Here is a 576,716-nt window from a genome sequence, read left to right as displayed (position 1 = left end):
AAGCGTTCTCTGTTGATGTCACATTTTATCTTCCTTTTTAAACCTCTAAGAAGAGTTTGTGTTTTATATTCCACACCTTCTCTTTACTCCAATTAATTACTGTCTTAATTGTAATACAGCTGTAATGTAACAGTTTCTTAGGAAAATGTGCATTTAATGTAACTTCTTACCAATACTCATAATTAGCATCATTTAAGATTGCATCAAAACCTTGGAAAGGAGGGAAGGAAAGGGACGAAAATTCCCCTTGGAGTACTTATCCTTAGTCCCCTTCTCTTCCTCCAACTGGTTCCCTTCCTAGACCTACGTTAAGAAAAAAACAAACCATCATGGCCCATGGGAGAGTATAATAAATGTTCGGTCACTCACTGAACACCGCAGAGATTTCTATAAGGCTTGGCTTCTACATATCTGCTTCATTAATCCAAACATTCCTTTGAAAGTTAAGTTTCGTGTGTGTAGTGAAGATGGTGGTGGGGAAGGTCGGTGTTTAATGTGTGGTGTTCAGAGCCTTTCCTCTTCTCCTCCCTACTTAGCTCTTGCCCCACTGCCATTCTGAAAGGAAAGGGGACGCTTTGCAGTCAACTGGACAGAGAAGCCACCGGGAAAGTAGAAGTGCGTTCCCCAGGGGCTGGGGCAGGAGAGTGGATCTGGTCAAGGACTGTATTTGGGGGGCTGAGCTCTTCGGTAACAGAGGTGAAAGAAGAGCTAAGGAGGGAAATAGAATGCCCATGGATAAAAAAGGTTTGGGTGGCTAGAAACTGGGTGTATGGGGTATGTGTGGTGGGGGGAAGGTAGAGAATAGGGCAGGGATTTTAATGACAATTGCTCTATACCTTAAATGCTAGAAGGCTAGTGTTCCTGTGTAGGCTGAGTTTATTGAAGTGTTACATCCCTCCGGTCACCTGCAAACTTGTGTTATTATATATAAGCATGTACTATTATGATACCCCACCCCCAGCATGTACGTCCGAGGGCTGCCGTACCTAAAGTACCACACAAACTGTGTGGTGTGAAACAACAGAAATGTATTCTCTCACGGTTCGGGATGCTAGAAGTCCAAAAGCAAGGTGTCAGCAGGACCATGTCCTGTCTGAATCCTGTAAGGGAACCTCCCTCGCCTCTTCCTAGCTTCTGATGGTTTCTGGAAATCCTTGGTGTTCCTTGGCTTGCAGACACGTCGTTTCCATTCTTTGACCCAGTCATCATATGTGTTCTTCATTTGTGTGTCTGTGTGTTGTTGTGTGCCATCGCCTTTTATTATGAGGACACCAATCATGTTAGTGTAGGGAGTGCTAACCCAGTATGACCACATCTTAACTGATTACATCTGCAAAAGACCCTATTTCCAAATTAAGAGCATATTCTGAGGTTCTGGGTGAACCTGAATTTAGAGGGGACACTATTGAACCCAGTACAAAACAAAACATAGAGAACATAACATGCAATTAAAACTATTATCTAATTAAATTTAGCATTTATGCTCTAATTAGTTAGACCGGGAAACAAAGCAATGAAATTCTGCTTGGGGAAGGAATTGATCTGAAACTGTCAACTTCTCCAGTGCTTTCCTGCCAGCAGACCACATCTCAAGTAGTGTGACCTTTTCTGCTGACCTTATTCTACAAGCCACCATTTTTCTATGCCTCCCCCACACATGCACACACACACTACCACTAGCAGGAGAGGGGTGATCTCATTGGCTGTCTACACATGCCTCCCCCAGCAAAGCTCTTTGCTTCCTGTATTTTGGAGAAGCAGGGCAAGCCCCATCGGTATCCATCATCACACAGAGGAAGGGTCCTTCTGCAAAGCATGGATCTCAGGTTTGGCCAGAAGCAATGCTGGGAGGCCTGGAGGATCAGAGGCCACTGGGCTATCTTGTTGTGGGGCACAGAAATGTGGAATGGGTACAGTGACAATGAACTACTACTCTAGGAATTGATACCTCACCCCTTTAGCTTAGAAGGTCTTATAAGAACCTCATTCACTGAAAGCCAGATGTCTTGGGCTATATTTTGCCCAAGCAAGGGGTTTGTATGACCCAGGGCAGGTAGAGTCCAGTCTCAGGTTTACTTACACCAAGCTCAGATGTATAAAAAGAACATAGCATTTTACTTTCTATAACCAATCCGGTTTTCCGTAAGTGTCGCCTGACCGCCACAGCGCTAACTAATGAGGGGTACGTGTAGAACTGAATTTTCATCCAATCTGGTAGGATTGGGCTGTTCCCATAGGCAGTCTCTTTTGAATGAGTCAGGTTTTACAGTTTGTTTCACTCTCCCTCTTTCTCTCCAAGACGGCATTGGGACACGTGGAAAGCTTCGGGCCACTGGGGGCGCAGGAGGCCCCTGGGGCCGTGCTGCTCCACCGCTCTGAGCCAGCTGACGTCTGCGGGAGTGGCCGGCTTCCTACTAACCCGGACAGTCTGGAGGAAGTTCACTGCCAAAGTGTGCAGCTGGGGTGCTTGCAGCCTGTCCTCTCCTTGGTTGAATAGGGCTCAAGGACCTCCCTGCTGACTCAGCTCCACCGCAGCCCATGCTGGCACTCTGGCTGGGACTTCCTCTCAGGCCCTAGCTTGGAGAACGGGCCACCACATGTCCCATCATGTGGCCACTCTCCCCTCTAAGCCCAGGCCACAGGCACTGGGGGCCCTCAAGGGGACAGAGGCTTATGGCTCTAGTTGTCCCATTTTGAGCAACTCTATCTGTCTTTAACTATTCTCAGCCATGTTCTCTGCCCAGGACCAGGGCAGGAGCCGGAGAGTGAGGCAGAGATAATTCCTTGCCACGTTGTCCTGGGTAGCTCAACTCCCTGAACCATGAGGGAGGCCAGAGACTGGAGACGGTGTAAAAGCTTACAGAAAAAGGAGAACAGCAAGAATCCTGGGAAAAAGTCATTGGGTCTCCAACCCAATCTCAGTGTTGCCGTTTAAAAATGTAGTTTGTAATATTGGGGGTGGGGTGCGGGCAGAGAATGGCAGACAAATCAGAAATTAGTCATTCAGCTTTAGACCTGTGCTAGCCAACAGGACTGTGTGCAGTGATGGGCATTGTGGATCTGCACTGGCCACTGCAGTAGCCACTAGCCACATGTGGCTTCTGAGCACTTGGATGTGGCCAATGCTACTAAGAATCTAAATTTTTAATTTAATTTAATTTAAATTTTAATATTGCATTTAAATAGTCGCATGTGGCTAGTGGCTCATGTATTGGGCTGCCCGGGTCTATCCCGTAACATTTATGGGTCCCAAACCCCTTCGGTGCCCCGGGGAAGCCCATGGGCTTCTCCTCAGACTAAGGCTTAAAATCTATCGCATTACAACGGAAGCCAGTTAATTTCACCGGTATATTTTTCTTTAATATTTCATTAAAATTTAAAAATATTTAATTTTTAAAATTTTTGGTGATATGGTTCTCTATGCACTTCTTTATCAATGGATTAAACATCAATCTAGCAGTGAGTCTCGTCGTCATAATTTTGAAGAGTGACAAATATAAGCAATATTTTGAGGTATCTGATACAATGTAATATGATATGAAAATATCTTATGTTTTTCTATTGGTGATAAAGTTACCTGTAAAGCTAATACTGGTACAGTTGGGCTTCAGTTAGGAGTTTGTGAAAATAAACATGTACATTTTTCCCCATCCAAGTTCACAAACCTGTTGGGGGTTCAGGGACCCAGGCTAAAAATTCCTGCTCTAGACTTCTGTAAACAAGACAGGCTGGTGAGTAAGGTTAGTGCATGCAAGAAATATTTATGGAATGCCCACCACCTGCCAGGTACCATGCTAGACACTTGGGTTGCAGTTGTGAATAAGACAGACAAAGTTGAAACTTGCAACAAGTTTTTATTTCAGGGGAGGAGGAAAGCAAGGAGTCAATAATCAGATACTGTCAGGTGGTAGTGAATACTATGAAGAAAATGTTACGGAGTGAGAGAGAGTGACTCAGGGGAATAGTGGCTATTTTAGATGGGGTGGATCTGTGAGGTCACTTGAAAAAGTGACTTTGAGTTGAGGCTTGAACGAAAGGGTCCATCCACACAAAATCTGGAGCCCTAGAGTTAAAAGAAGTTTGTGGGATTGGGGCAGTATCATCGCCATGAGAGAGCAGCATAAACTCCCGGCCAGAGAGTTGGGAGGGCCCAAGTCAGTGCCGGAATTTGTCCGACGGCATCAGAGATGGTGGGGAACGTTGGCTTTACTCTGAGTCCCCTGAGAGTGGAGGGTGGATTGCATGACCCCATAGGTGAAGAATGGGTTGAAAAGGGGAGTGGGGGCAGGGAGCTGGCACAGGAGACTGTCTTAGTAATTCAAGTGCAAAGTGGTAGTGGCCGGTGACGGTGGACACTGTCCTAATGAAGATGAAGCACACCCAAAGGAGGGTTTGTTGTTGTTCGTTTTGGAGAGGGAAATTCCAGAAATGTAGCTTGTTTAATATGTAGGCCTCTTAGTTTTGTAAGAGGTGTAGAACTGCTGTTTTTCTTTTTCTTTTGACAACTCAGGAAGAAAATGACCCCCAGCAGAGTGTTAGGCTTTGGCGGCTCTCCTGTGTGTCCCGGCAGGGGAGCAAATTCTCCCAGAAGACGCAGAAGTGAAACTTGTGGGGAAGGGGAGAGGAAGACCCAGAGTCACAGTTGGCTCCCTACTCTTCCTGGGACAGAAGTATTCGCAGGGCTTCCTCCCCCACCCAAGGCTGTAGGCAGGGGCACTGGGGAGGAGGGCGTGGGGTTTGCGAGAAGGTAGGCCTTGCTCCCTTCTGCTGCCCTCCCACCTGGGCCCCTCTGTCAGCTTAGCATCTTCTGTGAAGGGTTAACCAGACTTGGGACGCCCTTGCCCACTTTCTGCCCCGGGCCCAGAGTAGTCTGAGGGGGCCCCCGTGAGAAGGTGACTTAGGCAGCAAGTCCCCAGAGAGGTCATCCCCCCTGGACATTGCCCAGGCAGGGGTCTCCCGGAACTTAGGCCACAAGTCCGGTTGGCCCCCAGACTGACTACAGACTCAACATTCCCCGTCTGCTCGGAGGCTCTGGGGAGGGGTGAGCCTCCCACAGGGGAGAAGTTCTGTGCGAACGTGTTCCTCTCTCATTCTTCGAGGGTCCCCGGTCTTGAGGGCAGGGAGAGCAGGGGAGGGAAGGAAACGGGCAGGCTGGTTCTCCCTGACATTGGGGTTTATGCTCAGTCCTACCTGAACATTGCACCAGAAGCCTGGCGGGCTTTCTCCTGAGAACCATGCTCCTCCCCTTCCCACCCGCTGCCCTTGATGGGGCTTCAGCAGTTTGCCCCTCCCCGCCACGGAGCCCATTTCACAACTGTGACCTTTGGTCCAAAGTTGGGGGGGAACAAGCCCTCACTCCTACCTCTTTTGTCTCTCACCCCAGCCTCCTTTCATCTTCTGTACAGCGGCTGCCACCTCTGTGCCACCTCTGTGCCACCTCCCACTGCCAGCAGGAAGGCTGTCCGGAGGAGCATTTCAGATGCCAAGGTGCCGAGGGTCTGTCCTGGCCTGGCAGTGCGAACAGGAAAGCTACTGTGTTTTCCCCCTTCTCACCCTCCTCTCCCTGGAGCTGGCTGTTTGCAGGACTTGGGTGCCTCAGAAGCAGTGGGGTGGGCTGTGGGGTCTCGATTGTGAAAGGTCCTTAGAGGGAGTGAGGAGTGAGGAGGTTTGCTCATGTGTGTATGTAAATGGGGGCATCAAGGAGGTGGGGTTGGGATCCCTCCCCTTCAAGAAGCAGGCAGCTCAGGGGGTTCAGGGGGAAGCTCACTAATGGAGAGCCTGGTCCCCCACCGCCTCCTCTACAGGCCTTGGGGAACTTTGCACAAGGCCCTCCCCGCGAAACCTGCTAGCACCTACCTCATGGGCACGGGGGCGGGTGGGGGAGCGGCAGGTCCGGCTCTGGCAATGTTGGGGGCGTGGGGCGTGCCAAAGAATCCACAGGCAGAAGCTGGAAGGAAGACAGTCTCTCCTTCCTCTACCCACATCAGGGCTGCAGTCCCCTCCTCCAGCTGTAACCATCTCTGCCTCATTTTGCTGTGTGTTGTACATGGACGTATTTATCTCCTGTCTGATGATGCTCTGCAGTTGCAGTCTGTCTACCTCAGAGAGACTGTATTTTTAAAGAAAGTATTACACAGCATTAAAGTGATGACATGTGAAAAAAAAAAAAGAGGAAAGAAAAGTGAATAAATCCAGTTCACATTTCCAGGAAGGGCTGAGAAACTACAATTAGGACACATGAAGGAAGAAAACAGTCCCAGAATGACTCAGGGTAATGTGATTTGAGGGGATGGAAGGGTGGCAGGGGAGACGGATTTGAGGCAGAATCAAGACATATTTTGGTTTTATTACTGCCCTCTAGGTATTAAGTAGAGAGGTTTGGATATTTGAATCTGAAGCTCGGTGGAGAAGTCAAGGCTAGTTCTATAAATGTTGGATTCGCCATCACAGATGTGGCATGAAGGCCATGGGGTGGTTGTGAGAGATCAGCCAGGAGCAGTGTTTGCACAGAAAAGAAAGGGCTGGGTCGGAACCATAAGGAAATTGAGTATTTAGGATTACTGTTTTTGTTATTTATTGTACACTTTTTGGGGGGGGGGTTTGGGGTTTTTTTGGTTTGTACTTTTGTGTTGGTATGGGCTTGCAGTAGAGTGCCTTTGCTGATCTAGGAGATTAAGGTTCAACTGTGTGTTAAGGTGATGACCTCACAAATGCTTCTGATAAAAAACAATCATGCTCTTTGCAAGGACCCACCACCATACTTTCCCATAGCTAACATCACAATGATGCTCCGGTGGGGCATTTCCCGTGTTTTTTTGGTGCATCCAGCATTGAAAGACTTGCCCCCTCTATGAGCTCCCCCTTCCTTCGTCCATTTCCCAGGGTGCAGGCAGGTGATCTGGTCTCAGCAATCAGATCTGCTCAACCCCAACTTTGAGCAAGAACCTGGAGTGGCGAAGTGGCAGATACCTAATCCAGCCCACTCTGGAGAAGGTAGCTGCAACCTCATTTGCTCCTGAGTCAGGAGCGGCAGGGGTCAGCAGCAGTCACATCCAATGTCCCGACAGTGTCAGTGATGCAAACCGAAGTGTCTTTGTACAAGGTGGAGTGGGAGCTTCTCCCCTGGATGGCCTAAGGAGTCATCTGGAACTTTCTTAGAACACATTCTCCACGTCTCTCTTGCTTGCCTTCTGGGAGCTACCTATTATCCTCTAATAATTCCTTTTCTGCTAAGTCAGTGTTGATGTTTAGGTTTCCCAGGAAACGGAGATTTATGTGCAGGAGGTTTGGGGGCGGAATGGCCTCAGAATCAACCTCTGTGGAGGCCAAGGGATGCAGGATAGGGCAGAGGGAGAGCTTGAACTGAGATACAATTACAGTATAACCTTCATCTGAGCCCGTGGGGAGCTCTGGAGTTGGAGGGCCCTTCAGAGTTGTCCTGAATTGAGCCAAGGGGGCTAGGTTTTTTCTAACCCTCTCCCCACCATTGCCCACTCACTGGGCACGGGCTATCCACGGGAGGGGCCATGTCCTTGGCCGAGATGATTCTGAGACTGAGAGCCTTTCCTGGCCAGGGATGCAGTGAACAGCTGTCAGTCACCAGCATTGCCAGTCTCCATGACAGCTTTACCGTGCCCAAATCCATCATTCCCTGCCATCTAATAATAACCTCCTTTTTAAAAATAATTGAACTGAGAAATCGAGGCTCAAAAATATTAAATGAAGGGCTAGAAAGGGGTGTGGTGAAACTCACACTCTAGTCTTAAGATTCCAAATGCTGCTTCTATGCCTGCCCTCTACAGAATGTTGTGGAGAATAAACAAACTCTCAGGAGGAGACAAACTGTCCAAAAGCTGGGGCAGCTTTAATATTGTGAGGCACACTACTTTTGGAACTCTTCTCCGGAACTCTTAAATTTAGCTAGGGTTTGGGACAATAGAGTCCAGACAGAACCACCCTTTGTGAAGGAGTCTCACCCCATGCAAAAAAGGCTGCAAAACAACAAACACAGTCCCAAGCTGGATATTATCTGTGGACACGAGGCCTATGTTCCTGCTTTCACTTAGGTTCCCTCCTAAGTGAAGGTGGGATTTAAGCTTTGCCAGTGAAATGCACTTGCATGGTGTTTGGAAGGTAGAAGAGAGGCAGAGGCTGTTTTCCTACAGCTGGGATGGTGAACAAGCAAACACTAACAGGTGTCAATAGCAGCAGCCAGACTCCACATCCGTGGCCTGGTCACCAGTGGCAGCAACAGAGGTGACAGTAGCAGCAACAGATTCCTGACCTTTGGCTTGTAAAGAGCTACAGTGGTTGGTCTTCCAATCAAAAGGCCAGGAGCTGTCCCCTAATTTCTACTCCTCCATCCCTTCCAAAAATTTTGTAAGCACTTAATTTCCCATAGTAAGCCAACCTGTTTCTGCTTGAAACACTCACAATGGTTTTCTTTTTTCTGGGCTGTGCCTGATAGAGCGCCCAAGCCTGAAGCCAGAGTCACTGACTCTGCTTTCCCCACCCACATGCGACACAATCATGACCAGAGGAAAAGACGCCTTTTACTGGGAGAGCAACATAAAGAGTACCGTAGAGTGAACCAAATCCCTCACTGCCAGAGGACTCCTCTGGGGAAACCGGGGGCCATGGCCCAGCTGGGTATTTCTCCTTGAAGCACATGGGCTGAGAGCCTTGTCTTGCTGTTGGGTGGCAATACTCAACCTTTCCAACCATGAGAGGCGGTCCCAGAATAGACCTGTCCTCCTCCATTTTATCCAACATCCTGGCATCACAGAGAAGTAAGGCAAGAAATTCCACCAGCTGGTCAGGACATTTCCTGACGAAGAGTATCGACAGGATGCTTCTCTAGGAAAGCAGATGAGTGCAGGGGGGGGGGGGGGGGGCGCCCGCAACCACTGGCAATTAGCTAAGTGTCAGCCAAAGACGGAGGCACCAAAACAGAGTGAACGGAAGAAGGGCCCTTCACGGACCCTGTGAATCCCACCGCCAAAGAATGGAGTGGAGCAGTGAACTTTGAGAAATTAAGAGTCACTGGGATTTGTAGCTATCAAAGGCAAAATGACTCTTTAAACGAAGGTGTCATTTTTAGAGGAGAACAGAGCCAAAGCTGTCAATCTTTAGCCATGAAAATTCAGACATAAAATGCAGAATGCAGATGATGCTGTGGGACTGTTGGTTGAATGATGCACATGCAAGAAGGGATTAAGGTAATGTGCGAGCACCTTCAGTTTTTTTTAACAGGAATCACTAAAATACCAATTCTACTTCATAAGTCTTTCCATGTTTTGGGCAACAGCTGGTCCCACTTTATTGCTATGGGTACAATGAGTTCTATTAAATCCTGTGTAATAGCCATATTCATATGCTCCATCCTTTTAACCATCTTCTTAATTAGGGTGCTATCCTTTTAAGCAAAGCATTTATATAGTTACTTTATTGCATTTGAATACAGTATTAGCTTCAATAGACTTAATATAATTTTATAGGTTTAAAAAAATGCTTTACAATGAAGGTAATTTATTTTATCATCAGAAGGGAGTTATTCCCATGGATATTTAAAAGCCATTGCTACAGAGGGTTATGAAGTTTGTTGAAAAGGAAAGCTTCTGAAGATGTAGTAGATGGTGGTAGTTTAGCAGCTTACTATCATAATTTCTTTGATTCCTAGTGTTCTTATCTACAAAATGGGGTCACTGTCTTCCTTGCCTACTTCCTGGAGTAATTGTGAACAACAAGTAAAACATTATGCGTGCAGGGGCTTGTATAAAGCATCAGGAGTGACGTGCGTTTCCAGGGCTATTAGCTTCCCCCTGGGACCTCCTAACCTCTCAGCTCTTGTGGAGATGGTGCTGGTACATGGGATTTAGAAGCATTTGCTGGACCTAGACTTTCAGGACGCACGGGTGACAGAGAGCAGGGAGAGCTTGTATTGTTTAAAAAGGATGGTGGAGGACAAGCAGAGCTGAGAACCTCAGACATTTGAGGACTGAGGGACAGAGGACAGATGTGGGGCTAATTAGGTGATAGTCACATAGAAACCCACTGATAGCAAAGTCCATGCCTCCTCTTCATTGTTCCAAGTGGTTTTCCAGGCTTCCATGCATCCAGCCTCACCCAAAGTTCCTTCTTACTCACATCAGAGTCCAAACAAACAATTCTTCAAGCAAAGGAATGTTCTAAAAAATCATCTCTGGACCCCAGAGCACTAGGATTCCTTTTATTGGGGTCGGATGTCCTCACCTCCCTTTAAATATAGATAAAATGAGCCTTGGCTGACACCAGGTTTTAGCTACACACGCACACACAGATCTATCCTCAGCAGTGTAATCCTCAAATGCGAATGACAAAGATTTATGAAGGAGGCCCTAATGTCTTTGGAATAATACTACATCCCCAGTACTCCAATGTAAATCGACATCATATTCTTTATCAGTTTTTATCATAGAGCCAAAAGAATATTAGTCACCTTTCAAATCATGAAGTGAAATCCATTGTATTTTCCATGATACGTTCAATAAAAAATTCAATTATTTCAAGCTTGGCTGTTTCATCTACTTCTTTTAAATACATCCAAGTTTCAGTGTAATCTGAAGTACATAGGCATGGAAGCAATAGCAGTAAAAAACAATCACTGTGCATGGTGTCAGAAAAGGGAAGTGTGACTAATTATAACCCTTAGTAGCTGGGAAAGTTTGAGCAAGTTATCCTGTTTCTCCGGACCTCACTTTGCCAAACTCTTAAAATGGGGAAGATAGCATCTACTTCACAGGGCAAAAATCAAATGAGGTAATGTGGATGAATGAGCTTTGAAAAAATTAATATTAAGACCTTTCTTTATAGATTATATGTTATAGACAAATGTCCTTATTAATATCTCATTGACATTGGAACATCTCAAATATATTCTTACCTCAAATACTGATTTGCAAATTTCTTAGCTCCAGATCAAGGTTGGGAGCTATCCTTTCTTTCTTGGCTTTCCTCCTCTCCTCTCTAGATTTAATATTTAATTTAACTGTGGCCATGCCCTTCTTGGATGACCTCTCAATTACAGATCAAAGCACTGAGTCTCATTGCCAATTTCAAGTCCATCTAACTGCTGTCCATATGTAGAAGCTTTTATATACTCAGTTATAGGAACAGTAAAGGGAAATATGGAACAGCCTTGAAGCTCTGAGTGAATGGAGAGGAACGTACCGGGGTTAGAGCAAAATATAAAGGCCAAATGATTTTTCTTATCAGTCTTAAAGATTCTGAGAATTGATTTGCCTATGTCAGTCTAAAACTGAATATCAAGCTATTTCTTTTAATCCAGTGGATGGTGAAGGCAATGTTAATCTATTGATAAACTGGAGAGTGAGTAGAAAACAATGTGAAAACATGTTTTCTATTAAATGGAACCTGCCACTAGCTAAGTATCTGATAAGGTTTGTGGGGAACCAATAAGTAGCACCACTTTTTCTTGCCCATATTTTGAAGCAATTGAGAAACAAAAACAAGAGGTTTGGGCAGGTAGAAAACCCAAACATCACCTTTAGTATTGATGGTGCTAATGTTAAGCTAATTACCACGATTAGGCGGGCTTCCTAATACGTTCTAAAATTTCTGAACATGCCTTACATCTACGAGCAAAAGGGCTTCCTCCCCTCCAGGCTTGTTCCACATCTGAGAGCAATGGCGATTTAGTCTCTCTGCAAGTGGGCTCCCTCCCAAGAGAAAGAAAAGAGGAAGAAGTTCAGGAATGCATTTCCAATCCCTCCTTTCAAACTCACCCTGAGGAGGAAAGAGGGATAGAGAGCAGAGAAAACCCAAAAATAATGTGTTTCATTCAGACATCACTTCCTATGGATGGAAACATCAGCTCTGGGAAAGGAGCCCTGCTTGCTAACAGACCAACCATTCTTTCTGCCTGAAAGTAAATTCCCAGCAGAGGAGTTAAGTCTGAAATCCACAATAAACACACAACTGTGCTTCTTAAAGATGATGACTCAGATGAAACATCCATATTTTTAATACTACTTATGTATTGTAAAATATTTGGCTGCCACACACTTCACATCACTTCTTACAGTGCTTTCTCCTCTAGGCTATCTACCATGCTAATTGTAAAATCATCCATCAACCTGAGTGTAGTAAGACAATAGTTGAAGAACAGTTGGAAATAGAGAGATTGGGTCATGGATGGTTTCCAGATCGCAGAGTCAACGCTATGAAACACTTTGCAAGATGGCATGTTTTTTTTTCCTCCCTCAGCCTGGATTACTTCTTAGTGTTCCTGATTCTACTGGCAGGAGTCCTCTTGAAGTCAGGAAAACCATATGAAACCCATCCTGGGTGTTGCCAAAATAAATTGTTAATCACATCGGATGTATCACCAAAGAGTGTTCCATCATAGTCAATTTTCTGGTTTGTAGCTGTTCCCCTTGGCTTCATTCAGGATCTTTCAAGAGGAAAGGAAGCCCATACTGTATACACTGCATCTCATTATCTGCCAGAGGGGACAGAACAGTGGGGGATGCTCAGGGGTCAGGGTCAGGGCACTCCCGATACTCGTGAGAGATGTCTCTTACAGTCCAATTTCAACTATCCCTATGAGGATGTAAAGAGTTTGGGGTCCTCTACTATATCCATTATAGCTTGGGAGTATGAAGACCCCGGAAAGGACAAATTTTTACAGAGTGGGGATGACCAGCAATATCTGTGCCTGCATGTTTCAAAAACGGTTCCTTTAGATACAAAAGGTGTATTAAATGATTGCAATTGCTTCCATTTCAATTAAATGGAACCAGGCTCATGTGGGCACTTAGTTATCTGATCTACTTCTCAGTTATAAGAGAAAGAAAGAAGCAAATGGTAATCAGAGGAGCAACATTTTTTTTTTTTTTTTTTAATAAAGCAAAAGCCAAATAGATCAGCAATGACCAAAATCTGCTCTAGGATAGATCACGTTGACACATCTAGACTAATTATAAGAGACCCTTGGAAAACAGATCGACTTCTTTTGAATTAAATCTGTGTCTCCTCCACATTAGTAGTATTCTACAGGTATTAAATGAATGTGCTAGAAGGCCATGTGTTCTTGAATGTTAATTATGGCATAAGACCTTGGTATCTACCAAGGAAAGAAAGTGGACTTAAATGATTTAAACAAGAAGGAAAGTTTGTCCAGGCCTCAGATGCTCAGATAAACAAATTCAGCACCCTTCTTTGAGCCTCCATTTAACCAAAGTCCAGCTGCTTTGCAAAATAAAACACAAAGATTGCTGTGCTGTCCTCCTAAAAGCATGCCAGTTCCCATCCTGCTGGCTCCCATGCCATTTACTAGGAGTTATACATTTTGATTTCAGTCTTAATAAAGCAAGTTCTATTCACCAAACCCCATTTACTGTGACTCATTTAAGCAGTGATTTATACATGCTGATTTGTTCCAATTTAGGCAGCTCACTGCTCCTCTGAATTTGGGGATATGCCTTACTTGAGCATAAATCATGAGCCCAGACCTAAAGCAGAATCATCACATTAGGAAACCTGAAGCTCCATGAAGTCAATCTCAGCTTATTGGAAGACCCCAAGGTTGGAGCCGTGACACCTGGAAATGATTAGCTGCTGCGTGCGGAGGATCTATTTATCAAAGCCCCAAAGAAGGGGCACCCTAGCAAAACAGAGTGGATCTCACTTTGCTGTACTTTCAACAGGGACCTTCCAAATTCGAAGTTTCAATCCAGCAGCTCAGGATCTTGTAACAATATTTGCGTGTGTGTGGGGCGGGGGCAGTGTAGGGGGAGAAGGTGGACAATTTCTGTGGAGAATTTAAAAACAATAATAATGTCAGCTAAGGGATGGGCTACTTTTTATTATCACCATTTGCCAGATAATTCTCAACAATATGAGAGATAAAATACCTTTCCTCAAAAAGTTACGTTATTGGTCTAAGTTCTACACAAGTGCTGCTGTTCCTGTTGGGTTTAATAATATATGGGTGAGCCTCAAATTAGCCCTTGTTGTTATCTGTCCTTTAAAAACATTGTGTTCTACGTGGAAGTTAATTTGTAGAATGCCCAGTGATGTGGTTGCCCTTGACACAGCTGTGAGAACTCTGTACACTGTTCATTTTGAAAGAACATTCTTAATGGTTCAGAATTGTTGCAGCTTGCTTCCGATGCATTTCTTTCTCCAGTCCCTGTGGTACAGAGTTCATTAAAAGAAAATTTTCACTGTTCATATGCTCTTCTGGCCATTATTATTCAATTCATATCATGATTATCCCTGAAAATAATTTTATCATATGGGGAATAGGAAGGTTAAAAGGTAACCCACTCTGGGTATTAAATATACTAGGTATACCACTGGGTTCTAGGTAAAAATACACAGGGTTTCTACCCTGAAAAAGGACAAAACATGATTGAAGGGAAATAATGATTTACTTGTGGATGAATACATGAATGAACAAAATATGCTGCACTATACAAAGATTTGAGGTTGCTTTTAAGAAAGACCTATAGAAAAAGAGCAAAATGCAAATAAAACATCAAGACTATAGAAAATAGAGTAAGGCAGATTAGAGTACAGGAGAGGATACACATGTACAGGTGGTAAAGTCTTTTACAATGGCTAAAGCTACTTCTTTACTTTGGTCCTGAGCTTCCTATTGTCAAAGAGAATATGCACACGTACCCACTGCATCAGACTATGACTCATGTAACATGAAGTGACAGAATCGGAAAGAGCACTGGCTGGAAGGAATCGGGAAGTATATTCCTCGAGGTTCTCAGTGCCATAATTTGTAATCACAGCTATGGATAATTACAGTTTAGTTAATGAATAATTACAATACAGTGGGGTAAAAGTCTCTAGTGCTGCATACAGAATAGTCTGCTAGCCATAGGAGTTTGGTAACCTGATCACAGAGTGAAAAGAAACAGAGATCATGCAAACCAGGGATATAGCCTATGCAAATGTGCCGAGACATAGAAGACCATGCAAGTTTAAAAAGCACAGGCACTTCATTGTAACTGGAACGGAGCTTATAGTTCAGGATGCAACAGGACTTAAGACAGGAGGCAGCAGCCAGCTTTTGAATGAAGACAGCATAGGAAAAACAATGGCCCTTGAGCCAAATCTGGATCCTGGACTGTTTTTATACATAAAGTTTTATTGGAACACAGACATGCCCATTCTTTTACATGTTGTTTGTGGCTGCCCTCTCATTCACTACAACAGCAAAGGTGAGTAGTGGGTAGAGACCACATGGCCAGCCTGAAATATTTACTGTTTGGCTCTTTGTAGAAAAAGTTTGCCAACTTCTGATGGAGAACATACTGAGGAGTTCGAATTTATTTTGTAGTTTGAAGGGAACCAGTGAAGGATTTTAAAAAGTTAAGAGAACTAGCAGGATGCCCTTGGACAGTTTACTTCTCAAATACTAACTTCTGTTTGTTAAAGATAAAAATGATTGGGCATGAGCCCATTCACCTCAGGGAAGACAATTTCAAGAGTCTCAAACAAGAGCTACCTGTGTACAGATCTGCTGAAGGCAATAACATACTGCAGTCTCCCTTATCCGTGGTCCAAACACTTAAGCGGGACATTTCAGATATAAACAGTTTTAAACTGCTCGCCGTAATGAGTGACATGATGAAATCTCACATCCATCCAATCCACCCCACCCGGGAGGGGAATCATCCCTTTGTCCAGCATCTCCACGCTGTATATGCTCCCTGCTGGTTAGTCACGAAGTAGCCTTCTCAGTCATCAGATCGACTGTTCTGTCTCGGCGACTGTGTTCCAGTCATCCTTATTTTACTTAATAAGGGTCGCAAAGTGCAGGTGTAGTGATGCTGGCAATTCAGATACACCGAAGAAGCTGTAAAAGGCTTCCTTCCGTGGAAAAAGTATGTACCTTTAGAAAAACACACAGTATCTTTGGATTTGCTATTATCCACAGTTTTAGGCATCCCCTGGGGGTGGGATGGGGAGATCTTGGCATACATCCCTTGTGGTTAAGGGAGGACTCCTGTATTTAACCATTGACTTTCCAAGTAGGATCGATTTTAGAGATTCAGACCTTCTGAGGTGCTAAGCAGGAGCCAGTTGCCCAGCAGTCAGTTGAGACAGGCTCCAGACACCTGTGTAGGATGGCTCAGAAATGAGAAGTGTAGCTGGGACATTTTATTTGTGTGGCATCCCCACAGCATGTGGTTAGAAGCCCCAGCTCTGGCTATAGCCATTTACCAGCCAAGTACCTGTGGAGGCAAGGCTCAGTTTCCATCTGTCAAATGGGGATAATAATAGGGCTAATCCTATAATAAGGTTGGGGTGAAGACTAATGAATTATACAGTTTCTGTCACACAGGAAGCAGTCAATGAATGTCGATCATTCCCCATTACCAGAAGCATTTAGATAGAGTTTAACCCTGACTTTAGATGTGACATTACATTATATCACATACTTTACATCATATCTCTCATCATGTTCCATGCACGTTTAAAAGTGAAATGAGAGACTCTCTTCTGTTCTAGCTACTTGGCAGCTACAGAAACAAGAAGTAGTAACAACTATCCTCCCCACCCCCCAAATGGGGAATAAAACTGGTATTTAAAAATAAATGATTAATTTTTTTTTTTAAATTTAAAACCCAGTTCCCAGTATTTGTTAGTTATGTATTATGTTAGTTTCTTAGGGCTGCCGTAAAAATTACCACAAACTGGGGGGCTTAAATCAATAGAACTGTATTCTCTTGCAGCTCAGGAACCTAGAAGTTTGAAATGAAAGTGCCGTTTGGGCCCCACTCCCTCTAGAGGATAACCCTTCCTTGCTTCCAGTTTCTGGTGGCCCCTGGCAGTCATTGGCATCCCTTGGCTTGTTCCTGCATCACCCCAATCTCTGTCTCTGTCATCATATGATCTCCATCTTTGTCTCTGTGTCTTCACATGGTCTTCTTATAACAATACCACTCATTAAATTTAGGGCCCAGCTTAATTTAGTATGACCTCATCTTAACTTAATGAATTACGTACACAAAGACCCTCCTTCCCGTAAGACCACATCTGAGGCTCTGGGGGGACGTGAATTCGGGGGGACACTATCTAACCCAGTACAGTTATTTTTAGTCACATTTTCCCAACTCTAACTTCAGGTCATTACTATCTTTTGTTTACTTGTCCTCTGAGGATGGGACCTGTATGTCCCTCTAGCTCTTAACTGCACCTTGACACGTGGCCACCAGTGCAAGGGAAAGCTCGAGAAGTCTAGTCCTTCACTGTTTTACCTCTTCCTTGGCAAAGAAAGCATGAATGCACAATTCTTTGCCACGGGGTTATGCTTTGCCATTTGGATCACTTGCTATTGGAAAATACAATATTTTCTCTTAGAAAATGCATTTCAAGTTGCAAACACTCCATTTACAAACTATTTTTGGAATGCCTGCGTTGTTGATAAGATGCCATGCGGGGTTTGGGACTGCCATCAGAGCCACAGTGGGACTCCAGCTTTAATGTAATCCCTCCAGATAATGCCGCCTGTCATTTTAAAAATGAGTATCATTATCAAATATTAAAATTGTATTTTGGGCAGACTCGTATAACATCAATTCCATTTTTTAGACGAGATTCTGACTTACATACAAAGTATTTAAATAGTATATTTCTTAGCCTAGTTTAATCTAAAATCAGAGCCAGGGACAAGGTCACGGTCCAGGTAGTTTATTTGGGAGGCGACCCTGGGTAGGATGAGTGAGAGAGCAAGGAGAGTGAGGCAACGGAAAGCCAAAATGAAGTGCTTTGTCAGGGTCACTGCTGTGTGCAGTGAAGGCTGGGTCCTCGAGGACTTTGGAGAATTGTAGATAACACCTCCCCCAAATTGTCCTCTTGCACTGGAGACTGGAGGCTGGAGTATCCCCTTAGCTCCTTCTCTCCATCAAACAAGGGCAGACTCTGGGGCACTGACGCCTTCACACTTCTGCACCTCCCTGGGAGAGGGGGCTGGGGAGGACCGTACTTCAAATGAGGTGCTGGCAGAACACATTAAGACTTAGCCCACCTGTCCTCCACAGCTGAGGCTTCAGTCAGAGGTGGGCCAGAGGCACCTGCTATGTTAGAATTCCTTCTTTTTATCGAGGATATGATCTTCATTGTGGCCATAACCTGAAAGGTAACTGTCCTGTGAATTAGGAGTGGCATGTTGTGTATTTCTAATTCTTAGTTTTTCTTTCTTTTCTTTTTTAATCCTCATCCTAGGACATTTTTTTTCCCATTGCTTTTAGAGAGAGAGGGAGGGAGAGAGGGATAGAGAGAAACATCAGTGTGAGAGAGACACATTGATTGGTTGCCTTCTCACATGTGCCCGAACCAAGGACTGAACCCAAAACCTGGGTATGTGCCCTGACTGGGAGTCAATCCTTTTGGTCTGTGGGACAACACTCCACCAAATAAGCCACATGAGTGAAAACTATATATTTCTTTTTCAAGTAAAAATTAAGATATTGCAACCTGAACATAATTTACATACCGTTGTATCAGCTAGGCTGCTTTAGGTTGTAAGCGCAAGAAGACCCAAGTCAACATGGGGTAAAGAGAAGAATAGTCTGGTACGGCATCCTGTGCGGTGAAGTACTGTTTTAGCCTCTGGTAGCCAGTTAAGATCCTTTTGCAGGGTGACTTCTGCTACAGGAGCCCTCAACAGAGGCTCCTCACAGGGTGGCTTGAGTGGGAATGGGTTCTACAGCTCCATCCTGACATGCTGAGTTTAGCCAAGAAATACTCTACCCCCAGACACGGACGTCTCGAGTGAAGCTGCTGGGGAGGTTCATGTTCTAGGTCTCCAGAGAGTGGAGTCTGGATTCTTCACTTTTGGGGGAGGGGAGTGGAGGGTAAGACAGGGGCTCCTAGCAGCGCAACTCCAGATGGTGGCCCAAACATTTGTCTTTATTTGGACCCAATTCTTCTGTCCATTCGTAGCTGGTAATATCCCTGGTGGCATCTGAGCTAGCAGGAGGATCTCTAAAAGTGCATCCTAAATTAGAACTTCGCATTGTTTTGAAATACTGGATATGAAAATAATTTCGCTAGATGAGAAATCCATTTGCATTAATTCGAGAAATTTCAGCACTAAATTGCCAAATGACAGAAAAACAAGCTCTTGGCTTGTCAAATATAATCTCAACTATTGTGTTTTCAGTAGTTTGTAAATGGTTTTAAATTTTTATCACCTACTTTTGCACAGCTTCTTGTTGACAGCCACATTCAAGTAGTATTTAAAAATATCATTATTATAAATTTTGATCAGTAATTTCATGTAGCCATTTCAAGCATGAATCTCTGACTAAAATAAATATTATGCTTACAAAAGCAAGCTTAAGTTCCTCCTTAAAATTTTGGAAATGTTATTATTTGAAAATTTTATATAAACTCTGTATTAACTACATTCCCTAGTAATTTGCATTTTATTTTCCATATCCACATAGTTTATATAATATAAGCTCTCGGAAAGCTCCTGTGCCAATGTACCATACAAGCATTATCCTTTCTTGTGTGTGCCATGTTGTATAAAACAAGCAAGGAATTTTGAAATAGGGCAATTTATTACCTCACGTAAGTTTGGAGGAAGTACAGTTCCTGATTTGATTAAATTAAATGCTTAATGACATCATCAGGTGCCTACAGTTCTTTTCATCTCTGGCTCTGCCCTCCTCTGTGGTTTGTTTCTTGTCCTCAGATTGTCCCTTCACGGTTGCATGATGGCTGCAGCGCCTCAAACATCATCTCCTCAGGCAACAATATCCAAAGAGTGGGAGACAGAATGTCCTCAACTTGGCCCCACCTTAGAGGCAAGGAAGGCTCCCACGGAAGTGTCCTTACAAACTTGCCATCTCATCACGGTGGCCAGAACATAACCACACCCCTTTCCAGGAAAGGAATTACCACATAAATCAGTTAGAATGCTCCAGCATAGACTGCTTTGACAGATATTGGTTGTAACTCACTAATCAATCTTAGCACCATTAAAAGAAGGACCAGTCAGTGTGCATCTCCTGGTGTGATGTGACATAAACACCTTGCACCTCTCAGGAAGTATTTTTGCAAAACCATGAAATTGAACCTGAAGTTGATCAAGCCACCAGATCCACCTACCAGTTTAAAGGAAATACTAGAGGTAGAGGAAGTAGCTAAACAGCATTACAATGAGAAAATGAGCTACATCCAGGATATAAGATATGCTATGGGGCAAATGGTCCAGTTTTTCCAATAAATCAATAGCATGAAAAAACAAAATGGAGGGAGGGAGATTATGACACACAAAGAGACTTGAGAGAGATGACAATCAAATGCAAAAATGTGAAACTTTGTATCCCGAGTCAAGGAAGCCAACCATCTAATGACGTATTTGAGACACCCAGGGAAATTCAAATGTGAACTGGATATTAGATGCCATTAAATCTTGTGGTCACTAATGGCATAAGGCATTTATGAGTGAAAGGACATGCTGCTTGATTTGCTTTAAAATAGGGAAAAAAGTGGTGGAGATTAACAAAACAAGATTAACAAAATTGTTGATAATTTTCAAAAATGGGGATAGATACATAGGAATTCATTTTAGAATACCCTCTGCTTTTACCTGGCTTTCAAATTTTCTATACTACATTATGTAAAGTTAAATATTAGGTCACTCACGGTATGTAGGGGAGAGCCCAAGAACTAGGCTTGAAGGTAAGCTCCCAATAACCAATCCTCCATACAATGCTCCAGAACTGGCATGATAGGAGACAACTCCAGTGAGCTACCCCACTGAGCACCAGAAGTATGTACCATCCCTACTTGTGCCTTCTCTGCACCAGGATCTTGACTTTGAAACCACAGAGAAGCTGGTGCTTCTGACCCTACGGCCCCTGAAAGCCGGGCACTGCAATGATCCCTCCAGGCCAGCGAAAGATGGAAAGCACAGAGCCTGTTTCCTAGCATGGCTCACTTTTGGGTTGAAGTCTAACACCGATGGGTAGAGTCTGTATTGTGCCCTAGCAGCAAGGGAGTCTGAATTTAAGTTCTGGCAGAATTAGCAAGGCAGAATATATAACACCAGCATGTAGCATGTCGCAATTTTCCCCAGATATGGAGGGGCTATTCAAAAGATGATGGGCAGCTAGGCCCAGAACAGATATCCCTTATTTACTACACCATAATCACCACAGATCGATTCAAATTCACTCTGTGGACTGGAGAGAGACTCAGCAATCCCTGGAGTATGTGGATACCCCAAACCTGACTAATATAGGGTCCTAATGGCAAGGAAGAGAGGGGTGAAAGCAGGGAGGGCTATGCAGGAGATGCCTATTAGAAACATAACTCATAGTGAGAGCCACAGATGTCAACGCATAACTATGATACACAGGAAAGGGACCCAGTCTAGTAATCATATTTGTACACTAACTGTATAGCCTTGGGTTAGTGGCTGAATCCCTCTGCCTTCAGTCAGAAAAAGAGAGATGGCTTAGATCAGTGGCCTTCTTCCCTCTCGTCCCCCTCCCTCCCTTCCTGTCTTCCTCTCCTCTTCTCTCCTCCACCTCTGAGTTTACTAGGAAGCTCCACAGAGTTTAAAAAATTGCTAGACTAGGTAATACTTTAGTTGTTTTATTTTTTCCCCAGTTTTATTCAGTGACTCTCACTTGGACCAATTTACCATTCATATTTCATTTTATATTAATAGAGCAAAGTTTTCTATGAGAAGAGTAAAATAGACTAGAGATCATAACAGCTCAATTTTACTCTGTCTAAACACCATTTCCTATGATGAATCATTCATCTGTATCTCGGTTTTCCAGGTAATCAGATGCTCAGGTCCCCCGTTTACTAGGGTGTAGATCATATATGTGCTCTCTTCAAGCTCTCAAATGATAAACTGCTTGGAGAAGAGGCTCTATCTTAGTCCTCTTCATTTTTCTTAGTCTCCCACAATGCCCTGCACAGAGGAGGTGCCTAAGCAATGTTGGGGGATTATTTGATGATATGCAAATGCAATCTGTGTGTTCTGGGTAGATTACGTCGTAATAAGTTGTCACTAGTATTATGCAATGGAGACCGACTAGGGAGTAGGTTCTCCGGGACTACGGGAGCAGAGAGCGGGCCCCGTTGGAGACCTGTGATGCACAGAAGTATTTTCAACACTCCAGAGGTGGCAAGTGAGGCCGCGTCTCTTACCATTTCCTCCACCTCCTACCCTATCCTTTGCAATAATTCCAGATGGATGGAATTATTAAATTCTTCCATCTACTTTCCCAGATCCTTTTCCTTTTACTCCACCCATCTTCCACAAGCAGCCCCAATCTCCCTCCCTCCATTTTGTCTTTTTCAGAATGTTTGTCTATAGTTAGAATCGGTGCAAAATTACAAGGATATAATTCAAGGAGAGGCTCTTCAGCCCCAGTGTTGATACGGCTAGCATTTTTCTTGCAAGCATCAGACCTGTCAGAAGGCATTATGATGCCGTGATATCTCTTTGATGGTCTTGCCCATCATGAAAAAGGGAGCAGAGGTTAAAAAGAATTACTTAACAGTCTGCGACGGGCAGGGCTTTCAAATACAATTAGTTTCACACAGCGTTCATCTGTTCCTGCGTTTGCTAGAAGGCCAAGTGGCCTATTAGTCCATCGTGTCTCTTCTGCCTTTAAAATTACATTGAGTGTTTTAGCAGAAAAGAGCTATACCTTACTCCGTCCTATAAACTGTATAATTGGAAAGCGATAAATTTAAAGATGTAAAAGGAACAGAACAAAGAAAGTGTCAAACAATGACTTACCCTAATTAATAACCACTTTTGTCTCCCATTTGGTAAAGTGCTTTGCAAATGTAATCACCTTTTAAAGCATATTTATTTTGTGAGTAGAATATAATTTCATTTGTGAGACTGAGAATTAAATAGGGCTTTCAATCAACTCAGAGCGACTTAATACTAGGAACTATTTAGTACTAGAAGAACTCTAAAAATTCTAGAAGTACTAGAAAGAGTTTATTTGCCGCAGTATTTTCAAAATCTAATCTCACTATAGAAGCTGACTTTTTATTTATCTCTAATTAGTGGGAAATAAAACTTGGAAGACAAAAGCGTGTGTGTGTGTGTGTGTGTGTGTGTGTGTACACACTTAGTCTGTTAGAGTGTTTAAAGTTTTCAAATGTTTGCATTATTTTTAAGAGTCATGTCTTGAGTTGTGGCTTGATTTTTCATAATTTATCATTTTAAGTAGCATGTTGCTCTAATTAGAACCAGCCATGCAATTATCGAGTTCCAACTATAGAAAAGTTCTAAACATATTGCTAACATTAGTAATTTCACAATAATGATACCAAATGTTTAGTATCTGTCCTAGTAGGGACAAGTGTCATTTTCTTTAATGGTTGTCCCCCTCCCCCCAATTTCCAAATCTTTGTTTGAAATTTGTTTTTAAGGGTGTGTGCTACATAGCAATTGGGAAGTCATGGCAGTCTGCATGTTGGAGCAATAATATATGGAAAAGTCTTTGCAAGCTCTGATTAGACTCTTACGACTAGAATGGTCCAACTGGTAGAAAGGACAATAGTAGACTTTTCCCCTCCAGTATTTTGTTATGAAAACTTTCAAACATACAAAGTTGAAAAGAGTCTTACAGTAAATATATACATACCCACCTCTAAAGTCTACGATTATTATTTTGCTATGTTTGTTTAATCACACAACTATTCATCCAGCAATCTAGTTTATTTTTTTAAATGAAAATCAAAGTAAATTACAAATGCTAGTACATCCTCTTCTGAAAGCTTCTCCACACATAAAATTAGCTAGAGTTCTGTATTTACTTATGGTTCCTTGTGGGTTTTGGGGACAAAATTTATGTACATGAAAATATGTAAATATTAAATATTTCACTTGATAAGTTTTGACAAGTGCCTGTACCTGTGTATCTGAATATTTATCAAAATATAGAACATTACCATTATTCTAGAAAGTACCCTCTTGTCCCTTTCCAGCCAATCCTGCCCCTACTTCCCCACCTGCAGGTTATCACTATTTAAATTTTTTATGACAGGATACTTCTGCCTGTTCTAGAACTTCATATTAATAAAATCATCGAGTACATTTTTCTGTGTAAGGCTTCTTTCACTCAGCATAATGTTTTTGAAACATTTGTTACTTTGTTTCCCTTTTATTATGTTGTAGTACTCTTTGTACAAATACACTAACTTTATATATCTGTTCTGGTGGTGGACATTTAGGGGGTTTCCAGTTTGGGACTATTATAAATAAAACTGCTTGTACAAGTTTTTTGTTGTTTTTGCTGTGCAACAGGCTTTCATTTCTCTTGGTCTTCCAGAGCCTCCAGAAAGAAATGTAGCCTTGATTTTCAACACCTTAATTTTAGCCCATGAGACCTACAGAACTGTCAGAGAAATCTGCATTGTTTTAACCACTAAGTTTGAGGTGGTCTGTTAGAGCAGCCAGAGAAAAACTGATACAGATTTTGGTACTGGGAAGCAGGGGTGCCAATGTAACAAATACCTGAGAGCATGGAAGTAGCTATGGAATTGGGCAATGGGCAGAGGCTGGAAGAATTTTTCAGGTGCATAATAGAAACATCTAGATTACTTGGAACAAATTGCTGGTAGAAATATGGATGTTAAAGACTTTGCCCGTGAAGGGTCAGAGGAAGCAAGAAGTATGGAAAGGGAAAATGTGAATTTTCTTGGGAGTACCTAAATCGTCATGAACAGATTGTTATTAGAGATACGGGTTTTACAGGCACTGCTGGTAAGGGCTCTGGAGGGCTATACTATTTGAAAGAGGAGGAAAGGGGATCTTTGTCATTTACGGCAGAAATTCTGCCATGTAGTAATATGGGAAACAGCTTATAAGGTACAACTTGGTTTCTTCTTGATGCTCTCATAAAATGTGAGGAAAAAAAACATAAATTGAGGAGAACATTGTTAATAAGGAAATTAAAAAGAAGCAAGGCTTGGTGATTTGGGAAATTCTAATCCTATCGAGATTGCAAAGGTTGCTAAATATAAAGAGATTCACATCAAGAAGGCATGCTCTGAGCCCCGACGGGCATGGCTCAGCTGGTCGGGCATCGTCCTGGAACCGAAAGGTTTCCCAGGCCTGGGTGGTGGCCCAGGTCTGCAGCTGGGGACGTTCAACAGGCGATTCATCGATGTTTCTCTCGCGCATGAATGTTTCTCTCCTTCTCTTTCTCCCTCCTTTCCCTCTCTCTAAAAATAAATAAAGTCTTTAGAAAAAATGAAAGCTTGCTCTAGAGGTAAAATGGAGCAGTGGTCCCCAACCTTTTTGGCACCAGGGACCAGTTCGCTCTCTGATCTGTGGCTCACTTCTTCCTGTGTGGCCTTGTTCCTACTAGAGGTTGGGAACTCCTGAAATGGAGGGTGTGACAACTTTTGCTAATACCTCAGAAAAAAACAAAAGATCAGAGTATTCAATCATACAAAAGGCTTTGGAAGAGATTAAGTGTGTGACTCACAGATCTCCTTAGCCATCTCAGCAGAAGCCAAAAATAAGAATGGGTTATCTAGGAAAGACCTGTGAAGGAGGTGCTCATCTAATGGAGTTAATCCTCGTGACATACACAAGAAACCCACCAAATTTTTGAGAAAGTTATATGTGCAGATACACTGCCAACTTGGACTGAACGGGGCAGCGGAAATATGAAAGAGGGCTGTTAGACCCTGCAAATCATGCATGCGGGTAACAAACATAGGCTGCCTTTCATACAAAGAGGAAGGACTCAATGTGAAGGCTGGAGCCCAGTGGCCACAGCCAAGTCACAGAGGATAATTCCAAGACCTTGACATGTAATTGCCCAACTGAATTTCTAGATTGCTTGGGACCAGTGACTTCTCTTTTTCTACCATTTTCTTCCCTTTTGAATAGAAGTACCTATAACTGCTTTCTTATGCCTGTAACACCATTGTATTTTAGGGACAGATAACTTGTTTTCTAGCTTCCCTGGTACACAGATGGAGAGGAATTTTGTCCTGGAATGAACTATACCCAGAGCTTCGCCCATGCCCACTCTAGATGGTTTAGATTAGATGATAAGTTTTGAGACTTCAAAGCTGGAGGAATTTAGAGATTTTGGACTTTGAGTTGATACTGAAATAGATTAAAACTTCTGAGGAACATGGAATGGTGCAAATGAATTTTGCATGTGGAATAGATATGAAATTTGGGGAGACTGAGGGTGAACTGTGGTAGACAGAATAATGCCCCCCAGAGATATCTATAGCCTAATTCATAGAACATGTGAATATGTTGTGTTAACTGTATGTGATTAAGTTAAGGACATTGAGATGGAGAAATTACCGGTATCACAGATAATTCAGGTAGGTCCAATGTAATCAAAAATACCTTAGAGATGGATGAAAGAGACAAGAGAATCAAAAGAGAAGATGTAATCATGGAAGTTGAGATCAGAGTTTTTCAATGTGAGAAGAAAACAAGTTTGAGAAAGAAAGAATAAGGCCACAAGACAAAGAATGCAGACAATTTTAGAAGTTAGAAAAGTCAAGGAAATGTATCCTCACTTAGAGCCTCCAGAAAGAAATGCAATCTTATCGGCACTGATAGTGAGAATTATATCAGACTTATGACTTCCAATACTGTAAAATAATGAATTTATGTTGTATTAAGTCACTAACTTTGAGGTAATTTGCTATGGTAGTCATAGAAAACTAATACACTGGGGTAAGTACCTATGAGTAGAATTGCTGGGTCCTAGAGTAGTAATGTGTCTACCTTTGTAATAAAACGTCAGATTTTCCCAAACTGATTGTAGAATTTTACACTCCTACCAATAATATACAACAATGTGTAAGTTACTCTACATCCCTGCCAATATCCTTTATATTAATCCTTTAATTGTAGCCATTCTGGTGGTTTGCAGTGGTATCTAATTGTGGTTTTAATTTAGATTTCCGTGATGACAAACTATATTAAGTATTTTTTCATGTATTTGTGACCACTTATCATAATTCCTTTCCTAAATGTTTTGCCAAAATTTTTGTCCCTTTTTAATGGGATTGCTTGTCTCATTTTCGAGTTGAAAGAGTTCTTTACGGATTTTGGATACAAGCCCTTTGTCAGATATATGTGTTGTGAATATTTTCTTGGAATCTGTGCAATTTCTATTTTTAAATAATATCTTTGTTGAGCAGAAGTTTAAAATTTTTACCACATGGATATTCAGTTTTTCTACCATAATTTATTGAAAATATTTTTCTTTCTTCACTGGGTTGTTTTGGCATTGTTTTTTAAACATCAAATAACCATATAAGTGTTGGTCCATTTCTGAGATCATTTTATTCTTTTCCATTCATTTATTTGTCCCAATTATCACAGTGTCTTAATTACTATCGCATTAAAATTATAGAAATTAAACTCACTTCGCTCTTCCTTTTCAAAATTGTTTTGAATATTCTAGGTCTTATGTTTTAGAAATAGCTTGTCAATTTTTGCAAAACTCCACGTAGGTTTATGATTGGGATTGAATTTTATCATAGATAAATTTTGGGAAAATTGGTGTCTCAAAAATATTAAATTTTCTAATCCATAAATGTGGCATATCTTCCTGTTTATTTAAATCTTCATTCTCAGCAGGGTTTTTTTGTTTTTTGTTTTTTAGTTTTTCAGCGCAAGTGTTGCATGTCTTTTCCTAAATTTATTCTTAAGAATACGTACTTTATGAAACTATTGGAGATGCATTTCTAAAGGTTTTATTTCCAACTGTGTGCTTTTAAATATATATAACCACATTGGTTTTTATATATTGGTAGAAATCCCTGTAACTTGGCTAAATTTGCCTGTTACTTCTAGTAATCGTTTTGTAGGTTCTTGAGGATTTGATTATGAACATTCAGAACACCAGGTTTACTACTTCCTTTCTGATTTTTTATGCATCTTATTTCTTTTTCTATTGCCTTATTCCACTGCTTCAACCTCCAGTACTATGCAGATTCAAAATTATAAGACCAAAAATTATTGCCTTGTTGCTAATTTTGGTGGGGGGAATGGAGTTTTAGTACTTCAACATCAGGTATGAACCTATATTTGAGTTCTTTTGTAGATGCCTTTATCTGATTAAAGAGGTTCCCGTCCATTCCTAATTTTCTAAGAGCTTTTATCAGTAATCATCAAATGGTTTTTCTGCATCTATTGATTATTTTCTACTTTATTCTGTGAATATGGTGAATTATACTGATTTTAAAAGGTTAAACCAATTTTGCACTCCTGGGATATCCACCTTGGTCTGTGATGGTTAACTTTATGTATCAGCCTGATTTGGCTAAGGGATACCCAGAGAGCAGATAAAATGCTATTTCTCTGTATGTCTATGAGAGTATTTCTGGAAAGGATTGGCACTTGAATTAAACTCAGTAAGCAGGTGGTCCTCCCCAGTGTGGGTGGGCATCATTGAATCCACCAGGCCCCTGAATAGAACCAAGAGGCAGACATCAGCATACTTGGTACTCAAGCTTTTGGACTCAGATCTGGACTTATATCATTGGCCTTCCTGATTCTCAGGCCTTTGGATTCAGATTGAATTTTCCACCAGCTTTCCTAGTTTACCAGCTTGTAGAGGGTGCACTGGGGGACTTCTCAGCCTCCATAAGTACATGAGCCAATTCCTTAGTAAATGTCCTCTTATCTCTACATATTTCTTATTCTGTTTCTCTGGAGAACTCTGACTTATACATGACTATAATGTATTATTCTTTTTTAAAAAATCACTTATTGATTTTAGCAAGAGAGAAGAAGGGAGAGAGGGGGGGGGGGAAAAACATCCATTTGTTGTTCACTTATTTATCTATTTGTTTGCTTCTTGTATATGCCCTGACCGGGGATTGAATCTGCAACCTCAGCATGTGAGGATGATGCTCTTAACCAACTGAACTACCTGGCCAAGGCCTGTATTATTCTTTTTTATATATTGCTGAAATAACTTTGTTACCCTTCTGTTAAGAATATTAGGGAAGGATATTGGTCAGTACTTTTATTGTTTTTCTAATGTTTTTATCAGGCTTTTCTATCATGGTATGATGGTCTCATAAAATCAGTTTTTGGAAAGAGATCATCTAAGATTGATATTTGTTTTTCTTTAAATATTTGATAGAATTTGCATGCAAAATTATCTGGCCCTGGATTTTTCTTTGTGTACCGATTTTAGGTAAAAATTGAGCTTCTCTAATTGACATAGGGCTGGTCATATATTCTATTTTATCTTGTGTAAGTTTGGGAAAGTTACATCTCTTAAGAATTTTTTTACTCTAAATTGTTAAATTTATTGCAAAATTTTTTCTAAAATAATCTTTTTTATTCTTTTCATGTCTGTAGCCTCTACTGGTATTCCCTCTTTAGTTCCCAATATTCATAACTTATATTCCTTTGTTTTTCTTGATCAATTTATCAATGGTTTTACTATTGATTGGAGGCTGAGAAAATAGAGACCGCGTAGTTCAGAGGGCTTTAGCTTGTCTGTGGGCTCAGCACTGACAGGGATGGCTGCCTAAAACATTCGACTAGGGGGTCAAAGAGTGAAACATGTATTGTATGTAAAATCATACAACTATTTTACAGCACTTTCCCATTTATTAATCAATAGGTAATAATGCATGAGCACCTAAGTTGTGTGCTTAAAAAAAAAATTGAGTTTGACCAAAATCTATCATTATAACATCAGGGTTAGGCAATAAAATTTAGTGGGTAAGACCTAAACCCCTGGAAATCAGCAGATTTGTGTTCATATTCTGGGCTCTTGTGCCTGCTAGCTGGGGACTTGAAATTATTTACCTTATTTTTCTGAACATCTAATGTTGTTAGGATTTAATAAGATAGTACATGTAAAGCAGTAAGTACAATGACTGACTTAGTGTGCTTAAAATTTTTGGCCATTCTTTTTTTCATTAACACCACTGTTACTAGCCTGGTCAGATTTAGCCTTAGGTAACAGAGTCTGGCTTATTTGTGTTTTTCCCCCCTTCTTTTGCATTGTCTTAAGAGTTTTTATTTCCTGTCTTAATTTTGTAAAGTACTATTCAGCATTTTATCAGTATTGTAGTTGTAAATTACCTCCAGAGGAAGTTCTGAGATCAAATGGAGCATTGTCTTTGATTGGTTAATTAAAGTGATTTCTATATAATTTCTATTTGCATAGTTCCTCAGGGATGAAGGAGTGCTGCCAAGACTTTTCCCATGTGTTCTTGAAAATTATTTAACCAAGACCAAAAAAGACATTAAAATACAACCCCAAGCAAACAGGAAACTGAATATTTTTTTTCGGGAACTTAGTCAAAAGCCAACTTTTTGTGGTTTATGTGAAGGTTCCTCCCACAAAGTTCAGAAATTCATCTCACATTTTCAGTCTCAAACTTTTCCTCTTTTTCCAGGTTGCCTGCAAAGATACCACCCTTTCTTTCACGTTAAAGAAAATGAGTGCAGAGATACCTGCACAGATTTTTTTTCTTTTTTCTTTTTACAGAACAAAGCTTTGGGTTTTTGTTTGTTTTTTCCTGAGATAAAGACAATCTCATAGAAATGTCAGGCAGGCAACTATAAATAATTTCTCCATCCACAACCAAACACAAGTAGCTAGCATGCTGTTCATATAGCCTATTAATCATTATTTAGTAAAGGGGACCATCAAGCAACGGACAGGCCCGGATAAAAAAATGCATCTTTTGTGGAGAGATTCTTGGGGGTTATTACAGAAGTTCTATTTTATAGCCATCCTATTTTAGCACAAGACTGTTGGGCTATCCTCTGGAACTCATGGCAAATTTTTGACTTTAGAACGTGGCACAACCGAGCAATTTTATTTGGAAGAAAGCGAGAACTTGAGGGGCATGAACACCTACTTGCCTTTCTCATTGCAAGTTCTTTTCCCATCTTTAGAAATATGTGTTTCATGTGATGGTAACCTGGGTGTATATACTGCTTTGTGTTTTGTTTTCACTTGCTATCACTTTCTGTACACATTTTCATGTAATGACACAGATTATATTTGTGCCATCTTTGACTAAGGAGCGTTCTATTATGTTAAGATAATTTAATGTGCTTAGCTATTATCCTGTTGTTGGGAATTTGGATTGTTTCTCATTTCCTACCTGCTCTAATAAATATTGGCCAAATAAAGATTCCATTATCTTAATTATCTTCCCTCCTTTTGGGGCTATTTCCTTTGTATGTATTACAAACATTTCTGTGTATGATATTAAAGCTTCCTTTCGGGGGATGAACAGAAGGGAAGATTTCTCCTCAGTTAATTCTTTATAATTAAATCTTACGTCAAATATTCAAGCAACAGTTACTTTTCATAACCACATTTCTTACTTTTTTTTTTTTTTAAATCTATGGGACATTTTAGAATCATGGAGTTAAGAGGAAAGTGTGGCGGGTAGAGGTGGAGGAAGAGGGCATGGGGGATAAATGGTGATGGAAAAAAATAAAGTAAAAAATAAAGTTAAAGTTAAAAATAATTAAAAAATAACAAAAAATCATGGAGTCAAAACAAAAACTTTGGAAATAGCTTATTCAACTAATGTTGATTGAACACTTCCGCACGCGGCGTGAGGCTAACCCACCGCCTGCCCCTCTTATAAGTGAGGAAAGTGATGCCGTCACCAACGCCCTGGGGGGTGAAGTCCCAGCACTTTGGTCTTGTATTTGAATATGACTTTTTGCCTTTCCAAAGTTTTGCCTTTAATTATTATCCATAATTATTCCATTATATTGTTTTGGTGAGATAAAGTGGGCACCTCGGCTGTTTTTTGTTTTATTTTGCCTTGTTTTACAGAGGAGGCACAAAAAACCCTCATGACTGATCCAACGTCACATAGTGAACTCTTGGTTAAGCCAGACCACAAACTCATTTTAGTGACTTCTTTTCCCATGATTCTGTCTTCTATGCAAGTCTTGCAAAATTAGAAAGATAAGCCATTTCATATATGTGGGGATGTAAAGCGTATGCTACTTTTTGTAAGTGACTTACAAACTCTTGGTCTTCCCAGCATCAGAGTCTATCATTTTCAAATACCTGGCCACTAAAATCATTATTTTCTGATAGATAAGTGGGGTAAGAATATAATTTTAAAATGCACTTCAAGAGTATTTTGGGGGTGCCCTGTATTTGTCAAGCACTCTTCTCAGCACTAGAGCTCCAGCAATTAGCCAGACAGGAACAGTCCCCACCCTTGTGGCCAATATATATTGAATTAAAGTGTTCAACTTTATTAATGATCAAATATGTGCACCAAGAAAAACAGCAATCCTGTACTTTTTATTATTATTGTATCAGATAGTTCTTTAAAGCAAAAAGAGCATTTCAAGGCCTATAAAGCATTTCAAGGCCTATAAAGTTGGTGTGAAACTGATACTTTCATACATTACAAGAGGAACTGTGATATAATCCTCCTCTGGGGAAGGACTTTTGCAATAGAGAGTGAGCCTTAGAAAAAGCTATACTTTCTGATTCAAAAGTCTCACTTCTGGTAATCTTCTCTAACAGAAAAAAAATGCTATATGCACAAAGATGTTCATTTGAGCATTCTTTATCATAGCTTTTTTTAAAAAAAGAGTGACAATGAGAACAATGAGGAAATCATGATGCAGCCATACAAGAGAATAAAAATATGCTTGCGAGTATAATAGTTATATACAGTTTGTGTAAAAAAGACTATAAAAATGATATATTCAGTATGATCTAGAAGGAACAATACCAAAATGATTTTAAAAATGAGGAATGATTTATTTTTCTCTTTCTGGTACATTTCTTGGTACTTCCTAGATTTCTACAACAAGATATCGTTACTTTTATAATCAGAAGAAGACTTTGGCCTCCCTGATCGTGGGCTGGCTGTAGATCTATCTGTCCTGTGGATGCACCACGCTGGCAATGCCCATGAGAAGAGAAGAGGAGCAGAGGCTATGTTTTATTCTTCTCAGGTGTCATAGTGTCTTACTCTGCAGAGTGCCTTTTCTCTCTTTTACTTCATTTGTGCCGGACTTGCATATTACAGAGTTCCCAAAAGATAATTTAAAAATTTATGTTGGATTAAAACTTCATCTCCTTGCCTTACATACTGGATGAGAGCCCACATTTGTTATATGTGCACGTGATGATTCAAATTCAAATACCTTCAGGCAACTGGAATTACTCTGTCCGTCAACAAGCTCACTGTGTGCATTATCCCACGTTATTATGCAACCATTCCTGTCCAGGGAGGGCAGGCATGAATTCTGGCTAAGTCAGGGGAATGTGCTAGAAGCCCAGGAAGCAGTTTTCCTAATTCAGCCTTGATTTCCACAGCTTTTCCATGAACTGCTTATGGGTTTATCTGGACAGAGCACCCTGTGCTGGTGATGGCAAGGTCAGCTCAAGACATAAGTTCGGCCAGGTCAGGACAGTGCTGGGGAGTAATTGGAGCAGCTGGGGACAGGGGTCAGGGCGGTAGGAAAGGGTATTGTGATGCCGACCAGCTGTTCTCAGGGCCTTGAGAGACCCTTCTCTCCTCCAGTCCCTCTGCTTCTCCTGATGCCAGATGCCATGTGGCTGTTCAGATCCCTGATTGAAACAATGAAACAGTGGAACAAATCTTGGCTACTGGTAGATCTACCACCAAAGTCTCAATTCCTTGCTGATCCCTGCTGAATCCTTAAAGGAAAATTCTTAGTAAGCCACTTGATGTTTAATGTTGCCATTTAGTGGAAAATATTGTTTTACTAAGAAAGCCTAGTCCTGGAGAATTTAGATTATATATGTTTCTTTTATTAGTATATGAGTGCATTACTTAGCAATTGCATTTAGAACATCTACTATACGATACCATTTTATGTTAAATAAAACCCCTTAAGGTAAATCTAATGCAGAATGCCCAAATATTTATCAAAAAAAAGTACTTCATTTTACTCAAGGCCCTGACATGTAAAAGCTCTGTGCCTTGTAGCAGGTTCTACTGAGATGTTTGTATTTACTTTTAAAATGTGCCAGAAAGGGGAGCAGAACACCACGGGGCCCCCGTACAGGAGCTCTGGCCACCCAACTGCCGCGTTTAAGCAAGATGGTTCCTCTCCACCTCAGAGCCTTCATTGTTATATCTGTAAAACAAGGGCCTTGAGTCAGGTGGCCACCAAGCGCCCATCTCGGGTACGGAGATGGTGGACTGGGCTCCCAGGAGTCCCCATCTCATCCATGGTGGTTTCTAAAGAAAGGCACTCTGGGGCACTGGCACTTGACCCCGCCTTCATCCCCGATCTTCAAATGAGTGCTCTGATTACCAAGTGAGTCTGCCCATGACTTCAGGCAAACACGGGTGTTCTAAGGGCTAAGAATCGTAAGGCACAAGGGACCGACAGGAACCAGAACTCCCGAAAGTGATTCTGGGGTTGTAAGCAGCGCCGAACACCTTGGATTAGACACCTGGCACTGAGAGAGCCCCCCTGACCACTGCCATCCCCTCCCCGAAGCCAGCCCAGGGCAGACCCCTTAGCAAGGACTGCGACAGTCTCCTTTCACTGAGAGGAACCGATCCTTGCGTCCTCCACAATCTGAGGCTGGGTCAGAATCAGAACTGCCCTCAGGGTTCGCAACTGGCCCTTGAAACTCCAACAGCAAAATACATACAGGCTTGTAACAGCGCATTGCTACAGAGTTAGTCCTTTGTTTACCCAGCCCTTGTTGGGTATCATCTTTCTGTTGCCAGGAAGGTGCTGGGGATGGAGGCACGAAGACACAGTCCCTGCCCCCAAGGTTAGCCACGCCCAGTAGCAAGAGGCTTCTGCCTAATCACTGGCTTCCCAGGACTTATGGGATCACACTGTCTAGAGGCATCTGGAGGCATGACCATACTGTACCTATTGATACAATATCTTATGTCTCTATTTTACCTCCTGGGCTAGTTATTAAGTAATTATCTTTCATTATGAACCCACCCTCTCTACTCTGTTCTGTGATGCTGCGGCTGGGTTCCTGCAAACCGTATTTCTGCTCAGCCAATGGGCCCCCTCTTAGGTTTAGCTGAAGGGGTGAGGTCAAGGGGGGAAGAGGACACTGGCTTCTCCCTGCCTGTTTCCAGGTCCTGGGAGTGCCACCCCAGCCACACTTCTTCACTCCAGCTGTGGCAATTTCTTCCCATAACCATGGCTAAGTCTAGTCTGCAGTTTTCCATACACTTAGGACCCACTTTATTGCACCAGCCCCCAAGACACCAGTTCCAGGCCCCTCAGAAGCGGGACCCTGGACTCCTGTGAACTCAGAGCACCAGCACCAGCAAGCAGCACCCCCTCTGCCCAGGACCAGGTGTCAGTTCCATGGGGCCTGTCCCCCCAATGTCTACGTTTTGGTCATTGCAACCTCTTCTCTTTGTTTGCACAGCCCTGGGTTAGCCCTGGGTTAGCTTCCTGCAGGTGCTGCCTCCATGACGCCTTAAGACTTCCCTCTTCCCTATTTCAGTTAGCTAGTGAACAAGCGTGGATTCAGGGGTCTGGTTTCTATCTCCCGGTAAGATCCTGTTGATGTCAGGACATCCAAACCTGTAGAGAATTTTTGTGAAAATTTATTTGAGCCAAACAGAGGATACAGCTGGAAGTAAGACCCGAACAGATTGAGAAAAGTGCTTCTCAGAATGCCAGGTTGCAGAGTCTTTTGTGCATCGGGAATTAAGGAGAGGATTTAAGGAAAATGACATGAGTGTGGGAGAAAGCAAGGCAGGGACCGTATTGCAGGATGGTTAACTAGATCCTGTGTTCTTTTGAGGGTGGTTTTGCTGAGGGATCTGAAAGACACATTTCAAAGGTTAATCTAGATGGTTTCTCATTGGAGGGGTCTGAAAAGAGACATTTCAAAGGTGTGTTAACCTAAATGCACAGAAACAATGGACAGAGCTCGTTTAAGACAAAGACAAACACAAACATTTTACATGCCTGGGGCGTGACTACCCACCGTGACCTGCCCAGTTAGGAATTTATGATCAGATCACCTTGTGAGATTACCTTCTGCAGAGCCCCTTGTTTTGGTCTGCATCCTGACTGAGAAGCCTTCCTGGCTAAATGGACAGGCAGTATAGTATAGTGAGAAGTGGCATGAGCTTGAAGTCACTGAAACCGCATTTGAATTCTGGCTCTTGGAATCTGCTAGCTCTTTCACCTGGAAATTAGAGCCACCTAATTTCCTCCAGCCTCAGTTTGCTGGTATTAAGATGGAGTTTCCAGCTGTTGCGAGTGCAGCCGAAGTGCTTGGCGCAAACGTCCTGTTTGGTGATTAGTAGCCATTATGATTAGCAGACTGCTAGCTTCTAGGGCCAAGGCCCAGGTCTCGTATAGCTTATTATTCCCAGCAGGGTGTATTATAAATCTATTTATATGATATATGCTTTGGAAGGATGTGTTGAGTGAAAAAAAAAGTGCTTAAGGTAATTGTGGCTCAGCAGTGTAATTAACTTCTACCGATTGAACATGAAACCCTCAGGTTTTGTCCTGAAGTTATGGCTGAAAACATCTTTTCAAGTTATTTTAAAACGAGGGGTAATGAGTTTACCTGGATGATAGAAAAGAAACCCCGTGTCACTCATTCTTCTACCAGTCTGGCTAAGCTTGGAGACTGGATGATAGGCTATGAGAGCACGCCGTATCTTCCAGAAAAAAGACAAAACAAATTTGTTAGGCTCAGTGAAACATTTGTGGCTCTCGCCCGCTATATAGCAGACTCTAGTTTTGTTACATGTCCCACCTCATAAGGAGAAAAGCTTTTGACTGTTCTTACACAGTTGGTGACACCTCTCCTGAGTGTTGAATTCATGACTCTAATGTAAACCCTGGAAGAGAACAAGGTCCCATGTGCCCTGGGCCTTCACAAGTCAATGCAGATAAAAGTCGTTCCAACACGGAGGGAGAACAAAACGTCTGTTCTTTTTAGCACAACAGATAGATAGCCACCCGATCCGGGTAACGGCTGTGTACACAGGGGGAGGAGGAAGTCAGCGTGCTTTCTTGTTTCTCATGTAGGGTTATGTGGGGCTGGGTCTGATAAAGGCATTTGTGTCAAAGTCTGGAAGGTGTACAGTCCCGGCCAGGACGTCCCCAGTCCCAAAGGCAAGAATGAGGATGTGGAAGAACTCCAGTCATTCCAGAACATGTCCTCCTCACAAAAGTCTAAAAATTCTACAAAGAGAAGATCAGCTGCACAAGAGCCTAACTCGTTCATTTCTCAAACAGACCATGAATCTTATAGCCAAGCAGAGGCAGGTTTAAGAGAACCAGCACTCACTTTCATCTGTAGAAGTTTCCCAGCCTCAAAGTACCTGTTTATTTCTTTGTGGAAGGGTAGTGACTCCTAGACTCAGACAAAAAGGCCAGCAGTTTGCAGAAGGGGCCAGAGAACTAATCATTCTGTTTTCAGAAGACTTTCTCATCTCCATACCTACAAGTTTGGGGGCCCCAGGGCTGTATTCTCCAGAGAGCCTTTCCCAAGCACACTCCCTTCATGGCCAGGGGAAGAGCTCCTATTGGGTGTCACAATGAATGGGCAATCCCACTCTGGACTGTGTGCAAGCACTCTGTCTGCTCTCCTACACACACACACACACACACACACACACACACACTGCATGAAGGAGAGAGAGAAAGAGAATGACTCTTAAGAAAAAAGGGGAGAGAGAGGGAGAGGGAGGGAGGGAGGCAGGAAGGAAAGATGGAAGGGAGGGAGGAAGGAAGGGGGAGAGAGAGAAAGAGAAAGAGAGAAGGGAAGAGAAGAGGAGGGAAGAGCAAGAGAAAGAGGGCCGAGAGAGAAAGAAAGGTATAGAGATCGTGATAGAGATAGAGATAAAGATGACGGAGAAAAAGATAGAGATAGAGATGGGAAAGAGAGAGAGAGAGAAATCATTCTGAAACCAAAGTCATATCAGGCTATGCGAGAGCCAACCTTCTGTAGCAATCAATGCTACTACACAGACTAGATCTTTTTTTTCTGGTTAATCATTCCCCAGGTTGGAAGTGGTGCGCTCGTCTGCAGAGAGCACCTGGAGAAATGAGTCTCAGTAACCTAAAGGGGAAAAGGCATTGAGTGTGTCTTGAACGTTCATTAGGCTGGGGTGTGTCAGTTACCTTTGCTGCGCTAATTTGGTGTAAGCTAGAGGTTTTCCCTTGGTGGGGACACAGGGCTGACGGTGGTTCACGAGGATCCCAGGCCAGGGCACCAGACAGCACTGAGGGGCGGCCCAGATACAAGCCTAGATCAAAGCCAAGTGAATCATCAACCTAGAGGGAACGTCTAGGTGATGAGTATGCCTCAGGCGAGTTCAAGGACAACAGTCTGAAGGCCAGGCCAGGCTCAGAGTTCTGTGTGCCCTTTAAGTTGCGCCTGTACGTCCTCTGCGCTGCCCCAACCCAGTCGGTTTTTGGCTGGACGTTAGTTATCTCAGGACCCTAAATCTGGGCTTCTAAGCCCAGCCATTTTGTTACCTTGTGGTTTCTTTTTCTCCTTGGGTTTCCTAGGTACACTTATTTTGAAAAATGTTAACTCTTTCTCAGCTGAATTAAGGTAGCCTGTGTCTTAGCTAGGCAAAAAAAAAAAAAGAAAGCAAGAAAGAGAAAAAAGCCTTTATAGCCCAGGTACAATGAATGTACAGTCCAATTTCTCCATTCTCTGTCAGGGGTCTTACAGGCTTTGGACTCAGCTACGCACTGCTCAGTCTCAACTTCTTTGTTAATAGCCATGTGACCTTTGACAAGTTAACCTCCCTGAGCCTCAATTTCCTCTTCTACAAAATGAGCCTCAATTTCCACATCTGTAAAATTAATTATACCCAACTCATAGTATTGCATAATAAAGATCAAATAAGTTATTAGCACTTGGAAGAGACTGCTACACATCTACTTAAATATCTATTCCCTCTTTCTTTCCAAGTAGTGGATTTGTACCTGGGAACATGGCAGCTGATTCTCCCTGGAGCTGGTTGTTCCATTTGACTAAATTCTGGCCAATGGCTTATGTGATGTGGTAGTCACCTTCAAGGGAAGGTCCTTACATTGAAAAAGAAATGCTTTCTTGCCCTCTTCTTTTTCTCCCTGGTTAGAATGTGGATATGATGGCCAGAGCTCAGGCAACCCTCTTGGTCCAGGAGGCAGCACACTAAGGATAGAGATAGAGCAAGAAGAACTTGAAGCCTAGCTTCCCGGGAAGCTGAAGGGAGACACCACACACCCTTTAAACTGCCCATGTCTGGAGTCATCATGTGGGAGGGATGAACCAACTTCTAAAAAAATTCATTTTGAGGGGGATTTTGGTTACTCATTGAACTTAAATCTAAATAGGTCTGTATAGCATGCCGTGTGTTTAGCATAGCGTAGGTAAAATCTTAGATATGTCATTTTTTTTTGTTTGTTTTTAGGAAATACATATCAAACATCTAAAAAAACAAGGCATAAAGTTAAGGGACCATGAGGGCCAAAAAGGGAATATAGTCTCTCCACACACAGCCCTTCCCCTTCCTGGCCTTGGTGCCACTCCCAGGGCTATGTGAGTGCCACAAGAAATATAGACTTTGCCAGCAGAGACTGCGGAGCGCCAGGAAGGAGGGAGCCCCAACCTCCTGGCCTCTCTTTCTTTCCCCTACTAAGCCTCCCCTGCAACCAGCAATATGATCTGGAGAAGCAGAAAAAGGACAAAAAGAGCACCATGAAACACACAGATCTGGAGGTCAGTAGACCTGGGTTTGCCTCCTCGCTTCTCCACCTACTGGCTGTGTGCCGTTGGGCAGTCACTATCCTCTCTGAGCCCCAGCCTCCTCGTGTTAAAAGGGAACACAGGGTATAATACCCTGCAGACCTGCTGTGGGACTTAAACAATAAAATGTCAGAGTCTGAACTTAGTAACTGACACATTATAATTATTTGGTCAATGTTTAGAAAGTAACCTGCACTTTATCTTTTACCACCTCCAACCCTAGCCCCAGGCTTCCTCCACACCCATGAGCTAACTAACTGTCCCCAGCATGGACAGCCTTTTCCCAATGTCATGCCTTTTTCTCCCTGGGTCTTTACCTAGAGCTCCATTGCTTCTCTCTGTCTCTCCTTACCTTTTACAAATTTCCAGGGCAGCTGAAGGCCCTTCTTGACTTCCAGCCCTGGGTGACCTTTCTCCCTCCGCCCTGAACAGTGCCAGATTTGGTGCCCAACCACTCATTCGCATTTACTGCCTCGTATTGGTATTTAATTTTGCAGTACATGTCTCATCTTGCCAGCCGTGCTGAATGCTCCACAGGGGCGTGGATCATGCCTTTCCCACCTTCCTATCCCTTCAGCCTTTAACTCAATGTTATGTTCAGGCCTCAGTGAAGACTTGCTGAACAAGGAAACCAAATCCAATTACCCAGAACACTGCAACTAATTTATTTTTTGAACCTATGTGCTTATTGCTTTTCTATGTTCCTCAGAGTTCAAAGCACTTTGAGGATAGCACCTTCTGTAATATCATCAGGGCTCAGTTAGCTTTGCACATCATCAAACTTAGGTCCAGCTGCACAGATTGCTTTGTTGACTTTGGTCAGTCACTGAGCATAAAGGGAAGAGGTGAGAGAGAATTTCGTTTAAGACAAATTCATTATTCTAACCAGAAAAGAAAAAAAAATGTCTTATGGGTAGTGAGTTGATACCACTATTTGGAATTTTGGGGTACATTCAACTGGTTTTTTGAAAGAATATTGTAATGTAACCCAACTCTATGATTTTGAGTATGAAAATGCATTTAATTTGTCTTTTCAAACATATATGTTGCCCTTATATATTTGCATGCAGCTCCCAATGCCTCAAGGAACTGAGCAGAACAGCAATTGCAGCTCCGAGAGCCTGTGGGGGGCTGCCCTCCCCCAGGGGCAAGCAGATACACTGCCTTCCGCCCAGCAGCTGGAAAGGCCACAGGACTGTGAGGTCGTTCTTGCAGCGCAGTGGGTCGGAAACACTACAAAAGGAAATTCTAGTACCATTGCTTTCGTTCTAGCTGCACAGTGGGTCAGAAATACTACAAAAGGAAATTCTAGTGCCATTGCTTTCACTTTTAGTCGGTAATTTATGACTCACTTGGGGATGCTTATTGAAAAATACAAATTCCCTGCTTTCTAACTGCACCTCCTATGCCCGGGAAGTCAGTAGGTCTACGGTAGGACCCAGGAATCTGCACTTTTACCAAAACTTCAAGTGATTTGATGCAGGAGATGGTACATGGATTACACTGAGAAACATGTCTTTAAGGGAAAGATATGTGTCATCTTACAGGAGCCACAACTCGCTTCCCTTTTACAATCTTCCTACTTTAGATGTGAGAATAATAAGGCAAGAGTGAGCTAGTAATGCAAGTTGAAATGCAACCAGAGAAGCAATTTGAGTACAGTTTTGGAGCAGAGGTCCTCTGATCCTGGAAAAGAAGGTAGCCGGCTCTGCTAACAGAGCTTGCACTGAAGGGTAGGTCAAAATTCTTTTTAGGGGGGTGGGGGAGGGTCAGATCCTGGAAATGCTCCTGGAACTGTGGAAGAGAGGCGTATGTTGACCACCAGCTGTTCTGGAAGAGTGACTCATCAGCCTCTGTGGCGGCCACCACGGCTGGGCTGGTGGGGTGACTCCCTTGGCTGCGGGGGGCGCCGGGGGGAGCTGATGGCTGTGGTTGGAGAGAGCAGCGCATTCCAGAGAGGAGCCAGACCTCCTGCACGGACGCCAATCTGTGCTGTCCGTCACCTTGGCAGAGGCGGCGCGGGAGAGGGAGGGGGCAAATGAACTGTCTCAGCAAGACCACAGAGGCACCGTTTAGTCATAGTTTGAAAGTATTAAAAGCCCTGTGTTCAGTATTCCTGGGCTCACCCTTGCCTCCTCCTCTTCCTCACCTCTAAATCCAATGACTAAATCTGGTCAGCTCTACACTTTAACATCCTCTAGGGATCCCCTTTACCGCGACTTCCGTTTTAACTGCTATCACAGGTCACGCATTTTTCTCTTTCTACGTATATTCCAACCACCAGGACCTCAACTCACCTTTCCATCATCTCTCACTGGGACTCGATAGGCTTCTAATGCGTTGTCCTGCCTCCTGTCTCCCTACTTCCAATCCATCCTGCACACGCCCCCCCCCCCCCATCCCCTGCCCCCGTGTGTTCACTCCAAAAACTATCATCTAAGCATATGTCATTTCCTCACTTAAAATCCCCAGCGTATGGCTGGCTGGTTCTTCAACATCAGGGAGCCTCACAACCCCCTGGAGGGCTTGTTAACGCACAATGCTGGGCCCCAGCTGGAATTTTTTTGCCTTTCCACATTTCCCTGCTTTACCTGCTGAATTCTTAGCCCTACAGGTCTCGGTGAAGCCTTCTCCATCGCCTCTCCCTCATCCTCACTCCACCTCCTCCACCACCATCTGACTATCATCACTAACACACCTTGAGGGCTTATCACGTTGCATCCCATTGAATCCTCATGGGAAACACAACGCTCATAGTGTCAGTTCCATTGTCCTTTCCATATAATAGAGATGTTGAAATGGGGGCTCAGAAACTTGCCGCAGCCATACAGCTAGTAAATGGTAGAGCCCGGATTCAGAACCGGCAGCCCATCCCTGGCAGGTTCTGTTTCATTCAGATGGAATTCCTTCCTCGATGCTCAGGAGCTCCCTTCCTGTCTCCTACATAGGCTGGTCCACGTGTAACAGAGTGTGGGGTCTCACTTACCTGATGAGTGACTCAGTTACAAACTGGGAGTTATTCGAGGATGGGTCTTCATCTTTGCTTCCTATGCCTGGCACATAGAGGGTGATTAAATAAATGACCTCCTGGAATGAGAGTGTTCACCCATGTGAAGTAATTTTTCTGATGGAGGTTTGGGCCATGAGAAAGGAGAAACACCCCAGAAGATTAAGCTCCTTGTAATACTCCGACTCACCCTACAGGCATCATGTAGTGTGGATACACAGATATCCCTAGGATGATAAGTACAAATGGCACACAGGTATCAGTTTGTATTAGAGGAAACCCTGAGAAACAGGGAGACCCAAATAATGTAATTGCCATCTACTCTTAGAGGGTTGCCATTGTCTAAGTTTCCATCTTGGTTACCCTCATTGTTAAAAAGACATACACACAGAGAAGGGAGTTACTCACAGAGAAGGGAGTTTTCACCCCCAGAAGAGCATGAAGGCAAAGATGGCTAGAGGGTACTTTTACAGGAAATTTTGGTTAATGTCTTTTCGACTGGTCTAGAAAAATACCCTAGGAGGTCAATATTTTACACTAAAAATAAAATAATAAGTAAATAAATAAATATAGGAGGAAGTGCCTTAGGGTGCAAATTCCATGTATATTTGGCACGTTTTCTGTAAATAGTCACCATGGAAAAGAGAAAATCATTTTCTGTATGCAAATCTGAAGTGCAAGCAAACGGCAACTTTGCTGCCTCTCCGTTTCACTGAGAAGGAAATTGTTGCCAGTCAGCCCTCAGTATATCTGCCCTGCTGCGGCTCGCCCCCTCCCCCTTCCCCCTGTTAAGAAAGGATAGGTTTGGTCCAGAAAGGAAAAATGAGAGAATGTTATGCTCCAGAGTAAGAGTGACCTGTCAGCACTCCAAGTTATTCCCAAACGTGTGCATGCCTCGGAAGCCTCTCCCCAGTCTTACTCTGGGGTTAGGGTCATGTAATACCAAAGGTATTTGTATCTTTTCCATCTGACTTCAAGGCCCTTGTCAAAACGCAGCATAAATTAACAGGTTCTGTCAAAGTGAGCGCCTTCAAAAGGCACCTGAGAGCTAAGTCAGCCACCTGCATTGTTCAGGAAGACAGGCACAGTGAAAAAAACAAGGGTCTCTCTCTTCCTGCAGTGTACATTTAATTCTCTTACTACCAACTGTGCACAGTCTTGCCCTCTCGGGCAGGTTTTGGGCAGAGGTAGCACCGTTCTTGAACCCAGGATGGCCCATTTTCTGAGTCTCTGTGTCTCCCCTCCGCCCCCCCCCCCCCCCCCCCGTGCACACAGAGGCAAAGCGTCAAGGGCCTCCCTGACCAGCAGGGTCAGAGCCTGGGGACCTTCCTCCCAGGCAATAAGGAGGTTTTGCCTCCTTTAACCCAGTGGGCATTGATGACCTCTTTTGACAACTCCCCGAGGCTGGTTTTTCCCACCCTACAAGTTAGTAAGCACAAATCTTTGCAGAGAATCCTGCAGTTCTAAGCACTCCGGCAGCAAATAAAAATACTTTTCCAACCCAGGCCTGTTAAGGACACATGGTCTCAGACATTTCCTGCCTAAACCTGAACAGCGTTCCCTCTCTTGCACACATGCTCCCCCAACTGGCTGGCCTCCTCTTGCACACATGCTCCCCCTACTGGCTAGGGAGCGCTGGGGAGCGCCGGGGAGCGAGAACGGCCCTGCCGGGCCCTGGGATAGCCATGTTGAACCACTACAGAGAAATTGCCAAAAAATGAAACAGGAAGAGGATCCTTAAGAATTCTTCCATTGCTCCGATGAAGGACCCAAGCTAAGTCTTTTTTTTTTTCACATTTCAGGGATAAAACTCTGTAATAAAGACTGAATAAATAAATCATCTCTGAATAGAGTTTTGCCAAATAAATTAAATTTCAACTTACCCCTAAGAGTTAAACAAAAAGAACTTTAGATTTGGGTTCAGAATCAGGGACTCAGACTCAGGTTTTGCTCCTTTATTTGATGAGTTACCTTAGACACTGACCCTTCTAAGCCTCAGTTTCTTAACCTGCAATTTGGGCATAATGATATTGCTTAACTCCTAAGGTTGTGGAACGTGCAATAAATGAAAGAATGTGAATATGCGAGAAAAGTGCTTTATGCCTTAAAATTTTAATGTGAGTTATTTAATTCAGTTTCAATCCAAGACACACACACACACACACACACACACACACACACACACACACCCCTTTTCCATTTATCTGAGTGGACATGGCAGTCAGAGGCAACCTAAACCCCCCAAAAGGAAGTAAAGCAAGGAAAGCTCAGTCACAAACAGGAAGTAACAGAAATGCCACCAGAAAAATTGGCTCAGGCAAAAGAGAAAAAAAAAGTCACAGGTTAACTTTTTTAAAGATCTAGTTAGATTTAGTTAATGATTTGAGGTGTTGCCAGCGTAGTTGGACCCCCTAAATTAGGGGTTCTTCAGGGATGATTAGGTAATTCTTTTGACCTAGATTTGACCCCCTCGCCAATGGGAATTCTCACTGGGCATTTTTAGGATCTCTGCAGTTGCTAGGCTCCTGCCTTTTTAAATGTAGGTCTCTCCTCCTCTTCCCCTGTGGCCACAGGAGGGGCAGAGGGAGGCCGGGAGGAGCCGCCCCGCCTTGCCTGCGCCTTGGGGAGCCGCCCCATGCTCCTCTCAGATTACCAGCTCCCTTCCTGGCTTCACAAAGTTGCCACATTGTAGGTTGGCTTCTTGGGGGAATATAAGAAAAGCATTCCAGTGACAGCCACACAAAGAAGTTTTGCAGTTCTGGGGATTATGTCGAACTTTCCTTGCAAATTTCTGTTCAGAAGAGATGATTCCATAGATATGTTTCTAGGGGGGAAACAAAATAAAGGGAAATAGATTAACATGTCAGGACACATTGTGCTGTTTGTTTTCTTGTTTTTCCTGTGTCCTTCTTGAAACCTCTTTCAAAAACTTTATCACGTTTCCTGCCACTTCCTAAATTTTGTGTGCTTTTAAGGTAAGGAAAGGAGAGAATTAGAAACATAGAAATTTGAAGTCATCACCAAGCATTTCTAAAACTTGTCATTTGTTTGCAGAGATCCTATTCTGGCCCAGTTGAAGAAATGAGTTTCTGCCTCTATTGCCTACACCTTTTTTTTTTTTTCTCATTGCACAGCCCCTCCAACCTTTAGCAAGATGCTTGCCGCAAGTGAGAATCAGAAAATAGGAAGACCCACATCCATACTTCGAGGGACTGCAGTCTATGGACAGTGCCATAGAATCAATTACAACTGCTGTGTTTATATTTGTATTATGTCTCATTTTAGGCTTTGTATGTTTTGTAATGGCTTCCAATTGTACATGTTCAATTGGAAACTGTACTGGCAGGATAATAATAGTGTTTTCAAAATGTGTCTTTACATTTGAGCCTTGTTACAACCCTAGGAACAGGGTGAGGAGATGAAATTAAGCTGCAGTAACAGATGAGGAGGCGAGGAACAGAAAGGTAAAGCAAGTAGTCCAAGGCCACTCAGCTGACTCCCTATAAAGAGGTCAAGGTCATCCAAATCTTACTCTAGCATTTAATGCCCATTCTGGGATTATTACCAACAGACTCTACGAGCTCTCATTTATGCCAAGCAACCTGTCACCATTTTTAAACAGATGGTAACATAAGCATTTAAAGTAAGTTAACTTTTTTCAAATTACATAGGATATATGAGTATTCATAAATAAAAATGGGGCTCTGAGGCCCTTTTGGATAGTACATTTTTTAAATTAAAAATTTAATTTTAATGGATAATTCATTTACATGATTCAAAATCACAATTCTAAAACACAGTACAGCTGAGAGGTCTTGCTGCCTCCTCTTTCTCCTTTGTCCCATTTCTTCACTTCCTTCTCTCTTTTTGGTAATTATATTTATTTTCTTCATACTACCTATGTTTCTGTTTGAAAATATAAATAAATACAAGTGTGTATTCTTATTATTTATTTATAGTCTTATAAAAAAAGAGAGCATATATGACATCTGTCTGGAAAAAGTCCAGCCACTGTTAATATAACAGAAACAGTTTGTACAACATTGATATAACCTGGCATGCAGACTGGAATGTGCATGAGTGAACAATGATGACTTTACTCTACTAGTCAGTAGGGGCAGTAGACAGTGTTGAGTTGAGCGTATGTACTGTGTGGCTGTTGCGTTCAAAATGACTGAGCAAATAGAGCAACAAATCTGCATTACATTTTGGATTAAGCTTGAACATTCCTCCATGGAAACTATTCAGATGATTCAGGAGGCTTTTGGGGATGATGCAGTGAGTGCAGGGCAAAGAAAAGTATGGCACAAATGCTTCAAAGGTGGCTGAGAATCTGTTGAAAGTGATCCACATTCCGGAAGGCCTGCAACAAGCAGAACACCGGAGAATACAGAACGTGTCTGGGCTGCAATCAACCAAGATTGGGGACTGGCAGTGTGAGAACTAGATGTTGGTCTGGGGATTCCAAAACCTACTATGTCTGAGATTTTGACACACGATCTTGGCATGAAATGCATTATGGCAAAATTTATTCCATGGCTTCTATTACCAGAGCAGTAGGAACATCGAGCTGTAGTCGCTAATGACTTAATTCAAACCCCTACCAATGAACCAGATTTGGTGCCCTATGACTTCTGGTTTTTCCCAAAACTAAAATCACCTTTGAAAGAGAAGAGATATTAAACCATTGGTGAGATTCAGGGAAATACAGGGCAGCTGATAGCAATCCCAACAAAGGATTTGCGGAGTGTTTTGAACAGTGGAAGAGATGCTGGCAGAATTGTATGAGGTCCCAAGGGGCCTACTTTGAAGGCAACTGAGATCATTGTCCTATGTACAATGTTTCCTGTATCTTCTTCAAAAAATGTCTTTTTCATAGTACATGTATGGATACTTTCTGGACAGCCCTCGTATAGTGCCTTTTGAATTGGTTTTCTGGAAGTGGCAGTAGACTTTGCTAAACCATTCTTGCCTGAGAACACCAGCGACCATAAGCATTGATCTACAAACAGTGCAAGTGTGATGAGAATCCCAAAGAGTTAAAGCCATAGAGGCTTCAAGTGGATAAATTTACCCGCTAACCCTGAGTCCCCCACCGAACCAGAGCAAACCATGGCCATTGCAAGTCTAGCCTGGGATTCTATGCCAATCACTGTTGTGGGCAGCTAGCCGTTTCACAGTGAGAAACCTGTCTAGATATCTGAGTAAAACCTACATGATATGTAGGGCAAATGTTTAAGAAGCAATTGTCTTAGTTTTGCTGAGACGGGGGTTAGTAATGGTTCCAGGAAGTGTCATAGTGTCTTACAGACGAAGGGGTCCTCTTCAATGCAATCGCCAAGTAGGATTCTTCCACCAAAGGAGCTTTTGTGTTCTCTTGTCACAGTGCACTGAAAAAACACAGAAGATCAAAGATGATCAAACCCAGGACACTCCAAGAAGGAGACCAGGGGCTGTCTGTGAGCAGAAACACCAGACTGAGTGATAAGAAATGGAAGGTCTAGATAAGAAATGTAGATGAGATCACCTGGGCCACAGCTGCTCTGGACTTGAGAAAGGACACAGGTCAGATCAACAGACACAGAGAGAGTTCCCCCGGCCCTGCTGGGTCTGGGTTTACAATGGTTCTTCACAAGGAGAGACTGCAGAGGAGCTGGGGCCCTTCAGATTCTCCATGGTGTTGATGAGGCAGGTCTTTAGGAGGTGTCTGAGAGATGCTTCACTGAGTTACCTGTTGTGCCTTGTATTCATTTATTTAGAGTTGCCTTAACAAAGTACCACAAACTGGCTGACTTAAACAATGGAATTTTATTGTCTCCCAGAAATTTGTTGCCTCACCGTAGTGGAGGCTATAAGTCTAGGATCAGGCTGTCAGAGGGCTGGTTCCTCCTGAGGGCTGTGAGAAAGCACCGGCTCCAAGCCTCTCTCCTTGGCTTGCGGGCAATCATCTTCGCCTTGCGTCTCTTCACATCGTCTTTCCTCTATGTCTATCTGTGTCCAAATGTCCCCTTTTGATGAGGGACCAGTCGTACTGGCATAAAGCCAAGCCTAACCACCTCATTGTAACCTGATTACCTTCGTACAGGCCCTATGTGCAAATAAGGTCACATTCAGAGGTACTGGGCTCAGGACCCCAACATATCTTTTTTAAGGGTGTTTAAAGAATTTATTTAAATTAAAACTTGCCACCTACTCTTGATGTGAATACTGTCATACTCTCGGTACTTTTTACCTTTTTAAATGAATATACTAACGTCAAGATTTTTTAGGTTTGTTGTTGTCATTATTACTTTACATAACTTACTCATTAATAAAGCTTTCTGAGTTGAATGTGAGCAATTTGAAAAGGCATACTCATGCATATTCTACACTTTTTATTTTCATGGCATTTACCTGGGACCATAAAATTTTAGAGGAGGATTTTCTTTTATTTTTCCAATATTTTTATTGTGGTAAAATACACATACCATAAAATTTTCCATCATAACCATTTTTAAGTGTTTGTTCAGTGGCATTACGTACATTTACACTTTTGTGCATACCTCACCACCTTCCATTTTCAGAACCCCATTTTGTAAAACTAAAACTCTATACCTATTAACCTTCCTTCCCATCTTTCCGCAGCCCCTGGCAAGCACCATTCTACTTTCTGTCTCTATGTTTATAATTTGCGTAAGTAGAACCGTATAATATTTATTTATTTTTTGTGGCTCCATTATTTCATATAGCTTAATGTCTTCATAATTAATCCATAGTGTAGCATATTGTAGAATTTCCTTCCTGTTTTCCTTCAGTGCAAAGTTGAATAATATTATATTTGTGTGTGTGTGTATATATTACACTTCACTTATTATTTCTCTGTTAATGGACACTTGGGTTGCTTCTGCAATTTAACTATTGTGGATAATGCTGCAATGAACATGGGTGTACAGTATATCCCTTTGAGACCTTGCTTTCATTTCATTTGGGTATATATGCAGGAGTGGAATTGCTGGATCATATGGTAATTCTATTTTTAATTTTTTTGAAGAATCACCATATTGTTTTCACAGTGGCTGTACCACTTCACATTTCCTACTAACAGACCACAAGGGTTCTGATTTCTCTACAGCCTCACCAACGTTTGTTATTCTATGTGTTTTGGCTAGTAGCCACCTTGCAATAGTATCTGATTGAGTTTTGGTTGTATTTCCCTGATGATCAGTGATGAACATCTTTTTTTCATGGGCTTGTTGTCCAATTGTGTCTTTTTTAGCAAATGTCTATTCAAATCTTTTGCCCATTTTTTAATTGGGTTGGTTTTTCATTGCTGTCACTATATAGTTTCACTCTCTGTGCTGGATAGAAAGCCCCTCTAGGCTTCCAACATACCTTTTTGAAGGGACACAATTCAACCCATAACAACTCTTTCCAGATCCACAAGTGTCCTTCCCATTTTCAGAAGTGCTGGTCTCACACCCCCATTCCACTATCAAGAACAAAGCTATACAGAGTCTGTGGAAGTGTCATATTACTGAGGCATAATATAAAAAGTGGGAGGCAATTTGAACCCCCTGCTTTATAATTTGTTGCATATATACTACATATATACTAAATCTAACATGGTTCTCATTATGGAGAGTTGGCCCTGTCATTTTCAACAAATCCTCTGTGTCTTTATAAAGTCCAAGGCAGAAAAAAAAAATTCCTCCAACTGTTGTGCTATAGACCAAGCTCCAACATCATCTTGTCCCACTTCATATGCACCTGAACATGGGGGTTGAGATCCCAGATTGCACAAAATCACATGCTCAGAAGTAAGATTTTTCCTTACCTACGTTTCAGAAGATATACTAAGATGAAAGGTCTATCACCATAGTTGGGCTTTTGGAATTGCAGTTGTCAATCGTTTTACCTTTGTTTCTGTTAAATCTGGCCTGATGTCTTTGCTAAAAAGATGTGCCAAACACTTTGGACCCATGACTTGGCGTGACTGGGTGTGGCTCAGCCTGCCCCTTGTTGGGCAGGTGAAAACAGCCAAGCTCAGTTCAAACACGCTCAAAAGATTCGGCACCTGGAAATCCCCACAACGCTAATTCCATTCAGTTCTTTCTCAACACCCAGAGGAGGGAGCACAAGGGCTGTTTGTTTTCGCAAGTTTTCCTGCCTGCAATTCTATAGTCTGGGAGGTTGGGGGAGCAGGGGGTCAGTAGATATATATATATATTTATTGGTGGGGGGGTCTCAAGTCAAGAAGCAGATCAGATGCCGTAGAGGAGCCCAGTGGCCAAACGGCATGCCCTGTAATTCTGAGGGATGACTTTTAAAACTGGGTGACTCTGGCCATTGAGTGCCAAGTCAAACCCCTATACCAGGCTCAGACCATAGACCTATTTTCCACAGGGCCCTCCCTTTGTGATTCTAGTTTCTTATTGCTCCCGTCATTCTTATTTTACAGATTTCTTGGGTTCCATCCTTGTTTTCCATGTTCTTGGGCTTAATCAAATGCTGAGTAATGGTTCGCAGCCAGAAGATTTGAGGCATTAAGCTGCCTCAGTAACAAGGGGAGTAACAGCTCCAGGCACCAAATGGTGCCCCTTACCTGACATGCTGGCTCATGGCCTCAAGATGCCCAGAGGAGCAGTCTGGTGTAGCCTGGGTGTGTGTGTTGGGGTGGGGGTGAGGAGGGTGACTTGTTTTCTTTGGAAGGTCTGGGGACAAGAGAGGATGTTTGCCCCTGAACCTCTATCCCTAGCCTTCCTGAGGGCTCTCTTACTTCACACATAAGATATGACACCCCACAGACTCTTGCTCTCCTTCCTTTCTCCTCCCCTCACCCATTCTACCTCAAGTTTCCTCTTAGGAAGTATTTTAGTCCAAAAATTGCCTTGGGGTACAGGAAAGATCTGAAACCAGGAAGTGTCACCCCGTGTTCTCCCTTGCGTGACCCTGGCCTGTGACACACCCACTGGACACGGTGCTGGCCCGAGCTCCTGGCGAGTGGGCCCCAGGGCTGGCATGGCAAGTCAGTGGGTCTGAGAAAAGGCCTGGAGTGAGGTGCCAGGCTCATGAGTGAGTTCTCAAAGTGCATTGTCCAACATTATGCCAATGTAACAATAGCCCACATATGCTGAGTGCCTTCTGTGTGCCAGGTGTTGTCCCATTTAATCCTCACAACAACCCTGTGAGGTAGGTACTGTTACTGTCCCCATTTTACCAGTCCAAGACCACACAGTTAAGACAAGGCAGAGCCAGGATTTTTACCCCGGCTGTCCAACCTGGAGTTGGCACATTTAATCACAGCTCTCTATTAACAAAAACATGGGTATGATACTTCTCATTTTACAAATGAGGAGACTGAGGTACAAGGCAGTTGAGTGTCTTGCCCATCCCACACTGCCAGGGAGACCCCAAGCTGAGACAGGCACCTGCCGCCCTGACCCCTCATCATGCCCGGCTGTGGTTGTCCGTGGTGGGACGGGGGGGCTGAGGGGCCACGGTGGAGTCCGGAGGTGGCTGTGTCCAACTCACCCTTCTGCACCCCAGGTTTCTGCTTTCCTCCTCAGGCTTCGCGTTCTTGTTTCAGGTGACAGGAAATGACTAGAAAAAGAGCCAGATAGTGAGTGAGCATGTGAGGAAATCAGAAACCTGCACCTGCCAATCTAGGAATCAGTCCAACACGCCTTATGGAACTGACACCTGGCCGCCCAGGTAAAGTGTCCAGATGCCCCGGGCAAAGGGAGGGGGACGTTAGAGGAAGTTAGAGTTTCCAGAAAGGTGAACGTGGAGTAGGAGAGAAAATAAAAACGGCTAAGATATGATAGAAACAGGTTGGAATCAGATACCCTCTCAGCTGGAAAGAGCCACAGAGATGAATTTGTCCAAACCTCTTATATTATTAATAAGGAGACCTAACATTGATTGGACACCTATTCTGTGCCAGGCACTTGTGCTAAGTGCTTTCCTTGTGTCTACCACAACCCAATGAGGCAGTGCTGTTTTTGTCTTCATGGGGAAACCGAGTAGATTAACTGGCCCCATAACAGGTAGATTCAGGCAGTCTCCCTCTCTCTAGAGCCCGTATTCTTTTGTGCTCTTTACTTTCTTTATACGATAGATCGTTCCCAACACACACAGAATTAGAGAGAATACTGTAATGAACCCCCGTACGTCTACTGACTAGTTGCAGTCATTCTCAACATAAGATAGATCTGGTGTCATCATCTGTCCCCCGCCAACTGTCCCACTGTCGGATTATTTTGAAGCAAATCATTTGTTACATATTATCTTATAATAATATGTCATTAATCATTTATTACATATTATCTTATAATAATATGTCATAAACGTATTTATCACATAATAATACAACACATATAATAGTTACGATTATTTCTGTATTATAGATCTTATTATTATCTGCATATACTTTAATACGTTTCTTGAAGAAAAAAAGGACTTTCTTAACATAACTGTAATATCAACATTACTGCTAAAGAAAATGGCAATTTCTTACTATGATCAAATGTCTAAACACTGTTCAAATACCTCAAGTTGTCCCATAGATGTATTTTTACAGTTGGTTTATTTGAATTGGAATCAAAATCAATCCGCATATTGCATTTGGTTGATAAGTCTCTTAAATCTCTAATATATAAGCTTCCTTCTCTCCCGCCAATCATTTGTTGAAGAAATGGAGTCACTCGTCCTGTAGTAGTTCTCACATTTTGGATGTTGCAGACTATATCCTTGTGGTGTCATTGAACATGTTCCTCCATCCCCTGTATTTCCCGTAAACTGGTAGTTGGAGCCAATGGTTTGATTAGATTCATATTTCATTATTCGTCAAAGATACTTCACAGGCAGTATGCGGTCAAGGTCCCTATGCTTAAGGGGACTTTTCCCCAGAGCTGAAGCTTCTAGCCCAAGCTCATAAAACAAATGAAGGCCAGAACCAGAACCGGAACTCAGTCTTGCAGCTCCAGTCTTTCACTTGATCACAGGACAGGAATTTAGGATTTTTCTCCTTGGAATGGAAGGACAGTTTGGCTGTTACTAAACCTTCTATCTCTTCTTCCTTCTTCTATGAGAGAAACCAACAGAGCAGCAGTGGGACAATCTGAACCTCTCTTTGGCATATGGCAGTGTTTTAATTTCAAGCAGATGGTGGGAGGGAGGGGTCCCCCCAAACTTGGGTGGGGCTCTGCACCTTCTGCTTTAGCCAGAGGGCTGCAAGCACTTAAGCCAGAACTCTGGCCCGGAGCATCATTCTTATTCCCCGTCTCTCCTTTCAAATACTGAGAACCAATTTACCTGAGTGAGCGCTGACAGGGACATGCCATCCCTGTGATGTACTCATTTGAATGGGAGGGAAGGAGGTGTGTGCTTCTAGCAGGCTGAATGCCTGAGGAGACGCGCAGAGCTCTGCCTGGGGAAACAGGGAAGATGCAGCTTGTGAAGGTGGTGGCGACCACTCCGGGTGCTTCAGAAGTGAGCGTTTGTTTTTGTTTTTGTTTTTGTTTTTATTTCCCATTCCTGCTACAGTGAGCATGCAAATGACAGAACCAAAACTGCACAACACAGATTAACAAAACTATTTCCATCGCAAGAGGAGAAAACCCCTGCATACCAAAAATTGGACCAGAGGGCATGGGGTTAAGGGGGAAAGACAGTTCACACGCACAATTGCAGTACAAGCCCACATTTACTGAACACAACACATACCAGGCACAGTATATGCAGTATCTCATTTAATCCTCACAACAGCCCTGCAAGGGAGAAAGTAGGTGCTTTTTTTTGTGAATCAGCAGCTGAAAAGAAATGTGATATCACTAGTGAAAGCTGAATTGAAAGGCATGTTATTTCTCATTTAGTGTATGTGGCTTAACCAGGAAGCTAGAAGGTCAGCTACATTAAGAGAGGTATTTGAGAGGAGGTAGCAATTTAGTAAGGAGTTTTAGTGGGGTTTAAGAGTGGCTCAGGTATGCACATTGGGGTCCCCAGCCTTTGGGGACCAGTCAGCTTCCGTTTTAGCACAGGTCTCCAAAATCCATTAAGCACATTTCACAGATGGAGGGATGGGAGGATTCCACAAAAAGTTCACTGTGGAGAGGCAACAGTTAAGCACTCTCCTGCTCCCTTTCTGTCAAGTTGAAGGCTCCTAAGTGGGAAGAATTATCAGGGTCACATCTGGTACCACAAAGCCTTAGTATGAATTTGAAAGTGACACCTCTTATGGGTGGATAAATTGCAAAAGCACGTCCCTCCTGCAGGCCCCTTCTGCAAGGGTGGTATCTGAAATAGGGCTTACTGCCTAGGCCTGTGGGGTCAGATTTCAGCCCCCTTCCTGCCAAGCAAGAAAGTTGCAGAAGGCCCTGTAAGAGGCAAGTTTGTTTCCCCACCCAGCATGCTTTGCACCTGTCAAGCCCGAGTCACTCTTGCAGAGCTGTTACCATCTTTTGGTGGTTGTTTCCCATGACTGTGGTCTTATGTCAGCTCAGAAGAGGGCACAACCCCATTACTAGATTACTCAAAGTGCTGGTTTTCTCCTTTCTTTTTTTTTTATTTTCGCCACATTCAAGGACTTGGCAGCCAAATCTTCGCAAACCTCACTGGTTTGACTCAAGAGTCCAGGCTGACATCAGTAGATTGATCTCAATCTACAAACAGAGATTGTAATCCTATTATTTTGTCTCTTTTCAGTAGAACTGATCAACTAAAATGGTTCATTTTTTGTCCTTGGATTCTGTAAAAGAACATGAAAAGTAATTGGAATTTTATAAACATTTTTTTTTAAGCCAGGCTAAAAACTCAAGGTAAATACGAACCATTTAGTATAAATCATTGGGAAATAAATTTGATCATAACTTAAATATAGTTATTCCAACTTTTGGAAATTTATGGTAAAGAAATGCACAAAAAACCCCCCAAAACTTCTATTCACAAAGATATTCACTGTTGTAATATTTATAACGGGGGAAAATGGAAATCACCTGTTCTTTATGGGCAAGCACTTAAGTTGGCAAATTAGGGTATATACCAGCAAATAGTTTTACACAGTACTTAGAACCTGTGTTTGTTAGATGATATGAAATTCTTACGATGTAATGTTATGGGGAAAACATCAGGAAACATGTGAATTAGAGTATAATCACAACTGTCAGACATGCTTAAGAAATTCAGAAGGATGATATACTGAAAGCCATCTTATTGTACCAAATGATAAAAACGAACATTTATTGAGTTTTCACTATGTGCTAGGTACTGTTCCAAGTCCTTTACACATATTAACTCAGTTTATCCTTGTAGCAAGACCTTGAGGTTAAGCACAATTATTATGACTCCCATTTCTCAGGTGAAGGAACTAAAGCACACCAAAGTTGCCCAAGTCATATAGCAAATAAGGTAAAAGCTGGAAGATGAATCCAGGAAGCCTTAACAATCATTCTTCCTCATTGTTGATCAGCTAATTGAAAAACAGAAAGAGGACACGATAGAGAGAGGTCATTAAAAATGTCACCTACAAGAGAGTGAGCCTGGGCCATCTTGTAATAATAGAAAGCAGGGAAACTATCAAATTTTAGAGGGATGGTGTCAAAAGGACTTAAGAGCTAAATGGAAGATGGTCCCCTGGGCTACATAAATAAATAAATAAAATACATCTGAGAATCAGTAACTGCAATGGATTGAAACACATCAAGACATTTAAACCTATAGGCTTAAAATTACCTGGGAGAAAAAGCAAACCTCATGGGTCACCTTTTGAGGAGCTAGGAAATTATGTTGAAAAGAGACAAAGAGATGGATAGAATCAAGCACTTACCCCACTTTTACTGGATGGAACTTAGGGTAACTCAAGTATTGATGAGAGCAAATTCTTTTTTGTGGAAGTTTTTCAGATAATAAATGAGGCCAAAATGATAGAATAGCACCAGTTTTAACTTCTGGTAATATAATGGATTAGGCACTTACATTACATTACAGAAAAGGACATAGTCAGACAGTATGTGCTTCCTGATGGAATCATTACATTGACAAAGATTTGAAGCCAAGAAACCCCCCAAAACAAAAAAAAATACTTGAATATAGATGTGATTTCCAATTTTTAAGACAATGCAAAAGACAGAGAAAGGTTTCAAATGACACCATGGGGAATGAAATTAGCAAAATCCAGACTGTGGGAGACTTTGCAGAACATAGGACCTGGTTTCTTCTACACGTAAATTGCAAGGAGAAAAGGGGAGAGGGGACTTATAGATTTAAAAAAAGTACTAATTGCAATGATCTTATTTGGATCTTATTTTGTGGGGAGAGATCTCAGACTATGTTTTGAGACAACCAAGGAAATTTAAATACTGCCTGGATATTTGATTAAATTAGGAGATTGTTCATTTTTTAGGTGTAATGATGGTATTATAGTTACACTTCTAAAAAGAAGTTCTTGTCTTCTACAGACACATTCTAAAATATTATTGTTGAGAATGCATGATTTCTAGGATTCACTTTACTATTCCAAGAGCAAATGGGAAGTGAATGGGGGAAGATGTGATAAAGATTGGTCATGATTCATCATTGTTGAAGCTGAGTGATGGGTACATGGCGGCTCATCATACTCTTCTTCCTGCTTTCGTTAAGGCTTTAATATTTCCATAATAAAACATTTTAATGGTACAAACTTTTGTTCTTAAAGTAAAGTAAAACTCAGTAATCAGTAAAATTGTTTCTTAAAACATTTAAAACTCTTGCTACAGAACTGAGGGCTAATGTGAAGTAATGACTGAAGCTATGGACTAGCGGCCAGACTGCCTGCCTTTGATCGTCAGCTCTACTGCTTACGGGGGCCGAGGGGGATAATTTAGAATAAGGAACTGCATGCCATTCTATCTCAGTTTCCTCATTTGTAAAATGTAGATAACAATACCCTGCTTACTACTTCATTGAGTTATGATGAATGACAATAAAATGAGTAAAATATCTCCAGTGTCTGGAACAGTACATAGAACATACCCTATATTAAATGGTATATGAATTGACTGGGTTTTTTTGTCCTCAGGCATAAGTCTCTTGATAAAAATGTTTCCATTCATTTTGCATTTATACCTACCACTCTGACTCTGATGCCACTTCTGATCACCAACTTCAGTTCTGACACCAACTAATGATTCTGGTACCAATACCAATGTGTGGATTTTCTCCTCACACAGCCAAGTAACTAATTCTCCAACACCAGCTGGGTGTCCTACCATTCAATACAATTTTGACACTATCTACCTGGAGAGAGTGTCAGATCTCCCAGATTAAGGGCTCAGTCCTACAAGACACCAGTCACAAACTCCAGTTGTCATCTGTCCTTTCGACCTACCAACTACAGGTTGGAGGTTCCAACAACCCCCCATCCTCAGTTTCAATTAATTTTCTAGAGCAGCTCATAGAACTCAGAAAAACATTTTACTTACTAGGTCACCAGTTTATTACAAAAGGATGTAACTCAGGAACAGCTGGATGGAAGAGGTGCCCAGGGCACTGCATGGGGAAAGTATCCAGGGCTTTTATGCCTTCTCCCAGCCATTGCATTCTCCAGATCTCCACTTGTTCACCGACTTAGAAGCTATTCAAAGCCCCTCCTTTTGAGTTTTTATGGGAGCTTCATTAAATAGACATGATGTATTAAATCATTAGCCACTGATGACTGAACCAATCTCCACCCCATTTACCCTTCCTGGAGGTATGGGGGTGGGGCTAGAAGTTCCAATCCTCTAATCACATGGTTGGTTCTGCCCCCATCCTTAGCCCCCATCCTTAGGTGACTTAGGGGCTTCCCCAAAGTCACCTTTTTAACTAAACAAAAGTCACCTTTATCACTTGGGAAATTCCAAGGGCTTTAGGAGCTCTGTGCCAGAAACTGGGATAAAGACCAAATATACATTTCTTATGGCATATCACAGTATCACAGCACCCAGCTACACAGTCTGTCACCCCTAACACATCTGCTACAATTTTCAGTTTCTTTAAAGTGGTACAAGGACTTAAAAACACTTTTGAAGAAACGTGAAGGCAAACCCTGCTAGATTTTAGTGATTTACTTTCAGTCTTTTATAGTTGCTTGTCTGTATCAGAGCTAACAGTTTTTTGTATGTGTGTGCATGTGCGTTTCGTTGTTGTGGTGCTGGTTTTTTGGTGTGGCTCATCTTGATCAAGTCTTTTCAAAACAACTTGATTTCTTTAAGGATGTTCTTTCTGAATTATATTTTCATCCATCTATGTAATTCCATTACAAATTTTCAATTGCAGCCTTTGAAAACATGGTTGGGAACAACGTGGCTCTAGGTGAGCAGACAACACAGCTGGTGGAAGAAGGGCCCAGATGCAGCCTGAGAATGCCAGTGGGACATGTGACGCTGGCACCAGACGTACGCTTCACAGAGAAAGTGGAGACTACATAGATTAATGTGGCGGGTTCCTCCAGGGGAGATCAGTCAGAGAACCTCTAGTATACAAGTCATTGGTGGTTGTGTTTGCGTAGCTTGGATTTCCTTTATCCCAATTTGTTTTAATAATCAACATATTATCACTCCTGTCCACCAAAGAAAAAGTCAACACTTCATGTGCTTAAAACAACTGTTTTTTTTTCAATGAACCATTCAAAGAGGATGAGAATCAAACATAAAGAGAAAGTACAATGAATATTGTATGCAATCAATGGGCTGCTGAATTCTATAGAGCACTAAGGTCTGAGGAGCATCAGTAGTCACTTCTTGCAAAGACAGTGCACTCTGAGTACTGCTATTACACGGCATGATTTCCTAAATGCCACAGCAATCAGCCTTCACACTAAGAAGGTTCACACACTCGAATATTCAGATTCTAGTTTCATTTTGACTATATAGTTACACAGAAACCAAATGATCAAATCTGCATTTCCTTCTAAATCTATATGTAAATAGGGAGGCAGGGACTCCCCCCTTGTCATTGGCATTCCCTAGTAGGAAGGATTCTGAGCCACCTCAAGGTCTGAAGATGTGAGCTGTCTTACCGCCAATCCAATCTTGCTGAATTGACCACTTCCTGTGTTCTGCCAAATTTCACAGATCTCACTGCAAGTTCTCTCCTCTGTGATACCATTGTGACTTTGCTTTCTGATCAACTGTGAATTCTCACAGTCCTTGAACTGGAGAGAGGAAGTGAGAGAGGTGTGTAGCTATTGCTGCATTCTTTTCATTACTTGAGGAACGGGGGAAGCCAAAGTTGCAATAAGATCTGTTTTTAACAGCCTGGGGCATTCCACGTTTCTCCTCTGACCGGGAGATTTGATCGGAGGGGCACTGCCTGGGGTGTGTTTGTAAGAGCACTTTTGAACTAAGGTCATCTCACTGCTGTGACAACTTCTGAAGAGTTCAGGGGAGCTTAAATATAGAGTGCAAAATGCAGCAAGGAAGCCCCTTCTGTCCGCTCCCTCAGCACTTTACCACAAGCTTCTAGAAATCTAGGCCTGGAGGCCTTTTGGAAGAGTCCCACCACAGACAAATTGTATGGACAAAACTGGAAAAATCTGGTCCCTAATTAAATATGTCACTCCAGATGATATAGTCACATTTAATTAGGAGAACGTGTTTCCCAGTTATATCAAAGTTCCACACCACAGCAGGTAAAACAAAATAAAATCCGCTGCAGCTCCCTCTGAAGAAACCTCCTCGATCTCACATTTCCCCTAGCCGGCTCAGCCTCTGTCTCATGTTCTGTTCATTGTCAGCAGGTCACTCTTCCATAAATGGGAAACCTGCCGGCATTATTCAGAGTAACTCCAAACCACAAATAGTTACCTAGCATTGGATTCATTTGCTCACTTAACAATTGTTTAGGCATCACCAATAATGTATGCAAAATGTATGAGAGCTAGGCTTGGACAAGAAAGATTGCTGTAGTGGTGATGATGGGATCAGATATTTATTTTTGAAAATAAATTATTATTATTCTTAACTATGCATGATGCCAGGTGGGTACTTGAAATACCCGGGGCAGGGAGGGGGTCACTTTGTAAAGTACATTATTCTCTAACCATTCTGTTGTACACCTAAAACTAAAAGAAAGTAATACTGAATGAAAACTGTAATTTAAACATAAAATTAGAAATATATATATGAATTAGGATATACTTTACCCATGCTTAATGGTTAAAAAAAGTGCACCCATACAATTATATTCTTTTTTAATTTTTAAAATATTTCATTGATTATGCTATTATAGATGTCTCCATTTTTCCCCCTTTATCCCCTTCCACCTACCCACCCCCCCCACGCCCTTAGGCAGTCCGCCCACCGCTGTTCATGTCCACAGGTCATGAGTATAGGTTCTTTGGCTACCCCATTTCCTATACCGTACTTGACATCCCCATGGCTATTCTGTAACTACCTATTTGTACTTCTTCATCTCCTCACATCTTCACCCTTTCCCCATTACCCCTTGTCATCTGACAGCATCACAATGCTCTGCTCTTCTTGTTCTGTTTCTGTTTTTCTTGTTTGCTTAGTCTGTTTTTTGGATTCAACTGTTGATAGATATGTATTTTTGCCATTTTATTGTTCATAGTTTTGATCTTCTTTTTCTTAGATAGTCTCATTAACATTTCATATAATAATGGTTTGGTGAAGAAGAATTTCTTTAGTTTTTTCTTGTCTGGGAAGCTCTTTAGCTGCCCTTCAATTCTAAATTATATCTTTGCTGGGTTGAGCAATCTTGGCTACAGGTCCCTACTTTTCATAACGTTGAATATTTCTTGCCAATCACTCCAAGCCTGCAAAGTTTCTTTTGAGAAAGCACCTGGCAGTCTTATGGGAACTCCCCTGCAGGTAATTAACTGCTTTCTCTTGCTGCTTTTAAGAGTCTCTCTTTATCTTTAACCCTTGGCATTTTAATTATGATGTGTCTTGAAGTGGGTCTCTTTGCATCCATTTTGTTTGGGACTCTCTGTGCTTCCTGGACTTGCATGTCTATTTCTTTCACCTAATTAAGGAAGTTTTCTTTCATTATTTTTTGAGCAAAAGAGTAACATTATGAGAACTGAGTATTAACAGGATCAGTCTTTTCCCCCTTTATCCCCTTCCACCATTTAATATGTTAAATATTAACGCAGGGACAAAAGACAAGGAGTCCCATAAAATAGGCCATGACAATAACAAAGTAGAGAGATTACATAGGTCTGGACCAGGAAGGTGGTGGAAGTTGTCAGATTGGCTGGTTATATATTTCAAAGGAAGAGCTAATGGGATTTGCTGATGGATTCAATATAGAGTATGGGAGGAGAAGAGCAGTCAGCTGGCCTGAGCAAAGAGAATAATGAAGTTACCTTTTACTAAGATGGGAAAAACAATAGGAGTAGATTGGGAATAATGTTGTAAATTAAGAGTTCTGTCTTGGACAAATTCAGTTAAGATGTCTATTAGACATGCAAGTGGAAATGTCAACTAGGCCATTGGATACATAAGTCTGGAATTTGGGGGAGTGAGTGTAGCTAAAGATGAGGTTCAAAGATTAAAACCTAATCACCCCAGTGCTAAGAGGTTGAGCAAAAGAGGAAGAAGAAACAAAGGTGACTCACTAACAGATGGTATAGCCAGGGAAATGGGAGAAAAAACAACCCAATGTAATATTCTGGCAGCAAAATAAAGGAAGGAATCAGTTTTGTCAGGTGCTCCACTGATAAGTCAGGTAAGATGAGGACTGAGAATTGACCACTCTTCTTACTCCTGAAATTGGAGCTTAAGTAAACAGTTTTTAAGTGGTATGGTGGTTTTTGCATTACCATGTTTAGGAGTAATTTTCATATTTAATTTAAATTCTACGTATGGTTAAAATAAATGTAACTATATACATACACCCATGTAATATTGTGAGGCATATAATTATTTATAAATAGTTTCTCAGGCTTATTATAAGCTAAAGTGGTCTTTCTTAACAGTAAACTCCAGTCCAACCCATTAGCATCCAACCCTAAGCAAACTGTGCAATTTATAGCATTCTTCAAAAGAATAAAACAATCAACTTGAGTGCACCATCAGGAAATAAATCAGTAGAGTACCACCTGTAGGAAGCCAAGCTAAGGATGTGGCCTAGAAAGTTAAAGGCATCTTTTTGCTGAAGTATTTGGGGTATTAAATCACCAACTTCATGTGTGCTCTGAAAGGCCATGCCCGATATAGTAGGCACAACAGCATGGCGAAGCTCGTGCATTGAGCCCATAATAATTAATGCCTGGGAGAAATGCCATAGGAGAAATATTAACCTGGCTTAGTGTAACCCTTCACTTAGAATGTGAGCCATATGACTCATTTGACTTACAACGTGTGACTACTAAATTCACAAGGTTAGATTTAAAAAAACAACACTCAAAATTGAGATAGTTGTAGGAATTTTGTCTTTCAAGAGAAAAATTATATACTGATTTCAATAATGCAAATATTTAACAACTGGCATAGCAAAGGTACCAACCAACCAAAGGAGACACTCAACCAATAAAAATGGCTGTCCAATCCATCAGCACAGCAGGACATTGTAAGCAGCCTGTATGTCCACTTTGGGGGCAGGCTAGCAGTGATATCCATCACTGGCACAGAGAATGTTTTTGAAACTTTCCATCTGGTGCCTTAGATACATTTATAACTCAAGCCAGAGTGTTAGTCATGACATATTTAGATGTAGCTTTTGATTCTGAGCAATAATTCTCCACTTGATCATAAACTCAGTTTACCAAAGCTAGTCCCAAGTAGCCTGGGCTGTAACTATGTATAGTGATGGATGTTAACTAGACTTAAAATGGTGATCATTAATAAACACAAATATCGAATCATCATGCTGATATGTTATGTGTCAGTTATACCTCAATAAAAATAGTTTATATTTACAATAAAAAGAAACCATTAAAAAATTTAAATGTCAAAACAAGAACTATGATATTTTAAAAAAATATATATGCAACAAATAAATAGATGACACCATATAATTGTTCATAAAGAATTTATTTTAAAAGTAATTCATAATGCATCAAAAGTAACATGGCCTGGTTACACAGTAACAGATACAGGTTTAATCTAAATCTGTCAGTGTTTTGCTTTGACAATATATGTTATAACAACCTCGTTTGAGGGTAAAGAAAAAAACACTAGAATAGAGGATGTCCACGTCAAATGCCCCAGCACTTGCCTTTCAAGGGGCTGATAGTGAGGAGTTCCCTGGGCTCAACTGACTCTTAGGGCACCAACTACAAGTGTGACCCTGGGCAATCTGTCTGTGCTCTGTTGTATGTGTTTCCCAATCTGTAACATGAAGGAAGGTAATTCCAGAGGCTCCTTCCAGCTATATGCATCCATTGTATTTTCATGTATTCTATTCTGTTTGCAATGCATTCCTGCAGTACCTTTCATCTCCACTTGAAGAGTAAGTTGCTAGAATGCCTTGGTGCTGGTCAACTATGTAAATCTTAACTCGTTCCTTTAATTATGCTTCAATTCAGTCTCTTTCTCGAGTTCTTTTCATTGCCAGTGGGCCAGCTCTTTAGCAAACATTTCACGAGCTGTCTCAATAATTAACAACTAATTAACAAGAAGGCCTTGATGCTGGGGTGGGGGGGTGCTTTCAAAAAGAAATGAGCAGGAATGTTGCTTAGCTTTCTGTGTTCACAATGTCCTGCCATTGTCATTATAATACGCTGGAGATGGCTGTTCCTTAGTAGTGTGAACAATCTCATTAAAGATCTCTACTGGAACAATCAATTCACTGTCAGGGGACCAAATCGATCTTCAAGAACAGTCATTGAGTTTCACGGTGCTTGTAAAAAATTGACAACCGGAAGTGTGCTTGAGTGTGGGCTATTTATTTCTCTGAGAAACACATTATAATCAGGTGGTATCTAAGTGCTCTGTTTGTCGCTCCTGCAGGCTGAAAATACTTACAACGAACTTCCTGACAAAAGTTTTAGCAGGATGCCCTCCCCAGATACATGGGGACAGTCATGCAAATTGCCTGCTGGTTACTTGGTCACTTCTGAATGTCTAACATGGTCCCCCTTTGACATTCCTTAATATGCAAATCTTACATCACATGGTCAGGTTTCCCTGGTAGGGCCATGGCGGGTAGGGCCATGGCGGGTAGGGCCAGAGCTGAGCACCTGTCTTTATGGAGGCTCATCTATCTATTGACCCCATGAGATGGCCTGGCAAAGGAGCTTTGCCCTGTGGAAGTGCTGAATATATGCTTAGCTGGAGAGTAGTTTGGGTGAGAAAGAGAGAACATTATATAGCTGCTAGTGGTAGAAACAATGGAAACCAAGAAGGGAGCATGGGGTCCCTGCAGTGGTGAATGGCTAGATTGGGAAGCAGCAAATGTGATTGGACAACTGGTCATTGTGCCTGAACAATAAGCCATAATTGAGGCCCCTGTTTAGTGAGTGGGCACAAGCATTTCAAGTCTTCATCACGATGGCATTAACCTAAGCCAGCTGCTGCAGTGTGCAGCCCCCAGTGAGAAACCAGGGCCAGGACTCAAGCCAGGCAAAATCCTCCCATCCTGCACCTATCAGGATGGACCACTGTGAGTTTCAACTTTATTCTCAGGAATAACAATACTAAAAATGTGCCTATATCTCTACACGTTGATCGCTACATTGGGCTCATCTTATTCCACTGATACTGTGGTATTCTTTTGATAGAGGGGAAAACAAGTTGAAGACTATGTCATTTCAGTGGAATGGGTTGAGTGGTAAAAATTAAAAAAAAAATGACCCAAATTAAAGCAGAAGCTTAGCATCTGGAAATAGGAACTCCTGACAGCATCCCTTTTTATATTCACAGGTAGTCAAAGGGCAGATATGGAACATCATCACTTTCCATATTAGACTGTTGTAAGGCAGACCTGCTTGCAATACATGAAATGCTATACAAGGAGATATAAATGAGATGTCATTTGTGGCACTATTATAATAGCAAAGAGGCATAAAACAATCTAAATGTACATCATGAAAATAGTTGAATAAATAGTGGTTCATTCATCCTATAAATTTCCACACATCAATTTTTTAAAATGTGGTTGACCTCTAGCTACTGATATGGAATGATTTACATGCTATATTGTTAAGTAAAAGAAGATTATACCATGAAGTCACTTTCAATAAAAGTAAAAGCAAAACTTATACATTCATGCCTTCACAGACCTATGAAAATAAACATAGAAAAATGGCCTGGAAAGATCTATCCTCAACTGTCAACAATGGACATATCTGCAGAGGAAAGTGGGATAGTGGTATGGGGTATTAGGTAAGAGGGAGTTCTTTTTATTATATATTTTGTATTGTTGAATATTTGTAATGAGAATGCAGTCTTATATTTTTTATTTAATAGAACACTTCTTTAATAATAGTGTTTAAAGAGATTTAATTAATGTATCAATCTCTCTCTCAGTTCTGCCATAAGCATCTACCATAAGCGTCTATTTGTTTCAAGAAGGTTTAAGATTATTGCAGCTGAATTCGAGAAAAAGCATGCAGCTTTTGACATTCGAAAGAAATGTCATGGCCAAGACAATAGTCTTCAAGCCAATCTAAATTTCTTTAACTTCCAATACATATCAGATTCATGATTAGAAGACTCTATCTATAGTTTCTTCCCCAATGCTGAAGAAGTAGTCCTTCCTGTAAGAATAAACATGAAGAGGGGAAAAAAGGGAGATGGGGAAGAGTAAATAGATAAGAGCCAACAGCTCAGGAAAGAAAACTAAAGATGAAGTTGAGATGCTTTGGAAGCATCCAGGGGTGCCCAACCTTTTGGTGTTTTGGGGCCACACTGGAAGAAGAAGAGTTGTCTTGGGCCACACATTAAATGCACAAACACTAGCAAACAGTGATGAGCAAAAAAAAAGGTTTTATGTAAATTGTATTGGGCTGCAGTCATAGCCATCCTGCACTGCATGTGGCCCATGGGTTGGACACCCCTCTAGACCATTTGGGGATATTGCAGGAGAAGGGAGATGACAACTTCTCCAGGCCTAATGCAAGGAACTGGTGGGCATTTAGGTTAACATGATCCAGGTACAGTGATGTGGAGGTGAGAGAAGGCAGTTCGTCACCATGAGTCCAAGACCAGGTTTCTGGTTTCTCACAACCAGAGGAGACCTTGTGGCCTAGAGAGGACCCAGAGTTTCTGAGTAGAAGAGGGAACTGGCAGAGACGGGGGGCTGTCAGGAGAAGCCACAGTGTGCAGAGACAAGTGATCAGGAGGTGGCTCCAGCCCAGAGCTCGGTCAGCACAGCAGGCTCAAGAATCCAGAGAGAATCCCACTCGGTAATCACCCTTCCACGGAGGTGTCCGTCTAGACATATCACAAGGACAGAGAGAGTCCCCATTGCCCCTGTGGTATGTGACACCGTCCAGGGGAAGAGAAAGGAAAGGGCATACCCAGAAAAGCTATTTATTTCAAGGGACAGATTTACCCTGAAGATAATTTTTATACCATTCCATATAATATCCAAATGAACTTAGAACAAACTATTTAACTGGAGAGGAGACTACACCAGAAGAAACTGGAATATTGTTTTTTGGCAAATATGAATTTTCTTAGATAGCCTGAGGGATAAGACAAACCTATAAAAAACAATGATCAGTTTTGAAGAAAAAAAAACACAACATTTTCTTTGCACCTCTCAGTTGTAGTGAGGGAATTTTGTGATATCTATCTATCTATACTAAAAACTTAGAAATACTCACTGAAGGCTATTTTAATAAGTAGACATTTATTTATTATTTTAAAATTTTATTTATTATTTGATGAATCTCTATCCCAGCATTTTAATGTGAGCCAAGCTGTTTATAACGCTTCTCTCTTTAATCATCTGTGTTTTTTTTTCTCTTCCATTTTTACTGTTCTTGGAAGAGGTCATTTATCTCTACTGGAAAACTGTTCAGCATCCAAGAAGTAGTATGAGCCCCAAATAGCACAGAAATTAAATTTCATCACAGCAAACTAAAAAAAAATTTCCCAAGTTTATCTGAGGTTTTAAATTGAATGTGTTTCTTTTTCCTTTAAACTGAGTTATTGGTTAGCTTCTGAAGGAAAATCACATCCACATGGGCAGACACACAGGTTTCTGATAACCTTGTTACCGTAGATTTTGATCTGCAATACATTTAACAAGTATTATAGTGTTGAAGTTTAAAGTACTTCGTTAGAACTAAATCTGCTATAAGGAAGTAGAAAGTTAAGAGCAGAATTAAATGTAAGCCAAATATTCAGAAATAAATAAGATAGAATTTAATGCTTGACGACATGAATTGGTAAAAAGACTCTCTGGATCTAGAGACATGAGATGTGTTCAAATCTTTTTCTATCTACTGATGCGAAGTGTACATTTGGGCTAGTCATTTGACTTCCCTATGTTTCCATTTCCTCACCTGGAAACAGAGATTGCAACCTGTAATCCACTGTCCCACAGAGTCGTTATGACTGGGAATGAACTGAGACAATGCACATGTAAGAACCTTGTAAAACGATGATACGATGCTCATGATGATGACTATCATCTGAGATGTTGACTTAAGGTAGTGCAAGGAGTAACTCAAAGGCGGGGGTGGGGGGTAAGGGGGTGGAACCAGGTCTTGATGACTTTGTAGCAATTTCCCCATTTTTTCCCTTCCAAATGTTGTGACTATTCTGTAACACTTAAGCTGTCTCTAAACAATTTTCAGAGCACTGTTAAGATGATGAGAATATAATAAGTGAATAAATTACTTGGTTAAGTGGAGCCATGTCACCGACTTCTACTCTTATTTTTCACCAGATTGACTTATCATCTTGTTTTTCCAGACCTACTAGGAAAAGTCAGGAGAAGGAAGTTAACTTTAATGGTGTGTTTGCAGGCATTTTTACATACAGGGCCCGACGGAAGTAACACCTGCTTGAGTGTGACTGGTAGAGTAACAATTTGGTGTAATAATTTAAAGTTTTAATTTGAATATTTCACCTAAAATGTCATAGGGTTTGCTTGAGTGTGATATTGTTGTGTTACAGAATTACATGCTAACGATTTTGTAGTAAAAGATTTTGTAATAAAAAAAGGGGGCATTATTTGTGAGGGACCCTGTATGTTATTTCATGTAATATTCACAGTGAGATGGCCTTTATTTCCATTTCACAGATAAGAAAACCAAGGCTTGGAGAGATTTGGTCAAGATCGCAGAGGTAGTGAGGAGAGATGCCACCATTGAGACCTGGAGCCGACCATACCACTGGGTTTTTCTCCACCATAACATTGTCTGCCCAGATGCCCAGTGGCTGAAACACAAGCGAATCTTAATTTTCTACCACAGAGGACTGAAACCACACGGATGGTTAAAATCTCAAATGTGTATTGGTCAGTAGATCCATATTCTTCCTTCAACCTTTAATAAGAAGTACTAAGTCGATTCTCTGTTTCTATCCTCTGCTGTTCAAAATCCCCCTTGAATTTTGGTGAAAGCAGCCAAGAAGACATAAAATGGACTGATAAAGAACACAGGAGGACGCCAAGGACTTTCCTCCAACTGGACTGCCGTCCCCAAGTAATCAAGGGCTGATTATGTAATTGGGGTAAAAGCCAATTAGAGCAGAATTTGTAAACACCCCATACCCTCCATGGGTAAAACTTAGGCCCCCAGTTTTTTCTTACCAGGGGTTCTAAGATACCTAGATTTTCACAAAGGAGTAAGGCAAGGGGCAGTCACAAGTTATTCTCAATATTTTAACAATTTTAACATAATTCACACATCTTAAGTAAAGGTGAACAGGCTAATATAAATGTCCAAATAGCTTGCTTTGGGCTAGAGTTCAAGACAAACTCATATGAAATAACTACCAGTACCTTCAACATAATAAAAACAACAACAAATGTTCACTTTCTCTATGCTAAGCACTTTGCTCTCATTGTCTCACCTAATTCCCAAAACAGCCCTATAAGGGAGACGACGTTATTCCCCTGTCATAGATGAGGAAACTGAGGCTCAGAGAGGTTAAATACCTTGCCTAGGTTGACATAGTAAGTGTAAGAGTTGAGGTTCACCAGTTACAATTAGTTCTCAGAAGCAATGCCTGGCAGATACGTATGTCTTTGAATAATAAAATGTGGGAAACATCTATATTAACTTAGTCAAGGTAGGGGAGAAACAAAAAGCAGTTCTTGACAGCAAAAAATTTGGGAAGAGCTGAGTTAAGCCATTCTGGAAATGACAGTCATTCTCTGGGTCCAGTAGAAATTGGAGTAGCTTGGGCACCTGGAAATTAGGTCCCATCCGTATTTGAAGAAATCACCAAAGAGATGCTAGACAACTGAACCTGGAAATGAGCATGATGTCCAGAAAGGACACACACACACCCCTAAAGTGGTTTTGCTGCAGAGATGGAAGCAGGGCTGGGTTGCCTCAGTTCTGAGGCTGTATTATTGCTGCTCTGGTTATTCAAACTTCCTGTACCTCTGTGAGAGAGCTTCACCAGGTATCACAACTTTTCAAGGCAACTTTCAGATCCCTTTTAAAGAGAAGAAGTACTCAATAGGAGTGTGGTCTCAGAAGCCAGACCACCTGGGTTTGAATCCAGGCTCCTTTGTAGCTGTGTGACCTTGGACAAGTTAACCTTCCGTGTCTCAGTTTCCTTATCTGTACAACTGAGATAACAACCACAATGCCTATTTGAGAAGGTGGTGTAGGTAAAAAAAAGTTGTGTTTTAAAGCATTTAAAATAAAATTTATTATTTTTTATTAAGATTTCATTTGTTGATTTTTAGAGAGAGGGAAAGGGAAGGAGAAAGATGGAGAGAAAATCAATGTGCTGTTGCCTCTCACACACCACCTACTGGGGACCTGGTCCACAACCCAGGCATGTGCCCTGACTGGGAATCGAACTGGAAGCCCTTTGATTCACAGGCTGGCGCTCGATCCACTGAGCCACACCAGCCAGGGCTGTAAAACACTTTAAACAATGGCTGGTACTGAGGAAGCACTGGATAGTTGCTAGCTATTATTATTGTTGAATGAAGGAGCCTGTGGAAACAGAAAAGAAATCTGTGTCTGGTTTTTGAACAAAGAGAAAACAATGAAAAAATCAGGTTGGAAAGGGTACCTGGGAAGTCTCTGGATCTGATAATACTTAGTTTCTTGATATAGGTAGTAATTACACAGATATTCATTTTACAAAACTGTATTAAGCTTTTCTTGGGGTTTGAGTACTTCTGTGTGTGTGTGTGTGTGTGTGTGTGTGTGTGTGTGTTCAATGTCACATCAGAAAATGACAAAGAGGAGGAAAAAGGGAGGAGAAGGAGGAGTGGGAGGGGGAGAGATGAAGAAGGTGAGGAAGAGGAAGGGCAAGATGGTGAGGAGAAAGGAGAAAGAGAAGCTCCAACCAGTGGCCAAGGCATTTTTTGCAGCAAATGGCCATTTCACAAAAAGTCTAAGCCAGGGTCTGTTTTTAATTCCTGTTTTTCAGGTGAGAAAACCTTGGCATGGAAAGCGGTTAAGTAGCACCTTGTTCAAAGTCAATGAATAGCTGAGCTGAAATGCAATTCCTGAGGAACTAAATCCTAATCATGGATTTGCTGACAGGCTTGCAAGGCGAGGCCTGGGCCGGGGACCAGGAGCTGGAGGCCGGGAGCCCCGCTTGAAAACTGGACAGCAGGTGTGTGTGGGTCATGAGCCAGCCACCCCTCCGGAAGAGCCCAGGTCTAGAAGAGATCTAGGTGCATAGCACCTGAGAGGAGGTTCTAGGGAGTCAGTCTGAGAGCATTAAAGAGGAGTCAAGAACCTGGATATACTGTGGCCAACTTGTAGGTGAGGAGAGCTCACATCTCAGCAGGCTAGGACAAGCATCTTGACAACCTGTCCATCAGCAGAATGGGCAGGGGTTAGTGGCGCTTCTGACATCATCATGGAGGGTGGGGGGCGAAATTCAGGCAGGAGGAGGTGATACCTTACGGCTACTTATCATCCACAGCTCCAGAAAAGAAACTCCTGGAGAAGTCCCACTGCTCACCAACATCCTGGCGAGAGGCTGGAGCGAGCTGGGTCCTGAGCAGAGACGGCTTTCAGAGCCAGAGGAATCATACAGGCTGGTCAGAGGCAAAGGCACTTTATCAAGATTATTTAAGTAATTAGAGGCAGAGGCAGAAGCAGAACACAAATTTCCTGCTCTGGGGAAATCTGAATAAGTCAGTGATTACCTATAATGAAAGAGACTGACTCAAAAGCTTGTGAGTGTTAAAAAAATACTGGTTAAGGTCTACATTAGGCTATCAATTTCAAAAATAAAGTTTATGTTCCCTAAAATAAAAATAAATGCACAGCACTGTAGGTCTAAGAAAGATTTCAGGATTCTCTCCCCCACCTCCCTCCCTATCCCTCCACCCCGATTTTAAGTAAAGCAGCTGCCTGGGTCAGGCACATAATTGATTTCTAGAGATTAGCAGTCAGCAAGACCGGAAACCCTGCCCTTGATGTGCTCACAGACGAGCAGGCTCAGGGAGGGAGGGAGAGAGGAGACAAGAGAGGAAGGGAGGGGATGGGAGAGGAGGGGAGGGGTGGTGAGGGAGAAAGAGACAGAGGAGGGGAGGGGTGGGGATGGACGAGATTGTTATTAAGTTAATACTCATATAAAAATGAGTGGCTTTGAGAGCTGGCTGGTGTGGCTCAGATGGTTGGGCATCGTCCCACAGGGTGAGGGGTTGCCAGTTCTATTCCCGGTCAGGGCACATAGCTGGGCAGCCCCATCGATGTTTCTCTTGCACATCAGTATTTTCCTGTTTCTCCCCCTCTCCTTCTCCCTCCCTTCACCTCTCTCTAAAAAATAAATACATATTTTTTTTTAAAAAAAATGAATTGTTTTGAAAGAGAAAGCAGACTGCTAGGAGAGTAAGCGCCAGGTGGATTACACTACAGGACGAGGGAGTTTGTTCTTGGCTTCCTTCCCATCCCCAGATGAACTCTCAAGTATAGAATGTTCTCTTACTACCAAGGTTTGCCTCAGCCTTGACTACGACATCCCAGAAGCTAGAGACTAGCTGAATCTTCAGTGTAAGCATTACAGCCTCCGAAACAGATTCCTGGAGCCCTTAGGAGGAACTTAGACAGTCTTTCAAAGACAGGAGCCGCATCTCCTGAACACCCCAAACCCACAGCACACCTTTCATAGGGAACGCAGTTTCTAGTATCTAGCAAGAGGTTGCCTGCTGGGAACATGTCACTCTGTTCTTTTAATGCAAGTGCAACGATCTTCATTGGAACGCAAGCTCATGGGCAGGGCGTTTCAGTCCTGTTCCATGCTCTTTCCCTGGCACCTGGAGGACATCTGGCACCCAGGAAGTGCCCCGGCACTGCTTTGCAGGATGAATCAGCACACTGTCATGAAGAATTTCCCTGTTCATACCCAAAGTCAGGTTTGAAAGCACTTGCTATGTGCCAGGGAACCAAAAGAAATGGAAATCAAATAGAAATTGGGCAACGGAGGCAAATTTATCACTTGGAAATTCCCCAGCTGCACTTTCATTATTTATTTACATGCAGGCCAGGTTGGGAGCTCTGGCAAGTCATGCTGGCTGCGAGGAGCCCTGTTGCCTGGAACTCCCCAGCCCTGAGGAAGCATCGTGGGACCTGGGAATTTGGAAGCTCCAGAATGAAGACACCGGCAAAGGATGATGGGGACAGGGAGGACATGCCTTTCCCGTGTGGAAGTTACAGTCTACGGGGCAGATGGACATTACACAAGGAACCTGATCATGACAATTGTGGTCATTGCCATGGGGGCAGGGCACAGGAAGCTTTGGGGGTGGGTGTCTCATGGGGATCCTAACCTCATGGGTTTGTGGGAAAGATTATGAGAGGCTTGCGTGTGCATTATGTTTAAGCTGAGAACTGAAGGTTAGTAGGCAGGCAAAGTGTTGGGGGCAGCTTGGCTTCAGCCATGAACCAAGGTGGACTTTGGCATGTTGGAGGAACAGTGAGAGGGGGTATGGCCAGAGCACAGTGAGTCGGAGAGAGAAAGGGTGTCAGAAACCAGGCTCCCAGGGACATTTCAGTCATGATAAAGAGCGAGGGGTAGCCCCTGAAGGGTTTAGGAGAGAGGATGGGATAAAGCTCACCCATCAGATTTTTTTCTTCAGAATGATCATTCTGCCTGTGCTTAGTTTGGGACTAAGGATGACGGATACAAAGATGTGCCCGATGCCGTATCAGCCATCAGGAATTCCCAGGCCTTCGGATTATACTTGCGAGGCAGCATGACACGTGCACGAATTCAGCCTCCTGCGTCAGCGTGCAGCGGAGTCCCCCGGAGAGCTTGGTGAGACTCAGCTCTCAGGGCACCACGACCAGAGTTCTGATTTCATGCTTTAGGGGAGGGGGTGAGGCCTGAGGATCGGCGTTTCTAACGTGTTTCTAGATGATGCTGAGGCTTCTGGTTTGGGGACCACACTTGGAGAGCCCTAGGCTGATTCGAATCCTATGCCTGGAATTATCTCTGACTGATGGGGAGAGAGGATTTTGGAGAATCACAGCTTGAGCAGAGTTTTACAGAATGAATTGATGTTCATTAGACAGACAAGGCAAAAGAAAGCCTATTCCAGGTATGGGGAAAATGATAAACAAAGAGGCCAAGTAGCTTGGTTGAGTCCCAGAAACCACAGGTGAGGAAGATGAAGTTGGCACATCCCTGAATAAGTGCAGCAAACAGGATGACGGAGAGGAACCGGCTGAACAGGCACCTATCCATGGGGAGAACGGAGCATGTTTTGGAACCCCAGTCACAAGCAGAGAGAGGGACTGGCTGTGGGAAAAGCTGAGTTTCCTTTCCATGTCTTTGTGAGTCCGAGTCACCTGCACGCTATTTTTCTTTTGCTCTCCGAACAAGTTACAGCCTTTTTTCTCCCTTCGGTGGCTCCTACCATAGGTTTCCGTATTCACTGGAGCTCCTGCTTCTGCCAGCCTGGGAGAAATTTGGTCACTTTAATCACCACCGATGTCAGTAAAGCAGCTTTCTTACTGGGAGGCACGATGTGGGGTGGGAGAGGGGTGGGGTAGGGAAGAGGGGTGCTGAGGCTACCACTGAGGAGACGGCACAGGCTGCTAAAGAAGGCACTAGAGAGAGGTGGGCCCATGCGCCGTGCCTGCCCAAGGCCCTGGGAGTTTTGTCTGCGGTGCTTGATGACCACACACGTGGAGTACATTGTATCTGTCGCCTGCTGCCCTTGGCCCTCCCTGGCAAGGGCCAGTGGAGTTCACTCTAACAACATTTGCTGGGAGATAAGTACGCGGGGTCAGAGAGCAAGGAGGAGATGGAGTTGGCCTGTCCCTGTCCTTGTACTGGGAGCTGTGGGGCCCTCTGCTAAACGTCTCAGGGCTCTCTGCTGTTTTGGCCTATGTCGCACTGCAGCTAAGCCACCCTCTTGGGACAGTTTGGTCAGGCCTCCGAGGTACCTGAGGTCTCAGCAAGAGGAGGAGGAAAGCATTTTGTGTTTCCAGCCATGGCACTGAGTCTGTGCAAAATCAGAATGGAGGCGGGGAGGCGATTTGTTGAGGAGGTGCTTGCTCCTGTGGTTTCAAGCAGTTGTTTTCAAACATCTGTGCCCGGACCAGCTGCCTCAAAATTGAGGCACCTGATAGACATTTAGATTCCTGACTCCACAGGCCTGGGGTGCAGTTCACTGTTATTGAAAGGCACCCAGGTGAGGCTGGTGAGTCACAAGGTTTTGAAAGGCTTGGCCTGAAGGTCTGAATGCAGAGGAGACCTTGAATGAGGCGGTTGTCTCTGAGGACTGGGCGTCCACAGCTTGAAGCTCAAATGCAATCACGCTCCTTGGTATTAACCCAAATAAACTGAAAACTCAAGTCCACAGAAAAACCTGCATGTGGATGCTTATAGCAGCTGTATTCATAATTGCCAAACTTGGAAGTAATGAAGATGTCCTTCAATAGGTAAATGGATAAATAAACGAGTGCATCCAGACAATGGACTATTGTTTAGCACTGAAAAAGAAGTGAGCCATCCAGCCATGGAAGGACATGGAGGAAACTTAAAATGCCTGTTGCTAAGTGAAAAAATCCAATGTGAAAAGGCTACATAGTGTATGATTCCAACAGTACGACATTCTGGAAACAGCCGAACTATGGAGACAAAAGAAAGATTAGTGGCTGCCTGGGTGGGTGGGTGGGGGATAGGCAGAGCACAGGGCAGTGAAGCTATTCTATATAATACTGCAGTGGTGAGTCCTGTCATTACACATTTGTCCCAGGCCATAGAATGTACACCAAGAGTGTGCCCAATGTAAACTGTGAAATTTAGGTGACAATGATGTATCAATATAAGTTCATTGATTCTAACAAATGTACCACTCTGCTGGGGTGTGTAGATAGTGGGGGGGCGGGGCTGTGTATGTTGGGAGGCAGGGAGTCTATGGGAAATCTCTGTGCCTTTTGCTCCATTTTGCTGTGAATGAGAACTGCTCTAAAAAAATAAAGCATATTAATTTAAAAACAGAACAAAACTAGGCAGCAGACTGGGTGGACCTTCTGGCCATAATTTGCCAATTCTTGCTTAATCGTATCCACTGACGCCCGCAATTGAGAACTGCAGTTTTGCTTTCGGACTTCATTTGTCACTCTGTGTGGCTACCATCCGTCTCACGCAAATGGCTACCAATGTTGGCCAACCTCAACTCCGAGAAGACCTATTACCAGATGGTTCCAGACACAGGGGTGTTGAATGGAACTCTACAGCAGGAATTCCTTGTCTTAAGGGCAAATGATAAGAGTGAGTCTCAGTCTGCAAAGAAAAGTCGGGGTCCTTAGCCCCCAGCAGGCAGCTCTGTGAGCATCTCAGCCCTCACACAGACCGCTGGGTTGCCATCACTGAATGAGTCAGTAATGGGTTAACACCCAAGCCCCAAACTAGTTTTAGTTCCAGTGCACCTTTAAAAAAACAACCTGGGTCTGGATTAACAGTCAAGAAAATAACCCCTCAGGAAAGTGTTCTATAATAAAAGGATCCTATTTCCACTCCACCCTTCACCTTTTTTTAAAATTCTGAAACAGGCTTAGAAGACGGTCAGGCTGAGTGAGTGATGAGTCAGACATTTAAGCAAACAGGTTTGCCTGCCTTGTGCTACTTGACACCTGCTTCAGCGCTCAGCGGTGAGGGTAGGGCGCATTCAGACACAGGCAGGCAGGGCTTGTCCAAATCCGGGAGGTAGCTTAGCCACCCACAGCGTTGGTATTGGCATGGCCACCGTGCTTTAAAGCTTTGACCTGAGCTGTGTAATTGCTGACCCTCCTAAGAGTAACTGCTTACACCTGTACAATGTTTGGTGCCACAAGCCAGATGTTGAGGCAAAGAGGTGCCCTGACCCCTCTGCCTTGAGAGGTCTGAGGAGAGTTTACTCTACATTCTGCACTGCTCCCCTCAGCTGGAAACAGCAGGACTCAAAGAGCAAAGCTGGAAGTAAAGAGAAGACATTTGCTACATTCAACCACATTACATTGAATCCTTACCTTGACTCTACAGGGCGGGTATTATTCTCCCCAATCTACAGAACGGAAAACTGAGGCCCAGAGAGATGATGATTGTCCAATGATCCAAAGCTAGTAAATAGCAGGAACAGGGCCAGAAACCAGTTTTCCTGTCTCCCAGGGTACTGCTTCCTCCACAGAACCCTCTAGGGAGGACCTCCCCTCTGACCTGGAGCAGCCCGTGAGCATCCGGAAGTTTCTAGGGAAGTTGGAGGGGGCATTGCTTTAGGGTTATACTCTGAAGTAGCTCCAGAGTAACTGTGGAGATCCAAAACAAGTCTGAATACTGATACCACCCTCTTGTAAATCTAGTATACTGGGTTGGATGCCAAGCAAGTGAGTTCCCAGACCCACAGTGGGTGAGTAGGTTGAATTTGTTGTGCTGTGGACAGCATGGGTTCATCTCATAGGCCCTGCAGTCAAATGTGGCTCCCAGTGCATATGATCTATAATTTTACTCATGATTACCCCTAGGGATTTATGGCCAGGTAGAAATGGAGGACAGCCAATTCACACTGAATGAACAGCAATCACATGGGAGAAAATAGGATAAAGGAATGAGAACTTCCAGTACATACTAGGAATTTTTAAAGGTCTATATCCTTTGACCCAAAATTGTAAATTGCTTGCAAACATGACCCCAATTCTCTGCCCCTTCCTGTATCCATGTCCTTGACAATGTGACTTTACAGCTGCTCCTCTTCAAGGGTGGAATCTATTTCCCCACTGCCCTTGTGACTTGCTTTGCCCAGCAGAATGTACCAGAGGTGATGGTGTGCCAATTTCAAGTCTTAGACACTCTGCTTGCTCCTTTGGAATCCTGTCCAGCCATCACATGACAAACTGGGGCTGGCCTGCCAGAGGATGAGACCATGTGAGGCACAGACAAGCTGTCCTAGATGATGGCATCATAGGCAAGATGTCCCCCACCCCATCGAGCAGATAACTACAGATGCATGACGCAGGGCAGTCTAGATAGTAAGAACCACCTAGATGGAGCTAACCCGAACTATTGACTCCAGAATCATGAGCTAAACAGATGCTGGTTATTTTAAGCCACAGGTTTTGGGCTAGTTTGTTTTGCAATAACTTTATGGTATTCTCAATAACTTTTTAAAAAAGATTTTATTTTATTTTTTTAGAGAGAGGAGAAGGGAAGGGGAAAGAGAGGGAGAGAAACATGGATGTGCAAGAGAAACATCGATTGGTTGCCTCTTGCACACCACTAAGTTGGGACCTGGCCCACAACCTGGGCATGTGCCTTGACTGGGAATTGAACCAGCAACCTTTGGGTTCACGGGTTGGCACTCAACCCACTGAGCTACACCAGCCAGGGCGTCAATAACTTTTTTGATAGGAACTCATCCTAGTAACACAATCAGAAATTTCCAACAAAATGTATATGTATAGAAAGGTTCATCTCAGTGTTAATTATAATAGCAAAACAATCTTTGTGAAAACTTAACCAATAATGAGGGATTGGTTAAATAAATCTTAATGTATCCATACAATGCAATTTTATAGGGCAACTATTTAATGCACCGACATCGAACAGCCTGTGGTACAGCCACCCTGCAGAAGACTCTGCAGATATAAAAAGAAATAAAGAATATCTCAACGTCCTGCAGTAGTCTCCAGGATATTGAGTTTTTAAAAAATGATTGAAAAAGTGCATATCTGGGTTGGGGGAGGAAGTATGAATAGGTAGAACATGGAGAAGTTTTAGAGTTTTGAAACTACTCTGTATGGCACTGTAATGGAGGATACACGTTATTATACATTTGCCAAAATCCATAGAAGCTGTAACACCAAACATGAACAACACTAATGCAAACTACAGACTTTGGGTGATACTGCTGTGTTAATATAGCTTCATCGGTAGTAATTCTCTGGTGCAGGACTGAGGTTGAGGAAGCTGTGCATGTGTGGGGGAGGGGAATAAGTGGGAATTGTGCCCTTCACTTGATTCTGCTCTGCAAAAAATCTTTTTAAAAATATGCATACCTTATCTAGAAAAGGGGAGAATAGCAAATATATGTATTTACTTATATCTGAAATGCAAGGAAAGAATAAAACGGCACTTAAATGGGTATGTGTAGGAAGGGTGAGGGAATAAGTTAGAATGTATAGAAACAGAAGCCAGACTTCTCTAAATGTCCCTTGGTTTATAGATTAGACCTTGAGACTATGTAAATATTTTCTGTAATTATGAAATAAAGATGTTTTAAATCCTCAGAGATAATAATCAAATGAAAATAACTGAACAGTGTATAGAATTAGTGGCATAACCGCACAGGAGCCATTTCAAATGACTTTAAAGCACAGTAGGTCGACAGGACCCCCAGAAGGATATAAACTAAGGCTAAAAAAGAAGCCTTGAAAAATCTTAAATTGATTTCAGTAATCATATTGTTGGTGGTAGTGCTGGCAAAGTTATTTTGAGACTGTTGTATATATACTATAGAGAAAGACTCTGGATAATTATGTTGGTGTTCAGAACCAGAAAGGAATGAGTCTCAGACATAAGCTTAATAAGATTAAGTTGAAAACCCATAGTCCTGGAATTAAATTGTAATATTAGTACTGACTTTTGATGTATTTTATCTTTAATTTAAAAAAATTCTTAGGCCCTGACCAGTGTGGCTCAGTTGGTTGGGTGTTGTCCTGCAAAGCAAAGAGTCACTGGTTCAATTCCCAGTCAGGGCACATGCTGGGTTGCGGGTTTGGCCCTCATTTGGAGGTAAGAGGTAACCAATCGATGTTTCTCTCCCTCTCGCTCTCCCTTCCGCTCTCCCTCCCTTCCTCTCTCTCTAAAAATAAATCAATAAAATTTTTAAAAAATTCTCGGCTCTGACTATTAAAAAGACCTAAAAACAGTGACTAACCCAACAGCATTGAGAGCCCTTAGTACTCAGATTGTGGTCCTTAAATACTGGTTTGTATCAAAAGGACTCCTTGAGGAGTTGGCTGAGTAGACGTCTGAGATAAAAAATACCTGACGCAAGTCTAAATTTCATATCATATCAGAAAAAGAAGGAAGCTTCAGATTACGAATGTCATCAATGGATGCAGGAGCCAATCGGAAGAGGATCCCACTTGTCAAAAACAGCAAAATGTATCGATAGGGCTTTAACTGCAATAAACTAAATTTATGAGTTCATAATGATAATAACTTTTGAAAATGCATTCCTCCTTTCTAACAGATACTAGGAAACCAAACTCATTTTAAAAATATTTGGTAAATCAAGATAAAGAATCAACCATTTATCTTGTCTTTCTTTACAAAATGTCATTCAGGATGTCAAATAGTTGAGAGGAAGTTTATAAAATGATTCCAGCTAATACATAAGCAACTAAGAGTTAAAATACCATTATTTTGCAATTCCTAAGAAATAAATGGACCGAGGCAAAAATTGTAAGTGGGGCTGACACCATAAAAGAGAGAGTCAACCAGACCTCACGTGCCTGCTTGTGGAAGTCCACAACACCGTCTATGAAGTGTTCTTACCAAAAGAATTGAATGTGAATCTGATGGAGCCTCCAGCTCTAACCACCAATTCGCAGAAAATACAGGGAAACAGGAACATGTCAGATTATCACACTACAGCGCACAGATGCGATCAGCAAAACCAGGCCAACTCTCAAAACAGATGACCCTGTTTCTTCATCAAAAATAGAGACCGAAGATGGAAGGGGAGGTTATAGATTAAAAGATTTAAATAAAAATCTTTTTTAAAAAGATATTTTAAAAATGTATAAACCAATTTCAATAATAATAATAATGATTATGAATGAATCAGAAAATTTAGACCCTGGATGATAAAAAATTGTCAAATTGCTATTAGCATTTGAAAAATTGAAATAACACAAATTATTTATTGTGAATCTATTATGTGTTCAGCATCACATGAGGCCCCAGGCATCAGTATGTCATTGAATTACCACAGCAACCCCGTGGATGGCTGTCTCATTTCTCAATGAGGTCCCAGAGGCAGGAAGAACTTTCCTCAAAGCCATTCAGCTACTGAGCCACCAAAACATGTGCTCACCTCTGATAGACACTCACTTAACTCCTTTGCTGTTGTAGCAAAGCACTGTCTCCAGCTGAAATGTGTAAGGACCTTGGAAACATTTGGTCGATTATGGCAGATTCTTTCAGAGGAAGTTTGTGAAATAACTTAAGATAATGATTATGAAGACTTAGTAGCAACTTAGAAGTGTGTTTATAATGAAACAATCACAGAAATTTACATGTATTCTAATTTTAACTACTATTTAACTAATTTTAACTAATATTTAACTAAATATTTAACTAATATTTAACATATAGGTAGGGCCAAATACTGAAGGGAACAGAATCAAATGACAGACATTGTTTTAGGGTGACAGGATTTAGATACATTTTATTTTGACTTTGTAGTTTGTTTTTTAATGTTAAGTTATTGTTACAATATGTAAACACCCAGCCCAGGTTCAGAAAATATTTTCTGATCTATGTTTTATTTCTTTAGGATTCCATTTTGGTTAAAGCAGTATAATTTCTATTGCCACTGTAATAAATTGCCACAAATGTGGTGGCTTAGAACAACACACACTTATTATCTTAATAGTTTTGGAGGTCATAAGTCCAAAAATAAGGTTCAGTGGGCCAAAATCAAGGAGGCTGCAGGCCTGCCTTCCTCCGGAAAGCTCCAGAGGAGAGTTTGTTCCCCAGCCTTCTCCAGCTCATGGGGCTGCCCACATGCCCAGACTCGTGGCAGCTGCCTCCACCTTCAAAGCCAGCAGTGAGATGTCTCATCTCCTCACTGCTTCTGCTTCCATGGTCACATCTTCTGTAACTCTGACCCTCCTGCCTCGCTCTTAACAAGGACCCCTGTGATTACACTGAGCCCACCTGGATAATCCAAATAATCTCCCATTTCAAGAGCCTTCTGGTGACTGCATCGGTAAAAGGAGTCCCTTTTACCCCGTAAGGGAACACAGTCACAAGTTGTGGAAATCAGGACATGGACATCTTTGGGGGGCCATTTTTTACCTGCCATAGGTAGATCTCTCCACCATGTGGCTCACAGGTTGCAGGGTACTGTGTGTTCCTGCATGCTGCTGACAAGATCATAACCAAATGGGAGAAATGAATCATGGGAAAGTAGGCACTGTAACAGGGCAGAGGACAGGTGAGTTGCCAGTGAGCATCCCTGGAACTGCCTGAAATCCTGGGGTCACATCTAGGGTTCGGTCAATACTTCCTGGGAAGTAGCAGAAATGGGGTTGCTGATAGGCGGGGTGTTCACGCAAGGCCAACTCCCATCAGGTTTGCCTGAGCAGTTAAAAAAAAAAAAACAGACAAAAAAAAAAAAAACCCAACAAAACCTGACACCTTCCTGTAACTGTAGCTATCACAACATAAAGTGCTTGTGGAGTCAGGAGTGTGAAGCAGGAACCAGGCATTTCTTGCAGTTCCCCAGTGGCTGACAGGAATCTGAAGAGAGCCCCTAAATGCTTCAAGTTTGGAAAAGAGGGCCTGGGAGCCCGGAGTTCCTCTGGGACAATCAAAGCACTGCGGTGGGACAACTGGGACAGGTATAGCAATAACCCAAATGTCAGGCAAAGTACTGGACTGTTTGGGGAGCCAATAAAATTGTTCAACTCCATCGTATGTGCAGTGGTAGCACTCATGCCTCCAAACCCTCTCTAGGTCGTTGGTGTTAGGGAAGGGGCCTTTGGGGCTCCTCACCTTCACCACCACTTCCTTCTCTGAGCTCATTTCCCACGATTACTCCCGCGTCTGAGCTGCCTTGCTGTTCCTCCATGGGCTGCCCCTGTTAGCACGTGACTTCCTCCAAAAACACCTCCCCTACAAGACTCACACTTGAGGGTCAGAAAAAAATTATGGTACTGAAACTCTATATATACATCTTCAAGTTGAACAGCAGACCTTTCTATTCTTAGAAGCCCTCCAGTTACACTCCCAGTGAATCTCCTGCCTTGTGTCAACATCCCCTCAATCTGGTTTTAGACTTTCGTAGTCTCCATTTCCTCACGCCTCCTCTGGTGTCTCTCACGGCCAAACTCAAACCCACTCACTTTCCGATGCAGGTGAATTCCTCTCTACCTCCCTGTATGGTTCTGGACCTATCACTGCGTAAATGAAGATTCATTACTTGCCCTGACAAGCCCTGGGCCATCCATTCCAGATGTTACCCTCTGAGCAGCAACAAAGAACTAGACATAGGCGTTGAAAGTGACCTTTCTTCTCTGCTTCCTCTAGCCTCTGAAAGAGAAAGGGAGCACTGAAGAGGTAGATCCCTGCCTGAATTTATACAGGCATACTGTATGCCTGTATAAATTCAGGCATACTGTACGTTGGGTTTTAAATACCAATTCTCCTCACATTATACAGCCAACAAGGTAAGGAAAGCCTCAACTTAGGGACCAAAATATCCAGTTTCCAGTTCCAATGTGGCCAAGTGACCTTGAGTAAGTCACCTCATTTCACTGAGACTTGGTTTCTCTGCTGGTCAAAAGTCACAATTATGTCTCACAGAGTTGTTGTGATACTTAAATAAGACTATCTAAGAGTGGTAAAGACTGTCAATGAATAGAGGACAGTTAATGAACTATTATTTATGCAGTTGATGATCAATCAACAAGGTAAGTTGTTGGATGGTTGGTTGGTTGCTTTTCCCACACTGCGCATCAGACAGCTGAGGGATAAGGGAAACCAGAGGAGTTGACCCAGTGGTCAGTTCAGTCCATGCTGGTGTGGGAGTCAGGCTGTCCTAACGCCAGGTGCACACAGGCCACCCACACGCAGGGGGTAATGGGGCAACTGTGGGTGGCCTTGAAAAGCAACTGTCACTTTCCACAATTTTAGAGAAAAAGAAGAGAGTGATGGCATCATCGGCTGGCCCCAAGAAGGGGCTGACATCATGGGAGTTGGCCAGGCCTTCTTCACATGAGGCCTCTCATCCCTCAGGGCAAAGCCAAACACAGACTAGGAAAGCACAATGCGATGCTCCCTTTTATTGTTGGGTCACTTTTCATTGACTGCTAAAAATTATATTGTTGCCTGTAACTTAGAAACCCTGATTTCCACAATTTCCTGATTTCTTTATTATCACTTCTGACTTGTTTTTCCCTTTAATCAACAGGTTTTAAGCTAAGCAAGTTCTTGGTGACATAAGACCTATGAGATACTTTATAAAGGACCATGGGCATGGCCAACTAAGTTTAGGACATAGACCATTTCCATTTAGGAACCACAATGTGCATCAGCATTTTAGAGCTCTTAAGAAGTCCTGGAGTAAAAACATCTGTTAACTTCATTTAATTCAGTGTTTTCCAGCTTATCCTCTCATAAAATGCTCTTTTTTTTTTTTTTTTAATTCCTAAAGGACACTTCTTAACATCCAATGGAAATAGTTTCCAAAAGAGAAGATTTGAGATATGCTGTTTCTCGGGACAATTCCATCTGTCCACAGATCTTTGTTCACCCTTGTTCTCACTGCCCTGTGCTCAGGAAGGTCAGCTTGTCTGAATGGACTCAGGAGTGCCTTGTCTTCTGACTTTTATTGGGTCCAACCAATGGGTGGAGATCAGAGGACAGGCAGAGAGTAAGGTCAAGGTATGTTCTTCTCCAGCTCATTCCTTTCAAGATTGCTGCCTATTGCTCCTTGAAGGCCACAGTGACCCTCTATACACAGTTATTCTCTCCAGGTAATCGGTCCTTCCTCCTGCCCCTTCGGGCCACAGTTGGCACCTGCTCCTCCAGGTCGCTAATCCCAGCTTCCCGCTCCATCCCTGGCCACTCTCCTTTAACCCTGCCCACACGTTGATAAATTTTCCCTCTCAAACACTCTTCTGCATTACCCCAATTTGCATATACTCCCTTTTTCCTGCTAAGGCCCTGACCAACACACTAACCCTAAGTCCATGAGGAGCTAATAAAAAAGTCTAACACGGTTACATAAGGGAAATATTTTAAAACCTAGTTACTAGCCAATTGCAGTTAGAATCCTGTAAGATGTGCAAAACAGAGCCCAGCCCGCCAGTGCAATATTTTGCTCCCCTAAGCGGCTCAGCCTGAGGTCACTGGGCCTTTAGTTCCTGTCCTGACTCATCACACATTACAACCTCGCAGACTTAAAAGGGCTTTTGACAAGGCCACATCCATGAGTGCCCAGCATACCCTGAGCTATTGACAAAAGATGTCCAATTTCTTTTAGGATATTAGATTTCTAAGTTGAAACACTGGTTAGGAAGCTTAATTAAAAAAAAAAAAAAAAGCAGCTTGAGACCAGAGGCCAGTAATAGAGGGCGCCTGCAGCGGGTTCTCCTACGTAAATGGGACAAGCCCTCACGCGCGTCCCTGCCAGGGCTTTTGAAGACTGATGAAAAAATCCAATAGATAGGACCTTTGTCCTCAGTTGATTGTCAGTCACCTACTAATGTCTACTGAGTACAAGCACTGAATGTTCTAGAACCAGGGGGCCTGGTCAAAGGAGAAATAGAAACAAATGAAAATACTGACCCCTTCCCTTGAGGAATTTACGAGTATCATCAAAGGAAAATTTATACTCTCAACACTTGAGCCCAATCATATAAAACTTAAAAATAGGTATTACAAAACAGTATAGATACCTAATTTATATATAAATAAAAATCTTTATGTTTTGTTCCATGTTGAGGCCAGGTTTTATGTATCTGTCCATCTGAATACAAAAAAAAAAGGGGGGCAATTTTAGAAGTAGCATGAGGAAAGGAATATACTGTGAGTTTTAGAGTTCATTATTTGGGTTAATTTGCATGAGCATAGGTGATTTCATCTTTCTAAGATCCCCTCATCGGAAAAATAAATAAAATAAATGAAATGCGGTAGACAGGCACAGCTGTCCTGAAGACCGGGTGGACTAAGGAACACAAAGGAGCCTGACCCAGCCGCGCTGCGGAGGCTCTCGTTAGATATCAGCTCCCCTCTCGTCCTTCAGACAAGAAATAGGCTCCAAAATCTATTTTTAGTTCATTTGTAAAAGCTTTATGGATAAAGTAATACTTTTAAAGGCTTTTGATCAATAAAAGGGAGTGGGCCAACAGAAATTATGACCCGTTAAGGTACTGCCAGAGGGCGGAACTCAGGGAATTGAAGTAAAACCGAAGTGTCTGCGTAAAGGTTATGCCATCCGTTCTGTCGCCTCCCGAGGAAATTAGACCAGTCCAGAGAAATTTGTAAGGGCATTTCTAGAAGAGTAGTCCCATAACCTACCTAGGCAATATCTTCTGGAGTCTCTCAAGCTTTATCTCCAGCTCTCTGGTTCAAGCACTTGTCCCGAGTTTTCGACACAGATTTCCCCCGCAGTCTCGGGCTCAGCGCGCTGTCCCCAACCCCACGGCCCGAGACAGTGTGCACCTACTGCGCGCCGCGGCATCCTCCACTTCCCTGTAAGCCGTTATCTGTACCACCCCCACCCTCGCCCGCTTTCTTCCTAGTCTTCAAGAAAGTGTTATGCAGGCACCAGATTCACCTGGGAAGGAGACGGGAAAAAAAATTCAGTTTGGGTCCTGAGGTAACTTAATCCCAGGAAAAACTTAAAAAGCAGCTGGACAAGAACTGGCCCTCTTGTGTAGAAGAGCTGGAGAGCCTCCAAGGCCAGTCCCCACATTGCTCATGACCGTGTGTGCGCGTGCACGTGTGTGTGTGTGCGCGCGCGCGCGTGACATTTGCAAACTGTTTGCTTCCTGGGGACTGTATCCTCCATAACATCCTGTGAGTTAGCCAGCTGACGAGGTGACCTCTGATGACTGCAAATACTGTCATACCCAGGGCGTCACACAGCATTGAAAAAGAGGCAACATGCATTCCCAAACCACAACATAGTTGATCTAGCAGGAAGGGACAGAGCCACTCTCTAAACTGGCGAGAGGCTGGGGAAGAGCCGGCCCAGAAGGGTTTTCTTGTTTGTTTCCTGGGGCTGTGCCCTATGGACTGTGATAATTAGGGGACAGGGTGGGGCCCTGTAGACTGAAAATGATAGGAAAGGTGCTACCCTAATTACTGGATTTTATTGGGATGATACTTGAGGTGTGGTTATTACCATCTGTTGAAGTTCATTTAACTAGACCTCATAAATGGCATGCGAGGGCTATAAATAGAAATGGGAATATTACAGGCTGCCCTGAAGCCTTTAAGCGAATGCCATTTAAAGACCAGGTCCAAATGGTCATCCTAAATTATAGAGATGTGCTTGGTGTTTTCGCAGTGGAATCATTTTTTGGAAAGAAGATACCCTTGAATGCATGGCCCTCTCTGATGTATCCAGTGAACCTTGAGCACCAGGGGCCAAGCATATCTGGGCCTGGCCCCCACGAGCTTGATCGTAATTGCCCACTAAAGTGCCTACCTGCCCAGCTTGGCTGTAAATATGTGACAGTTTCTATGACTCAGAAAGTGTAAGGTGCTCTGAAATCCCATGGCATGGACAACTGATGAAATAGGAAGGTCATGGAAAGCTTCCTTGAGGAGGTGACACCTCAGGCGAGACCCAGGTGGAGCGGTCCACCCATGCCAGAAGAGAAAGATGGCGGTCCCGCCTCCAGCACTGCCCACCAGGTTGGTGCCTCTCAGACTGGAATGGGTGTCCAGGTCACCTGAGTGTCTTCCTTAAGGGCAGGCTCTGATTCAGTAGGGTCTTGGGGGCACTGAGAGCCTGTATTTCTAAATAGCTCCCAGGTAATGCTACTGGTCCAAGGATTACTCTCTGAGTAAGCAAGGTACTAGATGACTATCTAAAGTATTGCAGTCAGATTTCTATACTTTAGTCTTCCAGCCTGTAAAATGGGCTCCCAAGGATTGGAGAAATATGAGTGTGGATCCATCTATAACATGTTTTGACCTTATCACACTATAGACCAAATACTTGCCGATTGATTAATATTGTGTGTGTGTGCGTGCGCGTGTGCATGTAGGAAGGAGGGTGCGAGAATCCCCAGGAGACTTGTCATTATTTTCTTGTATTTTCTTCACCCAGCTAAAGACTGTTTTAAAAATCCTTTTCCTACTTCGGGTTTTATACGCTTATTAACCAGGTAGTAGCTCCTAATGTAGGCTATATTATAGTGTACCACGGAACTGAAATATTTAAAATATCAACATTCTCCAGCTAAAAATTCAAGAGCAGTTGGTATCTCGTAATTTTGGCGGTGACTGACGTACTGAGACATGAGTGAAGGGAGGGCCTGTGCATGCTGGTTTCACAATCAAGTGACAAGCATTTGCTGTCCCACAACCTTCTTGCTATACTTAACTCTCAGGTTAAACAGCATATCATGCATTTCAAAATTGCAAACTGTTTACTTGCAATCAAACAGATGTTAAATTCAGGGGCTTCGTGACTAGCCATGAAAGTCACTGGTTGTTCCTTGATATCTTGGTTTTCTACAACATCTCACCAAGAACCTGCGTCCAGGTGTGAAGGGGAGTTTTGAGAAAGCATCCATGGCTCAGGCAAACTAAAATGCGGGCTGTGTTCATCTCAGATATGAAAGTGATAACAACACACAAACCAAATTCAGGCCAAGCAGACCTGCTCACTTTTTGAAGGGAAAATATGTATTCCATTGATCGGTTCACCGGAACTATTCTCTTGGAGAACACCTTATTAATATTGTTCTTTTAATTTCTTTAGGATATTTGGGATTATTTTGAAAACTCCCAGTTCCTAACCACTGCCTGATTGCTCCTTCCATTTAAGCCATAGACAGAATTATTTCCTAATAGTTGTGTGTGTCGTATGAGAGTGAGAACGTGTTTTATGCACTTCATTGAGAAGTTGTCCTCCCTTATTTACTGAGCTTCAACCATATGGGAGGTGCCCTGGTGAGCCCTGAGCAGCCAGCGGTGAGTAAAACAGATGTGTGTTCTACCTTCTTGGACTTTTTAGTTTAGTTCCAGGAGATGGTAAAGAATCAAGTACAGTAACTTGAACAGCTCTTGGAAGGAGATGAACAGGGTCCAGGGCTAGAGAAGGACAGAACGGGGAAGAGGGGTCTCGGTTATTAGGATGGGCAGGAAGGATCTTGCTCAGGAGGTAGCACTTAAGCCTGCCCTGAAGAATGGACAGAAGCCACTGTGCAAATGTCGGGAAAATGTTCCCAGCTGAAGGAACAGTACAGGAAAAGGCCTGGAGTGCTCAAGAAACTGAAACGAGTTATTAGTAAGTGCTTCTTGATATCCAAAACTAGCTCCCAGAGCAGCTTCACGTTCCTCTGCAGGAAACCAGTCAAAATGTAATGTGCAGAGACGCTGAGTCCTGTGCTGTGATGGTTAAGAGCATAAATTCTGAAGACATATTCATTCCTGGCTCTGCTGTTCACTAGCTGTGTGCATGTCCTTGTGCAAATCACTAAATTGCCCCATGCCTCAGTTTCCTCATCTGTGAAACAGAGACTATTAATTGTTCTCACCTTACAGGGTTGATGCGAGAACAAACTGATGAACTAGTTAATCCTTGTCTGACACTTTGTAAGCGCTCTGTGTTAGCTCTTATCACAGGCAGTTGATTGGGCTATAAGAGAAGTGGAATAGATACCATAACAGTGACCAGACAAAGTGCTACCAGGGCACAGCGGCAAGACAAAGAATTTCCATTGGAGGACATCAGTGGCAAAATCATGGTTGAGGGTAGCTTGGAACTGGGTTTTGAAGGGTGGAGAGAGTTTCACATTCAATTGATCATCAAGCCTATTCTCTGATCACCCGCCACTGCCTTTGTTGAAGCTTTTAGTGTGTCTTGTCCAAACCTCTGCAATGACAATTGTCTTACCACCTGTCTCCCCTCGTTCCTGTGCCCTTAGTACAACAGTATATGGAAATCATCCATGTGTGCTTGTCTTCCCCAGGGGACTGGGCCTGTTCCCTAGCTTTTCATAAATGCTTGTTCCACTGAACTGCTACCTGCTATTGTTCCCCTCTGTATCCATCAGAGTCCAATCAGGGAAACAGAAGCCATGGTAGGTCTTTCCAAAAGCGGGACTTGAACATAGGGAATTGATTTGCAAGGGATAGAATTGCTGAGAGGCCAACAGGAGGTCTTAGGCAACGTAAAGATTAGCATCTGCAGGAAGCTGTACCACTCCTAGAGCGCGGAGGAAGTGGGGCTGCCAGAGCCCAGAGGCTGGGCCCTGTGGCCAGGGCCCAAACACAGCAGGAGCTGCTGGGCAGGGATGGGGCTGGGGGAGGGAGGGGTGCTCCAACAGAGGAATGGGGAGAAACGCAGCCTCTAAAGGAGATGCGGCCAGAGGCAGAAAGATTTTAAAATGCCCTGGCTTCCCTCCCACTCCCTCCTTCCAAGGGCCCCACCTACCTGGAAGCCAAATGGGCAAGGGAGCCTGGGAAATGCAGTTCTCTGTGAAATGAAGCAGGGCCAGGAGAGTGGGGAGAAAATAGGCCACCGGCAGGGACCCCTCTTACCCTTCTCCACACTGCTGCCACCAGTGCTCATTCTTTCTTTTTTTGATTGTTGAATTGAATTTTGTGCAATAATTCAATTCAACAATATAGTCAGTCATTACGCATAGTGAGAAGCCTAAGTGTAGGTGGTTCCAGATCTGATTCATCCAGGGCACTGGGTCAACGACTCTATAAGTTTCTGGCTTTTTCCTTATGCTGTCAAGGTAGCTGCCACGGCTCCAAACTTCACCCCCTCACAGCACAGCATCCGCAGAAGGAAGCAGCAGCAACCAGGCAAACAAAGACATCTCCTCGACTGCTCTCCTGGTTGCAAAACCCGATCAGCTGTAAGGAAGCTGGGAGAGCCAGCAGCCCTCGTTTGTAGGTTTTGGGCTCCCAAGGTCGTTGACACAGATTCTGGTCGCTGGAGAGTTTTCCCCATCTGTCACTGTCCAGACACATAATTCTGGAGGTCAGGAGTCAGAACTGGGTCTCAGTGGGTTAAAATCTAGGTGTCTGCCGAATCGCACTCCTTCGGGACCAGTGTTCTTTCTCAAATACAGGCCTGACCTTGCGGTTCCCCAGCTGCCCTGAATGTAATCAGAAGAGCTTCTTGGTGTGTCCAGGATAAAGACCACACTCAGCAGGGATAATGAGTAACAGTAGAAATAGATCTGAGAGGCTGGTCAGAGGACCGCTCGGAGAACCTCTAAAGATCCTTGAAATCAGGATGGGGCCTCTTCAGGGGGTTTCCAGGGCACAAAATGTGTATCAGCATTCACACACTAGTGCAAATTTGTATGATAAATGTAAGGTGGATTATTTTTTTAATCGAACTTTTTAGTCCCTTAGCTTGGTCTCTAAAATTATCTGTGAGAAAAATAAATTACTAACAAATAAATGAAGTTTATTTGGTGGGAAAAAGGATAAGGCCCAACAGCTGAGAAGGGAGGAGGGAGGGGGAAAGAGAAGGGGAGGGCTGGGAACCATGATGTGTGTTGCTATGACCCCCGCCCCCTGCCCTCCCCCCCCACCAGGCAGGCGTTCCTAAAGCCTCTGATGTTTTGTTTCTTGGCTAGAATTTTTCTGTGAAGATGGGGCAAGATGAATTTATTTATTTATTTGAATATCTATGTGTTTATACTCAGTTTTCGGGTTTACTACAAATGGTAGTCTATTTCTTTCCTACTGCTGCTATAACACATTGCTACAAACCAAGTGGCTTAAAACAACACAAATTCATTATCTTATAGTCCTGTAGGTCAGAAGTTCAACACAGGTCTCCTTGGGCTGAGATCAAGGTGTCTCTTAGTGGGGCTGCATGCCCTTTTGAAGGCTCTGGTGGGGGGCCTGTTTTTTTGCCTCTTCCAACTTCTAGAGAACCCCTTCCTTCACCTTCAAAGCCAGCCGTGCTGTATCTCTGTGCATCCCCTGAGGGGGGAAGGTGAATTTAGAAGAAAACTTGTGAAAAGAGGATAAAATAAAGTTAAGAGAGCTTAAATGTAAATTGATACAGACTCTCAGCAGGGCAATTTAACAACACCTACAGCAATATCCCTAAAAATGTGCCTTTCCTTTGAACCAGCAATATATTCCCTGGGAATTTCTCTTAAAGAAATAAATCATGCTTATCCACAAATATGCATATTAGAATGCTTATTGAAGCACTACTTAGGAAAGTGACACATTAAAAGTAACCTACATGTCCAATAACAGAGAGTTTGCTAAAAATATTCTGTTGTACATGAGTACAATGGAATACCATGTGGCCACAGGAAGTGATGGTGAAGGAGGAAATGGTAATTTTGAGCTATAAAACTTTACATTAAAAAATGTACATTCATGACACTCTTAGCACTAACCACCTATGGGTACTCTAATTATAAGTGATTAGTTCTTTTTTCTTGCTTATCATGTATCTCCTAAACTTTCTACACTGAATTTGATTTGGTTGTCTTTTTTATTTAATTTTAAATTTAACATTTTTCAAATGTTATGGTCAAGCTGGATAATTCCATATAGATAGAAAAAATTACCTTTTAGTATATAATCCTATAAGTTTTGGATAAAATGGATATGACACAACCGACGTATGGATAGTCGGTTACCCTAAGAAAGTTCCCTCGAGTCTGCCAGTAATTAACCCCCTCCATACTCTCAACTGAGCCCCTGGCGATCAGTGATCTATTTTCTCTCATATACATGGAATTGCATAGTAGTATGTAGTCATTTGAGTCTAGCAGCCTCAACTTAGCAGCAAACTTTTTAAATTCATTTATACTCTGGCACGAATCAGTAGTTCATGGTATGGATATACCACAATTTGTACATCCATCCATGAGTTCATGGACATCTGGGTTGCTTTTAGTTTGGACTATAATGAATGAAGCTACTTGCTGCAGCTATTCTCATACAGGACTTGGTGTGAACATATGTTTTCATTTCAACTATATTTCATAAATATTTAGAAGTGGGATTACTAGGTCATATGGTATGTGTATGTTTACAAGAAATAGCCAAAGCACTTTTTAAAGTTGCTACACCATCCCAAAACTCATCAGCACTTAGAATGGCCAGGTTTTTTGTTTATTTGTTTCATTTTTTAAAAAGCCATTCTGATAGACATATAGTAATATCTTGCAGTTTTAATTTACATTTCTTTAACGGATAATGATATTGGGCATCTTTTCATGTGCTTATTTGCATCTGTATCCCTTCTTTGGTGAAAAGTCTATTCAAACCTTTTACCCTTTTTTGGAAGGATTGTATTCTTATTACTGAGTTACAAGAGTTCTTTATTTGTTCTAGATACAGACCACTTATGAATATGTGATTAGTAAACATTTTCTTACAGTCTGTGGCTCATTTCTTTTCAGTATTTTTCAAAGAAAAAAAGTTCTTAATTTTGATGAAGTCCAGCTTACTAGTTTTTTTTTACAGATTGTGCTTTTGTGTCATAGTTAAGAAATCTTTGCCTAACCCAAGGTCACAACAATGTTCTCCTGTTTTCTTCTAGAGTTTTACAGCTTTAGGTTTTACATTTAGGTCTTTAATCAGATGCATGTTTATAAATATTTTCTCCTAAAGTTAGCCCTGCTTTTCCATGATCATATCTTTTTTTCTTTTTAATCCTCACCCAAGCACTTTTTTTCATTGCTTTAAGAGAAAGAAAGGGAGAGAGGGAGGGAGTGGGAGAAACATCGATGCGAGAGGGAAGCATTGATTGGTTGCCTTGCATACACTCCTGGACCAAGGATCAAACCCTCAACCTTTAGGTTACAGGACAAAGGTACAAACAACTGGGCCACGCTGGCCAGGATTGATCATTATATCTTTTGAAGAGGTTTTTCATTTTGATGAAGTGAAGTTAATCAATTTTTATGGTTTGTGTAAATGTCCTTACTTTTATATTTATTTATAAAAAACAAAATATTTTTTCTTTTTTTCACTTTTTATTTCCTTCCTCCCTTCTTTCCTCCCTTCCTCCCTTCCCACCCTCCCCTCCCTCCCTCGCAAAGAAAGGCCTAAGAGGTATGTGGAGGGCAGTGTAAGACAAAGCTCTGTGAAAACCCAGCTCCTCTTGAGAGCGTTAAGATGCACAGTGTGGTTTTCGGGACATAAGGGAGGTAAATGAGATGAGTTAATGGTGGATAAAATCATAGAAAGATACAAATGTGCAGCCTTATGATTAAGGGAATTATTAAACCCATCCCCTTCATAGCCACTCTTCAAAAGTGAGATGAGCACACACTTTTCCTCTTGTGTTTCAACATTTAAATAAAATGGGAATTTCTCTGTGAAAATGAGTGGACTAGAAAGGGCATATTTCGTCACTTTCAATCCAAAATTTGACAGGCGAAGTTAGTAGAAACGCTGGTTGGTGTAGCCCCCTCCAGGGTAAGGGAGTATTTGGACAGGTCTCTTATTTCACGATCCAATAAGGCCAGAGCCACTTCACAAGTTTTATGATACTTGCAAGAATTCAAGGTCTTACACTGACCTCCATTTTACATAGTGTTTCATATGAGTTAAGGGCCAATAAAAAAACAAAACAAAACCCAACATGAAAAGTATAACGTGTCTGAACAAAAATACTTGAAATTAATAACGAACTGGCTGAGAGAAAATCAAAATGAAAAACAAAATCCTTATCCCTATAATATTATTCAAAGACAAAAACTTGAGGTCAAACATAAATTTTCACAGCGCTCAAGTTTCAGAAATCACAGTATCCCACTCCTTTCACCTTTGTCTCTGACTTGGGACTGGCAACAGCACAGAGCTTTGAAAGGAAATTAACTCCCAAAGTCTCTTTCCATTCCCTGTGTAAGAACAGAAAATACCTCAGGACCCCTGGGCAAACAAAGAAATAAAGACACTGAAGTAAAATAAGGCAAGTGGTTTCATGAGCATTGGTGTCAAAGCTTGAACAAACATCTTCTACTTTTATTGGGCTGGACCCTTTCCTGTTACCTAGAAATAAAGAGTGGAGAATAGAGGCAGAGAATGATAAGTGACATAAAATACGTTCACCAAATCAATAGAATATAACATGGTTTCTCGAGGAAACTTTTGGAATCTTAGGAAGTGATATAATGTATTACAATCCATAGAGAAACCTTTGGACAGGCAGGACAGGAGCCAAATACAGAGGTGTAGGTAGGGACCCAGAGATATATTATGACTCCTCTTTATGGACCCTTTAATGACAGGATTTTATTTTTGTACCAGGACAAAAGCACGGGTCAGGCCTTCCTCCAAGCTATTGTCCTCAAGGCTGCCGTTAGCGCTTGGCCTTTACTGCCTTGAGTTCTAGTCAGCTGTCCTTATGGAAACGCTCTCTCCCATCTGGCTAAATCTGAAGTTCCCCAAGGGCAGGAACCCCCACAGCGCAGCACAGTAATGTCTTGTGTACAATGAGAACATGATAAATATTTACTGATTGTCCTTTATTGACACGAACACCAAGGACATCTATACTGCTTTCTGAAGATTTAAAAAATGCCTGAAATATTCTTAGGCAACTCCTAGAATAACAATACAAAATATGTGGACTTCTTTCATGATGAATTTTTTTAACATAAAATTTTAAAATAGTAAGGCCTTTTGTAGTGTTATCACACACAAAGTTTTTAGTTTACTATGCTGCTCTGTAAGTCTAAGTAAAAGCCCATTTGAACTTTTACATTCAATCCATCCTCAAAGCCATCAGAAAAGGTGTTATTAAACATATGTGTTCATGTATACAGTGATTAGAATGGTGCCTGGGTCCATTATCACTGAAGGTACTTGAGACAGATCGGGTTGCCATTCACAGCTCACTCCCTGAGGTGGAGTTGTGTGTTCACACTCTGCCGTGTGGCTTTGCTCTGCCTCCCAGAGTGGACATAGGCGCAGTGTAAAAGTGTGTGTGTTACCATGTCTCGTACATGAGTGCTCATTAAGAATTTGTTGGATGAATAAATGCCTAGACTTGAGGAAAAAAGGGACCCTCTCTCTATGTCTTATATGTATATATGTCAGTATCGTGACCAGGTCCTTTCCTTCGAAGGATATGCATTATTGAATAGTTAGCTGTTGCTGCAATAATAGTGTATAACAAACACTGTATATAACAAACAGAATACATATATTCTCCCTGCCTAACTTTGGGCTTTATGACTTGCTTGGCCACTGAAAGGTTAGTAGATATGATGAAACCAGAGGATTTAAACGTACTTTTATGACTTGGTTTGGTCTCTTCACTTTCCGAATCCACCATGAGCAGTATATGCCTGTGATAGCTCTTAATCTCACAATAAGAGACTCAAAGAATATTCTTTTCTTTTTTTAATCCTCACCCAGGACTGAGTTTATTGGTTTTTAGAGGAAAAGGAAGGGGAAGAGAGAAAGAGAGAGACACATTGATGTGAGAGAGAAACATCGATCAGCAGGGATGGAACCCATAATCTATGTATGTGCCCTGACTGGGAATTAAACTTCCAATGTTTTGGTGCCACCCAGCCAGGGCTCAGAGAGTATTCTTGAACGCAGCTAAAATAAAGCCAGCCAGTCAACCCACAGACCCATGACCCAAAGGCCTTGATGTTGTAAGCCACTAAGCTTTTAGAGTTGTTTGTTATACACAAGCATCACAGCAATAGCTGACTAACACACATCCTTTTAAGAAAGGAATGTGGTCACAGATTTGATATATATGATATAGAGGGAGGGGTTTTGTTTTTCAGTTAAGCCATTTATTCACCAAATAAATTCTTAGTGAGCAATTCTTATGTTCCAGACATGGTAATAGAGATTTAAAATTAACAATATTAAGAGAAAAGGGCCCAAATGAGTACAGGAGATTGTTGTAGTTTGTTCTTCTTCTTCTAGTGACTGGGTGTCCAAACCTTCCTCCCCCACCTCACTCTCCAAAAACCTAATCCTCTGGATTCACCACATACACAACCTTCTCAGATGTCTATGGGATGCCTGAATTGTCCTAGGCTGGAAGATTTCCAGCTGAAGGTGTCTCTTGTATCTTCCCAAGTGTCTGCAGTTCACTGTGATATAAGCCTAGTTTGGAGAATTGCAGGACACTTGGCTGCTGCTTGTCCAAGTGCTACTTATGTCCTGACTGCCAGGCATGTCTCAGCACTGATGTTGCCATCTCACACCAGGTGTCCTAGGGCTGTAGCCCCACCATTACTGAAATACATCTCACCAGGTTAGCTCTTAAGAGCCAAAGGATCTCTCAACATTCAGCCTGCTTTTTTTCCATCTTATCTCCTTCAGAGAGCTTAGGGTGCCCAGACAATACTTGAGAAAACCACATCATGGAAACAGGAACAGAGAGAAAGATTTTGAAGGGTGGCTCTTTGTTCCCCTTATGCCTGGGTCTCAATGCCTTCCAGTTACAAAAATAAACAAAACAAAAACTGTGGAAAGCCCAGAGTTCAGAGCAAGGAATATTAGTAGGGATAATAAGGGGCATTACAGAATCAAAAAGGGGATCAATTTACCAGGGAGACATAACAATCCTAAATATCTATGCATCTAACAATAGGGGATCTAAGTATGTAGAATAAATATTAATAGAACAGAAAGAAAAAAAATTCTCCCCTTATACTTGCAGATTTCAATACTCCTTTCCTAGTAATCAAAAGAATAGGAAGACAGAAAATCAGTAAGGTTAGAAAAGATCTGAGTAACACTATCAACCAAGTTGGCTTAATCAACATTTGCAGAAGACTCCAAAAATGTCAGATTATACATTCTTTTCAAGTACACATGGAACAGTCACCCATGTAAACAATGTACTATGCTATTAAACACACTTAAATAAATTTTTAAAAACTGAAATCCTGCAAAGGATTTCTAAGACTACAATAGAATGAAATTAGAAATCACCATCAGAAATATATCAGGAAAATCCCCAAATATTTGGAAATTAAACAACATACTTTCACTCATGGATCAGAGAGATTTCACAAGGGGCATTAGGAAACATTTTGAGTTGAGTAAAAGTAAAAATAAAGTATATAAAAATGTGTAAGATGCAACTGAAGCAGAGAATAAAGGAAAATTTATAAGATTAAATGCTTATATTAGAAATGAAAAAGGATAAAAATCAATTACCTAAGTTTTCACCTTATGAAGCTATAAAAAGAAGAGAAAATTAAACCCAAGCAAGCAGGAGGAAGGAAATGATAAAGATAAAATCACAAATCAATGAAATTGAAAGCATAAAAACCAGAGAAACATCAATGAAACCAAAACCTGGTTTTTCATAAAGATAATGAAATTACCAATAGCAAGAACAAGGGAGGTGATCTTTCTATAGATCCTACAGACATTAAAATGAAAATAAGAGAATATTATGAAAAACTCTATGCCAATAAATTTGATAGCCTACATAAAATGGACCAATTCCCTAAAAAATATAAACTACCAAAACTCACTAAATATAACACAAACAGCCCTATATCTATCAATGAAACCGAAGTTTTAGTTTAAAAAATCTTTCCACAAAAGAAACTCTAAGTCCATATGGCTTCACTGGAATTCTATCAAATATTTAAGGAAGAAAAATGCCAATTCTATGGGCTCCTGCTGAAACTTGAAGAGGAGGAAGTATTTCCACACTTGTTCTATACGGCCAGCATTACGTAGATACCAAACCCAGACAAATATATTTTAAGGAAAAAAAAATGACAGATCATTATGCCTCATGAAGATATATACAAAAATTCTAAAAAATACTTTTAGTAAATGAAATTCAACAATATGAAAACATCATAATTTAGTGGACTTTAGCGCAGGAAGACAAGACTGGTTAAACATTTGAAATTCACGATATTAAAAAAGGAAGAACCAGATGAGCATCTCCGTAGACTCAGGAAAAGAAATTTATTAACTCCAACAAAACCCCTCAGAGACCAGAAACCTCAACTTGGTGAAGAGAAGCTAGGAAAAACCTACAGCTAACATCTTATGTAATGATTAATTATCAAATGTCTTGTCCCTAAGATTAAGAGCAAGGTAAGAATGTCCCATCTCATTTCTGTTCTGTTGAAGGTCTTTGCCAGTGAAATTCAGCAAGAAATAGAAATAAAAGGCACCCGGTTTGGACAGAAAAAAAGTAAAGTTGTTTTTATTCATAAATGACATGATCATTTATGTAGAAAATCTGAGGGAATCTACTGTATTAAAAACTTTTAGAAATAACACATGAGTTTAGCAAAGTTGCAGTATATAAGATCAATATACAGAAATCAATTGTATTTTTTTGTTTTTTTTTGTTTTTAGATTTTATTTTTATCTTTTTAGAGAGGGGGGAAGGGAGGGAAAGGAGAGGGAGAGAAACATTGTCGTGTGAGCGATACACTGAATGGTTGCCTTTCACATGCCCCCAGCTGGGGACCCGGCCTGCAATCCAGGCCTGTCCTTAGCTGGGAATTGAATTGGCAACCTTTTGGTTCGCAGGCCAGCTCTCAATCCACTAAGTCACACCAGCCAAGGATCAACTGTACTTTTGTATACTACAATAAACAATGCAAAGTTGAAATATAAAACATTTACCATAGCAGCAAAATATGAAATACTTGACCTATACACTGAAAATTGCAAACGATGCTGAAAAAACAAATAGAGCACACCTGAATAATTAGAGAACAGTGCTGTGTTCATGGGCCAAAAGACAATTCTGTTAAGATGTCAATTCTGTCCACATGGATCAATTTTTTCAACATAATACCAATCAAAATGCTGGCAGCACTTTTTTGTAGAAATTGGCAAGCTGATTCTAAAATTCACATTGAAGTGCAAAGAACATGGAATAGCCAAAGCGACTTTTAAAAAGAAGAGCAAAGTTGGACGCTAACATTACTTGATTTCATGACATTAAAAAGCTACAGTAATTGAGACAATGTGGTCTTGGCATCAAAGTGGATGAATAGATCAGTAACAGACACATTTATAGAGTGTCCAGAAATAGACACACATGTATAGGGATGACTGACTTCAACAAATGTACAAAAGTAATTCAGCTGAGAAAGAATAGTGCTTTCGACAAATGCAAATTTTCTTTACTTAAAAAAAAACCTTCAATCCATACCTCCCACAATACAAAAATTAACTCAAAATTAATCAGAGACCTAAATATAAAACCTAAAGCCATGAAAACATAGGAGAAAAATCTTTGTGACCTTAGAAATGTTATGCAAAGACTTCTGAACTACAACACCAAAACCCATAAAAAAAAATGATAAGGTGGACTTCATCAAAATTTAAAATGTCTGCTCTTAAAAAACACTACTAATAGAGTGAAAAAACAAAGCACCGAATAGGACAAAGATATTTGCAAAGGGTATATCTGAAAAAGGACTTATATCCAAAATATATAGATAATTCTCAAAATTCAGTAAGAAAACAAAAGCCCAATTTTAAAAAGTAGACAAGCAATTTGAACTGACACTTTACCAAAAGGACATACGAATGTCAAGTAAGCACATGAAATGATCCTCAACATCATTAGAAATAAGGGAAATGAAAATTAAAACCATAATGAGATACTACTTCATACCTCTTAGAAGGGAAAAAATAAAATAACTGCCAAGATCAAGCGATGGTGAGGAGGGAGAGCAAGTAAAACTCTTCTCTGTTACTGGCAGGAATGCAAAATGGTACAGCATTTTGGAAAACAGCTTGGCAGGTCCCCATACAGTTACTTCCATACACTTACCATATGACCCAGGAACTTCACTCTTAGGTATTTATCCCAGGGAAGAAAGCATATTTATGTCAGTATTCATAGCAACTTTATTTTTAATCATCCAAAACTTGAAACAGACCAAATATCCATTACCAAGTGTATGGTTGAATGAATTGCAATACATCTGTACAATGGAAAGTTTTCTCACCAACAAAAAGAGACCAAGTGATACAAGCAACAAATGCTAAGTGACTAAAACCACATTCAAAGGCTACACACTGTACTTTCTACTGATATGATCATTGCTATAAACTGAATGTTTGTGTTCCCAAATTCATATGTTATATCCAAACCCACAATGTGATAGTATTTGGAGGTGGGGCCTTTGGGAAGTAACTTTAGTCATGAGGGTAGAGTCCTCTCGAATGGGAGTAGTGCTTCTTTTTTGTTTTTAAAGTAAAAGAGACCCCAGAGAACTCCCTGGCCAGCTGAGGACACAGTATGACAACAGCCGCCTGTGAACCAGGGGGCACACCCTCACCAGACACTGAATCTGCAGCTTCTTGATCTCAGACTTCCCAGTCCCTTGAACTGTGAGAAGAGCTTTCTGTTCTTTTTAAACTACAGTACATTTGTCATATACAATACACAGCCCCGAATGAACTAAGACATACGATGATCTGAAAAAGGAAAAGCAAGAGAGGGATAAAAACAAGACCCATGGTCACTTGGGTAGGGTGGGGTGAAGAGAAAGACTGACTACAAACAGGCATGAAGGAATTTCTCGTGGAGTGATGAAAAGGTCCTATACCTCGATTATGGTGCTTACCTGATTGTATGCTATTTTTAATACTGACAGAACTGTTAAAAAATAAATAAAGGCAGGACTAGAAATGGAGTTCCATTTCCCACATTTGAAATACCTGAGTGGGTTCCTTGAGAGCTGCCCACGGGAAGCCTGTCAATTGGGTTGTGTTCCCTCTGTGCCCGTCACTGCGGTACAGTGACAGGGCATGTACTGGTACCCCATCAGCTCCGTTACTAAACAGCTGTGTGTTCCCTGGCACATCACCTCCCCTTTCAGTTGTTTTCTCATGTGTAAAGTGCCTCATTTGGACTGTAAATGTCAAACTTTGTCCAGTACTAAATTTCCAAGATGGTCCCCAAGACTCTTCCCTCGGGGTAGAGAGAGTAGCGTCAGTGGTCAACTCCAATCTGTCTGTCTCTAGAGTTTTAAGTGCTTTTACAGATCTCAGCTCAAAGGCCCTCACAAAATCTTGTGAGGTAGCTGCAATACTTACCCCTATTTTATTGTTTTAAGAAACTGAAACCAAAAAGGAGGCATTCATTTACCCAGTCACGAAGTTTTCACAAAAGGCAGAATCTGTACACACCAGCCCTCTTTTTTTTTTTAGTTGCTTCATCCCAAGTGTAAGTTAGAGCAACTGCCAGGCTCCAAATCTCTCTAGGTGTTTTTTATGCCCTCCATTAGGTTAGGGATCTGATGAAAATTATTTATGTAGTCCAGCAGTTTTTGAGTCAGATAAGCAAAATATGAACCAAACAGAAAATGGCATTTTTATACATGGTAAAGACTGGTCCAAGACTTTAAAGCAGAGCCCACCCCTACTGGCTTGGTGTCTTGTTAAAGGGAACTCCTGCAGGAATGTGAGTGGCCAGCAATACTGAGGTCTTATTGGGTGCTAAGCACTGCTGTAAGTGTTCTCCTGTGCGATTCCATTTAATCTTCTCAACAACCACTTTATACATAGGGACCTTTGAGAATCCAACCACTCCTTGCTCCTTTGTTGCTGACTGTGAATGTGAATGACCCAGCGCCACCATCATTTCTCTGCCAAAGCCTCCCATCAGCTTCCAGACTGTCTCCCTACCCCAACTCCACCACCGCGCCCCAGCCTCACTCTCAGTTCTGTTTCCCACACAGCAGCCATGTTATCCTTGAAGACACAAGTCAACCATGGCCCCGGGGGCTGCTCTCCTCTCTCCCCTTCACTCTGCCCTTCCCATACCTCCATTTAAGGCAGTGTCCGGGTTCACTTTCACCAGGAGTGGCATGACTGCTCTTTCTTCAAGGATGAGAAGATCCGTGGGACTTGACTGTCATCTTCTAGCTCTTTCTGAAGCCCTGGATTGGGCTCACTGGGCCCAACATGGTGACTGACAGGGGTCCTCAGAGCGTTAGAATGTCTGCATCGTGGTGACCAAGTATAGACAGGTCCAGGAAGGCTGGTGGATCTCCAAGTTTCAGAAGACAAACATCTCCTGGGCCCTCCCATTGAAAATCCTAGGGAATGCGAGGGCTTCCTAAGGTGAGACATGTTGGCCTTTTATCTTTCTTGCAAGTCTTAAATTAGAGACTCCAACATAGACTCATCATGTGAAAGGAACAGGAATTCCAACGGAGGAGGGAGTGGCAGCCATTTTTGGTAGGAATTAACAAGCAAATCTAAAATTTATATGGAAATACAAATGATCTAGAATAGCTAAGATAATTTGTTTAAAAGGAGAACAAAGTTGGAGACTGAAACTGCAAGATTTTAAGACTTACTATAAAGCTACAGTAATCAAGACAGCCTGGTATTGGCATAAGATGTGGCCAGATTTTCAATAATTGATTTCCTGTGGTAGAAAGAATAACGTTTTAAATACATAATGCTGGAACAGCTGAATAGTCATATGGGGAAAAAATGAACCCTGACCGGTAGTTACACCACACCCCCAAACACTAGAAATGCTAATAGATGCTAAAAGTATAAAACTTCTAGAAGAAAACATGGAAGAAAGTCTTTGCAATCTTAGTGTAGGTAGAGATTTCTTAAATGGGACACAAAAGCATGAATCATAGAAGAAAAAATTGAAAAATTGTACTTCATCAAAATTCAAGATTTTATTTTTGCCCCTGATCTTTGTCAGAATAAAAATGAGACTTGCGAAGCTCTGTGTCCAACGATGGGTTGTGAGAGGCCTTCTAAAACTACAGGGGCCTGGGAGAGGCCCTCCTCACCCCCAAGCTCAGCACTGAGGACAACACTTTGGCTCCTCAGAATACTCCATTAATTTAAAAAAGTAATCCAGAAATAGAAAGAAAATATTTGCAATACAAAGAACTTGAGTCTGGAATATATAAAGAACTCTAAGACTACATAATAATAAGATAAACAACCCAATAAAATATGGGCAACAGATTGTCATTTTACCAAAGAAGATTTTTTTTAAAAAAAGCTATGCTTTTTCAATCCTGCCAATGAATGCATTTCCCTCCAATATGCACCCCCCCCCCAAACACACTGCTTTCCTCAACTAAAAGTTCACTTGCTTTTCAAGGTTCAGTTCAAATGTTCCTCTCCTTAAGTAATAGTTTTCTTTCTATTTTTTTTAATTCGTTTTTCAATTACAGTTGTTAAGTCTTATGGAGTGTGTGTGTTACACACTACTTTCTAAGAGCTCTTACCATAGAACTTGCTTCACTTTGTGATGATTGTCTGTTTCTGGGTCTGTGTCATTCACTTGAGTGTGAAGCCCTTCAAGGAGAAAAATCACATCTTCATCTTATCTCTACCACCCAACGCAAGGCTTGGCACAGAGTAGGTGCTCAATAAATGGTTACAAGTGAAGGGAGAAAGCATTTCTTCTTTATTTCCTGGAATGCAAATGATATGCAGGCTGTATTATTTCTCTTAAATTAGGCTCTCTGGGGGAATAGGGAATCCTAAATACCTGAAATCATAGCATTTTAAAGCTCAGGGGATGGCAGGTGATCTCAAGTTGTATCTTACAGACCTGAGGGGTATCCTCAAAAGCCACATGCAAGGGCGGAGGGATATTTGTCTGTAACCTCATTTTAAGGGACACAAAGTAATATTCCATTGTTGAGGTTTATTAAAAATTACTTTTTAGAAAACCCTTACTAGAAATTAGTATGCTTTTCAAGTTTTTGCTTTCACATCTGATACTTCAGTGGGCCTTTGGTATGACTGACTAATGATTTCTGTAATTTTTTTTAGTCCTAACAGTCTACTATTTGATACACCACAACTCCATCCCCCTCCTGCCATTGGCTTTGGTATCATTGTATTCAAAGCCAGTAGTAAGTAGTACATAAGTCAAATGATATTTCAGTAATCCATGATCTCCTACTGGTTTTCAGACATGCTTGTCAGAGTCACCATAAATTATGTGATAACCTTCATGCTCCCAGAGAGCTTCCTCAATCTTATGTCCAACCCCCTCTAAGCACCTCTGCACCTCTGCCTTTACCCCACATCGCTGGTTAGGTGTAACCCCAGACAGCTGACAGGCTGCATGAGAAACAAGAAAGTCCTCTCTGCGGGTTTAAAAAAATTAAGTTAAATAAATACCCCACCCTAAAGGGAAAATACCACGTGTAAGTTTCTCACAAATTCTGGACATATTGAGAGATTTAGATAGAAAAAAGACAGAGTTTATTATTCTAATGAAATGAATTTGGTAATTAAAAATGTTATGAAAGAGGACGTTGAAAATTTGTTGGGATACATTATAAAATGGATTTTCATCACTGCAGATATAGAAAGGGCAGAAGGAGAGATTTTTAAAAGTATACATATTTTAATGCATTCTTAGGAGGAAAAAGCACTTTTCACTAGGTCCAAAAAATAATTGCCTTCATACTGAAAGGTAATGTATGTCTATTGTGGAAATTGAGGTAATTTGAATAAGAAAAAATAAAAACATAACTATTTTTAATACCATCTTTTAAAGAGTTAATGACTTTTAATCATTTCACAGAGATCTTGCCAGTCTTCTTCCTGTAGTGTGTGTGTGTGTGTGTGTGTGTGTGTGTGTGTGTGTGTGTGTAACCAAAATGAGATCCAAGAGTTGTAGACTCTGTTCTTTCCTGTCTAAACTACATTGAACATACCCCAATGTCATTAAAAGTCTTCTATAACATCCATTCACATTTAGCAAAATTTCTTTCAACAACCCCATGCCATCAAACATATAAGTTGTTTCAAATTTAGAGCTGTTATAACAATTTCCACAGTGAACATCCTTGTACCTATAGCTCTAAGAATCATCCTGCTTATTTCTCTGGGATAAATACCTTTAAGTAGAATTCTGGGTCAAAGGGCATGTAAAAAATGCAAAACAACTTTTTTCTTCTTACTCCATGAGAGACAATCTTTCAATTTCATTTTCTGAGAGGCCTCCATTAGCACATATGACTCTTGTTGGACTTAGTGCTGTGCGAGTTCTCGGTTAATTAAATGATTTTGGTCATTGAACTCATGGTTGCCAAACTACAAATAGACATATGCTGCCAATGAATCACCCAACAAAAAATGTTCCTTCTATCCAAAGCCCCCATTTCCTGCAGCCTGTTTCACTCTAACTTAGTTGTGGTTGCTCACACCTTGCCCTGCCAGTTTTCTGCCTCCTAGTGGATGTGTGTGCTGTGACTCATGGTGTCCCCAGATCTCTAAATCTCATTGGGCAAGATCCTGTCTCCTAAGTCCATGGGCAAAATCCACTGGTAAGTTCCTCATTAGTTTCTCTCTGCCAGAGTTTGTAACACCTTGTAATTTGGTGTCGCCTTGGCCAATTCATCAAGGTGTTTATATCTTATAGATCATTAATAAAGATTAAATGAGCAAGACGTAAGCTGACCTCCCTGGCTCCACCCAGTCTCCACCTTGTGTCAGTTTCATCCCAGTACTTTATGGCACTTCCCTGCTTTCTAATTTTCACCCCACATGACCACGTGTTGACTGGAGAAGCTGGACTCTTTGGTCAAAACACACATTGCCTTAAGCAGTGACCACACCTAGGAACCTGCGGACTCCACCTCAGATTTTATTTTCCCCAGGCTCTTAAATGACCCCCTGCACTGAAAATCTTCCATGTACCTTTCCATCTCCGCGCTCCACCCTTTCCAGCTTGCTCTGTACCCCAGGAGGCTGAGCTGTAGGTGGCCTCCATAGACTCCACAGCCCTCTGGTATCCAGTCGGTTCAGCCAATAGGGACCACAGCAGGAGAAAGAGGGAGGGAGCAGCGTGAGGTCAGGTTGTCCACTCGCTCAGCTCCCTCCTTTCCTGCAAAGGCCATTGACTTATGGGGGGGCGGCCTCTTCATATAGCTCTCTCTCCAGAGTCCCCCATCCACACTCTCTCTCTGCCGTTTCAGCCTTAGGGGCAGTACAGGCTTCCAACCCATCCCTATGGCTTCCCTACACCTAGTTCATCCCTTAGAAATAGCTTCTTTATCAAACTCCCTTCAATTACCCAATATGAGGGTGCCATTTGTCCTTTACTGGAACCCTACCCTGACTGACATACCCTATAACATGGCCAACTCTGGGATAATCCTACTATGGACCCTGGACAATGGCACCGAAGTCCCCTCCAGACTTGAGCCTCTCCTCCTCCTCTCAGACCCATAAGTGTTTTAGCTCTTTTGAAGTTCTCACATATTTAATACAAAAAACCTTCGACATTCTCTTAACAAGAGCTATTCCGGATGTTGCAGCATTTTCCGTTTATTCACTTGGCAAATATTTATTGAACACCTGCCATGAGCCAGACACTGAGCTAGACACCAAGCACTTGTCTGTGAACAAAGCAGACATGCTCAGGGCTGTGAGAAGAAACCGGAGCCATGAAACCAGAGACCCTGAAGCTTTCGCAGAGGTGGTTGCGGCAGAAAAGAGGTGCCTTTCGTTCTGTGTTTTCCAGTGCTTGCGGAACAGTGCCTTTTGCTCCCGAGAGTTCCAATTCAACATTTCATGATATCCTAAAAGAACTTCTAGTCCTGGAAGAACAAGAAGGCAGGAAGCTAATGTGACTTAACCAGAGGAACATTTGGGAAGGGGCAAGGGCCTCAGTCCCCCATAGTTGAAGATCCATCTTGAGCCCCCGCGAGGCTGATGGGTTTTGGCATGGCCCCTCAGTGTTGGCTCCCTGCCTCTGCCCTGCCTCTGCTCTTCCCAGGCCTGTCTCGCTCCCTCGCCTGACCCACCCCAGCCTGTTGGGCAAGGTGTGCCTGTCGCAAGGCGCTGGCAGCCATGACCCCAGACCCTCTTCTTCCTTTCTGACCTGATCTCACTCCTGGCCATTTCCTCTAGAGACTCAACTTGGGGGTCTCTAAAGGGGCCAGCTGCCTTCACCACCAACCCTGGGCCTGGGAAACAGGTGTTTCTCCTCAGCCTTCCCGGGCTTTGACCCTTGTTTATTTCTGGTGAGTCTGATTTAGCTCATCCCTCTGGCTTTCCATATCCCATGCTGTCTTAAGGAGCAACCCTTTCTCAGTCCTGGTCCCCCTGAAGCTCGACCCCCTACCTGAGCCCTGGACTCCCTCCTCCTCCTCCCCGTATACTCCCAAACCCCAGGGCCCCTTTTCCAGCCAATCCTGTATCAACATCCCTTCTTCAGATACCTCAACACCCCGAGGCCTCCTTTTCTTTCTTCCCTCTTCTCCCTTTGTGCCTTCCCTCCTTTCCCTTCTCTACACTTTTGCTGCTCACCCTTTCTAAGAGCTATAGGAGTTCCTTGCTTTGAAAAATAGGTATTTCCCTGAGGATTTGAAGGTAATTAAAATCTGTAACATTTGCAATCAAGTCAACATGTTTAAAATAATGATGGTGAGGATGGTAATAATAATAGTAATAATAATAATAGCTTCCAATCACTATGTTTTCTACATACTAGGCACTGTAATGAGAACTGAGAACTTTATACACACCAGCTAATTTAATACTTACAGGAGCCCTTGAAGTAAGTACTATCATTCTGCCCAGTTTTGCAGTTGACAAAACGGAGGCTGAGAGAAGTACAGTGACTTGCCCAAGGTCACACAACAACTGGTAGAGCTGAGGCTCGAACATGATCCTGCTCAGTTCCAAATTCCCAGTTCCAGCCTTCTTGCCATCACCACAGCACTGGTTAAAGGAATCCTAATTTCTCTTGAAGGGAGCAAGCCTCTGCAATAGAAAGGACCCCTCCCCAGCTGCCCACTCTGTAAGGTTAAACTTTTCTGTGATGAGCTTCCCCCAACAAGGCACACCCATCCTTCTCACTGGGTGCGGAAATGCTCACCAGGTGAAACCTGCTATTTACTCTCCATCCACGGCTGGTCCCTCGCCAGGTGTGGCAGTGGGTGGGGAGCCGCCCAAACCACCTTTTTACAGCTGCTCACCCACAAACTTTTCCAAGGGTGACTCTGGGTACAGATTCTGCCCTCCTGAAAGCCACGCCACAAAGGACAGCAGCAAACACTTGACTTAGACTAGGATGAGAGCTTCCAGTGACATATAATCTCTATGTGCCCTGCGTTTCTAAAAGGAATGACCAGACGCACATAGAGAAAGGCCCTGTACTTAGTTCAATTCAATCATTCATTCCCTAAACATGCACAGAGCATCAATAATGTACCAGACAAAGAGAAAGGTATAGGGCTCTCTCTTCCAGGAGGTCATACTTCCATTGGTAGAAGGAATAAAATATTCTACATGTCCCTGTGGTAGACTGTATTATAATTTAGCCATTTTCACTCTATCCTCTCATATTCCCATTCTCCACCCCATTAATTTAGGACTCAGGTATGTCAAACATGTCGGCCAGTGGAATGTGGGCAAAAGTGATAGCATGTCATTTTCAATGGAGCCATTGAGAGGCATTGTGAACACCTGCTTGCTGTTTTGAACTCTTGTTCTCCAACATGGGGACATTGCTGGCCAATGAGGGGCTGTTCCTTCAACCTGGGTTCCAGAAGAGCAGACTGATATGGGGATGGCCCTAAACCACAGCGCCGACTCATAGCCACTGAAAAGCTACATGAACAAACTATATATATTTGTTATTGAAGATCATTCAGACTTTGAAGTTGTTTGTTACACACCACCATCACAATAAAACTGACCGACCCTGCCAGTTGCATACAGAGCTATATTCCAAACCTACCCTCTGCTGTTTTTCTTGCTCTTTGCATTGAAATCTACCTTACCCTGCAGGTGATGAGTTTCACATATCCATCCAAGGTATTTGCACAACTACTAGTCAGGTGGAGGAAGCTGTCTAATCAAAACTTACTGACCTACATGTCATATAGAGTACCTGTAGGAACTCCAGACACCTGACCCCAGCCCTTCTACAGTAAATGTCATTAATCACTGCTACAGACAGACACCTATTTTCTATTGTTTTTTATCAATTTCTAAAGCTAACCCGAGCCATATCAGTATTATTTCAACAATGGCACTTGTATAGATACTCTGAAGGCTAGTCTAATGAGTTTGATGTTTATAAGCCAAGACCACCGCAAGTCAGGAAGTCTTGAAAACTGGGACAGTGGCTTTCAAGACCTCTCCAGTCACCATCTGGTGCACTGTAGGTGTTTACTCATGTCCTTTTCAGTTTCTGTAGTTTAACAAATACTTCAATATTTGTTGAATATATTCTATACATAAGGCATGGGGAGACAAAGGGGAGAAGGCAGGGTTCCTACTGTCAACCCACTGGCTTGCCATCTCATGGAAAGGGTAAGGTGAGTACTTACATAACCATGATTCGAGACAACCCATGTGAGATATTTTGAGGGAAATGTCAAAAATTTGCTAGGGGTGGATTCAAAAGAGAGAAGGATTGTATCCAATCAGAGGGGGTCAAGAAAAAAGAGCATTTCCAACTGAATGGAATAGAACATGAAATATGGAGAGATATAATGGGAAGGTTAGTAGAGGCCACACCAGGGACAGCTTCCGAGTCCAAGTTGGTGCATTTATTGTCTAAATCAAGAATGACCAAGCACCTCATGAAATCCATCACATCCATTTTGACCACAGTGTTCACTGGGCCCAGATTTGAATTGTTTTGAGAACTTCAAGTCACTAACGGCTTGACCCTCCCCCCAAAAAACTACAAGTAAAAGATACCAGTGTCCAGTGACTCTGCCAGCAAGATGGTGTCCGTGACTATAGCCAAGAAGGCGCACTACCAGCAGACAGTGTATGGGGGAAAGAGGAGAAAGGACTACTCAGCAACAGGTACAATTGGAGGCATTTTCATGATCTAGCCTGCTGTCGGAGCTGGCTGGGAGAAGAGGCGGGGGCAGTGCAATGGACTGTCTTGAAAGTCACTGCTGATGTGGACGGTGATGATGATGATGGGGTCTTGCCTCTCTCTCCAGGAAGTAGCATCCTTGAAGGGTGGCTGCTTACAGTGGGCAGGGCCCTGTGCACCACGCCCTCCCCCACACCCACACCTCTTCCCCTGGGCTGCACCTGGCTTCTGGCCTCACCTGCCCCACCTAGTTACACCCATGACTCCAACAGGCCAGAAAACGAGTCACTATTAGCAATTACAAAGCAAAACGAAGTTCAGGTACTACCAGGTTTCAGGTGAACTCAGGAGAGCTCCTCCAGGGCCATCTGCGCGCCTGCAGCTCTCTGCTTCCGCACCCTATTGAAACGACCAGTTCGCGGGTCCAGTTCCCCAGTGGGTCATAAACTGCACACAGATGGGGCCATGTCTTTTCACCTTTGTGTCCACTGCCTCGTCCCTAGATGGCACATATCAAATAACAGCAACAGGATCTCCATGTATTAAATGGTCTCTCGTCACCTGCGCTTGATAGATTCTCCCACTGAATCCTTACAACAACCCAGCCTTAGGGGCAGGCATTATTATCCCCCTTTTACAGACAAGGAACTTGAAAATCTGAAAGGTTAAGTAATTCCTCCAAGATCACACAGCTAGGAAGTGGAGGAGTTACTATCTACCTGCGTATATTAAATCCCCCTTATAGAAACAGGTTTGTATGCAGTGAACGGAACTGATAGCTGGGTTTCCAGGATAATCAGACTTAGAATGTCCTCACCAGATCCCCTGATTGGGAGAGAGGTTCCTTCAAGGGCTGATACTTGGGAAATTCACCCCAGGCTGGTGTTTGGCTAAGACACACAGGGCCCTTGTTTATTGTCTTATAACTCTGTTTGAAACTGAACTGGACTGTCTAGAGCTGGGTTGTAGGGAATTTACAGGAGATACTCTGTCCTTTTTTCACCAGGGTTACACATGCCAGACCAGGAGAGAGTTTCCTCAAGAAAGCCAAGATCAGGTGCCGTACTGGCGACAGGAACTTGCAGGCCGGCAGACAGGCCTCAACCACCTGCTGGACACCGCCACGTGCGCAGGCTCAGTGGGCAGCCTTCTGGGAGAAGGGCAGGAGCTGGCTCTGAATGGCACCTCCAAACGCTGGCTGCCGGTGGGGGAGAGGGGGTGGGGAACGGGGATTCAAGTTAAGAATATCGCCTGCTAAAGCTCACGCTGGTATTCAAAAGGTCTTTTGTCTCAGGGAAGTCTTCTTTTTAATCCACTGGGGAATGAATCCACCACCCTTTCAGGTTTTTCCAAGAAAGAAAACTGGGCCTCTGTCGTTGCCGAATGATGAGCAACATGTGTTTTTTTCCGGAACCACGCTCCACAGTCCAGGGTCCAGACATACCACGAGGCCTGTCTGAAACAGGCTGGTTTAAAGGCACTCTGACCCCGGGTCAGGAGACAGAGATAAAGAGCGTGACTCCGGGCTCTTACCGTGGGCTTGGGCAAGAGCGAGCGGGGACCGCCCTGCTGACACTCGTCTCCACCAGCTGGTTTATCGGGATGAAATTATTTTTGTTTGCAGCCGCACCCACTGCTCCACCTCAAGAAACAACAGGTAACTGCGCTTGAACCCTGCCAAAAGCGCACACTCAAAGAGTGCAGGTCTGAAGCCAGACCTGGAAAGCACAGCTTCTACAGAAACCCAGGGGGTCACAGGGAAGCCTGGACAGAGGGAGGGGCCCCTGGGTCTGAAAGCACTTCCTTGTCTCCCTGCATGAAGGCCAGTCAGGGAGCCAGTGAATGATTTACAGCGAGACTCTTTATGAAAAAGAGCACATTCACATTCTGGATCACTCATCCACAATAAATTAAGAGAACACAGTCGAAATGCAAAATTCCAGAAGGCTTAAAAGATGTATCAGGTAGTGGGTTAATAATTTTGACTTTTTAAAAAACTTGGCCTAAACGCAGATTTTAACGGCAGAGATTAGCCCTGCTTGGTTAAGGGCTGGCATTTCCTCAGAGGAGCCCGAGGCTCCTCACCAGCAAAGGAGAGGCTCAGAGTGAGCGCTCGGGTTACCAGGACGGGAAGAACCGGCTGTCTTACCAGATCGTTGTTCCAGATCCACCTCTCTCCTTTGCCGCCCTCTCCCCATAAAGCAGTGGAGAGTTGCAAGTCAGGCCACTCCTTTGCAAATGATGTTGTTTTAATAAGGCAGGGTCAACAATAAAATGACCAATTAATGTAGCAAACACATCGGAAAGAACTTCATGTTTATTGAGTTTTTTCCTGAGTTAAACTGTTTTCAATTAACATCATTTTCCAACTACACTGATTTGGAGACAGGTTTGGAATATTGATCATTCTTTTACCAGCAGGAACTGCTTCTTGTCCTTACTTCATTAACAATTATGAGCCCAAAGTCAATTAACTCATATAAATAGCAGCAGAAAAACTGGGACCAGTAGGGTAACCCTGCTCTGCAGAATGTGTTCCTGATCTTAAAATAACCAATTGCAAAAGACATAATTTGGGGGCTATCTTAGGCCCTACCTGTAGGGTATTCAAGGCACATCCTAAATGAGTACAGGCACCTAAGACTAGATCTGATTTCAGCTTGTGTACTCTGATACAGCCAGGCTACTACCTGCAGTTGCACACAACTGTACAGTGCAGGCTGGGTACGGCCTCCTCAGATACTTTTATCTAGTATCTTTCTGATTGGCTGGTGCCTTTGCGATTGTTAAACATTGTGACTGTCACTCTGTCAAGGCCCGAGACCCTGCTAGTTACAGAGGCTCGCTCACTGAGGTCTAATTTCTGCTCAATTTCTCTTTGTCACTTGGGCCTTGCTTCAAGTATTCCCTGACAAATTTTGGGGGCGGTTCTGTACCATCAGTGTTCAATCTGCATACAGTGACTTAATCCCCTATTTCAGCCATGGTGCCCATCTATCTGGTATATTCTAACCAGAGATCTTCCTTTTTTCCAGAGAGTAAACCTCCAAATACCTCCCAGGTATACGAGAAATAGACCCCCAGAGGCATGGATTGGAGACAGTGACCTAGAGATCCAATAATTTCTCAAATAGGTTTCACCTTCTTCCTATATTAGCTCCCCCTTCAAGCACAATTCCAGGAGTATCCATACCTTTGTGCAAGTTAGTTAGCATCTTCCCTACTGCCACTTTGAGCTGTGGCTTTTTCCAATCTGCTAAGTCAGTTTTCATGTGTTCATCTATTGTCCAGTTTCCAAGATTATGTTTCTGTGCCCTCTTTCTTGTTCTCCCTGTCCTTGTAAGTTTATGCTTTTAAAAAAATATTAGCTATAATTTTCATTGGGTTTGAGGAGAAAGCTGTCTTGGGCAAGTATGTTGAATCTACCTTCCAAACATGAAGCCAGAATAAACTCATCCAAGATTTCTTAATAAAATATTTAGTAATTGGTTTTCTGAAATAATATTCAAGGGTTTTAAAAATTATTTTTGCTGTTGTTGTTGTTTTGAAGAACACAAAAATCTGAAAGAATTGAAACACAAATCAGAGTTCCTAAACAACTGGCAAAAGCTGTGTTTGGAACTTCATAAGAACATCGGACCTTCTTTGTGTCCAGAACAGACTGTTAGACTCTTGACTGGAGAGTGTGGGTCATCTTCCGACTGTAGCCAGCAGCAAGGCGTGTTTGTATGTCTGACCAAACTCATGTGGTCCAGTTATTCATCCTGACACAGCTGAGAAATGGAAAAGGTCATTAGGGTGCTCCACACACTGACGTGCCAGTGGCATGAATTGTTGGCCTATTGCAAGAAAATACTAACTTGATTAATCATTGAGGTGATCCCATTCTTTTAAGAAAACATCGCAGGAAAAGCCAAACCACTCAATACAGGAAAGAGATAGAAGGACTTAATTCACAGGTGGGTCTGTCCTAACCTTAGCCTTTTTCTTTCTGCAGCCATGGGATGTGGCTCTGCGGCAAGGCAGATACCTGAGATGTCTTCTAAGATTTATGTCCTTTTTATGTCCTTTTCCTGTGTATTCATGTAGGCATGCTATCTTTTTTTTCTCTCAGAATTTTTTAATCATCCTTTTGTTTACATCATAAATACTTTAGAGTACATATCTTCAGGTACATACTCGCCTTGTGCAAAGCCATGGAGGCCCTGCAGAGATATGAAACCACTTACACCTCAGAGATGTGTGTAAATAACGGCACTAGGAACACCTTGTTTAAAAGAGTCTCCAAACAAAGTGAAGTAGGGCTTTTATTTTTATTTTATTTTTTTAGAGCTGTTAGCAGCCATTCTTCAAATAGTTCTTTAATTTTTTTTTTTTTAAGATTTTACTTATTTATTTTTAGAGAGAAGGGAAGGAAAGGAAAAAGTGAGGGAGAGAAACATGGTCAGTTGGCCCTCGTGTGCCCCCAACCAGGGACCTGGTTGGAAACCCAGGCATGTGCCCTGACCAGCAATCAAACCAGTGACTTTTCACTTTGCAGGGCGATGCCCAACCCATTGAGCATACCAGTCAGGGCTTCAATAGGGTTTTAGAGGAGAAAAGATTCCTGGCTGGGATGGTAAGGGCAGGCTTCTCAGAGCGGGTGCCATGGGAGCTGGGCTTTGAGAGCTGAGGAGATTTTTCTTCGGACAGGATGGAGGGAGAGGAGGGCCTTCTAGGTGAGGGAACCTTTTATATTTCAACATTAGGAGACTTTATCCTAACCTTCCCCAGCCTCTTAAATTTCCTGCTTGTTTGCCCTGGCTGGCGTGGCTCAGTAGATTGAATGTCGGCCTGTGAAGCAAAGCATCTCTGGTTCAATTCCCAGTCTAGGGCACATGCCTGGGGTGCAGGCCAGGTCCCCACTTGGGGGCACACAAGAGGCAATTGCACATTGATGTTTCTCTCCTATTCTTTCTCCCTCCCTTCCTCTCTCTAAAAATAAATAAAATCTTTAAAAAAATTTTGTGCTTGTTCGACTGTTGGGTGAGAGAGAATAGGAGATACGTTGTTTAGGGTACAAATTGGAAACAGATAAATAAGTCCTGGAGACCTGATGCACTGTATAGTAAATATAGACAACAATATTGTATTATAATCATCACACTGACAAAGAGACTAGTTAATTATTTCCACCACACACAAAAAAAGAAATGGTAATTATGTGACACGATAGCAGTGCTAACTATCCCTACGATGGCAATCCTATGACAATATATCAAGGTATCACGTCAATGTGTTGTACCCGTTAAATGTATACAATGTTATAGGTCAAATATGTCTCAATACAGATAAATAAATAAATAAATAAATTCATGCTGTCTTTCAATAAACATAAAAAAGCCACATCCTCATTTAATGTAATTTGAAATCTCAAAATAAATTAAATAGCAACACTTAAAATAAATTAAACACTTGAAGCAATTAAATAAAACAAAGTCATTAAACTAAATCCTACACCGCCCTCTCCCCCCACCCCATAGTCCCACTCAATTCTTAGTAAAAGAACAAATAATATAAAGGCAATCCTCTCCAAAGCCAGGGGACTTGACCGGAATACCCCTCCCTTCCTCCCCACATGCCCACGGCATCACATGCAGTTTTAAACACACACACACACACACACACACACACACACACACACACTTCCAGCAATGCCGTGAAAGCAACTGGGAGAGGGGGATGGGCTCAGCATTGTTTCTGGCAGGAAGAAGAGTTTCAGAAAAATTGATAATCAGAGTTTTCACTTTCTCCCTCAAATTTGAGCTGATTTATCCCCAAATTAATAACTTGGCAAGAGCAACCCTACAGATAGCCTCTTTCCCTTGTTAAATATGAGAAGTTTGAGGAGTAAAAATTATACAACATTGGCTGTAGGAAAAGCAGACATTTTTAAAGAAAGATGCCTGCTGCCTTCCACAAGAGTGGAAAGGGCCTGTGCTCCCCCGAGGCTAGCGATGCTCCGGCAGGCCACACGATCAAAGGGACTTTTACAGGACACACTGAAAGGCCCCGCTGGGACACACGTCTTGGTCACAGAGCAAAGAGAGCCCAGTAGAACTTCTTCCTCAACTCAGAGGACGGGAGGCAGGCTCCCAGCCCCGCTCCCCGAGAAAAGGCCGGCTAATCACAGAGCTGTCTCCCCACACAGTGAGATGACAGGCATCAGTACTCCACCACCCGAATAAAAACAGGGCTCATTTACGTGTCTGATGGTGAACACGAGGTGCACATGCCACGGGTCCCCTGGGTTAATTCAGAAAGAAAATGGGCAGCCATGCCATTAATCATTGACTGGAAATCATAAGTCCCACGATAGGCTTGATTCTTTGACTTTCTTCAGAAGAATAATAAAGAAAACGGGTGCCAGACTGCGCTCCCAGCAGCTTTTTAATCAGAAGAGATTGCCAGAGCCATTGCTGTAATGTTAGTAATTAAGATTCATGGGCTAAAAAAAATGCACTGGCCTGGCGTATTTCCCTAAAACCCTAGATTCAATAATGCCGTAAGTTGGAATTGCATTGCACAAAGGCAGCCGAGTCCAACTGTTGTGAGGAAAGTTCGCAAAAGTTCACATTGAACTTGGCAGGCCAGGACAGGGCACTTTGGCAGCTCCACAGATTCTGATTGCAATTCCCCAAACCTGCCCTCAGGATTCCATTCTCCAAAGGATGGGTTGGCAGCTGGAAGGCCCCCGTGACTCCTTTATTAGCTCCTCTGCCTTATGTACAAGTTTATAGGGTATTGTACCAGGGAAGAAAAGACAGTTCTGTGGAAATAACTCAGGTCTCCTGTGGTTTGACATTTTCTGCTAACCTTATAAGCCCCTCCCCCTCACCCTATGATTTTCTGGAGCCTGTACGAGGAAACTCAGGAAGCGCTGGTTTGGAAGATGTAACTGGGTGAGACTTCATTTTGGGTTTGTTTGTTTTTTTTTCAAAAGTTCGAATCACCTTTGTCCTCCAGGCCTCAAAACACATCAGAAGGGAAGCTTTTAAAAAGCTGGGCGGGGGCCGGGGGCAGTTGGCGTGGGAGGCTGGGGCAGGGTGAGGATGGGGGCAGAGAAAGGATGGGGTTGGGGCAGAAATTCAGGGAGTGGTGCAATCTGTTGCACTGAATAGACACTGACTAAATATTTGAGTCTACAAGCACAGGGTCTGGTCATTTCTTCCAGGACCTGAGGGCATTTTCTAATCATCAGATCAAAAAACAGTGTTGCCTCCTCATTTCCAGCAGAGTAAAAATCTAAGATTTTTCCACCCTTTGATTCTTATTTAGCTTTCTAGTCTTATCTCTCACTACATCTCCCTCCCCCAATTTCTTCAACACTAACCGGCAGTCGCCCCACAGCGCCCCACTGCTCTGCTCCCTGCCTTCCGGCCCACCAGCCGTCCTCTCCTAACACACGCCCATGGGTGCGTGTGCACCCACAGACTTCATTTTGCCATTTGCAGAGAACCTCCAATGTGCCAGATACCGAGCTAAAATCCTTCCAATAAACTTAGGAGATAGGTACTTCCCCCCACCCGTTTTACCGAGATATAATTGACATAGTGCAATAGTTTTAAGATGTACAACCTAACGATTGGATGTATCTATCTATTGTGAAGTGATTACCACAATTAGTTTAGTTAGCATGCAATGCCTCATCTACAGTTTTTTTTCTTGGGATGAAGACATTTAAAATCTACTCTCTTAGATACTTTCAAATATACAATACAGTATTGTTAGCTATAGTCACCATGGTCTACATTAATATCCCCAGAATTTATTTATCTTATAGCTGGAAGGTTGTACTTTTGGGGTAGGTACTTTAATATCCCCACATTGCAGATGAAAAACAGAGTCTCAGAGAGATTGACTTGCCTAAGGTCACACAGCTGGTAAGGCCAATAGAGATGGGGTTAGAATCCAAGTTCCCAACTCCTGAGTGCGACCCCTGGCCTCTACTCCCTCTCCACATCTCCCACAAATCTGCCTGTTCAAATATAATTTTTTGATCCATTATGCTAAGATGGTTTTCCCATGCCTCCCACTGAAAATTTACCTCTCCCTCTCATACAATTCTGTTGTATTTTTAACTAACCTATAGCAGAACACTTAAAAAAAAAGCAAACAATATCATGGCAAAGTTAACCTGTGCCTGCCTCCCAAAGGATATGAGCACAGATGAAGGCCAATGCATCTGTGAGTCCCCAGCACTGTGTGCCATCATGCCTTACTCACAGTGCATGCTTAAAAATATTTGTTGACTTTACCAGAAGAACAGAATTCCTGAACCTCTTCAACACAGTGACCATGCCAACAGAGAATGGGAAAATCTCAGTTGACATTGTGTTTTGTTTTAGATTTTTCTCTGTACCCTTGAGTGAAAGCCTCCCCAGGTAATGATCGGCACCTGACTAACCCTGCCTAACCTGGGAGAAACCAGCAGAGTCTGGAAGAACTCCCAGGAGCCCAGCAAGCCTTGTTTGGAGACGAGGGCAAATTCCAGAAAGCCTCTGTGCCTTCACTTTGTCCCTCTTCCGCACCTTCTCCTTTTGGTTTGGTTTGTTTTTGTAATCCAGGACATCAGCAAATGCATTCCATAACATCACTAATTCCATCAATAATGAAGACCTGGCTGAGGGACAATTTCTTATCCAATGCACTTGATTCAACCAAACTCACTGTGGTGGCAGAAGAATGACCTTAAAAATGACACACTGGGGGAAAAGCAAACAAATTCAGTAACTATACATACCAGGAAACATGCCTTACAAAGGATAGAAAGCAAAGCAGAGGACGAGAGGCGGGGAACTTACATCAAAGGCTTGTGTGGTGTAAGGGTAGTGCTGTACAGATTTTTAGAGCTAAAATGAGTTTGAATTCATGTTCTACCACTTTTTCACCATGTAACCTTGGATGATGTATTTAATTTCTTATGCCTCAGTATCCTCGCCTAAAACACAGGGAAAATACCAGCTCCAACCTCATACACTGCTGTGAGCATGACATGTGCTATTGCATGCTCAGGGCTTGGGGCAGTGTGGGCCATGCAGTTAGCTTTCAATAATGCTGCTATGATTACAATCAAAATCCTACAAGAGTAGGGTCTATGGAATCTCAGAAAAGCATAGGTCTTTTAGTTAGAACACCCGATTTAAACTCCAGCTTTGCCACTGAACAAGCTGTGTGAAGTTGAGTCAGTCCTAGTACCTCTGTGAGCTTTAACCTCCTCATGAACACTTGGACTTGGATCTCTCAAGTCCTACCCTGCTTCTGGGAAAGAGAAAGGCACTTCCTTGTTGGTCTCCCTCCTCTCCTTTGTTCTCTATCTGGGCGCCAGGTCATTCTGTAGTGACATCAGTTGCCCTCCCTGGATATGGTACAGGTCCCAGGTATTATTATATAGAGCATCATAACTCTTTGGTCAGTTCTCAATGGATGAGTCCATTCACCTGATGCAGATTCACCAGCCATTGTCAGAACTGAGTCTACCCTGTCATAGCTCCTTCACCTCATTATTCAGTATCCCGGTGCTGGGGGCCTTGGTGTATGTACCTAATGGCCCTAGGACCTCTGAGACATGATCTAAGCCTGAAAAAGTGTCTACACCCAGCTGCCTCTCTTAGAGCTTCAAGCTGGATTCTTAGCCCTCATCACCTCAAACCTTGGGTGTTTCCAGGGTACCCATGAAGCTCATGTTTCTGGTTGGAGGAGCTCCTTCCAGAGCTTGGCAAATCATGAGCAGTTTGAATCAAATCTCAAACTAATTGTTCTTGAAATTGTTTAAAATAGTCTCTGTATATGAAAGAAGAGATATGGCAGGGAAAACAAGAAATAAGAAAATAAGAAATAGTAAAGGGGCACTTGCCTTATCTGATAATATAACACAATATAGATTCATTATATACAAATCAATCAAATAATGGCATAACATAGACAAATAGGTCAGAGCAACAAATTCAGAAATAGATCCAGCATATATGAGAATTTAGTATGCCAAACTCATAGTTGTATTATGTATAAGCATAAACATGATACTGACAAAACTAAATATCCAACTGAAAAAAAATGTTATTATACCATCTTAAATCATATGTACAAGAAAATTAACAAGTTGAGTAGTCTCTAATATAAAAACAAAATAATAAACATTTTACAAGTTCACTTAGGAGAATACACATAATCCTAATGTTGATACATACCTTTCAAACTGAGATTGGAAACCAGAAGACACTTGAAAATAAAAAAATAAGCTAATTTAACTTTCTAAACATTTTTACACATTTGTGGGCAAGGAAATAGGTGTTATAAATAAAATTAGTAGAAAAACAATAAATTCTGGATAAAATTTATAACATACTGACAGACCAAAAGTAACATCTATAATATAAAAAGAGCATTTACAAGTTGAACAAAAATGGACAAATCAGAAAAACATGTATAGATAGTAAACAGACAATTCAGAGATGAGCTACTCCAAATAACAACATTATTTAAATTAATTATGGTCAAGAAAATGCAAATTATGCAACAATGAGGTATCAGTTTACTCGAATCATATGCCAAAAGGTTTTTAAATTAAAAATATTAAGTGACTATGAGATGGAGTCAAAACTATGAGGTGCAGGGAAGAAGTTTCTATCATACACTGCCAGTAGAAATGTGAATTGTCACAGCCTTTTTGAAAAGCAATCTGACGATGTCTATTAAAATTTAATAACTATCACGTACCCTTCTATCCTTCAATTTCACTCCAGGGACTCTACCCCATAAATACAAAACCACCAGCACAAAGAACATCTTTACAAGGATATTTACTGTGGCCTTGTTTGTAGTGGTAAACCTGGAAATAATGCCCATCGGTAAAGGAATGGTCCAATAAATTATGTATATCCACACAAAAGGAGGTTTTACAACCATTTAAAGTAGTGAATTAGAGCTTTATCAGTTGGCTTAGACAGATTTCCATGAAGCATTATTGAATGAAGTATACCCGTGTATATAACATGAGCCCGTTCTTATAGAATTAGTAATAGTAAATCTTCATTTGTATGATTACATGTGCATGCAGGAAAATGTAGAAGCAGGCATCGCAGGCTGTAACCTGTGTCACTTGGTGGAGGCTGGGTGATAAACAAGGAGAGAGAAGGAGGAGCTCAGGAAAAGAGAATCAAGCACAAAATAGGCAGGGGAAACAAAGACGCTAGGATCTATTCACATTTATGGGAAAACTTCATGTGCATGTGTGCATAAGGAAACTAATTTTTAAAATAATTTACAGGTTCAATGAGGGGAGGGGGGGCGAGTGGAAGGATGGCCTCTGACCAGTTTTGTCTCATCATCAGGAAGAAGTCTACCCTGGTCTGGGATGGGTCCCCTGGGTGTATAGGAAGTAACACCCAGAACTTCTCTGAGTCCAGAGACTCGTAGAGATGGAGGATTTTGTTTTACACTCACCTCTGCTCTTATCCCTTCCTTCTCCCCAAACTGCACTCCCTTGCCCTTCCAGAGTAAAGAAACAGACATGATGATGTGATCATGATAATCTCTATGAGGCAGGTAATGAAGGACCACCATCAGTGGTGGTACATCCTGAAGTATATGAAGCCACATTAGAGGATACACAAGACTCAAAGATTAGACCCTGGAATCTGAAGGCAGAAATCTGGGAGCAAAAGACATGGGAGAGATGGGGAGAGAAGGAGGGAAAGAATAAACTGGAATGACTTCTGTTCTTGCAGGATCCTGGATCAGAGCTATCCTCCCAGGGAAAACAGCTAACTTACTTAATAAAACATTTAACAATGTATCTTTGTAAATGCATCATTGCTCTGGTGAGGAGGGGACTCCTCAGAGGCCAGATACAAAGTAAAATTGAGAATTTACTATTACTACTATTATTATATTATTTTGTGTTGATTTATTATTTTATTCTTCAATTACGGTTTATATTCAATATTACTCTGCATTAGTTTCCGGTGTCCACCAAAGGGGTTAGAAAATTGTTTACTTTACAGAGTGGTTCCCCCAGTGCTTCAAATACACCTGGCCCCATACATAGTCGTCACTGTATTAGTAACTATATTCTGCATCCTGAAATCTACATCTCTGTGACTACTCCATAGCTCCCAATTTGTACTGCTTAATTCTAAAAGGGAAAATTTAGAAAGGCCATTTTCTTTGCCCTTGTGGGCTTAACCCACACGTTGGTGTAGCTGAACTTTTGTTTTGACAATGGAAACTCACAAGACAGGACTCGTTCAAGAAAAGATGTATGGGGAGCCCGCCGGGCAGAGCTGGGCTCTCAAAGGCCAACACAGCCAAGGTGGTCATGTTCAGGAAAGCTGGAAACAAACCTGCCTCGCAGAAGGGGGGGTAATATTAAGAGCAGAAATCAATACATTTACATATAAATATATAACAGGTGGGATCAATAAATCCAAAATGTGTTCTTTGAAAAGTCTTAATAAATTGGACAAGCCTCTAGTAATACTGATTAAAAAGAGAAGGAGCATCATTTTTAAAAAATCAGTTATGAATGACCAAGTAAACATAATTACTGTTGCTATATATATTAAAAAATTAGGCTATTATAAATAGATTTATGCCTAAAAATTATAAACAAGTAAAAGGGGGCAAGTCTTAGAAAATATAAAGTACTGTACTAAAATGTTATCAATAAGAGAAAAAGAACTAACAAGTTTATTAAAAATTTTAAAATTAAATCCATAATTTAAAATCTTCCCATAAAGTATGCAACATTTCAGTCCTAGATAAATTCTTCCGCAGAATAGAAAAATAAATAGCTCTTCATTTGATGAGGCTAGTATAACCATAGCAACAACCATGGACAATCTGGAAATGGAAAACTACAAGACAACTTTACTCATGAACATGGATACAAAATCCTAAACAAAACATTAGCAAGTTGACTCTACCCATACATAATAAAAAAAGAAATATAGTAGAATGAATAGACCACATGGACAGATCAAAACAAAAACATATCATGATCATCGATTGTCATAGATGCAGAAAATCAGTCAATAAAATTCAATGTCCATCTTGATAAGAAAAATTGATTAGGAAAAGGAAAAAAGCACTGTTATAGAAACCCACCAAAAACATAACAGTAAGTGAGGAGTGCGCAAAACTCTATGGCCAGGAGCATTTCCTTCAAAATTAGGGACGTGACAACCATCTTCATTATCATTCCGGAGATCCCGGCTGGCGCAAAAAGGCAGGGAAGGACCCACAAAAGAGAAAGAATCTCCCAGGGACCCACCAAACACTGACTGTGTGTAGAAGTAGGTGACTGGCAGGGGAAACATTTTAAAATACCTTCCACATGCTATGCCAATTGGAGTCCTGCTAATTATAAGACACTTGCACACAGTGTGGCATTTTTGGGGGGACCAAAGGAGGCCCACATGCCCTGCCACTATTATAGGTAAACTAAGAAATGATACTGGGGGAAGCAAAAACCTATTAGAAATCATTAAAATGTCAGGACTGTATCTAGCCTTAGTGAATCACAGCACACAGCAGGACCGAGGCAGCTCAGTGAGCGCAGTGACAATCTAATTCGTTCTTTACTGTTCTCCTGGCAACCACAGCCGGGCTTGTGTGCAGGTTGGAGCTCAGAAAAGACCTGTTGGGCTGAACATTCGAGGTGGAAGAGTCCTCTCCTGGCCACGTACACATATTACCGCTGCAGCGAATTTCTGCAAACAGCTACTAGAAATGAACTTCCAGCAACGTATCTGTTCTCGTGGACACCTGGTCTGACATTTCCAGCATCCCCTCTGTCCAAGATCACAGGACTCCCCTGGAGGAGCAGAAGGTTGGAAGAAGAGACCCCACTGGCCATAAAACCCTTATAAGCTTTTTGTGATGCACAAGATAACTGCAAATAAAATTGCTTTTTAAGTTTTGGAACAGTATGCTTGTATTGCTGTAATTTTTAAAAAGTCCTTACACGAGGATATGTTTATTGGCTTTAGAGAGAGAGAGAAAGGAAGGCAAGAGGGGAGAGAGAGAGAGAAACATCAATTGATTGCCTCCTGTAAGCGCCCCAACCAGGGACTGACCTACAGCTGAGGTGTATGCCCTGACCGTAATTGAACCCGCAGCCTTGTGGTGTACAGGACGATGCCTCAGCCAACCGAACTACCCAATCAGGGCCGTGACCATCTTATTTTTATAACAGTATTTATTCCATTTCAGTGTCCACTTCAAAAATAGGACTTCCCCTTACTCCTTCCAAGTCAGTTTTTATCTTTCATCTAAAAAATATTCGCAATTTCTAAAGTTTCTCAATTTTGACAGTCCCCAGACTCTGGACTAAGCAAGACTTTGTATAATAAACAGGTTTTCATTTCAGGGGGATTTTGGCACTTCTGACAGCTTAAATTCTGGGGCAGCTTGAATTTCCTTCCTCTTTCTCTTCCACATTCTGCTTCCTTGACCTTTGTGTTTGGGGAAATTTTTTCCTTTCCTTGAGTTTTAAGTCACAGGCTCTCACTGTTAAACAAACAAACAAACAAATCTTACCTTTCCCACTGCCACCTTCACATTCCCTTTCAGGTCCCTACTTCCCAGAGTCTTTGCAACTTTCCAAGGATGATAATGGAAACATGCTAGCCTGGAGTCAGGAGACCATGGTTTGCCCTCAGCCTCTCTTCTGGGTGTGGAGAAAAGAGGCTGGGTTGGATATGAAAGGGTCTGGGTTAAAGTCTTAGCTCTGGAATTTACCAATTTCTTTTCTCTTGGGAGAGACATACCCCTCCTGTAGGTCCCAGTGTCGTCACAGAAGTGCTGGTTTACAGCAGGGGTTCTAGAGCGAGGCCGCAAATGTAAATGAAGGACGCTGACTGAATGTAAGAAAAGTCCTAGCGTGCAGATGGCAAGAGGGAGCAGGGAGGACTACAGAGGTCCCGCAAGCTAACATGCCCCCGTAAGTGAGGAGCGCTGGCAACTCAACTACCATAGGAATGTGAGCTTTGTGTTGCTAGTCTTCTGATTTTTTAAGAGAGCCCTGAAATACGGATTTTTATGTGAACTCTGTTGATTATTGTTTGCTCAAAATTCTGTAAGCCATCGTGAGTCTTTTTTGAGTAACCCCCTACAGTTCTCTTTTATGTTTAATCTTAAGAATATTCCTGGTGGTTTTGTCCTTCCACAGCCTTCTCTCCAGTTTTCCTGAATGTTCGTGGAGCTTTGTATTGGGGTACCTCCATTTCTGAGGCTTTGTGGCAGACCTGGGAAGTAACTACCCCATCCTGAGGAGAAAAACATTTTGGAGTTGGGATTTTCTCACAGAGAAAGGGTTCTTCAAATCCTGATTTCTTGGCTTAGAGTAAGTAAAAGGGTAAGCTGGCTATGGAAGGTTCTGTCTCTAGACCAGCCTTCATGTCTTGGAATGGGACAAAGGGACCATTGGACAGATGTTTCGGTGAGTCTCCTCCAGCCAACAATGCCCTTGTTAGACTTGGAGTGTGCCTCTTGCTCCCCTCTCTGAGGACTTCTGGAGTGTGAGCTTCCATTCACCTTCTTAGTGTTGGGATTCTTGGTCTTATTCCATTTTCTCATTTGTCTCAAATGCTGCCCAGACTATTTTAAACCACTCAGCTCACCACCAGGAAACCAGCACCTGGTAGGTCTGACCAGCCCCAATTCCTCGATTCCTCTCACACTTGGTTCCTGAGGCCCACAAAAGCCCCACCTCTGGCCAACTTACCTACTTCTGCTGTTTATCCTTACAGTAGCTCATCCACGAACACCGACTAACTTTCTACATCTCAGATCTCACCAGAGCTACCACGTGTAAGAAGATAATAGAACAAAGTGGTGAAGAACCCACACTAAAATACAGAAATACCTGGGTTTGAAAAAATAAGAGCAAAAAATCTTATAGTTGACACTTACTGATTCTGTGATCTCAGTCCAGTTCCTAAAGTTTCTAAAGCTCAACTGTGTGTATAAAATAACACATACCTGTGATGATTCATTTTATGTGTTAACTTGGCTGGGCCATGGTACCCAGATAATGGGGTCAAACATCATTCTGGATGTTTCTGAGAGGGATTTTTAGAAATATGAGACTGATATTTAAACTGGTAGACTTGGAGTAAAGCAGGTTGCTCTCTCTAAAGTGGGTGGGCCTCATCCAGTCAGATAAAAGGCTGAACAGAACAAAAAGGCTGCCTCCCCCAGCAAGAACTGCCAGTAGATGGCCTTCAGACTTCACCTGCGACATCAACTCTTCCTGAGCCTCCAGCCAACAGGCCCACCCAACAGAATTTGGATGTGCCGGCCTCCATAATCACACGAGCCAATTCCTTAAAATCTCAGTATGTCTCTCTCTCCATATATAGTATAGATATGCTATATGTGCTATGTATATGTAGATATCTGTTCAGTTCTATAAATAGTGGCTATAGATATGCTCTATGTGTTAAGTATATAGAGAGATATCTATATCTATATATTAGATATATATTTATATCTATATAGATATACACATACACACACATGTCCTGTTGGTTCTATTTCTCTGGAGAACCTCATTGGGTCCTTGTAAGGATTACATGAGATAAGGTCTCTAAAAGACCAATCACATAGTCCCTGATATGAACAAACCTCTCAACAAATGATAAAAAGGAGCAATGATTCAGCTGGCTCCATTCCTCCCCTCTTGCTCTCCACCCCAGAGAGCCCAGCGCCCCAGCCCCTGGGATAGCTCAGTCTCACCCCTGTGTTGCTGTCCCCGAGGCTGCGGGTGGTCGTAGGACTCAGGTTTAGGTGGGAGGAGGATGGGGTGACGTGCCACCCTTCCCACGGTATCATGGGGCAAAGTCAGCTATTTCCGAGCCATGGGTTCAGGTGTCACTGTGGGGTGCCCTCAGGTTTGGGGACTATGATGGTCACCCTTAGTCCCTTCTGTACCTGGGAAAGCCGCAGGTCAGCCCACTCAAAGGCCGCAGGAGTCGGACCAACCAAGAGAGATGGAACACTAAACAAGAGCTCTGGTTCCTAAGTCCTCTCCTGATAGACTCCCTGACCAGGCAACATCAGGTCAAAAGGAAGAAAGCACGGTGTGTTAAATCAACTGACCACAAGAGGAAACAAGGAAGATAGAAATACATGTTCTGCAAAGTGAGCCCTTATACATACTAACTGCCCTCTATTTACTTAGAGTCTGGAAACCTGGCCCTGCTGGGGGTCCAGCCAGACCTAGCACAGCCTCCTGCACCCGGCAGCCTCCCTCTCTCGGCCATAGGCCCTGTGTGAGTGGAAGCATCTCTGGAAACTCCCTGCCCCTCTCCTGGCAGGCTGCGGACGGGCAGGGGCAGCTATAGGTTTCTGCCCGATTGTCTTTTGCTTGGATGGCCTATGCCTGTACAACCAGACCAGGGTGCGCGGAAGCCCTGTCTGTCCCTCATCTCCATTCCAGGCTGCTGCATTGTTTTCTTTTCTGTGCTCCTGAACTTCCTTGTCATAATATTATCTTAGGTTCCCACGCCGCTGGTCGGCAGGCAGGGGGGATGTAGCAGCATCTTTTGGCACCAGGAGAATGGTTTTGTCCAACTCCTCATCACAGTCCCTCTAAGCTGCCTGCAGTAGCTATTTAGCAAGTCAGGAGTGACTATCACAGGAATGCAAGACCTGACTTTAGACGTGGCAGGCATTTTCCAGAGAGGCGGCCCCATGTTGGAACTGATTTGTGAGGAATCCCGTGTGCCCAGCAAGGAATCGGGAAGTGGGAGGTATGTGGAATCCCGAACCTCCCTTTCACCTGGGTCTCCCAGGTCAAGTCAGGTGCATTATCAGACCCCAAGAGCACAGGGTCACAGCCCGGCCCCACCTGGGCCTTCCACCTCCCGAGAGCAAGCTGCCCACACTGCTTGTCCCACGCAGGACCTGGGCCCCTCCCCAGCTGTCGTCACAGGCTTGCACCCTGTCTGCGGCATTCGCTGACGCCACAAACAGAGGTGAACCCAGTAGTCCTGATCTCAGACCTCCCTGCTTCTAAGATTTAAGAAACATTAAAACGGGAAAAATGGATAATGGTGATTCTAAAATACCATTCATTGAAAGACACAGGCTTATTTCAGAAATGTTAAAAGATGAGGGGTGTGTGTCTAAAATGGATAAAGTACATTATTATGGACCTGGTAGTATTTCAGCAGCTATATTATTTGTTTGGGATATATCTATGCTTATCGTCTTATATACTAATAATATAAAGATCACAAAACTGAATTACACTTTCATTACGGGTACACTTTATAACACATGTGAAAAGACTTCATACTCAGATTTCATCCTTCCTCCACCCAGGGCAAGTCCTGAAGTACCAGCCAGATGCCCCTCCTCTACCCAGGGAGAAACCCTCCCTACTGAGAGGGAGCGAAGTTAGCCCACGGAATGAGAGAGGGAGGCCGTGAAGAAAAGGAGCAACACAGAAGTGTGGGGAGTGGCAGAGAAGGGTTTGGTGGCGGCAGGGGAACTTGAGGAACAAGGGCTTCTATGCACGTGTGAGGGAAGGGGCTTTTCTCTAAACGGTGCGCTTAGGTCTGCTTTTCTGTCATTTGGGACCGAAACCGTGGGTCAGATGAGGAGACGTAGGTTCTGACCACCATGTTTTGCTGATCTCATGGCATCATTCTGGATAAAATCCCTACCTTAGGAAGCTTCTGTAAATGATTATCCACTGTTGTAAGAAATAAATTAATTGGCTCTACAATCTGTTCTTCCAGAAGAGTTCAGTTCTTGCCCTAGTAAATGCTTGGTGTTTGGATATGGCTTAAAATATATTGCTTTGAACACACTTAATTTGTTTTTACTTCCGTCATGTATAAAGTCTTGTATCCTGCACAGAGAGTGGACTGGTGGTTGCCAGAGGGCATGGGGGTTGGGGGACTGAGTGAAGGAGGTAAAAGGGTTCAGAAGTACAAACCGGCAATTACACAATAGTCATGGGATGTAAAGCATAGGGAATATGGTCAATGACATTGCGGTAACACTGTATGGTGCTGGCTGGGTCCTGGAAAGATCAGCGAGAACCCTGCGTGAAGTACATGATTGTCAAACCACTATTCTGTATACCTGAAACCGATACAAAATAATCTTGAAAGTAAACTGTAATTGTAAAAATAAAATTGTGTGTCTTGTTTTACCCAGAAGATAAAGGGACTCAGAAAAGACAACAGGCAACACCAACACCACGAAAAAGATTCACAAAGGAACGTGTTCCCCGTGATTTCTGGACCTTCCTCCACTCTGCCTTTCTGCCTGTCTCTTCTACCAAACCTCCCAGCAACTAAAGGGAGGGAGGCGATTTACTCAGTCCATCTGCCTGCCTGACTGGGTACCTCTGCGGAGGCTCAGCCCCCACTTTCTGCACCATTAAAAAGCCCTCGGGAGCTAGAGCAGAACGGACGTGGCTGACTGTGTGTGGGCATTGCCCAGAAGAAGCTAAACCCACCCAAGCCTTCTGCATCACTGAAGCCGGGGTTTAGATCCGGAAAGGGTGCGATACGGGGACGGGGCTCACTGTCATGGTCACAGCCAGGCAGCGGCCGCCGCGTCCCACCCTGAAGGGGAGCCCCAGTGTGCGAGGCTCTCCTATGAGCCAGGTGCTGTGCCAGCGTTCACCCACGGCCTCTCACGTGATCGGCCCTCATCCCTTCCTCTAAGACTCACATCACTAGGCTCCCCCTCTGCAGAAAAAGAAACTGAGGCGCTCCCATGGGCACACAACTAATTAGCAGGACCCCCGAAGCCGCCGCCTTTTCCACTGTGCCACAGGTACCCCCGACTCCAACCAGCAGATGGTAGCTTTATAAGAACAGGGGCTCAAGTTCACATTATTATTCCGTTTCAGCAGGATGAGCTTGCTGACTGCCTGGAGGAAGCCAGGCTGGGGTGGAAAATGTTCCCTCTGTCAAAGAGCAAGGCCGCGGGCTGCCGGCGCAGGGCCGGGGGCCAGGGGGCGATGCTGACAGATGTTCCCGTGGCAGCTGGCACACCAGGTCTCTCCCGACCGGGGCTTGCATATTTTAAAAAATATGTTCCATTAATATTCCCTTGTCTTAGGGCCCATTTTAAAGAGTATCGAATTTGGAATTATAAAAACCGGGATTTAAACCTGGGAGCTCTGCTCATGTCAAATGATCCTGGGGAATCTATCGCAGTCCTGAGCCTCATCTAAGAAAATGAAGGCACTTGGTCGTCCCTACCACGCTGAGTTGTTTAAAAACTTAAATAAAATCATTCTCTAGAGAAGGGCTCTCTGGCAGGTGCTATACATGTTATTATTTTTAAAATTGTGACCCTCTCAGTTTTTGTACTAGCTGCTCGCCCTTTGTTTACGCCACCCACTAGTTTCACAAAGCAGCCTCCTGTGTCTTCATCCAAGCCATTCAGACAGAGACGGGGGTGGGCGGAAGGAGGGGGCAGCACAGTTGGTGGGGGGGGGAGGTGGCAAGGGAACTCCCTGACAGGATCTGGCTGAGGACAGAGTTCTACTGTTCAACACCAGCAGCCTCCCTCTAGCCGTCGTTAATCAGCACATCTGACTAATGACAGCATAATTTTTTAACCAGCCAAAACCTAATTTTTTGGTCCTAAATCAGCCTGTGTTTCCCAGTCTTCTAGAAGAGATCGTGAATGAATTGGTCAAAGCCCTTGAAATCCAGGACACTATCCTCATAACCCTCCCTTGATCAGCCACCCCAGTTTTCTAACAAAGGAAATTAGGTGGGTGCTAGACTACATTAACATGCTCCCCCTCGTGGGATCGCCTTTAGAAATACCTGCAATCCACTTGTTCTAAATTTGTTCTAGAATGCTCCGGGGGAGCTCTCCCTGCTCAGGGTGATAAGACTTGGGAGAACCCGGCCACCACATCCGGCTGGTAAGGAGGGCAGGGGCCAGGCACCAGGCTTTGTCTGGGAGCTGCGTGGATGAGTGGCAGGAGCCCACAGGCACATTGGTGCAAACAGTCCTCAAGCCACCCCTGTGAGGGCCCGAACCACAGGTCTGGGGTACAGGCAAGCTAAGACTTAACACAGTCAGGCATTAAAGAGCAGCACACACCCCAGGAGCATAAAACCAAAGCTGGGACCAAAAGGGGTGACTGAGTATTACTGATCCGAGCTGAGGGGTTGGCATAAGGAAATTCAGATGAATTCCATGGGTCTCCTACCAGCATCTAGTTTGATTTAATTGCCCAGCCATGGGAATGGTGGCTTTTCCCAAAGCATCCATCCTGAAAGAAACTCAAGCTTATATACAGTTTCAGGAAGCCGCTTTCTCCCACTTCTAGAAAATTCACCCGTTTGTGTGTGCGTGTCTAGTTTTCCATTTCACCTACAATTTTTCAAAAATGACTGGCAGCTCCTCTTGTAGCACAGCTGCTGTTGGTTCTTTCAGTAGAGTTGAGTCAGGGCAGAGAATGTGGGCTTCTGTGCCAGACAGACCTGGGCGTGTGGCCCTGCCAGGGCACTCACTTCAGTGACAATTTGAGTAGCTAACCCTTATGAGCCTAAACTTTCTCATTGAAAAGTAGCGGTAAGAGTGATCCTACCAAAAAGGATCTCAGTGAGGCTTCTCTGCAGTCACGCACATAGTGCAAATGGCCCCACGCCTGCACAGCACCATGTGCCCATGTGTCCCCGTTGGTCAGTTGCATCAGGATTCCCCATTGTTTATGCCTCCTGGATCGGTTCCCTTTGCCACGTGACTCTGCAGTCCTCCCCACTCGAGACAGCATGTGCCTCCCATTTCATTGGTGTTGAGCTTGGCCAGCATGTGACTTGCTTCAGCCACTGGAATGTGGGCAGAAGGAACAATGTGTCCCTTCTCAGCCTAGGCCTTGTGTATTATGTATTTCCACTCATCCCATTTGTGCTTCAGCCATTGCCAAGGGAAGGACATGCCTTGGGAGGCTTGCCGGTACCAGCATAATGAAAAACTCTTAGAGCAGACCTGGACTCAACCCACGGCTTGGAGCTATGCCCAGCAGAACTCAGCCTAGATCAGCCAAACGCCAGCCAGCCCTCAAACACGTGGACGAGAGATAAGTACTCGTTGTTGTCCACCACAGAGGTTTGGAATGGTTTTGTTAAACGGCATCACTGTGACAATACTTTATGCTCATCTTGCCCAGGGCATGGAGATTGAAATTTACTGAAAGTAGTTAAATGGGCTCATTTCTCTTTTACACCAGTTCCCACCACGCCTCGATGCAATAGAAAGCATGTGGGTTTTGAAACCAGAGAGCTGTCATTCATATCTGGCTTCCCCATCTTACTGGCTGAGGAGCTTAGGGCAAGTCATTTCACTTCTCTGAACCTTGATTCACCTGTAAAATGTGAGGGAGAATACCAACCGCTATTAGCACAAGGGTTAAAGGGCACGAGAGATGCAACATGGGTTCTCAAGAGACACGGGTCGCTCCCCGCTTTCCTCTGTAAGCTCCTTATCCTTCACATGACCTCGCCTCCAGATCCGGACCAAATAGAGAGACATGAATGGAGTTTAGATGCCTCCCAAGAGCATAGGCACTGAGGCGTGTGGCTTTGTCTCAGTCTTCAGTTTATTCATTCACATTTATGTGGCACCTGTCATAGACCAGGCGCTGTTCTAGGCCCTGAAAATCTGGTGGCCAATATGGCAAACAAAGTCATTACCCCCATGGAGCTGACAGTCTGGAAGAGGTTGAAGGAGATAACAAACAGAACAATAAGTAAACTAGGTAATTCCAAGCAGCGGTAAATGCTAGGAAATAAATACAAAGGGGAGATGTGATAGAAAGTGACAGCGAGGACCAGCAGTGGACCAAGGGCAGGCCTAGTGGGGGCTGTGGCACCCTCTGTTTTCCAAAGAGCAGAAATGTTTCTCTCTAGTCTTTCTTGATCCACACTTCCCCACAAAAGCCCTTCTCCTCTTCAGCACTTTAACAAGTTACAGTTTTTTTCTTTTAACCACCTGCTACTTCTGGTAGCGGTCCAAGCCACTCTGGTAGATTCTTGTGTTCTTCCTTCCTCCTTCTGTGCATGTCTGGATTCTGAGAGGTACCTTGGATGGTCACACCCACTTTTTCAGACACCACCTCCTTTGCTTCCTTGCTGGCCCCATTTTTAGTTTTATACAGAGTAGAGTTTCCATTTTGGAAGGTTCTCACCGCGTTATGCCATTCACCCTTTAAGAACCTTGCGTCAGTCTCATCTTTGAACATTTTAAAATCTGTTCCTCTGTAGCCTACAATATACGACTATGTCCCAAGTCTCCATCTTGGGCCCATAAGGACTTCAGGTTAAATGAGAAGATCCCATTAACGTTGTCCCTGCCCGTGCAAACTCCAGCCATCGCTGTGGCCAGAGGACAGCTCACACAAAGGGGGTCCCTCAGTCCTGAGAGCAAAGCCTTTGGGAACACATGCCAACAGTTTACTAGCTGCTCGGTCTGCCTTTAGCAATTAAAATCCTGAGGAGGGGATATTCAGCAATTATCTAGAGTAGACTGGTGAATCTCAAAATTCAAAAAAAGAAAAAAGTTTCAAAACTCTTCCATAAATGACCTGAGCGGCTTGTCAAAAATAGTGATTCTGCCCTGGCTGGTGTGGCTCAGTGGGGTGAGCGCCGGCCTGCGACCCAAAAGGTCACTGGTTCGGTTCCTTGTCAGGGTACATGCCTGGGTTGCAGGCCAGGTCCCAAGTCAGGGGAGTGTGGGCGGCAACTGATGGATGTTTCTCTTGTATATCGATGTTTCTCTCCCTCTCATCCTTTCCACTTTCTCTAAAAACAAATAAATAATTTTTTAAAAAATACTGATTCTGATTCAGTAGGTCCGGTGCCAGGTCCCGGTCTCCGCATTTGAAACAAGCTCCCAGGTGCTGCCTGTGCTGCTGATCAGCGGGGCACTTTCGCAGTAGGTGGTTCCACCCCTGCAGCGGCCAGTGCACACCCTGAGGTGGATTTGTAATTAGCATGAAGAAATCCTCTCTCTACCTCTAGTCCGGGGCTCGTACCATGGCAGTACTTCTCTTCTTTAAGATTCTGCCTCAACTTTAGGGCCTCATGGCCAACTTTCCCCGCTTCTGCATGCTGTTATCTGTTATCAGGCCAATTTTCCCTGTTGTATCCGGACACTTGATTCCAGTATATTAATCCATGGGACGTAACACCAGATCTTGTTTTGAACTCAGAGAGGACAGCTGACAAGGAAAGTGGTGCATCTGATGAGGGCAGAAAAGAACAGCACAGGAGATTCTGCCGTCAGGATTCAGAGACCCTAAAATGACCCCTGCTCCTTACAGGAGGGAAATGCACAGATAAAACCTGAAATCCACATTCGAGGGAAAACTATCTATTTATATAAGCAGATGAATAACAGTGAGAAAGGACCCAGTGAGTTTCACACATTTTTAAAAGAAGGGGAAAAGGTTATGGAAAATACTCATTCAATTATTCATCCATTCGATTCAACTAATAACTCTCTGGGCATCTATCTGCTCTGTGCTGGGCTCTTCCAGGCTCTGGGTATGGTGTTGAGAACAGAATCTGTCTCTTCCCTTGTGGAGCTCACAGCCTGGAGTGCGAGACAGATGTGCCAAACAGGGCAGCAGACAAAAGACACGTACCTGCAAAAGTGATTGGCTAGGAAGGAAACAGGGTGTAGTGACAAAGAAAAAAGGGGCAAGGACCCACTGTACACAAAGTGGTGAGAGGCCCCTCCGAGGAGAGGAGGTTCGGGCAGAGGGTCCAAAGATATGGAGCAGCCAGACCTGGGAAGGGTCGGAATGGAGGTGGAGGGAAGAAAAGTCACTTCAAGGAGAAGGCACAGTATCTGTAGAGGCCCTGAGGTGGGAACGAATGCACTGGGTTTGAGGCACTGAACTGCCACTGTCCCACTGGAGCCGAGCACGGTGGGTGGGGAGAGGAAGTTGGAAAGGTGGCTTATTGTCTGGGAGGTTTGTACATCATTGGACTAACCATGACTATGAACTTGAAATCCCAACAAAAAAGAGTAAATCTATAATTTGGTGAGTTGTTTAAACAAATACACCCAGAGCGCCTACTTGTCCCAGGGTTGGCGTATAAAAATCAACCATAGAGGAGACAAAAGAAAAGGCTGGCAGAATGGGGCAGAATACCGTTGCTGTGCAGAACGCTGTTTATTCGTTTGGATAGATATGAACCCAAGAAAGGAATGTGGTGGCGAGGGTTTGGGTGGGGAGTGGCAGACATCCATGCAGACCTGCAGCGGCCTGGCCTGGGATCATGGAAACAAGAAGAAAATAAACATGTTGTATATGTGTGTGTATGGGGGTGGGGGAACAGGGTAGGGAAAAGAGCAAGAACAGTGCAAAATAAAGTAAAAACCCCAAAGAAAAAGCAGGTGCGCTGGAGAAAGCAAAAGAAAAACATTCTCACACCTACTCACAGCCAATCATGTGACCCTTGGTAATTCAGGTAAATGAGGGCACAGGTGCAAGGACAGGTGTCACAGGCAAGTATCAAAATGTCTGCTGGAGAGGAGCCTGCGTAGCTCACTGAGCAGAAGTCATCCCTAGGAACTCGCACACCCGAATGCAACAGCGGCTAAATCAGGCATCAGAGGCAAGGTCAAGTCCCGTGTAGCCGTACAAGACTCTGCACTGTAAAAGTCTCCTTGAAGCCCAAAGCCCACTGCGCAGAGCTCCCTGAGCTTCCCGGGCCGAGGGTCCAGCTAAGGCCGCTCCTGGCACTGCCTGCCCTGGGGCGGGCTCTCTCCTCTTTGTAACTTTCCAGGAGGGGAGAGAGAAGATACGCTTAGCCCTCCCTTTGCAGGGCTCCTGCAGACTCTGGACAGACTGGAGGAGGCCGGAGAGTTGCTCACATGCAGGCCTAGTGGGTCCACACAAGTCTCCTGGCTCAGCATGGGGCACGCGAGTGGACTAACCATTTACTGACTCAATTTCAACAAACTTTAAGCTAAAAAGAAACATTCTCCATGCCTTTTAAGAAGCAGTCTCAGTGTATTTGACACAGTTTCATTAAAAATACATACAAACAATATTAAAGAATTTCAAAAAAGCAAGCCCTCCCTGATCTCACCAAGCCCACCTAACATTTCATTTTTGCCACATCTTCCTAGGACTTGTTCACACGCACAGGGGGCCTCACTTGGTGCAGCCATCACACAGGTACCATTATGTCCCTTCTGAACTGTCACAGTAGCACACGTTGCTCTCCCTGCGCTCCATGTTTCTGTGGTCTCCACAACTACCATTGGGAAGGGTACCCCACATTGTTCAAGAAAGTAATTCTCCTTTAATGGTTATAAGACAAAGTTTTGGAGTCAGGCCTGGAATGAAACCCTCATTTTGACATTTCCAATCTGGGCAACTTTGCTGGAATTGACCCCAAAGTGTCATTCTCCTTGTCTGTTACAATAAGGATGGTGACCCTTACCTCCCAGAGCAGCTATGAGAACGGAGGTATTGAGTGTAAACTAAACACGGAGACTGGCATGTGGTCAGGGTTTGATAAGTGGAAGCTATTTTCTATGGGTGTGATCATGGTTTTAATTTGCATCTCCCAGTTTGCTAGTGAGTGTGAGCAGCTTTTCATATGTTGGAAGCTATTTTATTAATAGCATCATTTTTATTGTCCTCTTCTGGAAATTTCAAACAGGATCTAGCACAGCACAGAGGCAGTGTGAGGCATGTACGTTTCTTCTAAGTTTCTCAGTAACAGACAAGACTGATCTTCCCCTTCAGGGCTCGGAGGGTAAGCTTCACCCCAAATCAGGCCAAAACAGTGCTCAGTCACACTGCGCAATTCTGCCCCCACCCCATCTCTTGCACCTGGTTTCCCTCCCAAACAGGGATTTACCTGCCCGAATTCCACTGCTTCTGCTGGGACCATATATCACCACCTTTGCAAAGCCACATGAACACTTCAGGGGCGCCAGAGCATCAATCAGTCCCCTGGAGAAAAGACATTTACCAGAACTTACCTGGCCAGATTAAAAGAATTGATGCAATTTAAAAACACAGATTGCAGGTCGTTTACAGACAGAAAGCACACTGCTCCACCCCCACAGTCCCTGCCTATTGCTAATCTCTCCCTAAAGGCACCTGATGCACATCAACCCTTAAGGCAAGTTGAAGAACAACTGCACTTCATGGAGAACCCAAAGGTATGATACCTAATGTAAAAAGAGTGAGTTGTATAAAATAGTCAATCTGACAGTTATTTCTGGTGGGGAGAAGAAAACGAGTCAGTGTAATTCTCTTCAGCAAATTAATTATTAAGTATTCATGCATTAGACCAGCTCTTAATTAAATATCTATTATGCATTAGATGCCAAGGACGATACAAATATTAATCCAGCACAGAAGCCACTTCTGGATGCTTACAGTCTAGAAGGGGAGCCAACATGGGTACAATTGGTGTGTCTATCTACACACATAGAATATCCAATAATGCCAGAAGAAAGGCTCAGATAAACCACTACAGGAGTTCGTTCAGAGGAGGGACGCATTCACTCCAGCCGAGGCCTGCCCTCGTCCCTCTGTTTGCTATCACAGCTTGCCCCGGTGCCACACTCCCAATCTCTCTGTTCCTGCTTTCCCATGCATGTATTACCTTGTAGGATATCATATACTTTATTAATAGTTTATACTGTTTTTTACCCGTCACTCCCACTAGAATGGACTGTCTCTCCATAAGGCCAGAGATTTTTGTCCGCTTTGCTGTATCCCAAGTACCTGGAATAGAGCCTGACATATAGTAGGCGCTTAATAAATTTCCCTAAATGCCAGGCAGGAGGGACGGGTGTGGTGAGAGGCAGCCATCCATCCAGCCACTCTCTGATGAGCATCTATTGAGTATCTTCTCTATGCAAACATTATCCTAGGCCCCAAAGATGTAAAGATAAGAAAGCTCTCCCTCCCCGCCAGGGGCTGGCAGCCTGGACAGAGGCACGGGGCCACGTTGGAGGGCAGGTGCAAGTGGGGTGGGATGGGGACTTCCTGGGAATAAGGCTGAAGAGGCATCTGGACCCCCAGCCTGGAGAGCACAGAACCCCTGACAGAGCAGTCCCGCTCATGGCTGAATCCTTACAATCCTCACAGATACAAGCATCGTTTTCAAATAACCCCCATAGATCTAGACATAAGACTCCATTGCAGTCAATAAATCAGACCTAATGGGAGAGGTGGGAATCAGACAGGAGGAATGCATAGACCTCTCTTCCCCACAGCTCATGTAGTTTTTATTCTTCACATCTGGCCTGTTTTCCAGTCACCGAGGAGTGGGCTCACACACGCAGACACACACACAGAACACTCAGGCTGTTTCCGGCTTCGCACAGATTTTCCGAGCCAAGGCTGTAGAAGGTCAGGTGGGATGAATACACCTGCCTTGCTCTTTGGCTTCCAGGACACCTGGAGAGGAAGAAGGATTGCTGGTTCAAACAGCACTTCAAGCAGGTGTGGGCGGCAGCTCCCAGACACCCCAAGCGAGGGCCTGAGTGTGACCAGCAGCCAGACCGCTCTTTGAGGCCCCTGAGCGCGGAGCTCAGCGCAAGGCCCGGGGCGACGTCACGAATGTACTGAAGGAGAGAGCCTGGAAGAGCTTGTGTCTGACCCCAGGAGGGAGAGAGGAGCTGCTATAAAAATAAATGCTTATAGGCGTAATTAGATTGGATGGCTCTTCTGAGCTCTGGAAAAAATAGCATGTAAAAATAATTCTGTTATAAACTGACTCCCTCCTATATATAGCAAATACAAATAATCATCCACTTCCCCAGCTCATCTGTTTTGTTCCTGTTTTTAAATATTGGGATTTCTTAAATGCTCGTCTCACAAGCAGAAGTTCTGGTGACAGACACCGAGGAATATCCAGCCAACAAGGTGACCTGGAGGTCTCCTGCTGCGGCAGGTGAGGTGGGGGAAGGGGCTGGCTAGTGCAAGAACTGGGTGATTCATCCACAGGGGAAATCAGACCCCTTGGGCAAAATCAGAAGCATGCATTTCAGGTTGCTGCCACTGCTACAGGGCTCCTAGCCCTGCGGCCGGGCAGGCTGCAGGAACCTGCTGGAGGACCCCAAAGCACGTGCCAGACCTTCCCGCTCCCCAGCCTTTGCCCCTGCTCCTTAACAGCCTCCCTATAAAATGCCCAGGATTCCAGTGGGGAGAAACCACCTCCATTAAGTGGGTGCAAAGGCATATACAAATCTCCAGGTAGAGATATGGTCTCCAGTCTGATATGCTGTGGGAAGGCAAGGGGGTGGAAAAACACCAGTCTCTTTTCCTCTAAGCGGCTTAGCCAAGGAATTGAGCCCCCTCAATTCCTTCAGGACTTTCAGCCCTGGTTTGTTAGACCCCAGGAGATGCAGGGGGCGGGGTCAGGCTGCTGGGCGGGGTTGTTCTTCCAACTTGCCTGAGAGACTTCCAAGCTGAGTCTTGTCAGGAAATGTTACCTGGTGTTAAGCCTGGTAATTCTCCCCAAGAGGCCTCACTTCCCATTTCTTTTTCATTGTTTCCTCCCTCTCTCCAGTGGAGCAATGTAAGGCACTCGGATTCCCCACTAACAGCCTCTGGATAATGATAGACCAAAAAAGAGGAGACAGTCCAGAAGCAGAAAACCACTGTGACAAATAACTGCTGAGAGGCTCGCTAAGCCTGGGGAAGCAGTGCCACTCCCTGGTAATTTAATTGTTCTGGACATAAGGGGATCTGAAGTAGTGGTGGAATGTATTTTCGGTGGACCCAGACCGGGGGTGTGGGTCCCGTCACTCACGCAGCGAGCAGGCACTGAGCGCCTGGCCCATGTCAGGCGTCACAAGAGCCGGTGGCCTATACTTAGACACCGGGCTAAGTGATTTCTTAGTATCTAATTTAATCATCCGAAACATCTTGCCACTCTGACTTCCCACTTATGAGTAACAAAATAAAGGCACTGAGAAGTTAAGTAGCTTTCCCAGGATCGCAGAGCTGAATCCCGGAAAAGCCAGGCTAGAACCCAGGTCAGGCTCCTGCTTTCCCTGCTGCCCTTCCCGGCCCCCAAGAGAGATGTCCACGGAAGATTATGCAACCTGCCCCCAAAATATGTTCCAGATTTTGCCCTCAGAAAGTCCCTTGTAAGGAATTTGAATTTCTTCTACTTCCGTTACAGTCCGTTTCCCCTTGCTCAGCTCCCAGGAGAGCTGGAGAATTAGGCGTGGCCGCTTCTGAGAAGGGGAAGGGGTGGGGACTCTCCAGGAGCAGGGGTCAAAGGGGGAGATGAGTTCCTTGTGCCTGGAACTGAAACACTTCCTGTGGAGGTCACCTGCAGCCACTGGGAGCCTAGTTCTGTCCTGGCAGCAGCCCCATGCCCCCTCCCACCCCCACCCTTGGAGAGCAAAGGTTCTCGCCTGCGGAGAAGTCAGAATTCTGCCTGTGATGCAACATCTGGCATGTTGTCAAGTAGCCCGTGCTTGTGGAAAAGGGCAGATAGTGCTTTTGTATCCATTCCGAGAAGAGGCCCTTAGGTAAACAGTGTTGGCCTTGCCCTGGAGCCTCCCCGCAAACCTGGGGGCCCATTTCCACCCACGGCCAGGGTAACACCGCCCGACAGGAAGCAGCCCTCTAGCGCAAGCGAGCATGCCCAGAACGGGAGTGCACCCAAAGGACTTGCTCAGACACAGATCGCTGTGTCCTATCCTGGGGCCTAAGCATTTGCATTTCTAACAAGTTCCCAGGAGAGGCTGATGCTGCTGGTCTGAGGACCCTACTTTCTGCCTTCAGAGATTCTTTTGTAGGATTCTTGGTGCTGTGATAGCACCGGCAACACCATTACTAGAAATCACAGCTCACAAGACAATTCCTGCACAACGTGATATTTACCATCCCTGAAGCACAAATATTTGTGCGTGAGCTCAGAGAGAGTGAAGAAATTATGACAGGAGAACCCAGGCAAAGGGGCAATTTAAGAATAAACCCCCAAAAGATGGGAGGGGGGAACCAGATGAAGAGGAAGCTGAAGGGCTGGCAGAGAAAGCCTTGTGCAGAGTCAGTATACTCAGCGCATTCCGAAGAGTGCCGGTGTCGGTGAGGGTGAAGCGAGCCCGCCCAGCCGGCCCAGACCTGCCCGCGGGGCTCCCTCCTTCTCTGAGGAGCACACAGTCACCCCCTCCCCAACCCCCGCCATCCACAGTGTGGCCAGGGCATTACGGCCTCTCCCCTGGGAACAAGGACCTCAGCCTGCCTTACCCTGCCAGCTTATTAACATAGGCTTCATCCACGTCTTGGACCAATCCTAGAACTTTGATATAAAAGCTAAAATGAAGGATCCTGACCCTTGTCTGCAATCCCTTCCACTTCTAGAAATCCTAGAGGTCAGGAGCTAGAAAATAGAGTAAGCTCCAACCTCCTCTGGTCTTATCCAAGGCACCTTCTCCCATGTCCTCCCCTCTGCACGGAAGTCCCTTTCTCCTTGGCCTCTGGGCGAGTTCCTGGTCTCCCTTCAAAAGCATTGCAGGTATGTAGTCTTCGGGGGCGCTCCCTCAGCACCCCAGGCAGAGCTGTCATTACTTCCTCTGTGCCTTCGCCACCGACATGCCTGTTTCCATATTCTGTGAGATGAGAGACAGGAGGGGAATGATGAACCCCGACCTATTCCCCCCATCTCCTTGCTCCTGACCAGCTAGAAAGCCTCTTCCCACTTGGTTCTCACCACGCTGTTATCTCTGAGGGTAGAGGACTCCCTGCCAGAATTCTCCTTTTCACTTCTGTGATACAGAACCAAAGGCTGGGGGCAGAAGACTGAAGAAACAGAAGGAAAGAGGATGTTTAGAAGAGGTGAGAGGCATGTGGACCAGGGGCAGAAAAATATTTTCTGTAGGATAGAAAAGGGAAAATCGCAGAGATCATGGCAGCTTTCTAAGGGGTTCGAAGAACAGAGAACCAGGGAAGCTCCAGCTATGAGGAAGTAGCTGGAAAAGGGAAGAGGTTATATGAAGGGAAGGTAGGTCTGGGCTGTGCATGCGGATGCTATTCATTCTTTTACTCTATTATTAATTCAAGTGAAGGACTTAAATTATTCTGAAAAACCTTTGGGTCCCTGGGAGCCTCTTTCTTTGCTGCTGCTCTGGGCCTGGACTCCATGGGCTTGTCCCTCACTGGGCTACATCCTGAGCGTGTCTGATCCCTCACGGCCCCGCTCCCAGTGGCTGGCCCACAGCCCGCTGCATGAGAGATGCTCAGAGCTGGTCATGAGCCTTTTTCTTCCCTCTGTTCCTTCCGTCAACCCTGAGCTGCCCATCGGGCTGAACTGATGGCAGAAGGGGGCAGGGCTGACAGGACAGCTCGGGGGAAAGAGGCAAATAAAACATCCCCCCAAGTCTCTCTGGACTGAATACCAGCCGTGCAGTGCTGATCTTGGCTGGGAGCCCACCATTTCCCAGCCCCCTCCGGGCCTCCGGGCTGTGGCTAATTAAAGACATGGTTACTCATTTCATTCCCTAGTCGCTATTTAAGGAAGCAGAATCATGCCATTGCTATAAGGCCTCTGACCCTACACTGGAGGCAAACAATGCCAGGGCTTGTCCAAATGGCTGTAAGTACAGAGCTGTTCAAAGAGGCTGGGAGGGGCAGAGGAGGGCGGAGACCGCAGGCCCCACAGCTGGGCCAGCTGCTGGATTGTCCCTCCTTCAATGCCCTCCTCTCTCCCTGTCCCCAAGGGTCCAGGATCTAGTGACAACCCCTCCCCGAACCCCCTGCCAGGCAGTTCCTGTATTTTCTGGACACATTCAGAGTTACACAGCTGATTCAGAAAAAAAACAAAAAACAAACAAACAAAAAAAAAACATGAACAATCTCCTTTTAGATTTCAAGTAGCAGCAACTTGGAGCAGTTGGGATTTTTCAGTTACTTTTTAAGAAGTGAAAAAAACCATTGCTTTCAATCAACATACTCTTACTGAGATCTGTTCTCTGTCAGACGCCCAGCTAAGCACTGCGAAGTGAATAAAAATAATTCCTGCCCTCAAAGAGTAGCCAGTCTCAGAGATCAAAGAGATGCATAAACAGATAAATTACATTAACATGCAATAAGTGTACAGGTAGAGTTATATACAATGCACAGGACAAAGAAGGTGATGATAACATCTAACTGGTAGGGAAACAAAGGCATGCTAGAGCATGGGCGATTTGAAGTGGGTTTTGAGGTCCCAATAGGAGTGCATCAGGTACCCTAATAAGCAAAGAACATCTGTCGGGGGAAAGCATATTCAAAGTCATTTAAATCATGGAGAAACCAGTTGAACCCATTAGTTTTGATAGGTCTCAAACTTTTCTAACAAAATAACTCATAGCAGCAGATTAGAGTGAATGGAAGGCTAGTCTGAAGTATTCCAGTATAAGCATGAAGTTATTTTTTAATGGGGGTGTAACTGACATATAACATACTAGCTTAGGTAGCATGAAATTTCTTAGATATTTATTTTCATTTTTTAAAGTACAAGTTATGCATTGTGGTTTATAACAGTCTCCTATAGGTGGATATTAAAGCCATGTTTTTAATTTCTAATCAGTAAGACTACTTGACTTTCCAAACATACATTGTCCTATAAAATTGATCCTCCGTGGCGGAAGATGCTCTGCGGTGACCCGTTGGGTGAGAGAGAGGCAGTTTGGACAGGGCTTGGGAAGCCTTGAAAGAGGGTTGGAGACCAGAGCGTTGTGTCTGAACGTACGAATGATTTTTCAGATTCACATCCAGGCGAGTTGACAGGGTCTGTCCTTGGCTGTGGTATTTTTCAAACACTCTGCTGGGAATAAGTTCGTCCTGGTTCCCCTCAGTCCTTGCCGTCAGCCCTGTCAGAGGAAGACCCCCCTGGGGGGCCCCTGGACACCAAGCGAAGCAATGGGAGGGTGGACAAAGTGAATTCTCCCACAAAACCAACATTTAGAGGAATTATAAGTTGAGTGGGCCGTTGAGAGCCAATCCGATGCAGGGCACCATTTGAGGTTTTAAAAGGCCACTTTAGGTGAAAGGTAATGCCCCCCTAATCCCCACACCAGGTTACACTCCAGACCAATTAGGAGACACTGGGTGTGGCGTCCAGCGTTAGCTGGAATTTATGAAACCTCTCAGGTGATTCCAGAGCGTGGCCGGTTTGTGAATCAGTGGGCTGGTCACCTGGTCTCAACCCTGGCTGCACATTGGGCTCACCTGGGGCAGCTTCTTTCTGGCAGGTGGGGAGTCGGGCCACCACCCCGTGTGTCAGAATCTCCGCAGCTGGGGTGGGGGTATCCCCACGGCCCTTAGACCTGGGAAGGAGGCGGGGACTCCTCCGCTCTGCACTTTGAGGCGTCTTCCTTTAAATTTCCCAAGTCCTGCGTGGGTGCCTGACCTGAAGGAGCTGCCAGAGCCATCCCCCCAGGTGCCCGGAGCAGGAACAGGAGGCCAGTGCCCTCAGCCTTCAGGATTCACACCTTGGAAGTCACCGGGACCCCTGTGGCCCATCAGTTCCAGGAGGGTGGCCCGGGTCACTCCTACTGCCTGGCCCACGATTTCTTGCAGGAGGAATCAGGCTGCTGGTGGTGCTGACACCTGATCTGGGGTAACCCCTGACTTGGGGTGACCACTCACATCAAACCAAGGTATGTTGGAGGCTCTGGTCTACCCATGGTTCTTGCCCCGAGGCTTTCAGACCATCTAGGTCCCTAGACCCGAGGGGACCGTGGCCCTGGCAGATACTCAGGATGGTCATCCACCCCCCGCCCAGCAAGCTCTGGAGTCTCCCTAGGTGACTTTCCAGACTGTTCCGTGTCAATGCCACAGGATTTATCTGGCCAGCATCCTCTCTTGTCTCCCACTGGTAGTGACCTCATGTTTTCCCTGTCCACTTCGGCTGTGCCTGATGAGGGTGGACGCTTTTTCGGGAATGGGACTGCTCTTCCCACTCTTGCCACAGGCCACTGCCCTCTGGGGCGGTGGCTGCGGGAGGCAGGGGTGCGGCCCCCACTGGAAGAGATCCCAGTCTGGGAAGGTGATGATTACCGCCTGAAGGGTTTAGAACACAGTGGAAGTTAAGTCCACATTTGTGGTGGAGAGTTTCAAACAGCACATTTAAGATCACCAAAAAAGAATCATTCTTCACAGTTGCTTGCATACCAGGGAACACTGGCATCTCGTGCTCAGCATCAAGGGGGAAACACAGCCCAACCTTTGGGAGGGTGGAGGGTGCCAACCTTCACCATGACCAGCTCACCAGTAACAATGCAACAAACCTTAAATTTAGGGGGTTAGGGGAAAAACCGACAGGAGAACGTTTACAGTCGCCCTTTTGTCTGCAGTTTAGCTTCCTGCAGCTTCAGTTACCCACGAAAATATTAAAAGGAAAATTCCAGAAATAAACAATGTATAAGTTTTAAATTGTCCACTGTGCCTCTCCCGTCCTGCTGGGGACAGGGGCCAACCCTTTGTCTGGCATCCCCATGCCGTGTATGTGACTGAAGGTAGTGATGCTGGCGATTTGGATACGTCAAAGGGAAGCCGTAAAGTGCTCCCGTTAGGTGAAAAGGTAAAAATTCTTAAGAAAAAAATTGTATGCTGAGGTTGCTAAGATCTGTGGTAAGAACAAATTTTCTATCTGTGATGTTGCTACCAAACGAATGATTTTCCTCATTCACGAAATTGATTGGCAGTCGCGGCTTTGTTCCGTCTGGTTTCCTGGTGTGGTGTGTCCGGCCTTCCCTTTCACAGGCCTGGGCCTGAAACACAGCAGCAGTCACGATGTGGTCTTCAGCTTGACCAGGCCCCTGTTCCTGTGGCCAACAGACCTGAGGCTTTGCTCCTAAGACAGTTTGATGTTGACTGGAATCTGCTCTCCTAAGGGCTTAACGATTAACGAAGGGAATGGACAGACAGAAAAGAGAAAAGGTCATGTTAAAGAAATGGAGTTTCTACATGGTTGCAACATTGTGAAGAAGGAAAAAGAGATGCATGTTAGCTAGCCGAGAGAGAAAGAGCAAGCACATTCGCATAACTTTTGTTAGTGTGCTGTTCTAATTGTCCTATTTTATTATTAGTTATGTTGCTAATCTCTTATTATGTCTAACTTATAAATTAAACTTCATCATAGATATATATGATATACTTATCATATATGTATAGGAAAAAGCATAATATATATAGGGCTTGGTACTATCTGAGGTTTCCGGCCTCCACTGGGTGTCTTGGCACATATCACTGCCTAGAGGGGAACGGCTGTATTTTGTTTCAATAAAAACTGGCATTGTAATAAGAGCAATGTTGCTCCCTTCCTGCAGTAGGAGATATGAAATTAACCAGGAATGGTGCCTTGGACAATGAAGAACAGGAAGAGAGGGTGCCTGCACCTTGCAAAGAACCTCTGTGTGTACTGACTGGACTATAACACATGAAGTAGCTATTCTCTACCCATTACTCTAATCCTTCTTCAATAAATCACTATACCCCATGGGGGCCCATAAATTTTTATAATACATTTTGTAATAAACTTGGTTTTTACTGAATAATAAAGAAATATATAAGTAGCTCTTCCCTGCCTGCTTTCTAATTTTTCTTAACCAAATCACTGTAATGTATTAGGGGGCCCGTGAATGTTTTCATCCATTTTGTAACTGACCTCCTTCACGAATAGGAGCTCCAGCAGACATCCTTTGCCCCAGCACTGCACCTGCCCGGGGCAATCCTGGTGGGCATCTGGTTTTGTTGTTTTTTCCCCAAAAGCTCGCCAAGTGATCTCCGTTCTGTGCCCAGGTCCAAGAGTCCCTGCACCGCAAGCAAGCAGGAGGGTGTCCCTGCCTCTGGTTTCAGCCCACAGTGCAGAAGTGCCTCAGGGGGAGTTAGAGGTTTAATTGGGTCTCTCCCTCTGCCCGCCCCCGCAAGTATTTGTTTGTTGAAGTCCTAACCCCATTACTTGAGAATGTGGCCTCGCTCAGAAATAGGGTCATTGCAGATGTGATTGGTTAAAATAAGGTCACATTGGAGTAGGGTGAGCCCCTATGCAGCATGACGGGTGTCCTTAGAGAACGGGGGATGCACACACAGTCCCACACACAGAGAGAGCGCCAGGTGAGCATAAAGGCAAAGATCGGGGTGCTGCACCTACAGGCCAGGAATGCCCAAGATTGCCAGCAAGCCCCAGAAGCCAGGGGAGCACCTGGAACAGACCCGTCCTCACTCATAGAAGGAACCCACCCGGCTGCCACTTTGATCTCGAACTTCTAGCCTCCAGAACTGTGAGACAACACATTTATTTCTGGTGTTTATGCACCAGTGTGTGGTACCTCGTTACGGCCGGAGGACACTCATATGGGGAGATTCCTCAAAGGAACCAAATGCAAGTTCAATATGATTCAAAGCAGATGAAAAACAAAAAGCGAAAACAGAACCTCTCCAGAGAGTGAAAGGGTTGGACACTCAGAAAAGTAGTTTTTTAACGCCCTTCGCACTGCACAGGAGGCGCCATACGTGTCCTGAACGCCCGGCCCGGTGGGCAGGCAGCTGGCGGGAGCATACCTGGCCGGGCTGCCTGAGCTCTGCTCACGCCCCAGCTCTGCTCAACCTCTCAGACCAAAGGGAGAGCGTTGCATTACATCACCTGGAAACGTAAATGCTCTCCCTTTGAGCATCAGAAGAGGCTTTTCTTTAAAAAACAAAAATGTACTTTGTGCATCCCCGTTGGTCCGCCTCCACCCCTCACAGCCAGCATGCTGTTGTTCATGTCCGTGGGTCCTCAGGGGGGCCTTTTCCTCTGACCAATTAAAACCCCGGGGTCTCCCTGGCAAGTAGGAAATCCTTAGACTTAGGAGTTGGCCAGGAACTGGGTTCAACAGGAGGGCTTCCAGTGTAAAAGGGAGCTTCTGATGGGCCCTACTCGAGCCCCTAACAGAGGCACCCAGGGGTGCCCACGGGGTCCCGGACAACGGAGGCCTATACCTCCCTGAGCAGAGAGTAAATTCCTGGAGAGAGGGAACTCTGTCTCTTCCGCCTCACCGCAGGGCCTATGCTCATGCCTGTCCCATTGACTCCCCCGACCTGACCCCTTCTCGGGCGCCCGGCTCCTGCTTGGGAACAAGGGCACGCAGAGGGTGCACGTGCCCCTGGGATGCAGTGGGAAGGAGGGCGGGAAATGAGCGTCTTAACAAGGCATCGCTGGCAATGCTCAGGGCCACCCAGCCAGGTCAAAAGATAATGAATGGACATTTAATCAGGGCCGGGGAAAGGAGAATGGGCGTTGAACTGAATTTTTCTCCGTGAAGATGTAAACGGAGCCTTGGCTCTTTTGACCACTGGAAATGGTTTTCTAGTGGAAGCGCCTGGGACTCACTCCTCTTCCTATATGAGACGTAAGCAGATCTAGGGAGGTTTAGGCAAGGCCTTTTAAAATAAATGCAAAAGAAGGAAATTAGTATCTTTCCTCCTGACAGCTCTTCTCAGGTCTCCTCCAGCTCTAGGACTTTCCAGTGGGTAGATTTGGAGGGGAAAAAAATTATTCACACACGAAATTAATTGTCCAGTCATGTCAGTTTCATTTTCTCATCCCTGGCGGGTTGCCTGCCACATTGACCAGTCCCCTAGAAGGGCCCTTGTTCCCGAAGTCACCACACCTCATACGTGCAGGCAGAGCCCCTGGTCCTTACTGTCCTCATGGATCCCCGCTGCTGAGACAGAGGTTGGCCTCTGGCCAGGAGCTTCCATTCTACAGTCCCATGTCTGAATACGAGGCCCTTCTCTCAGGCAGGTTATTGACGTTGTAAGACTTGGTTTCCTCCTCCAGGAATGGCGCTGGTATGAGTGATGGGCTTCACAATCTCCTCATGAGGGCCCAATGGAAGAATAAGAAATAAAGCTCCTAATATGCCGTATCAGAAAAATAATAAATACATATATAAATATACTAAAAGAAATGTTATTATATAAAAATAAATATATATAAATATACGATATTGGGAGAGAAAGAAATAAACGGGACTCCTACGTGCACTTACTAAATAATAAATAAAGCCCCTGAGGCACAGCCATGGGCCTGTGAAGGGCTCCCCCTCCGACCCACCTAACCTGCCGCTCAGCAGAGGCACCGACCCTTCCATCCCATCCGTAGGAAAGAGGAGGGGGTATGGGACCAGTGCTCCCTGCTCCCGGACGCAGACCCCTTCGGAGGCAGCTGTGTGTCTAGGCTCCTGGGCTGCGCCCTCTGAGGGGAGAACTCGCACTGACGGAGACCGAAAGGGTGGAAGACAGGCCCTTTCCTTCTCCAGGAATCACATAAAGGAGAATCCGTGTGCTGGGCTTTAACTCCAGTCGGTCAGCCGTGTTGAGCACAGAACATATGTCAACCGTGTGCCTGGGAGAGGGTGAAGGAATGAGGAAGGCTTGGTCCCTGGCTCGAGGCCCCTCTCGATCTCCCTGTGCAGCCTGTTGGGAATGCAAAACATCTTTCAAGCTATCTGTTTCCCTTAGAAATGGTAGTAATTTCATATTTTATTGCACCACTTTGGCTTATTTTTATTTTCATGAAAAGATTTATGTGCAGAAGAAAAACATTGTCTTTTCTATCTTAATCCATAAACTTCATTGACATTTAAGATTGAATCAATGTCCATTCATATAAACAGGAAGTGACTTTTTTAAGTTACTAAATAAATATAACCAATCACATTTTCATTGAAATAAGTTGACAAAACAGTTTTTAAGCCCTGGAGAAGAACTCATTCTCTGGGTAACTAATTAAAACCCACATGTTCTGATAAAGTAGACTCTCCATGAAATTCCTATAATAGAGAAAATGTTATTAATCTGAGTTGAGCTACAGTATGAATTTAAAAAGTAAACTGAACTGGGAGAAGGGACGAATGTGTTATATGTGGGAACCTTCACTGACCCACACTGGCTCCCCCGTTGACTGACTCTGCGCCATTAGCTGTCTTCTCCAGTTAGGCACTAAAAACCAAATCCCTCCCACCGACAGCACCTAATGTCTTTCCTTCGGGAAGATAGCATTTTGTTCTTTTGTTACTTCTTGCAGCCAGGTCAAACTGATCTTGTTTTCACACGTTCTTTCTTGCACAACAGCTTCCCCTTGACGCGTGAGACAATTCTGGTCAACTAGCTTTTCCCATGCCAGCAAAGGCAGCGTGGTGCAGAGGGAGAATAACATCGTCTGATTGTCTTCCCAGGTGAGGGGGTATAGAGCAAAACCCTCTCTCCAGGGACTCCTTGAAGTGCGGCTGACACAGAGGAGATCGTAGTGAGGGTTATGGAGCCTTGGAGTTAGAGCGCGCTCCTTACAAAATCACATGTATGTGTTATATATGCATCTGCAGAGATACAGCCATGAATATATCTATATTTTCAAGAAAGAAGTCTCAATTGAAATGAAAGATTGCCCTGAACCCTAGAGGTCTCTAAGGAATTTGCTTTAATTAGTAGTCTAAATAGTTTGTATTTAATATATCAAATAGATGATAGATAGAAGATAGATGATAGATAGATTGATTTAGAAGCCTAAGTTTATACCAATTCAATTACTGGCTGAAAAGGCTTTTACAAGGTATTAATTTTCCTTAACCCTAAACTTACTTGTCTGTAAAATGGATTGGATTACCTCTCCAGGTGGTTTCAAGGCATAAACGAAACAGTGAATGTAAAGTGACTGGCATAAAGTAAGCCTCAATAAATAGGAACCACTACCAATGTCACTCTTATTGAAGAACAGACAACTTGGAGCATCTTTGTGAGTTCAGGATTTCAGGACTGAAGGAGACAGGGTGGATGAATGGGAAGCTTCTGATACATATCCAGGTAAGGGGATACTTTCCACAACAGTGCACAGTTTAAATAGGGTCAGTCACCTGGTGGTCAAGTGTTCCCCAAGTCATGGAGGGTGAGACAGTTCTGCTGGAGAACCCAGCTTAATTTCCTGGTTCAAAAATCACACCTGTGAAACCTGATCCAGGTGGGAAATTCATTTGGTTGGCTCCACGGAAGCCATGGTTCATTATCAAGTTATTTCTCCCGGTCACTCTGAGGTCGTCTCCTTAATTAATGTAACAGCCAAGGAAGGCTACAAAACAGCCTGAAAGTCCCTCAGAACATCTTTCCTTTGTTGAACACTTCCTTGGTGCCAACACCACACATAGAGCCTTAGTTACATCAGCTTATCTAATCCTCTAACAACCGTCCAGGAGGGCAGCTACAATAATCCTCATCTAAAGAAGAATCTCGGGCTTGCAAAGTCCAGTCATTTGTCCAAAACCACAGCCAGTAAGTGGCGGAGCCAACACTGCTGGTAAGTGCCCAAGCTTCTTCCCAGCAGGCTATGCTTCCACAGAAACCCATTAATCTCTCTTTTCTCTCCCCTGTCATGTGTGTTTATATTGCCTCTGAGAACAAAAGGAGGTTTAAAATTCTCATTTTTTTCACCTGCTGAAGAGCAGCACAGCCTGTTGTTACTAAGCAGGTCCTACCTCGCTCCAGGCTCTCCAGACCATTCCTCCCATCCTCTTCTCGTCCCATCTCTGATTACCCCCGTGCCTGCTCAGGGTTCTTTCTGGTCTTTCAAAATAAACAGCTGGCAACAATTTAGCAACTAGTTTAAATCTCTTTAGTTTGGCTAAGATGCTCCTTTTCAGGGGTACCTGGTTGGAGCAAGAGTGCCACCTGGTGGAACATTTGGGTCACTGCCAACACATAAGCCTCGGGCAAAGGTGGGCAGGCTGGGCGGCTGAAGCTGAACAGAAAGGGAGAAGGAGCAGTGTTCATTTGCACCGCCTGGGACCTTTCCTAGACAGCCACAAGGCATAACTGTGTCCAGGCACTAATTTTCCGGAATTCTAAGTCTTGCTCAAATGCAAGCCTAGGACTTTAAAGGCAGACACTTCTTGGCTCCAAAGCCAAGTGCTGGGATTGAGGTGAGGCAAGCAGGGCATATGCAGGATTACGCGCCATCTTAATTTAAAATGTTGAAATTTTATTCATCAGGGATTTTTTGCATTTATTTTGACTTTTTTAAATTGCATAAAGATATTATTTATCTTGATTGCTGAGGTTTTTGGAACCCCTTATGTTTTACAGCTACGGCAAATGCCTCACTTGCCCCTCCCTAGCTCTGGCCCAGCAGAAGCCCCCTGGAGACGGACTCGGTTCGCTTTTGCAGCTCTGCCTCTGGACACGCTGCACACAGTGCCTACCACTTCCCTCTTTCCCCTCGGAGAGCGGCCTTGGCATCACTATGCTCTCTCCTGCCTGATTCATCGACCTAAGTCAAAAGGAAGTTCAGGAACACATTTCAGCTTAACTAGTGAATAACCTGCCAAAAAAACATTCACCAGGCACTGATTTCACCTCAGGTTACTGCCCTTCAGCAGGCAGCTGACTTGCCAAGCCGAGGAGCTGCCCTGCCTTGGCTTGGCCCGAGACTGCTGGGCCACACGGAGTCTGGGCAAGGGCACGTGCCCGCACTGCCTGGCCTCACGCAGCCTCGGCCCGGGCACGCTGCTGGCCTGCCTGCCTTGCGATGTTTCTTTCTCAAGAGTCTCTGAGCCGAATGCCCACAACAGGCCAGGGTTACCATGAACCTCTGTCTATACTGGGTCGTTCCTGTCCCCTGACCAACTTCCTGACTAGGTGGGGAGTATTTCACCTGGACTATATGAGTGGGCGTGGGGGGGGGGGTTCTGGAAACCCCTGAAATTTTATGCAAAACTATGTGTATCTTCAGGGGAGATTTTTTAAGACCTTCCTTCCATTTTTCAAGGAGCCCTGGCCCCATAAAGGGTAAGGATCAAGATAGTCTTCACAGTCTTCGGGCTTTTTCAAGGGTCTGTGGAAGAAATTGCAACAAGCAATAGCTTCCTGTGCCTGGCCCAGTAAAACAAGTCCCACTGGTCCAATCTGTGGTATATAAATGGTGTTGAGCCATCCTGATACAAAGACCCCAGCGTTTCTCAAGGTTCAGGGGAAGGAAAAAAAAATCCTCTTGTGAGAAACTGGAATCTCAGCCAGGTGTCGAGAACTGGATAGTTCCCACTGCCTTCTTTGCCCTTCACTCCCTCCTTAAAATCTTCCCCATCCTTGCCATTGTCCTCAGGCAATGCTCTTTTGCAAGCTGTAGACTTCCCTCTGGAACACCCCTACATCCCCTTGGCATGCTTTACTCATCCTTCCAGATCAGCTCTCTCAACATTTCCAGGCCAGGCTGGGCACCTGACATACTCCCGTTATCACGAAGATGATGTTTCTAGATCTATTTGCATATTAGCCTATCTTGCCTGCAAGACTGTGAGCCCAGGAAAGCAGGGACCCAATGTTATTGTTTCCATATCCCCAGCACCCAGTATAGAGCCAGTGTAGGGAAAAAAAGTTTCGATGGATGAATGGACAAATAAACCCACCCGTGGATGAATAAATCCACCCCCCTCCCCTCCCCCAACACCACGCCTTCATTCCCTGGGCTCTGTCGATGCTAGCACAGCAGTGGGACAGAACCGAGCAGGCCACGCCCCAGGAGCCACACCCAGGCCAGCCTGGGGAACTCTGCAGCTGTGTGGAGCAGGCGGTGCCCCCACCCCCGGGGCCACTTTGCAGTGACTGCTGAAGCATGCCACCTCGCCTTGCTTCCCCTTCTTTTTGCTGCTCTCTGGTTCAGGGTCCCCTTCCCTGTGCTCGGAGCACACAGGTGGGAGACACTGACCAGGGGGATTGAGAGGCAAGAGAAGGGTTGCTGACAAAGGCCAGCTGTTCCCGGGGCAGAGTCTGGGAAACCTGAATCTTCTTCACGGTTCTGTGTTATTAACCATAGTGAGGGCGAAAATGAGAAACCATCTGACTCTTTCGAACTCACTTGGACAGCAGGATAAGCAGAGCTGAATTTCATGCCCAGAAATGTCTTATCCATGAACCCAAACAGCTAGTTTCACTCCGCTTCCTTGCACCGGAATTAGATTCGTAAGAATCTGATAAGATCTTGGGGCAGCCGCTCAAAGCTCTGCGGGTCCCAAACACGTCTCGGAAATTGGCAAGAGAGCTGGGGAGAGAGCAGCCTGACCAGGTGGTTTTGTTCCTCCTCTAAGGAGGGGTGAAGCTTCGGGGAAAAACCGGAGGCCTGAACACAGCTGTGGTCGTTACCGAGTGATTAGACTTGCCACAAAAGAGATAAAAATTTCAAACAAAGAGGACTGGGCCGTGGTCTACTGAGTGGGATTTCCCGGGCTGTTTTGGTTCCTTCTGGTGGCAAGGCTGCGCCTGCAGCGTTTCCTCACGTTCAGTTTGCCTTTGTCCCAAGTCCCAGGGGCCCCCTCCCAGCCAGCCAGCCAGCCAGCCAGCTCCCCATCTCTCACTTGGCAATTCCAGAGCTCTCCTCCCTGGGGCACGGGTTTGTGGGTTTGTTCACAGGTCAACCCGGAAAAGACTCGGGGTCTCGAGTCATTGTTGTGTGAGCAGCAACTAGACTTTCCCTTGCCCGCTCCTCCGAATTACAGGCCCCTTCTCTGAGGAACATGAAAGCCCACCCAGGAAAAGAGAGGAATATCCCAAGCTTATTTCTGGGAAAGGGGAGTCACTTTTCTGGTTGTCCTCAAATGTTTACTCAGTTTAAATTCCCCCACATTTTCCAGTGGGGCCACTTGTTCCTCATCTGAGTGATCGGTTCTATGTATGTCTCATCTGTCACCCTAGATTTCTTTCTCTTCCCTTTTGTATCCACTAAGTGTGCCAATTTACAGGCAAGGGCATTTTTATAAAAATATAAACCATTTAGGAAGTGTCACTGCAGGCCAGACCCTTGGGGTCACATTTAGTCCTCACTGCAATCTTGGAAGGTCTGTGTTTTTATTCTGTTTTACAGAAATGTAAATGAGGAGACCAAGGCTCGGAAGGAGGCTGGCAGTGCTGAGAGCTTCTCAGTGTTGAAGCCGGGGTTCCGAGACAGGCTGATTTGTGGAGCTGTGCCCTTCATCACTTTGGAGTTCTCAGTGTTCAGCAGATGAACCAGGGAGGCTTTCACTTACTGAGCAGTAACAGGGAGCATTAAGGCGTCAGGATGCGGTGGACAACACGGCCAGCCCAGAGCAGGGCGGAGGCACTGCCCATGCCGAGCTCTCCTTCCTCAGACCTGCCCTTGCCTCCTCACCGTGCCAAGCCCCCCTCACTCCTGTCCACCTTCCAGGCTAAACCTTCCTTTGCCTCCTCCATCTAACCACTGCTGTGCTGAGGGCATGGGACACACATCAGAGAAACTGTATGACTGTTGACACTATTATCATGCCCGTACCTGATATCCCTGAACTGATTCCAGTATTCTTGGCTATAGAAGACAGTCTGGACCTCAGAATCCTTCTCAACACAGTGTGCTGGGCCTACCAATCAACAAGCATTGCCCTGAGATTAAGCTTGTGTCATTACTGGCATGGCAAGTGATCAATAGAATTTAATTTCCATTTCCTTCTACTCTTCCTGCCTTCCTTCCCCATTGCTCCGGCGATGGGTAGTGGGACGATGGATGGACACATGGATAAATGGATGGAGGCATGCATGGATAAATGGATGGAGGCATGCATGGATAAATGGATGGAGGCATGCATGGATAAATGGATGGAGGCACGCATGGATAAATGGATGCATGGATGGATGGATGAAGGGAAGTTGAACCCTGATTGGCACCACTCCTAATTCTGCTGACTTCACTCAACGCTGATGCTTTCTTGACAAAACTTGCCCTTAGCACAAGGCATATTTTACGGCATTTGTTACAGAAACTGATGAGATTTCTGGGTCATTCTGAGGTCATGGAGGATCCTCAGCGTCAGCATTTTGTTTCTCACTCAGTCTCATTTCCTCCCCATCTAACATATGCCTAAGCTTAAAAACATTCATTCACCGCATACTTCCTTCTTCTTTTTAAAGCTCAGGCCGACAGGAGAAATTGCTTCTCCCACTCACTTTTTTTTTTTTTTTTTTTTTTTAGTACAGGGGAAAACGCTCCACTGAGGGCCTGTGGCAATGGCCAGTGATTAACAACTCCTCCGTGTCTCCGGAGCCCTCAGTAGCCCAAACCTGTGCCATCAGCTGCGGGAGACTCCGAGTCACTCCCTGCTTCGGCTGTGGGTGAGGAAGCGTGCTTTCCCAAGGCTCTTCCAGAAGCCCTGGCTTTTGGTTTTGAACCCATCCAGTTATGCTGATATCAGGATATTCTCTCCCTTAGCAAAATACCTCTGTGTTCAAGAGGAAGGAAATGTTAAGAAATTCTTATTCAAGAGAGTTCGAAGAAGAATAAAATAGCTCTTACGAAGCAACATTTTTGAGATTTGAGCACAAGTAAATCAGAAGCATATGGATCGTGTGCTGTTAAAACATGCTTTTGTTTCCCCAGGAAGGAAAAAATACTTGGGAAAAATATATTTTCTAAAATGGCATGTATTGGAAAGTAGCTGGAGATTTTTAAGAAAGCCAAATGTATTAGGGATGGTCCAACTCCAGTTATTAATATCCTGGAACCAGCTGGGGAGTAAAATTAGGCGGTAAAATGATTGTACCATTTGTTATCCCAAGCTGGAAATGACAGATTTCTCGTATAATTCTAAAAAAGAAAAATGCTCTCTATATTGAGGTTTATGACATGAGGTTTTGTTTCATTGCCTTTGTCTTGATATTGGCTATGATAAATAATTCCTCTTCCTGAACTCACAGACTGTGGAAGGTAAGAGTTCAGAGCTGCAGGCAGGGCCCTGGGGTCAGAACGTTGGCTCCAATCATGGCTCTGCTCACATTAGCCATGGGCTCTCGGGCAAATTCTTTCATCTCTCTGTGCCCTGGTTTCCCCATCTGGAAAGTGAGAATAATGATCGGAAGAATTGCTACATTTACCGTCTGGGTAAAGCACTCGGAATAAATGCCTGGTGAGCTGGTTTTATCTGTCATCCTGCCCGGAATACTCTGTCTTTAGATAACACCATGGCTCAGTCACTCACCTCAGACACTGGCAAGCCTTTAGCTAGATTGACAAAGAAAAACAACAAAATCAAGGCGGGGACATTACAACCAACCTTAAAGAAACAAGGATTAGAAGAGAATGCTGTGAACAATTGTACCCTAACAGATTCGGAAACCTCGATGAAATAGCAAATTCTTACAAACACACAAATTACCTAAACTGACTCAAGAGAAAATAGAAAATCACAACCAACCCAAGACAAGTAAAGAGATTGAATCAGGAATCAAACACCTCCAATGAAGAAACATCCAGGGCCAGATGGCTTCACAGGTGAGTTCTACGAAACATTTAAAGAGGAATTGACACCAATTCTTTTAAAACTTTTGCAAAAAAAACAAAACAAAGAAGAAGAAGAGGAATGAACAGCTCCTAACTTGTATGCAGCCAACATTACTCTGATACCAAAATTCATTACTCGTTTCTTCCTGGGCTTTGCCACCCCTGGCCTTTCTACATAATTCTTGCATCACACACACAAACACACACACACACACACACACATTCCCTCACCTCAACTTATTTTGCTTCATAACACTTATCACAACCTGATCTACTATGTACTTATTCATTTATTGACTCTCGTCTCCCACTAGAACCTAGTTCCATCAGAGCTGAGATGTTTTTTCCACTGCTGAACTCTCCATGCCTAGATAGTGCAGCTACTATGTAATAGGTGCTCATAAAAATTGATTGGATGAATAAATTAATTGTCTAATCATTCATTCACTGAGGGAGAACAGAGTAAAAACTAGAGAGAACGTAGATATTGTAGAATTCCATGATACAGCTAACTGAAAGACAATGAGCCTTCAAGGGCAGATAACCAAGAAAGTATTGTGTCAGGAAAAGAAAGGGAAATGATATTTCTGAAGATCAAGAACTGGTGAGCAGTGTCAATGCTGAGAAATCAACTGCAAGAATTAATGTATCCATTGGATTGAGCTGCAGAAGATCATTGGCCACCTGGTGAAGTGATTTGGGTGACATCATCAAGCTGTGAGCCAGAAGCCAGGCTGTTTTGAGGGGTGGATGAGCAGACACGGCATACTCTGACAACATTTTAAAGTTTTTCTATTGACAAAAAAGATACAGAGATAAGGATGTTGCCGGAAAGAGTGGGGGACAAGTGCAGATATTTCTTCTAAACGGGAAAAACCTGTTAATGTCTAAAAGCCCATGGAAGGAATCCAGTTGAGAAAAAAGAAAGTTGTGTACACAGGAGAGGGCCAAGTTTCCCAGAGAAAGAGGGAGGAGACCCAGCGCATAGAACTGGCATTGTTAGCAAGGGGGAGCAACCTCTCCGATGCCCTGAGACCGCACACGCAGAGACTACAGGAAAACAAGACCCAGAAAGCCCATAGGACTTACCCACCAGCCCCAACCAGGATCCACATCTCCCAACACCTAGCCCAGTCCTCTTTTTACTATGTGGTTTTTTTCCTCTTGTTCAAATTAGAATGTTCAAGGGGCAGTGAGGAAGTAGGAGGGATAGAAACCAAAGCTGATGAGTCAGAAATGCCTACTACAATACACTTTGTCACTTAAGGCTGTTGGAGACAAGGTGCCTCTTCCCACTCAAGCACCCCCTTCCCCATGGTATATGCCCCATTAGCATGCTGGTCTCCCCGCAGCCCTGTCTGCCCCTCCCCAGGACAGAGGAGGGGCTTACCTGGTTGGTGAGTCAGCTCAAGGTGGCTCTCGAACCCACGGTGGGCACAGCAGTAAAGCTTCGCTCCACTCCGACCTACATGGAGGCTGCCGGTCGTCCAACTCTGCCTGCGAACAGACGGGCAGTCTTACCAATACTTGGGCTCAGCTTCAGGAAGTCCGTTTGCCCATATTCCACTTTCTTCAATGTCAGCTTTCCCAGTAGGAAAGGCGATATTTTGGTCTCCATCTGCCTTTCTCCTTTGCCTCTTTTTTAGGTTCAGAAGAAGATGAGGGCGAAGGAAGCTACATTACTCCAATGGGATATATACTATTACAAGTGGAATATGCAAAACTTCATTCTCAAAATCATTCTTTTCAAGGTATAAAGACAAAAACTCATAAAACACAATACGAATATTTTCTGATACAATGTAACTAATGAAAGCACATCTTTTCAGGAAAGAACATTTGCCGTGTAGAGCGTGAGAGCCTGGTTCTTTTCATGGATATTATAAAACCCAAAGGATTTGCTTCTGTAACTCACCGTTGATCGTTTCTTCAACTCTCTTTTGGGATTCCACTGTTTTCTGTCTGGAAATAGCCATGGTCACATGCACGATTTCAAACTTGAGAAAATGGCCCAGGATCATCACAATTTGTGAAGAGGCCACAAAGCAATAACCACTCTGTGAAGGCGGGAGAGAAACCTGCCAACATACATTCCTCGTGGATGAGAAAAATGCCGCAGCAATTGGAAAGTTAGGCGTTGGCACCATACTTAGCCATGGAGGGAGTCTTCGGCCCACTTCTCTCCCACTGTCTCAGTGCCAAACAGTTGATCCTAATAATCACATCAGAAATAGTCACTATCACCTTCTCCAATTACTTCAGTCTTCATATTTCAAACTGAAAAAATATTGGCCTTCCCTGTACAACTTCTCTCTGCTGCTCCTAAATGGCTAGTTGGAAATTTACCAAATACTCTTCAGGCCTATCCGTGAAGACAGAAATTATCACTCTTGCAATTTTGCTTGCAAGCTATCTAAAGAAACAAAGGCGCTGGGGATAATCAAAGATTTTATGGCACATCAGAGCCCATGGGAGGTCCACAGGCTAGCGTGGGAATGTGGACAGAGGCTGAGGGGGCTGAAGGAGACCCTGCAAAGCTGAGCCACGTGGGCAGTTCTGGTTCAAATTCACGTCTGGTTCTGTGGTGTGTGAGTGTGTGGACGTGTGTGGTAACTGGCAAGTACCAGAAAGAGTTAACCATGTTTTTCTTGTTTTTAATGGTGACATCTAGGCATTCATGGTGGTCAATCTCATGGGAAAATCACGAGTCTTGGGGCCTTCTGGGTCTAGCTCTGAATTGCCTGTGCAGCCTTGAGGGACGCGCTAACTTCTCTTAGGTTCGTTCTCTGAAGCGTGATGAGATTCTCCCCATCTATAACATTAGAATAATACCTACCATTTATCATGCACTTACTGTGTGCCAGACACGATGCTGAAAATTTTAAGTATATTATATGATTTAATTTGTCCCCCAGTCCATTAAGGTTTTATTTATATTCATTTTACAAATGAAGAATCAGACAAAGAACAGTTAGAGAATTTACCTAAGTCCATGAAGCTGGCAGGTGTGGAAGAGGAAGGATTTAACCCAGGTACGTGTGACCCCAAAACCCGTACTTTCCAACACCTGCTTCTACTACCTTCATGCAGGGTGTTTCTGGTAGGACATGTTCAGCTGCAGGTGACCAAAAACCTCAAGGTTATCCCTCACAATCGTCAAGGACTGTAGTTCCTTCTTGTTGCTTTATCACTGTCAACAAATGGCTTCCACCTCATGGACTGAGATGGCTGCTCACATCCAGCCATCATGTCCACATTCCAGTCAGCATAAAAAAAACACACACACACACAAAAAGACACATTTCCCACAGTTAAGGGTGTTTCCTGAAAATTGCACACAATGCTTCTGCTTATATCCCATTGACCGCATGGGCACATATAGCTACAAGGGAAGCTGGGCTATGTAATCTTATTGCAGGAAGTCGTGTGCTTGCCCAAAACACTGGGATTACATTGTTAAGGAAGAAGGGAAGGACAGACACTGGAGGACAATCTCTGGCACAGAGGGACGATGTATATGAAGCACTCAGTTCCCTGCCTGACACATAGCAGGTCCTTGGAAAGTAACTCTGTTCATTATTTATTATTATTGACCCAAATCTGGTACTCTGTGGGACACAGGCAGAAAATCATAAATTCAAATCAAGCCAGGAAAGGTCACAGAAAAAAGGTAGAAGAAAAAAAACATTTCTTCAATCCTTGTGATATTAGCCTCCGTGTTCAGTGGCACAAAAGCGCCGTCTTTGCTCATTTGCAGCATCCCCAGGACTGCGTGGAGGGCGATAACGAGCAGACGCCTCAGCGGCCGTCCCTAGCGGAGTCAGTCAACACCACATGACCTACTGGATGCTGCTATCACAGGGGACCGCTGGTAAGTAACTTCTACTGCAGCAGTTAATGGCGGTGCAGTTTTCATTACAGCAAGATAATTGAAATCTCAGCCAGCCTCTGTGGCTTCCCTCTGACCCAGCCTTCATTTCTCATAAGACTGTGTGTTGTTTTCTTCCTCCAGTGATTGACCTTTATCATGAAGGGTAGGGGAGCGAGGTAATTGAAACCCCCAGGAAACCTCCACATCCTCCTACCATTTTAACAACCTTCCTTACCCATCCTGATTCCAGGGCTCTGGACAAGCAGAAGAGGGACTGTTTTTCATTTGAGGTGGAAATATTATCTTGTAGGGGAGGTTCCAGATGGCCAGTCTGAGTTGAAGTGACAGACGCACAGACAGTATGGAAGGGACAATAGAAAGGGGCAAGGAGAGAGAGGAGGAAAAGTGGTGGCACCAAGGGACCCATGTTGTTACGTAGTTCTTAAATATATGGGACAACTTCTCCTGGGCAGGAGGTCTCTGGGACATGAGCCTGTGAATGCCTCCTACACAGAATATGTTTTCAACTCTGTTTGGCCCCTGCTCTTTGAATTGCAAATGATCTGTGGCTGCAAAAAAACATCCTCGCTTGTTAGAGAAAAGTTAACTGAACACCAAGCAGAATTGCTCCCTCAGATGCCCCTGACCTCTGAATTCTGGGTCATTGTCCCTCCGCTCCTGATCTTTCGGAGGCCCCTCATGTGCTTTCCTGTCACTGCTGGCTCCTTCCTTATAGCTTTCATTTTTGCGCCACCCACTCAACAGAGTAGGCAAGGAGCTCATAGATTTGCTGCAAAGAGAACATCCGCTCAGCTACGCAAGTCAAGGCGTTCTTGTAATATTGTTGAGAAAGCAAACAAGCACTCGACATCCTCCATCCCACAAGGGTCCGGCTTGAGGTTTTATCTCTTCCATGTTTTCTTTTTCTTCTGTCAGTGCTCAAAGTATGACCAAATGGTTCCCAGCTGCCACTGTCTTAACCCAGAACCGATGCTGTATCAGCCTCGTGCAAGTAATTTGCAGAAGGGAAACTATGGGCAAATCAGGAAGAAAGGAACATTTGATTTTAACAGACAACCAGAATCAAGGCTTTCCATAGCCCCCTGTACCCTGGCATGTTCCAGCCATGCCCAGTTCGACACGGAGTGGTGATAGGATGACCCATCTCAGCCATCCCAGAGAGCCTAATGTCTTCTCTCTTTGATTGCTCAAGACATGGGCAAGAAGATAATTGTCTTATCTCTTATTTATTTGTTCCCTCATCCTCAAATTCTTCTTCTCACCCAATCTTGCTCCTTTAGGGGATACTTCTTTTGCCACAACTGACAGACATGGGCACTGGGGCTAGATTTATCCGTGAGCCTCTTGGAGGGCCGTCTACCTCAATGAGCAGGCAGCCCGGGACTCCAGGCTGCTGATCACATCACGGGTCACTCAGCGGGGTTCCCGCTTCTCCTTCAAACCTGACGACTTCCTGGCACCCGCTGTCACCCTTGAATCCTATTTCATTTATATCTGCATGCCTTGGAGACAGTCGTGCCTGCGGATACCAAGACCAGCCAGATCAGCAGCGTCTGGCTTATCCCCTCCTTCACCTTTTGCATCTCTGAATCCAGCCAAGCCATGTGTAGATGCCCCTCCCAGAACCCAAATATGGAGCGGACCCTTGCCCTTTGGCACCCTGCAAAAAGGCAGACCGGCAGGCAGAGAGTGGGCAGAGGAAGGAAAGAATCACAGATCTCAGATTTCAGGGTTATGAAGAACTTTAGAGATCATCCATGCTTGTCACTTTACAGAGGAGAATGCCATGGTCAAGGTCCCACGAAAACCTGTGCCAGAGCCAAATCCAGACCAGAGTCTGACCCTCTGGCTCACATTCAGACCTCTCTCAGATGTGCCCAGTGTGCCTGATGAAATGCTGGTCTGATATGTGCCAACGACATTCCTCAAATGCTAGAGTTCACAGCATCATATGAAGAACAACTGACAGAGAGGAAGGGGCGGGAACTTCTTTTCATTTATGACCACCTGGTGCTTCTACTGGCCTAGTCACCACGGGGAGTGTTGAGAGGATCTGAAGGACAGGGAGGGAGCAGAAGAGAGAACAAGAGGGTCAGAAGAATTTAGCGTGGGGTCTGGGAAACAGAGCTGTGGGACCAGCCAGCATGGGCCTCAATCCTAGCTCTCACACTCACTAGCTGTGTTCCTTTAACTTTCTGTGCCTCAGCTGATTCATCTTTTAAAGGGAGATAATAAAATTATCTACTTAAAAGGTGGGAATTAAATGAGTCATTTCATGGAGAGCACTTAGGGCAGTACCTGACACTTAGCTGTTGTTATTATTACCAGGGAAGAGGGGTATGAAGAACAGCCGGGAGAAAGCCACAGGACCTCTCTCTCAGGCCTGACTCTAAGTCAGTCACCCTCCCTATTTCTAGTAGTGTGGCTGAGAGGCAGGATCGCCAATGAAAAGAGCCTGGTATTAAAAATTGTATCCATTGGTGTAAGTCCAAGCTGCTATAACAAAGAGGCCCCACAATACCATGACTGACAGAACAAAGAGGATGATTTCCCTGTCACATAATAACCCAGATGTGGACTGCGCCAGTCAGTAAAGCAACTCTGCTCTTTACAGTCATTCAGGGACCCTGGTTCTTTCTAAGTTGTTGCTCTGCCATCCTCTTCAGGATCTTGTCAGACTCAGTCACCACCACATCTGGGTTTTAGCCAGCAGGTGAAAGGAAGAGAGCGTGGAGGAGGCTCGGGCTCAGGAGGGGCCCCATGATTTCTGCTCACAACAACGTGCGTGAATCGCATCCTGGGCTCCCACTTGGCTGCAAGGGAGGCTGGGAATGGAGTCTAGCTGCACAGCCATGAACCCAGAGAAGGAGGAAGAACAGAACTATGTTTAGTCAAGTTCTTCCCAATACCCCCTGTGTTTGGAGGCAAGTTATGTAACTGTTTCCACCTGTTTTTGTTCATTCATTAAACCAGTTCTCTATTCTTGGTCTCTCTTTTATTCCACAAGTGTTTCCTGAACACTTTCACTATGCCAGGCACTGTTCTATATCCTAGAGATACATCTTTGAACAAAACAGACCAAACCCCTTCCTCTCTGAGGCAGATTCACTGTGAGGCTAATGAGAAATCTTCCAAAGACCTTTTGTTTTCATTCTAAAACAACATTCATTTTCCTGCCTAATGTTATGGTCTTATTTTTTATTGTTTTTCTTAAAAATTACCTCAGACTTAGATGCACTTCAGTCCCCATAAAACTCAGATCTGCCCCTATTGCTCTTGTGGCACTAACATCCCAGCTGGGAGAGAAAAGGTAACAAGGAACCAATAAATACAACATCAGATGGTGATAAGTGTTATGATGCATAGACCCGAAGAAGAAAGATTTGTTTCATGTGAATCCCAAGAGAGAGTTTATTTACCTGCTGAGGTGGACTCCCCATGGTTAACCAAGGGCTCAAATTTTACAAATAATAGCATTCTAGCCCTGGCTGGTGTGGCTCAGTGATTTGAGTGCCAGCTTGTGAACTGAAAGGTCACCAGTTTGATTCCCAGTCAGGGCACATGCCTGGGTTGCAGGCTAGGTCCCCAGTTAGGGGTGTGTGAGAGGCACCCCATCGACGTTCCTCTCCCTCTCTTTCTCCCCCGCTTCCTCTCTCTCTAAAAATAAATAAATGAAATCTTAAAAAAATAAAATAAATAATAAGCTTCTAGCAGCCACCTGCTGGCAAGGGCCTCCCATGTAGTCTAAAAACCAGGACAAATCTCTGACTGAACTCTTGCCTTCCCAGCACCATGTCCCGCTCCTTTACACCTTTGTAAAGGAGTTCCTCATTTCGTCTTTCTACCAGGCCCTGAGACCTGCCTCATCCAATCAGAACTGCTCCATAACAACAAATAAGGATGCGTAATACTGACCAATCCGAATTGTACCATTCAGACCAATCGGAACTGTACTAATTTAGATACCTCATTTACATAAGGTGGACCTAATGAAGGAACCTGAGCTGGAAGTTTCTGTATTAAAAAAACAACAGTGTCCCCGTTGTCTTGGAGAAACATACTCTTTCTCACCCGAGGCTATGTCTCCTGGGTTTGCAAACTGCTTACCTGAATAAAGTCTCTCCTTTTTCTGCTCCAAGGCCTTTTAGATTTATTCAAGGAGGTAAGAAATAAAGGCAGGGTATGGAGAGAGAGCACTACTTTATTTAGCTCGGTTTGAGACCCTGTCATGTGAACAGAAATTGAACAAAGTGAGTTGTTCCTACTTTTTACTACAGTAAAAACTACTGTGATTTATTCTCTTATGCACAAATCTTTGTGTATGCTTCTGATTATTTTTCAGAAGTTATTCCTGGTAGTGGAGTTATGAGTCAGAGGGACAAATGTTGTTAAGGTTCCTGAAAACCATGTGCTGACACCACTCTTTTTATTGAGACTGTTCATGAGGGTTATAAAACAAGCAATGATAACGACCTACATTTTCAGGCATTTTAAAGATTATTTTTTCAAAGGTTAAAGATGCTCAAGAAATTTAAGGGCTACTTATATACTGGACCACCTGGGCTTCCCCATGCCCTAGGTCCTAACTAGCCTTTTTCACCTCTCTTCCTAAACACCCACTGAATTTTAGTGCAAGAAAGAATCTTGGTTTTGATGAGTTCACTGCAGAGATGCTGTTGAATTGCCCCAAGCCTCATAGCGACAAGCTACAATAAAGCCTCAATCTCTCAGTTCCTGTGTCTGCAATAATAATCAGTGACAAGTAAAATATGCTTACAGTGTTTTGTGACATTCGAAATTAATACAGAAGTTTTAAAATAAACATCCATGGATATGGCCCACTAAAGTTACCTACCTTGTAGGTGGTGTGAACATTAATTGAGATAATAAACATGAAGTACATAGGACAGTGCTGGAACATTGTAAGAGACATTTATTTTATTATTTTTATTTATTAATTTTAGGGGAGGGGGAGAGAGAGAGAGAGAGCAAAACACCAATTTGTTGTTCCACTTATTCATGCATTTGTTAGTTCTTTCTTGTGTGTGCCCTGACCAGGGATCGAACCTGCAACCTCCGTGTATCAGGATGACACTCTAACCAACTGAGCTATCTGTCCAGGGCTTGGTAAGTGACATTTAAATGTTAATGATGGATCCTACTTTATTGTGTATTTGGTGGCAGAGCAAGGGGAGTGTTCTAAGACCAGATGTGGGCTCATGGGAAAGGGAGCAGGTGTGGGGTCATGCGGTGTGGTCTTGGGGCCTGTAGGCTTGGACAGAAGATCTCAGCAGAAAGGACTGGCCATTCTACCTCTGCAATCCCAGGAGCTGGGGAAGGAGTCACATGAGACCACCCAGAGGGAGAGAGACCTTCAGCCCCGGGTCAAGGGAACCACGGGAGACCGGGGCCCAGCTGGAGGTCTCGGCAGAGCCCGTAATGGGGCCAGCTTTCATCATCTGCCAGGCCACCCCACGGAGGCCAGCTGCCGGCCCAAAGGGCTTAGGCCGCCCAGCCATGTGAGAGCTATATTATTCCCTTACCTCTCTTTCTGGGCTCCATTCCAGACGTGGAGGAAAGCAGCAGCTAGCAAGGGGAGGAGGTGAGCAGAGGAGAGGAGAGGAGAGGAGAAGCCCCGTGCCCCTTTCCCAGGGCAGGCTTCCAGCACGGGGCAGGCCTGAGCCAAGGGAGGGGAGGAGGTCTCAGGCGAAATCCATCTCAGAGTTTTAACTATTACCTGAGACTTGGACTGTTCAGGTCTGAAGTGAGGCTATTTTTGGCAACTCAAAGGATTTTTTTTTATTGCCTGAACATGACAGAAAGTCCATTGGCTTGCCCAAGTCATCACTGGGGGTAGAGGATTCTGCTGCTATAAAATAAAATTTATAGAGTCAATGGGGGACCCCACAAAACTTGGATCTGCCTCTACTATTCTCATGGAAGATAGATTATAGACAGGGAGAGACAGACAGACAGACAGACAAAGTTGCATTTTGCTTAGAATCCCTGTTTCATGCTTTTCCAGTGTGGCCTTTACACATGATTTCAATTCGATAATCATTCTGTCTGTGTTATACACGTCCTATATTATTTCCTAAATCATCACTTTTTGCTAACAGGACACACTTTTTTTTACTCCATACTCATGCGCTCACTCATGAGTTAAAAGTAATTTTTGGATTTCCTTTTAAACCCCTCTTCCTGATTGCACACATGACGGTTTTATTTTCTAGAATCCTCTCACTTACTTGAGCCCCAGTAACATATATTATATAGACCGATATTACTCTGAACTCTACAGAAGCCCAAAATTTCTACCATCGACTCCAAGTGTCTCTGAGCCATAAAGGTCCACAGTGTTTCTGTGTTCCTTGAGGCTTTTTCTATCACCCTCCACTGACAGCCTGTACAGATTGTATTTAGTCAGTTCACTCATCCATCATTTATTAAACTGGGTGCCCTCTTTGTGTCAATCACCCTGCGGGGTGCTGGAGCTACAAACTTCAGAGATGAATGACACACAGTCCCTGCCCTCAGGGCAGCCACCATCTACTCTTCCATAATTCAATGAACATTAAATTATTGTGATGGCAGGCGCTAAGGACGATGTTGGCATTATAGGCAAGGTGCGGTGGAAGCACGGGAGAGAGTAATGGACTCTGCTTGGTAATGGATAGAGCTGTTTCACAGAATGAAGACCACAGGGCTGGGAGGGTCAGTAGGACTTTCCCAGGCAGTAGAAGGCAGGGCTGGAGCAGGCAGAAGGAACAGCCTATTGAGAAGTGCTGCAGGAGTCAGGATAGACCAAGTTATGCTGAGGTAACAAAAGGCCCTTAAGTCTTAGTAGCTGAATATAATTAAGATGTTTTGGGTTTTTTTTCCTCACTGAAACCACATGTCAAATGCATGTCAGCTGGTTGCAGGGTGGGTGGGAGGATCGGCGGCAGGGGTCTGCTCTACATAGTCACCTGGGGGCCCAAGCTAGAGGAGGCTATACGCACTTACCTCTGTACCGTCCAGAACATGTGGCTTCCAAGTTGGCATGGCAGGAAACAAAAAGCTGGAAGGCAACACAATGGCTCTTAAGTACCTCAGCACAGAGGTGAGAGATAAAATTCCCATTCACAGCACATTGGCTAGAACTAATCGCATGCCTCACTGGGTTGTGAAATGTACAGAAACACATAGCTATTCCATGAGTAGTAAATGTCTCTACTATAAGCTCAAAGGCATAAAATCATTTCCTAGGTTTAGGGTATGAAATAGTTCAAAACAATTGGAGAAGAGAGCGCAGAGAGGCAGTTTTAAGAGTTGCATTAGGAATGTAAGGGCAAGATGATAAAACCTTGGGTGCCACGCAAAGGAGTTCGGGCCGCTGTATGTGCACAACAGAGCTTTTGAAGAGTTTCAAACATGGTATGACGGGCATGTTTGTGTTTTAAATACACCGGTCATGGAGCAACACGGAGGATGAATTGGAAGGGATTCTGACAGGAGATGGAAAGACCAGTTCAATTCCCACAATTGTCCAGGTTAAAGCTGATGAAGGAACTAAAATAGGGTCATTGGGGATGAATACCAGAAATGTTGAAGAGACAGTCAATAGAACTTCATGACTAATTAGAAATGGGAAAGGAGGGACAACAGGATGACCTTCTATTCTGCTTTAGATGGGCCAAGGTGACACCGATGAAGATGAAGAATATAGGAGAGTGAGTAGGTTTGGGGGAAAGACACCGAGGACAATTGGGGCCTTGAGTGTGAGTTAGTACTATGCTTGTTACAGGTTGAATCGTGTCCCCTAAAGAGATTTGTTCAAGTTATCACCCTCATTAGCTCAGACTGTGACCTTCTTCGGGTAGTTGGAGACACAGTTAGTTAAGATAATGTCACCTAGAGTAGAGCAAACCCTTAATCCAGTATAACTGGTGACCTTAAAAAAAAAGATGACTATGTGATCTTTTTCTTATGCAATGGAGGCAGAGACTGGAGTCATGCGTTGACAAGCCAAGGAATACCAAGGATTGCCAGAAAACACCAGAAGCCAGAAGAGGCCTGCCGACAACTTGATTTTAGACTTCTAGCCTCCAGAACTGTGAGAGAACACATCTGCGTCGCTCTAAGTCAACTTTGTGGTGCTCTGTGGCGGCAGCCCTAGCAAACGGGTGCGGGTATCCAGGTGGGGCCCTCCCGCTCCAAGGTGTGGGTGGGGCCAGACCGGTCTTCTTCCACAAGCCCAAAAACTGTTACTAAGGAACAGAGAGCATGCTGGGGGCATGTGCTGGAAGAGACTTATTCATCCCAGCACAGAGAGGACAAAGGGGGATTAGACAGGGAAACTTCACAGGGAGGGCAACATTTGAAGAGGGCTTTCGGGGCTCAGTAGAGGCCTTTTCTCACCCCGGTGATGGTAAAATCCTGGGAGCCAAGTCTACATACCTATTCAAATATTTGACATTTATTGAGCACTTTTATGTTAGGCTCTGTGCCAGGCACTGAGAATGAAATGGTAAGCAAAACAGGCAGGGTCCTTATTCTCATGCAATTTATAATCCACCGGGGAGAGTGACATTGATCAAGTAATCACTCAGAGAGATATGTAAGCGCTCACTCTGATTAATGATATGAAAGGAAATTACCAAGGTGAAGAGGACTTGTTGCAAGGAAATCGGTCAAGCCTGGAGGCTGTGGGGAGGCAAAGAAGTGGTGTTTGAGCTGAGGTCTGGGGTAAAGTTGTTACTTTTAGGTCATGCGGGAAACGATGAAGACAGTCCGGACAAGGGGTCTAAAGGCGGGTGAAGAGGACATGGGGGACCTGGAAGACAGCAAGTGTCGCTGCAGCTCGGAAGGGAGGAGGGACGAGGCTGGGAGCGGGCCGCAGCCACAGCCAGCGGGACCTTGAAGGGTTCTGTGTTCATCCCATGATCAAGCAAATGGAAGGGGAAACCAGTTGATGACTTTCAGTGGGAGTGGGAAGAAAAGAGATCACGTTTGTTTTTTGTGTTTTTAAGATCACCTTGATGACAGTGATTGGAGAAAGGCAAGAACGGAAACAAATAGAACCATTAAGAAACTACTGCACTGGTTCAATCCAGAGAGAATGGTGGCTTGAACAAGGCGAGAGTCGTGGAGAAGGTAGTTTCCCGAAGTATTTCTCTAGGCACTTAGTGAATGAAAGAAAGAAATGAATGAATGAATGAAATCAACTGTCTATATCTGCAGCTATTCCATGCTCTTCTCTGTCGTCTGGTTTTTAAATACTGTCTCTCTGAAAAGTGGCACTGATGCTCAGGACAGGACATCTTGACACATGATAAGGAAGATTCCTGGTACGAAGAAGAGGAAACCCAATGTTGCTCTGGGTGGATGGTGAGAGCTTCTCTAGTTGGGGGAGGAAGGCCCATGGAGAGAGAACAAGAGGTTGGACCTTTGACGACTTTCCAAGTTTCCAAGGCAAGGACCATTCTAAAGAAAGGGGTCCCAGCAGCACCTGCCAGCCAGTAATCTCTCATCTGATACTCCCTTAGGAGCGTCACTCACAGGCACTGTGCTCAGGAGGGACATAATGTACAACTGAACTCTCCCAAGGCACCCTGCAAGACAGTGCCATCCCCTGGAGAGTGTGGAAGCCTCTATAGTTGGATTTTCCTCCTCTGTTGCACTGAAACTCCAGACACATGGATAGGGATGGCGTCCAGACTGTGGCCTTTGCATTCCACGAAAAGGGCGCTTCTTCCTGGGGCCGGGCACGTGCCTGAGTTCTCTGCAGCATCAGATCCCAGCTCCCAGGGGAGGCCCAGCTGTGGTCCGGGTGCCGAGCGACTTGGCCCACTTTTGCAACTTGGGATGTGTTGAGTTCACTCGTTGGCTCAGTTGGGTATCTAATTAGATGTAAGATGCTGCTGTGGGTGGGCCTCCTGTTCGTTTTCCATCTCCATCACTCCAGGGGAGGAGGGAGTTCTGAGGAGTGAAAGGCAGCCAGCCATCCCTGAGCACCCAGAGTGTCAAACAGCTGAGAGGACCTGAGGACTGCTGGGGAATCACACCCTACCTCCTTGCTATGGTTCCAAAATGCTGGAATGCACTCTGTGGATTTACTTTAAAATCAATGCTTCATCCCCCTTACGAAGTGACACAAACAGATGACTCAATGTTTGTCTAATAATGACATCATGTTCACATGTATGCGCAAATTCCAACGACGCTGAGCTTCCCTTGCCTAACAGCAGGACTGGCGCTCCCTTTTCAAGTCTTCCCGTAATTTCTGAGCGATCCCAAGGGGCGTCCGTGTCTTGGCCACGGGGGCCACAAGGCGTGCTCTGCTGGCTCTTTCGGCAGCATGGCATCATTGTTAGAGGGCACCGAGAGCATACCCTTGAAGAAACACCCTTGTCACCACTGCTGACAGTGCCGAGACCGTCCCCAGACTCTGAGCCACAGCTTGTCATTTAGGCGCTAAGACAGGATCGCCTGTGTCTAGGCTCACAAAGTCTTTCATACAAACAGTTCCTGTAGACTGTGGTCCTTACCCCTCTCCTTGGAGGAAACTCAAGCCTCGTTCCAAGGCAGGTGGAGGGCAGAGGCCACACATCCCTTTCTTGTCATCTGTTTCTCTCTGCAGGGCCCCTCTAGCCCCATTTCCATCTCTCCCCTCTCAGTTGCACGAACCCCAGGCATAGCCACAGAAACCCAAAGATCCTACGCTCCTCTCACCAACCACATTAGAGCCTTAGCCTCTGCGGGCCGCCCTGACACACACGTACACACACACCCCACTAATATATGCAAGAAAGGGAGCTAAAGGCCACACATCAAGGAGTTTTAATATTGGTGATAATCCCTGGAGGTGGAGTGTTTGGGTGTTTCTCATTTTTGTCTGCTGACATACCCACTAGGCTTTTTTGTGGTCATTTAATCTTGTAATGTTTTTTAAAAGCATGTATGAATATGCATTTTATGTTTTATTATATAATGCTTTGGGTTTTTAGAAATCACTTTAGATACTGCCATTTGGCTGATAAAACTGGAAGCTCTCTAATTCATTTGGTCCTCCTACAAGTTGCTCTCAGCCCTTCAGGAGCTCTTCTTCGAGTGTTTCCTGACTGTGCGTTGCAACTCGAAAGGGAAGCTGGTGGAGGCTGGCATCTGCGAGCCCTCCCCGTGTGCCAGGCGCTGTGCCCCGCGCCACCCTCCCCAGAACCCTGTGGGACACTGTAATCCCCACTGCACTGAGAAGGACTCAGCACCTTAGAGCGGTTATAATCCCTAAGGCCGCACGTGGGAGGTGCCAGGTGCATGGTGCAGACCCCCATTCTGCAGGAGCCAAGAGGCCGAGGACCCCTTCCGGGGAATCTATTCAGGCACTAGTTTCCAGGCTTCCTCAGGCACTGGCCACCCAGAATCCCCTCTGCCAGGGAACCATCTCTCCTCTTACCTTAAACTCCTGCATCTGGGAAGAAGCAGGGCAGGGTTGGGCCTCTTGGTGGAACTTCGCCCACCTCCCACCCACAGGCTCCTGCAGAGCCTCGGCCAAGCTCCACCGGCCCAGTTCAGGGCAGCTGTGGTCCTGCCACGCCCGCCCCCCCCAACCTCCTGTAAGAGCTTAAGTCAACAGGCACAGAAAATCAGACAGGCCATCTCAGGACCGGGAAAGGAAAAACCCCAGCAGCTGCTGCCTTATTGGCATTCTAAACAGTTAGAGGCTTCCAAGTGAAGAAATGAATTAAATAAGCCTTTTTTTTCCCCTCCAGGGTGGAGTACAGGCTCCAGGTCTCCACCCAAGTCACACCCTAGCTGCGGCTATTTATAAGATCTAAATACCAGATGGGATCTGCCAGGATAAAACAGAAAACAAGGGAACTGGACTAAAGGCAAAGTCTCCACTAGCCCCGTTGACCCCAGGCTCAGGCGCCAACCCTGAGGGACCTCCTGAGACTGACCGAAGGGACAGAGCACAGGGGGCCGGGCATTGCAGCCCACCGAGGACTTCAGAGAGCAGCTGCGGGATGCTTCGCCTCCAAGCCCCAGCCCACGGCTCAGGGCTGGGTGCTGCGCAGGGACTCTGGCTGCGCCTACTTGGTTAAGAGCCCCAGCAGCTCCAGGAAAGCCTGCCTCACCAGCGGCCAGCTGTGGAGTAGGCCCGGCCAGCAGCTGGTGTGGGGCCCCAGTGCCAAGCAGAGGTTGGAACAAGGTGGAGCATGGTGGGCCGGGGGACAGGCACGGGGATGGGTGGCAAATCCTGATTTCCTGTCTCACCGGGGCGACGTTCTGCTGGTTATAATCCCCGAGGGACTCTGCTTCCTTATTTGTGAAACGCAAGCTGTAATTAAACCAACTGAATGGGAGTTTTGAGAACACTGAATAGACAGTAAGCGCTTTGGATAGCTCCGCAGCATTGAAACGGCAGCTGTTACTAGTGGACTTTTTGCTCAAATACAAAAATGCCTCTGTGTTGGCCGCTGTCTGCACCAGTGACTTGCAGAACAAACGCAGGTCCCTGTCCTGGAGGGCTGAAGGGCTTGGAGACAGATCGCCTCACAGCTTCCCAGTCCCTGGCCCTGATGTGCGTCGGCAGACCAGGCCTGGCTGGAGCTAACACCTCGTCTGAAACAGGCACCTGATAAAAGCCAGTTAGCCTCACTGCCCCAGCCCAGCTGGGTTGCCGGTGAGTTCAATAGTTTCTCCCAAAGCAAAAATCCCTCTCTCTTTCTCTGATAAAATCCTCCCCCGACCTCGTCTCTGCTCCACTCTCCCCTCCAGCAACTTTCCGGATCCTCGGACGACCCTGGAGATTCCGAGTTTCTAGAGTAACGCTGTCGTACGGAAATGTCATGCCCAACATGTAGGTCATTTTAAATTTTCTAGAAGCCACATGAATAAAAGTGAAAAGAAACAGGTGAAATTAATTTTAATATATTGTATTTAACCCAATGCATCAAAAATAGTATTTCAAAATGTAAACAGGTTAAACATTATTCATGAGACTTTACATCCTCTTTTTATACCGAGTATTCAAAATCTGGTGCGTATTTTCTACATATGGTTCATCTCAACACTTCAGGTGTTTAGTTTCCACATGTGGCCACTGGCAACTGGATTGTTCAGCACAGTCCTAGAGTATTTATTTGCTTGATTTGCCATGGAATTATTGGGAGTAGGGGAAGTCCACAGCTTAGTTCTTTACGCCACCTGCTCCGAGGTTCAAGGGCTGTTGGAAGAGGAGCTGCAGGGCTGTGGCAGGCCAGAGTGAGGGACCTTGCAGGACAGACTGCCAGCTCGGATGGGGCCTGGAGACAGGACGGCAAGACTCCAAGCATCACCAAGTGTTCCTCTTTGGTTCTCTCCTAGCAGGTTCCCCCGACACTTTAGGCATTAGTCTTAGGATGGGGAATGGGTCATGGGTACTGTAAAAATAATACATAAATAAACAAAACATAAAAAGCCATTTTGGCACTGGCTGGTGTGGCTCAGTGGATTGTGCGCCAGCCTGCGAACCGAAGGGTCGCAGGTTCAATTTCCAGTCAGAGGACATGCCTGGGTTGTGGTCCAGGTCCCCAGTAGTGGGGTACATGAGAGGCAACCACGCATCAATGTTTCTTTCCCTTTCTCCCTCCCTTCTTTTCTGTCTAAAAATAAATAAATAAAATATTTAATTATGTGTGTGTGTGTGTGTGTGTGTGTGTGTGTAATTAAAAAGCCATTTGGACCCAAAAGGTCTGGAGGACACTGGGACTGGGACTGGGACAGAGACTGCTCTGCTTTGGAATCTCCTATTGGTGGAGATGGTTTCCTCACCTCCCTCTAAATTCTCACAGCTGGATGGAAGCTTTCGGTCACGACCAGGCTGCCCCAAAGGAAAGGATCTGAAGGGGAGGAGGGGTGGGTGGGAGAAACAGAAAGGGCAAAGAACGAAAGAGGAGAATCTTTGGACCACAAGCTATAGGAACACTCGCAGCCTTTTCACACAGCCCCGGGACACTGGAAAAGTTTCTTTGGCTTCCATAGTGTCTGAAACATTTTTAGGTCTGTGGCCTTTGAAGGCTCGGTTCGCCTCTGCATATGAAACATAGTTTCCAAACATATCACATGAAAACGATTTTCTTTGGGTGCCCTGAGGACCTGGGCTCAGCAAGGTCTGATCCTGCCCATGAACATGGAGGGCACTCCCTGCAGTATAAACCACAGCATTATGATCCCCGCCTTTTGCAGAAAATGCTAGAACCTTCTGGAAAACCCAGGAAAGGGCCAAGATGGAACCATGTAGCTAGGGCCTACTAGCCATGAAGCTGTGACCCATGGTTTCCCACAGGTCCCCACCCTGCTGGGACCGCTGTTTCTGGCACAGCCCTGGCACCTTCCCGAGCCTCAAGCTGGCCTAGCTTCCCAAGGCATCCAGTCCTCTCTGTTGACTGCCTGTGATGCAGACTGCCAAGCTAGTTAACTGAGAGGCCTTGGATTGGGGAATAAGGAAAATCCCCACCACACCTATGCTCTAGGGGACTATTTAGGCACAGCCTGAACCAAATGACCTCTTTTGGCCAAGCTGGCTTAAGGGCAGCTCCTTCCCTTGCAGAGGGGCCAGCTGCCCTTGAATTGAGCCAGCGGGCAAAGATGGAACTCCCCTGATTTTGTCTGGGCTACTCTTATGTCCATCCAGAAAAGACCACATGGATGCTTTGTCTCAGAAGATAAATTTCCCGGAGAAACTACTACAGCACACTCTCTTGAAAAATAATTTGCTTTCCTCTTATCACTATAAAATCTCAAAAATTAAAATGCTGAGGAAATGAGGTTCTTCTGATAACTGGCCTTTTCTAGTTAACAGGAAACTGTTTTTATTTTAACCGGTGATGCTGAAAATCTCTGTCTCATGGATCAGCGCCTGGCCTGTTTTTAATCACAGAGGCCGGGCTGGGCTGGGCTGCAGGGCACTGTGCGCCCAGATGACATCAAGTTTTCAGTGCAGAACACATAAGCCACAGAGTCAGACCTGATTCTAGGCAGGCCGCTGGCTGCTGGTGTTTTGTGTCTATTAGATTTTAACCAGACCCTTCAGACAAGCTTATTTTGTGGTAATATGTCCCCTTTTCCTAAAATCTAAGCAGAGAAATTCAATTTGAGGGCACACATTAACTGGGCTCTCCTTGAGAAGTGGCTCCAGTTGGAAGAAGGCATTTTTGGCTCATGACTGGCCCCTGACCTCGTTTTGACTATGGGGTGACTTTAGCATTCGCTCAGCAAGGGCACTTCCGATTGGCTCCCCGTGAAGTCAGAGAAATGCCAGTTATTTCTGCAGCGTGCTCTGGCCTGGTTTATTTATGAGAACCGTCCATTGGGGCTGAGCTATTCTGCATCTGCAGTTGCCTATATTTTCACAGTTATGAAATGTTTATTTTCTTAGATCAGCTGGAGCTGATAAGGCAGTTTTGAGTAATTAAGAATCTTGTAAGTCAAGATAATTTAGATAGGGGACAATTTTCCTGAGGGCTCAATCAGATGAGTCAGCACCTCTCTCTTGATTGGGCTATTATATTAAATGGGAGTGACCACCACACATTCCTTGGAGAAGTGGTGTTGCCTCTTTCGGAGGAGTCTCTGCCAGCCCAGTTGGTCTCCTCTGGCTCACACTCCAGCTGGGAAGTGTAGCTCGAAGGACCAGGGGGGACAAGGCTGCCCCTGCAGGCACAGGGACAAATGCTAAGTGTCCCACGGTCACAGGCCCTATTTACTACCGTGCTCAGAACGAGAAGCCCAAAGAAAATATTCCAAATTAATGAGCGTTGAACGTGCTCGTGGATTTCAAACCTAAGGACAAATCTGTTTGAAGGGCAATCTGGCAGCGTTTGTCAAAAATGGAGCGTGCACTTTCACTTAGTCAGCAAATATCTGGGCATCTCTTCTGCGCTATTTCAAGTTTTAACAGAGAAGAAGGCAGTTCGTGCCCTCACGATCTTGCTTTCCTGTGACAGGGACAAATAGAGAAGCAAATAAATATGCAATACTCTGTCAGGAGCACTGAGTGACACGGGCAGAGAAAGCAGCGTTGGAGGAGAAAGGGCAAAGGGGTAGATGGGGCAGAGTTACCTGGCAGACAGGTAGTCAGGGCTGGCCTCTCTGAGGAGTAACATTTGAGTTGATATGTGAATAAAGGGAGAAAAAAAACCCCAAGTTACTGCCTGGGAGAGGAGCTTCCATAGCAGAAGGAGCAGCAAGCACAGACACCCTGAGGTTGGAGTGCACAGCCGCCAGTAGAGCAGAGAGACGTCACATCAGGGCGTCTGGAGAACAGCAAGCGAGGAGGGGTAGGAATCGAGCTCAGAGAGAACGAAGGGGTGGGGGGCAGATGGGGCAACACCTTTCAGCAGAGACTGTAAACTGTCTCCAATATCCATGCTCTCTCTCATCTTCCTTAATGTAACAAAATTCCTGCCGTCCTCGAAGGCCTCATGGCACCTTAAGACCACATCTCCCAGCCTCTTGTGTAACTGTGTGTGGTTAGGCCATTAAGCTCTTGCGTACAGGCCCTGAAAGGAAATGACTTCTGCTCCTTCTTGGTTTGGCACTCTCCTAGCGAGGTGGTGCTCCGCTCCTTCCTTCTACTGGCGGAACCAGGACTTGGCACTGGTGAGCCCACCTTGTCCACGCTGATGAGGGAAAGCCCTCAGGCAGATGTTCAACAAAATCAGCAAGTGTGGTCCTGGACCTGCCTGGAAACTTGGAGAAATGCAAATGTGGGGGCCTCTATCCAGACCTACTGAATTAGAAACTGTGGGGGTGGGGCCCAGCAATCTGAGTTTTAACAAATTCTCCTGGGGATTCTGACACACTCAGGTTTCAAACTCACTGCCATAGAGCAGAGTTTGTCAACATCGAGACGCTGACTCTTTTTGGATTGACAATTCCCCGTTGCAGGGGGCGGTTCTGTGCACTGTAGGGTATTTAGCAGCATGTCTGGTCTCTGCCCACTAAAAGGCAATAGCACAGGTCCCGGCTTCCCACGCCAGTTTTTACAACCTGCAAAGTTTCTACAAACACACACGTACATGTTTTTTGTAATACGCGGATCAATTTTTGGAAGAAGAGATACGAAACTAATAAAGGTGATTACCTTGGGGTAGTACTTGGAGTGCTTTGCTTTTCTATGTTTCTGTTGGGTGTTTGTGTTTTTACCATGTATATGTAACAGAATAATCATTGGGAAAATGCTTTAGAAAGATCATCTATTGAAAGATGGAAACTAGGTTTCTCTACTGTAATTCTGACACCAACTCCAACGTGTGGGTTTTTTTCCACGCCACCAAGCAATCCTTAGACACCAGAAGGGTGCCCTACAAGTTACTGGTTTAATCTGTTAAATCAACACAGTGGAACTGCTCTTCTGCCCCTGTAGCTTTAACTTATTTAAGCTATTGTAAAAGATGTCAAAAGATTTTCTGGTATCAAGATATGTTTTCCTACAGCTTTCCATCTTATATTTGGTCATTGCACTTTCAAGAATGTAAAATATTGGCCTGACACGACATCGTCTTAGGGAATGATACTAATTTTAAAGATCACCTTTAAAATATGTTTACAATATGTTGAGAAATTTTGCCTGGGGCCGAGTTCAAGCTCACAGAATCAGATTTATTAACTTTTTATAATCATAATGAAGTGATAACCAACATTGATTGCTTGCTAATTTTGTCTTAGCCAGAGTGCTCTTCATCAATATCCACACAACAATCCTATGACATGGCTGTTATTTCTCGTTAACAGACAAGAACTCAGGATTGAATGCCACCCTATGCCAGGGCTTAGGCTTTAACCACTAGCTGTAGCTTATGTTTATATTTTTCAGGCTCCCTTTTGTTCTTTGAATGATTTACAGTAATTTATAAGAATGTTAACATAGGAGAGAGCATGAAATAACTGGAATAAAGTAAGACCAGAGAGGGTCTGGAAGAGTCATAGGTCAGAACAGAGTGCCTGCACACTTGCTTACTGAAGGGTTACCAATCTGGCTTTGAGTGTTCTGGAAATGTCAAGTCCAAACAGGATCAATGCGCAGTGGCCCCTGGATTAACCAACATTACTCAGGAGAAGTCCCTTGGAAGCCCTGGGGCTTCTTAAAGAAGGCACCGAGGAGTAAAGGAACGTCTGCAAGGACATCTTCATGATCGATGCAGGTAAGCGTTCACAGGGCTCCAGGGATTCCACTTCTGGGAATGTATCCAAACTAACCTGAACCACAAATGTAAAAAACATAAGCCACCCTCATATTCGTTGTAGAGTTATTTACAATTGCTACGATATGGAAGCAGCCCAAGTGTCCCTCGGTAGATGAGTGGCTAAAACAACTATGGGATATTTACACAATGGAATACTACCTCGCTGTAAAAAGAAGAAAATTTTACCATTGCAACAGCATAGATGGAACTGGAGAACATTACGCTAAAACAGTCAGAAAAAGACAAATACCATATGATCTCACTCATGTGGAATCTAATGAACAAACTGAACTAACAAGCAAAATAGAGAGAGACTCATAGATGGAGAGCACGTTGACAGCTCTTGGGGGCAGAGGTCGGGGGGGGGTGGGATGGAGCAAAAAGGAAAAAGGACTCATGGACATGGACCACAGTGTGGTAATTGCTGGGGGGAGGGAGTATAGAGGGATAAACAGTAATGGGAAAATATAACAAAATTTAAAAGAGAGTTCACAGGGCTCAATGAGCCATACTTTACACCATCACTTATTTAAAGAAAACAAAAACCAACTGGGAATTTTGGCTAGCTTTATGATTCTTCAAAGATTTCTGCATTCCTATTTCCAGTACCTCTTCCAAAATTGTCAATTCATTGCAAAAGAGGATTAGCAGCAATCGAGTTATTCTTTACTCAGGTTTATGCAGTATCCTGGAACGAAATTCACGCAGTCAGGATTTACTTTTGGAGATTTTCCATGAGTCTCTTGACTCACCTTTCCTTTTCAACTCTCATGCCACCTAACTTTAAGGAATGTCTTCCCAACGCCTAGTGTCCCCGCCATCACAGCGTGACATTGGCATGGCTGTGTCCACAGGCTGCCTGCAGGTGAGGCCAGCATGAACTGAAGCAAGGTCCCTCCCTGCCAGGGGTCTGCCACAATGACCATGTCACCAACTCATTCCTCTTTGTAGCTTGATGCTAAGTGGAGAATAGTTTCACTTGAAACAAACAGGGGGTGAGGCCTGTAATTTATCATTTATGTTTATGGGACTGTTACCGGACAGGGGCCAGCCCTGAGGGGGCCTTGCCAAGAGCCAGCTGTCGCGTGTGGGTTCTTGGCTTCATGTAGGAAAGATTTCACAACACGAGTCCAGGTGACTATGAGGATGCACTCATTAAAGCTGGGGACAATGAAACAAGGAAGGGCTTAGCATAGAAGAAGTGACAGGAAAGTCCAGGCTGGGCAGCCTTAGCTCACTGGGAAGTCAGAGAAAAGGGGGCTTTGGGGACAAGCTGCCAGCTGCCCAGTGCCTTAGAGTTTAGGAGAAGCACACCTGTAGGGGAAGAAGTGGGAGAAGAAGGGAAAGAAAATGGTTCATGGGCTGCTCTCCAGAGGGAGAGCACACACGGGATCCTTTGTCAGGAGGGTTTTCTCTCTCTTGGAGGTGGGAATCTTAGGGGACGTCCCAGGGGAAGTTTTCAGTAGAATATCCCTCAGTTCTCCAGGTGTGCCTGTCAGGGTTGTGGTCTCCACTGACAGGCTAGTGACAGCGCAGGGGGTCTTTAGTCATTGCAGTTGGTTCTGGCCTCGCCCACCTGGTTTTGTCGCTTTTCTGGGCCTGGAGCTGAAACACAGCTGAGTCCTCAATGTTCTCTCCTAGAGGAAAGGCCGGGGGAGGAGGAGGTTACTGTAGGGGTGAGGCCCTGGTGTTCCCAGTCCTGCCCCCTGTAGGTCCTCGGGGCTTCCACTGTGGTGACCACCTGCATCTGGCTAGAAATTGCTCGGCCATCGTGTTCCCTGCCTCAGTTTCCCTATTCCGCTTGCCAAGGAATTTTCCTAGCTTCTCACTATCCTGTCTCAGGACTATACAGAAATGGGAGTTTTATCTTGAAATACATTGGTATTTTCTTACCATCTGAAAAGGACATGATGTTAAATCGGTTGAGGTTTTTGAAAAATACATCTCCAGGCTAAAATTGAAGGTTAAGATAGAATGACGCATCCTTTGGAAAGCGCGCTCCCATCCTCTAATCCTCAGCTGCTGGGGATGCTCTCACCCGCTCCTCCTGGGCTGGTTTCTCTCCTTGCCTTTCGGATCTCATCTTGAACACCAGCTCCTCCACGGAGCCTTCTCTGGCTATTTTGTGCAGGCAGCCCCCACCCAGGATTTTTGTTGACTTACTTCAATGATCTCCCCTGCTACGTAAAAGCTGGAGATGGGCAGACGCTTTTCTTGTATTCCCAGGACCTAGATCAGGACCTGCTTTGTAGCAGGAGGCCCCGTAACCATTTGCTGGAATGAGTGAAAATGGGCCAGCAGGGGATCCAACGATGACACTGCGCTGGGACCTGAGAGGCAGCGGGTACATTTCTACACAAGGTGGACAGTGAGGCTGTAGCAATATTAGGAGTGATCACAGAAGCACGTGGGAGAAGAGAGAGGAATCCTCTTGAGAGCACATGTTTGAAATAGAGTCTTCCCTATAAAAGCCAGGCTTCAGGCCCTGCTCAGATCTTCTGACCTGGGCCTTAGGAACCAAAATCTCCAAGCCGCCTGTATGACCACCAGTCCTACAGGTCACACCGGTGTCACGAAGTAACAGGGAGTCAACACAGGTGATTATGCTATTCACTCTGATTTTATTAATCCAGGTTAACTCAGCTTTTGTTAATGCAGATTTAATCTAAATCTATGCTAACCTAATAACAATACTAACTACTTAGAAACAGTCAACAAAAACATCACATGAGAGAATTGGGGGATAATGAACCCAAGTCCCAGAGTCTCAGTCTGCAGGTCTGGGAGACGGCACAGCGGGCAAGGGAGCCGTCAGTCTTGCAAGGAAGGATCTCTGGAGCAGGGTAGGCAGGAGGGCAGGGCCTCCAGCCGCCGATGCCCAGGGAGACCAGCGTGGCACGGAGCAGCACTCTGGTGTGTGGCGCTCAGCTGTCTCAGCAGTGGCCTGGAGCCTGCCTCCCTTATACCTTGCAAGTGGTGGACTCCACCCTTCTGGGTCTCTTGGTAAGTGTCTTGGCACCCATGATGGCAAGTGGGGAATTTCCCCGGAAGCCTCTCTATGGCTCCCTATCCACTCTGCAGACATGGCTGTTCTGGTCATGTGTGCAGATATTTTGGGTGTGCCTCCTTGCCAGATGTGTGTAGGGTGACTTAGGTAGTTTCTCTCTTGAACCAGAGTGTCAGGGCTGACTGGTAGCCATCTTGGTTGACGTGAGTGACCCCACTTTGTTTTTTATACTTTATGCTGTCTTGCTCAGACCAATGCCATTTTATTGGTCCTGCTCCTCACAAATCCTGAGTGAAAAAGTTCATTGTATCCTTTCTAATAACCAAGCCACTTAGATTATTTGAGCTCATGGGATTTAAAAGTCGATTGCCATGTGCTTCAAAGGAAGGAGAACAGATCATGCCATTCTTGGTAGAAAGTACAGGAAGCATGAAGATGGGCGGAACTTTGATATCATTCTATAGCCTTCCAAGCAAACTTGCCTCTACTTCCCTAGCAGACTTCATAGGTACAGATTCAGGATGCCACCCTGCAGGGCACTGAGAACCTAAGCCAGAGCTGAACAGTAATTAAAGAGTCAGCTTTTCCTATGGCTGGAAGAAATGAGAAACACAGAGATTTAGAAAGAAATATCTAGAAGAGCAGGAAGGACACACCCAGAATTGGTCAACACAGATCCAAATATGGAATAAAACAAAAACAAGGGCAGGAAGATGGAGCCAGAGAACGAGGAAAAGCAGATAAATCCGGAAGAAAGAAAGTGATAAAGCTGCTTCCCCCTCCCTGTCAGAGTCCAGCTATCTCTAGCAGTTCTGAGCAAAGGGCACCGCAGCAATGAAGTGCATGAGTCACAGGCGCTATTTTACACACACACACACACACACACACACACACACACACACACACACACACACACACACACACCCTGCTGCCCCCGCCCCCCCTGCCCTGCCCCATTCAGCTCCTCCCTGCTCAGCCCAGAACTTTGCACAGACCAGGACCTCCAGGCTCCTGAGGACTGTGGGAACGAGGCTAGTGACAAGGACATTTCCACAGCAGACACACAGGCAGGCGAGCCAGCAGTCACATGGTGAAAGAAGCCCCGTGGACCAGATCCCCCGATGCCACGCCTGCCCAAACTGTTGAGAGCAGAGGGATCCAGATGAGGGGCCCCAAGACAGGGCTGCTGAGAAAGTGCTAAGTGAAGGGCTTTTCAGAAGAGGATGTTTGGAACTGTTTCCATTGTTTAGGTCAACTTTTGGCCAAAAAACCATGTGAGAGTGTTACTCATTCTTGGAAATGCTTTTATAACTTGTTCAGAACTTTCCAAATGAAGAGGTTGAGTGCTTTACAGTCCTTGGTTTCAAAATCTAAAAAACTCTAACATGCTTTGATTAGCTTACAGCAATAAATAGTCTGCCATCAGGGAAGATGGAAATTTTCTAGCCAGATTTCAACAAAAACCTTTGCATAATTGGTGAATCAAAGTGAATGAGCAGGCTTCATGACTTAATGTGACCAGCAGTGCCCTTCCTCCATTCAGTTACTAGACTTTGGAAGCCACCTTTCCCAGCCTGAGTGCATTTAAACCGACCACCAACCTAGGGTGAAGTTGGACGTGAATTACTACATCTTAAGCCAATATTTAAAATGAAATGTTCATCGTTCTTAAAAACATGGGACTATCAACTTTTGTTTTTATCATTAGTATCTTTAAACTATTTTACCTCATTTTAGAACTATTTTATAATAAATTTTAGCCATGCATGAAATTTTAAAATAAACATATACATAGTGGTGTACATTCAGACACTTTGCTTTATAAGGCTTTACAACTAAAATGGTTGATTATTCAGTTTAGATATGAAGGCAGATATCTATGAAGCCTAAAACATTCTTTTTATTTTTTGCTATCAATTTCAGTTGGTCCAGATAATGACTGCTCTGGATCATATCTCTTACATTTCCCTAATCATTCTGATCATTTCTAAAAACAGCAGTGAAAACAAAAACAAAACAAACAAAAAACCCCCTCTACATAATGGCAGTGTTTCCTTTTATAAAACCAAAGACAATTCTGGGTTGATTTCTCTTTTTCCTAAAAAACATTACAGTTCAAGGGTTTTCTAAAGTCTAAAGGTAAGAATAAAAATGGCTCTCAAGAACTGCACCCCAGGCCTGGCGCAGGACTAGCCCTCTGCCTACGAGTCCACACATGGGGTGGGCTGGAGAACTCCCTGGTTTAACTCATGATAAATTAAACCTGATCTTGGCTCCTTACTATACAGGTCACCCTTGTGAAAATGACACGGACCATTCCTTGCTTTCATCTTTTAAAGAACTTTATTTATTTATTTATATTTAGAGAGGGGGGAAGGGAGGGAGAGAGGGAGAGAAACATTGATGGGCGAGAGAAACATCAATCGGTTGCCTTTCGCATGCCCCCAACTGGGGTCCTGGCCCACAATCCAGGCATGGGCCCTGACCCAGAATCGAACTGGTGACCTTTTGGTTTGCGGGACAATGTCCAACCCACAGAGCCACATCAATCAAGGCCTTGCTTTGAATCTTGATGTCATCAGAAATGATTCTTAAAACTTACTGCAATTAAAGCTGGGTTGTCAGTCAGGAGACTGGGGGTCTACTCTGATCCTGTAGCTAACCATGAAGTGATTTTAATCCTCTTTTCACCTCACTTAGCTTTTTCCTCTTTAAAATGAGGTGGGGCGTGGATTTCTACTATGTAGTAGAAGGTTCCTTGCAGCTTTCCCAGTCCAAGGTTATTCTTAGCCACTCCAAATCCTTAAAGCACAGTTTCAATTTAAGACAATGTGGCTCGTAAATTATTCTATCACAGGGAAAGATTCTGGAGTTCAGTGTGCAGAACCCTTGATGGGGGAAGCAGGCGAGGGGCGTGGGAAGCCCTGGATGCCGGCAGTGGTCTTTTGCAGTTTTTTCGTCTCCAATGTTGCATCATCAGTGACACTCAAAGTCAAATCAATCTATGAATCTGAACTCTACGGATCACTAATCACATATATTTAGATGGCGGGCCTCTGTAAAATGACTCACACGTACATGCTATCATTCAAAAGCAGCAGGTTTCAAAATCAACTGTTGTGGCTTGTATTGTCATTTGAGTTAAAACAGAACTACCTTTCCCAGTGTCCTTCCCTGGGTGGTTGGATGTTGGAATTGGCTCTAAGATGTGTTTGTGTGAGATTTGGAAGACAAAAGTGAGGCAAAGGTCATTTTCCTCTGAAGGTCATCACAGTCAAATATGGCGATAAACAGTCACTGAAGGGTCTATCCTTATTCTCCTCCGGCCCACCTCCATCTCTCCTCAAGTGTTGATCTTGGATGTTGGCTAAAGGTGGCCTCAGGCTTGCCACTAGGCATCTGGCTGTAAGAGCACAGCAGTGGACACTATGTGTCAGCCACAGCTTCTCAAATGCCACCCTGCCCAGGCCCACTGCAGCATGGAATGTATGCTTCACTTCTCAGAAGACGAACTGATTGCACACCTCACTTCACACACCTCCTTCTGCAAAATTCACTTCTCAGTTCCTCACACAGTCCCATTGGGTCTAAGTCCTGTAACAAATCCTGATTCCCATAGCACTCGCAACAACTCTTCTCCCTGATTCACCAACCAAACCAAACACAAAAATCCCTAAGTGGACACTGAGTGTCCCACATACGAGAAATTTTTGTGTTTTCTAATGAGGGGGCTTCCCGAGGGCTTACAATGTCCCAAGTCTAAGAAGGCACAAATGGTATCAAAAGAAAGACAACTCTGAAGTGCACACACAAGTGTGTTTGGTTTGAAAATGTGCCTTTGTGCTTCCTCACGCAGTGATGTGAGTTGGTTCTATGTACAAGACTTTCCTTTCTCCGGCTAAGTCACAGGCTAGATTCTGTCTGACCTGTTTGCACAGGCTCGTGTCAACAGTCTTCTCGGCCCAGCCCCAGCTCATCATGACAGCACTTGTTGGCACACGCAACTGATGGGGCTGGTCGCATCACACCCTGTGTCGAGGTGCTATAACCTAACAAGCACTTTGCTAGCAACACTGAAAACATAAGAGGCCAATACTTCAGATGATTTCACTGATGGTTAGGTTATCTTCACACTTTGACCCATAGCTGTTCACGAGGTATTCCTTCACTCCTGGGCAGAAAGCAAAAATCCAGAGTTTACAAAACAAACAAACAAACAAAAAACCCACCATAAAAGTGTGCACATAAATTGTTTTATTGCTTTCTTTGTTTCTTATTTAATGCAGAGTCGATGTTTTTGAGTAATGGTCAGATGTCCCGATTTCAACATTATTAAACATTCAAACAGTGAAACACGTGGGAAAAAAAGCCCTCAAGTGTTAACTCTTCTAAGTTATACCTGATGGAACAACTTGGCATAAAGGCTACTGGGCTTGGCATCTTGGTTTATGGAGAGGCCTGCTGTTCTCTGACACTGGACACAGGAAAGAGTCCCAGCTATTGACCAAGCAACTAGGCGCTGAGCGCAGCATGTTTGTCTTCCTTTGAAATGTCTGGGGAGGTTTATATTGACTCCAAATACGAGAATCCTTCCTTTTGCCTCAGGCTTCATTAAGAGAGTCAAAAGAAACTCCTGTGGAACAGAAGTGGTTAGAATGGTGATTTTCAACAGGTGTGCCGCAAGGATTTTTTAAAACAGGCAATACCTGACTATTTAGTCAAGGGCACTGACCTCTTCCGATACATTGTCAAGTAAAAAAAAACAAAAAAAAAAACCAAAAAAAAAAAAACAGCCAACACAACACTAACCATCTGGTATAAACGAATCCAAACTATACCTATTTTTTTTTTGGTCAGGTCAGCAAAAAAAATATGCATTTTTTGGTGTGTCACAGAATTTTAGTAATCAGTTTATGTGTGCCATGAGATGAAAAAAGGTTGAAAATCGCTGGGGTAGGATGAAGAAGACCAGAAACGATTCTGCCGCCACGGAAGTGGCACGTGCCTACAGGGTTCCTAACCCACCCCTCGTAAGAACACCATTGATTCTGAGAGAGCACCTGGGAGAGGCCACACGCAGTGACCAGATGGAACCAGGGCAACCGTGGGCACATGTTGCTTGTTGAAGGCACAAGGTCCTCAACATCCTGAGGGAGGGTGAGGGCCACTCTACTGGGAGTTATGTTCAAAACACATTATCCTACCGTCAAAAAACTGGTCTCAGCTGCCGTACAGTTGGTTGCAATCTTAGGCTGATCTCTTTTTGAAAGTCCCCAAATCTCTGGCACCCCTAAAAATCCTGATGTGGCCTGCTACCTCTGCAAGGAATCAGGTTCCCAAGGAGGGTAGGCTCAACAGGACACACAGCTGCATTATATCATACAAAAGGCAAAAATAAATATACAACTATAACATGAATATGAAACACCACAAAGAAATAAATATCTCAGACTCTACAACTGCAGGTTACGTGCTAGCAACACCTGTAGAGTCTTAAAAATGGTGATTTTTTTCTCATCAAACTTTATCTATAATGACTTTGATCAATACTTAGGGACTAAGCAAAAAAAATGTATGAAAGTACTATTTATTAAAAAAAAAAAAAACTTCATTAAATACCAAGAGTAGTGATCAAATTCAAGACGTTAAATTTAAATAAATCACTTTTGCTCTCTCCCAAGGTCATCTTGGCCTTCCATAACAAAAATGGACAAAGGCCAACTGCTTGCCCTGCTGAGGATGCTGAGGGTATAGTCATGTCGACCTTCCTTGGAAGAGCGACAGGCCCACATCTTTGCCCGAGGAATCATCTCGAGCCCTTCTGACTTTTGAAATTCCACAGTATTACAGATGCTCTTTACAAACACAGTGATACTAAAAAAGGAAACATAAAGGTGCATTTATTCACGTCCATGCCATCTAAATCTACTGATTACAGTAATCAGGACCAACTGGAACCTAAACAACAAAAATGGGGACATTCACCCCCCTGAATGGCAAGTTTTAGTTCTGAAGACTCTGCATGCTGGCAAGCCAGTTTCCTCCCTGAGAAGCAGCTTCACGCTTCAGTCTCTCCCTCCAGCATCTTCTGTCTTTCTCAATTAAGGCCTGGACAGTGTCAGGACGGAGCCGTGCCCTGGCGAGCTGCTGTCAGTCACCCGCGGGCGCGGGCTGTGTGAGGTCAGGCTGCGGCCCGCCCAGCTCTGCGGCCCGCCTCTGCAGCTCCTCCACTGTCTGCAGCAGGGCTGACCTCTCCAGCTCTAAGGCAAGGGCAGCCTGCTTTAGCTGGCTCTCATTGGTCAGAAGCTTCTCAACTGTGGCTTCAAGGCTTTGGATCCTGCCATTCGCCACCTGGAGAATAAAAGAAAATATGAGACTGTAAGTGCCCAGTGATAACACAGAGAAATACACAGTACACCGCCCCGCTCCCCACCTCGCCGCACCCCCCCCCCCCCCGCCCCCGCCCGCCGGTCCAGCCTTTGGTGAACTGTGGAGCCTTACTGTGGCAGAGAGGCATCTGCTGTTTACTATCAGTGCCTCTGGCCACACAGGAAGACTACATTTCCCAGGTTCCCTCGCAGGTAGCCTGGGTCATCAGAGATTCTCCCCTGCTATGGCTATTCTGGGGGCTGCATGTTGAGATGGGGCTTCACAGTGCAGAGAGGGCCTGATCTCTGGGTTACTCACTACAAGGATGACAGCTCTGATATGGCCAAAGGATGCTTCATGGAGAAGAGGTAGAGCTTCGGGGCCAAAAAGACTTCTGTGCTAAGCCACTGAGACTTGGAGCTTTATTTATTACTGCAGCACAGCCTGGCCTATTTTGACAACTACATATATTTACAAGTACAAACTGATTTCAAACTGACAGTCAAAAGGGAGTCCATGTAAAGACCCAAGTAGTAATAGCTCTCTAATCTGAGATTCTTTTTATTTTCCTTATACTAACAGGACATCGCTATGTCAAGGAACCTGGGCATTTCCCCTGGACCGCGTGAGGGGCACTCAGAACAGCCGAGTGTCCTGCTGAGAGCCTCACGTGCACGGTCGCTCAGACTGGCCCCCGCCGCCAGGGAGCTAAGTGGCGTCCTCTTGTCCACCTGGCCTACACTCTCAGTAGCTAGCACAAAATTCTTGTCAGGTAGGTAGGACTTCAGAGCTTCTCTCATGAATGCACTCGGGCAGGCTCCCCAGGCAACAAGCCAGTGGGCTCCAGTGAAGCTGAGGGCTTTCCTGCGAAAAGCGCAGAAGCCCTGCTGTCCCGAGGCCCCTCTGGCCTGGGCCTTGGCCCACAGGTGCGTTCTGCAGGGCTCGGGTCCCTGGGTCACCAAGGTTCTGCTCTGTCTCAGTAATCCAGCACAGCCCTCGACACACCCCCATTTACTTATTGTGGGAAAAACGGCACATTTTTTCCTCTTCATTTTCAAAACAGGAGAAACAGCTTTTTGAACAAGATAACACTTGTGCCAGACAGACAACTCATGAGTCAAAGTCTAGCTCTGGCTGTGCCCCTGAGACGCTCTAAATAGAAGGGAAAAGGACCGAGATGCTAAGTCTGTCAGCCTAGCAGGCAGTAGGTGGTCATCCTTGGTGTGCATCTCCAAGCAGGACTCTGTGACCCTCACAGTCCTCTCCATGGTCAAGGCCTGGGCTGGGCCCAGCCTCATGCCAGGGCGGGTTGCTCATTCTGAAGTCCCGCTGATTCCCAGGGGCAGCACGCAGCTGAGCAGTGAGCTCTCTGCGTGCTCACTGACAGCTCTGCACCCACGCCAGGGCTCCTCAGGGAGACTGAGGAAACATGGAGGAAAGCACGTCTCACCCCGCACGTGGGTCTGTCTCCCGGCCCCGCGCTCATGGGTGCACAGTGATGTGTGGTTGATTATTATGAAAAACGTCTGTCCGTTACTTGGCGCAATCTGACACATCTATGCAACCATCTCACATGTGCTACCGGACAAAACTGGTTAACAGTTTGCTCTCCAGCAACTAGACAACATTTTTAAGTATTTAACACTAAAATAAATGGGATTTTGGGGGACTAAATGGACAGAACAAAGCTGGACAACAAATCAATTTTGATACTTCGGCAAAAAAAAAAAAAGAGAGAGATTTTCATGGGACAATTAAGCATTGTGTTGAGCACCTACCCTTGGACTCTGAAAACTGCTACACAAAGAAAAACGCAGGAATTGAGAGTCTCCCAGAACTTACGGTTTGGCTGACAGACAGTAAACTCATGTGACTCATAGAGGATAATAGGAGGACTGTACACAAGCACCCACAAATTTACAGAACACAATGCGCACCCCAGCTCTTGGAGAGCGACAGTGTCTTGCGGACCCTCGTGGCCCCTGGAGCCCAGCCTGGCAAGGACTCAGTAAACACTGGTGGGCGGGCATAAGCTGTAGTCCTACATGGTGCGTCCAAAATACGGAGCCCCGTGGTCAAGAGAAAGATCATTCCAAGGAGAACATTCTTCTTACTATCACTGCCTGATGCCTTCTGGAGGAATACAGGTTTCAGAGCAGCTTTTCACAACTCCCTCTCTTCACAAAAAGGGACGGTGTCATGAAAAGGGACAGTATCACAGAAGCAACATGAAACTATTGTCCACCCCTCAGCACGCACCCAAGCCCGGACGTTCATTAGCCCAGTAAGACGAACCTTTTATTCGAGCACTGCCTATCTTAGCAAGCCAGTGCGTCGAAGGCCAGTCTCAGCTTTGTGAGAAATGCCTCCATCCTGTGGTACTGAGTCCGGCCCAAGTAACGCCTGTTTTTTATTACAAAATCTTTTATCACAAAGTCATAAGCGTGTAATTCCATAACATAACAGTATCACACTCAAGCACACCATGGGGCATTTTAGGTGCGATGTTCAAATGGCTGTCCATCTCGTGCAAGGCACTCACATACCCTGCCAACCACACTCAAGCAGGCGTTCCTTCTGCCAGATCCTGTATTTGAGGGTCCCACTCTTTGTTTGGGAGGCATCTGAAACGCCGACCCTGCAGACCCTGAGAGGCCAGGGCTCGCTCCTTGTCCCCTCGAACCCTCCCTCCACGCCGCGGCTCTGGGTCCTGGAGAGACTGTGCCCAGACATGCTCTGGTGAGGACATCTCAATTGTGGCAGAGAAAAAGCAGCTAAATTTCCAAGTGTGACAGGTAGTTAGGACTGGCTAGGGAAAGCATTTTTCTTTGTTCCTCTACAGTAAATATCTACTCGGTCTGTGGGGACAAATCCCTGCTGAGAGAAACGCATTTCAGACAAGGCTGATTTATTAGGCTCTCAAATGCTGGCCTTTCTCCTATCACTGCCAAGCTTGTGTCTATAAAGCAGCAGCTTCCTATGGAGAAAAATAGGAGGCTCGGATTAGGATGGAAAGCTTATTCTAAGGTCAGCCCAAGAACACCGTAAAATCCATACTTGTCGGGGAAGAATATGTATTTTTCTCTGCAGAAACTCAAAACAATTTTTTCACAAACAATTCCTGACAGCATTACCGTCCATTTGTGATGTCAGAAAAGTAGACTGCATGGTTCCTTTATTCCATCTGATCGGTAAAGGAGCTGTGTGCTGAGCAGTTAGGAATGTTCTTGTCTTTGTCACATCAGTGAGGGGACCAGGACAGAGCAGGTTAGCAATCTGCCCAGGGTGACAGCGTGGGTGGGAGACCAGGGAAGACCAGGTCTTTGGACTGTCCCTCTGGGCTTGCTTCATGTCACCCTTCTGTGTGCACGACCCGCATCTGCCTGTCTGCAATGTGCTCACCCCCATGTATCCGCGTTAAATTGGAAGCTCCCATAGTGGAGAATTGTGTCCTTCATTCACCACACCTTGGTATACGCACCAAAGACTCTGGTATCATGGTCATATGCTCGGGTTTATTTTGCAAGGTAGATTTGGGGATCGCTTTCCTCCCTTCATCTCCCTCAGTGCGCCTAGCTGGTCTGGCTCACTGAACCTCAAGTCTTTGATGCTCTCGTCATTGCTCAAAGCACAAGTGCTGGCATTCAGCTAAGAGCACCACGTCACCCTGAACACAAGCTCATCTGTGGGCCTGTCTTCTGCTAAGTGCAGAAACAGCCTCTCAGAAAGCTCTAGGACTGTCTGACCTCAGCAAAGGGTAATCTGTCTGCTGCCTCAGGAAAAGGCCCAGTTCTCCCGGGATACCTTTGATCCCAACTATAAACAGACCAGGGACAGAAAGGTCCTGCGGTCATGGGAAAGCCCGGCCTGCTGGTGCCTTGGGTGAGTTAATAAACTACCACACGCTCGGGGTTCAGGAAGCTGCTTCAGGAACGTGCTCTACCTGCAGTTGTTCCAGGAGGTCAAGGTTCTGTTTGCGTAAGCTGCTGTTGGCTTTCTCCAATTTGTCCATTCTTTGGTTGTCACTGAGAGGAGAGGAATCAATAAGTTCTTCTTGAAGCACATGGTATTCAACTTCATACGCTTGTAGCTGCTTAGAAATGTCCATCTCAAACACCTGTTCAATGCAGAGAAGTCATCAGGCACCAAAAGTGAGAAAAATCTCTCTCTCTCTCTCTCACACATACAGATATACACACACACATGTACACGTGACCATGTCAACAAGCATCCACTAAACCTACTCTATGCCTGATGCACTAGTGATAATTCAGGAAAACTCTCTGCACTGAGAAGGTAATAATTTTATTTGGGAAAGAAAGATATAAGAAGCACTGAGAAATAAACCTAAGGTAACAGTAAGTGTGGGTCCCTGATACTCATTTTCCAAAAGCCAAAACTGTATTTTTAAAAAGGGTCATGATAATTTATTTTGAGTTCTTATTCTAGTACTTATTTTCTTTTTCTCTGATTGCTCTGTTAGGTTAGATATATCCACTGTGGGTCAAAGGGAGGAAACAAAACAAAAGCATCACAGCCCTGTTCGCCCAGTCACCGAGTCAAAGTTTGATTATGGTTCAGCTGGGTTTTCAGAGTTACAAGAACAGCTAAGTAATGGAACTGTTTACTAAAAACCTTCTCTGCACATAAGACTTGCAGAAATGAGCCAAAACCCAAATGTCACCCACACAGATGAGTGAATACGAAACAATGCCTGAGCTGCCTTCCTTCCCATAATAGTAACAGTGATGAAAAAACCACCCGTGTGAAAAACAACCCCAAGTGCACGATTGAGTGAGTTGTTCAGTCTGGGCTTTGTCTTGGGGAGCTGAGCTTGACGGCAGCGGTGCTAGAGAGGGGGTCAGAGGGCAGAGGCCGCTGCCCCAGGCATCTCCTCTCCGTCCCGGTGTTTGCATGGGATCGCCTCACGGGCTGTGCCTCTCAGCACCCGACATCGACCTGCAGGAATCTGGGAATTCAGCGACCGTATCAAAAAAGCCAGCCTGATCAGAATAAACAGTTAGGTAATGAAATTAGGCTTTCCAAGAGCAGAACCGACTCTCACTGCATCTCCTTAAGAAAGAAAGGCCAACAGAGTTAAAATCAATGAAAAGCTCATTTCCTCTGATGGCACCCATTAGCATTCAAACACGACCAAGTCCTATCTTCCCCGAAATCAATTTTCAAAAACCATGTTTACTTTCTCACTATTCATAACGATCTTATTTTGCCTGCCTTGAGGTTAATTTCTCAGCTTCCTGGTTTTCAACTTAATTCAATGGATAATTCTAATTAGGCACAAAAGTTGTTCTGTGCTGAATAACTAATGCACATTGTATTTGGGGTATGTGTGTGAGCAGTTTACTGTAATAACCTGATGCTCTGTTGTCCCTCGGAGTGACTGTGAGGTCAACAGAGATTAGCATCTCTATTTTCAGTCAAGGAAACTGACTCGTAGGCTTTGACTCAGTCTCAAATCAGGGCCCTACTGGCAACTCCCTAATGACCTTGAGCAAGTCACTTGACCTCTCCCAGGATCAGTTCATGGCCTCCAGCACGGGGGAGACACCACCCACCTCCCCGCACCCGCTGTGGGAGTTACAGAAGACAACCCATGGAAGTTCCCAGCACACGCATGGCAAGCTGAGTGGGCGAGTGCTCCCTCAGCTGAGGGGTCTGCTTCCACACACTTGCTGTGATACCCTCACATTCCACCTCATGCTTCGGCTGAATCACAAAGCATGACACATCAAGGAGCTTCTGAGCAGCTCCAAGAGAGTAAAAACCACCGCCATTAAAACCGAGACTGCCGTGGCATTAGTGTGTGATTAGAAATACAGTGCAGAATAAATGTCACACACAGTTACTTGTTTTTTTTCTTTCACCAAGATTTATTTTTAAAGGAGTTCCTAACCTGGAAAACTTGGGAACAAAACCTCTGGCCTTTAACACAGATTGATGATCTGCTAAGGTTAATGGCTCTCAACTGTGCCCAAAGCTATAAACTCTTTCGGCCCCATTAATACCTAGGAACCTTCCTGGGTCATAATCATCTTTGCTTAATTGCACCATTATCTCCTGGCTGCCAAAACACTAGAGCTCTCAGATTTTGCACTTAAGCCCTGGAATTTATCCCGCACCATGGCAGCCTGTGGTTGGTGGTACAAAGAGCCCTGGTCCTCAAACAATGCCTTTTCAAGTAGCTCTATATTCTTCACGTCCGTAATTATAAATGGCGTCATGCTTTTCTACCAACTCAACATATCATAACCATGTTAATCCATTCAGTGAGTGTTGGCTCTCCAGTTCCTTGCAAATTTTTGTTGTTATAAATGACAACTCTAAACATCCTTGTACATATGGCTTTCCCCATATTTTGGATTGTTTTCTAAGGAGACATTCCAAGAAATGGAATTACTAAGTCAAAGGGTATGAATATTTTACTGGTTTGTGAGACATACTGCCAAACTGCTTCCCAAATGGGAACAATCAATGCACACAATGCCATTAGCAACATGTGAAAGTGCCAGATAGAGTATACCCTTGGCACTGTGTGTTGGCATTAAAAATTCCGTTTGGTTAATCTAGTCAGTAAAGCATTATATATTATTTACATTTAAGTTATGCATGAGGCTAAATATTTTCCCAGCTATTTGTTTACTAGCTGAGTCTCCTCTTCAGGGAACTGCCTCAGCTCTTGGCTCCCCCGCTACTGGGGACTCAGTGTTCCTCTCTGCAGTCTGTGACACCCTGGATAATGAAGCCATGAACCCTGATGGCTGCAGACCTGGCCGCATACTTTTCCCTTTCCCAGCCCTGAGCCCTGTCCCCATCTGCTGGTCTCAGTGGCACACGAAGGCCAGAGAGTGGAGCAGTCAGTCCAGGTATTGGCAGTAAGGGGGCGAGGTGTCTGCACTGAATTTAAAAACAATAATAAACCCAACTAATGGTTGGTCTGCTTTTTATTACCACCACATGAGAGCAATCCTACACAATGCCAGTGGTAAAGTAAAATCACCCTCCGCTCTACCACACCCTTAGGCCTGGCACCAACTGGCCTTTTCCAACAGCGCTCGTTTCCCGCCGTGCAGACTGCTCCAGCCGCGGGGGCTCCTCCCCCAGGCAGAAGGGGCAGCTGGCCCCTGAGCTGGAGGTGTGCCTTCTGAACAAAGGGACCTTGTTAAGATTCTGGTTTCCACCCTGCAAGCTCAACTTTGTCCAGTGTATTTACAATGAAGCTGCCCATAGCAGAGCTTTTCAAATGGTCCCCAGCATGTGAATCCCCTGGGGATCTTGTTAAACGCAGATTTTGACTCAGCAGGTCTTAGGTGGGGCCCCAGATCCTGCATTTCTAACAAGCTCCTCCACGGCCCTGGCACTGACAGTCTGGGGCCACACTCTGAATGGAGCCCAAAGGGTGCACGAAACAGGCTCTCTGCCCTGCCTCCCAGAGCCTCCCTGCGACACAGTTTTCCTTCCTTATACTGAGCTCGGGTTGCACAGGCAGACAGCATTCACTAGGACAAGAATACACACCTGATGTTCTCTTGGTTTCTGTTTACTCTCAGGGTTTCCCCTCCTCTTGGGTCAGGGATTTTTATGGCTTAGAGTCAACTGACAGTTAAGTCACACTGAGGAACTCCACAGAGCCTTCAGAAACCCCTGTCCTCCGGTCCTGGGCTCTCAGCTCTGGAACTGCCCCTCGGTGGCTGCTCCGAGCCTGCCTGCACTGAGCCAGAGCTCCAGAGCCCCGTCCCTAACCACTTTCCCTCCCACCCTGGATGCAGGCTGTGTCCCAGCTGCTCAAGCCGAGACCGTCCACAGAGAGGACATTTAATGAAATGGAGCCAAGGCTATTGCCGAGGACGCCCGGGGCTCTGGCCATCCGCACACAGGACAGTTGCGTGCAATGAATGCATCTATCGCCTCTGTCCCGGGGCCCTCTGAGGCTCCAGCCTTGGGCTCTCAGGCTGCAGAGGAAGCACGCTGCACCTCAGGCCTCATTTCTGAGTAGGACTTGAGATCAGAGCTCCCCCTGGAGGGACAAGGGCAGCAAGCCTGACAGAGAGCGCTTGGACGGCAAGTTCCAGGAGAACACTTGGGAGGAAAGAGGAATGAGCCATCTGGCGTTCTAACAGTTTCCCACCAAGCCTTTTGGCAGAATAAAAACCTGGGCCCCGAAATGTAGATTTTTGTGTTCCCTACATGACATCCCTTAGTCCCCAACCATCTCTCTCTCTCTCTCTCTCTCTCTCTCACACACACACACACACACACACACACACACACACACACGCACATGCACACGCCAAACATGGCAGGCATCTGGAATTTCTCTCTAATCTCTCATTACCATGCCTTTGCATATGTTATCATCAGGGGTCGGCACACTACAACAGCCTATGGGCTCAATCTGTCCCATGGCATGTTTTTGTAAATAAAGTTTTATTGCAACACAGTCCCTTCATTCCCATACACTTTGTCTATGGCTGCTTTTGCACTGCACGGGCAGAGTCGAGAGGCTGCAGCAGAGACCTTACGGCCCGCAGAGGCTACAGCCTTGCCTTCTGGCCCTCTGCAGAAAACATGTGCCGACTCCTGTCTTGTCTCGTTCTTTCAGGCCCAGCTGAACCGCATGCCTTCAGTTCTGAACCGTGAGCACTCACTCACTCACTCCACCAAACCAGCTCCCGTGAGCCTTGCACAAGCACCACCCTAGCCCTTACTACACTTGTAATTACTGGATTATGTGCTTATTTTCTGCACAGGATGGGCTTTGGTGTTGGAGAGACACGCTGCACTCTCAGCTCTGCCACGTAACACGGGCTGCAGGGCGTGTTACTCTCCACGCCCGGCTTTAACATGGACTATAATACACGTTCCAGAGCTCTCAAGGAGTCAGGGGTCTAACAGATGCCAAGTTCAAAACGGCTGCCTGAAACAAATCAGGTACACACAAAACGGTTCTCTCTCCGTGCTGTGTCCACGTCCATTCTTCCAACATTTAAAGAGCACCTGACTACCTCAGTAAGTACTTTTTCAGAAAAGGGGAGGAAAATGGGATTTTTTCTGGAGCTCAATACCCAGGAGGTAAACTGAATGTCAGCTGAGGCTGCATGCCCAGAGTCGGGAGCAATGCCACAGCACCCACTGGGCACAGACTCTGGCTCAGGTGACCAAGGCTGTGTTTGCCCAGCAGCCATAAAACACGAGTACCTGTGATGGAAGCTCCCCAAAAGAATAAATGAACATAAGTGCCAGAAATTAAAGTATCAAAAGAGGAGCTAGAGAATTTGGTATTAACACACACGTAAAATAGAGAAAAACTCCATACTGAATGATACCCAGAGGCACTTGGGGGCGTTGAGTAGCTGCCAGAGCACTTGGAGGCCAGGGCACCCAAGTTTGAGACCCTCCCTTTTCACTTTGAGCCCTGGGTTCCTCATGGGTTAAAACCACCTCCTCTCTCAGGAGTATAGTCATGATCAAATGAGATCATGTGTATTTATAGATTCACACAGAACCTGGCAAAAGTAGGGCCTCAACAAGCCAGAGTTATTCACATAGGAAGAAACATGCCAGGGACATAAAATACAGAGAGAGGCAGGGCCTATCAATGAACTGAAGGTGAGCGTGCGGAGTGGAGAGCTGCTCTCTCTCTGACAGGCGTACGCAATGTGCGGCGGTCCACCGGGAGGCTCGGAGGACACCCGCCCCTCTCCGGGACACCTTGCTCTTTTTCTGTGCTCAACCCCTAAGGGGGTGCTGCAAAGGAAGTGACAAACTCTGTGCCCGCGTGCAGAGCATCAGAACACTGGACTCCTCTTGGACTCACAGAAATCCTCAGGATAAGGTTTTCGGGTTGTTGTTTTTTTTAAAGCTATATTTCACTATTTGTTTTTGCCGAATTGCTCTATGTTTTCCCTCTATTTGGAGCAGGCCGGGCAAGTTCAAGGCTCAGAGCAGCCTGACCGGCTGACTCTGCAGTGCCCCATGAGGACATCTCCTCAGAGCATTTGCAGCCACCCAGCCTCTGGATGCCTCCAAGGGAGCCCCCGCCCTCTGCTACGCGGCTCAGTCCTTCGTAGTCGGCAATCATTCTTAGAAGATTCTTCCCTAAACAGTGTCCAAATCTGCTACCACCCCTAATTTAGACCATTTAACAACTGGTCTAGTTGTAATTCCTGGCTCAATTCACCCCTCAGCCCTAACATTTCAGAGGGTAATGGTTCTACTCTACCCAGAAACCAGAGGTGCTGTAACCACAGATGTGGAAGTGAATTCTATTCACACACACACCATGGAATAAACGTATATAAAATATATATGCTCTATCACAATTTGCTGTGAGAGTTATTTTTACAAAATATTTTCAGCAGAAAAAGAAAAACATTTATTCTATGAAAGCCTACATTAAGGAAATGCATGTATTTTAGAAGAAAAAATGACTAGGGGTGAAACCTCTTAATTGTAAGAGATTACTGATCATTTGTGCTGGTTATCATACCTAAACACTGCCTTGGTGTTTCCATGACACAATTATATTCACAACACACACACACTCACACATGCATTTAATCACCGAACACATGTTTGTGATGTGACTCCTACATGCCAGGCATCATGAAAGATGCTGCCCAGAATACTAAGTGGTAGGAAAGAGGTCCTGCTCAAAAGAAAAACAAAACACAAACCAAAAAATTAAGCTTCTACATGTCCAGGGTCGCGTAAGTCTTCTGAAAGGTTAGGACCAAATCATACCTGATTGATGGTCTTTTCCATCTGCACCAAGCCCAGGTTGGGTAGTGTGTTTTTTATAAAGTCAACTATGGTTTCTAGGTTTTCATGCTGCAGAATCAAGGGCTTATGGCTTCCCAACAGACTTAAAGCCACTTTAAATATGACCTCTGTTCCCTGAAGAAAGATCATATCTGGGAAAACACAGAAATGCGAGAAGTTAAATCAGACCAGTTTCTGATGAATGCCATTCCGCTTCCCTCTCCACACACCTTAGGGTCGGGCAGAAGGACACATGGCCCCAAACTGCAAGCTTTGTTTCCTTTCTAAGAACCTGATGTTTCAGATAAGGTTGTCAAAACAATGTTGCAAATAATAGAAGAAATATAGGTAAACACACTGCTAAGATTTTGTCACAGGTTTAGATAAATTGTTTTATTTGCTCCAAAAATATATTAAATTCAAACATGTTTCTAAAGCTTAATTGAAAAAAATAAAAAAACTTTTTATCATTCTATTTTTCCAGGAATGCTCTAGGTTTTAAAGGAGTTACTAAAACATGTGTTTTTATGAGTAAAACAAAGATTTTTAGATATACAGCATCAGACATATAGCATTTAAATATAAACATTTAAATATACAACATAAGATACAGTAAGTAAAAAAAAAAATGCGTTTCCTCTATTTTGAAATAAGAGGTCGAATTAAAAGATCTCTAAAAACTGTAAAATGTCCAATTCCAAAAAGTACATTATTAAATACAAGTATACTGAATTTTAGCTGAATAATGGAGTAAAATATGTTTTCCTTGCAGGACTTCCAAGACCTTAGCCAGAGTAATTTATTAGTTCTTGCCATATTTTCCCCCTATGTTAGCAATCCCTTCACGGACTGTACTCAGCGAGAGGGAGGGCAAGTGGCCGAGGCAATGGGGTGAGCAGCCAGCCCAGCCCTGGCTCCTCGATTCTCAAAAGTGTTGGAGCCACTGGCAAAAAAAGAGTCAAATCATTCTGGGGCTAAAGCACAGCCTTAGTAACTAATTGTTGGGTGACTAAATTGAGGCAAGTTACCTAAAAACTGGAATTATATGTGTGTGTGTGTGTGTGTGTGTGTGTGTACACATATACATGGAAAGATATTTTTAAAGATGAGAACATAAGTCTAATTAGAGGCAATCGTCAGTATCTTTCTCTCTTTTTTGGCTGCAGGATAATGGAAGAGGAAAAGAAGGTGTACTTTCATCAAGCCAAGGAAGACAAGAGAGAGAGAGAGGAAGAATCCCCAGCACTGTGCCTCTGAGCACGTGAGAAGGGCGTTGGGTCCGAGAGGTTTGTGGATAGAGCACAGGCGAGACCTCGGTGCCCACTGGCCAGGTGAGCCCTGCAAAGGTGCGTGACCTTCATGAAGGCCTTACCCACGGGAGCGCCCTTGGTGTCGGGCTGGTACGGCCCTAAGCAACGCTGCTGCTGCTCAGTTCAGCCGGCCTCTCCCAGAGCTCAGGGCCGCAGTTTCCACAAACTTCACAACTAAATGCTTGTGGTTCAGGGCAGCCCCAGGGAGCCAGAAAGTTTCGATGGCTGCCTCCCTCTTGGGTTTGGTGGCAGAGGCTGAAGAGATAAATTAGAGATCTGATCTCTGACTGCTGAGCAGTCCTATGGAAGAATCTTCCTGTGAAATGTCTGTTTTATAAAATATGCAGTTTTCCCATGTAATTCACCACTACAGAAAAATAAAAAAGACCTAAAATGCCACTATAATCAAGATGTATTTTTAAACAGAAGACATTTCCAAAGGAAAAGTAAAATTGAAGATTCTGTGGTTTAGACACTAAGCCTTCCTTTCAGCATGTGAACATTTATAGCTGAAGAAAAACTGATGGCATTTATCAGAATAAATATCTAAGGCATTCTCAGCAGGGATCCCAGGGAAGAGACTGCACTTCCAGGTCAATGGCTTGCTATATAGTTCAATATCTTCGGTCTCTGAAGGACAAGTACCTTAAAATTAGATAGAGTACTACTTGTGTGAACACACAATATACAACTGATAGATTATAGAATTGTACACCAGGGACCAATATAATTTTATTAACCAATGTCATCCCAATAAATTCAACTTAAAAATTAGATAGAGTGCCACACCTGAGCGAATTAAATAATTATTGGAGAACTTTTTGAGCACAAATATGTTATCCATGTCGGCAGTCTCTTAAGGTTAACAACGAGTCTTCCAAGTTTTTATAACAAATCTTGGTTTTTGTAACAAATCTAATTAGTACAGTGCTTCCTGTGATTCTAAACTTAGACTTTTCTGGACTGTATGAAAGAAAACAAAAGAAAGTTTGGAGAGGAATTTTCCTTTTTTTTTTTTTAAACTCTCTTCATTCGTAGGCTAAGAAAACAAAATAAAATGTAACTCTGCATATGTTTATTTCATATTGTCTAATGGTCAGTATTTAATATAGTACAACAGAAATATTCTTTCCCAATGCTATTCTCAATACCTGAAGAGCACTCTTATCTGCTGAGATGCTTCCCTAATATAAGTTAACAAGCATTCACTGGGCATCTAATACATGCCAGGCACTGTACTGGGTCCTGGGGAATCAGTCACAAACAAAGAACAAACTGCAGAAACACTATGCCCCCGCAGGGTGGAAACGAAAACGGAAGAAAAAAGTACAAGGAAAGGTGGTGGCCAAACTCAGTCTTGAAGAACCAATAGAAACTTGTTAGGTAAGAAATTGGGGAATAATCAATACTCTGAGCAAAGGAAAAGAAGGTGTAAATGCAGAGAGGTATTAACACAACCGCATCAGGTGAGGGAGCCGGGAAGAACAGGGTGAGACAAGAGCTCCAGCTGCGGGCAGACAGGAGCCCAGTCCCCAAGGCTCTGTGCCAGGCCCTGCCACTCTAACTTTACCCAGGGAGTGGCAGGGGTCACCAAAAGCCCTCTGCTCCTCCTCCTCCGAGTGGGCCAGAGCACTGGAGAGAAGATGATGTTAACAAGATCCAGGTTATGGGTCGGGTCCTCAAAAGGGTTCGCTTCAGAAAGAGAAAAGCCACCTACTAAGCTCAGTGACATGACCAGGCTGACTCCCGCGCACTCACAAGTGCATGCTGCCAGCTGTCTGAGCCTGCCACACTCTGGGAGACCACTGCTGGTGCCTGTCCTCCTGGAGCCCGGCTGGCGGCTGGCCGGCCAGGCACCTGCCCCGGCAGCCGGCAGCCGGGCAGAGCCCAGCCCCGGGAGTGCCTGTGGGGCTGGGGAGGCCGCAGGCAAGGAGCGCGGCTGCGTGCACGAGGAAGCGTCGAAGGCAAGCCCCCTCCAAGTTTTAACCCCACTGCCCCAACCCAATTATTTTCATTTTTGTCCATTTTCCAATCCTTACATATTTACATTCTGGATTTTTTTTTCCTCAAAAGAAAATAATCTCCTTCGAAAAGTTATTTAATTTTCCAACAGTTGAAAATCAACGTGCAAGAAAGTGACCTGCTGGATCACCCGGCGGTGCTGCACTGCCCAGCTTACAACACTGGCTGACTTCCTTTTCTCTCTCTTTTCTCAGGCCACCTAGAAACAGGCAAAGGGTTTGAACAGGCAGGAAGTAAAGGGAACCTTAAATTCAGCTGACTCCACCACTTTGCAAATTATTTGCTGAGAGCAGCGCAAATAGCTACTTTCTTCTGAAGACACTTGGCCAGCCCTGCTATTGTGCTAATGGGTATGGGAACTCCATTTGAAACTCCCCAAGATATAAAAGGGCAATTTTCCCGTGGGGGAGTAGGGACCGATAACCAGCGAGAGCACAGTCAGTAAGAGAAATTGCACCGCAGTCCTTTTCCAGCCACCTTTGTCTTTGTCAAGGGCACTCACTCTGCCTAACGTCCTTGTCCTCAGGGGGGCTGCCGCCCTCCAGCTGCGACACCCCCACATCCCTGCCAGGAGCAGGTAGGAGGGGGTGAAGGATGATGTCAGCCCCGGCAGATTTTGCGAAACCTCACTTCCTCACCGCTGTCTCACGTTACCTGGAGAGCCCTTTCTCCCGGCTGTGCAAACAGTCTTGTTTACCCAGTCTATGCCAGCCCTCCGGCCTCTCTGAATCCTTCCCTGCATTACAGGTGGTGGCTGTGCTTTTCGCCTAACCCTTGGTTTTTATATTCCGCCTCCTCGCTCATCTACGTGGAAGCACATCCTGGAGAAAGCTTCAGGAGTGCCCTTGTCTATTAGGAGCAAGCCTGGTCCTTTCTTCCCCACAGGCAGACATGATTAGAAAGGGAATAGAGCCAGCATCTCTCCAGGGACCCCCTCTACGCCCAAACTGAAAAATTATAGGAGGGGGCTATTTTACAGGATGTGACACCCAGACAGAAGACCTGACTTTCAGAGAAGTGATTGCCAGGTACCTTAATGATGGTAGTTAAGGCACATATGTCATTGGTAGCTACACATCCAAGTAGCATATACTTAAGGTAACCTATTAATTAATATACAGTTCTGTTGACTGCAAGCTGAGAATCCTTTACTTACATATAAAGTACTGAATAGTTAACAAAGGTCCATTTGTTTTTAGGCTGTATCTAGGCCTAAGACTTACAATGAAAGGGGCTTTCAGACCAAAAAAGACCACAAGTGCATGAGAATGGCAGGCTTTGGGATTTAAAACTAAGCAATCCACCAGCACAGAGTTCAACAAACAGGTTCAAGTCACTGATGCTAACTACAGAAATGGTCTTTAAAAAAACTACCTTTTCTATGGAAACTACTAATAACATAGTTCGTTTTTAAGGGCTGATAGATGGAAGGGACTGTGCAAAAAACATCACAATACAGCATGGTCTTGAGCTCTCACTTCCGCCTACAATTTGGGGAGCCCTGAGCCCTTAGCCAGCACGGGTCTGCAAGGTCCGGGAACTGCAAAGACACTAGATCTAGTCTTTATGTGTAATGTTTATGTATAATGTATAAGGAACTCCAGTGCCCAGCATGGGCTACAGAACATAGCAAAAAATATCCGCTTTTACTGGATTCAGCTTTTATTTATGAAGTCATTAGGATGAGCTTCATAGAGTTCTGAATATTCATTTCTAAAGCAGTTTACTTGTTGTCAGCGCCTCTCACCCACTTATGCAGCCTAAGGGAAGATTTTTTTTCCTTAGAGATTTGAGGCCCGAGAGCCCCAGAACGAGCTGCACCTACAGCTGCGGTGCCTCCTGCCATGCGCAGCGAGTCAGGGGTGACCCTCCTGTCCAGTCCCCCGCACTCTGGAATTTGATGCGTGAGCTGTTTCAAACCATCCACAACTCTCCCTCCTAGCCCTTGCGATCCCCACTCCTCTCCATCACCCTGTGTGAAAAATACAGTAAAGAATCAGCAGGGGGGGGAAGGTAAGTAAGGTGGACTAATGATTTTCTTTGAATTTCTGGAGTAAAGAAAGGAAAATACACTGAAATTGGGGCAAGAAAGGGTGAAGCCTCCAGCTAGAGATCTTATAGTTTCTGTGACTCTTTCGTTAGTAAATTAAGCAATTTTTAGGCTCTTTTTTTAAACTATAGGTATAAACCCTTCATGAAATCTCATTAACAATTTATTTAACCAGAAAGAAAGTTCTGTGTATCTATTTTCTTTTTTCAAATATCCTCTTTTTAGGGGCAGAAAATAAAAACCCATTTGGGGAATCAGTAATACAAAAGGGGGGTTAGTGAAGATTTTAAGAATATAGATTCTTCTAGTAAATCCAAATGGGAACTTCTTTAAAAGTTCTTCTGAACAGAAGTGGACAATAATAAAAATCTAGTACTTCAGTGGGGGGTGGGGGAGAAGTGAGAAGACAACCCAATGCCCACTTATATTTAAAAGGAAGTTTTAGGATTTCTACAATTTGGGTATTAAAGCAAAGTTGCCTAATGTAGTATTCTGTCAATATCTGTGAAAGTCCCTTTTAAGATTCTCCCTAATTCTAAAGACAAATCTAAAAAAGGATGATAGAATTATAGGTCTTTAAAGCTATCAAGTGCTGAACATAAAATATACTTTAAAACCACCTGAAATTGGGATGAACAGCATCACAGGCCAGGGAGGCTGAGGAAGACGATTCATTAGTCCCCCGGGATAGGTGCTGGGGCTCCTTGGCCGAATCTTGAAGATGTCAGCGCTAGGGAGAGCCGGTGGTGGGGGAATCGAGTCTCATCCCACTTGATGAAAGCATGTAGGGAAGCCCAATGATTATAAACCCCAACCCTAACTAAACTTAGAGTGTCAAACAACACCTTGTTCTCAGGGAGGATACAGGTAGAAAAACAGGAAGACTCACCATGGAGCGCCCATCAGTGGTTCTCATTGTTCACAAGAACGCTGTTCTGACAGATCTACACACACTTACCGAAGACTCGGGCCACAAATCCCAGGGGGAACTGGGAGGCAAACACGGTGAGAAACCAGGGGGCGGCGTAGAGGCTGGGGCCGATCTCGTGCTCCTCCAGGTGATTGTAGAGGTCCCTGTGGTAATCGTGAAGGAGCCTCGAGAGCTGGTACATCTGGATCTGCAGAGATGCACACACAGGTGTCAGCATTCAATGTCTGACAGAAGCGAAGAATTATTAGAACCTGAAACATTCTATTTGGCTCAAGAACTCTTTTGATCTGTTTCTCTTTTATCCAACAAGAGCTTCCCGGGTGCCTGCCGCACGCGAAGCCCTGGCTAGGTGCCGGCACAGAACGGGAGTGTCAGGTCTTCGACCACTGCCTTTCTTCTTGTATCCTTGACGGAGTGAATCTAAACTTCCGTCTCCTGGAAACACTTCATAAATTCTCTTTACAAATACGCATTCCTAGCAAAACTCAAACCCAGGGGAATTAGCAATAGAATGCCAGCCTCCCTGCCAGGAGTGAAGGGAGCGCACGTGAGGATTCTGCAAACGGATTTTATTGTATCTATGCAGTTAGTAAATTCCCTCTGGATCCCTCACATTACTCGAGAGGCAGGACATGTGGGATTTCTGTGGGTTTACAACATGCAGTAGACAGATCCCAGGTCCTGGGCAAATTAAAAAAAGAAGTGTCTCTCTCAAGACGGAAAAAACTACTTTTCCAGCTAGAGTGGAACTTTGAAGCCTGGGGACGAGCCCCAGGGCTCAGCCCAGTGCCAGCAGTCCCATGGCCCAAGCCCGAAGGGACGATAACCTAGGGGCCAGGTCCCCACTGAGATGCTGCACGTTGGAAATGCACTGTCCAAACTGGAAAAAACTGGTTCCAGGGTCCAGACAACACAGTCCTCTTAAGTACCAGCTGTGGCTTTTTTTGTTGTTTTTCTTTTGGATTTAAAAGAGTCTATCATCAAAGCCACAGCCCCCATTGTGACTGTGTGTTACAATACTAAATTATATATTTGTAAAACTCGAAAATTCTTCTCTCTTACATGGCACATACATCTATATTAAAGCCAATGGGGAGAAAATAGAAAGAATCTCACAGTATGTATGGAGAGCGTTATGTGGGTCAGTATCTTTCAGTGAGTGGAATGGCTTCCTTTGTGAGATTTACGCCCATGGGGCTCATGTTCACGGGCGTAGGTGAACTGGATGTTTAACCACACCATTTGGTGTTCTGAAAGAATCCTTAGCACTTACGTGCCCTTTCCAAGGATACTTTTTGAGGTTCTGAAATCACAGTACCTCGGTGGTGAAGGAACACACAAACACATGCTCCAACATTTAGGGATATTCCCCAAGTAGGATCTAGAGTTATCCCACTTCTGAAGGTGGCAGAGCCAGCACTTGGCTCTTAAAACACACCGCTGTGTTTGCTTTCCTTTGGATATGATCTTCCTTCTGTCACCCATTCATTTAACAAATACTGACTTGGTATCTATATCATCCCAGGTACTGCTGTTCGAGGAACTGCGGATGCAGCCCCAAGGTAGGTACGATCCCTCCCCTTTCATAATATACGCGGAGAAAATCGAGACACAAACACGTAAGGGACTAAGGTAGCTTCAGGCAGGGAGAGTGTGATGCAAAAGAAGTGAGACAGGCGATCATGACCCAGTGCGCCTGGCGTGGCGGTAGGGGGACGCACATCGCCTGGGATGTGCTATTTGAGCTGACCCCTGGGTCCCTGGCACTGGAAGAAGCAAACACAGTGGGAGGGAGGAATTGGGTCCTCTGAAGATGCTCTGATGAAGAATAAAAGGGAGGGCCCTAGACTCAGAGAGGCCTGGGTTTAAATCCCAACTCGGCCACTTGATAACTATGTGACCTGATCAAGTTTTATAACCTCTCTGAGTCTTAGTTTTCCTACCTATAAATTGAGCCAATTAACAGTGTGTTCCTGGGGGCTAGTGAGGAGATGAGCGTCTATGATGCACTTGGTGTAATGCCTAGCAGAGAGCACGTTCTCGGCAAAGATTGCTATTACAATAATAACTGATGGTGAAAAAGCCTGTTGGTACAGCACAGGGAATACAGTCCATGACATTGTAGTAACTACATGTGGTGCCAGGCGGGTACTAGAAATATTGGGGGTGAACACATTGTAAAGTATATAATTGTCTAACCACTACGATGTACACCTGAAACTACTACAAAATAATAGAGTATAAAAACTGTAATTTAAAAATAAAATTTTAAAAAAAGTAAGAAAAAGCTCCCTAGCTATACCTGGCAAGGAATCATAAACATTTTGGCATGTGTCTCCATCAAAGACATCCAGAGCGTTCTACCTGTAAAATAATCATGTCTGGCCGATACTGTTTCCGCAGTCCCCTGTCAAACATCAGAAACTTGAGCATGTGAAACGCCTCTTCCTCTCCCATGTGAAGCAGCAAAATGCCTGCTACAAAGCTGAGGCCTTGGCAATATCCCACTTCCTGGTCTAGGAGTGAGTAGGCCTTCAAAATGTTGTAAAGCGACAGCTGCCCCGCTCCTAGCTGGGCCGAGAAGTACGGATGTGTTGGAAAGGTTCGCCCTGTGGAAACAAAACACACGAGTTGTAATTTTAGAAAAGAAAGCCTGTCAAACCAGCAATCTGATGGGCTTCAGGTTAAAGCAGCAGATCCTTAGAAGCTGGATATTGTAAGTCAGCTCTGCAAACAAGGTCATCTGGTTGTTCCTGGAATAATGTTTGCCATTAACACCTCAGCAAGCACTCATGCTGTTGTGCGGCAAAAGAGATCAGAACTACCTGAGGCCTTACAGGTAGCTGGATTTCAAGCTAAAGCAAAAAGAGAACTGTCAGTCCTCCCAACAGAGGAGCGGACAGCTGCGGTTCTTCAGCGGCACCTGTCCCAGCAGCATGTAAAGGCAGCCAAAGGCCCGGCCTGGCCACACAACCTTGGAGCAGCTTTCCCCACATGGCCCGTATTGTGCCTGCCAATGCTTCCGGCCTCATGCATTATTTTCTGTATTTTTAAGCCACAGACACCACTTTGAAACAGAACGAGGAGCAGGTGTTTTCTTTTACACCAAACAGGTATCTTCCTTCCCAGAAAGAGGTTAAAAATAAGCTTTCAACCTCCTGATTATTTATACAAAAAGCTGGTATTCAGAAAAGATTTAAAAACTTTTGTCGGGGAGGCTTTTGGGGCTGATACCTATCAAATCCCACCTTGCCCTCTCCTGGAATGTGGCTGATGGCAAGGTGTTTCCAGGGAGCTGAGAAGTGCCTGATCGAGAGGAAAAGTGCTCAGCCAGAGCCCAGGGTGGGCCCAGGTGAGAGTCCTGGCCTCGTCTGATGGGCAGAGGCCGAAGGTGCATCTAGGCCACAAGTGAATTGCTCGGCTTAATTATTTGGCCCAGCAAAAGGAAGAGGGCACATTCGTGTTCTTCGGCCTTGTGAGAAAGCATCTGTCAGTCTAGAGCGGTTCACCTGACCTTGATTTGAGAGGGTGGCAGCAGTCCCCTTACGGTCCTCCTGATTCCTTGCCCTGCCGCCATGTCTTGCCCGCTCTACTTTTTCTCCCCACAAATGTTCTCGAAACATACCTCACACGTGCCATCCTGCTGCTAAAAAGCAATCAATAGCTCCCCAGCGGAGCTCTGCACACGCACCTCCTCACCTACCCTCCCAGCTTCATCCTCCACTCCAGGGTTAACTTAGGAACTGCGAGGGGGGCCCTCCAGGTCTCTGAACCCCTCCAGGTTGCAGGCAGAACTGAGCGTGTGCGTGTGCTAAGTAGGAGAGGGTATAATCACACCTGCACATCTTCCGAGGCCAGAGCCGCAGGCACGGCTGACCTGTATGGCAAGCCACATGCATAATTTAAAATTTCCAGCAGCCACGTGAAAAAGTAACAGGAGAAATTAATTTTAATAAGACATTCTGTTTAACCCAATGTGTACAAAATGCTACCATTTTCAATAGGTAATCAATATACAAATTATTGAGACATTCTTTTTCTCATGCTAAGCCTTTGAAATCTAGTGTATTCTTTATTGACAGTACCTCTTACTTCAGACTAGCCACATCTCAAGTGCTCAACAGCCACACGCAGCCACCATACTGACAGCACAAGTCCACTGCTCTCTGCGGGTTCTCAAAGGGACTGGGGCAAAGATACCCAGGACATGCTACACTCTATTACCCCCGCCAGCTGCCAGGTGGGTGGGCATGTCCCACCTCTGCATGCTTGCCCCCGCCCCTGCCCGTGCCCTGCCGGGCATGCGCCACCCCGCCCCCTGAGGGTCTTAAATAGGTGCAGGTGGCAGAACATACAGGAGTTTTCTGGCAGGGAGGAACACCAGGAAAGGTTTTTGATTTTAATTTGAAGCCTTCAATGTTATCATTTCTGCTCATCAGATACCCCTCACACTGATACCACACACATGGAAACACGAGCTCACACAAACTGGCCTTGCTTGTGGAGAGCACAGTTCTCATGTAACAAGGTTCCTAAGAGGATGAGCTGGCAGCCTGGAGAGTGACTTTTGCCAATCTGGCCACTCAACAGGTGTCAGATGTGAGGCAGGGCCTTCACAGCATGTGTCCTGCGCAGCCACACAGGCTCTGTGTTTGGGGGGCCTCGTGCTGGGTTTCAAGATGCTGTCGCCATCTTGAAATTCTTAATTTAACAATGAGCTCTGTATTTTCACTTTGAAACAGACCCTGCGAAGGCAGGTCCCTGTCGGGAAGGGAGCTCCCTCGGCAGCCTCCAGTGGCGGTGACATTAGTCTTCCCCGCAGCCTGCTCCCTAGCAGTGTGTTATGTGAGAGCAAACCTGGGGCCAAATCCTGCCAAACACACCACCTTAATTAGCAAGCCAATGTGAAAAGGAACCACACACGTGCATCTCACGCTCTGTGCTAAGGCCTCAGACAAGGCCCTCTTGGGAAAGATTCAGACGGAAGAGGAAACTGTGGCAGCCTGGCTGCAGAGCCAGGCCACCAATGGTCAGGCCGCACTGAGGCTGGAGACCATGTGCTTCCCAGAGCGCACAGTGTGTGCGGGGCGCTCGAAAAGCACCTGGTGAATCGCCACTGAATGACGTGGGGGTGGGGGTGGGGGTGGGGGTGGGGGTGGGGGTGGCGGGTGGTGGAGATTAAGAAGGCAGAGCTCTGCTCTACGCAGGTTATTTTTAGGAAACATTTGGCTGAAACCAGTGGCTGTTAGGACTGGCTCCTGCCAGCTCCATGCGCACCTCTGCTCAATGACATCAAGTTGGGAGCAGCATGGGAGGGTTTACACCATGGAAATCTGCAAACGCTAATGCTAGGGCTTTATCTGAGGGGCAGGGGGAGCCAGCTGTTAAACCTTTGCCAGCACACCACTGACCAGCTCGAGGACGTGGGAAGGTTCCAGACCTCTCTGAAAGGAATGAAGTCACACGCTGCCTTACTCTTTTCTTTTGTCACCCACATTTAGTTATATCACTTTGATGTTCAAGTGCATATTTAGAAGGATCAAATAAATATTGCCTGATGTGGTCTTGATACCATGAGACAACGGCAGACTCTTCAGAATCGCGCACATATAGCTGTTGGTGTAAGAATTTATGAGACTCCTAAGCTGCGACTGTTCCAGTGACCTCCATAAAGCAAAGTCCCCAACTGGAGAGACAGGCGTGCCACGTAACAGGACCGCTGTATGACAAATTAGAGGGACTTCTGTCTTTTGCCATCAATGCTTTTTAGTTTCTCACATGGGACTTCAGCCCAGAGACGACACAGAAAGCAGTGCTCCCCACCAGCGCCCATCTGTTGTTAATGAGCAGCCCGTCCCCTACTCCAAGCACGCGGCGCTCGGCTTTCCATGGCACGGCCAAGGGAGGCGCGCTACCAAGCTGGGGAGGAGAAAACTCTCCCCACTCGGCTATATTTAGTCATCTTAAACACCCTTGGCGGGGCCTTCCTTTTGGCAGCTCTTCTTCTCATCTACAGATTCTAAAGAAGCAAGGAGAAAATTCTCTTTTATAACACTTGGCTTAGAGCTCCTGTTCTTCCAGATACCAGGAAGCTTTGAAACCTTTGGTTAAAATATGTTAAGTGGAAGCAGAAATCAATACAACAGCTCCCATGCTGGATGCGTGACCGAAACGCGTCTTTGGATACGTGCTTTGCCTCTCTCAGCAGCATGGGCGTGGCTAACCCCGGTTAGGGGTCACTGGGAGGGGGTCTCTAGAAGTCCATCCCAAAATACTTCTTCTGGTCACCAAAAGGCTCACCAGACCTCTGCAGGGTACATTAGCTCTGCCACCACAGATTAATAAAATAAGTAATGGACGCGGGAGAAGATCAGGAGAATTCCTGGCTCTGCTCTCTGATGGAGGTGTTCCTACATTTCTGGACCCATCTCAGTGCTGCTCCGGCAACTTCCTATCCTGGGAGGGGCTGCACAGTGCCCCGGGGTGGGAGCCCAGACTCCTGAAGCGCGTCCAGGCGGGGATGGCAGCTCGAGGAGCACCTGAAGTGGCAGAGGATGGGGGACGAAGTGGGGCCTGAAGGGGTGTCCTGCCAGTTGCTCAGTGTCACTGGCAGCCTTCAGTGTGGCCACAACTGGAGCAAGGGGTCCAGCTACAAAGCAGGATGCTCGTCCGTCCGTGTTGCCACCCAGGACGGAGAGCCAGAGAAGAGGGGGCTGCACAAATGGATGCAGCGGAAACCAGGCTTAACGGGCAGGGCGGGTCCCTGAACCAAGGCCTTGGGAACCATCTGCTAAGTATCATCTGCTAAGCCCTGGGAGAAGCTGTTCTCTCCTGGCTGGTGCGGTCAATTCAGAAGGAGCACTATGCCACCTAACTGTGGGAGGAAAAGCTGAGTTGCTATGGAGTGGGCAGAGCCAAGAAAAACAGAGTGATACCGTGTCCCAGAAGGGACATGATAGGGAGATTAGGGAGACCTAGATTCTAGAACTTTCTGCCACTGAGTAGCCTGTAATTTGGGCAAAGGACTCAACGTCTCCGGGACTCATTCATCACCTCTAATGGGATAACATGTGCCCAAGTTCATATAGGGCTGCATAAAGTTGAGATCTAACAAACGTAGAGAAGTTTCCCAAAGTATAAAACATTGCCCAACTACAGTTCACCATTCTTACTCTTTGGAAGAAAAAAAATCTTGCAAAAAAGTTGATTAGACTCACATTGAATTTCAGTAAGTAGAGCAAGAAGCAGGAAAACAAAAATCTATGAAAGCTCAAAGTATGTCCAACCAACAAGCATTCTGTTCTGGCTAGAATATGGATGTCACTTTCTCAGAAAAACTGACCTATGATTTGTTTCACTCTGTACTGTACACCTTTATTGGGCCTTGAGTTAGCCATCGTGTAGACTAAATAGAAAGTGTAGACTAAACAACTGCCTTGGCAAATGCCATCCCTTGGTGAGAGGTGAGGAGAAAGCAACGGGAAGCTTGGAGGAACTTCTAAGTGAGGCCTCCCTGAACCCAAGCGAGCGGAGCCTGGCGGGCAGGGCTCCATGGAACCGCTGGGTCTGGGCCAACATACAGGTTTTGCCAGTTCAAGTGCAGAGAAAAGGCTGGTGCAGGTAGGTCCATGGATAAAGCCTGGAGAGATGCACAGAGGTTACCTGAGAAATGCACTGGTGGAAACAGAGCTTCCTTTTGGCCTTGGGAGGGCCTCTGGAGGGGATCCAAAATGGAGGCCAGGCCAGAGCCAGGAGAGCAGTGGAGAGAGGCGGCCAGAGCCCTCAGGGCCGGTGGCCACAGCTGGCCTCGGGTAGGAGACGGGTAGGGACGGAGAGGATGTGCGTGCAGCCTGGCCCTGCCCGTGCATGAGAAAAGAATCCTGGCGCACCCAGATGACGTGCCAACTGGAGGAAAGGCTGCCGTGGGCCGCTGGGGCGAGGCCCCCCGGCCCTGGCATCTCCTTCTCCTCCGCAGAAAAGTGATTACATCTGAGCGACAGCAGGCAGGCAGCCAAGCCAGACCATGGAAGAGTGAAAGGGAAGCTGGGGAACAGAACATTTGAATCAAGGAGGGGGAAGCATGTTCCCTTCTCCACGGCCGCCCCGCCTTCCTGGGAAGGACTGGTGGGCAGCAGAGGAACCGTCTGTACTCCCTCCCTTTCAGTCTCCTCCTCTGAATTTATTTTTCACTTCATTTCACATGATAGGAACATGATGTCATTTTTTCTGTTACTCATCACATTAGCAAACAGAGCTATTGCCAACTCACAAAGCTGCTTTGCTTGGGGTCAGTGGGCCAAACGGGCCCCAGCCCCACTTTGTCCCCGAGGTATAATCACAGCCTGTCAGCATCCCCCTTCACCCGGCCAGCCACTGTCACGGGGACACATGAGCTCCTGGGCTCAGTGGGCCTGAGGGACGAGGCGCAGAGAGCCACAGTGGGCTGAGGTTTGCTAAGCTGTATGGCTGTGGTCACCACTTGTTTCCTCGTTTCCTATCCCAGAGCTGTGGGGAGGGTCATGTGAGGTCAAGGTGTTAGTGCAGGGCCTCATCTTCAACATCGCCAGAGACTGGCCGAGCACCTACTACGTGGCAGGCTCGGGCCTAGGAGCTGGGGGAGCCCCAGCCCAGCCCACAGAGGGCCACGCCCCATGGGGTGAAAGGCTATAAGGAAAGCTGCTGCCGCTGCCTTAACACCGAGGCCAGTCATGGGGAGGGCAGGGTACAGGGCACAGGCCCAGGAGACACACAGCGCTCAGCAGCACAGCAGCCGTGCCACCGGGAGCGGGTTACTCCATCTCTCTGTGCTTCCAGTTTCTCAACTCTGAACAGGGAGAGAATAACATCTATCTGGTTGTGTGGTGAGGATTAAAGAAAGTAGTTGAAGTAAACATCACACAACATTAGGTATAAGGTAAAGCCAGGAAATAGCTTTAAATAATCATGATAACTGTAATAATAAATGTGGTAAGTACCACGGGGTGGCAGGAGAGGAGAGACGGGTAGAGGCAACGGCTTAACAGAGGGAGCTAATTCAGCCAGAAGCTGGGAAAAGAGGCTATAGTCAGGGATGGTGTCTCAGAGATGACTCCTGAGCTTAGACCAAAAGAGCAACCTCTGTGAAATTAACCCTTACGGTTAGGTTTGCCATGTGGCTGGAAAGAGAAGAGGTGATACTGCTGATCTGGCTCCCACCTCCTATTACTGGGAATGTCCTCCCTCCCTTCTGGCTGCTACCAGGACCTAAAGAGACAGGCCGCTGCCAGGCGTGAAGCAGACAAGGGCTCCAGAGAGTCCCGGGCGGCAGCCCAACAGCCAGGATGACTATCCCGGAAGCAGGGCCATGTGCTCTGCAAGCAGCAGGACCGGGCTCTGTGCGGCCCTCGCATGGGGCCCGTGGGTGTCCTGGGAGCCCAGCTGCCGGTGGAGACGGTGGCCCCAGTGGCCCCCGTGGGAGGCAGCAGGCAGAAGGGGATGTGCCCGCCTCCACCCCATGTGTGGCTGCTGACAAGTCAGAGGCTCTTTTGCACATAAATGCACCCTAATCCCATCCTAATTACATATGTTCTTCCCTGCAGCAATGGCGCACGTGTCCACTACGTTGTTCCCATCTCAAGTGTTGTTCAAAACGGTGCAAGAGACAAGGTACCCACCTTTTTCCAAAATAAAACTGACCCAGGCGCACACAATCTGCTTTTGACAATTTTTCCAATAAATCCTGTTTGAACACAGTAAAGGCTAAGGAGCGACCCCTGTAGTTAAACCAAGCCTCGGCTCTGACACTTAAGGTTTCCAGGAAACCTCCTGTCAGTGTTTGAATTACTGACCTGAACCGCGGTCATGGCTGGAGCCTCTGTTACGGCCACCCCCATGCTGAGCGGCGCGAACGTGCTGCCCGGCGAGGAGAGGGGGGATTTTTATGTGTACTTGACCGAGGCATTTGTGATTACTCCAGGGCTTTTTTAATTGAAAGGCTCAGTAGCAAATTTTGATTGCTAAACCTAAAGGCAGATCACTAAATAACTCGGACAGTCTCTCCAGATTTTTCAAGTGAGTGAAACTTCCATTTCCACACCAAATCGATCTGCAGACTTACCAAGGTCGATAAGAATCGCGTGCTGCTGGGAGGTGAGCTGCTTTAAGAGTTCTTTGTATGGAGTGTCCTTTGGCTGCTGTTTGCTGGGAAACTGGTGTTTAAGGTGGTACTGCTCTGCTAGGAATTTCCAGATTTCACCCCGGTGATGACGTGGCACGCCTTCAGGGGCGGGGGACAGAAAATACAGAGAAAGACTTTATGCACAGAATACAAGTTAATAATAAAAATGCGTTGTTTTTTTTTCCATTGATCTGAATTATCGTTCCATTATGAATTAGCAGCATAGGAAGCAATGACAATTGTGTCCTATTTCCTTCCTTCCTCCCTCCCTCCTTCTACCTCCCTCTTTTTCTCTTCACACTCCCCTCCCCCCTGACTTTTCCTTTCACCTTTCAAATATATACTCTGTTCGAGTTATAGAGGATCTGCCAGGGATAACCTGCGCATGGCAGGAGCCCTGCGCAGTGCCAGTTCAGAGCGTCCTAGGGAGAAAAGACCAAGCATGTAACTGCAATGCAGAGCGTCATCTCATGAAAGGGGTATAATCAAAGGGAGGCGAGTTAAGATGAAGGAAATAAAAATTTCACAGAATCTTTTACTTGTGCGAGGACTTAGGATGAGGGGAGAGGAAGAGGGAAGACAGAGGAAGGGAGCTGTGAGTGCTGTGTCACCGCAGGCACCAGGCACATGTGGCGAGGGAGCAGGGGGCTGTCAGGCTGGAAGGGTTTTATTAGAGGCAAAACTGAGGGCAAGAAACCCGCACTTCATTCGGTAGCTCTAGGGAGCCACAGAAAGTTTTTGAGCTGGGCAGGGAGCAGCCTGGAGCACTTGGCGTCATCCCTACAACATGCTAAGGGAACTATTATTCTCATGGTAAAGATGAGGAGACAGAGGCCAACGAGACAAGGTCCCTTGCCTGAGATCGCCCAGCTGTGTGAGCTGGTTAGTGGCAGCGTAGGTGTGGGGCTGACATTTTCTGCTGATGTCCTCCCTGTCACAGTAGTCAGGCGAGCCCCTGTTCACACAGGTACTGGAGAAAAAAATATTTTGTGTTCCTGCCTGGCAATTAATAATAAAAGAACCATTTATGCCTTTGAACCAGATAGAAGTCAGTCTATTCCTTGGCGCACAGGAATTACTCTGAAATAATCATGCACAGCCATCTCTTGGAAATACTTGAGGTGTGCTAAGTAATTTGGTTTTTTCCTTACACATACCAATTGTGGGGGGGGGGGGAGTTAGCCTGTGGGAGAAACATAGGGCCACACTTAGCTGTGACCACATCCTATACTTTCTCTGAATATATAGCTCAGTGTTAATCTGATGACCCATGTAGTGGGTTGAATGGTGGTTTCCAAAAAAATATGTCTACATCCGAATCCCCAGAACATGTGAATGTTACCTTATTTGGGATAAGGGTCTTCATATATATAATTAAGATTTGGAAATGAGATCTCCCTGGATTATCCAGTGGGCCTTCTATCCATTGTCAAATGTCTTTATAAGAGACACAGAGAGGAGCGTTGGCTGGTGTGGCTCAGTGGCTTGAGCCCCAGCCTGACAACCAAAGGGTCGCTGGTTCAACTCCTAATCAGGGCACATGCCTGGGTTGTGGCCCAGGTCCCCAGTAGGGGGTGCGCAAGAGGCAACCACACATTGATATTTCTCTTTCTCTCCCCCTTCCCCTGTCTAAAAATAAATAAAATATTTAAAGAAAAGAGAGAGACAGAGAGGAGAAGACCAGAGGAGGAGGCCATGTGACCAAAGAGGCAGAAACTAGAGGGAGGCAGCTACAAGCCACGGTGCCAGCAGCCACCAGAAGCTGAAAGAGGTCAAGTGCAACTCTGCCAACACCTTCACTTTAGACTTCAGGCCTCCGGGATGTGAGAGAATAATTTCTGTTGTTTTAGTCACCAATTTTGTGATAATTTGTTGCAAGAGCAACAGGAAACTAATATGCCCTGGGCTTTCTGATACTATTTTATTGTTTCTCTCCCTTTCTACTATTCCTGCTCAGAGGTATGTCCTAGGTATCTATGTGTATATACACACACAGGTTGGCCTTTAGTAATACTTCAAACCATATTTGAAATAAACGCAGGCTGAAAACCAGTTAGCATGTTGAGTGATTTATAGTGGGGCTTTTCACAAAATACGTTTTTCAAACTGGGAAATTTTCCCAAGTTATGAGATGAACAATTTCCTCCTATTACTAAGTCATTCTCATTAAACTTATCAGGCCTTTACCTTTCGGGAGGAAAAAAACACTGGCCATGTCTCTGGACAGCACCATATACTCTGCTATTTAAGGGAGAGCTCAGATGCGTGAGTTAACACAAAGGGCCATGCAAACCGGAGCCAACGTTTTTGCTACGGGGGGCCCGCGACGCTCGCCCCTGCGCTCCGTTTTGCCTCCCTCCTAAGCTGGGGGGTCTGCGTGGGGCCTGCAGGCGGGGTTCTGGGCGGCCACCCCGATGTAAACACCTTTTAATTTTTATGACTTTAAAAGCAATATATGCCTGCTATTTAAATAAAAAACTTCTGAAAAGGCAAATGGTATAAAGAAGAAAATGAAAAGATACCCATGACTAGAATAAATGTATAATTCACCATCCAAAAGGGGAAGCTTTTGAGAGCAAAGAGGAGGAGGGAGGATATTCATTATTTTATTGGAACAAGCGGTAAACCAGGGCTCGGCCCGGCAAACCAGAGGCACGGTCATCCTGCCTGTTACTCAGATATCTGCAAACACCTCATGACACAGACACACACACAGCTGTGCGTGAGCCCACGCTGTACTTTTTTCTTTCGTTCAGCAGCTCATCTTCTGCATCAATACAAATCTACTGTGTCATTTTCAAGGGCTATGACATGGGTGTGGTCACACGGTTGGGGGTTTTGGTTCTGTTTTATTTCTTGGCTATTAAACGATGCCACAGTAAGCATTCTTTCCTACTGCAGGCCAGTTTTGACTGATTAACATCTAGGAAGGGTTGCTGGTTCGACTCCCAATCAAAGGTAAGGGGAGTCCGCATCTGGCCCACGCTGCCAACTGCTCAGGTCTCCTCTGTGCCAGCCCATTCCTAGAAAAGCACACCCGTTTATAAAGTTCTACCTGACATCTTTTAATCATTAAATGAGATCATTCAAATAAATTATTAAAAAAAGAAATCATTTAAAGCTAAACTAAGCTTTGGAATATGCAAAATTCCATAGGACTATCCTACCGTCTCCCAAACTGCCATCCTAATCCTGCTGTGACTAAGTTTTTACTTGGAAAGTTCACAAATCCCTTCATTTTCATCACTTAGGGGACTCTTACCCAAAAAGGGACCGTCTTTTCTTTCAAGGGCTTGGAAGTGACTGGGCCTAGAACCGAAGGCCAAAGGTGGGTTCTGATTTGATCTCATTTTTTATTCTGAGCTACAGAACGGCCTGTGGCTATTTGTTTGGAGTCGTAAAATCCTATGTGTTGAAACCAGCTGAGTAACTGACAAAGCCCCTTTTACAGTTAGAGATACAGAGTTTCTGCCACAGTGAGTGAGGTGGCAATGTCCGGAACACATGAGGGAATTCCAGGTCAGCGTCAATTCACCTCAGTGTTCAAAACGTTCAGCCATCCCTCCTTAACTTCACTGCACAGGGTGTGGATACCTGGAGTACTTCTTTTGGTCCCCCTCATAAAATGTATGATGAAAACCAGTCTTTCCAGGGGTCAGGCTTGTAAGAGAGTCAAACATCTGGAACAGCTCTCACAGACCGAGGAGATTTACCTTTTGTAGAAACAAAGCCACCTGAAGACCATCGTGTAGTCAACAAGAAAAAGGGAAAGAACAAACTCATTCTTTTCTCTGCTTCCTCCTTTTCCAAAACAGCTATCGAGGGCCATGTGGTGCAATGGTAAGCCTCCAGGAACCACTATGGGTGCAAAGAATGTGAGAACTGCGGCAGAGCTCTGAGGTCCTCTGCCTGGTCCAAGCCTCTCATTCCAGCAGCCGGGAAGCCAGAGCCCAGAAAGGTGAGGACACCTGCCAAAAATCCCACAGGAAGCCCTGGCCAACCTGGCACCTGTGTCCTCACCACTTTCCACATTTCTCATCTCAGAGGACAGCACTGCTGAGGCGCCGTCCAGCCACAGGCAGTACCAGACAGTGCCTAGAACCAGGATGTGAGACCAGCCCTGTGGCCATTACTCAGCTGCTCAATTACTCAACAAGTTTCCCCGGCCATAGAAAGGGGAAAGTCATAACTGGCAATGACCAGGTATTACTAAAGTTGATGCCGTCAAAACCCAGACAGAGGTTCACTAATGCCTAACTGTCTCGAGTAGAACAAGACCACTCTGCTCCGCTTTCTGTCTGAGAGATGAATGATGCATGTGTATCTTCTTCCACTGAACGGCTAGTGAAGTCAGAAGAAAACCATTAGATTTATATCCATTTGCAACCCTTTTTCTAAAAGCTTGGTTATTCATGGCTAGATTGAACTCAGGGGCACTGGAATTAGATTAGACTCAAAAAGCTTCCACTCTCACCAGCAGACACTCGCATATACATTTTAAAAGAAATGGTTGTTTCACTTGAACACTAACAGTCATCGAAATTAAGCTCTAAAATGGTGCAACTCCAAGTATCTGTGATGAAGGACCAGTTTTTTTCTTTAAAAATTTTCCAGTCCACAGCAAACTGATACCTTTATAACACATAGTAAAAAATGAATTAGTAGGAAAATAAAATGAGGGGAAAAAACTGACAAAATAAAAATCCACATTTTTTTTTATTAGAATCTGTCAAATGGCTGTAAAAGTTTCTAAATGTTTTGTCTCAGGTTCTCTACTTATCTTGAGCCAGTAACAGTTCGGACTGGTACACGGCCAGCAGACCACACTAAACACAATGGCCGAACTGCCTGCTCTCCAGAGCCTTGTGGTGGAAGCTCATGTGCTTCTCACAGCACCCACTGTCGTCACCCACATCTGACACATGCGGAAAGTGGGGCCCAGAGAGGTTCAGTCCCCTGCCTAAGATCACACTGCAGATTGGCAGGGCTGGGGTCTGAATCTGGGATGACCTGTCTTTAGTCTGCGCCTACCCCTCTATGCTGTCTCCCGAGGGTGCTCAGAGAGAAGCCGCACAGTGGGTTCTCAGTTCACTCTTTAACTCAGAGTGTATCATCGTGTCTTTACTCAGTCTGTAGGCAACTAAGTCCTTGGGCTTCCCTCTGTCTTCTTCCTGTTTCCTGGTTGTCGGGGCATTGTAATTGATTTACTTAAGAGGAATCATGAAAGGTGATGAAAGTCACAACAATTAGCTAAGATATCTGGAAAAAGATCAATTAAAGAATGAGAAATAGGAGAGAGATGCCCACTAAAATTGCATTTAAACATTTTTTTTTTAAATTTCATACTTCTCCCCAATCATCAGTGAGGGGCGAGGTTTGTGGACTGATTTCCAGGAAAGCTTACCTTGCCCAACAGCCGAATGAATTTTTTCCATGTCAAACTTAATTTTAGATCTTCCTGGTGTACCGAGCATCTTTTCCCACACTGCCGTTACTTCTTTAAGACACGGAGTGATTTCTTCATAAGCAAGCTTCAGGCGCTTGTTCAGCAAGTCGTTTTCAGAAGCTAGAACAGACCATTCAAGAGCGCGTTAGTGAACACTACGGTTGCATGTCTTCTAGTTAACAACGTGGCCCTCCAACGATGGTTCTTTCTTATTCAGGGCAATGTCCTCCAGGTAGCTTCTGCCAGTACTCATGTTTCTGCTTCCTGGAGCTGAACAGAATAAATCTACACTCTTCATGTGACATCTCCTCATGTATATGAAGGTAGCTATCATTTCCCATCAGCCCTATTCAGTTTAAAGCTGCATTAAAAAGAATTATACCTAAGTTACCAAACTGGAGCGGGGGGAGGTCAATACAGGAAGATATTTAAATTGACAGTTCTCATAAAGATTAACAGAGACCACCTCATTTCTACCTAAAACCAATAAAACCTATTTAGATACAGTGGTCATGTTGTCGGCCCCCAGATCCACTCCATATCACATTTGAGATCTAGACTGTGAGTTTATTAAGAGAGCAGGTAGGATACACATCTAAGTATAAGCCAATACATAGACTTTTGCAGAGCTGGTAAACTCTACTTCTGTATGATAATAATAAGTACTATATGTCTTAAGCACTTTATGTTTAGTAACATTTAATCTGATGTCACTCTGAGGCACCAGAGGCTCAGGGGCTTCACCAAGGCCCCAGAGCAGGAAGCAGAACAGACCTGGGACCCTCTACCTCACTGTGCTATAGAGCTTGCTGTTATAATTTATACGTTTTCTTTCTCTGGGATTAGGCACGGGTCAATTAAGGGCCTTAAATGTTTTCTAGAATCCAGGGGAACTATCTGAGGCAGACTTTTCTTTGTGTGAAAGATTCTGAATACAAATTTGATCTCTTTAACAAATATAGGGGTATTCAGATCTACTTTGTGTTCTCATTTTCATTCTTGGTAAAGTGCATCTTTTGAGAAGTTTATCCATTTCAACTAAGTATTGAGTTGGCCAAAAAGTTCATTTAGTTTTTTTCCATACAATGGCTCTAGTAGTGCTTAATTCTCTTTAACTTCATTCGAAACAATTTTGTTAGATTGTACTGTGACAGCTGTCATATCAGTGTGCACTAAAAAAAACCTTATCAAAATGGGTGGATTTTTGTGTAGCCATTTTAATACTGAAGATGAAAGAATATATGCAACATTTTTGGTGTATTATTATTTCAAGAAAGGTAAAATGCAATGGAAATGCAAAAGAAAGAAAAAGAAAAGACTTGTGCAGTGTATGGAGAAGGTGCTGCAATGGACTGAACAGGTCAAAAGTGGTTTGCAAAGTTCCCTGGTACTACTGACATTTTGGCCAAATAATTCTTTGCCGTGGGGCTCTCTTATGCACTGGAAGATGTTTGGCAGCACCCCTGGCCTCTACCCACTAGAAGCCAATTGTGGGAGATAGCAGACATACCTAAAATATCCCAATAAAGGTACTGATGAAAATGAAAAACGTGTCTTTTATTTTATGGAAAAAACATAACAGACTCTTTGACCGACCCAATAGTTAGGTTTATTGTCAAAAAGTTGTTCTTAGTCCTACAGACACTGGTAAGTCAGTGTATACATCTCACAAGTCTGTTCTGCCCTATCCCCTGCAAATATACACACTCTCCCATGCCTACCCCATTTTATTCCGCAGGAGACTGAGGCTGAGCAGCGCTGTTCCTTTGCCCAGGGCCACAGAAGTAAGAAGTGCTGGTGGCAGAACATGAAGCCCTCGGGCTTTAAACCACTATGCTTCTTATGTTTTTATTTTTTACCACTATGCTTCTTAACTCCAGTTCCTATTGCTTTTAAAGTGAGAATTAGGATTTCCAGTCAAGATGGTGGCATCAGTAAACATGGCTCACCTTCTCGCACAACCACCTCAAAATTACAACTAAAATATAGAACCACCATCACTCAGAACAGACAGAAATCAAGTTGAATGGAAGTCTGCAACTATGTAATTAAAGAAACCATATCCATCCAGACTGGTAGGAGGGGCGGAGATGCAGAAAGGGCTCATCCCAAATTCACGTGTGGTGGAGAGAAATTCAGGAGGGAGATCTCAGGAGCAAGGAGTCTCAGCACCACACCAGGCCCCCTAGCCCAGGGTTCCAGCACCAGGAAGATAAGTCCCCATAACTTCTGCCTGCAAAAATCAGTGGGGATTGAGTAGGTAAAAGAAACTTCTACAGTCCCAAGCATTTTCCCTTAAAAGAACCCACACCTGAGACTCACTCCCTCTGAGCTTCAGCACTGGTGTAGTAGCCTGAAAGGCACCAGTGGCATACAGGTAGGAACTAAAGTGTCTGGCATCAAGGTGAGAGGTAGGGGACAGCTTTCTCTCAGACAGAAAGGTGGAGGCAGAGGCCATTGCCCTTTTACCAAGCTCTCCCCCTACAAAGCCACAGAACCGGTCAATGGGTGCCATATCTGAGACCCCATCTCGCTAACACTGTTTGCTCCATCCTTAAGATCCCCTGAGACTCCATCCCACCCGAACTTAACAGTAACTTTTCCATATGAATGGCTGGTCTTGGCTCATGCATTATAACTCCCTAAATCCTATCAAAGAAGCAAAAGCTTGTCTCAGTGAACTCCAGACCCAGTACCTCTTGCTAAGTGGCCCCACGCATGGCACTAGCAGCAGCCATCTTAGATTGTTTTACAGCTCATGCAAAATGGCCCCAGGCAGAACACAGGAGGGGGCTGACCTTGGCCTGCACCACCTGAGAAACCCCAGGACCTGCACAACCAGTGAACAGCTACAGAGCATGTCGAAGCACTACCGCCCTGTCCCTGCACAGCTGATCCTCTACGGAGTGCAGAGATTGGTGGTCAGTGATCGCAGTCAGTCCTTGCAGCTGACTGGCCCGGGTAAATCCCTCCCATTGACCTGCCAACAGCAATCAAGGCTCAATCACAAGAGAAGGGTGTACCTGGCCGACATGAAGGGTGCACCTCAAGTACCCAGCTTGGGTGATAGGGGAGGCTGTGCCAGTGGACCCTACAGGAGGACACCTACTACATTAGGCCACGCTACCAAGACAGGAAATCTTAGCAGCTCTACCTAACACATAGAACCAACACAAAGAGGCTGCCAAAATGAGGAGACAAAGATACATGGCCCAAATGAAAGAACAGATCAAAATGCCAGAAAAAGAACTAAACAAAATAGAGATACACAATCTGTCAGATGAGAAGTTCAAAACACTGGTTATAAGGAAAGGATGCTAAGGAACTTAGTGAGGACCTAAGCAGCATAAAAAAGATCCAGTCAGAAATGAAGGGTACACTAATTGAAATAAACAACAATTTATAGGGAAATAACAGTAGAGCAGATGAAGCCAAGAATCAAAATCAATGACTTGGAACATAAGGAAGTAAAAAGCAACCAAGCAGAACAAGAAATAAAAAGAATAAAAAAAAAAAAAAAAGCAGCCTCTGGGACAACTTCAAGAGGGCCAACATTTGCATCATAGGGGTGCCAGAAGGAGAAGAGAAAGAGCAAGATATTGGAAATTTATTTGAAAAAATAATGAAAGAAAAATTCCCTAATTTGCTGAAGGAAATAGACATGCACGTCCAGGAAACACAGAGTCCCAAACAAGAAGGATGCAAAGAGGCCCACTCCAAGACACATCATAATTAAAACACCAAAGATTAAAGATAGAGAGAGAATCTTAAAAGCAGCAAGAGAAAACAAATTAGCTATCTACAGGGGAGTTCCCATAAGACTATCAGCTGCTTTCTCAAAAGAAACTTTACAGGCTAGGAGGAATTGGCAAGAAATATTTGAAGTCATGAAAGGCAGACCTATAGCCAAGGTTGGTCTACCCAGAAAAGCTATCAGAAAAGCTATCTAGGAAAGAAAAAACTAAAGGAGTTCATCATCACCAAACCATTAGAAAATGAAATGTTAAAGGGACTTATTTAAGAAAAAGATCAAAACTATGAACAATTAAATGACAAAAATACATCTCTATCAACAATGGAATCTAAGAAAACTAAGCAAACAAGAAAACAGAGACAGAATCATGGACACGTAGAGCATTTTGATGGTTGCCAGATGGGAGGGGGAGTGTAGGGGAATGGGTAAGGAGCTGAGGGGATTAAGAAGTACAAGTAGGTAGATACAGAATAGCCATGGGATGTACAGTGCAGCACAGGAAATGGAGTAGCCAAAGAACCTATACGCATGACCCATGGACATGAACAATGGTGTGGGGATTGCCTGAGGCGGTGGGGGGTGCTGGGTGGAGGAAGCAAAGGAGGAAAAATTGGGACAACTGTAATAGCTTAATCAATAAAATATAATTAAAAGAAAAAAATGAGAATTACAGCTACTTCATTGAGTTGCTCTTGTGATGATTAAATGAGATGAAATATTGAAATATACTAAGCATCCACAAAATGTCTGCTGATTTGCAAGTGCTCTACAAATTATATTATCAAAAATATAAAGTCATACAATGAAAGGCATAAAATGTTGTTTTGCAAATTAAGTGCTGATAATATAAAATATTTTCTTTTTCCAAGTTAGAAATTGAGCAAATGCTAACTCAGTTAATCGGGCTAATGGAATCCTGGTGGTAAAACCTTATCAATCTGATGCATGGATTCTGTACTTAAATGACCCAATTACCGCCTTCAAGTACAAATACATCAGAAGATGGCACTAAAAAGGCCTGCAGAGATCCCTGGTCCAGCCTCTCATTTCGTGGACACTGTAACCGAAGTTCGGAGCAATTAAGGGCCGTGACAACATTACTGACTAGCTGGTGGGTAGCAGTGACTCCAGGCCTAGTGCTCTCCCTTATCTTTTGTGAGTTTTCATCTGCTATCTGTATTCTTTTCCTTCTCACTTTGAAGAATACATTTTCAAGGTCCTGTTAAACAATTCCCTACATCTGTGGAGTTGAAATCTTCAAAGAGTGGCAACCCTGGATTTGTTTTGTCTGTGAGGAAACAATGAATGCCATCAGAGTCGAAGGAACCCTTGTGGCGAGCTGGATGCTGGACGAGCCTTGCTGGACGCAGGCGGCACAGGGCTCTCAGAGGCAGCGGACATTTCCCTGGCAGGGAGCTCTGCCGTGAGCATGTCTGGCTGCCCTGAAGAGCACAGCAAGCAAGGCGAGAAAGCTGCTCTGACGGCAACAGAACAGAAATCTCTGGCCAGGAAACTCAGCTGCAAAGGCTCAATCTGTGTATTTTGCCGCTGGTCCAAGCAACATCCTGCTGTGCAATAACCCAATGACATCACTGCCTAAAATGGGTGGCCTCCGAAATGCCTGTCAAATAAGGCAGATGGTGCAAGCCTGTGACAAACGTCAAGGCGCCAAGGCAAGAACTTGAGATAGAAGACCAAACTGTTTAATATAGTAAATAAGGGTCTAAATCCCATGTCTGTGAGCTTCTGGGACTGGAGGAAACCAGGATTGTGTGAGATGAGATGTTGTAACTTTGCAAAAGAGTCACCCAAAAACTTATCATTTCACATGGACATATGAGCTAACTTGGACTTTGGGTTAATAATTCAGATCTGATTGATGTCCATTGTGTACGGTGGGCTGTGTCTGCCCGTCCCCAATTCTGTGCCGTTTTATCTGTGGATACGTTTTAACTGCATCCACAGATAAAACAATCTTCCAACTGCCACCACCTCTTCAAAGCTTAGAAAGGGAGGGCAAAGGGGTGGAAGCCTCAGTAATTAAATGACCCTCGAACTTACAGAAATTTTAGAAAAACTGCACCCATTATTTAATTTTTTTTTTTTTTACAACCAACATGTACTATTTTTTTAACCAGGGAAAAACATTTTTAAAACTATCTTCAATTACAATGCAATTAAAATTCCAAATTCGATGTGTCATTATGTAGATTTAATACCTGTAACATTTTAATCTTAAACAAGAAATGCTGAATGATGAGAGTCAGTCCAAAAAACAATAACCTGCTGACCAAAAACTGTGCTTACACTGAATCATGCCCCACTGTCTTGCATTAGGCTGCTTGTGTCTTCGTTTACGAGAGAGGAAAAGCGGCCCTGCAGAGGGGCGCAGCGGAGGGCCGCCGGCTCCGCAGGGAGGTGTCGCGTTAGTCCAGGCTTCACTGAAAGAGTAGGGTGTTTAACCGGGGAAATCACAGTTCAGCTTCCAACTGCCTACACTGAGTGAGGCAGATTTCAATGACATGGTTTGGCTCTTTCTCAGATGCAATGCTTCCAGAACTGTAATAAATATTTGATACATATATGCAAGAGCCAGGAACTAGACTTAACCGTAGAAAGAACCTTCTCATACATGTTTTTTTAATTTCTTTTCCAAAGAGCATGCCAGTTGGCCTGAACACATGATCAATTTCAAGAGCCACTCCCAGTTGCAATTTAACTTTCCTTTTCAAAAGAAATCCGCGGGGGAAGAGGAGGGAGGCAATAGAATGACTATCTCTCCAGCACTTAGTACACTCCCTGGTTAGCTGTTGTCAAATTTTGCTTCTATATTTAATGACAAAATTCTGCCCCCCATCCCTCCCCAACACAGCTTACTAAACGTTTTTAGGCAGTTCATGATCAGGCTCTTACTGAGGATTATCTCTCAGCAATATAGGTCTTGTGCACACTGATATAATGCTTGCTAAGTTATACTTAGCAAGTTGATTGTGCTTCTATCACAAAGGTAAACCTGTGTTGAACTTCACAGAGCTAAGAAGAGAAATGAGTCCCGGCAGTAAAAATGAAAGCCCACACTGGCCTGAGCACTGCCAGGTGAATGAGGGAGCAGCAGAAAAATGCTAGGAGGGGCCCATGAATGTACACAACACCTGGCAAGGTGTCCCAGGTCACCTTAGGAAATGTCCCAGTTCATTCTAGTCTGGCAAGTGGCCATTTACACAGCTTTACAAAAGCTTTGCTTTTATGGTGCCCTGATCTCATCAATTATATTCACAATTATTCCCAACAGCCCCAAGGGGCCAGCCAGCAGCACCCCTATTTCACAGCTGAGCCCTGATTTCCCGTGGCTGTCATTTGCACGACTGGACAGGATAAGCACTAAGGCTTAGGATCTACCGAATATACATGGCTGCCTTCTTGTTTCAACCAAAATCCCAACCAACATACACGTGAAGGTAAGTGCTGTGCTCCAAAGCTCTCACTTAGCTGACAACACGTAGTGATGCCATCAAACCTGTTTTAGGTGCCTGCTTTTAGAATTACTTACCTTCAGGAACACACGAGCAAACGGTAGGAAAAGAGCTGGGAAAACCCTCAGCGCTCTGCCCGAAAAGGCCCCAGTGCAGCACCCTAGCCTCCCACCGCTCGTATACCCTCATGGGATGACCCATCTCTCTCAGCTTCAATTCTGCATCTACATCCATAAGCAGCCTATTAAAACTGTTGGACCACTTTCATATCAAAAGGTCTTATTACTTTATATTTCACTTCTTGTTTTTGGTTGAAGATAATCTACTTATCTGGACTATAAACCACATTCCTCAAGTCTAGTATCTTAATGGCTTTCAGCTCTTAAACAGCAAGATCATTATTAAAAGGAGGAAGTTCAATAAAATGTGCAGGAGCCCCCCTTTACCCACAGGGGGTGTGGGCCAGGACCTCCAGTGGAAGCCTGAAACCATGGATAGTACCAAATCTTACATATACTATGCTCTCCCTATACATAGATATCTTTCCACTTAAAGGAAGCACTTTATGGCTTATCTTTAGCACATCCGAATTTTGTGCTTTAGGGCCATTATTAAGTAAAATAAGGGCTCCTTCAACACAGGCACGGCAACACCTGTCAGTGGATCTGATAACCAAGATGGCTACTCAGTGACTGAGGGTGAACAGTGTATATGGCGAGGGCACTTTGGACCAAGGGGTGATTCATGTCCCAGGCAGGATGGAGCGGGGCAGCTCGAGATTTCATCACATTACTCGGAACAGTATACAACTTAAAAGTTACCAATTGTTTACATCTGGAATTTTCCATTTAACATTTTCAGATCACAGGGTCACTGAAAGCCCAGAAAGCAAAACCACAGCTAAAGGCGGGCCACTGTACTCCAATTCCATGACGGCATGACTCACTCAGCTGCATGGCCTCCCTCCGAGAGAACGCCCAGGATTCCTGATCCAAGCCTTCACTGCCCGTAGCCAGGCAGCCTTCCGCACACCCTGAGACCCACGTTCTTTCCATTCTACCGCCCAGGGCACATAAACGTAGCTACTTTGAAAATAATATTTATTGCTTCAAGAGACAGCATGGAAACAGGAAATGAACAAAATCTAAACTTTCAAAATTCATGTCTTATTTTGATACTGACATGACCCTAGGCAAGCTGCCCAGCTTCTCTGAGCCTTGGTTTCCTCTTCAGACTAATCCCTGCCTCAGGACTGAGTGAGTCCATCTACATAACACACCTTGGTATCAGTACAGGTAGAGCTCAGCTAATGTTCAAGTTTTCAGGTTACTTGCCACTCATTAAAAATGCACACAGAGTGAGGCTATGGACTTTAATAATTATGTGGGATTAGCTCATATATAACACAAAGGCAGAGACTATGGTTGTGGACAAAGTAGCGGGGGGGGGGGGGGAGAGAGAGAGAGAAACAAAAGAAAACAAAACAAAATCCACTTTCAGAAGGTTAAGGCTTATATTTGCAGGTTGTCTCTCAGGAGTTCTAGATCATGCTAAAAATGACCATGTAAGAATAAGTAATACAGCTAGTGAGATCATTAGGTCTTTAGGAGGAATGTTAACTTTGAAAAAGTAAACAGATACTTACATATACACACACACACACACACACACACACATATTCATATATATGAATATATATGGACACACACACAGATACATGCTTGTTTAGAGTATCTTGCTTTCTCTTAAAGGTACAGCACGCTTACATCTGATGTGATTTAACTTCAAAGCTAAGTTACAATCATCAGTCCTGTTCAATATAAAAGATGGCAAACCAACCTTGGAGCTTCTGATTTTCCTTCTCCATTCTGAGGAGCAGTATCTGCTGTAGAATTGCCTTTTGCCATAGTTCTCGAAGCTCACGAGACGTCCTTTTCTTTTCCTCTGGTACAGGACCAAAGGGTCCATCTTCACAAACTGGTTCCAAAGGAGATCGTGGGGGGAGCTCGCCCAGCTCAGAATAATCTAGAGGGAAAAGGACATTTCTGAATGGTCACTTTTCAATAATAATTTATATTTAAACATGGTACCAAATCAGAAAATTCTACTCATTCAGATACTACATAATGATATCACCCAAACTGATAATCTGTGTTTTAACATGCCCTGTAGTAATCTATATTTGAGCTATAAACATCTAACAAGATATCAAATAGGAAGCAAAAGTTGTAGCAGCTTAGGAAATGTTCAAAGATACCCACTTCTGAAGGTGTAATATGTCTTCTTCTGAGTTAATGACTACATTATAAAAATAATAATAGCAAACATTCACGTAATGCTATCTATCAGACTGTTCTGAGGGCTTTATTAATAATAATTTACTTAACACTCAACCACCCTAAGAAGTCGGTACTGTAACTATTCACTTTTAAAGAAAGCAAAGAGAAGCACGGGGAATTTAAGTAGCTCGCCCAATGTCACATAGCCAGGAAGTAGTACAGCCAGGACTGGAACCCAGTCTCACTTGCATATGTATTCTTAACCACCTTTTATATGGCGAGGTATTCTGAAATAAGATTAACAGTGACCATTAACGGATCCTCTACCAAGTGCTGGGCACCATACCAGGTGTTTCATGTACAGTGACTCATTAAATCCTGAGGCCAATTCCAGAAGGCAGGGATTTTAAACTAAGGCTCAGAGAAGCCAAACAACTTGCCCAGGGTCATAGGGTGAATAAGCAGGTGTGTTGGGATCCTAACCTACGTCTGCCTGACTTGGAAGTCTATGCTTTCCGCTGGATACCACCACCATTCGAATGTTTCCTATGTCTTCAATTTTAAAATCTCTATTTATTAGTTGAAACAGTTTTGAAAGGTACAGAATCTGTACCTTTCTTGGCTGCATACCCACAATATTATCACTCACAAATACCGAAAACACACACTGAGATCATCCCACCTACTTGCTATGAAACCACTTCTGAAGAACAGCAGAAGTTCCTCTACAAATGGACCCCATCTGATTCAACTCATTCTTGGGAACTTCTGTCTACACTGAACCTAAATACAATACGGTCTTACATGCCATGAAAAGCCCTTCACGGCAACTTGAGTCTCACAATCATCATAATATAATAATACAATCTCTTCTAGTCGGCAGCTCCAACCTAATTCCATGTTAATGATTGATTGACTGCTCACTATCTTCATCTAAAGTTGGGTTTGTTTTCCTGCTATGAAATCAAACACAAGCTATAATATGCTTAATTTCCTAAAGTAACTTGTCCGTGTTAACACCTCTTAAAATTACTGGATTAAAAAAATTATGATCAGAGGGAATGTTGTGTAAAGCATATGACTATGAAACCACTCTGCTGTGCATCTGAAAAGAACATAAAACAATACTGAATGTAAACTGTAATTGAAAAATAAAGTTTAAACAATAAAAATATAAGAAATTATAAGTATTAAGAAACCTTAATGATGTCTGTAGCATTTAAATGCTTATCATCACATTTCTATATATGCTTATTTCATTATGATCCTATTAAATGAATAAATTAAAATTCTACTTCTTTTTGAGGTAAGAAATAATACACAGTTTATGCACATTATAGGAGGATGCTTGCATGTTAATGGTCAATATAAATGTAGGAAATAAAATTACATAGTATGATCTCAATATTAAAATGTTATGAGAGGCAGTAAATGCAGCCATTAAGAGGCTAAGCTCCCTGAGCTTTAGCCAAGGGTCGGCCTTTATTGATCCTGTGACGTTTAGCAAATTAATTTCTTTGTGCCTCAGTTTCCCAGTCTGTCAAGTGGGAATAACAGCACCTGCTCATAGTGGTGATAGAGGGGTTGGGTTAATGCACATGACATAAACCACCTAAAACAGGATCGAACACACAGTAAGAATACAGTAAACCTATTAGCTCTTACTGTCTGCTTTCACATATTAAGGACACAGAGAAAAATGCTGAAACATCGAAATTTAGCCAGTCAACTGAAATTCCAAGACTCAACAAAGCCGCCTTGACAATGAGGGCTTGTCGAGCACCAAGCACAGGCCCTGGCACCCTGCAAGTACTTTATAAATAACTGTTGAACAAAGAAGACATAAATGGGTGCTGGGTTTGGGCATGCTTGCTGTTCTTTGAATTTCCTGTGTTTTCTGAATTCATGACAATAAACATTTTTATAACCAGAAAATTAAAGAAAAATAATGCAGAACTGTTCTGATTTAAATCAAATATTAAAAAATGTTCTCCTGCTCTGGCTGGTGTGGCTCAGTGGGTTGAGCACTAGCCTGCGAACCAAAAGGTGGCCAGTTCGATTCCCAGTCAGGGCACAAGCCTGGGTTGCTGGCCAGGTCCCCAGTAGGGGGCATTTGGTAGGCAGCTAGTCAGTGTTTCTCTCCTCTTTCTCCCGCTCTTCTCCTCTCTCTAAAAAAATAAATAAAAATAAAATCTTAAAAAAGAACTTCACCTGCAAAACACCTAGAAAGCAAATCAATCTCTTAAACATTTGTATACATAGGACTAGTCATTACTGAATATGATCAACTTCAATCCTTTTTTTCAAAAGGAAGTTCAGTCAGTATCCTTATTTAATCTTATTCTGCACTTGAAATCTTCCATTTGACCCCTTTCTCTTTTTTTCTTTCACCATATTGGCTGCTGAAACCTGCTAGACACTCCGTTACGACTCAAGTTCTGCATTATCTCGTGTTGCAGTATTTACACTCCCATTGGTTCACAAAAGAATCTCATTTCCAAAAAGTGACTCCCAGCTGCTGAGGCAGGCACTGGAGCAGCAGTCGGAGCAGCGTGTTAGCACACTTCCATGTGTATATCACAGCAGCGTGTCAGCGCACTTCCACGTGTACACGGGAACTCGGCTCCATCCATCAACAGGACACTAGGTGAAGTTAAACTGAAAATTCTTTCCCATTCTTTTTTATTAAGTTATACAATTTTTTCTTAATTTTATTTTTCAATTAGTCTACATTCAATATTCTTCTGTATTAGTTTCAAGTGTACAACACAGTGGTTAGGCAACCATTTACTTTACAAAGTGCTCCCCCCATATTGCCAGCACCCACCTGGCACCGTATATAGTTATTACAATATTACTGACTACACTCCCTAAGTTGTACTTTACATCCCTGTGACTATTTTGTAACTACCAACTTGTACTTTTTAACCCCTTCATCTTTTTCACCCAGTTCCCCAACCACCCTGCCCTCTGGCAACCATCAATCTGTTCTCTATATCTGTGAGTCTGTTTCAATTGTTCGTTTATTTTGTTCTTTAGATTGACCATGTAAGTGAAATCACATGGCACTCCTTCCCATTCTTAAGCCCTATTAATAAGACAAGGGCTCATCACCCCACACCCGGTCTCCTTCCCCCAACCCCACCTTCTCTGTTTACCACAGCCTTTCTCCTCCTGGGCGCCTTGAAAATTCCTGCTACATTACTTTCAAATGGAGCGTAATGAACAGAACAGGTGTAAGTCAGGCCGAGCTGATGGAACATGTCTAGGAGTTTAGGCTGTTCGGTCCATTTATTTTCTCCAACTAGGTTGCTGGCAAGGGCTACAGTCTATAGAAGCTCATGAAGCTCCAGCTTTTGCTAGTTTGTTATCCAGAGAATTCAGATCTGCCAAGAGTACAAGCCTTGTTTGGTGCCGATGACTGTGAGGTTTCAGGCATAAACTGCCTTGCTAATGTCTTCTGCTTTTGTCTTCTTTTTCTTATTATTAATCACAACTCAGTTTGTTGAACAGTTACCATGTGGTAAGTCCTTGACACAAATAAGCTTGTCTGATTCTCACAACTACCTCATGAGAAAGGTGCTATTATTCTCATTTTACAGCCAAAGCAAGTAAGGTGCAGGAAGGTTTTATTTAACCTGGCCAAGGTCACACAGTTAGTTAAGAGTCAGAGCAATCAAGGTGTACCTTTCTCCAGAGTAAAAATTGCGAACCCACTGCTTGTCTAACTCCTAGGCACACGAGCATCACGGGGGGATCCTGCTAAAGGACACAGTTTGACCCAGTGGGTCTGGGGGGAACCTGAGAGTCTGCATGTCCATCAAGCTCCCCGGTGACGCCCCCACTGCTGACTCTCCAAACACTCTGAGTTGTGGGGCTCACACTCCGTTTTCACTTTTCATTCTCTCATGTGACCCTATTGCTTGCTATCATGTCAGCTCTTCATTTCCTTTCACTGTGATCACTAGGACACAGTTCAAAGCTGTTATTGTCAGCTGCCTGAATTTAGGCCTTCACACGGCCCGAGCTTGTCCTGACCTTGGTCAGGGTACCAAGGCCAAGTGCAGAACACAAAGAAGGATTTGGCGCACTAGTGGTCATCTTACCTCTGAATTAACAAAATAAAAGTGAATCCACTGAAAAGATCAGCAAACAAACCTAGAAGTTTACAGCAGGGTTTCTCAGCTCAGCACTACTGCCACTGTGGCCTTGATTGCCCTTTGTGGGTTAGGGGGGGCTGTTCTGAGCACTGTAGACTGTTTAGTAGCACCCCTGGGCACTGCCCACTAGAGGACGGCAGTATCTGCCCATCCCAGGAGTGACAATCAAAAATGCCTGGACACTGGACATTGCTAAATGTCCCCTGGGAAGAAGAGGGGATAAGATCACCCCCCAAACAGAATCTGATTCAGGATTTTAAAAACCCATCACTTATCGTCTCCAAAACCCTGGGAAGGGGAAAAATGTATCTCCTTCAGTCAAATTTATTTTATGTGGTACAATTACTGAAGTTAAAATGAACAAGAATTTTTTAAAATGTATTATGTTTTGTTCATATTAAGAGTAGCCTAGTTATAAAGTACTTTAGTAATTTATAAAAGGGGGATAGTTGAATATCTGTGTGTTCTAAATTTGGCCTGGCTAATTCAATCCGAGAGGGCCATTGTCTTGTCAATGCAGATAGATGCAACCCAGATTTGGCATCAGGTCCTCTTTCATGTGTGCGTGCGTGCGTGCATCTGGTGTGTACTCGTGCATATAAGGGGTTGAGTGGATTGACGGGGGAGGGTAATAACGGAAATATTGGATAACTCCCAGCTGAGAACCTTGTTCTGATAATAAATATGTGCATTACTGCAACTTGGATAATTCCTAGGCCATTGACACCCGTATTCACTCAGTCCCTTTTGTGTACCCAGGATGGGATGTGCTGGGTGGTATAAGGGAGGCTGCTTTGATGTTCCTATTATTTTCCATAACAACACTGGGGATCTGGCTTCTTCCCTTCACTCATCCTTGCTGAGAGGCTGCTGCACAGAGAGAGCCGCCGGGGAAGAGCACACTTAGTCCAGCAGGGGCCGAGCCGGGGACAGGGGCCGCTGCGCCCCCAGGCTAGCAGGGTCGGTCCCTCTCTGTAAACACGTCCACTTCTTGGGTTCCAATCCCTCGGTTCAAATTGTGAGAAACAATATGCACCTCTAACTTCCCCAACTGTGGGGGACCACAAGCACTGACAGACATATTTATAAAGTCTGCAAAGCCACAAAACCAAAGGGCTACAATAACACGCTAGTCTAGGATTAAACTTTACTATTCTGACATCTCCCTTAATGACAGGATGTAGAATGCTTAAATTATGTAGGCTTTCAGAAACAACAGTCTTCGATGGGTTCTAAGGATTTTAAAACCAGCCATAATTCAGGGGCCCTAAGAGACAACTGCCTCCATTTAAATCATCACGGTGACATTCTCAATAGTGTCATAAATATGATCTATGCTGGCATGTCAATATTTTAGATGCCGGATTGCTCCCCAACAACTCTGCGCTGCTGCATCTTCCTTCTCTCCTGCACACAAAGGCATGGGGCAGAGTATGACCTTGCACTGTTGGTATGAACACAATCTGTGCTGCAACAGGGCAGGAGAATTGGGAACACGCAGAGAGCCTCATTTTTGGCCAGCTTCTGGCTCTGTGAGGTATCAAGGACAGGGCTCCTTTCCTGTATTTTTACAAGACACCGATACCAAGTTTTGAACTGCAGTTATAGACATGATGGTAAATCATATGCTAAGTGCTGTATAAGAAAGAGAGCTCCAGGAAGAAAATGAAGAGACAGACCCTTATTCTCCGATATTCTGGCTTTTTCTGTTTTCCCCACAATAGAGCATTTTATAACTCTCTCTTGGTCCCTTTTGAAAATTCTCAGCTCCCATGCCAAAAGAAACAGAAATGTTTAAATTCCAGTTATTCCTAAACCTCTGTTTTAATGACATGAATAGATTTTGAAAACGAGAATTGAAACTGAGCATTGAATCTCCGGAGAAAAGTTAACAGCAACAGGGACTAACATCTGCTGCATCTGCTCTCACCCACAGCTGAAGAAAATTTCTTTAAAAAACCAAAGTAAAATGAATGTGTAGATGTAAGAAAGGAACAGGCAGTCCTCTGTGGGTGCCATCACACTGTTTACAAAGCATGAATAATGTCACCACCACCAGAGAAAAACAGAGAAGCCAGGAGAGCAGAGAGTTCTGTTCCCTGCCGAACCTGTGCCTGGAAACAGCAGGTGCATGTGGAAGAGTCATGAACAAGTGAATTCATTAATCCAAGGTTGCTCTGAAGTCACAGTACAACCCTACCAGGACTTACTTCGATGGTTTGTGGAAAATAATAAAAGAACTTCATGATTCCCTACACTTGTATTGTTTGATGGTCTAGCTATAAGAAAACAGAATTAAAAAAAAAAAAACGTTCATTTGGTAAAAAGAAATGTTTTTAAGTGTTTGGTACCTGCTGGTAGAAGTACAGATACGAATATGACACAGTCCCTTCAAATTTCAACAGGGTGATGTTCACGCAGCATCATGTACAATAGCCAAAAAACGGAAACAACCTAAGCGTCCACCAGTGGATGAATGGATAAAGAAGATGCCATACGTACGTACAATGCAATACTACTCAGCCATAAAGGAGGTGAAATACTGCCATTTGTGACTACATGGATGATCTCGAGTATTATTTAAGTGAAATAAGTGAGATGGAAAAGGATCAAAACTGTATAATTTCACTCATCTGTAGGATAGAAAACAGAAAGCAACACGTGAACAAACAACGCAAACAAAATCATAGACACAGATAACAGTATGGTAGTTGCCGGAGTGGAACGGGGTGGGGCGGGGGAGAGGGAGGCTGAACCGGGTACAAGGGGGTCAAATACATGGTGTCGGAAAGAGACTGGATGTCAGGTGTTGAGCACGCAATAGAATGCACAGATAACAAATTATAATCTCGTATGGCTAAAATTTATATAATATTATTATGCAACGTTACCCCAATACATTTAATAATTTAAAATTTTCATCAGGGTGGTTGAAAGAAGCACACGACTGCTAGAATTCTAAAAGTTCAGCAAAGAAAATGAATTCCTCCCGTTTGCCAGGACAGGCGCATGGGCCCTGGAGCCAGATGTGTGGGGTCAAATGCCAGCTCCACTCACAAATCTAGCTCCTTAACCTCGAACAGGCGGTTTGACCACTTTCTACCAGTTTCCTCATCTGCAAAATTTAGATAATAGTGCCCATCTCATAGGATTACAGTGGGCCTGAAATAGTTAAAATGTGTGGGAGAAAAAAGACAAACCTGGCACACAGAAGCATTCCATAAAATGGCTATTATTCTTCTCATTATCAGCATCAGGCTTTTGGAAGTGGCGGTGGCTCATGAAGGACGAGTAAAATTCAGACAGAGGGAAATGATGCGGGGACATTTCAGGTACGTGGAGCGGCGTCAACAAGGTGGACAGGCGACTACCAATTAACTACTCAATAACCCATCTTGGCTAGTGACCAGAGGCTGCGCACGTGGGAAGAGAAGACGAGGGTGGCTGAGCCCAGGCTCCAGAACGGGGGCCAGGCCTGCCTGGGGTGGGAGGAGTGGGAGGTGTGGTTATGTGACGGGGAGGCAGACACACATTCCAAAAACGGAAGTGGCCAGGATATGCAGAAACTAGAAACAAGCAAGAGCCCTGCAGATCCTTATTCCTACCCCCTCCCCAAATCAGTCATTTGGGGTGAGTTTCCGAGGCTCTGTGAAGACGACTTGGGAGTCCAGGAAGCTTGAACTCGGGGTTGTGATGACAGCTCAGAGGGGGAGCAGAAAGGGAGCTCAGAGGTGGGAGTCCAGGGAAGAGGTGGGACGGAGAAAAGGCGGACAGCAGGTGCCCCTGGGGGCTCCGGTCGGCGGCCAAGCGGCCAACCGCCGCCTGGCTTCCCTCTCCGGGCTGAGCTGTGATGCGGTCGCAAAGCACCAAGAGCTTTTCGTTTCCCCGGTGGAGGGGAGACGGGCTACACGAGCCCAAAGAGAACCAAGAAAATGCTAGAGATGAAGGAATTTTTGTTGAACACACTGGATAAAATTAGTCTTTGAAATAAATGGCATTTGTTTTTGCATCTGCAAAGGGAATGATATTAAACTTTTTGAGAAGGCTGAAGGTCAGGGCCCTTGTTTCCTGTTTAAAAACAATAAAACTATAAAGAGGAACAAGTATTCAGCCTCAGTTGGAACATGAAACGCTGATCTTTGCCACAGTGTGCGCGCTCCTGTTACGCCACTTACATAACGCTCAAGTTCACATGGCGGGCCTCGCCGCTTTATGAGGCACCTTGGGCTGGAAAAGCACCACCTCCACACGGGCCCTTGGTCCGTGCCAGCAGGATGTGTGCGTGTGGGGCGTGTCCGGGGACTTCCCTCCAGCACCCGCGGCGTGACGATGACCTTAGGCCTCCCCCGGCTCACTTTCTTTTCATTTTCTGGACGGTGGGGGAAATGGTCAGCACTCACAGGAACACAGAGACTGTGGGCCGAAAGGGGCACTACAAGGTGACTTAGCTCTACCCCACCTCCCCTCCCAGACAAAAAAGCTGAGGTTCGAAGAAGTGCAAAGTCCCACATTCTGAGCACTTACTATGTGCCAGGCAGTGCGCTGCACAAATACCCACACATTTCGTCCTCACGGCCACCCTACAATCGAGGGTTGTTTTGACCCCTCCATGGCCAGGCCTGAGACACAGGGCTAACTAGTTGAGGAGCCTGGCATGGAAGGCCCCAGGCTGGCTCCTGCCAGTGCCTCTGGGTGAGGGGAATGAATGCAAAAGGGGCAGGAGGGGGCACTTAATTACACCAGTACTGTCACTAACCAGGAAATGAGCAAGCCCCTGACCTCTCTGTGCTTCGGTTTCCTCATCAATAACAGCACCCACCTCCCAGAGCTTTGCTGCAGGGATTAAATGAAAAATCCTTGAGAACACTTCAAACTACGTGGTTGGGGGGTAAATGCTGAGTTTTTAAATATTATCATTGTTTTATTCTAAACCTGTAACAGTATCCACTGGGCAGACATCTCCACAAGCAGACTGGGGCTGGGATTAAAAAGAAGACCAGGGAAGATGGCCATTTATTCTATAAAGAAATTGACAGCGTTGTCCCCGGGGCTCCCTCCAACAATAGGAGGCCCCTGGTCACAGAGTCCAGGACCCGTGGTCATGAGAGGCATGAAAACACTGGAAAGGGCCGCGCACTCTCACAATGGCTGGAATGTCCTTTTGGCCTTTCTTTGTCTGGCTGACTCCCTTCCTCCCCCTTCAAAGCTCGGCTCCCAGGTCACGCCCTCTGGAAAGGTTCCTCCTGCCTCCCTCCCCGCCAGGTCCTGCGGGGGCTCCTTAGGGCTCCTTGGTGCTCCTCCGGCCCCGTGGCAAACCCCGGCCATCCTCTGCGGTTCTGAGAACGGCACCGAGGGGCTGCCATGCACTGCCCAGAGCACAGATCGCATGCACAAGAGGAGCTCAGAGCAGCAGGCGATCAAGGCAGCCTGGTGCCTCTCGGAGAAGACAAGCAGAAGGGAGAGAAGAGGCTCAGTGTAGACAGCGGGGACAAGGAAATACATGCACAGAAGTAGAAAGAGACAAGCAAGGCCCCCGTGGCACGCGATTCCAGGCCCAGGCGACTGGGGCTCAGCAACAGTTTTAGTCTTACGTTATGCAAACCTTAAAGCTTTACATGCACCTACATAAAGATATCTGACATTTACGTATCACTTTACATATATAGAGCTTTATTAAAAGCACATTACAAATAGGATGTTAGGGCAGTCAATCATTTAATTCATCCCAAGAACAGAGATGAAATGAAATGAAACCAACTTTTGTTCCCAGGGAGACAGCTGAGCGGGCTGCCATGACAGGTCAGTGTGAGGAGGAGGAGCACAGCCCACCGGGGGCCACCACGGACGTGATGAGCCTGACCTGACCCCTCCACGGGGCGGCGGAAGGGCAGGGGCAGAGGCGGAGGGAACAGTGAAGCACTAAGTCCTGAAGCGTGACCAGGACTGACGACCGCCAGAGGGAGAGGGATGGTCACTCCTTGGGAAGTGCGGGAATGAAAACAGAATGTCACAATGGATTCAGACTGTTCGAGGAGGCCCGTGTGAACCTGGGGGAGCGTGTGTGCTGGGGTGGGAGCGGGGGAGCGCACGCCGGCCGTAAGGCATGAGCCGGGTGCAACAGGGACGGGCTTCCTGTGCCGAGAGAAAATGCCACGCTGACACGAGCTCCAGAGAAGAGGAGAACACAGTGACTAGCCACTGAGTCCTGTTTCCGAGACCCAGTGAGCGTGAACCACGGGGGCCTTGCCCACTTAGCCCTTCAATCTCATCCACATGGAGTTTTTCAAAGGTGTCAGACCATCCAACGCTCATCATTTACACTGTTGACTCTCCAGGACTGCAGCCGCTGGCCAAGCCCACCTTGCTTGGACCTCACTGTGGGCGGGGAGGACAAGCTGTCTCCCTGCCACCCCTTCCCACGACAGCACACAGGGTGACCGTCAACAGGACCCAGGCTGCGAGTTCAGTCTATGAGAGTTCTCCGACGTGCTCTCCAGTCCAGCAGAATCTGGGTCACCTGCTCACTTGTTAGGATGGGACATTCTCAGCCCCACCTCAGGCCTGTGCTCGGACCCTAAACTCTGGGGTGGAACCCAGCAACCCGCGTTTTACCAATCAGAATTCCAGAGCACGCTGAGGTCTGAGCACCCCTGGTCTTTGGCATTCTTTCACTTTATTTTAGGTTACAGGTTTATCCTAATTAGTGGATTCATATTATATGACACTAGGGAACAGAAGTACCTTCTAAATAAACTATTTCAAATTAATTGAACAGTGCCTGCATCCCGTATGGATAACCTGACCATCAGATAAAACTGTAAACTGTAACATACCTTGCTTTTAAAAACACCAGCCAAACCTAGTTTTTATCGTTGTCGAAAGCACCTGAACTAAAATTAGCACTATTTTCTTAAGAAATGCATTCAGAAAGTGGTCCCTCCCTGCCGACCCACAACAACTAGCCTTAATAATATACTGATAATAAGTTTTCCTTCCAGAAAGCTTCCTGATATGAACATAAAGAGTCAGAAACATAGACCAGTAAGTCACCCGACACAAACATAAAAACATACTACCAAAAGCTAAGATCACGATTTCTTAACTCGTGTTATTTAACCATCTGCAGAAAAGCGGTATATTTCTGCAGCGCAGCTTCCTGTACCTCCTCCAAGCAGGACAGCCCCGGCCACGGGACCAGGGAGGTAGTTGTGCTCAGTGTCAAGGGGCCTTTCTGCGTCTCGCCTTCTACCAAGGCAGGTGAAAAGAAGCCTAGAGAGGAAATCAGTGTCCATGCCTTCAAATCTCCCCTGCCCACAGCCCAGGGCATTGTGAGGGTCAGAAGAGACCTGGTAAGGGCCAAGTGGCCGCGTTATTAAATGAGAGCTTTCGAACTTGACCCCAAGGAGCTCTGTTGGCAAAGTCCCCGCAGGGGGCCAGGGGAGTGGACAGGGAAGGGGAGTGTTGTTCTGTCTCAGCTCAGGCTGCCAGAACAACAAACATTCATCTCTCACAGGTCTGCAGGCTGGAAGGGCAAAATCAGGGGGCCTGCAGGGTAAGGTTCTTGGTGAACGCCCTCTTCCTGGTTGGCCTCCTTTGGCTGTATCCTCACTTGGCAGAGAGAGAGAGAACGCTGGTCTCCTCTTCTTGCTTTAAGGCACTAACCCCATCTTGGGGGCTCCACCCACATGATTTCATCTAACCCTAATTACCTCCCAAAGGCTCCACCCCTAAATGTTGTAAGTGGTACTTCGGGTATTAGGGCTTCAACATCTGAGCTTGGTGGGGGGCAGGAGCAGAGGTGGTTCTGGGCCGCCCCTCCACTCCACTGTAGCACAGGGCCCTCTGTAAGCTTTCCTTTGAAAAACTCAGCTGCCAAGGAAAAAGGAAAGTTTTGAAAGCACAGGTAACGAGGCTTTATTATGACCAAAAGGAATAGGATGGTGTGTGGAAGGACTGGCGAAATCCAGGTTTTTGGGGAGGGCGAGGGGGGACCTGGAGGCCAGAAAGAGGGATGTGCCTGAGCGAAGGCCCTGAGGCACTAGAGCTCAGAGCCACCCCTCCTTCTGCATTCACAGCACCTGTGCCATTGACGTCCCAACTAACCTATGGGTATCTTTCTACACTGGGCCCTGGGGTAAGGCTTAGAGGTGGACTGTCACCCCGTTTTCTCACCCAGCCTGCTTCCCGGTCAGAGCAGGAGAGCCACCTCCCCTGCAGCAGGAAGCAGGTCTAGAGTGGTACTTCCCACCCAGCCCCTCTCGGCACGCCGGCACGCTGGCCCGCCAGTGCGCTTCCCAGCCCCCAGATCACTGTGCCGGGCAATGCTTGTGTCTGATTTATACACGTCCAACTTCCAACTGAAACCTCTTGCACTCCCATTAGATGACGGAAGGAGGGGAAAAAAGGACCACAACTCTGCAGCCTCAAGACATGAGACAAACACAGGCTTTCAACATAAAATCAGGTAAAATACGCTGAAGGCAATGAAGTGTTACGGTTCTGTGAAAGGACCCAGTCAAGATACAGTTTCTGCCAGACATTTATACTATAGATGGGTCGATAAGTGTATGTAATTTGTACTAAATAACATTTATGAAGCTTAGGGTGGAAAAGGATCACTTTATTCTCATTGAGCTGTAACCCCCAAATCATTAAGGTTTATGCCACAAAACAGCAATGCATTCATTGATAGACGACAATGACAGAAACCGTCCAGGGGACCTGAAAGGCCCTTCCCCTCTGTCTGCAGTCCCAGCTTTCCATGCAGAACCTTGAGCCTTGCAATATTCAGACCATGCATTTCCCTACCTTTCTCTCCATTGCCGTTTGTTTGTCTTCCTTACCGCACTTGCATGCTCTTTATCGAGCGTTAAACCTGCTTTCCACCTGATTTCTAGTCCAGTACTTTGTGTACAACGGTGCGCACAGAATATAGGTGTGTTAAATAACGCACGATGCATTTCCCTCTTCGTGTCCTGGGCAGGGGCTGAATCTTGTATGCAAATTTTGGACTTTCACTAAAAACCCTACTAGTGCACCTTGATGATGTGAAGACAAAGGCCGAGTTAGAGAAAGAACCATCGTGAGGGACAGAGGGACAGCTGCCGTGGCCGTGGAGGTCTGCAAGCTGGAGCTGAGTGGCGTCAGAAGCAGGGAGGAAGGGCTGAGAGGCGCTGTGGGAGGAGAAATAGTATTTTCATCTCTTTCCCTCTGGCCTTCTCTTGGATTTCCACTGAACATACACAAACGGACCCTCTATCACCTGTTCTGGGTTTTTGTTAGCATTGCATTATGTCATCTCCCCGGTCCACAGTCACTCTTTTAAAACACCACAGTGGGGTGCAGAGTCTGAAGCAGCTGAGGTAGGAGCTCCTACCCAAGTAGGAGCAAGACCAGAGGGCAGCGGGTCACCACCCCAGTCCCACAGGCAGGGGTCAGGTGGGGCGGGCACACTTATGACTCATCTCCGGAGAGGAGCACTGGAAGCTATTCAGCTAGAAATAAACAAAAATGAGAGGGTCACAGCACAGTCCCATAATTCCCAGGGGAGAGCTGGGGAGCCCTTTGGTAGGAACTGTTGGAAACAGGAAAAAGTAGAAATGGGAAGCAGACCTTGTTAGGTGGCTCAGGGCAGGGCACTGTGGGGTCTGTAAGAAAGAAATGAGTGACCAAGGAAAAAAATCAGAGGAAGAGAGGGAGGAAAGTTCCCAAAGGCACGTGCAGGTGAGCCAGGAAGGCAGCAAGCAAAACTTGGCGGGGCGGGGCGCGGCTGGGGGCTGGGGCACTGATTTGCTGGCGTGACAGTCCTGCAGTGAGAACTTGGACTTCGCGCTGACAAGGGATGAGCTGCAAAAGCCCCGGCTGCGTATAAACTTTGCCGCCCTCCCTCCAGCTGTTCGTGCATCTATGACTAAAAATTGAACCCCACCCATCCCATTACACAATGCTTATCTGGATATGATCTAAGGTCCAAATCCATGAAAGGAAGCCCATGACTTAAAAGTTAGGAAATGCAAACTTTTGTGTTTTACAGGGGAGAGGGCATGGGGAAGTCCACAGTATGAAGCAAGAAGTTTAAAATAGTGAACCCAGTTCCTCCCCCAAGCTGACACCACGCTTGCTAGGTTATACGTGGAAATGAGACCTTGCAACCTGGAAAACCCCAGCCTCGCCGTCTTCCTCAGGAGTGCCCCTGTCCTGAAGGAAATCAGCTGGAAGAGGAACAGCCTTCTTAGGGACCCATGACTGCTCTTGACAGTGGGAAATCGGGTGTTCGCTGCCTTACGTCTGGGGCTTTGATGTTTTCAACTAGAAAATGGAAATCAACTATACAATCACTGAGACAGCTTCCTTCCCTCAAAATCGGTACACGGACATTCCTTTAAAACCTCAACAGGCTCCAAACACTTAAATTTAATCTGCTTTGTACAGTGAGCACATCCAGTTCAAATGTTCTTTGAAAATTTTCTTTGTGATAAGTTAATTTCTTAAACATTACCACACTTTACTTTGCCCCAAAAACTCATTAAAGAGGTGATGCTTCCTTTGAAAGCCTCCACTGACCATGACTGAAGATTCTGTGTCCAGAACACCGAGCTTCCACTCCGAATTAGTAAGAAGTGAGCGATGCCATGGGTGCACAGGAAAAAACAAAGAGGGGAGAAATTGACTGCTTTGTTTGAAAAACAAAGTATTGTAATTCGGTAAAGAGGGACGTATCTGCCACTCCAAAGGAGGTGGTCCAACAGAGAAAACCAAGTGCTGAACACTCAGTTAAGAGTGGCGCCTCAACTTCCAGGGAGGGTCAGCACCCGAGAAAATCGACCCACCAGCCTGACAATTGTGTGCTCAGTCACCAGGTCTCACCTCACTGCACTTGTCAACTTCTGGGACATCTTGAAAGCAGCACATTGTCTAAGCTTTGCTGGGATGATTTTAAAGAGTGAAACATCTATGACTAATTTCTTTACAATGATTCTTGGTCTTTTGTCTCTGCCTGTGAAGAGAGTGAAGAGAGTTTGAAAAGAGACCGTCTCCTGTGTCTGCATCAGTCAGCATGTTTGGATCACAGTTTCCACTGCTGAATTCGGAGCCCAGGCCGCTCAGGGAGGAGGAGGGCCTGTGGCCCCAGGTGTGCGCTGGGGGTGGTGCAGGGGCATCCAGCTGCCGCCTAAGGACCCAGGTTTTCTGTGGTTATGACTTCAGCAATGACATGCACTTTGCCAAAAAGGTGAAGCCATTGTGCAAACCACCAGCACGCGGCCCAGGAGGCCCAGAGAGGTTCTTTTTGGCAACATGAGTGTCCTCCACATGCCACAGAGTCTTGGATTGTCCAAGAACCTCCTCTGGCTTGTCCTAAAAGTCCACTGATGTTAAAAGAGAAGGTGGGGAGAGGTGGAGTTAAGAATGGCTGCCATTTGTGGAGGCAACTAAGAAGCCAACCATTTTTTTTTTAATGTCCTTCCAACCCTATTAGGAGCAGGCTGCCTACTCTTTTATGAAGGACTAGCTCCCATTTCTTGGGTGCTCCTTCGCTGTTGCCCCAACATCCCTGACGCACACAACATCCCATCTCTATAAGGCGGGTGCTATGACTATGCTGGTGCGAGAGCTGGGGGTCTGTGGCAACTGCCCCCGGGCAAACAGCTCCTAAATGGGGCGGGGGAGGGAGGCCAGCGCTGCAGCCTGGACCAGTCTGATTAGAGATCCATACTCTCCGAGTCAATAACAAAAAGACCCAAGTAACTTGCTTAAAAAATGGGAAAATGTGAATACACATTTCTCCAAAGATGATGTACAAATGGCTAACAAGTATATGAAAAGATGCTCAACATCACCTATCAGTAGGGAATTGTAAATCAAAACTATAATGAGATACAACTTCACACCCATTAGGAGGGACCCTACCAAAAAAAAAAAAAAAAAAAAAAGGAAAAAACAGAAAATAACCAGTGTTAGCGAGGATGTGGAGAAACTGAAACTCTTGGGCACTGCTGGTGGGAGTGTGAAATGGTGCAGCTGCTATGGAAAACAGTATGGCAGTTCTTCAAAATATTAAAACTAGAATCACCATGTGATCCAGCAATTCTACTTCTAGGAACATAGTTAAAAGAATTGAAAAAAAGGACCTCAGACAGCTATGTGCATATCCAGGTTGACTGCATCATTATTCACACTAGCCAAAAGGTGGAAGCAACCTAAATATTTGTTGACCGATGAATAGACGAACAAAATGTAGTTGATGCCTTCAGTGGAGTATTATTCACATTAAGAAGGAAGGAAATCTTGTCATATGCTACAACAAGGACGAACTTTGAGAACATTATGCTAAGTGAAATAAACCAGTCACAAAAAAGACCAATACTGTATGATGTGACTTATATGACGATTCTAAAGGCGTCAAATGCAAAGAAACAAAGTACAATGGCGGGTGCCAGGATCACAGGGAAGAGACAATGGAGGAAGAGTTTCAATTTTGCAAAATTGAAAAGTTCTGTAGACCAATTGCACATCAATGTGAATATACTTAACACTCCTGAACTATACACTTAAGTATGGTTAATACAGTAAATTTTATGTTATGTGGTTTTTACCATAATATTAACATTTTTAAAAATCCATACTCTTAACCAGGATGCTACACTGACTCTCCGGTTGATCATGTATTTCTGATATTACCTAAGTGGTAATAACGCTTTTCTCCTCAGGTGCTCAGAGCCATTTGCAGAAACAGCCGTCACAATGGGAGTTATCAGCTAGCACAGAGTTTCACTTTAGTTTGCCTCATAACATACCAAGGAAACAAAGGACCACAGGCTGGAACGAGACAACAGGAAAAAAGCTCACAGGGCCCATTTTTAAAACTCTGGCAACTCAGAAAGGTGTACCAGGAAAGAGCCTTGATGTAAATAAAGACCTGAGATCTCCTGATACTCTCCCAAAGGTCATGCCAATTCAAAAACAAAATCGAAATGTCCCTAAGCCCTGCCCCCGCCATCTGGACCTGTGTCACTACCAAGGCTGCTGTGAGGCTTTCCCAGGGCACGCGCTTTGCCTTACTCTCATTCGTTAGGCAATGCTGCCTCCCATGGAAGGAGGCGGTACTGCCAGCCCCGTGTTACAAAGGAACTGAAGTTGGAACCAAGGCCCTGAGGGCGGTCCGCAACAGTGGCTCCCCACGGCCCAGGCCACCCACCCCCAGGGATGGTAACCAGGCAGCCCTGGCGGACCGGGGTGCTATGCCTAAGCACCATGCAGAGGAAGCCTCACTTGGGTATTAGGTTCTTTGAGCCTCAACTTCTCATCTGTGAAGGAAGGCATGGGATTAAGAATCCCTTTTCTTTCTAACACAAAAAGCTCCAAATAATCTACGTTATCAACAATATCGAGAATTTAGTGAGCTCCACAGACGCTGGGTATAATATCAGGAATGTTCAACGGAAGTATTTAAGCAAACAATAGAGCTCTTTTGCCTCAAACAAAAGCCAACACCAACACACATGCCAGTCTATGGAGACAGAACTGTTACCATTCCAGGAAGAAGGGAGTAGCAAGAGGATGATAAGGAAACTCTTTCTGATCCACACCAGGTACGACGATTACTGACCACAACTAAAGGAGCTGTGACAGGCTGAAGTGGGACAACCAGGGACTGTGGCAGTGGGCTGGAGTTTACATTAACACAGGTGACCAGAGAACGCAAAAGACAAAATTCCTCCACTGAGAGGCGCCAGGGGGTGATGACCCACGCCATTACAGTGGACATCCTATATTTGCTTTTTCACATCATTGATGTTACTTCTTCGGAAACCATAAAACAGTGTATTATCAGGAACCTTAAAATGACATCAACCATAGAGGTTAAACTGGAACAGACTATGTTCATTCAGTAACAGCACATACTGATTTGGACTAACCTATTGACTACAGTTCCAAAAAAGGTTTTTGTGTGGTAGGAGAGGAGCAATCAGAGGAGACGGAATGGGGTGTCTTATAAGCTCCAGCCATAGAGGAGAAGGTTCCACGGGCTATTCTATTTCTCAAAATAACTTTTATATTGAAAAAATAGATTCCCACACTATTCTATGCAACTCTAAACACGCAGACATTTTATTTCTTCTGGAACCAGAGAAATTTGGACTGTGAAAGAGCGGGGGACAGCGAGGTGCTCGGGACACTCTTTCCCGGGGCAGGCGAGCAGGTGCAAGGGGCCCTGGGAGTAGACGCGTCTGGGGAGAACGGCAGCGACGGCAGCAGGGCTCGGGCAAGGGAAGCCCTTCGAATGGAGACCGCGGCTCCCCACCTTTTGAGCTTGACTTCGGTGCATGAAGGCCATCACTTTCTCAACGCAAATGACTGGCTATGCAGAGTTTAATAATTCCATTTAAAAAAGGGGGAAAAAAACCACCAAATGATCATCTCTAGTTCAAGTCCACTAGAGAAGGGTGATTTTATAATTGAGTCCATTTCCAATAAATCTGAGTTCTTGCTACCCTCAGAATTTGAAACATAAATGTGTTTCCATCCTAACCCTTCTATAGGACTAATATATTTTAAATATTTATTTCTTAACTGAAAATTAGTTTTTCCTACTATCAAAAGGCCACTCCATTTTAAAATTGGAAAAGGGAAAATATCAACTATCACCATACCTTTTCACAACTTCTATAGAAAAGCAAGATGTCTTCTTTGTATTTTTCCCTTCCATGTATATGTTTCCATGTTTTTTTTTTTTAATAGAATAATCCAAGTAGTCACAAAAAAATTCCCATATTTGGTTACTGTTCCAAAATCTACCCCTGTATCCAACAGAAATCAAGCACCAACTATGAACTAAACCCTGTGCCAAGTTCCAGAACAAGACAGTGCCCCCACCTTCAGGGCGCTTAAACTGGGTTTTAGAAACGTGCCCCCAGTGCCTGCAGGGGCTGGGCAGGAAGTGCATGCAGGCGCGGGCGGGCGCCCCCCAAGGCCAGCCACACCCCATGCCTGAGGTCCGCGCTGAGCCCGGTGAGCGCTCACCCGTCTTTCCTCCAATAGGGCGCCTTGACTGCCTCTGGCTGCTGGGCTGCATGATGACTACTTTGCTCCAAGAACCCCAAAAGTCTCTGTACTGGGTAAACATATTAATCAAACTTCTTTCCCAGCAGATAATCTTTGTCAGAAGGTCAGTAAACTTCTATGCAAGTACTTCTGGTAGTAAGAAATCTATACACTTGCCTACTACTGTTACTGGCTTTTGGATAACCATTAACTGAAAACGCAAGTGAGCCGCAGGGACTTCTGGCGGCCCCGCCCCCCTCCTCCCCATGCCCAGACAATATCCTGGGTGGGTCCTCGCTGCCCGTTGGTACCATGCTTCTCCCCTCCCTCCCTGGATGGGAGACCAGGAGCTGAGCCAACTGCTCTCAAAATCTGGAATAAAATCAGGCTGGCAGTCAGGTAGCTGGACGCCCCTGGAGCTGGGAGGCCATACAGACTTGGGGGGTGGCATGACTGTCTACAGGGATGGGCAAGTTGGAATAGCGGGTGTGCAGACTAAGGGCACCAAAAGAGAACAAAGAAGTATTCCGTGGTCGCAAAAGAGGGAGACTTCCTTGGTTCCTTACAACCTCCTCGTTTCCAGCTCTTACCGTGTCTTGATGTCTCACAAGCCCCCTTCCGATTAAGATGTTTGAGTCACTTTGTTTTTTGCAACTAAATGAATGATCACTGATGAAGAGAGCCTTACACTCAACTGTTTCTCGGGTGTTCCCTGAACACCGCCTGTATGCAGTGAGCATTTACAGATAACTCAGGAGCTGAAAATAACTTCCTCTCTCAACAAACTGGACACTGGTTGTACGGGCAAGAACAGACCTTAACTAGGGGAAAACAAAAGGGTTGGTGACACTCGGTGAGGTCTGGTTCAACGGGAAGGAAAGTGAAACGCAACTATGACAACCAAGATTCCAGTCCATTCTACCACTGACCGCCTGTATGACCTTAAGTTTGTCCCCTTCCATCTCCGAGTGTCAGTTTCCCCATCTGTAAAATAAGGGATTTGGAACAGATAACTTTCAAAGTTCCCATTTCCTTCTAGGAGTCCTTGAGAGCAGTGGACTTAACAGTCTGCCTATCCAGTAATAATATTTTTACGAGCCGTGTGTTGTAGAAAATCTTGCCTGTACCCAAAGTTCACCACTTCAGTTAGGAGACAATAAAACACAAGCATCACCCTGAGACACTTGTGGTTGCGTGACAGAGTCAGGGCGAAGGAAGACCTCAAAGAATTTTTCATCTAGAGCAGCATGTCCCAGAGGACTTTCTGGGATGAGGGAAATGTTCTAGAGCTGGGCTTTCCAACATGGCAGCCTCCAGCCACAGGTGGTTCTTGAGTACATGAACTGAGCTAGTGTGAGGAACTACGTTCTTCATGTATTTAAGTGCAATTGGTTTAAGATTAAACTACATTTAAGATTAAATAGCTGTATGTAGCTTGTGGCTACTGTATTGAACAACACAGATCTAGAGGCCAAGATAAATAACCCCAAGACAAAGAAAGCAGTTGTCTAGCAGGGACAAACACAAACCCTTAAGGAACATCAGGAAGGGAGAGGCTGATTACACCAGAGAACAAAAAGAAATGGTGACTTCCATAGTGGCCTGAACGGAAAAGGAAAGTCTGTCACGGTTATAAGGCATTGTGGGTGGGGTGTAAATGGGGGGGGCGGGGAGATGAGCAGATTTATGGAAAAAGAAAACCATCTCTGCAAAGTCAAGGCTGTGTGGAGAAATACAGCCCTGCAGGGAGGGGGCAAGCATCCTGCCCAGCGGAGCCGCGGCCCCTCAGCAAGCCACCCCGTAGCCATTCTCTGCTTCGTTCTTACAGCTGCGGCAAGGTGGCAGTGCGCTCAGCCCAGAATCAATGTCTCCAGCCTCCCTGAGAGCTACACGTGGCCCTGTGACCGAGTGCCAGGTAACAAGACCAAGTGGAACTCTACTGGAAATTTCTGCGACAGTTTTGTTCTCTTGATGTAGAGGGGCCATTTCTTCCTCTTTTGCTTTCTTCTTCATTCTGATTGGAACCAGAGGGGTAGCCGAAGGTGGGGCAGCCATCTCATGACCACGAGGCATCCAAGATGATGACACAGAAACAGAAGGGCTGTAGTGACATCATGGAGCCACTGACCCAGCCTTGCTCTACCATCGTCCAGGCTTCTTGTTAGTGTAAGAAAAAGTGATCCCTCTTTGCTGTGCACTCATGTAGGGAGATTTCTGATACTGTCAGTTAGGCACAAACTCTAAATAATGTCAAATTTGGTGCCTGGAGGTGACCAACTGAAAATGTGGAATTGTCAGGGCAGAGAAAATTAGGTAATTAAAAATGAGAAGGAAACGCCAACAGATGAATGCACATTTGGTGACTTTGCTATATACTCATAAAACATCTGATTGATGTAGCCGCCTGTACATTGGGACATACAGGTATGACTGAGACGGTAGCATTAGGGATAAGGGAAGAAAAAGTCTAGAGTGTGGTACACAACAGTTTCTCCAAGGGAGACTGATGCCTCAAACTATACCAGCCATTGTTTAAGCAGCAAGAGAAAGAACTCTTGGTAAGTCAGGCACCCACACTTATAACCGCCAATCTAAGTTCCAAAATTTGAAGCTCTGCAGGGCTCCCCACCTTTCCTATTAGCCACCCTTCCCCCATGAGCACAAGCGTGGGCAGGAGACAGGCTGGTTCCAGTAGGAAAGAGAAAAACTCCCCCTAAGTAACGGTATGGGGAAGATGGTGCTGGGGGGAAAAAACCCAAACACCTGCCCTACAGAGGTCAGACTATAACCTCGCCATTACCAGAACTGTCCTGGCCTGCAAGTTCTTGAGTTCTCACGCCTGGATAGGAAATGAACCACATAACTTCAACTTTCTGTGGAAAACCTATTTCATAATTCTTTCAAGTATAAAGTGTAAGTCTGGTACTACAAATTATTTTCATAATTATATCTGACCATAATTACAGTGTTCCTACTTTGGTAAATGATGTTTAAAATCTTAGTACTCATTCTGCAAATCTTTTCATTTATATGAAAGTGATGAAACAAATTTACTTGGGAAAAAATCCATTTACAAAAAATCGGTGCAGTTTAATGCATCCCTTGGCTTTTATCTCAGGATTTTAAAAATCAAGAGCTCACCGACTATGCTAACAGCTGTAATTCTGGGGCTGCTAGCTCACGTTTGGTAAGAATGCATGGCTCTACCACCTCTGGGAGATACATGTGCTTTCATTTAAATAAATAAAATTCACAGAAACCATACAAGTAGAAAAATTCTAATTCTGTTTTAAAAATCCATAAATGATGCTCAAAATGTATGCTCTATTAGCAAGAGTTAACATTTAATTCTAGAATATTTCCAACAAAAGAATTGTTCTTTCACTCTAGCACAGCCTATCACCGCACCAACACTAATTTAAGTGAGTAAACCAGTCAAAACTCTTGATAATTCATTCCTAAAGCTGTCAGCGGTGCATTACCGTGCCGGAGACGCTGGATTTAGAGTCGAACCGAATGGTAGCTCTGTGGACACCAAGGCTCATCTCTGAGCCGACAGGCAGCAGCGCCTACTGCATTGAGTTGATGAGCAGAGTACCATCTGACTGTGGAAGTGCAAACACAAAATGCTTAATACCAAAGGCTCATCACAATGGCTACTTTTGATATTCGATTAGTTTTATTGCAGTAAAAATATAATTTGTTGGCTCTTTCATAATCTGCCATAAAACACACTTCTAATTTTCAGTCTATTTATTTTACTAACAACCACTCAGGGCTTTTCTGGTCTGAGTTTAAATCAGAATAGGCTGCATGTACCCTTGGCTATCAGAGCTTGAGAGAGTGAAGGGGCCCCAAAGTGTGGCCTGTAAAACGGCAGCACCGCCATCACCTGGGCACTTGTAGAAATGCAAATGCTCAGGCTACCCCGAGAGAATTCCACCTCTACACGCAGAAATAGCAGGGGAGTGGCCCAGCCATCTGTGCCTCCCAAGTTCGACGCACGATTGTGGGCATACTCAGTTTGAGAACAGCTGAAAGAAATGTAGCCCTGAGCCAATGCCACTATCCTGCGGCCCTGTGGCTGCCCCCTTGGGATGGGGACAGCTGTGAGAGCCCTGATGAAGGTTCTCCCTCGCCCTTTGCCTTCCCAGGCGCTTCCTAGGACAACACAGGGTCCCCTGCACCCTCCCTCTCCAAGGCCGGCCAGCAGGGATCTTGGTGTGGGGAATCAAACTTCACCCACGCCCATTGGTCTAACTGTCCTCATGTCAGAATCACAGGTAACGACTCAAAGTCCCCAGAGAAGAAGGTTCCACACCAGCTCGCCCTTAAAACCTTCATTTAATGCATGTTCCTGAAATTTCATAGCAGCACTATTCATAACAGCCAATGGGTAGAAATAACCCAAATGTCCATCACCTGGCACACAAACAAAACGTGTTTGAGGTCTACGTATACAATGGACTATTTATACGATCGTAAAAAGCAATGAAGCACTGATACATGCTACAGGATCAATCTTGGGAACTCTGTGCTCAGTGAAAGAAGTCACATACAAAGGACCACATATTGCATGATTCCATTTACACGAAATGTCCAGAATAGGCAAATCTATAGAAACAAACATTACTGGTTGCCTAGGGTTTGAGCGGGGCGGGTAATGGGAAGTGACAGCTATGTGGTTCTTTTGGCGGGGGGTGGCGGGGGTGAAATGTTCTAAAATTAGATGGTGGTGATGGTTGTACAACTCTGTGAATATAGAAAAAAGTGTACATTTAAATGGGCAAGTTGTATAATATATTAATTGTATCTCAATAAAGCTGTTTTTTAAACAAAACAAATTGTGCCTTCGAGGACGCCCTCCTGAAAGCCAAGCCCATCTCCCAGGCAGCACTGTCGGGGTCACTCAAGTGCCGGAGGCAGCAGAGAACAGCTGTGAGGTCGTGAAGCTGGCCAGGGGGAGCGGGAGGCGAGCAGGCACCTAGGATACAGTATTTAAGGAGGCGCCATTCTCAGGGCCGGGTGAATGCAGGGTCAGGACTTGTTGGGCCCGGAAAGCGAGCACCTTCTTAAATTTTGTACCCAGGGCGCCTGCTTGCCTCACTCTAGTCCTGCCCTGATTTTGAGATTGCTTCAAGTTCAGATACGTATACAGATCTTATCCCTCTGAGAATATTTTCAAACTACCTACATCAATGGCTTCCCTAGTGCCTACAGATGAAAGTTCAAAGGTGATAAATCAGGATTTTGACTTTGGACTTTCACCCTGCCATGGCACAGGTACAGGCTCTGAAATTAGCTTAGTCCTAGGAGGAACTCTCTGCCAGCTGGGGTGCTGGGGGCGGAGATTTACTCCCCTCTCCTGACTCCAGGGCCTCCAGGGCCCAAGCCCTCAGCCCTGAGCGCTTCCCACCAGGCACCAATGGCGATGATGTCTTTGGATCACCAACAACCCTTATCTCCAGCCTTTGCACCAAGTGTAAGGACTGACTATAAACACCAGTGGTTAACTAGGAAAAGCTCAATCAATGCTAAATTACGACAGTTATCAAGCACAAAAATAGGAAGCTGAAGTGAAATCTTGCCATTTACTGTGGCTTCCCCAAAGTCTGCAATGACGTGTCAAGAAGCACAATAAAGGAAAAAAATCTAGTAGCTTCAAACCATAGAAATCCATGAGGAGTCAGATTCCTGGCTTGTGATATTTGATCTTGACCCTGTCCTTTATTTACCACAGAAAAGCAAAGTTATATGGAAAATAAATTAAGAACAATCTTAAAAAGCCATATGTTACTGGAAACAGGAGACCACTTTTTTTCCCTCCCTTACTCTGCCCACCATCTAAAACACTGCAGAAAAATAAAAACATCTTGATTTAGAAGGTAGCTCTCCATTCAATTAAGTTGCAAATGAGCAAGGAAGAGACATATTCTAACAAACACAAGGCCAAAAACAAAAACACAGGGGGGGGGGGAGAAGAAGAAGAAGAAGAAGAAAGCACGCTTTTCTTGGATTTTAAAGAAAGCAGGGCCAACAAGACACAGGGAGCAACAGTGCCACCAAGTGGTGACAGCACCCTAAGTCGCCCTCCGATGTCTAAACTAGTGGTCTCCCTCAGGACAGCAATCAGAGTCATTGGGGGGAGTTTAAAAAGAAAAATCGTGCTCAGGCCTCATCGTGAGGCAGAGAACCAGAGGGACAGGTGCAGCCACACTTTAAAGATTCCCCCCAGCCGACCTGGGTGCACAGTGACAGTCGAGAGCCAGGGATCAAAACAAAAGGTGTCACCACAATGCTCAGTCTCCCAGTAGAGTTTTACTTGTAGTTATTCTGCTTATATCATCCACCGAGATTTCCCAATGGCATATAAACTCTTGAAAATGTGGCTATGCACGACACAACCAAGTCATAGTCAGACAACAGGGTCTACATTTTCACAATGATACGAAAGAGTCATTATAAAGGTTCAGACGGTATTCCTTAGTTTTGCTATTACTATTTACACCTAATATCTAATCCAATACACTTGACCTTATCATAAAGTAGGCAGATTGATACAGTCACACTCACAACACAAAAACCCTTAGAACTTGAGTTTCAATGGGCTATTTGCTCATACAATGGGTTTCAAATCAGTAAGTCTTACCTATGTTAGATGGGTTTTCTTCTTTTCTGAACAAGACATATGATGCCTGAACACTTCTACTGTTGTGGAAATCCTTAAATGCACCATGTGATCTAAAATGCTTAAATGAAAGGTATTGGACTGGGACTAACATTGCTCCTTGGCATACAGAGGTAAGTAAAGGGGCCTTTCCCATCCCCTAGTCTAGGGTTACCTAAATAATTATTTCTCAACAAAAAAGAATGATCTTTTGTATGATACACTAGGAGGAAAAACTGTGGAGTATTTCTACTACCAAGTATCTAGTCAGAAGTTCATTGTCAGCATTTTTTGCAGGCCTGACAATCAAGTCAGAGCCCGCAGCCAAGAAAACAAACACCGCACACTCTGAGCCCTCGCTGCCACCCAAGGGACAAAGCAAACCCAGAAAATAAAACTGCAGGAGGGGGCGGGCTGATAATGTGCCTGGTTTCACTTGGCACATTATCAAATTTTTTTGTATCCCTGTCACCATGGGTTTTTTTTTTCTTTTCTTTTCTTTTTTTTCCCCCCACTGTGTTTTCCCAGCCAGACTAGCTCTGCTTCTCCAGGCAGCACAAATCTTCTCCAAAAAATGTCACTGATGACCCAGATTTGAGGTTTGTGACACTTGGGAGACTCCTTGAGTCACCTAGAATGAATAGAGCAGCAGAGCGGTGCACAGAAGGAGCAGAGGGGCTGGGCTGGATGGACCACAGCCACTTGCTCTAAGCCCTGGCTGCACACGGGGGACCAGCATCATGGGCGAGCCTGTGAGGAGGGGAGGCCCTCGGACGCCCCCAGGCTCACTGCATCAGCACCTGCCTTTTCTCGCGATCCCCCGAGGACTCCAAGCGCATGACAGTCTGGGAAGTGCTGTTCCAGACCATGCCCTGGAGAAAGCCACTTCATCTACAGCTGCGTGCACACCTTCATCTGACAGACAGGAGTGCATCGGCCGCCTTTACGTTCAGCGCAGGCCTGTGGCAGCTCTGCAACAGCAGGGAGGCCCTGAAAACCAGAAGCGGCTGCTGTACAGCCACCAACATCACTATCCTCGACCCAGAGGAACGATTCTGTCTGCCCTCGGCCACGCTCTACAAAGCAGGCTGTAGCGTACCCAACCTTCAGCAGCTTTGCCCTGTAAGAGATTTAATGGAACCCCCATAACACCACCCTCTATTGAGTTTATAGCTCCCGAAGTACGACTCTTTCACATACCCAGCATCTCACAAAACTTTCACCCAGAGAACCCATTATACAAAGAAGAGAAAACACACATCCCTGGGGTTTCTGCGGCAACAGTCAGAAGTGGCCACTTCAAACTTAAAGCATCACCTAAGCCTCTGCTTTAACGTTCCACTTAAATGCTGCTTTTAGCATTCTACTTTATGATCCACCTCTGTTCATCTTTTGACAAAAACGCTTGTTTCACCAAGTCCCCAAAGACACACTGGTGATTCCCCCATGAGTCATGTATTTTCTCACCTCCTTCTAATGATGCTGTGCACCTGCCCTACTGGTTGAGAAGCAGAGACCTACCCCTCTGAGGTTCAGAATGAAAACCATCTCTCCCAGACTTTGCTAACTTCAGGTGGAAATTCGTGCAAAAGACCCACTGAACTCTGTTGAACTAAGAAAAACAAAACAGCCTGGGATTTGGGGATGTTTGCATTGGTCCTACAAGCTGGTCCAGCAGGATCATTTATAAGTATGGTCTCTATATAAGTAAATGTCTAAACTGCATACCTACTTGAGATACATCTCTAAACATTAAAATTCAGATTCTTCAATTTAATTATTTCACAGGGATTTTGTATACAGAAAGTCATATACCTCTGAGTAAATGACAGGCTGATTTTGAGACAGTATTTGCCCAGTCTAATCTCTCTACCTCTATCCACAATATCCGACTCCCTTTTTTCCTTTTTCCACTATATTTACTTGGAGCCACACATGGTTTTTAAATTACTGGTGGTTTCTTTTGTTAGTGTTTTCCAAGTGGGATGAAATGCATGGGACAATACAAATCTCCCTGCCTCACTTTTTAGCTTGAATAAAGATTAAAGGTTTCCTGTCTAACTGAAGTTCGTACCACCAGAATATAAACGTAAAACAGTCCCAAATAGACACTCTGAAGATCCAAAACACTTTAAAAGCACTGTTCAGTGTTCCTTACGAGCACACTTGTATGTCCTTCAGGTCGAAGTCAGAGCTCCAGCTGACCAAGGTGACTGGCAGCTGACACCTGGGCTGCCCACAGGTCCAGCCACTAAGGAACAGACCTAGTGTGGGTCCAAGCAGTCCCAGACCACCGTGGAGGACGCTGCCATCTCAGCACCTTAAACATGGGGAGCAGAAAGTGACAGAGGATGAAGATGCCAGATTTGGGAGAAAAAAATTCTCAGACACGAGGAAATCAACCTCTCTCCCTGGCACGCCCCCATCCCAGTGCTAACAGGAAGCGCGGGCGGGCAGCTGACTGAAGGCAAGGCCATACGTTAAAACGCTCAGAAATGTGTTGGTGCCAGGCCAACAGGGAGACTGTGGGTAGAGTGAGAAGACATGTCCAACAAATGCCCACGGGGACCCTCCCATGGGAAGGAGTTCCACAGCAGGGACACGCACGGAGGCAGGGCCAGCCCCAGGGGGTCACGCTGTCATCTCTGGCTGCAGTCTTGGCCTGGGCATGAGCTTTGCGACACAGATGCATGAGCTCCACTCCCGCGCCTGCCACCCACTAGCTCTGTGGACTGGGGAACATGATCTGAGCCACTCCATGACTCAGGTCCCTCATCTGTAAAACAGGCGTGGTAAAAACGCCGTCATAAAGCTGACTGGGAATGAAAGGAAACGATTCATGTAAAGCCCCTGCCATAAATAAGGTCCCCATAAGTGATTATTATTATTATACCAATTTAGTCTTAAGTGGTTTTATTCTCTCTTGTCTCTCTCTCAAACACAGAGTAACTAAATACAATAAAAACATTTAGACAACATTTCTCAAGTTCAGTAAGAGAGCAGAAAGGACAAGTGTCTACAGAGAAACAGGAGAAAGAGGACGGAGTTAAGAAATCACCAATGAACAGATGTTAAGTTTGTAAGAATCTGGGCATTTTACTCGCCATCCTTGAGAAGTCAAAAAGCCTGTATAGTCAGGAGGAACCTGATGATAAAGATAATGAGTAAGTAAATGCTAGAGTACGTTACAAGGAGCTAAGCGCTGAGGGGAAAGCTCGGGAGGAGGAGGGTAGGGATGTCTGGTGATGGGAGGGGAGGTACGATTTGAGACAGAGTGGCAGACAGCCTTTTTGAAAACGTGATTTTAGGCAATGCTCTGAAGCAAGGGAAGCAGTTAGTCACGGGAATACAGGAAGAAGAGCCCTGCAGGAAAAAGGAACAGTCTGTGCAAAGGCCTCAGGTAGGAGGCTTGTGTGTGGTGAGGCTGAGGGGCCCTAGCAGGAGTCTCTGTCAGAGAGGAAAGGTGGGCGACATATCATGACAGTCGCCTCGCGCTGCCTGGGCTCTCTCAGGACGCGTTCCTGACAGCAGCTGAGAAGCTGGGGGCCTGAAACATCAGTGATGATTATGGACTAGGAACGGCGGTGATGGTATCTATGCACGGCCTGGTTGTGCTCAGCGCTTTTATCAATTACCTAAGGACACAGAGAACATGTCTCGTCACCTCTCCACAGCTCTCCACAACATACTGATCACGGGGCTCATGCTTCAAAATCATCCCAAATGGACTGGCTGAGACCGAGGCTGTGACACTTCACAAATACAAACTGCCTGAAAAAAAAGCTTTTTGAAAATGTTTTCTCAAGTGCAGCTAGAAATCAGTTTAATTTTGAAATAAGAGTTCATGGCAAAAGGGACAGCATACGTTGAGAGTGAAGAATGGGAGATATAACTACTTAGAGCAGAGACACGTGCTGAAGGTGACCCTGCATGAAGAGATGAAGAGGACAGCGGCCGCTCAGTGTGAGAGGAGGCTCCCTGCACGGGCTGGAGACTGAGGGAGCGCGCAGGTTCCTCAGGGGCGGAGCGGGCTCAGATGACCGGCTCAACACGAAACGTTGGCAGTTAGCCCGAAGAGGGGCATTAAAGCAAGCAGCTGCTTCTACAACCTTCTGCCATCTGAAGAACAGGAAGTGGAAGCAAGTGTCTTCTGTGTGGCTTCAGAGGCCAGAATGGAACCACAGGCTGGGGATTCACGGGGCAGGATTTGGCTCAATTTAAGAAAGTTTGTTTGAAAACTTAGGACTGTTCTAAAATGAGACAGGCTGTTTTACACAGTCATCCATGGCCTAAATACATTCCCAGCCACCGCACCAAGCGTTTTCAATGCAGTATCATTACACATTATACATTTAATTACATTAAATACACGATCACACTTCAGTCTCCACAAGGACTCCCTGTACAGTATAGCTACAGCAATGCTGGGGCACTATTTGTGAACATCGAAACTCCACTTTGGCTGTTTTTGCTGTTCTGTTGTTTCAGCCACAAATCACAGTTCAGTTTCCCCTCCTGGGCTTCCCTCAGGTCTCTCCTCTCCACACCCTCCCCAACTCTGCCCACATCCCTCCCTCCAGCCCTCCCCTCAACAGGGCGTTGCCAAGGACCTGGGAGGAAGAGCCCTCTGCAGCAGGTGGGGCCCTCCACTGTGGCAGGGGAAGGTGGAGGCACGGCCATTCTGCCCATGTCACAGTGAGGGAAATCAAAACCCTAGCCCCTCAGCACAGTAGCTCCACTGAGGGGCTCCATCAGGCAGGAAGGAATGTGTGGACAGCATGGAGGCTCCATGGCGCCCCCATGTGGAGAAGTGGAGGTAAGTGCAGCTTAGGGCTGGGAGCACAGGGTGGGAGGTGACTTTATGCTGAAAACATTCTCTTCACTGACTGTCTTTCCAATCTTATCAATTCTGAAAGCTTTTAAAAAAGAGTCAGTAAAAACGTCCCGTTCTCTTATCTCAATCAGCATGGCAGGAGGCACAATCACTCCTAGGTCATAGGTAAGAAATGTAGACAGCTTGTTCTAGTGATGGGCTCCTGAGGTGAAAAGCTGGGATTGGAACGCAGTCCCTCTGCTTTGGATTTCAGAAGAGGGCCCAAAACGAGCTCTACGTCACCTTCATGACTACCTCCTACCCTCCCATGCTGCTCTGTGCTTTGCTACCAGTGTGTGAGTCACCTAGGGGCCCGGCCAGGTGGAAGCTGGGTCCTCTTTTGAGAACTCTTTTGAGTAGCATTTCCATCAGGGGATGGATAATACCAAGCGTTCCGTTCTCAGTTAGCAGGAGACCAGGGTTCTAGAGATACCTGTTCAGTACTCTGACCTCCGGGAAAACAATCCATTATCCCACCTCATTCACTCCAAGCTTTTGCCCAACTGTGTCAGCCAGCCCAGAATATACCAAAGATCCCTATCAATTACTAATATCATAAATAAGAATGCAATTTGGAGTTAACCATCTCTTGCAATATTCCCACGCTACACTGATGAAAAAGGAAAGCTTCCGAAAAGGGAATGCAGACACGAATTGTGGCTCTCTTCCTCCTTCCCTTTTCCAGCCTTTCTACCCACTGAGGTGACAAGAGGTAGCCCACAGCGCAGTCTACTCGCCCATTTTATCTCAGGTTCTCCGGGGAAGCAAACATTTGCCAGAACTTTCTGACTCAGGCCCTCAGATGCCCACTGGGAGATGCCAGCGATGGACCAGAAACTCGCCACCCTTCCAAACCCTCAGGAAAAGACAAGTGCTGGGGCGGGGCCTTCAGAAGCCACCAGCCGTTTCCTCAGAGGCCAGAGCTGCCGCCAGGAGATGGCCCATGTCACCCGGTTCACAAGTCCAGGATTTTCTGGTCGTCACCCTGGAAGACTTGGCTTAGAAGTCTAAAAAGGAGGGAACTGGGTCACACAATCTAGGCCACTGTTTTCTCCAACAGAAAATGAAAACTTTAAAACTAAACTTTCTAAATTGATTCAAATTGAGATAACTCAATTTTCTGAAAAAAGGTTTTAATCTCATTGACTTTATAAGTCCAGTCTTTCTAGTGTTCCTTTCCATGGGCCTTGCTGGGGAACAACACTACAGGAAGGCAAATACCAGTGTTCCAGTCTCAACAGAGGTAACCAAAATAACGTTATCACCGTACATTTGACATTCCTTCAGGTTCCCGAAGTACTTCCACCTGAATAATTTAATATAATTCCATGAGAGAGGAAGAGCTGACATTACTATAACTGTTTTATGACTAAAAGAACTAAGTGTAACAGTGAAATTATATGATTTATGTCACAAAACTAGTTGAGCCCAGACCAGGCTCTTGTTTATTCTGGCAGAGGATTAATTTTTTTAAATTAAATATTAATGAGAACTCAGGGAGAAGGAGGGAAAGAAAGAGGAAGAGAGAAGAAACAAGAAAGAGGGGTGGAGGGTGAGAAGAAAGAGGGGTGGAGGGTGAGAAGAGAGGCGGGGGGAACTTAGTCAAGGGTGGGGTTCTCCCACAAGGCCGGTGCGTGGAGTGCAGCCTGAAAAGTCTCGGATTAGCCTGTGCTGCTTCCTGAGAGAGAAGCAGAAAGGTGTCACCGGACAAGAATGAATCCCCATTACAATCTGAGGAACTCAAGTAATCTTTGAAGGCCTATTTTTTTGCTTCACTTTTTTTAAGGAAAAGGTGGTTTTTTTGATTAAGGAACGTTAAAAAAAAGTAAACACTGTTGAAAGTTTATGATATCACTGTGCAGAAAAAAATACTAATTTTTGTCCAAAGAGTTGCATTTAAATTCATTTTTTACAATACAACTCAACATAAGACAGATTTCACATATTCTCCATTTTTTTAGGGCACGAGAAGAATGGGAGGACCCAAGACAGCCCTCCCATGACACCCGACTGAGGGACAAGTGCGACCAGAGTGCTGGGACTGGGGTATCCGTAAACCTCCACTTAGGCCTCAGAGAGGGAATACAGACAGACGAGCTTGGGAACAAGGAGAGACAGGAAGGAGGGAAGCGGGGGTGTCGGGCCAAGGCCCTCAACATTCCCGCGGGCAGGCGGGAGAGTGATCACAGAAGCTCAGCAGAGACGCCATTTTTAACACAAGGTGTTGCAAGCTGCTGAGTCCTGTTGTAGGTTTCCATGGAATTTGGGGGTCCTCTGAAAATAGTGCTAGGCATTGTCATTTGAACTTCTTAGCCAGGGAGCTTTAAAATCAGGGGATTATGACTTGAAATCCCATTTCACCTCTTTTTCCACCAACAAAATTTATTACAGGTAAAACTCACGTCAGAATCTAGCAATTTTCGAGGTGGGCCTTACCTTCATATCTGCTGGGAGAATCACTCGCTTTCTGTGGGGTGGCCACTCGGAGGAATATCTGCTGCCTCCACGAGTGTCTCCGGGTCTTTACAGGGGTCCCACTGGTGTCACCAAGGTGGTTGGCTTTGGATTCAAAGTCCCTAAAATTACAAGACAATGGATTTATACCTTGGGCGGGGGGGGGGGGGGGGATGTAAACAGGTGTTTTAGTTTGACTTAGTTTTTTAAACACAGCAGTATGTTATAAATTATCTTTATAAAAGAAAATATAATTAGATAATTGCAGAAGTTTAACCAAATACAAAGTGGATCAACATTCCTAAAGGAATGCTTTCTTACAGGATGCTTTTCATAAAAAGGCTACAATTACATGCCCCTAATTTATTTCTATTGTAAAATATATTAAGAAATATCTGCTCGACAAACACTTGGCTTCCAATTGGGCCTCTCTTGGTGCCAATTCGTTATAAAGAGAAACTGCCTAAAGGGGGCACTCTCACCAGGCCCCAGTCTTCCCTGGCCTGTCTGTGGGAATATTACCTCAGCATAGGCCTGCATCTTGTCTCCGCACGTCACAAAAAATAAGTAAGTTAAATTACACAGAACTGTCAAGGCAATAATTATACAGTCACTTGCTGATGACTACTGTTTTAACATTTGTATTTTTAAAACTACAGAACAAAGTATATTTATCAATATACATAAATAGTATTTAATCATGGTAATATTCTCCCTGTTGGCAGGACAACTTGGGGAAGCCCTTATAATTTACAACTGAGTGTGTGTATGTATGTATGTATGTATGTATGTATGTATGTGTGTGTGTGTGTGTGTACGGGCAAAAGGAGGCTTACAGCCATTCATATGGAAAAGAATACAATAATTAATACATAATACAAGAATAAACTGTTCTGTGTACTCAACAACTGTAAACCTCCTTTTGCCTACCACACACACACACACACACACACACACACACCCATACCCACACACACACACCCAACTAAGCAAAAACTTACAGATCAGACATCCAGCCACATGCTCACTACCCACAAACTCAGCTATCGCTTAGAGAACTGGTTAAAACTCTCTTTAATGTTCTGAAATAGCAACATACTAATAAACTAATCCTCATCAAAATTAGGACAGGTTGACTATACATTTTTAAAAATAACATTCAGTAAGAAAAATGTATAAGAAAGAAGATACAATAGATTTAGCTAAGAAGATTTTTATAAATGGCAAAAGAACAGCTGAAAATCCCTGTACGTCTAACAATCCAACACTTCTACCCAGGCTTCAGATATCTAAATTAAACCCTACCTTTTTGTGTTCATAAAGTCAGAGGTGTTATTTTCATCTACAGGAGCCAGAAATTTTAGAAAATTTGGCACAGAGGAAGAAGAATGAAGTTTTTTCCTCAGGGCATTACGGTAGGAGATGCTGAGAGTTTGGTTGAAAAAAGAGTTTAGGATAAAGAAATACAAACATACAAAGTATAAAACAGCTCCAAAATAAAAGAAACATCTTAGTTTTAATGCTAAGAAAATTAAACCAAGTAAGAAATTAAAAAGTTTACAAATGAGATTTAACTTTCATTTTTCAGTTAGTAAAATTCCATTTTAAATGAATGGAGTCAATGAATTAGTTTAAGAACATCAGCCCAGTCAGTTATGCAAAATGAATAAATTCTAGAGATCTGCCATACAATATTGTGCCTAGAGTTAACAATACTGTGTTGTACACTTTAAATATTCATTAAGAGGGTAGATCTCTTGATAAGCACTCTTACCACAATAAAAGAAAATCAAAACAACAAAAATCAGTCCATCTTCCAAAATGACTCTTTCAAACTGGAAAAATAATTTTCCTAGATTAATGAGGAAGTTTCTTTTGTGGCACAAACTGCAGTGTATATGGTCAAACATGGTGTTGTTAACCAGTGTGTGCACATGTGCGTGCGTGCGTGCGTGCGTGTGTGTGTGTGTGTGTGTGTACTGGGGCAGGGGAAAGTAAAACTAAGTACATAAAAAACAGCAGGCCATCAAGACCTTTTGAGAAATTTTGAAAAAAATCTAATTTTGTGAAAATTAATTGTAACATTAAGTCAGTTCGAATGATAGACTGAAAATAATAAAACCAAGCGTGCACACACACACACATGTGCACATGCGGTGGCCCAGGTTGCCCCATTCAGCACATCCTCTCTGTGTGAACCTCCCAGGAAGACAAACGACACTGAACTTGCCATGCGAGTGTGCTCACCTCTTTGGCACAGCATTCCCACTTTGTTCTCCACTCGAATTATGTTTTAGGTACTTAAAAAAATTTGGAGAGGAGGCGGAGGGGTTAAGACGAGGTGGAGGAGCAGGAACTGAAGGACCTGAGACACTTTTAGACTCGTCAACGGGTGGATGATTCCCACTAAATAGCAATTAGAGAGAAAGTACCGGGGTTTAGAGGCCGAAGGCGGAACCATGGAGGTGAACACGGAGAACACGAAAGGGCAGGCAAGATGCTGACGCATCCGACTCTCACTGGCAAAGGTAGGTTTTAGTTAAGGAAAAAAAAAGAGTATTCTGAAAGGTCATTCCTGGTCATTTCCCACATATCTCCACACCCAAATGCTCTGTTTCTTTTATTCCCTTTATAGGAATTGACAGAAAAAAAAATTTTTTTAATTAAAACAAAAGCAAAGGAAAGCAAAACAAAATTCAGAGTTTTAAAAATACATCTCTCTTGAAAATGAACAATAACCTGCCTTGAATGTCAATGTCTCATTTCCTGTACGTAAGTGAGAAGAGTTCACAAGGGGTGAAGAAAGCAAAATAGGTATGTGTGAGGGAGAGACAGAGGGAGAGACAGAGGGAGAGAGGAGGGAGGAGGTGTTTCCCCATCCATCCCTCTCGGCACCTGTGTCCAGCAGGGTGCCCTGGGAAGCTGCGCCCCTCGGGCAGAGGGACATGCACTGCCAGGGACACTGACTCCCGCCACTTCTGCCTTGTGTGAAACAGCACACTTAGCAAAAGGACAAGCACCTCTAGACAGGAATGTGTGCATTACCACTGAAAATGCCAGAAATCAAGGGGCTGGAACACAGTGGAGAGGCAGAATAAAAGTGCTTGCCTCTCCACTGTGGGAACATGTGTGTACACAAGGCTTTAAGAAACACGACAAGAACCTCAGAAGGCCTTCAGCCATGCTTGTCTCTAAAATGTCATGTTATTAAACGTTAGCTCCTGAAGGATGGGGATCACGGTTGTCCAGCTGAATTCCAAAGAACCACCACGCTGTTTTCAATAGCTGACTGAAAACAAAGCTGAGAGACTCTGCTCATCCATCTAACCATCCTCTGTTTGAGGATGGTTAACGCTGTCACTTCTTCACCAGGAATGTGTCAATCCCCCCCTTGTGGATGGTCCATTATCTGTGCATGACCTGCACTGACACACATGTCCTGTGGCTCCTGTTGTCACCAGTCAGAGGTAGGACTGCAGGTTGGTGTGGCCCGACTTCATGTTTATGAGGTAGGGGACTGAAAATGGATTTTTAAAGCTATTTTTAAAGATAACTCTGTGCATTTATGGTCTCTCACACTTAGGGTCAAATGCATTGCCAAGGGACCCCAGAAGGAACAGAGAGAACTTCTGCTTCTATACTGCCTACCCATCTCTGTAACCAGGAAATTCCAATTAGAGCCCAATAATTAAAATTACTAAATCCAGTGAAAAGAATCTGGAACTCTCACACCAACAGAGATTTTAGAAAACAACTATCCCAATTTTGTCATAGGGAGATTTCAGCACCTTTGGCCAAGGCACGGCCAGTCCAGGACAGAGCTAGGACCAGGACCCAAGGCCGCCACAGCCAGCGCGGGCACCCACGTCGCCCCTCGTCCTCTGCTCGGTGAGGACCGCTACGCGTCTCAGTCCCATGGGAGAAGTGCTCCAGGTTTCCAAGTGAGCCCAGCACTCACCTGCTGGCCCACTCCCTACTCTTCCTCAAAGCCAGAAGCCAAGTTCCAAAGTCAATACTGCCTCTCCCACTGCTTGAGGAGTGATTCTTACACATTTCTGCTCAGTTTTACCTGCTGCTTCACAACACTTGGACCGGTTACTTGAATAAGTAACAAGTATCTCTCATACCTACGTTTCTCAAGAGGGTACAGTGGGAGGAGCCAGTCACTGCTTCAAGTTTTAGCTTTTTAAGCCAAGGGTAAAACCGGACTCAGACTTCTCTTTGACCAGTAAACATGGCTGGGATGCACATACCTGGTTAGGAACAGGTATGCCCCAGCTAGTCTACTCAACAAAATTACATTTTAAACAAAGCTTACTTTCGTTCATGAGGCGTCTCTGTGCTCACTGAGTGATACCTCGTCAGTTTCCTCTGAGAGACCCTTGGGGACCCCTGGGCAGGCTCTGGAGGCTCCTGGCCGTCCACAGGGAAATGACTCAGGGTGTTCGCACGCCTTCGGAAGCCCTGCTGGGGTGAGAGCGGGGTGGGCTCTTCTGCGGGATGGCTCTCCAAGTCACTGGACAGGTCGTCGTCTGAGGAGCCGAGGAGCCTGAAGCGGCTCTCAGACACGGGCAAGGCCTCCTTCTCACACACAGGCGGCTCCTGGCAGCAAAGACACAGCAGATCAGATGCAACCCAGGAAATTGTGAGCTTCACAAATCTCGAATCCCGGAGGCAGGAAAACATTTCAATATGTAAGCACATCTGATTTTAATGCCATCTAGAGGCCACCAAAATACATAAGGAAATAAAAGCCCATTAAGTGCCTGCTTGTTAGAGCCAAAATGCTAACATGCGTGACAATGGGGAAACTGCCCAAATGCAAGTGTGAAGGACAGAAACCATAATATATTACTGTTCTAAGCAAAACCAAAACATTTTCCTCTCTCTAAAAAACACAACTGTACTATTGCTTATAAGCAGTGTACTAAGGGTTGTATAACTTGTCTGCACTGTTTAAACAAATCAAGTTCTTTTCTCTCTGCCAAGTGTATTCATATGCTACACCCACATTTTAAGGCTTTCTCTGAATTTGATCTAATGCTAAGGTTTAATGTGATAATCTTGAGGGTTCAAAATTATACCCTAGATTATTCTTAGATATGGAAAATCTCTCCCTAAGCACTTATTGTCACGATTCAAGGCCAATCACGTAACTTCTTTCTGTACTTCAATTTCCTCATCTATATAGTGAAAATTTAGCTCACTGGGTTTTAGAATTAAGCAGAATTATATAACTAAAAGTAATTTGTTCACTGTAAAGTGTTATGCAAATGGAAGTTATTATTTTGTTAGGTATTCAGTGAACTTATTGAGCAGGTACTCAAACATTTGTTGAGAATGATGACCCTATTTTAACACTGTAGGCTTTCGAGATACTCTTTCAAAGGCACAAACTACGACCGCTCAAGCCAGCGCTTAGCACTGCACACCCAGGAGCTGGTTGGCGGCCAATATATTTTTCTCAAATCAAAAAATACGAAATAAAAGGAAGTATACCAGCTTGTCTCTATTGAAACTGCTAGAAGGGATGAACAAATCAACATAAAATGAGTAAAAAGGAATGAATGCATCTAATGGTGGACTGGAGAATCTAAATGCTCTCCATTTGCTATATAATTGAGTGCCTTTTCAATGATAGGTACTGAGAATTTTAATTTTAAAAAATTAAATTTATGTTTATTGAGGGGAGAGATTAGATACACTTAATTTTGTAGAAATTAGATAGGAAAAGCTTAATTCCCAGCATACTACTAAATGATATTTTAAACATAACTAAAATTTTTTATTCTTAGGACTCTACAGTTCCAAAGATCCTTTTCATGTAAGGATTTTAAAATTTGTCTAAGACAATATACCACAGCAAACAATCTCCATCACACAAACCTGGTCATCTCAATTCTCATTAACATCCCTCCACCCTATGTGAAAGCGCTGACTAATCCTTCACTTAATTTTACACCTGACAGGACCATTTGGATGTTCAGCTTCTTTGAAACTCCTAGGAGAATAATTTATTGGAAGAGATCTATCTGCATTAAAGGTATACCTTTATAACAGTTTCTCAACCTCAGGATTAAAAAAATGCAAAGAACTGCACATAAAGATACACACATGATATACACAGGTGGCTTCTGAAAAGGTGCATTTCTCTTAGAATTACTCTTGAAATTCAAGCTATGTGTATATTCCTAGATATGTGTTTTGGGGAAGAATAAAAAACAAGCAAGACTTACTGGAAAAGTCATTTGAGTGACACGAACTTCTTCACAGTGTCTTTAGTCACACTGATCTATCTGAAACAGCTTCTTCCCTGTCCACTTCCACAGCTACGATTCCTACAGTTTCTTCAAGATTTAATTCAAAAGCATCATGGTCCCCCTCCCCAAGCGTCCTCTGGTTCCACCAAGCAAAAATAACTTCCTTTCCCCTCGCTCTTGTGACTGCTAACTTGCCCTGGCTCTTATTCAACCTCTCAGGGCTCCTATCAGACTCCGCTTGGTGCTGGTGTTACTTGTGCATCTGTTCCCTCTCCCCTACCGGACAAGTTCCTATAGGACATTCTGTTCATTTCATATATCAGTTAAACTACAATGTTTCCACACTGGAAATGAATCACAACCTAGAATCAGTTGAGAAATGAATGGAGGGCAGATGATGCAACATTCCATTAGATTTTAACTCAGAAAACCATACTCAGGAGACTGGAGTCTAGGGTCTTGCTCCCCAAACCAGGTTCACAGGCCACAGCATCAATATTGTCTTGGAGTTTGTCAGAAATTCAGCATTTCTGGCATCCTCCCAGGCCTAGGGGTCAGAATCTGCATTTTAACCATTAAAAACTTACCTTGGAATCTGAGAAGCACCCACCTGAGGTAGTGTTTCTCAACTGTGGACTGTAACCCATTAGTAAGCAGTGGTGTCAACTTAATGCTCTGCCGTGAACATTTTTTTTTTAATAGAAAACACCAGTATGTATTACCTGTTGTTTACAGTAAACATTGTTTTGGGAAATTGTAATTTTGTGAGTGTATATGTACGTGTGTGTGACCCTGTTGCAATGTTAAATGTGTTGGTTATGATCTAAAAACTTTGAAGCCACAAGGCCAGTGGGGATCTCAGGAGACCTTGGAGTCACTGCAGTAAGGGGCTGGCCGCCACAGAAATCCCCCTTCTCTTAAGCCGGAAGCCCTTGGAGGCAGAAGGAAAGCTGACTCCTCAACACAAAACCCAAGATCCACATTCTGGTAGCTCAAAGTTGAACCGACCAAGTTTAAATTACGTGTATGCTTCAACGTCTAGTAAGGAAGAAATTAAAGCGAGGACACAGGTTTGTTACCAAGGAGAACCACTGGCTTGGTCACTGCCACAAAGCTGTGCCTGGCAGCAGATTCGAGGGCTGAAGCTTAGTTGCTTGTTTGACTAAAACAGTAATGTTTGATTGTAATCACACAGCCAGCTAGAGGAGAGTTAGTTTCAGGAACTGAAGTTGCATACTTCTCACAATTCACAAACCCAGTCCTGAGGTTTGCCCAATTTCAATTTTTAATAGTGGAAAATCTACCAGGCAAAGAAATCCCTTGGGGGCTTTGTGATAAATCAGCTCTTAGTGGTCTAAATTTGTGATCTCATTTCTGTTTATGGAATAGCCATTGGCTTTGCTATGCAAAACTTTTATGTAAGTGTAATTGCATGACCAGCCTTCCTCTGGCACCATGGAGTCTGGAAGCACCACATCTGGCCTCTTTGACCCTTTTGATGGGCCTTGTAGATAGAAGATGAGCAAGATCTATTCACTGGCTTCTTAAGGATGTCACATAAAGAAAAATGTGCTTACTTTGTTGGTGTTGCTTAATGTACTAGACGCGGAACCGTCCAGATCCAGACTGGCAGAATGTTCCTGAAGGCCTCTGGCTTTATTACCCTGCAGAAAGAAAAGGCAGTTGAGTTATGACCCATGAGGCCTCTCTGCAAAGCCATCAGCTAGAAGCATCTTGGTTTAGTTAAATAAACTGAGAAAAAATGCATCTCCTGAGAAATGCTGCTGAGCACATGCGTACTTTAGGACAATCAACATTTCTGTCCTTTTGTTTTTATAATAACACACCAACCTAAATGCTCCAAACACCTTGTGGATTAGTTAAGAGGCAGGTTTAATAGGCAGGAAGAAGAGACAGTTTATCTAAGAAGAAAATCAAGTGCTAATGAAAGCATGCTCCATGACTCTCTCCCAAGTCACAAGCCACTGAGGCCTCCACCTGTGTGATGCTCAAACAATATTCTGCCCACATGGGAGCTCTCAAAAACAGCCACCCCACCCCAGCTTTGTAAACGGACTGTTTTTAATGCTCTCCAAGGATGAAGCAGAATTCTCAGAAATGTCATCAAACAAAATAAAATTTAACTTTAAAAAAATACAGCATGCTTTTTAAATGGAGTATGTCACAAAATCCAAAAGTACTGTAAGAAGATGTTGCAAGCTCCAGAAAGGTTATCGAACTTCGATTTCTGAAAAGTGCCATCAAGGGTACTTATATTCATTGCGGGGGTTTGGGGGTGAATGAATTGCTTTAAAAACTCCCACATTGTTGCCTATGTATACTTTCTATTCCTACAGAGCTGCAGTCCACAAATTTTTCTGTAAAGGGCCAGAAAACAGATCTCTTATGCTTTGTGGGCCTGTGGTTTCTATGGCAATTACTCAACTCTACACATGAGCAGCCTCAGACAACCAGTGAGTAAATAAATGTGGCTGTGTTTCAACAAACCTTTATTTATAAAAACAGGAGGTGGGTAGTATTTGTCCTGAGGGCTGTAGTTTGCTGACACTGCTAGAGAGAGTTCCAGGCACAGAACAAGACAAGTTGACTGTAACTGGGTTTTTAAGTTGTACCTAGCAACACTAGGGAGAACGGAGCCCACACTTGGGTGCATCTAATCTGTGCCCTTTATAGGAACCAGCCAATGAAAAACATCTTTTGGGGAGACAAAAATTCCATAGGATTAACTATATACAATATAATACAAAAAATGTCTTTAACCTAGACCAAGTTAAAACTGAACTTAAAGTGTAGATAGCACTGTTCAAAGATTGAAAGGACATTTAAAAATATTTCACCTTCTTTACTTTATGATGAGCACTGACAGAATAAAAGCAACAAATCAAATTTTAAATTCTTTTAAAAAGTGATTTAACTTCAATTCAGAGGACATATGCTACTTACCCGAGACAAAATACTTTCCAAAGACTCTGTTAAAGATCTCTTTGCTTTGTTTTTCAGCATATCAAGCTTAAATCGAGTGGCACTAGCTGGTAATTCGCTTCCAATATTCTCTGCCGCAATCTGTGTTGCCTAAAAAAGTGAAACAATGAAAAGTTAATTTACTTACAACCTCCTTTCCCTTTTCCTTTTTAAAGGAATGAAAAATCTCTTGGATGCATCTTTTTGATTCCAGGCCACTATTCTACCTGTGACCTGGTTCACCTGCTCCTTGGTGACATGGCTGCAAGTCTGAACAATAGCTGTGCTTCAAAGAGTTGCTTTGGCTGCTCCAAGCAAAATAAAGAAATGTGCTGGGAAGCCAATCAGTTAGCAAAGCAGTTTAGAGCCTGTGCTCTGCAGTGGGATCAGAGACCCGTCATGCACTCACTGGCTTCGGGCAAGTGACTTAATTTCTCTGTGTTGCAATTTCCTCTTCTGTAAATTGAGCCCAACCTCAAGATCTAATTGTGAGGCTCTGTTGTGAGATTAAAACAGGTAAAGCCAGTAGAGCACTGAGCGCAGCTTCCAGTACAAAGGTAGCAGCTATGATTAGCTTTTTTAAAGGAAAGTAACAACTTACCTTTTGGGGCATTTTGGAGGATACAAGAAAATAAATTTACCAACCGAAGAATCCATTCTCTCTGCCTATGCCCATCTCTCCATTGCTTTCTCTAGAGCTCTGCCTCCCCTCCCACCTATTGACTCCATCATGCCTGTTGCTCTCCTCTGCCACCGAGCTTCTCTCCCTTAACTGACCATAATACGAAACTGATGACACAATGGCGTTTGTTTGCCAGCTGCTAAAGGAAGTGTAACGTTACTTATTAACAGACAGGCATATTTTCAAAAATACCTACAAAACCCACAGATGAATTGCTTCCTACTTCTATGAATTGTTACCTGATGGTTTTACATAACCCGGGTGCCCCTTTGGCCCAGGTAAGGCTTTGTGGGTGTTGAGAACAGTGAGGACCATGGGCTCTGGAGCTCCATGCCCAGGTGAGATGCTTCTTTGCTCTCCCCAGCTACGGCCTTGGGCAGATTGTTACCTGCTGCCTCTATCAGCGCCTCTGCCTGCAGACTGAAGATGCACAATGAACTCCCCTCACAGAGCAGCTATGAGATTTTAAATAAATTAATACACATTAAAGCACTTAAAACATACCTGACTCTCAATAAATGTCATGATTAGCTATTTTCTCTATTTGCTTGCTACTTTTAATATAAAAAATTACAGACATATTTGAATCACTCTCCTTCCTCCATCTGCAGAAATAACCCCTCTTGTGAATTTGGTGTTCATCCTGCCAACTCACATTTTGTACTTTCATATATGTATGCATCCATAAAACATGTATGTTGGTTTACATGTAGTTGAAACTTTAAAGGAATGTATCCTCTTGTACATACCCTTCTGTAATTATCATTTTCTTTCAGTGTTGTTTCTGAGATTTATCCACGTTCACAAACATTCTTTGATGAACTCACTTCAATCCCTGTATAATCATAAGTTTACTCATATTCCTGCTGTTAAACACCGACTCCCTTTTTTGCTTTTACAAAGGAGACTGCAGTAACCTGCCTTGTAATAGCTCCTTCTCACACACGTGAAGGCTTTTACAAGGCAGTTAGGAATGTCCTTGCTGGGTCACTGGGTCTGCCTATGCATCTTCAGCTGCACCAGATGCTTCCAGATTTCTCTCCCCTAATGGTATCAATTCATATTCCCACCATCAACATATGAGAGTTCACCTTTACGTGGCATTGTCAGATTTTTAAATTTCTGCCAGTCTCCTGGGTACAGATGATCTCTTCATTTACCTTCCCCTGATTCCCATTGCAATTACGCATTTTTAAATTTTAGTCAGTTATTTGCTGGTCAAAGACCTTGCATCTTTTTTGTCATGATGAAATCCTAATTCACCGATGAATGTTACGCATTTTTTCAATGCCTAAAAGAAAAACGGTTCTGATAAGAGCTACATTCAGCTTTGTCCAGTCACCTGGAGTTTTACTGCTATAAGAATTTGCACATGCATTAAAAGAATGCCTTAGCTTAGAACTTCAAGAAGGAAACTGTCACTTCTCTTTGTGTTTGCACTGAGGACACTGAGCATACTCAGAACAAGCCATACTTGCTTGCTGAGGAATGGATGCATGAGCAATGATCACCAGGTTGGCGCAGGAGAAACATACAACACCTGAAATAAGAGATACATGTAACAAATTCTAAGTGCCTGCTAAATATCACTCACCGCAGACAGGGGCCTTGCGAGCTGCACGTGATCGGTGCAATCATTTACCAAGAACAAGAGCCTGCCCTGACGTGCGGCGTTCTCCAGAGCAAAGGGAATTAGCCACAAAACGCCCTCCCTGGGCTGCCTTTGACCCGATACCTGTTCACCCACAAAGTTAAGAAGCTGTGGAATTGCTTTCAAACTTGTAACAAAAGTTTTCATAAAACAGAAGCGTTTACAATGAATTGTTTTGCTATATGAAGAAAATATAGGCTGAAGGACTAGTAGTGGGTAGTAGATCCTACAGAGACAGAAGAAGAACTGCGCTTGTGTTTTCCGTCTTTTAAACCTGCCATCAGAATCTCTGCACACTTAATTCAATGCTTCCTCTGCTCTCTTCTCCCATCTCATTTTTTTGTCTGACGTCACAAACAAAATATGATTTGAAAATAATTCACATTTAGGAAATAACCCATGTTTATAAAATAATGCACATTTAGAAAATAACACAGTCCTTGCTTGTTTTAAAATAAACATCTAGAAGTTTCTCCTTTGAAGGTCATGCTGGGGGCGCCCAAACACATCTGGGGACCCGGGCCACTTCATTATGGGCACAGACATGAGCCTCTTCAGTGACTGAATGTTTAGAAACCTCGAGAGAAAGTCCTGCCCAGGTGCCACTTCTGCGTGGTAAGGCATTTTCTCTTTTACTTTCAATTCTCTGATATTTTCATGTGAAAAAAAAAACCTATTAAATAAATACATTTCTCCACTGGACTAATCTATGCCCACATCATAAAGATACTACCCTATTCCATAAAAATGAGTTAGCACCTAGGTCAAAACTTTCCATCCACCCTAACTGCTTTATTCCCCTCTAGCAGTTACAAATCATTTCAAAATTATCAATTTCCTGTTGGAACAAGTTAGGGAAAAAGTCAGATCAAGGAAAAATTATTAGTGCCCAAAAAAGGAGGGGGAGGGCAGAAGCAATGGAAATAAGAAAAAATAGTTGAAAGGTAAACTAGAGAATTAACTGAAAACTTAGACTGGGTGGCCCATCCACAAGTGGGTAGGAGGAGCAGAGAACTCCCACACCATCTGAAGGATGCAGGCCAGGAAGGGAGAATGTCAGCACACGAAGGCCAAAGGCCAAAAGCATAGATAGTGTACCGGAATTAGTGTCACTGCTGAGGGACCCTATAGTTGGCCAACGAGATTAAAAACACTGTCAGACACTATACATGAGCTCTGAGAGTCCAGGAAAAGCATGTGATTATCAATGCCAACCGGCAGGTAGGAACCCAATATGGAGAACTGCTCTGTGTGTACCCCAGTAAAACCGCATCTTGGTCAGGTTACAGGAAAGCAAAGGGGACACGCTCCACACCAGGCCTCCTGCCAGAGCCACAGCTCCACCTCCACCTCCACCTCCACTGTGAGGCAGAAACATCTCACCTTTTCCAGGGCAGCTGGAATATTCCCAAATTTTCCCTACATGTGTAACAAATGAAATAAGATACAAGACAAAAACAGGCTTCAGAGCTTCACAAAATCCTCAAGACTCTGTTTTATACAGTGTCCTGGTAAACTTATGTGAGAGAGAGAGAGAGAGACAGACAGACACACACACAGCGCCATACCTGCTTTGCCTCCCCAATATGGATGTGAACTTTTTGCTTCTCTTCATATAAACATCTCAGGAAAGAAATAATTAACTCATTCTCTCGCTGCTCATTTCTTGGTCTCAATTTCTTAAAAAAAAAAAAAAAAAGAACATATTACATTTATTTTCCATTGCCAGCAACACTGCTAAACCTTTGGAAATGCTAACGGCATCCATCTATCCCTTAACGAATGCTTTTACTCAATCATCTCACTAGGGGGCACCAATGATCCCCACAATGAAGATAATTTTTAAAGAGAGACAATGGAACTAGCCAGTGGGCCAGATTCAGCTTTTGACCTCTGATGTCCTTATATCCAAAATAAATATTTCACAGCAGATAGAGGCATGGTCAAAATATTTAATAAATACTCTTGAAAACAGAAGAAAAGAACAAAATCTGTGTAAACACTCAGAGGTCAAGAGCCATTGTGACTGCACATTAATAACCTCTTACGGTTAGTGAAATGGAAAAGAGCAACTCGACCCAGGGTCATGGTACCACACGTCAAATGTGTTCGTCATGAAGCACTTTCTGGAAGCCCCACAAGGCATGCACTTCCACGCATAATTTCATGGCACAGACTCAATTTTGTTTTTCTATTTTAAAACTTTTCTCCATGTCTTTTATTTTTCAGGCAGGGTGGTGGCAAAGCACACGGAAGCAGAAATGAGGACATGTCGGTTCTAGGTGCTGCCTAGCACTGCGACCAAAGAGTCATTTAATTTTAGCTTCCTCCTTTGTTCAATGAAGATCGTGCACAAAATAAACTCCCAGGTCTCCTCCAGCTCCCAAATTCTTTGGGTTTGAAATTATCACTCGGAGTTCATTTTTAGAAGGCCATCTAATTTAATGATTATTTTTTCTGAATTAGAAGAAAACAAAACTGAATTACTCTGGAGATACACAATACTTCTAGTCTATAAACTTTGGAAATTCCTTTGGAAAATGAACAACTATCCATTGTCCTGCTCCTGGACCACTCTCCCTACTCCAAACTCCTAGCCTGCCCTCTAAAACAAAGCCGGGGCATAGTAAGTGGATCAACTAACTATACAAGCATCTGAGTTGGGGTCACGCTTTAGCAACCTCCTTCCTCAGCTCACTAAGGAACAATGATTCTACCCTTTGTGTCACAGGCTTTAGAAGTAAAGGCAGCACTAACCCAGACCTGACATCTGTCTCTTAAAGAAGAAGATCATTTTAAAAAATAAGTAGATTCTGTTATCCAAGGAAAAGATAGTGAATATTAGAAGGGATTGTTCTTATGGAGGACTTTCTGTTCTTTCAAATTTCAGATTTAAGGATTAAATATTTTAAAGGCTAGAACAGATGCTCTCAACTTGGATTCTAAGCCATGAATCTTAACATTATAAAACTGTATGTTTTATTCAACAAGTAGATTTTTCCAGAGAAAGGTCCCATCAGATCTTCAATAAAGGAAAGCGGTGGTCAACTGCCAATCCCAACTCAGTACTGCTGACCCTAGGAAAGCATTGAACATCTGTGAGTTTAAAAGCCCAGGGAACTACAGGAACTCTTATTCATTGTTGGTGGAAATAAATGGTAAAGCTACTTTTGGAGACAATTAGCAGCTTTTTTTTGCAAAACTAAACATACTCTTACCATACAATCCAGCAATTGCACTACTTAGCATTAACCCAAATGAGCTGAAAATTTATGGCCACACAAAAAGCTGCACATAAATGTTTATAGCAGCTTTTTATTTAAAATAGCCAAAAGTAATAAGCAATCCAGATGTCCATTAGTAGGTGAATGGATCAACTATGTTACATTTAGACAATGGAATATCATTCAGCACTAAAAAGAGCTATCAAGCCATGCAAAGACCTAGAGACAGGAATCTCAAATGCAAATTGTTAAGTGAAAGAAGCCAATCTGAAAAGACAATATACTGTATGACTCCAACTCTATGACATTGTGGAAAAGGAAAACCAGAAACAGTGACGAGTGAAAAGGTCAGTGGTTGCCTCGGGTTTGGAGGAGAGGGGAGGGAGGGAGGGAGGGATGAACAGGCAGAGCACGGAGGATTTTTAGGGCAGTGAAACAATTCTGGATGATACCCTAACGGTAGATACATCTCATTACACATTTGTCCAACCTGTAAGATGTACAACACCAAGAGTGAACCCTAAGGTAAACTGCAGACTTTAGTTAATAATAATGTATTATCAATGGTAACAAGCACCACATGTAAGCAACATGTCATTAACAGGGGGAAACTGACTGGGGTGGGAAATACAAAGATGGGAATTTATACAGGATCACTCTATACTTTGCACCCAATTTTACTGTAAACTGAAACCACTCTAAAGAATAAAGTCTAGCTTTGCCTAGTGTAGCTCAGTGGACTGGGCATCATCCTGCGAACCGAAAGGATGCCAGTTCAATTCCCAGTCAGGACACAGGCCTGGGTTGCAAGCTAGATCCTCAGTTGGGAGCGTGCAAGAGGAAACTGATGTTTTTCTCCCTCTCATTAAAAATAAAGTCATTAAAAAAAAAGAATAAAGTCTATTTTTTTTTTTTAAAAAGTCCAGAAAAGAGGAGTGGAAGGAATTACAGGAAGCTCTCAGCAGGCACGGGCTCCTGAGACTTGGCCCACTCTTTCTCCTCCTGTATCTTTTAATTCAAACTCTCAGTTACTCTCACAAGAAAAATGTATATTTTTCTTGGAAAATTTCTTCACAATCACTTATTTAAAAAATATCAAAAAAGGCTAAGAATACAGTAATAAGGAATAGCCTAATAATTTTCTTTCCCTCAAGATATACATGAAAAAAACTTATCCAATGGGCAGAAAATGAGACTACAGCTGAGCACAGTTGCCGCGCAGTAAAAACTGAAACCAAGAACCAGAGACGTCACGGGGCTTGTTAAACAGCACAGAGGAAAGTCGGCAAAGCAGGGAAACGGTACCATTTTCATGGTGTCATGCAAGATCACGACATAAATCCTCCCTTAAAATAACACAATGAGGGGCTACCATTCTATTGAGTTAAAATGATCAGCAAGCTGTCATCTCCCCCTACTTCCCATGTAACTTCACCACCCCCCTTAGTGGCAAATCATTATGTCCTAAAGGTGATCTCATTTTATAAACATTCATTAGTCAGACAAGTCTGAGAAGAATAATGGGGAATCAGTTAGAACATCACTTTGTAGTCAAAAATTAACTTTCTTGTTTAAAATTAATCCACAGCGTCGGACGCCAGGATGGTGGCGGCTTGGGCAGTGCCACTGGGGGATTCCGAGGGACTGCGAGCGCCGTTTCTTAATCAGGCGCCAGGTGCACAGGTGCATTCACCTTGTAAAAATTTCATTGAACTACATACCCCTGATTTGTGTGCTTCTCTGTGGTTAGGTTATACTTCAATTTTTTTTTCTTTAAAAAAAGAACCCTAACAAAACGATTAATTGCCTGTTAAGTAACAAAGTCGATTTTGTTTCATGTGTCTTAAGCTTAGCTCTATGCTTGTAAATTGGTTGTCAAAGTAATTAAAAATAAACTGCCACCACTGACTAATGAATACAGGATGCTGAGAAAGCCTGTGGTCTTTTGAGGAAACTACTTAAAATGACAATGCTCACTTAGACACTACATTCTGACATTTAAAAAAAAAAAAAAATTATCATCAAATCCTATAAGAAATAATTTTAAAATCATGGTAAATCCAATGACGTTGATACATATTCTTTACAAAGGGAAAAAATAGCTCCTCTAACCATTAATCTTTAACTGGTAAAAAGTCTTATTTAATCCACTATTAACATTTACTGAATACAAATCTACTTGATTTATCTACTCAGCATTAGTTCGGTCATTCCCTGGAATACACTCATTCAGATGAAGAGAATTAGACATTTTCTTCACTAGTCCTACTTCGGCTGAAAGGCGGTTTTCCACACTGAAGAGGCCCGGCTTGGCCCGGCGCCCCCAGCCGACGCCTCGGCAGCCTGGGAAGACAGCAAGACCCCGGGAGTCATCTCCACATCTGCCCCGTTAGATGTGTACAGAATTTTACACATTTCAAACAGATCATGAACAAAAATGTGGCTCTGTAGTGTTGTCATCATCACTAGTCCTCCTAGAAAGGGAAGGGCTAAGAGGCCCGGACGCCCATCTGGCACAAAATTCTCTCAGAAGCTCACAGAGGGCTTGTTTGCAGCAGTTATAGCTCCAGCTTCATCTGCATGATAATTACTCTTTTCTTTCTCTTTTTCTTTTTTTTAATCCTCACCCAGGGATATGTTTATTGATTGGAGAGAAGAGGGAGAGAGAGAGAGACAGAGACAGAGACAGAGACATTGACTGGTTGCCTCCCCAACCGGGGATCAAACTCCCAACTTTTTGGTGGGGGGAGGAGTTGCTCCTACTGACTGAGCCACAGGCCAGGGCTCTTTTTCTTTGTAATTATGTTTGGGTTGCATTTTATTTTGCATTAAACATTTATTTACAAAAACATGATTGTGTATGCTTTAATAATTATGTACCATTCATTTCAATTGGAATTCCGTTTGTCTTATGAAAATGAGCCGTTGGAGAGTTCTACAGAAATAAATCACCCTCCAGGAGTGACCGTATGAGGAAAATATTAGTTGTTCTATTTATGAGGATGCATGACACTGCAAAGCCATCTTTTTCTTGATGATCTTTTTGAAATGTATGATTTTCAAATGCATTAGCAGGCACTGCTATCAAAAAGGAAACCAATGTCTTTGTGTACAAAATGTTTTACAAAAACCACAAATAGTAACAGAGGGAATAATTCAGCAAGACAATCAATAAACCATTAAAAGGAGAAGTCCGTATCAAATTCCTATCATTCGAGGAAGAGCTGCACTGACGATGGTGGAGGATGAAGTCTGAGCTCGCCGTCCTGACCCAGTACATCCCCTTGGTCTTTAAACCAATCAGAAAATTACAGTCTTCTAGAACAACCCATAGAGGCCCCAGGATACTGACTGAACGTGCTTGTTTAAAAGTAAAACTGTGTCACTGCTCTTCTCTAAAGTCTCTTTGCCATAACTTATTCATTGTCTCAAAACTTGTACAGGTCAAAGAACATCTCAGAATTGCATCCATTAGAACTTCTCATTGCTACAGAAAAATACTTTGTGCATTTCTGATCCTGATTCATCACACTGGTTTTGGGAAAGCTACCTGGTGCTGTGTACACCGAAAAGAAAACTCCCATCAGAGGAGGAATATGCCTCTTCTATGCTTGCTGGAAAGATACTCCCCCAAGTGACTTGATAGCGCCAGGCAGGACGTGGGCCAATATCAGATGAAATGGCCCCGGCTTCCACTGTAAGTGCATTAATAATCAGAAGCAAATCACCATCTATTTATCCATTTATGAATTCCAAGTACAAACCACATTAAATCTGCCTAAGTGTACTGTATACTTAGAACTCTAAAGATCCTTTAAGGAAATAACAAAGTGGTATCTCTCAAGTAAATTCAGAAGAAAATAGGAAAATTTAAAGCCAGTTAAAAATCATGAAAATTACATCCCTAGCTATTTATGAAATTTAAAAAAAAGAAAATCTGCCTATGCTTTCCTTCTACTAACATATGCCAATCCTACTGAGGAAGGAGAACAGGGGATTAAGAGAACTTTAACAGGTGATTAAAAGAGAGATGATCCTTTCATTTTTCACACTAATGGAGACCAGACCACAGACCCTAAGTGTGCGGCAAGGAGCAAGAGCAGCGAGCCTTCCTGTGTGGTTTAGGGACTCCCTTACTAGCTGGGCCCCTGCCGCTCTCCAACCCAACAAGAGAGATATTTATTCTTTGTTCTGATGTGCTTTCAGCCCTAGAAAAATGCCAGAAAGCCACAGAAAATGCCCCTGGGCTACGGCAGACATGAAATTTTTGATGGGCTCATTAAAGATTCATAACAAACAGACGACAGGCATGCCAGCACGCACAGCGTGGTTTCCCCAAGACACGGCGCAGGTGAACGCAAGGACGAGAGCACGTTTCCAGGTTTAATGCAGAGAGTCCAGGAGTTTGGTTTTTGTTTTGTGTTTTGTTTAGGTTTGACATATAGTTCTAAGCAGACATCATCACCTAAATTTATTTTCAAAACTAAAAAATAAATAAAAGAGAAGAGGAACGATTAATGTTCAATTTCATACACAACCGTCGTTTCCCTCAACTCCTGTACTCCCGGCCACCATTCAGTTTCCCATGGAGCAGACGGGTGCTCAGGGACTGAAGCTCAGGCCTTCTGTCCCCAGACTGAGGCTCTTTCACGTCATCGCTTCCTCTCTCTCATTCTAAAACACTATTTTTAAGGGAGTGCTTCCCTGGTTTTGTTGTTTTCACATGAAAACCAAGACCTGATGTGAACCTGCAATTCTGACCTGGCCCCTCCATGGGGCTGTTAAAGCTTAAACCAGGGAGAACTGGGGGCCACTTCCTCAGGACCATGACAGCTCTGGTTTCCCATGTTTTATAAATAACATGTTACAGGTAAGTTGCTGCCTTTTCTTTCCATATGGAAAATAAAAACTCAAAAAGTTTTTTGAGTACTGTACCTGCACCTCCTCAAAAATCATTGCTTGCTCCTGATTAGTTAATGTTGTCAGGTGCTTCTGGAGTTCGAGCTTGGTTTTGGAAGAATTCATTCCTATTAAGAGAAAGAAAAGACAGGTGAAAATATATGTAAAAGTTATGAGGTGAAGTGAACACTTCTATACTCACTCCCTTTACATCCTTACCTACTTGCTTCAGGCGTTTGAGATTTTGTGAAAATCCTAATTAATAATGATGATGATGACAATGACAACTACCATTTTTTGGTTAAGCCCTCAATGTCTTAAATATCAGGCTTGCATCATGTCACTTAATACTCACAACAATCTGATGAAGAGGATCTGACAATCTCCATTTTACAGTTAAGAAGACTGAGACCCAGAGCGCTTACAGAATTTCCAGAAAACCACTGCCTTGAACTCTACCTCAGGTGTGCATGGTTCCAAACTACTTTTTGGCCACCGCTCCATGTTAAAACACCTCATATGATCAGAACATTGTCCTCAAAAAATCATAAATTCTCAAGAGTATTTACAAATGAACTCAATAACTTTTTTTTTTTTTAAAGATTTTAGTTATTTATTTTTAGAGGGGAAGGGAGGGAGAAAGAGAGGGAGATAAACATCACTGTGTGGTTGCCTCTCACACAGCCCCTGCTGGGGACCTGCCCGCAACACAGGCATGTGCCCTGACTGGGAATCGAACTGGCGACCCCCTGCTTTGCAGGCCGGCACTCAATCCACTAAACCACACCAGCCAGGGCTTGATAACTTTTCTTAAGGAGAAACAACTGCTACTCCATTTGAAAACTGACCAACGTTTTTCTCTTGCACGTTAGACTCCTTCACATAAAATTGAATCATGTGGCTAACAACATTCCTTTTTCCACCACTTGCTTATTAATAATCTTAAGACAATTTAATTGCTATTACAGAGGACAGTGAGAAAAAGTTATAAAAATAAAGTAATAGTTTTAGTGTTCGTCAATGTCTGATATTTCAGAAAGTTATTTCTCCACACATATGGGGGGGGGGTCGCAAAAGTAGGCTTATAGTTGTAATACAAATAAATAGTCCGATGATTAATAAATACTAATACAAGAATAAACTCTGTGTTTCACGTACTCATGACTGTAAACCTACTTTTGCCCATTCCTGTATAAGGTTCAAATCCTGTTTTGCCTTTTCTTGGTGTCAGAGGTCAATGTTACACATGATAAGATTTAGAATGAAAGTTACTTACTGAGCTAACTACCATGGATAAAACTGCTGTGCATTATAGACATACCTTGTTTCATTGCACTTCTCTTTATTGCGCTTTGAGGATACTGCACTTCCTACAAATTGAAAGTGTGTGACAACCTCCAGCAAAAGGACTACAACTCACTGAAGGCTCAGATAATGCTTAGCATTTTTAAGCAATAAAGTATTTTTAAGTTAGGTATGTACATTGTTTTTTTAGACATAATGCTATTGCACAACATAGTGTAAACATAACTTTTATATGCATGGGACACCAAAAACTTTGTGGGACTCATTTTTATTGTGATGTTTGCTTTATGGTGCTGGACTGGACTGAACCTGTAGTGCCTCCAAGATACTCCTGTATTTTTATTCCAAGGGCAGCCCTCTGCTCATCCACCTGCCACTCTCTTCTCCTCCTGAGAGCGAGCTCCTGGGCGGGGGCTTGGCCTTTTCCTCTAGAAGATGGAGACTGGCATGGATACACCTAGACAACTAAAAATGGCCAGGAGGGGACACCGCTCAAATCTGGAAGAGGAACTTGGAAATTATGCCTGTGTTACAGATGAGTTTGCTGAGGTCCAGAGAGGCCAGGGGATGTGTCCAAGGTCAGGGCCTGACCAGCAGTCAAGCCTGCACCCGAGCTCCTCCCTTCTGAAAGGCCGGGGCGAGGATGCTGGCCCCATGCTCAAACTCAGCTTCCAGGAAGTCCTTCTCGCCTGCCCACTTTTTGTTGCCAAGGAAACCTTAAGAGGTCACCACAAAAATAAAAACCAGTATTTCTTCAGTGACTGCTGTGCCACTTTGCTCATACTACAAAATCTTGTTTAATCCTCAAAATAATCCTTGAAGTGGGCACTATTTTCATTAACCCAATGTATAGATGAAGAAACTGAGGCAAGGTAAAGTCAAGTATTTTGTCCAAGGTCTTCAGCTAAGTAAGGGACAGAGCTTAGAGTCTGAGCCACAGCTGTGTGCCTCCCGAGATCACTCTTACTAGACACTCACTGTCTCCCTTTCACCTGGAGAATTAGGTCGTCTGACACATGACAGCTTGAATACCAAAGTGAATTAATTCACAGGTGGATGCAAGTCCAGAAAGGACAGATGGGTTTTGGCAGAGCAAATTCATGTGCTCTTCTAGCAAGATGTCAGGTCACAGAAGCCAGGGAGACAGACACTCGATTTTACTGTACTAACTGCTTAAATGCTGAATCAAAATAGTGTTTAAATCTATAGTAAAATAAGCCCTCAGTAATCATGAACTAAAAATCCTCCCCACATATGGACAATGTCTCTGATACAGTGTTAGCATCCTAGTTTGGACATACTGTGTTGTTTAATGAGACATTCACAGGTGGAGAGAAATCTTAAGCTCTAAGAAGAGTTAGACTAATTATACACTTCCAACAGTCTTAGGTGAACTCATGCAGTACAGACTATTCACATTCAGCAGGTGTGAAGAGAGGCTTCGACAAGTTTGACTATTGTCTTCAGGATGCCTTGGTCCATTCAGTCCTTCTTGCCCCAATTCAGAACAGAGGCAGCCCCACCGCGTCTAGTCCTTCAGTGCCTCTGGGATGCTTTCTGCAGCAAGGTGGCAGCACGCCCCACGGGATGCCAGAAGGCTTTTCAGGGAAAAGGGAGGCAAGGAAAAGGCAACCAGAGTCAAGGGCATCCCCAAACTACAACCCCACAGCCCCCTTGTTAGAGAGCCTGCCTCCAGGCAATCACTGCCAAAAAGCCCTTCCTAGGGGGAGCTCTGGTGGACAGCTCGGGTTTGTCAGAGGCAAATTCACTCAGAATGCAGAAGGAGATCGCAGTTCAACAGTTTGTTTTCTTTTTAGTGAAAGCATACATCATTCTAGTAATTCTGAAAATGCTCCACTAAACTTAAAAATAAGCAAAATGCTCTATAAATACTACTAGCAGGGGTACGCAATTCAAATACAGACCGCAGCACACTGCACCTTTTACATGTTACAAGGGCACGTTCCAGGGGAGGGCCCAACGTCATCAGTATGTACTGCATTTTTATTCTATTTCATACATTCCGGGGCATAGCGTGGCTATACCAATTAACAAAACACAGTCTTGAAGTCTTTCTTTTTGTGACATGTCACTGGTCCTCTCCCCAGTTTATGGAGTTCTTGGCCAGAGCATAAGTCCCTATTCGAACTACTCTTACAGGAACATGCAATGAGCTTCAATAAAGCACTTCATGGTACTGATTAGAATGCAACAGAGCAAAAAGCAAGGGCTTCAGATTGTTCATAAATAATTAGCATCTCCCTTGCGGAGGATGCCTCTAATAATGTGCCATCTACACTTTGGAAATGCTTCCCATGATGTAGTCAAAGGACACCTTCACCAGCCTAAATAATGGATGTTTTTACAATACATTAGCCTTGCTTTCTGCTTTGCTTAGATGTTATTAGGTAAAAGATGGATTAAATGATAGTCCACATCTACAGCTGCAAAATTCCTTCCGTAATTAAACTTTTCAGTTATGACGTTCTGAAAGCTAAGCCAGACCAGAGAAAGCTTTATCAAGTGGAACTCTGGAACCCCTCCAGTCCTCAGAGATCACCATCTGCCTTATCTTCAAGGCCAAAGTCACTGTTGGCTTCTTAACAAGCTCTTAAGGGACACTTCTGTCACTGTGTACCATATCTTGAAAACAACTAAGGAAAGGGTTAGTGATCCTCTCAGATGGGATCTCCAGCTAAAGCCCAACTTTTGTTGTTTCCAGACATATTTTGTATAATGTCAGCAAATAGTAACAACTAGAGAAACACAGTTAAAAATACTAATCATTTTTATTCATTTTAAAGGAAACTATAATGCCAGAAAATGAACCTTCAAAAACCTTAAGATGAAAGTTGTCAATTTATCTCACTTAAAAAGAGAAAGCAATACCATTTTATACCCATTAGGGTGGCTTCCACCAAAAAGGCCCAGAATGCAACAAGGGCTGGTGAGGTGTGGAGAAACTGCTGATGGGAATGTAAAATGGTGCAACCAACTGTGAAAAATATTATGGTAGCATCTCAAAAAACTTAAAGACAGAATTACCACATGATCCAGCAGTTCCAGTTCTGAATATATTCCCAAAAGAACTGAAAGCAGGTACTTGAACAGGAATTTGTATACTACCATCCACAGCAGCATCACTCACTAGAGCCAAAAGGTGGAAACAATCCAAATGGTCACCAAGAGATGAATGGATACACAAACTGGGGTGTACACACAGTGGAATATTATTCAGCCTTAAAACGAAATGAAATCCTGACACATACTACAACATGCATGAACCTAGAAGACGTTATGCTAAATAAATAAGGCAGATACAGAAGGACCAGTACTGTCTGAGCCTGCCCTATATGAAACACCTAGAGCGGTCACACTCATTGAGACAAAGAATGGTGGCTGCCAGGGGCTGGGAGGTGGGGGAGGGTGAGAGCTGGCACTTCCTCAGTTTCAGTTTGAAAAGATGAAAAGGCTCAGGAGATGGGCGTCGGAGGCAGCCGCGCCTCCGTGTGCGTGTACACAAGGCCACGGAGCCGTGCACCTCAAAAAGGCCAAAATGATAAATGTTATGCTATGTATATTTTTACAATTATAAAAATGGGGAATCCAATTTAAATAGTAATGTTGTTTTTCTTTACACCAGTAGAGCTTACAAGCATTAAATGGCAAACAATCAAATGTTTGTTTAATTTTTACAATAACATGGGTTGCTTAAATCTGGGATTCCCCTCAAAACCACACACAAAAATGTTTTAGAAATCCTCCCCTAAATGGAACAAAATGAGAAATCAAGAACAGAGAGGAATGGACCCCTCAACTTTGGGGTTTCCCCTGATGGGCATCGGGGCCCCCACCTCACTCGCACCTTTGGCCCTGGCTGCCCTCGCGGGAGAGAGAGAGCTGCTCCTTGCCTCAGGCTGACTTCTCACCCTTGTTCAGGAGGGAAGTCCCCATTTTGGGAGGGACGTCCCCATTCCACCCTGACTCATGTGGTCCTTCAGGCTCTGAATTTGCTCAGACCCCTCCAATTGTAAAAAGTCAGCTGGCTCTTCACCGCAAGGCACCACAGGACTTCTCCTGGGAGGGCAGCTTTGGTGGCAGGTGCCCGCTGGGGCTTTCCCACCTGGGTCTGACTGCTGGACTAGTTTATTCCTAGTTTATACTAGTTTACTCTTGGTCTTCTCTAATCCTCAACTTGTCCCTACAATGTGCAAAACAAATAGTCCCTTTATCTCCGACAATGTGGTGAGGACTGAATGGGTCCAAATATATGTGAAAGAAAGCACTTGGCGCAGTGCCTGGCACATCTTACATCCTCAATAAATAATAGCTGCAGATCATAACATTATGGTTTCTCCCTCAGTCAAATTTCTAGAAGTTGTAGTCCATTCTCAGTCACCACTTCTTTTACTCTTCCCCATTTGCTCCTCAGCTGTGACCTGTATTCTGTCCCCTGCACTCCATTAAAACCACTCTGGCAGAGGTTACCCATGACCTTCTAATCGAGACACCTCGTGGGAATTCTTTAGGTCTTATTTTGCTAGATCTCTCCGTAGCAGCCAATTTGACTGGCCACTCACACAGCCTTGATCATCAACTGGACCGGCTCTGCAACCTCCTCCCCCAGCTCCCCGCGCCCCACCCTCGGAGCCCCTGCAGGGGAAACGGCAGAGGGGGCATGGATTTCGACCTTCGTATCATAAGCACCTGGCACAATGCCTGACGTGGAGCACATTCACCGTGCGCTGAAAGTTCACCAACAATCCCAGTAACTAATACGAGGCTCTGTTCGGCAGAGCCTTTCAACAAATGCAGATCATCTGGTTTTCTGGGGGCCTTTAACTCCCGCCGTGTTGAAGCGTGCACGGTACCCCTACTCACCCTCCACGCGCTCACAGAGCTTGTGCAGGCCCTGCAGGGGACAGCCCTCGCACAGCTGGGCCGGCGCCTTCGTCTGCTGCACAGCAGCCACCGTGAACGCCTGCTTCAGGGTCATCATGATTTCATCCACCTGATCGAGGAGAAGGCCGTGGAAAGTGAGCAGGGCTGAGCATTCAGAACTCTGCGGAAAGACTTGGTATTTCAAGAGTTTTTGGGACTATTAGTCAGAGGTTGGTGGGTAATAATCATAACTGTTTGGACTATCATCTGAGAAATACTACCTAGATGCTCAAGGCTCTCAAAGGAGATAAGGTAAAAACTACAAACACAAATTACATACTGAGTGAAAAGGCCAACTCCTCCGATCAAAAGTCCAAAATGACATTTTTAAAATTGCTCAACCAGAGGGTACAAGCGAGCTGGTTCTTCGAAAATAATGAAAATGGAAAATGCACCACCAAATAAGTCTCAGATGTGTGCTAATTAGATATTCAATAGGCATGAAAGAATAGTTAAAGCCAAATAATGATAAGTCAATGAGACTGTGGTTTTGCTAAGGAAAGAAAAATGAGTGAGGCTGAAATTCCTTGTAGCTCAGGTTTCAAGGTAAGAAGTGCTCGTTCTGGCTTACCAGGGCTTCATTTGTGCACTGAAACACGTAGCAGACGAAATGAAAGCCTCCACCTCCTGAGGACTCTCGGCAGATAAACCCGAAGTGGTCCACGTGCCTAATACCCTGTTGGAGGTGGGGAGAGGGGCAACATTGAGCTGAATCCGCAGGCAGCATCACTGCCAGACAGGCAAGTGAAAACGCACACAGCACAATGGGATAGAGCGCCCTAAAATTATTTTTTTCAGATATTTTAAATAACTAAAAACATCTCTCAAATAGGATGATCAACACTGTTCTTCTAAAATGTTACTTTGATTATTCCCACAGTAAGAGAAGTAAGAGCTGAAGACTGGAGTTTTGAATGTTCATTTTAGTATTAAAAGGAAGTGGAGAAAAGCTGACACAGAAAAATGAGAACTTCTCTTAAGTATTAGAGAATAAAAAGCAACTTGGAAATCAAAAGCAGACCAGAGGTTAAGGAAGGAACACATCTGTACACATACACACACATGTGTACACATGCAAACATACACAGACACAAAGGTTAAAGATTTAAAATGGGTACTTCTAAAATAAATGGGTAAATACTGAAGTACACTGGTATGAAGAATGAGTCAAAAATTATAATCACAAAGAATAGAGAAGCTTTTAAAAATAAGATATTAAGACCAGGACTTTATCATAGTTTCTTAAGGTCTCTTTTTAATAAATATTAATAGTTCAGCTTGTTTTGAAAGTACCAGCTCAGAGGCACCTAATAGAAATAAGACATTGTCCATAAATATTAACATGTCTGCACCCCCTGACAGCGCCAGTTTGCGAGGCATGAGCCCTGTTCACTGGCCGTCCCGGCGATCAGGTGCACTGCAAAAGTGCACTCTGGGAAATCACAAAACCGTCACATGAAAAAGCAAACATTTCACATTAATATTACAAAAGAAGTAGCAGCAAAACAACATAAAAATTCAGTGGAAAATCTCACTTTCAGATCAAATATTTTCCAATAAATGGACCGCCACTGACAAGCTGGCAGGCATCTCAGTCAGCGCCCTCCGCAGCCGAGGTAAGCATACACAAGAGTTATATCTCGGGGGCGCAGGATTTGGAGACATTTTTCCTTTGGAAATCATTCCCTACTCAGTTTACTAAGGAACATTCTTTATTTTCACATTTTGGGGAAAAAAGTTCCCTTTTGAATCCCTAAGTAGATCATGTTATAAATCAACAATGAAATTTTCAACATCTTATTAATTAATGAGAAGTCAGAGTTTAAAAAATAGTGAAACAATAACATTAAGTGACTTCATATTTGTTAGGAAGATCCTGAGTAAAATTGGTGTAGCTCATTTATTTATAACTGATAGATTCTCCAAAATCTATGAAACACACCACGTTATCAAGAAAGAATTCCAGTAGACAGTATTCTGAGTAAAACAGCCTCAGAAATAGTCACTATCTATTATATTTTAAGGAAGAAGAAACAATGATGATTGGTAACCAAAAAAGTTATGAATTTTTGTAAAGGAGAAATAAGTATCTATTTAAAAACATGTATTTACGTGTATATATAAATATGTCTGCAAAACACCCGCACAGACAGACACATATACACCTAGAAATCATCACTGGGGAACATCGCCACCAATGATTTAAAAAAATAAAAGGTAGACCTATTTTCTCCAGGTTAATGTTCCTAAAAACAAAATTCTTAATTTCAATTACATTTATATTTTGCCTTAATATACCAAAGCAAAGAAGAAATTCAGTAACACAAATCAAGTGCTTAGAACACATACATCTTGTGATCTTTAGCACTTCTGTTGAAGGACAGATACTAAAATAATTCATTAAACATTCAACTGCAATTAAGTCAATACCCCGTCTCCATTTACCTGAGAGCAAAAGGAAATCTCCTTAAAATTTCTCTCCAATGCTATTTTTTTGGTGTCAGGGCTGATGAGGTAAACTTCAGATTGACCAATCTTAAAAGACAAACAAAAAAAGCAACCAGCTTCTCATGAAAGTTGAATTCAAATTTATCACACAAACTTTCTCATTTCATGACCTATGAAAATAAAGAATAAAAGGGGCAAGTCCTATAAAATTCTGACTAACTCACTATAGAAAAATCACTTCAAAGCTTGTAATTTATCCTACAGATTTTGGGTAGCATAAGACAACTTAGTGAAATCACCTGCATAAGACAGAGGCCTTCTTTGAGATGAAAGGACCAAAAGTTAGCAACAAAGCCTCAGCTCCCACCCCTCTACCCCCATGAGGAATCTACCAGAAAACAGAGGCTCTCTTGTGAAACTTCCAAAACACTTCTCTAATAATTTTTTTATTGAGCCCTGGCTAGTGTGGCTCAGTGGACTGAGTGCCAGCCTGACAAAGTGATCACTGGTTCAATTCCCAGTCAGGGCACATGCTTGGGTTGCGGTCCCAGTAAGGGGTGTGTGAGAGGCAACCACACATTGATGTCTCTCTCCCTCTCTTTTCCCTCCCTTCCCCTGTCTCTAAAAATAAATAAATGAAATCTTTAATGATTTTTTTTACTGAAAAGTCTTTTTAAATTATTGTTAAAATAACCCTACCATTTGTGGAGTACATACTGTGTGTCAGGCATTCCTATACTACTTACTTGACTTTTTAAAGTTAAGAGTATTAGCATAAGTTGACACTGTCTTACTGATGTGCGTCAGCATAACAGACTTCAGTACAGGGCTGAGCGGCAATGGCCAGCTGTCACCCTCCCCCGCGGCCTCCTCTCCTGCTGCTTCCTGAACCCACGATATTCTTCCAGTTGTCTATGCTGAAACCTCTGCTCAATGGAAATCACTTCCTCAAAGAAGTCTTCCCTGATTCTAGAGATGCTCTTGCAGCATCACCTACTTATCCTTTACACCATTTATCACAATGGTAATGAAATAATTACTTGCGATCAGTTGTTGGTCTCTCTTACCAGAATCTAAATTCCATATGGGCAGAGACCATGTGTCTTGTTCACTGCTGTATTTCTAGTGTTTGCAGGGGACAATGTATACAGCAGTCACACGTTAAGTACTTGAAAATAAAGGCACCAAGCAGCTTTCCCAATGACACCAAGAGGGATTTTTTAAAAAATATAGGTTAAAGCACAAGGCTGACTGCCAAGTAGAATACTAGGTCTATGGTGAAGAGAGGAAGAACTCAGCCTTGACTCACTCTCTTGCTCTTAATGCAGCCATGAGCATTAACCTACGCAGCCGGCTTCCTTATCCCTCAGCCACCTCACTGCCCTGAGCGAGGTCCCAAAACAAGGCATGGCATTTCGGATAATTTTGCTTTCTCTACAATGTTGATCAGCCTTAAGCCAGAAGAAAAACAGAGAAGGAGAGTCAAGAACAATCAGTTCTCTGTACTTTCAGAGGCCAGCTGACTGCTGGGAGAGCTCGAACCCATCAGCTCGGACCCAGGGGGCTCCCGGGGGGCCAAGCCCATGCAGAAAAGCCCAGGCCAGCATGGGACCCAGGACCCCCAACGGCCAGGGACAGCCTCCCTGTCCATTCCTTTTCTGACATTTGGTCCATTTTCAGTTTATCAAACTTGTAGGAAAACAAGTGAGCAGGCAGTTGGCTAAACTAGTATTTCAGTTTGGGTATAAATTTTAAAAAATCACATCATCTCTAATTTCAATTATCCCTATTAATAAAGGGTAAATGCTTTGAAAATTAGTGAAACAGGAAGGAAGGAATATTTTCCAAAAAGATTTTGTTGAAATAGATTACTTGAAATTAATGTACATTTTTAAAAATCCCTTCTTGGGCCTCTTTTACACATATTAATTATGTTCTTGCCACACTGAAGAGGTATCTTTACAACCATGGTGCAGGGAGATAAAAAGTGTACAAGGATTCTCTTTATCTTTCCCATTGATGATTTTAAAGCTTAGGACTAAAGCAGGGGTTTTAACATGAGAACAGAATTATTCAGTATAAAAATATATGAGTTCGCTCATAAATCCCAAAGCAATTTACTAAGCATCTTTGCTCAACAAAGCAGATTTTCTTTTGAACGCATTATCCCAGACTGGGAATGAGCTTGAGGCTTGGTGATATTTTACCGTAAAGAGCATAGTTCGATTTTCCTCAATATCTGTGGGCTGCACAATATTGTGTCCACTGAGGAGGTGGTTCTCAATGTCGCCTTCCTCAAAAGAGCTGAAGAAGCTGTGACTTCGAAGGCTTCCATCTTGAAATTCCTTCTTATAGGCCAAGGAGCGCAGGCCAGGCTGCGAAAAGGACTTGCGCATGGGCCAGCGGCTCTGCTCCACGTTCCCCGCCGGCTGCAGCGCAGATCGGACCTTGTCTGTGAAGGAAAGCCCCCCTGCCGGGCTGGCGGTCTCGGAATTCCGGGAGGCCGAGTCACATTCGGCCTTCCTGCTGCAGCTGATGTGATTGAACTTCTCAATGCACTCGTCGATCAGGGCTGGAGGGGCCTTCTTGTGCGCCACGGTCACCCGGCCACAGAAGAGCACCTCGAACTTCTTGGCAAACGTGTCATCAAACTCCGACGGGCAATGGAGCTCCTCCTGGCGGGCAATCTTCCCGGCCTGGCGGATGGAGCTGATGATCTCAGGCACCTGCCGAGAGAGGACGGAGCGTTACCTTGGAGCACGCGGTAGCCGGTACTCCTGCTCACAGTGAGCCAAAACCACCATCCCCCACCAACCACCGGCCCACCGCACATGCCATCCCATGGAGCCAAACAAAGGAAAGCCCAACAGGGAATCTGTGTGTTCCTTTTCTGACATTTGTCTGTCAGTTTACTAGCCTTCTTTAAAAAAGTCTGCCCTCCCATGGGCAGAAAACACACAAGTTTCAAAGAGAAGAAAGAAGAACCATATTTATTAAGCACCTCTTACATCCAAGGGGCTACGCCAGAGGATTCACATGCCCCTACACCCTGCAAGGTTGTCAAATGGCCTGCAGATGCCCAACCGACATGGCAAGCTTTGGATTCAAACCCAGGCTGGTCCCACTCCAAAACTAAAGGTCCTCTATGGAGAAGGTGTCACCTCCCAGAGAGTTTTGTCTCCAAGATGGCTCACCAAACTACTACTCAGTTATTCTGGATTTCATGGCAGGGTACCTTGGAAAGTCTTCCACAATAAATGATTGGGATGAGGATGACAAGACAAGACTGAAACAATCTTATAAAACATGTCTTCAAATCACAATGTCATCATTTTCTTCAATGCCGAGTCCTCTATTTCCTAATAGTTGAACAGTATTAACTGCAGAGGTTGGAGGTTTTAATCAAGGAGTAAGCAACCACAACAGTGTCATTATCACAGCAACGCACAGGGGCCTTCTACCCATGGGCACTCCAAAGCTTTAGGGTTCAATGTAAAGTCACAACCAAAAGAATGAACAAAATGCTCTTGTGTGCTATCGTCATCCCGACTGCTCCACCGTCTCATCACCAGCTTAGCATGAGATCCGTCCAAGCAGCAGCAGACAGGAAGATGAATCCGTCACCCAGTGAGCAGCGTCTGGGCCATCTTCTGAATGACGCACATAGAGCCACAGCCCTAAGACACAACAGGCATGGGTTCAATCTTCATAAGGAAGTGCCTAGTTATTGTCATGACCTAACACCCAACGCTATTTTGTTCTTTTTCCTATGGAAGAAAATTTGATTTAAAGCACAATATCCATTGCCCAATGACTTTTTAACAGCATTATAGCGAAGAAGAAAAAAAAGAAACCTTATCAACTCAGGTCAAAGATCAATATATACAGTAAAGAGAGGTAGTTTTAATAGATTTTAAAAGTATACTTATATTCTGGATTCATGACATAATCCCCAAAGACCCAATGACTCAAAAGATTTTTCTCTCTGTGATTTTATATCAAGCACATCTCTGCCACAAAAGATTATGATACATCCTTTTAAGGTATTTTATCATATAAAGAGTCAAAATACCTTTAGGAATATTTTATATTTTAAAAATTGATTACTGAAGCCTAAAGCCTAGATGATACTAAATAAGGTGAAACATCAACAGACATCAAGCATCCATCTGAACTATTTGCTGTAGCATAGCTCATTCTTCTACTGACAAATAACTGTACATCACATGGAAGCCTAAAAATTGTCCATCAATATGAAAAAAGACAGGAAAAAGAGAAGAAAGAGGTAGGAAGTCTAGGTTTCATTCATACCTTTGCCAACAAGTCACCCCAGGACGTTGGCAACAACAGCCTCTGTTTCTCTCTTTGGAAAAAAAAAATGCTTATTAAGAGATTTCAGTTAAAAGTTGTTTCTGTGAGATAAGGAATAATGTTTTTTCAAAGAAAAATAATCAATTTATGCACGTAAGGAACCTTGTTGCTTTTCTGAGCAAGTGTGGGAAATTGCTTTATCAGGAGTCATGTGAGTCTTCCCAATTATTAACTCCGATATCTGAACAAGAAATTCAAAGCTTATTCTGTCTTTCGAGATTTGTTAAAATAACTGACATTTCTGTATGCTGGGCCCCCTACCGCATCTGAGGTGAGGAATGGTGCCTTTCAGTAGATATCAAAGGCGAGAAAATGTGTGAAGTCACATGCATTTGTAGTGACTCAGTAATAAATGGCACAGGCTCAAGTAAGACACACAAAGTAGAGAAAGTCACTGTTTCCTTGTGCCACGAGGTCAGAAGAGGTATGAAGAGTACACCCTGTACCTTGGTCAGGGTTGAGCTGTGGTAGCTTTTCCAACCACCAGTTTCTTCCATACTTTAGTCATAATCCTAAAATGACCATGCTGTAATCAAAGATCAGTGCCCGCCTCTCGCTGCTCTGGTGTGTTGTGTGTGATGTGAGTATAAAGGAGGTAATTTGTGTTAAAAAAAAAAAAATCACTGGGATCCTGACCAGAAGAATACAACAATTTCAGAATATTTGAAGGCATATTGCCAAACACAGTTTCAACAATTAATCATGAAGTTAAAATTCTAAAGTTTAAAGATTACTATAAATCATTCAAGTATACTAGGAGACTGTTTAAATAAAAAATGGGCTCCAAATGCATGTAATTGTGTAAACCTCTATTGTTTGTTTAGTTCCCATTACCAGAACAGACCCGGGTGCTGCTTTCTGAAAAATGAGGGTATAATAGCCTCTTGTGAGGAAATCCTGAATTCCCCATTCTTCATAAGTCTGTCCTGGACTCACCTACACTGTTACTTGTTACATCAGAGAACTGGATCATTTATTTATTTCCAAACATTTTCCCAGGTACAATGCGATGCCAGGAGGCAGGGATTTGGAAATGAGAGATGAAAGCAGGGCAGCCCTGCTGGGGGAGGGAATGGAGCACCAAATAACTGGCAGGGGGTCTGCTGGGAGCTGAGCAAGAGCCAGCACTGAAGATGGAGAGAAAGGATGAGTAAAAGAGTCTGGAAGACGGAATCCAAAGGACTTGGTGATCACCGGGAAGGAGGCGGAGAGGGCACTGAAGCCTGCACGGGCCTCGCAGAGCTCTGGCTTAGATTTCCTGGCAGATGGTTGTGCTATTAGCCCAAGTCAGGAATACAGAGGAGAAGCAAGTTGGGGAGAGACATTTCAATGAGTTCTGCTTTTGTACAGGTGGAGTGAGACCAAGACGACCTGAAAGTAAAGGCACCTCGTGGTCAGACGGACAAATGGGCCTGGCCTCTATGACAGGAGATCTAGATTCGGATGTCCCCATCTTGGAAAGAGAAAACGGGAAAGCAAAGGAAGGGGGCAAAGATGGGACCTTAGGATACACCAACATTTTGGGCAGAGAAGCAGGAAGGCAGGCAGGCAGGCAAAGGTGATGTCAGAGGTGCACAGGAAGAAGTCAGCACTCCCACTTCCAGAAAGGAACAGGCGGCTGAGAATAAACCAGGGGCTGAGATGGGGCCACAGGAGTGGGCAGCTTATGGAGACATGAAAATAAAGGGGGGATGCCAATACTAACCCCCAAAAGCAGCATATCTAACTGAAAAACACCTGAAGGTCACCTTTAGTCTCCACGAGAGCATACGCTTCAAGTTATAATATTTACAAATACACAGGCCCTTTTAGGCGAAATACGCTGAGCCCAGTGGAATTTATTCCCACCGATAAGATCTGGGTACTTTTAACAAAAATCTTTTTTTAGTTTAGTCACAGCAATAATATTTACATCATTGCTGACTGCAGATAAGCCGATAAAGTAAATCAAAATTAACCAAAGCAAAAATAAGAATCTGAAAAAACATTTTACTGGACTAGATTCCCTAGGGTTTAAGGTTTGGTTTTATTTCCTTTTTCATTAGGAATCATCACGAAAAGTAATCATCAGTAATAAAGAGGTCCTGTTCAGACATGAAGTGTTACTGAACTACTCTTCTGTTGACATATTTGAGTTTATACTAAAGCTCAATTTTAAAGGAAATCTTAACTTATTTCACAACCAAAACAAGTCTTTCAAATTCATATACAAACACACATTATAGTATGACCAGTATGACATTTCTGAAGCAAGCTTAAGTGAATATTGTTTTTATTAAGTAGCTAGAAAATGATACTCTAAGAGAGTCAGAAATGTTCATTCTGTAAATAAAGCCCTTATTTAAACATTTGGGTTAACTTTTTAAGGATTTAGGGATTTTAAAGGATTATAAACATACTGCAAAGTATAATTTTATTCACAAGAACTTAGGAAAGAGCTCCTGAAACAAAATTTAGAATGGAAAGTCATTTTACTTTACATTTACACTTTTGTTTTTCTGACTACTAAGAAATAAATATTAAATGACTCTAAAGAAGCCTGTATGTGTACTTAAAATGCTGGCATTTTTTTTCCTGTTACTTACATTAAAACATTCCAAAACTGCAAAAATATGACAGGCCACACTGTACTTTGTCCCTTGGATGAAATGTTTGCTCACTGCAAGGGGTTAAAAACAAGTACTTCAAACAGAAAATAATTATTCAGCATAATTATTTCCAGAAGGAACAGCCTTGTCTTTGTTGGTAGTGTTTGGGTTTTGTTTTTTTTATTTGTTGGTGATAAACAATGTAAACAGGGGAAGAAAACTACATTATCAAGTATATTCCTCACTCTATTTTAAATTATTTAAATAGAATAAAACACCTGTCGACAATATCTAGAGAGGACATATGTGAGCATTTACATCCCACAGTTTGGCCTGCTGAGATCAGCTTCAACACAGAGATGTGAAAACACCTCCTACAATGAGTGAGACATGATTCTTCCTGACTTGGGAGGCTGGTCGTGCAGGATGTAAGAGACATGTCTAAATATGTGATTTTCAATAATTTGTGACAGATGCTAAAACACAAACATGAGGAAGGCACAGAATGTGTGCCAGAGATGGCTGGCCCTGAGTAGAGAGGTCTCAACTCCTGCTTTGTGCTTACAATTAGCCACAAGGTCAGATTAATGTATTACATCTTCCCAGAAGAGAGATCTGACGTGCTCATTAGCTGGCTGAGGAAGCGTCTGGCACATATGAAATGCTAATGACTGCTAGCCCCTAACACAGGGCCACACGCCCTCATCCATTCATATCTTTCATCGTGTTAAATAGTAGTACTCAGCTCCCCTCGCTCTGTAATGGCAGGCTGGATAAGCAGAGCTTCCAAACCACATGGAAAGAGTCTATGCAAACACAAAACTCAGCATCTTACTCCAGATAATCATTTGAAAGATTCACCACAACCTTTTGATTAGACCAACACATTTCTACAACCCTCTAAAACGGCGAGTCTAAAATCCAACCTATGAAGTGATTTAATAGCTGCAAGAGTGAACAAAAGAGAGAGGCAGAAGGTAAGAAAGGAAATGAAAGAGTAGAAGATATCACTGAAACATTATGAAATTATTTTGTAAGTTTTCTAAAACAAGTTTTAAAAGACAAACCATTTTGACTGGTTAGTACAAATATTGACAGAAATCATAGAATAAATCATTGAATGTTCAACCTGGGAACATCAGTCCTCAAAGCCCAACCCTCTTCATTTGGTGTATTTATTCACAGCTCAAATGTGGCTGCATGTTAGAACTGCCAATGTTTTAAAAACCGAATGTCTAGCCCCACCCCAGTGTAGATGAAGCAGGCAGTTTGGTTTGGTGGTGGGGCCCCGGCACCTGCAGTTTTCAGAAGCCCCCACAGGTCTAACGGGCAGAAGCCCAGACTTACCATCTGTCTTTCGTCATGCCCCGGGGTAAGGAACGCCCGCTCCTCACCCTGTCCCCTACACCATCATACCCCAAGGTGACTGATTTAGCGGCCATGGACTACTAGGCCTAGGCATTTTATGGAATTAGTAGGAAAAAAGAAACTTGCTATTGCTTTAGCCCAGTCATTCTCGAGCAGGGGCAATTCTGCTCCCCCAGCTGCTCAGACCACGCTTACAGCAGAGAACAAACTAGTGAAGACAAAAACACAGAATCACTACCCAGATACCTGATGAGCTCTTTATACCACTTAAGGGCAAATTTGATTGGCAAATAAATTCACTGCATTTCAGAGGTCTCAGCTAATCAAATACATAAGAGTGAGCACCTCATTAAAAAAAACAAACAAAAACTAGCCTATCATTTTTATCAAAGTTAACTTCAAAATAATCTCTCAAAGATTAAGAAATGTAAATATGAACTAGCAGTTAATAATAGCAATCACCCAATATTAGTTATGTGTGTTACAAAATCTTTGAAAAAGGAAGTTGAAGTCCCTTTTCTGTTGGGTTGGCCAAAAAGTCCATTATGTTTTTTCCATACAATGCCTCTCTAGCAGTGCTTAGTTGTCTTTAATGTCATTCCAAACAATTGTGTTAGATTGTATTAGACAGCTGTCAGGGTGCATTTTTAAAAAAATTTATCAAAATTGGTGAATTTTTGTGCAGCTGTTTTAACATTGAAGATGGAAGAAAATCAGCAACAATTTTGGTGTATTATGCTTTATTATTTCAAGAAAGGTAAAAATGTTACTCAAATGCAGAAAAGATTTGTGCAGTGTATGGAGAAGGTGCTGTGGCTGAGAAAACATGTCAAAAGTGGTTTGTGAAGTTCCTTGTACTATTGACATTTTAGCCAGATAATTCTTTGCTGTGGGGTGTCTTAGGCATTGGAAGGTGTTTTACAGCACCGCAGGCCCCTACCCACTAGAAGCCAATAGCAGGAGATGGCCAATATACTCAAAAACATCAAATCAATAAAGTTATTGGTGAAAATGAAAAATGTGTCTTTTGTCTTACGGAAAAAAATAAACACACTTGTTGGCCAATCCAATAAAACCCTAGTGCAGGTGCCGGCAATTGCACAGCCCAGGGCTCACAGCAGAGAAGGGTCTTGGTTCACCAACAGCTGCATACAGGGACAGCCACAGCGTTTCTAACAGTCGAAAACCAGAAACGACCCACTGTCCATCAACAGAACTGAAAAGCATGTGGCAGAGTCACACAATCAAAAACACGCAGAATGAGAATAAACAAGCTATTCAATAGGCAATACTATGGGTAAATGTTCTAACATCATAATGAATAAGAGCAGGTAAAAGAACCACAAGGTATAATTCCATTTTTGCAAAAGTTTGAAAGAGGCAAAACTGAACTGAACTCTGATGATAGGAGGCCGTGTGATTTTCAATAATTCCTCCTGGAGGGTGGCTGACTGGGAGGGGCCGCTGGCTAGGCGAGATCATTCCGGCTGTGGAGTCACTGAGCGCGTGACATGTACAACTAACTGTTTGTATGTTACACTGCAATAAAAATTTTGCAAAAATATATTTTCACAGGCATGATCTAATTTCAGTGAGAAGTATAGGAAAAACTAACCCCAAGTTACCAGCTCGTAAGCAGAAGAGCCAGCGAGCAGCTGCCGATACGAGACACACCCTCTTGCTGCCACACTGAGGCTTCGAGGCTTCGCGCTCAGCTCAGAAAGACTTCCCAGCCTATGGTGGGCCATGTGGCTTTTGCGTTGGGATTTTTTTTTTAATCTTTTGTTTTGGTTTTATATAAACTCCATCCCCTTTCCTCTAATTATAAATAGCAGTTAGCCCCACTCCCATTCCAATGGTTGGGTGGGTCACACAGGCCCAGCCCCGCGTCCTGGGGGTTGCGCCCTTGGCAGAAGCCCACCAGCGTACTCCATGACCCCACCCCGCCAACACAGTCAGTTCAGGGTTGTGCACATACCAGACCATGGACTACTAGGCCTAGGCATTTTATGGAATTAGTAGGAAAAAAGAAACTTGCTATTGCTTTAGCCCAGTCATTCTCGAGCAGGGGCAATTCTGCTCCCCCAGCGGATATTTGGCAGTGTCCCTATTTTGGGTTGTTGCAAATGAAGGGTGAGAAATGCCACTAGACCAGCGATGCTGCCGCACATCCCACAATGCACAGGAGAATCTGGACAGCAGAATTATCTGGTCCAAAATGTCAGTAGTGCCCACGCTGAGGAATCTGGCTTTTGGACTTAAGAGTTCTGAGGCTGTAAGCCTGGAACTGCGGGTGTCATTGCACACAAACGCGTGCCAGCAAGTTCCAGGGGAGGTGAAGCAAAGCCAGGGAGGGACGGAATGGAAGAGAGGGTGAGAATGGTGGTTCTGATACGACTGAGACCCTGCGTCCAGCTACACCTGAAGCCGAAAAACTGAGACTCATGTGCCAATAAATCTTTTTTATTATTATTATGCCATTTTATGCTGGGTGTCTGTCACTTGACAGTAAGAGTCTTGTTAATGCTCCTGCTATGTATAAAACTTCATGCCAAATTCTACTGGGAATACAAAGAGAAATCACACATAGATCTTCTCCTTCAGGGACCCCACAGAGGGAATAAACAAATACGCAAATGACTAAACAAAGTGAAAGCTAAGCGCTGCAGGAGAAGTGTTCAGGAGGTTAAGACAGAAATACGAACTCAGCATGGAGTACATTTCAAATAAATTATTATGAGCACACAGGGTGATTTATATATTTAACAAACTCTGCTTTTCTTAGAACAAAACCAGCCGCCAAAGACCCCGGGGAGTCTGAATGGTCTCAACTTTTTCCCTCTATAAAAGGGAATATGTGAAACTTTAGATCATATCAAAAAATGTTCAGAAGGGGCCACAGGGAAATCACGTTTGAGTGACTTGCTTCCTCATTATTCCCAGGCCCCTGTGCTCCCTGCTGTGGAAAATGAGAAAAGGCTGTAATCACACGTAACACAAAAGGACTGAACAACAGGACCAAAAAACATGGGTTCTTCGCAGTGTCTACACGGTGTCTCACACACAGGTCCAGTGTGCCAGTCAACAACCATTCTGATTCTTCGAAAGGCAACCTTCTTCCCCTGGCACCAGGGCCCACGCCTGCCGCTGAGCTGGTGCCCGTCCTCAGTGGCGGCCGCGGGAGCGGCGCGTGGCGCTGCCCTCTCCCCGGTTCACATCCCTCCTTTGCTTACCTGTAAGCAGGATCTGCCTCAATGGAAAATACAACAAAGGAATTCTCTGGGTTTCAGCCAGACCTCCCAGGGCAGGCCTTTTTTCTTTGGTAAAAGCTTTGCTTGCCCCTCACCCCTAACAAAAGGAATTGAATGGGAGAGAGTTCCCTGTGCCAGGGCTCTGAGTTTCGGCAACAAGAAACAGAGCTGTCCCCGCGGAAGCTGTGTGGTGTCTCAGGATCCAGGTAACTCAGTGAGTCTGGGAACAGCACCACGCGGGCCAAACACAAACTCAGGAGGGGACATGCTCACTGCCAATACCACAGGTCAGAACTTTACTTCCCAGTATAATGAGCAAATAGCCCAGACTCATGTGTAACCGGCCCCAGACAGCACCTTAGTTTCACTCTGTGTACTTAAAACATACTGAATGGAATCAGAATTGAGGCAGCTAACTGGAAAATGGAGGCTTTGCTCTTGAATTCTTTTCCTCTTTACCCCTTTGTTTTAAGAGGAAAATACAACATACAATTTTTCTAAGATGCTGCCTTGGTACACACACACTGCTTCCCCGTTCTCTGGGGCCGGGGCTCCCAAGTCCCCTCCAGCCAATAAGCCTGTGGGCCACGGGGGCTGACATCTCTGGGATGAACTGAAAGGTCAGTTGTTTTATGACCAAGACCTTTTGCGGGCAGGCTGCTACTGAGCAGAAGGGACAGGAGAGAGGAACGCCTTGAGCCCTGCCTCTGACTCCCTTCCAGGAGCCCCAGGGACAGGCGGGCTGGGCTGTGGCATCTTGCCTTGGCGTGAGAGGGCCAACCTCAAGAACCAAAGAAAAACAAGAACTGACTGTCTGATCACCTCTCAGTAATCCAGCCGCCTTTTACAACATGCAACAGAGTGTGTTTGTTAGTCTTCTTTTACTTCCAATAATAAGCTTAATATACGACCATGTGTAAGAAAGAAAAGCATATAAAGTCACCCATAATCCCAGCCCAGAACTATCCACAGTTAACAGTTTGGTTTTTCTTGCATGTGGTTCTTTGTGTACACTGAATGGTCATTTCCTTTACCAAAAAGAGGAAGGGCCGGTGCCCTGAAACTTACTCATCTCATGGGCATCTAGAACCACTGACATGCAACCCATACAGGACCATCTCATTCCCTTCTGAGAACCACAGCAGCAATTTCATTCACTGCAAACACTGTACCCTGTGGGAATACCTTAAAAAATAATTTTTAAACCTATTCAGGGTCCAATTCCAATTTACCTTATACTAATTGTAATCAACTCTGCTCAATAATAAGCTGTTTCGGAAAATGTGTGATAAGCATCCCAACCTTTGCACACACCCTCTGGACCCCCAGTTATGTTTTAGAGTGTGTAAGGTGTTTGTGTGCGCGTTGTGGGAAGGGAGGTAAGCAGGAGAAATTAAGAGTGATCCCAGAATTGCCTGCTAGACAGGAGCAAAATATTCCATTAGGAGGGACATCTGGAAGCAGAAGCTGAAACAGAATAACCTTTTAAAAGACGGAAATGAACTCTCATTGCTGCTGGTCACCACTATTAGGACAAAGTCAGCCCTAAATCCTGCCCCAGCTGGAGCCATGAATCTACCCACTAGCTGACTGACCCCACAGGGGAATTCTGTAACTGGAAGGCTGAAATGAGCTCCCAACGCTACGGCCCGCTTCCCGTGCCAGCCTGGCCCAGTGACACGGCCTCCTGGAACCTCCGCGTCCTCTCCCATCAACATAGGATACTACTGGCTGCCTTGTAGCTTGTTTCGAAGATTAAATTAAACAATGAACGTGAAAGTTGTTAGAATAGGGCCTAGCACATATTAACTCCCCATAAATGCTGGCTGTTACCTTAATGTTTGCAATTTAAGAAAAGGTCCAAATTCTGCACAAATAACAGTGCCTGAGAAGCCCAGGCCACATGATGAAGCCCTGGGGTCTGAGGCCCCAGCTGCGCAGCGAGAAAAGCCCAGGAGCCCTGAGGCATCTGACACGTGAGCAAAGATGCCACCTTGGAAGGGCATCACCCAGACCTTGCTGCCCCCTCATGAAGCCAGGTGGACAAACCGCCGGGTACAGCCCTCCCCAAATTCCTTACCCACAAAACCACATGCAAATAAACGGTTCTATTAAGCCACTAAAAAATAAAATAAAATAATAAAGTAACAGTACCTAAGAGCAATGAGCCTGTTATTATCCCAAATACCTTTCAGTACACAACTACTAATAAATGACAAAAAAAGTCTGTATTAGCCAGAAGTAGATAACGCCAATCACTGAAAGATTTTAGCACCTTTCCAAGCACCCTGTAGGCAACGGGACTCTCCCCTACCTCACCCGGCCCCAACTTTGCAGCAATCCCAAATATTGAAGAGCAGGGGCTCTGACGAAAAGGGGAATGGAGGCAGCAGAATACAAGGGCCCACAGGACAGAGTGGGAAAAATACTGCGCAGGTCTAGGCATGGCAAGCAGCGTTCGTGGCATATTCAGGACAGCCCTGCCAACTGCGGAGCACAAAACACATCAGTGCTTGAAGGTCAGTTCCACTGCCTGGCACACAGCGAGAACTCAATAAATTTGTTCAGTGTATGAACGGTTGCAACTGAAAATAAAACTGTAGCAAACTCCAGGAATTCTACCGATGAGAAAGAAATGTCTCATGTAGGCTTTAGAAGAGAATCATGATGGATCTGTAACATCCCCAAGACAATGCCTGCATACAGTATGCATGTGCCAAATACGTGCAGAAGGAACGAATGCTGCAAAAATAGTAAACCAGAAACCCTGGGACTAAGTCCTTTCGGGTTATAGGATTTTTCTAGACAGCTGAAGTCTGACCCTTCTAAGATCCTAACCTATTTTTATTTTAACCAAGTTTGGATGAAAACTGGATCATGTATTTTTTCCAAAAGCTACAGAGCAGCAGTCCCCAACCTTTTTGGCACCAGGGACCGGTTTCGTGGAAGACAATTTTTCCACAGACCCGTGTGGGGATGGGGGGATGGTTTAGGGATGATTCGAGCACATTACATTCAAGTGCACATGCTGCTGCACGGCCCAGTTCCTACCAGGCCCGGACTCGTAATGGCCTGAGATTGGGGACCCCTGCTGTAGAGAACGTAGTTTAACCCTTTTTTGTGTGTGGTGAGCATACATTACACCATGACCACAAGAGCTATATTGAGGTTGTGTTACATTGTTGTGCTGCTGTGGATTGAGGGCAACAGGCAAGGCAGGCTGTGTGGGATGGTAGGCATCTGAGGTTGAAAGGCAGTATTTTAGCTTTTAATTATATATCCCACCTTCCTACCAGTCCTCCTGAAGCAAATGCTGACATGCCTTCTCTCAAATGCACAAAGCGGAGGCTCCTAAACTTTGTTCCATAGACCCCTCTGATTGACCCCTATGACGCAAGTCCAGTAACTGCTGGGATTCAAATTAATGATGAGCATGGACAGCAGTTTTTGGAAATGTGTAACATCTACAACGCAACATAAAAGTAACGGATTTGACTGATGTTACCACCACAGGAGCTGCTTGTGCTGCTCGGTTGGATGGCTACATTAATCATTGAAGACAATGTTAAATTTTAGTAAGAAGTTAGTAAAAATGAAGATGCAATTTTTTTCCCTATCCAGGTTCATGGGCCCCCACCCCTGACTTCTGTCCTCGGATCCCAGGACTGAAGGAAGTCCAGGGAGCTGGGAGAACAAATTATAACTAACTCGAGGATAAGACAGATCAACACCATCAGCAGTCATCTCTCTTGAGACCATGCTGGGTATATTTTGCTTAAATGATTAATGCAACAAAGTTATCCCCCCATTCCAAGGCAAACATAAAGCCAAAAGAAAATGAGAGAGCTGCACCAGAAGCTACAGCCACCACAATCTACAGAGAGAAATTAAAGTGGCATGATGCAGTCAATAAGGAAAGAAAACTCTGTTGGGTAAAACTCAAGTGTCCATTAGTTAGAGTTATGGAATTAATTTCTACATAATGTAAGTGCTTCATTAATATAAAGACATTACAACTCTTTCCAAATGTTACAAATACTCAATTCTGAAGTGATTTTTTTTTTGCCTAGCTAGTCCTTGAATATGATAATTGAGTCTAATATGCAGATGAAAATTATTTTCAATCAACTTGCAATTATCCCTGCCAGTGGGAGAATAGGAAAAACATGACAAAATAAATACCTTTGAATCCTCATTTCGAGAAACTGTTCATTTGGGTAGCAGCTCACATTTGACAACTATAAGTGAGCAGAGCAGCCTTGACACTAGAATGCTCCTCCACAAACTCTCCACTATCATCTGGTTCTTCCAGGTCCCGTTCACACACCCCCTCTGCGGCACTGCCCGGTTCCCAGGCCCTGGCCCGCCGGGTCACACAGGTCACAATGCAGAGCCTGCCTCCACACCATGCTTTGGCTGGGGGTGGGATGCTGTTGGATTCATTCCTGTGGACGCTGCAGGCCTGTGTCAGTGTGTTTACTGAACACACACACTTTAATGTGAGAGGCAAATAAATGGCAATTTTCTGTTTCTCCTCCTTAAAGTGTAAAGTGAATAATGTAATGCTAATTCACCTCAATTTAAATACATTTACTTGAAAATATGCCAAAGTACTGTATGTAAACTCTTTAGAATACAATGAAGGAAACAAACAAGGCTCCCTCCTGCCTTCATTTTCTAACCTTACCTAACATTAGGTAGAGAAAGTGGGACCCCGATATTTCCTACATACGCTGCCGAGGAGAAAGCTCAGCTTCTGACACGTTCCCTTGAATCTAGTTAACGTTTGTCTCAGCCCGTGAACAGAGGCCAGGCACCTGCGCTCAGGGCTGGGCAGGTCAGGAGGAGCGGGGTGACAGAGCCCTGCCCAAAGGAGAGGGGCCCTGGGCTGCCTCCAAGCAGAGGTCTGTCAGGAGAGGCAGGAGGGAGGTGCCAGGCCCAGCATCCCCTGCCCCGGGCTGTCAGCAAACCCAGGGTCCGAGACAGGCGCAGCCGGGCCAGCTCACATTTCCAGCAGGTCACAGGCTGCTGTGGAGGGGCCGGGTTCGCCAGACAAGAGAGCCAAGGAAGCACGACAGGCAGGAGGATGCTGAGTGGAGTAGCTTAGTGACCTGCCTGCAGCCCCCGCAAGATGATCAGTCCCTGGAAGCAGGGGCCTTGCCACCCAGTGCCAGGCACCGTTCCCCACACTCGGACTCAGGAAATGAAAGATGAAGGAAATACAGGCAGCTGGGGAGGAAGGCAGGACCACCTCGGCAAGGGCAGTGGGAAGACGGATGGAGAGGAGGGGAGAAAATGAAGAACAACTTGGAAGGTAAAACTGGTGAGAACGGTTAGCTGGTTGGATGGAAATGTTGAGACCAAAAAAAAAAAATCCGGAAATCTGAACACAAATTACAATTCAATAGTTATGCATGAAATTCAACATTTTATTCCTGAACAGAAAATGGAAAGTGTGCAGATAGTGAAATCAGGGTGTGCTCACGGCGTAATTCCTCTCACCATCTACTCCCAGTCCACTTGGGCATTCTAGTCAAAAATTGAAAAAGATGAAAGAAAAAGCGTTTATGAAGAGAGCTGTTATTTCTTCTGCTTATTTTCAGCAAAAGAGGTACAACTTAAATCAGTCCTTATCAATAAGAAAGATCTGGAAGAGGCTACCTGTGTTCATCTCGCAGGTAGCAGTAATATGGTGGGGTTTGTTATTTTTGCTAATGAGTATATTGTTTTCCATAACTATCACATACTGCCTCTGCAATCTTAAAAAAGGTTATTTTTAGTTTTTTAAAAAGTACATTGTTCTTAAACTTTAAGGTTTTTTAGAGATTACTGTCTACTGTTAATTAGTTAAGGGTTTCCAGAGGCAAAATTATTTGGAGAGAGGGGAAAAAAATCATTTTAAATATATAATAAATTATTTCAATGGATAAGTGAAATAGCATACATTTCCACATGCCCCAAATGCTTCACTACATAACATAATATCCTTTAAATCTGGAAAGACAATCCAAAAAATAAAACTTGAATATCTATGGAAACCAAAAACTTTAGATGAGTCTAAAAGCAATATTTAAAATAATGTCCTTGCATATGCATAGGTACTTAAAACAAAAATCTTCAGCTTAAATCAAAATTGTGACAATAATAAGAACTGATCTATTTTATGAACAGTTCAAACATTAGTTTAGACAAACAATTAGCTTCATTAATCAGATAAATACTCCTATTACTTCCTAGAAAATGCAGTAAAATGAACGTGATTCAAAATATTACATTTGTGGGCACAGTAGAGAATCATGTTGACAACAACTATGTTAATTTTTTAAACACAAAATCATTTCTAGCATAGGGCTGCCCCCACACATATGGTGCTTTTGTTCAGATTATTAAAAGCCAAACCTCTGTCTGCCTCCACCTCGCAGACAAAACCCCAGGGTAGCAGGCCTCAGTAAGCCGAGTTCGGGCTGGATCTCAGCCCCTACATTTGCCATTGGCCGAGTGCCATATGCAACCTGCACAAACGTACATGACAGCCCAGTCACAGCCCTGTCACCAGCCTCTGTGAGGTCGGTGATCGTTTCTAAGCCAATGTTAAAAATTCAAAGTTACTAATGCATGATTACCAGAATGAGTTCTGGTCCATGTCTTATAAATACAGTTGACCCTTGTACTGTGTTCAGTCAGCGGTTAGAAGTCCATGATGCAGAGGGCAGACTGTATGCACTGATCTTCACCATTTCGTGTAGGGGACTTGAGCACCCATGGATGTTGTTATGTGCCAAGGGTCCTAGAACCAATCCCCAGTGGACACCAAGGGACAACTTAAGTTTTGGGGGAATCAAAAATTATATGCAGCTTTTCAACTACACAGGGGATCAGTACCCCTAAATCTGCATTGTTCAAGGGTCAACTGTATATCAATCATTTACATTTTAAGTATACCACACTAGCTTTTACAGCATTAACTACATTCCTGAACAAAGCCTGTCACGTGTGTTCAAGAATCCTGAACTTCATTCAGATTAATAGAAACAGGCTTCCATCTCTTATCATTTTAGTGCTTTTCTTGAAATAACCAATTCTTACCAAGTAGCCATTCCTTTTTCTTTAATCTTGATCAACCACCAAATCAGAACTTTGGCGAGTACAGGACATTGGTTAGAATTGGTCTAACATATCTTCCACTTACCATATTTTATACTTTATATAATACCAAGTACAACAGTAACAATAGTATTTGCTACTCTTCAGAAGTTATGTTAGATAACTTTGGTAAGTGTTTCTAAAACTTGTTGTATCCTAGTGCATGATACCTCAAAAGCAGAATTAAGTGGCAAATATTTTCTCCCTGATTTCAGAGATGCAGGGAATCAAAGCAATATACAAGATAAAAATGAAAGTGTAAAATTGCACACAGAATGAAGTTGTCCAAGTCTGAATGCATAACCAGTGCCTAGCCCTCAGCTAACATTTCTCTTCCTCCCCGACCTGCCTATGCACCCAGGTGTAGGAAACAATCTCTGACATTATCCAAGCACCTCTCCCCGTCCGCCTTCTCCAAGGCCACTTATTCTATGTCACACTGAAGGGAATGAACTACAGCATTCTTTTTTTATTTTATTTTTTTTTATTTTCAATTAGTTTACATTCAATATTTTTTATTTTTACTTTTTATTGATTGATTTGAAAGAGAGAGAGGAAGGGGGAGAGAGAGAAGAAGAGAGAGAGAGACACTGGTTTGTTGTTTCATCGATTTATGCATTTATTGGTTGCTTCTGATATGTGCCCTGACCTGAGATCAAACCCGCAAACTTGGCACATCAGGACAACGCTCTAACCAACTGAGCCACCTGGCCAGGGTCCACTCAATATCATTTTGTATTAGTTTCAGCTATACAAGCACAGTGGTTAGACAATCATATACTTTACAAAGTGATGACCCCCACCCACTGACACTTCTAATGCCCACCTGGTACCATACATAGTGATCACGATATTATTAACTGAACTACAGTACTCTGCATATCACTACCATTAAAAAAAAGATTAGCTAAGAGAATGAAAAAACAAACCAAAAAATTCCCACCATCAGGAACACAGGGATAGATGTAAAGTATTATATGTAAGTTGCAGAAAGGAAAAAAACCTCTGCCGGGTAAGGACCCACGGGATAGGCACGGCTTGCCAGAAGTTCATGTGAAAATGATTTGAGGATTTTGTTGACTGTAAGTCTAGGATAAGCCAGCAAAATGACCTGGATACTAAAAGAAAGAAAAGGAATGAAAAGCCTACAGCATTAGGAGAAGTGCCACCCTTAAGAGAGGAGTCAGAGCCTGACCAGTCCTTCGTGCAAATCAAGCCACGTAGGGAGTTGCATTTCTGGTTATAGGAGACTTTAAAGGCAGTAGTAATGTGAGTCCCAAGGTGTCTGTGGCAATTCCATGCAAGGAGGCTGGGGACAGGAGCTCTGGGTTTCCAGCTTGGGAAGGGAAGACAGGACACATGTCACTGATTTAGCAAATCTGTCACAGGGAAAAGGCATGAGCACACTCGCTCATAAATGGGAAGGAAAGAAGGTAAGACACAAAGTAAGAGAGATTTCCGCTTAGAGGATAAAAATCATTCTTTCAATCAGAGCTACGTAAAATGGTACGGACTTCTTAAGGAATACTGAGCACATCCTTGAGGAGAAGCTTTGAGAGCTGGATGGACGGTGTATGTCCACAACTGCTCAAAGTCAGGCTTTCAGTTCCCCCAGTCTAAGGCTTTACATGAAGACAGACACTGAGAACTAGCGCAGTTAACCCTCACAGCTCTGCCTCTCCCTGCCCCTCCGGCTCCTCTCCTGGGGGTCAGAGAGCTTCATACAAGACCGGGTATTTTAAATCAGGAACATTCCTAGAGAACAAGCACTGAAAAGGATGCTGACAAGATTTAAAGACTGGCTGTGCCACCTCAAATCTGCTACTGGGAGTGCATCCAAAGCTTCGTTGTTTTCCCAGGCCATGGGAATGGCTCCTGTGTGTCCAGAAGCTCAGGGACTCCCTGAAACTCAACTCTGGTCTACTCTCGATTAATTCTGCAGTCAAGGAACAAGAATTCCACTGACCAAGTGGGACCTGTAGCCTCTGAATCCTGCTGTTTTCAAAAGTGTGGCTTCATCTTGATTTACAAGGATAAGAGGAAAAAACAAAATAAAGAGAAGGCCTAAGGGGTGGGGAATGGGGTAAGGCAATGTGAATACTGTAGTTACCTCCTTCAGGATGTATTCAGTAAAATGCACTCGATTCACACACATCTTAGAGAAGATCCTTTATGGTGTTCTGCTTTCTCTGTCTCTCTCCAGGGATTTCAGCCACTACCCCCAAGGCCAAAAGAGATTTCTTTTTTCTTCTTTCTTTTTAACTCTTTTCTCTTTTTTAATTGAATTTATTGGGGTTACATTGGTCACTAATGATATGGGTTTCAAGTATACAATTCTACAATACATCATCTGCACATTGCATTGTGGGCTCACCATCCAAAGTCTAGTCTCTGTCCAATAATTTCTTAATCTATAGTACACGTTTAGCTCTGAATTCTTTCCTAAACTTGGCTCAAATTCTCAATCACCTCTTTAAGCATCATCTAGACTTCAGGCACCTTGACCTTAAAACATCCAAATCAAGCTCATTCTCTTTGCCCTATAACAGGCCTCTCTCCTTCCTCCTTGTCTCCCAAATGTCTTCCAGGTAACTCACTTCAAAACCTGGATGGTGGCTTCTACTCTTCTCCCTCCTTACTCCGCCTTCCCCCAGCTCTCTCCCAGTGAGTCGCGAACCTCAGGTGCTGGTCCAGGCCTGCCCTAATCCAGCCAGGCCGCAGGCAAGAAGATCCCTGACTGCAGCCCTTCCTCTGGCCCCTCCCAGGCTCTCTACCAGCCATCCCACTCTCCACCGACAGCCTCGTCTTCCAGAAACGCAGCTCCGAGCCCACGCACAAACCTAAGGCTTCTTTCTCATCTCTACCAAAACACCACCTAGCCCAGCCTCCAGAACCGTCCCTAATCTTCTCTTCCCTGTGAGTTTCCCACTCACCAATTGGGGCGTGGGGCTGGGTCATTTAACTCCACTCAAACAAAATCTGGGCTTCTGCTCATTTGAATTTCCACCTTCATGCCTTTGCTCATGCACTGGGTTGGCCAAAAAGTCCATTTAGTCTTTTCCATAAAATAAATTTTTCATTTCACCAATAACTTTATTGATTTGGATATTTTGAGTATGTCGGCTGTCTCCCGCTACTGGCTTCCAGTGGGTGGAGGCCGGGGGTACTGCTCTACACCTTCCAATGCATAAGACGGCCCCACAGCAAAGAATTATTTGGCCAAAATGTCAATAGTACCAAGGAACTTCGCAAACCACTTTTGACACGTTCAATCAGTCACAGCACCTTCTCCATACACTGCACAAATTGTTTTTGAGTTTCAGTTGCATTTTTCCCTTTCTTGAAACAATAAAGCATAATACACTTTATTATTATAATTATGAAAATGCTGTATACCTTCTTCCATCTTCAATGTTAAAATGACTGCATAAAAATTCACCAATTTTGATAAGTTTTTAAAAAATACATGCTGATATGACAGCTGTCACAATGCAGTCTAACAAAATTGTTTCAAATGAAGTTAAAGCCAACTAAGCACTACTAGAGCCATTAAATGGAAAAAAGTAACAGACTTTTTCAACCTAATATTTTCAAATATGGAAAGAGAATCCCTTCCACTCACCTAGAAACTCAATAACATGGAGATTTCTGGAACCATAAGAAGGTTGTGACTATAGTAAACGTATAAGCACTATTTTATACCCATTATACAATTCACTTATTAAAAATCGGTGCACAGGGGGCTTTTGCTTTGTGCTTCTGAAGTCAAATTTTACAATTAGATCTCTAATATTTTAACTTTGGAAATGTAATGTATGAGAAAAACAAAAAGCCTGACACAATAGAAACTATCACAATAGACCTGTGCAAATGTCTCCAAGCAAATATTGTCTCAAAGACCTCACAGTGTATTTTCACCTAATGACTGATTTCCTTCGGGTCCACCCTGTGAAAAGAACTTCCGCAAAATACCATTCTCTGCCTTCAGCGGGCCTACAATTATGCATTCTGCTAAACAAATAAACTTCCTTCCTATTTTTAAAGTTTTCCAAAATTAGAGTATCTACATCTTTGGTTGGCACACTACTTCCTGGACTATAACAGCCGTAGAAGTGAAGAAATCCTTCACAGTATTCTGAGAGAGAACGAGGACATCAGAAACGGCTGAGCAGCTGCTCTCTTTTTAGGGAAGGGGAAATCGAGGCAGTGTAGCCTTGGGCAAGGTCACACAGGCTGCTGGTGGCAGAGGCCCGTGGAATTCTCTCCGCCCCATTTTCCCCTTATCTGATCTAAGTTACTTGAGGCCTGACAGAAGCAGTTTGCTCTTGCTCTGTCCTCTTGAATTGGGACTTATGTTTAATTCATGCAGAATGTGATAAAACAAGAGAAAAATTCTAAATATCATAGTAAGTATCGAGTGATGCAAAGAGCTCTGGACTAAGAGTCAGAACATCTAATCTTAGCTGTGATTTTGGGAAAGTGACCATACCTCTGGAGGGTTCCATTTTTTTAAAAAAATCTTAAAAAAAAAAAAAAAAGCACAGAACTAAGCAACTGTAAAGGTCTTCACCCCTAAGTTCTCTGATGATGATGATGGTGGTGGTGGTGGCAATTGTAGTGATGACCCCCCCTTATTAAGTGCTTACTCTGAGCCAGACACTGTTCAAAGTATGTTACTGGACAAATCCTCCCCTGCCTGGAGGATGGCTATGATACCCACTTTGGAGATGAACACATTCATGCTTAGAGAGAAGTGACTTGTTGGAGGTCACATCTCCACTGGTAACAGGTAGACAGGAGATCTGTCCCAGACCGACGGCTTCTGAAGCCCACTCTTCCTTATCAGAGGTGGACACTCTAAGATGATTGGCCTGGCCTGCAGTAACATAGACCTAGATTCCAAACTGAAAAGAATCAGCAATCATTCAACACAATGTCCTCATTTTACAGTTCAAGGCCGGAGGCCCGGGGAGGTATGACTTGAGTGTAAGTCAAGAAATTTACTGGAAATAAATGGCTACACCCCCACCCCCAACGATGACTAGATAAGCTCTTCCTAAAGAGTGCCCCACAGTTCACGCTCACGCATATCACCTCGTGTGACACCCAAACAGGGTCCCCCTGATGGACAGCAGGGCCATGGGCATCGTTCCCGTGGCTTCTGGCCAAGGTCAAATAGCAAGTTCAGGGCAAAGCTGGGCCTCCAGCCCATGCCTGTGACTTCCTGGCTGGTACTCTGCCACCGAATGGAGAAAACATCCACTGTGGCAGGATACTCTGGAGAGCCTATTCAGGGTAGACTCTTAACATCAGGAAAATTTTCCACAGAAACTGAATAATTACAAAACATGGTTTCATGATACTTTGCAAAGAATATCTGATACTAAATGGACACTCTCTAAAGCCTACAACTCAGATCAACAAAAAATAGAAAACTCAGGCTTATGGTATTTTCAAAACTGACCTCTTTCTATTACAACTGCCCCTAGCCTCTGAACTTCAGTTTCCACATACTACTTCTCCAAAAAATACAGGAGGCAGGAATAGTACCATCGCTTCCACAATTAGTTGGAAGTTGACCACTTCCAACATAATGGCTGGGACATATTAAGTGCTCAAAGACGCAATTATATCTTCCTTTCCATGGTTGTATTAATGCTAATATAATTTTCCTCCTGTTAAGTCCTCGTTGCAGGTGATGTTTTTCTGAGCAAACATGCTCTCCCATATTAGAAAAGAGACATACATTACACACACCTGCACCACCTCCTGCAGCATGCCGCCCTGGGGACGGGAGCACTAAGTGAAGTCCGCAGGACACTGCAGCCCACGACTAGGGAGCCACCCTGGACTTGGGCAACTTCCACTCTCTTCATATACTCTGGTCCTGGTTTCTTCCTGCACACAGGTGACACAGCTAGTTAGGCCTCCGAGGCTCTTGGGCGTTTATGACACCTTCACATGACAGAGGACCTCCACACATCCCCCCAACAGATGCTCATCGTCAGGCTTCCTTTCTTCACCCTCTTCTTTGCAGGTACCTTGACCCACTCTAAAGTGCACAGGTATACACTCAGGTGATTAAATCAAGCATTCTGAAACGCAAGAGAGTGCTTGACAGATGCACATACTTTTGATTTTAGTAAAATACTTAACACATTGCGTACCGCTCATGGGTTTTCTTGTGTTTCACGTGCCATCTGTTAAGGACCGCTCACGAGTTTTCTCGTTTTTCACGCGCCATCTGTTATGGACTTTAGATGTCAACACAGTGTCTTGTCCACATCGAATGAAGCGATCTCATTGGTGGAAACGGTGCAGGTCAATCTACAAAAAAACTATGTAATTGCACGAACCCATAAAGCATTGCAGTTACATTGTATTTTGGTCATTCGACCCTGGCGTATGTCTTAGAGATTTCTATGCGGTACGCAATGTATTAAGAGACTAAGCACAAACAAATGAGCAGGGCAACATTAACAAGATATGCCAAACCCAGGGGTCCAAGAACTTGGGTTTAAGTTCTGCCACAAACCAGCTGTGTGACGTTGTTCCAAAAGAATTACTTCATTGCTCTGGGTCTCAGTTTCCTCTTGTAGAAAAGATCCAGTAGAATTACACTCAAGATTGCAGTCTGGTTACACCAGAAAGATTGGGACCAGGCCAGCCCCAATCACTGATAAGAGCACATGCGCCCTATGCTGTGCTAGAATGAAAGAAAAGGGCCCTTCTTAACTCTGAATCTCCCTCTATCTGGGTTATTTATTTAACCTGCTACACCTCTCCCGAGGCTAAAAATCAACGGTCTCAAAAACAAGGCAGAGTTGGAAAGCAACCCTGAATAATTGCAAAACATGCTAGAAAACTACCACTAGTATTTCCTATCCTTTTTCACAATCCATATAACCTATCACATCAACTCAGTCATCTTTCTTTCAAAGACAGCTCAGACCTTACCTCCTTCAAAGGTCTGCCCGCAAGCCACCGCTGAGTCAGTCCCTGCACACACCTCTGTGTTCTCACATTAAGTGGTCTTCATGGGCGCCCCCTCCCTGCTGGACTACAAGCTGCTGGAGGCTGGGCCCACCTCCTGCTCTTCTCTGGAGCCCCAGTGCCAGTGCCACACATACATGACAGCCACTGCCTTAGACCGCAAACTCCACCATGTTCTTCACAATTTCCTAAGCACATTTTGACATTATTCATTTTTAAAATAGGATCTTTAAAAAAAAAACAGAAAAATAGTGAATATCCTAAGTTGACTTTATGGATGAGAAAACAGGCTCGGCAAAGTTAACTTAGCAAAGCTCAACCAAAGTAAGTGAACAAAGCCTATAACTTTAATCCCATTATAGCACATGACAGATATAAAAATAATTTGCAGAAAAAGTAACAAAGTACATAAACACTAAAAAAAACTCTTCTCTTATGTCTCTTATAAATCTAATAGTGCAATAGACTGTTGGTTCATCACTCTTCCAATAGTAAAATCAGAAATATTAAAAATAATGGAAAAATTAAGGATACTTAAGTTTAGATTCACAAATACAATGAATAAAGGACTAATTTATTGTTTTACTTGCTATAACTTAGCAATCAAAAAAGGGGGGTGCTTCACACCATGTATCACTAGGGAACTGCAAATTAAAACAACGAGACAGCATTACATGCCTATTGGAATGGCCAGAGTCTGGAATCCTGACAAGACTGAATGCTGGTGAGGATGAGGAACCATGGGAACTCTCACTCATCGCTGGGGAAAGCAAAATGTTACAGCCACTTTGGAAGACAGTTTGGCAGCTTCCTGCAAAATTAAAATAGTCTTCTATATGATCCAGGAACTGGGCTCCTTGATACTTACCCAAAGGAGGTAAAAATTTATGTTCACACAAAAATCTGCACACAGATGTTTATAACAGCTTTATTCATAATTGTCAAAACTTGAGAGTAACTAAGATGCGCTTCTATGGATGAATAGATAAACTTGGTCACTCCTGACAAAGGAATATTATTCAGCACTAAAAAGTGAGCAATCAAGCCATGGAAAGACACAGAAGAGACTTAACTGTACATCACTCAGTGAAAGTAGCCAATCTGAAGAGGGTATATACTTTATGATTCCAACTATATGACATTCTGGAAAAGGCAATACTATAAAGATCATTATACAGTTGTCCAAATACACAGAATATAAAACACTAAGAATGAACCATAATTAGTATAAACTAAAGACTTTGGGGGATGATACTATGTCAGTGTAGGTTTACCAGCTGGAACAAATGTACCACACTAGCTGGGGATATTGATGATGGGGGAGGCTAGGCATGTGTGGGAACTGAGGATCTATGGGAAATCTCCGAACCTTCCGCTGTCTCTAAAAAAGAAAAAAGAAAAAAGGGTGCAAGATTATGCAGTGTGAATTCTTCCTTCTACTCCTGTTCCCCAGACACCCAATTTCAAGGTTATTGTGATTTTAAGTTTTTAAACTTTTATTTCATTAATTTCTACTGCTATCCTTCCAGAACATACAAGGAACTGACCTGAAATCATGGTATTTGTTCCATAAAAATATGAGCAATTCCTATGTCTAAAGGTGGGTGTAACTGAAAAACACTACATTGAGAACTTTATTGCTTGAAGTGTGGTCCCCAGACCAGCAGCATCAGCATCACCAGGGTGCTTGTTGCAAATGCAGGATCTTGCGTTCCATCCCAGACCTTCTAAAGCAGAATTACATTTGAGCAAGATCACCAAGTGATTTGTATGCACTGGCATATAACACAATATCACCCCTACTTTCATGGAGTGTGCAGGCTAGGAGAGGAGTTAAAATATTCAAATAACTGTAACTCAAGGCCTCACACAGAATGGACTCTGTGACCACGAGAATGTGGGCAAAAATAGGCTGTGGTCCCTAAAGGGGTCCCCGTTGCCCGAGGATAAAATGCCAGCTCCTCTGAATGGATCTGTGGCCACGTGCTTCCCAGCCCCTGCTCACCTGGCCAGTCTCACCCTCTGCAACTCCCCAGAGCACATTCTCCAACGTGCTTCCAGGCCTTTCTGTGCAGATATCATTCCAACTGCCTGCCCTCTGCTGACTCTTCTTTAGCCACCTTCAGGAAGGGGCGGAGCCACCCCCTTTTGTCCCACGCCACAACCCAGCTGGCTAGTGGTCTAATGTCCCCCCGCAGAAGAGCTCCCACAGGACAAAGAAAATGCCCTGGGGTTATTTTCTACCGTTTTGTACAATTTATCGAATGAATGAATGAATGAATGTCAGAGATGTTTCAGGGAAGGGGTGAAAGGTGAGAATGGTTTAGGTAACTGCAGATCAGGGTAGAGGCACATGCAGGCTAAGATCAGTTTAGGGAACGTGGAAAACAAACTCTCGTTTGCTCTCTTCTCCTCAGGAGATCTGCTCTGGGCTCGAGACGAGGTGGGGTTTCTATCCCTGCTTTTCTCCATTCTCCCTTGGTAAAACCTGCCTGGGCCCAAATTATTGTCACTTTGGGCAACTAGAGCTCCCAAAGCCCAGAGAAGCGACTGCCACCGCCAGACAAAGATACCGACACAGGTTCTCTGCCGAAATCTCGTTCAGGGCTACATGAGCTTTGCGTAGCAGAGTCAGCAAATTTTTCAAATTCAAGGGATGGTTTGACTGTGACAACAAGTTTTCCCTCTTTATGAAACTCAAATATCCACTAATTAAAAGTCATATAAGTCTATAGGAGAAAAAAAATTTTAATATATATATTTTAAATAACCCATCACATTAGGTTAGGACACGCCTACACCATCAGGCTGACTTTAAGCAAGACAATGGAGGAACTGCTGTCTGAACTCAAGCTAGTCAGACTCACACCTTACAGGGAGGCTGCTGTGTCCTGTGTAAACAGAAAGGCAAGTTCAACCGATCTAAGGCACTCAAGGTGGACTGATCCAGTCTGCACAAAATCTCAAAGGTAAATAAATAAGCCCGGGGCCCGGGCACAGCTGCGCCTGAAAGCCATGGTTAGAAGCAGCTGAACAAAGGACACGCTGCACTTATACTCAGCACAGCAGCAGCAATTAGTTACCCGGTCATTTGCACCAACCTCAGATAAACAAGACGGCAAAGCCACTGGGTAACATCATTTCAGAAGATAAAGAACAATTACGTATCCGCTGGTGCGCCTCCCTTACTACGCAAATCCAAGCTACCACTCTCACCTCCTACCCAAACCTGAGTGGCCCCTCGGTTTCCCCTCACAGTGTACATGAGCTGACGTCACTCCGCTCTTTCACACCTGCTAATGGCTTCCACTGCCCTTCAAAGCAAACCCAAACCCTTACTGTTTCTACAGAGTCTTAAATATCTTGGCCCGGATAACCCTTCCCAACTCAGGGTCTACCCGCACCCCCAACCCATCACACCCGCCTCCTTCCTGCTGCTTCAACAGGCGCACCTGGTCCAGCCTCCAGGCCCTGGTCCCTTCTTTTCCCCCTGCCTGTACCCTGTCTAGTGCCCTCTTACCACTCTGATGAAATGTCACCTCCTCACCACTCCAGGCTCCAGTCACTCTACCAAACCACCTTGTTTACTTCTCTTCCTAGCACTCACCACCACCTGAAATTACCTTGCTCATAAAGACAGCTACTTCTCCTGTATATTAGCTGTCTCACCTGCCTAGAATTCGAGCTCCATAAAAACATGAACCTGGTATGCCTTGTTCACTGCTTAATCTCTAGTTCCTCAAACAGTGCCTGGTACATAGTAGGTGCTCAAAAAAATACCTGCATCAAAAATATTTTATTGAATAACTCAGTAAAGGAATAATGGCTGTAAACCTACGTTTTATGCAAAGCCAAAACATGAGATACCTGGTATTACATAAAATATCAATTAGTAATCAATTACTTGTTTTACAAAAGATTCGTTCCTCCCCTAATGCGTTCTTAAGCATTTGGCTTACAAAGCTTCAGTGTGCACTTTTTAAAGGACAAATCTATTTGGCAAAGTAAACTAACTCCTCCAGGGCATGGACAGTGCCTGGTACACAGAAGATACCCAACAAACACCTACCGAATAAATACATGAGCCCTGGAAAATAACTTACTACAAGGGCACTGGGATTTGAGAACACAGTAAATTTGACTATATTTAGGTCTCACTTTCCATTTTGCCTAATAAATGAACACATATTTATAATCCACTAACCTGAGATGCTAATTTACAAGCAGGTACAAATCCAAGTAAATTCAGAAACTTGCCTGGTGGTTCTGCTGCAGTTAGTCTTTACCAACTGATATATGGAGGCGTAGAAATACTCAGAACTGCCAGGTTGTTGGGGACGTCTCTGGGTTTAACATGAAAATCACAAAGCTTGAGAGGTTTGTTATTATTTATAGTCTCCATAAAAACTCAAGTGTTTTCAATGAAAGACTAATCAAGAAATCACACACCTCTACATAGCCTAGTCCCACTTGTGATACAACGCACACCTGTTTTAACGTTCCAGGTCCTGCCCAATACAAACTCCCCTCCACCCCCCGACAAAAAAAAAAAAAAAAAGCTCCATATTATTTTTTATTTTTATTTTTAACAACTAATCTCTTTGAAATAAAATTTTCCCCTGTTTTGGCTTTCCTCTTTTACCATGAAAATGCTCACTGTAAATAGTCATACAATATTAATGCATCACCCAAGAAAAACAAATTCGTGTTCAGGTATACATCTGCCTCAAGCTACACCCACTCTGTTTTTCTCCTTCCCTACCAGCTGTTGAGCTGCAGTTTGCAAAGGTCAAAATTGAAAAGAAAAGTAGATGTTTGTTTGAGGTGTGTGCTCATATGGATTTGCATGTTCGTGAAGGGTCATTCTAAAGTCAAATATAAATGCACTTTGGGATTATGCACATTGTGTGCATTATCTGTGTCTCTTGCTTCTGCTTTTAAAGCACTCCCTACTCTATAATGCAAAGTGTGCTAATGACTTGTCTCAACTGAAAAACGAGTATGTTTCATAGAAAGTCACTTATAATCTATAACCCCAAGAAACGAACTTTCACATTCTAAAAGCTCTCATAGAACAACACATTGTCTATGAAAATCAATTTCAGGATGCAATTCATAATAACACACCACCTGGAAGAAATAACAACACTTTTTAAAATTATGCTGACAATTGATAAATTTGCTCGAAAAACATTTCAGTTTGTTGTTACTGTTCTGCAGTTTAAGTAATTTTAGAATAACATGACTCAAAATTTAGATCAAATTATTAACATACAGTTCACTTACATATACTTTTCAAAAGTATTGCCAGTTGACTGACTATCCATGTGCAAGTCCTTTTTTCTTTTCTTAAATGAGGCTTTGATCTGGTGTGTACACTGCCGTCTCCGTAGGCCGAAAGTCCATGTCACATCCATGTGAAAAGCATTTTATTAAATACATTTTGGAAAAGTAAATAAAACTATAAAACAGGACTGCCAATAAGCAGGGGTTTTGTATGTTTGTCTTTAGATTTACTTATTGATCTTGAAATTAAAAAACATAAGTTTCTATTTGGGTTTTTTCCCTCCTTTTGGCCTTATTACAGTCAAATTCTCAACCTAGAATGGGTAAGTAAAATATAACCTGAGTACACATCCTGAATTACTTTTCAAACTACATAACACCATATTTAAAATTTAGCATTATTTATAAAAGCCAATTAGCTAACACTTCAGACCAGAAAATCTGGGTATTACCTGTTTTTCTTCAGCAAAAAATTATGACTTGAAACTTTTTGGTCATTTCATTTTACCACCAGCTGTGTTTCAGGAAGTGAAGATTCTAGTAAGGATTCAGTGACAGAATCGGACATGGCACCGGTCTAACAACTACTTTTATTTGATCTCTGTGTCTCCATTTTATCACCACTTAAATGACAGGCAAAGCCTTAGATGTCTCATAAACAGGTATTCATAAAAATGTACTTTAAAATAACACTCTAAAAGCGTTGCATCATAACTAGAGCCATAACCACCACCTCCCTAATTGGTATCCATAAAGGGTCATGGAATGGCTAACGGGGTCTCTCAATGTGAGCTTATTACTCACCATGCCATACCCCAGGAGCGAGGGCTGCTAAGGTGCGAGCAAAGGGAGGGATCCGTAGGGAGCGAGAAAGATTCCCTATTGCCCCGCTGGCCCTAGAGGCTGTGAGGGACGCATCGTTCAAAAAACACGGAAACACCCAGGGGATGGGGTACGATTCTGTCACTGCGTTCTCATGCTAGGGGAAACTCTGGAAATCTACTCCGATCCCTTCCTTTTTGCAACCGTGACATTGGCCTGGAGTTGTCACGCTCAGCTATTCTAAAGGCACCAATGTTCTGAAAATAAAACTTTAAGGAAATCGAGAGCAAAGAACTGACATTGAAAACTCAGGCTTCAAAACCTGCCTTTGAAGCCAAGGAGTTAAAAAAACAGAAAAGAGACCCTCCAGGGACTATCCCAGACAACCAGTTACAAACGAGGATCACAGAGGATGACACACAGGTCCGGCCGATAAAACACCAGGCGCTGAGTCCACGGCACGTGGGGGACTGCGGGGCCAGAGAAGCTGATCGCCAGGCGCGAACCCCAGGATCCCCGCGTCAGCCTCACTCTCCCCACCTGTGAGATGGGCTCGACACCACCCGCCCGTTTGCTTCCAAGGGGATGGCTACGAATGAATGGGAACCACCGGGGCACCGACTGGGGCGCCCCAGCCGCTCTCCCGCCGCAGTCCTGGGGCTGCGGGGCGCCCCCCGCCGCGGGCGGCCAGGGCTCAGTCCGACCCCCCCCACCGCCGGCGCCCCCCGCGCTCCGGACCCCCGTCCGTTACAAATGCTCCCAGCACCGCGCCCGCCGGGACACTGGCTCCCAGGGCCGTCCGCGGCGGTAACGGGCGCCCGCCCGACGCCGCCTACCTTGGCCACCCAGCTGAACAATGGTGACATCGCGGGCCGAGCGGCGGCGCCTCGCCCGCCGCTCCCGCTCACTCCCGCCGCCGGCCCCTCGTGCGGCAGGCAGCCGGGAGCGGGCTCCGGGCGCGGCGGGGCGCGGGCATGGCTACTCCCCCGGCGGCGGCGGCGGCGGCGGCGGGCTCCTCCCCGCGCGTCAGTGCCCGGAGAGGTCGCGTCCGCCGGACTGCCCGACTCTGAAAGGGAAGTGGGTGGGGACAGCGCGGAGGAGGGGGGAGCGCGGGCGGCCCCGCCCCCACCCCCGCCCCGGGCACCCCGCCCCCCCCACGCCGGGCGCGCGGCGGGAAGTTGGGAGGCGCCGGGATCGCCCTGCTACCGCTGCCCCGCGCGGCGCAGCTCCGAGGGGAGGAGTCCGAACCCTGGAGGCTAGACTGGGGACGCGGCTTTCTGGGCCTCTGGGGTCCTTTTCGCACAACTTTCGGGAAACTAGGAATTCCTGTTTCCTGAGGTTCGATCGAAGCCCCAGAGTGGCAGAGAACGCAAAAGCCCGCCCAACTGTCTAAGGGTTACCCCCATCACTAAACTCTGGACACTGCTGGTAACAAAAGGGCTAGTGTTTCCCTGGCCCCTAAAAACCTTTATGTAATCGAAGGTGGTTTTCTCCGAGTCAGACCACTCGCTGTTGAGACTAGAAAAGGGGCGGAGGAAAAGAACCTTCAGCTCCTGCCAGCCCCAGCTTCTAGCGACGGAGTGTTTAGCGACATGAGAAACGTTGATTTCACCAGTTCTCTTCCAAGGCAAGATAGTAAGACAAGTGTAGTCAGTTTACAGTTTCAAAGGTTAAGCTGAGTTTCCTGCTCAGACACCCGAGAGTTTCACGTTGAACAAAATAAAAATTAAAAAGGCCAAAGGTCTAGTAGCAGATGTGTGAAGGGGTGTGTCGTGCTGAGCCACTCAATGAGTTCCGAATAGCCAGCCTAGCCCAGAAACGTTGCTCCTCTTTCCTTCCGTTATAATAATTGTACATTATCTTCATGATAGGTTAGTCGGACATTTTAATGATGTTCCCCAAATACCTGGCATCTGAGTTAGGTGGGTATATTAGTTATCTCTTGCTGTCGGTGATCAGATGACCTCAAATCTGAGGAGTTTAAATCAACAGTTTTCTGTAGATGAGAAATCCAGAAACGTCTTAGCTAAATGTCTCTGGCCCAAGGTCTCTCTTGAGATTGCTGTTGGCTGGGGCTGCAGCCATCTCAAGACTGGACTGGGACTGAAGGATCCCCTTCAATAGTTCTCAGGATTCCTTCCTTGCAGGCTGTTGGTCTTAGAGCCACAGTTTCTTGCTGCACCATGGTGGTCCTCTCCATAGAGCTGCTCACAGAACAGCAGCTTGCAACCCCCGCACAAGTGAGCCGAGTCTAGAAATAACTCCAGTCCACACCCAAGGCTTGAGTACGGAGAGAAGGATCATGGGGGAGGTAGGGGACTTCATCTCTTTTTTTTTTTTTTTTTTTTTCTGCTTCCCAGTAGGGTGCATGGGAATAAGATAAGTGGTAAAAGGCATGGCTGAAATCACGAGTGATAACATTCTAAAAGAGCATGCCTGGGTAATTGAAACGCGCCTTAGAAGCATTTTAGGGAAGTGGTTTTCTTTTATTCTTTTAAGCAGTGGTGTTCCCTAAAGAAATTAAAAGGTAGAAAAGGGGAGTGCATTTGTAGCCATTTAACCAAATCTTTCACCACATCACTTCCCCAAGCCAGTGGAAGAGATGCAGGCTGAGAGCTCCATTAAAGTCAGAGCCCTTCTGACTTTCTAGTCCTGCTCCTCAAAGTGTGGTCCACGGACCAGCGGCCTCAGTATCACTTGACAATGTGTTAGAATGCAGGCCCTGCCCTAATCCAGGCCTACTGAGTCAGAGCCTTCATTTCACCACGATTCCAGGTAACTAGTGTGCACATGAAAAGTTTGAAAATGCACGAATATATGAGATTCGTTGATATCAGTCTAATAATAAGAAGAAACATAAAGCACTGACAAACAGTCCCCTAAGAAAGCAGTTAAAATTGTCCTGTGTCCTTGGAATGGTGTGAACTAGAGAGAAATTTTGAGAGTTCCTAGGCAACAACATAATTTCGATGGGGTGGCTGGAGAGCTGAGCACCAGTCAGGGCAAGGTAGACGGATGGCAAACATCTTCATACTCCGTCACTCCAGCCCCCAGACGGAGCTCTCTGAGACTGCCCACAACTTAGAGGCGACCCTGAGGAGAGAATGAGAGGAGCCCAAAATTGACGAAAGAAAACTGCACTACCTCTAACTGATTGAGATCAATTTTCTGCCACTCAGGCAGGAGGTAGAATGGCAAACAATAAATAAATAAATAACAGTAAATTTAAGAAAATAAAAATTGTACTTCTTACCCCCCCCCCAAAAAAATGAAGTCGGACCAAATTCTGAATGTAATACAGTTATAATGGGATAGTGTGCAAGCAAATTAGGGACATCAAAATTTCATTTGTTTAAACCTGAATCCAAGTCTCCATATATACACATCACAGTGGAGGCTCTTGCAGATCTTGGTCTGAACTTGCCTAAAGCTTACATATCTTTTGGACTCACAGAAGTCTCCCTCTGCTCCGGGTCTCCCTGGTCCAGGACTGGACAGAATCACTCATTTCATGGGAACCCAATGACTTTCCCACAGATTAGACTTGATAGATATTAAGGTGTGGAGCTCTGATGCTAAATATTTTAAGAAATATACATGAAAGATCTTATTTTAATTCACTGCCAACATGTAGCTTGTCAGCCACATTGCACAAAGAAATTGTTACAATCTAAAATACCATTAAAAGGAAACTGTTAACACCAACCTAACTGATCCCACACTCGAATTAAACAAGTTTCCTTAAAACACCACATTCCGTCCCATCTGAAAATGTATCATTCCCTGGGACTGTATATTGCCCCAGGGAAGAACTGAATGTAGACCAGGCATCAATGATTTTTAACAGCTCCCTGTAATTCTCTTTCAGCCGGAATTGAGAACCTCTACAGACAGACTAGTCCCTGCTCAAAGATGTTGCTGATTCCGAGGCCTGGTTGTCTATCCGAGTTACCTGTGGTGCCGAGAGGAGCAGGTGGGGAGGGAAGGCTGCTGGCTTGGCGGCTTGGGCAGGGCAGAATTCTCAGAGACCTCAGAGGGCAGGCAGGTCTTATAAATGTGTGAAGAGGGCCATGTGTGAGACAATAAGGAATGAATGAACTGTGTCATCTTGGAGAAGGCATGCTCAATGATTAAAACCCCACCCAGCCAAGTAAAATGTGTCAGCCAAATGAATTCAGAGAGGTTAATATTGGTGTGATGTCTAGGCTTACTTAAGCTTGCAGGAGTGAGTGAGTGAGTATGTGGAGGGGGGGTGTGGGTGTGTATGTGTGTATGTGTGTGTGTGTGTGTGTGTGTGTGTGTGTGTGTGTGTTTCACCTAAGATGATTGTTTGTCAGCTGGATTGACAACCACTCCAGATCCCTTATTTAAAAAAAAAAAAAAAAAAAAAAAAGATGGTTGCTCTACACAGAGCGAAAGGCTGTTTGCTATTCAGATGGGACTGGAGAGATTGAAACAAATAGGACCTACAGAAAATTCAAGACTGCTGTCTTTCTAAGTAACTTTAAAAGTATGATATAATCTCTCATCATCTTAGATATTAAGGAAGGACTTGAAAAGGGGGAGACGGGCAAGAACTGGAAGGATTGCTCCCTTACTAAGCCTGACCCTAACCCCACCCCCAGAACAAACCCTGCCTCTCCTGCCCTACTCTTCTGCCCATTTCCTCCTTTGAGGAGGAGGAAGAGGCAAGGACAGCAAAACCTTCTGAGAGCTGGGAGGGATTTTCAGGCAGGCTGCTCTCCCACTCAAATGCAGGGAAGATGCAAGAGCATGATCTCACCCTACCAACTCATTCCCCCCACTTCCCTACAAGACCTGGTTTTAAAAAGCCATTGCAATACCAACAACAAGGAAACTCAACTTCAAATGAATCAAACCCACCTGGCAACTACATTTGACACCAATTACAGTGTTGTTGTGTTTTTTTTTCATACCACCAAGCACTACTTAGACATCAGCCTAGGAGTCCTACAATTCAACTCAATCCTGACACTATCCACCTGGGGATATTGTCCGATCCCACAGGTTAAGGGCTCAGTCCTACAACACTGCCCTCTTCCCCCACTTCAGATGCCAATCAAAGTCCAGACTGTCACCTGTGCTTCTGACCACCTAGCTATAGATCACAGGTTCTCACAACCCCCTTCTTGAGTTCAATTAATTTATAGAATGGCTAACAGAAATCAGAGGAACATTTTACTTATGAGTTTAATGGTTTTTTACAGAAGGCTATAACGCACAAACAGGTAGATGGAAGAGGTGAACAAGGAGGGCAAAGGATGGGCAAAGAGCACAGAGCTTCCATGCCCTCTGGGAGCAGCGCTCTCGCTGCACGTAATACGGTTACAGTGGGGTAGTGTGCAGGTGAAATAGGGTGTTCACCAGCCTGGAAGCTACCTGAACCCCATCATTTGAGTTTTTATGGAGGTTCCATTATATAAACATAATTGGTAAGCTCATTGACTACAGGTGTTTGCACTCGATCTCCAGCCTCTCCCCCCTCCCCAGAGGTTAGGGAGCAAGACTGAAAACTTCAGCCCTTTAATCACTTGGTTGGTTCCCCTGGCAACCAACCTCCAACCCTTGCTGACTTAGGGGTTTAACCAAAAGTCACCTCATTAACATAACAAAAGACACCTTTCTCAGTCTCTACAGGGGAAATCCAAGAGTTTTAGGAACTCTGTGCCAGGAAGGGGGACTATGACCAAATAGATATTTCTTATTATAAGTCACAATATCACAGCAGCTGATCAGGAGTTTATTCAATTCACAAATACTCATTAGCACCTATCGTGTAAAGGCAACAGCTGTCCTTACAAGATACAGAAAAAGTGATCAGACCTGAAGCTTGACCTCAAGGAGCAAGCAGAAAGGGTAGCGGAAGGATCTAGCAGGGAAGATCTCGCAGGAGGATCTAGCAGGGAAATCCATGTAGTTCCCAGAGAAACAAGGGAAGATCAGGCTGCAGAGAAAGAACCAGCTTCCTGGCTGGAGACCTCAGGACTTCACAGGTGGTGACTGACGTGGGAGCAGGCTTTCCAGGAAGAAGGACCGAGCTGGACAAAGGCGTGGAGGGCGGTACACCGTCATCTCTCTCCAGTATAAAAGTCTGCTTCCAGAAAAGATATTTGCTGAGAATGCTATCAAGTCCAGAAAAATGATGGAAAAAATCCCTCTGTATGCAGTGCAAACATATATCCATGAAAAAACTTGTACGTGACTGTTTGTGGTAGTGTTATTCATAATGGCTAAAAAGTGGAGACAACCTAAATGTTTGTCAATTGAAGAATGAATAAATAAAATGTAGTGTACCCACACAATGGAATATTACTTGGTCATAAAAAGTATTGCATGCTAAGACATAAATGGACTTTGAAAAAACATTTTGCTAAGCAAAAGAAGCCAGACCCAAAAGATTATATGTTGTATGATTCCATTTATAAGAAATATCCTGGATAAGCAACCCACAGAGACAAGAAGTAGATTCATAGTTTCCAGGGACTGGTGGGGAGGGATAAATTAGAAGTGAATGCTAATGAGTTTCTTTTGGTGGGGGATGAAATTATTTTGGAATTAGATAGTGGTGGTGTGAATATACTAAAAATCCAAATTTCATGGTGTGTGAATTATATCTTAATTTTTAAAATCCCTCTGTATGATGATAGTTGAATGACTTTAGGTTAACTAATTTCCTGAGACTTTACAATAATGGTACCCATGCTTCAAAGGGTGAGTCTCAGGATTCAATGAGATGCATATAAAACACTTAGCCTAAATCCTTGCATACAGTAGGTGCTCAGCAAATGTTAGCTGCAGTGGTAACAGTAGTAGTAGCAGTGATTGCTGTTGGTAAACAATGGGTATGTGTGGTAGTTAATTTTATGTGTCAATCAATGGACTCGGGTTAGGCATGCTCAGATTGCTGGTAAACATTATTTCAGGTTGTATCTGTGACAGGGCCACTGGATAGAGGTTAGCGTTTGAATCAGTAAACATCGCCCTCACCAAGGGTGGGTGGGCTTCATCCAGTCTTTGACCTGAATAGAACAAAAAGGCAGAAGGACAGATTTGCCCTCCGCGTGAGCTGAGACATCCATCTTCTCCTGCCCTCAACGCTAGCACTCCTGAGGACTCAGACCAGGACTTACACCGTGGGCTTTCCAATCCCCAGGTCTTCGGACTTGTGCCGAGTTGCACCTTCAGCTTCCCGAGTTCCCCATCCTTCAGATGGGATGGCAGACCCTGGGACTGCTCCACCTCCGCACCACAGGAGCCGATTCCTATAATAAAAAATCTTCTCCTTCTCTCTCTCTCTCTCCTCTCTCTCTCACACACAAATATACATTTTTTTTCTGCTTCTCTGGAGAACACTGACCAGTGCAGTATGATATATTATTGATGTAGAAATACTACAGAAGCGATGGGCTGAAGGTCTCAAGATCTTGGTTGGGTTTATAAACAGGACAAAAAGCTGTGATCAAAGAGGACATTGCGTGTTAGCCGAAACTAATTCCGGGCTCAGTGGGCCCCCTGGGTGTCTCTCAGTATTGCCTCTCCCTTTTCATGAGTTGCTGTGTCTAGAAGCATGACTGTCCTCCATTTATTACTTAATATGCCACACGGTGATTCCTCCAAGGTTCTCTGGTGAATCCCTATCACTCTAGCTGGGCAGAGACTCGGAGTTCACGAGCATACTAGCCCCTGCACACTTTCAGCCAGTTCAGAAACTCCTCCCCAAGCAACTGATTCTGCTCACTCTCACCCCCCACTCACTCACTGTTCCCCTTCCTCTGTTCCCCACAATCCCGTCCCACCCTTCCTGCCCACATCTCTCCCATTTTCTCAAGCACACACATGGACGCACATTTTAAATCATGCGAACTTCAAAAACGGTCTCTGAGTGACGAGACTGAGTACTTTGAAGACTGGCTTCAGAGCAAACGTGCTCAATAAATTGGTGAATGAGTGAAAGAAAATATATGGGGAAAGGGAAAGGATAAATTTGGTGAAGGCTTATGTGGAGGTAGACAATAGGTAAGTTCAAGTGATAGCTAAAGAACATTGCACTTTAAGAGAACTGTGTCAACGTTTAAATTAAGGTCTCTAATTTTATATTTGGATTGTAAAGGGAACCAAAATTTTGCCACCCTGAAGTTGCCTTTGTGGGACATTGATTTTTAAGCTTTTTATTAAGAAACAAAAGACTCAGAAAGAATCATTGACCCTCCCCCGCTTTCCTGCCCAAGAGATTCGGACAGAGAAACCTGCTCGGGAAGGAGGTTTTAAGATGCCCCCTCAGCCTGATTGGAATGAAATATGGTAACTAGCAGGGCTTCAGGCAGGGCCTGTTAGCTAGATACCCCTGTGGACCATCGTTTCCGAGGTGCCTAGCAAGGATTTCCCTGCCCTGTATGTTCTGCTCTTCTTCAGCTACCTGCGATCTTCCATTCTCACTTCTGAAATCTAATACCTCATCCCCCTATTTCCTCCTTTGTCCAAAATGTCATATATACCCTCTGTTGCCCCCGTCTCTGGAATATTCATGGAACTTTCACGCCTGTGTGAATTCCCTACACACATGTATTAAAACTCTGATCCCTTCCTGTTAATCTCTCTGTTAATATGATACCCCAGCCTTGAACAACTTAGAAGGTGGGAGGGAAAGTATTAATTTTTTCAGCCCCCACAATTGTGTGTCCCGTTGTAGTTTCTTATAAGCCAAAATAACAGCAAGCAGTTCAATAACAACATTTTTAGGAGCTCCAGCCACCTTCACTTCATTATATTTATCAAAAAGCCTTGCAAAATTAAACACTGGCTGCAACCCAACTGGAACTCCTAAGACTCCGCAGTGTAAAAAGGAGAGCCGGTGACCTTGTAGCTCCAGAGGGGACCAGGCAGTAACAAACCTCCTAATGATAAAAGTTCACACCAGTTTCAGGGTGCCTTTTTTCTCTCTGCACTCAGCAGTCTTGTTAAAACAGAAATTTACTTTTTGACACAAATTTGTCTCTTCATTAAAATGCTTGTGACATTTCTAAATCAGCAAAATTAACATATTTTGCCATTTAAATACCTGTTCCCATCTCAATATTTTTGCTTAATATATACAGTGATCATGTTCACTTTTTAGCTGGAAAGACATTCCAAAAATAGAAACAAGTGTTTTTCTATTTTTAGCTCATCCTATAAAATTTAAGCAAATAATCTTCTTTCCAAAGCACTGCACACACATGTTTCAAATTCATGGAAAAACCCAGCGGCAATGAGCTCATAAAAGAAAACAGTGAAAATTTAGAGCCAAAGATTTTGACATCCTCACCCTGTGTTATAACTAAATATAGATGCTCAACTTGAAACTCAGACATTTTAATTATAATTTATAATGGAAACAGAAAAAGCAGCACTTGTCATAGCAAATTTCACCAAAAAAATAACTTTTTTTTCTAAACTGAAAGGTATGTTTCTCCTTAAAAATTAGACTCAAAAATATCAATTCCTATCTTCTGAACAAACCTATCAGTGAATAAAAGTCAGACCAAACTTCCTTTTCCTCCTATAATAAATCATAATTTCCTTTTTTATTAAAAGATAGTTTAGTTTACTTTTGATAAGAATTGTTTCCCACTTCGAAAACAATTTCTATTTGTTCACTTTCATTTAGTTCCTTAACATGAGCAAGTTTCAACCCAGCACTCTCACTCCTCGATATTTACCCAAAGAAAGTGAAAATGTATGTCCCCACAAAATCCTGCACGTGGCTGTTTATAGCAACTTTATTCATAGTTGTCAAAAATTGGCAGCATCCTAGATGTCATTTAATAGGTGAATGGATAAATAAACAGTGGTATAGCCAATGGAATATTATTCATTGCTAAAAAGAAGTGAGTGATCAAACCATGAAAAGGCATATAGAAAACTTAATTGCATATTACTAAGTGAAAGAAGCCAATCTGAAAAGGCCACATCTGAAAAGGCCACATGCTATGTGATTCCAATTATCTGACATTCTGGAAAAGGCAAAACTAGACAGAGTTAGTAAAAGATCCATTGTGGCCAAGGGTGGGGTTGGGGAAAGGAGGAATAGGCAGAGCATAGGGGATTTCTAGGGTGGTGAAAACACTCTATATGATACTATAATGATGGACACATGTAACTATACATTCGTCCAAATTTACACAACGTATGGCACCAAGAGGGAACTGTAATGTAAACTATGTGCTTTGGGAGATAATGATGGGTCAGTGTAATTTCATCAATTGTAACAAATGATCACTCTTGGTGAGGGATTTGGATGATGGGAGAGGCTAGTTATGTAAGAGGGCAGGGGACATGGGCAACCTGTGCCTTCTCCTCAATTTTGCCATGAACCTCAAGCTGCTCTTTAAAATATTGTCAGGCTTTAAACACAATTGAAACTCTCTGTCAATGTCCTCGCCCTTTTCAAAGCCTACATTGGTGCGTGTCGGTATTTTCAGTCAGAACCACACAGCAAGTGTCTGCACAAACAGAGTGGTGATTCTTCCTTGTTGGTCACTTGTGCCTGGCAGGGAGCTGTTCACCTCTGCACAGTTGCACAAAGCAATTCCTATCTATTTCCTTGCTGTAGCTTGAGATTCCTACAAAGTTCACCACACTGTGTACACTTGCATTTCACCAAGAGGAGTGTACCTGGTTAGCTCAACACAGTTTTCAGGTGCACAGAACAAGCACGCTTTCCAGAAGCTAAGACCCAGGTGCCATGTTCCAAGGTAATGCCTCTCTAAAAACTTGAAGATAAAAGGTCTCTCTGGAGTCATTGCTTAGCAAAGCAATGCACAGATTATAAAATAAACCATCAGCCTGACCTGTGGGCCCAGTTGGTCAGGCACTGTCTCACAGAGTGAAGGGTCGCTGCTCCGATTCCCAGTCAGGGCACATGCCTGGGTTGCAGGTTCATTCCCGGCTGGGGCATGCAGGAGAGGCAACCGATCGATGTTTCTCTTACATTGATGTTTCTTTACCTCTTGTTCTCCCTCCCTCCCCCTCTCTCTAAAAATAAATAAAATCTTTAAAATAAAGTAAAAGAAACCATCATCAGCATCCTGGTCTCCATAGGCAGCTAGATAAGATACAGAAATGGAAACAACTTCTGTTTGCTTTGACGGAGACGTAAGGCCTAAGAAGGTGTAAGAAGGAAATAGCTTCTCTTTTCCCTTTGTGTTGGACCCTCCTTCAATTTCTCAATCACTTCCAAGTGGGGAGGTCTGAGACACTGCTCTTCTCACCTGGAATTTTGCAGGCAGACACAGGTTATGCCCCGGGCAAGGTGAAGACTAATCGGCTTTTAGAGGAGGGTCAGAATTCATCTAAAGTGGTCTGACGGATCGGCCCTCTGGGGTCTCTCTCTCTGTGGAGGTGGGTACCCTCCAAGGCAGCCCTGGAGGAACTCGGGGCTAGGCATCCAGGTGTGCGCCCTGGCTTCTACGTGCCCACGACTGGCTGTGTGCCCGCAACTGGCTGTGGGTCTCAGGCAGCTCCTCTTACATCTCTGAGCCTGCTTCCACCTTCTAAATTTCAGAGTTTAGACTCATGATTTCCAAAGTCCCTCCCCAGCTTGTCTCTGGAATACGTGCTCAATTAAATGCCGACGATGGGTTTGTGCCTGGCAAGCCTTGGCTCAGGGTCACAGCGGAACTAATCATACCCACTCACCAGTCTCAAAATCATAATGTCACATGGGCACTAAAGCTGTTGGAACTTTCCCAGAAACTAGAGTAGATTCCTTATCTTTGGGGAGATGGCAAGAATGAATGCCGGTAACTCAGTGGCAGTGGTCACCTGCCTCTTGTCTGAGGTACTCCTTCTCCAAGATCAAGGGTCAGGAAGGAGACCATATCCATTAGGCACTTATACATGCCAAATATTTGTATATACGAGGCCTGTCCAGAAAATATCCAGCCACGTACTATGAAAAAATAGAGACATTTATTGAAGAAGATACAAGATACAAGAAACATTGTAAATAGAACGACGATGCCTCAGTCCCCTTCAAAGTAGCACCTTGGGGCCTCACACAGGTCTCCCAATCCGCATCAGTTGCCCTGTCATATTTTCCTGAATCTCACTGATGGTCTGAAATCTCTTCCCTTTCAGAGGTGATTTGAGTTTTGGGAAAAGCCTGAAGAAGCAGGGTGCCAAATCTCAGCTGAAGGGGGCTGAGCCATCTGCGTGATTTGATGTTTTGCCAAAAATCTCTGCACATGATGTGGTGCATCAGGAGGCACGTTATCATGATGAAGTTGCCAATCACCAGTTGCCCATAGCTGCTGCCTTCTGAATCATCCAAATAGTTTCCAAGGAGGAATGTTCAAGCTTAATGCAAAATTTGATGCAGATTCATTGCTCTACTCACTCAGTCATTTTGAATGTGATGGCCACACAGTACACATGCTCCCTCAACAGTGTCTACTGCCCCCACTGACTAGTACAGTGAAGTCATCATTGTTCACACATGTGCATCCCAGTCCACCCTCCTTGGCTGCCAGGTTACAGAGATGTCACACAAATCGTTCTCATTACATTAGCGATGACTGGACTTTTTCTAGACAGAGCTCGTATTACCTCATTGACGCGTACAACCTCAAAGTCATGGAGGCTCAACTTCTGCCCTGCAAAGCTGCAGGGCCAAGACCCCTGTCCCAGTGTGTTCAGAAGGTAGGACCCCTACCCCAGTGGGTCTGGAGGACAGAGAATCAAGCCAAAGAGGATTATTCTCAAGTCTGAAGATCTCACGGGGTTTCCTTGTAGTTTGGACTTTTTATTTTTAGAATGGGAATGACTATGCCATGTTTATCCCACCACGGTATTTGGGAAGCAATATCTTGTCTGTTTTCACAAGTTCTCAGCTGGAAGGGGATCTGTTTCAGGATGAATCACATCTGGAGTCTCACCCATTTCTGATTTTGATAATATTTACATGAGACTTTGGGCTTTAGACTTTTGAGTTGATGCTGGAACAAGTGAAGACTTCAGGGGCTATTGGGATTTAATAAATGTATTTTGCATGCAACAAAGACATGAATTCTAGGGGACCAGGAGCGGCAGAATGCTATAAACTAAATGCTTGTATCCTCCCAAAGTTCCTATGTGAAACCTAATCCTTAATGAGATGGTATTTGGAAGTAGGGCCTTTGGGAGGTGATCCGTGCCCTTATTTCTAAAAAAAGGCCCCAGAGAGACCTTTTGTCCCTTCCACCATGTGAAGCAAGAGGATGACCATCTATGAACTAGGAAGTAGGCTTTCACCAGAAACCAAATCTGCCAGCACCTTGATCTTGGACTTCCTAGCTTCCAGAACTGTGAGAAATACATTTCTACAGTTTATAAGCCACTTGATCCACAGTGTTTTTGTTATAGCAACCTGAATGGACCAAGACAAGTAATAATAATTGTAATAGAACAAAATGTGTATTGAGTACTTTCTACCTAGCAGACACTGCTAACACCAGCATACCTTTGGAAACGCTCATTACGGGCCAGGCATTGCTCTGCAGCATTTACAATGTGTGAGGTAGGGACCAGGATTGCCCTATTTCTGAGGGGAACCTGAAGGGTCAAAACCAGGATTTGGGCCTAACCACTCTGCCAACTTCACTACACTTTACTACATGGCCCCTAGTTACTCTCTCAAAATGCTACTGCAAGTTATTATTTATTCTGTTTTATAGACAAAGAAGCTGAGGTTCAGAAAGGTAAAATAATTTGCCCAAGGTTGCACCTGGGAAAGCTGAGTCTCTCTGTGCAATGTCAGGAAAGCAACTAGTCCTAACTGCCATCAACACTGGACTTCGTGCTCTAAAACTTCAAGGATCTAGTCTGGTCAAGACAGGTTCTTGAGACAAGCACCAGCTTCCAGCCAACTGCTGGCTTTGTCAAAGATATTCTGCCTCTCTTCTGGGACCAGGGACAGCAGATAATCTGACAAACAAATGAGTGAGGAAGGAAAGGGACAGGAAGCAAGTTCTCTCTGAGTCCAAGGCAGCAGGGCCTTCTCAAGGCTAGTGAGGCCTGCGGCAGACTCCCCGCTGATGCCTCAGTGGGGGCTGGCAAGGCAGGTGTAGGTAGCCTAAACCTAAGAAAAAGCAGGGGCTGGGCTGCTGGGCAGGGGAGAGGCGGGCGCAGTGGCCCTCCCTCTGAAAAGCTGGCCTGGCTGATGGACTGAAGGACCCTGACCTCCCAGTGCCCAGGAAGTTTGGCTGAGTGGGGTAAGGCCCTGCCAAAGCTTAATGGAACCTGATTTCTGGGTTGGATGAGTCATTGGGTCTAGGACAATGTTTCCTTAAAAGAGGCAAATCACCCTGCTCCTCTTCTCCAACTGTGACTTTGTGGCACAAAGGCCACAGGCTGGCCAAGTCCCAGAAAGGAGCACATAGCCCCTCTGGGCCAAGAAGTGTTGCTTTATTGTTTCAGTTCATAGTTGATACATAGCAAATATAGCTGGTTATTTCAAGTATCCAACTCTGGCCCACCATGTGCATAACAGTGAACTTAAGCCATTGAAGTATCTATTAACTTATGCAGTCACCTTCTAAGTGTCTACGGTGCATGGCTGCACACCAGTCTCTGGGGATGCTACAGCGAACAAGCCACCTGCGCCCAGAGGAGTATCTTAGGGTCCAGTGGGCACATACAGCAAGTAAACAGGAAACCACATGACTGGGTGAGAAGTGCTTCGGGAAGGAAAAGAGAGGATGCTATGAAAGGATACCATGGTGAAACAGGCTTGAACCCAACCCTGGGGGCCTGTAAGATGCCTGGAGGAAGTAAGGCTTAACGGACGCACCCAAGAGCCAAGTAGAAACCAGCCAGGAGAGGTTAAAAGGGAAGCCAGACAGTTCCTCATTTACAAAGCATAGACTCTGTTACTTGACTTTTATTACGTTCAGCATTCTTCTTTCCTAAAGATATTTTTAATAATAAAATATTTCAAAAGATAAATGGAATAATAGGACTGATACCTATGTAGCTACTATCCAGTTTTCAGAGTTTTAAATATTTTGCACATATGTACATATTTTTTTAAATAAAATGTTACTTATAGCATTCTCCCTCCATGCCCAGAGTAACCACCATAGTACTGGGTGTATCTTTCCCTCTCTGTTCTTATATATTAACTTTACAAATCCCCTTAGAAACTGAAGGTAGGACCCTCCACCAGCCAAAATATTAAATCTGGCTGGCTGAAGGCTCAGATAATGGTTAGCAATTTTTTAGCAATAGAGTATTTTTTTAATTGAGGTATGAACATTGTTTTTTTTTTTAGACATAATGTTATTGCACACTTCATAGACTACATTATAGTGTAAACATAACTTTTACATGCACGAGGAAATAAAAAAAAAGTTCATGTGACTCTGTTTGTTGGGATATTCTTTTATTTTGGGTGGTCTGGAACCAAACCCGTAAAACCTCCGAGGTATGCCTGTTCTTGGATGTCATGCTGAACAAAAAAGACACCATCCCTGCCCTCATGGGGCTCATAATCTAGTGGAGGAAACAAGCAATAAGCAAGTTAGTAAATGAGTGAAATATACAATTACACAGTGAGATAAGTGCTATGAGGAAGCGAGTGAGGTACTGTGGGAGAGGATGGCTTGTGGGCCAGGGACCTGTTAGAATCACCCTGTTAGAATGTCTAGTCAACAGGTCTCTGTTAGTTCAAAAACCGAGACCCGATGATCTAGTCACACTGTAAATTAGGAGAAAATCATGTGCAAAGGCTCTGTGAATGGAAGGAGGAAACTATCTCTGTGCCTACCGTGGAGTGAAGTAGAAAGTGTCTCAAGATCAAGGTGGAGATAAAAGCAAAGGACAGGTGGCCCAAAGCCTTGAAGGCTGTGATAAGAAGTTAAACTTTACCTGAAAAGTAATGGGAAACTCTTGGTGGGTTGGAGGACGGGAATTACACAGTTTCATTCTTTACTCAGTCACTCTGACCATGGAGAAGGGAATATTGGGCAGGGGGCGGGAGATGGGAGGAGGCAGCAGGGAAGCAAGAAAGCAGCTCTCCAGTTAGAACTGGTTTCTGTTGTGAGAGTGGCTGGGATGAGGATGCTGGTTGGCAGTGAAAATTAGATACAAGCTGATGGATTCAAGGTACATTTTGGAAATAGAACCAATAGGGCTTGTCATTGGATGAAAGATATAAGTGAGAGAGAAGACTCAAGAATGATCTTTAAGTTAAAAAAATATGAATAAGAAACCGTGTACAATTTCTTCTGAAACATTTTATGATTTGCTTTGAATTTGTTAACTTAAGCCATTTCCAGTGAGAAGTGTGAGGGGAAGAGAAGGTCACAAAATCGTGACTCTTCTATAAGGAACAGTACGGCAGCATAAGACTGAGATTTCGTATCTTTTCTGGAGGTCAGTTCTGAGCATCCTTTGATTGAGGAGGAATCCAGAACCCTTGGTATCTAGCCACCTCAGATGGTTTTTAAACCGCCATATCCAGTTGGCTTCTTTGAGAATAAGATATTCAGAGACATAACTACCACCCACTTTCATTAGCAGCAGCAAAACTACTAACATGGATGACAAATTCTCACTAAATCCTGGAATCCAGCAACCAGGGAGGAACTCCTCAAGCCTCACAGATGATGTAGACTGACATCAGAAATCCGTGATTCTATCAAAGCCTTGTACAAAATCCAAGGCTTGAACATAATGGTGCTTTAAGTTATAAGATGTGAGAAGCAAAATTAAAATTCATGCATATCATTTAACCGTGCAGGCATTTTAAGCTAATCAGTGTTAGTCCGGGCTGCAAATGTGTTTCTTGTATTTTCAGCATTCCACTTATCTTTCAATCTTTTGATTACGGCCCCTGGCTTCTGGGACCTCCTTACGGCTTCTCTCTGGTTGATGCCAGACTGGTACGAGAAGATGTGGGAAGCTCTTGACCTTACCCTGGCCTTTCCTCCTTTATCCTTTGCTATTTCCTGTCTCCTGTTTTCTCTGCAGGAGCAAATCTTGTTCACACATCCCGAGAAGTGGGAGCCTTGGGTTGGAAGGAATGTGGAACCAGGGAAAATAAGAAGGAACACAACCCACTTTAGATTGAAACAGAATGTTAGTTAGAGTAGAAATCATTGCTGTACTAAGTAACTTACATGCCGAGATTGTGATCTGGGGAGCCGGTGTGATCTCGCACAAAGAGCAGAAGCCTGAGGTCAGACAGCGCTGGTGGACGTCTCAGCACATGATTTACTGTGAACTGGGAGACTCGGGCAAATTTACAAAACTCCCAAGCTCTGTTTCCACGCCCGGAAAATGGAGGTAACACCCATCTCTCAGGCAATTTGAAATGATCAAAAACCATTTAGGTAAATGGCACCAATAAAGAAAGAGCAGCTGCCTTTATAGCATTGCCTAATTTATAATGTCCTTTTGCAGGCAGGATTTCATGTCCTACTAACCTTCAGTAAGTGCAAGTCTTCCACGTTTGACGAAAGCAGCGCCCTAAAGTTCTCCTAATTACAGGATGCCAACTGCGTCTCACCATGACGTCTCTCATTCGCCAGCTCTGATCTGTTGGCAGTAGAAATCTAGCTGCAGCAGTGAGTCGAGTCACGAGGCCCTGTCTGGGCTCAGCGGGGATGTCCCAAGTACTGTGATTACTCCGGTGTCTGCCATTGGCACAGGACACAGGAGTGTTACAAGGACTGCACATCGTTGCCAACCCTACTCTAGCCTCGTCTCCTGATGGACAGCAGCAAAGTGTCACTTCAGTTCTAAGGCCTCAAGATAAGCTGGAGGCAGTTTTGCAGGGAGTCCTTTCAGTTCAAAGATAAATGCGCTTGTTCTCCAATTCATTCCAGGAAATTCTGACACATGGCCATCTCTTTGTCTGTATTTGAGTTCATAGGCAAAAAACAACCAACCAAACAAAAAAAAACCAAAACACCCTGTTTATTTGCATAAGGCCCACCTCCATACAAAAGGCCATTCACAGGTGCCATCAGAACACTTACTCCTGACCAGAGACAGCAAGCTAGCCTGTGACCGAGCCCTGGCTTGAATCTGGTGTATCAAGTGATTAATTTAACTGCTCCATGGAGCTTATGAACTCAAGTGCCATGAGGGCTCAGGGAGCACGTGTAAATATGCGAATGGCAACTGGAAGACAATGAGGGGAGGGAGGGATGGAGAGGCTGGTTTTTAACTGTGTGTGCCAAGCCTCAGGCATTCAAATTGATCTGCTCTTCTGTAAATTTTCCCCAATATACCATTAGCATCTTTCCAAGTAGTTTGACACATTCATTTTCTAAATGAATAGCCTTAAAGTGGTTCTCTGAATTGGGGCAGAAATAAAGTAAAAGATATAGGATAAGCATCCTGAAAAAGGAATAAACGAAGACTTGTGAGGTTTAGAGGTGTGAAAGCAAATCCAACCCAGGGAAGCTTTCTGGAGAAGGTGACATGTGAGCTGGGAGAGATGGAATGATTTTGTTAACTAAAAGAAGAGAAAAACCTCTCCAGATAAGAAAAATAGAAAGGGGCAAAAATGAAGACAGCTAGGCTATTTTGGAAAAATAAACAGCCCCATTTTGTTGAAGAACAGGATACAAAATTTTGGACTTTCAGGAAAAAGTATTAAAAAAATCACCTGAGGCCCAGTGGTCAAAGCCCTTGCCTGCCAAGCTAAGGAGTTTGGCATGTACTGGTTGGAGCAGAAAGATAGGCCAGAAAGCTTTGGAAATTAAATGGCCAATTAAAGAATGGGTTTTCTAGGAGACAGGTCTCCTGTGTTGACCTCACAGACTCTTTCTTAAGCATCCTTTTTTCCTAGAGAACTTCCATCTAAAAAATCAAGTCATTATTCTTAGCATATGTGTTTAAAAGTAAACTTTGTCACCATGAAAGTATACAAGGAAAAGGGCATAACAGCCCCTTTCTAGCAGCAAACCCAGCAAGCATGGCCATCTGTTGTTGTGGCTCTGAGAAGAGATTAGTGCAAAAAAAAAAAAAATGCTGAAAATCATATTTTCCAGTGTCAGCTTCCACCCGTGACTACTTATAATTTTATTTGCCTGGCATTTTCAGTAAAATACACCATCTACAGGACATCACAAAAAACTATCGTCTGTTGGATTATAAATGGATGGAATGAAAAAGGGAGGAAAAGTGGGAGGCAGGAGGGAGGGCAAGGCTATGCAGCTAGTCAGGAAACGTAAATCAAATGTTGACCTTTTAAAAGTCATAACAAAGAAAAAGGAAAACATCAATCTCTTTTGAACTTCTATGAGAAAGTGATGGAAGGTAAAAAAAAAAAATTAGAATTTGGAGTCAAAAGGCTATATTAGAATGTCAGCCACCTCCCTTTACTATGTATTCTTGCGATGAGATAAATCACCCTTTATCTCATGAAGGGTGATAATATTTATTACTTAATGGTTGTAAGGAATAAAAACATTGCATAAAATCATGCCTCACGTATATTTAGTTCTTTCCTTCCCTTGGACAGGAAGGGATATACCTGCCACATTGTGCTAGTGTGGCCACGGGCATTATACCAACGCATCAGCTGCTTATGGCCCCCTAACCCACAAGGGAATCCAAATGCTGATGCAGTCAGCGTGAGGGTTCCTGCAAGGGGAGGGAGGTGAGGGTGCAGGTAACCCAAAGGCCAGATAACAACAACCCTCGTGTTTCACTGTGGTGTGTGTGCATCGAGTGGCTTCTCTGGGGGAATGCATTCCTGTACTCCCTTTTCTTTACATTAATATTAAAATGAGTTGACACCACATGAGGTCAAAGGGGAAAGACACAGAATAGACGTACAGGGAAAAATCATTTGGAGATTTAAATGACCTAAAGCAAAGGACAATGAGGATAATCAACTGCAAATTTGTTCATTTATTCACAAATATTTATTGAACACCTATTTGGGGCCAGATACTGTGCAGGCTGTGGGGATACATCTGTTAAGAAAACAAACAAAAATCTCTGCCCTCACAAAACTTACTTACTAGCACAGAGAGATAGAGAGACAACCAATAAAAAAATTTTTAATGCCATAGCATCCTAGAAGTTTATTAGAGGCAGACTGCATCGATTATAATCTAAATATCTAAATAGCCCTGACTAGCATGGCTCAGTGGGCTGGGTGCCATCCTGCAAACTGAAAGGTCGCCCGTTCCATTCTGGGTCAGGGCACAGGCCGAAGTTGCAGGCCTGGCCCCCAGTTGGGGGCACACGAGAGGCAGCCTGTCGATGCTCCTCTCTCCTGCCAATGTTTCTCTCCTTCTCTTTCTCCCTCCCTCCCCTCTCTCTAAAAATAAATAAAATCTCTAAAAAATGAAATGCGTACATAAATAGAAAAACAGAAGGTGTAAACTTTTAGGTAAAGTCCTGTTATTGTGAACACAGTTATTCTTGGAGCATGGGCTGCTCGTGACAAATAAAGGGCATAGATTTGGGGGAAAAAATGAGTAACAATGAAAGCTACACACTGCAGACTAATGTGAATAGCGTGATTATGAGAGAGACAAAGGAGAGAGGTATGAATGTGGACCAGAATCTCTCAAAAGGCCTGTAATACTTAGGAAATAAATTGGGGGGGGGGGGGGGGCACACGTTCCAGAAACAGGATGGAAAAGGCAACTCATTTTCTCACTCTTTATAATTTCTTAAATGTATCAGATTATAAATGCTTATAAACTTGCTTATGCTTTATAATAATTTTCAAATTAAAAATAAAAATAGAGTTAAAAAAGGATGAGATAGTTCTAGATGTACCTACACAGAAATCAGTTGGTAATAAATAAAAAACAAAATCCAGGTTACAGAGCTTTGTATCCTGTGATCCTATCTGTGTAATATAAACAGACTTTTAAAGAAGTCAGCTAGTGTTAGGCAGCTGCGTTATCCCACCAAAGTCTCAGCGAACTGTCTCTGTGTCCTCTCCCCTCCTCACCACCCACATACGGCATCTCTAAGTAACGCTCTGTCTCAGAGCAGCCTTCCAAATGTATCCCTTTCTCTCCATTCCACTGTCCTAGGTCAGGCCTCACTATCTCTCACTTGGACCACTGCATAAGTCTCCTTACTGGTCTCAGTGTATCCTCCACAGGCTAGATTTACTTCTCAAAACACAGATCTGATCACGCCACTATCTTGATTCTCCAACAACAGATGGATCAGGTCCAGTCTTGGCATGGCTTCCCAGACTCCTTCAAATCTGGACTCACCTACCTGTGGTGGAAAACGCTTCCTACCTCATAGCAATTGCACCCTTTCCTCTTTACTACCAGAGCCCTAATCTTATTCAATTAATGAACAAACACATTATTTCAGGCTTCATCACAAGGATGCTCAGGAGTTGGCACATGGTAGGCAATCCATTTTTAAAAACTAAATTAGCGAATGATATAAATTAGTCAAGTTTATACTATTCCTCTTCCCAAGTGATTATTCTCAAGTCAACATGTGACCCAGTCGTGGCCAATGAGATATTAGAAGAGTGTGCCCCATCCTTTCTGCTTGGAAGGACTCAAAGTGTGCAACTCACTTGTGCAAGGGACTACAGCATCCTCCAGGAACCATGAGTCCACACACCAAAAGACCAAAATCAATATGCTAAAGATGACAGAGTATAATGAGATGAGAGCTTATCCTACTGATGATATAGATTCAGCAACTTGACCTGCTTACCCCTAAATCCCGAGATAAAACTCTGTGATACTAATGATGTAGATATAGCCATTCTGAAACTGCTGACTTTCAAATCCTTATTAAATGAAATGTCAAATATCATTACTGCCTACACTGAAGTTTAATGTGCCTAAAAGTCACTTGGAAATTCCACTAAGAAGAAAAATCTGATTCAGAAAGTCTGAGGTGGAGCCCAAAACTCTGCATTAATTAATAACAGGCTCCCAGGTAACATTGCTGTCTGAATCTACATTCTGAGGAATGAGGATCTAAGCCACCAAAAACTGGGCATTCCATTCCTTGTAGCTGAACCCGTCCTTACTGGCTGCTCTCCCTCCCCACATGCTATGCTAACCACACTAACCTTCAAAACTCCTCAATATATACAAACAACTTCCTGGGTTTGGCTCATGGCCATCGCTCCCTTGAAGGAGCTTCTGTTGATCTTACAACTATTCTACACACCAATGCTGGTCATTTTCTTTCACTCATTAATCTTACTTGCTCTTACTTCCAAATATGTTTCTCTATAGTCTTTTATTCAAGTCATTATTAAATAGCTACGGTGATAAGTTTAATAGGCTAAGTGATTCTGAAAGGCCTCAAACTCAATTGCAAAATTATTGAATTCCATTTCAGCAAAGGGAGAATCAGAAGCTACATAAACAGTGTTTTGTTGGCAGTAATGGCATGCGTGTGCCTCTCCTTGATTAAGCTGTAATTGCACACAACACTTTGACACCTTTTTAAATAAGGTCTGATATTAACATGTATCACCTTAAAACTGAATTGAGAATTATTCATGATTTCTCCCATATTAAAAACACCATCTCCCTCTTATATATCCAAGAATTCCTACCTGATTCTACTTCATTAACAACATGCTTTTCATTCCACACTGTATTCCCATGTAATTTTCTAATATTATTACAAAATTTAATGTTTATACTTTTCAGTCCCAATTTGCCAGAAAGGGCATCGGATACTCGATTTGAATGACAGGTATGTCTGGATGGGAGAGGAATGGAGGAGAATTGTGTGGGTAACCTGGAACTGTCACAGACCTTGAACATCAATTAGCACTTGACAATGACTGTAAATCATCAACCACATGCATTGCTTTGCTTTGATTTCCACTGAAAATTAGCACAATTTATCTGCAGCCTCCCTCAACTGAAAAGCGTCACATTTGTGCAAACAACAAGTACCTAAGGGACTGAAAATTCAGGGCCCCAGAGATGGAGGTTGTAATTCAACTCTTACCAATGACTTTGCACAAGAATACCGCTTTCCCACAAACTCCACAGAGCTTTAAGTCACATACTGTAAGAGTAAAACCTAAAACTACCCTGTAACATTCACAACCGATTCACTGAAGAACACAACAGAAAACTCAAATAATAGTATGAAGACACAGTGTAAAATATCTGAGGGCTACTGGCATGAACTGGTGTGAGCCGGACCACAGGCTTGGTGACAGCCTTGGTCTTGCCAACCCTGGTAGCTCACTGTTGCTTTCCTCGTAGACCTCCCTCACCTTCTCCTTCATCCCTTTCCAAGGTCTCTTTCAGTAATGACGAGCAATTCCAGGGGAAGACCTACCCATAGCCTGAGGCCTCTTAGGTACTAAAGCATAGATGTGTATGCTCACGGAGTGGGGAACATGGCAAAGGACATGTCCATTATCAATTGAACTGCATGGTACTATTCCACAAGCTAAAGCACTTAGCTTAATGACCTACTCCTCTCAGCAAACCCTGTGACCTCTTTCTAGATCTTCAGAGGTTTACTCTCTTGGACAAACACTATAGCTACTTTATAGATCCCAAGTGTTTTATTGAACAGATTGTCTGATTGCTTTCAAATGCTTTTTTTCTTTTTGAAGTTTGCCAATTTATGACCATAAGTTTCCCTTTCCCGTTTTGCTGAGTGTCACCGTATCTTGGCTTCCTTAGCTGAGTATCATTCTCCCAGTGCTGACTACATAAGATAAATCTTGTGGGAGGTCTTAGGTATATTCAAGAATAAAAAAGAGCCTGTCCTCTCAATATATGAAGGAGTTAAGAGGTAGTGGTCCCCACCCTCTAGCTGGAGATCAGTTTTCCCTTCTTTCCTATAATGCAGTCCTTATAACAGCAAAGTTTTATTTACAGATTTTGAAACTTTTTTTTTTTTACTTTTAATTATGGAAAATTTCAAACAAATAGAAAAGTAGAGAAAATATTATAATGAACTTCCAGGTTCCATCATCCAACTTCAATGATTGTTAACCAAGACTAATCTTGTTTCATTTATGTCTGCACTCACCTCTCTTCCACAGATTATTTTAAATACGATCCTCAACATATTATTTCATTTATAAGTATTTTAGTGTATAGCTCTAAAAGATCTGAACTCTTTGTACTTTGTGCTGTTTAACTACAAAAGACAATAGACTTGCAAATCAAGGCCCAAATTGGTAGAAAATGTACAGCATTGGTCAGCCACTTATACTTTTCACTTATAATAAATAACAAAAATCCATCAATCCATTATGAAGTTTTCCTGCAGAGAGGGAATTAAGGCAATTTTCCATGAATGGAGGAAAAGCATCACCAACTGTGTAGAAGTCTCTATGTTTTATTTATAATATCAACGTGCACTGTAGCAGGCACTCTACCCTTTTACAAAGATTAGCATAAAATGCTCACGACAACAGTTCCTGGGAGGTTCTGTGATAATTAATCCCATTTTACAGTGAAGAAAACAAGGCACAAAGAGGCAAAGTCATTTACCACAGAGGAGCAGAACAGCAGTTCAGACCCACACTAAGCCCGCGACCTTGTCACATCATCAGCCTGTCATAATATTGTATTAAATAGCATTGTCCTGCTTTCTCAGTTTGGTTCCTCCAAGAACAGGCCCTGAGAAAAGGAATTACGGGCAGGGAGTTTGGCTGGTTGGAGACCCCAGGAAGCACAAGTGAGGAGGATGTGCCAAAAAAGATACAGGAAAGTAAGAAAAGCCGGAAGGGTATGACAAGAAATGGGCTGCCCTTGGGGGCAACGGGGGTCCAACTGCCCTGGGTACTCTTCTGAGGAATTAAGAAGAATAGGGGTCGGCAAACCACAGCCGGCAGGTCAAATCCAACCCACTGCCTCTTTCTGTAAATAAAGGTTTATTGGCACACGGCCAGGCTCCCTCTTTCAGTTGAATAGTTGCGACAGAGACTGTACAGCCTGCAAAGTTGAAAATAGTCACTCTCTGGATCTTAGGAGAAAAAGTTGCTGACTGCTGATGGAGACCATCTGGAAGGAAAGAGGGAAGCCGAGTATTTATTTACCTGGTTAGCCAAGGGTTGCCCTGGGGTCATGGGATCCCTGGCGCTGCCACGCTGCCCTCCCAGCAATCTGAGCTAAAGCCCCGTGGCTCCTCAGAACACCGCAGACTAAGGAGCACAGAGGCGTGATGGTCAAAATGAGGAGCTGTCTGCCCGCAGCTGCGGGGGAACTGAGAGGTGGGTCGGAGCACCAGCCGGGCCTCACCAGCACGTGCTGCTAACGACCTCCCCGGGCTGGAGAAGCCTCTTCCATAATAAAGATAATAACTATGTTTAACACAGAGATCAGTGTAAAAATTAGATTGGAAAATACCTGCCAACCTCACAGGATGTGCCATGCAGATAGGAAGTGCTCAGTAAATGTGGCCGGTTATAGTGCAAGTGATTTTCCTAAACACTAGTATTAGGAAACGGAATCATTGCTGCCCATAGCCTAAGCCTAACTTCTTTACCTCAGAGGAAGATATTTCAGGAGTCCTCACATATCTTGTTAAATTCAAAATAAACCAGAGGCCTGCAAACAAATGGAGAGCCTTCTGCTTGCATGGTGTTTGTGCCTGTGAGTGATAGCTGCCTCTCTCTTTACCAGTTAAAATCAGTTGTTTAAAGAAGCCTGATTGAGAACAGCAGCACTGTTCACCACAGGCAAAAAGTAGGAACAACCCAAACATCCATCAATCAGTGATTGGATAAACAATATGAGAAATATCCATGCACTGGAATATCATTCAGCCGTAAGAAGGATGGAAGGACTGATCCATACAATAACATGGATGAACCCTGAAAACATTGTAGTAAGTGAAAGAAGCCAGACACAAAAGGCCACATGTTCTATTATTCCATTGATATGAAATGTCCAAAAGAAGCCAATCTATAGAGACCAAAAAAATAGATTCCTGGTTTTTTAGGGCTTGGGGGTCGAGCAGGGAAAAGGGGAGGAAGAAGGGAAGATGGAGAGCGATAGATACCGTGTTTCTTTTGGGGGTGCCCCACAGTCCACAGAATGAGATTGTAGTGATGGCTGCACAGCCCTGTGAACACACTAAAGACCACTGGCTTGTGGATGTCAAATGGGTGGATTTTGTAATATGCGAATTAAAAACTGGAAGAGAAAAGGCAAGGTGCTATGCTCAAAGAATGACCACAAAACAGTCTCAGTGGAAGCTCTCGCCCTGCCCACTGTTCTGCGTTCCGTGCTTGCTGCCTCCTTGGCTCATAACCCTCTCTGGCTCATTCTTCTAGATCTGTCCTCACTCGTATTCCTGCTGTGGGGCTCAGATCCCAGAGTTAGACTGTACGCTAATCATGTCAACTGGTGACCTTGCGCAAGTTCTGGGCTTGTTTCCTCATCTGGGAAACAGATGATAATAATGTCTACCTCCCGTTATTGTCACTAGTGTTATTAGCTAACATTTATTGAGCATTTACTGTCTGACAAGCCCTGTTCTCTTTTTTTGGAGAGTTTTTTTTGTTTGTTTAGCATTTTTTTACAGTAAATGGCACATATTTAAAGTGTACAATTTGATGTGTTTTGACATATGAACATATCTGCAAAATCAGTACAACTTACCCAAAATTTTTATCACCTCCAAAAGTTCTTGCGACACTTTGCAACCACTGATCTGTTTTTTATTATAGATTAATTTGCATTTTCTAGAGTTTTATGTAAATGGAAAACTACGACATGTCCTCTTTTTACTGGGGAGGGGGCTGTTTCATTCAGCATAATGACGCTGAGATTTTTCACAATGCTCTGTGCATTGCATTCTTTTTGTCGGTGACTAGCATTCTAACTTGCCACCTGCAGTGGGACACCTGGGTTGGTTTCAGTTTCTGGGCCGTTTTCCATTTTTCCTATTACGGATAAAGTTGGTAGGAGCGTCGGTGGACAGGACTCGTGTAGACATGTGTTTTCACTTCCATGTAGAATCCTGTGTCAGCAGAGCCCAGAGAGCACCTCGCTCATGGCCCTTGGGCTGAAACGACAGCCAGCCTCCACATTGTCACAACGACCGCTCTGACACGCCCTCTCCAGCCACCACTGGTCCCTACCGCTCCTGCCAGGCTCTCACTTCTGGCCACTACCCACCATCACAACTCAGCTTCCTCGTTCCTCGTTCTGCAGCTGACACCTCCAATACCTTTCCCTGGGCCACTACTGACCTTTCAATGCCCCAGTCACGGTCTAGCCTGTCCTTGGAGACACGACAGAATTGTTCACGTCCTGCTCAGACAAAACCAGGGTATTATTTTAACAGATTCAGATGATACTGGGTTTTCCAACATTGTTAGCCTACTGAGGACTGTTTGTTTAACAGTCAAGACGCCAAGGCAAGAGCAAATTAAATTCAAATTAAAATATGAAAGTTTATTGCTTTCATCTCTTTTTAAATGTTGCCACTTTAACTGGTACCTTCTGTCATATTCATTATAAGTTTGCTATAATTACATGTGGTAAAATAATTTTTTAATGAAGACCCTTTTCTGTTATCAACACTCAGAAATGTCCACATATTTTCAAATGAATCACAGCTGACTTTTGGCTGTGATTCCAAAACGGAATTGTCTCAATTAAGCCACATTTTAAAATGTCAACTTATATCTCTTTGTTACAGTCTATCAAAAAGACCTAAAATGTATCCCATTTCATGAGTATAAGACATAGCTGCTACCAGTTTAGGTACAAATATGGCTTTGATTTCAAACATAAAGGTTTTGTATGGGAATTCCGGATGTCACAGCTTAGTCTTACTTAATCTGCTCCGTTCTGTGTAGAAATACTGTGGACTGATTATCTGGTAAAGGAGAAGCACATGGCACCGTTCAAAAACCACATATGCAACATCTTTCATTGACATAAATGTGGGCATGTGACAATGCAGAGCAAAGCAGACTGAAATGAAGCTCCGGCTTTTGCTTTCAGGCTCTGGAGAGGCCACACTGGATTCCAGTCCAAGGCCTTTCGGGGGGCCAATCTCAGTGACTGGTTTGGGTGAGCCAAATAACAACCTCAGATGTGTTTATCCAGTGGCACCTAGGTATGTTGTCCAGTTTACAACTTTAACATATTGTTTTTCTTATATTTCTTACAAATAAGACTTTTAATAACTAGTTCTACTTTGTTGAAAGTTAAATTGCTTATATGAACAAGAACTCGTTCTTCGTGTTAAATCATCTCAAATAAAAAAAAATATTGCATTTACACTGTCCAACCACTGTGGGGCGCCTGAGCGCTGCTTCCTGACCACTACAGACCAGACGACTGCCAACACAAGGAAAATTAATAGCTACACACCCAGAATAACTTCCCTGGAGGTCAGTTGAGGATGGGTTCCTACTGGAACTTTACTTCTTTAAAATCTCAGCAAATATTATTTCAGATTTCTTTTTTTAAGAACAGAACTCTCAAATAAGAGGCTGACTCAGCAACTCAAATTAATTAGGGCAAAGATAGAGGGAGTACCTTCCCTCCCACACAACCCAGATTGCGCTCACCCATCAAAATGCCATGCCATGCCATCGTCCTGGGACCCCAGGCAGCCACTTTATTCCCAAGTAAAAGGTATGAGACAACGAACTTTAATGTAAATCATAAGCACGCATAATAGCTGTGAAGTGCAGCCCTGTGCAGTTTAAGGAACAACTCATGCCCAACAAGTGTTTTGAAGAAGTGCGTAAAAACATATTCCCAGCTGAAAACAGTGGTCATTGCTTGGGGTGGACTAGGAATTGGAAAGTAAGGGGTGGATTTACATTTTATGTCTTACAAATGTCTGAACTGCCTGTGTTTTCAAAAATGAGCATTTGTGATAAAATATTTTAAATGAGGAAATACTTTCCGTGGTTCTGAATGTTTTTGTCTGGTCCTCCCATAGTGGCACTTAGAGTTTTTGAGGCTGCCTGGCCCTAAATGACTATTTTATTTAAAGGGATATCTTAAAACATGTGGCAGCATGGTCCCCTCTGCTGATGGGGACAAATATGCACTCTTCTACCTTCTGGCAACTTGTGGGGAGGCACGTGACCATGGTCCAGCCAGTCAAGGATTCCTGTCTGGGACTTTGAATCTTGGAGGAATAAAGTCAGGTCACAGGGTCAGTGAGCCCTGACCCACAATGAGGGCAGTGGTGCTTGAGTCCAGTGGTGCTGCAGCTAATGACAGTGGCGGCAGTGCCAGGGGCCTCAGCGCCTGGCAGCAGTGGTGCCAGCGGCGGTGTCCTTAGCAAGGTATTCCTGTGATGCAAACTTGGCCACGGTTCCACCTGCTCAGCGGCACTTGCTTATTTGCTGGTTATTTGCAAGGCCCGATTCTCTGGTCTTTACATTGATTCCGTGAACCACCCTATATCCTTCCAATAAATCTTTTTTTCTGCTATGACAGCTAGGGTTGGTTCTAGGAGTCAAGAACTGTGACCCGCAACCTGTTCATCCAGTCACTCAGAAAAAAATTCACAAAGGGCCGTAGAGGCACTGAACACTGTTCCTGGCACGAGGATTCTGCAATGAAAAAAAAAAATCCACTCTCTCTAGAAGCTTATATTACAATGGAACTCACTTGTTCCTGACCCTGTCTTGTCTATATCTTTGTCCAGAAATCTGTTTTACTTTGGTATTATCTTTCTAGCCCTAAGCCAAGCTAGTCTTTCTCAGCTTCTCTTGGTATTAAGGAAGCAAAGACCTTTTCATGGCCTCGGCCTTGCTCTTGAGTTCAGGCCAGACCCTACTGTTTGACACCATATATAGGCATGTGTCATCATTCCATAAATACTGACTAACACCTAGACTATGTGAGGCACTCTGCCAGGAGCTGGAGACATAATATTAAACTACTCACTGCCCTCAAAGAGATTACAGCGTAGCAGTGAGACAGAGAGCAGACATTTAAGTAAGTTCTCAAGGGCAACCTGTGCCATAGAAAAGGAGGCATGGTCCACAGACCACACAATGAGAACACTTAGCTCAGGAAGGAGCTAGAGAGAGCTTCTTGGGGACAGTGAGGTTTAAACTGACATCTCAGAGACGAGTTAAAGTTAGTTGCTGAATTATTCATGAGAGCCTAGACATGGAATAACCAAAGTGCCTTTCGATGGATGATGGGATAAAGAAGATGTGGTGTGTATGTATGTGTGTGTATATATATACACACACACACACACAATGGGATATTACCCAGCCATCAGAAAGGACGAATTACTACCATTTGCAATAACAGCTATGGGTCTTGAGAGTATCCTGTTCAGCAAGATAAGTCAGGTGGACAAGAATGAGAACCGTATGACTTCACTCCTATGTGGGATATAAAACAGAAAGCAACAGATGAGCAAACAAAACAAACAAACTCATAGACACAGACAACAGAAAGGTGGTTGACCAGAGAGGAAGGGGTTGAGGGCGAAGTTGAAGAGGGTAAGGGGGGTCAAACATATGGCGACAAAGGGAGACTAGGTTTTGGGCGGTGAGCATAGGATGCAATATACAGATGCTGTAGTATATAGAATTGTACACTTGAAACTTATACTACCTTATTAACTAATGTCACCCCAATACATTTAGTTTTTTAAAATAAATGTTAGCCAGCTGAAGAAGATATAGAGCGTAACAGTCAGAAGGAACAACACACGGAACGTTCCAGGAGTAAGAGAAGGCATAGCATGTTAGAAAAGATGGAAGGGGCTCAGTATGGCGAGGGCATGAAACATTGACCCTTGTGAAGGGCGGGGTAATGGTGAAGGTGAGACCGGAGAGGCAGGCAGAGAATCTCGCTAGCGTTCCACGGCTTTATTCTCAGAAGCCCCAGAGGCCACGCAAAAGCTTAAGCAGAGATGGCAGTTGGAGGATGTGTCTTCAGATCGGCAAACCAGAAAGATCACTCTGGACACCAGGTGGGATGAGTTGACAAGGAGGAATATGGAGACATCGAGAGTGTTTAAAAGCTCACCAAAGTAGACCAAAATAGAAAGATGATATCCTGAACTTGCCAAGATAGGAGAGAGAAAAAGCAGCAAAGATATTCAAGAGACATGTACTGAGAACAATCAAGAGAACTTTCTGATTGATGGGTGGATATGGTGTGAATAAGGAGAAAGAGAAGTCGAAGATATCACCGAGGCGTCTGATCTGGGTGACCAGGTGGGCAGTGAGCCTTCAGTCAAAAAACAAAACGCTGAAGAGGAAAACACTTTGGCTTGGTCATGCTCAGTTTAAAGCCACCAAGGAAAACTGCCTGGTTGGCATCTGCATAGGTGGCCCATGATTTCAGGGCCGAGGTCTGAGCTGGAGGACCGGACCTAGCATCGCAGGGACAGCTTCCATGGCATGGGAATATTGGGATGTCCCTGGGTTTGGAACAATCACAGGGTCAACTGTGTTACTGTTACAAAGATTCATTGCCCTGTCCCAGGGAAGGATTCCATTTGCCTTCTTGTTGAGGTCAGGCTTGGGCACAGGACATGTTTTGACTAATGAAATGTGAATAGGGATGACATATGTCACCTCCCTTCTGTGAAGAAGCTTTAAGGTCAGGTCATGTTTCTCCACCATCTCTTTGCCATCTGCTGTGACAAGCAGCGGCATTCCAGGGATTGCTCAGTCAGCCTGGGTCTCAGAATAAAGATTAGAAGCAACTGGGTGGAAGTCAATTTATAGAGTGCATCGCTAGGGCAAGAAATAACTGTTAATTGTTATAAGCCACTGTGATTTGGGAGTCATTTGTTACTGCAGCAAAACCCAGCCGACTCTGACACAGGTGGGAAGAGGAGCAGGTCTGTGACAGAACCCTGGGGAAAAACAAGAGTGACGGGTCAGCAGATAAAGCAGTGCCTACAAAGAAAGCCTGCTCCAACCCCAGCCTGATTCGGAAACCTCTATAAAGTAGCCTTTGTGGGTCTCCTCTCTGCAGCCTGCCTCAGGTTTCTAGCCTAACAAAAGCAAACGCATTTTCTCCTTATGCTCGCTCTGCTCCCTTTCCTTTGGTCAGAAGCCACTGAATCAACTTTCAGGCCTGGGGGCACAAACTCTACAGGGGGAACAACAGGGACAGATGACATTTGAAGCTACATACCTTCATCGCCTCCCCGCAATCTGTCCTTGCCTTGGTCCGGCCTGCGACTTCCTCTCTTCACTCCCTCCAGGTTTCAACCAATTCCTTGGATTCATTGCTGGGTACCCTTGGTCTAGGTCTTGGAACCACCAGGTTCTTGGGCTGTCGGGGCAGCCTGAGCACATTTGGCCCTGGCAGAGCCTCTGGGACACCCTGCACCTGTGGGACCCATGCCCGTTCTGACTCATCCTGAGCTTCCCGCCTTAGCCCCTGGCTTCGCCCCAGACAACAGCTGTGCACCCAGTTGACCTTTCCAGATTCCCCTCCATCTGGTGCCTCTTCCTTCCCACGCGCACCCCCGCCCCACCCCCAGCCTCAGAATTCAGACCGTGACACACTGGATGCCTGATGCCAAAACTCCTCAACCACCAACTTTCTCCCCGTTGATCCAGAGGGTCACTGCTTCACCCAGTAGAAACTGACATATATAAGGGTCGTCATTTACACGGAGCGCACGCAACCGAGGTGGCTCCTGCCCACCGTCAGCCGGGACAAGGCTTCTCAGCAGGCTGTCTGGCTCCCCCACTTTGCAGGTCCCTGAACGCTTTTCTCCTTCCACCGTAGATCACGACTGAGACTGTCACCCTATGTTGAAAAACTTTTTCTTCAGATACGCCACTTCCCTTGGTTTAGGCCCAGTCTCCAAACCAGAGGTGCCACTTCCCTTGGTCTGGCCCCAGTCCCCAAACCAGAGGTGCCCAGCCTACCATGATGATTATGCTGCGCATGGAGGTCAGGACAGTGAAACGCACCTGTTTCTTCTTAAGTTTGCTCATTCACACCTCGTACATATTGTTCACAATGATAGCTATCATACTAACAGTTATCAAAACCTATTTGGTGGCAAGATAATGTGTTAAACACTTATATTATCTATTTTGTTTCTCATAGTCAGACTAATACTAGTCGTATGTTCCTCATACAAGTTTACAAGTGGTGAAACTTAGATTTTAAAAGTTCACATAATTACCTGAGGAACTACAATCAGTACAAGTGGGGTTATAGGTTTCCCTGATTCCAGAGCCCGGATTTCTATTTTTCTGTTGTGTGTGTGTGTATATGTGTGTATATACATACACATACATGTAAGAGTGTTTATATGTACATATATATATGTGATTGTGTTGACGTGTGTGTATATACAGATAAACATGTGTGCAGATGTATATATATGTTTATATAGATGTGTGTGTATTTGTTAGTATATGTGGATATATATAAATGTGTGTGTACAACTGTTAGGTGTAAAAATTTTCTGATCTTAGGTTAAAAAGTAGGCAATATATCATGTCTTAACCACCTGGTATCACACCTAGTACAATATAATATCCCAACAGAAGTTTTAAAATGCTTATAAATAATTAAGTTTTAAGTTTATTAAACAAAGTCTTTTAAAATTATATTTCATGTGAAAGTCATTTAGCAAATGCTCTGTGAGGGCAGGAAGCCAGGAGCCCGGGGTCCCCGTCCCAGCTGGGCCCGGCCCGTCTGCACATGCCTGCCTGGGACTGAACTTCCTGTCTGTGAAGTGAAGGAGTTTGACTTGATGCCGCATCAGGGCCATTCTTGCTCTGAAACGCCACAGTTCAGAAGCCCTAAGATGTCAAAATCAAATCCCTCTGAAAATAATAGCTTATATTGAAAGTAGATTAGTGCTTGCTTGTAAGGGTTACTAGTATTGACGCTTTTGATTTTCTACTGCTTGTTTCCATTCTGAAAGGCCTTGTAAAATTATTTTCCCAAATATCAATGAGAAAAATAAAAGCTGATTTCATATGACCTCCAGTCTAATGAATGCATCAAAACAGAACGATTATAAGACATTAGCGGGTAATTTTTAGTTTCCTGCCTCAATGAAAAGCTCTGAAATAAAAAAGATTGTGCCTTCTCTCTCATTCAGTGGGCTGGACAAAGCCCCAGGAAAAGAATCGGTGATAGAGAACTGACAGAAGCTATTTCAGTAAAGGGCAAATTTCAGAGCCCGGTCTTGACACATGCTTTAGAAATAACCGAGACTTAGGTTTCAGAGATCCTCCTAATGTTCAGACTGTTTATTCTGGCAAAAGCCCTCGAATGCAATGTTTAGCTGCCACTGGGGAAAAAACAATGACAGATGATTTTAAGATTTTCTCAGATGAATCCAAATTTGTTAGTCAAAATCCTACGGACTGAAGCTGATGCGGAAAAACTGGGACAGATGCAGAGCTTTGAGATCTGATTCACGATTTCAGCATGTACAATATGTCTTGATCCTGCTCAGTTGTCAACATCAGGTCAAAGTAAATTAGATGTGAGGCACAAAGAAGAGTAAAATGTATTTCCCATTGCAGGATAAATTTGCAAAGTATCTGGTGTGAATGAGTTTGGGTAGGAATGAAGGGCATGGGAAAAGGTTAGGGGATATTGGGGACAATAATACTTCATTCTCAGGAATTTTTGTGATGATTTGAATTAAAATATTTAAGTAAGCAATGGTTTATGCTATGTAGGCATGTAAGACATGATAATAGCCATCATTATTCTTAAAAAATCCACTATCAAAATGTCTCCTGGTCCACTTTTCTCCATATGAAAGGAAGAGTATGCAAAGAATACTCCAGTATGATTTTCTCTACTTTCACTAAGGTCTTTACCTGTGAATGTGCCCAATTCTTTGCTTTTTAATTACTTTGCAGTTTTAAGTAATTACTATTTTAATATCTTGCAAATACTCCTTTAGAAAAACAAAAATATGTGTGGTATTTATTTCATTCAATACAAAATCTTCAGATGACTGAAGCAGATTTGCTTAAAAGTATAACTTGTCCTTCTGGACGGCTGTAACCACAGATTCAGCATTTTAAGGAAAAGCTAAATAACGTAATAGTTTATCCTGTCTCTAAAACTTTTAATTATTCCAAATCTCTATCTAGTTCACCGTTTAAATAGTTGGCATTTAATATTGTATTTCACTTTAGTTTTGAGTTAGATATGATTCCAAGAATCGATTTAACTTATATTTCTCTGAGTAACGACCATAACTAAGCACAAATGGGGAGCCAGTGCACCACGCAGTTGAGTTTCTTGAGCTCATGAACATGTATGATCTTTGCTGCTATACCTATTCATCCTATATCACAGATAAATCTGCCTTCCAAACAGATTATTTTGGTACATTTCTAAGATTTAACATAGAAATATCATATACTGCCTTGAAATTTTTATTTTGAAAAAATGTACATGTTAGGAGAACATGTCTTTTGTCTAACAGCTCAGTGGATTAGACTTTACACCCAAACCCTGTTGCCATCTCAGAATGACTTACACTAATGGAAGAAAACAAGGAAGACAGGTAAATGCAGAAACTTTATTCAATTCCCCTTCAAGGCCTGCTTGTCTGAACCAACTCTGACTAAAAGCTACTAAATTGACCAATGTGAGGTTTCTTCTGTTTCCTCCTTACTCAATAAAAGATCACAAAAAGAAAGGTACTTATATCCAATTTACAAATGAAGGAAGGAAGCTACAGAGATTCAATGAATGGTTATCCCCCGATACATAAACGAAGTACTGGCCACTTGGCATATCAAAGTCCGTAGCTCTTCTCGCTCACTTCTTGGTATAGCTTCCACCCTTAATCATGTGAAGGCTAAGGTAGTTCCATTTCTTTGGCATTTCTGATACCTTATTCTCCCCACCCCAACATATTTTTTTAACAGTTTTATTGAAATATAACTAACATACAATAATTGGCATATATTTAAGGCACACGATTTGATAAATTTTGACATTTGGATACACCTGCAACATTATCACCACGATTATGACAATGAAGATCTCCATCACTCCCGAAGGTGTCCTCGTGGACGGTGACGACCCTCCCTCCCGCTTCTGCCCTGCCCAATTCCCAGGCAATCACTGAGCTACTTTTCTTTCTATTTTTTAAAGATTTTATTTATTTATTTTTAGAGAGAGGGGAAAGGAGGGAGAAAAAGAGGAAGAGGAACATCGATGTGAGAGAGAAACATCGATCGGTTGCCTCTCATAAACTCCATGTCCAGGGATGAAACCCGCAACCCAGGCCTGCGCCCTGACTGCGAATCGAACCAGCAACCTCTCCCTTTGCATGACGATGGTTAACCAACTGAACCACACCAGTCAGGGCATCACTGAGCTACTTTCTGTCCCTCTACAATAGTTTCCACTTTCTAGAATTTTATATAAATAGAATCATAGAGTATATCCTTTTTTGGAGTGGTTTACTCAGCATAATGATTTTGGGATCATTCATCTGTTGCGTACGTCAAATAAAAGGAATAGCCTATTCCTTTTTATTACAAAGTAATTTTCCATTGTATGGATAGACCACCATTTGTTTATCTATGAACCGGTTGGTAACTGCCGCTCTACATTTAAAAAACATTTTATTGTGAAAAATAACATACATACAGAAAAGTGCATACAACCACTTACCAAATTATATTAATACAGACACATACATAACTACCACCCAAGTAAAGAAATGAATGACGGTCATCATCCCAAAGACCCTCACATGCCCCTTCACTATCCCAGCCCTTCCCTCCCTGTTAAGTTGGTGACTCCCGACTTCTGAGTACGCATCCCTAAAAAGGTATCAGTTCTCTTTTCACCCACTTTGAAGTTTATGTGGATGGAATCATACTGTATGCATTTTCTTCCATCTGGCTTCCTCCGAGCAGCAGTATGTTTTAAACATTCATGTTATTGCACACATCTGTAGTTCATTCGTTTTTGCGGCTGTTGAGTATTCCATCATATTCCACAATGTATCCCTTCTATTGGTAATGGGCATTTGGGTTGTTTCCAATATTCTGTTACAAACCATGCTGCCATAAACTTTCTGCTCATGTGTCCTGGCATTAATGACACAAATTCCATAGGGGACATGCTTAGGAATGGAACTGCTTAGTCATGGGTTAGGCAATACACTCACCTTTTGCAGATAACAGCAAACTGTTCTCCAAAACGGTAGCCAGTATCATTTTCATTCTCTCACTCCTCTTCCTTTTCTGTATTTGCCCACCACCGCCCCCACTCACTCTGCTTTTTCTTCTTCTTTTCCTTTCTCCCTAAGAGACTTTGGCACATACCCAATAAAGATCAGTTAGCACCATTTCATTGAGCAAAACAGACTCAATGACAGATTTCCTGTTAGGGAGGAAAATGAAGGACATTCCCTTTCTGAATTCCTAGGCAAGTCAAGATCTTACTCAGCTAATAAAGTTGATATAAGCATAGTTAAACCTTCATTTATACCTCATGTCAAAGATGTTATCTCTGCACACGAGGAAAAGACAGTCTTCCCTTTTCGTGTCGACTGCCAGAAAGCTCAGAGCCAAGTTCACCCACATGCAGCTAGTAAATAGGTCAGTGATCTGGAGTACAGCCCTGCACCCTCGCATCAGGACCTCTGGGGGCGCGAGTTAACAGCGCAGGTACCGGGGCTCCCAGTGACGCCAAGAATCCTGAAATTTTAACAAATACCTCCTGGAGGCCAATGCATGATAAATTTCAAAAATGCTGGTGTAATGCTTCATGGTATTGCATTTTAACTTTCCTTTCTAACTCAATATCATTTCCTTATCATTGTGTTTCTTGTCCCTGTTGCCCAATTTTTAATCCATACAATGTCATTGCACTTTTGTGTACACTTGTAAATCATCTTTGATCGTTTGCGGTTTAAGAGCCAGACTGGTAGATAAATAAACAGATAAATACTAGACTAGATCCGTAGAAAGAAAAGGTTGCTCTAGCATCCCTTAACTACAGACACTACTACTCAATTATGATCCTATTAAAAACAGATGTAAGAGATGAAAACTTCCAGTTATAAAATAGATAAGTCCCGGGGCTGTGGTATACAGTACAGGGAATATAGTCAACAATATTGTAACAACTGCACCGTGACAGGCGGTTAGTAGACTTTGCGTGGTGATCATATTGTTAAGTATATAAATGTGGAATCACTATATTGTACATCTGAAACTAACATACTATCGTATGCCAATTATGTTTTAATAAAAATTTTTAAGAGATTAAATAGATACAAATCACTGAATGTGGTTATACTTTGAGCCATCTTATAGTTTCATCATGACAAATTGAAAGCACCAAAAATGAGAGGCAATGAGCCTAAACCAAGCGGCGAAGCTTTTCAGGAAGAGCTTGCTATACCTCAGATAATTCGGCTTACGGTTTCTATAACCTTGAATTTTAAATAGTTACCTGTGAAAGTAACTAATTAAGTTGCCATCATAAACTTCTCAGTTATAATGGCATCTATTTCTACAACAGAAAAGACTGGAATAGCTTAAGGTTAGCTCTCTTATATTTAAGCTCTGAGTCTGGCCACGCACCGCAGGGCACGCAGCATCCCTGGCCAGAGCCGCCAGCCGTCATTCCTCGGCCAAAAAGAGCCTAGAAGAAACTTGGCACAAGCTGGCTGTTTATTGTGCACGGACAAGCTGCAATATCAAGATCTACTTTGTCAGAAGCACCTCCACTGGGAGGGCTGGCTGCCTTCCTGCAGTGAACAGGAAGGGGAGAGAACAGACTCCAGACAAACTGCAAAAAGCAAACCAGCACAGAGGAGCCTCCCTCCAGGACTCAGAAAGAATAATAGACTCAGAGACTCAAGAACCAGATCTAAAAGGAGAAAAGTTAGGGTTTGCTTATTAAGCTGGCCTTCACTGGGACCTGATATATCCCATTTAAGAGGGAAAACTCCCAGGATAATTTGTTATTAAAAGTTGGCAAAACAAAACAAAACACCACTGTGTTTTAAAACATTTAAATGTTTGGTGTTTGCCACTGTTGGACTTAATCACAATGAGGTTGGCTAAAGCATTAAAAAGATAATGCTACATTATAAAAATGCATACCAAAATTGTGTCTTACTTCCAAACAATAATCATACAGCATTTTTCATGTCATAGCTAATATTCATATGCTAGTAGCACCTACTATATGCCAGGCCCTTTTCTAAGGACTGTGCATTTATTAATTTATTTAATCCTTGTAACAACCCAGGATAATGGTAGTGGTGATATTCCCATTTTTCAGATGAGGAAACTGAGGCACAGAGAAAGTCAGCCTCTTTCCTAAGGCCCTTAAACTACTAAGTTGCTCGCTCTAGGGTACAGCTTTTAATCCCACTGGCTACCTGTCAATCATTTTTGTTTGGGCAAAGGCAAAATAATGACCTGAATTTCAACCCACAATATTTTAGAGGGTGCATTAACTGAACAAAAACATGAGAATGTTTGTACTGAAGCAGCTCAGCTTCACACTGCATCCCATATTTCCACAAAATTACATTTTGTTTGCACGATTGTTTCTACATGAAAAACCACATCGAAGACAATGTGATTGCTGTTTTTGCTTATAAAACATCATCATAGTAAAGCAAACACTAGGGATGCCTAGTACAGCTGGACCCAGACCAAAGAAAATAGGAGTTAAATATCCATAGTAACAAGAGAGAGACTCTTCAGGAGCAGCTTGAGGGAGGGAAAAGCTTGAGACCAAGCAGCCCTCGTAAGTTTAAAAACCAAAGCTCACAGAAGAAATGGAATTTATTTTAGCAGAAATAGAATTTATTTTAGACTCTACCTTCAAATGAAAAAAGAAATTAGACATGAGGAGAGTTCTAGATAGGGCCATAGAGCTCTCCAAGGTCTAGCACATACGCCCCTGACTACGTGTGTCACTGGCTAAGTTAGGGCAGTATTAATTTGAATAACTGCTGATAATGACATGGTGATAGTTCAAGGGCCTGTAGACAATGCTACTTCCAATAAATTCAGCTGAGACTGAGAGGACTTGGTTGAAAGTTCTAGTCTCTAAAACTCACAGGTAGTGGTGGCTGTGGCACAGAAGAAGGTGGGACTGGGGCCTAGGGCCCAGCCACTTGCAACAGGGACTGGGTTTGTGTAGGAACAACTCAATAAATACATGTTGATTTGAGGAGCATGTCGATCAGGGCTCATGTCAAACTATAACTGGGGCTGTATCGCCTAGATCTAGAATATCTACAGCTTCCACATCCCCAGGGAAAGGTGAGCCTCAAAAAGGCAGAGCCAGAACCATTACATAGAGTTTTACGTGTTCACTACACAAGGCGCTTGGCCAAGGAAGCGAGTGCACAGTGAACCGCCTCACCCTCCCCCGCCCCCCGCGCCCCCCCACCGCCCCCCCCCCCCCCCCCCCGCCCTGCTCTGCTGGCCAAGTTGTAGAGCAGGGCCTCCTCCCAGAGGAAGAAAGGCGTACCTCCTAACTTGGACAAAAGTGCTGTATGGCTTCAGCAGCCCTGGAGAGCAGTGCTAATGCATGAAGAAGCCAACCTACACTATAGAGATGGGAAGAAGAGAGTACCCTTTGGAGGCTCAAAGGGAGAGATTCAGTGTCATTTATACCATCTCTGCCTCGGGCAGTAGAATTTAGATACCAATGTTTCCTGCTAGAATTCAACACCTTCCCTAGAGAGGTCTCTCTGTATGTTTTCCTCATGTGTTACCTTTCTTCCAAAACACAGACATTCCTTCCAAGTAATTTAAAGTTAATGCAGACAGATTATAGAGCATTCCCTTCTAATGATGATGGATAATCCTAGAGCCATCACAGGGCACCATCTGGCAAATTCTGTAGGATAAATGTCCTCCAAACAGAAAGACATAAATCTGCAGTAATTGAATTGAGTAATTTAAACACATGAGAGGTAGATGGAGAGACTTTTAAGGATGATTTTTCCCTTTTGTTTTAAAGACTAAATTGACACCAAACTACTTTGATCTTTTCTAATAGAGGATAATACAGCATTTTATTAATTTACTACAAGCTTTCATTAAAAACAATTCTCTCCAAATGGCATAATTATATTGCGGTTTCTGTTTCCTTTGCTGTATGTTTCTATATTTTTCCAAACGTCTGCAATGGTTATGTGTCATTTTTATGATCAGAAGAAATATATAATTTTTTTAGCTTGTTTCTTTGTTCCCTCCACCTACAGACAGGATTGGATTCATGCAAGAAAGCAGCTGTACATGCTCTGAAAGAGGCGGACAGAGCCGGTTGCCAGTTGGGCCAGAATAAAGCCCGCAGTGCACACGGGGAAGACAAGACACCATGTGTGAAAGCAACCAGGCACCACACAGTCCACCAAATAACAGTGGGACTTGGCATTAAGACTCTAAGTCTCCCTGAGCCTCAGCTTTCTCGATATCAAAAGGGGGGATTACGTTACAAGGCATCCGGGCCCCTGTGTGTCGGAGCCTCCATCCTAAACAACTGTCAATTAGTTATAATACCAAAGGGTGGGTGGGTAAGCATGCTAAATGCAGTGCCATATGTGAAAGCATTTTGTAAATTACAAAGAGCCATGCAAATTAGTTGCTGTTATTGTTTTTAAGGTCAAAAAGTAGGGGAGGTAAAAAACAGAAAATGGATGGGCTTGAGTAGAGATAAAAATAGGAAAAGGAAGAAAAAAATAGGTCAAGCATAATGAAAACGTTATCTATCTATTTATGCGTATATATAAAAATACATGGGGGCGGATAGAAGTCACAATGGCATCTTCGCTGCTCATTCACTCCTCACTGACATCTGGCATCCACCTCCCGCTGCTCCGCTGAAACAAAGGTCCCCATGTGAGGACCACCCACAGGGCCAAATGTAGGGAACATTTGTCAGCTAGATTTGTGCAAACTTCATTACTGCTCTTGACACTGCTGTCCTTGTCTTGATTCTTGAAACCCTGTAGCACCTTGGATCAGGAGACACTGCTATCTTGCGGGTCTCTTTCTATTTTAATATTCCTTTGGACTCCCCATCCCCTGTCCCTCTCCTAGAATATTCACGTTCCTTTCTCCTTGGATATTGTCAACCACTCTCATAGTTCTGACCACCACGTATACGCTCCACCTACATACCTCCAGCTGAGGCCGTTCTGAGCTTCGGCTCATGGGACACCCGCCAAACTACTCCAACATCCCGCAAGCCCCAAATGGGAGCCATCAGCTCCTCTCCCTCCAATACACCCCTTATTCCTTCTAGTCCCCAACTCAGGCAGCCCAGCAAGGCCAGACACCTACTCACTCATTGTGCCTCCTCTTTTCTGCCCCTTTTTACCTCCCCACCTCACAGCTTTCAGAGCTCTGTGCCTTTCCTCTTCACCTGACTCTCATTTCCCCTTAAAGATTCAGCTTATGCTTTCTCCTCAAAGATGGAGAACCCCCCAGTGGAGCACAGCTCACCTGGTGCCCTGGCGTAACTGCGCCTCATTACCCCTCACCAGATTATATGGAAGCATCTGTTGTAACTGTGCCCCACACTCCCGCCCCCGGCCCCCGGCCCCTTGAGTTCGTTCCTCAGGCTGCTTGCTGGGTTTTGTCCCCACACGCCCAGCACAGTGCCTGGTACAGAGCAGACATTCCGTTAATATTTGCAGAACTAAACCAATTTTCACCAGTGACAATGAACCTAAATAAGAACATTCTGCTTGTGATAAGAAAAAATAGGTTAACTTTTAAGAGGCAGCCAACATAGATAATTTAATGTAATCACTTAGCACTGACAAAGTCGAAAGAAGGGGAAGTTCAAATACCTAAACTATAAAACTTTGTTGGGGTGATCACTGCAAAGAGTATATAAATATCTGAACACTAGGTAGTATGCCTGAAAATCTTATATGTCAATTATAATTGAAAAATACATTTTAAAAAATCTTTTAAAAAAACAACTATGAAACAGATGATACAGCAGATTCTGAATTTACTTTAGCGTATTTATCTTGAGAAATATGCACTTGCATTTTTTATTCAGTGATCATATTATGAGTCTTAAGTACAAGTACTTGTTATTTGCCTAGTAGTTAACTGCACAGAAACTGTATGATCAATTTAAAATCTATAAAATTCTTCAGGTTATTTCTTCTTTTGAACCTTTCATTTCCAAGATGCATGTTTCCAATTTTTTAAAAAGGGGAGGGAATAAGTCCTCAACCCTCAAGTAGGAATTGTCTTCTTTTCTCCCTGTGGTTGACATTCTCTTGTAAGAAGTAAAATATCATCTAAAACCTTAAAGGAAAAGTTATTCAACAATTATGTTGAATTGTGCTAATTAATATTTATAAAATGTTATATTTACCAGAAATGCAATAAGAAAAATTTTAAATAGTATATATTATATATCTTTTTAAAAAATATAATTTATGTTTAGTTGATAGATGAAGCATGCATTTGTACATCCAGTTTTGGATACTGATCAATAATGCCACCATTTAAAACATGAAAGCCAAAACAGAAAAACCTAAAATCTAATTTAGTGTCATTTTGTTTTCTTCATAAAACGCAAGTGCTATCACAGTGTAAAATCGTCTTTCTTTTTCTTTTCTTCATTGTAAAAGTCAGTGGAAGTACCTCATTTATTATGAGCACTCCTGGGAAAATCATAATCTCATGGAAAGAGAAAGGTAAGAACAGATTTTAAGAGTCCATGTGCTATAAATCAAGCTTTGAGAATGGAAATCACACGGAAATGAGACTTATTCCCTTGCATGTGCAACTTGTCTCCAGCTGTTTTTTTAAGCTGTGAACTCCATTAAGGCGTGCCATCAGAATCACAATGTGATCTCTGGCTTGAAATCAGCATCGTGGAAACAGCACAGGGCAAGCATGGGCTCCCGGCCACACCTGCCGCTAAGGGCGTCAGCTTCAAAATATTCTTAGTCTGTTTTTGAGGGGGCAGCATCATAGCAGATACCGCACAATGCACGATCCTCACTGCAGAGAAAAGTATAATAAAGAGGGGGAAATGGGGAAAATCTAAATGACCGTTAATAGAGCCGGGTAAATTCTGGTACATCCATAAATAGTCCAGATTGCAGCTGGGGTCCTTCTGTAATCTGAGAAATGAAAAGAATGGATCAAATTATGAGAAAATCATTTCTCTCTTCTCATGGGAAAAGAGAAGTCCAGCAACCCTCCCAAATTCTCCAGGGATTCTTGGGAGCCATGACTCCTCCTGTTCCCTCTGCCTCCCGTGTTTGCACTCCCGTGAGGAATGGCTCTCTTCCCTGTCCTGCCTCCCATCACTCTCCTCACTTGTCCCTTCCCTGTTCACTGAGTGCAGGCACACCACACAGACCCACTGCTTTGATGTCTACAAAAAACATTCACGTGACCTCTTCGGTGTGGTAGACTGCAACGGCCATTGGGGAGTATCAGCAAGGGGAGGCCCCGGTGGGAGGAGGAGCGAGATATTTTACTGCAACGTAACACAATACAGCAGCTGGCTAAAAACGAATGTTAGGCCTCCCATTCCTAGACTTTGGTCATTCCCTTATTTGCCATCAAAAACAGGAATTTCACTTTGACCTCCACATCCCATACTGTTGAAGCCATATTGTTGGCTTTCTCTAAAATATTTTTTGTTATTGTTATTATATTTGTTTATTTTTTATTGTTCTTGCAAATCTTTCTTTCCAGCTTTAATGAGATGTAATTAACATATAATATTGTGCAAGTTTAAGGTGCACAAGGTGTTGATTTGATATATATTGCGAAATGATTACTACCTTAGTGGTAGTTAATACTGCCCTCTCATCTCATGATGACCCTTGCTTTTTTTGTGGTGAGAACATTTAAGATCCATCCTTTAGCAACTTTCAAGGATTTAATACAACATTATTAACTATAATCACCATGTTGTATACCACTCCCCCAGAACTTATTCATCTTATCATTGGAAATGTATGCTCTTTGACCATCATCTCATTTTTCCCACACACAGCCCCTAGTAAATACCATTCAACTCTCTGTTTCTATGATTTTCACTTTTTAGATTCCATATAAAAATGATACTGTATGCATTTGTCTTTCTGGGTCTTTTTTATCTCACTTAGCATCATGCCCTCAGGGTCCACCCATACTGTCACAAACTGCAGAATGTCATTCTTTCTCATGGCTGAATAATATTCCATTGTGTACACATATCACTTCTTCTTTGTCCATTCCTCTGGTAATGAATAGTTAGGTTGTTTCCATATCTTGTGACTCAGTTGGTTGGGCATTGTCCCGTAAACTTAAAGGTCATGGGTTCAATTCTCGGTCAGGGCACATGCCTGGGTTGTGGGTTCAGATCTCAGTCGCGGCACATGTGAGAGGCGACCAGTTGGTGTTTCTCTCCCTCCCTCTCTACCTCCCTTCCCCTTACTCTAACAATCGGTGGGCGTGTCCTCTGGTGAGAATAAAAATAAAATCCTGTTTTCATTTCCTTTGGAAATATATCCAGAAATAAGATGGATGGATCATATGGTTGTTCTATTGCTAACTTTTTGAAAAACCTCCATACTGTTTTCCACAGTGGTTGTGCCAAGTTACATGCCTACCAAGTTTCGCCTTTTTTCCCTCCACATCCTCACCAACACTTGTAACATCTTGCTTTTTTGATAAAAGCTATTCTAACAGGTATGAAGGGATATCTCGTGTTTTGATTTGCATTTCCTTCATGATCAGTGATGTTAAGCACCTTTTCATGTACCTGTTGGCCATCCATCTCATGTCTCTGGAAAAATGTCTATTTAGTTCCTCTGCCCATTTTTTAAGTAAAAATGTTTTTTGGCTATTGAGTTGCAAAAGTTCATTATAAATTTTAATATTAATCCCTTATCAGATATATGATTTGCAAATATTTTCTCCCGTTGCATAGGTTGCCTTTTCATTTTGTTGATGGTTTTCTTGGTTGTACAGAAGCTTTTTAGCTTTATGTAGTCCCACGTGCTTATTGTTGCTTTTGTTCCCCTAAATTCCTGTTTGTTTTTTATGCTAGGCAGATTAGGCATCTCTGAGTCCCTCTCAGCCCATCCTGGCTATGCTTTCTTTTCATAACCAAAGTGGTTCATCGAAGCTAAATGAAGATGGTGCTGCAGCCCAAGAACAGCTCTCCGGCAGTCATGAAACTAGCCCTTCCCTTCTCTCTACTACGTGGAATTGCAATCACTCCAAAGGGTACACTTCAGCTACCACAGAGGCTGTCTAAAATATAACTATGGCTTTAACTATATATGTATATATTTTTATTTTATAAATATGTAAAGATATATTTATTTATATTAATATATTTAATATGCTATGTGATAATATTCTTTTTAATATATATTTAATTTTGAGAGGGCTAGTTAAAACAGAAATGGTAGAAATGAATATATAAATTGACTATTTATAGAAACATTTGTTTATATTAAAAAAGAATGCAATCTATAAGGGATATATGTCATTCTGTTAATGTTGGTTTCTCTCTAGGAGGTAGGATTAAGGCAAAACTTCTAATTTTAACAAATTTGTACTTTCTTAACATTTGGCATAAATTCTTCTATAATCAGAGAAAATATTTGTCTTGGAAAAAAACTGATGCAAGAAAATGGGTTCAAGTAGCAGCTGAAAGAATTTAACTCATACATGTGAAGATATTCTCATTAGTAAAGGCTGCTCAAAAATTCACAAAACCTGCCCCACCACCAACAGTAAATGCCGGGAAAATCTTTTATTCATAAAAACCAAGGAGGAAAAGTGCGTAGATTTCAAAGGGATGACAGCCAATGGATATTAGCTTATGAACAAAGACTCTAAAGGAAAAAAAGCTCAAGAGGAATGGAAGAAGAGGGGTGTTATCTAAAAATAAAATCCTGACTGAGCCATAGAAATTTGTCCTGATGCAGAAGGGAAAGATAAGCAAGGAAATAAACTAATAGGGCTGCACAGGGAGTTTCCAGATGAGATTGGAGCGTCATGGGAGGAGAAACACATCCCTAAGAGTGAATACAAAAAGGTTAACATTCATTCATTCATTCATTCATTCATTCATTCATTCATGAAGCACCCACTAGGTACAAGGCACTGTTCTGGGCACCAAGGACTGGCAGGCAATGGCTCTGTTCCCCTGCTACTTAGGCAGGTGGGGAGATGGTAAACAAGGAAGCCTATGAACAAACAAGATAATCTCTGATAATGGTTAGCATTATAAAGACATTAAAAACCAGATGAAACTAGAGGGGTTGGTGTGAGGATACTTTTACCTGGAGGGCCAGAGGATGATGAGCCAAGGAAAGAGCCACAAGAAGAGCCACAAGCAAAGCCTTCCAGGCAGAGACAACAACAAATGCAAAGACCCTGTGTGAAGAATGAAGTTGTCATGTTTTAGTAATACAAACACCAGGGTGGCCAGTGTCCCCAGAGCACTGGAATGAGTGTGGGGAAGCGAGGCCCACATTGCAAGCCCCAGCAATGACACATAAATTTAATCTAAGTACAGGAGAAGTCACTAGAAAGGTTTCCAGCAGGGGAGTGACATGGTTGATAGGTTTCCTACAGCTGGGTCTGGATGCTTTCTTGGTAGAGAGAAGGAGCAAGAATGAAAACAGAGAGGACAGCCAGGAGGTACTGAAGCTGCCCAGGAGAGGTGGCACTCTGGGTTCAGGTCTGGCAGTAGAATCGGAGAAGGGGCAGATTTGGAAGGGGTCTTAATAATTTGGAAGGACAGTGAAAAATCAAAGAAAACTCCTAGATTTTGGCTGTAGCAACTGTAATTGCCATATAAGAGTTGCAAAAGACCGGGAAAGCTAACAGGTAGGTGGGGAGTGAATCCAAGGGTTCTTCTATTTTTAACCACGTTGAGTTTGAGATGCCTATTTAACAAACACGTAGAAAGTCAGGTTGGCAGTTGGATAGACAAGTCTGGAAATCTTCGGTGAGTTTGCAGCAACAGATTAACTTCCCAGAGTCACCTTGAAATAGGTGGTATTTAATGATATGATGAGCCCCTCTGGAAAGGTGCCCTGAAGAGAAATTAGAAGACCAAGTCTTCAGAGACATAAAACTCAGAATTGAGAAGAAGAGGAAAAACAAAGGAGATTGGGTAGAAAGCACTACTGAAGAAGAAGAAGGGTGTGGTTTTCTAAAAACCAAGCGAAGGGAGTGTTTCCAGAGAGATGACATACTTTCCTCCAAAGATGCTGAAAGCTACTGAGAAATTGCATAGAAGAAATGCAGAGAAGGGGCCACCAGATCTCATAAGCTGGAGGTGGCTGGTGACATGATGAGAGCCATTTTAATGGAAAAATCAGGACAGAAGCTCACTTGGTACATGGAGGCGAAAATGGATGGGTGGACATGAAAGTAACCGCCATGGCAACGCTCGAAAAATAGAGCAGAAATTTGGTCCAAAAACTGAAGGAAGCTGGAGTGGGGTCAGGGAAGGGTTTGTTTTTAAGATGGGAGATACCAGGATATATTTTTTGGAAGAACAAGCAGAATTGTTTCTATGTTATTTTTCTTATTATTCCTTAGGAACCAAGCAGATCAACATCAATAGGACAGGAAATTGAAATCTGACTGACTTTCTCTTCCATTAGAGACCAACCAACAGACTATCTGGAAGTGATCAGAAGACGTCACATGGGTTCAGTGAGAACAAGCCACTTCATATTATACTTTGAACCAAGATGCTTCCTGAATTTTCACCCTGGCTACTTCTACGGCCTCCTAACTGGTCTGCCTCACCCGTCTCTCATTCTTTTACTCCATCCTCCACTCCAAAATCTAAAAACAAATCCAATTATTTCACTTCCTTAATCAATACTCCTAATAGCAACCTTCTTAAGGAGAATATTCGAACCCCTTAGTAAAGCATATAAAGCCCTGTAAATACTGGCCCCAGCCTTTTTTTTTCTGTCTTACCTCTGACCATTCAATTAGGAAAACACTAATCACAGCACCCGCAGTCACAATGGACATCTCCGAATCCCCTTGTCCTGCTATGGCTTGGCAGATGTTACATCCTATACTTAAAATGTCCATTCAATTGGCACCCAATCATTGGCCTGGAAAACCCATAGCAGGATTTTAAAACCCACTCGAATGTCCTGTGGAAAATGCATTATATTTACTCAGAGTCAGAGAGATTTGTGACAAACACCTGAACATTACAGGGAACAACCTCGCTCAGGTGCCTGAAACAAAGGTGGAGCATTGTCAGGAAGTACATTCTTCATAGTGAGAGATGTGGAAACAGGGAAGAAGATGACTTTCTAGGTGAAACCACATTGAGACTAGACCCATCCATGCCCATGGTTCAATATAACCCATGGAATTATTGAATGGTTATCATTGTTAACAAAAGCCAAAAATCTGTCTCTCTACATGTTTCCATTGTCTCCAGTTCTGTTCTCTGGAGCAATTCATCATTTGTTAATTACTTTTTAAAAATATTTTTTTTATTTATTTTTGGAGAGAGGGGAAGGGAGGGAGAAAGAGAAGGAGAGAAACATCAATTGGTTGTACCCTGGCCAGGGACCAAACCCGCAACCTAGGCATGTGCCCTGACCAGGAATCAAACCGGTGACCTTCAGCCTCGTGGGATGATGCCCAACCAACGGAGCCACACTGGCCAGGGCTTGTCCATTACTTTTTGTACATAGTAGTTTTTCAAATAACTGCAGTACCATTATACTAGGACTCCTCCCATTCCCCCAAGTTTCCTCTTCCATAACTTATAGGTGTTTGCTAATTCCTGCAGTGCAGCACTCAGAACCTATATTTGGCATGTAAAACATCATAACACTTCTTAAGGGAGCAATCATGCCTTATTTGACTTATTTGACTACCCTAGTGCCCAGCCATGTATAAGACACACTGGTAGCATTCCAACAAATGAATTCATGTAAAAACTGCAACATTACAAATACCTACATCACTCAACCAGCAGAAGTGATGACTCCCGATGCACCACCGGAACTAAAGCAGACAGGAAGGTGTGCTGCTGCAGGATCGGCTGCCGTGAAGTCATGTTTAAGGTGCTAAGTCAGACACAGCAGCACATCAGTGATCACACTCAAGTGCACCCCTTTTCTTGGGTGTCCTGCTTCAGGCTCCTCCTCCACGCCCTACCCCCAATCCAACCTCTTCTGAGGCTTGGCTTGCTCTATCAGGGGTGTCCAACTTTTGGTGTCCCTGGGCCACACTGGAAGAAGAGGAGCTGTCTTGGGTCACACATTAAATACATTGTGACACATAATCACACACACAAAAAATCTCATACTGCTTTAAGTAAATGTATGATTTTATGTTGGGCTACATTCATAGCCATCCTGAGCCACATGTAGCCCCGGGGCGCAAGTTGGACGCCTCTGCTTGGTCCAGGTTCAGGACACAATTAGTGGGGTTGGGTCCCTAAGCATCCAAAGGGAGGAAAAGTATTTTATAAAGAGAAAAAGTAAAACAAGAAATGTATCTGCATTAGTATATCCCAAACCAGTAGCCCTCAAGGCTCCTGTCCACTGCATTACACACCTAGAATGCAAACAGCTTGTAGTTTGGTGCATGACCTTTTCAGGGGAACTGAGAGCAAAATTCTATCACTAACAACTAGAAGGTGGCAAAGAAAAAGGACAACCTGGATCCACGCAGATGAATGTTCAGAATATTTCCAGAAATACTTCCTAGGTAACTAGTCTCCTCCAGTGCTGATTAATAGAAAGAAGATGCACACAACTTACGTAATTTGAAATTTTCTACTGTGCACATTAGAGAATGTAAAATGAAACAGGGGGAATTAATTTTAGTGTTATATTTGCTTTCACCCAGTATATCCAAAAGCCTATCGTTGTAACGTGTAATCAATATAAAAAAAATATTGAGATTACAGTGGGGTTTTTTTTCAAATGAACCTATCTCAATTCAGACCAGCCACCATGGCAAGAGTCTAGGCTATAAATAAATCCTTTTAAGATACAAGCCAACTCTAGGTTCCAGATACTTGTAAAGTCTCTCCTTAGAAACAGATTTATATTAAAAAATAATTATCACACTCAAAACATTTGGTAAAAAGTACAAAGCTGTTTAACATGATAGGTATTAAAGATATAGACTCTAAGAAATTCTTCTAAGCATCTATTATAAGGTGGGTGCTTCTGAAGCCCTCAGATTCATTTTTCAAAGTCAACAATAAATCATATAATTCATCCACTGTCATGAACCCAAACCTTCCAGCAAATACTTTGGAGTGCAGGCAGCCCGGGACATTCTTTTTATAGATGAAAAAGAATGCCTGCCAACCCTTGCAACCAGCAACCGACCTCTGTTTAGCATGATACATGGTCAAGTGATGATTAACGGACACGAATACACTGTTCCATGCAACTATGCACTGAGTCATAACTGCTGAGTGGGACCTCAAATAACACATAAGAAACCAGAAAGGGATTGAAGATGTCCAGTGAGAATTTAACATAGATTTAAAAGTCCTCCAAAACCAACACAACAAACCTTCCCCAAACCATTGCCTAAGTACCTAACGATAATAATAATAATGTCTGATATTTAGGAATTATGACCAAATGCAGAAAGGGCAATAGATAAAAATATCTAAAACAATACTATGTTCTTCAGAATCATCACCCTCAGGAATAAAACACCCTGCTCAGTGTTATAATTTTGATCTTCACTTCAGCAGAGAAAGAAAGTAAAGAGCCCTGGCTGGTGTGGCTCAGTTGTTTGAGTGTTGTTCTGCAAACAAAAGGTTACTAGTAGGTTCAGTTCCCAGTTAGGGCACATGCCTGGGTTGCAGGCCAGTCCCACGTTGGGGTCATGCGAGAGGCAACCGACGGATGTTCCTCTTGCACATCGATGTTTCTCTCCCTTACTTTCTCCCTCTCTTCCCCTTTCTCTAAAAGTGGATAAATAAAATCTTTGAAAGGAAGGGAGGGAGGGAGGGAGGGAGAGAGGGAGGGAAAGGAAAGGAATGAGCCCACAAATGTAACAGCTGAGCAAGAGACCCAGCTGAAGGCAGACTCTGTTAAAAACCCTAAAATAAGTGGAGCATATTTTAAGTTATCCAAGCAGATGGAGAATTATTAAGACAAATTAGTAATTGATAAAATGCAACCAAAGCAAAGCTACAATCTAAAAATAAATTCCAAAAAATTTTAAATTACATCATAAAACTCAGCCAAGGTAACTCTGGCTTTTAATATAGGAGACAGAAGTATTAATGTTGCTAATCACAGGAAAATAACTTTAGGCCACCTTTTTGTTTCATATACAACATAATCGAATCCAGAGAGGCCGTGCAGTTACTGAGAAGACGACGTACTTACAGGGCCTGGTGCAAGCATACACTGGTTCTATACTGGAAATTTTAAAAGCAAACATTTATTTCTCTTAAGTCTACACATAGTTAAGTAGCCTTAAAATTAGCAGTATGGAAACCCACCAGGTTTAGTCTCAGAAATATGGCACCTTCAAGAAATGCAGCTTAATGGCCAAAAATCATAGAAAAGGACAGCCATTCACTCAAAGGACATTAACATTTTTCTCAAATACATTTTCCTCAGCAACATTTACTAAAATCCTTTCCTTTAAGTAGATTTCTACTTCCCATGTAGCTACTGCCTCTCCTCTACCCAACCCCAGCCTCCTTTCCCACACTTTTCCCTTCCCCTCCTCATGCCTAAGGTTTTAGCTCTACTGTGGGGATCAGTGTAGCTTCTCTCCCAGAGTGAAATAACACGTCCCCGTAGAAGAGAGGGGAATAAGCGAGCAAGGCTTGAGCAGACACAGGAATCCCTGAGGCAGGATGGAGAAGGGGAAGCCCCTCAGCACTCCTGCATTACTGACATTAGTCCCATCACTGTTATGAAACACCCGTGCTGTGCCCAGACTGAAAGCCAAATCGAGAAAATCAGAATCCGAATAAAGTCAAAACTGTGCTTGAAAAGCCAGGACCTATTCCAGGTATGAAAAGGAAAGTCATTTGAAAAGCACTGTGCGCTTAGAGCAAAACTACTCTCCTGTACGCCATCTCTGACCCACAGCACACCATTCCCTCCCCTCACCGCACACCAGCCCACGCTTCCCCTCCAGGTATCACCATTCAGCAACCGCAGTCATTCCCCATGGGAAAGCCATTCTTTTTATTGACATTAAACAGCAACACACAATGTCAGAAGCCCCAGCCTAATACTTCCATTCCCTGCAACTTAGTGCTGTCAGGCCTCTTTAAAGGAAGAATTTTTAATCCTTGGATAAGGAAAATAATTAAAATATAAATACCATGAGTGATCTAAAGTGGTGGCAAATCCAATGTTCTTCTGAGTTCAGATTTTCATAGAATAGAAAGACTGGATAAGGGAAGAATCTTGAGATAATTTCCTTAGACTTTACGTTTTTTCTAGGGTTGAGTCCGGATGAAACGCTTGGTTCCTTTGTGATGGAATGGGGTAAAGACCTAGTCTGGGTCAGCCATGCGATCATCTGTTTTCCAGAGTAGCTGTTATCACTTCCTGTCATGAACCTAAACTTCAGTCCAGAACTTCACACCCTGTGTTCCCATGCGTTCTTGGATTTTATGAGAAAATGTAATCGATGGTTCAATAAATCTGAGGATTGAATGGACTAAGGCACAATTCAAGAGTGGAATAGAAAACACAGTGTTGCCCTAACACAGCCGTTCTCAGAGTGCAGCCAGCATTATTTAGTGAACCAGTATTTTTTTTTAAAATCAATGCATGCATGATATGTGGGGGATAAAAACAATTAATATTTTTCTTCCCACCTTCTAAATCCTTCAGGTTAATAACCAAATTAACAAAGAAAGGTTAACAGGAGAAAATAAAGTGTTTCATATATACACATGGGGAATTCACATAGGCATGAGCGTTCCAAAGAGAGTGACACATCATGGGGTGTACAAGACATTTTGGGACCAAGGAGGACGGGGTAGTAGATTTCAGCAGTGAGAACAGACTACTTACAGGTAGTTGAGGAAGAGTAAAATATACATGAAAATCCTTGCTGGGCTACTCAGAAACAATGCGCCACAGGGGTACCTAGCTAACAGGCCCTGCCAGAAGCCCTCTTAGGTACTGTAACTTAATTCAATCCGGGCCAATGTGGCATCCTAAGATCTCCTTCTTGAAACAGGTTTTTCTGTCTGAATCTCTTGGGCCAGAAAGGGGGTGGGAAGGTCAAAGATTCTTTATGAGTCTTGTTTCTTAATACATAGCTGAAAACACACATCCCAAAAGGGCGGCTTCAGGGTTACAAAACTTTAGTTTCCTTCACATGCTTAAAAGATTCACTAAATACAAGAGAGACCAATGAGTTTTAATATAACAAACCACAAAGAGTTTCTGCTAAAAAGCCTATTTCCTCTGATAACACTTTGATATGGTTCCAGTATTCATACTGCAACAAATCTTTAAGAAACTACCACTTGTTGAGTTTTGGTACTGCGTTAAAGAAAAATTTTCTAAAAAGGCTATAAAATATTTCTCCATTTTCCTACTACGTATCGGTGTGATGCCAAACTTTTTGCATATACTCAACCAAAAGAGCATATCACAAAGATTGTAGAAGCACCTGAGAATCCAGCAGTTGTCTATTAATCTATACATTAAAGAAATTTGCCCCCAAAAGTAATACTATGGTAGGCAGTTAGGCATGAGTGGAGCAAGTGTTAGTGTAGATAGGTGGTCAACTATTAATACAGGAAGGGGGCAAATAGAATCAAACATTAAGCATAATAAACGGGGGAGCTGAATCAGGCACTGCGCTTGATTTACTGGGAAGCTGTAGCATTCAAGGGCTCTCTAGGGGACAACCACACCCTCCACAATCACAATGGGGAGGGGGTCATTCAGGGGTCATGAGGGGGGATAGAAGAGCAGGGGAAATTCCTTTGCTGGGCACAGGCGCAGTAGAAGCCAAGATGGCACAGGGGGAGGGCCCAGGCTGTGAAAAGCCAGGAAAGAGATTGGTTAGTTTGTAGGAAAGCTTATCTTTTCCCAAACCCAAGAAGATGTGATCAAAGTTTAACAAAGGCCCAAAATTCGTTCATTGATTTGCACATCCTCTCTCTGCAGCAGCCACACAGGCCTGGGTGTGGCAGCTACGTGGGCCCAAGTGCCGGCCCAAGCACAGCACAAGACAGGAACAGACGCTAGGCTAGCTGGACGGGGGAGAGAGACTAAGCTATGCCACTGGAGCTTTGGATGCCAATGCCCGGGTAGTGGCACAGTATCTCTGGGTCCTCTTCCTCCTGGGCTTGGTGTGGACAAGTGTGGGCCTGGGGCCCCAGAGGCTGGACTTCTCCTGCAGCAAGGTGGAGCTGAGCCATGGACAAGACATCGGGCACCTGGGGACAGTACTTCGTGTTTGCTCCAATAAACCTTATACCACAGTTGTTCATATCCTCCTACGTGTGGGTCCCTGAAATTCTTCCTTATGACTCTGCGGAAGAATCTCATTTCCACAGGCAACACCAGGACAACGTGCCAGGTACAGAATGTCATCAGGGCAGAAAGCTCAGGGTGCCTAGAAATGGGCAAAACTGGGAAATCGAGGACCTTTCCCCCAGGGTAATCTTTCCTTCCCTAGCGTATCGCTGGTCATGCAGTTTGGAACCCCTGACTTTTCATATCACTGGTCATATGGTTTGGACCCTCCCCTGACCTTTCCTCTCCTGATATGTCGCTAGTCGTGGGCAGATCCGCTTGGATAAGGAAGAAGGGGGCAAAGAGTGACCTCCTGCGACCCCCCATACAGGCCCTTGTACAACGACTCCCTTAGGCATTAGCCCTCAGGGATAACATCTAGGCCTCAGGTGTGTTTCAGCTCCAGGCCTAGAAAAGCAGCAAAAGCAAACAAGGAACGCACGGCTACCCTGACGAATGAGCCCCGCCCTGGCACTGACCAATCGGTGGAGACCACGACCCTGACAGGACACACCTGGACAGCTGATGGGTATTCCATTGCGATCTTCCCCTGGGCCCTCCCCTAAAACCCCCACCCTTAAAAGCCCTTAGGAGGGAGAACGCAGCGCGCTCTCCATCTCAGGAGCACGCCGCCCCCTTCCCCCCCTCCCCTCCCCCCAGGTGCATTACCTTTACCCTTTTCTCTCCTAAGCTCCGAAGCCTTTTGTTTTTTTTCTTGCCTCTGTAACTTGCTTCCCGAGCCCATTTCTTCAAAGGCTCACTACTCCCACCTCCGTGACTTTCTAAATAAACTTTCTCTTACAGTTTGAATCTTGGCTCTTAATTCTTTCTTAGCCAGAACTCAAGTACCGAGGTTGCTGAACTGAGGTCCAGTCTGACTCCAACAGTCTAACACCTTGGTGCTGTTATCGCCCCCAACAAACCTAGGCCTCTCATCACTAAACTTTTTTTTTTGAAATATGGTTATTTTTTCACAAAAATATAACTTACGCTAACATGTTAGGAGCTTATTTTTAAATAAATTATTTTAATAATTAAATCATTAAATAATTTATTAATTATATATTATAATAATTAAAACAAAATTCAAATAAGTAAATTTTAAATAAATTAAGACCTATATAATTTCTCAGTTTTAAGGTCTAATATGGTATTAATAGATGTAACCCACATAAACTAATGCTCTTTGGGATCCTCAATCATTTCCAAGAGTGGAGAGAGGTCCTCAAATCAAAAAGGTTGAGCTGCTCCACTGACGTGCTTTGATTGTGGAACACTTTGAGTGTGTCCTATAGAACCTACAATTGGAAACACAGCCTCATGCTGTGCTTATGAAATTATTCCTTTACGTGCCTCTTCTCCCTAGACAGTCCTCAGTCAATGAATTTATATTCGGATCAATGGGTTTTCTCTTCAGCAGTAGTTTTGTACTTATGACCCTGGCAATTAATGCAGGTAGCGCCCCTGGCAAGCACAGCTGATGCTGATCTCACCGACTTGGAAGAGGTCTTTAGAATCTAGAAAATCATTTCACTGAGCAAATGTTACAAACAGTCAAGAGAAAGGACGGTATGGGTTAATGTGCCCCTACAGCAGGTAATCCTTTGTTATGAGATACAGTGCCAGGGATGTCCCAGAACATACAAGATATCCCGCCAGTAAGAATCATGCCGGTTTGGTGGGGCATTCCATTTCCAATGACAACAGAGTCACGGGTTGAAGTACCCATGTTACAGATTACTCGTTTATAAAATGAGCAGGATGATGGCAATTTATTGCTCTGAGTACTGAAAATCTGTATTTGCAAAATGTGTATGCAAGCCAAAAATAACTTAAGAACTAATTCATATTTCTACCATGCTTTTTAAAATATAGAATAAGGCCAATTCTCTACTTTTGGCAAGACTGGAAGCCCCAATTACAAAATTTAGTTGTAAATCTCTTCTTCCTGTCTGCTCTCTGAATGACTGGCCAGAAGTCTACTCTCAGAAGGCTGTAAAAGATTTTGGGAAAAAGTCAAAAGTGTAAAGTGCCAAACAACTATTCTGTGCAAAAACTCTCCCTAAGGAAACTCAGTGCTTACATACAGCTGGCCTGGAGTCCAGGCTGCTCAATCCTCTAATTTCCATTCTGGAATTTGCCCAAATAATAGAAACCATTAGGTTTACTTATGCAGTTTTGTAAGTGCCTAGTTTGTAAAATGTTGCTTAATTTTTAACAGATGACCAGGATCTTATCCTGAAAGCTGAAGACACTCACCTTGAACTCTTTTTTATTTTTAACTGAAGTCAAAATTAAATCAGCATATAATTGGTTTCCAGTAAAACTTTCTTGGATGAAAAATTTTTTTTAGCCATAAATGCTTAGTAAGTTTCAGATCCAGGTCTACACATTTAGTCCTCCCAGCAACTCTGTAAAATAGGGACTGTAACTATCCCCGTTTTACAGATGAAGAAATAGACTCAGTGTTGCCTCCCCAGTTTATGCATGGCAGATAGGACTAAAGGACAGAGTGACCAAATGGAGTCACTACAGTTAAGCTGCTACATTACGATTCTTGTTTTAACTAGCCTAGGAACTAAAACTTTAACTTTTCAGTCCTGTGTCAATGCCTGGATATACAAACCTCCGCATAAGCTTCTGCTTCCCTGCTGAAGGTCCAAGGAAAGAATGTTCACGTATCCATACCACCTGACATCCAGGATTTAGACCACCAATCGTCTAGAGCAGCAGTCCCCAACCTTTTTGGCACCAAGGACCAATTTCGTGGAAGACAATTTTTCCACAGACCTGGGTGGGTGGTATGGTTTCAGGATGACTCAAGCGCATTACATCCAAGCTCACCTCCTGCTGTGCAGCCCGGTTCCTGTCAGGACCGGATCGGTACTGGTCTGTGGTCTGGATATTGCAGATCCAGATCTAGAGGATTACCATCTCAGACCAATCCATTGGCTAAGAATGCAGGACTGATTCTTCTCAAGAATATGCTTTTTGCTGTAAGAACCCCTAGCTTTTCCTTCTTCTTCAGAACACTGTCGGTAAGTACTGCCTAGTAGTGTTTCTGGTTTGAAAGCTGTAAACCCTTGAAAAAAATCTTTATCATTTATTTCTGGCCAAAGCCCCCTGGTTCATTTATTTTGGTGGAGAACTGGAATCCAGAAGTTAATCTCTCTCAACCCCTAAACCAGGAAGCCACCCTGACTATTTGAGATACATGGATGCTAACATTAAATGAATTACACTAAAAAGATATGTACTACTGTGGGGAAGATAGTGGTTTTAAGCTCCAGATCAGCCTTTATTTTAAAAAGGCTTCCTTACACTCTGGTGTGGTAGGTTCCATTCTCTGTCTTCCCCATCATACCACAACCACGTGGTATTTACCTGCTGACACATCTGCCTTCCTCCTAGCCGGTACTAGTATCTTCTTGCAGGGTACCTGGAACAGCATTCACTGAGTGAATGAGTAAAAGAACCAAGGAGTGAACAAACAAAAGTGAATTTCCACAAATTTACTTAGTCTCCAAGAATAGTAATTTACAAATGGGTTTGGTGCACCCTGGAAAGTATGTAAAACGCCCAGTGGAATGCAGGAAGAAAACATTAGCGTGTCTCTTCACTGGCATCCATCGCATGGGTGCCAGCCACACCGGGGGCCAGCACACGGGCATCCCTCCGTGCTCCGGTCAGCAGTGGGGCCCTCACCTGTTTGCTTCCCATAGTCTGTACCACGCTGTAGTTTACATGGGCCCGGCTGCGAAAGTGGCTGTGTGGATTATATTTTCAATTGTATCTGAATTAACCATCACAGAATAGGCTTAAAAGAAGTCTTACACAGAACTGAAAAGAAAAAAAAAAGCCAGCAACAATGCAAGCACAAATGAACAGGGAAATAGTAGAGCTGATGACATTTTTACCATTTCTCATATAATATTTTTCTCAGCCGCATGATGAGATATAACAGTAACAAGCAAATTAGATCTGGCATGAAGTTGGCAAAAACAAAAACACACACACACAACAACAACAATAACAAAACAGCCCTGGAAGTATCAATTTAGATTCCTATCCACTATTCTTGTGGATAGTCCTTGCCTAAATGAGCATGGTGCAAGGCGAAATGAACATCTTCACCTTGGAAGACTGGCAAATTGTACTTTCATGCAGTTAATAAATAAATATATTTTTATTAACAGCATCAAAACCAGGGAGTCCACTGACCTAGAACTTGGTTACTTGAAGTGCACTCCACAGAAAGACCAGCATCAGCATCGCCTCGCAGGCCATTAGAAATGCAGAGTCCTAGGCTCCATCCCAGACCCACGGAAGCAGAATTTGCCTGTAAGATCCCCAGGTGATTCATGTGCACATTTCTGTTTCAGAAGCTCCGCTTTATAACACACTTCTTAAATGATCCAAATCCTAAAAGTTCAGCTCTTACTTATATATGTAGACAGATTCTCTTTTGCATTTTGACTTCATAAATTTATAATTACTATTATCTGTTATCACGTGTTCTTCAAGACTAAAGAAACTATCTCCATAAACCAAAACTCCAGTGAGATATCCTGCATGTAACTGCAGCATTAGCTCTTATTCTTCCCAGTATACGTAAAATAAGTGTTGGGATCCCTGCGTGATAAAAACCATCCAGCCACACCTTAATTGTTTTGATCCCCACCTCCACTTACTTTTGTTTGATCATCAGCTTTGAACACGTAGCAGATACTCTGCCTATTGGCTGCATCGTCCTTAATCAGACAAGCAAAGTAGCTTGGGTCGTGACTGTTGTGAATCAGCTTGTGCACATGCTGGGGCTTGCACTCGAAGACGCTGGAACAGATCAGGGGGTCCCACTGTTGAGTTCTCCCTGGCTCGGGTTCACATCTCAGCCCAGAGGGCGAGACGTAGAGCCGGACTTGCCTGGCACCAGGCTCCTTGTTGGAGGACTGTCCGCTGCGCCGTCGCACTTCTGCCACGACCCACGGCAGCATGGGCATGGTGGTCAGGGAATGCACCGGCAAGGAGCCTACCAGCTGGAGCCCGAAGTCCACCCAGACCTCACTAGGGAACGGATGTTTCCTCGCTGTGAATGTGATAGGTTCCATCTTGGGAAAGGTCTGGAACTCAGCAAAACCTTGCCACTCTTCTCTTTTAGACCAAGCAATCTATTTTACACGCTTCTGGTGCCGAATCCTGGGGGAGAAACACAGAGGCATTAGAATTTAATGAAGTCACAGCAAGAGCTACTTTCAAAGGATTATTAGTTCAGGAGAACTTTAAAGGTCTGAAGTCCAACTTGGGGTAGTAAACATGCAATACAATATACAGTTGATGTATTATAGGACGGTATACCTGAAACCTATATAATTTTAATAATCAATGTCACTCCAATAAATTCAATTCAAAGAAGTCTGAAACCCAAACACAGGGAAAAATGGAGATCAGTTCAAATAAGCTGCTTTGTGGAGAAAGAGCTTTCTTGAAATTGCATTTCATATAAAACCTGAATATGCCATAAATGTCACACTTACGAATGGGTTACAAAGATCCCATGGGGAAACTCTTGTTAAACTTAAGCTTCATAGAGCCCACAAAGGCAAGCTCTATAGAAAACAATATAACACTACTCAGACAGCTTGAAACCCTGTTATATTATTTAACATATGTTTCAAGGAGTTTAAGGTAATCAAATTCAGTACTGGTAATCCCTCCCCCTCAAAAAACCCCCAGCAATCTCGCAGAAAAAAATATTAGCTATCCATCATCATAGTCTACTGAACCAGACCAGTTTTAACACCTTATCTATTGCTTATGATACCACTTAACTTTTAACAGCCTCTCCCTGATGTAGTTCAGATGTTCTGAATCACAAATTCAAATTCCATTAACAGGTACTCAGTGCCTATTACGTTCCAAGCACTGTCATAAATATCTTTTCATTTCATTCACATACGCCATCATCCCAACACCTTGCTAGAGGATGTTGCTTTTCCTAGACCCAAATTCTCTCAACTGCTTTCCCCTCTGTATGTGTCATTTTCAACAACCATATCTGATGTATCCTAACACCTTGTTCCATTGGATAACAAAGCCCTTCTGTTCAGAGCTGAGTCGTCTACAGAACCTCAAGCTCTAATCTCCACTCATCTGCTCCCTTCATAGTCATTCTCTTATGTATTTCCTGAGCATGTATACACATGCTGAGGATAGAGAGGGGTCATGTCTATCTGATTCGCCATTGTATTCCTGGGGCCTGGCACAGTGCCTGACTCAGAATAGGTTCAATAAATATTTTAAAGGCGTGAATGAACACTCTCCCATCCTAGAATTAGAGGTACTTCTGATAGACTCCAAACCTCCTCCAGCCGCGGCTCCTCCCTTTCTATACAAATTCCTTCAAGATAAAATCTACACTGTCTCCACTTCCTACTGTCCGTCCACAGTCTGGATTTGGACTAGAAGCACCAAGGAGCTACTGAAATGGCTTCTGTTCAGATCGCCCACAGCCTCTGGTTGTGAAATCCAAATGAGGATTTAGTTCTTAACTGTCTTGCCCTTTCTGGTGAATTTCTCAATGTCGACCATTCCCCTTCCTGCTTAAAACTTCTGGTTCTCATCTTATCTCTCTGGGTTACTTCTTCTCAGGCTCTTTGATGGTTTTCTTTCCCTCATTCCACTTGCTTTCTTTAGAAAATCTCACCTAATCTCTTCATGTCAACAACCACATTCCAATACTCCTGCTGTTGCTGCTGCTGCTAACAGTTTACTTTTACTAAATACCAGGTCCCTTGCATGTGTTATCTTATTTCATCTTCATAACAATCTTCATCTCTCACCTTAGCATCCGTTAGCAACTACGATTATTGCCACTTTTTTGACCTAGGAAACTAAGGCCTAGAGGGCTGGAGTCCTTTGTCACAAGTGACTTGAGAGTCTCTACCTCATTTTCAACCCATCCTCTCGAGCGCTGCACACGAATGAGTCCGCCACATATACCCTGAAGGCTCTCAAGTGGTCATCCTCCATTGAACCTCAAGGAATTCCAGATTGGCACAAGCCATTAACTATTTCTATCTGGGTAGCCTATAGGCACCTCAGTCTTCACTTAGTTATTTTAAAGCTAACTCAGTCTTACCTCTCCCCTTTCCGCTTCCCAAAACTTCTCTTCCTATCTATAAGAGATATCTCTGTGACCAGCAACAATATATATATTTTTTTTTTGGCTAAGGCACAAGCGAAGGAGTCATTGCTATAGACTAAAGGTTTGTGCTCCCCCTCCCCAAAGTCACATATTGAAATGTTCATTTTCAATGTGATGACATTAGGAGGTCAGGCCTTTTAGGGACGATTAGGTCATGAGAGTAGAACCCTCATGGATGGAATCCGTGCCCTTGTAAAAGAGACCCAGACAGCTCCCTTGCCCCTTCTACCACACAGAAAAAAGACAACAGTCTATGAACCAGGAAGTGGGCCATCACCAGATATCAGACCTGCCAGCACCTTGATCTTGAACTTTCCAGCCATCTTCTGTGTTTATAAACCACCCGGTCTGCGGTACGCCGTAATACAGCCTGAATAGACTAAGTAAACCATTCAGATTCCTTCTTTGTCCTACCACCACTTGTAAACTGACTCTACATCTTAATATATCTTATCTTTTCTCAGCAGGAGAGAAAATGCCGCAACCTTCAAACCATCCTTCACATACATCCTAGGGTAATTTAACAGGCACATAAAATTGATTATTACTCCTCTGCTAAAAATTCCTTAATAACTGCCCACATAAAATCTAAAGTCTTCTACATGGTATACAAGGTCTCTTTAGAATCTGGTCCAACCATGGGCTCCCCTCAAATGCCCGCCTTCATGCACCTAGTTATGGTTTCCATGTAAGATGTGATTTCTCCTGCCCCTGCGCCATAGTGCATACCATCCTTCTCCCCGGGGAATACCTGTCACGAATTGCAAAGGGTCTGAGCTTTTAACAGGTTAGCCCGCCCCCATTAGCCTGCTGGTAAGAGACATGAGGTGCCTGGGTCTGAGACGAAGGGTGGTGTATTATCAGGCCAATGCAGTACTCAGAGCAACGACAGCAACCAGAGAGCCAGCATTTGTGTCAGATGCCTGACCCCCAATTCTCCTAGGCCAGGTGACACTTGTATTTACACTAGGTTACAGGATAGACACTGAGCTTTGGGAGCCCAAATATTTTATAATGGGGAGTAAGCTTATCTGCCCTTTGCTCCAGAGGGAGACACTATTTCTGGCTTCCGCAGCTGTTTGCTATATTTAAGAGAATGTCGTTCAAAACAAAGGCATTTAGTGCCTCTGCCCACAAGGTGTGGGGAAACATGAGAAACCCAGGCAGAATCATCTCCCAGTGACTCCCGCTCTTGTCCTCTGAATAAATTACCACACACATGTAAGTCATAGGTCAAGCAATGTCCACCTCCTTCTTGCAAGGTGATGTAAGGCGTCCGTCACCATGACCTTCTGCACTCTGTATCTAATCATCACATTTGTGTTAAGAGTTTGAAGAGGTGTCCCTCCACAAGAGTGTAAGCTTCTTAAACTCCAAAGATTTGGGATTTCTAAAACCAGTATTGAATTTCTAAACCTTTTCTACACTAGAAGTCTCTTTGTTTTACTCTATGTTTTCCTACATGATATATATGCATACATGCTGAGTGAATTTTAGAGCTAACTTTTTCTTTTAAATGTTCGAAAGTTCAGAAATAAACCCCTACTTTATTTAGAGCTCCAACACATTCCATGCAAGTGTGTTGCCTGTCTCTTTTCCTTTAAAGTACAGCTTCTCTTGATGATGAGAACAGACTTGAAGTTCATGTAACTCCATAAATAATGGTCTCTCTTTTTTTCCTCTCTCTCACCTACAGGTGAAAGTGGCATTAAATGTCTGGGTCAGTTTCCACGCCTGTAACTGAATCTGTTTCAAATTCAACCGCTGACAGCTGCTAATCCTGAAACATGTTTAAAGAAGCACTAGAATTATGACAAAGGGTACACCCGAGATCTCTCACGCAGTGTAGAATTCAGGGGTGTCCAACCTTGTGGCATCTCTGGGCCACACTGGAAGAAGAGGTGTCTTGGGCCACCCCTTAAATACACAAACACTAATGAAAACTGAGGAGCAAAAAAAGGGTTTTAAGTAAATTTATGATTTTGTATTGGGCCACATTCATAGCCATCCTGGGCCGCGGACTGTAGATGAAACCACTAGTAATATGGCAACAGCATCACATAGTTACTCTTAGTTTTCTTAGAAGGGAATATATACATAATGCAAAAAAGTATACAATTTAGTCATCTCAATCATTTTGGTAAATAATTAGTCCTCAAATAAGTTCTGTCATTCCATTGACAAAACCATTGGCCTACAGTTTTCACTTTTCAGCCAGCTGGGGCACATTCCTCGTATTTCTGTAAAAAGAAGATGGAACCGTGATCCTGTTTATGAACTATCAATCCATAAGTTCTATCCCGGACACGGTCATAATTATTTATAGGCAATTCAGATTCTGCTGATATAAGATTCACAGTAACAGACAGGTGACTGTTTGCATTACTTGTCAATAAAAAGCTCCATTAAATAGATAAACTATTCAAATAATACTAATGAACAATTGGATTATTTTTAAGCTATCCCAATCCACATTATTTGCCCCAGTTTGAACGACCTATTCCAAGAGGCCCCTTGTGCCTCATCCCGTCAGTAAGAAACACTATGGTCTGCTATTGCAGTGAGCTTCAGTGGTGTTCTTGTGAGTGCAGCCCGAGCACTTACGGAGGCCGTCTGTATTCTACACAGCTCCTACCTACCACAGTCCACAAACATGGTAGGTATCCAAAACAGCTGCAATAATCTTTGTAGTGGATCCTGCTAAAAATATTCCTAGAAGGCTGCACTTAGGATCATAACATTTTAAAGCTAGAGAAGGTCCTTTAAAGCCATTTAGAAATTCCCTTATATTTGAAATGAGGAAACTGGGTTCTCGAGAAGTTAAGTGGTTTGTCCAACTCTGGTGACAGAATTAGGGCAATCCAAGTCCCTGATTCCCATCCAAGTGCTGTAAAGAACCTCAGTTTCCTCATGAAAACACTTTTGTAGCAGTTACGAAAGCAAGCTACTTAACTTCTCCAAATTTCAAGTTTACTCTTATGAGGATGGAACAGGATCATCCCCAAGTTTCCTTCTAGCTCTAAAATCTGGTGAATCTAATTCTCATAATGTATGATACCACATGTCCCCGACATTGTGTGGGGATAGAAAGCTGCTCTCCTTCTCCTGTCAAGAATATAAATGTGGAGGCAGGACCTGAGGAAAGGACGGGGTTGACTGATCAGGAAGTGAGAGGAGCAATGATGATGGGCAGTGGGCAGCAGGAGGAGGCCACCACTGGGAACCCCCTCCCTTCCCAGGGCCCCCTCTCCTTCCTGCCAGCAAACCACAGGGCGGAGGATGGGGACTTTCCAGGGGCTAATGATACTGCAGCCTCTGAAGGTTCTGCCTTCACCTCCTCAGAACTAGTAGGAGGAGGGACAGAAAGAAGGATAAAGGGAGGTGTGTTGGAAGCTTCTAGCTCCAGGCCAGGTTAGGAAACGGCCCACATCGATTAGCTATTGGGGACCTCCACGAACGGCAGGGAGTCACCAGGTGGCAACTCATCTCCACTCCTGCTGGCATATCAATGTTTAATTTTTCTGTTCTTTAACCCTGGCACAGTGGGCATGCAGCTGAACAGGATTATTCTGCCACCTGAATACTCATCTTATCACGCAGTAAGACCACCGGGTTGGCTAAATTGTCTGTCTGTTTTCACATAGAATGCCGCCCCATCAGAGCAGTGTGCTGCTCCCTGAGGGGTCACCCACAGGTCCTGTGGGAGCAGTCGTCTGTTTTGCTTTCACATGGAGCTCCTGGAGCCAGAGCTTCTGATTTTTTCATCATCAAAGATGCTCCCGCACCAGCGTGCGCCTTTCCAATTTGACATGTAAAGTAATGATGTTCTGAATGACTCCTTCCTATGTAAATCAGAGCCAATTTAAGGCTAGTCCTTACGCTATCACCTCTTGGATTCTCTTCTACTGTGTTGCACAGGATAAAGCGGCGGTGAGTGGGGGTCCTAGCTGACTTTCAGGGATTATGTTTAACGCTCCCTCCTGGCATAGCTGCTTTAAGTTTTTCTCCTAAAAGTAATAGTAATATATATCTATCTATATGTGTATGTGTATCTATAGATATAGATATCTGTTACTATATATATTTTAGTACTTAATACTTTTTTTATTTTTTAATTACAGTTGACATACGATATGATACTAGCTTCAGGTGTACAACACAGTGATTAGGCATTTAAGTACCTTACAAAGTGATTGTCCCAATAAGTTACTGCAATATTATTGACTATATTCCCTATGTGGTACTTTATATCCCTGTGACTATTTTGTCACTACCAGTTTGTACTTTTCAATCCCTTCACCTTTTACCCATTATCTCCCAACCCCCTTTCATTTGGCAACCATCAAAATGTACTCTGTATCTATGAGTTTGTTTCTGTTTTGCTTGTTTGTTTGCTTCTTACATTCCACATGTACGTGAAATCATATGGTATTGGTCTTTCTCTGTATTTCACTTAGCATAATACCCTCTAGGTCTATCCATGTTGTCACAAATGGCAAGATTTCATTTTTTATGCTGAGTAATATTCCATTGTACATACATACCACATCTTTATCCATTTGTCTATTAGTAATAATTGTTAACACAAAATAGCACTTTTGTGTCTATTAACTGATTTAGCTGTCACAACCACCTTGGACAATAAGGACGATTATCATATTGGAATAAGGACTGTTATGAACTATTATCATTATCAGCTCCAATTTAAAGATGAGAAATAAGAAGGAAGTTGTGGAAGAGAATTGAAGTTACTTACTCAAGGTCATGCTAGTAACAAGTAGCACAACCAGGTTTTGAACCCAAGTCCTTCCACAGAGTTTCTACTTGCTCTTAACCACTTTGCTAGAGAAATCCCCATTGATTAACTGCCTCTTCTTAGACATTATATATAAGAACTTCTGTATTCTTACAACTCTGAGAGGTATGTTTTAGCACCTTTTTTTTTTTTTTTTTTACCTAAGGGACCCCTGGCTAGTAAGTGGTGAAGTCTAGATTTGAATCTAGACTTGCCTTATGCCCAAATTTCTATACTTTGAGACATAAGACTACCTCTAGAAGGGAATAGCTCTAAAATACCTTTCTAGTAGATTAGTTGGGTTGTTTTTCTACCTAAATCCTTCTCAGTCTCAGTAATCCAAATCAAATGTCAAAGTCATACTCTAAAAGTATAAAATAAACAAATAAACAATAGCAATAAGCAACATTTGAGTGCTCACTATGTATCAGGCACTGTTCTAAGAACTTCACAGAGATACATTAAGTTGGACAATAAATCCCTAAGTGCTTACCTGCTTTGGAAGTGCAGAGTCACTAGTCATAAATAATGTATTGTTAAATACATTCATTCCACTTTAAGAGAAAAATAACTGCTGCTTGTCACAAAGGAAACAGGCACATTCAAAATTAAATGCCCCTCTGTAAGTGCTAAAACATGCTCCCTGCATACTCTCTGCACAGCTTCACTGACACCCAAGAGGCGAGGTTATTTCATGTGGCCCACCTATGATGAATCTTTTTCCAAATATTTGAAACCTGAAAAGGGACACACTGCCCTCAAATCTAAGAATACATCCAATGACTTGAAAATGTCAAAACCTTGAACATGGAGACCTTCCTGTCTTCTGTGAAGAGTCTGGTTTAAAAATATGGCCATCAGAATGTGGGAGCGGAAAGGAAGAAATGAAGATAAATGTCAGCAAAGGGTATTGTAAGACAATCCCTTGCCATCACGAACATTCCTTGTCTGCTGGGGGGACTCGGTCATTTTTAAATGAACAGATTCTGCTTCTCCAGCTCCTAATGATCAAGAAAAAGACTGAGAAACCTATCACGTATTGGAACTAACATAGCCATTAAACTTGAGGAGGCAGGGGACAGGGCAAGGGAAAGGCAGGAAAAAGGCCCCACCACACACAAACAGCCACAAGCCCCCAAGTGAGCTGATACACATTTTAGGTCATCTGGGGAATCTGAAGAGCAGAAACTAGAGACCTTCAGAGAAAGGTGTGAAGGGAGAAAAGGGCATTTGAGGGAGCTATCATATTGTGACATAAAATTAAAAGCCTATTCAAAGCCGACAGCCTTTCTTGGGGCACTTAATGATGGGAGATGTTGGTGTGAATGAGAAACAGGTACGCACCACGCTGCTGAGTGCGGCGCTCCTCACTGCTTCCCAGTGGCACATCCTAGAAGATCCTAGAGGATCTGGGCACCAAAGGAACTGATCATCTATACCTGGCTCCCCCCAGGGGCACATCGATTGCTACTGCAGCCCTTCTGGTGAAGGCGGCTTTCTAGGGAAAGGGGACACAGAGATGGTCCACAGCTGAGCATTAAGGGAGAGGGGGCAAGCTGTGTTTCTTCAGAGTTGTCCATTTCTGTCTCCTACCCTCTGGTACTATGACAAACAATATCACAATGGCATACAAGGGCGACTCTGACATGTCTGCACCCAACCAGAAATGTTATCCTACTGAAAGGGAATCCCCAGAATGCTCTGTGGCACTGGCGGACAGCGGTAGACTACGGCACATTGATAACATTATTGAATTTTCCTCCTAATTTACTGGCTTGCAAACAGCTGGGAAAATCCACATAAAGGCATTAATTTTAGTTATCACTTGATCATTTTATCTACTGCTTTGAGCCAGTTTTAGTCTCTTTTATATCTCCTGTGCTCGATGAACAAGTCCCAGGATACTCCACTGTGTTTACTTAGGAAAATGTCCCCTCGACATTTCACCTTCTAATTTGCAATAGCTTGTTTTGTCAATGGTTATTTATAGATAAATCTGGAGAGAAAACACTTTTTAGAGTCACTTCCCTATAACTTGGTTAAAAAAAATAGTCAGATTTGAGGCTTTGAGAGCATTCTGTTGCCAACAGAGGTAAAACGCCTCTTTACAAAAGCAGTCGCCCCTTTTCTAGGAGAGCTTTTGTATGCGATGTCCTTATTCCTGAAAGTCCTCAGGGTCCCCAGGGAGGAACTCCTGCCCAGCCCACAGGAGCATCTCAGCTCCAGGGCTCTCCTGCTCTGGCTCCATAACCCAAGGCAGCGACAGAGCCCGAGGGTTCCCGGACACGAGGGGCACTTCCGCTCCCTGGGGTTCGCGGCCTCCTCCACAGTCCCCCATTCATTCCTCCCTCCAAAGCCTCCCACACAGAGCAGGCTCCCAAAACACAACAAAACCCACAGGTGGCCATTCTCCAACTCCAACCAATCCCATCTGGAGTCTGGGCGAGAGAAAGAATTTCTGCTTTCCTAAAAAACGGGGGGCTTTTCACTGAGGCCTCTGCAGTTCAGCCTATGCACAGTGCAAAAAGTTGAGGAGTTTGGACCTGTAGATATAGCTGAGTTTCTTGGGTGTGACCCATTTAAACCAGGTCATGTTTAAATGCTCTTTCAGAGTCTGATTATATTAATAAAGGAAATCATCCAATCATCTAAAAGGAGGCTTGAGAGCTTTATGAAGGGAATACTTGTGCACGAATGTAGGGCGCTCTGAAGACTGTTTGGTGGAAGGAACAGCCGTCGCTTTCCATTTCTTTTCCTTTTTAAGCAACTTCCAGAGAAGAAGCTATTTTAAATAAATCACGAGTAAAGCCGCCTCTAGGTGAATGTCAAACAAGACGACATCTCTTTTTTAAAAATAAAAACAACAGCATGTGCCTAAGATTGAGAGGTCCCATCATCACGAAGCTGCTAGAAACAATTCAGCATTTCGAAATGACCGGTACAGGATGTGCCCATAGAAAGAAATGTTTCATGCACTAGTGCCGCTGCTAAAGTTACTACTGCAAAGTACCCTGAACTTTCAAAGGGCGGCATGGGATTACTCCGACCTCCCTCCGCTCCATCTGGTCGCCTTACAAACAAGCGAGCCCTAGAGCTTTTTTGGCAGGAGGGGACGGAGGGAGATACGAGGACCAGACAAGCAGGGGTGGGGAGGGCAAAGGGAGGAAACCTGCCCGAGCTTCTGGGTCTTTAACTAGGTTTCGCTTTCGTCCTAGCAGGGGGCGAAGAGGTGGCAATGAACTTCCTCTTCGAGAGCTTCCCTCAAACCCCCCGCACTCCCCCCTCCGCGACACTCACTCACACACACACACACACACACACACACACACACACACACACACGCCACGAAGACGGCAGAAACGCCCCTGGGCTGCCAGCACCCGGCTGCTCCGCGGGCCCGGGAGCGCTGGGGCGGGCAGCGGCCGGGATGCCCCGGGAGGAACCCGCGGGGCGGCTGGGACCGAGCCGGAGAAGGCGCCTACCTGTGCGGCGGCGCGCTCACAGCGCGGGGTCGGGCCGGGGCGCGCAGGTGCTTGGGGGCAGCTGGGGGCCGGCCGGGGCGGGCGGGACATCCATTGTGCCCCCGGCTGCGGGCTTCCAGCCTCAGGAAGCCGGGAGGGAGCCCTCGGCTCAGCTCCCGCCTCTTCTCCACCAAGCTGAGGATACCCGGGGCCCCGCGGCGGCGGCAGCAGCAGCAGCAGCAACAGGCACGGTGGCGGCGGCAGCGGAGGAGGAGGAGGTGTCTGCGCGCGGCTCGCGTTTCCTCCTCTCGGGCTGGGCGAGCGCGGGCGAGGCGAGGGGCGGGCAGGAGCGGGGATCTCCCGATTCAGTCCCCCGGGACCTCGGAGAGGGACGCGGGGCCCCCCCTCCCCACTGCGCCGTGTGACTGCGCGAGCGGCGCAGCCGGGACAGGCGAGTCACACGCGGCCAACAGCTGCTGCACTGCGGGTCCGCCGCGGCCTCCCTCCCCTCCCTGCCTCACCCCTTCCTGGCGGTTCCTCCTCGGCCCGCCCGGAGGCTCCAGCCCCGCCCGGGGGAGGGCGTGGGGAGGGTGTCGGGGTGCCATCCCAGCGCAGGGTCCCGGCCGGCCGGACGCCTGGCGCGCAGGGGACGCCGGACCCGCGCGTGATTAAGGCCCTCGTGGCGGGATGCGCGGTCGCACCCTCTGTCCTCAGCAACCTATTTATAGCAGGTGGCCGGGCCCGCGGGGCTCTCAGCAGGTGGCACTGCCAGCCCGCTCTTCGCGCCCCTGCGGTGGCGTGGCCTCGTCTGCACTCTCGCCTTCTCCTCCGACACCGACCTGGTGAACGCTGCACCGAACAGGGGAAGGCGACCGAGCCACCTGGCTCTCCCCACGTCGCCCCTGCTTCCAGGCCTCGGGTTGGATAATGGCAGGGAGCGAAGTGAGGCACGAACGTCCTCGGGGGCGCTGGCAGGCAAGGCAGGAACACCAGGAACTCAGGGAAGGGGCTAAGGCAGAAGTGCCCTCCCCGAGGAAACACAAGCGAGCCCGTTTCTGAACAAATGCAGGGGGGACGCAGGGCCGACGCAGGGGCTGGATTGGGAGCTTTCTCTCGGGGGCGCGCGCGCGCGCTCACACACACACACACACTCACTCGCACGCGCGCACACCCCCCCGCGGCGTGCCTACCCGTGGATCAGGTTTGGGCAAGTTCCCAAGCGGCCTTGGAGGGTGTAAGGAGACACGCTGGGGAGGACGGCGGGGAAAGTGGGCTCCTAGGGTTAGGGGATGGCGATGAGCAGAAGGCAGGCGCCCTTCCAAATCCCCGTCCCACCAATTCCACTTTCGGGCGAGGGGTGTGGGGTCTGGAGAAAGCAGGGTCCATAGCACAACTCTGGAGATGTGTGAGCAGGAGAAGGGAGAGAAAGGGGAGGGAGGTGGGGGCGAGGGGGAGAAGGGGCGGCAGTGGAGAGTCCCCAAAGGCTTCTTTGGGGTAGTTTTGCTTAGCGTAGCTAGAGGCCCTCCTTAGGGAAGTGGCAGAGTGCTTGGGCTGCGCGGTTGGACTTGAACCCAAATCCCCACTTTACCGCGGATGTGGCCTGGGCAAGCTGCTGGACCTCCATTCTCTTACCTCTAGAGTGGGACCAATACACATTCTATAGGACCACTGTGAGGATAAAATGGGAAAGCGAATGTAAAGCGCTTGCCTGGCGCAGTGGTAGGTACGTAAGCCTCAGCTAATGGCAGCAGCTATTGTTACGGCGGCCAAAAAGGGAAATGGGGGTTCAAGGTGCCCTCTCCTCCTCCCTGCCTTCCCGACGTGTAAGTTTCTAGAAGCCGACCCAGGCTCTTGGAGCCTTTTTGATTAGGATTCCCTTATGAGATTCCCTGATCCCATTCCCCTGGATTCTTACTTACATCCAGGGGAGGTATGTTTAAGTGGGACGCAAAAGTTTTATCCACGCCTTCATTTAAAACTCTAGTAGTAGCGGTAGCTACCATTCATTCATTGAAGGGCTAGTCTATCTGGGGCATTGTGGTAGCTGCTTTACATGTATTGTCTCTAGTTCTCAGGAAAAGCTCTTCAGAGCAGAGGTGAATTAAATCCACTTGACTAATGAGGAAACGAAGTTAACGCCTCTTGGAGGCCACAGAGTTCATAGGTGCTGGAACCCCCAAATCCAGTGCCCCTTAGAGCACTCTTTTTGGCCACTGTGTAACTCTTGCAGCACGTAACTCATTCTTTGTTATAGCACAATTATTTGTATACTTAGCCCCTCAAGTCCTTTTTAAAAAGAGGTGAGGAATATGCACAGACCAGAATACTCTGATGAGTGGAACGGTCATTTGTTCCAAGACCAGGTAAACTGGTTAAGCCATATTGTCACCTGGGTCACACCATCATTATTTCACATCTTTATCTCCAACTCAGATTGACAGCTCGCACTCTCTCCCTGTAGCAGCCTGCTGAACACGCGACATGTCGAGTGCCAGGATGTCAAGACAAGTACACTGTCGTCCATCTCATCGACGCCCCTACCTGCCTTACATGAGCTGTCTACCTAGCAACCCTGCCTGCTAGCTCTTGCCTCTGGGAGACGGCATCGCTCCAAGGCCGAGCTCTGCTAATAGAGCATTTTGGCCAGAACCGCCTACCACTCTGCCACCCCGTTCCCTTTTCTTTCCCTCCTCTCCACTTCACCCTCGCCCCCAATTCTGAAGTAAAGGAAAGCTTAGGTACAGGTAGGCTGCCAGGTGGGTGCCTAATCAGGTCAGAGGCAGGAAATGGGAGGGCAGGCCTAGGCAGTGGAGGGGGAAATGTGCCTGCCCCACACCCCACTGCTGAAAGCTGGCATGTTACAGCTCAGTGGTTTTTGTAACTTAGTGGCAAATGACCCTTTGCCCCAATCCCTAACCTAGGATGGGAAAGGGCTATGGCTTTGTACCCAGCAGTGATTTCTGCATCATTTTTCCAGTTTCCAGAGTGAAGTAATGCCCTAGGAAGGATAGTGACGGGTTTATAATACAGGAGAGTACACGCCTCAGAGAGTAGGAGATAGCCCCCTCGGCCTCATTTGCACTCATTTCTAGCAGTTCCGGAAGAAATAGTGAAGGGGACTTCGGGGCTGATGGCAGGATGAAGGGTGTCATACCAAAAGGGGTCGTCCGTGTTATCCCAGTCAGAGTGGAAAGGTAAGAGCTGGCCACCCAGGTCTCACCTGCAGGTGCCACTGCTCCAGGAAAGAAGTAGCTCCTTCCCCTGTCCTGCTGATGTGTGACGCGCAGCAGGGCCGGTGTGTGGCAGGCCGGAGGTGGGCGCACACAGGCTCCCTGGGGGCTGTGAAGGCGTTCTGTTGATGGTTAAGTCACCAGTAACAAAGGGAAGTCAAGAATGGGGCCAAACTCTACTGTGACTCTGCTTCAGGCCCCTGGTCCTTGTAACTGGTGCGACCCAGGAGCACACAAGGCGCAAGGCATTTGGCTGACACCAGTTCCTGACCCGTTGGCTCAGTGACTGAAAACCCCAGACAAGAAGGCTTTCACAGTCTTGGCTGCTGCTGTTGCCTTGTGTGGACAACCTCTGCATCTCCAGCTCCTCCTGAAATCCAGCCAAGGACCATTCTTCTGGGGCTTTCCCTATAGATTCTTTCCCAATGTAGTCATCTGCAGCATAATTAATTGTTCATTGCCAAAGGCCAGGAACATTAATATTGGGTTGGTCAAAAAATTCACGTGTTTTTTTTTTTTTTCACAAAATAAGAGACACATTGTTCATTTTCATCAACAACTTTCTTGATTTGGATGTTTTGAGTGTGTTGGCTATCTCCCATGTGGTATAACATTGATTGTTCTCAGTTAATGCCTTGATTTGATCGCTATCAACTTCAACTGGTCTACAGAACTGTGGAGCATTGCCCAGTGAGAAATCTGCAGCATGAAACTTCGCAAATCACTTTTGGCATATTCGACCAGTCACAGCACCTTCTCTTTGCACTGCACAAATCTTTTATTGTTTCAGTCGTATTTTTATCTTTCTTGAAATTACAAAGCATAATATGCTGAAAATGTTGTGTATTTTCTCCCATCTTCAATATTAAAATGGCTATACAAAAATTCACCAACTTTAATGTTTTCTTTTTAAATGTACACTGATATGACAATGGTCACGATACAATCTAACAAAATTGTTTCAGATGAAGTTAAGGCCAACTAAGCACTAGTAGAGTCATCTTACAGAAAACAACAAATGAACGTTTAGGCCAACCCAATATCAACTTGAAAATGGCTGGAGAGCTCTAGAAAACTGTGATCCATTGGTGCATTAAATCGAGTGAGAAGCCCAGAGGCTGGGGGAAAAAAAAAACAAAACAAAAAACAGAGGCCACTTGACTTTTAAAAAGTTAAGAGAAGCATGGATAAATCTAGAATGAAAGGTCTTTGGTTAATGTAGAAAAGAAGCCTTTAATAAAATTACTCATTATTGTTAGATCTATTGATTAGTTATTGAATGTATATATTAGTTAGCAATTCAAACTTTATTGCTATGATATGTTTTCACCTAACTTCCAAATATACATGATAAGGTCAGAGTTCTTGACTAGTGTTCGGTGGGGGTGCCTGTTCCCATCAGTTGGCAGTGACCTTCTGGAACCCTGGAGTGATGGTGGTATGTGAGGTGGCAGGAGAAGGTTTTGGAGGCAAGTGCGAGCTTGGTGGGAAAGCGCGTGAGACTGAGAAGCAGCACCTGCCTCGAGCGTGAGAGGGGGTAGTCCCACGGCACCAGCGCTGGGTACCCTGCCCGTCAGGCCAACCCAAGGCATGACTGTGAGCACCTAAAAAGCACATGAAGTCATGCCCAAGTGTCTTAATTAGCACTAAGAAATATTCTTCATGAAAAGCAAAGGGATTGAAGTCAAGATCAGAGTCTGTTTCAGTGACTTGGCTGCAATGCGAGGTCCCTGAAATTGCTTTCTGAAAGGCATAAGAGTGACAAAATGCGGTGCGGTAATAACAGATGAATAACGTGAGCAGATAACCAATGCAGATTGTGGGACTTCAGCAAGTTAAGTAAACCAAAATTTAACTGCTGAGAGAACTCGTGCTCACAGCGACGAGACAACACAAACTTGTGTGGTGTGAGACCAAGTGAACTGTATCCACAAGCCCCAGAGTAAGCTTCGGTGAAGTGTCCGACTTCCTTTTATGGACAAAGCAGATAAAACTCTGGGCGCTGCTTCCACTTCCCCTTCCAGTTCTCTCTCCTATTTGTTACATCGTTGCTCTACACAAGCCACTGTTCCATGCAGCTCTCTGACAGCATGCAGCCGCTACTTGGGGACCCCCCCTCCTCACCCGAGCTGGTTTTGTGGGTTTAGGCATCAAGAGCAAAGTGAGCAAGTGTTACCCAGCACATCACCCTGTGATACGATATCTAAAGTTGTCTAAGGCCTGCGAGAAGGTCTTGGTAATTGTTAGAGTTATGGATCTCAGGGATTTTATCCAGACTGCTTAGCTGATGAAGCTCCCACTACTGCAAGACCCCCACTTCATTTTATCCCAGATGCCATTGCCACCTTGCTGGCACATGATTTGTAACCTCACCCAGAAAAATGCAGTAGCTGGCTAACTGGCCTCCCTGCTTTTACACTCACAGCACTGCAGTCTATATTTAATACAGCAGCCGAGTGAACCTGTTAAAACACTGGTAGGGGGGATGCGTGCCACTACTCTGCCTAGAACACTTCCATCGCTTCTGACTTCCCACATTGAAAACCAAAGTCCTTACAATGGTTTATGGAGCTCTGGGGGTCTTTCGTCACTTGCGTACCCCTGCCCCCGGACCTCATGCTGCCAGCCTCGGGGCTCGCACTGCCCGGACCACCCTGGCCTTGCTCGCTGGAACTCAAGCCTGCGAGGCCCACTCCTGCCCCAGGACCCCTGCGTTCACTGTTCCCTGCCAGGTCCGCTCTTCCCTCAGATGCCCACACTGCCCCTACCTCAGTTTCTTTAGGCCTTTGTCTAAATGTCACCTTCTCTCTGAGGCTTCCGATCGACCTTTTGAAAATGGAAACCTGCACTCCACCTACACACACACACACACACACACTTGCGTGCGTGAACACACTTCTTATTCCCTTTTCCTGTTATATTTCTCCATAGCATTTATTGCCCTCTAATATGTTATATTCATTATTTGCTTATCATTTGTCATGTTTGTGTGCCCCTCCTCCCTGAGGAAAGAGAATTATTTTCTGTTTTGTTCCTTGCTGTATCTCATGCATAAGAATAGAGCCTAGCATACAGTGGGCATTCAATAAATACGGAATGAATGAATGAATGAATATAATTTGTAACATGACATATTTGTGAGTTCATGGAATGTCTATATGGTGCCTCCCTTAGAATAAAAAGTTTCCAGGTTTCCTTCTATTTACCGCTTGTGCCTCCATCAGGTTTCCCAACTGTCCTAAGAGATTTGTCAGTCCTCCCTCCCCCAGCCCCCCACCTCCTGTGAGCTGGGTGTTCAACCACGTGACCACTTGTCTAACCATCAACACAGGATCTGATTTCCAGATAAACTGTAAAAGGATTGTTAAATCGTGGAATCACTGAGAGCTCATCCACACTCAATGTCTGTCAAAAGCGTGGTTGAGAAAAACATCCTTTTGGAGAACTGCCTGAAGGATGTACAGCCAACTGGTCCTCGAGACTCTGGATCCCCTAAACTCAGTTCCTGTGTCACATTAACCCGAGTGAGGAGCAGTTTGCCTGGACGAGATCCGAAAAACTTCTTTTATCAAATGGCACTTTGATGTTGTCCCACTTGCCCATATTGGGAGAACACATTTTATAAAAATGCCCTATTCAGTCTTGGGATATTGTTTAACACCTTACACAATGTCCTTTGAAGGAAAAATCAGGAAAAAGTTCTCTCAGGGCTCTGCCAGGAATAACTTTTCTTTCCGCGAGGAACTGGTTGTATTTCCATCCTGGCACTAACGCACTCAAGGGTCAGCTTTGGGATCCATTGCTTGGCAAATGTCGAGGTCATTTTTTGTATGGAGTCATTGATTCATAAATGCCCTTTTTAAGTCCCTGCCAGCTTCTGCCAGTTCTCATCAACCTGATACAGATGAGTATGAATAACAGTATGTAATTTCTTAAAACTAAACTGGACTACACTGTATTTTGCGATTATGTTTTTGCCACTTTGTAGGTGTTATCAAAAGTTTTTTTTAATGAAACGATCATAAAAGTTAATAGTAGGAGCCTTTGTTGGCATGTTTTATTTTTGTTTTTCCATGTCTTTACCTGGCAAAAGAACATGAGAGCATGCTTCTGTCAGTTCCCAGTGTTTGGGAGATTTTACTTGGTTCCAAAAATCCAAAGTCTAGAAGCACTGGTTACTTTTTTTAATTTTTCAATTAAATTTTATATTAAATATTATTTTGTATTAGCTTTAAGTATGCAGTAAAGCAATTAGACAACCATATACTTTACAAAGTGTTCCCCCTGATGTTCCAGGACCCACCTGGTACCATACACAGTTATTACAATATTATTGACTATATTCCCTATCCTGTACTTTACGTCCCCAGGACTATTTTGTAACTACCGGTTTGTTTGTTTTTTCCCTTTATTTTTATGGTTGATATCGTTACAGATGTCCTCCTTTTCCCCTGTCCCTACGATTTGTACTTCTTAGTCCCTTCACCTTTTTCCCCAGCCTTCCCAAGCCCCCGCCCCTCCGGCCACCATCAGCCTCTTCTCTGTATCTATGAGTCTGTTTCCGTTTTGTTTGCTTGGTTATTCTGGTCTTTGGATTCCTCATGGAAGTAACACCGTAAGGCCTTTGTCCCTCTCTGACTTGAGTCAGTATAACACCCCCCAGGTGCATCCGTGCCATCCCGAATGGTAAGACTTCATCCCTCTTCACGGCTGACAAGATCCCATTGGGTGCATGTGTCACCACTTTTAGGAAGCACTCGTTATTGCTTTACTCCTCGTTTTACTGCACCTCATTGACAACTCTTCCTTTAGTCCTGTTTTCTCATTCACTTATTTTAAACATTTGGTTGCTTGGTATGCATTTAAGCCTTATTTTTGGAACGTGACAGGCATGAATGAGTGGATGAACACATGAACGTGCGCACATGTGCTTGGCGTGGCCTCCCGCGCCGCAGTGCACCAGGTGTTCTCGAGCGCCATGAACGTTACCTGCAAGTGCACAGTGCTTCATAATTGACCAGTCTCATCTGAATCCTCTTGGTAGCCCCCAGAACTGTTATTTTCCCCCTCTTCCCTTGTTAGAAACATGGAGAAATTGAGGCTGAGACAGTGAGTTTTCACAAGGCAGAAACTTATAAAGGACAAACAGGATTTTCAACCTAGATGCATATTCTGCTTCCAAGCCTGATTCTTTTCCTCGCCACCATATTACTGCATTTTAAAGCTACTGTTTTTCAGCATGATACTGTATGGAGTTGTGTTGTTTTCTAAAAAGACATAAGGAGAATCTGGTCATTTCCTTGGCCTCAGGATACACTTCCTTGCTGCAAGGTGTTCTGTGGGAGGGCGGAGTTTTGCCTGGGACTTTCTGACCCTTTGGCTTCGGGAGCATCCTTTGAACTGAATCAAGGTTCCCGGGATCAGCGCATATTGAAAAAATTTGTTGTAAGCTAGTCTCCTTTTGATCACTTTTTCTACTACATAATAACTCATATTGTGCAACCGCATTGTAGGGGGAGCTTGCCTCATTACTTAGTAATTTCCTTTAACAGTAAAGCTGAGCTGGAGACATTTGGCCCTCTTCTCATCTTCCTGTTGCTAAATATAAAATGGAAGATGAAGTTCTCCTATTATTCAAGGGAAAGGAATGGGAGTCCTTGGGTGAAGCTGAGGGAAAAAAATTAAGAGGGAAGTAAAATTTACTCAGGTTCCCAAACTGGCAGATACGTACCACAAAGGGCTTAGTAGAGTCTTTCAACCAACAGAGATTTGTTGACTCTTCTATGGACTTGAACTAGACACTGACATGGTGCCAACAAATGGGAGACTCCGTCCTTGCCCTCAGGACCCTTACTTACATTCTTCTAATTCAGGTTCAACAAACTTTTAATAAAGGCCCATTTAGTAAATATTTTAGCCTTTGTAGGCTATTTAGTGTCCATCCCAACTTTTAATTATATCATTATAGTGCAAAATAGCAATAAATAATATGTAGACAAATAAGTATGGCTGTGTCTAGTGAATGTGGACGCAAATTTGAGTTTAATAAATTTATACATGGTATAATATGGTGTTATTTTTTTATTTTCTCAATCTTTTAAAAATGTAAAAACGACTACATCAAACTAAAAATCTTCTGCACAGGAAAAGGACACCATCAACGAAATGAAAGGCAGCCTATTGGCGTGGGAGAACACGTCTGCAAACCCTGTATCTGATAAGGGGTTAATGTGTATTTTTTCATTAATACACGAAACAACAAGGTGGGTCTAATAACTACCATGATTTTGAGTAGTGTTGAGTATATAGGATATATGGAAATATTTACAGATGCAATGACAGGTCTGGATTTGCTTCAGAATTGTCCCAGAGCAGAGAGGGGCATTTAGGTGTAGCAAGATTGGGTACGATTTGAGACTTGTTATAGCTGAGTGATGGGTGCTTGGAGGTCCCCTTTATTATTTTTGGCATACCTTTGAAATTCTCCATAATAAGTTTAAAAAGAAAATGGCAGATGACTGTCAGCCATTAAAATCACCAAAGGTTCTGGGCCGGTGTTTCGAGGTGGCGTGGCACAGGGTCAGACTGGAAGGAGGGCAGCCAGGAGCTGAGCAGAAGAAAACTATTTGGGGCTGGCTGCACTGAAAGCAGCCTGAGGACATGTGAGTGGCAGAGGGCAAGTGGCAATACAGGGTCTGAACTTGGGCGAGGAGTCTGTAGTCCTGCACTTCGGACAATGACAGCCATGAGCATAGAGAAGCTTTTGGAGGGCAGAGAACCGAAGACCACACCTCAGGAAAGGAACTGACTTGGGGCTCAGAAAGAAAAATAGAAATAAAACAAAGTCTGCAGAACCAGCAAAGAAAATTATTAGTCCATGTTTCCATCTAAAGTCTACTTTAAAAAAAAAAAATCAAATAAAATATGGAGCTGCTTTTCATTCTAGCCACCTAGAGATTTGTTTAGTTTTATTGTCCAGGTAAGGTCAACTAATTCAGAACCATGTATCTTAAGGACTCAGTCAGGCTCATCATCCCGCTAAATGGCAACCCGACTTCCCTTTGGACGTTGCACAAGGCAATTTTGAAATGATTTCAGAACCTCGTTAGACCTGGAGCGGCTCTTTGTTCTCCATGCTGGGCTCCGTTCTGCACCAGGTTTGGGCCTTGTGCAGGACAAGTGAAAGTGGCTTTCACTGGACCCCAAGTGGGAGGTGGCCCACAGCTGTTGCTAACATTTTCTTTTCAAGGACCTACACAAGCCAGATCAAAAGACACCGCTCCCACCACTACTCTCCGTCCTGGTGGCCATGCATTCATGTCCGAGGGGCTCACCCTCTACAGCTGTGTCTCTTCAGTGACTCCGAGTAGCCACTGCACTTTGCTTCCATGGAGAAGTCTACAGAAGAAGGCATACTATTTTAAATTTTGATTCTCCTCTGTGTAGGACTGTGATATCTTGCTTTCAATGGTGTACTATTCGATACAATCGAGGGGGGACCCCCCAAAACCCCATTTATAAAAAACTGTGTATTAATCTTACATGTTCAAACCAGTCACCTTCAAAGTCCTCTCCATTTGATGCAATACACCTATCGAGATGTTTTTTCCACTACTCAAAACAGTTTTTAATTCATCGATTGCCTTTTATTGCTTCTGCCCTTTTCTGTTTCTTCTCTTCCATATCAGCAAAATGTTTCCCTTTAAGGACTTTCTTCATCCAGGGAAACAAACAAAAAAAAGTCACTCAGGGTGAGAGATATGGTGAATAGAGAGGGTGGGGCACGGGGGTCATGCCATTTTTGGTCAAAAACTTCTGAACACTCAGTGCAGTGTGGGCAGGCACACTTGTAAATCACTCATCATAAATGGGCAAATACATAAAGTCTTCAAAAAAAAAAATTCACTAAAGCTGAACACAACCTCTCACAACGCCAGCTGGTGCACTGATACAGATGGGTTCCTAGAACACTCACCTAGCAGGGGAAGCCCTCCAGAAGATAGTTCCAGGTTTTTTTCAGGTCCTCTCTCATATACTTGCAGGAAGCGTGGGAGAGGAAGCAGCTTTCCTCTCCCCTTCAACATTCTTTTGGCTGGTCTAATGATTAAATTTGCATGAGATAAATTAACAAGAGAAAATAATCAAATTTAATTCATACATACATACGGAAGTCCACATACATGAGAGTCACAGACCTTACATACATGAGAGGTTCAGACAGGGAAAATGAGATACGCGACATTCTGAGCCTTGGGGCTTCAGAGGGTCAGTGCAGGACAAGAAGAGCAGATGTTGGGTATTTAGTATTTGGTCCTGCCACAAAAATAATGAAAAAAGGTTACCTCTGATAAGCTCTGATCATGGGCAAGGCCTGTCATGCATATTCTTCCAGGTAGTGAAGCGGAGGAGGGGGCAGAAATTTGTGAGCCTGCAGCTTCTTGGTTACGTTCGGCTCAAAATAATTCACAGACCAAAGTGGCACATTTTGGGGAGGCCTGCTCTGAACCCCTATACCAGATTGGAACAAAGGGATGATGCAGGGAAATGATATGCACATAGCCTCCCAGATTGTTTTAAACAAAAACATTAGGAATTTGAACTTAATAGCCTTGGGCGGGGCGGGGGGCGGGGAAGTCTCAAGGGGGCTTCCAGAACTGCTTACTCACAGTCAGAGTCCTTTCTTTCATCTTGCAGAACAGCACACTATTGCAATGGTCTGTTGTTCACAGGTGTACCTCTCTTGCTAGACTGAATTTGAGATCAGGGCTGCACGCTTCTTACCAGTATCCAGAAAAGTGCCTGGCTCATAGCAATCTTCAAACAAGATTCAATCAGTGAACATATGAATGAACGCAGACATATGCATTTGATCCATCGCATAAAGCCCTATGAGTTACCAGTGCCATGAAATAACAATACTTTCCCATAATTCCTTGTCTGAGTAAAATCAATGAGATAAATAAGTGAGCGGTACTTCCAGTGCTTCTTAAAGAGGAGCAGCTGTTATTTCAAACCACTTAGAAAAAAAACAGTTGGCCTGCATTTCCTCTTGCAAGTCAGTCTCAGACTTAACTTGGGATTTGTTTTTTCTAGGCATCAAGAGAAAATGGGTTGCTAGCTCTACCCCCCAATTGGAAGGTCTTCCCCAAGCAGATTTCGCCATCAGAATGCCCAGGGGGCCGCTACCACAGCACCCCTCCCGGTCACTGCCTTACTCCCCCGCAGAAATGCGTGCCCAGGCGTCTGCAGATCACATGGGCTGGCGTGCTTGTGCCCAGCTGGGGCGCCCACCCCCTTCAGGCTGCAAGGTACGGCAGGATATGACCTCGAGGCTGCTCTTCGGTACAAAATGTTTGTCCCCGTCTCAAAGGGCTGGTTAAGCATTCAGTCAAAGAGAATTGCCAATGATTTATTGTTGCTGATAGTGCTCTTATTGGACTTTCACAGAATGTAAGGGCCTGCGGCACAAAATCACCTTGGAGGACACTTAGTAGCATCTTTACATTTTAAAAAAATGACAGAATTTTCACCCAAAGTCTACAGTTTATATTAGGGTTTGCTCTTAGTGCTGTACATTCTGTGGAGCTGGACAAAGGTATAGACATACATTCACTATTACAACATCATACAGAGAATTTTCTTTTACTGCCCTAAAAATTCTCCATGCTCTGCTTAATCATTCCTCTCTCCTCACTAATCTCCGGCCACCAACGATCTCTTTGTTGTCTCTACAGTTGAGGCGATGAGGTGTCAACGTGGGAAGGTTCAGTAGCAATGAACGCACCACCCTGGTGGGAGATGTCGGTGATAGGGGAGCTATGCCTATATAGGGGATATCTCTGTACCTTCCTCTCAAATTTTCTGTGAACCTGGAACCTTAACTAAAAAAAAAAGCTTAAAAAATAACAAAATTTGAGATGGAGGGGGAAGTGACTTGACTAGGGTCACAGAGCTGATTTACAGCAGACCAAGATTAGAACCCAGGGGCCTTCTGCTGTGAGCATTATGCACCACAAATTATGCTACCCTGCTTCCCATAATAAAAAGTCAAGAAACACTTCCTGGGCATCCATGGCGTGACATTTCTTGGAAATACAAGAGAGAAATAGAGTCAGGGGAGCCTCCTGTAGGTCTGACTGCTCACCTGCGCACCTGAGTGGCAGAGGGGTGGGCTATGTCCTAAGGTTTATAGCTGGGTCCTGTTTTCCCACCACCACCGCCCTGAAAATGCACACCCATCCCAGCACCTGTGCTCCTTTGTTAATGCTGTGCTCTGTGCCTGGAAGACTTTGCCCTCCATCTTCAGAGGCTACTCATCTCCAAAGGTGAAGCAGCTCATTCAACATCCCTCCTGGGAGAAGCCGTCTCTCAGCGGAATGACTCTCTCACCCGCGTCTGACCTCTGAGTGCTTCGCAAAATTCTATTACAGAATTGGTAGGTACGACAGTTATTTACTAGCCTCCAATTAGACTCTAAGCTCCAGGAGAACTGGAGCTCAATCACTTCTGTATTTTCAGAACAAACTCTGTGATAGGATAGTTTACATGCTCAGAAAACCAGAGAGGACACAGATCCACCGCTTCTTTTTTTCCAGAGTACAGTTTGATAGTTCAAGACATTATAACCCAAAATCCATAGAGCTTCTGCATTGAAGTGGCTGATAGAATCTATTGAATATTGTGGATTTAAGAGTTCTGGTGGTATACAAGCTATGTATGACTAAGACATAAAACCATTTTTCCTTTACTTTAGAAAAGTGACTGTCAACAGTATTATCATTTCTCATTGTTCTGAAACACTTCATAACCATTTAGGTTAACAATAATAATAATGGGCAATCATTTGCTTTAAAAATAGAAAATCACATGAAATGTATAAAGTACAGAAAGAACAGCTTGGCTTTGCCTCAAGAGCACTCACTCAATGGGAGTCGTTTTGGAAGGTTACAAAGTCAACAGTTATGAGGAGGGTAGAAGGCACAGACTAAAATAATAAACCTGAAAAATACAATCTGTTATAGAAAATCCTGGTTTTAGATTTTGAATATGAACAAACACGGCAAAAAATATCAAAGTCAGGTAGACAGTTATTTATCGTTCTTGGTGCCTGAAAACAAGAATTCAATTGCGCTGGAGCGAAAAATTGTACAATGAAGTACTTTGCAAGTTTCAAATAACCAATTGTTTGATTCAAGATTTAAACAGACAAAATGAGTGCTAATGCATTTAAACAAAGATGGTTAAGCTGTTTTTTTCCTAGCACATGTACGATGTATAATGGTGTATTATTAGAACTAAAAGGGTTTAGATAAAAAAAAAACCCACTTTATTTTTTTAAAGTATATTTTGCTCCTTTTTACAGATTTCAATAAGTTATATTGTCCCTAAACAAGAACACAACATTTGATCTGTTCATTTATTTTATTTTATAAGCAGGTGATAGAAATGTAAACACAGAGTGGTCCAAAGTAGGTTTACAGTTGTGAGTACATGAAACACAAAATTTATTCTTGGATTATTATTTGTTACTCATTGTATTATGTTTCATACAAATAACTGTTAACTGTGAACCTACTTTTGCCCACCCCATACACATACAGGAATACCTCAGAGATATCGCGAGTTCAGCTCCAGACCACCACAATAAAGCAAGTATCGCAATAAAGTGAGTCATAATCTTTTTGCTGGGAGAAGGTCTTGCCTTCAGTTTGTAAAAAACACAACACCTGTGAAGCTCAAAAAAGCAAAGCACAGTAAAATGAGGTATGCCTGCATAGGTAACAGTGCAGGTATACAACAAAGGACAGCCCCCAATTTAATAACTGTATAGGCTTCCTTGCTATTTCAATTATTCATAAAAAGAATTATAGAGAAAACATATATTTGTTATTTTTCTAATCAAAGCACATTCATAACATTTTTTATATCTTCATTTTAAAAAATTCTGATAATGCCAAGTCTCAACATTTTAATAGGAATGTTGGTTAGTTAGGCTTGCTCATCTTTTCTTCTTTTTCATTAAAGATCAAACATAAAACAATGAGGAACCTAAGTCTATTAAAAAAACATAAATACTTGTATTTATGTTGGCCCTCACAAATAATGCTTAACAAATCAAGTTGCGCTTAATTGTAGGTAAATGTAATTGTGCCCAAGGCTGAAATATTTCACTCTGCCTTTGCCTGCAGGTTATATTTTTGTGGCTGGAAAAAATATTCTTCAATAGCAGCGACTAGTTCATTTAGTTCTTTCTTCAGCTGCTCAGGATCACTGCAAAATAAGGGGGGAAATTCCACATTAGTAGATTATTCCAAAGCATACTTTAACCAAGTAATACTGAAATGTAACCTTAAGAGGGCTAAATCAGACAAAACAGAACTCCAGTGACTTCAGCCTCTGCTGATGAAGACAAAAAAAAGAAAAAGTCCCATGAGATAATATCTATTATTTTCCCCAAAGGTTTTTCCAAAAGTCTCAACCGTAAACAAAAGTCATCCCTTTCCAGTCCTCAAAAGAATTTTTAAGACAGAATTTTCGGCCTAGCATTCCCCCTACAATGTCTGTACCTAACAGTGCAGAGGAAACGTTCATGATTCCAGTTGTCATTAAATCCTGCCGAACCTTACAAATGACATCTGTTGTGTCCCAGGCCTCCCAGGATAAGAATGTTTCCCCTCCAACTATGGGCAGCTAAGCGGCAGATGGGGCTGGAAGGCTTTCCTGCAAGAGCAGACGTGGGGAGCCTGCTAGCAGCCCCGCTTAGCACAGACCGGAACTCAGACCCCTGGGTTTATCTGTATTACTATACTTGCAGAACAAAGGGGCCACCGCTGAAATATAACCAAAAGTCTAGGGAGCTAGCTCCCTCCAAGGAAATCAAGTTTTCAAGCCTGTGGAAAACACTCATTCATATGTAAATGATCGGAAGGCAAACGAGAGATAAAACGGACTTGTAATTAGACAAGTTTCCAACAGCTCTCGGGTCAGGCCACCAGCACAGTGTGAGTTACTATAAGAGCTTTAAACCAAAAAGCCGATTTAAAACACTAAATCCTTCAATTCAAAATTTCATTACTTCATATTTGACCATCTTTAGTATATGCCAACTTTATTTTAATGGAAATAGCAATTCTTGCAATTTGGTGAGACCACTTTTACATTGTGAAAGCTAAGCAGTGCAACTAAAACAATCCATTTATTACATTTTATTAATCCATTTTATTAATTCTGACTCTACTGGTTACTAGGGTGTGCCCTTGGGCAAGTGCCTTAGCCTCTGGAAGGCCCAGATTCCTCATTTGTAAAATTGGGATAAAGACTTGAGCTTCCCAAGAGAGTTGTTGTGTAGGTTGAGATAAATTACATAAAACAATTAGCACAGAACCTGGCCCAAAAACCTCAATAAATGTAGCTCTCATTATAATTATTTTTACCCCCACTGGTAACATATAAAGTAATTATGCTTCATAAGTACATAGGAATCACACAGGTAATTTTTTCCCCATAAGTATGCTTTGAAGGGAAAAAAAAAAACAATTCTCAAAGGCACGTAACTAATAATCATGGTGGCTTTTTCAACAATATACCTAAAATTAAAACTCAACAGTGAATGTACTACATATACAGACATATATCTGTATGTCTATAGAGAGAAAGATATATCTATATATAGCTGTGACTAGTTTTGTTTCTGTTAGAACCCTGCCTGATATAATTATTATCTAAACCTTAGATAGTAAGAGAATGTCCTTGTTCTTACAAATGCATATTAAGATCTGTGACTTATTGTCCAATGGCTCATATATGGTAAGAAAGAGCCAATATCACAAAATGCTAATTCTAGGGGTTAGGGTAGGCAAATTAGGGCTTCTGGCTTGTTACGGTAAATACAGTTTTATTGGAACACAGCCACACCCATTCCTTCTCCTATATGGCTGTTTTCTTGCTACAGCAGCAGAGCTGAGTTGTTGTAACAGAGACCAAAGGCCTGTAAACCCTAAAATAGTTTACCACCTAGCTCTTTACAGGCAAAGCTTGCCATCTCCTGGTCTAAGTAAGGGTATGTGATATTCACCACATTATTTCAACATTTCTGTAGGTTTGCAATGTTCTAAAAGAAAAACTAAAGACATCTACTCCAACAAAAACATTTTTTTAAAAAGCAGGATGTAAAAAATAGAAATAAATAAATAAATGGGATTTTGCATTCTAAAGGATTAGGAGGTCGTGAAAGTCTATGAATAAATGAAATTCACAATCCGACTCTATTAATAATATATGAGGTTATCAGAAAATAAGGACACGTTGGGCATGGCCTTACTGCTGCCGTACAGCAGGCGCGCTGGTGCCCGGCTTCCAGCGTGGCAGCACCGCCGCGCGGGACGTGGTGCTCAGCGTCCCATTGAAGAGCAATAAAAACAAGCAACATTTCAATGACTGTAATAAAAGGACTTTTTTTCAAAGTATTTCCAGCAATTTATAAATCAGTATTTGAATTTAAGTCCATTCAATAAGCCATGTGAAAAATGTAAATACCATAGATCCTTAACCATTAAGTAGTATTGCTGTTATAAGGGGAAGTTTTCTGAAATGTCAGGTGCATTTTCACAGGTTAATGAGAAGGAAAAGACATATATAGAAAACATCTATAAATTGGACTAATGTCGATTTGGTTTCAAAAGAATAAGACCAAGAAATACAAAAACACTTAAGTGAGAATAAGTACTACAAAGAAGTCAATAGGAAATCATATTTGATGTACTAGCAAACAGTTTGTTATTTAACACACATGGACAGTATTCAATAAAACATTGGTAATGCAAAGTGCTTAGAAAATAAGCTGTTTTATCTGTTTAAGTTGCTTAAGAGTTGAGTTTTTGCCCTTGAAGCACGAAAAGATTTTGAATGGGAATCTGGAGCAAAATATATCACGCTGTCCCACGACTCCATAAATATATTTGAGTACCTCGAGGTCTGAGAGCCATAGTCCTGACGCACGACGCTGTCTGGGAGCTCCGATCCAGAAGACTCAGGGCCCGCTGGGTGCGGGGTGCTCTTTCACTCACAATAAACCCCCGGGTGGTGACATTCCAAGGTCTTGTTTCCATGTTTCTAGTTTTGTTTTGCTTTAGTATTTTTTGCTTTGCTCTCAGGATTCACGTCTCCCTGTCTCAGGAAAGTCTAACCTAACCCCAACAATAGTTTCCCTACCCCCCTCATCTGCTACATTTTAATTTCCATTGCCTTGCCAATTTAAGTTGCTCAGAAATTTTCCTCTGCCTCTATTTCCACATAGTGCAAATCTGATTCAAAGCCAGAAAAACCCTTGTACAAGCAAAACTCTGGTATACATACGTTGTACCAGCGGCCTAGGCTTAAGCTGTCTACGACAGTAGCCACTAGCCACATTGGCATTTCAAAGGTGCCTACTGCAACCAAGAAATTGACGTTTCAATTTCACTTAAATCTGATTGAAATTCAAATTTAAAAACTGACACTTGACCCAGCTGTTGAAAAACCTAAGCAGTTTTGTAACAACTAGGGTATCAAAATCTACTTTTTAACTATAAATTTTATGAAATCTAAATACAGATCAAGTATTTTTTAAAAATTGGCTTTTGAATTGAGATGCATGGTAAGTTGTAAGACACTAACTGGATTTTGAAGGCTTAAGTGTGACAAAAATGTAAAATATCTCAATAATTTGTGTTACAGATTACATATTGTAATGACATTTAAATATACTAAGTTAAATAAAATATATTATTACAATTAATTTTACCTGTTTCTATTCATTAATAGAAAATTTAAATTGCATATGTGGCTCTCAATTTTATTTCTATGGGACAGAGGTGACTTCACCTTAAAAATTTTTTTTTCCTGATTCTTCACTGTAATCTAAACAGAGAAGTGTGACTTAGCTGTGCGTTAGGTAGGTATGCAAGAGTCACATTTACACAGGCTAACGAATCCACACACCACAGTTGTTAAAGTTCAGAATGTTATAGTTGTTGGGAAGTGACCAACTCAAACCCTTTACCATAGTCACAGAGACATGACCCTGAAGCTACCGGACCATCAGCTCTTCGGTGGCAAGGTCTCTCCCTGATGTGGGCTCTCCTTAAAGTATCTCATACAAAGAAAAGTTGGGAGAGAAAGAGGTAAGTGGTGAAGACGAAAGTGAACACTCTCGTCCCTGGATGCTTCCAGTAGCTGTTAATGTTACAATATTGCTGTAGGCTCTGAAACAATCTTCCTAATTATGAGATGTAGTGGAAAGAGGAAATGTTTTACTTAGCATTTGACTAGAACCAATTAGGAAGTGCGGGGACTCCAACCCGCAGCAGCTGCCATTGCTGTCTCACCTGTTCCCAGGCGGGGCACACAGTTCCGTGTAGTACTTGATTTTGGGCTCTGTCCCACTGGTCCGCATGGTGGCCACGCAGCCATTAACAAAGGTGAAGGTGATCATTTGGCTGCTTTTACTAGTAGGGAGAACCTAGGAATGAATGACATACGTTCTATATTTAAATAGTAACAGGAACTCTTCTGGCCTAAAAAATAGTTTTCCCTGAATAAGCAAGAAAATAAATGCCAAACAAATGTACTGGTTCAGAAAGAACATTTTTGAGAAAATCTGAAAAGGCACTCCATATAAATGACATACTAGATAATAATAATAAGGAAATTAAGTAACTAGGCTTTTTCACCTCCTATGTTCTGTTCATTAAAACTATTAAAGCTTTACTAAAATTGAAATACATCATTTTATAAGAAATTGATTTAAATAGATTAATAATGCATTACACAAAAAAGAAAACACTAAACCTTCTTTAACTTTGCAAAAGATGTCTATGAACAAACAGAAAATAAAGCTTCTGGTAGATGTATTCAGAGCTGACTGCTCGCAAAGCCCCACTGAAACAACAGAAGTATAAAACAAAACAAAACAAAACAAACAGGAGGGCAAAGAGGAAAAAAAAGAAACAGCAGTGGATGGGGTTGCCAGCCTATCCGGGAAGTCAGAAGACAGATGGAGGAGCAGAACCAACTGCTGGAACACAGGACAACAGCTGAGCGGGCGGCAGGCAGGAAGCGAGTCAAGGTGCTCCGCAGAGACCCGGCCAAGCCCACTACCTGGAGGCACCAGGTAATGCAAAGGGCAGGGGAGAGGCAAAGGCAGTATTTGAAAGTAGTTATTAGACCCTCTCAGATCCTCACCCTCTGCCCACCCTGTCAGGCAGCCAGCTCATAGGAGTGGGTTTCATTCCCTGGGGTAATGAAACCAGAAAGGCTCAGCAGCTGGGGACACCAGGCACCGGGGAGGGCAGGGGACGGTGAAAACAGAGGTTAAGCGAGAGCCCGCAATGAATGCTAGCCCCGCTCTTCCCAGGCCCCCAGGGCCTCTCCACCACTTAAAGAGCCTCAGCATCCAATGTAGAGCCCCCAGGCAAGAGATCAGGAGGAACCACTCGGCTTCCCCAGATGGGGCCTCCATACAAAAGTCAATTTGCTATCCAACCTCCCTAGAGTGAAGTATGCCAGATGACAAGGTATAAGCTTGTGCATATACACAGAGCTTCCAATCAGCTTTTTAGTGCCCAAAGGACAATTAGAGTTTACTAGGCTTTGGAGAAAAGACAGCAAATAAAAGACAAAGTCCAAAACAAACAAATTAAAAAAAAAGAACTTGGAGGAAATAAAGACAATACACAGCAAAAACTATTTACATTTTTAAAAAAGCTATAATTAATATCCTTAAAAGCACTGATATTATATACATGAAACAAGAATAGGATGTTAATTTTAATAAGTTAGAGAATAAGAGCTGAAATACATACTCAACAGAAGCATGGAAAGTTAATGTTGAGGAAATCTCCCAAAAAGTAGGACAAGAAAATACAGAGGGGCTATAGGAGGAAGAGAAACATGGGAAATAGAACATCAGTCCTGGAGAGCCAGCATCTAACTAAAAACCTGTCGAGAAAGGAGAACAGAAAACACAGGAGAAGAAGTTATTTGAAAAACCACCACCCAGCCTCCTTCTCTGATGCAAGAATCAAGAAAATTTCTCAGAACTAAAAGAAATGACTCTACAGATCAACAAAGACCTACTGAGCATCTAGAAAAAGGAATAAAAAGACACCCACACTAAAGTATGTCCCTGAAATTTTAGAATCCAAAGTTCCTAAAACCTTCCCATAGAGAAAAAATCAAGGCATGTTAAGGACTGAATATGTATGGCATTAACATCCCTGTATGCAGCACACAGTAGGCCTCAACTTGTTCCTGAATGAATGAATGAATGAATGCTCAGCAGCAACACTGGAAGCCAAACATAATGGAGCAATGTTTTCAAAACTGAGTCAATGAAGTCCAAGGGCAGAATAAGACATCTTCAGATCTCTGTATCTCAAATTTACCTTCCATTCCCTTTTACTTAGGAAGCTACTAGAGGACATGATTTAGGAAAATTAATGTAGAAGGAGAAAGTCATGGGGTCCAGGAGGAAGGGATCCAACCCTGGGGAATGGTGAAGGGACCAGGAGGGAGGCCACTGGAAACAAAACAACCAACAGACTGGCCGGACCACTGGACCATGTGGAAACCCTACTGAGAGGCACCAGAAAGATGTGGGAAGGGCTGGTGATAGTTACATAGAAATGTAAGCAATCAAAAGACCAAAGGAACAATTAATGATAGGAAAGACAATTCTTCACACAAATTAAGGGAACCTAATCAAAGTACATTACTGAACTAAGCAGGAAACAATAGTGACTAGTCATAATAATTCAAGCGCAGAAGCCGATGTCACCCAAAGTAAATGCCTTGCAAGGACAGGGGAGGAAGAGGAACAGTGAATGCTGCAAGTGTGAGAACTAAATCCTTATCTCTGTAACAAAAAACTATTAAAGTCCAACCACTGGTAAGTCAAACCATCACCATATAAGCACATTATTTAGAAACCGGGTGGGAAAGGTCAGAAGAGAAACTGAGAGGGTAGGTGGTTGTCAGCAGTGTGACAAGAAGACAATAGTGGCTGGAGCTGCCATGTTTCATTGTAACTCTTAATACTATGTATCTTTAAAACTATACTGTGTGTTGATGGGAAAAAATATATAGAAAGGTAAATATCAAAGAAAATGTGTAACATCTGATAAGGATTTTCTTTTTAGATTTCATTTATTTATTTTTAGACAGAGGAGGAGAGGGAGAGAAACATCAATGTGTGGTTGCCCCTCACGCGCCCCCTACTGGGGACACAGCACACAACCCAGGCACATGCCCTGATTGGGAATCAAACCAACGGCCCTTTTGTTCACAGTCTGGTGCTCAATCCACTGAGCCGCACCAGCCAGGGCTGATAAAGATATTCTTACTTCCCTTCCCCTACCTCCTGCCACAGTTAGCAATACTCTTCTGCCATTTTTGAACCTTCTTTTGACTGCAGTGGGGAGCCACACGGTGTGAAGGATGTAGTCTCATGCTTCACAGCTAACAACAGCTACCAGGCATTCAGAGAACAGGGTAAAACTAACTAGGGAGCAAGCAGTGCTTCTAGAAGTTGGACCAGTAGCACCAGCATCAGCTGAACTTGTAAGAGAGACAATGTTTCAGTCCCCACCCCACATCTACTCGAGCAGAAACACCAAGGGTGGGCTGCAGTACTTGGTGTTTTAACCAGGCGGCCAGGTGACTCTGATGCTTGTTTCAAGACTGAGAGCTACTGAGACAGAGGAAAACCAGGACCTGGAATCAGAAGACCCGGAATGTACCCCGACTATCACCAACGAGCTATGTGACCTCAGGCAGACCCTGCACCTCTGCATATTGATTTCCTTATGCATTAAATGACAGTGTTGGCTGAGATGACTAATGAGAACCCTTTTGGTTCTAGGCTATGATTTTTAACTTTAGATAGCTTATTTATAATAATGCCTAAATGCCCTAAAATCAGCTTCAGTAGTTATATAATTAAAGTGGTCTGTACCCAATTCCAACTAGGGATTGGATGGGGGGGGGGGTGTGGTTCCCCACACAACCAAGCAGTTCTCTGATACCACTCAGTGTCCTACAGTTAAACTCAATCCTGACACCATCTACCTGAGATAGAACCAGATTCCACAGGTTAGTGGCTCAGTCCTGCAAAACTGTCCTTGCCCCACACTTCAGATGCCAGCTGCAAGTCCAGGTTGTCTCCTGCACTTCTAACTGGCTTTGGGTCAGAGGTTCCAAAGACCTCCTCCCTGGGTTTGGTTAATTTGCTAGAGCAGCCCACCCAACTCAAAAAAACATATTACATACTAGTTCACCAATTTATTATAAAATGGTGTAACTCAGAAACAGCCAGATGGAAGAGATACACAAGGCAACGTATGGGAAAAGAACAAGGAGCTTCCACGCCCTCTACGAGCTTGCAACTCTCCCCAGATCTCTACCTGTTCCCCAATGTAGGAGCTCTCCAAACTTGTCCTTTTGGGTTTATATGGAGGTTTCTTTACATATGCATGGTGCGGATTCAATCACTGGCCATTAGGGATTAAATTCCATCTCCAGCTTCTTGCCCCTCCCTGGAGGTCTGGGTGGGACCGAAAGTTCTGACTCTCGAATCACCTGGTGGGTTTTCCTGGCGACCAGCCCCCATCCTTAGGTGCTTTCCCAAAGTCACCTTATCAACATAAGACACATTTATGCTCTCATCACTTAACACAATTCTAAGGGTTTTAGGAGCTCTGTGCCAGCAAAGGGAGGACCAAATATATATATTTCTTATTATAAATCACAGTATCATTTTCTCTGCCCTGGCTGGTGTGGCTCAGTGGACTGAGTGCCAACCTGTGAAGCAAAAGGTCACTGGTTTGATTCCCAGTCAGGATACAAGCCTGGGATGCGGGCCAGGTCCCCAGCTGGGGGACTGTGGGAGGCAACCAATCGATGTGTCTCTCACACATTGATGTTTTTATCCCTCTCTTTCTCCCTCCCCTCCCCTCTCTCTAAAAGTCAATAAATGAAATCTTAAAAAAAATAACTAAGTCACAGTATCACAATGATATGTGCTAAGCTTTTAAAAACATAATGGAAGGCAAACAGGAGAGTCCGATGACAGCGGACGCCACTCACAGCTTTTTTATCAGGCTGGCGGTCATCATAGCCGGTGGTGAGGTCCCTGATGCCAGAGATTTCAAATTTGCCACAAGTTTTCGGATAATTATTCTTCCCATCATAGTTTCTAAGGTTTTCAAATAATTTTTTAATGGTGTTTTGATCATGGCAGATAAAATATGAAGCTTTGGTAATATGGTAACCATACCTGTCAAAACAAATACAGGCAAAATGAGGAACGAATGATTCTGCATTGTACATACAGAACAGGCAGCAACCAGTATATTCTGAAATACTTAAATGAAACAAATGACCATGACTAGCTTCAAAGCGATAATTTAGCATTAAAGAGAGGTACAGCAATGTCTCCCAGGGATCACCCAACGGCTACCTTGCTTTCAGCCTCTATCTGTAGGGAAGATTTTTACTGGAGCACAGTCGCCCCACACCCCTACATTATGCGCTCTGTCTGGCTGCTTTCGAACTACAAAGTCAGAGTTGAGTAATTTCCATAAAGATTAAATAGATGTTTCATGAACACATTTAATCTTTTTTGGCATCACTTAAAATCACATTCGGCAACTAATGTTCTCATTTAGTAAAGATTAATGCCATCGCAAGTGGCAATCACTATTAAGTGGTTAAGTTTCAAAAGGAAAAGATAATCTCTTGTTTCATTTTCATAAGAAATAGTTTATAACTAAAGGAAGAGCATTAGAAAGACTATTAGTATCTCATACACAAGAACATAATACACTTAAGATATCACCACGTGTGGTGATGCATGTTATCTAGGCTTATTGCAGTGATCATGTCACAATATATACATCTATCATATTATTACGTTGTACACCTGAAACTAATCAAAACATATTACTTCAATTAAATAGAGTCAATAGAAACTTACTCAACATAGATGGCCTTTAGCTGCTGAGACAAAGACAAATTTTTGGTTGCTAGAAAGCTAGCCAACTCTGCGCTTATGACAGCAGCGCTGACTCCATCTTTGTCCAAAACAAAAGGGCAGCACATGTATCCTGCAGAAACACATGTCAGACATACATGCTTAGGAGTGGGTTCCTTTATAACCCAGGTCCCCAACCCCCGATACCAGTCTGTGGCCCATTAGGAACCGGGTCACACAGCAGGAGGTGGGCGGCGGGCAAGTAAAGAAGGTTCATCCTGATGCCCATCACTCGCATTACTGACTGAGCTCCATTCCACCCCCTCCCTAATTCCCACCCCTCTCTGGGGACAAACTGTCTTCCACAAAACTGGCCCCTGGCGCCCAAATGGCTGGGGGCCGCTGCTTTATAACACTGTGTTTGCATGTATCTATATGCATCCTGTTTCATAAGAGTTTGTACAGTATGAGTATGCGGATTTTTCTCGCTCACCCTTACCATATTTAAGAATCTAGCCCAGTGCTTAGCACATTCCAGGTCTTCAAGAAGTGTTTGTTGAATAACCTGTAAGGAAGTCTTCCTCCTAGACAAATGTGCTCTTCTCCTAGGTCCAGCCCAAATTCCTCCAGCTCCCACGAAATTGTTCCCAATTGTTCTAGTCAAGGCTGATTCTGTCTTCTCTAAATTCCCGTTGTTCTTCTGAGTTATATTATTCATCTTGACACCTGGCCTATCCTCTTTTATGTGGTTATTTAACTAGATCCTTAAAAGCTTCTGTAGGCTAAGGTGAATGAGTGTTCATTTCTTTCAGAATCACTGTGTAGTTGATAAGCAATACATATTTGATAAACCAATGTAAAACATTTTTTTAAATAAAAATCTATAGAAAGACAAGACTGACGATTGTAACAACAAAAGAGCAAAGCTGAGCAATTGTACTTCATTTGATAAATTAAATATGTGTACTGCAGGAAATAGACATATGAATCAGAAGAATACATATTATTGAATAAGTATAATGTGTCACAGGTTTTACTAAATGAATAGCTAAAACATCCCCAGCACAAACATCTGCATTTCCAGTTTCTATAGCTTGCTCTCCTTTCTGCTTATTTCTACTGACAGTTTAAGACACGTGCTTTTCAGTCATTCTGGCTGGGCTTGGGGTCATCCTTTCAGGAGACAATCACTTTGATGAAGGAATAGTTTCTTCTCCTCCGGACAGACCTCCGCATAGCACTTTCAGAGGCTGAGTGAACTGTTAGGCCTCGATGTCAACACCACAATTGAGGAAACATCACAACTCCTCAAATATGCGGATTCTTAAGCAACCAGCAGCCACGTGCAGAACACTACTGTTTTAAATCACCTGGGGAAAGGATTCGCTTGCTTACATTAGTGGCTTGGTTGCTTGTGAGATATTCTTTTTAGCTGAAAAAAAAAATCTGGGATGCCAATTTAAAGGTAGGACAGTTCAAGGCTCTTTGAATGCCACAGAAGCAAAGCAAACTGTGTGCTCCTATTTCACACTAATTTTTCGAACCCAAATCCAAATCCACATTTTTCCCTATGTATTTGCATCCTATATATTAACAAAGTCTATGCACATCATATCACTTCTTACCGATTGCTTCTTCAAATGCAAATAAGACATTTTTCCCCTGGTCTATTAGCTGTTTGGCTCGGTTTCCCATCCACTTAAAGCCAGTTAGTGTTTCCTAAATGGATAATCCGAAAGAGAAAGACATGTCTTAGACCTTCTACAGAGTGAAAGAAAGGGGAAGACCATGTCCGCCAGATGCCTTACCTCAAAGTGAAAACCCTCCTTTAAGGCAATGGCCCGCAGGATTTTGGAGGAGACGGTGCTGGACAACATGTACGTGTCTTTGAGGGCACTGTGATCTTGGTTCTTTTCTTTCCAAGAAGTAAAGAGCCACCAGCCCAAGAGGGCCCCCAACTCATTGCCTGAAAACACTCTCCATTCACCACTGAAAGAAAAAGGAAGCCATACCTGCTGTGATCTCCAGAGAGACACTGGGAGCCACTGGCACAGGCAATTAAGCCTAACACAGCTCAAAGCAATTTCTGGGGGACTGCTCTTGTTATTCCTATTTAAACAACTGGCCATAAATCTGACCATCACTTCACAAACATTTGAGCACATCTCTGCCAGTTTACCTAGACAAATATCCAGTCTTCGAAGAGCACATAAAATAAGTATGCCAATGATATATAATTCTTCTTCCCTTGGTCTTCAGCAATGTCTGTTTTTAAATGCAACAGAACTATGCTGACAAGATCCCCCAAGTATAATAGTGTGTATATTTTGATTTTCAGCCAGGATTGCTGGTTCTGAGCAGGCAGTGGCTTAGCCCTCCGTAAGGCCGGGCTCGGAGCTGCCACGGGGAGAGCGCCAGAAACACAGGCGAGATTCATCGTCTTCTCTGTGGGTCACGTGGCTAGAAGTACAACTCACATTTCAGTACATATCCCCTTAGCTTAATTTTCTATAAACTGATACAGAATTTTTTCCACAAACTGGTATAGAATCAAACCTGTTTGATCATACTCTAAAGCCCTAACCCTCTGGTAACATTCTGCTATCCACCAAACATCATATATGCCGTTTGACACCCAAAACTGCTTGAAAACCCTGCCTACCTTTTGACCCTGCTCGCCACCTACCTACCCCTCCTCTCCACAAACTCTACAGTCCAGCTCGCCTTAGACACTGTGTCAGTATTCCACAGGTATTCCGCCCTAGTCTGCTCAACATAAATTCATCTTTTCCTTGAAGGCCCAGCTTCTTTCCGAACCCACCAGCAAATACAGAACTACAAAGCCGGCAGTAAGCAAAGTATTTTGTGCTCATGAGGCACTGAGTCATGACCATAATATAATCAATGATATAATGAAGGAAGGTAACAGTAATTTCAGTTCCAGGTTCATACTGGGCGGGTTTAAGCTGTGTCATGCTCACACAGCAATTGTGTGGCCCCGTATTGGCACCTTGCTCTGTGTTGGAGGACTTGACAGAAATTCACTGAGATGATCATTTGCAGAGTAAATGCCATATATTTCCAAAAAGGTCCAGACTCCCCAGAAACATGTGACTGCCAAAGAGGTCACCCTTTATATTTTCTATTATGTAGGTAATCATAATTAAGTGTTACCTGTCTTGCTTTTCTGCCACAGCAAGTCTATCAGCATCTGGGTCATTTGCTAAAATGATTCTGGCCTTGACTTTGTCAGCCAAAGCAAAGGATAAAGTCTGAAAGAGAGCAGAAAAAGGAGGACTTCAGCCAAGAATCAAGCATTTTGCAGTCTTTGAAAACGTTCAGCTATTTCAGAACTGAAAGAGAACTTTCTCTAAACTAAGGCTGAATTTTATTTCTAGAGCTGGTCTTGGCTGGTCACATGTTGCTTCCTCAGCCAAGGGAGACCAAGGGAGCATCAGCCCGTGACCCAGGCCCGCCCTTGCGATTCTCCCCACGTTTGACAGCGTAGGTGTGGCTGGACTGGCATTTCCAGGCTTTGCCTGTGATCAGCCTCACACACAAACCAAAATAAACAGACTCACTGAATATCATTGTCACCCTACCCTTTAAAAAGGTTGAAGGTACCATAATTTAAGTAGTACTCCTTCATATCAGAAAAATGATAATAAGGAATAAGAATCATGGGATAAACTTCCATTCTATCACTGTTTCTTTTTTGGTATTAAGGAAGCACAGTAACTTAAATTTAATTAATTAAATTAAATTTAAAGCATTTAGACTTCAGCCCTCATATCCTGATGCTAAGCTAATCTAATTGGAAAGTTCCTTTAAGAAATGGATGAGAGATTAATAAATATAAATATTTCCAATGATGAAATTATTTTTGCTCAGTGCAATGAAGGCACATAAAAACTTGTTTTACTTGCTAGACATAGTTTTGAATATAAGTGATAAATTTTATAATTAAAGATATTAGGTTACCAAGACACCTTTACCCTCTTCGGGATTTGGGTATTTCACGGTTGGGAACTCAGGGTCTGGATCTTTCTGTTCGGGAACAGCCTCGGGAGGAACGAAGTCAAAAGCCCTGAAAGCCGACTGCACGAAGCGGTGACCCACGCCATGGACAGAGGTGTGCACGAACTTCAGCTTGGTCTCCTTGTTCACACTCCTAGAGTCAGGCACATTGTGGAAAATGATGAAGTATACAAACGCGACTCTCAAAACTGGAAGGTTTGCAAAATACCAAGGAACCAGGTCCCTCAGAATGTAAGACATCAATGTGACACAAATGTGCAAGACCACAAAGGATTTTTCTAATTCCATTTTTTAAAAAAAAATGAAATAAAACTTACCTCCCCTCTCCCAAATATAATAGCCCTCTCCCAACACATTCAAGTTTTGAATTTTACACTGTAGTTATTTTCAGCAACTCTGATTCCTGTCAGTTTGTTTAATGATACAGCATTCACACCTGGAGCAGGAAAAAAGTACAAGCCCAGGGCTCAGGCTCCAGCCCATAGTAATTATCTGATGCATAATCAACACTCAATTAGCATTGGAAATCACCTGTTAAAAGTAATGTTTCCAATTGGTCAAAGAAGGGTGGGTTCTTCAACTTAATATGTTGGTACAAGTGCAAACCTCTTACAAAAAACCTAATTTGCTTTCCTACTTCACAACTCATACAAAATTAAAAATCACCAATGACTCAAAAGATTTAAACATTACAAAATATAAACATGCAAGTCCAAAAAACAGGGGCGGGGGACTTTTTATAATCTTGTTGTAAAGAAAGTCTTCTTAAGTGTGGCATAAAAACCCAGAAGTCATAAATTAAAAAACTGATAAACATAAAATTTTTTAAAAGTTCAGCAAAAAGATTCAATAAAAAATTCCCAAGGTAACAATGGAAAATAATATTTGAAAATAATGAAGTCTATTTTTCCATATAAGCTAGGAGTTTCACAAATGAAAAGAAAATGAACAAATACACATAGGTTAAATGAATAGGAAAAACCACTTATTTATAAGCATGCAAATAAAGTGAGATATCCCTTCATCTAGCAAATTGGGAAACATGAGAAATTTGATAATACTCAGTGTAGGTAGGAATGTGTGGATCATACACTGTCGGTGTGAATGCCAACCACTCTACCATTTTTGGAGAGCAATTGTAAGTGATTATCAACATTGTAAATGCATATACAATTCTGATGCCAGAAATGTACCTAAAATACACGTTCCATGGAAATGTGTATCCTTAGGTGCGCGCACAGACACCCGCCCCCACAAGTACTCCAGTAACTGCTCAAGAGCTCCGTGGAGTAGCCCCAAACTGGAAGCCCTTAGTCTTTGTGAAGTTGAATCAGAGGATGGAGGGAAGGCTTGCAGTTGTGTTTTGCTGTGAGGTGAGTTTACAATCGGTTTACCTGTGAAAACAGTATTTTTTAAGGTCTTCATAGTAGTCCTTGTCGATGGAAGCACTTGGATCGTGAAGAAGGGGGCTGCCATCGATTAAGGAATCATCCCAAGCTTGAGGCCAGGGCTCTAGATTCTCTTCAATAGCTTGAGAAATCCCTTTATCATGAGGAGAGATGATCTGAGCTCCATTATCCCAATAGACCTGGAGATGCAGGGACACATCCAGACGGTTTAGGGGTACTGGGAAAGCACCCAGACCCTGTGCTCCCAAATTGTAAAGGTTTACGCTTTACATAGAAGGACAAACATTTGGACACAAAAATAAACGTACCTTATAACCATTATCCTGCTTTGGATTGTGGGAGGCCGTGATCATGATTCCAGCACAAAGTTTCAAATGAGATACCGTGTAAGGCTGTCAAAGCAGGAAACAAGCACAGTTTTAAACAAACACATTAGGTATATTTAAAGTATCTATTGTATATTGTTTGTTTATACCAATTTGTTCCCATTTAGTAAACATAATATATAAATATCAGAATGTGTCATTCAATGTTTTCATGCCACCCCCAAGCAGTATACTTTTTTTCAAGGTGACATTTAATCCTCACCCAAGGATATGCTTATTGATATTAGAGAGGAAAGGAGAGGGAGGGAGAAAGAGAGAAATATTGATGTGTAAGAGAGAAATATCAGTGAGTTGCTTTCCTTAGGAGCCCTGACTGGGGATGGAACCTGCAACCTAGGTACGTGCCCTGACTGGGAATCAAACCCACAATCTTTTTGGTGTATAGGATGACGTTCCAACCAACCGAGCCGCCTGGCCAGGGCCCAAGCAGTGTACTCCTTATTACCCTTAGAACTAGCTCACTGCTCAAAATTCTGGGATATGTACCCTGTTAAGAGAGGAGAATATTTTCCTAGGTACCTTCTTCTTGGTGTCTTCTACTTGGCAGAGCTAGAAAACCCTCCAAACCTTAAGGTGGTCTAATCTTCCATTTCATGTTCATTTAAACCTTCTTCTTGGGACAGAAGATTCAGTTTATTTCCTCCAAAGGCTTTCTCTTCTTCCCTACCCCCGACCCCCACTTGCTTTTAAGAAAAAGGCTGAAGAAACAGAGAGGACTCTTATACCCGGCTCATTTACTTCCACTCCTGAAGAAAATCTCCCTCTCTTGTATTTCCATGTGGCTCCCATCTCTACATACGTCTCAAAGTAGGGAGAGGTTCGGCCTGTCCCCGCTGTGGGTGCACATGAGATTTGTCATATACAGGCAACCCGAGATTCTAACCATCTGTCCCACTAACAAGCTCTGTGGCTGTTTGTCCCCTTAGGAGTTACTTCCCATCCCCCATGTGTCCTGGAGCAAACAAAAGGGGAGAGCCACTCCACAGAGAGGGAAGTGACCACGAGACACTCATTTAATGCATGTCCAAAATAAAAATAACTGTTAGTAACACTTACAGAGTACAGAAGACCAAGGAAGCTCGAAAATATTGCAATTTTTCCAGCCAACAAGAAAACCAGGACCATGTTTGCATGTGACATGGAGTGTTCCCTGGGTTCCTAATTCCACAGTCTTGAAGGTGCTGTATCTGCCGGTCAGTGCACTAGAGGCAGTCAACGCAAGACCGACGGAGGCTGTTTCTCCTGTGTCTGTACACTTTTATTTCCACTTGATGTAAGCAACTGCATTCAGGTCATGTTTTTAGCTTCATTTCTAAAAAGCGTATTCTTAGCATCTGGCCCCACTTTTAAAAGTTCTATCTACTTAAAAACAACAGCTGCCACAGTCCCTCTGGTCCTTTCCTCAGAGTCTGCTACATTAAGTATTTGATTAAAATCTTACTAAAACCTGACACGCATGCGTTCTGTACAGGCCATGAATAATATTTAGAATGTACATTTGTATAAAGAGCTGGTGCACCATCTTGTGAAAAATATTCATGGCAAGACATGATGGGAGGGGAATTCAGATTTAGATACAAGAAGTGTTATAGCTGGGGGAAAGAACTACAAACCGTACAGGAAAAAACCACAAACAAAAGGCATTTTGCTCATTAGCTAAAATATCCTTGGAATGATAGCAAAAGGAAAATTGTACTAAAAAAAAAGAATCAGTTCTGATGAATCAAAATTTGAACACCAGAGAAATGTTCCTGGGATGCAGGAGAAACATTCCTGGAGAGAGGACAGGAGGCCCCATAAAGGCCCCGGAGCTCTTCTGTCACTCAGACACCTGACTCCTGGCAGCACGGGAGCTTGTAAAGTTCCACCACGTCCCACCCCCAACCTGGTGACAGAAATTATAAAACGAACCAGCTACTTACCACAAAAGGAGTGGGGGTAATATCAGAAAACAGGTGCACAGGAATCCCCTGAGTGATAAATGTGGTTGCAGCAAGTCGGGCAAATCTGGAGAGGCCGTGTGACAGGGGAGAAGGGAGAGCAGAGTCATCAGGACCACAGGTGACAGTAAAGAAGGAAGCGAATGCCCGGCCCGGCCACGCCATTAGGCTGAGTGTAGCAGCCACACAAAGCCAAACGTTCATTCTATTTCCATTGGTATCGACCCATGAAGCCGGATAAACCTGAGGAGTCATCTTGTGCTACACCTTTGTTTTTATGGAAATAAGACTCAAGTCGAGAAAGGCCAGGGAACGGGCCCCACGTCCAACAGTCACCAGCAGCGGAGCCAGGCCTCCGCCCAGGTCTTTCAATGGCCTGCCTGTCTCAGCGGTGCTCGCCTGAGAGAGATTCTGCCCCCATGGGGCATCCGAAATGTCTGGAGACACTTTTGGTTGTCACTGGAAGTAGGGGTAAGGTTCTACTGGGAGTCAGTGGGTGTGAGTCAGGGATGTTGCTAAACACCCTGCAAGCCCAGGGCAGTCCTTCACAATGGACAATGATCTGGTCCACTATGGAGCCACAGGCCAGCAGTGCGACGCCGAGAGACTCTAGCCTAAAGCTATCACAACTCAGTATAGGCCATGCAGAGTAGCACTTGATTAGATGGTATCATATTGGCAGGTGTATGTATGTGTATGGGTGTCATATATATGTATGCGGCATACATGCATGACATATTTACATCCTGCCTCCAATCAGCCCTTAAAAAAGGCTTAAATCTTTGTCACAGACATTTTCTCTTAACTTCTACAGCAACCAGCTTAAGGCAGGACACATGGGATCAAGTCTTCCTTCATGCTTGGGCTAAAATATGTGACCACAATAAATAAGCACTTTACTTTCTATGAACAACATTAGACCATCACAGAATTAACCTGATCATTCATTCTCTCCCCAGATTCTGGGAGTTGGTTGGGCACCAGAGACCTCTGCACTTTCACAACTGAAAATCCTAGGATCGAGCGTAATACAAGGATGATTTTGACAGGGGAAAAAAGGTCTCTACATAGGGGAAAGTCATAAAAATGCCAAAATTCATCAAAAACAAGTTTAATAAAAATCTGAATTAAACCTAAACTCTATTTACGTGAATGAATGGCATGGAATTCACCTTCACCCTCATGGAACATTGACCATGTGTCAGGCTGACCCCAATGTTGGCAAAGGAGACACTCAACACACAGGATGGGGCAAAAGGAGGTTTACAGGTGTGAGCATACAAAACAAGGGGTTTATTCTTGTAGAATTATTTAGTAATTACTGTATATAATTACTGTAATTAATGTACTGTTCATATAGAAAATGATACAGTAATTACTAAATAATTCTATAAAGATAACCCCCTTGTTTTATATACTCACAACTGTAAACCTTTTGCCCCACTTTGTATGTATGATTATATACATGATATGAATGTACTGAGTCACAAATGTGCACACACAAAAAATTCAATGTGTCCCTCTGCATGTTTCACAATTATAACTATGTCCCCCACCTGATATTTAAAGTTGGAAGATTAAAGAACAAATAACCATTTCCTTAGGTAAAATTCTGAGAGTACAAGAGTATCTGGCCCTTTAAGAAGATTCCATCCCCGCTGATCATGCCTGCTTTGCCACATTTGATGTTTAGGTTGTGATCTCCAACTGTCTGCATGTGGTAGGTGACAGCAGCCCTGGGCACCACCCCACCCAGTGCTGACCCTTGAACCATAACTTAAGCAGAATTAATGACATCAGTTACTTTTTAGAAACAATGTAGCTCCAAGGCTAGAGCAAGAAGTATCTGTGCCTGAACCGACAATGTTAACATATCCAAAGGATGTGTGTCAACCAGTAACAGGGTAGTCAGCCTCACAAGAAAACATCCGAGAAGCTAAACAGCCAGAGTTCGTATACGCCACACACGCGCACCGGACATGCTCTGTTGGGGGCCTGCCCTGCTGCCAGGCCGGTGAGGCATGCGCACGACCTAATTCTAATTCTAACCATGAGTTCGTGGACTGAAAACTGATCGACTGACATTCCGGTTCGCATAGCATCACTCTCTTGTAAAGGTGGTTCATGTGCATCTCTCCCTGAGAGCTACAGCTTCTCTCTTGCTTTGTTGGAAAATAAATCACATTTCTGAGCCTGCAGCTGAAGGCCAAAAATCTTAGATCATCCTGTGTTCCATCTGGGGACTGACATCATCCAGTCCTTGGACCTGACCAAGCTCCCTTCCTCACAGCTGCACATGTGTTCCCATTAGTGCTTTTCTCTTAGACCATAAAGCTCCTGAAAGGCAAAGATTAGGGCTCTATGAACTCATCCACCACTGTAAAGTTAATGAGAATTTCATTAATGTTAAATATTTGCACGTTCTTCCAATCTAAGAAACTACTAACACTTATGCTCTGAAGCAATAAAAGAATTCATAATAGGGGAAATATTCAAGTTGTTTTTTTTTTTTTTTAAAGGCTCTACTACGTGATTAAGAGCAGGGATTGGTAAGCTACAGCTCATTTTGTAAATAGGGTTTTACTGGAACATGGCCATGTCCATTTCATTACGTACTGGCTATGGCTGGTTTTGTGCCATACGGCAAAATCCATAGCTGTGACAGAGAGTGTATGACCCACAATGTGTCAGATGTTTATTAGTTGCCCTTTAGACAGAATGTTGTCCAGCTTGTGGTGTTAGCCTCTTTATGCTTACGTTGTGGGTCCTTCTTTCCCTTTCTGATCTTAGAGCAGAGATTAAGGTACATGCCCTACAGACTGCTTGTGAGGGTTCAATGAGGAAGTACCTGCATGCCTAGCTCACACCCAGCACTCAGGTGACTGCTCTCCTATCCTCACCATCACCATCATCGTGACCATCATCATCCTCTCCCTACAGCTACAGCAGAGGGAGTCCCATTGGTGTGTGAATGTTACAAGAATACAGCTTGAAATGGGCATTCAAGAATGGGGACGAGCTCATGAGGCGTATGAGTAGTGGGAGAAAAAAATTACATAAAAGGAAGAAAATGAGAAGAAATAAGGTTGCTGCATAAAAAAAAAGGTCTTTCAAGCCCTTGCTGGTGTGGCTCAGTGGACTGAGTGCCAGCCTGAGAACCAAAGGGTTGCGGGTTCGATTCCCAGTCAGGGTACATTACCGCGTTGTGGGACAGATTCCCAGTGGAGGGCACATGAGAGACAACCACACATTGATGTTTCTCTCCCTTTCTCCTTCCCTTCCTGTCTGTCTAAAACTAAATAAAATCTTTTTTTAAAAAAGTCTTTCATTTAGACATGTATTTGATTCTAAATTGTCGAAATAATTTCATTTTCTTAACCCAAATGTAAAACCAGAATTTTTAAAAGTTGCAAACAGAATTTACCCATCATTTTTTGTAGTTAAGCAATGCAGCTGACAAATGTTTTTCAAAGGCATGCTATTGAATTAATGATTAAAAATAAAGCCACAAAACACACTGCAAAGAAACAGAGTATCTTGAAATACCTTCTGCTGCTGCCTCCACTTGCTGGGTGAGCTCGAGCGTCAAAGCTGATCACGACACCTCTTTGCTTAAGGTCACTGAATTGTTTTTCAAGATATCTGCAAAATCCCTAAAAAATACCCCACAGATTAAAGAGTATATATGTTTTAACATGTCACAGGTATATGATAAATTGGTTAATTTTTCTCTCCTTCCACAGGAGAACATTGTAGCAGAGAGGGGAGAAATTGCTCAGCAATTAAACAAGGTGAACAACAGGAAAACAAAAACTTTATTGCTAATCTATATGTATCAAGTACTATGCTGGACACTTAATATCTAAAATCACTAACCCCAGATGCACTTCGCCAAGAAGTTCCCTTTTACAAAGGGGAAACTAAGGCTCAGGGACTTGTCCACATACACGAGTAGCAGAGCCTGGATTGTTCCCCAGGTCTGGTTAGAGGTGGTTCAGTGCTGGGTTACGAGCACACAGTGTGGGTTTGAACTGCATTCCGCCACCTATGAGCAAATGACAAGTTCCTTAATCTCTTGGTGCCTCAATTTCCTCTTCTGTGAAACAGGAATAACAATAGTACCTACCTCCACAGGCTTTTATAAGGATTAAATGAGTGAAATATGCCAAGTGCTGAACGCCAAGAAAGTACTATGTGTTGCTGTTGGAGCATTATTTTTTTGTTGTTGTTTTTTTCCTTCAAAGCCTGTACTCCTTTTTACACTAGTTCTAGCTGCCTGAGGACAGGGGGTTGTTTTAGGTATTCCTGCCGGCTCTGTACCATCACTAGGTCAATGAAACTCAATGCATTTGATAAGATTTTTACAACTGATTGATCTAATGTGTTCTGTTTGTGATACTGTTTTTCAGCAGGTCTTAAGAAGGCGACGCCAGTCCAAATACATGATATAGCCAATTATACAAAGAAAAAGTATGCAGAATCTGGGCTAGCACACTTGCTAAAAATGAAAGAAGTCACAATTCCTGTGTTGCAGTGGGTACAATAAAATCATTTTAATCTGAAATGAAAAAGATTAGAAAATAGCAAACTTTGAACTTAATCAGTTCAGAATAGTGGATAAAACTGGTTTTTATCACAGAGCAAAGAGAATGAAGGTTGATTGGGTAATAATGATGGTTCATATTACTTATTTTACTTTCACTGAAGAAAATCATTTTTGGTAGGGAGGATACTTCACAGCTTTGTTACCAGGGTAGGGCCCATTTAGAATGCCTTTAGTTTTTCCTAGACAAAAAAAAAAAAAGAAAAAAAGAAAAGAAAAAAAATAGTGCTTTGGGCCTATCTTCTGAGGTCAAGTGATACAAAGAAATGAAGACACACGTGTATTGGTTTTGAGGGTTCCCAAGAAGGAAATGAGCTGCTCACACGCTAAGGCTTACAGCAGTGATAGCACCCTCTCCCCATCCCTAGTTATTCCTGTCTTGTGGCCCCAAAGTTCAAGGGGACAAAAAGCATTCAGTCTTGGTCCAAAATTCGCCCATCTCCAAATTGTCTGAAAAGACTCTGGGGCCTGCTGAGTCTAAGGACCCAAGAGAATGGCTAAGAAAAGACTCAGTGAGGGATGAGGGAAGTTTTGGGAATTGAAATTTAAATGTTATCCTCAGACACAAGAAATAAACTTTGTATGGCTCTAAAAGGTCAAGCTATGTATGACCCATATGTAAAAGCTACAGAAAGACAGATTTGGACTCAAAATAGTGAAACCATTCTTTAATGACAACAGTCCAAAGATGGAATGGCTATTTCAGAAGACACTGAGCTCTCCATCACTGATGTCTTGTGACTTGGTTAGGTAACCTAAGAGGAAATCGTGACCTCTGTGAACAAGGCAAACAATACAAAAAAGTTTCCCTGCAGTCTCTATCCTGTTTCCCTTTGGGGTGCTCTCACATACATCTGCTTCTTAAATCCACCCAGACGAACGTCGGGGGCACCATTAGAAGCATCCACACCAGAGACTAGGAAGCAGGCAGGGCGCTGAGCTTAGGCTAAAAGCCAGCACATTCCTGGGTCACACTCCCCGAGGCTAAGGGGGATGTCTGGGGGGTTTCTCCTGGGAATCCTTTTCTTCTGATTGGGAAACTACTCCTAAGGTTTTAAAAGTGCCCCGCTGCTCTTACAACATTGTCTTAACTCTTAACATGCCTGTCTCCCGTGGTAAGTGTTCCAATGTCAGCTAGATGGCCGCTTCGGAGCGCTAGGGATTGTGGGCGAAATGATCCCAAGGGGTAGCTGACCGAGGGACGTGCCTTTTAAGGGACACACTCATTTTAGCTCTGAGGCTTTTTAGCATCACAGTGTCTCTTCCCAGAGGAGACCAGTTCCTCTGCGAGGAGGAACGATGTAGGTCCTAAGGCCATCCTGCGGCTAGGCCACCTCATTCCTGGGGACTACAGAGATGAACGCAGGAGAAGGGACCCCACGTTCATTAAAAAGCCCACAGAATCCCCTACAATTAGGTCTAATCCAAGGAGTGACCAACTGAATTTTCCAAAGATGGCCACACCAGTATGTCCCATCCCATGGGCTCCTCTCATGAAATGAGATACTCCTTCAATGAGAGGTGGGTGTCTACATACCGTCTCCTTAAATATGAGCAGCCTTACTGACTTGCTTTTCACAAATACAATATGGTGGAAGTGAGGGATTTGAGGTGACTTTCAAGGTCAGGTTGTAAAAGTCAATATAGCCTCCACCTGGCACACGCCCTCTCTCTGGATGCCACCCCAAGTCCCATGCTGTAAGGAAGCCCCGGCCACACAAGCAGGGGTCCAGCGCCAGCTCAGATCTCAGCCAAGAGCCAGCAACAACTGCAGGCATGTGAGCGAGGGAGCTTTCAGGTGACCCCAGGCTCCTAGCTGGCCCAGGTGATGCCATGTAGCAGAGATTAGCTGTCCCCACTGAGCTCCACTCACATTATAGATCTGTGAGCAAAATAAACTGTTTAAAATCACTGTTTTGGGTGATTTGCTCTACAGCCCCAGGAACTCCTCTTATTAGGGTTTTGCTACAACACGCCCTGTTGCCTTCCATGCTGGGGGGTACGCGTAAGGTACGCGTCATCACCGCAGTCAATTTCTCCAGCCTTTTCTTTCTGAGAATTAAGGTGACCACAATTTTTCACAGGTCTAAGTAGTTGAAGAGACAAAAGAATATGTTCTCCTTCTTTTCCCTCATAAACAGACCTCTCCCTACTCAGTGGCAGCTCTTCTGTTTTGTCAAAGGCTTCATCTCTGTTCCTAAAAGTTGGGTCTAAACGCTAATAAAATTCACAAACGAAGGCAAGAGAACTCAGCAATGATTTCCACCTATGCTACACATGAACCCTACAGAGAATTGGCTGGCAGTTATTATGGCAGTTTAAAAAGCTTTTCAATGCGTGAGTCTGTACAACTGTAACAAACATGAATTTGCACTGGAATGAAAGATGCATGAGCCTGTTTTACTCATTATTATATTCCCAGTGCCTGGCACATAGTAGGCACTCAATAAACCTCTGTTAAATGAATGAATGAATAAATCATGGGTTTTGAAATGAGTACTGCTTCAACCAACTGCGCAAGCCTTACTTTATGGAGTAAATGTCTGTCTCCCTGTGCCTGGACAATCCCACAAGACCTGGCCATAATTAAAACAAATGAGGCCTGTCAAATACAAAGGGAGCCCAGGGTTCAATTCATCACACAACGAGGCCATTGGACCGAAGTGGAGTTAATGCCTTAGTAGCCTGAGTAAGCAAACCAAAACCTGTTAAGCAAATCAAAATCTAAGCCTGTAAATGCCTCAAGGTTAAGAAATTAAACCTAATGACAACCAACCACAAATAGCCACCTGAGCTTTCCCCAGTAAGGTAACCGCTTGAGCTGTAGCCAATCTATTAATCTCCTTGCTTTGCTCCTGCCTCTTCCCAATAAAAGTCTCCCTCCTAGCCCCTGTCAGAGCAGGGCTTCTAGCCATTGCCGGACTGGTACTGCCCGATTCAAGTAGAGTTTTGCTCAGATAAACTCTTCAAGTTTTGAATATGCCTCAGTTTATCTTTTAACACTAGGAGTATTTAAAGATAACGAAGCCATATAAAAATGCGGTACCTGTGTGGTCTGGATGATGGTCAAGTCGTTCATCCGAGAAATCCCCGCTCCCATAGCAGCTCGGAGGCCGGCTGTCCCAAACTCCATGCGGGCCCCGAAACATTTCTGCAGTTCTTCTTTATTGCCTTCTGCAATCAGTTGTTTCACTGACTCCAAAGTTAAAGGATTCTGCAAAACACAAATGTAGATACCAGATCCAGCCAGGTAAATAACAGGATGAAAAATCTGAAATTAAACAAACAAACAAAAAAATCCACAATAATTCCACCTTGGGCAGGGGGAATCTATCTACCTATCTACACTTTTCAATATTTCCATATTTTGATCCTTTTTAAATTTGAAATATAAAGTCTTTTTTGAATTATAATGAGTGATATTATGATTAATAAGAAATATATATTTAGTTTTAGAATAGTTTAGGATAGATTTAGGATATATATACCCCTATATATATATCTATACACATATATATATAGGGGTATATATATAGGGGTAGTCCAAAGTAGGTTTACAGTGTTCATATGAAAAAAGACATGCAGGTTTTTATTATTATAATAGCTTTCTTAAGTCTGTTTTGCATACTCACAACTATAAACTTACTTCTGCCCACCTCTGTATTTAGTCTTTCCCTTTATAAGTATTATTTTATTTCCTACCAAGGTAAGCAATTTGGAAAAATGGAATGGACTTAAAGGTTGTGGGGTCTAAGACGCCAGAATGATATCTCAGCCATACCACCACTCCCCAACGCTATTCACTGGGGTTTACAGTCTAGAATGTTCCTTAGAAGATGATTTTGAGGTGGTGTTACATTAAATTAATGTAACACCTCTTTCTCTGCCTGGTACTTAGTTGTAATCAAATGTTCATTTTCTTCCCGAATGTATTCAAATTTTCCCAGAGAGTGAAAGTTATATGATTTTAAACCAAAACCTTATTTTCTGTAGTGTTTTTGAACTTGTACAATGATTTCACATACCAGGCCAAATTTGAAATAATGACTTCAGGAGGCAAATGACAAAAACCCCATTTTACAGATGGAGGCACCTCTGAGATGAAGAGACTTGCTTAGACTGCATGTTACACATGAATTCTGTGCCTTTATACTCACTGCTTCAAATAGACATTCCCATGAATCATTTAAGTTCACTTTACACTGCTCTTTTTTCTTTGTACAACAACTGCAGAAAATGTTAAGAATGGAGAAAAATGGCAATCACATCAATTTCATACCAGATATTTTGAATTAAGAATTCAGAAGAGTAACAGCGTAAGTACTTTATTTCTATTTACAGTCATTATCTCACTAGATGAGCATGCAGGCAAGATGTAGCTACGTAATTAAACTTTGAAATGCTATTACAATAAAACCTTGGCCTTTTGGAATTAAGCCCACATTTCCCGATTGTTCTAGAATCAAGAGGAATCAAGTGAAAGCCCGCTTTTTAGGTTAAAAGCAAAAGCCCCTGAACACAGAGCACAATCTGACCAATCAGATTGGCAGGTGCCCCCAGTGGAGGGCTCAGGTCTGCAACTTAAAAGAGATTCAATCAATATTTGCTGAGCGAATGGGAAAACAGGAACTTTAAGGCCACACCCAATGTCCGGTGATTCTCAGTGTTGATGTGGAAAATCCTAATTGGCCTTGGGTATCTATAAAAACCCCATTAATTGACCTTTAGTATCTATAAAAGTCCAGTAACAGCCTGAGAAAAACCAAAGGAGTTGAGATAAGAATGAAAAGTCCAGAGGTTCTCAGAGGTGAGAATCAGCCGTGGGAGTGACCGAAGCTGACAGCAGCCGAAGGAGAGGGTGAAGGCTCACTGGAAATGCAGGGCAACCTGCCGCGCCCGGGGGCTCAGGCCAGAGGCTACAAAGCTTTTAGCTAGCAGGAAGTTCCCTCGTGCTGCCTGTCTCAAAACAAAGAAGAAATTGGGAGGAAAGAAGAGAAGTGGTAGAAATTAAAAAGGACAACTCCTCACCTCTGCCCAGGGAATGGACAGATAGAACATTTTGTGGACATCAGGTGTTGTTTCTGCAAAGGGAAAGCTCTATGGAGCAAGTCATTACCACCTAAAAGATTTCTACAGGTTGCAAGTTACTAAGTTATCAGACATGGAAACATTTTCCTTCCTAAAGAACTGCAAGGCAGTCTTTTCAGGGAAGGTAAAAACCACCCACAGTTGCCAATGACATTCAAACAGGCTTTTCAAGCGCAGGGGCCAGAAGGTAAAGAGGGAGTCACGAGACCCAGCCCTTACACAATCTTCTTCACTTACTCAACAACTATTTTAGGTACAGGTACCTCACCCCCCCCAGCCCCCTTTTCGAAAGTTTGTGTTACAAAAGACCTATTAGTGTCTGTTTTTGCTAACTGAAAGAAATCTAAAGAGGATTTTTGCATTTACAAAAAAAAAGTGGAAACAGCAATCAGCGGGGTTTGGCAGCAGCCATTATAGAGGCAGCGCCCGCCCCGCTCCTCCCCTGGGAGCTACACTCAGCATCTCAGCGTCAGGCCGCCAGAGCTGTGAACTGTGTCTGTGAGCATCTGTGCTTCATCGCAGTTTGTTCCGTGCGCATCTGTTAGCAAGATGCGTCCTGAGGTATCAGCAAAACCTAAGAGCTCATAGGGAGCTAGCATGCAACTGGACGTAACTGTTTTGGTCATGATGACTGAAATAACAACGTTGTGTGTGTGCTGAATTTGCCTGCATCCACCACTCATGCTATCCACACTCAGAGAAAGAATCTTGACAGCTGCCTAAGTTCCTGTTGGTTCCTGCCAGTCGCAAAGTGGTCTCTCCAATAATGAACAAGACAGAAAGTCTGTTGCTAGAGTGGATCCACAGGTGTACAAAGCATGGTGTATATTTATCGTATCATTCCTGCTTTTGCTATATTTTAGGGTTATTTTAGGCTTTGTGTGTTATATGGTATCACGTGGTAGGTTATTTTGGGGGTCTAGAAATGCTGAAAATATTTTCCATGTAAATTAATGGTAACGGCTTCTTTGCTTTCTGCCCTTTGAGCTCACCCAAGGTTTCACAGGGGAGCTCTCCTTTCGGAGGGTGGGGAAACCCTGCATCTGCTCTGTGTCTGCACTGTATGAACCGTGAAAGTTCGTGGAGGTCCTGCTACATGGCTTGATGGAACCCAGTGCTAAATAAAACACGGGGCCCCTCCCTCAACAATGGTTAAGAATTTCAAGACAGGACAGCAGAGTATTTAACCCAGTGCTGGGCCCCCCTAGAAGGGGTCCTGTGCAACCCCTCATGGGATCTCATGCCTTTGAAGCCAGCCCTGGAGATATTAAATAAATAAACCTACGAACAAATCCCATCCGTCCCCTCCTCCTCCTCCCACCCCCAATTTCAGTAAGAGCTATGAAGGAAAAGAACAGTCTGTTAAGGGAGAAATCATTTACCCTTAGGAGCCAGAGAAAGCCTTTCTACAAAGGCCTCATTTAAGTGCGGATCCGAAACAGGAGCAACAACAGGAGAAACAAGTTCAGCAGAAGAGAGAAGAGAACATTCCAAGAAAACAAAGAGATGCCGGAAAGAACAAAGAGGAAGCCGGAGACTCCAAGTTGGAGAGGAGAGAGGGAGGCCAATCTAGAGTTGGCTTCCCGATTCTCTCTTTGCTCCAGCATCTAAGAGAGTGAATACGGCGAAGGGTGCAGCGTCCAAGGGGTTCCCTCTCATCTTCTCAGCAAAGTCAGAGACCTGAGAAAGGAGCCTCAAGTCAGGCGAGCCCGAGTTTGCAACCAAGCCGCTGGGGGCTGCGGATGGGAACGCCGCCCTTAGGAGCCAAAGGAAGAGGCGGACGGCACGATTCTGGGTGGGAGGCGGGGCACGTCCGAGTGCAGAGGACGAGTCCGCGGTCTGAGCGCAGGATCGCACGCGGTCCTCCACGAGACGAAACCCCGGCGCCCGGCCGGGCTCGAGCCAACCAGGCTCTCTCCGCGGCTCCGGAACTTGCAGCCCCGGCCGGCCTGCTGGCTGGTTTTCTCCCGGGGCAACGCGTCCTGGACAAACTCCGAATGTGACCCACGCCCGCGGGGCCCGAGAGGCCTGGCCGCCGCGGCTTCCTCCTCGCCCGTCTCCCCGCGGGAGGGAAGGCAAGGAAGGAAGCGCGGGCACCGCCGCTCGCCGCAGGGAAGGCGGCGCGGCGCCGGGGGAGCAGGCAGAGGACCCCGCCCCTCCTGCGAGCGCCCCCAGCCTCCGGTCGCCCCTCACCTTGTCCCACCGAAGCCACCGGGCTGACTCCTGGTCCAGCCGAGTGTCCGCGCCCGAGCCACAGGCCCCTTTAGCCGCCGCCGCCATCCCTACGCTGTCACCACCGACTCAGGAAGCGGGGATCTGGCTTCGGCGGCCCCGAGGGGCGGGGTCGGGGAGCTGCGCCGCGGAGCCAACCGGGTCCCGCAGGGAGCTGACGCGACCGTCCCTGAGCACGCCCCTTGCAGTTCACCGGCGTGCCTCTGGGGGTAGCAGGCCAGGTAGACGGGTGGAGGGGAGGTGGGGTGCTGGGTCCTTCCCATCATCTCGGAAAAGGTCCCTAGGTCACCCCCATTCATACAACAGCTAGTCACTGAGTTCCTACTATGCGACAGGCACCGGGGCAGGTGCTGGCATCCAAGGATGGATAAACTCAGGACCCTAAAAGTTAAGTAGAATTTATGAGGGTCAGCAATAACGGAGAAAATGCTTATGTAAAAGAAGAACAAAGTGGGAGGATGAAGTTAGAGGATGGAACCGAATGGAGAGCCCAAAGACTACACTTGGGTGGACAGCTTACTTATTTCGGAGCAAGAGGACAAGGACCTCCCCCCCCCCCCCATGAATGGTACAGGGTCAACTGTATATCCATATAGGAAAAAGAAAGAAATAAACTTGAACCCCTAGATCATATCACATGCAGAGATGCATTCCAAGTTAATTGTAGATCTAAGTGTGAAAGGTAAAATGAAACCTCTAGAAACTAGGATAGGAGTCTATCTTCATGACTTCGGGATCACTGATCCTTAAAGGAGACGCATGCAGTGAGCAGGAAAAGTCATGTGCAAAAATGTTTCTAGCAACGTTATTTGTCCCAGCCCCAAATTAGAAACAATCCAAGTGTCCATCAACAATACAATGGATAAATACATTGTGGTATATTCATACGGTGATATAAACAAATTATGGGATATTCATACAGCAATAAAAGGAACTGTTATCACAATAACACAGATCAACCTCACAAACATTATGTTGAGTGGAAGCAGCCAGACCTTCCTTCCCGCCTACGCATCCCCATCCCCATATACTGGATCATTCCATGTATACAAGAGTCTGGAATATGTAAAAATATAGGGGAAAAAAACAGATCAGTGCTTTTTAAGAACGGGGTGGGGGGGGAGTAGACGGGTTGACTACAGAGGGCACAAGGGAATTTTGTGGGTGATGGAACTGTTTTATATCTCCATTGTGGTCACAGTAAATAGAGCCATGTTTATCAAAACTCACGGAACTGAATTTCACTGTTCTGGAAGTATCCAGCCATGTACTATGAGAAATAGGGACTTTTATTGAAGAAGATACAAGAAACATTGTACATAGGACAATGACCTTTCAGTCCCCATTATAATAGGCACCTTGGGACCTCACACAGTTCATTGGCAGTGGTTTGAATCAAGACATTAGCAACTGCAGCATGATGTTCCTTCTGCTCTGGTAGCAGAAATCGCAGAACAAATTTTGCCGTTACACGTTTCATGTTAAGATCACTCATCAAAATCTCAGACATGGTAGTTTTTGGAATCCCCAGATCCACTTCTAGTTCTCGCACTGTCAGTCACCAATCTTTGTTGATTGCAGCCCATATACATTCTCAGGTGTTCTGCTTGTTGCAGGCCTTACAGAACGTGGATCACTTTCAACAGATTCTCGGCCATCTTTGAAGCATTTGTGCCACACTTTTATTTGCACTGCACTCATCGCATCGTCCCTGAAAGCCTTCTGAATCATCTGAATAGTTTCCACAGAGGAATGTTCCAGCTTAATGCAAAATTTGGTGCAGATTTGTCGCTCTCCTTGTTCAGTCATTTTGAATGTGGTGGCCGGCCACCTAGTACACATGCTCACTAAATGGCTTCTACTAACTGCACAATCCAGTCCACTCTCCTTGCCTGCCAGGTTACATTTATCTTGCACAAACCATTCTCATTAATATTAAAATGGCTGGACTTTTTCCAGGCAGACCTTGTATGTAAATATTTCAATTTTTTAAAGTCTTAAGATTTAAAACTTTGGGGGTTTTTTTTGTTTTTTTTTTTTAAATTGGTGATTTAAAAAATATTACTTATTTTTTAGAGAGAGGGGGAGGGAGGGAGAAAGAGAGGGAGAGAAACATTAACCTGTGGTTGCTTCTCACACGCCCCCTACTGGGGACCTAGCCTGCAACCCAGGCATGTGCCCTGACTGGGAATCGAACCAGCAACCCCTTGCTTCACAGGTTGGCACTCAGCCTGCTGAGCCACACCATCCAGGGCAGGATTTAAAACTTTAAAAGGAGGAAAACTAATGTATGGAGGTCAGGAGAGTAGTAATTTGGGAAAGGAGAAGAGTGCCTCCTGGGGGCCCGGAACATTCTATTTCTCGACCTGGGTACTGCTTGTCAGATGTGTTCACTTTGTAATAAATGACTGGACTGCACTCATGATTATGCATTTTCTGTGTATTCTATTTCAATTTTAAAAAGTAAACAATGTATACCTGGGATCTGCGATACCTGCTTAAGTGTAATGAGACAGGTGTATCAATCACATAATCACATCAGTTAATACCTAATCACAAACTGATGAAAATGTTGGAAAGGAAGCCAGGAGGTCCCACAAGGGTGTCCATTCGGGGCTGTCCTAGTGTGGGGAGCATCCCTGACCCCTTGAAGCTTGTGTGGAGATGCCAAGGAAAGATGCCAAATGGCATTAACATTGGGGGAGGCAAGAAAACTGCTTTCCAGACAGAAAGATCCACAAGTGGGGTCCTTCCCAGAAGAGAAGAAGGATGGGCGGCCTCGTCTCCCTACCTGTCAGGTTGTCTGCAGGTCTGCCACGCTCGGAGTTGTCTCCTTTCTCTGCACCAGACCAGCTTTCTGTTCGGTCTCACTAGGAGAGAAACTCAAATATCTAGAAGTATCTTTTTTCCCCTTACAATTTGCTTGAATCAGCAGCCAAATAGTTTTGCCATTAGCTGATAAATCTCTTTTAATTTATAGGGTCTGCCCCTGTTTTCTCACAAATTATATGTTGAAGACAGTAAGTCATTTGTCCTATAAGTTTCCCACAGTCTGGATTTTGCTGGTTGCGCTTCATGGTGCCTGTTAGCATGTTTCTCTGTCTCTCGTATCGCCTACACATTCATTTTACTATGACTTTCCCTTCATGGTCTCTCCCTTACAGGACCATGAGCTCCTTGAGGGCAGCATGGTGTTTCGTTGACCTGTGCTTACCCAGGGCCTAGCGCTGTAAGGGCACACTAATGGGTAAAAAAATAAATAAAGTTGGGAGGCTGTGTGTTCTTTCCTCATGTAGGAAAGGGGAAGGTTCTAGAGTCAGGACTGGATCTTGCCTCCACTGTTTGTTCTCGTGGAGACCCCTGGGCAAGTCACTCAGCCTCTCCTGGGCTCAGCTCCTTTATTTCTAGAATGGAAACAACAATATTGTTCACCTCCTAGGGGTGATGCGGGGCTTCAATGAGGAAATACACATAAAACACTTAGCATTACTTCCTGGCATAGGGTAAGCACTCAATAAATGTTAGCTGTTGCTATGCAAATTCTACTAGATTGACATTTGGTACTAGTCACTGTAGGCTAGGCCCAGCCGAAGTAATACGTTAATCCCTAAATCTCAGGATTTAGTGAAACAAATAATATTTTTTTAATTTTTTTTTTTTTTTTTTTGCTTTCTCCTGTTATAGGTCCAGGGTAAGTCAGGGAATGCTATAGTCCATGCAGTTACTCGGGGATCAGACGGCTCCCCCATCTCAGTAAATGGCCTCTGTAGTCACCGTAGAAGGGCAAGAGAAAAGTGTAGAGGTCATACAAGAGCTCTTAAATGCTTCTGCCTGGGAGTGGCATGCATCACTTCTGCTCATATTTCATTAGCTGGAACTCTGATCATATGAACCCACTTAACTGCAAGAGTTCTGCAAAGCGTAGACTACCCGTGCCCAGAAGACAATTTTGTAGGGATGAGCCCTCATCATCACTGCCACACATTCTGTGTTGCCTGTGAATAAATGTTAGAATAATGATTGCAAGTATCAGTGGTTCTGGTATATTTCTAACAAGCAAGAAGTAATTCCGAGATACCACTCAGTTGAAATGTAGAATCACCACCTGATGGAATAATCTAGTCTTCTTCATACAGTTGAGTCTTTGAAATAGATATCAGATCATGTTCCCCTTGTTTCCAGTCCTCCCATTGACTTCACAATGCACTTGGAATAAGAATATCTTTTACTATGGGCTTCAAAGTCCAACTTAAATGTCCCCAGCCCTGATTTCCTGGCACTTTTGTCACTCACTGTGATCAGCCCTGCAGTGCTGTGCGGCCCCTTGAATGTGTCAAGTAGGTGCTGCTGTGAGACCCGTGGATATCGCCGTCCTCCAGATATTCCGGTGAAAAAGGTCCGCATTTAATTCGGACTTTGGCTCACGTATCAATCACCTCATCAGAAGACTCTTCTTTACTTGCCGGTAAATGGTTAACAACTAGCTCTCTGGGATAAAAACCCTGATTTTTTAGTATTTGTCAATTTCCTTGGTGTAAACACATCCTCCATGGCTGATTTTTAGCTTCCAACGTGATGTCACGGAACACGGAGTTGGAGGGAGATGCGGGAAGCACACCATTATGTAATAGTCCCAATGCACAGATGTAATGGATGTAAATCGCTTAAAGAGCACAGATAATAGTAACGTGTAGTAAAACCATTAGAAAATGATGAGTGACTACCTTGGCTTTTATTATATTGCATTAACTTGCAAAGCAAAAATTTAACAGGCAGCTCTGGTGAACTGTCAGCAACAGTCACCATTGTCCCTCCTGAAATGGGACCTGCACCGCCTTCTTAGCTTACATTAATTTTCTTCAAAGTATTTATCAGTATGTGCTGTGATATTATACATTTGATTTTTAATATAGTACACTGCCATAGTGTAAACTCTTTATTCTGACTGAGTCACCAGCACCTAGAACAGTGCTTGGCTCTTAACAGATAGTCCATTGGGCCTCATGAAGAAGAAAGAGGAAGGCGGAAGGTATTGGGTTGGCCAAAATTTGTTTGGTTTTTTTCCCGTAAGAAGGCTCTAGTAGCGCTTAATTGTCTTCAACTTCATTCAAAACAATGTTGTTAGTTTGCATTTTACCTGCTGTCATATCAATGTGCATTTTAAAAACATGTATTAAAATTGGTGAATTTTTGTGTAGCCATTTTAATACTGAAGATGGAAGAAAATATGCAACATTTTTGGCATATTATGCTTTATTATTTCAAGAAAGGTAAAAATGCAACTGAAACACAAAAAAAGATTTGTGCTGTATATGGAGAAGGTGCTGTGACTGTTTGAATGTGTCAAAAGTGGTTTGTGAAATTTTGTGCTGGATATTTCTCACTGGACGATGCTCCGTGGTCAGCTAGACCAGCTGATGTTGATAGCCATCAAATCAAGACATTAATTGGGAACAATCAACATTATATTACATGGGAGATAGTCGACATACTCAAAATATCCCAAATCAATAAAGTTATTGGTGAAAATGAAAAATGTGTCTTTTATTTTAGAAAAACTAAATGTATTTTCTGTCCAACCCAATAATAATAATAATAGTAATAATAATAATACAGGCACACTTTGGCGATATGGTGGGTCTGGTTCCAGACGACCACAATAAAGTGAGCTGGCCTTCAATTTGTAAAATATGAAACACTTTGTGAAGCTGAATAAAGTGCAGTACAATGAGGTACGCCTATATAAGATACACGTATAACACCTACACAAACCTCTTCTCCCAAACAAGCTGGCATTTCTGCATTCAGACAAGAAAAACGAACTGCTTATCACTATTCTCTAGCAGCAATTTCCAGGCTGATGAGAGGAAGAGTAAATAAATGTGTCAACAGACTTTATCAGGATGCGCGTTCCTGGCCACAAACCTGAAGTGCACCAACAGCAAACATTTCTGCAGACCAGCTGGAGTTTAACATTCTTTCTCAATGAAAAAACTTAGATATCTATTACTTATGTCTATTTTCATTAAGTAAGTTCATATGATTGGCCAGTTTTCTCCCATCACTCACTTTAATAGCTCTCTGCACTGAACCCCCCCGCGAGGCCTCCCGGTCATTGAACAGTGAGCACCAGGGCTGATCTGTGGTCCCGTTTTCCAGCTCCCTCTTTCCACGTCTCCACTCCTTTTTCTCGGTGCCCGGTTGCCTGGCACACCTTCCTCCACCCCTTCTGACCTGTCACAGCCAGGTCTCAGGGAATGAGTCATTCACTCTCATTGGATGGTCGGCGACCCGGGAAGCATGGCTGTGTCCTTCTGCCTGAGGTACCTGGGTATTGGACAGGGCGCTAACGAGCTGGTGGACTTAAGGAGAGTGCTGTGCGCCTCGGTTTCTGCCTGGGTCACAAGAGGAGATTTGCTGACCACATCTCCAACAGATTCATGGATGAGAACTTCAAAGCCCTCTAAAGTATGAGTACCAGTAGGACCAAAGTGTTAAGAGCTTTAATAAGAAGCAAAAGATTATTTTTTCTGAGCACCCCAAAATTCCTGATGTTTCTGCAACATCACTGTTTTGGCAACTGAATAGTCAGTCTTGCGTTTTATGTCAGAGCCCAGAAAATCCACAGCTTCGGTCTGGGTAGCCACTGGGAAAGTGAAGCTGCCTGGTAACACGGGTCCTCTTGTCATCAGGATTATTTTGATCTACTGCTTTCTCATGTCTCAGTCATTTCTAATTTTCTCTGCGTTATATGGAAATTAGTTTGTAATTCTTGAAGTGAACAATATTAGAAAAAAGACCACTAACGTACTGTTAAAACAAACATTAGCCCCAATAAAATTATATTGCAAAGATAACCCACAAATCATAATTTAAATTGGATAAACCAGCCTTAATTTCTTAGAGTACCACTGTGATAAACTGAAGAGAAAAAATTTAAACTTGTGAACTTTCCTTTCAAGACCGAGCCCTGGGGTACCCCAATCTTCAGGGCCATCTGAGAAGGCAAAGCTGGAGGTGAAGGAGGAGAACCAGGGGTGTGAGGTATTGGAGGCCATGGGAGGCTGGCGTCGCAAGGAGGGCTGGTCAGCTTTCACAAACTGCTGCTGAGGAGAAAGACAGAAATTTCAGAAACTACCCATGGAACACAGAATACTGAGATTTCCGGTGTTTGCTTGAGATTTCCAACCTGCAGAAAGAAGCCATTAGCCTCCAAGTTCAGTGATTCCCAAAGCAAAATTACCTGAGGACCTTAAAAAAAAGCTCTCTCTCGTTCACTCACACACACACACACACACACACACACACACACACTCTCACAACCTGGACTATAGTTAGACCTGCGTGTTATGGGTGGGGGTGAGGAATTTGCATGTCAAGGAGTCACAGTCGTGATTCTGGTGGTCAGCAGGCTTGACCTGGCAGGACTTCATCCAGAGCAGTAGCTGATAGCTGGGCATTGGCCACGCCTACAAAGCCCTTCTCAAACTTCAGATATACCGTCCTCAACAGTAATTCACATACCTGAAGCTTGCATTCATATTGGCTTCCTATCTAGCATGAGTCTGAGCATCCTATCTTAAAATATTCGTTTTGCTTTCTTTAAGGAATTTTTCTTCTAGAGTTTCGCATCACAGGTGATGTGTATTCTCCCGCATAAGCATGCGTCATTCAGGCATTGAGGCTGTTTCTTTTTCGTGACAGTGTCTGGCATTGAGACAAAGAGGCAAACTGTTCTTTCAGTGGCTTTTGTAAAAAGATAACTTAAACAACAACAGATATACAGTTTGTGATTCGGTTATTAATCCTGCAGGCATTTTTTAAGCCATACCAACTTTCTGTAGCAGTAAGAATAAATAATACTGCTTCTTGCATTAATGATTATTTATTTTTTTTGTGCAATCCAGTAATACTATTCTCTGAAAGTGAATATAACTATTTAAAAACGTATCTTCTTATTGTCGTAAAACATATAATGTTGTTTGCTGTTTTAACCGTTTTTAAGAGCACAGTTCTGTGGCGTTAGGTACATTCACGATACTTTGCTACTGTCACCACTGGTCATTTCGAGGACTAAAATGCTTCTCGAAATATTTCATTTTCCTCATTTTTCTACTGCATTAGTTTTCTATTGCTGGATAACAAATTATCTGAGGTTCGCAGCCCAAAACAACCACTATTTTACATTCTTTTTATTCTATTAAGCCTTTGGAATCTGAGGAGTGTCCCGCCGACTTTGCCTCTCGTTTGGACTGGCCTCATTTCCAGTGCCTGCAGCCCCGCATTCCCTGACTTGCTGCACGAAGACGCACCGGGAGGGCGAGGACGGCCTGCGCCAGGGCCCTTTCGGGCTCACTCTGGATCTCACAAGAAACGATTGCAGGATAAATGCACAAGCACATGGCAGATGCAAATGACACTCAACTCACGTTGTGCCATCAGGTTTTGGAGGAGGTCCATGAACAGTCTCAGCCAGACAAAATCCCTCCAGATGGTGGAGCTGGGACCCTCAGAGCATGGCCTTGGTCAAGATACGATGGGAAGATGTGGTTTGGAAAATACCAACTTCCCAGAATCTTGTTTACTGATCAGCTTAAACTAAGAAAGGCTATTCACGGTTAGCAAAGATGCAGTCAAAATTATTATCAATAGAGTACTGCAGTTAAAACAAAAATGTTGCAAATTACTACCGCAACCCATACGTGCACAGAAACACAGTCTCTGTATTTCTGTAACCTATTTATTTTTCTTGTCCCCACCATGAGACGTTAATACTTGTACCCTGGTGATGAGATTGGGTATTGGTAGAGACACCTTGAAAGACAAGCAAAGCTGAAAATGTGCACTCTCTGTGCCTCGGTGCTCCCATCCGAGGTACGTAACCTAGAGCAGGGGCCTGCACATTTTTGCTGTGAAGAGCCAGATAATAAATACTGGGGTTTTGTGGGCCAGAAGATCCCTGTCACAGCTACTCAACTCTGCTGCCCTAGGTGGAAAGCAGCCATGGGCCCCATGGAACCAAACAGACGTGTTTATGTTGCAATAAAGCTTTATTTGCAGACACCAAAATTTGAACTTCATATAATTCTCACATGTCACAAAAATGATCTTCTCTTTTTTTGCTTTTTCAACTATTTAAAATGTAAAAATTATTCTTAGCTTGTGGATCATACAAAAACAGTCAGCAGACTGTCCTAGAAGAGCTGTTGTATATATGTGTAGGGAGAGGCTCATGCAAGAAGTTTCTTGCAGTGTTGCCTGGAATAGCAACACAATGAAAAGTCTACCACAGAGGCATAGACGATGAGAAATAGGTTACAACAAATTCATAGCATGGAACACAATATAGCACTGAAGATGGATGAACTACAGCTATTTGTACCAGTATAGATGGATCCCAAACACTTAACATTAAATGTAAAAGGAAGCGGGAGGCAAAATTAAATAATTCATAGATGATGAAACTATTGAAAAAAGGCAAGGGAATGATAAATATGTAAATCAAGAAAGTGGTTCCCTTAGGGAAAAGGAGAGATGAAGGTATGTTGGGAAGAGTATACAGGAACTTCCTAGTTACTAGTTTTCCATTTTCTAAATTTTCGTGCTGGGCATGCAGGAGTTCCTTTCTGTCTCACGATTAAACTATAAGTATATATGTGAATGTATAATCTAGTTTTTAAGAAAGCATCACCACTGACAATAATGGTGTAGTGCTTTGTTTGAAGTTGGTGTAGTGCTTTATTTCACAGATTAGTTTACAAATTATGGGTTTTGCCAATGGATCTTGGTTTTGTAGGAAAGGGTGCCCTCTTCAGGCAATATAATGGTAAAGATTTTGAATAGAAAATGTGGACTGAAAGCTACCAGAAACTCGTAGAATCACATGACTAAATGGCACTTCGTAAGGTTATTCTTAATCAGCCCTAAGTATTGTATTTTTAGAAATCTCTGGGGAAGCACTTTTTTTCCCTATTTTTTACTTAATAATAATGACTTAGTTTAGTTTATTTTTAAGATCCTCATTTCCTTTCCTCCCCAAATTTTTATATTTTACAATATATGAAATCTCTTAGAATCTCTTCTTGGAAGATTTAAGGCACAACTACAGCAATGCCAACCGTGAGATGCCCTCTTTAGCCTGTATTAATGGCAGGGGTGGGAAAGGTCGACTCTCTTGTCATTGGCAATTGCTTATACATTCTTGCAAGTATTTCAGAATTCTATTTTTATTCAGAGAAAAAAGATCTATTCCAAGCTTAGATCTTGTGGGAACTACTCTGGATTGTCAGGATATTTAACACATGGCTCCATTTAATATGTATATTTGTACTATAGTCTATGGAAAGGATCTAAACGAAAATTATCATTTAGTCAGTAATTACTAAAAATATGGTTGAAGTTGTAGCATTAGCAAGTTAGAATTAATAAATCTATTTTTGACCCAGCCATTACAATTTAACTAAATGAAATTAATTCCATTGTTAACTCACTCAACTGACACTTATTTATGATTATTATTATAACCTTAAACATAGTATATATACTTTCAGATCATATAGTACCATTGTATGAAAAAGAACCTTTCTTAAAAATCCCTTTTTAAAAATTGCATGTCAGTTTGAAAATTTTTCAAATTATTTGTTAATTTGTTATTTTGGGTTTTTTTTTTCATGGTTAGCATAAACTTAATTTGTATGAAGGGTTATATTGGCCCTGAAATTATTTTACAGGAAAACAGGTTAATTGAGTAAAAAATAGGATGCGTTGCTTTTAAAAAATTGCACTGCTTTTATTGTGTGTGGAAGATCGAAAGGGGAGCGCAGAGGGGAGAACCCTAGAATTTAAAAACTGGAAGCGATTGTGGAGGTCGCCTTGTCTGTCGTGCCCTCCTGAAGGCAACTGCCCTCAGCCGAGTAAACTGAGCGCCAAAGCAGTTCCTTGGTTTGTCCCAAATCACCCAATAACTCTTTAAACCGGTCAAATGAACATAAGTAGCAAAGTGGTTTTCATCTTAGTGGATAAAGTAGGTTCTTCAGTGGGCGCTTGGCTTGCTCAGGCTTTTACCGTTGGGTAACTGGGAGGCAGTGTTGTGCAGTGGGAACAAAACTTTCATGGCACAGAGAGAGCTGGGAGCTCCTGCCACTTGGTGGCAGACCTTGAGCAAATTACTAGGGCTCTAAATGGGAAGAATAACACATACCCTACAGGGTTGTCACAGGGCTTAAAGAAATGCACAGAGCCTGGAACACAGTAGATCTTTAATGAATAGTAGTTGCCATTATTACCAGCTTCAGTTGATGTATATTTATATTAATAATATAAATAGCTAATAGCTATATATTTGTATTATTTAGCTGTATTTTTATTAGCCATATTTTTAATGCTTATATTCATTTTTCATCTGAAATCCATCTCACTAATGTCTAGTTATGTGCCTTTATTTTCTTTATTTCTGTATCTTCTTTATTAGCCCTTAGCAGGTAACTTGCACTATATTTTAATTCATTGGTGCCTTGGTTTCCTCATTTGTACTAGGAGGAGGGGTTGAACCAAATAAATTAAAAATCCCTTTTAGCCCTAACTTTCCATGTGCTCACTGGTTGGTTTTCTGAAGCCCCAAACTGTTGATTCTCAGAGGGTTTTCAGGTTCAGATAATCTACATTAGCATCCTATAATAATTCTTCTGAGTGCCCAGTGAAAAATATTGGATTGAAAATCATTTTCAGGAGTTAAAGAAAGTAATGATGGTGGGAGTGGGGGATAAATCACTGTTTAATAAATGTTGTCAGGCAACCAGAATATATGGATAAAAACTGATTTGGATTAACTTAGATCTATGCTTCATATTAGTGATTGAAGTAAACTTCAGTTGGGTCAAAGAGTTAAATATTTAATGCTGATCTATTAAAGGAAAAAAATCCTTAGAAAAATGAAATGTCAAATTTAATCCAGCTGTGGAGGAGAGATAAATATTTGATGCTTGAAAAGTATAGGCTACAACCAGAGATGCAATACATGTGGTCAAAATGTGCCTTCTCACTGCAGAAGGGGCACATCTCTGGAGAATAAGTTCCCAAAATGTAGCAGATTCTTTAAAATCTATTCCTACCCTTTAACCCACTAATTCTATTTTGGAAATATACCCTAAGGAAATAAACCTAAAGGAAATAACAGTTGTGGAAGCACAAAAATAGCTGTTCTATTTGTAATACAAAATAAATAAATAGAAAGGGAAGAACAGTTTGTTTCAACAAAAAGAAAAACTATGGGACACACATACACATACATAGTGGCCTATTCTCTAGGCGGAAAAAGTTTATATGGTCTGTGTAAAGACTTGGAATTGCTTTTACAAAAATAATCTTAAGGTGAAAAAGAGAAGCACAAGGTAGTAGTTACATGTCGATTATACCTATAACCATTCATGCAATGATTGTTTACTTAGTTGAGTTTATGACTCCTGTTCTCTACTTCCTCTGTGAAGCAGATGACTAAGTTGTCTGTTGAAAGCAGCACTTAGGAAGGAGGAAGGTAAGAATTGATAGAGTGGGAACTTGAATTTAAGAATGGAAGCAGCAGCTTTAGGGATAAGGAGCCAAGTGTTCTTAGAAGAGCTATGGCTGAGGTTACAGAGAGTAAATTTGTTTCTGTCTAAAGAGTAATTTTTTTCCTGGCACTGATCCAAAGTCAGAACATGGAAGCAAAAATTGGGATAGAGTCAATAAACAAAAATTAGAGTTTGCAGGAAGGTGAAAAGGGTGACAAAGGAACAAGGGAATTGAAGTATTGGTAAATATACGAGGTCTATCTAGAAGGTCCAGCCATGTAACAAGAAAAATAGAGACACTTATTGAAGAAGATACAAGACACAAGAAACATTGTACATAGAACAATGACCCCTCAGTCCCCTTCCAAGAAGGCACCTTGGGACCTCACACAGTTCCCCCAATTGCTATCAGCTACTGGGTTGTATTTTCCTGAATCTCATCGACACTCTGAAATCTCTTCCCTTTCAAAGGTGATTTTAGTTTTGGGAAAAGCCAGAAGTTGCAGGACACCAAATCTGGACTTTGGGGGGCTGAGTCACCTGGGTGATTTGATGTTTTGCCAAGAGGTTCTGCGCAAGATGTGATACATGAGTGGGCATGTCATCATGAGGAAGCTGCCAATCACTGGTTGCCCATGGTTGCAGCCTTCTGAATCATCCGAACAATTTCTGCAGAGGGATGTTGAAGCTTAACACAGAATTGATGCAGATTCATTGCTGTGCTCACTCAGTCATTTTGAATGCTGCGGACGCACAGTACACGTGCTCATCCAACAGCATTTACCACCCCCAAAGACTAGTACAGTAAAGTCGTCATTGTTCATGCATGTGTATTCCAGCCCACTCTCCTTGACTGCCAGGTTAAATCAATGTGCACAAACTGTTCTCATTATGTTAACAATGGCTGGACTTTTTCTGGACAGACCTCGTATGTCATTTTGTTGAAAGTTATAGAAAGGAACCATTACCTTAAGTAAATAACAAATAGCTCATAGATCAAAGAAAAGGTTGGAGAATCAGGCTTAAAAGAACAGATGGGAATCGAGGGAGATCAGGCAGCCAATACAGGAATGAATGACCAGGACGCCCTGCTGTAGTGGCTGCCACTATCACCAACGGGCTCCCACTACCATGGGCCTCCCTCCCTCTGCTTCTGGGCCCTCCTTGTCTGGATTCTGTGACCATGAATGCCACATACTAAACTACCCTTTCACCCCAGGGGTTAAGTGGTGGAGCCTCAGGCAGCAGCATCCGATTGGCTAACCCTCAATCCTATGTCCAACCTCAACTTCCAGGAGGAAGGGAGAAGTATTTGACTCCTTCAGCTTCCACGCTGGGCATGAGTTTCCACCTCTCAGCAGACTCTCACCATAGGGATTCTCCCCGGGTAGGAAAAGGGTTCAGACCTTGAACAGGAAAACCGATGGGCAACAGCAAAACCCTCATATTCCCCGTACTCCGAGAGTGGTTGAGTGTTAAACCATTGGTTCTGGGATTATAGGCAAAGTGGAAAAAGATGGCAGTTGAAAAATTGGGGGAAAAGGGAGGGATACTGAGACTGGAATTTTTAATGCATTTTTTTTAATGTCAAGAATGAGAATGTCGGGAAGAAAGTCATTGGAGTTTAAGATTTCAAAGTTGGGACACACAAGATTTCTAGGCACAGAAACAGTTGCAATTATACATCAAAGACAACCAGTGGAAAATGTGGTATGACAGGAATGGGAGAGAGGCCGTGTTCCCTGTCTTAGACATATCCCAGCCCGTAGCAGAGAGCCTGGCACTCAACAGATAAGTGAATGAATGTTGTGTAAGTCCTTTCCTTCTGTAGAAGTCTCTATATTTCTGATTTATTACAAAAGGCAGAAAGTTGTACTTCATATTTGTGCTGATAATGACTCAGTCTGATTTTCTGCATGTCTTCAAGATATGATATGATAGAGACATCAAGGATCCAAGAACCCAGCCTTATTTGCTTTCTGCTTCCACTACTACATATTCACCTTGCTTTATTTTTATAGACATAAGCTAAACAATTTTCATGCATCTATTTGCTGCTAGTTTAAAGGGTAACTTTGGAGGGGGTCGGTTATTTTTGCTGATCACTTGCCTGCTTGCTCTTAGGTGTTTTCTCCATTCTCCCCCTGCTATGCTCTGCTCTGCTCTGCAGTATAGGGACCCACACTTCTCAGGCTCCCTTGTCAAGTGGCTTCTTGGTAAGTTCAGCTAAAGGGAGGCACTAAAGGAAGATTTGGGGCAAGGACTAGGAGAGAAGCCAGAGTATTTCTCTCTTTGTTCCTGTGCATTCCTTCCTCCCTTGGATTCTCTCTGACCTCCCCTCCCTCCCGGCCTCCCTCCCTGCCTCCGTCTCTCAGTCTCTCGACTATCTCTAGTAGAGTCTCCCATGGCAGCTGTGTCTCCACCTCTGTCCGTCAGCCCCTCTCTCCTCCCAGGCATCTCCCCCTGGAAAGCCCCAGCTTTGGAGCTCTGATACCACCATCTCGTGCTATTGACTTTCTCCTCCTGGGGGTGGTAGTGGCTTCCAATACCTCTAATCTCTGCATAGTCTGACTGTCCCTCTTTGGCTACTTAAGTTCTTTTATAAATTCATTGTATTAAACTCTCATTGCTGGAAAGACCTGAAGTGTTTTCTGTCCTCCTGACAAGAAGTCATCAGATTCAGACAGAGCTTCCTGTTACCTGAGAACATGCTATTCAAATGGGAGTTATAATCTGAAGCAGAGTGTGCCGAGCCATCCATCAAATGCTTTCTCTGTCCTCTCAGACTCTCAGCTAGACTTCATTTCCCAGCCATACAAGGGATTGCTGACAGATGGAATATGGGCAGAATATATGCCTGGCATTTCTGGGCCTGATGCACAAAAATCTCCCTTCTCTCTCTCTTCCCCTTTCTGCTCACTGGGCTTTAACATTCAGGGCAACTCTGGAAGCAGAGGCTGCAGAGGTCAGAGGCTCCGCTGGCTTGGCTCTGACTGTCTGCCTGGAGCAGACCCTTTCCACACAAACCACTGCCGAGGGGCTGTGAGGCGAGTGGGAGATGCATGAGAGGTCAACTTCTACGATGGATAGTTGTGGGATTTGGGAGTTTGCTTGTTATAACATTTAATGCAACCTTAACTAATATAGAACCTGAGAAGTTTTTTTATTAGGGACCATAGTCATTAAGAATGGAGGGGGATGGGCTTGGAATCCCAACTCTGCCTCTGACGGGCTGTCTGACTTTGAGTGAGCTACCAATGCTCTCTAAACCTCGGTTTCCTCTACTGTAAAATGGGAATAATAGCACAGTCCCATAGTAATGTGGTAAAAAAAATTACAATACATAATATCTATAAGTGTGATTCCTTAAGTAATTTCTATATTATACTATATTATACATAATTAGTGAAAATTCAATAACTGTTAGCCATTTTGTTATTAGTCAACTAGAAAGTAGGTTAGATCTTAAAAATAGCTTCTCTTATTCTTTGTGTATCTCACATAACCTTAGGATGCATCAATGTAAGTTAAGTACCATTTTAACAGATAAATGGAAATTTATTGTATAGTCAATCACACGGCCATTGAACTTTCTTCCTGGTGTTGTCATTAGATTTTTCCACTGCAGTTGCTGGAAAATAACATGGCCGATTCCATGCTCCTAGGGAAACTTTAATGTGCAATTGAAAAGGGTAAACTGAAACAGGACTTTATAAACCACACCCTCACCTAACCATCCTCCCCACCCCCCGGTTAGGGCTGATGACTCCTTCCTTTGAGTCCTCATTGATGTTTGACACTGTATGACATTTACTTGCCCCCTGTATCAGCATAGTGCAGATGAATCAAAGAAAATTTAATGCTGCTGACGTTTACAGGTCAAGGAGGACCGAGAAGGGTAATGAAGCACTCCCAGGCTGAGCCAGCGGGAGCCGCTGTCAGTCCTGGGCTGGAAGAGCAATGGGAAGGGGTGGTGACTGGAATCTGGGTGCACCTGAGGCTCTGGGAGAAGGCTGCTCCTTGGTAGTGGGGTGAGGGCGGTGGGGGGCTGCCTCAGTCAACCCCCAGGGCAAATAAAGTCTTCACCCATCTCTTCTCTCTTCCTTTATCTCCTGCTGCGTCTCCCATTGACTGAGCCCAATCAGAAGGAAGCGAGGACAAAGGGCACCGGGCGGGCTGGGGAAAGGTGGGGCATGGATCCAGAGAGGCGAAGCCCAGGTCCAGCACCCTGCCCCTGTGGGACTGTGAGCTTCTTACAAGTCTTTGTCTTACTGCCTTTGCGTCCTCAGTGCTCAGCAAAGGACACTAATAGATTTGAGTTGAGCAACTGAATGTGGAAAATAAAGACACTTGCATTTATATTTGAAGAAAAACATATAATGTTCCCATATCCTGAATTTGCCCTGGAGACGATGAAATCCCTCCTGGAAATGAGGGCTCTAACTGGATCAGGGCATTCAGAGCTTCCTGTGTCCGTGGCTTCCCAGCCCTTGAGGCTCACCCTTCCTCAGGCACTAGCAGCTGCCCTTCTCGCTGAGGTCACTCCTTGCCTGTGGCCACAGTGTCCTCCGGCTTTCCCAGGAGGAGCTATAGAGCTGCTTCTGAAGCCCCTCACCAAGGCAGAGTTGTCCGTCAATGCCCCACTGCCTGTCTGTCCTCACCCTAGATTTCCTTGACCTTTTCCCTTGCTCATGTGTTGCACAAACACCTGCATTTGAACATCCAGGCTGATCGCCCTCTCACGGCAGGCCCAGTACTATCACTTGCTCAAGTTATGCCAGCCAGTGGATAAAGAGACCGTTAGATGTAGCGGCAAAAAGAGAGGGTACAACAGAGAAGCCATGCTTATTTCAGGACATCTCACCTCAGGGCAGGACAGTAGCTCTCACTGTTGCGGGAGGGATGGCCTGGGCAGGCCACTGTGCTTCTCTCCTTGACGGAGTGCTGTTCCATATGAAGATTTTTCATTTAGTGTTCAGAAGAATATTTTAGAGGTGAATAGTGTATCATTAATCAGCACTACTTCAGGGCCACAGTACCTAGAATATGCATTTATTGGCAAAGGAGAAATACTCATACCGTATAAACAGTAGACATAGTTTTATTATGAAACTTCATACAAACGAGGTTTCCTTATATTTGAAATCAATCTATTCTGGACAGGTCTTTTGCCTTAGGGTCACATCTGAAAGGAAAGTAGACAATAAGTATATGGAAAATGTGTTTCTGATCTTTTTTTCTGGTGGGCTTAATTGCTCTATTTGCTCTGAAGACCGTTAGAAGAAAAATATTAGAAACAGAAATTTGGACAGAAGGATATCACTTATTACCTCCAGGTATATGCAGGTTTCTCATTCACATAAATAAATTTTTAATGATTAATTTTTAACGACCAGCACTAATCATTAAGCGCATTCACTTTTTCTGTGTTGGATGTGTCACTGAAGGTCACCGATCAGATTTCTTTTTGGTCATGACTCAGTCATGCGAACTTTGGCCAAGCTTACCTATTGCTTACTATAGGAAAGATTTCCTCAGAGAGACAGGGTGCTCTTTCTTCAGCTCATCATAGCCAAACCAGCAGTCTGAGGACATGAAATAGTATGTCTATATTGTCTTAAACATACACATTCATGATCTATATTTTATTAACAAATTTACTGTTTATTGGGTGGCTTTTTGTTTGAGCCTTATACCTGGTATTCCAGGGATTTAATGAAAAGTGAGACATGTTCCTGGCCCCAAAGAGCTTGTCTAGCTGGAGAGAAATTCATGTTTAAAAACTCTCCAGACCAAAATGTGAGGGCCATCACAAAAATGCATCTGATCAAACATTACTCAAGTGGAGAGAGCTGATTGAAGACATTTAGAGAAGCTTTTAAAAGGGAAAAGGAAATGAGATTGGATAGAATTTGAAATAACAAGGGTCAGTGGAGAACTGATGTGAGCAAAAGTTGCGGAGATTTGTTATGCCTTTCAGCTTGATTTCTCTGCGAGACATGGAACTGGGAAATATGTAAGCCCCAGGGAAATAGCTCCATTGTGGAAGCACCTCAGTGGGCCCTCTAACTGCTGTGGCCAAACACTTGTGTGCCCTAATTAACTGATTAACTCGTGTGCCCTAATCAAGTGTGAAATCTTTCCTAGGTAAAGTGCGCAGATTGTGATGGGGGAAAAAAACAAACTGGATAAATGATTTTACTTTAGAAAGGATGTTAAGGGATTGTTTTGCTTGAAGACTAAAACAAAACAAAACAAAACAAAAAACAAAAAACGTAATACCAAAAAAACAGGCAAGAAAACCAGTATTGGTGAATGATTCTAAATATCCAGTTACTGTTCCTAAATTGTAAAAATATAATTATTATGCTAGGATACAAAGGATGTATCCAGAAGCACTGACAACAAATGACAAAGCAAATAAATTAAAAATACAATGCCAACCATGTTCTTTTAACAAATGTAACATGACTCAGAAGACTTAAAGCATGCTCTCTCTCCCTTAACTTTTGCTGGGCCTTGAGTTTGATTGGGGTTGCTCAACCACAGCGCTATTGACGTCTCGGGCAGGATCATCCTTGATGTTCGGGGCTTCTGTTGCACTGCAGAACGCCTAGCGGCACCCCTCTCCTCCACCTACAGCAGCATCCTTTTTCCTCCCCAGTTGGGACAACCCCCCAGTTGTGACAACCAATGATGTCTGCAGACATTGCCAAGTGTCCCCTGGGTGGCAGGGGGCAGGGAGGGGGAGTCACTCCTGTTGAGATCCACTGGTTTAGACAATGAGTGCATTTTTAAAAAGTAGTCCTAAATAGGTGTAACAAGAGATCACATATATAAGGGTAGAGTGTGGGGTCACCCCAGAGAGAAAAGAAAAAAAAGAAGACATTTTAAAACATTTGTGCAAGAAAGTACACTCTCACTTATTCCTAGCGATCTCAATTATTTCTGAGAGAAAACACACAAAATAATATTTCTGAAAAAACCACCAGCTGTCTTGAGCTCTCTGAGCCAAGGCTTGGATGTTCTTGGCAGCTGACCTCTGCTGGCTGGGTGCAGGAGCTTTCTGAGGTCGCCCTGGTGCTGACTCACATGTTGTCATCTGGTGAGCATTCCACGACTGAGCAACCCGGCAGGGTCTCGGGTGATGCTGGTTGAGACAGATGGCTTTTCCCCCCGGGTTTACAAGGTCCTTTCAAGGTGGATGGGCAAGATGTGGGGAGCATGCTCAGTAGACTGAGCCCCATGGAATGACCTTCTCTGTCTAGAGAGAGCAAGCCCAGTGGCCCAGCCTTTGCCCCGCAGTGCTCGCCAGTCAGATGGAGCCCACACTGTGATCGATTCCTGTCGCTGCGCAGAATTACCTCATCGATACTGGCAAGGCTGTCCTCTTCTCCAGCTCTGGTGCTGTAAGCATTACTGTCTTATTAAGATATTTTTATCTGAACATCTGGCACCAGAATTCCTTTTGAGGAGAGCACTGACTATTGGAAAAAAATTTTTTGGTGAATATGTGGAATGGGGGAAGAGATGTCTAAGTTACATTTCTGTGCAAAAGGTCATCCTGATGACAAATGCTTTATGTGAAATAAAAGGATGATTCTGCTTTACCTTTTGGGGGAGATGGCGAAGTGAAGGAGGGAAGGGGGAAGAAAAATGGAGAGAACAAGAGATAAGCAGGACGACAAAAGTTTGTGTAATTTTCTCTCTCCCAAGGGCCCCCAAAATATCACAACAAAGTCTTATCTGTTAGGGACATTGTAGACAGCAAGTAATAGGATATCCGCCTCCTGATGGCTTAGCTAAATGGGAGTACATTTAAAATCAGAGTTGAGTAGTTGTTGGCATGAATATAGCTACTCAAAAATGCCATCGGGGACCCAGGCACTTTCTGTATTTCCACTGTATCATCCTTGTTCTGTTGGCTTTTGTGCTCATGCCTGCCTCCTTATGGTCTCAGGTCGCTGCTGTGGGCTCACACAAGACGTCCACATTCAAGACAGGTACAAGGAAGAAGAGGAAAAAGCTACCAAGGATAACAATGTTCTTTTAACAAAGTAAAATCTTACTCAGAAACACTCCCAGCAAGTTTCTAATTATATCACATGGCCTCCCTGAACTCCAGGGGTGGGGGTGGGGGATAATTAACCTTTATAGCCTCTTCCGCAGAGAGAAGTGAGGGGGACGGCATGGCGCTGGGTCAGCCGGCCTCCACCACCCCCTGCCACAGCCACTGAACTTGTCAACAGGAGCCAGTTTGGGAAGTGAAAGAGGGTGATGTGTTGCCTGTGGGGCGTTGACCCGGTGTGAGTGTGAGCAGTCCACGGGGAAGTCAGGGGTCCTAGAGCAGAGAGGCCTGGGGAATGCAGCCCTCCAGAATGAGCAGAAATCGAGGGGAGACTTAGGGCCTCCCCATGCTGTGGGTTTGAGGGGGGGCAATCTCAACAATCAGATCTCATGGCTGATACTTGGGTTATAGTCACCTCTAGCTGACCACCAATCCTAGTAACTATTCTTCTCTGTGGCCTTCGTATTTGCCACCTTCACACAGTCCCTTTTTCTTTAACATCGCTGCTAACACTTTCAATGCCATTCCTGAAATTTCCATCATTGGCTTGTTTCACCGCCTTCAGTTTTTTCTCCTAGTCCAGCCTCATGCAGCTTGTTGGTGGTTAGCTGTTGCTCCATACCGAAAAAGCTGCAACACTGCTTTCAGGGAGAAAGAGCATGATGAATAAATGGCTAGGAAACAGAATGTCTTGGATGCTGGTAAGAAATGAACAACAGAAGTGTGCCCCCTAACGCTGGGTTGGGTGGCCCCCTTCTGCCCCTGAGAGCTCCCTCCCCAAACCCGGAGGTCCTTAGGCCTCTGCTCTGGAGTCCTGGCCAGAGCAGCCCCGAGGGCCTCTGGAGTCCCGGGTACAGAGAAGGCCCACGCCTATAACTTGGGGTGAAAGTTATTTGTAAAGCTTGGAGAGGTATGTCACCATTCTCCATAATGTGCAGCAGAAATGTAATAATATTAAAGCAAATTTCGAATGACACCCATTATTAGAAAATGTTTTAGAATATTCTATTATCTTGGGAAAATGCTTAACATATCTGGCTAAATGGAAAAAATGGGCTCCAAAACAGCACGTGAGATCTGAATTGTTACACACACACGCATGCGTGCGCGCGCGCGCACACACACACACACACTCTGCATCTTTTGTGCGTCTTAGGCACCAAGTTTAAAATTTAATCTCCAGGAAGATGTCGCTTCATTATCATGTTTAAACTACACAATAAACCAATCTATTAATATGTATCAAGGTCACAGCTGTTTAAGATTAAAATATAACAGAGTACATACTGCCCAGTAGGCAGGACAACTTTAGAATTCTCCACCCCCCTTACTGGGTTATTTTAATATATTGCTTTTGTTTCTCTTTTAGTCTAGCTGAGCAGTTCTCAAACTGCTCGGAAGCATAAGAAGCACTTCACAGGGCTGTGAACATAAAACCATGTGGACTGTACCTTATGAGTGATTTGAGGATAGTTTCAGCATAGTTTACAAGTTATTTCACCTTACTGGCTGACTTGAGAATTAAACCTTGAATCACTTGCTACTTCACCATATTTACAGTAAAAAAATGTTCAGCCCTGGCTGGTGTGGCTCAGTGGGTTGTGACCTAGCCCATGAATCAGTAGGTTGCCAGTTCAACTTTCAGTCAGGGCACATGCCTGGGTTATGGGCCAGGTGCCCAGTTGGGAGCACATAAGAGACACCCAATAGATATTTCTCTCCCTCTTACCCCCTCCCTTCCTCTCTCTCTAAAAATTAAAAAAAAAAAAATTCAAATGGATACAGTGTATATGAGAACGTTGATAGCATTTATTTTTGATAATAGGATTGTGAAAAAATTTTACTTTATTCTCACCTACAATTTCCAATTTTTCTCCAATGAAACCATAGTACTTTTCTAATCAAAGTTATTTAAAAATAATCAAAGGATAAAAGTTTATCCGCACTGCTCTTTTCACATCTTCTCCAAGAACGTCTCAGCAGTTTGCAGGTAGAGGCTGGTGCAAAAGCTACCAGGGCGATGCTCGGGGCTGACGCCACCCGGAGTCTGCCCCAGGCCCCACAGAGCGGCTATCCTCCACTTCAAGGCGGGCTATCAGCAAGGGTCTTCCCGTGGTCATTTCCAGGAGGGTGACAGCATTGGGGCTAAATCAATTCAGCCATATCTAGGGACAAACCTGGCAACCCTTTACTCAAAATGGGTTGCAGCCGTGCCAGGTTATCAACTCCTACCCAGCCTTTGTTCCGTGCATCATCAGTTTTGTGATTCCTTTATTGTGTACAGTCCTGGTCCTTGCTAACCATGTGGTATGGTTGCTGTCGCAGAGACAAGAATTCCAAATTTTCCCATGCTTAATTGATTCATAAGAGAAAGTGCCTTGTGTAACAGGAGAAGTCAGTTTAGATTTATCATGCTGAGAATTTGGCAGGACCCATCAGTAATGCTGTCTTTTAAAAAAGTATGTAGAAACTCAACCCGGTTAGCTATTCTGTGCCGCTCAGCTAGTATGCAAACAGGTTTTGTGCTCCCAGGTTTTTTCAGAGCCTTTTTCATGGCTCTTTAGGGTGTGGAGCCAGGATGCCCTGTCTCTGTGCTTGCAAAGCCTTTTCATCTTGGCACATATGCTCAGAAACTGCAGGTAATATTTTTAAAAGGCTAAAGAAATATATTCAAAGCATCCTCCCAAACCAGCCTTTGTTGTGCTCAGTTTTATTTGAGGCTGAGCAGTCTATTTGTCCAGCAGGAAACAATGAAGATCAATGGGCCACCCAGGGGCACTCTCTCCCCAGGAACTTGCTGTGGTCTCAACCCAGCTCCTTCCTGCTCTTTACCTGTGGCTCAGCTTAGACAGCTTTGAAAGTCTAGCGGCAGCCACAAAGGGACCTTTGCAGGCAGTTTGCAGATTCCACTGAGAAAGGGAACACGGTGAAAAGCAGGTCATTAATTTTTATATCCTTCTTTGCCTTTGTCTTTCTTCCCTGGCTCCTTCTCCTCAGGAGCCAGTACAAAATTGTGGGGAGGAGCAAAAGCTCATCACCTTAAGATCCATCCAAATGGTGGAGGGCTTGAATCACCACTGCTCTCTTTCTGAGGATAATTGAGGTATATAAGGGATGGTCGACCCATTGAAGAGACCACAAAGCTGTAGGGTTTATTTTAATGTCTAAATGAATGTGCTTTGGTGCAGGCTTTTGTTGTGTGTTGTTTTCATTCAGCCTGACGAAATGTCTTTCCTTCCCGAGTGAAATCACCACATGAGCATTGTGCAGAATTTTTCTCTGAGCTAGAGCATGCTTCCCCATTGGCTGGGCCACACAGGAGTCCACAGAGGGCAAGGCAGCTCCGTGGCCCCAGTGGATGGTGTAGATAACATGGCTTAGGAGGTTACAAATGAAGGCCGCAAAGGACGACACACATTCTGCCACGACTCGAAACAACCCTCCTCCCGTACCTGACTCCCCTCACCGGGTTTCTATGAGGCTTTGATTCCTCATTAAGCATCCAGGAAATACACGTCAAGAGAGTATAGAACAGAAGGTCTTCCCAGGGCAGCCTTCCTTTTCCTGGCAGTGGTAATTGTTTAGTTCATTCTTTGGAGTCACTGTATTCATTGTAGTCATTTAGACTTATGGACCTTCACGTATTTTTAACTGTAAGACATATTTTAAATGGAGGTCAGTCATAATTTTCCTTACAAGCACTGTATTTCACTCTAATTCTAGCTTTTTTGCTACTGAGAAAAGAGTTATTTAAAATTGCTAGTATGAGCCTGCTGTTTCCAGTTTTGGCAGAGTGCATCATCCCTGCTCACCAATCTACAGGCAGGACGGTGACCGAGGTTGTTGCGCAGGTCAGTGCATCTCCATCCAGGGTTGGGGCACATTTGAAGGACATGGCTGCTGGAAGCAGTTAATGACAGTCCAGCCAACCCATCAACGCACATTTACCATTGAGCCCAGTATGGTGCTTATCATTGTGGGAATAAAGAGGTCCTGGCATGCTGAGTGTGTGTATTCTTGGGAGAAAGAAGGGGAGGAACTAATATTTAATAAGGGCTCACCATGTTCTTGGTGCAGTGCTAGCCATTATAGAAATATACAAAGAGTTATAGGGCAGGGCTGCTGCCCCTGGGGAGCATGCAAATGAATTGAAAAGTGAAATGCACACATACACACACATACATACTCTGCACCTTATGTTCTTATATCCTATTTGGAGCAAACAAAACACATTAAATCCTCACAGCTTGATGAGACTGGTGCTATTATTATCCCCATTGTACAGCTATGGCAAGTGAGGAAGAGAGGTTGATAAGCAATACAGCTGGGATCCCATGTGTCCACCTGACTCTATTTCCTTTTCCTCCAGGGTATAGAGCCAGACTACACTTCCCAGGCTCCCCCTTGGGTATATGGTCTGGCAACTGCCCTGGCACACAACCCATTCTTAGGTTTCTCCTTTTCCGGGAAGCTGAAAATCAGAGGCCTCCAATGCCTTAGGGGATGGTGGGGACACGAGGGTGAAGGCCTGGGTCCTGAGCCCTGGTTTGGAAGAGGGCTGCCTGACTGGGACATCCACACCGGACTCTTCCAGGAGTGAAATGAACTTTTTGTGGCAAGCACCAAGCTGCCGGGCTGCGTGTTGTGGCAGTTCAGCCCCACTGACCCGCACAGGTGGGTTTCACACAGTCCGTGGCCACGCAGGTTATCCACGTGTGCTTCCTAATCGATGCTTAGATGAGTATCATTAATCTGTTATTGTTACTTTTTTACTTTTCTTTATTGTTTTAAACAGAAAAGCATAATCCGTATTCTCTGATTACTAGAACATAAAAGACATAAAGTATTTATTATATTGGGGGATTAAATAGTATTCAGCTTTTTGACCACATACACTATTGAAGTTTTAAGACAATGTCTACATAGATCTACTTGTAACGGAAAATTAATTTAAATTTTATTAAAATAATTAAGATTATTTAAATCTTACCAGTTAAAATATTCTCTTGAAAATAGTAAGCTCAAAATCTAATTGATTTTCCCTTTATTAATAATCTAATTAATTTATGTAACCATTGCCCTAGAATAAAGACCAAATATATTGAGAAGTTGCGTAGTAAAAACCAGGAGATGAATTGCTATTTATCAGTTGGCCCCTATGCTTTCAGGTTTACCTTTCTTACCTCTCTTTCTTGTGACCAATGATGTCATTGCTTAGAATCTATTTCCAGGAAACCACTGTGTGATTTTAGTGACCTTACTGTATGACACTTTGTTTTGTACATTGAACTTGAAAAGAGTCAGTACTATAATTCAAGTTTATTTAAATGAAGTGACTTGATATTTAATACACAAGCACACCTTGGAAACTTAAAGTAACATTTTTATTATTTCATGGGCATTATTGATTAATTGAAATTAAGATAGGCTAACTCAGACCAAGAATACTTCTACTTCTGTAGGAAAGAGTTATTGCAAAAAAGATGAGGTTAGAAAAAAACCCATAATATAAACAGTGACTAAAACAGAAAAACAATGTTTGAATTATGATAATTTAGATATGAAAGAAGGGTGACCACATGCAAGAAATAAACATGAGGGAATTCAAATAAGAGATATATGATTTAAAAAATATTAATACAAATAGACATATTTTATAAAGTATAGGCTTAAGAAAGAAAAGGGAGAATAAAGTAAAAATTTCATTCAAACTAAAAGACAGAAGAAATATTTTTAACTGGAGAATATTAGTAAGAACAAAAGGAATGCAAAGTATACTAAAAATCAAGAAAAAGAAGGAAATTCTGACATTTGTGACACCATCGATGAATCTGGAGAACATTATATTAAGTGAAATAAGCCAGACAAAGAGAATTACCATATGGTATCACTTATATGTGGAATCTTAAAAAAAAAGTCAAATTCATAGAAAAGTGGTTGCCTGGATCTGGGGTGGGAGAAATAGTAAGAAGTTGATAAAAATGTACCAACTTTCAATTATAAGATGGATAAATTCTGAGGACCTAATGAATAACATGGTGAGATAACATTGTGTTGCGTAACTGAAATTTGCTAATAGAGTAGAACTTACATATTCTCACCAAGGGGAAAAAATAACCGTAAATATATGAGGTGATGCATATGTTAATTAACTAGGTGGAGAGAATATTTTCACAATATATACATATAGCAAATGATCATGTTGTACACTTTAAATATATTACAATATCATTTATCAATTATACCTCAATAAAGCTAAAAAAAAAAGAAGAAGAAAGAAAAGAAGCTTTCAAATCCAGTAGCCCTAACTTCAAATTCCAGTTCCATTTTCAACAGGTCCTGACCGTGGTCTAATTAGTTTACCACTCGGAGCTCAACTGTCCCCAACTGTCAAATAAAAATACCTCATAAAATGCCCGCAAGACTGTATTTCTTAAGCTTTTCCAGTCCATGATACCAGACATTCTCCCTCCACATCAGTTCTTTCTCCTTTTACAGTAATTAAATGGTAGCTGGATAGCGACTGTTCAGTATTTTTATTTTCCAGCCTGAATGCAGGTAAGTATGGTCACGTGACTACATTCTCACCAAAAGAAGATGAGTGACCCCTACATGGGCCACTCTGGGCTGCTGGCTAAGACCCAGGTGTGCCTCCTCTATGCCCCTGCCCTGGCTAGAGCCAGTGGAGATCCAGCCTTGACCGGGTAGGTGAGACCATGGCCAAGGCCCTGAATGACTGTGAGGAGCAGAACTCCCCACAGCCTCGAATACTCACCTCACACTATTCCAGGGGAAGCAAAACACTTCTGTCCTCTCTAAGCTCCTGGCTAATTGTTGCTTTTTTTTGTTTTTTGGGGGGTTTTTTTGGGTTTTTTTTTTGTTGTTGTTGCAATCTCCTAGTGCTATCCTAAAGAATATAGCTCCGCTCAGACAAACATGAAAGCCTCTCTCCTCCATCCTCATATATTTCCTCCACTGCTAACTCTGGTGGAAAATCACTGCAAATTCTGGATGTTTCCACCCACCAGGAAAATGGAGTCAGATTATACTTCATTTGAAGTTCGAGAACAATTGGATATTTTTTACCAAATATAAAGTGACTTTATTTAATTTTTCCCATACAACCTTCCTCTGGAAAAAAAGAATTGATACCTTCCTTAATGCTTTAAAATATAGTTGTATTAATGGAAAATTTGAGGTACGGTAAGGCCAACACATCAGGAGCCAATGGTCATCGAACAGATAGTTCATTACTCACAGTTGCCGAGAGGAGGAGCCGTGCTACGCCGTGGGGGCTGGGCCCACACGGAGGAGCGCGGGGGTCAGTCAGGAGACAGATACGAGGGGGGAAGGGTGAGCAGGAGTCTTTTTTTGGGGTTCCTGCAGGAATAAATGGATGGGAAGAGTAAGCTGTCTTAGGAAATGGCTAGTTTGAAGGATTTCAGGGGACTCTGGGGAAGAGGGACTGGCTGTAGTTGTCTAGTACCTGGATTTGGGGTGATTAGGCCAGAAGTAGGATTTTGATAAAAAGAGGTAAAGAGAGAGACATTGGTCCAGAAATTAGGCCCCAGGAGGCCACATCGGGCTTATCCATCCCCGTCACCACCCGCACCCACACAGTTCCTGGTACATGATGGACCATTGTAAATACTGGCTGAATGAAAATGAATTCTGGGCCTGGAACGGAGGGCAGATACATGATTGAGGGACTCTAAGAAGACCAATTTGAATAATGAAGAAATGTGTTTGAAAATGTAGGGTGGAACCCTCCAAGAAGCAGGTGCCAAGACGACATGAAACGTGCAAGGATTTTATCAAGGGAAGCGCCTGAGCTAAAGTGGCGAGGGATCCAGGCAAGGTCGGAGAGTCCTCAGACCATGAGTAAAGGAGAGAGGAAAGGAGGGTGGGTAGAAGTATCCCAGCATTTCACACCGTCTACTGAGGGGCCCCAGGGAGCCCTTGGGGCAAAGTTGGCTGTTAAGTGTTTGGGAAATTGCCCAAGACCAAATGTCAGAATCAGGACTAGAACTGAAATCTCCTTCTTTAGTCTCAGGTCAGTACTCTTCCCGCTCACCAACCCCTCCTTTTTTTAATAAGCAAATAAAACCATGAGGTGGTCAAATGGTTTTCCCAGAATTGGAGGAGAATTTTTGTTCAACCTATTCTGAGTCCAGCAATAGAACATAAAACTTCCTGGAAAATCAGGTAAAAAGATAACCTGTGTGCCATGTAGCTTGCTGGGAACAGGTCCGGGCTGGCACCTGAAGAATGCCAGTGCCAAATGCTAGCTTTATATTTGCAATTACCCTTCAGCAAGGAGAAACCACGTACTACCATGGGAAAAGTACCAGATAAGGTCATCCACCAGATAAACGACCTCCCTGGGTATGATTTCCTCAGGGATAAAATAAGAAATTTGGACTAGATACATGCAGAAGTCCACCCAATGCTATGCATGAGGATGCTAAGGACCCAGATAAGCCTGAAACTGAGGTTTCAGTAACAGAGGGCAAAGAAAATCACTGCTTTTGTGGAGGAGGGTGGGAAGATGCCAGGGGCGAGTCCTTGTAGAGTTGTACTAAAGGTGTGATGAGAGCGTCACTTTTTGTTCAAATCCTTCCTATATGCCCAGCTCTGTATTAGGCTGTGGAAATAAAACGGTAAGACATGGTATCTGAATTTGAAGAGCTCGTAGCTGAGTTAGAAGGCTTGGTAAGCAGTAGTGTGGGATGGGGAAAGGAAGAGGGCTTTGGAGGGAGTCCTGTGGAATCTTGGGTAAACCACATAATCTCTGAATTGGCTTCTTCAGATGAAATTCCTGTTTCTTGGGGTTGTTGGGAAAATTAGAAATAGGATCGGTAAGCTGACCGGAAGAGCATTGGGAACAAAAGTGGTACTCAACAGCCCAGGCTGGTGTGGCTCAGCGGATTGAGCACCAGCCTGCAAACCAAATGGTCGCCAGTTCAATTCCCAGTCAGGGCACATGCCTGGGGTGCGGGCCTGGCCTCCAGTAGCGGGTGCTTGAGAGGCAACCACACATTGATGTTTCTCTCTCTCTCTTTCTCCCTCCCTTCCCCTTTCTAAAAACAAAACAAAACAAAAAATGGCAACCTTTAAAAAAAAGTGGTACTCACAAAATGGCATGCTGTCATTACTAGTGTGACTGGTATAAGATTAGCGAGTGAAAAATGTTTCCCAGTCCCTCACCCACCCCCAGTCCTGCTCTGCATGAAGAGGCTGCTTTCTTGGGCTCCTTGCCAGTGGGTGCGAAACGCTCTCTGAGGTAAAGCAAGAGATTGTGATGCAGGGATAAAATGAGCTGATAGGAGCAGGTGAAAGACCAGGAGGAGAGGCCAAGCAGATCCAACGATGAGGAATTCAGAGAGGGAGGCGATGAGAACTGAAAGAAAAATGCCTCCTGATGCTGGTGAGCAGGAAGAATGGGGGAGGTGGGTGAAGATGAATGGGAGGCTCTGGAGCTGGGGGTAAGAGAATTGGGGAGAAGGGGGAGGGGGTATAAAAATGTAACTGGACAGTTTGAATTGGACACTCCCCCCACTTTATTTTTGAGAGGTAAGTTAGGAATAAAGATTTCCTTTCTGAATGTTTTGGCTTCCTGTTCCTCTGTAATCATGACATCACAGCAAGACTGAACCACAAGGGTCTGGCATTCTTAAGGCTCACGTTACACACATACATAGCTGGAGCGCATTGTGGTGACAGAGGTATTTACAAAGCCCTATGCGGCTGGAGGGATTTCTCATGAATGGGCCAGAGAGAATGAGGCTGTTGATCTATTTGAGGGCTGGCTTTGACTCCTACTGAATGAACAATCATGGAAAAAATCACTTGAAGCCTTTGGGCCCCAACTTCCTCACCTATAAATGAACAGTATTTGAAAAATACCCCCCCTTAAAGGCTTCACATAAGGATCAAATGAGATATTGAATGTGTACTATAAAGAAGCAGTGGAGACTTTTGGTCAAGACTTTGGGTTGTGAGGTTAGATATCCGTGGATTTGAAGGTTGGTTCAGCGTGACATGGACAAGCAACAGGATATTTGTGGGAACCAAGGGCCAATGTGCGTAGAGCCCTGACACCCACCTGGCACAGGTAAATGCTCAGGTGTTATTAGATTCTCTTTGCACAGCTTGGAGCGCCGTACAAGTGGCTATTATTAATTTTACAATAATTCCTACTATGGCCTAACAGTATGAAGCTGTAAAGGTGAAAATACACGAAGCGTAGGGGTGAAGCATTGTGTTAGTTTCTTACTGCTGCTATAAGAAATTATCATGAACAAGAAAAATTTATACTCTTATAGTGCTGGAGGTCAGAAGTGTGAAGTCTGCTTCAGAAGTCTCACAGTCAAGGGGACAGTAGGGTTGGTTCCTTCTGGAAGCTCTAGGGCAGGATGTATTTCCTGGCCTTTTTCTGCCCGCCTTCTCGTCCACCTTCCAAGCCAGAATCAGAGCTCCTTCCTTCCTCTCTGGCCTCTGCTACCATCCTTGCAACTTCGTTCTCTGACCCTGACTCTACTACCTCCCTCTCAGAGAGACATCCTTGAGATTTTGTTGGGCCCACCTGGATAATTCAGGATAAACTCTCCCTCTCAAGATCCTTAACATAATCACCCTCGCAAATAGTTGGGGTTTTTTTCCATATAAGGCAACAGGCTCACACGTTCCGGGACACCCTTGGGCCAACTGTTATTCAGGCTATCACAGGTACCTAGGGAAGGAAAAAGGAATTTCCAAGAAGGAGGAACTTGAACAGTGGGAAAGCATTATAGCTGCAGACAGGAACTACTGGAGTTAGAAACATAACAAAGGCGAGTGATGAGTTGAGAAGACATTCGCATGAGTCCAGTCCCAGTGACCCCCAACAGGTAAAGAAGCAGGTTGGTAAACTTGACCTCATCGCCTTCCTAGGTGTCTCTCATCCCCGTTCTCACCATGTTGTGTGCCTATCCCCACCTCCCTGTTCTCCCCTATTCCTTTCCTTCCTCTTTGTGTTCAGAAGCAGAATGACACTCACTGCCCTACCGACCTGATTTTTAAATTTTGGCTCAATCATTTCCAAACTTTGTGACCTTGGTCCAACCACTTAACCTCTCTCAATCTGAAATACCTCATTTATTAGAACAAGTATAATGTCAGTGACCTAAGGGGGGGTTTGCAAAACATTCTATGAGATGATCTTTTAAGAAAACACCTGACTCACAGCAATGTTACTTTTCCTCTCTTTTTCCTAATCTCCCAGGTTTCCCAGCTTCTTGGGCTCAGCAAGCCTTGCCTGAGCGCCTCCTCTGGGCCAGTCATTTTTTCCAGGCATTTCCACACATACTGTCACATCTGTTTCTCACAAAAAAACTTCTGAGACAGATTTAGTTCCCCTTTTTGGTGGTAAAGGAAAATTTGTTTCTTACTCTATTTACAACACTCCTGCCACCAAGTAGGTGGGAATTTTTCCCACACCAACCAGTTCTCCAACTCTCTGGATACCAATTTAATTTTGACACTAACTACCCAGAGTTAGAAGAGACCCCACAAGTTGAGGGCTCAATCCCACAAAACTGCCCCGCCTTCAGACACCAATCGCAAGTTGTGAGTCTCCAAGTTCACATATTTCTGTCGTAATTGGCTATAAATTGGGGGCTCCTGCAGGCCCACATCAGTATGTAGATCATCAGGTGATTTGCTCTACTGGCTCACAGAACTGAAGGACATGCATTTACTGGTTTATTAGAGAGGATGAACTGAAGGACACAGATGAACAAACGGAGGAGGAGGTGCACAGGGTGGGGTTTGGAAGGATCCTAAGCACAGAGCTCCTGTCCCTGTGGAGCTGGGGTGCCCCACCCTCCCCGCACACACACGTGTTTACCAACTCAGAAGCTCTCTGAGCCCCGTAGTGTAGGGATTTTTATGGAAGCCTCATCACACTGGCACGATTGATTTATTAACTCAATCTCTAGCCTCTCTCCACTCCCTGGAGGTAGTGGGTGGGGCTGGAATTTCTAAGCTTCTAGTGGTGGCTTGGTCTTTCTGGTGACCAGCCTGAAGCTATCTGGCGGCCCACCCAGAGTTGCAACAGAGGAGGAAACTTCAAAGGATTTGGCAACTCTGTGTAAGATGTTCCTATCACACCAGCACTCCGGAAATTACAAAGGATTTAGGTGTCAAGAACCAGGGAAGACCTAATATTAGAACAAAAGTTGCTCCTAGTACCCCCATCACTCAGGTGACAGGAACTCTGTGTCAGAAACCAGGGGCACAGACCAAATATATATTTCCTATTATGTCACCAATGGGCACAGTGAGATGCAGAGAGTTGAGGCAATTTACCAAGTGCACGTGGTAGGAGGTGACTGAGCGGTGATGCGGGCTGTATCTTTTGACCCCACACCTGCCTACGGCACAGGACCACAGAGTACATTTCATTGTTGGAAGAGTACCGTTTGAATTTCTTGCTATTTAGTTTCAAAAGTAAAACAGAGCATTTGCTTATCTTTTTTTCTTCTTATAACACAAGAACCTTCCATGGTGGAAGTTTTAACTTTGGGTGTGGTCCTTGATTTTGTTCTGAGGGCCCACAAACATTGCAAGGAGCTGCTCAGATCCTGCCACGTGCAGCGTGGCAGGTGACACAAAGTTCTGCTCTTTCTACTCCCAGGCGGCCAGATACCAGTTCTGAGCACCTGCTTGCAGTAGTTTGTTCCTGCTATACTAATGACAGGTGGTGCACGGGTGGCTGCAAGGCTATACCTCACCTTTATGACAATAGAAAAAAGTGGCCTCTCTGAACAAATGCTAACTTGGCCATCAGAAGTTTCTTTGAGCCAATTAGAAAAGGGTACCCCTTCCCTTGCATAGGTACGGATCCGTGCCAAGGCTGAACGCTGGTTGCGTTTCCATCCCTGCCCGCCTCCTGCACCTCAGCACCGTGGCCAGTGGGGGGGTGGGAGGGGGCGGGGGGGGGACAGTGAGACCACAGTGCTGCGTTCAGATCATGTGACCTCCGGCAACTGACTTACCCTCTTTGCAACTTGGGTTCATTGCCTGTAACTCAGGGAGGATAACTATATCTATATCAAAGATTCTCATGAGAATGCAATAATTTACACACACAAGTTGGAATGGTTCTTAGTTATAATAATGAACGTAGGAGTGTGAGTTAGCGTGACTGTTACTAGAGCTGCAAGCCCAGCTACTAGGAAGACACAGAGTCCCCAGTTCTCTCTCCTTCTAATCCCAGGCCCCAGGCCTAATTTTACTCCCTTTCCCTCTGCCATTCTAGAAATATCCTCTCTGATACTTCTCCCTCATGGACACCATATGACACCAGAGAATTCATCTAGGAACGAAGCGTGCCTGCACGTGTGCTTCACACGTATTTGAAATCTTCGTCTGTCTTGCTGAGTGTGTTTGTTAAGATAAAGACTAAGCTGTTGAAACAAAGGAACCTAAAATTGTAGTGGCTTAAAGAAGATAGACGTTTATACCAGTCGCTGTTTTAGAGCAGATGAATAGAACACCTCTCAAAGTATCTTTCCTGTGCCTTCTCATGTTAAGGTAGTCGCGAGCCAGCCGCCTTATCACACACGGAAATGGGGCTCATTTACACGAGCTCTGTACCTAAGCCACATCGTCTGGCTCTCAGGAATCTAGAACCTGTAAGCAGTTCTCACTGGTGTACCCCACCGGCTGCTGGCTCCCTTCCCACTTCATCTTAGCAATGTATTCTTTCCAGAAATCCACCACTTTGATATTTTTCTTACAGTGGTCCGATCAAAGTGCTTACAGTGAAAAAGAGAGTATTCCGAGGCCTAGATTTAGTATGTCTCTGCAACAATTTTCTGTGTATTAGATTTGACAATAAATGCTTATGTGGTAGGAGGCGGCAGCGAAGAGAACGTCAATAGTTGGGATTGTTGATTGTTATTAGCTGCAAACAGAGCTGGCAAAATGAACTCGTTCTCCAGAAGTGGCATCAATGCTGACTGTGCACAAAAAAGGTGTAATGTGCGTACAGAGAAAGCACAGACCTCACCTTTGTAGAGAGTCCTTATTTTGCCATCTGTTTTTAATTTTTCACTTAAAAAAAACCCTGACAATGAGCATTTCTGCCTGGAGTTGGGGGCCGGGGATGCTGTTGTGCTCATTCCCCAGAGCACCAGAGGTCAGAGTTCCTGTGCCCGTCTCTCTGGCTCACCAAGCAGCTGCATGAAGCTGCGGTGCCCCTTTCTCCTCCTCTGCAAAGGGCACCCCCATCCAGATGCAATGTGACTCAGTGTGACCCTCTTTAGGTCTGAACTGTCTTTGGAGACACAGTGCCCCGGAAACAGATACAACAAAACAATACAGAATGCTGCATTAATCTAGACGTACGAGGAAATACGTACTCTGTTGTACTTCACTCATTCATTCATTCAGTGAATGTCGATTGTCTCTCTACTCCGTCTTAGAGTGTTTGCCAGGATAAAGGTAAGTAGCTATAACAAAGACATAAAAAATGCAGTGGCTTAAGAAAGAAAGGAGACTGTGCTCTTCATGGTCACAGCCTGGGTGGGCCAGGTTGGTGAGACAGGTAGGCTACAGGTGGTCACTCGGCAATCTTCCTGCCCCTCCAGCCCCCAGACTCAGTCCCTGTGGTGGGTGTGGTTTGTATATATAAATATATAAAGGCTGCCTCACTCACCCTTTCTACAAAAGGGAACCTGTCTTGACAGTGCTTACACCCCACTTGAACAAACTACAAACATGTTGAAATTAAGAGATGCCATAGTAATGTTTACATAAAATTTGTCTTTGCATGTTTGTTTTTTTTTGAGAGAAGTTTAACAAAAGAAAACCTGTTTCTGCTCCAAAAGCAAGCAGTATAAACTAGTTGTTTGCATTGGTCAGAAAGCCTATGAAAGAACTGGTGAGGATTTAAGCTAATACTCCTCGACTCTAACCCCCAGTCCCCTGGTGAAAGGTGTTTGCATAAAAGCCCAGCCTGCCTGACTGGCCCTGGACATTGAGCATTGACCTCGTGTGCGTCTCTCTGGAGAATGCTGAATTGGGTTTTGCAGGCTGTGGCATGTAGTTTGGAAGTGATTCTGACCTCATCCCGTAGATAAGAGAAAGAAATCTTGCTACCAAGGTCACTGACGTGCTACCTGGGGTCAGCAGTGGAGGAGGCAGAGAAAGGCTGATCAGACTGATAAGAAGGTTGTGCGTGCCTATCACCCATACCTACCAACTCTCTCCCTGCTTGTCTTGCTGAAGTAAATAAGTATAAATATGGCATTTACTCTATGTGTATGTGTGATCAGTAGCTTTTCTTTCATATTAACTACCCTTTGACACCCTGAACCTCTGGGTTTTACCACAGGACGGGCATGACTTTCTAATGAACACACAGAGTAGATGAGCCCCCTTCTGCATAGTCAAAGCTGAGTCAAGAGAAGATCCAGCTTCCAGAAGGGGAAAAGAAATAGTCCAAGAGAGTAATGTCCTCTAAACAAAATAGGTGGATTATGATTATGTGTATTCACCTTGCATTGATGAGATCATGGTCACATGGCTGGCCCAATCTGCAAGGGATGCTAGGAAATATAGTCTAGCTGGTAGACCTGTGCTGAGCTGAAACTTTATTACATGATTCAAGAAAACAAGAAAAGATTTTGGTGGAGCAATTCCTCACTGTGGCATGGAATTTTAGTGCTCCCCTAAACTCCTTTCTCGTTTTTCCCACCCCTTAAAGACATAGTTAAGATTTAAAATTTCTTTTAAGCACAGCGAGGCCACTCACACAGAGCAGAGTCTCCATGCTTCCTCCTCTCCCCTAGAGAGATGATTGCCCCACCGCTTACAGAGCAAGTCCGGTCCTGTCATTAACTGCTTTATTCCTTGGCATGCTGGTTCATGGTTGCTAGGATTCCAACATTATTGCTATGGGTTTCAAACATGCTGGTTGGCCCCAGGCATAGCATGCTCTAGCACATGTTGAAAATGAGCCCGCCACTGAATGGCCAGACATCAGGAAACCATTGATTCTAGCACACAGATCACTCAGATACTACCTGGCTTCCCAGACCTCTATGTTAAGCCAGAAAGGAGTTATACCAAGGTAATAATGATGACTATCATGTATCGGTGCCAACTATGATCGGGGCTTTGGGATTGGTGCTCGACATACCTTTTCTTTACTCTCTTAAATTGTGTTTGTAAATGGTTTCTGGGATCACCTCCCAAATCCTTGTTCCTTACTCTGGAAGGAACACAAACTATAATTGTCTTCTTAGATTAATTTTCACTTACCCCCTGGGGCTGGGGAGAGACCTGTGTAACATATGAGCGCTAAACATCACAGAACATCAGGGCCCTGATAGCAAGGAAAAAGGCAACAATTGCTGGGTGGGCAACTAGCCATGACCATCCCATGTGTCTTTAGCCAAGTCTAATTTTTTATGTTGCGATTAATGAGTAGCTAGCTGTTCCCACACTCTTGATACCTTTCTTATATTTCACAGTTGTCTTGGGACCCTGATGATGCCCCTGTCAGGCCGAGACTGCTGGAATGGTCACCAAGTCTGCCCATCTCAGAGTGAATCGGAGAGCAAGCGTCGGATGGGCCCCGTGCGCCCATTCAAATGGAGCCCATTTACTTGGCCAGACCAGGTGGGCTCCAGGGCGATGCAAGTCTGAATGGGGCAGAGTGAGCAGCCAAACTGCCCCTGCTCTGGGTCACTTAGCTCCCCGCCGAAGCCTCTTCCTCAGCACTACTACATTCCATTGTAATTGTCTGTTTCTCAGGCTGCCTTTGAGGTTTGGGGTCTAGTCTCCTATTAAACCATCTACAGGCTTTGCTCAGCTTGTAAAATCCTCCCGCCTCTGGTTGGCTGCAGCCTCGTAGATACAGCTTTGCCAGTAGAAGAAGGTGTTGGGGATGTAGCAGGGTCTGGGCCACTAATGGGGAGCAGAACTCTGGCTGAATTTCATGCCCCATCCTCCTCTGCTCCGCAATGGGTCAGGCACTCAAGCTGTGAACTGCGCACAGCAGCCCTTGAGTTCTTAACCTCTTTGAGTCTTATTTCCTCCTGTGTAATACAGTGGTAACAAAGCATTGATTCAGTGCTTTTATGGGGATCAAAGTGACAGAACATGTAGAGGAAGGTTTTGGTTGTCATATTGCAGTGGGTCCAAATCCTAACTCTGTTTTACTAAGGGGCGTGGCTTTGAGTGGATTACTGAATTCCCTGAGCCTCGCCTTCCTCAACTGGGAACAATAATAGTGCTTACTTCATTAGGAAGATTAAATAAGATACTACATGTGGAATACATAAACTAGAGTGAGGCTCATATCAACTACTCAATCAATGTTAGCAGTTTTTACATTTTAGTTTTATGTAAAGTTCCTAACACACAGTAAGTGACCAAAATAAAAAACCTGTCAGGCAATAAATAAATGAATGTGGAATGAGCTGAAGCAGGGTCTTCACTTTTGAGAGGGCAGCCTTGGCTTGTCCCCAGGACTTCATTTGGTAGATATCCCCTGCTGCCGGCCACCACCCGCCCCGTCCCTGGGGGCCTAGATTTCCTCTCAAGCTCCTGCCTCAGGGGTGGCACCTGCGCTAGTCAGTCTTGGTGCTTCATGTCTGAGTACAGCAGTTTGCACAGAGGTGGGCTAGGACCAACTGTGGCCACTTGGAGTCGCCTTTGAATGAAGACATTTCCTTGCCCAGGTCCTGCAGAGAGGCTGCCGCAGCCCATCATTGAAAAAGAAGCAGAGCTGACAGGTGGAGAGGAATTGCTGAGCCCTAACATCGTAGTTTTAATCCTGGGTTGAGCCATATCTGAAGCTACCATAGCACTTGAACTTTCCAGCTAGATGGTCCTATTCTGTGTCATTACTGTACTGAAGCTATTTTGACCTGAGTTTCTCTCACTTGGAGGTTCTATACATAAATGTAACTGAAAAATCCTATGGCTGAATGTGTGATACAAGTACTACAACTGTACTTGTAGTAGAGATACCATTTATTAAGCTTTACTAGGTACCAGGCACTGTTTCAGGTGCTTTGCATGTGTTAGCTCATTTAGGCCTCATAACTGCTTGAGGCAGGCCCTGTTACTTCTGTTCTACAGATGGGAAAACAGAGTTACAGAAGGGTTTCCTGCCTAGTGATTTCAGGGTCAGGATTCAAACTTTCACATTCAAGGGAGCGATGGGCCATCTGAAAAGCTTAGCTTGTAATGTTTTGCAAATAATGCTAACATACCTAAACATTTTTGAACTGCATTTTTAAAAAAGGATTACTAGAGCTAGTTTATTTGAGAAAATAAAAAAAAAGAAATAAAGAATGCTGCACATAATTATGCATTGCGTTTGGCCAGAAGGGCATTCCTGTGTTTGCTTAATTACTTCCTTTACTACCTATGACTTTCAAAGATATTTAGCTGTATACACAAATGATATGCACCCTGAAGGGACAAAAGTATGTGACCAGTGAGAATGTGAAGTGGGCTCTGAAGGTTATTCTAAAAGGCTCACTTCCAAACCTGTTTTGTGCAAGGTATGCTTTTGAAGAGCACATCGATTACGGTATGCTGATTTCCGAAAAGGTTAGTCACATCACATTATGCTCACACCTTATTATTCTTTCTTTTAAATCTGTATCTAACAGAGGCAAGGCATCATGGCATTTGCGTTAGGGAGTCTGGTCACTCTAGCTGGTGTCTTGAAGGAGAGCTGGTTCTACAGAAGAGCCTGAGAGAGACTATTTAACTCCAGAAACATCAGGTCAAGATTGAGAAAGAAATAGCCCGTTGATGTGCCCTGCACTCAGCTGAACACTCCCCGGAGCCTCACAGAAGACGCCTGGGAAAAAACGTTTGGGCCGGGGGTGTGCAAGAGGCAGCCAATTGGTCTTTCTCTCCTTCTGTTTCTCTCCCTTCCCCTCTCTCTGAAAATTAATAAATGAAGTCTTTTTAAAAAATGATCTTCAAAATCCTCTTTTCTACTGCCAGTGTTATCCTCCTAATATTAATAATGGCTTTCTCAGGATAATGTGCATTTTTACATTAATAAATAATAGTTTGGCATGGTACAAACTTAGAAATGCACAAAAAGGTATATGGTAAATAGTGGCTTTCCTTACTCATTCCCCAACCATCGAACTCATCTTCCCAGAGGCAAACAATGCGATAGGTTTCTTGTGTCTCCTTCAAGAGGAATTCTGTGTGGAAATAAGAATACAAATAATCTTTATTTTACCCAATGTTGGTGTATTGTACATACTCATTTGTATCTTGTTTTTGTTTTTGTTTTGTTTTTTCATTTAGAGCCCGTTTTGGAGCTTGCCTTATTATACCAAAATGTAGGTGGCCTTCAAGTCTAGATACATAACAATATGTTCTTTTAAATATAGCTTGCCCTGATCGGTGCGGCCCAGTGGGTTGGGCATTGTCCTGCAAAGCAAAAAGGTTACCAGCTTGATTCCTGGTCAGGGCACATGTCTAGGTTGTGGGTTTGGTCTCTGGCCAGGGTGAATATGAGACGCAACTGATCAATGTTTCTCTCCCACATTGCTGTTTCTCTCCCTCTTTTTCTCCCTCCCTTTCCTTCTTTCTAAAAATAAATAATAAATAAGATCTTTAAAAATGTATAGCTTATTGATATAAAATATATGATAAAATAATGTTTCCAGATTTTATAGCCTGGAGGCATATACATACTGAGATAAAAATTTTCATGTGCTTCTTAAAATTCCCTCCGCAGGCTTCTTCCTTCTCTTCTGGCCAGTCCTTCTCTTGCGCCTGGCTGCCCCACCACCCTGGGACCTGGATGAACACCACACTGCAAGCATCAGTCGCAGCTTCCTGTGTGCCGCTAAGGAACCAAGAAGACACAACCAAGAAGAGTGAAGCTCCACTGCTTGGGAAGCGGAGCAAGGAGGAGCCCAGCGGTTGACTTCTCCCGCCTTTCTCTCCTCTGTAAACTGCTCTGAGATGATGGTTCCTACTTAGAACCCATCTGAAATGCTTTCTCTTTACAACTCATTGATCTAATCAGAGTGGGAACACATTGCATCACATCACACTTCTCTCAACTCACTTCTCTTCTGCTTCACCCTCACCTTCCTGGGCTTGTACCTCCCAAGTAAATTACTAGCCTTGCTTTCTAAAGAACCTGATCTAGGACTCTATAAATCTGCATCGTTCTTTTTTAATAGCTGCCTTGTCTTTCACTTACATACATACAAAATTTATTTAACCAATCCTCTATTGGCAGACGTTAGGTCACCTCCAATCTTTTGCAGTCATGAATATTTATGAAATGCATAAATTCAATTTTATGAATATGAATTGCTTAAAATATATGAATTGCTTTTGGATCTCTATGCTTCCATGTCATCTCTTCTTGGGTGACAACACATTGCTAGATAATTAGTATTTTTATCCTTAAAAAATAAAGAAAGCTAAACACTTTTAGAGGGATTGGGCATTTGCTTTCCCCTAGGGACTCATTTTTTGCCACTCTTATCTTTAAATTCTATAAGCCATCAATACTGAGATACTATTTGTAATCCCCAGAGCTCTCTTAAACCTCCCTGCCTTCCCACAGGCTGTCCTCCCTGCCTGGAATGCCCTTCAGACTAGCCCCCTGGCAAACTCCTATTTGTCCTTAAGCCAGGGTCTTGTGCCAAAATTACATCCAATTCTCTTTCTCTGATCCCCCTCCAGGCAGGAACATCTTTTTCCATGATCTACCTTTATTTTGAATATGTGACCATCGTAGCTGTCATCATGCTGAATACTAATCACTTCTTTGCATTTCTGGCTCTCCACTGGTCTATAGGTTCTCTGAGGGCAGTAATCACATTTTTTACCCTTAGAACTCCAAGGCTGTAAATAATCAACAAAATTTATCCAAAAAAGCTATACCATATTTGTCTCTAAGGGCATCAACAGCAACCCAGCTTAAGTGGATTGATGCTCTTTTTTTATAAATAGCTAATGCTTTTATCCATGTATCAATAATTTTGCCCTAGGGCTCTAACAAAAAAAAAAAAAAAATAAAGCAAGCATGTTTTCTTAAGAAAAGCCTGACTCTTGAGACAAGTTTGAGTTAGAGTTGCTGCTCATTAACTTGTTATCTTGCACAAGTCACTTCAACTTTTTGACCTTCAGTTTCCTCACTGGTCAAGTGGCCGTAATAAGACTTACCTCCTGGGGTTGGCTGTAAGGATTAAACATAATAACACATGTGTGCATATTATCTTTCCTACACCTGGAATAGATAGGGAGGATGAGCTAAAAGTATTAATTCTTTTACCCTTCCCTTCCTCTCTCTTTTGCATGCTGTCTTTGTGTAAATTCCGTGATCTCTCTTAATTTCAACAGTTTTGAGGTCTATAATAACAACAACACAAACTTTATATGGAGTTCACTATGAGTTAAGTAGTATTTTGTGTGCTTTACATGTGTTGACTAAGCTACTGAACTTGATTAGAGTCTTACCTTGACAATGTGACCCTTTGATGGTTTGAATTAACTCTGTAATGGCAAACTATTTTTCTAATATTATCGTGAGTTCCAAACATGACATACAAGGCTAAAGAACTCCCATGAATAATATTGTTTTATCCAAAATAGAAAGCAAGCATGTACTTTAGGGTACCAGAAGAGTTACAGTTAAAAAAACATGTTTGTTTGTTTGCTTGCTTTGAAAAATTTGATATTATTTAAAAACAAACAAAAAAACCCCATTGAAGTTGGTGGTAGTCATGGGGGAAACTTTGGTAGTTTGTGTTTAGTTACTTAGGGTCGGGTGAGAGGAAGAAAGAAGAGCCACAAAATCTGTGTTAACTGCCATTTACACTTGATAGGAATTTCTCAAAAAGCATTTGAAGAGCTGAGAGTGAATCCCAGGCAAGGCCTTCAACCCGGAAGCTGGAAGGCTCTTTCAGAATACAGGAAAAATGCATTTCTGATGTGGTTCCACCAGCCTCAGCCAGAGCCGCTATAATAGGCATTGTTTGAGCACTTTTATTGCAAAACCAAGACATCTGTAGTTTTCTAAGTCCTATTGTTCCCCTTCTTCTTCCTTTCAGTCATATCATTGCTTGCTTGTTGTAGACAATTTGCTGTCTACCCAGCACCCAGTCACCCACTTCTTCCCTGTTAACAACATATCACCCAGTGGAAATACATTCACCCCAAAAGGGAGGCACCTATTCCAGTCACAGGCAATTAATCATGTGTGGTCTAAACCATCATGTTGCCCCTTTGAAACTGTTGGGTTAGAGGTGGATATCTGAGCCCTTCTGGCTAAAGAGATGTAGGGGGAAGTTGGCTGGAAAGTTCCCATCTCAGTTAAAATGATTGAACCTCAGAGGGGTAAAGTCTTTATGTACTACCCCTACCTTCACTCTACCTTGGAAAAGTGATGTGAAGCCAAACTACCTAATGCTGCAGCAGCCATTTTATGACCATGAGGTAAGGAGAACAAGAATGAGAGGGCAATAAGCTGAGAAAGCCCTCCTTTGGGCAGGGGGATTGATGACATCAAGTAGGCTCAGAACATGCCCTGGCGTTATATCCAGACTTCTTATTAAGTAAAATTAAATGTCCTTTGAGTTTAGCTGCCATAAACTGGTTTTGCTGTTAATTTTTGCCAAAAATAATTCTAATTGATATACTTGCCTTCACTATAGAACTTTCTATGATGTTATTTGTAAAAAAAAAAAAAAAAAAAGATAAGAAACATTAGTCCGATGAGATTTTAAGATTATTTTTCATTCTCTTTTCTCCATTTCTCCCTGTTACATGGATAAGAGAAAACTGTGATGACTTTATAAAAATCTTCAGAATGAATTTAATTCCCTTTGTTGTCACAAGTTCTACTTCTTAATCCTTATTCAAAACATTATTTCCCAATAGGAACAGGAATTTTCTAAAAGTTGAAGCATCTCCATTTTGGAGGCTGAACACACCCCAGCCTCCCTCTGTACACGTACATGGTCAGCCGTCCTGCAGACCCTCTCCCCTCTGCATGTGCTCTGGCTCTTCCCCTCGGACTTTGCACGTGCCTTGAATGACTACAATGCCAATTCCAGTTCGAATTCTACAATCCTTTTTGGCCCCAGAGTGCAGCAGCAACTAAACAGAATTATCTGTGCCCCTGACCTCAATTTCTTAAGGAAAATTGTAACGAGGTGTTGACAAGCCAATCCGCTGACTCCCCATGGGTCACAGGGCCACACCTGGTCACATCTGTTGTGGGCTGTGCACAAGGATCATGTGACACAAACATGCGTGCCTAAGCCTAGCCCTTCAACGCAGCAGCAGGGAAGGGACCTCTTAGCAGTACGAATAATGAAACAAGGCCTGTAGGAGGTATCATTTAGTTGGCATCAGATTATAAGACATTAACAGAGTCCCATGTGTCTGTAAGATATCGATTGTCATAAACCTACGATTACATTTTGTATCTTGATCAGAGTGGCAGGCTATTGAGGGTGTGGTAGGCAAAATAATAGCCTCCAAAAGATGTCCTCATTTTGAGGCCCAGAGTCTGTGAATATGTTACATTATACTGCAAGGGGAAATGAAGGTTCTGAGCAGCTATGTTACAATAAGATTATCTTGGATTATCTGGTTGGGCTCAGTGCAGTCACAAGGGTCATTGAATGTGGGAGAGAGAGGTTTAAGTCGAGTAATGCAATGCGAGGAGATTCCTGGCCCTTGCTGGCCTTGAAGAAGAGAGGGCACACAGGCCCCAGGATGTAGGCAGCCTCCAGAAGCTGGAAAGCACAAGAAAACATGTTCCCCTGGAGTCTCCAGAAAGGAATGTAGTCCTGCCAATACCTTGAATTTTAGCCCAGCGAGACCCTTTTGGATTTCTGGCTACCAGAACTGTAACGTAATAAACTTGTGTTGCTCTAAGCCCCTAGATTTGTGGTAATTTCGTACAGCAGCCACAGGAGACTCATACAGGGATAAGATGGGTACTACCTTTTATGTACTAACTCATATATTCTCACTCAATCCAGACAACAAAACTGTGAGTTGGCATTATTAGTCCTGTTTTCCCAATAAGGAAATTAAGAAGAGATTACACAGGTAGCTAGTGGAAGAACTATTTCATTCCTGAGCCCATGTTCTTTCAAGCAAACCACAGCTGCCTCCTTGGAAGACAGTCACTGCTTCCAGAACGTCGCTGTAAAATGGAAACACCTGGCATCTCTAAAAATTCTGACGCCTGGTTCTCATGCCCAGACATTCCCATTTAATTGGTGTCGGGTATAACTTGGCCATCAGTTTCAAAGTGCAGCAGCGCTTGGCAACCACCATTCTGAAGGAAGGTCTACAGAGCAGGTCCTCAAATACCTTCCTTTCATTCACTGTTATTTCACAACAACGTTGAAGAGATACTGTGGGAACTTAACTTGTGTTTATATCAGTTGGGCTATGGTAAAATTGGTTTCATTATATATCATTTCCCCTCAGTTGAAAGGACCTGTTGATGACATTTACTGAGGACTTAATGTAGGGTCTTATGTTAAATGGTGACATTACAATTACTTTTCCTTTTTGAAACGACTTCTTTTTCAGTGATCCCCACCAGGGTTGCCCAACACACTCCTCTGGAAAGCTTTTAGAATATACTTCTGCTTGGCCTTGCCCTCAGAGATTCTGATCCAAATGGTCTGGAGGAGGGCCTGGTACAGTTGAAAGCTCCCCAGATGATTCAAATGGATAGTTGGGGTTGAAACCCCCTGTACCAGGTGAACACATTGATGTGTGTGCTGGCGGGGAGCCTACCTATATTGTGAGTCATTGTGAAAACTCTGGGTGCCGGTGGGAGGGAAAGGAAGTTTCCATAGAAGAGTGGATTCCTCCGCTACCCCATGGGATGTTTAAGGGTAACTGTACCCAGCTGCCCCTGACAGGAAGTGTGTACACATATTTGTGGAACTGCTCTATCGGCACTGAGAAAGAAGTCACTGTTTTTGGAGAAGAGCCAAATGAACACTTGCAACCTAGAATTTATAAGTACAAATTTTTTAAAAAATCTGTTTAAGGTATTTCAGAGATGGCACAAGGAAGCCATCCTGAGTTGTTCTCAAGTATGCAGGGTAGATAAGGCTCTTGTCTTTGTGGACTCAACCATTCAGTGAAGGCTTGCAGCTCCCAGGCTATGTGCAGGGGCCTAGGTTAGCTTGTTGTGATAGCTAATTGTGAAGGAAAGAAATAGCATTTCAATGGAAAGTTCTAGCAGTTAACACCTTTGTGTAGTGGTCACATTTAGTGTCAGTCATGAGACACCTTGACACGATGTGACTCCCAATGAGATGCAAAGCAAAGTACACAGGGCCATCTATGCAATAGTCATGCTAAAGTTGTGTCACCTGAATCATGTCAAACCCCTGGACCTGCCTTCCAGCTGTCAGGAAGTGTCTGGGCAAAAAGAATGAGGTAAATGGCTCCCTGAGAAAACAAGCAGGTGAATCCAGACTCTGGAACATTCTACAAGACAGCTGGACTGTTCTCTTCAAAAGAGCAATGTTTTTTTTTTTAAAAAAAGTGCACAGTTATTTTTAGCAATATATATAGCTAAACACACACACACACACACACACACACACACACACACACACACACCCCTATCCAAAGCAAAATGTCAGAATGTTAACAGTTATTGAATAAAAGTGGTGGGTATATATTGTGCTCTTTTTTCAACTTTTTAAAATGTTTTCAATGATTTCCAGAACATTTGCAGAAATATCTCTATTTCTAATCTCTTTGTGCTAATAAATGCCTCTTTGAGGTTTGGTCTCTAGGATTGTGAGAGGTGGCTTCATTCCTGCCCCAAAACCCAGGCGTGTGCCCTGACTGGGAATCGAACCAGCGACTTTTTGGTTCACACGCCGGTGCTCAGTCCACTGAGCCGCACCAGCCAGGGCATGAAGATCATTTAACTCAGCAAATATATATGAGCATCAGGATAGCAGGGTAGATACTGAAATAATGTGGGAGACCCTCCCTCTGCCTGGACAGAGTTTACAATCAAGAAGAGAGGACAATTAGGCAAGTATGATGGTAGCTAACTGGGCCCTGGAGTCCTAACCAAATGAAATCAACAAATCCTTTCTCTGTGTACACAGTCCTTAGTGTAAAGAAGTTATGTTTTTGTGGCAAAACCTTTACATAGCAGGCCTCAGTGTCTCATTTTTAAATTGTTGGTGTTCAGTTACGACAGGGGTGCCAACAGTTTTCCTGTAAAGGGCAGGTAGTAAACATTCTAGGCTTTGCAGGCCAGCCAGTCTCTGTCACAGCTATTCCGCTCTGTTGTAGTGCAAAGCAGCCATAGCCAGTCGCTAAGCCAATGAGCATGGCTGTGAGACTATAAAACCCCTGGGAGCTTTGCAAGTCTATTGTTGATTCTGGTGGAACTTTATATGTCATATAACGTATGTGTCATGAAATATTATTTTTCTTTTGATTTTTTCCCCAAACTTTTAACTTGCAGGCTAGACAGAAATAGGTAGCAGGCCCCATTTCACCTGCAGGCTGTGATATGTTCAACCCGAAGTCAGAGTATTGCTCCCATGTTAACATTCCAACTCCATTCATGTAAAATCTCAACATTCCTCTGAGCAGTAGCTGGCACTGCGGGCTAGTTTTACAGGCCTACTGAAGCCTTATGGTTCTGTGGCTGATGGCTTGATTTGCATTGCATTTTGCTTTAACTTTGTGTTTGTTCTCTCGTCCTCTGCCACACTTACTCTGGCTGCATTGTATGCTGTTTTGAAAGAGAAGATTTACTTCCTCTGCGACTGCTGGTTAATTCATTTCTGGATATTAGAACCGCTTTTATCAGCCCCATGCCATATGCCATATGGAATATCATTATGTGCTCCCTAGAGCTTCTGTCATTGCCATCTGTCGGTGACTTCCTGTGTGGTTCCCCTGGCACTGGGGGACTCATCTCTCAGAAAGGGTTCTATAAAGTAAGTTTCAAAAACCCAATTCTAACACATGTCTCTGGAGTTAGATGTATATTTCCAAGGCTTAAACGTTGGAAGCACATTAATAGCGATCTTCATTGTGAAGCCACAGTTGAAAATTAGAAGAGTGTATTGTAGTCCGTCACCAGGGCAACACCGAGACGGAAGCACTGCCAACCCTGCAAACCCTCCGCAAGTCAATCGCTAAATCTCCCGTTTTGAGAACTCTCGCCTGTTAGTCAGAACCTTGGCGTTCTGCCTAAATTGGGCTCTGTTCTCAAACACGCCCAGAATTTTCCATCTTAACAATAGGAATTGTATTTGTTCATTTTGTTTTTGTGTCCCCAGCATCTACTGCAACACCTAGCACTTTGTAGGAGTTTAACGATTTTGTGTTGACCTGAACTGAAGTGGTGAATTAACCCTGTGAGTTTGGAGGTCCTACCTCCAAGCAACAGCAATGACAGGATTTCTACTCAATGCGACGCTGGTGATGGGTTGTGCAGAAAATGAATTGTTTGTTACGTTGCCTTGGTGGCTGATTATGAGTGCATATAAAATGCGTATTTGTATTACAAAGATGAATGAGATACTCAGAATAAAGCATTTTTAGATCTTCAGATAAAGGAATAGTGTAGATCCAGGTTAGAAACTTGGGGTAATGGAGTTTTTATAAATTGTTATGACATTTCCCTTAACACTAATTATCAATGAAGTAGATGATATTTCACATCTATGAAGCTTGTCATCAGATAATTTAGAAATTTAATAGAACATTTAAAATTATATTTTTTACATACAAGAAAGTCTTGGATGTAGAAATAATTAAAACTGGCTGCTAATGAAGGATCGAAGATGAATTATTTTGGATAGGAGTTAATAAATATCCTGAGTGTGCTCAAACTGCATTCAGGTCTCTAGTCCATTTCTGCCAACATTCTGTGACACTGGTTTGTTTGCTGTGAGTGCTGGTAAGAGAAAACATAGAAGCACTTCAGACTTATCCTCAGTAAGTAGTGCTTTCACTAATCTAACATTAGCTAAATTAACAAGAAAGCAGCAGCTCATTTTTCCCATTGAAAACTTTAAATATATGCATATAAGTGTTTGTTCAAAATGCTTGTCCCTTTGCATAGAGGTGTTTAACAAGAGAAATTATTCTTTCCTTTATAACTTTCTTTTGGCTCTGATTGCTGCAAGCGGCGTGTGTTTGAGGGGTTGCGGGGGTTGGTTAGCAGCCTTTTGGGACTAGCAGACTTTTGGGATACATAAACTGATTCTAGCCAAGTGAACCATGCAATGCTTTTTTTACCTTGAATTTTGAGGAGTCACTAGCCAAGAAACTTCAAAAAGGTTCTGGGGAAAGAAAAAAAAAGAAAGAGAGAGAGAGAGAAAAGAGTGTTCTAAGTCACCACAAAAACCCATTCAATGACCAGTTATGCCATTTCCTAGCATCAAGCAAGCAAGAAAGCAACTTCAAAAATTGCATGTAAAGATAACCACTCTCAACAGGCTCACAGATACACAGAGCAGACTGATGGTTGCTGGAGGGAATCGGGGTGGGGTGGCTGAGTGAAAAAGGGGTAGGGATTAAGAAGTAGAAATGTCTGGTTACAAAATAGTCCCAGGGATGCAAAGTACAGCATAAGGAATAGAGTCGATAACACTGTAGGAACTACGTATGGCGCTAGGCTTATGGGGAAGAGGGGCACTTTGTAAAGCATAAGATTGTCTGACCGCTATGCTGTACACCTGAAACTAATATAATCTTAGTCAACTATGTCAGCTCTAATTGGAAAACAAAAAAAATTTTAAAGATAACCATTCTTCCCTTCCAAATTGTGTGGAACAACAGAGACATCTCTCATCCTTGGGAAAATTTAGAATTAAGAAGATAAATGTTCAAGAGAATGAAGCACTAAATATTCATATTTTAAAGCAGAGGAATCGACACAGACCTGGGAGAGCGATCGAGACCCCTCCACCTCTTTTCCACCTTCCTCTCCCTTCGGGTCGGAGGGATTTCCCATGGCCCCCAAAAAGGGTTAAGAGTTTTGGCTTTGGATATGAATGAGCAAGGCCTTTAATGCGCTGCCATCATTTTCAGAGCTGTGATCTGTAATACATTCTTTGCTTCTCTCAGTCTCAGATTTCTCATTGCCATAAAACTGCCCTCATGTAGAATGTTTGTACAGCGTAAGCGCTTAATGGAGAGTAGCTGCTCGAGCTGCCTATTGCTGAGTAACAAACCACACCAGACTTTGTGGTGTGTAACAGCCTTTTCATTAAGCTCATGGATTCTGTGGACCAGGAATTCAAAAAGGGCGTAGCAGGAACAACTCTTCCATTCCTCACGCTGTCGGGAGTCTCATTTGGAGTGACTGCAACGGCTGGGGGTGAATTGAATGGGTGGAGGTTGGAATCACGGGGCTGAAGGATCCCCTTCTAAGATAGCGTCAGCATCGTCACTTAAGCATCTGACGCCTGGGCTGGGCTGCCTAAAGAACAGGGCCCAGCTAGGATTGTCCCTGGATTGTTTACACAGCACCTCACCACGGGCTTTGGGCTTCCTTAGTGCATGTCAGCCTCAGGGTAGTCAAACTTCTTGCTGGCAGCTCAGAGCTATTATCAAAAGCCACTGTGACAGTTTTAAAACACAGGCCAAATTCCAGACATGCCTCCCATCAAAAAAATCTCTGATGAGCCTTTGTAGAAAGGAATGCAGCAATACCATAAAGCCACCAGAAGTCTGCCATTTACTACAGGAGTAATGCAGTGGGAGGAGGAGTAATAGAATAAGTTATTAGAATTTCTTGAGATGGGCAATGTAAAAATTTGGGATCCTAAGATCCTTGGCTCATAGCGATTCTTGGGTATGTCTGTTCCCAACTCTCCCTGCCTCTTCCCATCATGTATTTCCTGATCCGAAAGCCTTCATGTCCACTGCCCTGGCGCCTTGTCTGCCTTCCGGTCAGGCTGTCTGTTTTCTCCTGAGGCCACAGTATTGGGAGGCCAGGAAACACAGGCAAACTGTAGAGACTGTGTGTAAATGCAAAGATTGGTGATGTGAGTAGAGACTGCTATAATGTTTACTGTAAGGTTAGCACCAAGTAAAATTGTGTGTTTGTTTCTTTCAACAAAAAATGGCTTGAAGACGCTGAGGACTTTAAATGCAGAGAGCTGTCATTTTGCATATGCACACTCATGCACATTTATATGTTGTATAATAGTTTTTTTAAGAAGAGTGTCATTCACTTATTATTTTTCTTCTTCCTGACAGGCATCACTGGCTTATACTACTAGCTAGTTAACTGTGAAAGGGCATTTCTGTTGTGATTTATTAAAAGACTGAATAGCTTCAAAGAGTTAAGGTGGGGGGCGGGGGATACTGGGAATGTGGACGAGGCCACAGGCATTTGACACTGCTGCCTCCTGGTCACCTTGGGCACTCCCGGCTAGGCCTGGCTCTTTTTCACATGACTATTTGTTGTTTGGCCAGAAGAATCAGGAAATTGATTGGGCGAGTCTGTGCAAACCATCACCACATCTGAGGGTGGACTCAGTGTCTGGGAAACCAGCATCTGTCAGCAGGAGAGAACCGGCAGTGGCGAGCGCAGGATTCAATGGGGACCTTTCCCTCAGCTTTGTTTCCGCGTGTTCTCTTGACACGCATCAGTTTTGCCCCTCAGCTGGTTAAGCACCTGCACTTAGAACCTTCTTTTTTACTCTGTAATTTTCATGGCCACTGGAATTGAGCTTCATAAAAATCTCCTCCAATCCTGCAGGCTCTTGGAGATTGTCTCTCTGTGTGAGGTCAGATTTAGGAGCTTCTCCCACATTCATTTTTCATGTTAGAAGTTGTTTTGGAATTTCTCTGGAAACCACACACTGAGTCAGAATGAAGCCATTTTAGAACTTCTCCTTAAACAGAACATGGTAGGAGAGCTAATCCATCCAAAAGTCATGCTGAGGAACAAGGGCTGATCACTGTTGGATTAAATATGGGGACTTGTTCTGCTGAGTGGACTGTGCAGGCTGAGGACAAAGACTGAATTGCTTGGGGGGTTGTAGAAGCTGCTTGCGTTGGAGCGGGCATAGCACACTGAGGGGCAGTGGGAAAAGAGAGTGGAGACCTGGCTGGGAGGACACGGAAGGGAGTCTGGGGAGAAAGCAGAGAATTATCAGAGGACTATGAGTAAACTTAGCTGGAAGGCGTGATATAATTTTCATAAAATGCATTTCTTAAGAGATACGGGGAAGAACAACACTATGAATATTTATATTGATGCATTTAATTTAACACGATGCTCTTTTGACAACCAGTAAATGATTCTGAGTATTATTTTCCTGGGGAAAAGGGGGCCATCTTAAACTTCTGTTATCTTTTTAGCTATTTATAGGCCTGATTTTTTGTTATCCTCTTTATATTTTTTGTCTTTTCCAAGTCCAACATTTATTGATTTTGCAATCAGAAAAGTGATGCTATGCTGAACACTCCACCTTTATTTGGACAGTTATATGTTCTGTCTTGTTGACATTACTTTTATAGGGATTTTCAATTACATCATAATAAGTGCCTTCCATCTATTGACACAGCATCTTTCTTCTGGGGACCTACAGCATCATCTGTTTAGACCTTATGAGAATGCTTGATGATATTTTTTCCCTGCACTGAGTACTGTCTAGAACAAGAGACGGAAAGACTGGCAGATTTTATTCTATTTGATAGACTGAAAAATGTGGCTTTGGGGATCAGCAGCGATTCCATCCAAGGCTGGGCAGAGAATATGTGAGCTGGGGCAAGTCCCAAGGGGCCCCAAGTTTTAGTTGAATAAGCAGATGTCTAGACCCAGTGTCCAGAATGTCCAAGGGGTGACTCAGAGAGAGCCAGTCAACAAGGACTGACATTTGCAGCATAATGTGTGACTTCTTACAGGGAAATAGTTGCAAATCAAATGCAAGTGGGGAGAGTTGTTCAAAAATATTTTTCATGCTTTTAATATGATTGCATTTATTTGTTGGAAAACCCACCAATTTATTTGTGATTAATACCATGCATGAAAGAGCCCCATTGTATTGGACTGGCCAAAAAGTCTGTTACATTTTTTTTCCAAACAATGGCTCTAGTAGTGCTCAGTTGTCTTTAACTTCATTTGAAACAATTTTGTTTCATCGTATTTTGACAGCTGTTGTGTCAGTGTTCATTTAAAAAAATTATCAAAATTGGGGAATTTTTGTGCAGCCATTTTAATACTGAAGATGGAAGAAAAGACACATATTTTTGGCATATTATGCTTTATTATTTCAAGAAAGGTAAAAACAACAGATGTAAAAAGATTCATGCAATGTATGGAGAAGGTGCTGTGACAGACTGAACATGTCAAAAGTGGTTTGCAAAGTGTGTTGGTACTTTTGACATTTTGACCAAATAATTCTTTGTTGTGGGGCTCTTTCAGGCATTAGATGTTTAGCAGCACCCCTGGCCCCTACCCATTTGAAGCCAATAGTGGAAAAGAGCTGATGTATTCAAAAGATCCAAATCAAAGTTATTGGTGGAAATGAAAAATGTGTCTTCTTTTACGGGGGGAAAAAAACCGTAATGGACTTTTTGGCCAACCCGATATTTAGGTTGCAGTATGTTATTAAGTCAGTATCTCTAACAGAGATATCTTGTATTAAAATTTAAAAAGCTTCCTATGATCTTAACATTTTAAAAATACTAGATACAAACTTGATTTCCATGTTTGGAAAGAGTTAAGCAACTCTTAAGGAAACTAAGAATCATTTATTTGAGTCTGTGACTATAATATCTTTTATTTGATGGTAATTGTTGTTTCAAGTCCCTGGGAAACCTTTGTTTTTGCTGAGTTAAACAGTTTCTATTCAAATTTACCGTGGAAAACCAGAATATAAGTAGGTAAAAGTAATTTCCAAATATTGTTTAATTTGAGAAGATAATAGTCAAACATAGATTCATCTGATTCTGGACAAATTTCCATTATATACTAAAAGTATTTAAAGTTATTTTTCTTATCTTGTAAACCTTAGAGTGGGGTCACTGCATTTCTAGAAATTGAAACATATGGTAGGAACATACATTTCAGTTTTGGCGGGCATGTGATTTTGTGTCTGCCCTCAAGTAATGCATGTTTTTAGAACTCATCAGAGTAGTTTTATTAATAACACTGGAAAGCACCCGCAACCAGGCATTTTGGAGACTTGCCAAGTGCATGTTTGACTTGCGTCCGTTTCTGATTCAAGTGCAGTCAGTTCAGTAGCTCAGCGTTTCCCCATCACTGCTGATTGTCCTTTCGGCATGATCCTGTTCCCAAGAACCTCTCGTCAGTAATTGAGCTAGAAAGGGGAGAGACTGACCAGGGTGCATGGATGATCCTACTCTACCCATTTTATGATACAGTTACAGAAGCTGGGACCCGGGACGGCTACACCACCACAGGCACCAGAGGTCCCCCTTGGTCACGTTTTGAATCCTGCAGTTTTAAAAGAACGTGCATTCTTAGAATGGAGAATTATAGAAAAGAGCATTGGCACCCGGCAGGCAGGCATCGTGACCTGCCCAGCCTAGAGCAACGGCACACATCCACAGCCCGCAGAACAACGACCAATCAGGCCCGATGGAAGCGTCATGGCGCTGGGTTGTGCTCCTAATTACGTGCTGTCACAGTCTGGGCAAGGCTCCACAGGGGAGGCTCTTCTCTGTTCCATCAGCATGAGCGGGGGCCGCTCGAATGGGCAGGATCATTTGCTCCCAAGTTGCTCGCTCCCATGGCTGGCAAGCTGATATGGACTATTTGTCTTGGTTCCTGTCTAGATGGCTTCTCTATACGGCTTATATTTCCACCCCATATCGTGGCTGAGTTCCAATGGTGAATGTCCCAAGACAGGTGGGAACTGTATGGGTTTTTAGGATCTAGCCTAGGAAGCGCCTTCACATTGTTCATGCCACACTCTATTAGTCAAATAGTCACAAAGGTCCACCTGGTTTTGAGGCAGAGAGGGACATAAACCTGGGGCACAAACCTTGATGGAACAGTGGCAAGGTTCTGAATGAGCATATGAGATGGGAAATATCACAGACATTTCTGGAAAATGCAATCTGGCATGCTTTCTTCTTTTCTGTCCCAATGCCATCTTACAATTAATAAAAGTTCTTCATTTTAATGAAATGCAATGTGTCTATCTTTCTTTTATGCTAATTCTTTGTGTGTGGTAGTTAAGGAAGCTTTGCCTATATTAAAGTTACGTGATTTAACTAATCCTCTTCACTATCATATAAGGTAGGCACTCATGGCACAATATTATGGGTCTCAGTTTTTACAGAAGGAAATATTTAAAGCACAGAGAGTTAAAAACTTGCTCAAGGCCTGACTTCAAAGTTCATGTTGTCTTTGCCCCTGGTAACTCTTGTCACCCTAACATGTTGCATTGACCCCTACTCCTGCTGAACCCGTGCTGATCAGGCCTGGCCTCCTAGGACCAGCTCAGAGCTGGCTCTTCTTCTGGAAGCCTGTTTGCTTATCTATGTTTTCCTTCCACACCCCTGGAACAAACAGTCCTTAGGAAGCAAACTCAAGTTCCTAGATGATTTTGTAAGATGCCATAAAGGAGAGGTCAGCTTCTTGGATGAATCAGACTGAAATTACGTACAAATTCAAAGGGCTTTTGCCTTGTTGTGTATTTTTGCTGTTGTTGTTTGGTTTGGTTTAGGTGAATTGTACAGTTTTAACCCAAATGGCCCTAAAAGTGGGTCCTATTTTTAGGATTGAATATAAAGGGCTGTATGAGCTTAAGCCAAACAATGAGCAGGTGTGTAAGGTATGAGTCTACAACCACCTGTTACATGTGCTTGACCAAGTTGTTCTGAGTATCAGATGAGCTAATGGGCAGACGTCAGTTCTAAGAGCGTGACTGTAATGCTTCTTTACTCATATGAGAAGCAGAGAACTCTCACCCAGAAGCAAGCCCTTGGATGTAGTGGAAAACAAAGCCACTCATGAGCTAAAGCATATCTTAGGAAACCTTTGTGATTTTAGTAATGCCATCATACATAAACACCTGTATTTTTATCTCAGGTGTGTTGCCAGGCATTCGGAAGCCTGCCAACGTTTCTCAGTTGTTCCTCTCCTCACATGAACTGCAGGTAATCTACCTGACTCATTGGCAGAGAAACAAGGCAACTCAGCACTGTGCTAGTTCATTTTGCGGGTTTTCTATCAGTGTAGGCAAGCGGTGAGAGGTAGGATGATGCTTTATAAGATAATTATTCTTTGCCAATTCAGAACAATTTTAGTCCTGAATTAGGAATGGCCCGTGACAAAACCAGTAAGTGACTTCTTTTAACTTCTGACTTTACTTAAAGTGACAACATTATATAATAGAATTATTTTATTTACTCTCTGGTTGCTTAATGGCAGACTAAAAAAAAAAATCCTGATGTCGAAAGAAAGTATAAGCTCTGATCAGAACCAAATGGAAAAATGGCTAATGTTTATTCAGTACTAGCTCTGTGCCAGGCAGTTTTCTAAGTGCCTTACAGAGTTAACTGGTTCAGTTCCCATGACAGCTCCGTGAGTGAGGTATGATCGCATCTTATAGTCAACAGATATGGAAAATGCAGCACAGGGAGGTATGAAAATCCAGAATTTTAACCTGTGCACTCTGGTTGGACACCAGAGTCTGCTCTCAGGACCTTATACCACATTTCTATACAATGTAAGACTAAATGTTAAAACTGATAGTTAAAAATGTCAACCTAGAGACAGCTAACTTATGCCTGATAGCCTGAAACAGTTAAACAGGCAAACCCTCTGGGTCTAAGGTAGGGGAAGGTGGATGGCTTTTCATGCCAGAGCTGAAGGGTCTGAGAACCAACCACTTCTTGAAAGAAGGAGGAGACAATGCCAAATCTTACCCATTCCCAGAGCTGCTCTCTCCCTCCCCTAAGTCAGGATGGGTGTAATAACTTTGTTCTTGAGGCCTCTCCAAGGGCAGCTCTAGGCAAATGACAGTGGGCAAAATGGAACTGTGCAGGCCTTTCAGAGAGAGTGCTCATCGGAGGAAAACGACCCTCTTTAGACCTTGCCAGTGAAGACGCTGCAGCACTGCAGATGGAGAGAAGTTCTACACACTGACCTCACAAGGTGACACAATGTGTTACCACTCCAAGGCACGTGGTACCCAAATGGCAATGAGACCCTAAAAGAAGCTGGCAAATGATGTAGCACCAAGATGCTGAAGGGGAAGGCTTGAACCACATCTGGTGAAAAGTTCCTTCTACTTTTTAACTTAGAAAACTTGGGATGAATGTCAGAACTAGACAGTGTATCAGTTATGGTCGATTTATATGTAGCTCCACTCCCATTCCCTTGAAGGACTTATTTCTTACCACACTTCGAACTGCCAGGACTTGCAACTCTGTCTAAGCCCTAGCCGAGATGTCTGACCTTTTGGTGTCTCTGGGCCACACTGGAAATAGAAGAGTTGTCTTGGGCCACACATTAAACACATTGTGATATGTAATCACAACAAAATCTCATAATGTTTTAAGTAAATTTACGATTTTGTGTTGGGCCGCATTCACAGCCATCCTGGGCTGCACACGGCCTGCGGGCTGCCGGTCAGACACCCAGAGGGGCTGGAGAATTAACCGCCATCATCACCAGCGCCCCATCAGCACCCACACACACACATTGTCCCCAACCAGTGGCCGATAGGAGACGGCGGATACAGAGCCCAACTCCCTTGTCTCTCAGCAGGTGTGCTTGCCACTGTCCCCCAGAACCTCCAGTGGGACTGAGCTCCAACCACACACAGCAGAAAGTTGCTTGGACACATATCACTGATGGACTCCCGGTCTCACTTCCCTATTTCCCCATCAGAGTTTCCTGGGATGAGCTCTCTATTAAACCAGTTATTTCAGAGTCTGTGTCCAGAGAAAACCAAAAAAAGAAAACTTGAGATAACTGTAAATAAAATAATCTAACAGAGTTGGGCATACCTTTTTAAAATTTATTGAAAAACCATAAAGTAAGGCTTCCATAACAGTAGGGATATATCCCATTTATGGCAAGGAAGACATGATATGTCAGATTTCCCCAAATTAGATCTAAAGGAAACTTCGAATTGCAATAGGCTTTTCATAGACCTTTTCAACATGACCTTTTTCAACTTAAATGAAAAAAAAAACTTCCCCCCAAAACACCCCATTGAATTGCCAGGAATAGTCAAGATACATCCAAAGAAGAACAAAGTATGGAAACTTGCTATAATAGATATTAAAACTCATTATAAAGCTACAATTTTGAGAGTGTATTGCTGGCACAGGGGTCGATAAGAGATCAAAGAAACAATGGTAAGTCCAGGTACAGATAAAACGAAGGTGACATGGGACATCTGACCATGGTAGAAGGTCAGGTGAGTGGATAACAGGGAGTGCCTTCCATAAATGGTGTCAGGACGTGGTGTTCTTCCATGTGGGAAAAAATGAAAGTCGAACCTCTATTTCAGATCAGATGCAAAAAATCAAATCCTGATAGTTAATACACCAAAATGTCACAAAAAAACCTTTCAAAATATTAAAGGGAATATCAAAAAGATTTCTAATAATTTGAAGTACAAAAAGATGTGATAGATGAAATATAAAAAAGCATACACATACACCAAAAACACAAGGAAATAATAATGAATTGATTAGGACAAAGAAAAATAGTAAAAAGAAGGATAGAAACTGGAAGAACATAAACAAAGGGAACTCCTTACACACTAGTGGTAAAAAATCGTATAAACATTTTGGAAAGTAATTTACCACTATCTTATGAAGCACTTTCCAAAGTACTTCGTTTTGTTACTGTGAGCACATGGGCTTTCATTGTGATTCCAGATGATGTTTTCTGAGCACATGAGCAGAGTGCTGCTTCCTGCACTGACGCTGATGTGGAAGAAACGATGATTATGAAGAATTATTAGGAAAGGCGAATGTAAAGAAACAATGTGCTTCAAACACAGGGGAGCCACAGTTCTCTAACGTGTCCCAATCATTCCCTGATATCAGAGAGGCTAGCCTTTTTAGAGGCCCAGGTGGCTTTTAACTTGTAATCAATCAACTGATATCTACCATAAGCCTTGAACTGTGCTGGATGATTAAGATGCGAAAACGTGTAAGTATATACCTAAGATAATAAAAAAATATATCCACACAAAAAATTAAAACATGTGCAAAGCAGCATTATTCATAATTGCTAAAAAGTGGAAACAACCCAAATGTACAGCAACTGAAGGATGGATAAACGATGAGTGGTATACATATGCAGTAGAATATTATTCAGCCACAAAGGCAAATGAAGTACTGCGACATGATGGTGCAGCATGGATGAACCTTGAAAACCTTATACAGCATGAAAGAAGTCAGGCACATATGATGCCACTGATGGGAAATGAATGCCCACAAAAGGCAAATCAATAGATACAGACAGCAGATTAGTGGTTATTGGGGCCTAGCGTAACCGGTGGGGGAAGTGTGATGGAAATGTCCACTAATGGGCATCGGGTTTCTTTTGGAGGTGATGACAATGTTCTGGGATTAGATAATAATCATGACTGCACAATTTTTATATATAGTAAAAACAATTGAATTTTGTACTTTAAGAGATAAATTTTATGCTATGTGAATTATAACTGAAAAAGCAAACCCATTCTGTTAGGCAGGAGAGCGGTCTCTGGCGATGGTGGCAGCAAGCGGCCAGAGAGAACTTCAGGGTCTGGGCATCTTCTGCTTCTCGATCTGGCTGTTGGCTCCATGGCTCAGCTCACTTTGAGCTAGAGCTGGAAACTTAAGTCTGCCTGTTTGCATATACATTGTTTACGATCAAATTGTCTTCCTCAAAAAGATATGTTCAACCCCTGCTATCTCAGAATGTGACCTTATTTGGAAATAGAGTCACTGCGGATATAATTAGTTAAGATGAGGTCACACCAGAGGAGAGTGAGAACTTACCCCATTACGGCTGGTGTCCTGGAAGAAGAGAAAGAAACACACAGGGAATACAGCCACATGAAGACCAAGGCAGGGGTAGAGCTCCGCTGCCACAAACCACATGCAGCCTGGGGCTGCCAGAGGCTGGGTCCTCCCCCAAAGGGGTCAGAGGGGCCCGACCCTGACGACACGTTGATATCAGACCGCTAGCCAACTGCGGGAGAACAAATTTCTGTTGTTTTACGCTAGCAAGTGTGTGGTATTTTGTTGCAACAGCCCTAGCAAACCAAAACATATGAGTAAAGTCTTTAAAAAAAAAAGCAAAGCAAGACTCGTTCCTTCAGCAAATAGAAGTTACTGTAGACATTGCAAGGAGGCAATCCTTGCTCTGGCTGGTGAGATCAGTGAAGGCTTCTGTGGTGGTTGATACTTGAGCCTAACTGTCAATGATTTTGAAGAATTGATAAGAGTTCGCCAGGTGCAAAAGGAAGAATTGTCACAAAACTGCCATGCTCCTTGATATGCAAAGCTAATATTTTAATGAGGTAGAAAACAAACAGATGAACGAATAACAAATTACAAACTTTGGTAATTATAATGCAGAGCTCGCTGTACTAGCAGCGCTGGGAGGGACCAGGTCATAGACGGGCACCCCTCCGCAGCCTGGTGTCTGGACACTTTTGGTTAAGTGGACAGGCCACCAGACAGAGAAGCATGATTGCTTTGTTTTCACCCCAGTGCTGTGTGGCTTGGGCAAGTCTTCTCACTTCTCTGGACCTCACCTCATATATCTGAAAAAAGATATGGCAGGAGAAAGTGTATCTAAAATCCATTCTCATTTTAATTCGGTGAAATAGGTTGTGATATAAAGAGCTCCAAAATTAAGTTAACTAAAGCAGAATCCATGGGATAGCATCCATTGTAAGTTGATGGTAATTACTGAAGTTTCACAGCCCTCTACATGGACTTTTTTTATGGTGATTACATTGAGCTGTCACATTACAAACTATTACAAAGGAAGGGAGCTGCAGCCTGAGGTCTTAGTTTTTCAGATTGGAGAGACTGGTAATTCACACTGAATGAGAAGAGCATTTGGCTCTCGGGATAGCTCCATTTTTGCATTTATTTCTTCCCTGGCCGCAGTCCTTACTGGAATTGCTTTCACTGCTCATATATCTCTTAGGCTAGAAAGAAAGATGAATGTTCAGTGCCATCCTGGGGAAGGAAAATGAGAAGGCAGCTCTCATATAATCAAAAGAACCGTGGACGTAGACTCAGGGACCTGACTTCACATCCCGCTTCTCCCACCTGTGAGCTGTTTCTGAACTTCACTTTCCTTGTCCATCGTGGGGTTGCAAACCCACTCCTCACGTGGTGGTGGTGAATTTTAAACTCACTCATGCATTCATCACATATTTATGGAGCATTTTATATAAAAGGCACTGCAGATATAGCAATGAAGATGACAACATGATGCATGGTCCCCAACCTCAAGGAGTTTCTAGTGTGGCGGTGAAGACAGATATTGAATAGTAACTCCACAGGATTAGTAGAGTAGAGTAGGATTAGATGAGTAGAAGTCATCTTCAAAACAAAGGTGGTAGGAGGCAAGAAGAATGTTCAGAGTGGGAAAATATAAGATGATGCTCAGGTCCTCGCTTCACTGGTGTTGGCTGACTCAGCAGTGAAGGGAGATGGTGTTAGGACTGAAGTAAGTGTGCATGAAGTAAAATTGTATTTTAGGGACATTGTTTTCCTGAAAATGTATAAGTTGGTAAATTTTCTCCCAAACATAATGAAGAGCCAAAAATCTTATTTAATTTATTTTTAGGCTTGAACTAACAACCACAAGTAGGACTGATTTCTGTGTTTCTTTTTCTAGAGCATGGAAAAATTAGGAATACTCTTGGGTAATTTGTCTTTCAAATATCAAAGGGTTCTGAATCATGTCGTGTTTTATGACATCTCAAGCTACTTCTGAAAATCTGAATGACATAATTGGTCTTTGCCAAACATAATTTCTTAAGCGTCTTTAGGTCTTTTGTGGCAATTAAAATGAGTACCACTTCTGTAGAGGTACAAGTTGCCTAGGTTGTTACATATCATTTGTCTATTACCACCCATCAAAGCCTGTTATTAAACTAAATAAGAGACAGAGGAGAGGTGCAGTAGCTTAAAAACTAGGATTTAAAATGCTAGTAATTACAGAGAATGGGGATTCTGCATTTGGAACAAAAATTTAAAAGATATCACTCAGTGAACTCCAGGTACAGTCAATATAGTCTGCTTTTTCCCATTGTGCTGTCCAGAGTGGTTCTCACTAACCATTTAAATTTAATTTAAGTTAATTTAAACCAAAAAAAATTTAACAGTAACACTCAGTTCCTCATTCTCCTAGCCACGCTTCAAGTGTTTAATGGCCACATGTGACTAGTGGCTATACAGCATGGATATGGAATACTCTTATCACCACAAGTTCTTTTGGACAGCCATGCCTTAGACGAGCTAGTCAGAAAAAAGAACTAAAAATCATCCTTGTACAAGTCTGGATGAAATGGAGTTCCTTTTATTTTTGATCATAGAGGAACATGAGAAATACATAAAAGTTACTTCTAGAAATACATCCTTGAAAATGGCTCAGTTGGTTGGAGCATTGTTCCATAAACAGAAAGGTCACAGGTTTGATTTCTAGTCAGAGCACATGCCTGGGTTGCAGGGTAAGTCCCCGGTCAGGGTGCATGTGAAAGACAATTGATAGATGTTTCTCTCTCACATTGATGTTTCTTTCCCTCTCTCCCTCTTGCTCTCTTTCCCTCTCTCTAGATTAATAAGCATGCCTTCAGGTGAGGATTAAAAAAATGTAGGTAAGCAACTAATGGTTAATGAATCATTTCTCATGCCATTATTATGAGAATTAATATAGATGTCCACAGTAAGAGTTAATGGTTTACAGTTACTAACATGAGGTTTTTAGAGGCTATTTAATGACAGAGAAAATGCTAATGTTAATTTTTAAAATTATAATATAAAATTATAATATCTTAAAAATTACTCAACAAAGTATACTCAACATGGTAATTTCTCATTAGTTCATGGTGCTTTTTATACTTGTCCATATTTGTTTTTAAATGAGCATGAACTATTTAGTTGCTAGAAAAAATTTTTTGAAAAGTACAAGTATTTGAGTTTTGGAGCAGGTTGATGAATACAATCTAAAGCACAAAGCAAACCAAGGGCACACTCCTTTTCTGCTTCAGTAGGGAATGGAAAAGCTGGTGACGCTGAAAGCTTTTTGATAGAAATGTCCAGGTCCGGAATCTGACTTCAGGCTGTGTTCATTCTTGTTACCCGCCAGGGGTCTAATGCGCGCAATTCAGATAACAAGTGTGTGGGCTGGCGGCACTGAGGAAGGCGATACTAGAGCAAAGAGCAAGACACCGGGCCGTCTGCAGGGCAGAGTAAGAACAGGGTTCCAAACAGAGAAATTGAAGTGTCACGGCATAAAAAGCAAGTTATTCAAAACCTCGCCTTTATTGAATCAAAAACAACCAAGTCACTTAGAAAATCATTTTTTGGACTTAATTTTGATGACTTTAAGATGTACATCTTAATTTTTTTACAAGTAATTTTGATACAATCAGCAATTTCAAGGCCTGTCTCAATGCTCAGGCAGCTCTTACCTGTCATTTCGCAGATGATTCAGCCTTGTTGAAATGTTAGTGGTTTTACAGACGATCTCACATACTCCACATTTTACATTTATTTATAATATACATTCACACATATAAGATTTCTATAAAGACAAATGGAGTATGTACATGTGTAGGAACTTCAATACTAGTTATTATAATAAATCAAACTTTGTATAATTTTGTTCAACCTTTTCTTTCCAGTGACTATATCACACACATGGACATTTTGTAGTTATTCAGAGAATGTAAAAAGTAGTCAGTTGTGGACATTATTAATTAAGTGACTGGTTTAAAACTTAAATTCTTAGCGAAAAGAAGAATAATTATTGGGAGAACTGACAATCACTGAATCACCTTTTATCTGGCTGGGACCGCTGGCATTGGCTTTTGAGTTAAGAGTGGAAAAGGCATAATTTTAGGCTTGAGATAGATACTTTGAGGATAGGTAGGTGAATTAAATAATTCGTGAAGACCCTAAAAGCAAATTTCATCCATTTTCCAGTGTTTCCCCAAACATGATGAGTACAATTCCCTGCCATGGTCCTAAAAGTCATCTTACCTTGGAGCTTCGTGTTTGGCTGCTTGGAGTATGTTAGACAAAGGATCCTTCCATAGATTGAGAGTCACCTTCAGGTCATTCGATGATCAAATAATTTAAAGATTTTATTTAATCTCCTGGTGGAGATGTTTGTTGCATTTCACAGTATTTTGCAGCTAAACAACATTTCAATGTGCCTCCTCTCCCCTACGATCTCCAATTCAGCTGCCAACTCCTTAAGAGAAATCCAGGATCAGAGTTCTCCAAGGGGCATTTCAATCTCCTCTTTGGCTCCTTCATGGCCATGACCAGATTACTTATCTATTCTGACAGTCCTCAACTACAAGAGAGAGAATAAAAAATGAACTGCACTACATTCTCAAATGTCAGTTTTGAATAAAAAGCTTTAATCAGCAGAATGCAGGTGTTAGGGATATTAGAACTAATTTTTCATTATGCTTCCAACTCAGACATTGTAAGATTCAGTAGGAAAAAAAAAGCATCATTCATCTGTCTTTTGGTTCCCTGGAATTTGGCATAGTGAACTGGGCTTAGATTGTCATTTAAATTCACTGGGTTATCACAGATTCTGCTGAACTTATTTGCATCACAAAGAAAGTCTAAGCCATTTTGTCAACACATTTATTGGGTGTGAAACGAGTCCACAGCACTGTCCGAGACTGCAATGACAGAAGAAACCAGCTTCAACATTTGTAACCTTATGCTGTTTTTCTAATAAGTTGGACAACACAATATGGAGACCATTTTCTAATTCCTTAGGGGAGAGAGAAAGGGGGAGAGAGCGCCTGGTCAGTGCCCCTCTATCTTTGTTTTGGTCCCTGCATCAGACTGATGATGGCTGGACTCTTTGAAAGTTGTGGATGCTTTTCCAGGACCGTTGTGAGCCCTTGAAGGTCTAGCTCCCAGCACCGCATTGGTGTTATTCAAGGATGATAGCTCTCAATTCATGCTTACACAGCCGGACATTATTTTCAGAGTAGGACCCATGAGCCAGGTTCAGTCTCACCTCCTTCCGCTAACCCTCCAAAAACCAGTGTAGAGGTTGAGTTACCCAGCTGTGTTAGCTTCTTGCTGCTGCTGTGACTAGTCTCCTCAAATTTAGCAACTTATGCAACACAAATTTATCATCTTACTGTTTTGTCTGATAGAAATAGGAAATGGGTGTCCCTGGAGTTAAATGAAAGTGTGAACAAGACTCCATGTCTTTGTGGAGGCTCTAGGAGAGAAGGTGACTGGTTGCCCTTTCTAGTTGGTAGAGGCCTCCCAGATTCCTTGGCTCAATGTCTCCTTTGTCTTCAAAGCTAGCCGCACGACACCTCCTTCCACAGTCACATCTGTCTTGGATTAACGTCATTGTTTGGCTGCCCTCTTTCACTTTCAAGTCCCCTCCTGACTACACTGGCTCTACCTGGATAATCCAGGATAATTTCCCTCTTTTAAAGTCAGTTGATTAGCAACCTTAATTCCATCTGCAACTTTAATTCCTCTTTGCCCTGTTACCCAACGTATTCACAGGTTCCAGACACCAGGACAGGGACACCTTTGGGACGCTATTGTTATGCCTTTTACACCAGCCCACATTCTCTCTTTGCTCATTGTCATCTTCCCTTTGCAGCCTATCCCATTCTTTCTCACTGTGGCAGGCGGGCCCTGAGAGGGCTGCCAGTGACTTCTGCCTCCTGGCATTTATCCGCTTGTGTAATTCCCTCCCCTTGAGTGTGGGTGGGACCCATGACTTACTTTTAACCAATAGAATGGCAATGGTAAGGTGATGTCACGTTCCCGATTATGTTCCTTAAGAATGTAACTTCCATTTTTTCATAGCTTTATTTTTTAGAGCATTTTTAAGTTCACAACAAAGTTGAACAGAAGGTACAGAGATTTCCCATGTATCTCCTACCCCTACACAGGCGTAGCCTTCCCATTATCAACATTCCCCACCAGAGTGGCACATTTGTGTCACTGTCATCTTGAAACAGAGCCTCTCTGTTGCCTACCCAGTTTTTTTCACTTCGATAAAGCAAGCAGCCATGTTGGGGACACCTACTACCCCACTGCCAAAGAGGAGAGGGAAAGGCAGGCCTCCTCCTTTACTTCAAGGCCAGGGGGACCCTTAGGCAACATCACTCAGCTTAATGTGCGTCCTTTTCCTGGTGTCTGTCTTCCACCTAAAAAGTCTAAATGGTGAGAAGCAGCTTGGTCAGCGGATTTGACAGTGGAGCAAAAGAGAAGTGGCTTCCCTGGGGGAAGGAGAAGCTGTGACTCCCCTAGTTTTTCAGAGCAAAGAGTATGTTCCTGTAGCACAGGCCTGTCTACAAGGATGGTCTAGAGAAGCTAGCAGTCCTCAGGCCAAAGAAGTTCCAGGTACCATTGATGCCTAAGGAAAAAGTGAAGTGACCCCTGAGTAGATGTTCTTTCTTGCAAGGGGAAGCCCTACACTCTCCCTGGGGAGGCGGCATGGCCTTGAGGCAGCTCCCTTTTGCTGAGGGCAATTTCCAGAGAGCCGCCCAGCTGAGAACCTTGCGGGCCAGCCCTTCCGCAGCTGGGGGATAAAGGAGGCAGGCCCTCACAGGGCTCCTCCCAGTGGCGGCTCCTGTGTGCAGGGGCCTAGCCAGGGAGAGGGAGGAGGTTTTAATCCTTCCAGATGATTGGACTTCTAATTAGTGTCAAGTAGCTTTTGTTACCTTCAAGGTAGCAGGAAAATCATGGGGCTTGCTCTATTTTTCATCCTTGGGCAAGAAAAGAAATATCCCCACAGAATAAATTTATAGAAATGTGTATCTAGCTAAATTTCCTTGCATCCCCCAAGTTTTGGTTATAACTCAGCTGTTTTTAGAAAAGCAGCCTCAGGGAAGACAACCTTTGCAAAGGAAAATTCCTCCAAAGGATTCTGCAAAGGCAGGCCCTGGAGTGGAGGCTCCAAGTTTGTGTGTGTGTTTGTGTGGGAGGGCCTTGGCTGCCTCTGGCAGCCTGGCCTAGGTGTGACTTCTCGGAGTCATGGTTTCAAATATATAAAACAAAATATGATTACAAGAGAAACCAATGATATTGAAATATTGTTATGGAAATATTTAAAAAATTATGATGTGTGTGCTTTACACATTAAATGACAAGATTTAAAATAAAAATCTTGCCCTGGACAGCTTGGGTCAACTGGTTGGCTGCTGTCCTGCAAAGCGAAGGGTCGCTGGTTCGATTCCCCATCAGAGCATGCGCCTGGGTTTTGGGCCTGGTCCCTGGTTGGGGCCCATGCGAGAGGCGACCAATCACAATGTTTCTCTCACACACTGATGTTTCTCTCCCTCTCTTTCTTCTTACCTTCCCCTCCCTCTAAAATTAATAAATAAAACCTTAAAAAATAAGTAAATAAAAATCAAAATCTTGTCATTTAATGTGTAATTTTAAGTTTCAGAGTAATTTCAAAATAATGACGTCATAAGTAACATTTTGAATACCTGCATAACTATAATTAACGGGAAAATATCTTTGATTTGTATTGGTGCCCGTATTGCAAGCACTGCAGTTTGTCACCTACATTCATAGTTGAAGAAAATGTTAAAGTTTACTTCAAGATTACTGAAAATAAAGATGTAAGGCCCTAAAGCTGAATCCCTCTCGTAAGCTACCCTTTTCATTTCTATTCCTGTGCTGCTAGGCACAGTTAAAGAGTATCGTTCAATCACGCAGATTGGCCCATGAAAAATTCATGGGCTCCAGCCCTAGCTCTAGCCTCGTGATGCACAGCAGTGCACACACACTGGGCAGCTCTCCTGTTCCCTTTGGTGACCATGCAAACCTCTACTGCTCTCAGAATCTCTGCGAATCAGCTAAAAATGCCCCTTCCTCCAATTTGTTCTGATATTATTGCACAATCTGGAGAGCTCTGCCCAGTGGGTGGGGAGAAACAGGATTGTCAACGTCCTAAGGGGGAGCATCCCTGCACACATATTTGTGCCCAAATTTTTTTCACCTGTGCAACCCCCCTGACTTTGGGTTTCCATAGTGTCAGCAGCTTGCATATTTTATGCTTTTTCTGCCCTCTTCCCCAGAGGAAAAGAAGCGTGGTTGGAGTTTGGTTGGCCTGAATCAGGCTTCTGTGGGTGAGAGAAGAAATCTCAAGGGATGCTCAGAGCATGATGGATATAAGATGGGGTGTGTGTTTGTGTGTGTGTGTGTGTGTGTGTACACCATTGAGAGTATACATGTATACTCTACCAAGTGTGTGCATGGCCTTGTGTGCAGTGTGGGCTTCTATGCAGGAAGAGGCTCTCCTCTGCTTTTCCAAGATTTAATCAGGAAGCCAGAATCTCTTGCCTTCATATCCTGGGGTAAATGAATATATGATGCCATGTGTAGCGCACAACCCGGACGCCTGTACTGCTGACTCTGACCACGGTCTCCTCCGAACCCTGCATCCTTTCCCTCCCTTCCACTGTCAGGTGATGGCTTTGCCTCCATTCCGCGAGCCTCCTCAACTTTCTCTTTCCCATCTGAAAATATTTGTGCCTTTCTTCTGCCTTTTCTCTTCAATTTCAATGCATGAGGTATCAGCCTTTTGTGCAAAGCCAACACCTGCTCTGCTCTTGATCCCACCAGGGGTCTCCTTTGGACCTGGCTGCATTAGTTATCTCTCTTCAGCCTTCTTTTCCAGTTACCCCATAACATCAGTTCCATTCCATATAAAACTTCTCTTGACTCGAAGGTCCCCCCTACTTTTTCTTCTCTCTCAGACAAGCTTCTGGAAAGAGAGCTGAGCTCTCTTGGATCATTTTCACTTCTTCACCTACTACACTCTGCCCCCACCCATGACTCCCCTTGATGACTTTCCACAAGGGCCCTCAGGAGCCTCTGTGTTGCCTGAGTCGCTGGGTAACTTTTCAGTCCTTAATTTACTGGGCTCCTCTGCATATTTTACATAGATGATCACTTCTTTCTGCAGGAAACTCTTGACTCTGTCAGCTTCCGTGACACCTCCCTGTACAGAACCTGTCAGTCATGTGAGGACCGTGCCCCATGCTCCTGCCTAGGAGAATAGCTATATGCAGAGTCCCTGGCTGGGCTGCCCCATGTTCTGAGACACAAAGAACCTACCTACAGCCAATCTGTGGAGGTCACACTGAGCAGGGCCTGGATAGAAAGCCACCTTGGGAGGCCCTGGCCAAGACAAATAAGCAATAAATAAGCAGAAGATGTCACAGAGAAAGAGAAATGTGGAGAGACAGAGAGCAAATAGAGATAAACAGAGACAGAGAGAGAGAGAGAGAGAGACAGAGAGGAAGCATGTGCTTGCTAAGAGGTAGAAGTGAGAACAATGTGTCAGCCTAGAGAAATGGATAGAGAGGCCTCATTTCCTATATGCACTATTTACTGTTCCCAGTTCTGAATTGCTTGAGGGCTGGAGGCCTGGCCCTTTTTATATCCATCAGAGTGCTTTACTCCTATAATAAATTTACTGTTTATTGAACTAGTGTTTAGGTTTCTGTTAATTATGATCCAAAGGAAGCTTGTCTAAGACACATTGAGCTTTGTAACTTGTCTTCGCAAACGTGCATTTGTGCATTTTATTGGGCCGGAACCACAAGGTTCTTCACTATAATTCTCTTTTGTTCTTTACTGAGAACAACTATATCAATGTACATATAGACACCTGATTTTGAGGCACTGCCAGCAAACGGTCTTAGTTCCTTAGATGCCATTGCAAACCTAAGGATCAAATTTCTCTGAAATCTATTGAACAAGCCAGCAAAATCAAGACCACTCTATTTGTAGTTTCCTGATGTAAGATGAAAAATATCCAGTTGAATAATGACAATTTTTTCTCATCATCCTTAAAAAATACCTGTTTTGGTGACAGAATCCTTTTTTATAATTTATGACAATTCTGAGTATTCGAAACACTTACTTCTCTGAAATTATTATGCCCAGCTATGGCCCATAGTTATTGCTGACCCATCGTCTCCTTCTTTCCTTCATGCACACTCATCATTGTGTAGCCTACACCATGCAGAGTCTTTCATCGTAAGCCCATCTACTTCCCTCACCTCTCCACTAATCCCTGTACTTCCATTAGGCTCAGCTCAAATTGTACCTCCCCATGAAGCCTTGCTCAGAGCCTCTGGTTGCAATCCTTAGAAACTTCTTGAAATTTCTTTGGCTCAGGAGTACTCATCTGGAATCAGTTTTGGCCCTCGGGGGACATTTGGAAATATCTGGAGGTATTTTGGTAGTCACAGCTGGAAGGAGAGTGCTATTGGCATTTAGTTGGTAAAGGCCAAGGATGCTGCTAAACATCCCACAATGCACTCAACAGTCACCCAACAATGTCAGCAACATTGAGAAACCCAATAGTCTAGCCTGACTTTGGCACCATGAACCTTATCATTTGATTGCTCATTATGGTGTGAATTCTGAGGGCTGAATGGAAAACTTAAGAAATCAATCATTGTCTTCCTGAATTTTATGGGTATGAAGACTGACCCAAGAGAAGCTGCCAAAAGTCACCGAGAATGCCACTGGCAGAGCTTTATCCCTTGACCCCTGAGCCTCTGGCCAGTTCCACTTCGTTATGCTGCAGTTCCTTTCTCTCAGGAAGGTTTAAAAAGTTCCTCTAAGCCAGAGTAGGATCTTTTATTAAATAGGCAGTGTCTCTCCCCTCCAGCCCTTAGTCAATTACTAAGAACACAGTACATATTCATCAGGTCAAAATAATTCTAGATTTTTTTAGATTTTATAAAATATCATTTTATTTCCCTGCAAATGTATTTTCTTAAAGAACTGTAAGCTTTTCTCCTGGATATAACCTCTCAAAAGGAAGGATGACTACATCTAAATCACAGACAGAAGACATTCTATGGAGATCTGCGGAAGTATTTTCAACATTAATTAGAGTAAATACCAGCCAACTGAGTCTTACACATTTAAATGATGGTGATGAAAATTACTGCCTTAACAGCACAGAGGAAAACAGGAAAGGTTTTTACTAAGGGGAATAATTAACTGAATTCTTAGAGAGAAACTGGACAATAACCCCTAACAAACAAAAAATGAACAAAATACAGACCCTTATTCATAACCCATTCCCAAAAATAAATAATTATTCTCCTTGGAGAAAAAAAATATGTAAGCAATTGTTCACAGAATTCACAAAGGAGAGCTGATTGGCTAGTGTTCTGCATTTTAAAGGCAGAACAGTACAAGCAGAAGTTCAACTGTAGGCCTGGAGCAAAATGATCCTGGCTTTGCGTCCTGGCAGTGCAGCAGAGCAGCTGTGTGACTTGGGCACCTTAATCCTTCAAATCCTAGTCTCCTCAGCTTCAAAGTGAGGCTCTGTAATACTAGATCCCAAAATATAAAATTGTGAGGTTTTGATGAAGGAACACAGGAAACATGCCCACCACAGGATCAGGCTAAATCCAAGCCATGAATAAATGAGATCAATTGTTGCAATGATTTCTACCTACTGTACTTTAATTTTACTTCTGAAAAATTGGGAAGATCACTTAGTATTTTGATGTCAATTTTTATTTCCTCAGGAAAAAAAATATGATGTCCCCTGCCTTATACAGAAGAGAACTTCTATTGCATTGGAATCTTCACATTTAATTATTAGCCAATCAGCTCTCCTTTTCCAATTTAAAATAAAACAATAAGCAAAAGCTTTTAGATATGCATGTGGGGCTTTTAAATTGTGTGAACAAGTCTGTAGTTGTAAGTACCTGGGAAATGATGTAAGCTTGACCTTCCTTTCTTCTTCCCTTCCTTCCTTCTTTCCTTTCTTTCTTCCTCCATTCTTTGCTTTCTTTCTCCCTTTAACAAGATGTGCAAATGCACGTATATGGGGTTGTGTGTCAGTATAAGATATCTATAGAGAGGGTGTCAAGCATTTAACTTTTATGGAAAAGTCTGAGAAGGAAAATTTCAGGAACTTGGGTTCCAGCCCTGCCTCATACTAGGTATGAGATATCAGGCAAGTCACTTCACTATCTCTCATCTGTAAAGTAAGGGGATTAGTAGATGATTGCTATGGTTTCCTCCAGTTTTAATTACTGGATTGTGTTTTTATTTTTGGAGAGTTACGACAGACAACTAATTCAAATACGTTGTTCAAAATGATCTTGTCATTATGTTTTAAATATTTTATTTATTTATTTTTAGAGACGGGGGAAGGGAGAAAGAGAGGGAGAAAAGAAGTGATGTGAGAAAGAAACATATATGTGCCGCCTTTTGCAGGTCCCCACCAGGGACCTAACTCCAAACCCAGGCATGCCTAACTGACAAACTTCTTTGCAGGATGACGCCCAACCAACTGAGCCACACTGATCAGGGCAGATCTTGTCTTTTCAATAGAAAGTACAATCTGCAAGAAAAGCGTCAAACATCATTGAATTTTAAAATGATATTTTAAATTTTGAATGGATCCCTTGGTCCAAGCATTTTGCCAGTTCCCAAAGTGGCTTTTTGGGTGCCGTTGCACAGGATCCCAGGCTTAGAAGGACTCCACGATTAACTTAGTGCTCTGCTATTGCTGTCTTGAAATTCTCAATGTTTGAACAAAAGGTCCTGCATTTCTGTTTTACACTGGACTCTGCAAATTACATAGCTGGATCTGGCTGCAAATTACAGTTAACAGTGTAATATCTGGGTTCAGGACTCTTTCTTTTAGTTAGAAACCTACACCGACCTCTTTCCTCTGCAGCTGTTCTCAGTTTTTATGTTGGTGTAAAACTGCTTCACCACCTAGACTGCAGGATGGGTGGACAACTGTGCACGGGACACGCAGTGGCCGCCTTTGACTTCAAAGGGCGGAGGCTCCACCATTCAGCCCAGCCCTCTGTAGGGGTGGAGCTTCTGTCAGTGGCAATGCCCACATTGGTGCAAATGTTTGCAGGAGTCTAGTAGATTGCATGGAGGACTCAGCGAAAAGCATCCTTGTTTGAAAATTGGAGGCTGGAAGCCAGGCCAAAGAAGAGCTACATTCTCTGAACACCCCCACACCCGGGCCTTATGGGTGTTAGTATTTTCTCAAGGCTGACCACTCTGCTTCAGGGATCTCTAAAGTAAAGTAAAGAGGTAATTACTCAGAGAAAGGCTGAGTTCAGTCAGTGCTTGGAATGATGATTCAACTTCAAAAATCATTTCTGATCCCTTAGTGCGTACTGCCATTTCATTAAGCCAGGCGCCCAGGACACAGCTGAAAGCAAACACGATGACGGTGAGCTAATTCCAATTTATTACGGCTATTCTGGGTTTACTTCCCAGCCTGTGAAACATGGATGCTACTCAGGTCACAGAGCTGATGTAAGGATATAAGGAGATAATAAGTGACTAACTACTTGAAGAGCCACTTCGTGGAAGTATTTGCAAGGTGTAATGTAGGCACACGATTTTTTTTTTGAAAAAGCAATGTGTTCCTGGAGGTACGTAGAGGTTTTTTCTTTTTTCTTTTTCCCCCAAATGGAAGCAGAGATAGGATGAAATTTAAATGATTTGCCTTCTCTCAATTTTCAGAGTGGAACTTGACATCCAGCGAGCGCAGCGCCCCTTCCGGACCAGTCACAGAAGGGAATGCCAGCCGAAAAGAGATGGCAATAGAGAAAAAAGATCGTGCCCACGCCAGTGCTGGCCATGTCCGCATCCAGAGCTTCCTGCCCCGTTGCTTTCCGGTTTCCATGCCCGCCTGATACTAAAACCGGGGAAGACAAGCCCACTCTGCTCCCGCCCCGGGCTCCCGCGCAATACTCGAAGTTACGGTAAAACCAGAGTAGGAAACGAAGCTGTCTCGGCGAGAAGAGGCGGGGCCGTGTCTCTGTGGGCGGGGCATGAGGGGTGGGGCCATAGTTTAACCCGGGAGGTCGAAGCTGTGACCACTGAGAAAGACAGCTGGCTGGGACGGGAGGGTGGGGCCAGGCTGAGGTGGGCGGTCCCGGGGCGGGGCCACATGGCCTTGCGCTCCAGCAGGCGGAGTGGCGGGGCGGAGCCGAGGTAGGTGGGGCTGGAGGGGAGGGTCCACGGTGGGGCGGGGTTCGCCGCGGGGCGGGGTTGCCGCGCGGTAGGGCAGAGCTTAAGCACTCCGTCCTCCCGCCAGTCCCAGAGCTGCACCGTCTGCCAGAACCCGGGACGAGGCGTCCCGGGGCGGGGAGGAGGGCGAAGGAAACTGGCAATGGCTTCAAGAGGACTCCCGGGGTCTGTTGTCCTCGCTGTTGCTGTCTTTGTGAGAGGCGCCGTGAGTTTGCCGCTCGTGGCACCGGGTAAGTTCCCCGATAGGGCCGGGGCTCGTGGGAGGAGGCGAAGGATTGAGACTGCAGCCCCGCTGCGCCTGGCGCAGCTCTAGTGCCGGCCAGTGGCGCGATACGGCCGCTGAACTGCCTGCCGTCAGGGGGTAGCCCGAGTCGGTTGTGGCGCTTGGCAGAGGCTCTGATCCCTCCCTTCCCGCCTGCGGGGCTCCCGCCTTCACCCCGCTCGCCGGCTCCTCCGAGGACCTGTTACCCCCGCCCCCGCCTCTGAGCTATCCAGGGTGTAGGGACCCGGCCCGGTCTTGCACGCCCCAAGTGCGCTCCTGCTTGACACCTCGGAGCCTCGCGAACCCCTTTTGTGCCGCCCTTGTCCTCAAAGGCCCCGCGAGAGGAAGATCGTGACACAGGGGACTGAGTGCACTGGCGCCGTCGCCTTTTCCCCCCACCCCCCATTAGTTTAAAACCTTGGGGAGTTTCAGTCTCTTTACTTTTCAAGTTTTAATTTATTTTAGTGGTGGATGGATTCTTTTAACAGGTTGGGGATTTCAGATTTCTTCTCACATATCCTGTTAAATCAGACTTGGAAAAAGGGAAGGAGCATTTGTAAAGTTACACTTTTTTTTCTTAGCCGAGTCCTGTCACCACAAAAGGAACCTAATGTGGTCAGAGCAGGAAGCCACCAGCTGAGCTGATAAAGTGTCATCTGTAATGATGAATTTACGGCAGAAATTTTTTATTGACATCTAAGAGGATATGTAAATTTTAGGGAAGTCTTGCCTCAAACTCTTGTTTTTATAACTGTATACACCAGGGATTCATTCCTACCATTCCCCCCTTCACTGCCACCTTACGGAGAAGTTTGAAAATACTAATAAATATATACCTTCTTGGCCAACTGGAGTCACCACGACCTGGAATTTTAGGTCAGCAAGCTCTCCTAAGCTTGAGCAGCTCCTCTTCGGGTCCAAATAATAAGCATCTGGAAGCATTCCAACTGTGGCTATCTCCATGAAAACACATACACCGTTCTTCACTTTGGCTTTCGCTTTTTCATAGAAAACAGAACATGTTAGGAAGGAAACAGGATTGATCATATATCTCCTGAGCTGTTATTAGCAGACACGTATTTCCTTCAGCCATCCTCCCTGGGGAGAAGGCAGCTGGTGACATGGTTATTGGATGGGAGATTTTGGTTTTCAGACTGTGTTTCATTGCTGAGACAGGTAGGTGTGTTATCAGGTTCAAACTGGACCCGAGGTTGTAAATGGTAGTTAGAGATAGAGAGTCAGTTCTTCCAGAATTTGAAGAGCTTAGCCTGGGAGTAAAATTCAGCACAGGCTGCCTGTAATCCTCCATCAACCAGAGAAAACCATCCCTAGTGTAAGTTTGTGTTTCCATGGATCTGAGCAGTACCCAGCTCTCAGGACTAGAATGAAGAAAACTCTCATCTTATTGCACAGTAACCGTTTTTTTTTTTTTTTTTTAAAAAAAGATTTTATTTATTTTTAGACAGAGGGGAAGGGAGGGAGAGAGGGAGAGAAACATCAATGTGTGGCTGCCTCTCATGCACCCCCTACTGGGAACCTGCCTGCAACCCAGGCATGTGACCTGACTGGGAATCGAACTGGTGACCCTCTGGTTGGCAGGCCCGCAGCACTCAATTCACTGAGCCACACCAGCCAGGGCTGCTTTTTTTTTTTTCCTTTTTAAATAAAATGGAACACTTTAGAAGAATAAGATATCTAAAAAGGAAAGAATCCAGATTATGAATTTGTCAGGGTGACTTGAGACCTGACCAGTCAACATCTGGTCACCCATTGGAATCTAAGACAGTGTTAATGTTTGTAGGGAATGTTAGGGAGGTAGGGAGGAAAGAAATGGGAAGTAATGTTGAGTACCTGCTACCTGCCAAGCTTCAAGTTGAGCATTTCATATGCATTTTTACACTTATTTATCATAATCCTAGGAAGTTCTTATTTCCAGTGAGGCAGCTGAGGCCCATAGTGGTTGAACAGTGGGTCCAACATCACATAGCTAGTCTATCAGCCAGTATTTAATCCGAGAAGCAGAACCAGTGGGGGGGGGGGGGGTGTGGTGTGTGTGTGTGTGTGTGTGTGTGTGTGTGTGTGTCTTTATATGTATCTTTTATCTTTGATAACCTAGCCCACTTAATTCCAAAGTTCATTCATTCTCTTTCCACTATAGCCACTGCTCCCCAGAAAGAAAATAGAACAGAAGTCAGCTGGGGCAGTCCTGTTGAGATTCTAAGATGCGGAGTTTAGGACGTTATAAAATTGTAAGCATGTGGTTATGAGAAGATGGGAGGCAGGAGAAAGTAGAAGAGATAACTTCACAGTGGGCAGTGGCCATGTCTCTCACTTCCTGCCTAGTTGGAGAATCTCATTAAATTTCTGTCTCTCAGTAACAGCATTTGGAGCTCTGTACCTCAAGCAGCAGAAGGGATGATTTTTCACATCTTGGCTTATTTATGTCCTTAAGTTCTCTGGTTACTCAACCTTTGGGCTTATTTGTTTCTCTGCGCGACAGTGGGCACAGCCTTCTAGTAAGGAGCGGGCAGCAAAGGTCCAGGGCCTGGTGAATGAGAAGCGCCCTCTTCCTGGGCTCTGCGGGCTGCCATCCAGCCTCCTGACTCGTTGTTTAGATGCCAAAGATAAGCTTTATTAAATTCTGGTTCTCCTTTGGCCAGATAGCTACCCAGATGCACATCCACATCAAACATAATCAGTAGACAGAATACTTTGAGAAGGCACCCCTTGAAGCTTGGGCTTGCAAGTCCAAGTTTAATTTAAAGAGGAAATGAAAAAATTTGAGAAGTGCTTGTCATTCCCTCTCTTCTCCTGTTTCAACCCCGCCCCCTCCCCCCCACGCCTGCAAAGAAATTAATCAAACAATCTATTTGGGAGCTTCAGTAGTTGAATTTGAATGAGAGAGGTCAAAACGCCAGGTGATAGGAGCAAAACAATTTATTGTTGCTTTTCAAAGAATTGTTTGGCTCTGAAGTTGAAGTTTAATTATATATTGAGAAATTATTTAAAAGTGACGAAACGATTTAAATTGTCATTGTTTCAAACTGTTATGTTGAGTGGTTTCTAATTATTTTGAGGCATTTACCTCAGTAATTGGTAAAGGTTTGATGGGCTGCTGGAAGCAGGTGGAATGAGGGGTGTGGCGTGGCTGCCAAGGACTATAACTGGAATTTGGAGTTAGTTCATTGTAGACACTCTGCTCTTTTTAAAGGAAGGAGTACAATGTTTATTATACCTGTTTTGTGGCTGGCTCTGGTCTATGAACTTGGGTCATTTAATACTTATAACATTCTGTCCTGTCATAAATACTGGAATAATTGAAATATTCCTTTATTTTTATAGATGAAAAAAATTGAGTCTCTGAGAAGTTAGCTTGAAAAAGTCACTCAATCAAGTATATGATTGTCTGACTACTATGCTGTACACCTGAAATGAATACAAAATAATATTGAATGTAAACTGTACTTGAAAAATAACACTAAAAAAAGAAAAAGCCTCTCAAAGCTGGATTTTGACCTTGGTCAGAACTGTCCAATTCTGAAGCTAGTTCTTATTATATTACTAAATCATTTTTTTTCTTCCAAGTGAGAACTTTCTTTTTATTCTACGATATTTATAAAGAATCACTAAAGGTGATGGCATGGCACAGTAGAAAGAGCATCAACGTGAGAGTCCTGGACTTGAAGTCAAAAGCCAAGAAGGGCCCTTGCTGCCCTCGGGAGTGTGGCTCCCTGCCCTCCCTGCCTCCACTTTCTAACCCACTTCTATCTTTACCTCCCTTCTGGCTGCTAGTAGGGCTCAAACGAGCTATTGTCTCTGAAAGGTCTTAGCAAATGGCCAAGTGGTATATATCTTTTATCCTGTGTATTTTCCTGTATTTCTTCCCCAAAGTGTCCATCAGGTTAGAATTATATTATAATGTGAACCAAACTATCTAATAAACGTTTACCACTGATACTGTAACGTTTTCATTCTGGAGGTGGTGATGGTTTTGCAATGATAGGTCCATTGTGAATACATAAAGCCCAGAGTGACACCTCAGATTCATGAGTTTGCTGCCATTGACTGGGAGGTAAGCAGCCAAATCTTCTCCCATTTTTCCCTCAGCTAAAATACAGTGCTCTTGGTATTTTTGGAAAATTCCCTACAAGAATGGGGAAAAGGGGATATCATTACTCCAAGGTACTTGCCACTGTTAGTCTATTATTTCTTTCTGGCCTTTTCTCTCTCTCTCTCTCTCTCTGTCTCTCTATTTTTACTTGGATAGGGTCATAATGCAAATATAATTTTGTGTCCTGCGTTTTTCACGTAATGTTACACATGAAGTTTCCTCCATTTTCCTATACTCAAAAAATGGCTGCATCATATTCTATTTTATGGATTCATTGCGTTTTACCTCATTGTGCCTCCATTTTAAGATATTTCAGTTGTTGCTAATTATCTTCAAATGGATTTTAAAACTCATTGTTTTGGTGAACAGATATGAATGAAGCTTTGCCTAGATATCGATGACTTCCCAGGAAATGAGTTCCTGAAAAGGCATTTTGAAGGTCAAAGGTATTCATGTCATTGAGGCCTTGAGGACATCAGTGTTGGTGACCTGAAGGGTGACCCAGTTTACCTTCTCAAAGCAATAGTCAAAGGACTCACCTTTTACACCGTTGGCATTTTCTCTAAAAAATGTATTTGTTAATTTGTAGGGTGAAAATTGGTACCTTGATTGTTTTAATTTGTATGATTTTGATTAGTAGTATGATGACTTTTTTTTTTATAGTATCGGAGCCATTTGCACATGTCTATAACCCTTTATGGACAATTCTGAAATCTGAAAATCTCTGAAAACCAAAAGCTTTTTTTTGAGGCTTTTTACGTACTCCGTTGGTGGTAAACCCTAATTTGAACCGATGTGAGATTCTATAGTATATATTTATCTCAGTGTGAATACTGCTAAGTTTTGCTGCAGTTACATTAATGAGTTCGATTTCTGAGTGGTACATAACTTGTGCTAAATGCATTGTATTGCTTTTCTAGAATCACAACATCTAAATTTCGAGGCACATCTGAACCCCAGGTTTTCAGATGAGGGATCATGGTCCTGCATTTCCTCTTTCATGACTCATATTTTCTTATCTGTGGGCAGCCAAATGTAAAAGTGCTCAAAATAGTAAAATACCCGATGGAGAAAATAACTCCTCAAATGAGTGGCACTTCGCGAAAAGAAGCACTATTTTGGTATCCTAGCGTGGAATCTAATGAGATAACGCTATCTGGGAAAAGCTGAAGTTTTGTTTATTCTAGGTGGCTTTAGGGATAGGTGGCCATTGTAATGGACACTTGATGGAGGAGTTGGGCCAAATTTCTCCTCTGCCGGTTATTGACACAGTTCTCTTTGTGAGGGAGAAAAGAAATGGAATCCACCCAAGGGACTTTCTGGGGGAGGGGGAAATGGGTAGAGGGTGGCAGATACTCCAGGCAAACTGAGTTCCCATGCCCAGTCATCTCACCTTGAGGATCCTTTTGCCAAACTAGTTGAACTTGGAGAACTGGTTTCTGTTCTCTCTTCAACATATCTCAAGGCCCCGTTTTCTCGACTTTGCTCATCCTAGGATCCCGAGCCGCTGCCATCTCTCCCTGACTCTCCTACCCCTATTTTGTTCACACATCTCTATGTAGAACCAGTAATAAAGCACCTGTGGTACAGAGGGAAAAAAAAAGTCTTTAAACCACTTTCCTTATCTGTACTAGGGAGAACTATGGCAGAGTTGCCTCGTGGGTTGTTGTTTTGAGATAAAATATTCATGGTCTGCCGCCATACTGCCCTGAACATGCCTGAGCTTGTCTGATCTCAGAAGCTAAGCTGGGTCGGGCCTGGTTAGTACTTGGATGGGAGATAAAATATGCATGGCACAGTGTTAGGCATGTAGTAAGTTCTAAGAAAGTATATTGTTATCATTCTGTCCTTAGCCACGTACCAACCATTTACTGACCTGCTACAGCTATCAGATAAGATTTTCCTTTGTCCTACCCTCTCTCATCTTGCTCTTGAGCTCTGGGTGCTGAAGGCAGTGTGTATCACGCAGTGGGGCTTTGAGGAGGCAGTGCTGGGTAATGCCCCAGGCTCCTGGGGAAGGGGGAGGGACAGGGACCAGGGGGCTTGGCAGGGAATTCTCTTGGGATGCAGTGGATATGCAGGCCCGAACCATTTAGCTACCAAAATTAGGCAAGGAAGGAGAGAAGGAAAAAAGGAAAGAAACCATAACCTTTATATGATGTGTTTTTGGGGAAGAATTTTGCAAGCTTCACTGACTGGTTTATCTCTAATCAGTTCATCTGTAGGTTTAGCCATAAAATTGTGACAGCTTTCCCCTAAGGTTTGATAGTGGCACGATTTTTGAGTATGCTCAGGAATGACTTAGGGTGGAACCTGAAAGTGAATAGAGGGTTGGCCCTTTCAGCCCACCCCCAACCCCCTACCTCTGCATAGGGGAAGAGGGAGAGGTGGGAGGCTGCAGACAAAGCTCTGGAAAAACTCTTGAACAAGACTGGATGCGCCTCCAGACTGGTCAACATGTGGAGATGAGGGAGAGGGTGCCCATGCCCAGGAGAGCGTAGAAGCTCCTTGCCATTTTCTCATACCTATGTGTCTCTTCCGTCTGGCTGTTCCTGAGTTAGGTAGTTTTATCATGAACCAGCAGTTTAGTATGCAAAATGTTTCTTTGAGTTCTGTGAGGCCCTTTAGCAAATTAACCAAACCCGAAGAGGGGGTCTTTGGAGCCTGTGATCTGTAGGCTGTTGGTCAGACGCACAGGGAGCATCTGAAGTGTGTGTGATGGGGGGCAGCCTTGTAGATCTCAGACCCAACCTGGCGGGTTTGTTGCTCTCTCCCCACAGATAGTTACAGAATTAATTGTTTGGTGGTTCTTGGAGAAACACAAATTAGAATGAGAAGTAGAACCCTGTAGACTTAGGGCTGGAAGGGACCGTGATAATCTCCCCAAAGCTTCTTATTTAGTAGGTGAGGAAGCTGAGTTAGCAAAGCCTGGATTTCAGCGGGTTTCTTTACTCTGCCTAGGACTCTTCCCCCTTGTGTCTGAGCTGGCCTTCCACTGAGGTGGACCCAGCTCTCCTCCCTCCCTCCCTCCCTTCTTCCCTCCCTCCCTCCCTCCCTCCCTTCCTTCCTTCCCTCCCTCCTTCCTTCCTTCCCTCCCTCCCTCCCTCTTTCTTTTTTTCTCTCTTTCCTTCTTTCTTTTTTCTTTCTTTTTCTTTCTTTCTCTTCCTTCCTTCCTTTCTTTAATTTTATTTATATATTTTTAGACAGAGGGGAAGGGGAAGCAAGAGAGGAAGAGAAACATCTATGTGTGGTTGCCTCTTGTGTGCCCCTTACTGGGGACCTGGCCCGCAACCCAAGCCTGTGCCCTGACTTTGAATTGAACTGGTGACCCCTTGGTTTGTAGGCCCGCACTCAATCCACTTGAACCACACCAGCCAGGGCCCAGCCTTCTGGCAAAGCTCCTGGGTCTACGTTTGCCCTTGGTCCTTGTGCTCCACGGTCCGCTTTCTCAGCTCTGGATCTGGGGTGTGCAGGCCCTGAGAAGAATGACTTTGGCTGACTGATATCTGAGACTAATTGTGCTGTTTTTAGTTGTTTACTTTTAGAGTCAGAGGGGACTTGGGGGTCATTTTGTAATTAATCCCTGTCTTTGCAGATGGGGAAACTGAGCCTGAGAGGTTCAGTGGCCTGGGAAGGCAGGAAGGGCCATCAGCTGCAGCAGCAGCAGAGAAGCAGCAGACCGTTAGGTTTGGGGAGGGAGGGCCGCATTGTGTGTTTTGGTCACAGTCCAAGGCTCAGATCCAAACACAGGACCCAGAACAGAGCAGATATTTCAATATTGGAAGGAAGGAAGGAAGCCAGAGCTGGAATCCAGGTGTTCGGACTCAGCCAGAGGCTTTTTCTTTATAATAAAGCAAAGAGTTGGGTTTTCCAAGTTTCACCCACAAATCTTAGCTGCAGTCTTCTCTCCCCCTAACTTTCCAAGTTGATGAGAGGCCGCTTTGTCTGCCAGCCTATGGGCCATATTGCTCCAAACCTGAGGTGGAAAAAGCTGGACATAGAGATAAAAAGAATGACATTAAAAAAGTAAGCAAGTACTGCCTTTATGAAGTGAGCATGGTGGGGCATCGATACAAGATACTCAAAACCTAAATTCATTCATTAAGCTCTTTCCAAAGACAAACTAAATTTGGTTGTGTTTCTACAATCAGTACCTATTGATTGTGTATATATCATTTTTCATGTTTTTAGACTTTTCTTTTATACCTTTGTTTCATGGGTTAAGTTTTTGACTTATTTATTAATTCAGCAAATATTAGTAATCTGCCCAGCTGTGTGCAAGGCCCTGGGGAAAAGGGATGTGATCCAGATAGACTCAGTCCTACCTTTAAGGAGTTAACAGGTTATCAGGGAAGATGATTAAACAAGCAGTCCTGATAAAGTGTCATTGGCATCTCGATAAGGAAAGTGTGGCCTAGGGCCAGAGCACCTCACCTGCAGCTGGGGGTGGGATGAGGGTCCAGTTGAGCAAGACTTTCTGGAGGAAATGAAGTTTAAACTTGTAAAAATGTTGTTGTTATTCAGCTGAAGAGAACTAGAGGTCATAGAAGAGAGGACGTGAGAGCTGGCAAAACTAGAGCAGTGGTTCCCAGACTTGAGCTTGCATCAGAATTAACTAGAGGGCAGTTAAAACAGATCGTTGGGCCCCACCCAAGCGTGTTTGAGTCATTAGGTCTGAGAAGGGACTGGAATATTTGCTTTTTTCCAGCACATTCCCAGGTGATGGTGCCTAAAGATAATGTGAGTGGAGGAGTTAAGAAGTGGTAGAAATAAGGGGGTTGTTTTACCTGGAAATCCCTCCCCTCCATGTGGGCTATCCATATTCTGCTCTCCACCCGTCTTTCAAGCTGAGATCGAGGGTAGCACTTGCAGGAAATCTTTCCTGAATATTTGCACTGATTTTATCTCCTTAGAGTCCACGAATACATATTGCATCCATTCCACGTTATTTAACATAATTATAGGCAATTGTTTCCACCATGTTTGGTCTAACTAGAGTTCTGGAGGCCATGGCACACAGAAGACATGCTCAGATATTTGATTGCTTGATCAGATTTATTTCTTGGAGCAACTGTGAGGAGCCAGTCGCCATATTCTCTGTAGAGTTGAAGAAACTGAGACTTACAGAAAAATAGCTAAGGTCAAGTGAAATGTCTCACTCAAGTCACAGATGAGGGGAAGCCAAAGCTAGGTGTTTGTTCATTGTTCTCAAGTGTTCTTTATGTTATGTAAAATTGCATGGACTCCATGCTCAGCACCACCAGTAAAAGGAAGGTTTTATATTTATTATTACATTTTTACTTTTTAGGTAGGTAGGCCCACCTACCTAAAGAGAAAAACAAGGCATCTTATAAATGGAATGTAGATTTTAAGTAGAAAATTGTCAATTATCCAAGGAATTCTTCATGGATTGTTTGTTTGCTTTTAGAATAAACATTTGAGGAGAGTAATTCATTTTACATGTCATTAGGTTTATACATGAGTTTTGTAAAATTTTGTCATGAGGTAGATATTAAGGGAAAATAGATTTCAGTTTCTTGAAAAGACACAAATAAGACAGTTTATGATATTACTCTTTTTGACTGGACAGATGAGTTTAGCTGAGTGGTTGAAGATTTATAAGAACCTGCACATAGAGTGTCATGTGATAGGGAAGGTTAAAAACAAACAAATCCTCTTCAATACCCGTAACATACCAAACCTTTCTTCCCCATGAGTGTATACAAACAGAATGTGATTTTCTGAGACTCCTGTCAGTGGTGGAGATTTGAAGAATTCACTGGGCATTCTGTCTCACAGTAGAACTCGTAACAATAATTTTCAAATGTTCTAACAGCTCTTCATAGCTGGAAGTCTCCAACACAATCATGTGAATTATTCACATTATAAAAAACAGCAGCCCGGAATTTCCTGGCATTGGTGAAGTGGCAGATGGTTAATGAACAGGCATTCCTTCACTTTTCTTTGCGTGTTTGTGCTGTATACTTGTATGGCCTGAATGTTCTTGCTGCTTCCTTAATTCTTTCCATCCTCCTCCCCCCTCTATTAAGGGCAAAACACAAAACCACCACTGATAGGAAAAAAGAGGGTTTGGAAATTGCTTATAGCTAGGCGATAGAGCCAAGAAGCTGGGGTTTGAAGGTAAAACTCATTTCCCATGTATAAATGCCAAATCAGTGTCTTAAGAGTCTTTGCAGAGAGAACTCATAGATATTTCTTACACACAGTGTGTAATTACTTAAAAATGAGTGACCCTTATCTGAGTCACTATTAGGTGTTGTGTAGGGTATGTAAAATAAATAACAAACTTGGTTTCTGTCCTCATGAACTTGTGACTGAGAAGGGGAACATAAACTAGGAACACAAATCATTATGGAATAATGGAGAATGTGTTTGGTATAATCAGAGAAGTACAGATAAAGTGCTGCATGGGATCACAGAGGAGACACTAAAGACTCAATAGCCTACAGGGGTGTCCAACCTTTTGGCGTCTCTGGGCCACACTGGAAGAAGAGTTGTCTTGGGCCACACTTTAAATACACAAACACTAACAGAAACAAAAACAAAAAAATCTCATACTGTTTTAAGTCAACTTACAGTTCTGTGTTGGGGTGCATTCATAGCCATCCTGGGCCACATATGGCCAGTGGGCCACTTTAGACACCCCTGACTAGGGAGACATGGCATTTTAAGTGGACCTTAAAAGGAGTGTAGAGAAAGGGAACAGCCTTATGCAAAGGTATGGAGGTAAGGAAGGCAAAGTCATTGCAGATCCAGTGTAGACTGCAGAGCAGAGGCTGAGGCTTGGCTGGGGAGCTCCTGAGACTACGTACTTTACTGTGTGGGGGTGAGGGCTGAGGATGGGGTGGAGTGGAGGATGGGGGTGGACCAGGAGGGGTCTTTAGGCTTTGTGATGTAATGGAAGAGCCCCCGATGTGGGCTCAGGAAGACCTGAGTTTGAGACATGGCCTCATAATTTCATCAAGGCAGTTGAGATACTGTTTCTATTTTCTCTGGAGAGAGCAAGGAAGATAAGAACTGTTCTTTAAAACACCTCAGTTGTTTTGAGGATCAAGCAAATAATATAACCCTACGTAAGTAATGCAAATCTGACCTGTATAAGTATATAGGATTAATATAATACCTGTAGTATGTAGCTAGAAATAAGTTTTCAAAGTTTAAGGAGTGCTGGGAAAGTGGAATCATGAAGTAAGTATAATTATAATATTGATGATGTGACGGCCAAGAAGTGTTCATTAATGGTATAAGCTAGCTAATTGTGTATTTTTCTTTCATTAGAGTAAATCCTTTGAGATTGTTCAAATCAACGTGATTCCTGAATTCATCACTAAGCATTTATATTTAGAAGACTTGGACATTTCCAATTTTTAGTCTTATTTTTGTGCAGGTTCTTCTCTCTCCTGGTGAGGAGGGTATCAATGTAAGAAGTGTTCAAACCTGTAGAGAATTTTTATGAGTTTACTTGAGCCAAACTGAGGATGCACAATGGGTAGAGAATTTTTATGAGTTTACTTGAGCCAAACTGAGGATGCACAATGGGGAGCAAGACCTCAAATGCTCTGTAAAATAACAGTTTTACAGCTTCTTTTATGCATTTGAAGTCAAAGTGGGGACAGATGTAAGGATTGGAGAAAGCAAAGTGGGGATTAGGTTACAGGATAGTTAACAAGATTATGTGCTCTCTTGAGGGGTAAAACCCCCTTTTAGGGGTATTACTCCTGGTATTTGGAAGGTATGTTAACTTAGATGCACAAGAACAGTGGACAGGGCTGCCTTAAAACCTTTCACAAGAGAAGTTATCTACCTAGAGCATGACAACCCACCATGACCTGACCTGCCCCCATAAGAATTTATGATCAGACCATCCTGAGGTTACTTTTCATCCACAAGGGCAGTGTTGGCCATTGTGGGGAAGGGAGAAATGTGATATAGTCAATTGTGACTTTGAGTCAATGTGATATAGTAAAAAGTATATGTGTTTGGTTTTTGTCCTTGCTTTCTGGAAAAGAACTTTAGAAACTCTTGGTATTTCCTTAGTGACAGGATTATAGGTTATTCTTAATGAGCCTGTTTAGACCATAGTTGAGTTCATGCTAATGGATGACCTTTGGTGGGCCTCCAGAAAGCTTCAGGATGGGGCCAGTTGCCAGGTGAACCAACTACATGATTAGAGGGTTAGAACTTTCAGCCCCACTCCTGATACTTGGGAAAAGGAGAGGGGCTGAAGATTGGGTTAATTGCCAATGGCCAATGACTAAATCAAGCATGCCTACCTAATGAAACTTCCATAAAAACTCTGGAACAAGGAGGTGGAGGGAGCTTCTGGATTGGCGAACACATGGATGTGCTGGGGCTGGCATGTCTAGCGAGAGCATGCAAGCTCTGAGCCGCCCCCCACCCCCTGCCCCCAATTTGCCCTATGCACCTCTTCCATCTGGCTTCTCCTGAATTGTATTCTTTATAATAAAACAGTATTCCTAAGTATAGCACTTCCCTGTGTTCTGTGAGTCATTGTAGCAAAGTGTCCAAACTGAGGGAGACCGAGGGGAGCCCTGAATTCCTGTTGGTTAGCCTGGGACCCTATTTGCAGCTGGCACCTGACCTGGGGACAGTCTTGTGGGGCTGAGTCCTTCAACCTGTGGGGTTTCTACTGGTAGTCAGTGTCAGAATTGAACTGAACTGTAGGACACACAGTTGGTGATGGAGAATTGGTTGCAGGACAAACGAAGCAGTCAAGTGTTCCTATTAGGGAAAAAATCTACTCACAACATTAAAACTTCTTCCTGGAATAATCTCTTTGAAATTTTAGTGGCTTACTATTTAGATAAAGACTCAAAGCCATTTAAAAAATAATAGTGGGAAAGAAAAGAAATTGTCAGGTTAGTGCCTTATTGTCTATGTATTTACATTGTGTTGTGTAGTGTAATAAAGTAGAAGTTTACCACTGCGTGGTTTTCTTTGACTCTTGTCTTCTGTGGTGTAGACCAAAGATTTCATAGCATTGTCTCAGGCTCTTGTCAGGGGACATAGCTGGTATGTAAATATTACGGATTGCAATCATAGGCAGTCTCCTCATTAAGGGATTTCCAGTATTCTGGTTGGCCTCCACGGTGTTATTACTATTAGGGTGAACCACAATTTATAATCTTACCACTCAGAGATAATTAGTGTACACATTTTGATATATTTTTTTTCCAATAAAACAGATCATGTTAGCGCAAACTTCTGTTTTATATTTATCTATTCACTTAACATTTTTCATTAAAAAGTGAGATCATTTGGGACAAACGGATATGGCAAATCTGATTCCTTCATACAAACTTTTTCTATTTTAAAAGTCAAAGGAAAGTTTGGGATTTCTGAGAAGTAATGAAGAGTTTCAACAGTGTTAAATGCAAATCAGGATGGCCTTTTGATTTGCTTCTTATTAAATGCTAGAGAGATTTTTTTTTTGAAATCTGTACTTGATGACACAAACATAGATAAATTGACTTGGAGAGAATGTAACTTAAATGCACCTTCTCATCCCAATAATTGACTCACTAGGAAAAACCATTCTGTCATCCTAGATTTAGAACTCAATTAGATGAGCAATGATTACCTGTAGATTTTCTTCTCAAGACTCTAACTCAGCTAGAGATGAGCTATAGATAATCCCATTTCATGGAACTTGACTGAATGTCAAAACTGTTAACTGAGTTTTATACTAGTGACTTCCACGTTCATTTCTTCCCCTTAAAATCAATGTCTCTATGTCTAGGGTTTTCCTAATTCTGTTTAATTTTTCCTTTGCTTGCCTTTTCTGAAGGGATCTTTATTTTCTGTGCTAGTCCTCCTTTTACTTTGCTCTTTCTCTAACCGCTCTAGTGGAGACTTGACGTCAGAGGACTTCACTGGGGAACCGTGGTGCTCCCCACTTCGTCTTTGTTTTCAAGTTCCCTTATTCCCAGAAGGCGCACCACATGCCTGTCTTGCACGAATCCTGCCTGACTTCACCTGTGACTAATGGGAAAACCCTGTGTTTAGGACTTTCGCAGGTTTTGTTTAATCTGTATCCACTTCCTGTTCCTGGAAGAGCAAGAAACCGCTGGGCAGAGCCCACGTGTGGGAGCACGGTTGTGGCGGCTGCTCCCTCTTCTGTAATCATTCTGTCCCCGGCATTTAACACTGCCCCTGCCAGTGTAGCTCACGTGGCTCACTGTCCTTTCCTGCTTGCTGGTTTGGCATCCCCAGCTGAGCTGTGTGCTCTGTGAGATCAGTGTTGACACTTCCTATCGCTGGCAGCAGTGATGGGTCATCGTGGGAGTCCCAGCCAGCATTTACTGAGCACCTCCTCTGTGCGAGCCACTCAGGTGGACCCAAGTTCCTCTCACTTCAGGCTCAGAAACAATTCCACTGTAACCTTCATTTTAGAGGTGAAGAAGCCAAGGCACAGGGAGGTTGATTAGCTAGGAACCAAGTTAAATGAACACAGTGCCACCAGGAGAAGGCTGGCTTCCACTTTGGCCTCCTCTCTTTTCTAGGGCACAGCTTTGGTTCCAAGTTTGGGCGCTGATTGCAACAGACCTCGGTTCAGTTGTTGGCTGTTCCCCACATGAGTGACCTTGGCTTCAGTACTTTGTTCTTTACTGTCTCCGTTTTTAAAATGGGTTTAGTAATAGCGCCTCTCTAAGAGTTGTGATAATTTAAAAAAAGATAATGTCAGTAAAAATGCCAACCACAGAAATAGGCGCTCAGTGCAGTTTCGCTGCTGTTAGCAGTTGGTGGTAGAGTAGTTAGTTGAACTTCTCAGAGACCTTGGATGCAGGAAGGGTTAACCCTTTTGGGGCCAATGCTGGGCCATCTTCCTCTTGGAAGGCCTTGCTGGGCTCTAGCTGACTCAGTAACACCCCCTTGTTGCCCCGTGTGGTTGATTTTTGTTGTCTTCTGCCCTATGGAAATTACTTGGCCGGACTCCAACCCTGGTCGGGGGTGGGTTGTACCCAGAAACTAAGAACCTAGCTCCCTGAGGTCAGGTCCCCTATGCCAGCTCTCTCTCTGTGATGCTCCAGGCAGTCACTGGTTTCTAAGGGCACACCCCAACTTTGGCAGCCAGTCTTGCTGTTTCAGCCTGAAACAGGCCTTCTGGGTTTGGTCTCTTCTCATTTGGTGGTTTTATTTTGGCACCTGCCTTTTAGCTTCCTTCCATAGTTTAAATAATTTCTAACCTACTCCCTACTTGACCTCTTGTGAGGAATGTGCACAAACAGATGTTAGGAATCGCGGCTCCCAGGGAAGAAGGCAGTGTCTTTCATGAGTGTATGTCAGCGTCGCTCCTGTCGGGTGTGACAGTTTGGAGCGTGATGCTGTCCTGTGGAAATCCGGTGGAGGGCTAGTCTGAAAGCCGGCTTAGGAACGTGCTGCTGCTTGTGGTCTTCATACCTTTGCTAACGGAAATTTTCTATTGCTTTTGATGAGCACAGGGGCTTTTTGGTATGTTTACATCTTTTGGAAAGGGCTTACCCAATCAGTGCGTAAAGCTATGGGGCGTATCAGCTTTGAAAAAGAATTTATGTGTTTAAAAACTGTTGGCATTTGGCATATGGGGATGTAAGTACATTGGACATTCTGTCCTACCAAATAGTATCTTAAAACTGCTTATTAAGTTATAGTGAAAGTGGACACACCTGATCAATTACTGGGGGCCCTTCGGGAAGGTTGGAATTTACTTTCACAGGGCCAATGTAAAAAATGTCTAAGGTGTTCCCACTGTGTTCCAGGAACTGCAATAGGGATTAGAGGCACAAAGACAGGACATCCTCCCCTCTGCTTGGGGAAATGGGCAAGTTTGACAGGGGACTTTCCTGCAAAGTCTGTGTTGTGTTTGGTTGCCCACGGAATGCCCGAGTGATGTGTGTGGTAGCGAGATGGGTAGGGAAGAACGCGGTGGCTCTGAGTTTTGGTTCTTCTGCCTGGCCACTGATTCATTTGCAGAAATGAGATCTCATCCGTCCTCCTGGCTACTTCTTTGGGATTAAGAGATTTCAGACAAAATAATGAATACGAGAGTATCAAGTGGCATTTAGGTGGGAACTTTTATATCTTGCATGGTGTCTGTAGCTAATGTGAGTGATTGAAGATTTTCTTCCTCTTTTTCCTTCCTTTCCCTTTCTTTCTTTCCTTCTGAAAGATTTTCAGATATCATGTAATTAACATGATTAGAACAGTTATGTTTGTGGCTACTATTGAATTGTTTCCAAGTACCATATTTGTGAATAATAACATGAAAACTTATATATGTGGATGAGATGCTTTTTCCATAGACAAAAAAAATATCTTTCCTTTACCTTCATAATAATTTTGGAGTGGTTAAATAAAGTTATACTTTAGAGTGAACTTTTGCTTTATGCAGTTAAATTAATAATGGGAAATTTTTTCCTGCTGAGGTTTTTTATTTTTAAAATGAAGTCAATACAACGTTCATCTTGCTCTACCTGACTTGAATCATTTTTCATGATGGTTTTTACATTAAAAAATGCATGCAGATTCCAATGTTTATCATACATACTAGGGTCATATGAAAAGAGACAGCTTTTTAGGGTTTAAAGGCATTTGAGTGGGTAAGGTGGACCTGGCCTCCAGCCCAGCCCTGCGGTCCCTTGGTGACGGTTTAACCCCCGGCTTACTGTGAGGCATGTGTCATGAACTAGGTCAAATTGTAGGCTACCCCTGCTCTTACAGACACTGTTTAGATAACGTGGCTGAGAGAGGGAGGACTGGGGTTATTTTGCCTGCGTTAGATCCTGTCCCACATCACACATTAGGGCTTGTCATTGAACCGCCTGTGCCCCATTTTCCTCATCTGCAGATGGGGGTGACGAGAGGACCTGCCTTACAGGTGTTGTGGAAATGAAATGAGATTGCGCGCAAAGCACCCGGAACAGTGCCTGCTGCACTGCGAACACTGGGTAAATGCTGCCTTACAAGTATTTTAATGTAGCAACTCATTCTTCATTCTTCACACCACCTTTTGAAAAGAATCTGAAGTGAATATTAGATTTCTGAAGTTTGTTGCTTTAAGGTCATTTCAAACAAATGACTTTTTAAAAATCTCATTTCTTTCTTGAATAGTCATAACTTAAAATTTGCAAGGTGCAGAAAGTTCCAGTCAAAGTCTCACTCCACTTTGGTCCTCCAGTGACCCAGCCCCACCCCTGGAGATTTAGTGTGATCAGTAAGTGAAGATTTTAAAAATCCAAAAAATGGACAACACTGAAAATAACAAGAGAAAGAGGGAGAGGCACAGGAAGGGGCAGGGGAACAGGAAAAGAGAAAGGGGGAGATTCAGGGGGGTCCTGAGCTCTCCGGGGCCCTGCAGCCCCTGGCTGACACTCCTCCCTGAGGACCGCAGGATCTGTCTTCCTGCTTGGGATCCCCTGGGGGGCTCCTCAGCCTTCTCTGCGTTAGGGGCGCGGTTGGTAGCTTCTTGGCTGTGTGTCAGTGCAGATACTGGCGAGCTGACCTTGCTCTGGTCAGGGGTGAGGCTGGGTCAGGTGAACCTTCTGTTGTCTTCTGAAAGGAAACGATTGTTTGAGGTTCTCTGGAAGGCTCAGGACCAGTCCAGAAGTCGAGATCCTTGGCTTCTTAAAACAGAGGGATCCTAAAGTTAATCAACCCCTCTCCCAAGGAGCAGCTGTGGGGCTGTAGCTTTTGTCTGTGTGCAGTCCTTCGGTGCCCGTGGGGGAATTGTGTTTGGTCAGGGAGTTCGTTCTGACTGTAAGAAGTCACTTCAATGGTGAATCTGAGACAATTGTGGAGAATGCTAAGAACTTCCCTTGGCTCTGCAAAGTCAGTTTGACCCACCTGCAATGGTAAATATTTATAGTTTCCATCATTACTTTTAAGTATCTTTGACATCACGCTAATTTCAGTCTTTTGTTCTGGTAGTTACCTGGGGTTTGGGATTGGTTCTAGCTGTTCTCCAGTTTCCTGTCTGTCAAGAATGTTCGTTTTCTTGAGAACAACAACAACAACAACAACAACAATTTAACTTTTCTTTTGACACCTAATATGAAGTTCCTTTTTTCCCCCCTGGATCACACTCGTTACTTCCCTTCTCACCTCCAAGGGAACACAAAGAAAGAAACCATAGCTTAAGTATGGGCTGTGCCTCAAACATTCCTTACTGAGTTAGAAATTAAAATGCATTTTCCCATTAAAAATGATTATTAGACTCCCACAAATAGTATTTAAAAAGAATGATAAGGTAAGACTTTGTGAACTTTTATTACGGAGAAGTCAAAAGAATAGTAAAACCACTTAGAGTTAACATTTTGCCATATTTTCTTTTTACCCTACCTGTTTGTCTGTCTGCCTACTTTTATGCTGACCTAGTTGAAATCAAATTGCAGACATTTCACTTTTAAATATATTTATTCTGCATCTCGTGGATTTGACTTCCTCTACATAACCACAGTACCATTAGTATACTTAAGAAAATAAACAAGTCTTTAATTTCTGTCTAACCCAGTTTCCTCAATTGTCCTCAATATCCTTTGTTAGCTGCTTAAGATTTTTATTATTGTTTGAAATTTTGAACCAGGCTCCAGTCAAGGTTTACTTGCTGCATTTGGTTATATTCTAACAAAAGCTATTTGAGTGCACCTTTAGCTAGGTATGGGGGAAGGGAAAGAACTGTCGTGGGCACAGGCGGTATTTTGATATCTTTGGCTACTTGCTACCTCACAATTTTCCTGTCTCACTTGTAAGGCCTGTCTCCAGATCCGGGGGCACTCCTTCTGCCCTGAGCTCTCCATTTGGGCACCACCAAGGGCGCAGCGGAACTTGCCCAGGTGTTAGCAGAAACCTCAGACAGCTGCAGTTTTCAAGGGGCCTCTTAGCCAAATGCATTGGTCAGTAGGGGTTCATGGCCAGGCATTGTTGATTTACGCATGTCTTGCTGGGATGGCTGTTTAGGCCTCCCTCTCTTCCCAAAGTGATCTTTGCTGCCCAGAATCAAAGCTCTGTGTTCCTGGATTGTGGTAGCATTTCAAGGATTTTGACAAAAGAAAGGTAAATGGCTCAATGCATTTGGAGGATTTTTGTGTCAGGGGTGAGTAGACTCTGACCGGGCAGTTCCGTCTGGATGTCCCCTCCCTGCCTAATCACAGCTGGGGGGTGGGGGAGGGTGGGGCTGTAGCAGCTCTTTATCTGAGACGGGTTTGGAAGCTGGCACTTGCCTGAAGTTTCACTACAAAATTTAACACTTACTTATATGTTGACTTTCATAATTTTCCAATTTTTGTTTAAGCCCATTTGTTCTCTTCATATATTTCAAACTTTTAAAATTTTTCTGGACAAATGCTGTGTCTTAGTAACTGGCACTGTGGGGGACGATCTTAAAAGCTCTGTGACTTTGGTAGTCTCTGTGGCAAAAAATAGGAATAATTTGGGTAGATTTTGTTTTGCAGAATTTGCTTTGATTTTTCATCTTTTGTTAGTGTAGGTAATTGATTTAAATGGTTTAACCAGTTAACTTCATAAAGGAGGCTGCTTTGCAGGCGCTGGTAGATCTGGTTGTGAACACTGTCCTGAAACATGACCGGCCTGGGTATTCCTCCTGGCCCTTACCAGCTTTTAACTGTGTGAGCCCGAGCAAAATATACACCCTCCTGAACCTCCGTTTCTTGTTGTCTGAAAGGATAGTAGCCACCTCATAGTTGTGACCATATGAGACCCCTGTGGCTGTGGCCTAGACCCTGAGGGGGTCTAAGCAAATAGAGGTTGTAAACAGCCTCACATTATTTCAAGACAGGCTTTGCTACCAATGAGTCTGTCAGATTTGGTTTTATTACCAGTCCAAAGACCATGTGCTCAATGCTTCAAAAATGCCAAAACTAAAAACGTCAGAGTCTGGAGTAAGGAAAGATTTATTCATGGAGGAGGTGCCAGATTGCGAAAATAGGTGCCTTAGTGCTTCCTCAGATCCCCCTGAAGACAGCACAGAGTTCAGGCTTCTTTTATGCCAAGGGAAGGGAAAATGGGAGGGGCTGTTTCTGGAAAAACTCAAGCCCCAAGAAGAATTCCTCTAGTGGTTAGCATGTTTAAAGCTGGAGCAATTAGCCTGAAGGCCGTGGAAACAATGCAGGCCTGAACAAGATTGAGTCAGAGAGACTGAGTATTTCACTTTGTTATAGTTTTGCTGTGAAATGAGTTTGTTTTTAGATTGTTTTAGATCTTGCCTTGTGGACACAGAAGTGTGGGCTTCTGTTTTTCATCCCAGTTGCATCAACCCAGAGTGAATTGTGGATGGGGCTGTCAATGGTTGGGGAAGTTGTGGCATTTTGAGAACCACAAAGGACATCGGTACTAGCTCATAATTTTTAGCTGAACGAATCGTGGCCCAGAGAGGTAAAGTGACTTGTTCAATATCGTGGAGGTAGCAGGTGGCAAAGCTGGATAAAGAAGGAAACCTTTTAGAGAAAGGCCTGTTGAGTTGAGTGATCTTAGTAATCTAGACCAAAAATAGACTGCCCTTGGGTACTGCGATTTCGATGTTTGCTTAAAAAAAAAAAATGGCGTGCGTGTGTTTGTGTTTGAAAGTCCTTTTCCAGCCAAACTTGATGTGGGTTATCGACTTACGAACCAAGCTCCTTTCCCATCACGGAGTTGTTGGGTCACTCTTCTGGGAAACCCTAGCTTCTGAGAATGCAAACCCTTTCCTGATAAAAAGGAAAGAATAGCTATCAGAATCATCAAAGTGCTCTTGGCCTTGGTTGGAACAGAGCTGCTTGGGAGAAGTCACAAGGTCCCCTTATCTGGAGTCTCTGGTTATTACCATCGTTTTCCCCGTTATTTTAGTAACCCTCAAGTGACGCACAAGGGTTTGGGGAATGCCGTTTCTGCAGCATTTCACCTCAGCTCCTCTTGTTACTGGTCCAAAGTCCATGCGCCCAATGCTTCGAAAGGCCGACATTCAAAATGTCGGAGTTTGGAGTAAGGAAAGGTTTATTGATTGAGAAGATACCCAGATGAGAAGATGGGGGCCTTAGAGATTCCTTAATTCTATCTTCAGGACGTACAGAATTCAAGTTTCTTTTATGTCAAGGGCAAGGAGAATGGGAGGGGCAAGAGGTGTTTGATGACCACAGACATCTGGGTGCCAGCAGGGTCCAAGGAGGGCAGGCAATCTTCACGTCTCTTTGTTCACGGTCCATTGACCCCTGCTGGTCAGAGTCTGGTCTTGAGGTCCCTGAAAATTTTTGATAAACAATCTTTGTACCTATATCCCCCCATCTTCTGGGGAGGCACCTTCTGACTGGCAAGGGGCTGGCTGTTTTTCCGAAGACTAAAGCCTCAAGCAGAATTCCTCCAATAATTAGCATATCTATAGCAGGAGCTATTTGCCTGAAGGTCAAGGGAAAAATGCAGACTTGAATAAGATGAAGTGAGAGAGACAGAGCCTGTCACCCTGTTGACGCGCTAACCATTGAAGTCAGTTGGAAATACAAGTGTAACTTGGAAGCAAGCTAGAAAATGGCTTTCGATTTTGGGGGAATGGCTTTGCCATTCCTTATGCCTTTTCCTCAGTTCTCTTCCGTCTTCCAACCTGTCAATTTCACGGCTCCTTTTGTGACCTTCTCAATGGGATCTTGGCAAAACTCACATACACAGCAAGTCCTCAAAATACAGTGAATTAAGTAACTGAATCTAATGTCATTAATTAAATAAGTAAACCTGGCTAGGGCAAGGAAAAACCCAATGGATTTTGATAAATGCTGGCTCTTGTTGGACGTTTTTGCCCTTGTAAGTTTGTGGGAGGGAATCCCTTATCAGTGAGAGCTGAGAACTCCGCCTTCCAAGGCTCTTGCTGTGTGCACAGGACACTGGAGATGAGGTGATGGGCTTATATTTGAAGAGGCTGAGGTGACTCAGGTTGCAGTCTGCATAGGTGAGCTATGGTTTAGGAGTTGAGAGAGAGAGGTTAGAGATGGTGGACAAATGGTAGAGTCTTGCAGTTCATCGCGTCTACTGCTTTGGAGTCTGGTATTGGGCATTTTCAAAACATATTCTACTTTTCACTGTTTTAATTGGAACCTATTGTTTTGAAGGTTGCGATCATTTAAGCTGTGAAATATGAGAGCAAATGAGCATGAACATTTTAACAGAAAAGTAGCGAAATGTTGAAATATTGTTGGAAGAAAAATAATTGAAATATACCTTAAAGAGGCATTTGTAATTGGGTAGTGCTCTGTTATAAGCCCTGTTTTACATATTGTGAAACAAAACCCTTCGCAGCTGAAAGTTTTCCTAAAAGAAAGGGTTTGTTGAGCCAGAAAAAGGACTAGGTCCTGGAGCACGCAATCTAAACCATCAGCAGCAGGGCTAGGTGGAGAAGACAAACGTGCCCAGTGTTCTGGAGTTGACTCATTTATCAGTGAGTTTTGGGAAAAAAGATATAGATTGTTTTGAAAGAATTTCCATTCGGTATAGGTTCGGGGGCTGAGTAGGTCAGAGAAGATGAAGCAGAGAACGTTCTGGGACAGGTGAATAGTCTGTAAGGAAGCGATAGGGGAACTGAAGAGTTAAACATTTTCACTTCAGTCATAGTTGATAGGCCTAAGTTGAGTAATTCATATGGAAGGCTATTATGCATGGAACTGGAATGCCTGACAAGACGCCAGAAGATTGACAGGCAATTCAGCCTTGTGCCCCAGCGGGTCAGCAACTGGCAACCGATGGAGATGGTATCTGAGCCGTTGTGTTCCAGGGAGGGAACCTCTGTGACAGAGAAGGCATTGTTGATCAACAGATAAAGAAGTACTAGGAAAACTGCAGCTGGGCTGCAACTTTTATCCAATTAACCTTTTTTCCAAATCTCTTAGTACCCCGTCTTCTCCTTATAAAAAGATCGGCTTGAGATGAAGTTTAAGATGGTTTTTGAGGGTACATAACTCACCATCTTCTTAAATTGCTTGCACCTGAATAACCTTCCCATAGAGATTCAATCCTTGTTTCTACTTATTGGTTCTGATAGTGACAGGCATCATGAATACCTACTTTTCCGGTTTCAAAAGAAGTATTTGATGCTTATGGATTTGTTGTTGGCAACAGGCTGGAAAGTTCACGCCTAAGCAAGATGTGGTGGCATCTGGTGACAATTATTCATTTTAGGGAAAAGCTGAGAGAGCTGCCTGGAAGTTGATTCAAAGGTTCAACATACATTCATGAATGTGACTAGCTTTTTGTCGGTTTAAGCCTATGGCTCTGTTAATTAATTAACTTCCCTTAACTCTTCCTCCCACCTTCCTGCTATAATTTAATTGAGACATTTCAGATTTTTTCCTGTTAATATGCAGATGCCTAGGCTTTGGGAAGGTAAGAGGAAGAAGTGTACCAGCAGGCAGAATCCAGACTGCCTGGTATGAACCCAGGCATTGCTACCTTGGGAAGCTTGCTTTACCTTTCTGTGCCTCCTGTTCCCTGCCCGTAATGTGGGGATAATACCACCATGTCATATGTTTATTGTGGAGATTCAGTGCTTAGTATAGTGCTGGCCCACGAATGTTCCATAAATGTGGTAGTTACTGTGAATAGTGGCAAGAGTAATAAACTCTCGCACCATACTTTCCCTGCTTCTGGAACCATCTCACCCCAAACTGTTCCCTTTCTAAACACTGTCTTGGACTATTTTCGTCTGACCGTTATAATCGGTCCCTTGTTGTCCTGGGCTTTCCAGCTCCCATGGCCCTCCCTGTATGGGTGAGCTCAGTTGGAGGTCCAGGTCGCACAGCTCCGCTGTGCCCCAGTGTCTTTGCTCAGTCCTTTCGCTGGCCTCTCCTATTCTTTCAGACCCTGCTCTCCTTACTGTGTCCCTAAGCTCTCTTCTGCCCTGGCTGCCCCACTTCTTAACCGAGGCCATCTCCTCTTACATGTTAGGGGAAAATAGCGGATATCGGGCCCCTGTTCCCTCACCTTCCTTCTGCCCACAACAAAGGACTCGAACTCATCCTCGCTCCTTTAGGAACAAGGGTCTTGTCTTTTTTTTTTTTTGTATTCAAGTTTTTCATCCATAATCATCTCTTCTTGCTTTTTCTAGGTTATTATCAGTCCCTACTTCCTGTCACTCCCTTTTGCTCTTTCTGAATGTAAATACTTTTGTTTCAGCCACTTATACAACAACAACAACAACAAAGCTACAAAACAAGATTCCTTCCCCTCAACCCAAGGGTGAAGTCCTCTACCCTTTTTGCTCATACTTGACTTCTAGAAAAGAGTGAACTGGGCTCAGTCTCTATTCCTCAACCCTGGGACTCGAGTCTTACCTTCCCTGGTATTGAAAAACTGCTCCCTCTGAGGACACAGTACCCCTTGTGCATTGTTTTCCCTTCCTATTTTATTTTTAAAGTTTATTCATTCATTTTATGAATGTATGTATATATGTATGTATGTATTTATTTTAGGATTTGAGTTTACTTTAAGAAATGACAGAGAAAAAGATAGGGAGTAAAATACAAGGGGAAAGTTAAAAAAATTACAAGTTGCATGCTAAATTAGAAACTAAAAGTTTCTCACGGGTTCTTAGAATCATCTCTGTGACTTCATTTGTCTCAGCTCTCCATTCTTTTTCTACAAAGATACTTCTTAGGTTCTTTCTTTTTCCTTTTCACCATGGTAAGGGCACTTGACTTGGGATTTACCCCCTTCACAAATGTGGGAGTGCACACCATGGTACTGTTAGCTATGGACAATGTTGTACAGCAGATCTCTGGGACTTACGCATCTTGCATAACAAACTTTATGTCCATAGGAACAACTTCCCATTTCCTTTCCCCCCACATCTGGCAACCAGTCTGTTGTCCTTTGCTTCTAAAAGCCTGACTGACCATTTTAGTTCCTCTTGTAAGTGGAATCAGGTTGTGTATTTCCTCCTGTGACTGGTGTATTTCTCTCAGCATAATGTCCTCCAGGTTCATCCTGCTATCACCTCTGACAAGATTTCTTTCTTTTTTAAGGCTGAGTAGGAGGCGGTTGGGTGCACACACCACATTTTCTTTATCCGTTTATTCACTGATGAGCATCCAGGCTGTTTCCATAACTTGACCACGAATAACGCTGCAAGGAGCATGGGAGTGCACATGTCTCTGAAGAGATCCTGGTTTCAATTCTTTGGATGAATACCGAGACATGGGACTGTTAGATCATATGGTAGTTCTTTTTTTAATTTTTGAGGAACCTTTATACTTTTTTCCATAGTGGCTGCACCATTTTACATTTCCTTCCTATTTCAGTTTTTCTCTCTTGCAGCATTTGACCTAGCTGACTGCTCATTCCTTCTGGAACGTCCTTCCTTTGTGTCTGAGGCTAGTGCCCTGGCTTCTCTTCCTCTGCTTCCTCTTGCAGTAGATCCAGTTGCTCAATAGATATTTCCATCTGAATGTCCCCCTGTTTACCTCTATCTCCGCATGCTCCAAGCTGAACTCGTGATACTGTCCTCTCCGTGCCAAGTATATTAGTTTGCTGGAGCTGCTGTAACAAAGTCCCAGAGAGTGGGTGGCTTAAAATAGAGAAATGTATTGTCTCAGTTCTGGAGGCCAGAAATCCAAGATCAGGGTTGGCAGAGTTCTTTCCTTCTGAGGCTGTGAGGAGGGATCTCTTTTATGCCTCTCTTCTAGACTCAGGTGGTTTGTGGGCAGTCTTTGGCATTTTTTGGTTTGTAGGAGCATCATCTCGATCTCTGCCTTCTATGTTCATGTGTTTTTCCCTATGTGAATGTCTGTCTGTCTCAAATTTTTCCTTTTTATAATGACACCAATCATATGGAATTAGGCTCCACTGTAATGACCTCATTTTAACTTGATTACCATTGGTAAGATCCTGTCTCCTAATGAGGTCACATTCCAAGGTACTTGGGGTTAGGACTTCAACGTATGAATTGGCCAGGGGATGGGGGGTGCAAAATTCAGCCCATGACACCAAGCAAACTTTTTTTCACATATTTCTGATCTTAATGAATGGAACCAATGTCCACTCTGTTCCTCCAACAGAAATGTGGGCATTGTCTCTCTCTTGTCACTTGCCCTTATGTTGACTGGGGTTCAGAGCTCACAGAAGTTGGAGGCAGATTTGGAATAGGAACCATAACCTCCAACACGTTTGCAAAGGGGTGACTCCCAATTGTCTGACAACTTTGCCCTATATCTTTTTTTTCTTTGTGTCAATCCCGTGGTACGAAAGTAATACTTTTGTACAAATTACAGAAAATTACAGAAAAGTATACAATTAAAATTTAAAATGATCTTATTATCCAATTACCCAGAGTCACTTAATATTTTGGTTTTTTTTTGTATATTTTATGCCTTTATGCATGTTTTTTTACTAGTTGGGTCATACTATATTGTAAGATTTTGAGTCCAACTTATAAAATTCAACATTAGATATGATGTATTTTCCCATATCTTCACAACATCTTCATAAATAGATTTAAATGGCATACTTCATCAAATGGCAGACTATGATTGACTTAGATATTCTTATTATTCTATTGTGAAACATGCAGGGTCTGCCATTTTTTGACTTTTATAAATAATGCCAGAACAAACTTTGCCATTAGTTTGTACTCAAATAACAAATTTGTTCATATTTCAGACATGATTCACCTGGGGGTGAAGGAGAAAGGTAGACACAGTGTCTTTAAGCAAATTATTAGTATAAATTGAAGGAAAGCTAAACTTATCTAAGCTGACAAATGACTTAGGCATTTCCTATGAAGAGTTACTGTATTTCGCCATGTATAATGCACACCCATGTTTCTGGCCCATGTATAATACCTATCTATCATATATTATAACTACGCATGTATAATGCGTACCCCTATTTCCCCCCTCAAAAATCTAGGCAAGAAGTGCGCATTATACATGGCAAAATACGGGTACTTTGTGATTTAAAATTTATTCTTCATTGAATTGCTATGGTAGATCACATTAGATTCTCTGGTCAACATTTTGCTTTTTAGTGATTCTTCATATATCATTTATAATGGGCTGTCTAATAGAACTTTTGGGTGGATGGAAATACTCTTTATCTTATCTGTCCACTATGGTAGCCAATTAACCACATGTGACTATCAAACACTTGAAATGTGCAACCAAAGAACCGAATTTTTAATTTTATATAATTGTAATTAAGTTTAACTAACTCTTTGTGGCTGGTGGTTATCATATTGGATAGTGCCGTTCTATCAAGATGATGACTAAACACTTTTATAGTGCTTTACTTTTTCCTAGACACGATTCTAAGTGCTTACCTTATTAATCTATTTCATCCTCACAGGGATTCCATGAGGTAGTCTTCCAGTTACTAGTGCTATAGAACAAACTATTGCTAAGCTTAGTAACTTAAAACAACAGCAGTCACTTATTTTGCTTAGGAATCTATAATTTGGGCAGGTTTCATCAGAAACAGCTCATCTTTGTTCTATGGGACATCAGCTGGAGCAATAGGATCTACTTCTAAGATGTTTCAGTTACGTGATTGACAAATTGATGACTGCAACTGACAAGGGATCACTTCTAACACACTCTGTTGGCCAGGCAACACATAGAGTATATATATTGAAGGGGAGGAGATACAGACCTTACATCTCCATGGCGGCTGTATATAATAATTGGAGCCATGTTTTAAAATCATCATAGAAAGGCCCTGGCTGGTGTGGCTCAGTGGATTGAGCACCGGCCTGCAAACCAAAAGGTCACTGGTTTGATTCCTGGTTAGGGCATATGCCTGAGTTGATGGCTAGTTCCCCGGTTGGGGGCGTGCAAGAAGCAACTGATCTATGTTTCTCTCACACATTGATGTTTCTCTCCCCTCTCTTTCTCCCTTCCTTCCCCCTCTCTAAAAATAAGTGAGTAAAATCATTTTAAAAAATAAATAAAATCATCATAGAAGGGTACAATCATTTTTTTACTCCATTTTACATGTCAGGAAATTAAGCACAGAACATGTAAATAATTTGCCTGAGGTGACAATCTCTGTAAATGGCCAAGCTGTTATTTATGCCAAGCAGTCTTGACCTTTTAACCTCAGAGCCTATATTTCATCTCTCTATAATTCATGTTTTGGTCATTTAGATTGATATCTTTTCCAGTTTTTTCATGGTAGAATAATTATGATACTGTGACTGACACATGTTTGTAAGTCACAAGCACTGTAAATATGTAGTGTCTGCAAGGGTTTGCTAGATGTCAAACGGTGAAGACACATTCTCAACTATGTGGTTCAAGAGGAGCTGCATGGCTCTGCTGCTCAGCTCCTCTGCTTTCCTTCCTGCTTCCTACTGCTCCCAAAGAGAATTTGTTATCACTTCCAGATTGAAACAGAGTATGATTCTGAATAAAACCCTTTCAGTTTTACCATGCTGCCTGCTTCACCTACTCCTAGCATACAGAATGAGTGTTAGTAAAAATGAATCAATAAATAAAACTTCTTTAGAATTATAATTACTTCAATTCTTAGAAGAGAAATCCAAAAAAATGTAGGTTGAAAATACCGGTTAAAAATATATCGGTTATCCGAAGTTCTATAGGTTGCTCGGTAATGAATGCAGCATATACAAATCTAGGAAACCTGCAATTTCCTTTCATGCTCAAGTTCAAAGATAATGGATATTTATGTGTGAAAGAGAGACAGACCTTTGCAAACAGCAGCCTGGTTTGCAAATTAGGCTGCTGTTTGATACTATTTGCTGCAGTGATGAAATGTGGTCCTTACATACCAGGTGTCTGCCCCCACCATGGAATCATTACAACACAGATTCTTTTTTTTCACCAAAATACTCTTGAGAGAGCTTGAAATTAAATGTATCTAGCTTTCCAGTTTCTGGATTTCTTAAGCAACATGTATGAATCTTTTTGACGTAGGAAACGCCATTTTTATCACTTCATAATCTGAGTATTCCAAATAATGAGACTTTATTTCGATCAAAGCTTATATTTTTCTTTAGTTGTCACCATACCTGACCCCCTCTATGATAATTCTCTCCACATTTTGCATCCGGGAACTGGTGCTTTGCTGATTTTCTACACAGTCAGCTCTTTCTCTGTTATCTTAATTGGCCATATCTCGCTTAGGTTACTTAATTTCTATGTAGGAGCCTAACTGGCATCCCACTGGCCTGCCCAGATATCCGACTGCCTCCAGTGTAAGTCCATGTGATACTTTGACATGTCTAAAAGCAAACTTATTCTTTTCTCCAGTAGCTGCCGCTTTCTCAACTGTCGTTTTCTGAAGTCATGAGACCAGTCCCCACTGTCTTTTTTTTTCCTTCTGATGCCCCATGTGTATCTTCCACAGCATTTCTCCCATAATGCCATGATCTGCCCATGTGTTGACTTGTTTAGTGGCTGTTGCTGCTGCTACCCTCCAAGTTCCAAGATGGCACTGGCCAAGTTACGTTATTGGTCACTCTCTCTATCCATCTTCCAGGATGGACATCCCCCTAAATGTTAATTTGGATCGCTGAATGAACAAACAAATGCGTACACTTTCATTGTTATGCTTTTGCACGCCTGGGCCAAAATTTTAATGCCATCCTAGATTTTCTCCGTTTTCATACAGTACGTCCTCCAGTTTACTAAATCCTTCTAAGAAGCTCCATGAGACAAGGATCTTTGTTCTTCTTGCCCAATGATATATCGCAAATGCCTCTAATGGTGCTTTACTATGTTACAGAAATCATTCTAAATGTTTTGCATATATTAATTTATTTATTTTTCATAATAACCCTAGAAGGGTGGGTAGGTACTGTTAGTATGCCCACTTCACACTTAAAGCGAGGCATCATTTTTGTCACGGTTTAGTGTCGCACGGCTGCTAAGCGGTGGAGTCAGAACTAGAATCCATGTCTTCTAAGTCTGTACTAACAATGCTGCACAATGATTATGTGTCTATTCTGTGCTGGACACTTTACTGACTACTTTTATGTCATGCCGAAGAAGCAGAAAATGGCTTTGGAGATGATTTAAAAAAAATTATCCAGGTGAGGACCCAGTTCATGAATAGCAGGGACAGGAGGCATTGTGTTAGCCCCAACAGGCCTGGGCCTTCGCCCCCTGTGCCCAAACTTCCAGACCCACCAGCGTCTGCGTGGCCTGTGGTTCAGGGAGCAGGCTTGGATTTAACACGCACATTTCCCCAGGTGGTTGGGTTTTCCATGCTCCCTGCAGTCACCTAACGCAGCCACGTGCATTTCTTCTTACAGACAATGGTGGCAGCCGCGCACTGCACTCCAGAACAGAGACGACAGCATCGCCCACTGACAATACCAACAGCGGACACCCCGAATATGTTGCGTTCGCGCTTGTCCCTGTGTTCTTCATCATGGGCCTCTTTGGCGTCCTCATCTGCCACTTGCTTAAGAAGAAAGGCTATCGTTGTACAACAGAAGCTGAGCAAGATGTAGAAGAGGAAAAGGTTGAGAAGATAGGTGAATAATCTGGATTTTTTTTTTTAAGTGTCTCATGTCCACTTTTTTATGATTATTGAAGATTTTATTTATTTATTTTTAGAGAGGGGAAAGGAAGGAGAAGGAAATGGAGAGAAACATCATGTGTGAGAGAAACAGTGATCAGTTGTGTCTCTTGCAGCCCCCACTGGGGACCTGGCCTGCAACAGGCATGTGCCCTAGACTGAGAGTTGACCTGGCAACCTTTTGGTTCACAGGCCGGTGCTCAAGCCATTGAGCCACACCAGCCAGGGCTAGATTCCTTTTGAGAGTGTGAGTGGGGACAATTTTTAAATAAGAAAGCAGTCATATACATATATATATATATATTTATATATATATATATGTATAAATATATATATATACTTTTTTTCATCTCTGTGAGGCAAAATGATCCATGTTAACAGCAGGTGGTATGGTATAGTGTCCGTATAGATTTCAGTGACCACACCTAGTGTTTGAAACCTGGCTTTCATTTATTTAATACCTACTAGGTAATTACTCTTAGTTGCTTCGGGGCCCTGAGCAAGTTACATGTGCTCTGAATCTCTGCTATGTATAATTTAACTGGAATTTAATTTTAATTTAATGCTGATTTAATTACATTTTTTATTTCATTTCTATGAGTATAGTAATCTCTACCTCATAGGATTACCGTGAAATTTAGAGAGAAGATGCATGTGATATTTGGCACAGATGGCCACTCAGTAAATATTAATTCTTACTGCTATTACTGAATTAGATTCTAATTAAAATGATGGGAAAAGTCAATAGGTTGCACCATTTTGAGGGTTATGACTTTTGCTAGGGGAGTTCTCTCTTAAATCTGTGAGATTGGAGTTTGTGTTGTTTAAATTAATGATTTGTGAACAGCGCAGTGTAAGAATGGCAAGGAACTGCCTTAGTATTAACTTTAGGGTAACTCACCTTTTACTGTTAATGCGAGGTTGTGGGGTAGTGTTTAGAAAACCTAAGAGATGAAATCCTGTTTTCTCCATGAATGTTCTTTATAACCAGCCTGACTTGGGTCTTGGGGAGTTGTAGGTAACTCTCCATATCTCTTTCTTAAAGGGCAGTTTTTACAGAAGGTGACATTTGGCATAAGTAGGTCGCCCTTCAAGCCAACACCAAGGGTGGAGTGGGGGGAGCTTCCTCATTCCTTGCCAGCTTGCTGGCCTGTTGGCTTTTCCCACCCCCACTGACCTTTGAGGCAGAGAGAGAACACGGTTGCAGGATGAGTCATGTGCAACTTATGAGCATACCAAAGCTGAGTGTTTGTCAACAGAAAGTGGAGCCTCCCCCTCTCCTTTCTAGACTCTCTGTAGGCTGGCTTAGCAGTCAGCATTTGCACTGTCCAGCCAAACACGTGTGTTCACAGAGGAGGAAACATCCGTGATGGAGAAGACACCCTTCCAGATACACAGGTAGAACATCACACACCTTGATTCCTTCTCTGTGAGCTCGGATGGAGTGTTTTGACACTCCCTCTTTCCTCTTTTTTCCCTCCCTAAATATTTATTTATTTATTTATTTATTAATAAATAGAGAGAGGGGAAGAAAGGAAGAGAAACATCAATGTGTGAGAGAAACATTGATTGGAGACCTCTTGCATGCCCCAACCAGTGTCCTGGCCCACAACCCAGGCATGTGCCCTGACTGGGAATTGAACTGGTGACCTTTCAGTTTGCAAGACGACACCCAACCCACTGAGCCATACCAGTCAGGGCTCTTCTTGTTTTATTGAAACTAATTATACAGACAGGTTTCAGAGTAGAGGTTTGATTTTTTTTCTTTTCCAAAGACTACCACATACAAAAGTCTCCAAGAGTAAACTGACTTTGTGAGCAAATAACCATGGCCAAAATTTAGATCATTTAGAAGTATATTTAACAGAAAGAAGAATCTTTTAAACATGGATGAATATTACATTACTTAATTTAAAAAAGAAATTAATACCCTGCATTTAATTTATATAGTTCATCTGCAATTAAAATAACCCAAGAAGAATTTTTCCTTTCAATAAGCTTTCTTCCATTACCCCCAAGGATCTAATGAAGTACTGAGAGAGAAATATTAGTGGTATGGACTGAGCCTTAGAAAAGTGTGGTGTTGGGATTTGAGAAGGGACTGATGGACAGCTCTGGGAATTTTTATGTCTGTTGGGCCAAGGAAGGCATGTGGGCTCTACTCTAGGCAGTTTGGAGCTGAAGGAAGGAAGCTGGGTTTCTTAGCATGAGGGGTGATCGCTTGAATTTTCTGCAGACTGTTCAGGGAGATCTTGGGCTCTGAAACTGAATGCCTCATTGATGTGATGCAGGAGACCAAATGTAACCCTTCGTCCCATCCCCTTTCTCTTTCAGAGTTGAATGACAGTATAAATGAAAACAGTGACACCGTTGGGCAAATCGTCCACTACATCATGAAAAATGAAGGTATGGCTGTTTTAGTGTTCTGGAACAATTCACTATTCATGCGTTTCATTAAGAACCTGCTTGGAAGAGTCAGGATTTGTATGGACTCTCCTGCCGATTGTCTGAAGTTACTGGCGGCATCTTTTACCTAACTCAGCTTCCAGCGTTAACCCACAGTGAGCCTTTCAAATAAGTGGGGTTTTTAAGAGCCTGTCAGCCTGAGGGTCGCAGAGTTAGCCCTGAAGGGGACAGCTTGCCTTCAGATCCTGGCCTCACCCCAATTCGGGGAAGGTCACATGACCTCAGTTGCTCCTCTGTGAAATGAAGGCAGCCGTAACACCTGCCTCATCGCATTGTTGTGACACACTGCACAAAACGTGCTTAGTATGATAGCCCTTATATTATCTGTTCCTTTTTTGTGCTTTATAAAAATTATGGTAAAATACACGTCATATAAAACTTACCATTATACCCATTTTTAAGTGCATAATGCATTGGCATTGAGTATGTTCACGGCGTTGTACAGCCATCACCACTGTCTGGTTCTAGGACTCTTTTGTCATCCCAGAGGGCATCGCTGTGCCCGCTCAGCAGGCACGCCCCGTTCCCCGTCCCCTCCGCCCACCACCTGCTGGCCTCCACTGCCCTGCGCTCTGTCTCTGTGGATTTGTCTGTTCTGTTATCCATTCTTAAGTGTAAAAACTTTTTAAAAGTTTACCCTTTATCAATCTAAGCATTTTCCCCTCTGAAATGTATTCTAAATCTTGTTAATGGAGGGTTCATTGAATCTTCATTAGGTGCGTCAGGGTCATTGCTCTGAACACTGGTTCTGGTCACCACAGGGTGATTCCATGCCCTCACTGGCTTTGGAGGTTTGTGCAGCTCCGGGCCCACATACCCAACAGCTGCAGATCCCCATACTTTGAATTCTCATGAGAATTGAAAAGAAAATGTTATCCTTGGGCAATGGCTTTGCTTGTTGGTGCTTAATCATATGGTGTGCACAGAGGCACCTGAGCCATTTGTCCAGAAGCTGAAATACCTCCTATTGCTCAGCAAATGCCTGCTCTTCTGCCCCAGGCCTTCCGTGGGGGTCCTCTACCTCCTTATCCTCACTATCAACAAGAGCGTCCGCCCGGCCCGGGCTGTTGGTCCATGCTTTTGAGTTGGAGAAACAGCTGTTTCATAAGGTTTGGTGTACTTTTTATTGTTCTTTACAGAATGTGCTTTATGTGTTTGGCATAGGTCTAGGTGCTTTATGTGTGTAATTTCATGTAATCCTCAAAATATATCTTCAGTGAGTATTATATCCATTTCACAACAGAAGAAATGAAGGTTCCAGGTATGGCGTTCACACGGTTGGTAAGCGGGCTTGTTCTATCTCGGCCTCTCTCAAATGTACAGTGTTGCCTCTGCTCTCTTCTAATTTGTAGTTTTCAGTTTCTACAGGATGTAAAACCAGATAACCAAATTTAATAGTGGTTTTTAAAGTAAGAACAAAAAAGACCAGAACACTTGGATTTTGATCTGTCTTCCAGAGGTGGTCCTTCAGGGAACAATATTCGGTGATACTCTTCTTGAGCATGTTTCCCTCACGTGGAAAAGTGGTTTTTAATTTGCACAAGCAACACACAAATACGTGCTTGGCATAGAAGCTTCAGCCGGGACAGAAGGACACAGAGCGAGACGGGGACGGCCTCTTCCTTGCGCCCCTGCCTGTGCATTCGCAGCTGCCTCCGGGGACTCTGGGGAGCTGGGCGGCCTTTTGGGACCTGGGCTTCATGGAGCTGAGCAGCTCCTAAGTCCGTGAGAGCTGGAGAGAGGGGGTCAGTCAACTCTGGCAGTCACCTCTGGAAACTTTGCCAGGGGCTAAATTCTTAGGTACAAGTTTACAGTGAACACTGAGTGTTTGCTACATGTCAGGCCTGTTCTAAGGGCGTTTTGGGGACTTACAACTCTATGGTTCAGACGCTTTATTCCCATTTTACAGGTGAGAGACTGAGGCCCACAACTGCTTAACTAATTTGCTGGCAAGTGGTGGAGCTGAGAGAAGGGCTCTAGCATCTGACTCTAGAGCCTGCACTTCACCCCTTGTGGTTACTGCCTCTATTGTGGAGCAGGAAGGAGGGATGGTAAACTTCCTCCTTTCAAAGGGTTAAAGTATGCAGTTGGGGTAGTTTATAGAACTCTAGAAACATTAACGCATTAAATTCTCAGAACTGCCTTCTGAGCCGAGGCTGCAGCCAAGGGGCACAGAAACTTGCCCAAGGTCTCACAGCCCGTGATTGGCAGGGCTGTGCCAGCAGCAGCCACAGAGCATTTGGGTCCCTGGAGCAAGCACCCTATGTGATTTCCTCACCTCCTACTCTCAAGGGCAAATTGGCTGTTCTTCTCTTATTTTATTCATGTCCTTTTCCTGTTGGAGAGTAGCTTTTGTGATTCCTGGTAGGTCTGGTAGGGCGATACCCAAGATGCAGTTTCTGCTCTTTCTCTTCTGCTCTGCTTCTGTCTGATTCTTTACCCTCTTCCCTGTCCATGCCTTCATCTGTCTGCCTGGGGTTTGGCCAGGGACCTGTGGGCACGGCTGGGGATTCTGATCCTTTGTGCTGCCCCAGGTCCTCCTAGGCCATCAGGAGACATCTGACCTCACAGGACATCCCTTTTCCAGCTCTGGCCCTCCCTAGCTTCCAGCCTGTGCCCAGCCACAGCTGGGTGATCAGTTACCTACCTGTCACCAGTTATAACCTAGCTTTTTCAGTTTTCCTTTGAGATTTAAATCTTCTATAGAACAAATCCATTTTTATTTTCCTTTATCTCTGTCATTAAGAGACTCTGAACTTACTACCAATTTAGACTTCCCTGTTGGTGTTAATGTAACATTATAATTCTTTTTAATTATAAGCACACCATTGTATAACCTTTTAAAAATGGAGGAAAAAAGGAATAAAATTAAGAACAGTTCATCCATTGTATTGTCCCATGTTTATGTAGGTTTTCTTTGTCTATATTTACATCATTTAGAACATTTGCAGTTGTGGTGTATGACCAGCCGTCTGCTTTGCATCTTTAATTTGGCTAACCAGGTCCCATTTCACCTGTGCTCATGGTAACGGTCTTATGTTTATGGTTTAAACATAACACGTCTTGAGTGTTGCAAATCAGCTCAGTTTAGATAAATATCTCTGGAAGGATGACTTTATCAGCTGACCTGAGCACTGATTATTTTCCTCCTAATCTCAAGTCTTGGACTAACTGCAGTGCCACCTTTGATTTTCCTTTCTAAAGGAAGCTGAAATGATGAGTGTTTGCAAGGTCATTGTTTTTTTGTTTGTTTTTGGATGTGTGTGTGTGTGTGTGTGTGTGTGTGTGTGTGTGTGTATGTATGTTTGCATTGTATGGAGTTTGGAAAGTACCTGCAACTCCACGGCTGAGCTTCCCTTCTAGGCCCTTGAACCGTCTGATATAGGAATAAGAGCATTGCAATTATTCTCCAAGTGCCCTTGATCATTCACACCAGGCTGAGAGATCTCTGTGTGAAGTTCTTAACTGCAGTTTATGTTACGGCAAAAAGGATTTACTCTCATAGGCCTCTGAAACTTGCTGTAGTGATTGTGTAAACATCCTGTCAATTATTGAACTATTACTCATTGGGGTAGAGACTTGGAGGAGTAGGAAGAACATCAGGGTGAAATAGAGTCAGAGAGACCAGGGTTGTGTCCACATCTGTCACTATGCATGTGACTCTGGTCAGCCAGTTATAATCTTTAGGCTTCAGTCTCTGTATCTATAAAATGGGGGTCATAATTTTACCTCCTGCCCGCGTTGCCAGGAGAGTCAGATGTGGTGAGGTCTGTAAAGCTGTTAGCCAGTGCCTGGCACACACAGGCACATCCTCTAACTTTGCTGAGGGCAGTTTTGCTCCTTGCTCGGGAAATCTGCCTTGAGTGTAAGGAAAAACTTTGTAGAGAATGGTGATGGGAGAGAAAACAGGGCTTTTTTTTTTTTTTCCTTGCCTGATTTTGATTGCTTTATGCATATTATCAGGCAGAACGTCAGGAAAGAAGGAAGGAAGCTTTTCCTGGAAAGTATTGTCCGTGGGAAAATTTCTCTCATTCTTGACAGGCTTTCTCTTCCCAGTAACTCAGTCATCCTGCTCTCTGGAAGTTCAGGAAGAGAGGCGGAGTTGACAGAATGTTGATATGTGTAGGAGAAACCATCCTTTATGGCTTATTGGAGTTATGAGTACTATGCAAGGAAGAGAGAGAGATATGATAGAGTTTAATTAGATTACTGCTCTTTCATAGTAATTTTATAACCAGATTAAATCATGTGTATAGGTCCTAATGGTAGCATTAGAAAGTTTCCTCATCACAGGAAAGCAAAAATGTTCCCAAGGCACAGATTACTGAAGTTCACTGCCTGGTATAGACTGGAAATTAGACTAGAGACGAGAGTGTATATGTGTGTATAGAGATGAGAGGATCAGACAGGCTGGGCCTGGATGATTTTGCACATAAACTTGTGTCTACTCTGGAAGACTTCACTCATAGTGAACAAAGAGGCTGTTTACTAATGATTGCTAGGAGAAAAGGGTGAGGTACTGGAGTCCATAAATACATGAGAAACAACACTATAAAAAATAAGTTTTAGTAATGATTTTACTATATTTTAATAATCTTCCTGGGACCATTTTATAATTTGATGTTTCTAAAAGAGATTATCATTCTACCGGTTGTTAATTTTCTCAGGTGACTATTTAAAATTTTGGAAACCACCTTCTTATAAGTGAGTGCCATTAGTGTTATTTTTGCTGTACCTTTTTTTGGGCTTGTTATTCCTCTTTTCTGTTTATAGTTTTGAAGTTTGGTAAATTGTAGCAGAGTAGAAGTGTCAACTGGCAAATTATTACGTAGGCACTAAACCCTTTATTTGAAATAAAATTATTTTTCTGAATCTTTAATATAAGTCCAAAGGTAAAATGAGTGACATCACTAGAATATACTTAAATTTGTCTCTCAGAGGGTAACATGCCATCTTTGTCGTATGGGAGAAGATACTGGCAATCTGTTTTAGTTCTTTCTTTGTCATGACAAGAAGTCTTATTTAGAGCAAACTTGCATTTGGGCATGCAGTAGGGCATCCTCACAGATAGCCATGAGGGCAAAAAAAAGATTTCTTTGAAAAAGGTGAAAGATTTATACGATCTGAAGAGAAAGCAGAGTATAGATTTCTTTGAGAAAAGAATGGTATGTTGTGCTAATAAATTTTTTAAAAAACCCATGTATTTGCAAGTGTTGTGATGGAGTGAAAATTAGATTGTGGGGGCAAAAAGACAGTATTTATATATAAAACACAGATATACATATAATACATAAAAAGGTGCTATCATTTCCTGGGAAGGTGACTAGGAAAAAAATGTCAAAGAAAATTTCCCGGGTAGGGCAACAATGAAAAAAAAAACCAAAAAATGTTGAGAAACATAGTATAAACCCTCCACTGTTAATGTGTAAAAGCAGCAGTTGGAACCAGAGTAAATTTTCCTCTAGTAGGGGTGTTCACATCTGAGATAGTTAACATTCAAGATGTTAACTATTAAGTGTCCGTGTTAGCTCACAAGGTAAATAATGTCTTTTTATTCTTTTATCCCTAGAGGATTTGTTGTGGCTCGTCATGAGAACAGTGCCTTAAAACCTAATGGAAAGGTTAGGACTTAGTAATAACATGTGGCCTTTCCTGTTAAAACCCAAGAGAAACTTGAACATTCCCTTCACTACTGTTGGGAGCTTGACCGCTCACTCTAGAAGAGGCGAGAAGAACAAGCATGTCTGCACATGGGGGTGGGCTGGGGATCCCAGAAGCCTCGAGTCAATTTGCTTTTGTTGACAGCCATATACAAAATAGATTTTTTAAAAAAATTAACATTAGGATTGTCATTTAACTTAGTCCATATTAGGTAACTTGCATGTGTGGCTAGCCCTTGAAATTTTAAATCACATTGCCTGAGTTAAGGTCCTGTGTGGTCTGGAAACAGAGGGAAGCCACGTGGCCCACAAGGAACATTATATGTAGGACGAACTTGATACTACATGAGTATCCAGAATTTAGAGGTTATTATTTGGACACATAGAGATCATCAGCATCCAAGTGTCTTAAGACATATATTTTCTTACATACTTAGTCAAGTGAGCCGAATGCCTTGGAGTGTTTGAAGGGAGGAAGAAATGTCCTATGTTACAGTGTAATGATGTGTAGGAAGCAGAACTCCATATTGGATCTGCTTTCCTCTGTGTAGATTCTCTGCCACTCACTACTACACTGCTGTGCGGGGCATTGGCAGATGGCACTGTATCACCGACTACCTCCTCTCCCTTGTCCATGATCCCAGGGCCTTGGCTATGAACTGGAGGAACTGAATCAGGTGTTTTTCCAACAGCTTTTATGATGTGATCATTCTGTGATTACTCATCTTTTTTATGCTATTTTAATTCTTTACACTTTTTTTCTCTTTAGCAAATGCTGATGTTTTGAAGGCAATGGTAGCAGATAACACCGTGTCTGATCCTGAAAGGTGAGTACCCCTCCCCTCATTTCACAGGACATTTTTTTTCAGTTGTTTGCTAGAGCAGGTTTCCCAACTTTGGCACGTTTGAGCCAGACCCTTATTTGCTGTGGGGAACTGTCCCATGCACAGGGCTATTTAACAGCATCCTCGGCCTCGCTAGACGTCAGTGTGTCCTGGAGGCGCAGTTGCTCCTGGTGGAGAACTACCGTGTTTGAGAATGGAGATGGGAGGAGGTAACAGCCTCGCTTCTGGGGACCTGGGCTGTGTCTTACCTCCAGCGCTTATTGGGCATCTCTCCTTGGGGAAGTTAACTGACCACTGTGAGCACAAGTTCCATCTCCTATGAGAAGGAGATAAGCACTGCACCAACTTCATTGGGTTACTGTAAGTAGGACAAACTGCCTCAGGCATCAAAAGACCTCCATGAACAATAACGATTAATGAAAAACAGGCTGGTTTGGGGGTACCTGCTAGGTTCTCTGTATTACCAGTTTTTGGCTATAGTTGTTGAGCGTCCTAGTCTTTCCTAATTAATTACAGAACTTTATTCCTATATACCCTTTCATTGCTCCAATAAGGAGCATTTATTGAGTGCCTGCTGTGTGCTGGGTACTCTGCTGGCATTCAGATCCTGGTCTAGTGTGAGCCTTCAGGAGAGAGCACGTGACTGCAGTAGGGGGGGTGAGGGCCAGGTGCTCTGGGGGCCCCCTGGGGCCAGCGGGAGGCCAGGGGAGGTTCCCAAGGAGTGCCATCTGACTCAGGCATGTGACAAGCAGAGACAAGAGGCAGGGGCTGCTTGTAGAACAGAGAAAGTTTAGGAGAAACAGCCCCAGAGCGTGGAAGTGTGGGACGTACCTGGACAGGTGCAGTCTGGGGTGGCCAGGGCATGTGTTGTGGACAGTAGCGAGAGGGGCCAGCAAGGCAAGTGGGGATTGAGTGACATGGCAAGGAGTTTAGACCTTTTTCTGCTTACTCTGTGGGTGGTGCACCCAGCATATTTTAAATACGTAATACGTGCTTGTCAAACTGGCTGTGTTAGCTTTACACTTTAGCAAGGTAACTCAGTGCAGGGAGATCAGCTTACGAACCGCTGGTGGTGAAGTTCATAGAGACATATGAGCTGTGATTTCTCCCACATCCGAGCCCTGAGCACAGACACCTGGTGTTAGGGGCAGGTTCGCTTGTGGTATGTTTGCCTCTGTCATCTTTAGGCATCACGTAGGGCCTTCATTGGGTTTTATACCCAGTGGGTATTTGATAAATGTTTGTTGAATGAATGTTGTTAAACTTTTGAATTCCACCCTCTATGTGGTGTCAGTTTAACACTGTTTTGCCCCAGACAACTGCTGCTGTGTGTTTTTATTTTAATGATCTAAAGAGTACCAGGAAACTATTGGTCGTCTGTGATAGTTGAGAGTATCTTTTCAACCACTGGCTACACTTCTGTTTAATGTGCAAGCAGGCTGCTTCCAGCAGCACAGAGCATGGTTTATGCAGCCATGAGACTTCCATGTATGTGCCTTTGGGGCTCTGGGCACAGTCCCAGGTGTCAGGCTCTGCTGTGAAGTGTCGCCTCCCCTGTATGCACCTGTAGCCACTCATACCACGTCAGAGGGCTGATTCCCAGTAAGGCTGGCCCTGTCCTGTTTTAATTCCTCCTTTTCTAGTGGACCAGCGCGTTGACATGTGCCTTTGGAAAGCAGCCAATCCCTGGCCAGTGTACTTCTGCTTTTTAATATTTTGGATGGTCTGGCTGGATTTCTTCCAGATTATCAAAGTGATCTCCGTGTTTCTAAACCACTACGTGCTGATAAAGATCATGGTTTCTAGAATTAGACTTCCCAGATTTGTGCCTCAACCAATTACTTATTAGCGTGACCTTGGGCAATTTATTAAATTTCTCTGAGCCTCAAATTTTTTAAATGAGAAAATTGATACCTACCTCATAAAGTTCTGTAAAGTGAATTAAATTAACATATATCGAATGCTTAGAATACTATTTTAACTATTTCTATTATTACTATTATCAACTCCATCAGCACGGAGCATCACTTCATATCTTGACCTAAAAACTTTCTTATTTTGATGCAATAGTCAATTGGATCAAATATCCTACCTTAACTCATTGGATAATTTGACTGGAATTTAAGTTTACCAATCCTCAAGGGCATCTCTTTGCTTAGAAATCTAGGCAGGCACTTTGCTATGTGTGAGAAATTAGTATGATTGCATGAGCATGGAGAACAGTTGCTTAGAAAGAAACCTAATACTTTAAAGACGAACAGTCCATGATCATTAGAAGCAGCAACTTATTTCTAGCCAGTTAGTGCCATTCTAAAAATGATAAATCACATTATTGCTGTTTAAAATGAGCTCTCATTGCATAGTCGTAAGAGCTGAGTGTTTGCGGCCTAAGGTCAGTTCACAAAGCCCGTTGGTTTATTTGGAAAAGACATTTCTTTCTTTTGACTTACACCTGCCTCTTTCGTGGCAGGGGGAGAGATGGCCTTAGCTGGTGTTTCTTTTAGGTAACCAGTTCTACCTCTTTTTTCTTCCCACCTTAGCCCTGTGACCCCCAGCACTCCTGGCAGCCCACCTGTGAGCCCCGGGCCCTTGTCACCAGATGGCACTCCAGGGAAGCACATCTGTGGCCACCATCTGCACACAGTGGGCGGTCCCGTCGAGAGGGATGTGTGTCATCGGTGTAGGCACAAGCGGTGGCACTTCATAAAACCCACCACCAAGTCCAAAGAAAGCCGTCCAAGGCGTCAAGGGGAGGTCACCGTCCTCTCTGTGGGCAGGTAAGAGTCCTGTGGGTGCTCTGGGTTTGTGTCCCATGGGTGCTCCGCTGGATGGATTGGTACTGACCTGTGAAATATAAAATGTGTTCTCCTTAGTCTGATTCGGGTCACACCTCTGGACTTTTTAGGAGTTTTCTGGTTGAGTTCTGCACTCTTCCAACAGCAGAGGAATCCTAAGAGGTAGCTATTGCTAGATCAGATGTCAGCTGTATGAATTGAGGTAAAAAATTAATTACTTGCTGCATTAGGGTTCTCCACAGAAGCAGAACCAACCAGATAGATAGATATAGGTATACATATGTGGAGATTTATTGTAACAATTGCACATGCAATAAGCGAGGCCAAGAGGTCCCGCAATCAGCTGGCTGTGAGCTGGGGACCCAGGAAAGCTGGTGGTGTGTGTAGTTCAGTCCCAGCCCGAAGGCCTGAGAACCAGGGGAGCTGATAGTGTAAGTCCCTATCCCAGCCTGAAGGCCTGAGGGCAGGAGAAGGCATATGTCCCAACTCCAGCAAAAAGGGCAAAATCCCCCTTCCTCTGCCTTTTGGTTGTATTCAGGCCCTCAAGAGGCAGGATGCTGCCCTCCTGCAGTGGGGAGGGTGGTCTGCTTCACTGAGACTACAGGTTCAAATGCCAGTCTCTTCTGAAACACCCTCGCAGACACGCCCAGAAACGTTTTACCTGTCAAGCAGACACAGGAAATTGCCCACCACACTTGCTGTAATAGCTGAAGCCCAAATCTCAGCTATTTAGGGAACAGAAGTTTCTATTTCACATGTGCAGATAGAAAAATCAGTGGGCGGCTCTTCAAGTGGGCATCCAGGGTCCCACGTTCCTTGTGTCCGCGGCTCTGCCGGGCTTGCTCAGAGAGGGGGAAAGCACCCAGAGGACTGATCACGAGAGGTTTCAGGAAGGGGGCCCAGAAGTGGCACATTTCATTTCACTCACATTCCACTGTCCAGAGTTCAGTCACTCGGCCACGCCAAACTTCCAGGCCTCTGAGAAATGTCTAGCCACGTGCCAGGGAGAAAAGCAGTGGGGCTGGTCCGTGGCTCTCCAGTCTGTAGCATGCCAGCTCCCCGTGGGTTCCTGTGACTGCCCTCTTTTAGCTCACCTCACTCGAGTCCTGGACGTCTCCGTCCTGAAGTACTGTTTACCTGTGACCCACATGTGATGTCGAGATCTTGCAGTTCAAGCAGTGAATCAGTGTGACTATCTGGGGAGCATTTTTGCAGAGTCTGCTCTTTTGGCGGTTGAGTCTCATGCAGGAACTGCATCGCTAATGCTGCCTTGGGTATGAGCATGTGTGCTGGACCAGGCTGACCATGCACCGAGCAAAAGCTGGCAGCAGCGCATACATGATCCTTCTTTCTCTACTGACAAACTCTGGGAGGAGCAGCCTGGACTCCTTGCGTCTCCACTGTTTGAGTCTTGGTACCACTCACTACTTACAAACTCTTGTGTCGCTCTGTGCCTCAGTTTCCCCTTTCATAAAGTGGGGATGACAGTAACACCTCATTGAGTTGCTGTGAAGACTACATTCATGTAACAGACTTAGTCCAGTTTTTGGCATTTCTAATGCACACAGGAAATATTGGCTGTTGTTATTTTAATTCTGTTGACTTTCCCCATGCGCTACACAAGCAATGAAGAGAAGACTGCTGGGCTGTTCGCCACTCCCAGCTAAACAGCTCGTCTCATGACCACACTGCTTCATTAAGAAGCAGAGTCACGGGAATTTATGAATGTGGAATGTAATGAGAACCTGGAGTTTGTTTAGACAAAGCGTGTTTTGTTTGGTTTGCTTTAAAGAAAGATCTGCTGAAATTTTCAACTCAGATTCAACATGGCCTTTTCGAATGCCCCAAATCCAACTCTCTTTCTTGGATGTAGAATACTGGGAGCATTTAATTCCTGCCGGCTGCTTTCCAGCATGTCTTACTTAGGGTTATCGTTCGACAGAATAGATTTCTGGTGACAGCTTTCCCCCTATCCTCCTTTCACTTCCTCAGCCTCCGCCTTCATGGTGGGGGGTGATCTCATTTTGGACAAAGAAGAATTTATTTGAGATACTTTTAAGGGAACTTAAGGCCAGAACTAGAGAGACACTGTTATGAAAGACTTTGGGAATTTGGTGAGGATGGACTAGAAGAAGAGTTACATTGAGTAAATTTCTTTAACTTCTCTCTTCATCTTAATGAAAATCTCTTCCTTAATTTCCTTATTTTCTTAATGAAAAGTAACCCAAATTTGCTTTCCAAAATAACAGATAAAAACTAGATGCAAAAACCCTACTACCAGCGGATACTGATAAAATACCAGTATCCGCTGGTAGTAGGCTGATACTACTACAGTACCAGTGGCTGGGGCTCCTCCGGCTGTGTGTATGGACCCTCTGACAGATGGATCTTTGACTGAGGCAGAGTCTGAGTAACATTTTGGTTTCAGCGCTCCATTAGTCTAGTTGTGCTTTTCTCCAGCCTGATGTTATAGCCTATGTCATCATTAGAAACCACAACTCTGAGGCCATGTAATAGTTGAGTCCCACATGTTTAATACATTTCTGTGCCCCATAAAGCATCTGGTATAGCCTGTGATGTGTTGAGTGAAAATCAGCCAGAAAGTTTGGCATTTGCTGGCAGGAACCTCTCATGTTGACTGTGGCGTTCTGTGTTGATGTCCTAACTTTCAACTGAGTTCATTTGGGATCCTCTAGATGGGTGATTTTTGATTCGCTCATAATTCTTGTTTACTGGCAAAGGAAAGCCCCTCAAATCTCCTCTTTACCTCCCTCCCCCCACCAGGTTTAGAGTTACAAAAGTGGAGCACAAGTCAAACCAGAAGGAGCGGAGAAGTTTGATGTCGGTTAGTGGGACTGAAAGCGTCAACGGGGATGTGCTTGTGACGCCTGTGAAGAGAGATCGGAGTAGCATGGGGGAGCAGGTGAGTTGTCATTTCGGTGACTTTTGGGGTGGGGAGGTGCATGGTGGGGGGAGGGCACTGAGAGCCTCTCTGGGGCAGGGGGATGGAGAAAGAATGGCCGGGCAGGGAGGTGAGGAGGCTTTCTGGCAACTGGTTGGACTGGAGAGGACTGAGTGTGGATTCCTTGTCTGTCCAGAGCTTCTTAGAAAGAGACCGCAAGCTTGGGTGCCTCTAGGAGCTTGGCCTGCAGGATGCGGAGGAGAGAGGATTACTTATGAGGCAATGTGGAGTGGTGGCACTTGCGGCAAACCAGAAATCACATAACCCACCTATGAGTTTGCATTGCCACAAGGCAGAAGGCACTTAAGGTTGCTACATCTTATGCAGAAAAAGGAAGGGGGAAACCTGTACTTTTTAAATGGGAAATCCCCACAGGTTTTTAAACATTAACAGCATATTACATTTCCTTTAAAAAAAAAACAAACCAGGCAGGCCAAATGAAGTATGATCTTGTCATTTCTAGGTAAACTATGATTTGTAAAAGGCTAGAGCAAGCTTCTTCCATTAGTTGAGTTGGAAACCAGTTTTTTTAATGTGTCATCATTCTAAAGTACTCCCAGTAGGAATATTACTCCTTCCACCAAATATTTCGAAGCAATTTAAAAGCAAAAGTAAAGCCTTCTTGGTTTGGCAGTTTTCATTTTGGAAGCTATTGCTTTAAAAAACACCTGTGATAGTTTGATATATTGGCTTCGCTTTTACCTTACTCTTTTGTTTCTGTTCCGGTTTGAGTAGCATTCATCCTTTTCGTGTTTCTTATACGTGGCAGGGAGAGTGTGAGAACTCGGGAGCGGTCGTGGTGCAGAGGCTGTGATGAGACCTGAACCTTAAGGCGAAGGGAAGGCAGGGTGGGGCATAGGGAAGGGGACTGGTAGACTCAGGCAACCAGGTTCAAATCCCAGTTTTCCAGGTTTTCCACTCACTAGCACTGGGACCTGGGTGAGGCACTGTGGCTTTTTATGACTCACTCACCGCACTGGAAAATGGAAAGGATGTTACCTGCCTCAGGGTGACAGTGAGGTTTCTGTCAAATAACACGCAAGGCCCAGGGCCCGGCACAGAGGAAGTGCTCGGTCAGGGCTGCTGATTATGAATTGTTCATTCCCTTTTGGGTGGTGTGGCTGAGTAGGGGAAAGGAGTGGCTTTTGTGTGACGCTCCTCTGAGACTCTGCCAAGGCTCCGAGGGGTTGGGGGCAGCCTGGAAGGAACCGGCAAGGGTGTGCTCCTGAGCTCTGTAGACGCAGGGACTCTGCCAGCTTCCCAGGTCTGGTTCTTGCAGTCTTTCCTCGGGGGAGATCTGGCCCCTTCCCCTGAGTTTAGGAGCTGAATAGGGGCTTCTTTTAAAGACAAGAAAAAGCGCAGAAGTCTGTCTTTGGCTTCTTAGCCAGTTACTGGTGCTTTGGGAGAGCAACCAGGAGGAAGTTAGGAAAAGGAGGAAGATGATGAAGATAGTAATGAAAGTAGCTAATGTCAGTTCAGGATTCTGGTCACCTAGACATGTGATATGTATCTCACATATCTCCATTATAAACATCTCCTAATGGGATGGATACTAGCATCCCAGTTTTATTGATAAGACACCAATAAATAGAAATGATAAGCTACATGTTCAGGGTCACATATCTGGAAAGAGGAGCAGATGGACATGAACCTGGATCTCTGGTTACAAGACCAACTGTCCTACCATCCTAGGAGGCTCATGAAGAGGCAGCCTAGACCTACAAATGGAGAATGTTTCCACCAATGATCTAGACACCTCCTGGCTGTGGCTACTTCAGTTTAAATTGAATAAGTTAAAAATTTAGGGTGTGCCATATTGGGCAGTGCAGAGACAGAACATTTCCCTCAATGCAGAAAGTTTCATTGGACAGAGACGATGGTACCTTAGATGTTAGAACTGAAATCTGGAGGGACTTCGGTAAATCAGAGAAGCATTCTGATTAAAGTCAGGAGGACTTGTCAGGCTGGGAAGAGAGGCATCTGGCCATTCAAGTTTAGGGTGAGGAGGGCCCAGCCTGTTTAGCTGCAAAGCAAGCATAGGTTGCAGTGCAAATCTGCCTGAGAATGAATCGTCAACCTGGCCGCGTGCTGAGAGATGGAGCGGACCATGCGGAAGACACGCCTCAGCCTGATCAGAGGCTAGTGTACCCTGGCTTAGTTTGCCTTCTACTGCCTGGAGGAGGAACTTGACATTTGGGGAGCTTAAAAGAATTAGGATAGCTCAGCTGGTTTTCTTGGTCCAAATTCTGCCTGTATCTGACCATAGGAGTTTGATCTAATCATCTAAAGTCCTGACCACATGTAACTGTTTTCAATTTGATATTTCCGGCAAAGCCCATAATCATCCCCAGGATTTTGTAAGAGGGCATTGAATTTGATCAGAAGACACGCTCACCCCCTAGCTTCCCCACTTGGAAATTGGGGTACTTAACTGCCCTCTTCCCTGAGTGTGTCCTTGAGTGTGAAATTCATTGATTAAGGCACGTGCCAAAAGTGTCTGGTACGCAGTTGGCTCTCAGTAGAGGGCAGTCATTTTGTGCCCACGGATGACTCAGAAAGGGGATGCGTTTTCCTAGCCTTCAACTTGTAACTAATTTTGAATTTAAAAGTAAAAACTTTTGTTATGGAAATTTTCAAACAAACTCAAAAATAGAGAGAATACTATGAATGCTCTTAAGTCATGGAGTGATTCAATTATAATATCTACCACTTACTGAGTATGTACCATATACCTGGTGTGCTTTGAAAGATACGTTCCATGCACTAATGGATTTAAACCTCACAACGGCATCAGGTAGGTACCACCTAGTACTCATTTTGCAGGTGAAGAGTTTAGAGAACTTGTTTGAGTTACCAGCAAGTCTGTGGTACGGTTTAGACCCCGACCAGCCAGCCTGGCTTCCGGAGCCACAGACTTTGCTGCTTAGCCTGGTCCAGGGAGAGCAGTCCCGCGCTTCAGTCTGCTGGGGTTGGGACCTGTTGAGGGACCATGTCTGATGGCCCCAATGACGAATGGACTCTGAAAAAGGAAGGAAGGGACAATGGCTGATCTTTGAAAAAATGTCTGTATTCATCAAAATTTTTCCTGCTAGTGTTTTTGTTTTTTTTTGTTTTTTGTTTTTTTTTAAATATTTCTCATCCCCAGAAAGAATATGCTTAGGATATTTAACATGGCTTGATTTTCCAAGTAGAGAGATCCTGAAACTTTCCCTCCTAGACCTAAAGCTCTGGTTCTGGACTGAATCAAAAGATTTGCCCTGAAATATGACTAATATAGCAGGACAGGAATATTATGTGTTTTTCGTATAGTCTTGTACAGTGTTTAAAGTTATCTTTTTTTCCCTGGAAAATGTTTTTGTTTTTTGTTTAAATTTGGATATTTGGCCAAATTATTTTACTGTAGTAGCTTGTTTTACTATAGAGTTGATTCACATATTCAAAATATATCTACTCATTGGTTAGGTTTCCTTTTTTTTTTCTTTAGGTGGTTGGTACTAGAAACTAGACTTCGTATTCTAAACAGAATGCTATCAAGATGGCAGCAAGATTTCTCTCTCTTTCTCTTTTTAAAAAACAGAGCCAACCCACCGGCGTCCCCTCCCCGCCTTGCTCTCCCCGTCCTGCGCCCTTGGCCTGAGCAGCTCGGGCTAACATGCCCGCTGCCTGATTTATTTTGGCAATGCAGTTAAAATGGTTTCTTTTTTCCACAGAAAATGTGTTTTGATTTCTTCTTAGAAGAATAAGCTTTTGTTCTCCAAAGTTAAATCAAATTGCTTTCAGCCTACAGATGCCACTGCCTTGTGTTCATTGTCACTGGTCTTTCCCTTTTCCAAGATGACACTGTCGTGAGGGTTCTGTATCATACGTTTCTGAAGTATATACTCTTTTTCCCATTTTATGGTAGCATCTTATTGAAAACATTGACATAGAAAGTTTATAGAACAGTACTTTTTATCAAAACAAATTCATAATAGTAGACATCTCCTAATTTTAAATTGATTTATTATTAAAACTTCTATTAATTGTAATGTTTTATTTTTGTGAGTAAAAACTAAGTTTTAAACTGGTTAGGTTTAATTTTAACTATGCCACTAACTACCAATGATTTTAAACAAATTACTTAACCTCTCCAAGCCTTGGGTTCTTCATCTTTAAAATGGGGTTGTTGCTGAACTTAAATGTCACGATACATGTGGAGAGCTCTTCCATCAGACCTTGGTATTAGTATGTATTAAGTGTTCACTATTATCAATACCTTTCATCCCATTCTTGGTGGCCTTAGTTATTTATTAACTGATTCTTCAAGCATCTACTTTAGGTCCTGTGAATCCCTTTTTCCTTCTTAGGAACATTAGAGCTCTGGACTTTTATGACATCTCAACATAGAAGTTTGGCAAATCTCTTAGGAATTTGGGCCATTGTCTTGTTTGTGTTAAGAGGGCCTTAGAAATAACCATTCCTCTCTTCCTGGAGGTGGAATCAGAATTAGTTACAAGGTAATAGAAAACTTTTTTGAAGTTTTTTTTTAAATTGATTGATTTGAGAGAGAGAGAAGGGAAGCGAGAGAGGGAGAAAGCATGTGAGACATCGATTCGTTCCACTTTTTCATGCATTCATTGGTTGATTCTTGTATGTGCCCTGACTGGGGATCAAACTCGCAACCTTGGCGTATCCGGTCGTCGCTCTAACCAACTGAGTTACCCACCAGGGCTGGCAGTGGAAAGGCTTTGCTAACTTAAGTTCCTTTTATGATAAAGATCAGAGGATGGCAGTGAGAACTGGGAAGTTCTCTGTCCCTAACAGTGCAGCACTGCTGGGGCTCTACTCTGCCCCTTTTTGCCAAGACTGTTCTGGGGGTCATGCTCCCTCCTTCCTGAGTGTAGTGGCCAATCACAAGGTCAGCTTTTCTGACCTTTGGTGCCTTCCTCTTCTTTCTAACTGTGGGGATAGACAAGCCTTTCTCCTTTCCTTTGAACCCTGTGCCAGGCGGTGTGGTGGAGGGTCCCTGTGGAGCCTCCCTGAGCTCGTGTTGCTTTATTTGCAGTCACGCTTCTTTCATGAACTCCCCTGGGGGATGGAGAGGGTGGGAAACTTCAGGTGACACTAAAAAGTGAATATTTTTCTCCATAGCACATAATTTTTTCAGGGTAACATTTTTTAAAAAAGCAAAAGGGATCTCAGGTTTAACGGAAGCCCGTTTATTTGATTCACTGGTCTCAAAGGGGGCCATGGTATATAAATTTATGAAAGGAAACCACACTCTTATGAGTTATGGGTGATAATCTTTCCACTTTACAGATGAGGAACCAGGCTCAGAGGGATTCATTTTCCTCAGATCCCTGGGCTGGGTGGGGCGAGGGCTCGGGTGGGAAGAAATCCATATTTTGGAGCTAACATGGTCAGTGGCTTTGAAGTTCAAGGGAGCTTTGCTTTCTCCCACAAGAGGAAAAACGTCCTTATTCAGCTTAGCCTAGGAGTTCACAGTAATGATCACTTTGACATTATTAGCCTTCACTAGGCAGGGCCTCCTTTGCTCTCCCGTGGGGACCTCCTGATGCTACTTGTTTGAGCGGTGCCTGGATCAGGTCTGGGTTTGCAAGCTGTTCTCCTTTCTCCCAGGAAGACTAAGATCATAGACTGTGAGATCTCAGAGGAGCTGTGATTGCTAGTTCGGGCCAATTCAGGTATAATTATACCTATTAGAAGTATGTACTGCGCCTGGCCTTGGCTGTGTGGCGTTGTAGATTGTGGACGGACAAGGGCCACGCTCTCATGGAGTTTCTGTTCTAGCTTTTATCGTGGACTATTCTTCCCATGCCCCCGGCTCCGTTTTAGAGTAGGCAGACCATAGGAGGTTATGTGTGTAGTTCAAGGTCATGCAGATGGTTAGTTCCAGAGCCTACACTGGGTCTTCTCGATGGTTTTGTCCCTCCACTGCCTCTGAGGTATTGGGTGTTGAAAGTACACACAATAATTGAATAAGTCTCTAAAAATGGAACTCTTCACCCTTTCTCCACTCCTTCCCCAGCCCACACAGATCTTCATCTCCCGGTCCGTTCCCAGAGGCCACTACAGGCACGTAATCCTTTCAGGACTACGTTCTGCATAAGCACATGCTTATACATCACATATGCGTCTCTATGGTTCCCCTCTTTGTTGAAGCTGATGGCTGTAGGTTCCTTGGCCTGTTGAGTTTTTACTCTCCCACATTGCTTAAGCCATGGACAGTAAAAATGCTGGATGCTGTTTCAAAGTTCCGTGCCCTATTTGTTCTTTGTTGTTGGGAACGGCTCCAAAACATTTATGGACAAAATCTGAGAGCTTTGGGTGGACCCAAAAACATACTTTGCTGTCATCGCTGTGATGTTCTAAGTTATTCTTCCTTGTTCTGGGCACTGAAGAGACTCAAATGTATTGTCAGTGTTCCCATATTTAGACGGCATGAGAACCAGAGGTTTTTGTTTTGTTCTGAGTTGCCATCAAAACAAGCCGTCTCCTCTCCACGCATGTCTCCTAGGCAGGGTCAGCTGCTGGGCCCCTCCCTATTGTTAGTCAAGGGATTGACCCGCTGACCCCTCAGAGAGCTTTTCTCCTCTCCCTCGGGAGCCCTGTCATTTGATCAGAACTTAAGAAAGAGAGGCCGTGGCATCTGCCCTTTTCACCAGAGGAGCTGCAGATCTGGACGCTCACAGAGACTTGGCAGGACCTAAAACAGACCTGGAGGGGCTTGAGGGAGGCAGCAAGTGAAATGTTCTTAGTGACATTTGTGTCTAGGACTAGAAAGAAGTTACAACCAGGATTTTTATTTTTCTTAATTTGTAACTTTAGGCTTTGATCTCTACTAACATTAAGTAGCTTAATAAAGCATAGTGGCTTTTCCCCTCCAGTAGCAGGATGTAGGATTGTGGTCTGTCCGTTTTTAGCTGTGTGATCTCGGACAAGTAACTTAGCCTCTCGGCCCTCAGCTTCCACTTGTGAAAAGTGGGGATAGTGACCATATCACCTGCCTCTGAGGGATGCTCTTCCTTGGCACTTAGTGCTGAGTAGGCAAATGCTAGATGTCACTATAGATTATATCAGGCCCTATCTATACATTTAGCAAATAAGCTGTGAAAAATGAATGTTGTTTCTATATTTCTTACTTTTTCTGCAACTCAGAAAGACCAGGTTTGACATACCTACAAGGTAGTGTTGTTCACGTGATGCTCAGGTGGAGGCTCACCAATGGCCGGTTAGCTGAGCTCTAGGTCACGAGCCAATGGAGAGGCAATTTCTCACTTGTTTGCTTTTCCTCATTAGAAAGGCATGGCACTATTCAGAGTAATAAGTTATTCTATCTGTAACTTAATGGAGATTGAATCTCCGTGATTCTATCTATAACTTAATGGAGATTGAATCTCCGTGATTCTTACTGAATCACAGTTGTGTTGAGACTCATACTCCTGAATTGCCTTTAAATATTTCTTAGGCGAACCCTGTTTCTCCAAATACAGAACATTTTTTTTTATGCCAATTATATTTTGCTTGGAATAAAGTGCTCTGACTCTCACAGTTGTAAGGCTAGTAAATCACAAGTGTTCCCTTCCTGCCACTTGGGAAACCCATTTTTGCTAAATATATGAACACATTTAAATTGCTGTGAGGGCATAACTCAGTAACGAGCAACCTTTAGACTTCCCAGTAAGATCCAAATCTAATGACCGAAGATTCAAACCATAAGGAGTGCAAATCTGTCATCAGCGTTGCGCCACGAAGAAGGCGGTGACATTTGCACGAATACCCATTTTATCCCGGTGTGACTTTAAGAAGCTGTTTCCATTTCGAATGGAAAAAAATATCTAGAAACATTTTAATTTTTCCTGAATTGACCCACATACGTAAGAAGTCACTGCCTATTCATATTTTGAAAACCTAAAATTTTAATTATTAAACTCCTTCCCAAAGTGTGGGGGGCTGTAATGTGGCGATCTGTGATGCTGTGATTCATAGTAAGAAATAGACACTTGTTCGCCATCCAGCTCTGGCACAGAGCTAATGGAACGCTGGGCATTTCCTAAGTGGTAAGAGCCAAAGATGTCTTTTGTTATGCTGCTGAGGTCACTCGTAAAGCCCCTAGTAACCCAAGGTGGGAGCTGGTTGCCAGGGGAGCCAGGCAACCATGTGATTGGAGGGTAGAAACTTGCTGTCCTGTGTGTCCCCCATCCGCCCCCAGTCACACACACACGTTGAAATTGGGTGCAGAACCCTTACAATCAATGCATGGAAGAGGCAGTGTTCAATAAAAATTGAAAAATGCCCAACCTTACTAACAATCAAATAAATACAAACTGAAATGAGATCACGATTTGCTTTTCTGTTGGCAAAGGTGAATGTTAACACTAGCATGACGATATAACTTATATCCAAAATGAAGACTCTTCTGAGAGTAAAAGGAGCCACTATCAATATTATTCATATCTAATCATGAAATAAACATATGTAAACCAAGATCTCGCAGGCAGACTGGTTCCGTGGTCCCCCTGGGTAGCGCCGTGTTGAAGACGGAGGAGGGAGATGGGCATTGTCACACACCTGAGCAGGGAGGCCACGTTGGGGAGTGGAGCCATACGTACAGACACAGAGCATCTACTACATATTAATAGATGAAAAAGCAAGTTTGGAAATACCCAGTTTTGTTTTGGGTCGCATTTTGTCTTGGGTTGAAGCTGATTATTTAAGTTTCTCTCTACAAGCTCCAGGCTCCAGTGATGCCTTAACAGGTGTGAGAATAGCTCACTCACTTGCTTGTTAAAATAGACCTCTGCAGATGAGCTGAATTCTGGTTCCAAACTATTTTGAAATAAGTTAAAAAATGATTCTGTTATTCAAAAATTTTGTAGTTCAGATTGAGTTGCCAAATTTGTTTTTTTAATTTATATTCCAGTCCTTAAATGCTTCTGTCATACCTGTTTCTTCTTCCAGTTTCTTTGATATATTTTTTGACCTCGGCTAACTTTGTAGTGTTGCATTTGCAGGGTTCGCCCTTTGGGACTAACTTTAGTTCTTACGGTTATCACCACTTGACGACCAGTACAGGGTTTCCCTCTTGACTTAAACCCTGATTCGTGCATCAGTCCACTGGGCACCTTGTACGAAAGCAGAGTCTTGGGCTCCAACTCCGTAGATTCTGACTTAGTAGATCGTGTGTATGGCCCAAAGAACCTGTAGTTTTTGATGATATTTGAGCCAATTCCAAAGCATGTGCTACCGATCATCCTGAGAACGCTGACTTAAAGAGACCGCATGGACTGACCTAGATTAGCATGAATCTGTTGTGCTTTCTAAGTAAACATGGAGCTTTCATTAAAATACAAAGGTATTAATATTAATTTATAAAATTTACTACAAATTTTAGACCAGAACAAGAGTTCAAGGACTACGGACACCAAATGCCTTCTGGTATCTTCCTGTTAATCTACAGCTGGCAAGGTGCCAATCTATGCAGGCAGTGTTGTTGCAAGATCACACTGTCGCATGGTTGCGTGTTTTCCACTAGAAATGGCCAGCACGTTACCAGACTGTTAACTAGAGCCCAGTACAAGATAATCCTCTAACTAAGAAGTTTGATCTTGGAGAGTTACTTGTAACTATAGTACTTGAATGCGAATATTACTGTTGCAATTTTAACTCTGTTTCTGTAAATAACTCCTGCCCTTTGTTTTATTTAAAAGTGCTCTAGATAATTCTGAAGCCAGCAGTGTGCTTCTGTGGGCTTGTATCTATTCCCTGTCATATAGGGGCGCCTTTGGTCTGGGGCCCCGTCGGGTGCCGGTTTTCAGCGCCCTTAGCCGTCGCCGTGCGGCCACAGTGGCTGCCCCAGGGAGTGGCCCTGCCAGCGGTTCTGGTTCCTGCACCTCCCTTCTGTGGCCCCGCACAGGTGTCGAGCAGAGAAGCGAGGGGGCCGGCGCCTCTCAGTGACGCCACGGGTGTGTCTGGAGTGACTGGCGTTGCAGTGCAGTGCGGGGTGACTGTAACATTCTTCCTGTGTGGCCGGGGCCGTGTTAGGGAACCTGTAAGCCTTGGTTTTCTCCTCTGAAAACGGGAACTGCTGCTGACTCATGGAACTGTCAGACCGACTGAGTTACTGAATCTCAAGTGCTAGGCAGGGACGGCGGGCCTGGCGCCCAGAAGGCACTCCCTAAATGCCAGCTTCCGTTGTTATTGGTCAGGTAGTCCTTTCCTTCCTTGACACCTGTCCTTTGAGGTCTTAGTACTTAACGTTTTAAATCATGTTTGTAGTTTTTTAAGGGATGAGATCCTTTTTTCTAGTGAACCCTTTCTAACAAGGGACATATATGTCTTAATCAAAAAGATACAGCTGCTCCCCTCCCCCCTCCCCGTATTTGAAGTTTTACTTTCCACGGTTTCAGTGAACCCCCCATCAACCGTGGTCCAATAATATTAATTGGAAAATTGCAGGGAGAAATAACGCCCAGGTTTTCAAGTGCGAGTCTTCCCCTCTCAGGGGCGTGAAGAAGCCTTGGGCCGTCCCGCTCTGTCCTGCCCAGGCCGTGAAAAATCATCGCGGCTGCCCAGCGCGTGTCTGCTCCCGCTCGCTAGCCTCTGAGCGGTTGTCTCGGGTATCGGGGGCCATTGTGGTGTCTCAGTGCTTGTGCCCAGGTGACCCTTATTGCTCTTGCTGTGCCTAATTTCTCAATTAAACTTGATCACAGCTGTGCATGTATAGGGAGAAACATAGTATATACAGGGTTCGGTACCACGGGTGGTCCCAGGCATCCCCTGGGGGTCTTGGAACGTACCTCCTCCACGGATAAGGGGCGACTGCTCAATATGTGGCTTCGGGGGAACTCGAACCTAATAATGGAGTCATGGCTTTAACTGTATAATTAGAATTGTGCAGTAAGCAATAAACTTTAAAGAAAAAAATAACCTCTTTAATCTCTTATTCTTTCTGATCAATCTTTTGAGGTTCTACATTTCTGTCCATCAGTGTTTTTTTGGGGGGGAAATAGTCATCCTTGGGATTTATGAATTGTGTTTTCAATATAGAGAAGTTTTGCTTAATTTCTTCCAGCTTGAGCACTCACTCATATAAGACTGTAGTTACCGGATTTGCCCCAAAGAGAGAGAAGTTGGTCTTATTAAATAGGGCGGGGTCCCCTACGGCGGGTGAAATGAGAATAACGGGGACGGGGGGGCGGTGATCGCCGCCGCCCCCCACCCCCCCGCGCCCCCGCCCCCTGCTGCTGGCCGTCCCAGCGCTTACATCAGCCGGTCAGCCGGCCACCGTTCCCGCCTGCTGTGACCACAGCGAAGGCACCTTTTAACGTCCGTGCGCTGCGGTAAAGAAAGAAACCCATTTAAAGTCTGTGTATCAATATGGTTATGTTCACGACCGTAGAACGAAATGAGAAGAAATTTAACAGTGCAAAAATGCGTCGTGACAGCGTCCCAGAAACAAGGCTCCAGTTGGAAATTTCCAAGCCGTAGCGCAGGCGCTGTCTTCTTTCCCCTAGATGGACATTCTGATAAGGCAGGTATTTTACCTGGAGACGGAGAGCTCCTCTGCTGGGAAAGAGTGACCTCTCACCAAGTGTGTGTGTGTAGAGAGAGCGCCAGGACTGCAAATCAGTGCTGACGAGCTTTTAGTAGAGCTTTTAAAAAGCTGTCCCCCCTCCTTTTTTTTTGCTTAGTTTCTGGTGTTAGTGGTGAGGACTCGGGGCTGCAATTTGTATTTTTCACTTTGTCTCTAAAAGATTCTGTGTACAGTGCAGTTTTAATCGGCCACAGAGGGCCGCTGTTAGAGCCGTTGTTCAGGGCAGAGAAGGCAGGATGGCGCTGAGCCCAAGAACTCCCCGTGGGGCCGGTGTGCTGACGCCGTGGCTCTGTCCTCGGCATTGGACCTGAATCATCCTACGTGAAACCCCGCTGCCCTAGACGGGGTGCGCCGGCTCCGGAGCTAGTCACGTGTCAGGCTGTGGGCGCCTCATCTCTAGCCCTGCCTCCGTCGGGCACACCCACTCCCTAAAGTTGGTTGGATCTGTGCACAGAACTCCAAAGGGGAATTTCTCTTACGTGGGAATGAAAACTCTGGCTGTGATGAAACGTTCCAGTCCGTGCCTTACATCCCTCACCTTTTGCCCTGTTTTCCTTGATGCAAAAAAGTCTAGTTCTAAGGGAGCAGATGGTAAAAGGAGAAATAAAAATAGTCGAATACCTAATTTCTAGACAATGGCCTAGTTTGAAGTTTTACTGGGAAAATTCTGTCTCTTTCTTTTTTCCCTTTTAGAACCATTTTTCTATTTCTCCACCTCTGGCCTTTCTACATTTTTTCTTGCTCACCTCTTCTGTATTAATCAACTCTCAGCTGAAAATATTCCCAGACTTGACTTTGCTCAGCTTTAGCGTTCCGATCCATAGTTCAGCTGTGCTAGTTGCCGCAACATAGTGCAGGGGATTACTTACTTTGTTTATAATTAATAACTCAGTTTGTGCTATTTTAGGGACAGTGTTTTATTTCCTTTTTAGCTGAGGGGTAAGTGTCCTTTATCTGGCCTATTTCGTTCAGTAAATATCTATCTTTGTCTCTCTCTGTCTTTGTTTCTCTCTCTCTCGGAAAACCACTATGAAAATTATAAATTACAGATGACAGAAAAGGATAATATGGATACTAATAAACCATATTTTGAAGGACAAATTAGAAATAAGTATAAAGTAATGCTTAAATTAAGACATCTCTATTGATTTTTCGCTATTTCTCCATATTTTTGCAAGTTGGTTTCATCTCTGGTTTTGTTTAGCATTTATAGGCAAACATCCTTTTGGCAGACAAGAGAACGCTTTCTTCCTTGACCCGGTGTAGGCTAGCCGCCCTGGTGTGTATGTTTCAACATACACAGCCCTTTCCTGGGCCGTCCCAGCATTCAAAACAGGAAGGGAAAAGAGTGCATAACTGCCTGTCACTTAGAAGAGACTCTTGGGGGGAAAAATAAAAAAGATACTCTTTGGAAAATAGGAAACTGTTTTACAAGTTTACCAGATAGGCCTTGGAACAGTTGATATCAGAACTTACTAATACAGTGCAGAGCCCTCGAGGCACAGTGAGGACCTAGGACTGGGCAAGTCATCACGTGTTCTTACTTGCTGGTGAAATCCCGGCCCAGCTGCCCTGTGTGCTCAAGAGGCTCCAAGTTAACTCTCTTTGGTGTGGCTTAGACACCTGATATCTGAGGCTCCTTGTGACTGAGCATGTTCACTTGACACTATGTGGCTGAGGAGTTAAAGAACACGGTCCCAAGGAGCGATACATGACCCACAGGGAGGAGGCCCGCCTTAGAAACTCATGTTAAAACAGACCGATACCCTCAGTCCACTGTGGTTCTCAAATTCTCGTCTTTCTTCATTTATAAAACCTTGATAATGAGGTCTTTTTGAAATTGTGGTACTTAAATTTCTTTAGACAGAATTCTAGAAGAACCGTGCGATGGGGGAAGGAATGCCATGGGATGGGGTGGGACGGGGTGAGGGCGGATTACAGTTTCTCTGTGTTTTTAAATATTCAGGCAGATTAATATGTGATATTATGCTTACTTGTTATAAAGCTTTACCTTTCTTGATTTCTTTTTCAGGAATGACTTTATTTGAAGAATTCTAAGAGACTGAAAACGTAGCAAGATATGAAGTTGCCCAAGGAATATATTTTATCTTTTGTATGACTTCTATCGTGGAGTATGCAGGCATATGGAAAAAGCTAAAAGGAAATGTTGTTGCTCTACTGGATACAGAATTCAGTTGGCATTGAAACAAGTTTTGGTTTAAAAAAAATCTGGTGAAAAATTTATTACGCTTCCAGGAAAGAAAAGAACTCATTTTTTTATCTCCCCAACTACCTTCAGCCACTGCCCCTTCCAATCATCCATCCCTGGCCTTAGTGTATACTGTTTTTCCAGAATGATCACTATGTACAGTGGAACTATTCATGTACAGTCTGAGCTGATGCTTTGGGGGGGTGTGTGTGAATACGTGTGTGTGTGTGTGTGTGTGTGTGTGTGTGTGTACGCGCATGTAAGTGCTTCTGTCCCCCAACCCTTACTTCCTATTTTACTACTGGTTGTAAGAAGATGTTCTTACAGTTTAACTGTTACAAAAGATAAAGATGACTCTGGTGGTGAAAGGTCCTTGAAGGCACCCCAGTCTAGCCCTGAGAAACTGACCACGCGAGAGGTCATGGAGTCAGATGGCACTAGCTGGCAGACCAAGAACCCAACATGCTGTTCTCTTAGGTCACTTGTAAAATATTGAGAGTTTGTTGTTTGTTTTTTTTTTTAACTTGAACTAAGCAATTCTTATTTAGTCCGTTCAATAAAGGGGAAAATAGGTTAAAGTCACAAAAACAAAACACTCTTGTTTTGACAACCTGAGGTCAAAACAAAACAAAAAAATCTCCACTGCTTGTTTCAGATGGGCCCGCACCTTCCTCTGCCTTGTGTTCCCTGGTGCACTTGCTGTTTTGCATCTCATAACTAATGCTCCTTATTTACAAGAACCTTCGTGGTTATTTCCCCTTTGGGCATGAAAAACCCTACTTTTTTTTTTTTTTTTTGTCTTAGAGTTTATGAAACACCTGCCAGAACTAGAGGACATTGCGGTAGGTTGGGCCAAAGGCTTGGAGGGTCCACTTACAGGGAAATCTCCAAGACCTATTTACTTCATGCTTCTTTTATTTCAGAGAGAAAAGCACATTTCTCATTTGACTCCAGGAAAATGATTTCCATTAACATGTATTTGAAAGTAGTATTACAGTAGATATACTCATTCCATTCTGTTTCTGGCATCAAACTAAAAGTTTCTAACCTTTTAAATGAATGGTAGGTTTAGTTTCATGTTTGGACTAGAATGGTAGGTTTAGTTTCATGTTTGGACAGTGAATTACAGGAAGTCAGTAAGGGTGTAAATTTCACTAAGGTCCAAAAAGTAGCAATGTAAGAGTTTGGGGGATGTGAATTAATGTACATAATATACGTGCAGTCTAGACCAATATTTTCAGTTTAAAAAAAAAGCATCTTTTTTTGTCATTGTTTAAAGAATATGCCCTCAAAATGGGGAGGGATAATATGTAAAATATTCTTCAGCTTTAAGTATTTTTTAACTTTATTCAGGTCAGAGCACTTTTTTAATAGCAATACAACAGACAAGAGAATACTCAAAAATATTTAAAGTTGTATTTATACCAATAGTACATTTTAAATATTTTCTAATACTTGAGCAGTTTTTGTCTGTTTGTCTTCCAAATATGCCAAATGTTAAGCATTCAATATTTTCCACACATAAGCTTTCTACTGGTTTCTATGATCTAATACGTACTCTTAAGTGTTCCCAAAGCAGCTGATGTTTACAAGCCTTGTGTTTTCCCTCCTTCAGAAGGACTGGGGACCCACAACAAACATACTATACCAAACACTAATGAGGGACTGCCTTCGGGTGTGATAAGTGAGTTGGCTACCACCTTGATGTAAAAATTTGTAAAGGAAGTTTTTCACCCTTTTGAGTGTCAAGTGTATTTTTAACTGTCTGGTTTGTACTTTTACGACTTTTGTACTACCAAAGCAGAGTTAAAAATAAAAATGTTAAATACAGTGTGCTGGTTTTGAATGATCCAGTTGTTGGTGCCCTGTGTACTGAAAGTACAGCATGGTAGTGTAATTTAGGGGCTTAATATTGCAGGGCCTAATTTCCTATGTCTGATTTGGCAAGTAATCATCTGGCTGACTTTCCTCGTTGGGTTCCTCCCTATGGTAACACCATTCCTCAGCCCCGCCATAATGATTTTTTAAATTTGAAGATAATTTTGGAGGTGGAGAAGAATTGCAAAAGCAGTACAAAGAGTTCCTGTGTACCCTTTACCCCATTTCCCCTAGCGTTAACATATAACCACGGAACAATGATCAAAAGACATTTAACATAGGTACATTATTACTAATTAAGTCACAACTTTATTCTGATCTCACCAATTGTCC

General features: G+C 43.6%; 3 protein-coding genes across 5 annotated transcripts; 1 reads left to right on the top strand and 2 right to left on the bottom strand.

Annotated features, from left to right (window-relative positions):
• Positions 1–188,220: 188,220 nt before the first annotated feature.
• On the bottom strand, positions 188,221–396,630 carry TBC1D1 (TBC1 domain family member 1). 3 transcript variants are annotated; one of them, XM_054582037.1, is made up of 22 exons: positions 396,285–396,630; positions 385,495–385,999; positions 295,788–296,306; positions 293,578–293,667; positions 291,704–291,808; positions 291,073–291,202; positions 284,923–285,014; positions 278,332–278,442; positions 274,413–274,541; positions 273,026–273,112; positions 269,507–269,790; positions 267,436–267,594; positions 266,494–266,613; positions 265,171–265,310; positions 231,553–231,738; positions 222,445–222,606; positions 216,981–217,139; positions 209,249–209,493; positions 206,912–207,071; positions 200,554–200,723; positions 193,736–193,909; positions 188,221–189,774 (listed from the first exon to the last, which is right to left on the bottom strand). In XM_054582037.1, the coding sequence occupies exons 2-22, from the start codon at positions 385,909–385,911 to the stop codon at positions 189,574–189,576; spliced, it is 3,840 nt and encodes a 1,279-aa protein (XP_054438012.1). In that variant the 5' UTR covers positions 385,912–385,999; positions 396,285–396,630; the 3' UTR covers positions 188,221–189,573. The 3 variants fall into 3 exon arrangements, with proteins under 3 accessions (XP_054438012.1, XP_054438014.1, XP_054438013.1); XM_054582039.1 differs by lacking the exons at positions 385,495–385,999; positions 396,285–396,630 and adding an exon at positions 326,239–326,396; XM_054582038.1 differs by lacking the exons at positions 266,494–266,613; positions 267,436–267,594 and having other exon boundaries at positions 396,285–396,629.
• Positions 396,631–408,888: 12,258 nt separating this feature from the next.
• On the bottom strand, positions 408,889–441,276 carry PGM2 (phosphoglucomutase 2). Its single transcript, XM_054582036.1, has 14 exons — positions 441,157–441,276; positions 436,922–437,089; positions 432,819–432,925; positions 429,255–429,339; positions 427,255–427,338; positions 426,932–427,125; positions 425,481–425,670; positions 424,674–424,771; positions 423,308–423,488; positions 423,125–423,218; positions 421,503–421,632; positions 420,614–420,803; positions 415,858–415,991; positions 408,889–411,763 (listed from the first exon to the last, which is right to left on the bottom strand). Exons 1-14 carry the CDS (start codon positions 441,241–441,243, stop codon positions 411,661–411,663), a joined length of 1,845 nt encoding a protein of 614 aa, XP_054438011.1. The 5' UTR covers positions 441,244–441,276; the 3' UTR covers positions 408,889–411,660.
• A 73,852-nt stretch (positions 441,277–515,128) lies between these two features.
• On the top strand, positions 515,129–576,318 carry RELL1 (RELT like 1). Its single transcript, XM_054582035.1, has 7 exons — positions 515,129–515,303; positions 545,704–545,928; positions 548,307–548,378; positions 554,868–554,925; positions 557,484–557,720; positions 560,523–560,661; positions 574,329–576,318. Exons 1-7 carry the CDS (start codon positions 515,216–515,218, stop codon positions 574,332–574,334), a joined length of 825 nt encoding a protein of 274 aa, XP_054438010.1. The 5' UTR covers positions 515,129–515,215; the 3' UTR covers positions 574,335–576,318.
• Positions 576,319–576,716: the final 398 nt, after the last annotated feature.

Source organism: Pteronotus mesoamericanus, unplaced genomic scaffold, assembly GCF_021234165.1.
Source record: "Pteronotus mesoamericanus isolate MK-2021 breed Mesoamerican mustached bat unplaced genomic scaffold, CSHL_Meso_final contig_68, whole genome shotgun sequence".
NCBI lineage: Eukaryota > Metazoa > Chordata > Mammalia > Chiroptera > Mormoopidae > Pteronotus > Pteronotus mesoamericanus.
Note: the sequence above shows the minus strand (reverse complement) of the source record. Positions and strands in the feature narration are given on the sequence as shown.

Bases quoted from the DNA above. Each gene is read 5' to 3' on its own strand.
- TBC1D1 (XM_054582037.1), bottom strand. From the start codon at position 385,911: ATGGAACCTATCACATTCACAGCGAGGAAACATCCGTTCCCTAGTGAG. The intron at 231,739-265,170 runs GTAAGGCCCACC...TTTTCCCTCTAG, and splicing joins TTCTCCCAGCAGATATGAAG to ATTATTCTGAGCTGGGCGAG. The intron at 217,140-222,444 runs GTAAGCTTTCCT...CCGCCCCTGAAG, and splicing joins TCATTCGGCTGTTGGGCAAG to GCGTGCCACGTCATCACCGG.
- PGM2 (XM_054582036.1), bottom strand. From the start codon at position 441,243: ATGGCGGCGGCGGCTAAAGGGGCCTGTGGCTCGGGCGCGGACACTCGG. The intron at 427,126-427,254 runs GTACGTTTATTT...CTGCATCTCCAG, and splicing joins AGCAGGATAATGGTTATAAG to GTCTATTGGGATAATGGAGC. The intron at 411,764-415,857 runs GTGAGACAGCAA...CTTATTTTGCAG, and splicing joins TGTGCCCCGCCTGGGAACAG to TGATCCTGAGCAGCTGAAGA.
- RELL1 (XM_054582035.1), top strand. From the start codon at position 515,216: ATGGCTTCAAGAGGACTCCCGGGGTCTGTTGTCCTCGCTGTTGCTGTC. The intron at 548,379-554,867 runs GTATGGCTGTTT...TTTTCTCTTTAG, and splicing joins CTACATCATGAAAAATGAAG to CAAATGCTGATGTTTTGAAG. The intron at 554,926-557,483 runs GTGAGTACCCCT...TTCCCACCTTAG, and splicing joins ACCGTGTCTGATCCTGAAAG to CCCTGTGACCCCCAGCACTC.